At 51.3% G+C, this 527,842-nt stretch overlaps 16 protein-coding genes and 2 non-coding genes across 37 annotated transcripts; 7 read left to right on the forward strand and 11 right to left on the reverse strand.

The window, feature by feature from the left end:
* Nucleotides 1-402: 402 nt before the first annotated feature.
* CNGB1 (cyclic nucleotide gated channel subunit beta 1) lies at nt 403-63,025 on the forward strand. The gene is made up of 32 exons (XM_072745281.1): nt 403-570; nt 2,643-2,694; nt 2,980-3,052; nt 3,827-3,944; nt 4,034-4,076; nt 4,260-4,290; nt 5,582-5,657; nt 6,010-6,049; nt 6,414-6,573; nt 7,425-7,500; nt 8,994-9,030; nt 15,245-15,407; nt 16,810-16,890; nt 22,664-22,751; nt 23,463-23,499; nt 29,001-29,160; nt 31,770-31,877; nt 34,351-34,508; nt 35,556-35,711; nt 36,600-36,808; nt 37,537-37,587; nt 37,870-37,956; nt 39,831-39,895; nt 40,702-40,824; nt 45,783-45,924; nt 46,630-46,789; nt 48,657-48,754; nt 48,858-48,941; nt 51,991-52,109; nt 52,367-52,513; nt 59,482-59,701; nt 62,303-63,025. Exons 1-32 carry the CDS (start codon nt 403-405, stop codon nt 62,588-62,590), a joined length of 3,618 nt encoding a protein of 1,205 aa, XP_072601382.1. The 3' UTR covers nt 62,591-63,025.
* A 56,641-nt stretch (nt 63,026-119,666) lies between these two features.
* KIFC3 (kinesin family member C3) lies at nt 119,667-157,529 on the forward strand. 6 transcript variants are annotated; one of them, XM_072750143.1, is made up of 22 exons: nt 124,046-124,100; nt 127,014-127,156; nt 131,893-132,016; nt 134,298-134,352; nt 135,000-135,202; nt 145,181-145,246; nt 145,747-145,890; nt 146,041-146,280; nt 146,720-146,893; nt 147,520-147,667; nt 147,767-147,897; nt 149,175-149,286; nt 150,555-150,736; nt 151,655-151,759; nt 153,357-153,487; nt 154,022-154,145; nt 154,341-154,470; nt 154,568-154,797; nt 154,998-155,132; nt 155,926-156,034; nt 156,629-156,657; nt 156,839-157,529. In XM_072750143.1, exons 5-21 carry the CDS (start codon nt 135,062-135,064, stop codon nt 156,631-156,633), a joined length of 2,307 nt encoding a protein of 768 aa, XP_072606244.1. In that variant the 5' UTR covers nt 124,046-124,100; nt 127,014-127,156; nt 131,893-132,016; nt 134,298-134,352; nt 135,000-135,061; the 3' UTR covers nt 156,634-156,657; nt 156,839-157,529. The 6 variants fall into 6 exon arrangements, with proteins under 6 accessions (XP_072606241.1, XP_072606243.1, XP_025867604.1 ...); XM_072750140.1 differs by lacking the exons at nt 134,298-134,352; nt 156,629-156,657 and adding an exon at nt 119,667-119,810 and having other exon boundaries at nt 123,896-124,100; XM_026011819.2 differs by lacking the exon at nt 134,298-134,352 and having other exon boundaries at nt 123,896-124,100.
* An 875-nt stretch (nt 157,530-158,404) lies between these two features.
* Nucleotides 158,405-179,989, reverse strand: KATNB1 (katanin regulatory subunit B1). 3 transcript variants are annotated; one of them, XM_072750145.1, is made up of 20 exons: nt 179,127-179,989; nt 177,567-177,864; nt 173,235-173,365; nt 170,069-170,186; nt 164,595-164,695; nt 164,175-164,216; nt 163,496-163,579; nt 163,165-163,280; nt 162,675-162,746; nt 162,356-162,506; nt 162,043-162,233; nt 161,796-161,926; nt 161,347-161,397; nt 160,341-160,408; nt 160,110-160,229; nt 159,869-160,018; nt 159,543-159,619; nt 159,385-159,459; nt 159,033-159,149; nt 158,405-158,809 (listed from the first exon to the last, which is right to left on the reverse strand). In XM_072750145.1, the coding sequence occupies exons 2-20, from the start codon at nt 177,604-177,606 to the stop codon at nt 158,677-158,679; spliced, it is 1,968 nt and encodes a 655-aa protein (XP_072606246.1). In that variant the 5' UTR covers nt 177,607-177,864; nt 179,127-179,989; the 3' UTR covers nt 158,405-158,676. The 3 variants fall into 3 exon arrangements, with proteins under 3 accessions (XP_072606246.1, XP_025867610.1, XP_072606245.1); XM_026011825.2 differs by having other exon boundaries at nt 178,989-179,138; XM_072750144.1 differs by lacking the exon at nt 179,127-179,989 and adding an exon at nt 177,992-178,774.
* A 2,190-nt stretch (nt 179,990-182,179) lies between these two features.
* Nucleotides 182,180-199,177, reverse strand: DRC7 (dynein regulatory complex subunit 7). 2 transcript variants are annotated; one of them, XM_026011818.2, is made up of 19 exons: nt 199,105-199,177; nt 197,975-198,021; nt 197,617-197,842; nt 197,127-197,301; nt 196,710-196,835; nt 195,751-195,945; nt 193,266-193,424; nt 192,138-192,356; nt 190,980-191,108; nt 188,814-188,886; nt 187,518-187,646; nt 187,201-187,329; nt 186,054-186,274; nt 185,216-185,431; nt 184,526-184,636; nt 184,331-184,441; nt 183,293-183,487; nt 182,559-182,698; nt 182,180-182,466 (listed from the first exon to the last, which is right to left on the reverse strand). In XM_026011818.2, the coding sequence occupies exons 3-19, from the start codon at nt 197,805-197,807 to the stop codon at nt 182,373-182,375; spliced, it is 2,613 nt and encodes an 870-aa protein (XP_025867603.1). In that variant the 5' UTR covers nt 197,808-197,842; nt 197,975-198,021; nt 199,105-199,177; the 3' UTR covers nt 182,180-182,372. The 2 variants fall into 2 exon arrangements, with proteins under 2 accessions (XP_025867603.1, XP_025867602.1); XM_026011817.2 differs by having other exon boundaries at nt 199,090-199,169.
* Nucleotides 199,178-202,384: 3,207 nt separating this feature from the next.
* Nucleotides 202,385-228,875, reverse strand: ADGRG3 (adhesion G protein-coupled receptor G3). Of its 3 annotated transcripts, none has more exons than XM_072750154.1 (13): nt 228,038-228,875; nt 222,337-222,511; nt 215,801-215,936; nt 214,732-214,836; nt 214,172-214,318; nt 213,237-213,371; nt 212,652-212,691; nt 212,396-212,496; nt 212,149-212,261; nt 209,810-210,090; nt 209,525-209,618; nt 208,118-208,401; nt 202,385-205,660 (listed from the first exon to the last, which is right to left on the reverse strand). In XM_072750154.1, the coding sequence occupies exons 2-13, from the start codon at nt 222,507-222,509 to the stop codon at nt 205,548-205,550; spliced, it is 1,722 nt and encodes a 573-aa protein (XP_072606255.1). In that variant the 5' UTR covers nt 222,510-222,511; nt 228,038-228,875; the 3' UTR covers nt 202,385-205,547. The 3 variants fall into 3 exon arrangements, with proteins under 3 accessions (XP_072606255.1, XP_072606254.1, XP_025867601.2); XM_072750153.1 differs by lacking the exon at nt 228,038-228,875 and adding an exon at nt 226,536-226,752; XM_026011816.2 differs by lacking the exons at nt 214,732-214,836; nt 228,038-228,875 and adding an exon at nt 226,100-226,249.
* Nucleotides 228,876-229,359: 484 nt separating this feature from the next.
* ADGRG1 (adhesion G protein-coupled receptor G1) lies at nt 229,360-266,247 on the reverse strand. 8 transcript variants are annotated; one of them, XM_072750147.1, is made up of 14 exons: nt 266,131-266,247; nt 239,934-240,031; nt 238,949-239,371; nt 238,230-238,362; nt 237,518-237,665; nt 236,804-236,935; nt 236,361-236,477; nt 236,139-236,184; nt 235,784-235,887; nt 235,276-235,394; nt 233,196-233,464; nt 232,142-232,250; nt 231,626-231,894; nt 229,360-230,691 (listed from the first exon to the last, which is right to left on the reverse strand). In XM_072750147.1, the coding sequence occupies exons 2-14, from the start codon at nt 239,995-239,997 to the stop codon at nt 230,561-230,563; spliced, it is 2,064 nt and encodes a 687-aa protein (XP_072606248.1). In that variant the 5' UTR covers nt 239,998-240,031; nt 266,131-266,247; the 3' UTR covers nt 229,360-230,560. The 8 variants fall into 8 exon arrangements, with proteins under 8 accessions (XP_072606248.1, XP_025867598.1, XP_072606252.1 ...); XM_026011813.2 differs by lacking the exon at nt 266,131-266,247 and adding an exon at nt 259,072-259,713; XM_072750151.1 differs by lacking the exon at nt 266,131-266,247 and adding an exon at nt 257,401-257,857.
* Nucleotides 266,248-299,517: 33,270 nt separating this feature from the next.
* ADGRG5 (adhesion G protein-coupled receptor G5) lies at nt 299,518-318,039 on the reverse strand. Its single transcript, XM_072750155.1, has 12 exons — nt 317,923-318,039; nt 310,713-310,814; nt 310,435-310,513; nt 309,623-309,779; nt 308,938-309,054; nt 308,374-308,487; nt 306,501-306,653; nt 305,611-305,732; nt 305,073-305,344; nt 304,194-304,311; nt 301,626-301,903; nt 299,518-301,260 (listed from the first exon to the last, which is right to left on the reverse strand). Exons 2-12 carry the CDS (start codon nt 310,774-310,776, stop codon nt 301,160-301,162), a joined length of 1,575 nt encoding a protein of 524 aa, XP_072606256.1. The 5' UTR covers nt 310,777-310,814; nt 317,923-318,039; the 3' UTR covers nt 299,518-301,159.
* Nucleotides 318,040-322,058: 4,019 nt separating this feature from the next.
* Nucleotides 322,059-343,650, forward strand: CCDC102A (coiled-coil domain containing 102A). 2 transcript variants are annotated; one of them, XM_072750157.1, is made up of 9 exons: nt 322,059-322,327; nt 330,096-330,864; nt 332,809-333,035; nt 336,201-336,309; nt 338,237-338,353; nt 338,770-338,979; nt 339,275-339,445; nt 340,688-340,791; nt 342,964-343,650. In XM_072750157.1, the coding sequence occupies exons 2-9, from the start codon at nt 330,244-330,246 to the stop codon at nt 343,091-343,093; spliced, it is 1,689 nt and encodes a 562-aa protein (XP_072606258.1). In that variant the 5' UTR covers nt 322,059-322,327; nt 330,096-330,243; the 3' UTR covers nt 343,094-343,650. The 2 variants fall into 2 exon arrangements, with proteins under 2 accessions (XP_072606258.1, XP_072606257.1); XM_072750156.1 differs by lacking the exon at nt 322,059-322,327 and adding an exon at nt 322,635-322,772.
* A 20,668-nt stretch (nt 343,651-364,318) lies between these two features.
* Nucleotides 364,319-377,005, forward strand: DOK4 (docking protein 4). The gene is made up of 9 exons (XM_026011808.2): nt 364,319-364,459; nt 369,821-370,054; nt 373,320-373,427; nt 373,585-373,699; nt 373,906-374,025; nt 374,123-374,312; nt 374,959-375,097; nt 375,279-375,402; nt 375,519-377,005. Exons 2-9 carry the CDS (start codon nt 369,989-369,991, stop codon nt 375,635-375,637), a joined length of 981 nt encoding a protein of 326 aa, XP_025867593.1. The 5' UTR covers nt 364,319-364,459; nt 369,821-369,988; the 3' UTR covers nt 375,638-377,005.
* On the reverse strand, nt 376,954-385,938 carry POLR2C (RNA polymerase II subunit C). Its single transcript, XM_072750161.1, has 9 exons — nt 385,788-385,938; nt 385,582-385,631; nt 383,619-383,687; nt 382,511-382,563; nt 379,595-379,723; nt 379,113-379,164; nt 378,767-378,935; nt 378,551-378,625; nt 376,954-377,965 (listed from the first exon to the last, which is right to left on the reverse strand). The coding sequence occupies exons 1-9, from the start codon at nt 385,871-385,873 to the stop codon at nt 377,821-377,823; spliced, it is 828 nt and encodes a 275-aa protein (XP_072606262.1). The 5' UTR covers nt 385,874-385,938; the 3' UTR covers nt 376,954-377,820.
* A 1,697-nt stretch (nt 385,939-387,635) lies between these two features.
* On the reverse strand, nt 387,636-401,587 carry COQ9 (coenzyme Q9). The gene is made up of 9 exons (XM_072750158.1): nt 401,105-401,587; nt 398,260-398,428; nt 396,711-396,846; nt 392,824-392,966; nt 392,466-392,550; nt 390,729-390,833; nt 389,242-389,397; nt 388,875-388,928; nt 387,636-388,338 (listed from the first exon to the last, which is right to left on the reverse strand). Exons 1-9 carry the CDS (start codon nt 401,466-401,468, stop codon nt 388,303-388,305), a joined length of 1,248 nt encoding a protein of 415 aa, XP_072606259.1. The 5' UTR covers nt 401,469-401,587; the 3' UTR covers nt 387,636-388,302.
* Nucleotides 401,222-416,657, forward strand: CIAPIN1 (cytokine induced apoptosis inhibitor 1). 2 transcript variants are annotated; one of them, XM_026011810.2, is made up of 9 exons: nt 401,222-401,347; nt 406,666-406,841; nt 407,310-407,462; nt 408,799-408,875; nt 410,633-410,801; nt 412,251-412,324; nt 413,220-413,335; nt 415,309-415,390; nt 415,917-416,657. In XM_026011810.2, exons 2-9 carry the CDS (start codon nt 406,676-406,678, stop codon nt 416,025-416,027), a joined length of 948 nt encoding a protein of 315 aa, XP_025867595.1. In that variant the 5' UTR covers nt 401,222-401,347; nt 406,666-406,675; the 3' UTR covers nt 416,028-416,657. The 2 variants fall into 2 exon arrangements, with proteins under 2 accessions (XP_025867595.1, XP_072606261.1); XM_072750160.1 differs by having other exon boundaries at nt 401,275-401,343.
* An 8,889-nt stretch (nt 416,658-425,546) lies between these two features.
* CCL17 (C-C motif chemokine ligand 17) lies at nt 425,547-437,981 on the reverse strand. Its single transcript, XM_026011805.2, has 4 exons — nt 434,934-437,981; nt 428,006-428,113; nt 426,446-426,563; nt 425,547-425,829 (listed from the first exon to the last, which is right to left on the reverse strand). The coding sequence occupies exons 2-4, from the start codon at nt 428,073-428,075 to the stop codon at nt 425,718-425,720; spliced, it is 300 nt and encodes a 99-aa protein (XP_025867590.2). The 5' UTR covers nt 428,076-428,113; nt 434,934-437,981; the 3' UTR covers nt 425,547-425,717.
* A 6,039-nt stretch (nt 437,982-444,020) lies between these two features.
* CX3CL1 (C-X3-C motif chemokine ligand 1) lies at nt 444,021-456,388 on the reverse strand. The gene is made up of 3 exons (XM_026011804.2): nt 456,100-456,388; nt 449,921-450,041; nt 444,021-448,070 (listed from the first exon to the last, which is right to left on the reverse strand). Exons 1-3 carry the CDS (start codon nt 456,167-456,169, stop codon nt 446,948-446,950), a joined length of 1,314 nt encoding a protein of 437 aa, XP_025867589.2. The 5' UTR covers nt 456,170-456,388; the 3' UTR covers nt 444,021-446,947.
* A 7,425-nt stretch (nt 456,389-463,813) lies between these two features.
* Nucleotides 463,814-469,692, reverse strand: CCL22 (C-C motif chemokine ligand 22). Its single transcript, XM_026011715.2, has 3 exons — nt 469,478-469,692; nt 468,155-468,278; nt 463,814-465,537 (listed from the first exon to the last, which is right to left on the reverse strand). Exons 1-3 carry the CDS (start codon nt 469,548-469,550, stop codon nt 465,453-465,455), a joined length of 282 nt encoding a protein of 93 aa, XP_025867500.1. The 5' UTR covers nt 469,551-469,692; the 3' UTR covers nt 463,814-465,452.
* Nucleotides 469,693-485,440: 15,748 nt separating this feature from the next.
* LOC112929575 (hydroxysteroid dehydrogenase-like protein 2) lies at nt 485,441-486,590 on the forward strand. The gene is given in 2 exon segments (XM_026011705.2): nt 485,441-486,031; nt 486,033-486,590. Coding segments are annotated over 2 exon segments (897 nt in total). The 5' UTR covers nt 485,441-485,623; the 3' UTR covers nt 486,522-486,590.
* Nucleotides 486,591-511,645: 25,055 nt separating this feature from the next.
* On the forward strand, nt 511,646-511,728 carry TRNAL-CAG (transfer RNA leucine (anticodon CAG)). The gene has a single exon. It is a non-coding gene; the product is annotated as a tRNA-Leu (tRNA).
* A 289-nt stretch (nt 511,729-512,017) lies between these two features.
* On the reverse strand, nt 512,018-512,100 carry TRNAL-CAG (transfer RNA leucine (anticodon CAG)). Its single transcript has one exon. It is a non-coding gene; the product is annotated as a tRNA-Leu (tRNA).
* Nucleotides 512,101-527,842: the final 15,742 nt, after the last annotated feature.

A 527,842-nucleotide genomic window follows, 5' to 3' on the forward strand; every position in this document is an offset into this window, starting at 1 on the left:
TCTACGTTTTTATGGCTCCATAATATTCCATCATTGGATGTATTATAATTTATTTAATATGTATCCCTCTTACAGATGAAAATTTAGGTTTTTTCCAATAATCTGGGTCCTACTGATGAATATTTGGATGTTTTTTTATCTCTTGCTATAACACTGTGGTGACCAACCTCTTTATACATGTGTTTTTGGCTTGAGTATTTCTTTTCTTTTTTCTCTTCTTTTCTTTTTTGCCTGAGTATTTCTATCAGGTGAATACCTGGAGGTATCACTTGTAAAAAATGTTTTGAAAGATTTACTGAGAGAAAAGGGAAATGTGTGACCCACAGAAGTGGCCCCCAAGTGGCAGGGCAAGGGTGCACACTCTGCGGAGGCCTAAGGACTCTGTGTCTTACAGGTGTCGGGATGTTGAGCTGGGTCCAGAGGGTGCTGCCTCAGCCCCCAGGGACCCCTCAGAAGACCAAGGTAGAGGAGGAGGGAGGCACAGACCCAGAGCCAGAGCCAGAGGTGAAGCAGGAACCAGAGCTGGAGCCTGAAACAGCCCTTGAGGAGGCCGAGCAAGGGGACTCCCTGGTAAGAGAATGAGCCTGAGGGAACAAATTCCTAGCTGGGGTCAGCTGCCCCCCAGGAGCTTCCATGGGGTGACTCCAGCACATCCACAGTTGCCAGTTCTGCATCCCATCCATTCAGGGGCCTGATGATGACAACTAATTCAGAAGCTCAATTCTATAGATTTGATTTAGTTTCTAATTGATGCCAGGCCTGTACCCTGAGCTGGGGAGCATGATGATGAGTGAGGCTTTGTCCCCGGGGGGCAGCAGACAAGTACCAGCCAGATCATCCTATCAGAAGACAGAAGTGATGAGGAAATGCAGGGATCTTCAACATCGGGCTCAGCTCTACCTTCCATGGAGGGCCGAGCAAGTTCATCACACAGAACTATGGGAGCTCAGAGGAGAGAGAGAATCATCTTAACTCTGGAGAGTGGAGGGGGAGTGCTTCCCAGACATGGAGGGCTGGGCCCAGTGTGATGGGAGATGAAGAGCTGGGGTGTGCCTGGCAGAGGAAAGGCTAGTTCTTGGCAGCACAGGGTACACTGAGGAAACAGTGACTACCCAGGTATAGGGTTTGTGTGTATAGTGTTTGCATGTGCACACAAGTGTACATGTATGTGCATGCCCTGTGTCCTTCGTGGTATGTCTGCACATACATATGCACTAGCACACCGTGTACACATGAACACACATATTTACATGGATTTCTGTGCACGCACGTACTCGTATATGTGCACGTGTGTGCACACATGCATTGATATGTCTGTAGTTCCACGTGCCTGAGGCATGCTGTAAGCATGTCAGTGTGTATATGCATATGTTTCTGAGTCTGTGAATGTATTCATGTGTTTGTGTATGCACATGTTTGTGTATTTGTGCATGTATGTGTGTACAGACATCTCTGGCATGTGTCTGCATGTTTGTATATATACATATTTGTACATCTGTGCACATATATGTGTGTTCAGATGCAGAACTTTGTGTGTGCAGGTATACATGCATATGTATGTGTACAGACATATGCTTATATGTTTGCCTATGTGTGTATTTGATTATGTGTTGATGCACATATGAAAGGATGTGTTCATGAATACACATTTGTGTCCATGAGTGTATCTGTGTATGTGTCTATGTCTGTGTGACTAAGCATATAAATGTGCATATGTGTATACATAAATATCTGTGTCTGTATATATATGCAAATATATGTGTGTACATATGTACATGTGTGTGCATATGTGTATGTATATTTGCAGGTATCTGCATTTGTGTGCATCTGGATATGTGCATATATATATGAATATGTGTGCATGTGCCTGTATGCACATGCATGTGTGGTGGGGCACACATGCACACACAAATGTATATGCACGTGTGCTTGAGTCTTGCATGTACATATGCAGGGGTGGGCAGATACATTTGTTTTTGTGTCTATTCATGTGTGTATACACACATCTCTGTGTTACTGTATTACACATATGTGTACTTATGCATGTATGCATCTGGACTCATATGGAAATTTATGTGTGCTCATACATTTACATGTCACAGTGAGTGTGCACATGTTAGCATCCCTGTGTGCACATGCATGTTTGTACACACACATATGTGCATGCAGTGGTAGGAGCTGCAGCTCGGAGGCAGATGAGAGGCAGGTGGTGGGTGCTGAGTGCCCCCCAGTTGCTGGAGGAGAATGGAAGGTTTGGCCCAGAGGAGAGGAAGAGCTCTGGCTGCGGGGGAGGTATGTAGGGGGGCTCTCACCTCCTTCTCCCCCTCAGTTTGCTCCAACATTTCTCCCTATTCTCAGGCCAGTGGAGTGGGGCAGCTTCCTGGGGAGTATGATAGGCCCAGAGCCTACCTTGGTGGGGGGCACTCAGGGCCCTATCCTGGATGAGGGACCCCTGGGATTGGGAGGAAGGGAGTGTTCCAGGCTGAAGGTGAAGCTGCCAGGATTTACAGGGACGATTGTGAGAACAGAGCTACTAGGTCCTGTAGGGTAGGGGGTCTTATGCAGGTGGTTTTAGGGGCTGCTCCTGCCTGAACCAGGCTGGTCTCACAGAGGGCTTATGTGGTCCTGTTTGAACCTTGCAGCCACCTGAAGAGCCATTGGAGGAAGTGGCTGCAGCTGACCCAGGCCCTCAGGGTGAGTGCCGGAAGCCCAGGGCCAGGCTGCGGGGTGGAGTGTATTCTCCCTCAGGACCTTGCCACATCCACAGACTGGCAAGCCCATTTCACAGATGAAGAAACTGAAGCTCAGAGAAGTTGAGTGTCTGGGTTCAGACACTTTAGCTGAACTGAGCTGGAGCCTTGGCCTTCTGACTCCCTTGGAGCTCTCCTCTTTTCCCTGCCTCTGACTTGACTTTCCTAGCAGGAGAGAAATGGGCCACTTTGAGGCTCCAGATCTGAAGTATGAGGGTCTCTTTTCCAGAAATCCAGGAGGCTGTCCTGAGTCCGCCTACATCCCTCCAGGCCCAGATCACTGTGGCTCCTGAAGTGAACAGGTACCACACCACCCTGCCCTCTCCTCAGGGGCCCCCAGTCTAGGGAGCCACTTGGGGGTGGGGACCAGCATTGCTCTTAGGTCTCTACTCATTCCCGGGCAACCGCCCCAAGCATCTTGGGAAGGGAGCCTCGGGCAGGGGTCAGGGATCTCCTAGGCCAAATGGACAATGTGACCAAGAGAAACAGTGAGTAGGGTCCAGAGTGTTCTCAGTGCTTGGGGGAAATGCAGATCCATGTGGTTAGAGTTTCCAATTTTCCTAACAGAGCCAGAAATCCAGACTATTGCATGATAACTCAAAGTTGGCTCATTTTAGACCATTAGCACTTATCCAAGTGGGCATGCCTGTGGGGGTTGAGGCTCAGGCAGTGTCTGCGACCCTCACACTGAGACTGTCCAGCCTCAGCCACAAGAAAACACCCCATAGGAAACCCTCAACCCTTCTAGAGCACAGGACGTGTGCCAAGTATAGATAGGATGGGACCCCCTGGGACCAGGCTAAGGGGGAAGCAGGATGACAGAACTTGGCTGCTTTGTGCCTAGCATCCAATGGGAATGGGCTCAGGATGGCACACCTCTCTAAGGGTCGGTGTCCCCCATTTTCCAGAGCTGGACACAGGACTTGGGGGGAGGTGGCAAATCTGAAGTCTCACAGTGAGGAGATAGACATTGGGATTCAAGCCAAGTTCATCAAGACACTGTGAATGAAGTACCACTGGGATTGGGGTGGGGCAGGGGACCTTGAGGATGGGTCGGTACCTCTGTCCCTCAGCAGTTCCAACGACTGGGTGCTGACATGGCTTAAGAAGAGCGTGGAGAAGGTGGTCCCACAGCCTGTCCCCAGCAGCAGGCTGACCCAGAGCACCACTGCTGGCGGGGAGGGCCCTGCTCAGGTATTTCTGAGGCCAGAAGCTGAGGGAGGCAGGGTGGGAGGCCACTGCCTCTGGGTTCTCTGTCCTCATCTGTCTGTCTGTCCTGGCAGGCAGGAGCACAGGTGTCTGGGCAATGCAGCACTGGGAGCTCAGGTGAGGCCAGCTTTGCAGGATGGGACCGCAGGACTTGGGATGGGCCCTGCCGCTGCAGAGAGCCCACAGGCAGGGGACGCTTATGTGACTGGCCCTGGGTTGCAGCCTGGGTTTGAGTGAAGCTGATGGGAGGAGGGGGTCTGGGCAGGCCTCTTGATGCTCACCACCCTCCTTTCTTCTCAGATGGACTTGGTGAGGCTGCTGGGGACACCGGGTGAGTCCTCATCCCTGAGTACTGGTTTGGGAGCCCCTGCGCCTCCTGCGGAGTGTGTGTGGTGGGGGGAGCAGTGTGCCCAGAGCTGAGGGTCTTGGGTTCAGGAGCAAGGTACACCACCACCTCAGTGTGTGGCATTGGACTCACCTTTCATCTCTTCTGCATGCTCCAGTTTGCAATCTCTGCTGGAATCCCAGAGTTATGCATTCATCTTTATTCACCCCATTCATTCATTCCTTTCCTTATTCACTTGTTAGACTGTTGAATTCTTGAGTGCAGAGGCTTTTGTCTCATCACTGCTGGTATCCAACACAGTGCCTACCATAAGGAGGACTCAGCACAGAGGGGATGAATGAATGAATGTATTCATTCATTCACTCATTATTCCAGCTCACTGTCTGTTTCTTTTTGTCTCCTGGAGGCTGCCCAGGTCAGGGGTCCCCAGGGCCACTCAGCTGACTCATGAGACCAGTAAAGCAATTTAGGATGAAGGCCCCCAGGGGACTTGTTAGCTTTCTTTTGGGTTATACCTGAGAGAGGGGTTCCCTTGGGAACACGGAGCTTCCCTGAAGAGAGAGCAGCTGCCTGGAGGCCATGGTCTGGGGGCCATTTGCCCCAAGACCAGCTATGTAATTTGTGGGGCCCAGTGCAAGATTAAAATGCAAGACTCCTTTAAAAAATTAATAAGAGTTTGGGGCACTTGGGTGGTACAGTTGGTTGAGCATCTGACTCCTGGTTTTGGCTCAGGTCATGATCTCAGGGTTGTGAGATCGAGGCCCACATCAGGCTCCGTGCTCAGCAGAGAGTTTGCTTGATATTCTCTCTCTGCCTCTCATTCTTGTGGTTTTAAATAAATAAATCTTTTAAAAATTTAAGTTTAAGATTGAGTTTAGGATTGTGCCAACAGCATGAAACCAAAAATGAGCCCTTCTAAGTATTGGGCCCCGTATGACTGCCCTTCTCCCAGGCCAGTGGAGCCAGACCTATCTGTGCCAGGCACGGGGAGCCCCCCATGCTGCATTCAGGTTCCCAAGCAGCCCCTGGTTCTTACCTGCTTCCCCGGGTGGCCATGGCTGGGTCTGTTGTTCTGGGCCTGGCCCAGCCAGAGGTAAGAATTTGAGGCTGGCAAAAGTTGCCCCCCTGACCTGAGGCCCTTCGGAGTAGCCAATGCAGGGTCCCCACTGTGCAGATGAGGCTAGAGGCAAGGAAGGGCTAGCTGGGGGCTGGGACTCCAGTAGACGTTAAGGTCGCTGTGACCTGGCTGTGCCACTGACCACTGGCCCCTGTGCAGGTCTGGGCCCTGGCTGCTCAGGTGGCTTGAGCAGAATCTGGAGAAAGTTCTGCCTCAACCCCCCAAAACCTCTAAGGTAAGTCAAAGAAAAGGAGGAGTGGGCAGATGACCACCTGGGAGGGTTTCTGGGCCCCCAGGAAGGACCCAGCAGGCTATCCCACCCCCGGGTTACATAAAACCTACTGGCGGGTTCTCCATGGGGAGGTGTGACTGCAAAACAGCAAGGGAGCTCATCGGGAAGGATGGGGGCCCCTTGCCGCCTGCCCTGGGTACGGCTGGCCAAGGGAGGGAATGCTCAGGGCTTGCTTTATTCCACAACTCCACGTCCTTTTCTTTTTTTAAATTTAAATTTAATTTGCCAACATACAGTACATCATAAGTTTCAGATGTAGTTTTTGATATGACCCCACTTCCTGTTTCTGATCTAGGACCAGAGAGATGAAATTGCAGATGCTGTCTTGGACACAGGTACAGGGAGGGGACCTGGGAAAGGCTGCTCAGCATGGTCACAGGCAGGGCTGGGGGTGCAACGGGGCCTGAGAGAACCCGCGGGAGGCCCTTAGCCATCAGCTGGGGTATGGAGGGGCTCGGGGCTGGCAGGGAGTGGTGGGCCTCAGAACCCCTCCTTGGTCCAGGCTGTGAGGTCTTGGACAAGTCCCTTGAACTTCCCAGGTCTCACTTCCACATCTGACTGATGAGACGGGTAGTGGAGTGGGCCCAAGGGGCTCCTAACTCCATCATATTGGTGCCTCAAATCTGGTCCCCAGTGCCCATGAGGGGTCCCGTGGAGCCCTGTCTTGTCATCTTTAGATGTGCTCTCCTTGCTTCTTAGAGCCCCCTGGGCCCACCCTGGAAACAGAGCCCGTGCTGCAGGCCCCAGAGAGCTCCTGCGTGCCCACTGCTGGCCCCTTGGAGCCCCAGGAGGAGCCGCCTTCAGAGCCCCAGCTCAGCCCTCAGGCTTCCTCCTTGCTGCTCCCCAGTGACCCTGCCAGGTGAGCCCCCCAATTGCTACCTCTTTCATGGCAGAACCAGTACTTGGCCTCAGCCCAATGCCCAACACTTCACCAAACTAGTTTTTTTATTTTTTATATATTTTTTAAACTAGTTTTTTTAAAATTTAAAAGTATCATATCGCTCCGGGAGAAAATGTTCAAGGGACTCCCCAGGGCCCTTCCCAGGGCAGCCACATCAGCCATCATCCTTCCACGCCTCCTGGAAGCATGGACAAGCTCGGGAGTCTGCTTCTCCTTGAAAGAAACACACCTACCAGCCAATGGCAAAATCTATATACTTTTCTGCATCTTGCTTTTTATTTTATTTTATTTTTTTTACCAAAAAGTCTATCTTAGGGTGGTTTTATGTACATTGGCCTACTTCATTCTTTCAACAGCTGCGGAATGCCCGTTGTACGGCCATACCGCTTTTCTGTGGCCATTTGCTGGCCATTAGGTTTATTTCCACTCTTTTGCTACCATCGGTGGCCTTGTACAAGCATCATTTATTTTGCTTGTGTGGATTACCTGTAGGGTAAATCCAAGGAACTGGAGTTACTGAGCCAAAGGATGCATGCTTTTGAAATCAGGTTAGGTGTTGCTGGCAGTGTGGGAGAGGCCTGCATGCACCCTCAGGGCGGGGCGGGGGGCTGCTGGGGTCTGAGCGGTAGGTCCCCAGAGGCTGGCCCAGGGAGGCCAGGCAGGAGGGCAGCAGGCCTTGGGGCTAGAGACCTGGGTTCAGGTCTGCCTTCTGGTGAGTTTGCTGTCTGCCTTGGGAGGGACCCAACTCTGATCTCAGTTTCCCCAGGGGCCCTGCTGCATGGACATGGCCTGTTCTCTTTCACTTGCAGGTTGATGGCTTGGCTCCTGCACAGGCTGGAGATGGCCCTGCCGCAGCCGGTGCTCCATGGGAAGGCCAAGGAGCAGGTCTGTTCTGGGCAGGGGGGGTGGGGCCTAGGTAGTTGTGGGAAGGGTCTTGGGATGGAAGGTCTGAGGGCGAGATACAGAAGAAAGAAGGGAACCTGGAGCAGGAGCCCACCCCATGCAGCCTGCCCATCTTCTCAGCTCACACTCATTCCATGTGCACTCTCTGAGGCACCTTGGCCACAGGGCTGAAAGGGGCTGGCCCAGCCTTGCTAACCAGGAGGTCACAGTCTGTGGGGGAGGTGCTTCCATGGGGGAAGCAGAGAGGACGTGGGGTGAAGAGGAGGAGGGTTTCCAGGAGCATGAAGGAAGGCTTCCTGATGGAGGTGGCTTTCAAGCCAGAGACCTGAGGGAGAAGTAGAATGGGGGAGGGTAAATGAAGGGGCCGGTGTAGGGAGAGCCCTTTAGGCAAAGGAGCAGCATATGCAAAGGTCCAGAAACAAGAGAAACCTGGAATGTTCTAGAAAGGAGTGGGGCTTGCAGGAAAGCAGAGGGCTGTGTGTGCATTTCTGAGAACCTAGGATTCCAACATAGGTGGGTGGGGGAGCAAGGCCTCTGTCACCTTTTCCTCTCCTTCTCCAAGAACCTGGCACCTAGGGGTGCCTGGGTAGCTCAGTTGGTTAATCGTCTGACTCTTGATTTCAGCTCAGGTGGGTCATGATGTCAGGGGCATGGGATTGAGGCCCACTTCGTGCTCTATGCTCAGCAGGGAGTCTGCTTCAGATTCTCACTTTCCCGCTGCCCCTTGCCTTGCTTGTGCATGTTCTCTCTCTAAATAAATACATGAAATTGTTTACAAAGTTAAAATAAAAAAATTAAAAAAAAAATTAAAATAAAAAAGAACCTGGTACCTGGCCCCTCTCTCTTGGGAACAATTGTGTATCTTGACAGCAGCTGGAGCTGGGAGGCAGGAGGCCTGGGTCCCAGTCCTGGCTGCAATAGGAGGTGGACAAGAAACCTCAGGTGGGGGAGACACCCTTCCCTGCAGGCCGAGCCCTCAGGCTCTGAGTCCATATGGCTTCTGTCGGCAGCAGAGGAAATGCAGCTTTGGACTTTTCCAAGAGGAGGGGAGAGAGGCCTGGTGGCAGGAACAACATGTCCTCCTCACAGACAGGAGGGGCCCCTGGGGATGGGGCTGGGGCCAGGGAAGGTGTGGTGCTGGAGGGGGAGAGGCCTCCCTGGCAGATAGAGCTTGGAGAAAACCCCCCAGGGAAGGCTGGGAGAGGGGGAGGTAGGCGGGCATCTCAGGCAGGTGGCCCCACCTGGGCAAAGGAGCTGAGGAGGGAGCCGGTGGTGATCCAGGGAGGAGAGAGCCTGCGGGCTCTGAGGCAGGAGGAGAGAAGCAGGCCAGAGAGGAGCCAGGAGCAACTGGGTCTTCCGCGTGTCCTCCTTGGGGATGAGGAAAACCCTCAAGTTCCTGCGTGTGCTGGGAGGGGCAGTGGAGACAAGGGGGCTGATGAGGAGACACAGCATTTTTCCCCTTTCTCCCCATGCAGGAGCCTGACTCCCCTGTGACCTGTGACGTGCAGACCAGTAAGTGCCTCCTTGGTGGGTTTTCATGTGCATCTCCAGTGCAGTTGCTTGGCCTGAGGGCACTAGGCCAGGCCCTGAGAGAGCCCAGGTCCTGCAAGCTTCCCCTCAGGTCAGCCTGGCCAGGTAGTCAGAGCCTGGCCCGAGCCAAATGGTGGCTGGAGGCCCCTCCGAGGAGCTGGAGAGAGGTGGGGGCGGGGGGCTGGCTTGCCTTCCAGTTTCTATCCAAGTTGGAGGGACCCCCTTCCTCTGGGAACACCTACAGAGAGCTCTGCACTACTCCCCTGGGCCAGGGTGTTTGGCTAAGCAGAGTCCCTGGTTATGGCCAGAGGTGTAAGCGGAGAGGCATGGGGTCTCCTGGAGGAACTAGCTCCCATAAACCCCAGCTCTCTTGAGCCAGGAGGGTTCCCCTCGTCAATAGGTGGTGGGGGCGGGGGGGGGGGAGGGTAGCAGGGGGGAGGTGTGTGCTGCCTTTTATCCCAGCCCCGCACAAGGATTGGGGGACGTATAAGGGCAGGAGGGGACAGCTCGGGTCCAAAATCTGCTCCTCCTTTCATGTCATGGCCTCAGTTTGAGAAACATGTGGTTATAGGGCATTTCTTCATTCGCAAAGGTCACAGAGGGCCTGCTATGTACCGGCTGTGATAAGTACTAGAGGTGAGCAAAGCAGAGCTCAGGGCCTGTGGGCAGTGGCCCTCCTGACCCTGGACACAGGCCCTCAGACCATGGGCCTCAGGTGTCCAGAGGCGGTCATCCGTAGCTCCACGAGGCTGATAGTGGTCTTTATGAGCACTGCAAGGGTGAGGCTGGCCACCACAGCCTGCAGCACAGACGGGCCAGCCAGCTGCGGCGTGGGATTGTCTGGCAGAGTGGCTGTGGGAAGAGGTGGGGTTTGTAGAGTGGTGATGATGCTGTGAGGGCAGGCCTCAGAGCAGGCCTTGCTCAGTCTCGTGGAGTCCCTGTGTAGAGCAGTGACCCTGTATGGCTGTTGGGGCGGGCAGAGGCACAGAGATGTGCCCAAGTCACCGAGTGAGTTGTCACAGAGCAGCGACTAGCATCCCCTTGGCCTGGCGGCAGTTGTCAAGATTGAAGGAACAGACAACGTTCCCTGGAGCAGAGACCCTGGAGCAGGGGCCCTGGGGAGCTCTGAAAACGGAGCCCCTGGCGCCCTCTCCTCCTCTTCTCTGCTCCTCTGGAAGGAGGCAGGGTGCTCAGCCAGCTGTAGCCGGGCACAAGCCGGGAGTGTGCGGGTCGTGGGTGGGCGCAGGGCACCAGGCCCAGGCACCGGGTGTGTTAGCTCCCCAGGGCTGCTGAGCCAAAGAACCAGAAACCGGGCGCCTTCAGACAGCAGGAATGTACTCCCTCACAGCTCACGATCCAGAGCTCTAACTTGAAGTGTTGGTGGGGTTGGCTCCTCCTGGTGCTCTGAGGGGGAAGCCATCCCACACCTCTCTCGGGGCTTCTGGTGGCTGCTGGCACTCCTTGGAGTCCGATAGGCTTCCGGCTGGCCTCCAACCTCTGCCTTTTCCTCTGTGTCCCAATCTCCTCTCCTTTCTCTTGTAAAGACACCAGTCACCGATATAAGGCCCTTCCTAAAACCAGGATGAATTCACCTTGAGATCCTTAACTGATGACACCTACAGAGACTTTTCTTTTCTTTTCTTTCTTTTCTTTTCTTTTCTTTTTTTCTTTTTCTCTTCTTTCTTTCTTTCCTTTCTTTCTTCTTTCCTTTTTTCCTTCCTTCCTTCCTTCCTTCCTTCCTTCCTTCCTTCCTTCCTTCCTTCCTTCCTTCCTTCCTGATTTTATTATTTGTGAGAGACACACAGAGAGAGGCAGAGACACAGGCAGAGAGGGAGAAGCAGGCTTCCTGTGGGGACCCCGATGTGGAACTCAATCCCAAGACCCTGGTATCAGCCCTGAGCCGAGGGCAGACACTCAACCACTGAGCCGCTCAGGTGTCCCGCAAAGACTATTTCTAAATGAGGTCACATTCACAGGTCACAGGGATTAGAACTGAGTATATGTTTTGGGGGGCACTACACTCTTCAACCCACTTAGCAGGGTGACCCACAGGGTGGGGGGATGAGTTCCCTCCCGTGCTGCTGGCTCTGCTTCCAGTCTCCCTGCCCATTCACTCCTCACACACCTGCTCATTCATTCCTTCCGCCTGCCCACCCAGCCACCCACCCTTCTGTCTTGTTTCAGGCATGGCGACAGCAGGAGGCCTCTGAAACAAGAGAGAAGGGATCCTGGGAGAGCACGGATGGACAAACGGATGGTCGGATGGAAGGAAAGAAGGGTGCCCTGAAGACCTGCAGGGGAGGGGAAGGAGTGGCTGTCCACCTGGCACCCTCCTCGAACAGTGACACCCCTGCCACTCTGCACGCTCCCAGGCAGGGCGAGGGGAACCAATCCCAGAACTGCCCCTTTCCATGGAAGCAAGAAGGGCAGCCGAGGGCAGCCTGTGGGACTCAGGCTAGACAGCAGGAAAACTTCCCAACAGAAGGCTGCAGGAAAGCCCATGGAGGACTCTCTTTGAGAGCTGGCCTGCACAGCCTTCAGCATGGGGCCCGGCACACAGTTGGTGCCCTCACAGGATGCATTTTTTCCCAGAAGAGGATCCCCTTAGGCTTGGCTGTGTTCTTTCCCTTGAAGAGTTAGGGTCCAGCAATGGACAGCAACACATGCCTTCAGTGACATTAAAAACCATAAATTAGCACATCAAAGCTGTGATTGCATGATATCCTTGCTTCAGAGGAAGTTAATCTGGGTACTTAGGTTTGAAGGATGGGTAGGTTAAGGTGGCCTGTGGTCTGGGGGAAGCAGGAAGGAGGAGCTTGCCAGGGATCCTGAACCAGTTGCCCTGGGCTCCAGCTGGTCCACAGATGTCTGTGTTTGGGGCAAGAAATGATTTTAAACATTAGAATTAGTTGCCAATATCTAAAGATGAGGGGACATTGCACAGGAAAAGTCTGGCTTCTCTCAAAAACTAGGAATATCCGCACAGTGCTTGTAAGGACAGTGTGAGCAACAGCTGCCCCCTGAAGGCAGGTAACATGCTCCCCTTCACCCACATAAACCATCTCCCTGGCTACATAGGTCTTTGACTTTGAGACCCCTGAGGTCCCAAACTGGCGGCAAGTGAAGGGCAGCCTGGGAGAGGGAATAAAGTGAGCAACTGCCTAGAGGTGAGAGAGGGAGAGTGGTGGGTACTTCACTGAAACCCGAGTTCCTGATGTAGAAAATAAAACCAGAAAAGCTGGGGCCTCATTTTAGGAGACTAGACTTTAGCAATGGAGAGCCACCGAAAGTGATTGAGCAGAGGAGTGACTTCACAAAGATGACTCTGAGACTGAGCAAGCATTGGAGGCAGAGAAAGAAATTGAAGCAAAGGTTCTTGAACTTTGGGCCACTTCCGAAGCATCTAGGACCCAAGTGTGCCAGAGAGGATGTGCCTGAGCTTGGGCTTTGCCAGAAATCCAGGGTCTGGTGGGGACCTAGACCTAGAATCCATGCCCTTAGCCTCCTTGTTTGCTGATCCTGGAAATAGGAGCTCCCTCCCCAGATTCACCTGATGACCTTCTCTGCTGGAGGCAGCCCATTCAGTTGCCCTGAGGGCCATCCTAGGCTGGCAGAGAGGCTGCTGGCCAGGAGGTGGTATGCCAGTGAGGGACTCCAGGAGCCGAGTTTCAGCCCCACATGGCACCAGGGGTGTCCGTGTGAGCTTGAGCACCCGCAGTGCTTCAGTGGCCCCATGTGCCACCCAGGGATGGGGCCCTGGAAAAGCCAGCAGAGCTGAGAATCGGATGCCTACAGAGAGGGTCTCAGAACCGCACCCCTGGGTCAGTGTGGCCAAGTACCCCATGCCTGGGCCCTGCCCACCTGGTACCTTGGCCGCCATCCTCTTCTCAGAGCCACAGAATCTTTGGCTGTAACATGGGGACTATATAGGGCATGGCTCACAAGACTGACACAGCAATCGAAGGAGGAAAAGCTTGCAAAATGTTTACTCACTAAAGAGTACTGAAAAAGAAAGCAAGGACATAAACAAAGATGGCATCGACTCTTTAGGACACCAAACGCTGGGCTCACCCAGTGCCCATTACAGAGAGGCCACCCATGCCAGGGAGACACTCATGGGACATATTCATCGCCTGGGATAGCACACTAGGGAATTGGCAGTCAGGAGACCTGGCAATGCCTCCGACATCCTGTGTGGCCTTAGACAAGTCACTCAACCTCTCTGAGCTGGCTCTGTGGTTTATCAAATGGTGAGAGTAATGTTCTCCCCATGTAGAGTTGCTATGAAAGTTAATGAGCTCATGGGCCAGAGGTTGTTCTGTGACATAGCAGGATGCCCCCTGCTATGTCAGGGGGGGACTTGCACCCCAAGTGGCTGCTCAGGGGAGAGATGCTACACCATGACTGGACGTTGGTCGAGAATGACGTTTATGATGCGACCCACCACTGGATTAGGGCCACGCTTAGAAGAGCCTCCCTGGTTAGACCCCAGGGCTGTTTGTGGGGCTGAGGAGCCAGGACTGCGTGGAAGCCTAGCTAGTTCAGGATGCCTGTGGGGAACTTCCCCGGGGGCAGGCTTATCCTCTCTCTGAGAGGCAGGATGATGTCTGTACTCGGGAGCCAGGAGAGGGAGCAGGAAGGAGCAGCTCCCAGAAAGCAGACAGCCCTGAGCCTGGGACATGGGAAGCACCCTGTACGAGAAGGTGTTAACCTGAGTCTCAGTTTGCTCATCTGTAAAATGGGGAATAACATAAAAGAGGGAAAATAAAATGGGGGGTAACAATTATTCCCACCTCAAAGGTTGGTGTGAGGATCATTGAATTAATTCATGTATATCACTAGGTCAGGCACATTGGAAGTGCTCAATAAATGCAACTGCCATTATATTATTATTAGTATTACTTTTCTGCACCATGAACAATAATTTCCAAAGTCACAGAATAAGACTTGGAGCGAACTCCCATTTACAGTCACTGTTAGGGGAGCTTGGGTGGCTCAGTCAGTTGATCATCTGCCTTTGGCTTTGGTCATGATCCCGCGGTCCTGAGACTAAACCCCGTGTCAGGCTCCCTTCTCAGTGGGGAGCCTGCTTCTCCCTCTCCCTCTGCTTGCTGCTCCCCCTGCTTGTGCTTTCTCTCTTTCAGTCAAATAAATAAATAAAATCTTAAATAAATAAATAAATAAATAAATAAATAAATAAATAAAGTAATTGTTAGGGTACCTGGGTGGCTCAGTCAGTTGGGCATCTGCCTTTGGCTCAGATCATGATCCCAGGGTCCTGAAATCGAGCCCCACGTTAGGCTCCCTGCTCAGTGGGGAGCCTGCTTCTCCTTCTCCCCTCTGCAGCTCCCCCCTCCTTGTGCTGAATCTCTCTGTCAAATAAATAAATAAAAATATTTAAAAAAATAAAGTCACTGTTAGTAATTCATGCTTGGCTGAAGGGCCATCAGGATGCCAGAGCTTTGAGAGAACACCTGAGAGTCAGGCAATGTCTCCCCTTTTCCCCTTTTTCTTGCTTGTTGGGGGTTCCTGATGGGATTCCCTTATCCTCCTTCTGCCCCACACTGTTTGCAGTGTCAGGGACCTGGGTACATGGAAAAAATAGTGAAAACAACCGATTCCCATCTGAAGGTGAGATCACCTCTACCAGGAGGTCAATCCCGTCAGAGTCTCTAGGCCCAGGAGGGAAAGACTCCTGGAAGCGGGTGCTGAGGTTAGGAGCATGTAGTATGCTGTCACCAGTGGGTGGGTGGCGTCTAGAGAATAGGCGTGGGGGGGGAAGGGTTGGGAAGGGGGCAAGCTCTCTCTGCATCCCTGGGGACAGTCTAGGCCACCCTGCATCTGCACATGCCAAAGCGGACCCCAAGCCTGGATCTTTCATATCACCTGTGATGCTGTGGTTCTGCTTTTGCATAAGCCTCCAAGAAGGCGGCCCAAGGGGACACAAAGGCTAACTGCTATCTAAGCTCTATCTCAGGAGGAAAAAGAAGGGGAAGACGACTAGAAGGAGACTGGGTGAATGAATGATCATGGGCTTCAGCACTGGTCTGGTTGCTGAAGTTTCCCAGATGATGGTGCTCTTTCTGCTGCTTGGCTGGGAGCTGGCCCATGGCTGGCGAAGTCCAAGGCCCCCCATGTGGTCCCTGGGACTCAGAGGCCCAAGCCCACTCTCCCCTGTGCCCTGTGTCCCCTGCAGTCTGCATCCTCCCTGGAGGCCAAGAGGAGCCCGATCTCGTCCTAGAAGAGGTTGACCCCCACTGGGAGGAGGATGAGCATCAGGATGGTGGCGCCAGCCCACAGGACTCAGAGGCAGCTCCAGCTTATGAAGAGGAGAATGAAGCTGTAGAGGAGATGCCCAGGTGGGAGCCAGAGAAAGCCCCAGAAAAAATGACTGTTTGAGAAGATAACAGGTACACAGTACAGAATCCCAAAGGTACCAAAGGGCATAGAACAGGAACCAAACCTGCCTCTGCTTCTTCCTCCTCCCTCCCCCAGACATCCATCCCTCTCTCTGGGAACAGAAACTGCAGGTCTCTTTTCTGCCAGTTCGGGGAGCACCTGAGCATTTACAGGCATAGCTCCCCACCTCCTTTTTTTTTTTTTTTTTTTTTTGCACAGAAGATAGCATATCACATGCACCTACCTAGATTAAAAAATCTTAAAAAAAATAAAGTCACTGTTAGTAATTCATGCTTGGCTGAAGGGCCATCAGGATGCCAGAGCTTTGAGGGAACACCTGAGAGTCAGGCAATGTCTCCCCTTTTCCCCTTTTTCTTGCTTGTTGGGGGTTCCTGATGAGACTCCCTTATCCTCCTTCTGCCCCACACTGTTTGCAGTGTCAGGGACCTGGGTACATGGAAAAAATAGTGAAAACAACTGATTCCTATCTGAAGGTGGGATCACCTCTACCAGGAGGTCAATATCTTGTTGCTCTATTCATTCAACGAGATACTTCTCCACCTTCAGAGCTTAGAGAGATCACCCACAGCATTTTTTGTTGTTGTTTACAACGGCATAGTATTGTGTTGTATGGATGAAGAGTAGAAGTTATCTACTCTGCCCGCTATGGATGGACATTTATGATTCTGAAATTTTCTTTTTTTTAAAAGATTTTATTTATTTATTTGAGCAAGACAGTACAAGCAGGGGGAGAGTCAGAGGGAGAAGCAGGCTCCCTGCTGAGCAAGGAGCCCGAAGTGGGGCTCAATCCCAGGATCCCAGGATTATGACCCGAGCCGAAGGCAGACGCTTAACTGACTGAGCCACCTGGGTGCCCCTGAAATTCTGTTATTATAAATATTTTTCAACAAACACTCTTGCACATATGTCCTAATACATGCACGTGAGTAGGTGTGCAGGATAAGTTTCCAGAACGGGGGCTGCCCCTCCATAGGGACATCACAATCATTGTTCCCACTAGTTGTCTTGGAGATAGCCTCTTGAGCTGGGAGGTCTCAGGTCCACAGGCCTCTGACCTACGTTGTCAAGGTGGGGAAACTGAGGCCCAGAGAGGCTCAGGGGCTGGCCTAGAGTTGCCACTAGAACGGCAGGAGTTGAGTCAGGCCCCTCATGCCGTGAAGTGGCCTTGCTGCTGGAGAGAGCCTGAGGATGCTTAGGTGGGGTTCCCTAGATCAAGTCTTGGTTGAGAAGTCCAGGTCTGGTCTCAGAGGTCACAGGACATCTTCCTGAAAACGGGGACAGGAGGTGGACTTGGGGTGGTGCTGCAGGTGGGCTCACCTCCTGCTTCTGACCTCAACTCAGGAAGCTGACCTGGATTCAAGAGGAGAGAGAAGATGAGGAGGAGGATGGAGAGGAGGAGGGAGAAGATGAGGAGGAGGCAAAGTAAGGTGCTTGTGTGTTCTCCATCCTTTCCACAAGGGCGACTAAGGGAGGGGTTACAGGGAGGGGCAGTGGGGCTTCTGGGGTGCTGGAGCTCTTTCCTTGTTCTGTGCTGTGTGCTGCTGGGCACTGAGCAGAGAGGCTGGGGAAGCTGGGGGTCCCCCCACTGTGCTCATTATGATCTGGACCTCTTATTGTCCACTGCTGAAACTCTCACACACCTGTATACACGCATGAACACTAGAATGCAGCCTCCTTGGGGGTGGGGGTTTGTCCATTGTGCTCACTCCCATGTCCCTAGAGCCTAGGCACCAAATAATGCCAGCTGAGTGCATGGATGGATGGGGGAAGGGGCCCACACAGTGGGTTCGCAGCCCCTGTCATGAGCCAAACCAAAGCATAGGGCTGTGTCCCCATCCACGCTGCCCACAACGGTCCCATGGGTGCCTTTGACACTGAAGGTCTGTCCCAGATTCTGTTCTATGGCCCATTAATGGTTGATTCTCCACCCACATCCATAAAGATTTCCACAGGAACACATAGAGAAAGCAGTTAAAATAATGGTTAAAGAATGGCAGTCAGAAACCACTAAAAGTTACAATCATCAAAACTGCTGAGAGACTAGATCTTAGGTATTTCCAGCCACTAACAAGGAATGACCATCATGTGACATGGTCGAGGTGCTAATTAGCACCGCAGTGGCAATCATATTATAATATAGAAACGCACCAAATCAATGTGCCATACACCCAAAATTTACACAATGTTATGTCAAACACATTTCAATGATAAAAAAAAGACCACCAAGAGGGAGAATTTTAGCAGTGTGGGATGGACAGGACAGATGGAGATGGGGACACAGGAGGAGATGGGTAGCAGGTGGCGGGGCCCAAGTGGAGTTGGGGGTGAGGGGTTGGAGTGTAAAGTCAGGATGTGTAGACAGAGTTGGAAACCACAGGGCTGGAGGAGATGCTGGGGGAGCTGGCATGGTGAAGGAGAGGCCCAGACGCCACATCAGAGCCACGGAGATTCGAGAACCCAGAAAGGCCTGAGGAGGAGGTGCCTGTGAGGGGGGTGGGAGACGAAAGGAGTGTGGAGCCCAGGGGTTCAAAGAGGGAGTGTTTTGCTGCCTCAGAAGCAGCCCGTTGTCCAGGGGCCAGTGACAATGCAGCTGGTGGACATGGGGAGAGAGGATGCATCAGAGGTGGGGGGCCAGATTGTGAAGGCCTTGTGCTTGCTTTCCTGGGAGCACTGGGGAGCCATTGAAGGTTCGTGAGTAGGGGAGGGGGTGATCTGGCAGCTGTAGTGTGGGGATACTGAGGCAGGAAGAGCTGTGAGGAGGCTGCTATCATGGGGCAGGCCAGACGGATTTAATCCGTCCCTTGCATTAGTGCCTGTTCCCTCCATGGTGCCCCAGCCCACACCTTCCTCCCTGACCTGTGCCCCTGGCCCTGGCTCCAGACTTGGGCTCTGCTCCTCCTGGAAGAGTGACCTGAGCACGTGCGCATGGCATGGAGCTTCTGCCTCTATGTCTATGGAACAAGGGTACCAACAGCCCCTGCAGAGTAGATACAGGGCCAGCTGTGTAGCCGGTATATTAGGGTCTGGCCCGCGGTGGGTGCCCCATCAAAGGTGGTCAATGTTCTCATCCCCACTGAGGGTCACTTACCATCCCAGTCAGGAAATAGTCATACCATGAGACCAGCACAGGACTTCCGGGCTGAAGACCTGCTCAGTGGCATCTGCCTTTATTCCACTTTCCCTAGTTTGCATATAACTTTTTCATCATTGGGAGGAGACCACATAGCCACTTGCTTGCCTCCAGCGATGGGGAGCTCACGACCTCTTGAGGGACATCCATCCCATCTTTATACACCTCTGACTTATGAAATTATTTCTTCCATCAAAAATGAGCATGTTTCCCTATGGTTTCTGTAACCCAGTCCGAATTCTGCCCTCTGGGACCCCAGAGCCGGGGTGCTCTCACTTACAGGTGACAGCCCTTCTCCTGGGTGAAGGCTTAGGTGTGGCCCAGCCTTATTCATGCAGCCCCATCTGCTGTCTGCTTTTCACCTTGAAGGCCAGCGAGTTAGTGTACTCACACGCAGGCACCGACTATGCACGTGTTCTCAGTGCACAGTACACACTGGTACACGCAAGTATTGCACTATGCGTACACACCAACACATACATACAGACACACACATTGGGTTGGGCACACACCTATATGTGCAGGTATGCACACAGTTACACCCGCACATAATCCGCACACATGCACAAGCACACACACACACACTCACCTATGTGTCCACACACACGTGCACACGCAGGCACGCAGATGCACACTTGCACGCTCTGCCCTGCGCTCATGCACATAAGCCACACACATGTGCACACGCAGGCACGCAGATGCACACTTGCACGCTCTGCCCTGTGCTCATGCTCATGCACATAAGCCTGTGTTTATAGTTACCCACAAACACTGCAGACACATATGTAATCACACACATTTACCCAGAGTTTCAAACTTGGGGAACTTTAGGGCCCGGGGCCCTGGATGGAGACGAGAGTGCAAGTGATCCCAGGGCCAGGGCCAGAGGGTGTCAGGTGTGGGCAAGCGGCTGGGGCTGTCCTGGCTGGGGGAGGATGCTCTCTCCAGCTTTGCAGAGGCACAGGGGTTACTGATGACGCGCGCAGGCCCTGGTAACAGGCAGACAGTCGCCTAGCGACCTGGTCTCTGCCGGCAACAGCTCGGCTCTTCCTAGCAACCGCAGTCTTTTGGTCCCCACCTAGTCTCCCTGGGGGCATTTCGGCAGAGTTCCCTGCACCCCCCCCTCAATCTGATTAGAAGCAGGAAGGATCAGTGGCTCATCCGCCACCCGAGCCACACTGGCTCCAGCGTTGGCCTGGCAGGCCTGGGGCTGTGCCGGGGCTCCCCCAGCTGTCTACCTGTGTGCACTCGACCCGGGGCTCGGGATGAATGTCACCGCCCCCAGCTGAACTCCTGCATCATGGGCCCTCTTGTCGGCAAAGACAGCGAGACCCAAGTAGGTGGCTACTTCTTCCTAGGGGTTCCCCTTCTTCCTTTCAGGGTTGGGGTGCCTGGTGAGGAGTGTGCTGAAGACCTTGGCTTAGGGGCATAGCCTGCCAGGTGCTGCTGGGGAAGAGGAGCAGGGGTGGCCAGCATTGGCTTCTCCCTGCACCTCTACCTTCGATAGCCAGCTGGGGAGCCCCTCTGGATGCCCACCTCAGCCAGTTTGTCTGATTCTCTGCTTGGAAATTGCTAGGATTGGGGAGGTTTCTAGAAGTTGATGGCCTACTGCTTCTGGGCCAGGCAAGGAGGGGGCCTGGGCCCATTGTGGGCCAGGGGCAATGTGACTTTGGGTACATAGCTCCCAAAACAGCCCCTGGAGGTGCTGACAGGGCCACAGTAGGGCTTGTTAGGTGTCTTGATAGCTGGAGATGTTTGTGCAAGATGTTTCCAATCCACGTGGGTGACTCATAACCCTGCAGGATGCTACCTCCCCTACGATTAGTAATAATAACGATGAAAACAATCACGACAACAGCTGCCATCTGAGTAACACTTGGTGTCCATGCCAGACTCTGGGCACTGATTATTCATCCCATTTCACAGAGGACGGAACTGGGGCTCACAGTCCTCTCCATGTCCAAGGGGTGCACTGCCAGCAAGTGCAGAGCTGGGACCATAGCAAACAGTTGGTTTGCTTGGCCAACACACAAGGAAATTGCTTATCAGTGTTGAGAGATGGGGGATGAAGAATGACACCAGGCATGGGAAGTCTTTTTTGACTTTTTCATGAGATTCTCACTGGCCCTTCTGACCTTACTCAAATAAGTCAGGCTGGACAGGCTGAGTAAGTCCTACTCGTTTGACAGATGGGCAAACAGAGGCAGACGGAGGCCATCCAGTGATTTCCTGGCCTGATTCTGGAATGAGCAACACCCCAGGCAGCCCTTGACTGGACCGTGAATGCTCGTGTCCTGGGCCTTTCTGCTTGGAGAACTGGGCAGGGCATAGTTCCCACAATGCTTTTAGGGGCCTTCAAGCACATTTTAATTTCTTTTGACATCAGACCCCAATATGAACTTTTCAGTGGAAGAGAATGTTCAAATATATAATGGTAACATATAGATCTTCATATAAATGTAATCACAAAATAGAATTTTTCTTTTTAAGGACAAAGGGGCCCACGAGAGCTAAAGTGCCCAGGCCCCAGGAAAGTCATCAGGTGCTTTTGCTTTTGTGATTTGAATCTCTTTAAGAAAATCTGTCTCTTCCTGGGCAGGGTGGGGAGTATGACCCTGATAGCTGAGGCCCCTTACAATGGAAATAGTTATGTGCTGATGAAGGGAAATGAAGTGAGTTAGGTGATCGGATCCTCAGGACAGACACTTGCCTCACTCCTCCATGTCACACGGGGCCGTGTAGACGCTCAGAGGCAGGCAGCCAAGTATTGAGGACATGGCCTTGGGGTCAGAGGTGCCTGTGTTTTATCCAGGCTTGCCTTGTGCCAGCTGTGTGACCGTGGATGGGCCATCTGCCCTCTCTGTGCCTTCCATTGCTGAGCTGGAATGGGACCAGTCACAGCCCCAGCCTCTCAGGGTGGTTTGGGTGAGAATGCAGGGAGCCAGAGCCCATGGGGACTGCTGTGGCGATGTGATCACTGATTGATTCCTGCCCCCAGGCTACTGGCTGCAAACAGACTGGGGTTGCAATTCTGTCCCCACCCGCTCACCCACCTCGGGAGAACTGAGGCTCAGCCCTCTGGGCAGCAGATGGTGAACCCGGGTTTTCCGGATGGCAGACATTACAGAGCACCCTCTGTGAGCCCTTGCTGACAGAGGTCTGTGAGGTAGGGTGAGCCACTAGAAACCAGGATCTGATTCTAACTACAAAAGTCCCATTGGCGCCTGGTTCTGAGTCACCACTTCAACCCAGAGGCTGTGCACGGGCATCGAAAGGCCCAATTTAGCCCATAGACAGGCTCTTTTGTTTATCTACATATTACCATGAGTATACTAATTTGGATTAATTATCAGCAACTAAAGATTGGAGATCCCACCTTCGAAACATGTAGTTCAGGCTCCTCTTGAAAATCGGAAGATTTTTCAAGCCAAGTGGGATTGCTGACTCGGATGGGTACACGTTCTCTGCACCCCTGGTCCCCGTCAGCCTGGGCCAGGGACCCCTGAAAGCTTCAGCGGCCGAAGTGTAGCTCTGATCTCATGCCTGGAAAGAAGTAGGGCTTGCATTCAAGGTTTGTGTGGTGTCCAACAATGTGATTTTGGGCAGGTTAGATCACCTCCCTGGGCCTCACTTTCCTCATATTCCCTGCTTGCCTGCATCACCAACATCACCTGGAGACCTGCAGAGGGGAAATGCTGGGAGTATATTTTGAACACTATACAGTGCCATTGGTCCCACCCCCAGAGGACAGTTTCTCAAATCATCCACCACATTTTTCTTTGCACATGCTGTTCCCTCTTCCTGGACACCCTTCCTTACCCATTCCTCATGATCAACTCATTGTTCCTGAGATCCAGCTCCGAGGCCACCTCCTCTGGGCAGGCCTCCTTCCTAGGCACAATTGTGGTCTGCTTGGCCTGTGCAGGGATCCTCGTGAGGGTGAGGACCTATTTGTGGGCATCTTGGTGCACCAGCTCCCAACACAGTGGCTGGCTCTCAGCAGGGCTCAGGAAATGTCTAATGTCCCTAACGCTAGCCCTTTCCTCCTCCCCCGTGGGGTCACAGTGTCCTGCTGGATAGCTGTCTGGAGGCGCAGGCTGGCGAGGACCTGACTGGAGTAGACAGAAGCCAGCCCCAGAGGGCCTCCCAGCAGGTACGGAGCGGCACCGGGCCTGGTACCGACCACCTCTGAGGCCTGGGTGGGCGTCAGCAGAAGTGGCTGCAGCTTTGTCTACTTTGTTTACAGGGGGATTTTCAGCTGGTGAGATGCTGACTGGACAGAGGGAACCAGGGTGGTGGCTACAGCAGGGCCTTGCTAATTATACCAAGGGTCCTGTGGTACCAGGGGGGGCCTGGGATGACACGGCCATGGTGGGGAACAGTGGTCCTGCATGCCGGTCCTCATGTGTCTGAGTGACTCTGGACGAGTCGCCTCCCCACTCTGAGGCTCAGTGTCGCCTCCCCACTCTGAGCCTCAGTGGCCACCTTTGTAAAACGGAGCTAAGGACCCCTCTCTAGGGCGTCACGTGCAGTCATACACTGTGAAGTGTAGTGCCCGGGGGGAGACTGTGGTGGCTGCTTTAGCCGCTCGAGGCCCGCATGCACAGGGCTGTGTGAGAAGACCTCCCTCCTCATCTGCGCCAACTCCAGGCACTGGGGCCCAGGGCTCCCGTGTGCCCTCCCCTCTCCAGGGTGGAGGTTGCCTCCCTGGATGCCCCAGCAGGTGGGGTGGCAGGGCCTGACCCGTGAGGCAGAGCTAGGAGTGGAATCGGGGCCCCTGAGGATTCTAACAGGGTCTGGGCTGGCCTGGGGCTAGGAGGAGGCTTGGAGGTCTCAGCTTCTGTTTCCCCTTCATTGTCTGCAGGAGCTGCAGGAGGAGGCCGTGACCACCAGCCCAGAAGGTAGGTGTGCCCTGGGGTCGGGGGGAACACGGAATGTTACAGATGTTTTCAGGCCAGGGGGCAGCCTAGGCACAAGGGCACGCACCCCCTCTCCCTCCATCTCTGCCGTCCCTACGCCTGTCCCATCCTTGGGCAAAGCCCATCCTCTGCGTCTTGGGGCCACATTATTGAGCTTCGTGATGTATTTCAAAGGCCCCAGGAGAATCACTGAAGGCTCCCGGGACTCCAGCAGGCCTGCGGAAACCCCACTCCCGGTCAGCCCCTCCAGCCCCCCGCCTCACTGGGAACGCCGTTCTCTGGACCACCAGCTAGAGAGGGATTGGCTGAAATGTAGCCTCTCTGAGTGAAAGTCGGGACCCCAGCTTGCAAAGGGCCCGGCCTAGACTCCACGTGTCATGATGACACTGGCATCTGTCATGACAGATTACTTACTGCTTAGTACTGCTCAGTGTTACTGCTCAGATCCCCAGGCCACGCCCAGCACATGCACTTTGCTGTTATTTACCGCCCTCACCCCCAAACCCGAGAACTCCAGGGAGGTGCGGCAGAGTCCAGGGGAGCCGAGGATAGCTAGGCTGGGGAGCCCGAGACAGATGGACATGAGCCCTGGCCTTACAAGCCTCCGGGTCCCTCGAGCCGCCAGTGCTCTAGCCACACTGTGAGGCAGACAGACCATTAGAGGATGTGGCTGAGCGGTCAAGGGCACAGACCTGCACGTCACTGTTGGCTCCTCCCTCCCGTGGCTGTGTGACCTGGAGCCGGGTGTGTGACCTCTCCTAACTGTGGCTCCCCACAAGGAAGACAGGGCAATAGTAGTACCCGCCTCCTAAGGCAGGTGGGCAGGACGGGGGGATAGTGTGTTGCAGGTACCCAACCCTGTGTGGCGCTGAGGCAGGAGGCCACATGGGGACCACGAGGCCTGTGTCCCAGCCAGCCAAAGACTGACCTGGGACTGGACGCAGGTGTCCTGACCCCAGGCATCCTGAGCTTGCTCCCCACCTGATCTCTGAAAAGCACCTTCTATTGACTTGAACATGTTATCGGTAAGAAACCTACTAAGTCTGAACCCCACACAGATGAATAAGACCAGGGTTGCCCTGCTGCAGACTCAGGTTCTGAGGGCCTTGTTCTGCCTCCTTCTCCGGGTCATCTGGAAGCAGGTGGCCTGGGAACCACGCTCAGAAACAAAGGCAGTGCCATTTGTCTGCTGCTCCTCAAAAGTGTGGACCTGGAACCAGCAGCTTTGGTGTTACCTGGGAGCTGGTTGGAAATACAGAATCCCAGGCCCCACCCCAGATCTGCTGAACCAGAATTGCATTATAACCAGATCCCTGGTGGTTTTTTGCACAATAGTGTTTGAGAGGCAATGGCCTCGAGCCCTGGTTCTCAAACATGTCTGCGCACCAAAATCATTTGGGGAGATTTTAAAAATCAGACATTTCTGAGTGTCCCCAGGTGATTCCGATGTAAAGCCTACAGAACATTCCTGCTTCTGGGTGGAAGAGAAATTCATTCAGCTCCAGGGTTTCTTTGGAATGGAACATCCTACCTGGTTGAGAATGCTTCAGTCCAGGATATGTGGGTTCTTTGATTCTAACATTTTCTGTCTGAGTTGGAAAATGCCACCAGTGGTTGGTTAACAGAGAGAGCACAAAAAGTTGGGGGGCCCGGTGCTGTCCCTCAGAGCTGTCAAGTAGACCAGCCACATGACATGACTTGATGACGCTTCTGACGTTGACTCCAGGGACACAGACGATGTTCCAGGCTTTGGGTGCAGCTGCTACAAGTGCAGGAGGGTACTGGCTGACCCACGTTGGCGCTGGTGGGCAGGAGCCTACCTGCCCTGCCTCCCCCAACCCTTGTTCCTGGTTGCAGTCCCCAGGGTCCCACCTCCACCTGAGCACCCCGGCCCCAGCACCATGACCAAACCAGGCCAGGACGTGGAGCTCAATCACCTGGTCCAGGACCAGCCACCCGGCCAGGTGGCTCCAGGGCTTGCTCCCCCAGCCCTGGTGGAGCACCTCCCCAATGTGCCCAGCTACCACCCCCCAATCACCCGCATCCCTGTCCTCATCTCCCGGAGGACGGCCTTGTCCAACTCCAACTTCGCCAAGGAGACCAGGAGTTCCATCCGTCGCCTAGGTAGTGTGATCTCATGCACCTAGCATGCTTGTGCCTCAGTGTGCTTCTGCATGGCTCGGGCTGTTCCCTGCATGGGTGCCGTGGCAAGGTATAGGATTGCCAGTTGAATTCATGGAAAACCACCCCCTCCTCTGTTGACCAATGCCTTCATCTTGCTTTGTGGTGACTTAAGAAGTATTAGTCCCCTTATCTCTGTGCCTCAAATCCCACAATTAGCAGTTAAGTTCTTTGGGTTAAACATTGCATTCTGCAGATCATCTTTTTTTTTTTTTTTTTTTTTTTTTTTACAGATAGTCAATCACACCCCAGTTTAAACAAATTACTAAGCTCTCTAGGCCAAGAAACTTGGGTGGGGGAAGAAAATAAATTGAGGGGATTGGGGCAAAAGAGGAAGGTGGGGACCCATTTCAGACAGAGTCTTACTGACCTTGATGATTTTCTGGGAGCTGGACTTTCTAAGAATTGTTGATACCGCCCAGAAAATTCCATTTCAGGAAAGGAGAGGCCCCCAGGTGTCTGCAGGCAGACCAGGAGTAGAAGCATCCTGGGGGCCAGCGAAGGAGGGCTGTTTGGATCTGTTTAATTGTAACAAGGTCCCTGCAACAGCCTTTGGGCTCCTGCTGCTTGCTTCTTGGTGACCAAGTGCTCAGGAAAATCCTGGAGCCTCTGGACTAATCCCTATCACTCTGCTTTAACTGGAGCCAGACCTGCCCACTTTCCCTTTTAATTGACTTATTTTTGAGTGATAGTGTGCAAGGTTGCCTGTGAGGTCAGTAGGCAGGTAGAACTGAACATTTCCTGAGAATAGATCCAGTTCTGTCTTTTTTTCCTGGCTCGTGGTGGGCATAGGATGGGGATGAGGTGGCACGGGGATTGGCCCACCAGGCTCAGTCTTCTGGGCAAGCCCTACATCTACTCACTCCAGAGCATCTTCCAATTTCTACCCCCACGGATCCCTTCTCAATTTATGCTACATTCTGTACTGGTTCTACATTTATTTGCTTGGTATTTTTATTTCGGTAGATTCATTTTTTAAATTTCGTTAAGTTTATTTAATCAGGAACTTTTACAATACTATTCCAGTAAGAAACCAACATCATGTGCCATAAATAGAAGGCATACATCGAAATAACAAATAAGAAAACAAAGTCATGCTAATTGTTCTAGCCAAGTGCAATGACCTGCTGAAGGCTCCCAGGGGAGCCCTGCTCTCTTAGCCACGAAGAGGAATTAGGATGTGTCCGAGAGGCATCAAGGCTATGGTAGCACCACGCTGAGACTTCTCTGTGCGCGTTCAGGGTCTAGAGAGAATGGGAATGGGAGGAATGTTCTCATTCTATGTTTCCTTTGCCTCATCTGTGTCATCTTAAATCATCTTGTGTCTTCCCTGGTCCCTGGGAGCCCCACACTTGGGGAAATAGTCCCACTGTCACGTTGGGACAGTGGACTGATCCAGCTGTGGGGGTACGACCAGAGATGATTTGAGATGTTGAGGATAAGGTGTGGCAGCACGTAGTAAGATTATCCCTATTTCAGGGATGCTGCTTGGCACACAGTGAGGCTTTGTTTAAACAGAGGCCTCTATGTGTGCTGGTCACCTGCCTCGGGATGGAGGAAGAGGCTCAGAGCCAGGCTGCCTGAGTCCAAATCCTGGCTCTGCAGCCAGGTCCTTAACTTTTCTGTGCTTCAGTTTATCCACAAAACAGGGACCATGATAACAGCAGCCTTCTAGAAGGGCTGGGAAGGGGGAAAGAATTAATATATGTAAAGCACATAGAATTTAGTAAAATAAATGCCTGGCAGGCACATCGGAAGTGCTTCACAGTAAATATGAACTATTCTCTAAACTAATTTAATCATGCCATATTATTCTTTCTTTTTTTTTTCCACAATATTATTCTCATTCTATAAAAATAAAATACCAGGCTTAGGGGTTTTTCTCCTTTCCTGGGGGTGATGGAGGTTGCAGAGCCTTGCTCAGCAAGACTGCCCCCCACCTCCCAGGCTCCCGGAGACGGCCTCACAGAGGGGCTACGCCGGGAAGTCTGGGGCCCTGAGCATTTTGGACAGGCTGCCCTGGGTCCGGCTGCTGCCCCAGCCCGCTCCACCCCCCACCCGCCCCCAGCTCACCCAGCCGGGAAGCAGGCCCAGGTACCTGTACCTCACTCCCTCTCCTGCTTTCTACAGCCCAGGGTATCTCTTGTTAGTCCGGCAAAACTTCCTCCTTAAATCTTTAGAAACATCTCCACCCCCACTCATCCTCTTCCTCTGAGGGCTGAAGGCTTAGTAGAACAGATGCTAAAAGGCCTTGCTTAGATCCCTCCGTCAAAGTCCACAAAGCTGGCTTTTCTCATGGTGGCCATTTCAAACGAAAATTTTGTCTCCGAGGGTTTCAAAATGCTCCCTCTCCCCATTTTGGTAGTATGTGCCCTCCTAGCTGGTACTGGGCTTGCGCCTGGCTGCTAGCCAGTGGTCCCACCCAGGTGTGGCTGGGAGACACCCCCCCCCCCGCCCGGCCTGCTCTGGCCCCCTCAGCATCCTCCGAACTTCACCTCAGGCAGGGGTGCCCACAGCCCTCGGGGTGGGCGATGAAGCCTGAGGCAGGGCCACCCCCTGCCTTCCCAGGGAGGCCCCAGTTCTTGGGATGTGGGACACGGCACCAGACCTGTCAGAGGTCAGGAGGGAGGAATTGGGCTGATGAGTTCCAGGGGCTTCTGGCACACCCAAAAACAAGGAGATACCAAAACAGATTCCCAAACAGGGGTGACACATCGACCGGGACAAGCTGCTATCTTGAATTGCAAGAAAATTCCCAATGTCTCCACGTGAGGCCCTTCAGGAGTATGAGGCCATGTGCCTTTATCATCCCTACGTTGGGATGGGGAAACTGAGGCCCAGAGAGGGGAAGCAGCTGAGGCTGTGTGAGGCCAGGCCCTGGGACTTGGGCTCTCCCAGCCTCTCCCTGACCTTTCTGGGTGCTGCCGCCCAGCACCCCCACCCCACTCCCACCAAGCCCCAGGTCCTTGATGCTTCTCTGGGCCTGGGGAAACCAGCCTGAGCTTGGGAGAGCTAGACTCCAGGCAGTGCTCAGGAGCTTCTGTGCTTCTATGGTGTGGTGGCTCCTTTTGCAGTTCCTGGGCCGGTGTCTGGGGTGGCCAGGCCCTCAGAGGCCCCCGGAGCTCTATGTTCTTGCACTCTCTGCATGGAGCTCTCCTGTGGGCCCCACTGGGGGGTGAGGCTGCCAGAGGCCCCTCCAAACATGCTTTCTGTGGCTTTACTCAAGAACAGAGCAAGGCCCTTGGGACCCGGCTTCTCTCTGTCTCTCTTTTTCTGACTGTCCTCTCCTGCCTCTCTCCAAGTGCCTGCTACAAAAGAGCACCCGGAAGTGCAGGTGGAAGATGTTGATGCGGACAGCCATCCCCTGATCGTGGAAAATACCCCCTCACCTGAGCTGCCACCACCTTCTCCTGCCAAAGCCGACACCCTCACTGTCCCAGGATCTGCCGCAGGAACAGAAAGGTCACCTTTTACGCTTCCCTTGGGCTTTTCAGTCACTCAGTGCTTTGGTGTCAGGACTGGGACTATGGCCCTACTCCCTGGTCCTAAATCCTGGTTTAGGACTCTATAAAGGATTCTCCAAGGAAGTCCTGTCCCAAGTATAGAAGGGGATAATAAATGTGATAAGGCTAATCTCCACTCCCTCATTTTATTATGAAAACAATGGAATGGAGATATCAAAAAACACTAGAAAAATAAGCATCCTCATCCCACCACACTAGATAGTGATTTCATTTTACTGCCTTCTCTTCTGTATCTGGTCTATGGGCCCTTGCTTGTGTGTGGTTTTAACTGGAGGAGTGATTTGGGTCACATCTCATCCAAGATCACATCTGACATTCCTGCAGTTCCATGTGCCAGAATAAACTTCATAAATATATTCTCACTGGGCACTCTCCATAATGGAGCTAAGAACATCTCTTTGGGTTTCTTCTCTCTGTCCTTGGGCTCCTTTCTCAAAAGTGGAGCTCCTGGTCAAGGCTGTACACGTTTTTATGCCTCTTGATATAAATTTGTTGTATGATTAGAGTTGGTTTTGGACAACCTGAGCCAGGTAACAGAGGTCTTGCATACAGCTGTAGATAAACTGTGAAGTGCTTTGCAGTACTTTGTGAATAACTGTATTTAAACTGCAGGGAGTGCCAGCTGCTTCTCCTTTAGTGGTTGGATTGGGAGATAGCTTCCTTTTCTTGATTAGTCTTTACTCTCCTCTAAGGGGCCTTGAGTACTTTCTCAGCCAAGGTAAAAAGCTTGCTGTAACAGAGATGGCTAGATGTGACCAACTGAGGGCTCTCTGATTTTAATGTAAAGAAAAGAGTTGTAATCTCATCTAGCCTTGGATCACAGCCCACTGTCCTGTCAGTCTTCTTGTTTCATTCTTTGAACTATACACAAAACACACATAACAGGAAATGGAGCCAACACTGTTGCAGACATCTGGTCTACCTCTCTCTGCTCTCATCATACAGGCTGGGTTGGGGGTAGATATCTGGGCACAGCGAGGGGAGTAGGCTCATCTGAGGATAAAATCCAAGCCCTCTGCCTTCTGTTTATGGGCTAGGCCTGGGAGTCTCCTCTTGTCCTTAGCACTCACTCACTCACTCACTCACTCATTCATTCACAAACATTTATTGAACATCTTTATATATCAGGCTCTGCTCTGGGGTGCTGGGGATGCATCAAGGAGGAGCCTGACAGGGGTCTGCTGTCACAGAGCTGATGTTCTAGGGGGGCTGGGATAGACTATGAACAGACAAGACTGCTCCAGAGAGCACTAAGTTGAACATGACTCTGAGAAACCAGGAGAACCTCTCTTGAGCCTCTGCCTGAGCATGGCCCTGAGAAGGGAAAATTCTGATACCTGACTTGAGAGGTCAGTGGTGCCTATGTCAGAGATGGAAGGAGCATTGTGGGCAATTGATAGGCACTAAAACGCCACAGGAACCACAGAGGCTGATGGAGGGGCACACAGGCAAGGCCATGCCTCATAGCTTAAAGCCTGGTTTTGGGGTGAATCCCAGCTCATCACTCACTGATGTGAGGCTCAAGGCAAGCAGTTAACATTCCTGGTCTTCCTGGTCTTCCTGTAAGATGGGGATAAACACACCACCAGTTACTAGATTGCTGGAAGAATTCAATGAGTTAATTCATGCCAGGTGCTTAGTATAGGGCTTGGGGGAGCCTAGCTGCTGACTCAATTCCACACTCTGGGGTCTCGGGCAGCATGTGCTCTCCTGGCTCAGGAGAGAACACCAGGCTGGGTGCAAGAGTACCAAGTTTGGGTCCCCCCTGTGCAAACTCTGGCCTCAGTGCCCTCGAATGTGAATTTTATTTAGAGTTGAAAGAAGTGAACCCATGAGTGCTGCCTTCCTTGGGGAGGTAGCAGAGGGCAAATGGATAGTTCCAGAGTTTCTAGAATAAAGGCAAGTGCTGCACATCCCCGCAGGCTGTATCCTTCTAAAATGTCTGGGATCCTGAGTCCTGGTGGTTGGGGATGGGAAGAAAGACAGGTGGGTTTGAACCCAGACACCATCAGCCAGGACTCCAATGGCTCCAAGTGCAGTTGCCATAGACATGGCCCAAATGACAGGGGACCCTGGGGAGGCTTGGTGTTCCTTCCTCAGACAGGGAGCCTGGAAGAGGTGCGCTGGGGATGCATTCCCTATAGACTGGGAGGGGACGCAGGCCCTGTAGACTGGGAGGGGACGCAGCCCCTGTAGACTGGGAGGGGACGTGGACCCTGTAGACTGGGAGGGGACACAAGCCCTGTAGACTGGGAGGGGACACAGCTCCTATAGATTGGGAGGGGATGAGGGACGCAGCTCCTATAGATTGGGAGGGGACGCAGGCCCTGTAGACTGGGAGGGGACGCAGGCTGTGTAGACTGGGAGGGGAGGCAGAAGAACATTTAAGCTGAGGTCCCAGTGAGTCCTAAGTAACTCATTCTACCCCCTGCCCCATTCCCCCTGCCCAGGGTTCAGCTCTAGGTTATCTGCAGGCGTCAAAGTCGGTTCATTTCCCTGAGGCCCCTGCCCTTGCTGAAGGCCTCTTCTATGTCTGTGTCCTTGCAGGAAGAGGCTGCCCTCCCAAGATGATGAGGCTGAAGAGCTCAGGGCACTGTCACCAGCTGAGTCCCCCATGGTCGCCTGGTCAGACCCATCCAGCCCACAAGGCACTGAGTGAGTGGGGATCACCTCCAGGGTCTCAGAGGTTGGAAGTATGGATAGGGATGAGCAGGCAAGGGGAGGTGAATGGGGTGGCAGAGAGCACAGAACCCTGTACCATGAATTTGCAGCACCATCTGAGCCGTAAGACAGGGCTCTGTCTCCTGTCCAGGCTGCTTTTGGCTGGCCTAGGAGTTCTGTAAAGTCTGCAGAATAGGGACGCCTGGGTGGCTCAGTGGTTGAGCATCTGCCTTTGGCTCAGGGCATGATCCCGGGGTCCTGAGATCGAGTCCCACATCGTTCTCCCTGCATGGTTCCTGCTTCTCCCTCTGCCTGTGTCTCTGCCTCTCTCTGTGTCTCTCATGAGTAAATAAATAAAATCTTTAAAAAATCCGCAGAATACACTCTGTCTTTGCACAGAGGTTTTGTTGTGAAAGAGAGTCTCCTGGCCCACAGGCAGAGGTTGGTTCCTGGCACTAAACCCCTGAGAGGGTCAGCAGGTGGAGTGAGGACCACAACGATCTTCCAGGGTCTGAACCCAGGGAGCTTGTTAAAAATACAGATTGCCAGCCCCTGCCCAGACCTGCTGGATCAGAACCTCAGACAGTGGGCCCTGGGGCATTCACATTTTTATAAGCCTCCAGGTGGTCTGTGGGACAATATTTAGAGGCCACAGTGAGGGCATTGGAACCTGGGTCTCTGACATCTACCTATTCCAAGGACTGGGCCAACAGAAGATGTTTTTCTGAAGAGTCTGAGATGTCTGGTTGATGGTGAATCCCCTGGCTGCAGGCTCTGGTCTGAGATCCCCAACCTATTTCCAGCCACAGCTCCAGGAGTGGCCACAGGAGGCACTAGACATTCCTCCCAGCCTTTTTTTTTTTTTTTTTTTTTTTTACCTATAATTTATGGAGTTTGTTTTACAGAGTTGTGGAAAGTTCAGAAATGTTAGAGGAGCAGGAAAAAAAATCCAAACTTCACCCCTAGTTCACTGGTCCATTTGAGTATACGGTGGAGTCCCATCTTATGCAGTAGGGTTGGGACAGGGTCAGAGTTTAGTAGCAGAAAACAATACCGAAATCAGTTATAATAATAAAAGTTACCCTTGAAGCCTCTTAGGGGGTTCAGCGTGGGGATCCATGCGCTAGCGAGGTGGGCTCAGCCTCTGTAACAAATAGACCCCACAGATTCAGTGGCTTAAGCAACAAGATGTCTCATTTATCATAAACATGTCACTAGATCAGTGGAGGGTTCTGCTCCATTAAGTCAGTTTAGGGACCCCGCTGACAGCAGCTCTGCCACCTTCATGTGGCTTCCAAGACCCCCACAGGTCACCCCTAGAAGGGGAGAACACCAGGCAAGGGGTTCAGGGATGCATGTAATGTAGTATGTCCCTTCATGTTCCCCTGGTGGGAGCTCGCCTGGCCACACGCAGGACCTGCAGCCCCTCGCTGGGTGTCTGCGGCCCAGCGACCTCTCCCACGGGAGCCGATGTGGGTGAGCAGCTGGCGTCTCCACCACCCCTTTGTGCTGTCTCTTGTTAAGGCCCCTGGATTGCTTTTCTCCAGCCTGCCTCATCCAGTGAGCACGGGGAGAGGAGCTGGCTTGCATTCTGGTTACCCTTGTGGATGAAAACAAATAGATGTGAAAATACTAGTATTACACTCAGCTCAGCACAATGGTCCCAGTGAGGCTGCTCAAAGGACAGCCGATTTGCAGCCTGTCTCAGCTCACTCCAGGCACTTGCCCCATGCTGAGTGGAGTGGTGGGCAGACTCGCACTCTCTCTCTTGCTGTCTCTCTGTCCATCTGTCTCTCTTGCTGCAAGTGCATGCAGTTTAAATTCCTTTTAGTTAAAAGGAAACAATTTTTAAAAAGATTTTATTGATTTATTCATCACACACACACACACAGAGGGAGAGAGGCAGAGACATAGGCAGAGAGAGAAGCAGGCTCCCTGAGGGGAATCTGATGTGGGACTTGATCCCAGGACCTGGGATCACACCCTGAGCCAAAGGCAGACACTCAACCATTGAGCCACCCAGGCGCCCCAAAAGGTTACATAATATATCCACAATATTCTTTTCCACCAGCTATTTCCTGAGCCAAAAGTGTAGCCCCGTCCCTTCTTTGATCTGTCCCAGACACGAATTTCATGTGAACCCTGAATTGGGACCGACAGCCCTGATCTAAGTTCTAAGCTTTGCTGCCTAAATCTCAAGTGGGATCAAAGTTTTCTCAGAACTCTCCATCTGAATCAGATCCCACGTGGTACATTTTCTAAAAGCTGGGCCCCCGGTGTTAGCCCCAGACTGAATTTCCTCCTTGGAGCTATTAAAGTGGATTTGATATTTCTGGTGTCAGAAGGAAACCAGGACAGCTTTTACCTCCTTAGGGCCAGGTGGAATACAGATGCCATTCAGCTCTTGCCCGGGGGCACAGGGGTCCCTTCCCCTCCAGCCCACTCACTTCGGGTGGTGTGTCCACAGTGGCCAGGATCGTGCAACCTCCACGGCCAGCCAGAACAGCGCCATCATCAATGACCGGCTCCAGGAGCTGGTGAAGCTTTTCAAGGAGCGGACGGAAAAGGTGAAAGAGAAGCTCATCGACCCTGATGTCACCTCCGACGAGGAGAGCCCAAAGCCCTGTGAGTCCAGAGCTCGGATGATTCACCCTATCAGAAACGGAGCCCCTAAAGTCCTTGTAAACTCCTGGTGAGGGCACCCCCAAGGAAATGGTTGAGGTGCTTGAGAAAGGCCTACGTCCCCACTGTCTGGATTTTGGGGTCCTGTATGTACAGGTTTAGCTATGTACCCAGGGGACAAAATAAGGTCAAGTTCTGACCAATGATCCAGTTGTACTTGGCTCTCTCTGGGCAAAGTATCCTCATTGGCCCTTCTGGCCCTTTCCCTCTGGCAGGCAAGTGGTTCAGCCTGGGAGGCATCTCGTGGACTTACACACAGAGGGTGTCCACACCCCACTCTGGAACCAGGCAGTCTTATTTTTTGGAGGCCTCATTTGGAATAGTCTCATGGGGCTACCTGAAAGTTTCCTGTTTTCAAGATTCCAGAGGGAAATGAGAGGTTTTCCAGGTCTTTCCAAAGGAGGACTGTGCCCCAGGTCTCAACAATGGACCTAGCAGGGCCTGGATCCAGAGTCCTAGAGCTAGAAATGCAACCATATTGAACCTACAAAATTCAACCTCTAGGTCACCAACAACATTGCCTTCAATGCACAGGGAGGCTCTGGTTCCCTTCAGTGTCCTATTTCAGAAATAAAGGAGCTAGGTTCTTGTTCTGTAAAACCCAGAGCAAGGTTTCCCTGACTTCTGGCCCTGGGTCATAGGAATCTGGGTACGAAACGCCCCCAGCCCTCCAGAGAGAACTGAGGGGGTCTAAACACAGATGCACAAACAGACTTTTTCAAACATCCAAGTTGTCCAGAAACATCTCATTCTGGACAGCCCCTAAGAAGCAGCTCCATACTGGTATCTGATAAGAGTGTCAGGGCAGGTGCTGTGGGGTTTGCTGCAGGAGAGCACCCCGGCTTCTGCATGCAGGGCTGACAGCAGGTTGTGAGGTGGCGCCAGGTTCCCTCGGATCCAGATCCAGAATCTGGGGTTGGGAGCCCTCTCCCTGTATCCTCTGCCCGAGCCTCAGGGCAGGGTCAGATGGTCATTGGTGTCATCCCACAGCCCCGGCCAAGAAAGCCCCAGAGCCTGCCCCAGTCGTGAAGCCGGCTGAGGTGGGGCAGGTGGAGGAGGAGCACTATTGTGACATGCTCTGCTGCAAGTTCAAGCGCCGCCCCTGGAAGACGTACCGCTTTCCCCAGAGCATCGACCCGCTGACCAGTGAGTCCTGGGTGGGCCTGGGCCTTGCCACGGCATACTGTGTGAGGGCAGAACAAGAGGGAGAAGCCGGGGGAGTGCAAGCCCCGAATAGGAACCTACTATCACACCCACCGCACAGACAAGGAAACTGAGGCACGACTAGTTAGTCAGACCCGGGAGCCCTGACCCTTGGCCAAGTCTGCTTTCTACTCTGCTCGTGCTGGCCCCTTCCTGGATCTATTACTCTGAGCAGGAAAGGGCAGAAATTCTTCTACATCTAAAGTGAATTCCCCTCATGTCCCTCTTAGCCCACGTTCTATTCCTCAGGAATGACAACCCTTCATATGGGCACGGCGCTTTACAGTTTACGAAGAACCTCCCAGCCTTTCTCAGCTGACCTCTCCTTGGGGCTTCCCTGGGGAGGCAGGGTGGGTGCCAGAGAGAGACCCTCCCATGGTCTCATCTGTGTCCTGGGGGCACAGGGCCCCTGGTGTCCACCGGGCCTTGGAAATGACCACATGACTACGATCCATCCATCCATCCACCTGTCCATGTGTCCGTCTTCTATCCATTATTTACTATTGTGTATTTACTAAAGCAGGAAATACATTTTTGGAAATATTTCAATAGGAAACAGAGCGTAAGTGTTTTCTAGTTAGCTGCCTATTATCTAATAATGCCCCCATAGCCTCTCTTCGAGTATTCTGGTTTACTAGGGCCTAGCAGTGATTTATTTTTGAATCAAAGATAGTTTTATACACACACCCCCCACACACACACGCCAGTCACAGAAGTGCCGCATCTAGGAACAGACAAGTGGAAAGAAGGAAGGCCCTTCCCTAATCCTACTGTGGAGGAGCCCTCCTCCAGCTGACATCTAGCATGTTCCTGTCCCTCCACTCCCTGCAGACCTGATGTACATCCTGTGGCTGTTCTTTGTGGTGCTGGCATGGAACTGGAACTGTTGGCTGATCCCCGTGCGCTGGGCCTTCCCTTACCAGACACCAAACAACATCCACCTCTGGCTGCTGATGGATTATCTATGTGATCTCATCTACCTCCTGGACATCACCGTGTTCCAGCTGCGCCTGCAGTTTGTCAGAGGGGGAGACATCATTGTGAGTCCCGGGCAAGTGGAGGCGGGCAGGGCGGGGGCAGACCCTGCAGCCAGGGCCTTCGGGAGCCTGCCCCCTGTTGCTGCTGCTGCTGCGATAGACGAGACAAATGAACAGGATCTCGGGAACATCTGCCCGTGCCAGGATCTCCGTAACATTTGCCTGTGCTATTTCAAATTACACGCACCAAATACTGTTCAGGGGAGAAATGGTTCCTGGACCATCTGATGGAATGAAAGATGGAAAGTGGACCAGAGAAGGACCTTTAGGTGGATCTGATTCGAATCCCAGCACTACCATAACTAGATGCAGCCCCCCTGCCACCTCTGAGCCCCAGTTTTCTCATCTGTGAAATGGGGATAGTAATTGTTCCCGCTTCATAGTGCTGCTGTGAGGGCAGATTGAGATGATGTCTGTAGAGCGGCCAGCGTGGGGGAACTGCTGGCCAACAATGCTTCCTGGGGGTCCTGCAAAGAGCATGCTGCTTGGACCCATGTGAGACCCTGTGCCCTGGTACAGGCCCTGCTTACTGGGGAGGAAACTGAGTCCTGGTTTTGACTTGGCAGTTGTCCAAGCCCACCCCAGCTAGATTCCCATCTCCTAGCTGGACATTCAGTTTTAGGCTCATGCTCTTAGCACATGGGTCTAAGGAATGTCCACGCTGCTCCCACGCGGTCAGGGATGAGGCTCTCCGGCCATCTCACGGTCGGTCGGTATTCTGTTTCTTTTAGACAGACAAGAAGGAGATGCGGGACAACTACCTGAAATCTCGTCGCTTTAAGGTGCGTGCTGGGGGGGGTGGGAGCAGGCGAGCTTCTGCTGGGTCTTGGGAGGCAGTGTGTCTGGGGACCCTGGGTGCTGTGGGGCTGGGGCGGGTGTGATGTGGTTCCCACCAGGATCACTCTGGGTGGGCAAACACCGGCTTGTTGGTGGAGTGCTCTGTGCCCCCTCCTGGGACATTCTGACTGCACTTTTCCCCTGAAGGTAGAGACCTGTCATTCCCCGTCCCCCCAACCCCTGGGGCGGCCCATTTCATACACTGTGGTGTCCCACTGGGATTTCAGATGGACATGCTCTGCCTCCTGCCCTTGGACTTCCTGTATTTGAAGTTTGGCGTGAATCCCCTCCTGCGCTTGCCCCGCTGTTTGAAGGTAGGCTTCCCACCGGAGACCTCGGCTCCCCCAGGCTCTGCACTGGCCCTGCCATCTTGAGCTCTGCCCTGAGCAGCACTGGGGAGCAGGGAGGGTGGGGGGCACTTCAGCGTGTGTGTGGGGGGGGCGGGATGAGAAGTTCCCTAAAAGTGTTAGCGCTTCTCACTTGTGCTGCGTGTTAGGTATTATTCCCAAAGCTTTACGAGTACTTACTCCTCCACCCTGTGAGATGAGTGTTTAGTACCAGCATTTTACCAGAGAGGTTCAGTAACTTGCCCTAGGTCACACAGGTCGGAAGGAATGGAGTCCGGATTTGAACCCAGGCAGCCTGCCTCCACTGTCTATGCTTGCATTAATTATTAAGAAACAACAGGGGGACTTCTGCTTTTTTGATGGTGTGCATCTGAAAGATGGGGACACTGAGGCTTGGAAAGCTTGGGTCACTTGCTCAAGGTCACAGGAGCCAGGAAGTACCCAGGAGAGATTTGGATGTGCAGCCCAATACCTGTTTCTTCTTTTAATTTTTTAAAAGATTTTATTTATCTATTTGAAAGAGAGAGAGAGAGAGAGAACACAAGTGGGGAGGTGGGGAGAGAGAGAAGCAGGCTCCCAAATGGATTTTTCTGGCAGATCAATTAAATTCATCTCTCTCCTTACGCGATACTGTTGCCTCTTCTCCAAAACGCTAATGAGGGAATTCACAAAAAGAGGCAAACACAATACCCTGAATAACTTGGAGAAACAGGACAGAGGAAAATAGGAAGCAGGCAAGGACCCTGAAGAGAAGACAGCACATCGTGTTGGAATTGAGCGCAGATCCTACCGCTGGGCTCCCCGGCTGCCCAAGAGGCAGGGCGAGCCTGGAAGCAGCACCGGTCTTATCCGACATGACATGTGCCAGCCCCCTGGGGGCTACAGAGGTAGGTTTCTTTAGAGCCAAAGTGCAGAGCAAGCAGAGGTTTACTCCCCACATAGTGGTGGGATCCACGTCTGGGTTCACGTGGTGGTGGTGAGCGTGTATGACTTATGTGTCTGATGTTTAGCACGACCCCAGGACAAAATTCTAAGGGTAGCCTAAGGGGAGAGAGATCCAAGCCCCCAGCCCCCAGCATCCCCCCCCCCAAACTCTGGGGGGACTTTAGAATGACTGCCTGGAGGATGACCAGTACATGGCTCAGGGCATTTCCCTCACCGTTGCTCTCAAATGTCAAGCAATACATGTGCCAGGTGTTGCTGTTATGAGTATGCTCTGGGCTCAAATCCTGCCTCTGTCACTTAGCAGCTGTGTACTCTGGGCAGGTGACTCAACTTCACGAAGTGCCAATTTCCTCTCTGTAAAAGGAGCATGATACCACATAGCTCACGTGTAAATAAATAAGGAGGCCGTGTATAAAAAGCAGAGGTGTTCGTGAAGAAGAGCAGTCACTACTATAATTGTATTATTATAAACAAGCCTTTGAAGGATCTAGGTGAGGGGTGGTAGGGATGGTGTTTCTTTGTAAAATGGTTTCCTTTATAAATAGACGTTGAAAACAGGGTCCTAAACCTGAGATGCATGTCCCCCTGAAGATGTCACGATGGGCTTCGGATGGTCTCGGAGCCCCCCTGACACAAATGCAAACTGTGAGAACAGGATGGGATGTAATTGCTGTGGGAAGAGGGGGGGGTCACAGTTTCCAGCGGATTAGTAAATGGGGTTCCTGGCCACCACCCATGGGAGGGCTAAGGACCTCTGATTTGTGAGTGTCACTGCCCAGCCTCCTGGGGGGACGCTGCAGAAAGAGGCCTCCGTTCTGGGAAACAGGCTGGAGAGGGGAGGGTAGCACACCCCCCATGGACGGCGGGCTGTCCTCATGCTTTGCTCTTCTTCCCAGTACATGGCCTTCTTCGAATTTAACAGCCGCCTGGAATCCATCCTCAGCAAAGCCTATGTTTACAGGTGAGACACACACGCATACACACGTGCGTGTACACTGGCCGTTTGCAGCAACAATGGAGCAAGGCATTCTCTACTCGTATTTCTTCCCCTTTCAAGCTCCCCTGGCCCTGCAGGCCCAGTGCTACCGGAAGCCAGGCCTCTTCCTGGCCCTTCTCTAAAGGGATGTTTGTTTTTTTAGAGAACCAAGAATGTCCCATTTCCCCCAATTGTGAGGAGAGCGCACAGAGGTTCCTATGTACAGCTCGCCACTGTTTCCAGGGAGCCGGGCCTCATTTTGATCTCAGCTCAGGGAACTGGGTGCCTCAACCTGGCTCGAACATAGGGGGGCTGTGTGTAAGGACGGCGGGCCAACTCTCGTCGGGGGCACTAGACCAGCCGGCCACACTCAGGGACAAAGCTCCTCCACGTTGCTCTCGAGTGGCGCTTCTCTACACTCATCTGTCCCTTCTCTGGCCCTCTCCAAGGATACACCCCCTCTGTCCTTCCTGCCCCCAGAACCATCTGCACATGGAACTCAGGGCCATTCCAGCCCCTGGCCTTGACGATTTGCCATTCACAGGCCACCATCCCTAACTGTCCAAGTCTCAAAACAGCATCCAGTTGGCCCAGTCTGGCACCGGCTGGTTCCCATCAGCCAGGTGTCCATCCTGGCAGGCCAAGGGACAGGGCCATGAAGCTCCAGCAGGGAGATGTCTGAGGCGGGTGTCAGGGGAGGTGAAGGTGGGCTTGTTTCCCACAGTCCCCCTGGGTGACAGATCATGGCCACCCTTCCCGTTGCTGTGTTCACACCTTCCCTTCTCCCGCAGGGTCATCAGGACCACGGCCTACCTGCTCTACAGTCTGCATGTCAACTCCTGTCTGTATTACTGGGCATCCGCCTATCAGGGCCTCGGCTCCACTCACTGGGTTTACGATGGCGTGGGAAACAGGTGAGCCAGTCACCCTCCTGGGGCTCTAATCCACAGAGAGTCCTGGAAAGAGGTCCCATTGCTGCCATGAGAAAGTATGAGGACCATGTGTCTGTGTCCTCACTGAGCTCACGTTTCCCGAGCACCTGCCATGTGCTAGGCAGAGTGAGGCACAGAAAGAAACTAGACCTGCTAGAAAGATCCTTTCAGCCTCCTAAAGCCTAGTAGAGTTGGCAAATGCACCTCACGTGTGCGCCTACTTCTCTACTCCATGGACACAGCCAAGTGGGAAGGAGGCCAAAGCACACTTCCCAACATAGCTCCCTGGGCGTCGCTAGCCATGCGGGAGCTGGCAAACAAGGTGAAACCTGCTTGCCAGACCAGAGAGCTGCCATACGTTGTGGGACGTGTTCAAACAATGACGATGTCAATGGTACTTCTACTAACCCGAGCAGCGAGCCCTTACAGCAGAGAATGCTTATTCTGTACCAGCCCTGGTTCAAGTACTTAGCAAAGTAACTCATTGAATCCTTCTAGGAATCACATGTGATAGGTACATCATTCCCATCTTACAGATGAGAAATGACTTCCCAAGGTCGCACAGTTCGTTCATAAGTTCCAGAGCTGGGATTTGAACCTGGGCAGTGTGTCTGCAGTCTTAACCAGCACACCATCTGCCTGGTGCCAGAGAAGCATGGGGAACGTGGCACAGGACAGTCAGTTCCAAAAAGCTGCATTTGATTTTGGCCTTGGTAGGTGGAGGGAAGGGGCAGAGAAGCCCTGGGGGAGGGAGCAGCAGAACAAAGGTGCAGAGTTGCAAAATGGTGGAGTCAGGGCTCTGGGAGCCCTCTTGTGTGGTGGCAGGGGCTACCCAATATCATGGCCACTAGCCACCAGGGGCCACCAAATATTTAAAACGCAGCGTGACTAAGATGTGAAATACACACGGGTTCAGAAGATATGAAGAAACACGTCAACTGCCTTATTACTAATGCCCAAAACTGGGATCCCTGGGTGGCGCAGCGGTTTGACGCCTGCCTTTGGCACAGGGCGCGATCCTGGAGACCCGGGATCGAATCCCACGTCGGGCTCCCGGTGCATGGAGCCTGCTTCTCCCTCCGCCTGTGTCTCTGCCTCTCTCTCTCTCTCTCTGTGACTATCATAAAAAAAAAAAAAAAAAAAAAAAAAACTAATGCCCAAAACTTTGGTTATGCATTGAAATGATATTCATTTTGATACTTTGGGTCACTAAAAAATGTTATTGAAATTAATTTCACCTGTTTCATTTTACTTTGAGGAAATGTAGCAACTGGAAAAAGTTTTAAATTCTGTATGTGGGTCTCATCATATTTTAATGGGATAGTGTGGTTCTGAGCCATGGGGACCCCAGTATGGGGTTCTTCTTTGCTGTTCTTCATTTCATATAGATTTATTCTGATTATTAAAGAAAGATCAGGAATATTCTTTACTCTATTTCTTGCATTCTAAGATGTAGTCCATTCTGTGATGCATTTTTGAGTCAATACAGCTTTCTGCAAAAAAAAAAAAAAATTACAACAAACGTACCCATAGATTTTAAGAGACATCCCAGTTTTAGAAATGTGAAAATGTGGAAAAATATGTCACCCACAGGGATATAGAATAGCATAATATCATGCATATCTGTCCATCGTTAATTTTTTTTAAACCACAATAGTAATATCTCTGCCGTGCAGAGAGGCCAGTGTTTATTTGACTATGCCCTCATCGTTGGGCTCTGGAGGTATGCCTCCAGTTCTTCTGCCTGACCCGGGATGCTGGAGTGAGCATCTTTGTCCTCTGACCTGAGTGTTTCCTCATAATAAATTCCTGAAGGGGGAATGGCACGGCCAAGGATATGAACATTTCTAAGATTAAAAATATATATATTATTTTTGTAGTTAGTACACTATGTTTTTTAGAGCAGTTCCAGGTTTAACAGAAGAGCCGATGGGGAAGTACAGGGAGTTCCCGTGTGCGGCCACATTTGTAATGGTCAGATGGATGTGGAAAGCTACCCGGGCTACCCTCTCACCTCTTGCCTCAAAACCTTGGAAGCAGGAAGATGACAGGGCCCAGGGGGATCTCAGAAAGATGACTCTGATGGTGATGGTTGAGGGGAGGATGGACCAACAAGATAGGCAGGAAGCCCAGGGACCTGATAGGAGGAGCAACAAAAGGCCCTGACAAAGGGTTGGTATGATCAGGGGGAGGGAGGGCCATGTGGGAAGGTAAGCAGGAACACTTGGAGTCCAGATCGGATGTGTGAGCCTGGAGAGCCTGGGCACAGACTTTAGGAGTCCAGGGAAGGGAAGAACAGAAGCTATTCGTTAAAACTCGTTCTGTGACCTTGGTGGAGGCCCCTCCCTTCCTGAGACTCAGTTTCTCTTCTACAACTTGAAGATGGTGTTACATTCAGATTTCTTCTTTTTAAAAAAGACTTTATTTATTTATTCATGAGACACACACACAGAGAGAGAGAGAGGCAGAGATACAGGCAGAGGGAGCAGCAGGCTCCATGCAGGGAGCCTGATACAGGACTCGATCCCAGGCCCCAGGGATCACGACCTGAGCCAAAGGCAGGCGCTCCACCACTGAGCCACTCAGGCGTCCCTACATTGAGATTTCTTGTGGGGAATGATAAACTAATGTGTGCAGCATGTCCAGGTCATGCCTGGACAGGAGTCAGTGGCCATTTTCTAGCTACAGTCATTCTTACAGGGAAGCTGGCATACCAGGAGAGAGGTTCCTAACTCGGATCCAGACACGTAGAGGGTGGCCCCACCACCACCCTCCTGGAAATTGGAGCTAAATTTTGAGGACATGCTGGCTTCCTGAAGGAGAAGGTTGCTAGCTTTCCTTAGATTCACAAAGGGGTTTGTGCTCCAACAAGCTAAAAACCTAGGTCCCAGGATTGAGCCTGGCACACCTATCATGGGCAGGCCTGGGATGGAATGGCAAGCAGAGAAGGGGAAGACAGGGGACAGCTATCAGGGACTTCCTCCTGCAGGGACCTTAGAAGGGACACTCTGTCTTGGCAGCACTGCTTTTCTCCAAACAAAATCCTACAGGGAACCCCCAATATGTGCAAAAAAGCACAAATAGTGAAGGATCCCTCCAAAAGTCCAATATCATGGGTAAATTACCTTCAAAGTAGTGACCGTTTGTTGAGTGTCTGCTCTGGCCCAGGGGCTTGAGGACCCAAGCTCACACCTATGGGGGTCTCCCATCCTGCTCTGCTTCTGCCTGGCCTGGAGCACGCAGGGGTCCCCACAGGCCCAGTAGCAGGGAAGATGCCAGGACTTCAAGCCCCTGAGATGGGCCACGCCAGTAGAAGTTTTCTCCAACCAGAAAGCGTTTGGGGAGAGGCTTGGGGACCTTGCTCCCATGCCTTTCTGTTGGTGGCCTAGGGGCACTCCCTGAGCTCCCAGACAGGCGCTCCCCTCCTTCTCTGCTTAAGGCTGCTTTGCACGCCCTCTGGTGGCCGGGGGACGGTATGACCGGGGCTTTACTGGGGAGACCCTTGCTCTGAGACGTCTAGTACCAGGGCGGAAGGAGGAGCAGGGTCGCCCAGGGTTACCCAGCACCTCACCCCAGGCCTCCTAGCTCGTAGTCAGAGGCGAAGACCCCTCCAACATAACTCCCCAGTAACCTCCGCTCCGTTTCAGGGCTCCCTCCCAGGGCTCTTTGCACGATTTCGTGCTGTCCATTAGATGGTGAGCTGCTTGAGGACACAGGCGAGTCTGTTGTTCCCTACTGCGGGCGCGCGTGTGGCCGGTGCCAGCGACAGAGAAAGCTCTGGTAGCGGACGTTTACTGAGAGCTCATCATGTCCCGGGAGCTCTTCTAGCACCTCATTTTGTCCTCACGATCCCCCTGTGAAGGATGTTCTATTGCCATGTCCATTTTAGGAGAAAGAAGCCAAGGCTTGCTGAGATTAATAATTTGTCCAAGTTATGCAGCTAGGAAGTGGTGGAGCTGGGTTTGAGCCCAGGCAGTCCCATCCAGAGCCCATGTTCTGACCACAGCTCTGCAAAAATAGCTGGTGAACAGAGCCCCAGGGGGGAACCCGATTGGGGTCATCATCAGACTGGGTGATCTTTGCCAGCCAGATGATGGTCTTGGTTTTGGTGCTGAGCAGGGACCTCAGAAGTGTGGGTGTATCAGGGGCAGGCTCTGGACACCTCCTGCACGCCCAGGGAGGAAGACAGGACAGCTGGGCTTGTCCTGTCCTTGAGCCTTGCTCACCTCACCACTGGAAGGCACAGCCTGAAGGTGTGAACAGATGTATGAAGGACTCTTACTTCTCTGTGATAATGAGATAAACTTGGGGCATCTCCTATGCCTTCTACCACCCAGTAGGACCCTATCACCCAGACCTCCCTTCCTAGGTCCATGCACTTGTGTAGAGGTGGTACTAACAGTGGGTGAAGCTCCGAGAAGCAGATGACAGCCTGAATTCTAATCCCAGCTCTGTACCTGGCCAGCTGGTGACCATGACCGTTTCCTTTGCCTTCTGGGACCTCAGTTTCCCTATCTGGAAAAGGAGTGGGAAAAGCAGAGTGTCAGAAAAGGTAGTCCTGATATGTCTTTCAAGTGCAAAGTCGCTCTTGCTTTCCATGAACCAATGTGGCGGGATGGCAAAGGGAAGTTAGTGGAAATTGAAAGAATATAGAGGGAGCCCAGACGTCAGGAGTCAGAAGACCCTGGTCTATCCTCCTGCCAAGTCTTTCTAGCAATCTCCTGGAGCCTCAGTTTCCACATCTGTATATGGAGGTGACAACATGCCTCTGCATCTATGAGCACGCTCGGCAAACCGCAGGGCTCTGTGGGTGTGAAGCTGTTTTCCTTGTACTTAGAAATAAAGCGTTTGCATCTTGCACAGCTGTCAGAGCCAGGCCACCCAGGCTCAGCAGGGTGGGGCCTTTGCTGACCGAGGTCCCCTTCCTCTTCTCTCTCTAGTTACATTCGCTGTTACTACTGGGCTGTGAAGACCCTCATCACCATTGGTGGACTGCCTGACCCCAGAACGCTCTTTGAAATTGTCTTCCAGGGGCTGAACTATTTCACGGGTGTCTTTGCTTTCTCTGTGATGATTGGACAGGTAGCTGGGTCACCAGTCTGGCTTGCCACCCACCCGTCTGCCAGGGCCCCTCCCACTACTGTCAGAAATGTCACCATCTGTGGCCATTCCTTTTGGACTAAGTCTGGGAAAGAGCACTCGTCCTAGACTCAGGAGCCTGGAGCTCTGGGACCTGCTGGGTGAAAGGGGTGGGGGTGGGGGTCTAGGTCCCAATCTTCTCTACCGTTGCTTCCATTGGAAAGGTCGGTCCCTTTGGGTTATCTTTGCGGAGCTGGGCTGAATGGCTGTCTGCAAAGCCTGGGGATTTGGACTGCTCCCTTGGAGAGAAACCCCTGGGGGTGTCTAATGTGCAGGGGGAGGGCTCCATCTCATATTCTATTCAGTGCAGGAAGCCAGAGTCAGGCGGCCTCAGAATTGGGTCCTGCCCCAAGCAGTAGTACATCAGGTTCACATTTCTCCCCTGAGGTCAAAGTGGCTTTAGGCACCAAGGGGCCAGGTGGGACCAGAAGCTGCCCAGCCCAGCAAGGCCTTTCCTCCTGGTGGGGCTCCAGGGCCTGAGGCTGCTCAGGGGGTCAGCAGCCTCGCTCCTGCCTACCCCTGTCAGCAGCCTCCCTCCCTCCTGATCCCCCTTCCTCGAGCACCCCTCGTCTGTGTAGAGTAAACGTGCTCATGATGCACAGCCCCAAAGCCCCACTCTGACCCTCGACTCTTCCACTTTGCCCCTAGATGAGAGACGTGGTGGGGGCCGCCACCGCCGGGCAGACCTACTACCGCAGCTGCATGGACAGCACAGTGAAGTACATGAATTTCTACAAGATCCCCAGGTCCGTGCAGAACCGTGTCAAGACCTGGTACGAGTACACCTGGCAGTCCCAAGGCATGCTGGGTAAGATGGGTGCTCTGGGTGCCACCAGCTATCCCCCGGCCACCTCCTTCTGGGCCCCTGCCTTCCTGGCCCCTGCCTCTGCCCTGTGTCCCTGAGGTCCTGAGCACTGGGGCCTCTTGGCTGTGGCCCCAACATTTTCAAGTGAGGGGGGCCTAAGGGAGGCCCATGAGGTACCCCCAACTGGGCTGTCAGGAGACCCCTGAAGACTTGAGGTGCCCTGCCCCCCATCACCTCTGAAATGTGTCCCCGTCAGAGATGGAAGTACGGTAGGACTCGGGGCAGGAGGAAGGCCCCTCTCTTTCTCTTCCATATACATACACACATACACATATTTTTTGGTGGGTTTTTTGATGTTATGCTTTGCTTCTGAGATTCTTTGGCCACAACGATGCCTTTAATTCACCACCGTTTCTGCTTTCTTGCCAATGATAGGATGGGCTCAGTGACCCTTGTGAAGTGGGGGAAACTTACCTGTACGTTGTTTTCTTTCTTTTTTTTTTTTCTTTTAAGATTTTATGTATTTATTCATGAGAGACACTTAGAGAGGCAGAGACACAGGCAGAGGGAGAAGCAGGCTCCATGCAGGGAGCCCCATGTGGGACCCGATCCCGGAACCCCGGGATCACACCACTCCACCACTGAGCCACCCGGGTGCCCCTGTACATTGTTTTTAAATGTAGTGAAGTTTTCGTGAATCCTAATGAAATTTTTAATTAAATTTGAATGTGCTACTTATACGTTAATTAAGTCACACATTTTTAACCCCAGTCTTTTTTTTAAATCTTGGGGTGCTAGTAATTTTGTTTTCAGAGCTTAGACGTCATTTTGAAGGCCCCTGAGAAGCCAGTGGGCCACTGACACTGTGCCTTAGAACCCCCTCAACTGTCTCAGCTGATTCAAGGGCCCCGCTGCTTCCACGCGCTTCCCTCTCTGAAGAAGCCACACTTCAGCTCCAAATCTCCTGAGCCGAGGGGTTGTCAAATCTGTGGACAGTGAGTGGTCGAGCCTTCGCTGCTATCCGCTGCTATTGCACTCAGTCTGTAAAGACATGTTGCCGTCCATCGCCTCATTCTGTCCCAGTGACAGCCCTGTGACATCTGAACCATTGCCCTCTTCCACACGAAGGAGCCACAGGAGAGGGCCAGGGTCGTGCAGATCCACACTTGAGCCCATAAATAATGGTGGTGCAGCGGGAGGGGCGTCGGGATCGAGGTCAGGCAGTGCATTTCCTGTCCCTGGCCTCGACATTCATTCTGTGCCAGGCGCTCTGCTGGGAGGGGCGGACCCCATCATGGGCAAAACGCTCTCGGCCCCTGCTCTCCTGGGACGGGCCCTGGACCCCACAACTGGGGTGGGGGGCTGATGCCATTTCCCCTGGGCTGCGTGGCTGTGGGCAAGTCACTGCCCTCCTGAGCCTCCCTTTCTGCAAAGTGGGGATTATAATAGTGGGGACCTCTCGGGTTGTTGGGAAGATTTACTAAAACCACCTTTGTAAAGCTCTCTGTAAAAAGTGTTCCATATACTTCAGTTCTCGGGCTGGTGGGAAGAAACCATTGCAATGAGGGGTGTGATCAGTGCTACAGCACAGAGACTGCTAAACAGGATGTCTGGGCATGGGGATCTCCAGGGAAGGCTTCTTGGAGGAAGTGACGTTAGTCCTGGGGTCTGAAGAATGAGTAGAAGTTAACCAGGGAAGGACATGAGGGTGTTCCCTGCACAGGGAATAGCATCTGAACAACCCAGAGAGGGGACTCTCCCTGTATAGTATGGTCCGGGGGGGCAGAGGAATGGTGTGGCCAGGGCCCCGTGGGAGGGTGGGGCAGAGGCCTGGATGTGCCTCTGACACTTGCCAGGGTCTCCTTTCCAGACGAGTCAGAACTGATGGTGCAGCTTCCAGACAAGATGCGGTTGGACCTCGCCATCGACGTGAACTATAACATTGTCAGCAAAGTGGCTCTCTTCCAGGTATGGCCCCCCCCCCAGGACCCCCATCCCCGGGCTTCTGGGAAGGCCCCGAGGCCACATCGTCCCCTAAACAGGCATTCTTTTACCCTCTTCTTGGGGACAGGGCTGTGACCGGCAGTTGATCTTTGACATGCTGAAGAGGCTTCGTTCTGTCGTCTATCTGCCCAACGACTACGTGTGCAAGAAGGTGAGTGGCCCGAGGCAGCTGCAAGACAGTCTGGGATTTACAGTGCACCTGCCTGCTGGGAGCTAGGCTGAAGGGGGTGCCTTCGGAGGCCTGGGAGTGTTGGCAAGCCCAGGGAGAGCCGCATCCCTGGGGAGGGAGAGCTGACCCCAGGGTTCCCGGGTTGTTTGGCATGAGGAGGCTTTGTCTGGCTCCAGGCATTGAACCCAGGTGTGCCTCAGGCTCTGCTCAGGACACAGGACCAGGGGCACTGGGACGAGGAACCCCGCTTTCCAGAAAAGGAAAGTAAGGGGCCAAGCAGGAGGTAGGGCCTTGACTCTATAGATGGAGCTGCTTCCAGGGTCTTGGTCTTCCTATCAGGAAAATGGGGCTGGGGTAGGTTGGGAGTTGCAAACTGGTGGCCTTCATATAGGAACCAGCCCATACATTGTTTTGTGGTTTGGGGTGTGGGGTTTTTTCCCCTAATTAAAAAAAAAAATATATATATATATATATATATATATATTTATTTATTTGACGCAGAGAGAGAGAGAGAGCCCAAGTAGGCAGAGAGGCAGGCAGAGGGAGAGGGAGAAGCAGGCTGGATGCAGGGCTGGATCCCAGGCTCCCCTTTCCTCCTAATCTTAAAAAAAAAATGTTGGATCAGTTCCCAACCTTTAAAAAATTTGAAGGTCTTACATAAAAATCCAGACTTCTGGCTGAAAACTGAGCTCCACTGTCCCAAATAGCAAGAGTCTACTGGAGTGAAGAAGGGGTTGCTCCTGAAGGCGGGACATCACCCTCCCTCCTGATTCCATAGGCCCCAGCCCTCCCCACTGCCCTCTACCAGGCTCCCTTCATTCCTTAAACTGCCCATCAGATCCTAGAACACATTTGGATTTGAACCTGGGGCTACACAGTGTTGAGGCCCTTTCTGCTCCCATTCCCTGGGATACACGGTGAGACCAAGGTCACCTGTGAGTGGGTGGTTAGGGTGGAAAGGCAAGAACTCAGATTTCAGCTCCCCTGTTACAGAGCTCTTCAGGCTGGGTGTGTGTACAGGGGTGAACATAACACCCAAGCAACCCCTCTGAGACACAGGAAACCCCAGCCCAAGAAGGCCCCCATGCCAAAGTTGTATGCTGTACAGTAGTGAAGTTTCTGGAAGCAGAGAGCCGTGGGGACTGAGGAGACAGTGCTAGAGATGGTTGAGAACTTAAAGCTGCAGCCCTAGAGGCCAAGAGGGGTTTGGGCGATTTGTCTGACACCGGGGCTACTTCCTAGCTGTGCACCTTGGGGCAGTGGCTTGCCCTCTCTGAGTCTCTCGCTTCTCATGGGTAAAGTAGGGATGTTGCTGGTACTCCCTCCTGGGGTGGTTGTGAAAATTGAATAAGCTGTGCCTACAGAGTTTGGCACCGTGCTGGCAGAGTCGGTGCCACTGCCGCTGTTACTATCCTTGGGTAATGTAGAACTTGCTGGCAAAGGAGCAAGACTGAACCAGGTGGTTGGAGTTGGCAGGGGAGAGTTGAGGAGAGCACTTGATGAGCAAGTGGGAATGGCGCCCTCTGCTGTCCAGTTTTGCGCTGCGCTGATCTTGCTGAGATTGGCAACCCCCTCCCCCCACCTGTCGCTTCCCACCATTGATTGCCCACCCCAGGGCGGTTAGTGAGGTGAGGGTGAGCTCTTTAGACCCTTCAGCCCTGTGTCAAATGGGACGCAGAACAGGGACATGAAACTTTCTTCCTGTTCATGCACGTGTGAGACGCTCAGGAAACGTTTGTCGAAAGAGTACAAAGTGTGATCAATTTATCTATTTTGCTCTCTCTCCTTTCAAACATTCCAGGTGTGATGGACATGTGGCAGGGGACTGTGAGGGCATGAGGATTGGAAGGTGCATGGTAGACTGGGTGTTTCTGATTGCAGTCTGAAGCAAGCCATTCATTCATTCATTCACTCATTCGTGCACGTATGCATGCACGCTTTCATTCATTCGTTTGCTTTGATTTGGGATTCAGACCATTGCATTCGTTTGCTCCAGCTGCTCCAACCAAGTATCAGAGACTGGGCGGCTTTAGCAACAGAAATGCATCGTCTCTCAGTTTGGGAGGCTAGAAGCCCAAGATCAAGGGGTTAATTGGGTTGGTTCCTTCTCAGGGCTGCGAGGGAAGGGTCTGCTCCTCTCTCCTTGGGTTATAGATGGCTGTCCTCTCCCTGTGTCACTTTGTATCATCTTCTCAGTATAACTGTCTCTGTCTCCGAGTGTCCCCTTTAGAGGGACACCAGTTGTATTGGATTAGGGGCTCACACAACTCCAGTAGGACCTTATCTTTATTTAATGGATGACGTCTGCAATGACCCTATTTCCAAAAAAAGGTCACGTTCTGAACAACGGGGGGTGAGGACTTCAACATATGAGGTTGGGAAGGACACCATTCCATCCATGGCAGCCATGAGCTCTGGACCCAGGCTGTCTGGGTTCAAATCCCCGCTCTCCCTTGGCCTAGCTTTGCGACCTCGGGCAAAGAGTTCCTGCCCCAGAGCTGTTGAGGATTGAGCAGACCTGGGACTTGGAGCAATGCCCCGCACAGGAAAATGTAGCATGAGCACTGGACTTCATTACTGATGCTGTTATCATTCCTCTTTCAGTTAGCAAACACTTACCGAGCTCCTGAAGTGACATGTGCTAGGTATCAATTTATTGGATGAACCACTGTTAATTTTCTCCATGCCTCCGGGCCCTCCACTGGCGTGTAGAATCAGGAATTTGCAGAATGCCATCACACATGCACCTCCTAGCTTACCTAGCTTACTTCCCTTTCCATCACATCACTAACTCCCACGTAATCCTGTCAGTCAGGCAGGCCGGGGGTGGCCACTCTCCCCAATCCACGGATGGGGAAACTGAGGCCCCAGAGGGGAAGTGACTGACCCTGCACCGCACACTGAGTCAGTGGTGGGGCTGGATGCCATCCTAGGGTCCTCTGCATTGCACCAGCGGCCTCCGGGCCCAGCCCCGCTGCCTCTGTGGTCACTTTTGGTAATGGCAGAGGGGCTCACCCCTTCTCTGTTTCAGGGGGAGATAGGCCGAGAGATGTACATTATAAAGGCAGGAGAGGTGCAGGTGTTGGGCGGCCCTGATGGGAAGGCAGTGCTGGTGACGCTGAAAGCTGGATCTGTGTTTGGAGAAATAAGGTCAGAGGGGAGCTGGGGTGAAATGGGCGGACCTGGGCTCAAACTGGGGTGGGGGGCTGTCCATGGGAGGGAAGACCTCGTCCTCAAGGGCCCTTTGGTGGAAGGAGGCCACTGTGGATGCTGACATATGCAGGGTGGGCCCTGGCTCTCGACCATGTGGGGCCTCCACTGCGCTCCGGGAAGCGGGTGGGAAGGGACATTTTAGTGGATTCTAACCCCAGCCTGCCAGGTCTCACCTCCTTCCTTCTCTACCCCAGCTTACTGGCTGTTGGGGGCGGGAATCGGCGCACAGCCAATGTGGTCGCCCACGGGTTTACCAACCTCTTCATTCTGGATAAGAAGGACCTGAATGAAATTTTGGTGCATTATCCTGAGTCTCAGAAGTTACTCCGGAAGAAGGCCAGGTACATTTTTTTATTTAACAACAACAAAAAAATCCATATATTACGTCATTGTGCATTTCTTAAGGACTAAAACTTTCTCTTACATGGCCGTAGAACCTTTATCAAAATCAGGAAATGTGCTGTTGAAACGATGCTATTATCTCATCCCCAGTCCATCTTCAAATTTGGCCGATTGTCCCAATTATACCTTGGGTAGCCTTTCTGGTCTTCTTTTCCATCTCTGGATCCAGTGTAGGACCACTGATTACTTATTAATTACAAAGAGGAAAACGTTATAGCCTTGGTCTTCACTCTCTTTGGAGCTGGGATTGTCCCTCAGCCTTTTTCCATCTTGAGTGATTTGAGGAGGACAAGCCAGTTATTTTGTAGACTGTCCCTTCATTTAGCTAATTTAGGTTTAGCTGATTAACTTCAGGTTCTGCAGGGGGGCAGGAATTCCTCAGAAAAGATGTTGTGGGGTGCCTGGCTGGCTCAGTTGGTAAGGCATGCCACTCTTGAATTCAGGGTTATGAGCTCAAGCCCGACATTGGGCATGGAGCCTACTTTTTAAGAAGTGATGTTGTGTTTTTTTTTTGTTTTTGTTTTTGTTTTAATTTCATTGGGACGCCTGGATGGCTCAGCGGTTTAGCACCGCCTTTAGCCAAGGGCATGATCCTGGAGACCTGGGAGTCCCACATCGGGCTCCCTGCGTGGAGCCCGCTTCTCCCTCTGCCTGTGTCTCTGCCTCTCTCTCTGTGTGTCTCTCATGAATAAATAAATAAAATCTTAAAAAAATATATTTTATTTATTTATAAGGGAAAGAGAGAGAGAGACCAAACACACACACAAGGGGGAAGGGCCGAGGAAAAGGGAGAAGCAAATTCCCTGCTGAGCAGGGAGCCCAACGGGCTCCATCCCAGGACCCCAGGATTATGACCTAAGCTGAAGGCAGACGCTGAACCGACTGAGCCACCCAGGCGCCCTGCGATGTTGTATACTTAATGCAGCATGTGGAGAGGCCCAGGATGCTGGCTTCTCCCAGTATTGATGATTTTCCTTTTGCTCACTTGGTTAAGGTTTCTACACTCTAAAGTTAACGTTTTCCTCTTTGTAATTAATAAGTAATCAGCAGGGCGTCACTCTGAGGCTATCTAGACCTCCTCTCCTGTTTCCCATCAAGCAAGCCTTCACCTGCTACCGTCAGCATTCCCTGAAGGCTCGTTGCTAAATCAGTGGTGGCCACCATGGGTGCAGCATGGTGATTTTTTCTGATTCCATCATGCCTTCTGCATTTATTAGTGAGCATGCTACTGTGAGGGAGATCTTTCCTCTTCTCTCCAATTTCAATTTATTTGTTTCTTCATTTGTCTATATAAGTGTGGATTTGTTTTGTTCTGTAAATATCCTGTTACAATCATTATTCTGGTGCTCAAATTGTTGCAGATTTGGCCAGCAGGCATCTCTTCGGGCTGGCCTTTGTGACTCTTTGTTATGTCCTCTAAATATTTTAGCACTTCCTTGCTCACAAATACAATTAGACTCACTGGGTTCATCTTGTGACCTTCTGTCTGCCACATCCCTGGAAATGGCCATTTCTCCAAGGAGACTTGATTCCTTGCAGGTGGGAATGGGTTTTAGAAACCTCATGGCTACTAGGCTGCTCCTAGGCTCCCAAGTGGACAGAGCTGGGAAACACATCTGCATGTCCACCTGTGTACATAAATGCAGATATACATATATGTACACACATATAAATATATATATACACATATATATCAACATCTATTTTCCATCTGTATCTATATCTGTGTCTATCTAGCAATTTCAGTCCAACACCACAGAGTCCTTTCTAATCTCCTCCTTTCCTATACTTTGTAAATTCCTTCTTCAACACTGAGAAATTTGGCACTCACTCATTTGTTTAGTCTCTTTTTTAAAGATTTTTATTTATTTATTCATAGAGACACAGAGAGGCAGAGACACAGGCAGAGGGAGAAGCAGGCTCCATGCAGAGAGCCTGACGTGGGACTTGATCCCCGGTCTCCAGGATCACGCCCTGGGCCACAGGCGGCGCTAAACCGCTGCACCACTGGGGCTGCCCTCATTTGTTTAGTCTTAGGATACAGACAAAGCAGTTGCAGAATTGCTATCCCAAGGCACTGGGGCAGTAAGGGTTGGGGTATGGAAAGCCTTCTCAGCAAAATTCAGTATTTGGTGCCGTTCTTTTTGTCTTCAGCTAAGTACCCGTGAGGTAAGCATTGTGTTCAGACTTATTTCGATTAGTTTTCTTTTTCCTCCCTTTAATGTGGTGGTTTTGCTTATTTGAAACATACCCAGACTTGTGTGTTTTGGTTTGCACTCCATATTTTATGATTCTTCCCACTTCAATCCTTGTTGACTTTTTGTTGTCTTGAATATGTCAAGCATTAACATGGTACCAAAAGTCATAATGCAACAAGGCCTAGAGAGATGTCCGGGTTCCCCCCACCTGCTGCCCCTGGCCGTCCATGAGCCCAGTCTCATTTGTTTCTGCTGCTTCCTTAATGTGTTTCCTTTTGCAAAAGTAGGTAGAACGGTGAACATTTTATTTTTCCCATGTTACACAAAACGTAGCATACTGTAGATTTTCTTTTGCACTTTGCTTTTTTTTTTTCCACATGACAACCAACCCAGAAGATGTTCTTTCTCAGTCCATAGACAGCTCCCTCATTCTTCTGACAGTTGCAGAGCATTCCTGGGAAGGGGCAGTAAGGCCATTTCCAGTATTTTGCCATTATACGCAGCTCCGTGAGGAATAACCTTGTGCATCTGCATTTTGTACTGTTGAAGAGTGGGTAACTTTTTAAGAGAAGCAGGTCTTTGTTTTCAGACCCTTAAGATCAGATTTCCAGTCGAGTGAAAGAGGCAACACAGTGTGGTAGAAAATCCACAACAGGCTCAGGAAGCTGATGGAGCTCACACCTTATCTGTAGTATGAGGTACTGGCTGTGTGGCCTTGGAAAAGTCACAGAAAAGTTAACTTCTCTGGTCTCCATTTTCTGCAATTATGTAAAATAAGGGTATTAACCCCCTATTTTGTTGTTGGGAAGCTTAAATAAAATAAGTGTGTGTGAATATCTCCAGCAGGGTACCCGGCAGGTGGGAGAACTCAATGAATATTCATAATGATAATTGCTCCTCTTTACCCATCAAGTACTCTCTGTAATTTTGCCATTGGATAAAGCCTTTTAAATCTATATATCCTGTTTTTCTCTCCATTGTCTTTTACCACATATTCCCATTTTCTACCTCATTCTATGAAATGACACCATAAATAAACTGTACAGAGAATAGTCACCATAAAGGGAACTCAGAGTGCACAATCATTGATTGAGTACATAGTTCTAGGCCCTAGGGACACAGCAGGGACCAAATAAAGCTTGCCTCCTAATGAGGGAGCCCGACCATGGAGAAATGAAGGATTCTGTGATGTGTCAGCTGGGGACAGGGCTGTGAGGAAACAAAGCCACATTGAGGAGACAGAGGTGATGGAGGGAGTTATCTGAGATAAGTTGGGCAGGGAAAGCCATTCTGAGGAGTGGAATTTTAGCTGAAATCCGCACAGACTGAAAGAGTGATAGGATTGCTTGCATGGAAGAGCATCCTAGTCAGAGGCAACAGCACATGGAAAGGCTCTGCAGAGGAGAGAGTGTGTGTGTGCAGACCAGCCAGAAAGTAAGTGTAGCTTGACGTGGGATGGGAGAGGTCCAGGGGATGAGATCGGGTGGGGCCTTGGAGGTGAAGTCTTACAGTGGCTTTGGGTTTTACTCTGAGGGAGAGGGCAGCTATGTACGGTTTTACACAGACAAGCAAATTGATGTGACTTAGGGGTTTGTTCTTGTTGTTTTAAAACAAGATTTTATTTATTTATTCATGAGAGAGGCAGAGACACAGGCAGAGGGAGAAGCAGGCTCCCTGCGGGGAGCCCCATGCAGGACTCAATCCCAGGACCATGGGATCACAACCTGAGCCAAAGGCAGATGCTCAACCACTGAGCCACCCAGGTGCTCCAGGACTTAGTTTTAACAGGACCCCTTTGGCAACGCCAAGAGGGGGTGATGCTGTATTGGTGAAGCATAATACCCACAGGATGCTGGCATCCTCTGAGGAAGGAAGCTGCCCTGTAACTCATTTTACCTGTTTGCTCTTAAGGAAGTCACTGGGCCCTTCCAAAGGCTGGTCTGTCTGAACTTCTCTCACAACATCTGCCTGCTTCCCCCTACTCACCTGAGAAACAGGGAAGTACAGTCTGTGCTCATTATTCACGTAGCTGTGATTCTGTGTCTGTAACTAACCTACTCACTAAAATGTATTTGTAACCCAAAAATCAGTACTCGTGGGCATTCCTAGTAATTTGTGGACGTGCACAGAGCGGTAAAAAATTTGAGTTGGGCCCTAAACTCATGTCCCCAGCAAGAGTTAAACAAGGTGACACTCTGCTTTATTGTTTCAGCTCAGAAGCATCTGAACACTTGTAAACAAGTGTCTTTTCATGGTCTATTTAGCACCACATTTTTCACATTTTTGTGATTGTTGTTGGTGATTTTGTGGGTCCTCATTTCAGTGTCAGTGAATCAACTGGATGTCTTTAAACAGAAATATACAAAGTTTTGATCAATTGATGAAATGTAATGAGAGGCTCACAGCAACCTAACCCTGTATTTCCCCCCCAGAAACAATGGTTCGGTGTTTGAGATTTCAGTGTTTGCGGGAACTCTACAGAATGACACCACCGCGAATAATGAGAATCAATTATGTCTGAGATCTGGCTCCAGTTCCCCCTGCCCTCCCTTCCTCCCCCTGCCAGAGGAGCAAGGCTCAGGAAAGCCATGCGTGTAGCCCAGCTACCCCACTCCTTTGGCTGGGTTAGGTGAGGCTCCTGACCCATGTGTCAAGCCTGAGCCCCTTTGCTGGAAAAGGCTGAGGTCCCGGCCTATGGCAGCTGCAGGAGAGAGGAGGAGCCGCGGGGCCTTGCAGCAAAAAGGCCTTGGGACCAGAGCTGTAGGATGATTCATTAGAGAGCCTGGTTCCCTGGACAGGCAAGCGTCAGGACAGAGGCAGGGGATCATGCATGAGCTCTGACCATCAAAGGAAAGACAATCTGGGAACCACAGAGCCTGGGACATCTGAGCTGGTGAGAGTCATGTGAGTCATGTGTGGGATTCTGGTTCTAAGCTACCTGCTTTACAGATGGGGGACCTGGGGCCCCAAAGAAGTGAAGTGCTCAGCTGTCTGGCTTGGCCACTCTAGAAAATGGGGCTAAAAGGTTTCACACATGCCACTTTCTCCAGGGATGAATGTGTAATCCTGCTTATAGGAAAACGCATCATCTGAAAACGAGGCTCAATTTCCTTACTCTGGAAATGTCCCAGAGGCCAGTGCAATGTTTCAAAAGAGAGACTGCCATTAGCAGTTAACAAAAGTCCCACAGATAGTTCTTTTGTGTCATTTTTGTATCAATCTTTGTACCACCGACTGTCATGCTGTGAATGATGGCCGAATAACACAGGTGATAGTACCAAGCATGAAGAGGCCTCTGATGAATTATCATGTTTGTGTTCTCCTAGGGAAGCCCCAGCCAGAAAATGCAAGTCTTGGGCAATTAATATCAATATGCACAATTTAAATCCATTGCTTCTGATTAGATAAGCAGCCAGTAATGGCCTCATTTTTAAACAAACAAGTTTTGCTGGAGCCCTGGTGAATGAATTTGACAATTAGGAGTCGAGGCCCACTAGATTGCAGATGAAATTCATTTGTTCTTGAGCCAAACCACTCATCACATATCTGTAGCATGAAAAAAAATTCCCTATCAAAGGCTGGGGCTCTGTTGGATGGAAGATCCTATCCCTACTTAGAGAGCACGGGAGCGCACTGCATTTAGATCTGGGATTTAATTCTGGCCACTTCGTAGCTGTGTAACCTTGGGAAAATTATTTACCCCTTCTGGTCTTCCATGTCTTTATTCGAAATGAGATGAAAAAAAATAGGGACCTACGTGGGAGGATTCTGTGGGATTTACAGGACAATGTATGTACCAGTTATCTGTTGTATAATAATCTTACCACCCATTCAGTAGCTTAAAACCACACATATGTATTACCTCACAGCTTCTATGGGTCGGAAGTCTGGGACAGCTTAGGTGGGTACTGGCCAGAGCTGAGTCTCATCTCATGTCTCCCCTGGGGAAGGGTCTGCTTCCAAGGTCACATGGAGGTCAGCCAAATTCAGTTCCCTGCGGTTGGAGGACTGGGGGCCTCCGTTCCCAGCTAATTGCTGGCCGGTGGCTTCCCTTGGTTCTCATCACATGGGCCTCCCTCAACATGGCCACTGGCTGCATCAAAGCCAGGAAGGGAGAGTCCTTGCAAGACAGAGATCACAATCCCATGTGACATGTTCACAAAGGGGATATCTGATCACCCTTGCTGTATTCTGGTCAAAAGCAAGTCACATGGAGAAAGAGACACCAGGAAGGAGGTCCCCAGGAGCCATCAGGGTGCCTCTAAAGGACCAAGCATAGGGCCTGACACATGTAGACACTCATTACATGTTGATGGAGGTGATGGTGAGGATGGTGACATATGCAAAAGGGACATATGCTTCTCTAAGCAAAAAGCGTTGTATCTTTTTTCACCTGGGCATCCTGTTTCTGAGTCCATATATTATAGTATCATTCGGTATTTCCTGTGTGACTTCACTAAAGTGACTCAACCTCTCTGAGCCTCCAATTTCCTCCTCTGTAAGGTCCAGACGGTAAGACCCATGTCATTCTGGTTGTTCCGATAATTCACTGAGATGCTGTGCATAAAGCGTTAAGTACGCTGTGTTTGCTCACAGACCATTAGCCAAGACGACCACCACCGTGCAACTCTATCAGAGTCCTCCGCCGAGGAGCCTTTCTTCTCTCCCGGAGTATGTTTGTAATGTTAGTGGGCGCTGCTTTCTTTCAGGCGCATGCTGAGAAATAACAACAAGCCCAAGGAGCCGAAGAGCGTGCTCATCCTTCCTCCCCGGGCAGGCACCCCCAAGCTCTTCAATGCTGCCCTGGCCGTAGCAGGAAAGATGGGCGCCAAGGGAGCCAAAGCCGGTAAACTTGCCCACCTGAGGGCTCGGCTCAAAGAACTGGCTGCACTGGAGGCAGCTGCGAGGCAGCAACAGTTGCTGGAACAGGTAAGATGGTGGGGAATTAGCCACACCCCCATTTCAACATTGTGCCGGATTGTGGACCATGCCTTGCACTGTAGGGAATGTCTCCCCTTCCTTTATACCAGTCAGGACTCCTTTGGTTGCAAGTAACAGAAATGCAGGTCATGGTGCAAGCTCACATTAGCTTAAGAGACCAGGGGATGGATGGGGTCAAGTAGCTTAAAAGTTCAGACAAGGCTGGATCCAGAAGTTCAAATAATGCCAATGGGATGAGCTTTGCCATCTTGTCATTTCTGCTTCCCTCGATGATGGCTTCAGATCACAAGAGCACTAGGATTACATCCTCCTGGTTTAGCAGCAACTCCCATAGAAAGTCCCTCTTGCCCAGTGATTCCAGCAAAAGTCCCAGGGCTCATTGTCATTGGACAGATTTGGGTCACATGTCAATTCCTGAGCCATTCACTGTGCTGCCCTGGGAGAGGCCAGGCTCCTGTGCCATCCCTGGGCCGAGGGGAGCAATCCATCCAAGGGAGTCCTGGTGCTGTTGCAAAGGTAGGAGCACTGGGTGTGAGCGGGGAGTGTCCCTCCCCAGATGGCAGTGATGGTCTCATATTTAATATTTGCATCTGTGACAATTTCAGAGATTTAAAGAGAAAAAACCCTGCTGACAGGCACAGTGCTGACTGCCCCCCCCCCCCCCTTGGAAATCTGAAGGGAATTTTAAAATTAGTTCTGGGACTCTTTTCTGTGACTAATGCCAAAAATGCCAATTAGAATGATTGCACTAATTATGACTATTCACGATTGTCCTTTAGGGAGGCTGCTGGGAAGGGGGGCAGTGGGTAGGCAGGAGCTCAGTGGCCAGGAGGGTGCTGCAGTCTACACAACAGAATTCAAAGGAACCTAGGTTGGAACAAGCCAGGCTGGTGTCAGAGTCCAGGGAACCTGTCCGGAGATCATTTGACATCTGGAGTCTGGGAGGTGCCATCAAAGCCACCCAGGGTTCCAAGATATTCTCAAGATACAGCCACCCGTGGCCCCAGACTAAGGACAGACATGACTGCCTGGCTTACCCAGAGCCAGGGTCAAGGTTGAGCCAGGAAGTTGAGGTCTTTGGTGCCAGCTGCTGCGTGGGACTGAGCAGACATGAACTCCAAGACTGTTCTCAATACAGTGAAAGGCTTTTATTTGAAATGGGCCTTTTGCTCCTGAGTATTAGCTCTTCACCCAGGCAGCTTGGAGATGTGAATTAAATTTGCATGAGAATTCTAATAAAAGGCAATTTTAGAACAATCAGGACAGACTGCCGAGTGCAAGGAGTTCTGAAATAACAATCCAAAGACACGGGTCTAAATCCCAGCTCTGTCACTGCCAGCTCTGTGACCCGGAGAAGCTCTTCATGCTTTCTGAGACTCAGGTTACTCATGGTTGCTGCGTAGGGTTGTAGAGATGAAGCAGGGTACCTTGGATATCTTTTTAAAAGCATTTTGGCATGGCAAAACACCTGACTAAACTCCCCGTGATTCTTCTGGTTCCATTCGTAGCAGGATACTTCCAGAAGTCCCATAATGGGCACCATCCTGCCTTGGAGTGCGTCGTCGTCGTCGTCGGAGTTTAGGACAGACACGGGATGGTAGAACATGCAGGAACTCCAAGATGGGGGGAGGGATGGGTCCCCAGAGTTGCCTTGGGTTCTAGGAGTGGGCTTCCCCATTTCCCTTCCTTCAGCACTCTGTGATTTGAGCAAGCTTCCTCCTCACAAGCATGCTGACTGCTCTCATTTGAAATTCACTGCTGCTACCTTAAGAGGGTCTTAGATCGCTGTGGGCCATTCAGGTCTCCTCCTCCGGGGAACCCCTCTGTCCCATTTATGTCTCCACAGAAGCGGGTCAGACAGGGCAGGACAGGCCATGAGTATCTTTGAAGGCTTGGGTTTTTACTGACACACAGACTGGTCAGTGTCCACAGGAACCCCGAAGGCTAGAGGCTAGAAGTCCCCACCAAGTCCCCAAACATGGGGGCTCAGCCCAGCCCAATGCCAGTACTACCCTGCCCATTCTCCTTCCTGGGGAATAAGAGTGTGCGGGTGGCAGGCTCGACCTGAGACCTTCCAGAAAGGAGGCCGGGCCACAGCAGCTTTTACCCTCTCAGCGTTTTTACCTTGTTTGCTTAGAATTGTTCTCATCCATCCAGGAGCACCCAGCCCTGGTAACTGGGGTGGACAGGGCAGCTGGCTCAGCTTTGCAAAGTCCCTGCTGGTGCTCCCTCCGGGTCACACCCCTCCTTCCTCCATAGCTCAGGGGCAGGCCTGAACCCATAGCCTCACTCTGGCTTCTGGCCCTGCCCATCAACAGAGATGGAAAATATCCCCAAGAACTTCGACTAGATTCAACCAGGACTTTTAATCCCTAAACTTCCCCATAACATACTCTGTTCCTACCAAATAATCCTGATGCCCTCTGACCCCCCACTTCCCATACATTAGATGGCACCGCTGTGCACTCTGCCATCCTCCTTTTTGGGGGTCCAAGAAGGGGAGCAGGAAGGTGTTCAAGACTCCTCCAGGACCCCTCAAAGAACTCTCAGACCTTCTTTGCCTTACCAATCACCCTTTCTGGATTTTAGGCCAAGAGCTCGCAGGATGCTGCAGGAGAGGCAGGCCAGGTGGCCCCAGACCAGGACCAGCCCCCAGCGCCCGACCACCCAGAGCCCCAGGAGCCCCCGGCCACACGCTCTTCGCCACCTGCCTCGCCACCTGCCTCGCCACCTGCCTCGGAGAGGCCCGAGGAAGGCGGGGAGGGGGAGGCCGGGCCCTCGGAGCCATCGGTGCTGATCCGCATGAGCCCGGGCCCGGATCCCAGTGAACAGATCCTGTCGGTAGAGGTCCCGGAGGAGAAGAAGGAGGCCGAGTGAGCGCCCCCGGCGCCCCCCTCCGGGCAGGTGTATCCACCCGCACCCAGGCGGGTCCCCCAGCCCCGCGCCTCGCTTCCCGCAGGCCCAGACTCCAGGGGCAGTAGAGTCCATCCCACCATTCCTGCCCCCGCATCGGTTTTTGCCGCGGCTGGTTTTGAAGTCAACAAATGTAGTGTTTGTGCCCCTAAGTCCTCACCATCACCTGAGAACCCTACCTCTCCCGACTCTTATTTTTAAGAACAAAATTCTTTTCCATTTTAGAAGTTTATAGGCAGAGCATAGAATGGGGCTCCGAGCCCTGGGAAGCTCTGTTGGAGACTAAAGCGTTATCAAATGTTTGAATTTCATCTCCCATGTTTCAAGGATAGAAAACCTGCCAGCAAAAAAAAAAAAAAAAAAAAAAGGGAAAAGAAAAAGAAAAAAAAAAAAAGAAAACCTGCCAGCAGTTGTGGGGGGCCCAGCTGGCTCAGTCGGTAGAACATGTGACTCTTGGCCTCAGGGTTGCAAGTTCAAGTCCCACCTTGGGTGTACAGATTACTTTAAAAAACCCTGGTCAGCACAAAGGGTGGTTGTGCTGGTCATTTGACCCGATGATCCGTGCTGGGCAGTCACATTAGGGATCTTCTGCTCATTAGAGCGCTTAGCACCCATCTTCCCCAGGCTGTATTTAGTTCCAAGTGTGAGACCAGTCTTTCAGAACATAAAATGGAAGTGGACTTACTGGCAACGGGCTGTGAGCGGTTCTGAGCACCCCTGCCAGGCCCCCAATTCTGGTCTGTAGGGAGTCACGCTTGCTTGCTTCCGACACCTTTGCTATAGAGATGATGGCAGCACCTTCCATTAATCCTGGGAGACAGAAATCGCCCACACCACTGAAGTTCCTAAGGTTTCTCCAGATCAAGTTACATTGCTTCAATGATTCAAGATACAAGGGGGGCCGGGTGGGGAGGAGTCATTCAGTCACTGAATATTGGGAGGATTTTATTTGCATATCTAATGGCTCTTGGGGGAGTGAGTGATTAAAAACTAGTGTTGGGCCATTTGTTTCCACCAGCAACAACAAACACCAAAGGCCTGGAATTCCAAGAGGTACTGCCCACTTCGTGTCAAATTATAGGACACTGTGCTCTGCTGCTGGGGCCTTCAAGGGCTTGCAAATGTGTCTATTTGTCTGTCAGTCTAAAAGCAGAACATTCCTTTCCTCTGTGAAAAAAAAAATGACACAATATGGAAGTTGCCAGGCTGCTCTAAACATTTCCAAATCCCAGGGTAACAGATTTATCTAGTCGATGACATGCCTCGTGATCTGAGTAATCACCACATCGAATATAGCGATGAGCAACATTAGGTTAGCCTTTTAAAAAGCTTTTATTAATTTATTTTAATAGCTAGTAACATATTTTCATGGGTAGGAAAGGCTACCCAGTTAAAGTGATCTCTCCTACCCCTTGTGCCCAGTCCCCTTCCTGGAAGCCACCACCGCTATCAGCTCCTCGTGCCCTTTTTTCTTTACACAAATAGTAACACACTAGTGCTGCTTTTTTTCATTTGTTTTGAAGTTCCTCCTTTCTTAGTACATCAAGGGCATGTTGACTTTTCATGCCTGCAGTCTGGTCCATTGAATGCAAGTCCCATCACATTGAATTGCTCTCCCATGAACAGGCATTTGCAGGGTTTCCAATCTCATGCTGTTGAAAATAAGGCCGCAATAAACAAAAATCTTATGCATAATCTCACTGGTCAACACTATTTTTAAGTAGGGAAAGTCTGGCGGTTTGAGCTCATTTTTGTCTTTGCAACCCCATTTATCATAGTCGAATTTGCATCACGTATTCTAAGATCCAGGCATAGAGAAATGCTTCCATCTTTAGCCAAGTATTTCAGATATATCAATAAAGTCAATGTATTACCCTTCAGTAGATGGCAAAATGTTTCAAAGGCACCTTCACTGTGAGATCTTATTTTACAAGGAATCTTTTTTTATATGACTATACTCATTCTTTTAGATACTAACCCTTGAATGTATACTGCTTATTATATAAAGTGAAAGATTCTTGAGGTTCCCGAGAACTGTCCTGGAAAGAAAATTGATTTTGAAATGAGATGAGCGGTATCTTAATTTCACTCTGATACTTCCTTAAACTCGACGCTTTGAAAAAGTTGGATGTTAGGTAAATTGAATTTGAGGCTAGCATTATTCTCCAAATAGAATTGGACTGGTTGGTCGCCAAGGTCTGGATGGTACAGCTCAGAATACTGTAATTCTGCAACTGAAACAGAATCTTTATTTATGTGTGTTGAATCTCTACCAATTTCCAATGTCTCAACATTTCCTGTACTGTGGTAAAAAATGAATAGGAAGCTATTTTTTTAAACTATATAAATATTTTAAATAGAATTAAAACCAAGAAGCTGTTTAAAATTTCATTATCAAAATGTATTTGGCTACCTGGAATATTTTCATTTGTTTTCTTAGCAAACATGAACACTGTATTTAGATTCTGACTTTCATCCTATTACAATGCATTTTAATTAAAGCGTTTAGACAAATGTTCCTGGCTTGTGGATTCATTTCAGAAATTGACCACGTGTGACAGATCCTTTTGTGAGGAAACCTAAGTTTGTTTCCCAGTTCAGGCTTTCTTGCTTATCTGAGAGTGACATCCTTGGGGCTGTCATCCATCCTGCATTCCCGGTGCTTGAGGGACATCCTTGTGGCACCCCTCTCCATGGACCCTAGGACTCTAAGACCCTTAAAAACAACCACTTTATGTCTGGTCAAATCTATTGATCTCATCAAGCCAACTGCTCACTATGACCCCAACTCCTTTAGACTTGTCCAGTGATGTAGTATGCTGATGAACATGGACTCTGGATTCAGACTGTGCAGCTTCCAGTCCTAGTTTGACCATGGACCACAGATGACTATGGACCTCTCTGAGCTCCAACAACCTCATCTAGAAGATGCAGATGATATGCTGCACTGTACAGGGCCACAGTGATGATCAAATAATAGACAGGCATTGTCAAGTCTGAATGGGCATGAGGGGTAAAGCTGACTTGCCACCCTTCTTACTCTGCTGTGGTTGGGGTGTAGTGGAAGCTCCCCGAGAACTCTCTCTGGCCTGAATTCTGCCTCTGTTCATGGGTATACATACAGAAGAGATGTGATCACCCCTTCTTTGCTTTTTTTTAAGATTTTATTTTATTTATTCATGAGAGACAGAGAGAGGCAGAGACACAGGCAGAAGGAGAAGCAGGCTCCATGCAGGCAGCCCAATGCAGGACTCGATCCCAGGACCCCGGGACCACACCCTAAGCCAAAGGCAGACGCTCAACCACTGAGCCACCCAGGTGTCCCCCTTTCTTTGCACTTTAAGTTTGCACAAACACCTGGACATATGTTAATTATAACAATATAAATAACAGCCTTCTGCATCATCCACAAATGTATTTAACCCAATTTCATACAAAAACAGACCCTAAAACACGCCACCTATGGCTTACTCTCCTGGGATGATCGCTCCACTCTGGGCTGAGCCCAGGGCAGGCTTCATGGTGTGTGACCCGCACAGTCACATGTGGCCTCATGTTCAGAATGGCCCCATACTTGTTTACTGCTCTGCTGCCACTGTCTTGAAATTCTTAATAATTTCTGAATAAGGCATCCCACATTTTGATTTGTACTGGCTCCCACAAATTATAGACCCTGTCCTTCCTAGGCTGGAATAGCCCCCTGATATCTGGAAAGGCCAAAGGCAGAAGTAGAGGTGTGTCCTTTTGGCTCTCAGCTTTCATCTCCCTTCTTCCAGCCACAGGATCCTGCTCCTTTTTGAAACACCTTTCCATCATGCATGGGATCTCTTTCCAGGGAATCTGAATCACGAGAGCTACTGCCCTTCCTCGTTGCTAACAGAGCCCTGATTTGGCTTTGTGCAGCAATATGCCCAGCCCCAGGAGTGAAGAATTATAAAAGGAAGGGTGATGAAAAGCCTCCTTAATACAAAGGGACACTCCCTATTTCTGCTACCCATCTTTATGGGTGGAATATATCTGGAGCTGCAGCAGCCATTTTGTGATGGAACAGCCAAGGAATCAGTGATGTAGACTGCAGGAGGGTTGAGTTGCCACACCAATCCCAAACCACTCATCTCCAGAAGACTTGTTACATGAGACAATGAAATATCTTTATTTTAGTTTTAATAATTTTTTTTAATTTTTATTTATTTATGATAGTCACACACACAGAGAGAGAGAGAGAGAGGCAGAGACACAGGCAGAGGGAGAAGCAGGCTCCATGCAGGGAGCCCGACGTGGGATTCGATCCCGGGTCTCCAGGATCGCGCCCTGGGCCAAAGGCAGGCGCCAAACCGCTGCACCACCCAGGGATCCCCCTTTTATTTTATTTTTAAGGTTTTATTTATTTATTTGAGAGAGAGGGAGAGAATGAGCAGGGAGGAAGGGCAGAGGGAGAAGCAGGCTCCCCACAGAGCAGGGAGCCCAATACGGGGTCGATCCCAGGACCCTGGGATCATGACCTGAGCTGAAGGCAGATGCTTAAGCCACTGAGCCACCCGAGCACCCTGAGGCAATGAAATACCTTTATTATTAAGCCATTTGTAGTCAGGATCTCTTACCTGTGGCTGAAAACATCCAGCTGGGAGGGCCTTGAGGTGGGGAGGGAAAGAGAGAGGGAGCAGGTGCATCAGAGCCCCGACACCTGCCCACACACACCATTGGTTTCAATTGCTCAGGTCTTCGTCACTATCCACATTCCCGCCTCCCTGGCCCACTCTTCAGCTCTGCCTTAATTACACGGGCTACCTCGTGTATTTGAATAAATATGCCTTAGGCTGAGGTCGGCCAGAGTTAGCTTCCATTGCTCATGATAAAAGAAACCTCACTGATGCTGACAAAAGTACTTCTGGGAGTTTCCTGGTTGTTTAAAATTCAAGATCTAGGCCAGCACTCACTCTGGGCGTGATTCCTACCCACTTTGGTCTGGCCCAGGCTTCTATGGTTTCTAAATTCAAACATCAGGAAGAGACCTTCAGAGGAGGGAGCAGAGGAGAGAGGAGGGCATTTGGACCAAGATCAAATTCAAATGCTTCTCTGTGGATGGGAAACCCAGTGGAAGGCAGTGATTTACCCCAGAGGAGCACTTGGGCATCAAGGTACATTTCCCTACCTGCTCTTCCAGTTCTGCCCTTATCTGCAGGACCCAACAGCAAAGATCCCTGGGACAGACCCTCCTTTTGACTGATCCTCTAGACTGGTGCCTCTCACTGTTTTCTCTTACCAGTAAGGCTCAGGGACTCCTGGGTGGCTCAGTGGTTGAGCGTCTGTCTGCCTTTGGCTTAGGACGTCATCCCGGGGTCCTGGGATCGAGTCCCGCATGGGGCTGCCTGCAGGGAACCTGCTTCTCCCTCTTCCTGTGATTCTGCTTATCTCTCTGTGTCTCTCATGAATAAGTAAATAAAACCTTTAAAAACAAAACAAGTAAGGCTCGGAACACAGGTGATTGCTCTCGAAGGTTCTCAGCTTTCTCATTTGATTAGTTTTGTCCACTGTGCTGCTGTGAGGTGATCAGAAAGGGAATTAGGAAACCCAGATGAGAGCTAAGGAAAGCCAAACCTACACAGGAAAAGGGATTTATCCTCAGGGGACCGGGACTCCTGGGCAAGAGATAGAAACAGTTGAGAGGCCCCTGCTCCACCTCTGCCACGGACCCACAGTGCCACCTCAGCTGGGTAACTTTCATTCATTCAATAATTTTAAAAGATCTTTCTATGTGCCAAGCACTGTTCTACTATTTTCCAGGCCTTCGAAGTTGTGTCTCTGTGCCAGAAGAAATAAAACAATCCCTCCAGGGTGGCGGTAAGAAGGTTCTGCAGATCTTGTGGCGCTGTGCCTGTGTCGCCTTAGCCAGCTCAGGCTGCCAGGACAAAACACAGACTGGGTGGCATAAATGACAAATGTATTTTCTCAGGGTTCTGGAGGCTGGAGAGCCTGAGATTGCAGGGTTGGTTTCTGGTGAGAGCTGTCTTCTGGGCTTGCAGATGGCTGCTTTCCCATGGTCCTCGAAAGGCCTTTCTTCTGTGCATGTGGAGAGAGAGCTTGAGCTCTCCTGTGTCTCTTCTTCTAAGGTCACTATGCCTATGGTCTCAGGGCCCCATCCGTGTGACTTCATTTAGCTTTAATTATGTCCTCAGAGGCTTCATCTCCAAACTGGTAGGTTAGGCCTTCACATGAACGGGTTGGGGGACACATTTAGCCCTAACACATAAATTATGGATGTCCACATTTCCTGGATTCGGTATCTGAGCACAATCTCCTCCAACAGGTCTTCACAAATGAAGAGGAAGGCCCCCTTCATCTTTTAAAAGGGCCCTTTAAAATGTATTCTTTCAATGCACATGAGTTATTGGCATCTCTAAGAGGTCCCTGTCATTGTGGTAGGGTGCCAAATTTAGCAAATAAGAGTATGGGATGCCCAGTTAAATTTCAATTTCAGAAAAAGAATGAATGGAGGGTTGGGCACCTGGGTGGCTCAGTCAGTTAACCAACCGGTTTTTTGGTTTCAGCTCAGATTGTGATCCCAAGGTAGTGAGATAGAGGTCTGAATTGGGTTCTGCACTCAGTGTGGAGTCTGCTTGAATTTCTTCCCACTTGCATGCTCTCTCTCTCTCACAAATAAATCAATAAATCTTAAAAAAAAAAAAAAAAAAGAAAAGAAAAGAAAAGAAAAGAAAAGAAAAGAAAAAGAAAAAAAAAGGGACGCCTGGGTGGCTCAGGTCATGATCTCAGGATGGTAAGATGGGGCCAGGCCTCAGGCTCTGCACTCAGCATGGAGTCTGCTTGAGTTTCTCTCTTCCTCTCCCTCTGTCCCTCCCACTTGTACTCTCTCTCAAATAAATAAAATCTTAAAAAAAAAAAAAAAAAAAAAAAAAGAATGAATGGAGGGTTTTTTTTTTTTTTTTTTTTAAAAAGCTTAAGTGTGGCCCATGTGATATTGGGATATACTCATGCTATTAATTATTTGTTATTTATCCAAAATTCACATTTGACAGGGGAATCCTGTATCTTATCTGGCAATCCGCTCAGTGCAGACCAACTGCACCACAGAGCCTGCAGCCTCCAGCCTCCTTTGCTGACCTCAGGAACCCCCAGCCTGGAAAGGCAGGACTAAGCTTTTGATTGGACACCTTACTCCCTCCCTTCTCCAGAGCTGGTCATGTTTCTTGCAGGAGGGAAAGGACCCCCTGCTTCCCCGCCCCAGTCAGATCACCCAGTCTGTTAGTGTTTGGTTTTTAATGTTTATTTTTATTAATTGTAACCTGAATGTGTAGGTAGACAAGGTGTTCTGCATCTGAGACAGATCTCTTATTAACTGCCTTAAAGTAAAAAATAAATATGTCACCTCCACCCCAGAGCCCTCCAGACCTTAGCCCTTGGCCAGGGGTCAAATGTCCTATGCAAGGGAAAAATAATGCTTCTTTGCTTATAAACAAACAGGAAGGAAGTAGATAGCCCCCTTCCTTCTTGAAAGACTCTGCTTGGATACCAAATGGATCTGAAACCTAACTCCAACCCTTTGGTATGTAAATAGTCTCTCCAGGAGTTAGCTGGCCCCCCGTGTCTCTGCTTTTACCCGCTTGTGGAGTCTGCACATTCTAGGACTTTATTCCTTTTGATGTGACTATCTACCCATAGAGATAGCACCGTAGACTTCCACAGCCTTGTGGCTTCACCTAGGGTCCTAGATCCAACTGGAGCCATTTGGCCCTCTCCCTGAGATAGTAGAACTTCATTATCCTCTCAGAGAAGAGCAATTAGCTAGATAAATGACTACAGATCTAATTATCACAGCGTGTGAAGGGCCTCCAGAGGCCAGGGCTTTTACACAAGCACCAAGAAATCCAGGGATGTTGTATTTCCCCATAGCCAATGTATGTAGCAATGTACACAGAGACTGCTGTGGTCAACCCTGCCTTTCACACTTCCAAATATCTAAAACCAAAGCGTTTTGCTCCTTAAAGAAAGGGTAAAAAAGAACTCGAAGTGTTTCCAGACAGGTCCAAAAGAATAATTCAGATAAGACTGAAAATTTCCACAGATAAGCCTAAAATGTTTAAAAGTAAAAGTTCGTAAAATCAGATTGACCTTAGTTCTACGGAGGAAAATACATTGATGACTTTGGGCACATTTATAATGAACAGGGATGCCTGGGTGGCTCAGCAGTTGAGAATCTGCCTTCGGCTCAGAGCATGATCCCGGAGTCATGGGAGCCTGCTTCTGTCTCTGCCTCTCTTTCTCTCTGTCTATCATAAATAAATAAATTTTAAAAATTAAAATGAACAGCACTTTTGCCAGGGAAGAAAGCTGCCAGGAAAGAGTATGAGCCACAAAAATTTGTACCAAAAAATAATATTTCGCATTCTATCAGAAACTACATTTACTTACAAGGATAGAACTGAGGATACAGGTAGAGTCCCTTTTAAATTACCCCTTAGGAACATGACATGGTAACTATGGAGAAAAACTTTTTGAAGACTAACAAGGAGATTAGAAACTTTGTATGATTCAGATTTGAATTATCCATTGCAACCTGGGGTAATTCTTCCAGATGTGAGTAATACCCCTAAAGACATTAAACCGAAACCAGGAATAACACTTGCTGAATCACAGAATTTCTCAGACTGGCTTACCAGGAAAACAAGGGTACCCACCCACTGGTAACAGCAGAAGCCTAACAGTACCTGTATGAGGTTGCTAACATGAAAGAAAATAAGAATATTCCTCTTAATTTGTCAGCAAACGATAGGATGTAGAAATGGCACCACCAGCAAGCAGCACTCAGTGAGTGCTCTGTGTGCATATAGATTTGAATTGTTTTCCTTGGCAATTTCTTTTTGGTGTTTGTGGAATATCTAGCAGAAGAGATGGTTGCTCTATTAGAATGGCATAATGAAATAAAGTGGTCAGCTACAGAGACTTTATGGATTTCTCTAAGGTTTTATTTCAGCATAAACTTCAGTTTCTGCAGAAAGCTTGTTTAAATCTCTTCATACTCCATGTAAGTTGTGTATTTGCAGTATCTTCAATGAGCCTTACTCTACTGTATTCAGTTGAGGGTCTTATTACTTTTTTAAAAAAGATTTTATTTATTTATTCATGAGAGACACAGAGAGAGAGGCAGAGACACACACAGGCAGAGGGAGAAGCAGGCTCCCTGTGGGAACCCAGTGTGGGACTTGATCCCAGCATCCCGGGATTATGACCTGAGCGAAAGGCAGATGCTCAACCGCTGAGCCACCCAGGCGCCCCATCATTTCTTATTATTTAAGAACATTTTAGATTTTTATACTTATGGAAATTTTATACCCTACACTAGTCCTTGTTTCCTTTGAGACCTACGTTTTATGTTATCTATCCCCCCAGACATTTTTTCTCCCCAGACATTGAGTTTTTTGCCTTCCTTGTATTATGGGGGCCCGCAGCATGGCATTTGGTGCTTTTATTTATAATGTGGAACACATTGAGGTAATCCACTCTCTTATAATTTTGGGACCAATGGTCTTCATAATCCCCTTGAAATTTATCCTATGCAGAAAGTTACATAATTTTTCAAGAATATTGTCAATCTACAAGTACCTGGCTGGTTCAGTCTGTAATGCATAAGGCTTTTGATCTTGGGATTGTGAGTTCCAGCCCCACGTCAGGTATAGACATTACTTAAAAACAAAATCTTTTAGAAAAAATATTAAGGAGGATCCCTGGGTAGCTCAGCAGTTTAGTGCCTGCCTTCGGCCCAGGGCATGATCCTGGAATCCCAGGATTGAGTCCCCATTGGGCTCCCTGCGTGGGGCCTGCTTCTCCCTCTGCCTGTGTCTCTGCCTCTCTCTTTTTCTCTGTGTGTCTCTCGTGAATAAATAAATAAAATCTTAAAAAAATGAAAAAATATTAAAAGAATATTGTCTATCTAGAAGCTTGGAGTCACCCATGATTCTGTCCCTTTATAATCTGAGAGCCCTGATTCGTGCACTGAAATGGAATCCAACAACATAAAAGCACACACAAAATTGACTTTCACAGCATACACCCTTAATTTTAACTGATTCTATGTCTTTGACTTACTAAAGCAGAATAATTTCATTTAAGGACTTGATTTTTTTTTTTTTTTCATCCAAAGCAGTTCTAGTCTTGCAATGCTCTAACTCCAGGCAGAATTGAGGGGGAAAAAAATGGATGTTGTTTATATTGATCTATACATTGATTTAAGTGGTTAGATAGCAGTTCAGCAGATAGGACTGAAAAACCAGAAAGAAAAGGAAAACCCTCCATCATAGGAATTGCATTGTTTGAACAAAAGAAATCGTCCTATGACATTAAATCATTCAGTTATCTACTTTAATGTAACTTTCCTTATGATCAACCAAACCCAAAATGAAATCCTAGGTATGTCTGGTTGGTGCACAAAGCTTGTAAACCAGAAATGCTTGGACGACCAGGATAAGAAGTGACATTTTTCAGGCTGAGCTTTTGTTGTATGATAGCCACTGATGGAGCTGACAGGTCCATTAATCAAGAGACACTTACATCCAGCTAGCTGAAAAGCAGGCTTGGATTGCTGAGTATTCATTACAGGAAAGATAACTCTTATGAAAACCTCTAAGCAGAGCATACTTATCAACAAAAAGGAGGTAATGACTGTGACATCTGCGGATGTACACAGTTTCCAAATGGAATTTCGGGAAGAAAATAATGGGAGAGTTTGGAGAATAAAGAACACATTTACATTTCAATGGGCGCTGTTTGGAAGGTAACGATTCACAATCACCTAATATATGTTAAATCCCCACGAAATTAATTGCAGGGGTTTCCCTTGTTTGGAATTTATGATGAAGCTGATGACTTGGCACCGAGCTAATGGACCTTCCCTCCCCCCCGCCCCCCCAGAGCTCTGGGTACCGATTTCAACACAATTAGAATTTAAAATTTTATTTGGAGTCTGTTTTCCAAGGCTCGTTTCAGATTTGTCAGGTAAACTTGAGCTGATCTAAGTAGAACGGGTCATCTTTTATGTAACTGTGTTGGAAGTAAAAGAGGTACCTCTGGTCGGCTTACAGGTTAGGGCGTATGTTCGACAGCAGGTAGAATAAAAAACTCAGGCCCAGACCTGCCTCCTGAGTCCATGGCTCTTAAAAAGCAACATTCCTCTATGTTGCTAATGCCTGAGCCAACTGTGCCCGGCTGCTTACCCCCTTTCTTCAAAGCTGCCTCCAAATCCTGCCCATTTCATTCTGATTCCAGTTCGGAAAACACCAACTAGCTTTTCCATCTGCAGTTTTTTTTTTTTTTTTTTTTTTAGATTTTGTGTATTTATTCATGAGAGACACAGAGAGAGGCAGAGACACAGGCAGAGGGAGAAGCAGGCTCCCTACGGGGAACCTGATGTGGGATTTGATCCCGGGACTCCAGGATCATGACCTGAGCTGAAGGCAGATGCTCAACCTCTGAGCCACCTAGACGCCCCCCATCTGCAGTTTTTGTCTTTTCCAGACACTTCGAGATTATACATTTCCCAAGGCGGGATCTGGAGGTGATGTGCACGGGCAGTCCCTGTGTCCCTTCCACATCTGTGTGTGCAGAAGCCCTTGTCTGTGCACATGGCTTCAGATTGGATTTGGAAAATACGGTCACTATGGTGAAATGGTCCCGTTTACCATGTCACACCATACGTGTCCGGCGTGGTGGGGGCGGGGGGCATGTAATAATAATTACTGCATCTCAGTGATGTAAGTCATTGCCATCCAATAAACAGCTAGTGGGCTTCTACTGCACCCCAGTGAGGTAGGGTGTATAAGACAGGTTCTAGAAGCAGGCCCTCTGCAGATGTAGGTTGTTTTTTGGCAAATGGAATTATGCCCTCCAATGGGATCTGCCTTCAGAGATGGTTTAGATGTAGGACTGCTTAGTCTTGCTCCACACTCAAAGGCCCTGCTTCCCTCGAGTGTCTGTGAAGAAGCTTCTAACTGTTTGCTTTGCCTAGAATGCCATCTCGGGAGCTTGGCCGCAGGGACAGAGCATGGAGCAAAGACTCGGTGTCATCCTCCATCAGTCAGGTTTTTATTTTTAAATTTATTTTATCTTAATTTTTTAAGATTTTATTTATTTATTCATGAGAGACACACACAGAGAGAGGCAGACACACAGGCACAGGGAGAAGCAGGCTCCATACTGGGAGCCCAATGTGGGACTCGATCCCAGGACCCTAGGACCATGACCGGAGCTGGAGCGAGACATGCAACTGACTGAGCCACCCAGAAATTTTAACATTTCTTATTGCACTCTGATGAAGGTTTAAAAAGAAAAAGACATTTCAAAAATTCATATAAACTTTGAATTGAATAATTTGTACTTTTGGGGGGATTTTTAGAGTGCCACACCATAGGTTCTCCAAAAGTACATCTCCTCCCAAGGAAAAAATTTCCAATGAGATAGCAAACAGTAACTTAATAAAAGAACAAGAGGACCATAGCACACAGGCGTTGTTTTGTTGCCTTGATCTGTTTTAAGGGTCCGGGTTGGCCGCTTCTCACCTGTTCATGGCTCGTTAGTTCCAACACCAGGAGGAAGGACTCAGTCTCCCAAGTTAGGCCTCTTGGCTTTACTTCACATTTGACCTGATTTCTTGCTGCCTCCTAAAATAAGCTCGAGGTTTCTTTCTCTGCCTATGGTCCTCATTCTCCAGCCTTCCTCCTTGCTGCTGCTGAGCCGGTTTATCACTAGATGGTGCTAAGACTCGGGTTATAGCGGCCAGGACTCCAGAAAACTGTCCTTCCTGGAGCCCTGCCAGCTGGAATTTGAAAACTGGAAGATTCCTTTAGAGCTCACCCTGGGGCAGCCCTCATATTTCACAAATGAGGAAACAGAAACTCAGTGAAAATAAGTAATTTGTCAGAGTCCCCTGGACTTCTCCCCTTCTGCGGCCATTTCGTTTTTGTTTGTTTGGTTCATTGAATTCTTGTTTGTTAATAGCTCCCTTGTAAACTCCTCACCAGAGCAGGAGCCCAGGAAGGAAGGGAGGTCAGAGAGAGATGTGGTCAGACTCGCCTTGCAGAAGGAGCGCTGCGGCACCTGCAGGGGACCATTGGCTCACTCACTCATTCCACCCAAGAAGAAGCTACTGAATGCTTACCTTTTGCTTTGCACAATGCTAGGCCCTGGAATTTTTTTTTTTTTTTTTTTTAGTGAGACAAGTTTTCAAAGAACTCATATTCTCTGAAGAAATAGAAATGGGGACGCCTGGGTGGCTCAGAGGTTGAGCGCCTGCCTTCGGCTCAGGTCGTGATCCCGGAATCCAGGATCCGGTCTGCATCGGGCTCCCTGTGGGGAGGGGCTTGCTTCTCCCTCTGCCTATGTCTCTGCCTCTCTCTCTCTCTCAGTCTGTGTTTCTCATGGATAGATAAATAAATCTTTTAAAAAATAGAGAAATGATAGGATGTATGGGGGGCTCAGCTGCTGAGCATCTGCCTTTGGCTCCAGTTGTGATCCTGGGGTCCTGGGATCAAGTTCCACATCGGGTTCCCCACAGGTAGCTTGCTTCTCCCTCTGCCTCTCTCTCTCTGTGTCTCATGAATAAATAAATAAAATCTTAAAAAAGAAATACAGAAATGAAATAAAAAGTCACACCCTCAATCAAAGATGCTATAATAGAGGGGATTGTAGTACACTCTGGTCACTTGGAGGAATTTGCAACCAGCTGCTTGAGGAATTTATTTTTTTTAAGATTTATTTATTTATTCATGATACACACACACACACACACACACACACACACACACAGAGGCAGAGACACAGGAGGAGGGAGAAGCAGGCTCCACGCCGGGAGCCCGATGTGGGACTCGATCCCGGGACCCCAGGATCGCGTTGAGCCACCCAGGGATCCCCTGCTTGAGGAGTTTAAAGCAAAGATTTGGGGGCGTCTGGGTGGCTCAGTTGGTTAAGCCTCTGCCTTGGGCTCAGGTCTCAGGGTCCTGGGATGGAGCCCCAAAGCATGATCCCTGCTCAGTGGGAGTCTGCTTCTCCCTCTGCCTACACCCCTCCCCCTTGCTCATGCTAGCTCTCTCTCTCTCTCTCTCTCTCTCTCAGTAGATAAATTTTAAAAAATCTTTTTTTAAAAAAGGAAGATTTTGGTGAGATTACCTTTGAGGCTGAAGGACATACATGGGGGCTTGCGGACTGAGAAGTAGGAGGCAGAACCTTCTGGACAGGGAAGAGCGTGGGAAAGGTGGCAAGGCTTGCTGGAGAGCTGCAGGTTATGGCTGAGCCCAAAGGGCCTGGGGCAAAGTGGTGGCTGGCAAGCCTGGAAGCAGGAAACACTCTGAAGGCCTCTGAAGGCCCCACTCTGAAGGGGTTATGCTTACAATGTACCCTTGACTCTAGAGGTGGCGGGACAGCCCAGGAAGGAGTACAGCTCAGGGAATGGCCTGGATGGTTCTGCTTTTCAGAAAGAGCACCCTGGCAGCTGCAAGGGGGGCTGGAGGCCAGGAAACCCAGGTGTGGCCTGACAGGGGGTGCACAGTGGGGACGGGAGGAGAAGGCACTTTGGAGACAGACTTCGGGCGTGGAACCCACAGACTTCTCTTTGGAAAATGGTGATCCGGGTCGTGACCAATATCCTTAGAGGGTTGTTACAAGTCTAGTCCTTGAATTACTTAGCACTGACAAAATGAAGTTTTAATTAAACACATATACTACTTAAATGACATCTTTGAAATTATTTTTTAAATGCAATTCATTTAGGGGGTGCCTGGGTAGCTCAGTGGGTTAAGCATCTGCCTTTCGCTCAGGTCATGATCCCAGGATCCTGGGATGGAGCCCCATAACTCCTTCTCCTCCCCGCTTGTGCTCACTCTCTTGCTACCTCTATCTCTCACTATCTCTCTCTCAAATAAATAAATACAATCTTTAAGAAAATGAAATGTATTTATTTAAAAATGTTTTTAAGTTTTTTTTTTTTTTTTGAGTAACCTGTACACCGAGATGGGGCTCAAACTCCCAACCCTGAGATCAAGAGTCACATGCTAAAAACAAAAACAAAAACAAAAACAAAGAGTCATATGCTCTTCCCACTGAGCCAGCCAAGTGCCCCTAAAATGCAATTTAATGGCATTTCAAGTTAAAGCACAGAAGATCTTCCTGTAGAGTGTCCCCCCACCATAAACGGGATCGAGAACCCCTGTGCCCCCACTCGCCTCCCAGCATTGCCTGATTAGGGTTAAGGACAAATAGATCTCTTCAGGCCACCTTTGTCATCTCCTTCCTTTTCTGGAACATGCCACTGATGTTTTCCTTTTAGTTGTCCAAATTCTGCTTCCACCAGAGCTTTTTTTCTTCTTGTTACCACCACCGATGACCGAGGACATTATTTCTCTCTCCTGGACCTGTCACCACCAAGACCAGCCTACAGTGGCCCACTTGGTGGGTTGCAGGGCTTTTCCCTATAGCTGGAGGTGAAGAGCTTTTGGGACCATTGATGGGGGGCTGCTCTGAGTAGGCTCTGAGCTGCCACTTTGCCCCAGAGGGAATTTTTTGAGACTCTTTTTTTAAAAGAGTCTCCAAGTCCAGAACCATCCTATTTTCCTGTTGTCCTACTCAAGCACTAATTATATTTATTATTACCATTAACATCACTTCACATCCCAAATTAGAAGTTTTGTGAACAGAATTGTATTTCAAATGTGTCCAGGGGGTGAGGATGCAGGTGGGAGGAGTTGTGCATGGAAAAAAGAGAAGAAAAGTCCTGGGTAGAATGAGGACCCTTGAAATGTTCCAAGCACAAGAAAATTTCTTTGTCTCATTCACATAGATTTCCAAATTTGGGGTTTCTTTTAAGAGGCACTAAAGGCTCCTATTTATCAAGAGCTTACTCCATGTCAGGCATTTTTAGTATTTTGTCTCTCATCCTTTGGGATCCTCTCCTGCCAGGAAAGTTCACCGTGGCTCCTTTCTTTGTCTCCCCACTGCACCCCCAGAGCTCCTTTCTGAGCCAGCACATTGTGGGGGCCCAGTGAAGGTCTGCAAAGACCCATTGGCTCTCCCCATGACAAAGGAGGAAACTCAACTCAGGTGTGCGCTCCATTGCTTTATTCATCCATGCATTAGCTAAGTACTTAGTTAAGAAAGAGAAGTTAAGGAAGGTCTCTCTGAGAAGGTGACACAGGAGGAACAGAAGAGCTCCCAGACACAGGCAGCCCGAAAAAGCCCAACCGGCCAGGATTTGTACCTGGAAGCCCATCCTCACTCTTTGATGATCTGTATACACTGTTGACCAATGCTCCAGTTCCCTGAGCTGGAGATGATTTGTTTTACCTGTAGGAAAAGGTTATGTTGCTCACACTGCACCCTTCTGCCAGCCTGTCCCTTCAGACCACATGAATGCTGTGTCCCCTGTGTCTGCTGGGCAAGTGCCAGCACCTCGGTCCATAGTTCTTCTTGCCACCAGCTGTGAACATCTCCTTGAGAGCTTCCAGGCCAGGTCAATCCCATGTGATATAGGAGACCGACAAAGTAGTGGAGGCTTTCTTGGCAATAGAATCAGAGGGAGGGACACTGAGATAGAAGATTGATGGTGGTGATGAGTGCCAATACGTGGTTAATTTCGTTGGTACGTCCAATTTGATTTTCTACACTTTCCTCTGTCTTTATGTAATTTTCTTGGTAGGCATTAGGAGCCCTCATCTGCCACACTCGTGGCTGGTTGTTTGTTCTTTTGTAGGTCATGTGTTTTGAAATGAAACCAGTAGTTCGGCATTTTCAGTTACCTACACAGCTTGGCTCCTGTCGTCACTGTCTATTACTCAGGGGATGTGGGAGGGGAACCATGTGAGGGAATTTCTAATGCCAGCATAGACAACATAATCTCGGGGTCTGTGGCAGCTTGGTAGGGATGGATGAGCCCCCTGGTGGAGTTTCTGAAAGCTTGGTGAGAAGATAATTAGTAGCTCTTTCACTGCAATGCCTTTTACTCCTAACTAAAGTCATTCATACCATTTTAACTGCAAAACTGAAATTTTGGGTAAGGGAGGGCAAGCCTTTTCTCAAATTTAGAAGTGGAAGCGGGGAAAATAAGTGGAAAGAATGCATTAGTCAACTATTCTGGGTGTGTGGAAAGTAAGTGTTTTTAGTGAAGACATTTCTGGAAAGGCTTTGTCTCTCCTCTTTAGATCTTTGCGGCCCACTGCAGTATAAAGTTATAGGGTAGCCATGGCTTTAAGGAAATCTAACTCTGAGGTGGTGATGGTTTTATATATATATATATACATATATATGTGTGTGTGTGTATATATATATAAATATATATATATTTCAAGATTTTATTTATTTATTTGAGAGAGACAGAGAGAGAATGAGTAGGGGAGGGAGCAGAGGGAGAGGGAGAAGCAGACCCCTTCAGCTGAGCAGAGAGCCCGATGTAGGGCTCAATCCTAGGACTCTAAGATCTTGACCTGAGCCAAAGACAGATGCTTAATTGACTGACTGAGCCACCCAGGCGCCCCTCCTATATAGTATATTAGGACTATAAGAATGCAAAGTAAAAATATCTTTTTGTTTACCTTCTTTTGTATAAAACCAAAGAGAGAGGGATCCCTGGGTGGCGCAGCGGTTTGACGCCTGCCTTTGGCCCAGGGCGCGATCCTGGAGACCCGGGATTGGGATCGAGTCCCACATCGGCTCCCGGTGCATGGAGCCTGCTTCTCCCTCTGCCTATGTCTCTGCCTCGCGCTCTCTCTCTCTCTGTGTGACTATCATAAATAAATAAATTAATTAATTAAAAAAAATAAAACCAAAGAGTACTTAGTAAATTCTTTTATGCATTGGTCTGTCTTGACACAAATGGACATTAAATTTGTTCTGAGAATTCAATTATATATATATATTAAAATTTTTTTCAAGACAGTAAGGCATAAAAAGGTGTGCTTGTGAACTAGCAAGCAATAGAAGGTGAGCAGCATTTAACCATACATCTGGAGCAGAACAACAGAGAAAGACAGTTGTACACTTTGCTTTTCTGATAAGTAGTGCACAAAACTTACACTGCATGTCTTTCTACTATTGAAGTGGGACAGGAAGTGAAAAATAAAAACGAATGAGACAAAAACAAAAGCCTAAAACCTGCCCAGCTGCTTCTGAATTCCGGGGAAAAGAAAGCTTCACTAAGGGGCAAAGTGCTCTTCATTCTGGGGACATTTTATTTTTGGACCTTCAGGTTGTGCAATGAGGCTCCAAGACTTATTTTTTGGGGGGGGAGGGGGCAAGAGAGGTAGGATCCTAGGAGACTCTAGGAAGTAAAATAGAGAATAATCTCAAGAGGCCAGGCTGAAGTCAGAGGACCAAGAGCAAGGTTCAGAACAAGCTTTCCCTTGGACACCTGGTTGGGCGTCAGACTCTTGATTTCGGCTCAGGACATGACCTCCGGGTCATGGGATGAAGCCTCATGTCTCTGGAGTCTAGGGCTTTGTGCTTAGCAGGGAAATTGCTGCTGGAGATTCTCTCCCTCGCTTTCTGTCCCATCCCCCACCCATGCTCTCTCTCTCTAAAATAAATAAATAAATCTGAAGAAAGCAAGCAAGCAAGCAAGCAAGCAAGCAAGCAAGCAAGCTTTCCCAAAGAGAGAGGGCTGGCATCTTAGGGATGATGATGCCTGACCTGCAAGTTCTGTTTCCTGGAGAAGCTGACAACAACCAGGATCATGTATGCTTCCCTCTGGAGTTCCTTAGAAAGACACGCAGCTCAAAATGAAAAAAAAAAAAAAAACTGTTGGGCAGCCCCGGTGGTGCAGCTGTTTAGCGCTGCCTACAGCCTAGGGCATGGTCCTGGAGAGCCTGGATGAGCCTGGATGGAGTCCTATGTCAGGCTCTCTGCATGGTGCCTGCTTCTCCCTCTGCCTGTGTCTCTGCCCCTCTCTCTCTCTCTCTCTCTCTCTCTCTCTGTCTCTATGAATAAATAAATAAATAAAATCTTAAAAAAATAAAAATAAATAAATTAATTTTAAAAAACTGTTAGAAATAAAAAGAAAAATAGACAAATCCACAATTATAGTTGGAGACTTCACCTTGTCTCTCTCAGGAATTAGTAAAGCAAGTAGGCAGAAAATTATCAAGGATAGAGTAGTGAATATTACCATCACTCAAATGAATCTAATGAACACTTATGGAATAGTCCACCCAGTAACAGCAGAACACGTATTATTTTCAAGTGCACATAGAACATTCACCATGATAGACCATATTCTGGGGCATAAAAAAAAGTTTAATAATTGTAAAAGAGTTTAAATCCCATAAAGTATGTTCTCTGACCATATTGGAATGAAACTAGAAATCAATAGAAAAATACCTGGAAGATCTCCAAGTATTTGGAATTTAGAGGACACATTTCTAAATAATCCATGAATCAAAATGGAAGTCTTAACAGAAATCAGAAAATATTTTAAACTGAGTGTGAAAGGGAAATACAGCATATGAAAATTTGTGGGATGCAAATAAGAAGTGCATAGAGGAAAAATGTATATGGCATTGAATGCTTGTATTAGAAAAAAATCTCAACCCAAAAAGCTAAGCTTCCATCTTAAGAAATTAGGATACAAATAAAATAAATCCAAAGCAAGCAGAAGCAGGAAAATAATAAAGTTAATAGCAGAAATCAGTACAATTTAAAATGGAAAAATGATAGAGAAAAAGCAATAAAACCAAAAGCTAGTTCTTGGAAAAGATCCATAAAACTGATGAACCTCTAGCCAGATGGACAAAGAAGAAAAGAGAGAAGACAGGAATCACCAAGATCAGAAATAGAAGATTATAATGAAAGACTCTTACTGACATTAAGGGGTAATATTAAAGGCATATTACAAGCAACTCTATACACATAAGTTTGACAACTTAGACAAAACAGACCAATTCCTTAAAGCCACAAACTACCAAAACTGACCCAAGAAGAAATGGATAGACTAAACAGTTCTATATCTGTTATAAGAAATTGAATTTATGGGATCCCTGGGTAGTGCAGCAGTTTAGCGCCTGCCTTTGGCCCAGGGCGCCATCCTGGAGACCCGGGATCGAATTCCACGTCGGGCTCCCGGTGCATGGAGCCTGCTTCTCCCTCTGCCTATGTCTCTGCCTCTCTCTCTCTCTGTGTGACTATCATAAATAAATAAAAATTTAAAAAAAAAAGAAATTGAATTTATAGAGGTGCCTATATGGCTCATTCAGGTAAGTGTCCAACTTTTAGTTAAGGCTCAGGTCATAATCTCAGTGTTGTGGAATTGAGCCCCGCATGGGGCTTTGCTTTCATCACCAAGTTTGCTTGTCCCACTCCTTCCGCTCCTCCTTCTGTTCCTCCCCCCTGCTTTTTTCTCCCTCTCTCATAAATACATAAAATCTTGAAAAAAAAAACCAAATTGAATTTATAGTGAAATCCTTCTAGGAAAACAAAACTCCAGGCCTGGAAGATTTCACTGGTGAATTTTACCAAACATTTAGAGAACATATAACACCACCTCTTCATAATCGCTTCCAGAAAATAGACCAGAGATATCTCCCACCTCCTGTTATGAGACCAGCATCACCAATATCAATGAGCCCAAGATTTTGGTAATAATAATAATGCCAGTAACCATTCATATATCATGAAATCCATTTTCTAAAGATATATCAAAGCTTACTTTTAAGAGAGTGGCAGAGACCCACTTCCCTATTTCTAACAGTTTTTGCTGCATACATTTTGAAGCTCTGTTCTTAGGTGCCTATACATTTAGAATTATTATCTCTTCTTGGTGAGTTGACCCTCTTATCATTACCTAATATTTGTCTTTATTCCTGGTAATCTCTTTGCTCTGAAATTTACTTTGTCTGATATTGCTATAACCACTCCAGCTGTTTGTTAGCATGTATATATATTTCCATCTTTATGCTTTTAATATACCTACACCTCTGTACATAAAGTAGATTTCTTATAGGAAGCATGTAGTTGGATCTTTTAAAAACTCCAGTTTAACAATTTGTCTTTTGATTGGTATGTTGAGACTATTTACATTTAATATAATTATTAATATGTTTGAATTTAGGTCTACCATGTTATTACTAGTTTTCTGTTTGTCCTCTCCATTTTTTGTTTCTTTATTTGGCCTTCCTTGCCCTCCTTTAGGCTATTTGGACATTTTTTTGGTATACCATTTTAATTTATCTATTGAGTGTTCCATTATATTTCTTTGTGTGGTCTTTCTAGACAAAGACATGTTTTATTTCCATACTAGGGCATAGTAGTTTTAGTTCTATACAAAAAAGTTCTAGTGGGGCAGCCCAGGTGGCTCAGCGGTTTAGCGCCGCCTTCGGCTCGGGGTGTGATCCTGGAGACCCAGGATCGAGTCCCATGTCGGGCTCCTTGCGTGGAGCCTGCTACTCCCTCTGCCTGTGTCTCTGCCTCTCTCTCTCTCTCTGTCTGTCTCTCATGAATAAATAAATAAAATCTTTAAAAAAAGAGTTCTAGCTTTTCTATTCAAAGAAATGTTCTACAAAAATTTTTTAAGTTGCTCTGGGAACGACAACACAATATATGGATCTAATTTGGCACAGTCTACTTAGAATTGAAATTCTACCACTCTGGGTGGAATGTAGACATCTTTTTGGCGCGTATGTTTTCTCTACTCTTTCCCACTTGGGCTCACTATAGCTTATGAACAATAATTGTTCCTAATATGAATGAGCTTTGCACTAATCCTCTCAAAGTAAAATATGAATGTGCAGGACTTCTAGTTAAGCATGAAGGCTTGAGTGTATGCATTTATTTTCATTCCTTCCTAAACCCAAATGAAATGACTGTAAAGGGTTTAAAAAGTAAAAACCTATATGGATAAAGATAATAGAACTGGAAAAACATCAGACAAAAGGCATCAAAAAATCTGGACGTAGAAAGACGCAGTGTGAGGCGAGCGCAGATGAGGCACAGAACCCCAAACAAGGATTAAGTCTGACTCTGACTCTGAACAATGGGACCTCTGCCTCCTTCCCTCTCTTAGGGCTCAGAATGTTGGCAGCCGGGATTATACCCAACCTCCACAGGAGATAGGACTATTCACTTGGGGGAAAATTGACCAGCTCAAGAGAAAGGACCTAATAAAACTTGCAGTGGAGCCTTTCCAGGGAAATGTTGGGATCCCCACCTATCCCTCCCCCTGCAGGAATTAGTTCAGCCACAAGCTCCACCCACACAAACGATTTCCAATTGCCTCTGTAGTGCCCCATCCTTAAATATGAACAGAAGTCAAGAATAATCTAATAGGAAGTCTCTAGCTGAAAAATAGAGATCAACACAAAGCAAACAGGAAAAAAGAAAGAGAAAACAAGCAAGAAGAGAGAAGAAAAAAAACCAAACAAACCTGTAATTAGTTATCCAGGAGAGATGAGATAAAATTGCATGCTTGGAATGCTATTAAATAAATAAATATTCAAATGCAAGAAAAATCTCTGGGGAATCAAAAAAAAAAATACTGTGGGGGAGGGAATCAATAGGTTGGAAGGTACAGTTGAGGAAATTTCTCAGGAGCTAGAACAAAAAGAGATGATAGGTAGAAGAGAAAAGAAAGGTAGAATCAAATTAGGAATTCCAAAAACAGGGCATCCCTGGGTGGCGCAGCGGTTTGGCGCCTGCCTTTGGCCCAGGGCACGATCCTGGAGACCCGGGATCAAATCCCATGTTGGGCTCCCGGTGCATGGAGCCTGCTTCTCCCTCTGCCTGTGTCTCTGCCTCTCTCTCTCTCTGTGACTATCATAAATAGTAAATAAAAATTTAAAAAAATTTAAAAAAAAAATAAAAAATAAAAGGAATTCCAAAAACAAATGCAAAGGAATTCCAGAGAAAGTCAAGACAATGGAGGGAAGGACAATATCAGAGAAATAACAGGAAATTTCCCCAAAACCAAGCACATGAACTCCTAGATCGAAAATGCCTTGCTGGGCGCCCAGCACAATGATGACTCATTCTTTTTTTTTTTTTTTTTTAATGACTCATTCTTTAAAGTCCGCAAATCTCAGGTGTGTCCTGATGTTTTCCCAGTGTGTTTTCCTCAGAAATTTTTTACATTGCTAACCAAAGGAGGAAAAGAAATCTCTCTCTCTTAATAAAGTTTCCCCCTTTAAAAATTAACCATTAATTAACCATTAATCCAGGGATGCCTGGATGGTTCAGCGGTTTAGCGTCTGCCTTCAGCCCAGGGTGTGATCCCGGGGTCCTGGGATCGAGTCCCACATCAGACTCCCTGCATGGAGCCTGCTTCTCCCTCTGCCTGTGTCTCTGCCAGTCTCTCTCTGGGTGTCTCATGAATAAATAAATAAAATCTTTAAAAAAGAAATTTCCCATTACAAACAAGAGTAAGCCATTGCAAGTCCTTTGAATTTTAACATCATGCTGTGAAGAAACATAAAAACCTCATCTAATGTACCTCTACCTAACATCTTCTATTCCAGAAGCAACAGTTTTGTGTCCTTCCCTTCATAGAACAATGAGTAGTAGCTACAATCCAAAAGACTCTACTGACTTTCAGATTCTTGAAGTGCCACCATGAACCCACCGAACACATTAGTAAGTGCTTTAAAGTAATTTCATCAGTAAGCTCAAAGACTCTGCTTTTACTCACACAAACACACACACACACACACACACACACACACACACACACACACACTGTATCTCAATTGCTCTGGAGTAAGCTTGCATTGTCATTATCTACAAGGTTATTTATTTCAATGAGACTGACCTGTAGGGAGTCCATTGATGAGTGAAAACTGGGTTTCATTTCTGTGCTTATTTACAATTTACCCTTTCAGCTGGGACTACCAATTACCGAGGAATTGTCGTGGAATTTGCCTTGAGTTGGTTAACAGGGCTCCTGTCTCCACCAATAGCGGACCCAGTTTCAGACTAAAGGAGCCACAGGTATAAACCTCTAAAGCTTATTGCTAACCTCTCTGCTAATCCCTTGTACCATCTGATCACTCAGTACTATTGTTTTCTGCTTGTTACAAAGCACAGAAAAAGTGGGTTACTTATCATGACATCTGAAGGGAGAACAATTTGGGGATTTCAGGATTAATGTTTCATTGAGGGGAGAAAAAGGCGAAATGAAGTCATCATAGAACTTCTCTCACAAAGCTTAATTTTATGTGACTATTTTTCTCCCACAAAACAAAGTTGAAGATCACTGCCTCCAGGAACTCTAAATTCTTTAGATTTTTCTTTTTCTAACAGAATTTTCACAAACTGAAAAATTACAGCTGAACCTCCATAGTTTTTGTTTTTTTTTTTTTGCTTTTCTAAGGCTTCCTAAAGGTATCAGAAGCGTAAAGTCCTAAGCCACGGTACATCTTTTTGTTAAAAATGCTATGTAGTGATTCTTAGGGCTTCTGTTTAGTGGGAGAGATGCTTTGGTGGTCCACACACAGAATAGAAAATGAGATTCACCAGGCGTCTTAACACAGGTCCTGAATTTCATCTCTTTGTGTGGTCCTTCTTCAGATAAATCACACCTTGTTCATTTCCAGCTTTATACTAAAAAAAAACAATGACTAAATAACGACGACTCCAGGACATCTCTTACTTCCCAAGGGCATCATGAAAGCACATGAACACTCAAGTGGACAAAATGAGCTTATAGCTTTAATTGACTCCCCCCAATATGTGGCAATTTCAAGGCATTAGATGTAAAATAATGACTTAGTGCTAAAACTTTGGCTTCTGATTTATTTTTAATCAAAGACAAAGATGTTCCAACAATCATTTTCCAGAGGATTTCAAAATTGCTTTGTGAAGGACTCTTCTAGCCTCTGGCCTTAATCTGAAAGTATATACTCTTGAACAGTAAGATGAAGGAATATCTTGGCAGACCCCCTTATAGGACACACCTCCCCTTCCCTGCCTACAACAGAGAACTCGGCAGGCCCTGTGTGTGTTCGACATGCATAGACTCTGTTTGGAGTCATGAAGGAGAACAAACTCCTTTTTGTTGAGCATTTCTTTGTTTTGCTCATAAAAGACTTACCCTGGGTCATAGTTGAGTTCATGAAATTCATATAAGTAGAAGATTTCTCAAAACCCAATACCTGAGTGTTTAGGGAAGGTCATTGGACCTGTGAGTATTGAACGAGTGTGGACTGATGGTACGGCTTTGAGCCAGCCACGGGAGTGACATTTCTAATCTGCTTTCACCTTAACACCCAGATGGAAAGGGAGAGAGAGGAGGGAGACCAGCTGTCTGTGACCAGATTCATTAAAGAGTTGGGGCCAGGATGGGTTGGACAAGACAAGGGGCTGCACTGTCTTGGATGGCTACAATTCCCAGCAGGACACTGCCTTCCAGCCTCTGCAGAGAGCTCACTTCTGTTAGGCTCACTCTGTACCATTCTCTTTCTTCAGCAATCAACATTTTTATTTAGAAAGCTGCGTGTCTGGAAGGCCCGGAGTCCAGGTTGGAGGCTGCTAGAGGCCACAGGTAGGGAAAGATATACCCTACAGTTCTGTCTGCTTCTCCCAGCCTGACTTGGGGTTTGGAGCCAGAAGCCCCACCAGCTGAGGACCCCATGGGTGGAAGTCGTCCGTTGCCCAGCCCCACTCAGGGTCAGGGGTGGAGCTCTCCCTGCACCTAGCTAGGGGCCCCTAGAGGTCCAGGACCTCCTTTCCGTGTTGGGGTGGGGGTGGGCATAGGCTTGCAAGTCTCTGTGTGTGGGAGCGTCCCTACCTGGTCCCCAGCCCCTCCCCCACTCCCTCTTCCCCTTCTAAGCTCCACAAGGGGCTGGAAGATCTAAAACATTTTCTCTGTGCTCTTTCTCATCCTGGTTGGACAGAAATTTTGTGCCTCGAAGGGCCTCCCCTTCATTTCACATCTTTCCTAAGCTCCCTTCACGTGCCAGGCTCTGTCCGGCTGCCTGAGATACACGGGCAAACAAAATAGACGAAGATCCCCACCCTGCAGGGCTTGCTCCCTGTCATAGAGGAGAATAGATATGGAACAATAGGCACAACCATTAAGCACATTGTTTAGTATGCTGGGGGTGTTGAATGCTATGAAGGGGGAAAAAAAACTAGGGCATGGCGAGGGATGGGGAGGGGAAGAGGGCACAGAGGTGGAAGACGGGGAGGGGTTGAGAAATGAGCTGTCATTTTCAATAAGGTGGTCAGGGTGCACCTCCTTGAGATAAGACATCTGAGCAGGTGTGAAGGCAGGAGAGAGGGAGCCATGTGGGTATCCGGGGAAGGAGCATCCAGGTAGAGGAAACAGCCAGTGCAAAGGCCCTCAGGGTGCCTGGCAGGTGTCAGGAGCAGGGTGGAGACGGACCATTGGTGGCAGGTTTGGAGCAGAGAGGCCTTGAGTGCCCCTGTAAGACTGGGGCTTTTACTCCAAAGGACACGGAAGCCATCAAAGGCTCTACGCAGGAGTGAGTTGATTCGACTCTGATTTAAACAGGACACTCCAGCTGCTGCGTTGAGGAGTAACAGCAGCGAGTCAGGGCCGGAGCGGGGACACCTATGGGAGCCTCCTGCAGGCTCCAGGCTGAGCTGGAGGGAGCCAAGGCAGTGGTGCAAAGTGGTCAGATTCTAGATAATACTTGGAGGTGGGCCCCCGGGAGGTATGATGGACAGGGTGTGGGGTGTGAAAGAGAGGAAGAGTCCACAAGTCATGGGAGGGATGTGGCCACTATCAGCTGGGACAGGAAGGAGGGGGTGAAGCAGGATTTGTGGGGAGAGGAAATCAAGGTTCTACTGTGGATACCTTGAGTTCCCACCTGACTGTCAGGAGAGCCTAATTAAGTTTATTCTTGCACCCCCCCCCCCACTCTGTTCCAATTCCAATTTTTCTCAAAACCGAATGGACCGCAGAGGAGACACACTGGTGCGAAAACCCAGAAGACAATATTTCAGGACCCTGGCTTGAGACCTGAATCATTCCCCGGAAGCCGAAGGAGCGCCTGCCTTCAGAGCCTTTTAATTGCAGGACTAAAGACTGAATGGCGGCCTTGTTCAGCACCAAAGCCACGTAGGGTCCAGCCAGGAATTGGTGAACCAAGCAGAAAATTCCAGGGCACGGGCCATTCCGGGCACCGGTTTGGAAGCCTCCACTCCCACAGCCTGACCTAGTGAGCCGGGCCGCAGGCTGCCATGTTTGTGGTCCCAGCCCTGGTGCGGCTGAGCTCCAACAGCTGGGCCCTGCGGGGGGGACGGCGGGGAGAGGGCGAGAGGGACCCCAGCACAGGCCAGGACGAGGCCCCTGGCTGTGACGGCGGGCCGTGGCCTGGCCCCTGCATCTCCAACAGAGCTCTCCTTGCCAAACTTCAAGCCTCCTCCCTGGAAAGCATCCTGGTCTCTGAGATGACAGGCCACAGCTTAGAGGTAAGGAATAAAGGGGTGACTACCAGATGTTGCCAAGGGGTTGATTGTGTCTTTAGATAAAGGAAAGGATCTTCTCCGGGAAGGGGCATGGATAGTTTCCTTCAAGTCCTGCAAACAGGTCTCAACCTGTTGCCTGATTAGGCATTTCTAGTATCTTCTGTACTCAGAAACTCCTGCCAACTGACCAGATTTAACACAGAGGACTAGGTTTTTTCCTGTGGTGAATATCTCCACCGTCAGGGCAGCACTCAGCACCCAGATCCATCCCTTTCTGGCCCTAGGACCTTGAGCAGGTTACTTACTTTGCTCATTTGTAAAGTGTGGATAATAGTACATAGCAATGAGGTCATGCACGTGAGGTGCATAGCCCAGGACATGGTTGGGAGGAAGCGCTCATTAAATGGTTTATATCGCATCCTGACTATACTATGGTTGGATCTCTGTCAAGGAGTTCAGAATTAATTGAAAAACCTTTTGTCTGAAACATCTCAATTCATCTCTGCGATCATCTATCTTTGCAACTTTTTCTTCCAGGGTTTCTTGTACACAGTCTGTGCTTCCTGATGTTTATTGAGGGAAATTTGAATACAACTGTGTGGCCTGGTGTGAAGGTCTTTGCTCTGCCCTTTACTGGCTGTGTGACCTTGGGCAAGTCACGAAACATCTCTGACACCCCAGTGCTTGGACCTATTCAAATGGGAAGAATGGACCATCTCTCATTGGGTTGTCACCAGATGAAGAGAGATAGTAAATGCTGAGGGCTTTGAATAAATGCCCGAGTTATTAGTCTTATGGAACTGTTTTGATAGAATCAAATTATGAGATGGAATTATTGAATCATTTTTATTACTATTTTTGTTATTGTTTTAATGCTGATAAGATGGCAGGGCCTGAGACAGGGGTTGATTAGTTTTTGAGCGATGCCCGATCTGCTGCCCTGGATCACATTAATGATTTACAAGTTCGTTCACTAGTTCTACTTGACGGATGGATTGCTTCATTCAGCAAATACGTATTGAACATTTGCTCCAAACCAAGCCCCGTTCCAGGCTGTTGGATGGGCCACCACCACTCTCTCGCAGAGCTTGCATTCCCCATAGCTGAGGCAGATGGGAAACAATTCTGGATGGTGACAAGAGCCTTGATGAGAATGAAACACAGGAAGAAGGCGGGTAATGGGAGGCTGGGGTGTTCAGGGAAGGCCCCTCCAAGGAAGTGACATCTCTCAGACCTGGAAGAAAAAGCTGCAAGGAAGTGATATCTGTCAAGGAGCCAGCCTTGAGAAAAGGAGAATGAAGGATGGGTGTGTGTGCAGGGAGAGGGGGATGGAGTGGCCCAGACCAGGAGGTAGAGGGGCACCCAGAAGAAATTCCTACATTTTACTCTAATTTTGGCACTTGTCCCTTGCCTGAAAGGAAGGAAGGTCTAGTCAGGTCAATAAATTGCTAGAACAGTGCTGGCCCAGAGTAAATATGCACATATTTGCTGAATGAAAGTCTGAATAAAGTGGCATGTTGTACGTTATGCTTTTACCAGGTCCCCCTTGCTGCCGCGTGGAGGGAGGGGACACAGGGGGCCTGGTGAGGTGACTTCTGAAGACCTCTAGAGTGAGGATGGTGAGAGGTGGTCCAGTTGGACATTATCCAGCATACAAGGCCCACTGGACTTGCTAACAACTGGGGTGTGGGTTTGAGTAATGATAATTTTGATTTGACCACTTGTGACCAGGAAGGCTGAGGGGACATAGATGGGGAGGGGCAATTTGGCGTGGGGAGTCCACTTGAGGTGTAAGATCACTTAAGATGGTGTTGTGGATGGAATAAGATGGTGAGGAGAAAGATAGTCCTTAAAACAATGGCAAAACTGTCCGATGGGGGTGCCTGGGTGGTTCTGTCAGTTAAGTGTCTGCTTTTGGCTCAGGTCATGATCCCAGGGTCCTGGGACTGAGCTCCATCCACATCCGGCTTCCTGCACAGCGGGGAGTCTGCTTCTCCCTCTCCCTCTGCCACTCCCCCTGCTTGTGCTCTCTTTCTCTCAAATGAATAAATAAAATCTTAAAAAAAAAAAAAAAAAAGAAAAGAAACTGTCTGACGGACAAATTCATGTTCCTCAAGTATCCTGTAATTTCAGATTAAAAAAAAAAATCCAAAACCTAGATCTAAATAAATTTGGGTAAATAAGCCTAACACTGATTGCATTTGAGTGCAAAGCAGCAAATAATAATGTTAGCCAAAATGCCTACATTTTCAAGGCACAGGAAGTGCTTGAAAATGAATTTCAATGGAATTTAAAGTAAAATAAGGGAATGACAATAGGGGAAGTCTCCAATTTATACTTGTTGGGTTTTTTGTTTTTTGTGTTTTTTTGTTTTGTTTTGTTTTGTTTTTTGATTACAGAGACAATTACCAATAACATTTAATGTTTTAGGAGAGGAGTATCACCCAGAATAAGGGTTATTTCCCAGACTGCTCCTCTCAGTTTTAGTTTTTAAGGAAGCTCTAGGCTGGTCTAGGCCGGAGGTGAACTAGGCTTGAACTCAGGACCCTGAAATCAAAAGTCACACACTCTACTGACTGAGCTGCTGGTACCCCTGCTCTCAGTTTTTAGGAGGAGCCCCACTGAGTTTTTCAGGCCACCCCCACATTTCCCAGAGGCCACTTTACTAAAGTCACCCATCCCATCAAGTGCTTCATGCATCTGCCTGCCACGGTGCCTTTTTGTTGTTTGGTTTTCAAACGACACTACCGACGCTACAGATCCTTTAATGATGAGATTCGACAGTGGCTATAAAGTGCAGGAGTGGTTCTGGGGGCCAGGATGAGGACGCCCAACCCATGAAGGAATGGGTTAAGCTCAGCTATGATACCGTCTAACCTGGAAGGGCTTCTTGAAAGGCTTTTGCTTTATTGGAAATGGAAGCCATGGCACTATAGCTATCTCAGCTGGTTCTTTCCTTACGCGGAAGTCATCGGAGCAATATTTTCCACCTGGCGATGTTCCTGCCCCCATGAAGATGATTTGCTGGCGGCTCATATTTTCCCATACGGAGCTGTGCTTTGCGAACACTGTCTACAGATGCTCGGGAACAGATATGCGTGAAGCCTCTCCCAGAGAGCAATTGCTGCAGACAAGCGTGGGCAGGGCCGTAACCAGGTGGCCGCATCGGGAACTCCCGGGGTGTGTTTAGTATTCTGCGTGCGTGGAGGCTGCGAGGACCCAGCCGTGGCCGCCTGGAGGATTGCTGTGTGCAGCTTGCAGGGCACGCGCATTCCAAACCTCACAGCCTGCTTGGAGGAGGTTTGCAGTAAAAATATCAGCTGCTCTTGCAGGTAAATCTGCCTTTCATTCTGTCTCCAATGGCTGAGCTCGAGGATGCTCTCATTTCTCTGTTCTTTGTTCCTTGGCAGCAGATTTGCTGGTAATGCATCATCTCCTGCTGAAAACGATTACTGTTTGAGTATATAAAAGATGGCCCCGTTCTGTCGATGAGTTTAGGCTGTGCCATGCTGCCTCCTTACCTCGTGTTTCCCCCAACGCCTCCTAATTGACCCTGGTTCAGCAAGCCGCTGTGGAACAGCCCTCAGGGGGCAGCGCACCTGGATCCGAACCAAGCTCTGCCTCAGCCGCTCTGTATGATCCTCTGCCTGAACCTCAGCATCACATGCACGCATTGAAGAGGCTCAAGAGTACCATCGCCTCCACCTCTGTGACCCGGTGATGATGCTCTACCTGGCATGGATGCTCGGAGACACAGGCTTCTCCGTGTACTGAGTGTCCCAGACCTGGATTCCAAGGGCCTTATCTGGGGGCAGTACCAGCCCCCCAATTATGAACCCTAACCATGGCAAATACGCACACCCTCATCCTTGCACACCCCTGAGGACACATATCTGCTCACACCTGCCCAGAATAAATGCTGGGAAAATTAAAATGTCAATTACGTGGTTGCTATGGCAACACTGTCCTATGTTTGCTGCTACATTTTCAGTGTTGTGATGGTTTCTTTGAGATGGAGGTGACTTCCTCAGTTGTCGCCTGCTTCCCCAACTCTCATCTTTTCCAAACACACACACACAACCACACGCACACACTCAGAAGAACTGATAAACTATTTATCAGATGATGTATCTTTAAAGGACTGAGAATGCTTTTGGAGCAAGAGTACACCATTTTTGTGATCTTTCTTTGCCTTTTGGGGGTAGTTCAATGAGATAGAGTTTTCAGCCCAAGGAGAGAAAACTCTACCACGAATTTCTTTTGACCTTGCATGAATTCAACTGTTTGAGAGGGAGGTTTAGTTTAGTTCTTTATCAAGATAAAAGAAGGTCTTAGCCCTACTAGGGTGCTCTGTCTACAACCTTCGTGTTCCCGTGAGAGGAGTGACCTGCACATCGGTCCAGATTGGATCAGCCCCTGGCATCCAGAGCAGCCTGGGTTGGAATGGAGTTTTATTAGCCACAAAACTTTGAGCTAGATACTTACTCTTTCTGTTAGTATAAAATAGGCTGAGTAGTGCCACCTCACTGGGCTGTTCTCAGAATTTGAGAAAGGCCATGGAAAATGCTGGCATGTAGTAAGTACCCAGTAGATGATAGTTCTTACTATATTCATGCTGGGGACTTCAGAAAATCCACAAAGGAAAATTGTACTGTCAACTTGCCATCATTGGAAGACACATGCTTTGACTCTCTATACGTGTGCTCTTCACTGCTTTTTGGAATATGTTCCAACTTCCTCTTTCAGAACAGGCTGGGATTCAATAAACAAACTTTCATTTTTTACCCCCTCGCTCTTTGTTGATAAAGGAGCTGATGTGATCTTGATATTTTAAAAATTTGTTTTGTTTTTAAAAGAAGTTCTTTTTTTTTTTTTCTGTTGCCAAAACCTTCTGATGATGAAATTGCCTATCATCTACTCAGATGTTGATAGAGAGTGCCTTGAGGGCAGAGGCAGCATTTCTCCCATGACTGTGACTAGAACAAAGGAGGGAATCTTCCTCTGTCTTACTCACAGGGCGGAGGGGCCCTGCAGGGATCCAGTCAGTCCTGGCAAAGAGGAAAGGAGAGAGGACGCTTTTCTGTTGCTTTTTTTTTTTAATCCTCCTGAGCTTTACTATCACAGGCAGGTATCTCCCACTATTTCCTAGATGGCCTTCCTTGGTGAAGAACATGAGGCGGCAGTGTAGCGGAGGCCCGAGCATTGCTAATTAACCACTGTTTCTACCAAGCGCAGTGTGGTCCAGAGGTGCCAGTAGGGAACGGCCCATCTCAATGGCACTTTATGGGTATTCTGATGTCACAGGGATTTCAGAATTTTAACAGTTAAAAAAAAAAAAGAGGATCAGGTGAATGTTTTACTAAATATTGAATGAACTGTATAATGTGTATAACCTTTGCTTTATTCTTTCACTCATTCACTCATTCACTCATTCATTCCTGTGTTTAAATAATGTCAAGGGAGTGCAGCTTGCTCAGGGACCAGCTAAAATGATGGTGTAGAATAGTTGAAACAAGGAGAGCTCCACTGAGAGCGCTGAGAGGAGTTTAACAGATGGTAACCTTTAGCGATTTTTTTTTTTTATCCAACGGTATAGTCAATAATATGTTTCTAAATCCTAGTTCGCTATCACTTTAAAAGTAAAATGGTAAGTGCTTTCCTAAATATTGAGTATCATTAAACTAAGTATGTGCAGTAGGTATGAAACTACTTTAAAAATTGAAAGGGGCACCTGGCTGGCTCAGTTGGAAGAGCATGCAACTCTTGATCTCAGGGTCCTGAGTTTGAGCCCCAGATTGGGTGTTGAGATCATTTTTTTTTAAAGTAAATAAATAAGGGATCCCTGCATAGCTCAGCGGTTTAGCGCCTGCCTTTGGCCCAGAGTATAGTCCGGGATTGAGTCCCAGGTCGGGCTACCAGCATGGAGCCTGCTTCTCCCTCTGCCTGTGTCTCTGCCTCTCTCTCTCTCTCTCTATGTTTATCATGAATAAATAAATAAATCTTTAAAAAATAAAGTAAATAAATACACTTAAAGAAAGAATTAAAAATTGTCATTGATGGTGCCTAGTTCTTTCGCCCCAATGTCTTGGAGAGGGCTGGCCCTAAATTCCTTTTCAATAATTTTGGAACACCTCCCCTTTCTAGGCATCTCCAGAATGGGGAACTCACCAGAGTGAAGGGTAGGGGCTTTGTATTTCTCTTTCTTCATTTCTGACGCTGGCATCATAACTGTCCCGGTCTTTGGATCCTCCAGGGTGGGGGACAGGGGGTCCATGGGGTCTGCTTTCAGGTGCAGCATGCTTGCAGTGGGGAGCCTGGGATGTAGCTGGAAGCTTCTCTCTGAGACTCAGCTCCCCCTGGTTGCTTCGGCCCCCGCATGGTCTTCCTCCCCAGTGCAGGGAATCCCCAGGGTGCTCTGGCTGACCTACCTATGTTCAGGAATTACAGATGGGTCCTAGTGGGGTTGATAGGGAAGCTGAAGGCCCCGAACTCCCCTGTGGCACCATCACCAAAATGTGTGGTGTGCCACCACCACATTTTGCACCAATGTCCCCTGCCCCATTCTGGGCCTCTGGGTTTATATATATTTTAAGATTTTTAAAAATTATTTATTTGAGAGAGAGAGAGCACAAATGTTGGGGGCGGGCAGAGGGGGAGGGAGAAGCAGACTCTCTTGATCATGGAGAGCCTGATGCAGGACTTGATCCCAGGACCCTGATCATGACCTGAAGCAAAGTCAGATTCTTAACCCACTGAGCCACTCAGATGCCCCTCTGTATATTTCAAGATTTTATTTTAAAGTAATCTCTGCACTCAACGTGGGGCTCGAACCCACAACCCCAAGATCTAGAGTCTCATGTATCACAGACTGAGTCAGCTAGGTGACCCTGGGCTTACATTTTTATAAAAGGAAAGAAAAGCCACTCCAAGATGATTCCGCAAAAATCCCTCTTTGAAAATACTTTTCCATAAGCATGAAGAGGGAGTCCTTTTCCATAAGGTTGGGGGGGGGGGTGTTAGGAGAGGGAGTTATAGCAGAGGGGTTGGCTCTATCCAGAGCCTTCTCTTTTTAAAAGGAAAGCATCTGATTACTGCAACTAGTTGTGATTTCAAAACATCTGTGGCAAGACAGCACCTTTGGTGCTGGGCATGTGTGTTGGGAAGTGGGTTTGCTGGAAGGGCAAAAATGAACTGTTCAATCAATTATCCTGCCACAGATGTTTCTATTTAATTCGTCTTCTGCCCTATCCCCCACCCAAAAAAAGGAAAGCATGAGGATCTAGTTTATCTTAGTGCAGCTGGTTCCTCGAATGCCAAGCTCTGGAGCGCAGAGTGCTCAGGGCTCCCTGGTCTACCGTGTAAGGTCAGCCCCAGAGGAACGTCTTGCCCTTGTGCCTCAGCATCACCTGGGAGCCGGTCAGAGATGCAGAAGCCCAAGCCCCACTGAATCTTAAGCTGCATTTTAACAACATCCCAGGTGATTCAGTGCAATTTGAGAAGCACCGCTCTGGGGGAGGGGGTTGGGAGTGCTGTCATCCAAGGAGGCTGCGTCCTGCCAAGTGCTTTGGGCTTTGGGGGACGCCTGGAGGAGCTCGCTGGTTGGGTTAGCAGGGTTCAGCCTCCCCTGGTATGCACAGATGCGGTTCTAACTATAGCACCAAGCCTGGTGTAAGACAGGCTCACCTGCTGGGCAACAATGTTGCTCACCTGGAAGGAACCCTCAGATCTGCTCATTATTCAGACCTCTGTTCTGTTTCACAGTTTCTGCCTAACATTGTGTAATCCTGGACTCGCAAGTCTCAGTGTGGCATAAGTCACTGGGGCTGATGAATTTCCAACTCTAGTGACGCTTTAATTGGAGGTGACACTCCTCTTTCGTTAGCAAGGTGACTACCTCCTTTCTAAACCGTCCCCTCAAAGACTTGGAGGGAAAATGAGGCTGACCTCATAGTAATGGCAGCTTTGCTGGCTTCTCCAAATATATCAATGTCTTGGGCAAGCCCATAGCATAGCAATTACCTGAGGCCCTAGGGATATTGGGATCAATTTTTTTCTTTCCTCCCCAAATAAATATTCCTATGGCTTTTAGTTGCAACTGCTTTTCTATACAGCAAGCATTTTCTGTACAGGAAGCGTTCTCACTACAACAGTATGGAGGGTTGTTACTCTTAACCATTTTCTAGAAGGGAACTCATAGAGGTAAAGTAACTTTCTCAAGGTCACACAGTAAACTAAGTGGTAGAATGGGAACCAGAACCCAGGTCTACATGGCTCCAAAGCTAAGGCTCTTTGTCTACCTGGCTCTACCTGAACTTTCAGAGACAGGATTTCTACTATTGGTCCAGGCTGTTTATTCCTTTCTGTTAGGTGAAGAAGAATGTCTAGAACGTTCCTCTGGATGATCTTTGTCCTTCTCTTGCGTCTCACAGGCAGGAATCTCCAGGGATTACATTGTTCCTCACCATCTCCTCATGAATGACTTGCCCCTGAGATGTGTGATTCCTCTGCTCCAACAGTTTCTTGCCAGGGGTTGAGCCTGGGGAAGCTTAATCACCAGGGATGGTGGCTAGCGGGGCAAGCGTCCATGGCCAAGTGGCCATTCTGACTGAGGCCCTCCCAGGGACAGGTGCACTCGGCAGCAGCCAGGATTGCCCTGGGTGCTGCTCCTCTGACACCAGCAGAGAGGCTGTAGTATTTCTTTGACAGCTCTGGCCTTGGGAAGGGAATAGATATGGGTTCAAGTGCTGCTTCCCCAGAGCACCATATGATGACTTTCATGAGCCCTAGGTACTTTTGCTTTTATGGGTCTCTTTCTCCATGAAAAAGAAAAATCTAAAAGCTTATCTACTGCTATGTTGATGTAAAGATGAATATCCTAATATTATATATTAAAAAATTTTCTTTATTCTGAAAGCTTACTTTTTCCTTCAGGTTTTTTTTTTTTTTTTTTAAGATTTTATTTATTCATGAGAGACACTGAGAGAGAGGCAGAGACACAAGCAGAGGGAGAAGCAGGCTCTCTGTGGGGAGCCCGGGATCGTGACCTGAGCCAAAGGCAGATGCTCAACATCTGCCAAAGGCAGAGTCACCCAGGTGTCCCTTTCCTTCAGATTTTTAACTGAAGTGAGAACATCTTCATAGGCCCTCCCAAAAAGGTACTGTGGGACCGAGCACAGTGCCCACCAGCTCTGGTGGATAAGTAGGCCTTGGGCTTACTGGGTTTGTGGTGACCCTGAGCCAATTGTTGGACTTTCCTGAGTCTCAGTTTCCTCATCCATAAAATGGATGTAGCAACGGTGTCTGCTTTAATCCATAGCAGGTAGCTTGTGTCAAGGTTGCCCTATGGCACCTGGCATCTGGTTAGTGTTCCGAGGTGCTTGCTGTTCCTGCTCTCTGCTATGGGGCTTGTGGAGGGGTGCTGAGCAACAACCCTGGGGAGCAGGCTGCTTCTCAGGCACTCTCTGAAAGCCTACTACAAATGAGGGTTTATGCAATCTGCCTTGCTTCTCACTCCTGCATCACAAAGTATTAGGGCCAGGAGGGTCAGCAGAGCCTACCCTCCGCCCAGACCCAGGAAGAGGCTGGATCTGTCCAGGCAGAGAGCTGGGACGAGAACCCAGGCTTGGACCCCAGCCCAGGGCATGGAGCCCCACCCGAGGCTGTCTGTGCAGGGTGCCACCCTCAGAGAGACAATTACCAGCACATCTTCTTGGCAGAGACATAGACAAGACTTTGCCGCACACCTCCTTCCTGCCGCCCACGATGCCTCCTTGGCCATCTCCCCCGCTTCACTCCATTTCCTCACGGCCACGGCTGCACGTGGGCTGCCTCGTGCAGTGCCCAGTGAGGGCCTGGCCTGGAAAGCTGGTGCAGCCCTGGGCCAGATCCTGGCTGTACCACTGAGTCGCTGGGCAGGTTGCTTCGTGTCAGCTTCCTCCCCTGGGACAGAGACATAACCATATTTCCTACCTCACAGGGCAATTGCAAAAGTGACATGAGATGACAAAGGTAAAGCCCTTGCTCAGTGACAGACACATGTGGGGGCTCCATCATGAGGATGAATGTAACGGGGAGGAGCAGGTGGGACACAGAGTTGCTTTCTCCTCCATTCTCCTTATGAGGCTGCCCACAGGAAAGCCCCTGAGTGGTCCTTGGGCAACATGGTAGGCCCTACCACTTACCAGTAGTGTGACATCGATCAGTACTTCACCTTTCTGTGCCTTGGTTTCCTTACCTGAAAATGAGATAATCCTAGAACTTACTTTGAGGGGTTCCTAGGAGGAATAAATGAGTTAACACATCTAAGATGCTGACATTGCTACCTGGTATGTAGTGAGTGCTCAGTAGATGTTAGATATTGTTGTTGTTGGTATACAAGTGACAGATGACAAAATGGCTTTCACTTTCAGGATGGAACTTTCTAGAACTTATATGAGGTTCTAGAAATGGGAGCTCTCAGTTCTCTCCTCTTCAAAGAATGAGAGACATGTTCTCTACCTATGGGGATGTTTGTAGCTTGGGGAATGCAGGGGAATTTCTGACCATCCATGGCCTCATCATTGCTAAGATCCAAGCTGATGACTCCTCAGCCTCAAAAAATGGCCATGTTACCAGGGAGGCTGCTGACATGACATCCCTGTGATATGTTGTAGAAGCAGCAAGAGGCTCTGGAGAGGTGCACTCCAGGCATTTTGAGGGGAAGAGGGAAGGAAGGAAGGAATGGGATGACGAGTGTGGAGTGTATCCTCCATGTCAGGCACTGAGAGGCTTTGGGTCCACTCTGGATTTAAGGATACTGCCCTGTGTCAGGTGAGTGGCCCGGGGGACCATCAGTCAGGGTCCTTGGCTCTCTGGCTTTAGCATTTGCCATGTCATCACTGTGGGCAGTGCCCTCGGGCTTAAAGCCAGCTGGGTACCAAGCCATGGCTTGTGGTCACTGCCCAAGGGAAGCTCCCATCTCCCAAGGGCGCCAAAGGCAGCCCCTGAGCATGTTGACACCAAACTCTGACCTGCCTCAGGCCTTTCTCAGTTCTGGTTCCTTTTAGCTTTTCTCTCATGGAGTACCTTTAGTCTGATGTGGGCCCTGGACAAGAGACAATGCCACCTGTCTCTTTGTATGGTGCTTTCCTGAAGATACTGTTGTTTCCCTGAGTCCTTATTGGCTGCTGCCATCAAATATTAATACCTAACTGAGCGTGTGGGCTCCAGCGCCTTCTAGACACAGGCTCTGGTTTCACAGCCCTGAGGCAGCAGCTGCAGGCAGGGTCAGCAGCAGGCCCCAGGGCCCCAGCGCCTCAGTAGGCCGCTGTGAGGAGCAGCCCCGGCCTAGCATTCCTGCTCAGCAGCTGCCTCCTGGAAATCTGAGGTCAAGGAGCATGACGACGACAGTGAGAGGTATGTACCCTGGTGGATGGAGCGTGGTAAAGAATCTGACTTCTGGAATCTGAACTGAGCTGTGCTAGCTGTCTCTGTGATTGTCAGTGGGACAAACTGGCTGCTTCCTGTATGACTGAATCAAAGCACAGACATACACAGAGCTGGTGGTCACATGCAATTTTCTTATACATGCTTTCCCCCTGTACCAAGACTTCTTAATGTGGGGTCTGTGAGTGTTCCCCCAGAAAATTTCTTAAAAGATTTTATTTATTTATTTGAGAGAGAGAGAGAGAGAGAGAGAGAGAGAGAGAGAGGGAGAATGAGCAGGGGGAGAGGGAGAGGTAGAAGCAGACTCCTGGCTAAGCAGGGAGCCTGATGAGAGATTTGATCCCAGGAACCTGAGATCATTACCTGAGCCAAAGGCAGATGCTTAACCCACTGAGCCACCCAGGTGCCCTTCCCTCCAGAAATTTGATGCAAAATAATTGCATAGGTTTTGGTTTTTGTTTTTTCTGGAGAGAAAACTAATTTTTATTAGATTCTCAAAGACGTTGCTGATTCCTACCATAAATTTTAAAACGCCAGCAAATGCTGCTTCTAGGAATACCTACGACCACTTGTAAATGAGAACAAAAATCCAGCTACAAGGACATTCCCTTTGGAAGCATTGTTTGTGATTGTAAAAGATTATAAATGACTCCATTATCCATCAATAGAGACTACTGAAATCAGTTGGGTCCATTTGCCCTTTGGAGGATACACAGCCTTAGCGGGGCAAGTCTCTATGTGACTTGGAGGATCCCCAGAGGGTTAGGTAAGAAAAGCAAAGTGTGTGTGCTTTATTTTTGTTCTGTTTTTCCTGTGCTAACATTGGCGGGAGAATGGGGCATTTCTTCGTGTGTGCTTGTACACGGGAACCATCCAGGCAAGGATCCGCCAGCCGCTAGCTGCAATGACTGTTTCAGAGGAGGCAGATGGGGGACGGGTCAGCGATAAGGGGGCTTCTTATTTTTCAGTGGAGTTTGTGCTGTTTGCACCTGTGTGGCATTTACTAAAGGAGTCAAACAAGAAAACCACCCCACAGGGCGACGTGCCAACTTGGCTTGCGGAAGAACTGAGCAGGAGACAGGCAAGGGAAGCACGGATTTGAAGCTGGACGAAGGGCAGCTAATTTGGGCGGGCAGCTGCTGCTCCTCTAAATTAAGAAGACGGTGGAGGGCGAAGCCTGCCTCCCAGCTGGCTCTGCAGCAGCCCAGGGAGCTAAGTGGAGTGGCTCCCCTTGGCACCGTGGTAACAGCCCGTTGCGTGCAAGCTCGTATCCTTGTCATGATCACAGAATCCAGGCTTTCGTGGATGGAGCTCAGAGCTGGTGTGTGAACCCCGGGACTCTCCTCGGGGCCCTTCGAGGCCGGAAGGCCACAGCACAGATGCTCGGCATCTGGCAGGGAAGGGCAGGAAGGAGGGGACTGTGCTGTGATACCCGAGGACCGAGGACCAAGAGTGGCACCCGGGCTCTGCCCCACTTGGGTGGGAAGTCCCCCAGGAGCCCCTCCGCCTGGGAGCAGTGTGGGATTGCCCGTGGGGCCAGCCCCAGGCCACCAGCGACCCGCCAGGCAGGCTGGGCTGGGGTGGACGGGCCGTTGGCCACATTCCTCAGCCATGAGGTGCCCCGCTGATGGGGCCTCCGAGCTCTGCCACTGACAGCCACCCATCCGTCCCTCCCTCGCTGGGCTCCAGGGCCCCAGGCGCAGCTGATAGGCTTAGGCTCAGAAGCAGGTTAACTATTGCCCGAGGCTGAGCGAGGGCCCGGCCAAGGGGCGGCAGGGGGGCAGGGCTGGCCTCACCGTGGGCTCAGCTCTGCTCTGGGGCCTCCGCTGTGACCGGGCGAAGGGTGACTGGGCCACTGTGAGGTCTCGTGGGAGGCGAAACATCTGATTCGGCCAGTCCGTCTCCGGCCCAGCTGTCGTCGGGTGAGACGTCCAGCCTGCACCCTGGCCACTCGCGGCATCTATGCCCCTGGCTGTAGGTGCTGCCGCAGGGACGCTCATTGGCTTCATCCGCAAGGTTGGCCCGGAAATAGGGTGACACCCCGCCCCACTGTCCCAGTTCACACAGGACTCAGGGATTTCCCAGGATGCAAGCTTTTCAGTGCCAAAGCCAGGACAGTCCCAAGCAAGCCCTGATGGCTGGTCTCCCGCCCTGAAAGCCTGCCACCAGAGGGACATGCTCTCTCCTCTGACAGCGGAATATGTCAGAACTCGGCACCCTTTCAAGGGCAAGGACCATGCATTTCTTCTTTTTCTTTTCCTTTCATAATTATAGACTTTACGGAAGAGTTGCAAGAGGAATCCAAAGAATTCTGAGGTACCCGCCACCTAGATCCCACAGGTGTTAACACTTTACGTTGGCTTTATCCTTTTCTCTCTCTCTCTAAAAAAAATTTTTTTTAAAGATTTTAGTCATTTACTCATGAGAGACACAGAGAGAGAGGCAGAGACATAGGCAGAGGGAGAAGCCGGCTCCCTGTGGGGAGGCCAATGCGGGACTCGATTCCAGGACCCCGGGATCATGCCCTGAACCGAAGGCAGATGCTCAACCGCTGAGCCCCCCCAGGTACCCCCCTCTCTCTGAATCTTAAGAGAAAATTGCAGACATGACACCTCTTGACCTCTAAAGGTTTATATTTCCTAAAAACAAGAAATTGTCTTTTATAACCAGTGTATGATGATCACCATCAGCCAAGGAATGTAAGACAATATTACTGTCTAATCTATAGCCTGTATTGGGGTTTTGTCAATTCTCCCAATAATGCCCTTTATGGCAAAAGGAAATTAATCTTGGGTGTGGCCTTTGGCTACCAGATCCCTTGAGTCTCCTTTGATCCCAAATAATTCCAGAGTTTTTCTTTGTATTTCATGACATTGACATTTTTGAAGAGGATAAGCCAGTTATTTTGTAGAATGAATGTTCCTCCAGCAATGCCTGGCACATAATTGACCCTGGATAAGTGCTACCACGTATTGAGCACTTACTGTGTACCAAACTCTTCACATACATGATCTCATTCATCTCATTAACAACCCTTTGAAAGACACGTGATATGATCATCCCCATTGCACATAAGGAAACAGGCTCAGGGAGGTTTAGGGGCTCGCCTGAGGTCATTTAGCTGGTAAGAAGTGAACTCGGATTTGAACCCAGAGCCCAGGTTCCTAACCACTGGGACGTTGTGCCCTAGAGGAATTTTCTTGGTCTTATTTGCATATGTTGTTTCTGTTTAACTTCTGGAGCAATGAGGTCAGCAGATTATTGTGAAGATCCCCAGCCATCCCCTACCTAGAACCCTCCCCCATGCACCTATAGAGATAAGAAGGCTGACCCTTGTACTTCCCCTGGGGCCTATAAGACACAAGGGGGCAATTAGCTTTCAGAGCATTTGGAAAGATTGCAGGCAGAGGACTGCAGAGGCTTACAGGGTGAAAGTTCACCTTTGAGTCTAAGCAAGTTCTGATCCAAGTCCTTCCCAGCTGGAGGAGGGCATGGACTAAGGAACCTTCCCTGGCCAGGTCTCTGTGGTTGTGTCTATAGCTGGAGCAGCAGAGGAACACCTGGCTCCTCTTCCTACCTCTCACCAGACTCTGTGGTCTCCTCTGTCTGCTGGTGGGCCACGAGGACTGGTCTGCACTGCTTTTGAGAAAACAGCCTGCTTTCTGTCCATTTCTGGCCTTGTGTTGTAGCCAGGCAGCCCCTTGGGGCTCACACACTCCTCTCCTGCCCCTCCCCCCCCGGGGTTCCCCCAGCAGCTTCCGCTCCAGCCTCAGCCTTATGGGCCATTCACGGGCCATCTCTCCACTGCCAGTCTGGTCTTTTCCCAGGCTTCCTTTGGGTGATCCATCCACCATGACTCTGTATCTCTGTTGAATGCATTCATTCATTCACTCAACAAATACCCACTGAGCACTTGCACAGGAGGCATTGTACTAGGAGCTGGGGTCAGCAGGAAAACAAGACAATATCCTTACTTTGATGGGAGAAAGACAATTAAGGGGCGAACAATAAATAAACAGGACAACCACAGGTTGCGTTAAGTGCTATGAAGGAAAGATAATGGGGGGATTACATAGACAATAACGGGACCATGCTGAATTGGTGGCCAGGGAAGGCCTCCCTGAGGAAGGCACAGTGGAGCGGAGATCCTAAGGATGAGGAGCCTGCATCCATCCATGAAGTCAGCAGAATGGCTTTCCAGGCAGAGGGAACAGTAAGTGTAAAGGCCCGGTGGCATGTCTGGGGGAACAATAAGGAAGCCTATGCAGCTAGAACTGAACTGAGCTGGAGGAGGTCATGGGAGCCAGCCCTGCAGGGCCTTGTTGACCATGGCAAGGAGTTTGGATCTGTTGTGAGCTCTATGGGAAGCCACTCGGGTTTTTAAAGTCAGAAGGTGATGTGGTCTGCTTTTCGTGGTAGGACCTCTCTGGTTGTCATGGTGGATCAGAGGTGAGGCCCCCTAAGGCTCCCACCTTCCTGCCTGTGCCAAGCTATGTCCTCCCTCTTGCCCTGCATGGCCTAGAGCACACTGGCCTGCCCAGCCTGCTGGTCCTCCCTCTCTCAAATACTCCTCCAGTCCCTCCCCATCCCTTGCATGCTCTAAGGGGCTCCCCTCACAGTGACCACACTTGTAGCCTTGGACGATCCCTGATCTCACTTTCTACAGAGACCAAGATGGGGCTGTGGACTCAGGCAGACCTGGGACCGAGTCCTGGCTTGGCCACTTGCTGGCCAAGTGACCTTCCTCTGAGCCTCAGTCTCCAGCTCTGGGAAAGTGGGAGAACTGATATAGTAACTGCTTCGTGGGGTGTTTGTGAGGATTATCAGAAAGTGCTAGGCTGTACCTGGAGCAGTGCCTGGCATGGGGCCCACAGCGGGCTGTGTCTATGTCATGACCCCTCCGGTCTGGGAGTGGCTTGGGGGATGGCACCCACTGCATCTCTTGCTGCTGCCAGGCTCTGCGGCTCACCTGCAGGCTGTGAGGCCCTTCAGCGATCTTGACCTGGTTTTGCTTCGCTTGGTAACCACTCCAACAGCTGGCCTCACTGCTGGTGAAGAACTGTCTGGGACGAGGGGATGAAACCTGAGGAGGTGAATTTAAGCCTCAGATTTACAATACTTTTTATGGACTTGGCAAGTGTGGCTGAAGTAAACACAGCATGGGCATTGACACATTAGGTAAATAGCCTCTACTGGCTTGGCAAAGCCTTGGAATGTTCTCATTAGATCGCCATTTGGAGCCTATGTAGTGGAGTGTGCCGGGCCCGGGGTCAAGAGATCTGGCCCTCTTTAGCTGTGTGATCTTGGTCAGGTTAACTAATGGAGCCTTTGTTTCCTTTGTAAACTGTAAGCCAGGCCCCTCATGGCTGTGGCAGGAAGAAAGCATGATGACGGCCAGGAGAAGCTTTGTGCCCACCGAACTGCTGGGCCCCAGTGAGGAGACTGTGATGAGGATGATGTCTGTATAAGTGTGAGTTGTAGCGTCAGAAAGACTGGTTCTGGTCCTGGCTGTGTGACCTTGGACTAGTTGTTTAACCTCTCTAACCCTCAGTTTTATTACCTGTAAGATGGTGGTAAGAGCAGTATCAGGGTTTCTAGGAGAATTACATGTTATGATACACGGGGTTGAATAGTGTCTCCTACAAATTCATGTCCCTTTGGAATGTGACCTTACTTAGAAAGAGGGTCCTTGCAGAGGAAATCAAGGTAAAATGAGATCATACTAGATCAGAATGGGCCCTAATCCAAAATGACTGATGTCTTTATAAGAAAAGACAAATCTGGACAAAGACTGACACACAAAGAGGAGAACACCATGTAGAGACAGAGACAGAGATTGGAGTGATCCATATCTAAGCCAAGGAACACCAAGGATTGCTAACAACCACCAACGGCTGCAAGAGGCAAGGAAGGATTCTTCCCTAAAGCCGTCAGAGGAGGTGTGGCTCTACCAAAACCTTGAATTTGGACCTCTAGTAGAACCATGAGGAGATACACAGTGGCTGAAGCCATCCAGGTTGTGAGGATTTGTTACAGCAGCCACCGGAAATTCATAATCCATGTATGTGATAATCCAGAAGAAGTGTTCAGGGTAGTCCCTGGTGGCTGGGCAATGTATTATTGTCATCATTCTTATCACCTCTGTACTAATGGTTCAGGGTAGGTTCTGTGCTGGCTACAGATTGACTGGGGGGAAGCCTTGCCGCCCCTCTGGCCTCTGTGAGGTGCGGGTGAGGGTGGGGTGGTTGTCTGGGCCACGTTTCCCGAAAGCCCTTGCCTGAATGGGTTGGCTGCCGGCAGGGTGGTGGCTGGCTCCCATGCATCTTGGGGGTTATGCTGAGGTTTGGGGCTGGGTGGGGAGGGGTGGTAGCTGCCCCATGGCCGAGGCCTCCCGGGAGCCACCTGGTGTGGCAGGAGCCCAGGTCTGGTTTCTGGAGCCCAGCTCGGCAGATGCCTCATGAACCTGTCTGGCAACAACATTCTTGCGACAGACAGAGCAGCCGGCTGTCACTCCACAGCCCCTTGTGGTTTTGTCACGCGTAGACGACGAATGTCAGCTGTGACTCACGGAGCCTGAGTTTCCCCAGTGGCAGGCAGACTCTTGCCTTCTGTCCAGCTTCTGTTCGTGACTGAAGGCAGATCCTCTGAGGCCTCCTTCGGAAGGAACCAAGGGTGAGACAGGCCTCTGGAAGAAGGACCCTACCTTCCCTGGACGCCTGGCCTGGCTCCTGGGTTTGGGACAAGGAGAGTCAGGCTTCAGGGTTCAGGTGGGCTGTGGAGGGAAGTGGCCTCAGGATGCCTGGTTCTGGCATTCTCCTCGGATTGGCCACTGTATCTTTTAGGGCCTAGGTTTTCTCACCTGTAAATGGGGATGTTCTGAGGACACCAGGAGCTATGGGAAGTGGCGGGCACCCTCCTCTCCTCTGCTTCACAGCGCCAGGCACATCTGAGAATGACTATTAGTAGCAGGTTAAATGGCTGATGACAGTGTTTGACCACATCCTTCCTGTTTGTGTCCAATAGTTTATATCCGGGGCTTGGCGGCCCTGGGGGAAGAAGGGACAGGACTTCTGATTACCCCAGTTGAAGTTCAAGGATATAAAAGCCAGTCTGCTGGGCGAGGCCAGTCCCACTGGGTATGTCACACGAATGGACGTGGGGCCCCAGGGCAGAGCTCACCACAGAGCACAGACTTAATCTAGGCACCAAGCACTCACTGCCTATGCGCCAGGGTGGCAAAGTGGCAAGGAAAGGGGTGTGGAGGTCTTGGGGGTCTTTACGGTGAACCAGAGCACTGTGACGCCATGAGCCCCATGAGCCCAGGCAGCCCTGCTGTGGGACAAGCCAGCTCCGGCATCCTTGAGATAGCGGACAATTCCCCCTTCTTCCCTGCGGCGAATGGAGTGTTTCTTAGGAGTGAGAGCCTCACTTTCATTTTTGGAGCTGGTGTTTCCAACATCTGGGGTAGTGCCTGGTGAGGGGGTTCAGTGTTGAACAACCAGGCCAGAACCACGGATGTGGCCACAGTTCAGTGGGTGGGAGTGAAGGGTAAAGATCTTTGCAAAGTAGCCCCTAGGGTGTCTGAGAAATGTTGGGGGGGGGGGTCCTAGAATTCACTGGGGTGTTGAGCTTGGAGCATTCTGTGAGTTGGCAAAACCAACCCTGTACTATTCTAGTTATAAATGTTTACAAATTCCACCCCCAGTCCGCCTCCTAGGACCCTCAGAGCCTCCATCGCCATCCACCCAGGAGGCCTGATTATCACGGGGCTCTGAACACCGCAGGGCTGGTTTGGGCAGAGTCTACTTCTGTGGGTAAAGTCAGGGATGATGGCAGAAGTGAAAGCAGGCCACCCCGGGTCCCCCACCTCAACTGTCTGCTGGCGTCAGCCTCTAAAGATGGTATCGCCCCAGCCAGGACAGGGTTTAGGCCTGAGCACTCTGGAATGTGTGCAGGGTGCTGTTTCTGCTGAAACTCTTTTCTGTCCAAGTCCCCTCCCAGTTTCATCAGGTTGGAACTTAAGGAACAGGATTTGAGCTCTGCTGTGTGCTAGGCTTTGGGATAAAGCATGGCACTCGTGTAAATAGTGGTGATCCTAATAGCAGTGATGGTTTCTGCATCTGTAAAATGGGCGGGAGGTCCCACCTCCCAGGGTGCTGTAAGGATTAAATGAGATCATGTACATAAAGTACTTAGCCCATAATGCCTGGAACACAGTAAGTGCTTAATTAATATTAGTCGTAATGGCTGCCATTTATGAGGACATTGAGACTCAGAGAGGTCAAATGCCTTATCCAAGGTCACACAGCTCGGGAGCCTGAATCTGGGAGCTCCAGTCTAATGGAGGAGACAAGCTCCAACCTAGGGTAATAAGTGAGTTAAGGGAAGGGTCGGTGGTCCTGGGGGAGTTCTGACTGGGTTAAGTCAAGAAGGTCTGGTGGAGGAGCCTTTCCATTGGACCTCCCAAGGAGAATGAGCTGTCATCAGGGAGGTACAAAGGTGGGAGGGCGCAGACACAGGATAAACTGAAAGAATGGGGAGAGGTGCCTTGAGGGGAGTGAATGAGAGAGAAGGCTGGGCAGGTCAGCTGCAGGTGGATGCTGAAGAGCATTGAACGCTTGCAGGACTCCCCTGACCATTGCCTTGAGAGGCAGTATGGTGCAGTGCCTCAAGACCTGGACTCTAGAGCCAGCCTGCCTGGGGTCAAAGCAATAGAGCAGGGCATGTGCCCCCCTTAATAGAAAGAAGGCAAGAGTCCTCAGTCCAGGGCTGGGGTGTATTCCCTCAGCCTCTGCCAGCCTGTCTGCCAGGCACAGCATGGTTTTATGCCAAGGAAGTATTCGGGTCTTTTCCCTGTGAAGAAGTAGAGGACTGAGCCCACTTGGGCGAGAGGTTCCCAGCTGCCAGGAACTTCCAGTCATGAGCAGGACGCCAGGCTGGAGGTTTGCTTCAGAGCAGAGCAAAATCCTAATAATTGACAAGCAGGTGCTTGGCAGGCACACGGTTTTGACCTGAAGGCTGGGACTCTCAGAAGGTAGCCATAGTCTCCAAGATGTAGCTTCCTTGTTCCCTTATGGTTGGGCCATCCAGTGCTATTTGCCCCAGGAAGCTCCTATGAAGAGGATGTACATTGGGTAAGGTTTGTCCGGGAGAGGTGCTTGCAAGGAGAGATTTAGACACGGAGGCTGTGCCTCCCAGACCCTCTGGGAGTCTCCTCTTTCAATAGTAAGTTTACCTAACAACAGGAGTGGATTGAGCTCCTACCTCTTACTGCCAATTTCACCCTAATTTTGGGTCCCCTGCATCTGTGAACCTGGCTTGTGCTCAAGACTGGGCTGACGTTGTATCTGTCTGTGTCCCCCACTGCTGCCAAGAAGACAGCTGTAACTAGTTTGTGGGGGTTGTAGGGGGAGCCCTCAGGAGTGGCAGGTATTTCTTGTGCGGGCTTTTTGGTGTGCCACGATGTTTCCAAGCAACTGAGAGAGCCCCTGGGTGTCCCGGTGTTTGCCAGACACAGTCTCTGTTTCCAGGCCCTCCCAATCTGAGCAACAATGGGCCCCAGCTCAGGGCCTCCTCCCATGTTCCCCCTGCTTTGACCTTCATCCATTTTCTTGCCACCCCCACCACCCCTTCTTCCCCATTCCTCCAGACCCACAACTGCTCTTTGGTTCATGGGTCCTTTGGCCTTCAAGGAGACCAGGAGCTCCTGTCAGAATCTGGGGCCATCACCTGCCACTTGAGTGTCTTCCCAGACACCGTCCTAGGCTCTGGATTATGGATGCTCAAAGGAGAGAGAATCAGGGAAGGGCTTGGTGCTGAGGGTCCCACTCCCAGAAGGCAAATCCCAAAGGTAGCTCTGGCCCTACCTTTATGCAGGTCTCTTTCCTTCCTCCCTCCTCCCCTCCCTCCCTCTTCCCTTTCCTTCCATCCTACTTTCCTTCTTTCCTTTCTTTCTTAAACAGCTTTATCTCAATAAATTATTAACATTTAAATTAACATACCATAACATTCACCCATTTAAAGTGTATAACTTGGGCACCTGGTGGTGCAATCAATTGGGCATCTGACTTTTGGTTTCAGCTCCTGTTATGATCTTGGGCTCGTGGGATACGAGCCCTGAGGTGGGCTCCAAATGGCCTGGAGTCTGCTTCTCTCTCCCTCTTTCTCTGTCTCTCTTGCTCATGCTCTCTCTTTCTCTCAAATGGATAGATAAATCTTTAAAAAAAAAAAAGTGTACAACTCAATGGTTTTTAGTATATTTGCAGAATGGCACCACCATAACCATAATCCAATCATAGAATATTTTATCACCCCAGAAAGAAACCCCATTAGCAGTCACTCACCATCCCCACTCCTGAGCCAACCACTAACCCCCTTGCTTTTGCTAGTGCTTGTTTGTGAAGTGACTGGTGAACTGGTGAAGCCTGGCCTTTAGCACGCAGAATCTTGAGTCATCCCTTCCCTCTTGCCCACTCCCTCCCTCATGGCTTTGGTGCCAGAAAGGTCAGCAGCCCACCCTCCTCATTTACCCAGGGAGGGACAGGAGACCCAGAGAGAGAGGAAGACATCTGCCCAAGGCCCCTCAGTGGTTGGGAACCCGGCCCTGCCCTGGAGCGCCTGCCTTTTCCAGCACCTGCAGCCATCCTCTCACAGATGCTCTCTACTCAGTCAGGAGCCTCCCCCTCGCGGTTCTCAAAACATAGTACCTCAGTTTCTCCATCTGTGAAATGGGATTATAACATTGCACACTTGGTTGAGAGGACTAAATGAATCCCAAGGCACCAATCCTGCATATAGAGTTAGCCCAGTGCTTGGCACTGTTAAAAAAGAAAACAAAATTCATCCGAGCAAAGTTAAAGATCTAAGAGGCTTTATTTAATGATTCGTGAATTGGGCAGCATCCCATCTAGCAAATAGAAACAAACTGTCAAGTTACAGGTTAAGAAAGACTTTTTTTTTTTAAGATTTTATTTATTTATTCATGATAGACAGAGAGAGAGAGAGAGAGAGAAGCAGGCTCCATGCTATGCTGGGAAACCGACGCGGGAGTCGATCCCGGGACTCCAGGATTGCACCCTGGGCCAAAGGCAGGCGCTAAACCACTGAGCCACCCAGGGATCCCAAGAAAGACTTTTAAAGACAGAGATGGAATGAGAAAAAAGGAAATCATTAGCAAGAATGCCAGTTTAGGCAGGGTCACCCTTCTGAGGTGTACAGAAGAGATCTATCAGTAAATCTGGTGCCGACCAGGAAATTCCCACATTGACTGGTCAAAGATTACATTCTTGGGTGAAGGTGGCAGGGGGGCCAGGCTGGGGAGGGGGATTGAAACTGTAGTTAGATAAGGTTTTAAGTTTCAGTTTACTGATTAGGTCTGACACAACTGACCACATTTTGGGCCTGTCGTTTTCATTTTAATAACACATTGCTGACTCTCAGCAAAGGCAAGCAAAATCAAATGAGATTAAATTCCTGCTGTGGTATTCAGGCCCTATGTGGACTCCAGTTGTTTGGGATGAGTGGAGGTTCTCTCCCCTTCCGTCCCCCCAAGGTGACTGGAGGGAGGCCAGTTAAACTAGAGAGCTCCCAATCACCTGGAAGCTAATGATGTCGGCCAGGCAGGCGGAAGGTTGAGACTTGCCATGATGACTAAGAACCCAGAGCCGTGGGAGTCTGGTTAATCAGCAGCGTCAAAACTTCCCGTGGCTGTTTGCAAACAAGGGCCACCCCCAGAGGAGGAGGACCAGAGTTGAGGTGGCAGGGGGAAGAGGCCCTGGGGCCGCCACAGAGCCTGGGTGAGTGATACTGGCCGTGCCAAGAGACTGGCAGGGTGGTCCAGAGCTGTGGCTGCAGAAAACATGGCTTCCCTGACCTGAAGGCCGTTCTGTACCCACCTCCTGCACCCCCATCCCCCAGAACAGAAAGCTGACTACAGATGCCAGAGCCTCTTTGAGGGATTCTCTTTCCAGGAGTGACTGATGCATTTACTGTATGAAGCCAGAAGATGACTGGCTGGTGTCAGAGCAGGAACAACCTTAGTAACACTAATGGTCACCTGAAGAGAATCTTCCAGGGTTGTGTGGAATGTTCCCACCTGGCAAGGTGTCTGGGGTGGGGGGCACCAAAGAGCAGGCAGGGAGACAGTGCACTGACTCAGTGCTTCCAGCCCCACCTGGCCCAGCCCAGTAGACAGAAACACCGACAAACATACCAGACACTCCTCCCTTTTGACAGCCATCATTCAGACATTTTTTTATATGCCTCATGCCGCACAGGGGAACCAGCCGGGGCCAGATCCAAGAGAAAAACTGTAAATTAGCACAAGAAGTAGTTCTCGTCGAAATTGCCACCAACGACAGTGTAAAGTGTAAATTTGGTACAGCCCTTCTGATGGCAATCTGGCAATATGTTTAGAAAGTGTAAAAAAATGCTCAGATTCTTTATTCAGAAAGGACTTATGAAATTAACAACACCCTCTTCCCCTGGGGATGAACACGCTGCGTGTGGGGAGATGTCAACAACGATGCTGTTTATAAAGAAATGGGACCTACCCACATATCTGACCTCATCTAATGGTCAACTGAGTTGGGGCAGAGCCATTCAGTGGAATACTATGCAGGCATTTAAAATGATTATTCTTTCAGGGCTCCAGGCTGGCTCAGCAGTAGAGCATGTGACTCTTGATCTTGGGGTCACGAGTTTGAGCCTCATGTTGGGTGTACAGATTACTTAAGAAAGAAAGAAAGAATGAAAGAAAGAAAGAAAGAAAGAGAAAAGGAGAATGATTATTCTTTCCAGTAATTTTTACTCAGCACTGGGTGTGTCCCCAGACACTGGGATCCCAAAGCTGAAGGGGACCTGGCTTTATCCTCAGTATGGGGCCTACAGCTCAGAAAAGAACAAGACATAGTAGAAAAAAGTAACTTGGAAAAATGCTCATTATACGATTTAAAGTGAGAAAAGGAAGAGGAGAAAACTGCATTCACTTTCTGCCTCCCACTATTCCCAAGCTAGTGTTTGTGGATTACCGACCCTAGGCCAGATGCTGGGCTCATATTTACTTCTCACGACACCCCAGTGGGTTAGATAATAGGGCTACTCCTATTGTCACAAGAAAGAAAGTGATTGAGCAAGTGTTCAAAACCAGGACCACTTGACGCCTAAACCTAGTTTCAACCGTTGTCCTATACTGTCTCTCCTTAAATAGAAATAATGTCTGTTCAAGGCCAAATACCGAAAAGAAAATCTGGGTCAGTGACAATACGATAAGGGTGGTGGGATCTGGGTTTTGTTTTTTTTCCCCCCTTCTTTTGGTTTCTACTACATTTGTGCAGAAAAAAAAAATATTGAAGTTAAAAAAAACAAACAAACCAGCCACCTAGAATTTGCAGCAGATGGGTAGAAATGAATGGGGAAGTTGAAAAAAAGTGGGAACGACGTTAATAATGCATGCCTTGGCTTAGAACAAGGAGATAGAATGATTTAGGAGCAAGAAGCAAAGCCGAGGAGAGAGTGTGGAGGGTGAAGGAGGCCAGGCGGCTTCTAGCGGGTGGGCAGGCAGGATGCTCTGACTCAGGGAGGAGGGGCACGGACCGGCAGGCTTATCTTTCCTGGCCATTCTTACTAAATCTTTTTATTACCTGGTGCCTGAGTACCTATCTTCTCAGTGTTTGCATTCCTCTCATTTTTTAGACTACAGGAAATGATAGTGGGGGTGGGGGGAACCCTCTGTTTACTTTCTACCCTGGAGTGCTAGGAGAGTTATCTGCCAAATTCTTTCTCAGGTCATGAAGAGGTTTCAGGTTTCCCTCACCTGAGAGCCTGGGGAGGCACCGAGGGGTCCAATCTCCCTGGCAAAGGCAGAAAGGTAGTCACTGTCTGGAGATTTTAGGGCAAGGTGGTTTTACTGAGGGGAGGGTTGCTTGGTTCCCTGCAGGGACCTTTGTGAATAGGAGGACTGTTGCCCTTGTTAATAGAGCTCTTAGAAAGAAGGCAGGCCCCCCTCTGGGCAGGGATGGGGAAGGCCCAGAGGGAGCTGGAAGGCAGAGGAGAGAGAAAGGTATCATTTGTTCATTTATCTGTTGAACCCCTGGTGCTTAGAAAAGCTTACTGTGGAGCAGAGAAACACAGGAGCTTAACCAAGAAGCCAAGGGTTCCGTCGGAGACCCCACCCCTTCATGTCCACTGAGGGGCGTGGTTTCCTGAAAACTGGCAGGTGGGAGCAGAGCCAGTGCCCACCTCCTCCCCTCCCACCTCCGCCTACAATCAGAGATTTAGCTGCCAAGTCCTGCAGCTGGGAGTCAAACTCAAGCTTGTAGGGCTGAGTTCAGAATCCTGCCTGTTCCCTCCATGGGACCCTCCCCAGCTCTTTCTGCGATGTCCATAATGAACCATTTCAGGAGTATTGGAATATGTGGATTCAAAACAGTGGCTAATTGAGTCAGGATTACTTAATATTCAACTCCTTACCCCAGAATGTTGTTCTTCAACTTCAAGAAACTGTTAACCCAGAATCGTGCAAGAATATGTGTGTGTATACACACACACACACACACACACACACAGACAACTGCAGGGTGCTCCTTACTGACCACATTGAAATAATTATTTAAGGATCTATTTCTTACCTTCTTTTGATAAGAATTATCATTAACTTACACAAGAAGAAAGTCTGTTTAGGAGTGCCTGGGTGGTTCAGTCAGTTAAGCGCCTGCCTTCTACTCAGTTCATGACTTTGGGGTCCTGGGATCAAGTCCTAGTCGGCTCCCTGCTCAGCGAGGAGTCTGCTTCTCCCTCTCCCTCCACCCCTCCCCACCGCTCATGCTCTCTCTTTATCTCTTTCAAATAAATAAATAAAATCTTTAAAAAGAGAGAGAGAGAGAGAGAAGAAAGTCTGTTTGGATATGCTTTAATGTACCTGTTCTTCCCCTCTGAATTATACCTGATCTATTTATTTAGTCAATGGAAATTTATATGATACTGGGCACTTGCGGAGGATTTCCTTGTGATCAAGTCAGAAAAGTGCCCTGCCCTCCAAGAGCTATTGCTATAGACAGGAGAGGCCATTACAATCCAGTGTGGGGGCTGGGGCGGGGGTGGGGGGGGGCTGGAGGAGATGGTGCCTGGGAGGGTCAAGGAGCATGACCTCTAAGCTTGAAGGACTTGTAAAGCAAGAGCAGAAATCAGCCAGGGTGAGGTGGGTGGAGGCAGGTGGGAGTGGGGGAAGGAGAGAGGCTTTTCCAGGGTGGAGAGAACAGTATTGCAAAGGCCTGGAGGTGATCAGATCTTAAGTTAAATCATTAAAACTGGAAAATCATATAAATCTTATGTGGTGCTTTACTCTAGGTTACTGTGAGAATCAGATCAAACACAATCCATGTTATTTCCTCCTCTTTCCTCCCCTTTGGGCAGTAGACCTCTTGGGCCCCAGGCTACCTCTCAGATGGACACCTGAAAGTGAAGGGGTTTCAGGCTCTTTGAACACCCACCTGGGGGACAGGGTGGATATGGATACGGAGCTGCAGTGTTCTGGCCACTGTGTCTTGTAGCCCTCCCTATGTTTTGGTATTTCTGCCAGGAGGTGGGCAGAATGTCAAGACCAAAGGTTAACCCAAGAGTCCTCATTTATTGATTCAGGACCTCAGTGTCGGGATGGCCAGGTTTCTGGCAAATCTCTAATTTCCCTGTGGCCAGGAGGCAGTTGCTATTAAACCATCAGTGAATTTTCTGGGAGAGAAATGACCTTGAAGTCATTAGTATGTAGTTCCTGGTAACACTGTATATTCTCAAGCTAAATTCCAGCAATCATAAAGCAATTTGCTTTTACATTCAAGTCAGATTTTTGCAATAATTTCAAAAATGTCTCCATCTAATACCTCAATTTTCTTTTTTCTTTATTAGTGCTTTGATCTTAATAAACACTTGCATCTGATATCTGAAACTCATTACATGTTAGTACTATCTGTGTGTACTATGTGTACATACACATATACCCATTGGGCTCATATTTCGGCTCTGTCACATTCTCAGTTTATGAATGAACTATGGGAGGCTCAGTTTCCTCTCCAGAAAACTGGGGATATAATGGTGTCCACCTCATTGGGTGTTTAGGGTTAAATGGGATCTTGTTTATAAAGAGCTTAGTACAGTGCCTGGCACGGTGTTAACTTTGTATAAATGGTAGCTATTATGTGCATACAAGAAAAAAAAGACTACTAAAATGTTGGCAGCATTTATCTCGAGAGGGTGGGATTATGGTTACAATGAACATCTATTACTTTTGTAATCACAGAAAACGAACAATAAATGTTATTATTAATTTAAAAATCAGGCTTTGGCTTTGTCGGAAGGAACCTGCAGTTAATGTCACTGTACCAGCCAGCGAGTAAGACAAGGCCTCCAGGTCTATATCAGGCTTTACAGACAAAACAACTTCCCTTAGTCAAATAATAGAGAGATACTTGGTCAGGATTCCAGAGACATTCTGTCCTCATCCAACCCAGCAGTCTCCTTGACCACTCTTGCCTGGGGAGCAGGCAGGGGTTTCAGAGACGGTAACTCTCAAATTACTAGGGCCTTCTCTCCTGTTGGGAGGGTTATCTGGGGTTCTGAGTTGGAAATCAGTAACTCTCCAAGGAATCATTCCAGGAGAGTGACATTTATCTTCTACTGGGCCTTCACTTGGGTGTCTCAGTTAGAAAATAAAACACACATTAGCCCACTCCCAGTAGGGGGATTGTGAGTGTCCTGTTCTGGCATCCAGACAATCTGAGGCCCAAGACCTTGGCTCTGTTTCCGCAGAGATTCTTGACTGCCAGCCCAGTGCCTGGGCAGTGACAGGAGACGCAAGCTTCATTGATCTGCATGTCCCCCCTCCCCACCCCATCCCCTCCTTGCACCTCTTGGGCCACCACCTGCGAAGTAGGAAAGAGCCAAGTGCCCACCCTTCTCCGATTATCTGTGGAACCATCGGCCTGCACTGGGCTGGTTTCTGAGCTTCTTTCCTCCTCTTTCTGAACGCTGGAGGGGACTATGACTGGAATAAAATGCCGCCTCTGTTTGGGAGACAAAGAACAGAGTGGCTCCTCTGGATCAGCTGTCTCTCCTTGGCTGCCCAGCTCCCTGGCCTCCCCTGTGCCTCTTCTGAGACGTCCCATAAGGAAGGACTTCTGGGCTACACTGGGAGCTGCTGCCTGCTCCTGAGTGGTTGCACTCTGGACATATTTTCACTGGAGCTTAAAGGAATATTTTACCATAAAAAAATCCTAAACTCTGGGAGATGTTAAAATGGGGGTGGTGGTAGCCATTGGCTGAGGAGGCAACCTGGCCTGTGTAGAGCTAGTGAGAGCATATGTGTGTGTGTGTGTGTGTGTGTGTGTGTGTAAAAATGAATGATAACGTGTGACACGCATGGTATGTTGCATGCTACCTGGAGTGAGAGAGCATTTGAGTGAACGCGTGGACTTGGGTTTACAAGGATGTGTGTACTACAGTGCGAGAGAACGAGGCAAGAGCATGTGAGAAAAATGTGTGTGAGGGAGAGCAAATGTACGTGTGCAGTAAGGAGCACACGAACCATTGCACGTGAGCCATTGCACTAGAACCAATTGCGGGAAGCACCTATGAGAGTCTGAGCACCGGATGATCACGTGAGTGCATGTGTAAAGTGTGTGAGGCTGTGGAGGTGAATCCGGGTACCACCCAGGTGTGAGAGCATGTGTGTCAGAACGCAGAGAGAGCGTGCTAGTTTGTGAGTGTGAAGGACAGCACGGGAGAAGTGTGTATGTGAAGGGCGACGAGTGTGTGCGAAAGTTGTGTGCTAGGGTTAGCAGATGCACATGTTGCAGTGTAAGCTGAAGTGTAAAAGCACGTGTGTGAGAACGGGGCGTGCTCGTGTGCGGACTAGAGCACGTGTGAAGGCATGTGTGAGGGTCGGTGTCCTGGCTTGCGAGAGTCTGTACTCCGGAGCGCGAGCACGTACGGCGCTGCGTGTGCACGAGTGGGAGTGCGCGCCCGTGTGCAAGGCGTGTGCCGGGCGTGCGCCCCGGGGCCCAGCGGGAACCCCCGGGCGGGGCGGGGAGGCCTCGGGTCACCGGCCCCGCGGGTGAGCCGGGGCGCGCGCGGGAGGGTGCGCGGGAGCGCGCGCGCGCCGCCGACCCCGCCCGGCCGGAGCCGGTTGCCATGGGAACGCGCCGCGGCCCGAGTTAATCATTTCCTGTGGAAAGTGTGCGGGAGGGGCGGGAGCGGGAGCGGGGCGGGCCGAGGCGGCGGCGGCGTGGAGCTGCCTCCCGCCGGCGGGCCGGGCCGGGCCGAGCCCCGGGCTCTGCGGCGACGCCGGGATCCTGCCTCCGCCAGGCCGGTGAGTCGGGGACCCGGGCGGGCGGGGGAGGCGGGCTGGGCTCTCGGGGGTCCGCCCTGCCCTGGTGCGGGGCGCCGCGTCCGGGCCCGCCCTGCCCGCGGGACCCCCCTCGGCTGCCCGGACCGCCGCGGGGCGCGGGGAAGGCCGGGCCGCGGAGAACCAGCCCCGCGCTCGCCCGCCGCCCCCGCGCCGTCCGGCCGGAGCCGAGGACCTTGCCCCGCGGCACGGCTGGGGGCGGCACGTCCCCCGGGGTCGCAGCAGCCTCGGGAACCCCCTTCCGATCTCTTTGGCCCCGGGAGAACCGGAACCGACCCGGCAGCCGCGTGTCCATCAGGGCCTCCCCCTCCGCTTGCAGGGACCCTCCGCACCCCAGGGATCCCTTGAAGGCTGCAGTTTGGAGCCCTCCCACCACGTACGTTCCCTGGGCAGTGCGCTCCCCCCTCACAGGGCAGGGGTGGTAGGCCCGCCCCGAGGCTGAAGGAGGGCCTGGGCCAGTGCCCTCCGGGCAGAAGGAAATTGAGCCAGTGACAGCGGCAGCCGGGGGAGGGGGACCCCAGGGGGGAGGGTGAGCCAGAAGCCACCTCCTTCAACCCCCTGTTGTGAGTTAGAGGAGAACTCTGGCGCAGTGAAGGGCCTGGCCCTGGGAGGTTTTAAAGAGGAAGCTGAAATTCTCAAGTTCGCCCCCAACCCCCAGCATATCTGCCTCAAGGTTGTGGGTCTTGGCTGTCCCCGGCCTTTCACCCTCCCCTGGCCCAGGCCGATGGAGCACCTCTCCTTGCCCAGGCGCACTTCCTATGCCCTTGATAAAGTAGCTATCTCCTTGGTTGGGAAAGTCATTTGCAAGGAATGCAGCCTCCAAATGGGGCCTTGTATTTGCAGTGACTGGACTTTAGGGACATAGGGTGATAAGTTCTGCTATTCTTAGGGGAGCAGAGGTTTTGAGGGCTGCTTGTCCTGGAAGACCCAGGAGGTGTGACTGTGTGCAGGGGAGAGCCTAGCTCCGGTCCAACCTCCCTGACCTCCTCTCCCAGGGGGACTAAGCCCTCCTCAGCAGCAGTATCTGGGCAGTTGTCAAATCTTGTCCCTCAATCATTGCAGTATCCCTGGTCTGGGGGAGAGAGCGGGGGTGGGGGGGCTGCAGCTCTATGGCTGTGACCTAGACAAAGAGGGGCAAATCTGTCTCCCTTGCCAGGCCAGCCGCTCTGCATTCACCCACCACTGGAAGGAGGGAGATCCCTGAAAAATAAAAAATTTGAGTTGCTTTTATGTGCCATCATTGTTCTGACACTTTATATATGCATTGTCTAATTCTTACGCCAACCCTTTAATGTGGAGTTCTCCCTTTTTTCAGATGGAGATAATGAGGCACAGAGAGGCAAAGTAATTTTCCCAAGGTCACACATCAGTAAGTGGCAGAGTTGGGTCAGAACCAGCTTTTAGTTATAGCCACTCCACTACGTGTCCCCTTTGTCCCACCCCGTGAGTCCTATGTTGGTAGAAGCCTCAGCGTTGGACTTATTCGAGTCCTGAATACTTTTGACTTTCCCACCCTCCTGACTACTAAATTCAGCTGCTTTTTCCTCTTCAGGATCTTGCACACACCCTTCCTCTTTCTTCCTGCTATCTTCCTGGCTGCCTCTCCGACTTCCCTTCCAGAAAGCCACAGGAGTATTGTCTCCTCCTGTCTCTTGGACTTAGCTGATCTCCTTAACACTCTTTTCCCTCAAATGTGGAATCCACCTTTAATGCCCATCTCACTTTTCCAGGAGCTTGGTATGCAGGTGGAGCCTGGTTCTCTTCCTGTTTGCCCCGTTAGGCCAGCTGGTCTTTGGAGTTGGGCATGTGCCTAGCTCTGTGTCAAGCAACCTGGAGAAAAGGGCATCTGGCTGTTCCCCCGGCCTCCCTCTGTTCCACACTGGTCCATCTTCGTTCCTCGGTGGAGCTGGCCCTCGTATTTGGATTAGCCTTCTCCTCGTCCTTTGGCCCACAGTCCAGTAGCACTGTACCCAGAAGCGTCCTCTGAGCTGTCTTCCTCAGTCAGGGAAGGCAGAGAGCACGACTCCCTAGCCAGTAAGCCTGGCATCCATCCAGCAGGGCTCAGCTCTGTGAACTTTGGTCACCAGATCTTCTGCTACCCATCCCTGCACTCTGACTTCTTTTGCCTCTCCATGCTTCAATCATTCCTGGCCCTGTCGACCCAGCAAGCTCAGATCTCTCCTATTCTACACACCACATCCTCTCAATTCAGCCTCCCCTCCTTATCCTGGCCAAAATTCCCCTCAGAGAAGGAAGCATTAGCTTCCTTTCACCCTACCCACCTCTTGGGCCTACTCAGCTCTGTCCTCTGCCCGGCTCCATTAATGTGCTCCCTTTCAGAGCCTCCAGGACTTTCTTCTAGTTTGACCTCTCCACGGCATTGCTCACTGGGAACTGACCATCCTCTCCTTCCTACTTGCCATCCAGTCGGAGGTGCAGAGGACTCTGCACCTGCCTAGTGTTGTTGCCACCTATGACTGTCCTCCCAACGTTCCTTACCACCCAGAGTGAGCTCTGTCCTTGGTTACTTTTGGTGATTATATCCTTGTCTGTGGCATTGGGACCCTCCCTGCTCTGAGTCTCCAGACCTGTTCTTTCCTAAGCTTCAGTCCGGGAACTCTTATTTCAGGGCATTCACCTATCAAGGCATTGCCAGGGGTTTGGTGTGGGTGTTGTCCAGCTCCAGGCTGGTTGGTATAGGGCTGCACAGATGAATGTGGACGCACACGCACCTGCCATGGAGAGCCATAGAGAGTCGGGGGGATTGGACACTGTTCAAATAGGTAATCTCTACTGTCTGGTGGAAAGCAATCTGCAACCCAGGTAGCACCATTAGGAAGTTCTTGGGTGCCTCAAAGTCCATTTTAAAGCCAAAAGCAAATTCCACATTGCCTCTCTGAGCTGACTTGGCTGCTTCTGTTAATAGCATCACTGAGTCTGGGACTGTAGCATGGTACTTAAATGCCCTCACAGCTGCTTTACACATGATAGGTGTTCAATAAAGACATGTGTAAGGAATACTTAAAGTCTGTATCTGCTCATCTGCTCAGTTCATGAGAAACCTACACAGCTTGCTTTCTTTCTTTCTTTCTTTCTTTCTTTCTTTCTTTCTTTTTCTTTCTTTTTTCTTTCTTTCTTTCTTTCTTTCTTTCTTTCTTTCTTTCTTTCTTTCTTTCTTTCTTCTTTCTTTTTTAAAGATTTGTTTCATTATTTTAGAGAGCACAAGCAAGAGGGGCAGAGGGAGAGGGAAAGAGAATCTCAAGCAGGCTCCGTGCTGAGCATAGGGCCCCATGCGGGGTTTGGTCTCATGACTCTGAGATCATGACCCAACCAAGAGTCAGAGGCTTAACCCTCCACACGAGGCAGGGGTATCCTATCCAGGCCAGTGCTCCCCACCCCCAACTTCATTCCCCCATACCACCTGGTGCCTCCCTGCATCCTGTTCTTATTGTGAAGGTTTGTTGAAGTGCTTACCTCCCTCCTGACAGGGAGCTTTGAGGCCCTATCTCTCCTGATCAAAGAGGACTCCTGGCAGGTGCCTGGCACAAAATAGACACTGGATAAATAATTATTAAATGAAGAAGCAATGAATCTTTGTATCTTACTGCCTGCCAAGTTGTAGGCACAGAGTGAAGGCTAGTTGAATAGAATGAGTGGACTTTAAGAGAATTTGATCTATATAAGCCACTGTGTCACTGGCCACAGTCAGGCCCCGTCTGATTAGAGTTGCTGTCGACCTGTGCGTCCTGTGACCTGGCACATCTTCAGGCTGCCAGGCTTCCAGCCGAGGGGCTGAGATGGGAGGTCTCCGCAGGGTGCAGCAGACACACCGGGTGGTCTCTTCACCCACTTCTGAGCTTCCCTACTTGGGAAAAAGCCCCCTGAAATGGTGAGGGGCTGTGTTTGATCGCGGAAGGCCAAGGATCGCTGCGGGGGGCGGGGGGCTGCCGCTGCGGGTATAGTGACCCTGTCGCAGGCGGCGGGCTCCCTCCGAGCGCTCCCCAGGTGTCGGTCGCCGGCTCAGCCTCGCCTCCCCGTTCTGTCCGCAGGCCGCCCGGCGCCCCGAGGAGGCCGCTGAGCCCCGGGCCATGGTCCCGTCTCGCCGGCCGTGGAACCTGGGAGCCACGCCCTCGCTGCGCGGCCTGTGGAGAGTGGGCCGGGCCCGCGCGCCCGAGCCGGGGATGGCTCGCCCCGCCCCCGCCGGCCCGGCCGCCCGCCCTTTCCCATACACCGGCCCGGGGAGGTTGAGAACTGGTGAGTCCGCATTTTTAAAATGCCTCTTTATTTCCCTTCCTTCCTCCAGATAGCAGCGATGGGGCCGGGCTCTCTCGCAAGTTCCTAGGCTCGGTCAGGGCTGTCAGGTAATTACAGGGTGCCGGCAGCCCGCGGGCCGGCGGAGGGGGAGTCGGGGCGCCAATCTCGCCGGCGCTCCTGCCCGGCGTCCTGCCGGCGTCCTGCCCCGCGCTCCTGCCCGGCGTCCTGCCGGCGTCCTGCCCCGCGCTCCTGCCCCGCGCTCCTGCCCGGTGCTCCTGCCCCGCGCTCCTAACCGGTGCTCCTGCCCCGCGCTCCTGCCCGGTGCTCCTGCCCCGCGCTCCTGCCCCCGCGCTCCTGCCCCGCGCTCCTGCCCGGTGCTCCTGCCCCGCGTCCTGCCCGGTGCTCCTGCCCGGTGCTCCTGCCCGGCGTCCTGCCCCGGTTCTGCCCGGCGTCCTGCCCGGTGCTCCTGTCCCGCGCTCCTGCCCCACGTCCTGCCCGGTGCTCCTGCCCCGCGTCCTGCCCGGTGCTCCTGCCCGGTGCTCCTGCCCGGCGTCCTGCCCCGGTTCTGCCCGGCGTCCTGCCCGGTGCTCCTGCCCCGCGCTCCTGCCCCGCGTCCTGCCCGGCGTCCTGCCCCGCGTCCTGCCCCGCGCTCCCGCCCGGGGAGAGACGTCCCGGGCGCCGAGTTAGACCCCGGCGCGGCCGCCGAGCGGGGGGCGGGCGGGGGCGCGTCCTTGGTCCCCGGCCCAGCTCGCAGTCTAGCTCCGGTTTGTGCCCGAAGCTGGTAAACAAGGTAGGTGAAGTGGCCGCCCCGGTGCCCCGTGCGGCGCGGACACCTGATCGCGGCGGGTCAGACCGCTGGGGGCGCGAGGAGCCGCGGCGCCGGCAGAGTGTGGGTGCCCTGAGCCGGGTTTCAGGTGCTATGTGGGGCGGCTCCCGCAGGGTGGCCCACAGCAGGTGGGGGCAGTGAAGGAGCCCGCCTGGGGAAGCTGTCAACACCAGCTCTCCTTTCTGGGTCGTGTCCCCTGGTGCCTCACAGGCCAATAAGTGAGCGGCACCTCTGATTTGCGGGCTGGCTGGGTTGTCATTGGGTCTGGGCAGTTGCCCCACGACTGCCTCCTGAGGTGAGCTTGGGCAAATCTATCTGGAAGTGTGGAGGGAGAGAGGGTCTTCAGTCCAGATGTCATCAGGAGCTTGCTGTCTGTTGTTCCTGACCTAGAGAAAGAGGTTTAGATTACCAGCCTGTCTGAGCTAGCAGAGTTCCTCTGGCTATCAGATCCAAGCCTCCCTGGTGCACAGAAGGGGAAACTGAGGCCTAGAAAGTGTACACAGCAGACTCCTGTTCAGTCTCCTCTCCCACCACATTTGTGCCACTGGTGGGCACCAGAGTGATACCCTCCAAAGTGTCTCTGCAGGGGACAGTGAGGCTGGGGATGGCACTGGGGGCCTCTGGGAAAAGCTTAGGCTTTTGGGTCAGGTAGCCTGAATCATCTGGAGGGGGATGAAGACGGTCTCTACTCCACATGGTTGTCCTAAGGATTACATATGTAATATGAATGAGTATTACTTTTCTGGTTAAACAAACAAAAAAACAAGACAAAGAAAAAAAAAAAACAAGCAGAAGACAAAAATATGTTCCCTTGGAAAACTAGAAAAAATAAAAAAATAAAACCCAGAAAAGTATAAAAAAGAAAATAAAAATCACCTATAAGCTTGTTAGTGTTAGTGAACATCTTATGTAGTTCCTTCCGATCTTGTATATGTGGGCGTGCATATTGGTCTATTAAATGAGTATCATGAAGATTATATGACCATACAGGCCTATCTGCTTTTAAAATTTAAGACAAAGGTCAAATGAAATCTTGTGTGTGAAATGCTAAGCAGAGTGCCTAGCAGTGAGTAGGGCTTCAGCCAGCTTGTCACTCCTAGCCCCTCAGCCCCCACCCCGACTCTTGCCTCTGTCTTGGGAGGTATAGGCAGAGGGTGAGTTAGCCCATGGGATTGCAGGACTGGCTCAGTGTGACCCTGGGCACGTTTTTAACCCTCCCCGGTTGTGGTCCTAATGGCCTGCACTTATGGCCAGTTTCTGTGTGCCTGGTGGAGAGTGAGCATTTTAGGTGTGTCATTCCATGTAACCCTCAGCACAGTACTATGAGCTTGGTTCCTTATCCCCATGTTATTGATAAAGGAAACTGAGGAACAGGCAGGGCAGTAAGCACTTGGCTGGCTGCTGGCACTCAGGATATTGTCACGCCCCCATGAGGCTGTACTCATTCCCATCCCATGCTACCCTGCAGGCTGTGGTGGGGGTTGAAGTGGGTGCATGGGATGTCCATACCATGATCACCTCTCTCCCCTGTCCAGTGAGGGAGGCAGTGGGTCAGAGGCTCGAGGGGATGCACTTTAGCTGGTGCTGAATATGCTTTTAGAGGCTGCTGGGACCAGGCCACCCAGCATGGCGTTGGTCTTTATGAAGTCAGGGGAGAAATTGCCACCTAGAGGCGGCCTTGGTAATAAAGCCACGGCCCTGGGGTGCTCCTCCTGTGAAGTTTAGTGCAGCCAGGTTGGCATCGGCTTCCCTTTGCTACTCTCTGGAGAGGGAGTTCATGAGCAAGTGTCAGCCCAAAAGCCACTGTGGAGGGTGGGGAACACATGTACCCCAGAAGCTTCGGGTGCCTTCCCAAAGAGAAGCTTGGGGTGGCTTTTGGGAAGAAGGGAGCACAGCTCCTGCCTGGTGTCAGGTCTTCCCTCCGAGTAGGTCAGGCGTGTGAGGGCGTGTGAGTCCCTCCTGGCCGCGCCCGGGCTGGCCCAGCATGTGGGGAAGCGGAGCTTTGCCATGGCCCTAGTCAGTGGTCCTGGCCACCAGCCTTCAGCCAGGGGCCTAGCATCTTACCTGCATTCTCTGTCCTGGAACAGGGCGTGGAAAAGACACCCCGATCAGCAGTGACGAGGACTCCGGAGCCCGAAGTGCAGCTCGCCCAGCCCTAGCTCAGTGTCGAGCCCTCAGCGTGGACTGGGCCGGCTCTGGGAGCCCCCACAGGCTCTACCTGACCGTACAGGTAAGCACTGGGGCCTTCAGAAAGGTGAGGGGCCGAGCCAGGCCGGTGCACCATACTTAGCCCTCTGAGCTGCTGCAGCTGGGTCACTGGCAGGCTCTCTGGGGAAGGAGCACGGAGAGAGAGAGCCGGGGACCTGCCTTGTGCCTCTTTGCTAAGCTCCTCACAGCACATCCGCCCTGAGCCTGTGTGGATGGAGCAATTTGCTTTATTAGGTTATCTCCGGGAAAATCTCACAGGAGATGACAGAGACTTTTCAGCCACACCCTGGCTGAGGTGTTAAAGTCAGAAATGTGGGACCTTCACTGAGAGGCTATTAGGAAAACAGGTTTGGGGTAGCTGTTAATCCCCACTCACACTCAAGCATGTTTGTCCATGGGGCAATATTTGTATTTCCTATTTAATGTGGGAATCCAAAGCTAGACAGAGGGTTTTGCTAAAACTTGGATTCTTTCCTCTTGCAGTTATCACCAAATGACTTTCTAAAGACAAATTTACGTATATTTGTGCATTTGGTCATAGAATACATAATGTTAGTAACAATAACTATGATTTATTGAACGTGGATGTTGTACCAGGCACTGGTGCCATGTGTTATATATCTCACCTCAGTGCTCAACAATCTCAAGCCACAGTACCTGTTTTATTTGAGATGTATGCGTGAAGTAATGGAGGCTCAGAGAGGTTAAGTCACGTGCTACTGATCACACAGCAAGCCGGGATCTGCAGAGCTAAACATGACAAGCTTTCTAACATGGTGTAAAGAATTCGCACCGGCATGGAACAATGTCTGGACACTGAACGCCTCCTATATCCCTATATCTTTAAGAAATCCACAAGAGTTAGGTGTTTATATATTTGTCCTATGTAACCACTGAATTATATTTATACAATTTTGTTATTTATTGGTACATACTGTTTTGTGACTAGCTCTTTCCCTCAACCTAAATCTTGATTTCTTTATGCATGTCAATATACAGAGAACTACCTCATTCCTTTAAACTGCTGCAAAATCATCTACTTTGGGGTTTACCATAAATCATCTAACTGGTCCCCTATTATTTCTGATTGCAATGAACTCCTTAAATAGCTATGCATCCACTCAGCTATGGCTTGGAGCAATGTTAGGGCACTGTACTTTTTAATGGATACATTTGTTAACAGATATTTATGGGCCCGGTGCTAGCCCATAACAAAGCAGAGATATAGACCTGATATTCTGGCCGAGGTGCCAGAGAATAATCAAATGATCACAAAACTGTGAAGGCAAAGTGGGCAAGGACATTGACACAATGACGTGGGATGAAGGACCAGAGTTATTTGGGGCTGTTGCGAAGGCTCCTGCCCAAAAAAGATTGTACACGACAGGCTTACTTTGAAGGGACATGGGCAAACGGGGCAGGATGGAGTGCAGGAAACCCAGGTTCCCTTTGAGGGTATATCCTCCCTCATGCAGTTGAACGTCCTGGGCCCAGGCGGCGTGGGGCCCCTAGTCCGGAGTCCAATCTGAACATGGCCCAGGGCTTCGTGTTGCTTCAGGGCCAGTCTTGGGCTCCAAGGCTTTTCTCGGTGCTTCTTGTGTGGTTCATGTACAAACTGAACCAAACGGTCCTTCTTTTATCTTGGGATCTGCAAGAAAAGCAGGTCTGGTGTGGGAACAGTTAAAGAAACTGGAGAACCCATTTTTTTCCCTCTGACTTGAGCCCTGGGTAGTTAACTTGGGAGGTGGTCAGAAACCGGCTGCCTTGAGTTGGGCGGTGGCTCTGTTCTTGCATTTTGATTATGGGGTGTTGGGTTGTGGTTGCTGCTGAGTCCTGGGGTCAGCAGATCTGCTGAGAATCTCTGAGAAGCTCCTGTCAGCAAGCAGTTTCCATGTTTGTGTCCTCCTGGGCCTTCATGAAGTTCCATTATGTTTCTAGGTGCTTCGAGGTGAGGGACGTGGGGGCTGAAGGAGGGACCCAGGCACTGTGGGGTGGCATGGTAGGCTTAGTGAACCTCCTTCCTGCCCCAGTCTCCCAAGTGTTAAAACCTGAGATGCTCCCTTGGGAAGTGCTGCAGAAATTCCCAGCCCCCCCGCCCCGCCCTGGGGGCCCCGGCTGCCCTTCCTGTGGCTTGGCCAACAGGCCAGAAATAGCATAACCTTTGCTCCGGTCGGCAATTGGAAACTTCCAGCTGCTGCCATTGCTGCCACCGCTGACAAGCCTGCTCGTGATGGTGTGGCAGTTGGTCAGAGGGTGGGGACAAAATAAAGTTGTTGGTGGTGGGGGGGTTGTTTCCTACATGTGAGACCTGGTGCTTGCCACCCTCCCTTCTCAAGCAGAACGTGAAGTCAAGAGAGAGAGGGAGTCAGAGATGGTGAACAATGAGGCTGCTGGTATGGCTTTTCTCTGTTGGGTTTGGGGTTACAAAAGTAAAAAAACAACAAGAAGGAGGAGTACAGAAATAATATAATGCTAATGGCTACCCGATATCGAGCTCTTTCTGTGTGCCAGACGCTTTGAGAACTTTGCACAAGTTCCTGAAGTTACCGTCCACAGCAGCTGCATCAGGTGGCCATTATCATTTCTATTTTAAGAATGGGGAAAAAGGGCAGCGCAGGTGGCTCAGCGGTTTAAGCACCGCCTTCAGCCCAGGGCATGATCCTGGAGACCCTGGATTGAGTCCCACGTCAGGCTCCCTGCATGGAGCCTGCTTCTCCCACTGCCTCTCTCTCTCTCTCTCTCTCTCTCTGTGTGTGTGTCTCTCATGAATAAATAAATAAATAAAATCTTAAAAAAAAAAAAAAGAATGGGGAAAAATGAAGCTTCAGGGAAGAAAGGTAACTCACCCAGAGCCACACAGCTCACACAAGGCATAGCCAAGGCTTCACACCCAGCCCTCTCTGACTCTACACTCAGAGCATTCTTTTATTTATTTTTAATTTTAATTTAATTTTATTTAAATCCAATTAAGTATCATACAGTATATTATTAGTTTCAGAGGTAGAGTTCCCTGATTCATCAGGAACTGTGTGTAACATTCAGTGCTCATTAGATCACATGCCCTCCTTAATGCCCATCACCCAGTTACCCCATCTCCTCACCCCCCCTCCCCTCCAGCAACCCTCCGTTTGTTTCCCAGAGTTAAAAGTCTCTCATGGTTTGTCTCCCTCTCTGATTTCATCTTATTTTATTTTTCTCTCCCTTTCTATATGCTCCTCTGTTTTGTTTCTTAAATTCCACATATGAGTGAAATCATATGATAATTGTCTTTCTCTGATCAACTTATCTCCCTTAGCATAATACCCTCTAGTTCTATCCATGTTGTTGCAAATGGCAAGATTTCATGTTTTTTGATGGCAGAGTAGTATTCCATTGTATATATATATCTCACAACTTCTTTATCCCTTCATCTGTTGATGGGCATCTGGGCTCTTTCCATATTTTGGCTGTTGTGGACATTCCTGCTATAAGCATTGGGGTGCAGGTGCCCCTTCAGATCGCTATGTTTGGAACCTTTGGGTAAATACTCAGTAGTGCAATTGCTGGATGGTAGAATAGTTCTATTTTGAACTTCTTGAGGAACCTTCATTCTATTTTCCAGAGTGGCTGTACCAGCTTGCATTCCCACCAACAGCGTAAGGGAGTTTGCCTCTCTCAGAATATTTGTCTTTTGTTTCAAATACAGGAGGCAAAAATGTGTCTGTAGGGGTGCCTGCCTGGCTCAGTCAGAAGAGCATGTGACTCTTGATCTCAGGGTCAGTAGTTGGAGCCCCATGTTGGGTGTAGAGATTACTTAAATAAATAAAACTTAAAAATTAAAAAAATGTCTATAATCCCCCTTCCCAGATTATTTTTGTTGACCATAAAAAACAAAACAGAACACTGTAGATGATTATAAGGCTGAAAATGCAATGCCAAGGAAAGGTTCAAAATGAAATGTGAAGACTCCTTTCCCTACTTCCCACATTCTCACAGTCCGGTTTCTTTTTTCCTTGCCTAAAAGTTTGAATGATGCACGTTCTCCTAACTGCTGCATCACCTCACCTCCCCGAGGAGGCCTGTTTTATTTCTCTTATGGTCAAGTGGAATTGCACTGTACATGTGGTTCTGTGGCTTGCTTTGTATGTCTTTCTATGTGAGCTGCAGGTGATTTTCCCTGGGCGACTCTTTCTGCCCTTCCCCGACCCTCCCTGCCTGTCTGCTGGTCTGTTCTACCTCAGCCCCTGGTTTCTCTGTGACCAGGACATGGGGGTCAGGGGTGTGGCCTTCCCCTGGTTATATGGATCTGTGTGCCCCGCTCTTGGCAGTCCTGAGCTGGTGCCATCTGTCGGTGGGGGCAGTCGACATCACGGGGGGAGTTACCCTGAGATTGCCGTGTGCCTGGTGGGGCTGGACAGCCCTGTGAATGGTGGGACCTAAAGCAGGCAGCCCACTGCACAGGTGGCTCCGACCCCACAGAGCCTGTAGGGACAGCCCAGTGAGCTTCACGTGAGACCTTCTAGGTGCCCAAGAACTTTCTTCCTTGGTGCAGATGGCTGGCTGCCAATGGGGGCCAAGAAGACGCACCGCCGCTGTCTTGTCATGGGCACATTTCTTCCAGACCCCATGCCTTATATTCCTCACCCACTCACACAGCGAGGGACGGATCCCTGGGCCCAGGGGGCTCACCAGCTCCAGGAGCACAGGATCCTTAGCCTCAAGGGGGTCCTTCCCCACTGCAGTCCCCTTCACGTGAGGATTCTGGTTGTGTCTTGGCAGCAAGCCCTGCTGGACAAGAGTCAGGGGACGAAGGAAGAGAAGCTCTCGAAGAGGCAGGCGCCGGCCCCCAGGCGGGCCCGGGAGGCCCACGAAGCCGGTGGCAGCATGAATGTAGAGAAAACAGGTAAAGGAGGTCTGCCCGCCAACCTGGAACGGCCCTTGCTAAAGCTGGCCCTGGAGGGGAGGCTGCTGTGGCATTTGAGCTGTCCTCACACACCATCTCTTCCCCTGCAGGTGGCCCAGCCGAGTCCTGGCCACCTCGACATGGAACTCGGGGACCCCAGGCTGCCCATCCCTACTCCAGGGGTTCCCCCTTCCTGGTGATCAGAGGCTGTGGCCCTTGTGGGTTGCGGTTGAATTTTGCTGCTTTTTGTCTTTTCCCCAGTGCCTGCCAAAAGCAGGCCAAGGGTGGCAGCCTAAAAGATGCCGCGACCTGTAGAGAGAGGCCTGAACCCCTCCTGTTTATCTGTGGATCCATCAGGGACCCAGAAGCTCTAGGATAGGACCTCACTCTGCTGCCCCGAGGCTGGGAGAGTGGAGTTGGTGGCTCCATTCTTCTCTGTCCAGGATGACTGGTTCTGGAAGATTCTATGGGCCCCCTGCGTGGGGTTCCCTAGCAGGAAGCCTGAGCCCCAGCAGTAGTTGAGAAAAGGCAGCCTCAAGGAGCCCAAGGGGATGGCCAAGAACACTGGAAGAAGAAGCAGCTGGTCTTTGCTTGTTTGCTTCCTCCCATCACCAGGGGTTGATTTATGTTTGTGATCTTGCTGTGTGGTGAAGGAGCCGCTGCGTCCTCTGGGGCTGTCCCAGAGCTGCAGTCTTCTGGCTGGCATTGGGGGGCAGGTGCCAGGGGCTGGCCGAAGTGTGGGCACACAGGCCATAGGCAGGGGTGCACCGGCCAGCCAGTCAGATCGGTTCTCCTACTTTGTGGAGAAGAGAGAGACCAGCTCCTGTCACGAGTGAGACTGAGTCTGGTCAGTGGGGCCGGGGTGCCTGAGCCTGAGTGCCCTGAGGGGCAGGGTGCAGGCAGGGTCTCTGAGGCACCATCCCTTGAGAACTTGTGCTGACTTGCCTACTACGAGGCATGCTGCCTCCTCAGCGCCAAGGCCCGTTCGGTCCCTTGTCCTTACGTGCGCCTCTGGTTTCACCTGTCCCTCCTCCTTTGACCTTCCTTATTGGCTTCTTCAAGGACTCTTCTCCCTTAGCAAGTGCTCAAGTGCTCTCCAGGCCCCGTGTCAGCTCCCCTGGCTGGGCTCCTGTGCTGAGTTCAGGATGAACCCCTGTGTGGGCTCCAGGGTGTCTCAGAACCTTTTCCATGTCCTAGATGAGAAAAACTATTCCATGTCTCATCCTAGCCCTGTGGCCTCTTGGGTGACAGTCATGGATTCCAGGCTCCTTTTACACAGTTGCCTCTTAGGGCAAGGACCAGTGTCCCCATTTCACAAAGGAGGACCCCAAAGGCCCCACCCTCCTGTCTCTTAAGTGGCAGAACTAGCTCCAGGGACCTGGAGTCTAGTATGCTCCCCACCACACCATGGCAGGCTGCAAAGGGCTGAGGGCCATGCTGGTCACATGCTGCTCATGGCAGCCCCGTGTGCAGGCCTGGAAGCATCCATCTGACCTCACTCTCTCTAGAACAGATAGCAAAGGCTTGGCCCACTGTGTGTGATGCGCATGCTGTGTCACATGCAGGCCACATGGCCAGGGCCCCTAGCCAGCCAGCGATGTACTGGCTCCAGCTCCCTGGAGCATCTCGAGTCACAGCTATTCCAAGGGATTGGGAGAAAGGGAAAAGCCAGCCTGTCTGTGCTTTGCCTGCTCTCTGGAGAGCCGGACCTGAGACTTCTCAGGGTCTCCCCTGCTGCGGACAGGGCTGAGTGAGACACCCCGCCCAGCCCGGAAGCTATATTTTGGCTTCTCAGAAGTCTCAGTGAGCACACTTGCTGTGTCCTGGTGGGTCGAAGCTGCCAGTAGGGTGTGTGACTTCAGGTGCAGAGTCTGGGAGCCCCCAGGAGTCCTGCCTCACAGCTGTGCCTCTGAGATGCAGTGTGGGGGCACCCAGAAGCCCCGCTGCCCTCAGATAGAGTGGAGGCTTGGAGCTAGCAGGTGCTGCTTGTCACACTAAACTCTTGGATGCTTCTTTCTGCCTCCTGGGGCTTTGGCCAGGTCTCCGTTTGGGTGACCTGGGGGGAGAGGCAAATCTCCTGCCCTAACACCCTCGCCTCTGCCCATGCCCACACACCCCAGCTCCTCACCAGCTCTGCTACTGCAGAGATGGTGACCATTCTCAGTGTCCTCCAAGCAAGCTATGACAAGCATCCCAGTCCCTATCAGCGGGTCATGGCCCTTGATTCTGTGTCTTTGTCCTTCCGTCCGTCTGTCTGTTTCTCTCCTGCTCCTGGTGACAGGACAGTGGAAGGCCGAGGGAGGAGGAGGACTCTGGCTGAGGCACCGCCCCCCCTGGTATTTATCACTTCCTCATGCCTGTGTGGTCCCTGTGCTCAGTGCAGGTGTCGGCCCTGGAGCGGGCCTGGCTGTGTTCCTGCTCACGTGCTGTGTCCGTCCCCATGTGTCCTGGTCTGCCTGTCCCTTGCATACGCACACCCTTCCCTCGCTCCTCCTCTGTATACAGGTGACCACTCCCTGTGGAGGTCAGGGGACGGGCCGGGGAGCCTCTGCACCTCTCTTCTGTACTCTAGAGGGGGTTTGGGGTTTAAAGAAATCATATTCTCCCAAGAATAGTGTTTTCTGGGGAGAGGACCCCAGACTCTTAATCATCTGTTGCCAGAAGCCATGTCTTTCTCAGCTGTGATTTGTTGTGGCCTGGTCACGGAGAGGGGATTGCCCATCAGACTTAGGACACATGCTTTGAGGGGGTATAGGGTGAAAGTTGCTTTCCTAAGTCCCAACCAGGTGATTCTGACCCCAGAAGCTCCCCCTGGAGCCCCGCCCCCTGGCTAACCTGTGCTGCTGCTGCCCCCAGCTCTTGTCCCATCAGCTTGCATCCCCTTCCCCCCTCCTGATGGTCTGGCCTGCCATGATGAGCCCCCTCTCCGGAGCCGGGGTGGATCCTCTGCTGTCCTGCTGATTGGCCACTACTTTGCTCATAGGTGGGCGGCTCTTTGGCAGCGGGAGGTGCTCGAGCCTGGGGGGCCCGCCAGGTGTGGCCCCCATGGTGCATAGGATGGTGGAGGCCATGTCCCAACTGCAGGAGGAGAAAGCTCGGCTACAGGAGGAGCTGGCAGCCCTTCAGGAGAGGCTGGCCCTCCAAGACAGTGACCAGCAAGCCACATCCACCCAGCTGCAGAACCAGGTACTGGGGAGGATGGGATGGGCAGAGGCTGCTGCCTACTGTGGAGCAGGTTGGAGGACACTGCTTGGGGCCCCGGGAACCAACCCACCAGGCCATCTGGCTTGATGGATGGACAGATTGAGTCTCTTCCCTTGGCTCAGGAATGCATGAGAGGGCAAGGTGGCAAGAGTCAGAGGCTCAGGTCTCCCGTCCTACTCATCCTGGTGCCCCAATCCCCATGGTTCCCAGGGGCCAGGACCTATTTCTCCGGAAGTGATAGACTGTGTGTGTAGATGGGAGTGGAGTGGGAAGGTACGGGATGCTTCTAGGATGCTTCTAGCCTTAAGGCTAGTACTGAGGCCACCCCATCTTATTCAGTGCCCTGGACTGGGCTGTCCAGGTAGACAAAACTGACTACGGAGGTCACCCCGGGGAAAACCAGTAGGAAAGGAGAGGCTGTATGACTGCATGTGGGAGGAAGAGCTCTCAAATCTCTGGAAGCCAGGGAGAACCTCAGGTTTACACTGGCCAACAAGAACACGTGCAGACTGTGCTGCATGCCCCCTGGGGCTGACCACGGGCCCTTCTTCCTCCGCTGCATGTGGGCCTGAGGCCCCTGTCTGGTCCCATACCTGTAGTCAGTGTTGTCTTTTGTGTCTGTCTGACCTTCCCTACTTCCCCAAAGTCCCCCACCCTCTCTCTATATCATCTCTGCCTCAGATTCCTGCCCTGAGCTCAGGGCCCAGGGTTCTCTGCTTTTTGAAAAGCCTGCCTTCTGGTTGGGCTAAATTCTTTCTCTGGTTACTCAGCACGTGGAGCTCCTCCTGCTCGGGGGAGTATCACTGAATACGATGACCGGTTCTCAGTTCCAGGAAGCAGTAGATTATTTTTATGCATTTAAAAAATATTTTATTTATTTGAGAGAGAGAAAGAGGGAGAGAGCATGAACGGGGGGAGGGACAGAAGGAGAGGGAGAAGCAGACTCCCCGCTGAGCTGGGAGCCCAATATGGGGCTGGATCCCAGGAGCCTGCGATCATGATCTGAGCTGAAGGTAGACACTTAACAAACTGAGCTACCCAGCCACCATACTTTTGTGCATTTTGTAAATGTAGCATTTTTTTCTAGCTTACTGGTGTGTCCTCTTCTCAAGAACTATGTGTACTGACCACCTGCCCCTTGCTGAGTTAGGTGGGCCTCCTTGGGGGGTTGTGTTCCTAGTGCCCTGTGTCTCCCTCTGATACACTGACCACATTATTTGTTGCCTCTGCCTCCCTATCGGGCTCCTGTAGGCCCGGTGACATACTAACTTTGTCACTCTTGCCTCCTGCAGTGCCCACCTGCCTCCCTCTCTCAGACTTGCTGGGTGTCTGGTATGTACTGGGCACCAGGCCAACCCCTGGGGATGTCCAGGTGGGCAGGCATGCCCTGGCTGATGGGGGTTGTAGTCTAGGGTAGGACAGACTTTTGTTACATACACCCATGTTAAGTTAGAAGAGTAACAAGGGTTCTGCAGGTGGGCACACACACAGGGCATGAGGACTTGTACCAGAGGCCTTTGTCAAGGACATCAGGACCTGTCAGGGAGGTTGGGACAGCCTCCTTGAGAAAGTGGTGCTAGAGCTAAGGTCAGGCACCAAGCAAAGGAAGTAGGTTCTGAGTTGAGAGAATAGTCTGTGCAAAGGGACTGTGGCAGGAGGAGCAAGAGGAGTATAGGGGCAGAACCAAGGTTTGGGTAGCCCCATGGGGCTGGGGACTGATCCAGGGCTCAGCCTGCAGGACATGCCTGGTCCATGGCAAGAGCTTATCAGCAGCTCTTCTTTCCCTGACCTTCTCTAGTTTAGGCTGTCCTGGCACTCCATTTTTTGAAAAAGTTTTTTCTTTTTTTTTTTTTTAAGAGCTTTACTGAAGTATACTTCACATACCATAAAATTCACCCCTTTAAGGTATTTAAGGTATACAATTTAAAGTTCTTAAGTAGATTAAGACAGGGATGTGACTACCACCACCATCAAATTTCAGGACATTTCCATCACCCTAAAAAGGCCTATTTAGTTACTCCCATTTCTCCTACCCCTACAACCCCTGGCAACTAGGGATCTACTTTCTGTTTGTATGGTTTGCCTTTCCTGAGCATTTCATGGAAATGAAATCATAATAATACGTGGCCTTTTGTGACTTTGAACAAATTAAAAAAATTTTTATTTCATTTTTTTAAAGGATTTTTATTTATTCATTTGAGAGACAGAGGGTGAATAGGAGCTGGGGAGAGGGGCAGAGGGAGAAGCAGGCTCCCTGCTGAGCAGGGAGCCCCACACACAGGGCTCTATCCCGGGACCCTGGGATCATGACATGAGCTGAAGGCAGACTCTTAACCTTTTAGGTGTCTTTGTGCTCTGGCTTTCCATACATTCCCAGCCCCTGTCCTCTCCCATCCCCGGCTCCCCTGGAGATTGGGAGAATTCAGCATGGTTCCTCATCTTTGCTCATATATTAACTTGGACCTTTTCACTCCTCAGAAGTTTTCTTTTCTGAAAATTTCAGAGGATGCACCTGAAGCTCTAGGTCTTTGGGCTGCTTTTCGGAGGGTCCAACACATGGGCCAGGAGCTGGGCTCAAATCCTGACTTTGGGCAATACTCAATTAGCTGTGTGACCTTGGGCTCGTTAATTACCACACTGCACCTCAGTTTCTTCATCTGTCAAATGGACATCATAGCACCTGGTGAGATGAACCCATAGCGTTGGTGTTGATGCCACCCCCACTGTCTTTACTGGGAAGAGTTTTGGGATTTGGAATCACATAAATAGGATTCTAGCCCTGGTGGGGCTGCGCCCTAGCTGTGCAGCTGTAGGCAGTCACTGGCTCCCTGAGCCTTTGTTACCATTCTCTGGATGGGGGCTGATACATGTCGCATGGTTATTAGATCAGTCGTGAGACTGGGCGGAAAAATGGATGGCCATCCATTAAGTGCCATGCCCTGTGAGGTATTGCTTCTGTGTGCTCAGCTCTCCTGTTGGCCTCACTGTGGTGTGACCTGGATTGACCTGCCTGCTCTTCTAAGTGTTGCTCACCCAAGAAAAGAAATGGGGGCCGCTCTGCCTCACGCTTATGGTGGCTTGTTCCCAGCCTTGTCCAGACTTGCCTTCTGACGAGGTGGATGCTTTTCTGTGTTGCTCCTCCTGAAAGGCACTGTAATCCCGGTAGTTGAGTTTAAGGGCCCTGTGGGGGTCCCCCAGACCTGAATTTCCATCCGACGTCCACTACTTAGTGGTCCAGTGACCCTGAGCAAGTTGCTTACCAAAGGAAGCTTAATCTCTTGGGAGTCTCAATTTTTCTTTCGGGAAAGTAGGTAAAATACTCGTATCTACCTCACAGAATTGGGGGGTTCAGAGTGATGATCTGAGGGAGTCCTGGTGTCCTGCTGGCAAAGCTGACTCAGTAAATGGGGCTGCCATTATCCAGGCTGGGACCTGGGCTTGTGGGGGGCTGCAGGAGTCTTTTGAGGCTTACCCACTGAGCACGCCGTGCTCCTTACGGGGAGCACTCCAGCTGTCCTAGGCCACGGAAGTCACTGGTCTTGGTCTGGCAACCAAAGTATGGCTGTCACTGGTCTGGATTACCCTCCCCAACGTTGGCAGCAGCCCCCAGCCACATCCTGGTGGCCTCAAGCTCCCCTCTCCTTTTGTGGATGTCCCTGGAGCAATGAATGGCCTCCATACCCCCCGGGATCCTGCCGCTGTGACATGTGCCCACGCTGCACTCCCCCTTTATTGCCCTGGGACCTCAAGATAGAACCTTAAAATTTTATGCTCAGAGACCACAGGCTCACAGACTAGACTGAGCCGTCAAATGTGTCTTGTTTGCCTGCTTTGTTTCTTCCTTTTAACCATTAAAAGAATTGTGATAGAACACACATACCATAAAATTGACTATTTCAGCCATTTTGAAGTGTATAGTTCAGTGGTATGACATATATTCACACTGTTGTGCAACCATCACCACCATCCATCCCCGGAACTCTTTTCATCTTACAAACCTGAAACTGGTTCCCATTAAATATTAATTTCCCCACTTCCCACTCCTCTCCCCCAGCCCCTGCCAACCCGCATTCTACTCTGTCTCTATGAATTTTGCTATTCTCGGCATTTCATTTAAGTGGAATCATAGTGTTTGTCTTTTTGTGACTGGCTTATTTCACCTAGCATGAACCTTTCCAGGTTCAACCATGGTGTTACAAACAGCAGGATTTCCTTCTTCGTCCATTCAAGTCCTTTGCCCATCCTGAATTGGGTTTTTTGTGGTTGAGTTGTAGGAGCTTTTTTTCTATATTCTGAGTATTAATCCCATATCAATATATGATTGGCAGGTAGTTTCTCCTATTCCACGAGTCACCTTTCTACTCTATTGATGGTGTCTTTTGATGCACAAAAAAGTTTTATTTTTATGAAGTCCAGCTTACCTATTTTGTTTTTTGTTGCCTGTGTTATTGGTGTGCCATCCAAGAAAGCACTGCCAAACCCAGTGTCGTGAAGGTTTCCCCGTACGTTTTCTTCTAAGATTTTTATAGTTTAGTTTTTATGTTTAGGTCTTTGATCTATTTTGGTTAATTTTGTCTGTGGTATAAAGCAAGGGTCTAAATTTGTTCTTTTGCATGTGGATGTCCAGTTTCCCAGCATTGTTTTTTAAAAAGACTGTCCTTTCTGCATTGAATGTCTGGGCACCCTTGTCCAAAATCAATGTGAAGGTATTTCTGGGTGGTCTATTCTATTCCATTTGGTCTCTATGTCTTAAAGACATGCCAGTACTTCATTACTTTCTTTGCTATAGTTTTGAAGGAACTTTTGAAATCAGGAAATGTAAGACCTCCAACTTTCTCTTCTTTTACAAGTATGTTTTGGCTATTTGGGGTCCTTTAAGATTTCATATGAATTTTAGGATGTTTTTTTCTATTTCTGCAAAAAAATATCTTTGGAATTTTGTTGGGGATTGCATTGAGTCTGATGCTCACTTTCAGTAATATTGACATCTTAATATGCCAATCCATGAATGTGGGATGTCTTTTTTTTTTTTTTTAAGACTTTTATTTATTTGAGACAGACAGAATGAGCAGGGAGAGGGACAGAGAGAGAGGGAAAAGGAGGCTCCCCAATGAGCAGGCAGCTGACATGGGGCCTGATCCCAGGACCCCAGGATCATGACCTGAGCTGAAGGAAGACACTTAATTGAGCCACCCAGATGCCCCCACGATGTCTTTTTATTTATGAGCATCTTCTTTGAGTCTAGCAACATTTTTTACTTTTCAGGGTACACATCTTTTGCCTCTTTAAGTTTACTTCTTTTTTATTTTTTTCTGATGCTATTATAAATTAAATTATTTTCTAAATTTCCTTTTTGGATCATTCATTGTTAGTGTGTAGAAGCACAACTGATTTTTTTTTTAAGATTTTATTTATTTATTCATGAGAGACACAGAGAGGCAGAGACACAGGCAGAGGGAGAAGCAGGCTCCACACAGGAAGCCCGATGCAGGGCCTCGATCCTGGGACTTGATCCTGGGACTCCAGGATCACGCCCTGGGCTGAAGGCAGGCACTAAATTGCTGAGCCACCCAGGCATCCCATAACTGATTTTTTTTTTATTAGATTTAATTTATTTATTTGAGAGAGACGGTGTGTGGAAAGGAGCAGAGGGAGATGGAGAGGGACAAGCAGATTTCATGCTGAGTGCAGAGCCTGATGTAGGACTCAATTTCATGACCCTGAGATCATGACCTGAGCCAGAACCAAGAGTTGGCCACTTGACTGAGCCACCCAGGTGCCCTGAAGAACCACGATTTTTACATGTTGATTTTGTATCCCATGACTTTACTGAGTTTATTTATTTCTTCTAATTGGTCTGTTTTTTTAGTAATCAGATTTGTCAATTTTTAAACCCTAGTTAAGGTCATGTAAAAAATCTGGACTTCCCATTTTGTCAGAAAATATTGGAAGATGTGGCATCTCTGGGCTGCCATTCCCATGGGGTACCTACTTCCTGGAATCTCGTAGCAGCTCCTACCTCTGGCAGAAATGAGCATCCTTCCTCTGGTGCCCCAGTGGTGCCCCAGCCTCCAGCACATCTCCTGCCCCATGCCCTGTCTGACAGCCTCACTCAGAGATCCTGCTCTACCTGGCCCCTCGTGCATTCAGCATTCTTTCTACATGTGTTTGTTGAGTACCTGCTATGTACCAGGCAGTGTCCTAGGCATGGGGAGTGTGGCACCCACACAAGAGACAAATATCTCTGCCTTCAGGAGCCTTCATTCTAACAATAGAACTCATTAAGTGCTTTACATATATTATCTCATTTAATCTCACTTAATCCTCCAGACATCCTCCTAGGGGTAGCCTCATTATCCCAATGAGGAAAGCAAGAGGCGTGGTGAAGTTGAGACTTTTCCATGGTTATCTAGGGGGTAGGGTAATATCTGTATTAGAAAGTTGGGCAGTCTAGCCTGAGAACCCATGTTCTCAACTGCCCCTCAGTGGCCGAAGGACTCGAACGGAAAACTTGGCAGTGGGCAGGGCAGGGTGGATGGGGCCAGACAGGCACAGTCAGTGCTCATGTAGCCAGACATCAAATGTCCTGCAAGGGGACATGTGTTGGGGATGGGATGGGGTGCTTCTGAGAGCTGCCCTCTGGCCTCTGGCTCCTTGAAGTGTCCTGGATTCCAGGACCTTGTGCTTTTTCAGCTCAGCAATGCCTTGGTCTTGCCATTGGGAGAGCCCCCTTTTTCACAGAGGATAGCTGGTGATCAGGAGCCAGGCTTGGTGGGAGGTGGGAAGGTAATCAGCAGGCTGTCTCCTCCGATGGGAGCAGACAGCCGAGAACACCCACCTGTGCAGGGCAGCCCCACCCTCTGCTGAGCCAGCTTCTGCTGAGAGATGTAAATGCAAGTTTGTGTCAGACAGGCTCCAGCTCCCCACTCCCAGAGCGGCCCTCTGCATCAGGCCCATGACCCAATTTTTTCTGGCTGACAAGGAGCCTGGGCCTGGGGAGGGATGTTGCACAATCCCAGCCCCTTCCTCAGCCCTGGGGTTGACATCAGCAGCCTGCCAGGCGCCTGCTTCTCCTTTGGCCTGGCTCTTTGCCCTCACAGGTGTGCATGTTGCTCCTCTGCTGTTACTTCAAGTGTTTATTGAGTACCTCCTGTGTGCTGGGCACCTGCTGGGGCTGGGGCTTCTGAGGAGTAATAGAGAAGGTCCCTCCCCACTTTGCCTCCAGTTGCAAGCACCACTGCTGGCTCAAAGCTGGGGCGGATGTGTAAAGGGTAGCTGCAGGGACTCTTTCCCTCAGAAGGCCTTGATCTCTGGTCCAGTTTATCCACAGCACCCCACTCTCTGCTCTCACCACTCCCCCCCGCTCTTTTTTTTTTTAAAAAGATTTTATTTATTTATTCATGAGAGACACACAGAGAGGCAGAGACATAGGCAGAGGAAGAAGCAGGTTCCATGTAGGGACCCTGATGCGGGATTCAATCCCGGGACCCCAGGATCATGACCTAGCCAAAGGCAGACATTCAACCACTGAGCCACCCAGGCACCCTGCTCTCACCACTCCTGAAGCAGAGCCTTCTGGGTGGAGGGAAGCCGTCCTGCTCCTGAGCAGCACACATTCTCAGCCCCCAATGTAGCTGGCCTGCCGGGTGCAGTCCCCACACACCAAGGAGTGACTTGTGCCTGACCTGCCACCCTGCAGTGTTGGCGGCCTGTGTCCCCCATGCTGTCTGAGACAAGCCAGGATATGACTGATAACTCTGACAAAAGGAGTCTTTTATAGCCTCTTCCTGAACCCCCCCCCCCATGCCCCTAACATGCTCCATTTTGCAACCACCTCCTATTGGGGCACCTCTCAGAGATTCCAGGCAAAGCCCAGGAGCACCCAGAGTTCTGATTGTGATGCAAGAAGGGAACAGGAGCCTGGGCTGCAGGCAGCTGGTGCGCAGGTATCCTGAGCCCCTGAGGAAGGCTGAAAAACCAACAGGGTTTTCATTGCATGTGGGGCTGAGCGCCAGTGGCATTGGGGGCAAGTGAGGTCAGAGCACACCCAGCCTGGGGCTGAGGAAGCAGCCTGTCTGAGGCACCTGTTCAGTGCAAGTGGCTCTTCCCGGGGTGATTTCCAAAGAAAGGAGGGGGGCAGGGGCATGCCAACCTTTCAAAAGGAGGTAGAACCACCTATTTCAAGATGGGGGGAATGTGAGAGGAATATGTTTTTGGAGGCTTAAAAATTGCTGAAAAGCATAAAGAATTTATCAGGCATAAGTCCACGGTCCAGAGACCTCTACTTTTTGGTATTGCATTCATGATTTTGCTTTTGGATTTTGATTTCACTATGTTGAGGGGCCTTCCTCCAGGTCACTTAAAACTTCTGACAAACACAACTGTAATGACTCCCCAGGAGTCCGTGTGTGCATTTGCTGTAAATCACCTAACTGTTCCCCTAACGCTGGGTATTCCGGTCACTCCCAGTTGCACGACTAGGAAATGAAAGGCTACCTTCTGTGAGCTGTCCCTTGCTCTGCTCTAAGGCCAGAGGAACTGAGTGCTGCTCATGCCAGGCTCTCAACAGAAGGGGGCACTGGGGTGGGCAGAGAAGTGGTACAGGCCTGGTCCGTCGGTCCATTTCCTCCCCTCACCAACTCAGAGGAGCAGAGGCTTCCTCCTGCTCTGGGAGACTGAGCTCTAAGCTGTGGACACCCCCCCCCCCCCCCCGCCGCCCATGCTGCCACAGACCATTGATGACATCTCAGCCATGTAAAATGGGGAGATTTGACACACCCCAACACCCCCACAGCTGTCCTCTCTTGAAAGAACAGAAGTCTGGAGACATGGGCCCGTGTGCTCCCAGCCACAGCCTGCAGGGAGGGCGCTGAGCTTGTCTTCTCAGGGTGGACGCTGGGCATCCAGTCCTGCGCTGCCCCTCACCTGCCCTACCTACTGGTCTGGCCTCTGCAGGCAACAGACTTTGTTGCTCTTGCTTCCTAATAAGACCCAATGCTTCGTGGCCTGCTTGGGTCAAACCCACCTCTTAGGTCCCCACAGAGAGAGTCTGACTCTCACTGGGCTTTCTCAAGGTGATGTACAGTCAGGTACGGTCATCACAGAATGTTCTGTGACAAAACCCCTAAACATGCACTGATGAACATTGGTGCCAAAGTCTTCGGTTGCATTTTGGGTTATTTCCCAAGAGGTTCCTGGAGGGGGGCTGGTGCAGAATTGGGGTCTGGAGTCTGCAGGGAGGGTGGCCAGCTGGAGGACAACTCTAGGGGAGGATTGTTACCCTGGGATGTACGCTCTCAGAACTGGCATCCTGGTGGCTTCCTCTGGCTCTGGCTGAGCCAAGCTGCCCTTGCTTCCTGATGGGGTGCACACACCCTTCTCTGATGGTGCCAGCTCTCCAGCAAGGCAGACAGGGACCTGGGTTGGGGGGGCGGGGGGAAAGACACAGGTCCAAGACATGCCCTGGTTGCTGGTAGACCTGTCTCTATAGGCAGACTTGCCAGGCACCACTGGAATGGAAAAATCTAGGTTCTGGGCAAGGACCAATCAGGTTTCATCGTGTCTGGAGTTTATACAATTTGGGAGCCCTTTTATGAAAAGGGAATATAAAATTACAAGTATGTAGACACAGGCCGTGGCAAGGGACTGTGCAAGGTGGGGGTCCTGAAGGTCAGCCTCCTGAGTCTGCCAGGGAGCTGCCTCTGGTGTGGGCTCAGAGTGGTATAGAGGTCACCTCTGCTGTGCTTGCTCCCCAGACTTAGCTGAGAGCGGGACTACCTCGGTCTTGTGGTAGGAGAGGGTGCTGAAGGTTGTTGGGACAGGGCAGGTGTCTCTCACCCAGGGTCCTGGGTGTGCCCTGATGCTTCAACTGAGGGAGCGTGCGGGGCTGAGAAATGAGGCCTGAGCGTGGGCCAGAAGTGAGGAACAAGGCTCACTGTGACCGTGGCTTTGTGCTGGCAGGTGGAAAACCTGAAGGAGAAGCTCATTAGCCAGGCCCAGGAAGTGAGTCGCCTTCGATCAGAGCTGGTGAGGCTCCACACTGCCATCCTAAGGTGGGGGCTGCAGGGGGGCTGGCCTGGCCTTGTGCAGACTGACCCTTCCAGTTGGGGTGTGGGACCCCATCCCTCCAGAGCCCTCGAGTCCAGCCCAGCAGATGCCATTGGGCCTGAGAGATGCTCCCCAAATACTCGTCACCACTCACTAGGCCTTCAGAGGTCGTGTGACCCCCAAAGGGAGGGAGGTTAATTCTCATCTGCCGATGTAAAACAGGAGTGTGAACTCTGTGTATAAATATGACTTTCTTGTTACTTTCACACTCGGGAAAATAGCATAAGAGGGGCAGGTAAGGCCATCCCCCCGGCTCCCCTTCCTTCCTCTGTCTTCTCCTTATGTCCCCCTTGAGCTGTCTCCCCTCCCTCTCCTGCTTCTTCTCTCTCCTCTGCCCTGGTGCCCCCTCAGCCTCCCTGCTCTCTGCTCCCCGGGCCTGGCCTTGCCACATGCATGCCCTGTGCTCTGGCTCCGTGCAGGGAGGCACGGACCTGGAGAAGCACCGGGATCTCCTGGTAGTGGAGAATGAGCGGCTGAGGCAGGAGATGCGGCGCTTCGAGGCCGAGTTACAAGAGCTACGGGCAAAGCCGGTGGCCCCCTGCGTGGGCTGCGAACACAGCCAGGTGAGCACAGAGCCACCTGCTCCCAGAGGGCTCGGTCCCTAACGGTGACCCCGGCTCCTCTCCTTGCAGGGAGCCCTGCATGCTGGTCCCCCCCGCCCCCCTATCTGTTACACACTTGTCCCCACCCCGCTCCCAACCACCTGTCTGCAGGAGAGTGCCCAGCTCCGGGACAAGCTGTCACAGCTACAGCTGGAGGTGGCAGAGAACAAGGGCATGCTGTCGGAGCTGAACCTGGAGGTGCAGCAGAAGACTGACCGGCTGGCCGAGGTCGAGCTGCGGCTCAAGGACTGCCTGGCTGAGAAGGCACAGGAAGAGGAGCGGCTGAGCCGGCGCCTGCGAGACAGCCACGAGACCATCGCCAGCCTGCGGGCCCAGTCACCACCCATCAAGGTGAGCCTCTGGCGCTGGTGGCCATGTGCAATGTCCTTGCTTTCTTGGCTGCACCCCAGTCTTACCCCTTCCCCCTCTTGCTGTCCAGGGCCAGACATGTAGTAGGCATCTGGCAGCCGAGGCTCGAGGCACCCACACGTGCCAGGCATGCCTGTGGTACATGGCAAGATTCTGCTGTCGTCTTTGCCCTTCCTGTCTGTTCTGTGCCCAGGCTGGGGTCACAGCCAGGCTCTTGGGCTTACTGAGATGAGAGGATGCCCGGAGGCCCTGCAGCATCCTGTGAAGCCAGGACCTTGAAGTTCCTCTAGTTTTTTCTGGGGGCTTTTGGTGGGATGTCCCTGAGGGTCCTCTCCCAAGGCCAGCTGCATCTCAGGGCCCCCCCGGGGGTGAGGTCGAGGCTCCTGCACCTTCAGGCGCCCATCCCTCCTCCCCCTCACAGTACGTCATCAAGACCGTGGAGGTGGAGTCATCCAAGACCAAGCAGGCCCTCAGCGAGTCCCAGGCCCGGAACCAGCACCTGCAGGAGCAGGTGGCCATGCAGAGGCAGGTGCTGAAGGAGATGGAGCAGCAGCTGCAGAGCTCTCACCAGCTGACGGCGCAGCTCCGGGCGCAGGTGCGCAGGCTGCCAGGGCACACGCACGGGGCTGTGGGAGAGCATGCACACGCGGCGGGAAAGCCAGAGGTGGGCCTGCAGCACAGCGTGGCGGTTCAGTACTGGGGGGGCCATGGAGCTGGGTTCCAGCGCCGCCCCCCTGCTCTCCCTGCTGGCTGTGTGACCAGCGCCAAGTTTTATCTACGCCTCTGTTTCCTCGTCCATAAAATGATGTGCTCATAGAAGCCACCTCCCTGTGGAACTCAGAATAGTCGCCAAGAGTCCTTGCCTGCGGGCCGGGCACACAGGCTCTTGGAAAGGGGCCTTGGTCACTATTATGACATAATATGCTCTGCTGGGGCCTGTGGCTTGTGTACGTGTTATGTGTCAGGACCCAGGCTGGTGCTGGGGCTAATGCAAGAAAGTAGCTGCATGGAGCTCACAGAACTTTCCAGGAGTGAGATGGCCTCTCCTGTGTGTGTGTGTGTGTGTGTGTGTGTGTGTGTGTGTGTGAGACTGTATGTGTGCATGTGGAGGGGGATGCTGTTTGCTCCTGTACATTTGTGGGGTAAGGCGTAGGGCTTTTTTCTGGCACCCACCCCACTCCCTCCTGAGCCCCACGTTGAGCTTCTGGCCTTGGCCATCAGATCGCCATGTACGAGTCAGAGCTGGAGCGGGCACATGGGCAGATGCTGGAGGAGATGCAATCCCTGGAGGAGGACAAGAACCGGGCCATTGAGGAGGCCTTTGCCAGAGCCCAGGTGGAGATGAAGGCTGTGCACGAGAACCTGGCAGGTGAGCCAGCCAATTGGGCCCTTGCCCGCACCCCCCCACCCCCACCCCCCCACTGTGGCCCCCCACCCTGTCCACCTTACACCTCTTATGTCCCCAAAGGTGTCCGGACCAACCTGCTAACCCTCCAGCCGGCACTGCGGACCCTCACCAATGACTACAATGGGCTCAAGCGGCAGGTGCGCGGCTTCCCTCTGCTCCTGCAGGAGGCTCTCAAGAGTGTCAAGGCTGAGGTGAGGGCAGCTGGAGGCTGAGGGGATGGGGGAGGCTTGGAGGGACCCTGGAGCCCAGGGTGCCATTCCAAAATGCAACAAAGCCTCCAGACAATGGCTCTCCTCCCCCACTCACACAGACTGAAAAACGACTGGTCAGGGCAGGTATTTTGGTATTTGTCTTATTATGACTCTTTATTTTTTATTTTTTTAGAGAGGGAAGTGGGGCGAGCAGGGGCAGAGGGAGAATCTCCAGCAGGCTCCACACCCAGCGCAGAGCCCAACCGGGGGTTTGATCTTACAACCCTAATGTCATGACCTGAGCCGAAATCAAGAGCCAGACACTTAATTGACTGAGCCACCCAGGCACCCTTATTATGACTCTTTAAACCAAGCATGTAACATATATCCTCATATCTCAAACATGCTACATATATTCTTACATCTGTTTTAATTTCTTTAAGCTGTGCTTGTGCAGTATGAGAATAGCCAGCGTCTCTTAAGTGCCTCCTACGTGCCAAGCCTATTATAGCTGTCAGCTCCTTGAATTGGTACGGCAGCCCTGCAGGGTAGAGACTGATCTATTTTGGGAATAGCAAATAGTTTTTTTTTCTGTAAAAAATAAAATTATGTCATTAATACATGGACATGGTAGAAAGTTCAAGCCGTGCAGAAGGCAACAGCTGAAAACGAAGGGCCCCTCTCTGCTGCCCTGGCCCACGTTCCCCACACAGATGTCAGATGCCCTCACCCCAGGCGTTCTGAGCTCGTGAAGCCGGTGGACGTATCCGTGTGCATATACACACTTCCCTTCTACCCAACAAAGGGGAAGAGATGCATGCATGCTCTGCATTTTGCTTCTGTCCCCTATGAAGCATAACTTGGAGATCTTTACCTACTAGGTCCCACAGATCCACAAGCTAGATGGTGTTATTCCCATTTTACAGATGAGAAAAATGAAACTCAAGGACTGAGCTGAGCTGATTGCCTTAGTTCCCCCAGCTGCTCAGGGGTAGGGCTGGAATTTGGGTCCAGCTGAATCCTATTGGTCAAGTCAGGTGCCAGTCCTGTGGAGTGAGGGTGGAGTGCTGTTTGCTTATTAGTAGGGCAACCTTGAGCTGTCAGCTCTTTGAGGCTCAGTTTATTCCTCTGTGAAATGGGCCCGGCAGCAGTACCTACCCACAGGGGCTGTTGGAAAGAGGCAACATGTGGCAGCGCCCATGGGCTGGAGCGATGAGCAGCTGGGGGCAGGGCTGGGGGGGTAGGTAGTGTTGGACTGTGCTGTGCATCTTCCACAGATCGGCCAGGCCATTGAGGAGGTTAACAGCAACAACCAGGAGCTCCTGCGCAAGTACCGCCGGGAGCTGCAGCTGCGCAAGAAGTGCCACAACGAGCTCGTGCGGCTGAAAGGTGACTGCCAGGAGGGCTGGGGGTGTCCAGCATAGAGGTCCCAACCTGGCTTGGGTCCTGCCCTTCCCCCCAAACCGTCACCACTTAGAATGAACTGTGGCCTGTGGCCGGGGGGCTACTATAGTTCCCTCCCCACAGGTAAGGAAACCCCTAGGCAGAGAAGTCAGAGAACCTATCCGCATGGTTAGTAAGCAGTCCACCCTGGATCTGGACTTGGATCTGCCCAACTCTGAAGCCCTCACCCCAGTGCCTGTGGCAGACTACCCCCAGACCCTGGGGGGCCCAGGTCAAGTAGTGGAGCACTGGGTGGTGGGTGGCTGCAATGCCACTTGTTCTGACTGAGGGCCTGGTTGAGCTTGAGACGGCCTGTTCACACAAAGGACTGCACAAAGGACTAGGGGGTGCTTGCCCTGTGCCTGGGGCTGTTTCAGGCCCTGACACGTGGCCATGAGCCTATGGATGCTGTCGCTGCCCTCACAGGGCTCACTGCAGCTGGGGGAGCAGATGGTGATCATGAATCACCCAGAGAACCCCAACACTGCCCCTGTTACCAGGGCTGGGGAGAGGCTCTAAGAGCCCCTTGGTGTCTGACAGTCAGGGCTGTTGCAGGGCTTCCTGGAGGAGGCGAAGGCACAGCTGAGGCCTGGATAGTGAGCTGGAGTGGACAGGCGAAGGGGAAGGTAGGGACATGCTGGATGTAGTGGGGAGTTTGTTCTTCCTTCCAGGAGCACTGAGATCCCACTGAAGGGCTACCGCAGGGAGAGGGCACAATCAGATCTATGCCCTGCGGTACCCCAGGGCTACCTGTTGCCTGTGCCCATTCCGTGTACTGGTCGTCCACCTACTGTTGGTTTCTGTTTGCCCATCTGATTGCCAAGCTCTGTTCAGGCATCCATGGAGCCCTTGAATGACGGAACAAGTCCCTTGGCTTACTGGGACCCATGCCCCTCATTATATAGAGGGACACGGAAGTCCAGAGATATAGTGTCCATTTGGTGTCCTACCCAGACTGGATGCAGTGCCTGAGCCCCACAACTGACCTTTCCTCCTGGTCCCCAATGTGAAAGTCCCACTCTCAGCTGGTTTGTCCAGGAAGAAGGTGTACTAGTACATTAATTCATGATAGTGTGAGTGATAATAGCATTGTGGTGGCCTTGCTTAGAAGGCTAGGGGTGTCTGAGCCACTAGCCTGCTCAGGACACCAAAGGACCCCCGTGGTCTGATCTTGACCCAGCTTGTACCCTTCTCTCCTCCCTGACACAATCCAGGGAACATCCGGGTAATTGCTCGTGTCCGGCCAGTCACCAAAGAGGATGGGGAAGGGCCTGAAGCGACCAATGCTGTGACCTTTGATGCCGATGATGACTCCATCATCCACCTGCTGCACAAAGGAAAGCCTGTATCCTTTGAGCTGGACAAGGTCTTCTCCCCACGGGCCTCACAGCAGGATGTGAGTATGGCCCTATGGGGAAAGGGACAACAGTGGAGAGCGGGGAGACACACAGGGAGAGATGATGGGGCATGGACAGAAAGAAATGTAAGAGTTAGGGAGACAGGATGGAGAAACCTGGGGTGCTGGGATGCCTTGTTCCTTTCACTGGAGGAGAGAAGTGGGGGAAGCTAAGACCGAGGCTGAGAAGCTCTGCAGGGAGGAGATTCAAGGATAGCCTATAGCACCCACATGGTCCTCCCACCCCTACAGCCATGCCCACTCTTGGCCTCTCCCATCCACATGCCCATGCCCACCCACAGAGCCCCTCCCACCCATGCAGCCCTTCCTCCTACACTCACTGACCCTGGGGGGCTTTGCTTGTCCAGCTGGAGTTCCTTCCCACAGGTCTTCCCTAGGACTCCCCCCACCCGCTGCCCCCAGCCCCCGGCCTTGTGAGAGCCATGTGGTGTCAGCTGAGTTCTTGTCTCATCTCTGCCAGGGCTGACCGGCCAGGCCTGTCCTGCCTGTACCCTCCTATCCTGCACTTGGCTTTACCTTTGCCCTATCCTCTGTCTGCTGGCAGGTAGACCGGCTACAGGAGGCGCCAGGCACATGCTGACCTCTACCTTCATTTTGCTGAGCCCTCCTTTAGTATGGGAGAAGCTAGAGGTGTGGGCCTCTGAGCTCCAAGGCTGGGCAGCCCTTTCTCGGGTACTGGCGGGCTGGGGGCACTGCCCTAGCTTCCCTTCAGTCTTGGCAGCCCGATTGCCCATTGATGTCTGTTGTGACTTATTAGTCATACATTCTTCCCCAGTGAGCCACTGCCCAGTAACAACACGTGCTGTATTACTGAAGGAGAGAAGGGTTGAGGAGGCGGCTGGACTTGGAGTTGGTGGGGAGCCCAGGGGGGGCTCACAGTCTACATCCCCTCCCCAGGTGTTCCAGGAGGTGCAAGCCCTCATCACCTCCTGCATCGATGGCTTCAACGTCTGCATCTTTGCCTATGGCCAGACGGGTGCCGGCAAGACGTACACGATGGAGGTGGGTACTGGCTGGACGGGGCAGGGGTCCTGCGAGTGAGGACCACCCCTTTGGTGCCCTTTTGCTTTCGGGTTTTGTGCAGTACAGGAGCAGAGCTGGGAGTTATCTGTGTTAGCCCCAGAGGGCCACCTTGCCCAGGTGTGCCTGTGACGGTCCCAGTGGATGTGGGGAGGGGCAGATATGCAGCCAACAAACTCCGGCATCAGAGGAAATTTCCACCCGAGGTCAGAGTCTAGGGCAGACCACCTGTATGTCTCTCAGGATGGGCTTTCATGTCTCCCCCACGCATTTATTGGGCTCCTGCTGTACATCTGCCCTGTGCTGGGCCCTGGGGTATTAGGATGAACGAGGGCAGTCTCTGCTCCCGGGGCCAGGGCAGGGCTGTTTCCCCCTGCTTGTGCCCAAGCCCCCTGGGTGCGGTGTGGCAGGACATGGGAGCATTGAGAGAAGACCGATAAAAATGGAAGGTAGCCCTGGGACTGTCTTTGGTTTGTTAGCATTTCTCTGGCTCTTGAGGGGGTGCTGTGGGCTTCTCTGGGAAAGGGTGAGGACAGGTGTCTCAGTGTCTGGACAGGGCAATGAGAAGACTGGACAGGTGCCTTTCAAGGAGGCTGCCATGGTGCCTCTTTCTTCCCAGTCTGGACCCTAGTTCTGGGATTGAGGAGACTGATTATTGGGGGGCAGGCCAAGTAAGGTGGGGGGCACGGGGTCAGGTGGCTCCTAACTGTGCCTTGGGTGCTCAGAGTTGGGGTGACCCCCGGGAGCAACAGTACCTGCTGCAACAGTACCCGCTGAGGCCCATGTACATTGGGCACCATTCTGGGTGCTGGGTGCAGCTGTGACCACAGAGCGTCTGCCTCCCGGAGCCAGTCCGCCACTGGGGAGACCGCCATGCCCACAGCAAATCAGGCCGTGTCCTCTCAGGCGCCAGGGAGAAAACTTAAATCTGAATATGAGGAATTAGGCATTTGGGTGGAAGAGAAGGCACCTGCCCAAGGAAGTGACACTGGAGCCATGGGGATGTGTGGGGAGGAGCATTTCAGGCACCGGGATCAGCAGGGCTGAGTCCATAGGGCTGGAGCGTGCTAGGGGCTCTAAGGCCTGGCAAGGAGGCCTGAGCAACAGGTAGAGGGCGTGGGAGGTGATACTTAAGGGGAGGCGACGGCTCAGGTGAGGACTCCAGATTTCTTTCCAGAAGGGCTGGCCAGCCCATCCAGCCCCAGAGCACTCGCGGCTCTGCTTATGTCTCCCTTCTACTACCCACAGAGCCCTGCTCATGGTCCCCGCCCCCCGACATGAGCCACCCTCCGGGTGGTGGCAGGGAGATCATAGGTTCCCAGTACCCCCTCCCAGGTGTCCCCCCAGGACCAGGTATGCACCTGGCACTCAGCAGCCCTCGTGTGCCGGCCTGCGCCAGGTGCTTCACCCAGTGCTCTGCTTTAAGTCTTAGGCTAGTCTGGGCAGGGCAGTGCCATGGAACAGTGGGGAAACTGAGGCCCCAGAAGGTGACGTTGCTTGCAGCTAGTGGAGGGTGTTTGGGGGCAGCCCAGCAGGCAGAGGAGAGGCCTGGTTCACTGGGCCTTGCTTCTGCCCTCAGGGGACCCCTGAGAACCCCGGCATCAACCAGCGGGCCCTGCAGCTGCTCTTCTCCGAGGTGCAGGAGAAGGCGTCCGACTGGGAGTACACCATCACTGTCAGCGCAGCCGAGATCTACAATGAGGTCCTCAGGTGGGAGGCCCTGGCACGGGGCACAGGCCTCCGGGTGGTTGTGGTCCTCAGGGCCGTGCAGAGCCATGTGGGATGCAGATCGGAGTCGGGGCTATGGTCCTGCCTCAGCCCCGCGGCAGGGTGGTCCCAGGCCCCTGCCCCACACCAGCAGGCATCAGGGAGAAGGATGTCCAGACCAGACAGAGGTGCTCCTCTTGCCTCTGTGTCTACTCATTGTCCCTGTAGGCTGCACCAGGTGGTGATAAATGAGCATGGGGATTTGGGGGGCCCCGCCCACAAGAGCTCAGTGCACCGTTAGGGCAGGAGTGGTGCCACAAGACTTTGGGGAAACACTCAGTCTCTGCCGCTCAGCAGACTATCAGGGAGGGGCTGGAGGAGAGAGGGGTTTAGCCCAGTGGTTAAGGAAGGCTGCCTGAAGGTGCGATGGGGTGGGGAGCGATCCAGGTGTGCGGGGGTGTTCCAGGTGGAGGGGGAGCAGGGTGCAGTGCAAGCAGAGGTGGGAGGAGGGAGTGACCATCCAGCCTGTCCCTGCAGGGACCTGCTGGGGCAGGAGCCCCAGGAGAAGCTGGAGATCCGTCTGTGCCCCGACGGCAGCGGGCAGCTGTACGTGCCAGGGCTGACCGAGTTCCAGGTGCAGAGCGTGGCGGATATCAACAAGGTGCAAGGCCGGGGTGCCTGGGGAGGTTCAGGAAGCGCTGGGGAGACCCAGTCCACCGGCAGAGCCCAGCTGGCACGGGACTCACATGGGCAAGTCCCACGCCCGGGGGACCCCTCACAGGGGTACTTGGGGATAGGGTGGCAGCAGAGATCTCACTCCAAACCCTGTGCTCCTGTCCTCCCCGCTCCCTGCCAGGTGTTTGAGTTTGGCCACACTAACCGCACCACAGAGTTCACCAACCTGAATGAGCACAGCTCCCGCTCGCACGCCCTGCTCATCGTGACAGTGCGCGGGGTGGACTGCAGCACTGGCCTGCGCACCACAGGTGAGTGAGGGCCACGGGCGGCCTGGCTGGAGGACCCCTGGCACCACCCCCACGGGGGCCGCCTTGACCTGCCTGGCTCTTCTCTGCCCCCCTGCAGGGAAACTGAACCTGGTGGACCTGGCGGGCTCGGAGCGCGTGGGCAAGTCGGGGGCTGAGGGCAGCCGCCTGCGGGAGGCACAGCACATCAACAAGTCGCTGTCGGCTCTGGGGGACGTCATTGCGGCCCTGCGCTCCCGCCAGGGCCATGTGCCCTTCCGCAACTCCAAGCTTACCTACCTGCTGCAGGACTCGCTCAGTGGGGACAGCAAGACCCTCATGGTGGTGCAGGTGAGGACCTCTGGGAGGGCTCGGCCAGCAGCACGACCGGAGACCCCCTTCCTCTGCGGCCCAGGCTCCCCAGGCTGTGTGGGGAAGGGACCCTTGTCCTCCCTCAGCAGCTCCAAAGTCAGTGAGCATGCTGCCCTTCCCAATTCTGGGGGTGGGGGAGGAGGCCCGCTGGCCGGGGTGTGAGCTCTTGTGTCCCATAGGTGTCCCCTGTGGAGAAGAACACCAGTGAGACTCTGTACTCCCTGAAGTTCGCTGAGAGGGTGCGCTCTGTGGAGCTGGGCCCTGGGTCCCGCAGGGCAGAGCTCGGGTCCTGGTCTAGCCAGGAGCATCTGGAGGTATAGGGACTGTCGTGGGCAGGAAGGAGGGCCTGGGATGGGGGACAGCCTGGGGTGGTGGGGAAGGGAGGATGCCAGAAGGGGCTGGCGCCAGAACTTGAACCCAAGAGCCTCACTATTTTAGATCTTTTGTTTATTTAAGGAGGGGTGGGGGAGAGAGTGTGGGAACAGGAGCGAAGAGGTGGCAGGGGGTAGGGGAAAGGGAGCAGCAGACTAGCTCTGAGTGGGGAGCCTGACTCGGGGTTTGGTCCCAGGACCCCAGGATTATGACCTAAACTGAAGGCAGGGATCCCTCAGTGGTTAAACGCCTGCCTTCAGCCCCGGGCGTGACCCTGGAGACCCAGGATCGAGTCCCGCGTCAGGCTCCCTGCACGGAGCCCGCTTCTCCCTCAGCCTGTGTCTCTGCCTCTCTGTCTCTCATGAATAAGTAAATAAAATGTTACAAACAAACCGAAGGCAGATGCTTAGCAGGCAGATGCTTAACTGGCTGAGCCACCAGGTGCCCCTGCCAGGGGCTTCTCTCGTCTAAACACTTCTTAGCCTCAGAGCGCCCTGTGGTGGTCCTCAGCTGGCTGGGGGGCGGGCGGGTTGCAGGCTGGCACGCAGGTGCTCAGTAGTAGTTCATGGCTCTTTAACATCCATTATCTCAGCTGATTCCTTCAGTAACAAGGTGGGGCTCACCTGTCATACCCATTTTGCAGGAGGTTGGGGAGGGGAACGCAGGGGTGGAGCACGGTGAAGGGGGGAGCCAGGGCAGCATGGCCCCTGCCCACCTGCTCACCCCTGCCCACAGTGGGAGCCAGCTTGCCAGACCCCGCAGCCCTCAGCACGGGCACACTCAGCCCCTGGCTCTGGGACCACCAGCCGCCCAGGCTCTATCCGGAGGAAGCTGCAGCCCTTGGGTAAGCCTTTGGGGAAGGGGCCACTGTGGGGTTGGGGGTGGGGGTGAGCCTCCTTACAGGTGGATAGCCACCAGACTGCCCTTGCCTGAATGGACTTTTCCTTTTTTTTTTTTTTTTTTTTTTTTAAAGTTTATAAAAGTCCTCCAGAACCTGTTATACAACCTTTTCTGGCCCTGGGAAGTAGTCAGTCAGGAAGTAGTCAGGACAGGACACTGCTAGGCCCATTTTACAGATGGGAAGTCAAAGGCCCTTTGGAGAGGCGGTAGCATAAGGGGAACCCAGACCTCGGGGCTCCTAGCAGGGCTGCTGATTTGAGGCCCAGGAGGCAATTCTCTGAGGCTGGCCTCAAGGCACCCCTGCCCTGGGCCTGGATTCCTGGGGAGGGAGGGTGAAGGGCAGGGCCCACCCATGTCCCAGGTGAGGAGTGAGCCCAGCCACAGGCCTGGCATCCAGAACCCCAGCCCTCTGAGTGGCCCCACGCTCACAGAGGGGCCTGGCAAGGACTGGAGTCCAAGGAGGTAGGGGCCACAGGGTCCCGGGGAGTCCCAGCCCCAGGCAAGCCCACCAGTGAGACACCTGTTGCTTTGATTTCAGCCTGACGGCTGGGGCTGCAGAGTCTCCAGGTGAGTGTGGGGCCAGGGGCCCGGGCCCGCCTGCCCGCCTGCCTTGGGTTGCAGGGCTGTGCCGGGGAGAGGGCTGCTCAGGGCCGGGCCTGTCCTGCTGCTGCCTGCTGTCTGTGCTTCTCCCTGGCTCCCTCCCGATCACGTGCACAGAGGCTGACGAAGCCTCTTCCCGCTCCCGCAGGGAAGTCCAGGCCGGTGCCTGTGTGACGGACGCATCCACCCTGCCAAACCGGGGACTGGATCCACCTGCTGTAGCACCAAGAGCCCAGGAGGCGAAGGCCAGAGTGGAGGCACCTCTTCTGCCTCGTATCCACTCAGAAATGAGAAAACATGTTCCAAAGGAAATGGTGTCTCTCGGCAGTGGGTGTGGGTGCAAAAGGCCCGGGCTGGAAGGGCAGGGATGGCCCACTCTGCCTGGCAGGCCCGGGCCGTCAGCGGATCCTTGTGGGGAGGGCAGGAGTGTGGGAGGCTGGGCCTCTGGCCTGGGCCAACTCGCTCCAGCCTGCAGGGCCTGTCTGTAACGGGTGGGCTGAAGAGCCCCCAGCAGGCCCAGGAGCCGTGGATCTGGGCAGTCGGTGGGCACGCTGGGGCAGCCCTGGCCCCCTTCCCCTCCGAGGCAGGCCCCGAGCGGGTACGTGTATAGTGTGACTAGGTGTACATAGGAGCGTGGCCCTCCCTGCCGAGGGCTGGGCTGTATTTATGGCTGGTGGGAGGCCAGTGGGTGGGGATCCTGCTGCTCCCCTCATCTGCCTGGCACCAGGCTCTCGCCTTGCTCACTGGCCTCTTGACATTTTCCTCCTCTGAAATCCTATTTAAGAACTTTTGGAAGCTTAGCCATTTTTACTTATTAAAATAAAAACCTTTTTACACAACGATAGTCTGAGAGTTGGGTCCCTTGAGCCCCTGGTCAGATCACAGGGACAAGCCCTGGTCTTTGGCTCCCCGCTGCTGGCTGGTCACCCACAGCCCTCCTGAGATCTCGTGAAGGCCACGACCGAGAGGATCCAGTGCCCCTGGCCACACTCATCACACGGACCCACCCAGCAACACGCTATCCTGTCTGTACACGGGAAACTTGGGCTCTTCAGAGGCTTGAGCACCACAGCCAGCAGGGCTGGGCTGGCCCCTTAAGGGAACTGGCTAGGGGTGGGTACCACCCTCTTCCCGGTGCTACAAGACTGCCCTCCCCAACCCCACGGGGGGTGTGCTGGCCTCCACCTGGTCCCGCCTCGGCCTCAGCAGGGAATGTGCACAGGGGCTCAGTGGGGCCCTCTCTCCAACTAGGGCTGCCACAGGAGCAGAAGGGGTCAGCGCTGGGGGATCCTCCTGGGAGGAGGGCCACTGCCCTTCCAGCCCTGTCCCAGGAGGCCTCCTGGAGGCGTTGGGGAGGGTGGTGGGCTCAGTGGTGGCCAAGCCTGTGAGGCTTGGGGTCCTGGCACCTGGAAGCATACAGCTGTCGGCCGGCCCCTGAGGCATCCGCAGGACAGCTGGGAGCATGGCTGAGACGGAGGGGATGGGCTGGTGGGGCCCACCCCTCTCCTGTCTCCCTTAGCCTTGGAAGAGGGGGGTGCCTCCACTCCTCCCCCAGGGTGCTCTGCACTGGCCCCTTCCTGCAGGCTGGGCACTCTGCTGCCCCCTGCTGGCCACACTGCCTCTTGGCTCCGAGGGGCCAAGACAGGCCAGTCCTGGGCCTGAGCGAGCTGAGCTGCGTGGCCAGAGAATTCCCCTCCAGGCAAAGAAACCAGGGAATAGTTACAAATTTAATAAAATTGACCTTATAAATTACAGCAGCAGCCCCAGGGCGCTCTTTGCTGCCCCAAGAAGCGGGAGTTGGCAAAGCTGGGCAGCCGCTGCTGGGGAGAAGTTGTCTGAGAGCTCGGGGGCTGTGCAGGTGGCTGGTGGGCCAGCGCTGCCGCCTCCAGGGTGGCCACAGGGCTGCAGCGGGGGCCAGGCAGAGGCTCCTGGGCCCAGGAGCGCACAGGGGACAGGATTAGGGGCTGAGGCCAGGCCGAGAGCTCCTCAGTCCAAACTGGCCATGAGTAGGTGCAGCTCTCGGAAGGCGCTGCCATGACGGCCACTCAAACTTGACTTGCTCTTGACGAGGCCACTGATGCTCTTGAGCTGCTTGTAGCAGAGCCGGCACTTGTGTAGCCTGTGGGCAGAGAAGTAGTGCACGAAGGGCTAGGCCCTTTCCTGCCGGACTACTCCCGCCCTCCTCTGGGAGGCTGGCCGAGGGTACAGGACCCACCCAGGCCAGGCCACGGACAAGCCCAGGCACAACCTCCTCTGTGGGCTATTCCAGCAGAGCCATCAACAAGCAGGCTGGGCCCCCAGACCTGTGTACCCCAACATTCACACCCCACCTGGCCCCTCACCTTTCCTCCCGGCTGATGTCTACACCCACAGAGGGGGGTGCTGCTAGGATGTCAGTGATCAGGGGCAGAAACCGCTGCAGGATCAGCTTCAGGGAGGTGCAGCCAGTCTGGACATAGCTTCAGAGGCAGATGGACAGAGCCACAGAGAGAAAGATAGAGAGCAAGGTACACAAAGACAGAGGGGGTAGGCAGGGGGCCGGGGGCAGCACAGGCTTGTGTGCACCATGGCCTCCCACCTGCAGGGGACAGCAGTGCTACACACCCACCTCCCATGGGCACTGGCCTTGGGGGGTCCTTCCCATTGTCCCTCCCCGTCCCTGTGGTGAGGCGGGTATGGCTTCCCTACATGTACCTCTCATACTTGCTCTGCAGAAGTTTCTCAATCTGCGGCAAGACCGTGGTGCACAGATCCAGCTTCCACAGGGAGCTGAGGAGAGGACCAGGGACAGGTACCCTCAGCACCTGGCTCCACTCACTCGACCCACTCCGCCCACCACGCCGCCTACTTACGCTTTCTGGTTGACAATGTTAAGGAGGTCCACGACTACGGACAGGTCATTGATGGCCACAGCCGAGTCCACTGATGTCTATGCAAACAGAGCACCTGTCAGAGGGGCCTGGAGCCCCTGCCCAGGGAGTGGCGTCATGATGGGCTTTGTTGTGGGGTGTTAACAAGACTGTAGCTAAAATGATGGGTGAGGTCAAGCCCGTAAAGAAGTGCTCAATAAATGATGACGATGATGGCATGAAATCAGCTAGAGTGGTGACAGGGGCCCCTCTGCCCTTGTGCAGCCGCTTTCTGGGGTCAGCCCAAAGCCTGGGGGAAAAGTGCTTGCCTTGATGTCACCCGTGGTCCACACAGCCCGCACGGTGTCCAGGTTCTTGTGGCGGCTGGTAAGTACCACACACATGGTGTCATGGCCTTTGCGGATCTGTGACATGGCATCCTCATCAACCAGCTCCGCCTGCTGGGGGATCTTCACGGCCTGCGTAGGACGAGTGCCCAGGTGCCAACGGTGACGTTCTGTCCTTGCCCCACAGGCTTCCACCCTGCCCCGGGGCTGAGCCCCCACTCACGGGCAGGAAGTCAGATGCCTTTAGCCCGATGGGCTCATTCCGGGTAGCTGGGATGATGGCAGGCTCAGCCTTGGGCACAGGAGTGGAAGTGACAGCCGGGGGCCGGAGTAGGACCTCGAGCTGTTGGGGCCCGGAGCTCAGTGGGTGGCCAGCCTGAGGCCCCCTCTCCGCCCACCCTGGCACGGAGGGCCCCTCTCCCAGCCCTACCATGCCCTCTCCACCCAGACATACATTTGGCACCGGGAACTGCGAGTCCGTGGCTGGGCTGGGCTTTGCCGCCTCCTTGGCTGTGGCCATGTCTGGAGGCAAAAGGGAAAGATCTCTGGGTCAGGTCAGGCCAGAGGGACTGGCGGGGAAGAAGGCGGGGCTTATGGTGGGCCTCTGGGCTGCATCTGTTAACTGGGGGGATGAAGCAGGAGCCACTGGGGCAACTGGGGAAGGAGACAGCAGCAGTGTGTATGTGGGGGGTGAGGGGGCCGGAGAGGTGGGGAGACTCCTGGGGAGGCTTGAGGGTGGGGATACTCCTGGGGAGATGTTCCCTCCCTTTCCACCCACTCACCCACAAATCTGGCAGAAAGCAGGTGTCAAGCACTGCCTGCAGATGGGAGCCAGGGAGCTCCCAGGAGCGGCCTGTCCCCTCACTGGGAATGGAGTGTGTATGCTGGGGTGGGCTGGCAGTGAGTGCATGGTGAGCAGGAAGCACAGGAAACCCCACGTGCAGGGAGAATGAGAAGATGGCCCATTGAAGAGGAAGCCAGGTGAAGGGGAGGGCTGGTCTGTGGGACAAGGGTGCCCCACCCCGGCTTCTTCTCCAATCAGAAAGCAGATCATGTTTTCTCCCAGCAGCAAAACCCAAATCCCCAGCTAGGGCCTGGCTTCCTGCTCCCAGACCCCAGGGAGCCCTGCCCCTCTGCCTCCACCCCCTCCCCACCTGTGGCTCTCCCCAGCTCCTCCCTCTCCTGCAGGCCCTCAGCAGCCCTCTCTCACCAGCCCCGCCCTTGCCTCCACGGTGCTGTCCCATCTACAGACAGTCCCATCTACAGTCCCATCTGGCTGCCTCCTGCCCTCCTCACTAGGGTGCAGGCTCCTGAGGACAGCATCTGCCTGCCTTGCTCATGCACCAGAATCTAAGGTGGAGCCCAGCGCACAATAGGTGCTTTTAGGTGAGCACAGGAAAAAGATCTGGTGGGAGAGAGGCTGGAGCTGGTGCCCCCAGGAGGCCAGGCTCTGTACTCACCGTCCTCAGGGGGTGCTGGGAAGGGCTCACTTCTTCGGGGTGGTGTCCGACCTGCAGAGGCAAAGAGGGCTGGGGACTCTCCCGTTGGCCAGCCCGGGGTCCTGCCTGAGCCTTAAGGGCCAGGCTGGCCTGGGACACGGGGGACGGGAGGTGGCTCTCTGGTACACACACAGCTGCAGACTTGTGACCCTGTTCCCGGTCCCAGGAACCCTCAGGTCTGCCCCCTCCCATCTACTTGCCCCCATGGGGCCTGCCTTTGCTCAGGGTGGGCTGCCAGGCCTCTTCTGGGGCCTTGAGGACCTGGGAACGGAGCCGGGGCCCAGGTGTGACCTGGGAACCCAGTGTCGGAAACAGAGCGACATTGACACTGTCCCCGTAAAGCACCGTCTGTCTCTATGCACAGATGGGACGTTCGGCTAGGTGGGTGGGGGGCGGGGGGCAGGCCTCACTGATGCTGTTCTTGGGCTGGAAGATCTCGTTGTACTCCTCGGTGTTCTGGATCTCGGCCCGAGACTCCCGCTCGTCCCGGTCGTCCTCGCTGCTGGGGCTTCGGCGCTCACTCTCTGAATTCTGCTTCACCCTGTGGGGCAGGGCCAAGGCAACGGGAGGCCAGCCCAGTGAGCTGCAGCTGGGCTCCCCCAAAACCTCCCCAGTGCCAGCCTGCCTCCCGAGCCCTCTGGGCCCTGAGCACCCCACCTCTGAGGCTTGTTGCAGGCTGTGCTGGGCCGTTCATAGATGCGCCGAAGAGGGGCACTGGGGTGGGCCGGCTGCTGTGCCAGGGGCCGGCTGTCCTGCACAGGGTCTTGGGCCACCGTGCCTGTCCTGGTGACCCGTGTCAGGTCCACCACATAAGAGGAGACGTTGCTCTGGGAGAAGGCCACGCCTATCTGCAGGAAGTGGCGGAGCTGGGGTGTGGGTGCGCAGGACCCCAGCAGGGCTAAGGGGTAAGCAGGGGCCTGAGAGGGAGGCGGTGAGCAGCCAGGGGAAGGGCAGGTGGCAGCTCTCTCACCAGCTGGTCGTTGCAGACGGCCAGGTCAGCCACCTTGCCCCAGCTGACTAGGACGACGTCAAAGCAGCGCTCAGGCTCCCAGCCGTAGACACGCAGTGAGTCCTGGCAGCCACTGTATAGGCAACAGCCATCGGGGTTGAAGAGGACGCTCCTGGGCAGGCGAGAGTGGGGGGTGGGTCTCAAGAAATCCAGGAAGGCTGTAGGGAGCCCCGGACAGAGGGAGCAGGAGTGGTGATGGGAACGGCCCACCCCTGCCCCATACCCACATCCAACCACCTTGGGAGGAGGGCTCAGACCCACCACCCAGCTGCCTGCATACCTGACAGGCCCTGGTTCTCCTTCGATGCAGCTCACCACCTGGAACTTCTCCAGATCCCAGAACCGGATGGTCCTGCAAAGGCAGCCAGGCTATATTGGGTAGCCGGTGTCCCCATCCAACCCCCATGCAGGCCCATAGCCCAGGAAGCCCGTTTCTCTGCAAACAGCTGTCCCCCTGGGTTGTGGCCACTAAGAGCAATGCCTGGGATTGCGTGGCAGGTGGAGGGATTTGGCAGGTGGGAGGTTAGCATGGACTTTGGATCTGGATATGCCATGACAACCCAGGACACTGGGGCCGGGGAACCAGGGTTGGGGGAGAGATGGGATCAGGGCCTCATCCTGGCTTGGCCGGAAGTCAGGTCAGTCTACAGAGCATCATCAGGCATAGGACACCTCAGGGCAAAGGCAGACTGGGACAGACACACACAGAGGACACAGGTGTGAGATGGCAGTCATGGGTGACAAGCCTTGTTCCCCCTCTTTTTCCTCACCTGTCAGAGCTGCCGGAAGCCAGGAGGTACTCATTGGGGTGAAACTCCACCACATTGACAGGCCCTGTGTGGCCAGGGAACTCGGACATCATCTTGCCAGCAGTCAGATCCCAGAGCTGGGACAGGGCAGGCTGGAGGTCAGGACCAGGCCTGGGATCTCGGCTGCCCACTCTCCCTCTACTCCCACCCCTGCTCTTTATCTGCAAGCTGCCTTCCCATCTGATAGGCCTGGAATATGTGAGCCTGATCAGGAGGGAGGTGCAGATCCAGGCTGAGTGCACTCAGCAGGCCCCAGTCCCCAGCCCCAGGCCCTGGTCAGGCCAGGAGTTACCTTCACTGTGTGGTCGTCTGCAGCCGATGCCAACCACTTCCCATCAGGGCTGAACCGGAGGCATCGCACAGCTTGGCTGTGTCCCTGAGAAGACGACAGGGTGCTGGGCTCACTGGAGGGGCCTGGGCCTGATGGGCTGCCCGCCTCCCCACCCTGCTCCACCGGGCCCTTGACCAGCAGGCGAGGCGGAGCCAGACGGCTGTGTGCAGGAGAGGTCAGGGGGGACACCTCCACCAGCAGTCATGACTCCGCGGGAAATCCAGATTTCCTGGTCATACAGTTTGGGAAACAACGTATCTTATGCCTCTTTTTTGGAGAGTTAGGTGTCCTGCCTTAATGTCAAGGGTCTAAAAACCAACCAAATTATTCAACTCAGTGCTTCCAAATACCTGTGAACAGGAACCCTCTTCACCTCCCACACCACTAGAGCGTGGAGTGAAGTTTGGTAAACATGGTTCTGGGAGGAATTGTGGAAAGTGGGGGATCCAGGTTCCCCCCCCCCCCGACCCCCCATAGCACTCTTGCTCTGCTCTAGATCCTCATATCTCACTTGGACTCTCATTTCTCACATTCTCCCCTATGGGGGAAAGCATCCCCTTCCAGCTCCTGCCAAGGTCTGGGTACCGCCCCATGCTCCAAAGCTGCTCACAGCATGACCCACCAAGGGTGCCTTCCTTACCCGGTATCGGAAGACACAGCCTTTCCTCCTGATGTCCCAGAGCTGTGGGGGAGGAGCAGAGGAGCCGTCAGGCCAGGTCACAGCCAAGGTGGGCTCAGGCTGCAGAGGCCTCACCAAGCTCTGTCCGGGAGTCCAGGTCAGAGGGTGGTACGTGGACACGAGCAGAGAGGGGTTCTGGGCACCCCCAGGTCATTACGCTCCCAAATGACAGGGATCCGGAAACTGCTCACAAAAGCTGGGCATTCTGAGTGGAAATGTCTGGTGAACGTCTCCACATCCCCTCCCTTGGAGGCCGGAGATTCCGCCAGAGAGAGGGAGGACCCTCCCACGGTGCCCAGAGGCCACCTGCACAGGCCAGACACACAGCCCGGAGCCCTTGGGTGGCCCAGCGGGGAGACATGGGGCATGGCCGAGCCTCACCTTGATGTTTGTGTCCTGTGAACCCGAGGCTACAAACTCGCCATATGGGTGGAAGTCCAGGCTGCAGATGTTGGCTTTGTGGCCCATAAGCGTGCGAAGAACTAGCAAGGAAGAGAGGAGACAGGGGTGTGAGGGGCAAGCCAGATGCCTGGCCGAGGAGGGAATGCTGTGTTCACTCGTGCATGTGCTTCCAAGCAACTGCACAGAAAACCACAACAGCAAATTAAGCAGAGCCCTACCACCCCAACTACTGACCTTCCTCTTTTTCTCCCGAGAGATGACAGCCATTTCTGTCAGTACCCAAGCCCCCTGTAGCTTGCGCTCTCACAAGGGCACCGCCCCCCAAGCCAGCAGGGCTGGAAAGCTACTGCACTCCGTTCATGGACAGACACACAGCTCATGTTCTGCCGACATCCTCAGAGCTGACAGAGGAGGGATGTGGGAGAGGTCTGTGCTGGGGGACAAGCTGCTTGGTTGAAAAGAGAAACCCAGGAAGGCTTTTTGGAGGAGGTGGTAGTTGAGTGGGCTATCAGTGAGTGGAGGGTGAGGGAAGATATTAGGCATAAGGAAATGGCAGGCAAAGGCCCCAAGGAGGGCAAATGGAGGCCATGCCTGGAGTCGCCATGGTGCTCACAGCAGCACCTTCTTCTCCCCTCCATCCAAGGGATCTTGAGGATGGCTGTGAGGACAGAAGGTGCTGTGCAAACCAAGAGAACACACAGGGGACATGACTGGGCCCAGTCACCTCCTGCTGCCCTGGGAAACCTCAGCTCCTATCCTTCAAAGTTTTGCTTGCAGCTCCGTGGCCAGGCCCAGCCCAGCCCAGCCTGACCCAGGCAAAGCCTGTGTTTCTATCTTGGAGTATTCCCTGGTACCACTCAAATTTGCCTCTTCTCTCTGGCCTCAGTTCACTTTTTAAAACATTTACAATTCCGCTGTCTGAACGAACCTGATGATCCCACATGTGCAGGGGCCAAGGGGTGTGGGAATTCAGCCATCCTTAGGTTTGAGCCAAGGTGAAACAGTTGCCTAGTGAGGTAATGAGCTCCCCATTAGAGGAGTTGTTCAAGCAGACTCCAAATGTAATGCTTTTGGGACGAGAGAGCTGAGCTCCAAGCCCTGAGTGACTTAAACTCTATTGGATGATTGTTTCTATCTCCAAGTTTCAGGTCCAGGGCTCTGGAGCCAGACAGAACTGGAAGCGGTGTTGGCTCTGCTCTTTGCTTGCTATGTGACCCTGGGCAATACCTTACCCTCTCTGAGCCTCATAATGGGCCACAATCAGAGTTAAGAAAATGGACATCAGGTGCTTAGCACGGGTGTGCACACAAGAAGTGCTCAGTGAACAACCAGCTACAGTGATTCCTGCTCTAACTCCTTTCTGTCCTGAGAAAGAAAGGTTCACCTTAGTGAACCTTCTCTCCTCTGGTCTCAGAGCACATGTCCTGGTTCTCTGTCTTCTGGCACCAGTGGTGACCATTACCCAGTGCCATGGCCATCTGAGTGCCTCCGTCGTTCCCAGGATGTCTGCTGAGTGCTTCCGGTGTGCCGAGAACAGCCTGAATGACTTCAGCACATTCGCTCCCCCACCCCCAAACACCACCAGGAGGTGGGCGACAGCCTGAGGCTCAGAGGATGAAGCAGCTTGCCTCAGGCCAATCAGCGGGCACAGAGCCAGAATTCAAAGCAGGCATCGGAGTCTCAGAGTCTCGGAGTTTCGAGAAGCATGCTTTACCATGTGACACTTTACTTGAGTCAAGGGAGCTCCTCTGTCTGGGCTCCGAAGACAGAGCCAGACACACCTAAGGGTAGGATCAAATCAGCTGCTCTGGCCGTTACCCGCCTCGAGACAAAGTGCCTACCTCTGCGCACGGCCCACCACATCCACCCCTCCGACCTGGTGCCACTCTGCAGCAGGCCCTGTCCACTGCCGAGCTGGGACTGAGCTGCCTTTACATCCTTCACAGAGTGAGACAGGCGCCAACCACACCAGGACCTCAGCAGCCCCTCCCCACTCTCTGGGGCCGGCATACGCCCTCGGGGCCCAGGCACTGCTTTGCGGGCCAATTTGGGGCCCAGAGGGCACAGACGCAGGCTGGTTCCTGCCCCAGCCCACCGGGCTTCCCCGATCCTGCCCTGCCCCGATGGGACATGGCAGGCTCCACCCCTGTGTGGACCAGACTCATGAAACACAGGCTGCCTCCCTGTGGCATGGCGGGGCCGACCCACCCCTACCCTCTGGCTGTGCGGTGGAAAGCAGGCAGGACCACATTCTTCCGGCGTGACTGCTGCCCCTGCTCTTCTGTCCCAGGAGTGCTCTTGGAAGCCTCCTGCTGTGGGACTCAGTCAGAGGATCCGGGGTGGCGGGCATCCTGGGTCTGCCGTCTGCCCTGCGTGGGGACCTCCAAACCCTCCCAGCTGAGTAGCTGTTCAACCTCTGCCTGAGTCGGGATGGGCTGCCTCTCAGGGCAATGCACGTGACCATCAGGTGGCCCTTTCAGAAGTCCCTCCGCAACGGGTGCCGATCTGCCTGTCACCCTCACTCACACTGTGGTGTGGGTGGCGGCCTGAGGTCTCAGCTATTCCCATCAAGGCTGCAGAGGGCAGGTTTCTGATCCATCACCGAACCCCAAAATGGGAGAAGGAATAGCACTGGGATGAGAGTCTGGATGCCAGGATTTGAGTCCCAGGCTCTGCCACCCCTGCCATGGGGTCTTTATCAAGCTTGGGGGCCCACCTTGGGCCCCAGTTTGGCTGTGTGTCAAATAAGGGGGACCTGCCGATCCAGCTCTGCATCAGAGTCATCCGGAAAGCCAGATTTGGGGCCTCCACCACTACTAAGTCAGGCTCTCTGCTTGTAATGAGCTCCTGGTGGGGCAGCCGACCCTGAGAGTCTAGGACCCAGGAACTCTAGAGGTCTTTGGTTCTCATTCTGTGCCCACCTCAAGGAACTCCTCACATTTCTCTTATGTATGAAGGAGCCCTGGCTGGGAAAGCATGGCACCCTTGGCTTCTCTCTTCTGTCCCTTGCACTTCAGTGAATGGTGAATGGCTGGTGCTGTCCACTGGGCTTCGGATGCAGGCAAGAACTTCTCAGGAAGCCAGCTGCTTTCTGCCGGAGCCGGCTTTCTCAGCTGGAGTCCAGCCAGCCGGGCGTGCTCCTCCCTGGCCCCTTGAGTCCAGCAACAGCCAAGCACAGCGTGCCCCGGCTCTGGCACGTGGCCAGGTGGCAGGAACACGTGCTGAGATGCTAAGCCTGTGGCCCGGTTTGTTATCTCACGGGCTCTGTCTCGCACATGCAGCCCATCACTGGGTGGGCGAGGATCACCCGAGAAGCCCAGGGGCAACATCTCTCTTGGGGACCACCTATGCAAGAAGAGCCCCGTCCTTGAGCAGAGAGAACCCGGCCACTGGGCCTGTGTGGCTGATGGCTGCTGTCCTGCTACAGAGGTAGAACACAAGCACAGGAGAAGCCCAGAGACCTCTGAGTCTCAAACAGGCAAAGGGGCTCTTTTCCGGAAAAAGCAGCGGGGGGCCTCCTGCCTGGCATGCTGGAAGGTCCAGGCTAGATGCTAGCAAAAAGCAGCGAGCAAAGAGGTTTACTAGGACCTCTCAGTGCTGCTCTGCATAGTGTTCCAAAAAAAACGTTGAATTAGCTGTCAACATTTAGAAACAGTGGTGGGGGTGGGGGGGTGGATTCCACTGAAATTTCCAGATTCTCAGCTTCTCTTGAAAAATTTGTATGGCTGGCAACACTGGGCCCACACTGCAATGTGGCTGTACCCAGAGAGGCTGAGAGGTAGCGTCCCCTTTTCAGGAAGTGAGGCTCCCCACGTGGCCCAGAACCAAAGACGCAAGTTTACTTGCCGAAAGAACCCAGCAAGGATCTAGCATACGACCAAGAACCACCACTACAAAACCCCAGGACTCCAGGACAAAGGGCCTACAAGCTTGCAGAGAGACAGGAGAGGCAGGTCCCAGAGGTGACAGCAGGGACCTCCCGATGGCTGCCAAAGAGGAGCCTAACTTGCAACACAGCTGCACCCACAAGCTTCTGAGGGAAAACGATTTCTGATCTAGACTTCTACAAACTCTAAAAAATAGATTTAAAAAAAAGGATGAGGGTAGAATAGAGTCATTTCCAGCCACGGATAGTCTCTAAAACTGTGTCTGTCACGCACGCTTCACGCATGCTTTCTCAGCCAGCTATGAAAGAACAAGCTCTGGCAAAAAAGAGACAGAAGACTGAGAGAGATGATAATGCGGACTCTGGCACAGCAGAGAGACGGGGAGAGTTCCCCGAAGACAAGGCGGCCCCAAGGTGACCACCGGGTTGCAGGCCCCAGGTACTCCTCCACCATTGGGACCCAGGGGACCGAGGCTCTGATGAGAAGAGACGCCTCCTTCATGGGATGGCTTTGAGAGTAGCTCAAGGAGGAGGCTTACTCTTCTGGCAGAGAATTTGGGGATGAATTAGTAACAAAAATGTATAACACATACAGGTGAGAAAAGGACAATTATTAACTCCAGAATGATAATATTCTGTGGCTGTGAATAATATCTCTACGGTCCTGGTACTACAAACCCTGACTCTTTACATGGTGAAATTAGGAGAACAGTGGGGCAATGCTGGAAATGACCGCGGGGGAGGGGGGACAGCTTTAGAAGAGCTCACTTCTTTTTAAGATTTTATTTTTGTAAGTAATCTCTACATCCAACATGAGGTTCAAACGGACAACCTCAAGGTCAAGAGACACGTGCTCCACCAGCTGAGCCAGCCAGGCACCCTTAAGAGAGCTAACTTGTCTTGTACGAGAGGGAGGCAGCAAGAGACGTACACAAGAGACAGGAATTGCCATAATACCATGTCACTGAGAAAAGCGGAGGTAGCAAGACACCGGGTAGAAGAACAGAAGGCCGAGGCCTCTGCAGAATGGGAAGGAGTGGGGTGAAGGCTTCTCCTTTCCATTGCAGTTATTTGTAGAATAGAATGCAGTTATTCCATTTGACTTTTTAAACTAAAATAACTTCTACAAAGATGAAAACTGAATGAAAACAAAGTTCAAGGAGACAGAGGATCTGGCCGCCCTAGCCCCCATTCCCGTGGGCGATGGTTACTGAGGCTAAGAGGCGGCTGCTCCACGTCAGGGCACACACCCTAGTTCTCCCCACAGGCCTCCTAGCTTGTTTACACGTTCCACGTGGCCCCTGGTGGCACCTGCTGTTCTTTCAGGTTCTGAATCTACACCCACCCACCCATCCATAGTGGACCATCTGGAAATTTCCTGCTGCCTCCCGGGTGTCGGCATGCAGAGACAGCAGTATATGTCACTGCTGCCAGACTCCTGGGAGTCTCCAGGAGGGAAGTACCCAATGCAGTCAGACAGGCTTCCTGGAGGAAGCAGCTCAATAGCAGAGCCTGAGACAACACAACCACAGGTGTACATGTGGGGAGGGCGAGCACAGATGCCTACTTTTGGCAGCTTCTAGGTCCCAGACGCGGATGGAGCCCGACTGGGAGCCGGCCACGATGAGCTCCTCTGGGGTGTTGAGGCGGACACTCTCCACTGGGGATGTGTGACCCGTCAGGCTCTGTGGAGAGAGGGTGGCAGCTTCAGTGCATTGTGTGGAGAACCCCTCAGCTGCTGCCCCAAATTCTGGCTCCCTGGGAAGAGTATCAGCAAGAGGCTCAAGCAGGGAGGCTACGCTCCACGGAGCCACACCTGGGCTTTCCTGCAGACAGGCTGAGCAGCTGCTTCTCTTGGCCTTAGCTTGCAGGGCTAGAAGTGGGCCAGACCCCATTTGTGTTCCAACACCTTCCCACTGTCCACTGTGCCCCTGATATGGGCATCATTTGCCAAAACGGCCCTGGGCCCCTTGCGTGGAGCAGCTGACCCTCTAGCCTTGAGTCCAAACCACCACCAACATAGGCTCTGCTTCCATCTCCACTCTGCCTGGCCAAGTCCCTCGGTGGGGAACCCTGACAGCACTGAGGCCTAGCTCGTCAATGGCACACAGCTCACCGTTCCTGGTGATGAGCCAGAATCCCTGGGGACTGCCCCAGTGGGGGACCCTGCCATGTTTCTGGGCGGGGAACTGTGGAACCCAGAGAGAGCCTGGCATTGACATTACTGGGAAAAAACTCTCACCCAACTCAGTGTAGGCCAGAGCTGGAGCAGGGCTGAGGCAGGTTCTGGCCCAGCCCCTTGGAGGGGTGGGAGGTGCTGGCATTTCCAGCTTTCTGGAGAGAAGGGCAGAATCTGAAGTCCATGGCATCTGTCACTCCCCGCACAGCACTGGTCACCCCAAAGCACAGTGGTGACTCCATCATTGTTTGCTAAGACAATGTTTCTGTGGGGCGGTGAGGGGGGGGATGGGAGGAGAAACTGCTCCCCAGCACAAATGTCAAAAGGCCAGACGGTCACAAGCAGCTTGTGGGACTCCCAGCCATCACTGGCAGGAGTAGAAATGGGTATAAACTCCACGGAGGGCAACTGGGCAAAATCTGTCCACATTTAGAAATGCACATTTAGAAAGGCACCTCCCCTGCACATCCGCAACTCCATCCCTGGGAGCCGACCCTGCACGTGTTCAAACACATGGCAAACAAAGTAGACCCAAGGTCATTCGTTGCAGTGAATCTTTTTTCACAAAAGACCCAAAGCCACATAAAGGCCCAACAGAGAAACTGGTCAGCTAAGCTGTGGTCACCCATGCTATATTTGGCTATAAAAATGGCTATAAAGGGGGATCCCTGGGTGGCTCAGTGGTTTGGCGCCTACCTTCGGCCCAGGGCGTGATCCTGGAGACCCGGGATTGAGTCCCATGTCAGGCTCCCTGCATGGAGCCTGCTTCTCCCTCTCCCTGTGTCTCTGCCCCCGCCCCCCGCCACCTCTCTCTCTCTCATGAATGAATAAATAAAATCTTTAAAAAAAAATGGCTATAAAATGAACAAGGCGACCATCTGAATATGTAAAAGATTAAACTCCATGACACTTGTAAGTGAAAAAAGGTGGAGAATGATGTACATAGGATACTGTTTGTGTAAAAAAAAAAAAAAAAAAAAATGGAGGGGGAAGGGAACAGACATACATATTTGCTCACAAATGCAAAAGATCATTCTGGAAAGACACAGGGTCATCAGGAGCTGTGGGTGTCCCCACGGAGGGATGTGGGCGTCAGGTGAGGAAAGATGGCTTTTCACTGCTTCCTCCATGTCCCTTGGGTACTACAATGACATGAGCTCACACAGGCTTAGAAACACACGTGAACAGGTCAAGGTGGCCTGTGTGCAGGGGAGCTAGCATGTGCCTAAATCCGAGGGTGAGCACGAGCTTGGTGGCTTTGCAGCACTCAAGAGGCCTGGTACACAGGCTGACTTCAGTATAGAAGGGGGATGAGAGCAGGGGGTCCCTTCAGGCCCATTTTGGCCAGTGTTTGTTTGTTGGTGTGTTTCCAATCTGTATATGTTACTTTGGCATTTTGGGGGTGGGGGTGAGGGTGGGACACACCAGGACCCTGAAAACAAAGTGAAACAAAACAATGCAACTATAATTCTGTTCTTCACCTGGGGCCCTGGATCAGAAGAATGTTAATACCCTATGCTGGCAAGGTCACGAGGGAGGAGAGGGCAGGTTCTGGTGCTACTGGAGAGGATGTAAATTGATTTCTAAAGGGCAATCTGGCAATATGTTTTGAAAGCTTTTTAAAAAGTGCACACCCTTAGATAGTGCAACCATCACAGATCTACTCAAAGATTGGGGTCGATGAAGACATTTACCTCTGTGGCTGGGCAGAGCCAAAACGCTAGAAATTACTTCTCTGCTGGGAACAGGGCATGGCTAAGCCAATTCTGGCTCATGCCTACACTGGGATACCATGAAGTTGTCAAAAACCACGGTGTTAGGAGGATATCTGTTGACACCGGAAAATGCCCGCACATGATAAAGATTGCTATCTTTGAAACCCAGGCTACAGAAGAATAAGACAGTGTTCCAAAAATATGTTGTTCTATATTTACGTGGTCCCCACGTGTGCATGTGTGCATGTGTGTGCACATGTGTATATGTGTACAGGTGTGTGGAAGCATATGAATTTCTATCAGCACCTAGAAGGATGTGGACCAAAATACCAACTGCAGCAGTCTCTGGATGATGGAAACAGATATAATTCATTTTTGTATTTTTCCCTCCTTTATGTTTTCCTGTTTTGGAAGACAGTTTTTGGCAAGGAATTTGTTGTGTGACCAGGAGAAAAATGCTGTTAAAGAAACAGCTCTCTAATCAGCTTCAACCAGTGCTCTCAGATCCTTTCTGTGCAACCAGACAGGGAATGATTCAAAGTAACCTCCAAGTACAGCTGACAGGTGGGTGGATGGGCCAGTGGGCAAGCCTCAATCTCCGGCCCATGGGCTTATTTTAGCTTTCTTGCATAGGCTCCCTGGAATTCTGTCCACCACCAGGGGACTCACCCATTCCTGAGGGCCAGCCACTGTCCCAGTCATCCTGGGGGCACTGATGCCGTGCTGTGTTCCCCTAGCCTCTGGCTGGGTGCCCCAGGCTCCCCAACCCCTGACCCCACCCTGCCCACAGTCTCCTCCCTGGACCTTTGTCCTGTTTCCCACCATTCAGCGAGGCTCACCATGATGCAGTTGGGTTTGTTGATGGACCACAGGTTGACTCGGCAGTCATCTCCACCAGTAGCCAGCAGCCTCCCAGAGGCTTTGCCCAGCACCAGCGAGGACACATTGCTGGCGTGGGCGACAATCTCCTCTACACAAGGAAGGACAGAAGGAGAAGGCAGTCAGAGGGCTAAATGTGGTCATGTGGAGGAGGGCCAGGCCCTGCCCACTACAGCCCCTGGTCCTGGTACCCAAAGTCCAAGTGGAAAGGTCCACCCACTTCAGCTCCCCTTTGGTGCCAGACACCTCGGCACAACCCCAGGAGCCTGGCTGCTTGGGCAGGCCTTGCACCCAGGCAGGAATGAAATGACTATTTCCCAACTTCAAGTATTCATGTCCCCCCTTCAGGCCTCAAGGTTTGCTCCTCTTTCTGCACATGAACTGGTAATATTATTATGCTCACTCTGCTCAATTTAAAAAATTGACTTGCTCCTTTTGTATTTAGCTCTGTCTGAATAAAGATAATTAAATAATAAAATCCATAAAGTTATAAGATTGATATGTCTATTATACTTTTCCTAGACTACAAAACAAAACACAAAACCAATTATTAAAATGAAAAACACTGACCCAAGCAACCATCTAAGCATCTGGTGCTGCTGCTTGCTATGCACATAAACCCACTCTGGGGAACATGCTTTGAGAACCAGTCAGGTCAACTCTAGACAAGCTGTCTCCAAGTGAGCTCCCCCAGGCCTTCAGCCCACAGTGTCAGAATCACAGACCAGGTTCTGGTCTGAGCTCTGCTTGCTGAAGGCTGTGTGGCCTTAGACCAGTCACTCACCCTCCCTGAGGGCTGGGTTCCTCATCTGGTAAACGGGGATAAAAACAGTGCCTGCCTGGTTTACTGAGCTGCCAGGAGCCACTGACAACAGGCTGGAAGCTGTGCTCTGTGGTTCTTCATCTGGCTAAGGCATGGACGGTGGACACTGGGGCCCCTGGCAGGGACAGGAGGATGGGAGGCCAGAGGGCGCCAGCTGAGGGGCCTGGGTGGGAGTGAGGGCTGGTCACAGTGGGCAGCTGTGAGGGCCCTGGCCTGGACTGCTGGGGGGAACCGCAGGGCAGCAGACACCAACCACAGAGGGGCTTGTCAATGCTCCAAAGGGAACAGACATGAGGACCCAGAGGCAGCCCAGGCCTTCAAGCCAGGCCCTCAGTGAGATTCTAGGAACGAGGAGGAGAAAAGACAGGTCTCTCCACGCCAGCAAAGGGAATACCCCAGTGTGCCGACACCCGGAGACAACTGGGAGGCTGGCTTAGGTGACACTGAGGAGGGCCTGCAGTCATTCTGTAGAGAGTCTCCACCCTGCCTGGGGGTCTCCATGGCAAAGGCTTCAAACCTCAGGGTGGTCTGGAAATGGGGCCCAGAAAGGCTGTCTGTCAGGCAGCATGGCTCAGAGGGGCCATCAAAACTTCCCGGGGCCCAGACCCCAGGCTCCATCTCACAGATGATGCCCCACCTCACAGCCTCACCCAGTCCCAGCAGAAGGTGAGAGGCTCCTGCAGGCCTAAACATCAGTGGGGGCCTCGGGGACCCCATCACTGAACCCAAGGGAGCTGAGCCCCTCCCTAGTCTTCATCTCAACTATGGAGCCTTCTGTCCTCTGGACACTGTAGGGACAGATACCTGGGGTGCTCTGGGACTCTAGCCGTAGACTCTTGTCTGTTCAAGAGCTTCTGTTGGGCCCTAGTGACTGGCCAACTCTGAAAGAGGGCAAACCACCTTCTGCCTGAGCTCTCTGTTCCCAAGCCTTGGGCCCTCTCCCCTTCTCTGAAAGCACTCCCTAACGTGCACTGCCCTCCACTCGTGCCCTACCTATAAGGCCTGAGTGTCTGCCCTGGCTCTCAGTTTTCCCAGGGAAAGTTCTGGCTGGGCCCTACCTCACGAGGCCTCCTTGAGCACATTACTACCCCTCTATGGGCCTCAGGACTACTGCCCCTGGAGACAGCCTTTAATGCATAATATAAATGTTTCCTGGGTGCTTGCTCTAGGCCCAACATTGGGGAGCCAGTGGGGAAGGACAGTGAGAAGGTTCCTGTGTTCATGCTACAGCCTGATCAGATGGGTCCTGGGACAGGGCAGTCAGCTGAAGACCCACAGACATTGGGGTGAGAAGGATTTAGAGGTTGGGCCCTTCTAGTGGGGCTCAGATCACTACCCTCTAAGCAGCCTGCCTGAGGTCTCCAGCCTGACTGAAGCTCCTGGAGGGGTGAGGGACCAGAGGAAGAGGGAGGTACATCATGGGCCCTAGGAAGCCTTGGCAGGGGTACTGTCCCCAGTGCTCCCCCTCTGGCCTGAAAGACAACATCCACCAGTGGCCTAGGCCTGGGTACCGAATTTGGGTGCAAACAAATAAAATCCCTCACAGCATCTCTTGGCAGGCTAGGCTGATGGCTGCAGGCCTGCACCAGCTTCCCAAGCTCAACTGGCATAACCTGGGCCCCACGTCCCAGCCATAGCTGGGGATTCTGCCACAGGTGCTGAGGATTTGCACCATTAATGAAAGGTGAAGAGAGCAGACCTGAATGACGCAAGCTGGCCTAGCACCTTCTGATCCTTGCTGGACTCTAGCCACAAGGAGCCAGGGGTCATTTGGCTTTGGGCTCTTCAGATAGCTTATACTCACAGGGACTGCTATGCACATGAACTTGTCAGTAAAGCCCAACATACCTGATCATATTACCACCTTGTTTGAATACTCTGATGGCTTGACCTTGCCTTTAAGATAAAGCCAAGGCCTCAGAAGGGCTGGGGTCCTGTGGACATATGCCCCTCAAGACCCCAAAAGCCTCATGTGGCACATTCTCTCCACTGCTGTGTGGCAGCTCATGGGCTCCTTTGAGCCCTTCCACCTTGCTGAGCTTCCTGCCCCAGGGCCTTTGTATGTGCTGTTTAGCACTCCCCTACCCCACCTGCCAGCATCTTGTTAACTGAGTCAAACCACATGTCCCAGCTTGGAATCAGACAAGGAGAAATGGAGGGGTGCGGTTATCTGATTTCTGTCTCTTGCAGTCCCTAGGCTCTGAGCCCCATTGCATAGGGACCTCCCCGACTATCTCCCCAGTGCCTGGTTCTACACTCAGGCAAGACCAGTTATTGAAGGAATACATAACCTCAGTAAATACAAAGCCACTCTGTCCACAGTGTACCCTCCTTGGGAGCCCATACAGGGTTCTCTCAGAAGAACCCTAGGGCTAAAAAACAGTTTGAAACTATCCAAAGCTCTCATTTTAGATGTGAAAACACTGATGTCCAGCAAAAGATTTTGCCCCGATTCTCACAGTTAAAAAGTGGAGGGGCCTTGCCCAGTGTTTGAAAACAGCTCAGGGACAGCACATAGCAGAAGGTGACCAGTTTGGGCACAACAAATCTATGTTAACCAGTTATCATAGATGTGGTAAGGCAGTTCCCAAAATAAGATATTGAGGACCCTGGGATCCTCAAGATCCTTTCTGAGGGGTCTAAGAGAACAAAACTATTTTCATAGTAACACCAAGATGGTATTCGACTTTTACACTCTTCTTCTTTTTTTTTTTTTTTTAACACTCTTCTTTGCTCAAAAGCATACAGGGGTTTTTTTGGGGGAAGATACAAAATACGTGATGACACCATCACTAATGGCATTTGACTGCTCTTGTGTTTTAAAACTTCTGATTGTTAATCTCTAACATGTAAATATTGATAACTCCCACGAACAAAAACTTTTTGGGGTCCTCGACAATTTTTCAAACTATAAAGAAGTCCTGAGATCAAAAAGTTTAGAGCTGCTGGTGGAGAATAACGTGAGGGTGGGTGGTGCTGGTGTTCGTGACATTCCAGAGCCCTGCCAACATCCCTTGGCCTACCCTCTCACTACCACCACCCTTCTCCTGCCCCCCAAATGCCCCCATCTCCTGAGGGAAGCCTGACTCCTGAGATGTCTGCAAATGCCGAGAACACCTCTCAGCATCTCTCTCCCCTAGTCCCACGCATCAGCCTAACTGTACTAAGTGCTTCTTCATGTTCACCACCATGCTTGGGTCTCACAGCAGCTGTAAAATGAGGGTGTGATTATCTCATTGTATAGACAGGAAATTCACCTCAGAGAGGTTAGGTCACCTACCCAGCGTTACCCAGCTAAGAAGTGCCAAAGTCACGATTTGCATCCTGGTCTATCTTATTCCAAGGCTGGGAGTCTCCCTCTGTGATAAGTACAGGGGACAAATCTTGGGGTCCAGGCCACCCAGCAACAAGCAGCTAACAGGATAAATGGGGTGAGGGGTGGGGGGGAGAAAGAGAGAAAATCACTTACGTAACTTCCAGGCTGTCTTGGTGACTACAGGAGTGGCCATCCTGCAGTTGGTGGCACCTGAAGCTCCACGCACTAAACAGACTGCTCTTCTCCTGGGGTGGGGGTGGATCCCCCCCAGATCCGCCAATCAAGTTGGCAGGGAGTTCTCACACATCCAGGCAGAGGGAATGCGTCGTCTCTCAGCCCTGGACAGCCTCGTGGTGTTAGGTCACAGCAGCCACAGCAGCAGTCTGTTTGTGCCCGTCAGGATCCCGGATTATGGAATGTCAGGCTTGAGCCATGTCAGTTCAACCCTGGGCTGGAACACAAACAGAAGCAATGGCTTGTTTGAAAACACTTGGTGGGAGTTCGGGAAGCTCTAGGCTTACAGAATGACAGCCACAGCTCCCGGGATCACCAAGACTGCTTCATAAAGAGACACCCACCATAGCCACCAGAGCAAAGAGCTGCACCGCAAATGGGGTGTGAGAATCTGGAGGGGGCACCTCAGACAGGGTGACTCGGAACACAGGGAGAGAAAGGCCCTCCCAGAGGCCAGGATGATGGGATGGGAGGCGGCTCTGTTCCAGGCGGCTGGCTGCAAGTGCAGCCGCCGCAGTGGGGCGGGGAAGACCACATGTCTGCAGTTGAGATAGATTTCTGGGAGTCACAGTTTCGTCTGACGCTATGGGAAGGAGGTGGAGCCAGGGGCCCAGGAGAGGCACTCCAGAGACAGGCATTTAAGTCTTCTCTGGGGAGAATGTCAAAGAGGGCCCTGAGGGTCCTATCCCTCCGTTTCTCATGGCAGGGGAGCTATTCGTGGCCCCTGCAGTCCCAAGGACAGTACTGGAACTAGGTCTCCAGTCTGGGCATAGGTCGTCGGCCTCCTCGACCACAAGGCCGCTTCATGAGGCCGGCTACCCCCTTCTTCCAAGCCTCTTTCCCACGATCCCTCCCTCTCCTCTCCTTCCTCTCGCTCCTGGCTTCCCCAGTTCTCTCTAGTCCCCCGTTCCTTCCCCTTCTCCCAGCCTCCTACGTCCCCCATTCGTGCACATCCTGTGTCCCGGGCCCCTTATCTTGACCCCTGCCTCGCCAGACCCCCTGAATTCCCCTTCCCTTTCTGCTATCAGTACAGCCCATTCATTCACTCTCCTTCCAGGGTCCCTGTTGGTCACTCAGCCCTCTGCGGACCCTCGGCTCCGCTTCCGGCCTACCCGGTCTCCCCCTCCGGTCCCCACGCCCGTCCCCGCCCGCCCCCCGCCCCGAGGCTGCGGCTGGCCCCTCGGCCTCGCCCGATCCTCCCGCTCCTCTCCGCTCGCGGGGCCCGGCTCCAACTTCCCCCTGCCCGGAGCCCTCTCCGCACAGCCCGGCTCGGCCCCGCCTGGCTCGGCCCAGTCCTAGGCCCGGAGCCCCCCTCCCCTCCTCGCCCCTGGCCCACTCCACCTGCAGCTAAGGCTCCGGAGGCCGAGGCTCCGCTCCCGGCGCGACCCCCACTTGGCTCCATCCCCCGCCCTGATTGGCCGCTGCTTGACAACCGACCCTCACAACAAAACCTCCGGCTCAGAGCCCCGCCCTCCTCACCTCCCGCACCAATCAGCCGCCGCGAGCGCTCCGCCTCCCGCCAGGCCCGGCCAATCGAAGCAGGCGCTTCTGCCGCTCTTCCTGAGTACCCGCCCCCTACTCCTGAATTGGACTAATCCCGAGGAAGGAGAACTCAAGAGCCGCCCCTCAGCTTCTAATGAACCGGCGAAGCCTGTCTTTTCCTTGGTCCCGCCTCCGCCTCAGGTTTTCCCATTCCTCTCCTTTTCCTTCTGTCCCTCTTAGTTCGCGTTTGAAACTATTACGAGACAGCTCTCCGATGTCGGCTGCGCCAATCGCTTCAGCGACCGTCCCAATCTGACCAATAAGCGCCCGCCTTATTGGGAAAAAAAAAACCAGTTCCCAGGTAGCCAATGGGAAGGGGCCGTCGGGAGCCGCGTGAAGCCGCGGACCTTCCATCTTGGAGTGGGGCGAGGCGGGGCAAGGGCTTCTTGCTCCGCCGCAGTTCTGCTTCTTCCGCGTGGTCGGGACTTTGCCCGTCCTCTTTGGCTCGGACGGGAGACCCGCGGGGCGACGGAGCCTGATCCCGGGCCCGAGCTGCCTCCAACTAGAGCTCCGAAGAAGGCCGGCTGCGGTGGACGCTCGGGTTGGGTGGGCTCAGGGAGGGGCCGTGACAGCCGGACCCGCCCGGGGCCCGAAGACCCCGGCCCTTCCTGGTCATCCGCCAGCGCTGACTTCGTGCGGCTCAAGGCAGCTCGGTCTCTTGTAACTACCCCGGCACCCCCAAGTGGGACGGAGACCTGTTCCCGTTGACGGAGAGGAAACCGAGGCCCGGGTGGAGGCGCTTGTCACGGCCGCACGACCCAAAAGTGGTGTTGGCCTCGACTCCTTGCCTGGGTTTCTGCGCCTGCGCCGGAGAGGGGTGCGCCCCTCGTGATGCGCTTTTCGGGAGTGGGTCGAGAGAGGTCGGTGGGAGCTACCGAAAGACCACTGGCTCGGTGTGAAGTCCGATCAAACTGTGTTTCCCCTCAACTTTTTATTATTGTGAAAAGCCCCTTAGAGGAAAAATTGTAAAGAATTCTACGACCATGTATAATCGTTTAATAGTACAATCCAGCACTTGTTAATGCTTCTCCTTATTTGCTTTGCCCGTGTAGGTGTTTCCTCTGAGCAGTTTGGAAGTTGTAAACATCAAGACATTTTACCCCCAAACGACGCGAAATACTGAGCACGTACCTCTAAGAATGAGGCCCTTGTCCCACACAGCCGTCGTATCACCACACCAAAGAAACAGAATTCTCTGACATCCAGATTTCCCTGATCATCCTCAAAAGTTATGTAAAGCTTTCTTTTTTTTCCCTAAGAGACAAACAGGATTCACAACACTTGGCTCTTTTAAGCTCATTCTATTTCAATTCCCTATTTTTTTTTTTAATGGCATTGATCTTTTTGAAGAGATTGATCAGGTCTTTTACCTTGTAGGCTGCCCTATATTAGGATTTCGTCTCACTGTTTCCTGCTAGTGTCGCTTACCTTGTTTCTTTCTGAATTTTTTGTTAAATGGAAGTTAAAACTTGACTGGATTCAGGATCAGCATTTTAAAACCCTTTGCATTGAAGTATAATACACATACCCCAAAGGGCTACTGTACTGTAAATGTAAAAAGTGAGTTTTCACAAACTGAACATGCTCATGTCTAGAAGAATGTTCCCAGCATCCCAGAAGCCCCCATGGTGCTCCCTTATACCCCAAGAGGGATGCCTGTTTTGATACCATCGATTAGTTTGCCTGATTTTTTTCCATATAAATGGAATCCTGCAACATGTACTTTTTTATATCTGGAATCTTCTGATATTGTATATGAAGAATCTTCTGTGTTATTTCCTATGGTTATAGTTCATTTGTGTTCACCGAGCCTAAGTAGAATTTCATAACCTATCACTGATATTTTAGGCTAGATCATTCATTCATTCTTTATTGCAGAGAGCTGTCCTGTGCATTGTGGGATGTTTAGCAGCATACCAGATGCCAGTAGCACTCTCATGCTAGTTAAGACAACCAAAAATGTCCCAAGACCACAATTTATGTCTCTATTGCATTTTGGTCGTTTACAGCTTGGTACTAATATTAATACTGATGCCATGAACATTCTGGTACATGCTTTTTAGTGGACACAATGTGCATCTTGGTTGAGTTGTTCATCGTTCTTGTTCATTGGATGGATGGATGAGTAGATGGATGGGGGTGGTGGGGGTGGAGCAGAACCTAGGAGCAGAATTGTTGAGCTAAAGTTTAGTTTGCCTAGATACCACCAGTTTTCCGAAGTGGTTGTACAGGTTGACCCTTCCACTGGGAAAGCTATTTGAGAGGCCCAGTTGCTTCTCATCCTCCCGACTCCTACTTATTTTATGCATACTAGTAGGTGGCATTTCATATCCCTGATGACTGAAGAATTTATCACTTTCATGTGTTTTGGGCCAGTTTAAAAACTAACATTGAGGGACGCTTGGGTGGCTCAGCGATTGAGCATCTGCCTTCAGCTCAGGCCATGATCCCGGGATCCTTGATCGAGTCCTGCATCAGGCTCCTCACAGGGAACCTGCTTCTCCCTCTGCACCCCCCCCTCTCTGTCTCTCATGAATAAATAAATAAAATCTTAAAAAAACAAAACAACTAACACTGAGTGCTTTCTATGTGCCACCTCTGGTCCTCTGCTTTACAAGTCTTAAGACAACAACAATGCCATCCCATGTCACAGATAGCTCAATAGTGGCTGGTAGGAAGCAGAGCTGGGATGCTATCCTTTGCAGTCTGATGGGGGAGCCCCCGAGTTCTGGAGCTTGCACCTTGGCCTTGCCACTCCCATCAGCTGGACCACCGTAGCCAGGTTGAGATCTTCCCAGTTGTTTGAAGGTGTCTGTGGGACCATCTGCAGTGGTGCCACAAAGACTCAACATTCCAGTGGAAAGAAGGAGAGAAAATAAATGAGGGAAGTGGCCAAGGTGGGTGGGGTGGGGGTGATCTCAGGCTATAAAGAAGGGAAGGAGAAAATGTATCCAAGTTTCACTGAAATTTGTGAAACATGAGGCATAAGCGGCAAATGAAAAGTATGTTTATTTAGCGGAAAGTCATGAGGAGCAGGAGCAGACTGGGGTGCAGGGAGGTGGTGTGGCAGTGAGGTTGGATGCCCGAGGGGGTGATCATTTGCTGGGAGTAGGAAGCCTGGTGGCCAGGCTGTGGGGGAGGTTTCTTGCTCTGGTAGCTTTGGCAGAGGCCCCATGAGGGGCATCAAACAAAGACTTTCAGGAACTCCACCAGGCGGGGGTCCTTGTGGAGCTTTTCCTCCAGAGCCAGGTATTTCAGCGGGGCCAGCTCCTTGTGCCTGAGATCAGAGGGAGGAACAGGAGATGGTGAGGGCCCACAAAGCTCTGCCCCAGCCTCCCGAGGGTCCTCTCCAGCTCCCCCGCCACTCACCGGTTGAGCCGCTGCTCTAGGATGCGGATGCGGAACATGGCCTGAGAGCAGTAACTCAGGTACCAGTCTTCGTCCTCGGCCGTCAGGGTCACCTGGTTCTCCTGGTACCACTGCTGCTTCTTCTGCAGCTCCTGGGTCTCCTGCAGGTGCAAGGAGGAGAGAGCAGGGGGGTGGATTAGGGCTGACTCTCGGACAGCTTCATGAGGGCTGGCCCTGCCGCCACCACCCACAGAAGGCAGAGGCGGGGTCCACAAAATGTCTTGCGTGGGAGTCAGCGGGGACTTTTATAGAGGGATGCCCTGTCCATGAGGAGCAGAGCTCACTGCCAAGACAGACTTGTGAACAAGTTTCCAACATTTTCAGAGCGTGTCAGAAAATGAAGGGCATCGTATACCCCTGGCACACACCATAGAGCATGTTGTGAAGATTAAATGGTGTAATGCATGGAAACTACATGGTATGTAGCGGGAAGAAACGAGGCAAGGACTAGGAGTGGTATAACGCACCCCTCTTACATCCACACATCCACCCCATCCACCCCTCCATCCACCCTTCCACCCAATAAACAAGAACAAGGAAGGACAACTCAGTCTTTTGGAAACTCCAAGCACTGATAGACTCTTTCCCTCACTGGTCCCTCACAATTGTATCAGAGACGGTGAGCTGATAGCCCCAGGTCCATTTTCTGGATGTGGACACCGAGGTTCCCTCCCCTGCCCGGACTCTGGCCACACCTTCTCAAAACAGGCTTGGATGAGGTTGGCCTTGTCGATGAGGCGCTGCTTGAAGTCACTGAGGCACTCGTCCTTGATACACATGGCTTGCCAGCGTGTCAGCTTGTTTCCCGGTGGGAGCTGGGCCAGGAATGGGGCCAGGTAGTCCAGCTGGGCTTCCACCTGCCGCAGGTGCTCCTCATGCATCACGCGCTCCTGTGGGCAGTGTTGGCGGGGCCGGTGGGGGAGGTGGTCAGCTGGGTCACCTCATCCAGGTGCCTGGCACCTCTGTGACTGAGACATCTGAGAGGAACTATGTGCTGTCCCTCATAGCCAACTCCATCAAACATGAGTTCAGGCAGCTAACGCTCAGCAGATGCTTGCTCAATAAATGGTAATAAATGGTGGTTAGAGTAACGTTAAGTTGAAAACTGCTGGTAACTCCCTTCCTTTCTTACCCGGGGCCTTATGGCCTATATTGGCAGATAGGGGGCCAGTGAGGCTGGGGATGTGGGGGTCAACATCCATCCCTGGGATCTGAAACCCATCCGTCCCTGGGATCTGATGCCCTGTTCTGCCTCACCAACCCCTAACTATTTTTAGAAGTCCTCACTTGGTTGATGTAGGGGATTCAAAGCTGCCTTGAAACCCCAGCTGGACCTTGTAGCCCTGAGGGTGTAACCCGAATGTCCTGAGCTGCTGTGGCCAGAGGTGGCTCACTGGGGCTGCGGGCCCAGGTCCTGACCTTGGGGAGAGCCCTGAGTGGAGGTGGGTACATGATTTTCCTTCTTTCTCCATGCAGTAGAGGCCTCTACAGCTTGGCCATAGCCCCTGGAGATGGGGGGAGACCTGGTCTGGATCCTGCATGCTCTTTGGAGTTCATCCTAGAAATGGCCAGCTCCACAGCAAGGATGACCACAATGATGTCAATAATGTCATCCCCTATAAAGAGCCTCCAGCAGCCTCCCTAATCATCCTCACCACCTTGGAGGCCTGGTTGTTGTTGGTGGTGGGTGTGTACAGGAAACGCCAGGGCCTGGGCCAGGGAACAAGGCTCACCATGGCCTCCCGATACTCTTTGCTCTTCTCGTTGCGCTTGGTGTCATAGATGGAGATGGCCAGTGTGTGCGCGTCGTCCTCCTCCTCTTGAAGCTTCAGGATCTCCAGCACCTGAATTGGGAAGTAGGGGAGGGCAAGGTTAAGACACTCTCCACTCCTGCCACCTCCCACCTGCCCACACTCTGATGGGACCACCTCTAGCTCTGACTCCCAGGCCTGATGTCTGGACAACTTCTCCTCATTCCTCAGCTTCATCATGGCCTCGTACTGGTACAGAAGCTTCTTGGTGTGCTCCATGGGCTCCACCTGGGACGACAACAAGCACAGTGACAAGGAGAGGCAGCAGCCGCTAAGGTGGTGGGCAGACTCTGGAGCCAGACTGCTTGGGTTCAGATCTTCCCCCACCATTTTCTAGCTGTGTGACCATAAGCAACTGGCTTAACCTCTCTGGACCTCAGTCTCTTCATCTATAAAAACACAGATAATAAAAGAAGACAAGCTGGAGGCTCAGACTAAGGTTGTGCCAGGAGGGTGAGGATTTCAACGAGGGAAGCCGGCTCTGTAGAGGTGGTGAGACCTTCTCCCATTCCAGTGTTGGCCCCGGGATCTGGGGTCGGCTCTCTCCAGGACTGGGGGGAAGGGTCAGTAAGGACAAGTCTTGGCCTGTTGGGTTGTCTTTCTTGGTGGGAAAGGGGGAAGATTTTCAGAGGAGCAGCAGAGACAAGGGTCCCCAGATGGGAGCTCCTGAGTTTCCCAAGGGGCGGAGATAAAGTTCCCAGCTGGGAACCATGAGTTAGGGTCCCAGGTTCCCCAGGGTGCGGGCGACCCAGAGGGTCCCGGGGCCATCCCCGCCGAGCCCTGGCCACCGCAGTGCCCCAGGCCCACCTCAAAGCTGATACACATGTCGGGCGTCATGATGATCTTGTTGCCCTTGCTGTCCACCTCCGTGCGCCGCAGGAACTCGCGCTTGGAGGCCGTGATGTGGTCGTCCCGGCAGTGGTAGCGCAGCTGGATGCGCTCCTCCTGGATCAGAAATGCGCGCTCTGCCACGTCCTCGTCCGCAGGCTTCTTGGGGTTGCGGGAGAACCGCTCTGTGATTTTCTGGTGGGAAGGGGATTTCTGTGTGTGCCCCCGGGGGCAGAAGTACAGGACGCTCAGGGACCCCGGGCTCTGGGGTCTTGGGGGACCTTCCATGGAGCAGCCCTTCCTGCCGCCGATGGCTCCCCAGGGCCCCGTGGGTCCTCAGCCGGGCCACCTCAGCCCTGATGCTGCGGCATTTCTTCTCTCCCCACACAGGGTTCTATTTGCTCACCTCCAGAGATAGGGAGCTCACCACCTCGCCAGGCACCCTGCTTTATCACTACACATCCCTTCCTGCTGGGAAGAGCTCCTTGGGTAGACAGCCATTAACCACAGCTGCCAGGTCATTTGCAGGGATGTGGAGGGAAAAGGGCCAATTTAATGTGAGGTGAGCGATACAGGGGTCCTACCTTCACTCACACACACATCTCAAATAGGTTAGAAAAGACTCCCAAGAACCAAGCCTATGGACACTGACACAGTAATATCTGAGAGCCACCGTTCTCGTGTGCACGTATGGCACAGTGGCAGGGGGCACAATCTCTCCCGCTTTATAACCAGGAGGTGCCCCCTCCTGAAAGGTGTGGCTCCAGCGCTGCCGCAGAGAGTGGGCGCCCTGTGCCCTGCCCCAACGACAGCTCACCACCATCGGCCGGGGGTTTGACTCTGCGCTGTTCAGAGACAACTTCTTCACCCTGGGCCCAAAATCCACGTGGCGGTAGGAGAGGAAGTCAGACCGTCCTCGGTAGTGCTCCGTCATCGAGCTGGGCGTCTCCTCCCGCTTTACCAGGCCGTCCACACGGGCTGTCTCGTAAAACTCCATGACCCGGTCCATCTCGGGTTGCATAGACACGTACGAGTGCGCTGTGGTGGGAGGCGGGGGCCGGGAAGGCAGCAGGGTGAGACCAGGAGTGCGGGCCCCTGGCTTGAGAACCCGGGCCCGGGCCCCAGGGAGAAGGCATGTCCATGGATGCTCGCGGATGAGCAGGACTTATGGAACCAATGCCCCACTGCTGGGTGTTCAGGTTGTTTCTCACCTTTTTGTCATTAGAAACAACAGCATGGTGAACATCTGTGGTGTACATTCTTTAGTTCTTGCCCAGTATTTGCTCAGGACAAATTCTCAGAGGTAGCACAGCTGGTCGAAAAGCGTATGTATTTTAAAGCTATTATTATTTTGCCCAACTACTTTCTAGAAAAGTTGAGCCAGTTTGCTGTCCTATGAGCCGTGACAGGGAGCAACTGTCTGCTGCTTTGCTTACACACTGGTAGGACCATTTTGTCATCTTCGCAACATGAGGCTTGTAAAACGGCTCCTTCCTTCCTTCCTTCCTTCCTTCCTTCCTTCCTTCCTTCCTTCTTTTTCTTTCATTTCAGCCATCAAGTGAGTTTGATCATTTTTAAAGGATATATAATGACACTAGGCTTTTCTTCTCTGTGTCCTTGGTTAGGGCTGTTGATTCTTTCAAGACACATCCTTCCCTCACTTCCCTGCCTCTTGGGCTCATGACCACACCCCTGCCCTCCGCATCGCCCTTGTGGGGGCATTTGTTAGTTTTGTTGCTCTGTGTCCTGACCCCTTAGAAAGGTGGCCTTCAGCATGTGCCCAGCCCTAAGCACAGAATGGGCACGTGGCCCTGGTTTTGACTTTCCTGGAGGGACATTTGTCACATTTTCTGCACTTCCCCTGGCCTCCTGCACATTGGTTTGCTTAGGGAGGCAGGGGTGGGGGCTTATGTTGCTTGTCATACCCTGGGCTCCCACTGGGATCGGCAGCAGGTTCCACTCACCACGCAGAGCCTGGGGATGGCCTGGCTTGAAGTAGTCGATATTCAGACCTGTGCTCTTGTTGATGTGTTTTAGCTCTAGCATATCCTCCCGGTTCTGGTACCACTCCTTTATCTCCAAAGTCTTGGTACCTGCGGGGCACGATCAGTGCTTGCCACAGCCAGGCTGGCTCCCCCAGCCTCTGTCCCACCCTTCCCGGCACACAGGTCAGCGGGGGCCCACACGCACAACAAGTGCCTGGCAGGGACGTGCCCAAGGTCACATAGCCCACTGGGGAACCCAGCTCTCCTGCCCTCGCGGCCGGGGCTGCCCGCCTTACACTCCAAGTCCTCGTAGGTGGTGAGGCGGCACACGAGGCCATTGCTGTTGAGATATGGGGCCCACTTCTCCAGCTTGGCCCTCTTGTACTGGATCACCTTCTTCCCACTGGGGCAGCGGGTCTCGAACGCTGCAGACACAGAGTGGGCTGGGGTCCCGCCTCCCCAGATTGGGGCACTAGAGGGCCAACCCCACTCAGCCACTCATCTGGTCACTGTGCTAAACTCCTCCAGGCCCCAAGTCCACTCCAGGGAGACAGAGGGAAGTAGTCACCAGGGTAGCTCCTGCCCTGGAGGAGTTCTCAGCTTTGAGCCTGACCACAGGAGCTCACTCACCACTCACTCGCTGCCAGGCCTCTGCCCGTGCAGGTCTCTCTGCGAGAATCACCATCCCCTCCTGCCCTTACTGGGCTGGCTTCTGATCCCTTAAAACCCAGCTCAGACTCCTCCTCCTCTTGGAAGCCCTTCCTGCCCACCTTCTCCCAGTCCCCAAGCGGGCAGCTGGGCTGGGAGCTCCTCCCCTGGTTCCCATGATGCCCTCTCTAGCCCTTCCCACTGTTGGAATAGCCTATGCCCTCCGTGTGGGTCTAGGCCTCCCAGACAGGAACCTCAACAGCCAGTAGATGTTGGCGTGGCTCACAAGTGGCCTTTCCCTGCTGCTTTCTCTGCCTACTCCTCCCTGGGGAGCTGCTCCTCCCTGGTCCTGATGCCTCTGCTCCCCTCTGCCATCTGGGTACTATGCTGTTTGGCCTCCTCCTGGCAGGGGGGTGGGGGAGGGCAACAACCACGTCCTGGTCCTCCATCCTTTATTTATTTATTTATTATTTATTTAAAAAAATATTTTATTTATTTATTCATGAGAGACACAGACTGAGAGAGAGAGAGAGAGAGAGGCAGAGACACAGGCAGAGGGAGAAGCAGACTCCATGCAGGGAACCTGATGTGGGACTTGATCCCGGGACTCCAGGATCACACCCTGGACCGAAGGCAGGTGCCAAACCGCTGAGCCACCCAGGGATCCCTCTCCTCCATCCTTTATTATCCACACTCCATCACCCAGCACAGGTTAACCCGGCACCCCTTCCCTCCTCCCCCATACACCAGACTGGTGTCAGGCCCCCAGCCACAGAGCTGAGTGCATGTGACGAGAAGTAGATAGAACAGAGTCACTGGTCAGAGCAGGGTGCATCAGGGCACAGCAGAAGGCAGGAGAGGTGGAAATGAGGGGCTGGGGCAGCCTTCACTGGCTCCCCCACTAACTGGTCCTGGGGAGGCAAGGAACACAAATGTGCATGTACCTTCTGGGGAGATCTCAATCTGCTCCACCCATGAGGGTGGCATGTCGAAACTCTTATCCTCATCCTCCTTGCCCTGTTGGGAGAGGTGGGGAGGGGGCAGGCTCTGGTCAGGGCTGGGCCTTGGAGCGGAAGCTAGAGGCAGAGCCTCTGTCTTGCCCCCCCAGGGCCAAGCCACAGTGGCTGCTAGCTCCCCCAGGGGTGCCAGAGGTCAGGGGCAGTTCTGACCTGGCATGACCCCAGGTAAAGAAGAAGAGGAGGCAGCTCAGGAGCCCCTTGACCCACCTGACCAGGATGGCAATCCCTTGCCCTGCATGCCCAACACCTGGTCGGTCGGCATGGGCACCAGGACAGCCAGATCCTTCCTAAGAGAGGGGCTTCTGGAGTCGGGTGGCCCTCCAGCCCACATCAGCTAGGGGTCCTGGGCAAGTAAGTCCCTCAACTGCTCTGAGCCTGCATCCTGTTACCTGGACTCCATGGGAGGATTACATGTAGAATGTATATGAACCACTTGATACACTGCCTCGCTACTGTCCTACTCTGCCTTTTTGAGCCTTAGATTCCTCATCTGTAAAATAAGGCCTGGTTTACACAAATGGTCCTCAAGCTAGGTAACTACAGAAAGATTTTCCTCCATTTAAAACTGCCCCCAAACACTGGTCACACCTGGTCCCTCGTCAGCTTATCTGTCCACGTCTGGGGGCCAGCAGGGGGCGCCTGTGCCCCGAGACATACTGCCAGGGAGGCTGGCTGATCTCCAGAGATGAGGATGCCATGCCAAGCTCCTCCTAACACTGGTCTAATTTTACCCCCAAGCAGTCCAAAGGAGGTAGAACAGAGTCACTGTTCAGATCCCAGCCTTGGGAGCCAGACAGTCAGATCTCAGGTTCAAGCCCCAGCTCTGCCACTCACTGGCCATTGACATTTGGGTAAATTACTTTCCCCCACCTCCGTGTCAGTCTTCCCATCTGTAAAACGGGATGATGATAATCATAAATGATAATACTAACACCGGCCTCACCAGGTGGTTGTAAAGACTTGGACAAGTTAGTTAATTCAGGTTAAGCACCTGCTAATTCAGGCTAAGTGCCTGCTGGGTCATGCAGGCACTTAGGGCCTGCTGGCACTTAGGGCCATGGCAGTGTTACTGAGTGTGATGGGCTTAATTGTCTCTCCCTAATCATGTCCTAAACCCCCAGGACCTCAGAAGGTGACTATATTTGGAGACAGAATCTTTCAAGAGGTAGTTAAGTTAAAGTGAGGACACTAGGGTGGGCCATAATCCAGTGTGACTGGTGTCCTTGCTTGAGGAGTAGATTAAGACACATGTACAGAAGGACCACGTGAGGACACATGCCGAGGAGAGGGGCCTAAGAAGAAGCCAACATGCTGACACCTGGATTTTGGACCTCCAGCTTTCAGAACTGGGAGAAAATTAACTTCTTTGGTTTAAGCCCCTTGGTGGGTGGTACTTGTTATGGCAGCTCTAGCCACCTGCTACCCCTAATACTATTACTGTGGCTGTAACTGATCCCATTCCCCCACCCTCATTTTACATACAGATGATGAGATTGAAACTCTCCATAATTGGGAAGTTTGCCCAGAGTGTCTCAGCCAAGAGTTAAGGACTTTAGGTGCCTGACCCCCAGGCATAGGCCCTCACAGAGGATGTGGGAGAAGGGATGCTGATGCCATGGGGAAGGCCCCTGGCCAATGGAGGGCTGATATGACAGACAAGAAGGGCCTGGAAGCACGTGAGGGGGATCATAGTGGCCATGCAGGAAGGCCTGCAAATGAGGTCAGAGTCTTGTCACCCCTACTGCAGGGGATATGGCTCTTTATAGAAACAAGGCAACCGCTGACCAGGGTGGACTGTATGTGGGACAGGGGACCCAGATGCAGGTCCCAGCCCTTCCCTACCCCACTGGGGGGTCCTGGGTAGGTCAGTGAACCTGTCTGGGTCTTAATTTGCCCATCTGTAAAATGAGAGCATGGTCCAGGCCCCTCTGCTTTGGAGAACCTATAACTGGTCTATCTGGCCCATCTCCCCCTGCCCCAACCCCACTCAATTCACATACACAAGGTGAGGACGTTGGTCAGGTTGGCCTGAGGCAAGACAGGGTATAAATCCCGCATCCCACCACCCAGCCCCATGCTGCTAAGACCCACCAGGTTCTCCACATCGTCATCGTCATTCATCCCATCATCCTCTTCCTCAGTCAAGGACAGGTGAGATTTATCAGTCCCCAAGAGCAGGTACTCCCACCTCACAGGGTCTCCCAGGTCAAAGATCAAGTCCTGATAGGGGAAGGATGAGCTGAGCACATTCCACAGCCAGCGCAACCCCCTCCTGTTCCACAGGGTGGTGGGGAACAGCTGTACCAGTGTAGAGGAGAGGCCTGGCCAGGGTCTCAGAGGGGCAGAAGGTCAGTTCCAGACAGCCTATGAGAGTCCACACCCCTCCTCCTTTCAACAGGGAAACTGAGGCCCACCCCATTGTCCAGTCTCCCTGTGAAAAAAATCCTGCTATTGGCCCTGTGAGATTTGGGACTCCCTGGCCTGGGACCAGCCTGGATGTGGAGGTTATCCTGCACTGACAGGGGAGCGTCCCAGGCAGGGTTTGGAGCAGAGGCAAGCCAGAGGATTTTATGGGAGAGGGAGATGGTGGGTTTGAGAAAGGGCTATCTTATGGTTTTTACTCATGCCAGGGAGAGGGAACAAGGCAGGCCAGCGTGGAATTTCACAGAGGAGCAGAGGAGGCAGATGGGAATTTCTTCTCTGTGGAGTGGGGCTGCCACCTTCTTTTCATCCAGCCTACCTGAGCTCAGGTGTACAGCTCAATAAATTTTCATAAATCCAGATCAAGAAATAAAACATTGCCCACACTCCAGAAAGTCCTCTGTGTCCAGTTATGACCCTCTCCGAAATGTGCACATGTATTTTTAATGTATATAATGGTACTGAGTTTAATATATTATGTACACACACTGACACACATATGTGTGTATATACATATATAAATATATGGGAATTCACTGAACTGTACACTTAGGATGAGTACACTTTTCTGCCTGTATATTGCACTTCAATACATTGTTTTTAAAAAATCATTCCTACAAATTAACAATCCACATTTTGTCAGGATACACACATCAAAAGAGAGAAAGTAATCATATTAAAATGGATATTTGTGGAAAAGGAGTGGGCTATGGGGACTCAGCAATGGGAAAAGTCTGGAGCTCTGTGGCAGCCAGCTCGCCCCACAGGGCATCCCCCTCCCCACCCCCAACTGTGCCCATCACACCCACCCCACCTTGGGCCCAGCACCTTGCAGCCGTTCCAACAGTCCTGCATATTGATCCAGTAGTTCTTATGGTTCCAGAGGCTCTCAATGCCTAGGAAGTGGTCATCCTGGGTGCTGTAGCTGCGTGCCGTGAATGGGTCAATGAAAAAGCTCTCGGGTACCTCACGCTTCCCTGACAGCACCACGACCCAGGAGTGCACCCTTAGGCCATGCAGAGGGTCGATCTTTGCTTTCTCCACCTCCTGCACAGGAAAGCTGTGTGACCATGGGCCAATGGGTGGGAAAGGGGGTGTCAGGGGCCCAAACATCTCTCCAGAGCTGGGGAACCAGTGAGAGAGCTGAGTTCTGGTCCAGAGTACAGCTTTGGGTAGCTGCATGACCTTGAGGACATCACCCCACTTCTGAGCCTGTTTTCTGATCAGTAAAATGGGAGAATCTGAGTTTATCTGTAGTTTAAAAACTGAGCCCTTTGGAGCCCTAGAATATCTGGGATTTACTGGCTTTTCTGTATTGTGATTCTGGATGAGATTTCATCCAAAGAAAGGTAAGGGTGTGTCTCCCTTGTCTGCTTCCCTCTGGAAGAAGGGTGACTGTGTCATGTTTACTGGTACATCCACAGAGCCTGGACCAGAAGAGATGCTCAGTAAATACTACATGGAAGGAAAGGGGAGGGAGGGAGGAAAACTGTGGGAGGGAGGGAGGGGGGAGATGAGAGTATGGATAGATGGAAGGAGAACTGGGAGAATGGATGGGACGATGGAGCTGGGAGGATGCAGAGCTGGAAGGATGGGAGGGGAGTGTATGCGGAATGGATGGGTGGATGGAGAGCTGGGAGGATGGATGGGAGGATGGGGAGTTTGTGCAAGTAGATCTTTAGGAAAAGAGTCTGGAACCAGGAGAACATCAGAGCCAGCGTAGAATGAACGGGTGGCCTCAGGCAGCAGAGCTCTCGACATTAGGAATCCACCACAGAAGCTGGCTGACCACCAGTAAGAGGTCCCCACGTGGCTGGGCAGAGGTGGGGGATGGCAGGGTGTGGCGGAGGGGACGTGGACCGGGGTCGTGAACACATCCCCTCCCCGACCTGTCAGTTGTCAGTTGCTAGCAGCCTCTCCTGGAGAGCTGAGGTGGGGCTGAGGGTGCGGACCCACCAGGAGCCGTGCTTCCTCCTCCCTCCGCTGCTTCTCCTCCTGCCCTTTCATCTCCTCCTGCTTCTTCATCTCCTGCTCCTGCTCGAACCTGCTGCTCAGGTCCCTGGGTGGTTTAATGGCGTACTTCTTAGATGGTACCTTTTCTTCCTCCCGAACCATCTGTCACCCAACGAGAGAAGGATCAGTGGCCCTGCATCACCCGCCACTCAGACCAGGAGGTCACATCTGCTCCTGGAGGTACCCACCCCCTTACCTCGGGCTCTCAGGCCCCAGTGCAGGAGGCTCCCGCTTCCCTGACTTCAGGGCCTTCAGTAGAATGGGATGGAAATAGTATAAGCCTTCTGCCCAGGGCTTGTTCTCGGAACCAAAGACAGGCAACCACCCCGAGAGGTGCCAGGCACAGCAGAGGTCCGGAGATGTGATCTTCCCCACTCCGTTCCCCATGGCCCTGCCTACCATCTGGATCTGACCGAGATCCGGTGTGTCGTCGGGAGCTGGATTGCCCAGCCTCTGTCATTGGAGGGTTTCACATGCTGACTTAGAGTTTGCTAGGCTAGGAGGGAGAAGAAAGCCTGTGTGTGCATGCATGTGTGAAAGAATGTATGCTAGGAGGCAAGAAAAGTGTCCAGGACAGAACATCGTAGAGGCTGCAGATGTCACGGGGGCAGCTTGGAGTCAGCCAGGTGGGGCCTCAGCCCCCGAGGTTCCATTTACCAGCCACATGGCTTTGTACACATTGCCCCATCTCACTGTTCATCTCTATATACTCGTCTGTAAAATAGGAGTGAAAATACCCACCACACAGCGCTATTGTGAGCAGCAACCGAGTCAATGGACATGAAAGTAGTATATAAGCCTGAAAATTCTCTTCCTCTAGTGCCTATTATATCATTTTAACTATTAGGATTTGAGCTGAGGTAAGAGCCCCATGTGTGAGCTCACAGGATGGTGGAGCCAAAAGCAATGAGGCTTTTGTTTCATATTTCTGGGGAAGGCGGGCCTGAGTGAGCAAGACTCCCACCTGGTGACTTCCACCTCTCAAGCACCTGTCTCACAGGTGTGACACAGGTGCATGGGCATCAGGACACCCCAGGCCCCTGGATCACCTGCCCTGGGCTGTGGACACCCATAGGAGCTTGACTCTAATCACAGAGTCCAGTTCACAAACAGCATTGTCTGTCTGCACTGTGGCTGCAAATGCAAAAGATACTTTTTGATTCCTAAAATTACGTTTATTTAAGAAAGTTTCTTGGGGCCCTGGGTGGCTCAGTGGATGAGTGTCTGCCTTTGGCTCAGGTCGTGATCCTGGGGTCCTGGGATCAAATCCCCCTGCCTATGTCTCCGCCTCTCTCTCTGTGTCTCTCATGAATAAATAAATAAAATATAAAAAAATATTTATTTATTCATGAGAGTCACAGAGATGGAGAGAGAGGCAGAGACACCGGCAGAGGGAGAAGCAGTCTCTATGCAGAGAGCCTGACGTGGGACTCAATCCCAGGTCTCCAGGATCACGCCCTGGGCTGACGGCGGTGCTAAACCACTGAGTCACCTGGGCTGCCCCTAAATATTATTTTTTAAAAGGAGTGTTTCTTATGTCCACAGCAGCCTCTAGCCATTTGGGGCCAGTCAACTGGTAGAAAAACACACCCACCACCTGCCAGAGGAGAGGGTTGGTAACAATTCTTTGCTGTTAAAAAGAGGCCATTTGAGGGGCACCTGGATGGCTCAGTTAAGCATCTGACTCTTGGTTTCAGCTCAGGTCATGATCTCAGAGTCCTGGGTTGGAGCCCTGCATCATCAGGCTCTGTGCTCAGCGGGAGGTCTGCTTCTCTCTCTCCCTCTGCCCCTCTTCTCTCTCTAATAAAAAAAATCGTTTTTTTTTTCAATTTTTATTTATTTATTTATTTATTTATTTATGATAGTCACAGAGAGAGAGAGAGAGGCAGAGACACAGGCGGAGGAAGAAGCAGGCTCCATGCACCGGGAGCCTGATGTGGGATTCGATCCCTGGTCTCCAGGATCGCGCCCTGGGCCAAAGGCAGGCGCCAAACCGCTGCGCCACCCAGGGATCCCATCTTTTCTTTTTTTTAAAGAGGGGTGTCTTTTGTGTTGGAGGGTGGAGGGGGAAAAACAGCAAACAAAATGTCCGTTTGTTTTTTCCTTAACTAGAAAGCGGTTAGGTGGATTTTTAACAAATGCGTAGTGTAAATCTGGGGGAGACTAAGAAACCATGCAGCAGTCACAAAACTCAGCCCATGGGGAACAGTACCTGAAAGTGAGTTACAACAGGGAAAGGGGAGAGTGGGTTGGAGAACTGGGCTGTGTGTGCCTAGATGCCGGGGACAGACCCACAGTGGCTGGAATGAAGGACAGGGCAGCTGACAGCTGCTCAGGGGTGGCTGGCAGGGCCGGGAGCCACGGGGACGCACTGCGTTAAGGAGGGTGCATCTTGCAGGATGCCTATGGCAGCCCAAGCTGCACCTACCTCCTTGTGCTTCATGGTGAGTGGACACACGTCCCGAGTCAGGTCCATGTGGCATAAGTCCTGCGAGCCGTAGCCGTTGATGCAGTAGGCGTCATAGCCAGCGCCGATGAGCATGGAGCAGAGCAGCGTGCTGAAGTCAAAGCAGTTCCCCTTCTGGTGCTTGAGCACCGTGGTGGAGGAGTATAGGTGCGAGGGCTGGCCACAGAGGGTTGGTCAGCACTGTCGGTGCCACAGCCCCCTACCTGTCCCCCCACTGGCCAGCAGCTGGGCACTAGGGCTAAGGCGCAGGCTGGATCCCCACCCCTGACCTGGGCTCCCCCACTTTGTCAGGTTAGGGAGACTGCTAAGAATGGGATGGGACCATGGCCCATGTATATAAAGTACAATCCACATTTGCCTATAATTTTAAGTGGCTGTGGACTTCCTGATGGGAAAGACCCCTGGACTATGGAAGCTTCTGGTCTAATGCTCTCTGATTGGTCATTTAATGGTTTTCTTCCAAAGTTCTCACCTTCTCTTCTGATCTTTCCTTCTCTTCCCTTCCTTAGTTCTCCATTGTGTACCTATCCCTTTCTCCCTCGTTCCCTCCATTCTCAGTTGGGAAACAAATTAAACTGAACAGAAGCCCAAAGATGGGGCCGGGGGTCACAGGCAGCGGGGCCCTCCCCCCCCTTTCCCCATCTCCTGTCTTGAAAGGAACACTCTGAAGGCAGAAGGAGGCAAAGGAGACAAAGAGGTGGAGCCAGGAGACCAGCCTTGCTATGTGACCTCAGGCAAGTGGCCATCCTCTCTGAGCCCATTTCCCCACCCCCACTCCCACCCCCTGGGTGGGGTGGTCTCTGAGGGACTCAGATCAGATAGACTATGGGCCGTGGCCTGAACCTCCCTGAGTCTCCTGCTCCCTGGCTTCCCATCCTCAGCCTCATGGGCCAAAGGATGCAGCCTGGGGTGGCACTTACTGGCTTGAGGGGGTCAGGCAGGGGCACCATGGAGAGGAAGTCTGATACAAACTGGGCACAGCTGTCCCAGTTGTAGAGCTCAGGGTAGGGCATCAGCGTGGGCCGGATGGTTGTGCTCACAAACTTCTGCAAGGGGAGAGACCACAGGCCCCAAGAAGGACTTCCACCAGGGGAGGCCAGCCCTCCCCCAAAGCCAAGGCCCTGTGTGGGGCGCTGGTTATCCGTGGCCCCTTAGATGGGCATGGGTCTCCAGGTCACCACAGGCCCCTGGGGTGAGTCACATGGAGCCTTCTGGGGCATGCTGGCATTTGAGTTTATGCTGTGCCCAGATATAAGCTCTGACCCGCAGGCTTTGGCTCACCTCCCTCTGCCCTCTGCCCTCCAGCCTCTGTCCTACCCTCTACCACCCGGCCTTACGGGCACTTCGCACTCGTTCAGTGGGTGCAGGAAGAGGGGCACGCGGTCTGGGCACAGGTGGCTGTACTGACGAGAGAAGTTGTCTGCCACTTGCAGCAGGTGTTCCTCCTTGAGCGTGTTGCTTTGGTAGGAGAGGGGTAGCTTGGAGATGTCGATTGAGTCCTTCGTGAAGGTCCTATGCCCACAAGACAGGTGGCTCCCTGGCACCTGGGCTGGCACCCTAGCTGGCGCTAGCCCTTCCTCATGTAATCCTCACAACTGCCCAGAGGGGTATCATTATTATCATGTGCACTTTTAAACAGAGAAGGGAACTGAGGCACAGAGAGGCTGAGTGACTTGCCCAGGGTCACACAGCTCACGAGGGGCAGAGAGGGGACCTGGACCAGGCGGATGGAAAGCAGAGCCCTCATATCTGCTTCCCTCTGCATCGGCTCCCACCTCCCAACCCTGGAGCCGCTATTTCTGTCTGGCCCGAAGCCCCAACACGCACAAGGGCTGCTCCGGGACGACGATCTCAATCTCCGACAGCTTCTTCTCCAGGTCTCGGAGCATCTCCTGCGTCATGGGGGCTTCCTCCCTCCGCGCGTCCAGGGGCCTCAGCAGCTTCTCGCCCCGCTCGGCCACCTCTGCCTGCTCGGTTGCCGCCGCCTCCTCCTCCACTTTCTCCTTCAGGACCTCCATCCCGGGCGGCCTCTGGCTGTCCTGAGCCTGAGTCTCTGTGGGAGGGGTGAACGCACCAAAGGTGGCCCACTTTAGTCACCAAGGTGGCCTGTGTCTCCGGGAGGGGTTGGGGGCGGGAAGCGAGCCCCCCTCAACTTCCCCTCCATCAAGGAGAAAGAAAGTCTTACTTGGTGCCAGCACATCTGTGACACTTTTCCACCGTTTGCAGATCTCCCTATAAGACAGAGACAGAGCAGGTCGCAGCGTGGAAGCTATTGTCAGGGCTGAGCAGGTGGCCCAAAGGTACTAATGCAGTTTTATTTATTTTACTTATTCAACAGTATCTTCTCTTTATGGCAAGTGATGCTAATGCCATAGGGATTAGAGTAAAGAGGAAGGAAAGAAAGGTAACATCACCAGACTTGGAGCCGAGGCACAGAGAAGGCATGGGCAGGCTGCCACCAGGCACCTGGACAAGTATGTGGGGGGTGACATAGCCTGTGCTCTCCAGGTCAAGCCCTGTGTCAGCCCGCAGGACAGAGGTCGCAGAGAACTGATTGGTGTGGGGAGAAACCCCCACACATTTGGTGACCAGAGGTGTGGGGGGCAAAGTGTCCCTTAGGAGAAGTAAAGGAGAAGCAGAGGAGATAGGGCACTGAATTGAGTTCTTTCCTTACAGACTCTGAGAGGTAGACGCTCCTTCAGTACCCACTTTGCAGATGAGAAAATTGAGACCTAGAGACGTTAAGTGCAGTGGCTACAGTCACAGAGCTAATAAGTAGCAGTCTGGGGTTTGAGCCGTATATTTCTGGCTCTGGAAACCATACACCTTAGGACCTACCAGGATCTACTTCCCGATAAAGTTGGGAAGCCCTAGAAGGGATGGGACAGGGGTGGGGTGGGGTGGGGTGGGGGAGAGGTAAGTAAAAAAGGAAGTGGGGAGAAAGCCAAGGTGTCTGTGAGCAGCAGGGGGTTACAACTATGACAGGCACTGAGATGGGCCCCAAGCCCAAGGTCACAGAACATGAGAGGTGGAACTGAGCCAGAACCTGTTATACTAATTTCCCACACCAGGCTGCCCCTTCAGGTACAGCCTGGTTTAGGGAGGGCAGTCCCTGCCCAGAGGACCTCCCCACCCCACAGGCCCTTTTCTGCACCCCGCCTTGGCAGCAACCAGCAACCTACACACACACACACACACACACACACACACACACACACACACACAGCTTCCCCAGAAATATCAGGCCTGGAAGCCCCTCAGCAGAAAAAGCCCTCTTCCCATCACCACCCTACTTCTTACCCCACCACCAGCTACCTCAGGGCCTCTGCTCACTCCTCACCCCTCTGAGGACTGTCTGGGCCATCTGTTAGCCCGTCTCCATGGAAACAGCTTTCCAAGCCGAGTGCAGGGTCTGGGAGAGGAGGCTTCTGGGAAATGCAGTCTTCTGTTGCTGTCTAGATCTGGGCCCAGAAGACTATGTGTGGTAGGTCCTTCAGCAAGTGAGAGGCTGGAGCCAGTTTGTGCCAACTTGCAAGAGCTGATTGTTAAAATTTCAGAAATGTTTGCAAGCCAGTTGACAAACAGCCACGATTGCACATTAAATTATAGAAACTTATAAATAAGGACACGTGGTTGGCTCAGTGGTTGAGCATCTGCCTTCAGCTCAGGTCATGATCCCGGGGTCCTGGGATTGAGTCCTGCACTGGGCTCCCCACAGGGAGCCTGCCTCTCCCTCTGCTTGTGTCTCTGCCTCTCTGTGTCTCTCATGAATAAATAAATTAAATCTTTAAAAAACCCTTATAAATAAATAGATTATATTAGAAGTGGAGGTAATTAAAACTCATTACTTTTTAATTATTTTACTACATTTCACTAGCATGTATATTCTTGAAGTTATTTCCTACTACTGTATCTGTATAACGGAAATGTCACATAATGATAAGCTACTCTGAATTTCTTCCCACCTTCTCTTCAGTGATGTCATGCCAATCGTTTAAAATTGGCAAATGTTGGGGTGCCTGGGTGGCTTGGTCGGTTAGGGGTCCAACTCTTGATCTCAGCTTGGGTCTTGATCTCAGGGTTGTGAGTTCAAGCCCTAGGTTGGACTCTACACCCAGTGTAGAGCCTACTTAAAAAAAAAGAAAAGAAATAAAATTGGCCAATGTTATACGCCAGGACTTTTCCCCCCAGTGAAGCATTTACCAGGCCACCACTGCCTCTACCGCATGCATGGTCTGTGTGGCCCTCATCAAGACAGATGGAAACCAGTGTGGGACCTGGTGTGTCCGCTTATCATGGTAGATAATACCCAACTACCTAACTGAGTCTTGGATTCTAGCCCAGGCTGGGCTTCTGATTTCATCTACGACTCACAAAACAGGGAAAACTCATCCAGAGCGTTAGTGGCCCATGAAAATTAGTTTTAATCTTTCAAATTCAGAAGAAAAAATGAATAGACTAATCACAAGTATATAATTTTGAGCCCACCCTGAATTATATTGGTCTTTGTACCAATGCAGTGAAAAAATATACTTTTACTTTTTTGTTATTGGAGGGAGGGGCCTTGAAAGTTGTAAAGCAGCCCTGAGGGGGAGTGGGGGGGTGGGACGTGTCGGCAGAAACACCATCCTGACAAGGTTGGACATTTGCTGCTCCTGGGGGAGACATAGCAATCACCTCAATTCTCAATAATAAATAATGATTTTAAATTCTGGTGGGAATATTACTCAGTCACGAGAAATAAAGCATGAAGGATAAATAAAACCGAGGGAAAGGTCACGGGGCAGTGTGTCCTGCGATTACCTCTGGGGAAGTTGTTTGGGGTGATAGTGAGCAAGGAGGGGGGGAAAGGTAAACAGGTCGCATGTCAGACTGGTCTCACTTCTTTTGTGTATTTATTTGTTCCCTTTTTTTTTTAATTTTTTAATTTATTCATGATAGTCACAGAGAGAGAGAGAGAGAGAGAGAGAGAGAGAGAGACAGAGAGAGGCAGAGAGAGAAGCAGGCTCCATGCACTGGGAGCCCGACGTGGGATTCGATCCCGGGTCTCCAGGATCGCGCCCTGGGCCAAAGGCAGGCGCCAAACCACTGCGCCACCCAGGGATCCCCCTATTTGTTCCCTTTTATCCCTATACCCAATTCCATTCTCTGACCGTCATAGGCACCTATTCTGGGCCATTGTTTTTTTCCAAAGTGAGCACCATTCTGCATGCTGTTGTTTTTAACTTGTGTACATATTGTGTTAATGCCTCCTCTGTTTCTTGTATTTTCACTAAGAACTGTGTTTTCAGATCCATCCATATTGCAGTGTGTCCAAGATAGGGATCCACTCTATTCTCCCAGTGATGGGCCCCCCCACCCCCTTTCCTACCAACTCCCTCTTTTCCACTACAGATAACGCCACACATATCATTGGCCGTGTCCCTTCTAGACCTGTAAGAGTGTTCTTCTGGGGCAAAAAAACAGGAGGAGGATTGCTAAATGAGCGGCAGCACCCTGTTTTCTCCAGGCCATGAAATGTATAATCTACCCAACTTCCACAATGCCTGAGAGAGCCTAGTACCCTCGCCCCTCCCCCAGCCAGCAGTTGACATTATCCAGCTTCCCATCCTACCCTATGCCAGTTTCATACAGTGAGGTCCCACTGTCATCTTACCATGCAATGCTGTGATCACTGATGATTTTAAATGTGTCTTCATGGACTAATTTGTTATGTCTAGATATTTCCTTCTCTAAAATGGCCTTTTAAAACCTCAGCCCATTTTTCTCTTTTAAGGAAGTATCCTTGTTTTGATCTGCAGGTTTCTAGATGTTGATCCCTGGTTTCAGGTATTGCAAACACCTTCCCCCCACCCTGTCCCATTCCCGCTAACATTGCCTGTGGTGCCTTCCATGGAACCAAAAACCTTAACTTTGATGTAATTAAACTTACCAGCTTTGGGTCTGTGCTTATGATTTTTTTGTTTAAGAAGTCTTTCCTTGTCCTTAGGTCACAAATATATTTAACTGCGTTAACTTTATCATTTTGCCATTCCATTGAGAAACTTTACTGTGTCTGGAGCCCATTTCTGGATGAGGAGTTAGGTAGGGATATTTTATTTTTCTTCACATAATGAGCCAGTTTTCCAACATCATCATCAGACTATCTGTGCCTTATTGGTGATGCCACTATTGTTGTGCCTTAAGTCCCCTAGGTGTGTATAAGTCTACCACTCAGCCCTCTGTTCTGGTCCACTGGTCTTCATGCCTATCCATGCTCAGACCCCATGTTGGATTTACCACTATGGCCTTGTAATATCTTTACATCTGCAGGTCAAGTCTTTCTACACTGTCTTTCACCAAGGTTGATACTATTTGATGCCGATATGCCTCCATATGAGAGAGTACATTTTTGGGAAGTCTAAAAAAATCATTTAAAACCTTTATTGGGGGCAGCCCAAGTGGCTCAGCAGTTTAGCCCAGGACCTGATCCTGGTCCCAGGATCGAGTCCCACATCAGGCTCCCTGCGTGAGGCCTGCTTTCTCTTTCTGCCTGTGTCTCTGCCTCTCTCTCTCTCTCTGTGTGTCTCTCATGAATAAATAAATAAAATCTTAAAAAAAAAAAATAAAACCTTTATTTGAACTGAATTGTATTCATAGGTTAATTTGTGAATTAACCTATGAATTTGTCTTTTGATCTTAAGTTATACATCTGGGAGCACAGATCTAGTAAGTTCTCTTATTTCCTGTACATTTATTATAACATAATGAAAAATACAAGGAATAAAGAAGCTCGGAAACAACGAGACGTGGGGGCATGATGGGGGACCCTTCTTTGGCACACAGATGATCACTGCAACCTCAAGCTTCATAAGGCGATGGCCAGAGCTTTGCTCTGGCTCAGTCACTTTTGTGCAGGGCCAGGGGTCCAGACACCAGGCAGCCTTGCAGCCAGGCTTTCCCTGAAGTCTTCATCCATTCTGTGGGGCAGTTACTGCTATACCTGCTTTATGGGCTCAGTAGGTGAGGAACTGGCCCAATGCAAGTTGCAGAGGAAGAATGTGGTCCAGACGGGCTGACCTCAGAGTCCATGCTTTTTGTCATGGTGATGCCACCAGTAGATTGTTACTACGGTAGTGCGGTGACAGTGGAATCTCATCCATGTGCACTGGGTCTCTGCCATTTTTGACAGAGCTCCACCTGACCTTAGCACGTGCTCAGCTGGGCACTCGGAGCCACTTTTACAGTAACCCCAGGTAAGGAGGGAGCACAGCCCCTCTGCCCCTGCCTGGCCCTGGGGTAGACAGTGGAAAAGGAACACATCCTCACCATTAAACACAATACCATGTCTCCCTCTCCATCTGCATCAGGAACTCCAGCCCATTTGGTGGCTGTGGTTTTGTTGCCCCCACATTTAACCTGGAAAGGTAGAGCCCAGTGTTTCCCTAGAGACTTGGGGATCAGGGCTGAGGCAATAATTCTGGAACCCAGGAAATGCTCTAGGAGGAAGCATGGGCAGCCCAGAGAAGCCCAGCTCTGTGTCAGCCTCGCTTACAGAGTAGCGTTGGGCACGTTGCTGGATGTCTCTGGGCTTCTATGTCCTCCTCCTACGTGGGGTCAGTCCACTTGGCAGGGCTGTAGAGGAATCTGGAAGGGAGCTTTAACCCTTCGGACCCTCCCATGTCACATACAGGCCTCAAAGGCTTGTGCATCACACAAAGATTCCACCTCATCTTCCTTTAAGCCACAGGGGTTTCTAATTCCTGCTGTGTCAGTACCAGCCTCTTTCCTTTTTGTCACCTCAGTTAATGCTCTCGGGTCGAGGCAAGAACTCAATGATCCCTATTTTATGGATGGGGACATTGAGGCTCAGAGAGGTAAGGTGACATGCTCAGCATTACACAGCCCTAAGTAGCCCTAAGTAGCAGAGCCAGGATTTGAACCCAGGCCTGTCAGACACGAAAGCGGCTATGGAGCACACAGGTTTGTGTTCAGAAACTCTGAGACTGGGCAGCCCTGGTGGCTCAGCGGTTTGGCACCTGCTTTCAGCCCAGGGCATGATCCTGGAGACCTGGGATCAAGTCCCACATCGGGCTCGCTGTGTGGAGCCTGCTTTTCCCTCTGCCTGTGTCTCAGCCTTTCTCTCTCTCTCTCTCTCTGTGTGTGTGTGTGTGTGTGTGTGTGTGTGTCTCATGAATAAATAAATAAAATCTTTTTAAAAAAAGAAACTCTGAGACTTTGGGGTAAGGAAGCCCACCCCTCCAGCGTGAGAAATAGATGCCCATAAAAGTAAGTCCCCAAACCTACCAAGCTTGTCCACAAAAACTGATATAATGTGGCTCGACTGTTGCAATTGTCCACACCCTAGAATTTCTCTTCCAGGAACACAAGGACTTGCATAAAGCAACGGCCCCTGCCTTCCTGTCTTTCATCTGCTTGCTGGGTGGGAGGAGGGAGAAGAGAGGGCATGGGGGAGTGTGGGGGATGGTCTGAGAGTAGTGGCCTCTCACTGCTAGCAGGTGCTTCACCTCGGCAAAGCACACTGGCAAGAGCAGGGGTGAGTAGGGAAGGTGAGAGGGCCCCAGTGGTTAGGACCTTATGGCTAGAGTTGGGTATGATGCGTGTGGTGGGGCTGGCCAGGGGACTGCTGTCTTTCTGTCCCCCCCTATTCTTTTTTTCTTTCTTTGCGTTGGTTTACCTATTAATTCTCCCTCTCTGTCTCACTCTCTCTTTCTGTCTCTCTCTCTCTTATCTCTGCCTCTTCTGTTTCCTACTGAGGAAACCATCGCAATATTGTGAAACAGAGGCCCGGTCGCTGGAAGGTGACACATACCCAAGCTGGGCATCTGAGACACTCCCCTGGCTCAGAATCCTGTCGGGCTGATGTCAAACTCACACATCCATCTATTTAGCCGACAGATATTTATTCAGGGCCTGAACCACGTCAGGCTCAGCCTGGGTTGAAAACTGGTGAGTGAGGCCGATGGTCTGTTGATTAGAGCTCAGATTCTGGGGGGGGCGGGAGGGGGGAACCTGCCCTGTCTCTGCTCAGCCCAGCCTGCTGCCCCCCTGCTCTGCCCCTGAGCCCATGAGTGTGCAGAGCTCTGGACCATCTGCCCTCCACCCCATGGTGACAGGACGCATCTGGCAATCAGAGTGGGGAGAGGGCCTGCTCGTGGCATTACACCCGCTACTGAATAAATGGCATTCCCTGAAATTCAGTGTCCACAGATAACTGGAGGGCTGGCACCTCCTGAACAGTGGGAGCCCATCCATGAAGACAGGCCCAAAGGTCTCGTCTGCAGCTGCCCCAGTGCCTAAGGGGATGAAGACAGGCAGCCAGAGGTGGGGTTGTGAGAGGGTAGTGGCAAGAGGGAGGGAGGGGAGAGGCTAGGCTCCTTCAAGGGGCTGTGCGAGCAACAGACTTCCCTATTACCGAGATCAGGAAGGGGCCAACGCCAGAGATAAGCTGCTTTGCTATGAAGGTAGGAGGTAGGGATGGGGGGCATCGCTCTCTGCTGCCAGGGGTCTTAGAGTTATAGGTTATAGACTCCTGCAATCCTGGATTTGTGGACTCTAGGACCCACAGAAGTATCTAGATGGAACCTTTGGGGCTAGGTGGGTCCAACCTGGTCCCCATCTCCTCCCACCCCAGCCCCATCATACAAACATGGAAACTGAAGCCCAGAGGGAACAGGGAGCAGCCTGAGGTCACACAGGGAGTCAGAGCTGAGTCCAGAAGGTAGCGCCAGCTCCCAGCCTGACCATACGGAGGTCTCCTATTCGTGCGACGTGGTGTGGACCTGGTCAACTCGGGCAGTGCCAGAAGAAGAGGACATGGCACCACGGCTTGGGAAGTAGAGCGTGGCAAACCAGCAGAAGATGAAGACACCTGTCAGAAAGGAGAGGGCCTCGATGAGCCTGGGGTTGGACTGCCAGGAGCACTGGGCAGCCCGGCTGGTGGCTCCCAGTTGACAAATAGCTCCATTGCAAAAGTTCAAGAACTTATGGAAAAACCGGGTGAAAATAAAACCCACACCTGAAAAAGAACCAAATAGAAATCTTGGAAATGAAAAACGGAGGCCTTGAAATCTCATATGCAGACATCTATCACAGCAAGGAAAGAGCAGGGGCGCCTGGGTGGCTCTATGGTTGAGCATCTGCCTTCCGCTCAGGTTGTGATCCCAGGGTTCTGGGATCGAGTTCCGCATCGGCCTCCCCGCTGGAGCCTGCTTCTCCCTCTGCCTGTGTCTCTGCCTCTCTCTATGTCTCTCATGAATAAATAAATAAACAAATAAAATCTTAAAAAACAATAAAAGAAAGGAAAGAGCAGAATAAAGGCGTTTTCAGGCAGCCGGCACTGCCACGGCTCTCCCTGCCACCCTGCCACTCAGGGTTATGACAGAAGGCCTGGCAGCAGGAAGAACAGGAACGTGGGAGGTGTGAAAATTCTAGTAAGTACAGAAACTGATCAAAAAGTCAAAACTCAGTGGGGGCTTAAAAGGAATTTAAAACTACAACTTGAAACAACCGTAAAACTATTGAGAAGCGTTCAAGGGCAACTTAAGTATATGATGGACTTTTTTTTTTTTTTAAAAAAGGTTTTATTTATTTATTCATGAGAGACACACAGAGAGAGAGAGAGAGAGAGAGAGAGAGAGAGAGAGAGAGGCAGAAACACAGGCAGAGGGAGAAGCAGGCTCCATGCAGGGAGCCCTATGTGGGACTCAATCCCGGGTCTCCAGGATTACGCCCTGGGCCGAAGGCAGGTGCTAAACCGGCTGAGCCACCGGGGCTGCCCTATGATGGACTGTTGAGGGGCACCTGGGTGGCTCAGTTGATGAAGCGTCTGCCTTCAGCTCAGGTCCTGATCCCGGGGTCCTGGGATCGAGCCCCACATCGGGCTCCCTGCTCAGCGGAGGAGTCTGCCTCTCTCCCCTGCTCATGTGAGCACTCTTTCTCTCTCATTCTCTCTCTCTCTCAAATAAATAAAATAAAATCTTTAAAAAAAATAAAAAATAAGGGCCGCTGCATTTTGGAAGAGAGAGCTGTATGGAGGCACTCACACTGAGTCGGGATAACTCAGTCGAGTGTTCAGGCTTAACTATTAAGGGTGGCCCCTGGAAGAACAATGGTACAATCTAGTTTCAAGTGTGTCCCTCTCCAACCCTGGGATGTTCCAGATGTGGACTAATGATTCTCCCCTGGGGAGTATCTCTGTTATTCCTAACACAGTTGATGATACTGAAGGCCTACTGGGTCCCCTACAAGCATTAGCTTGGTTACTCATCATAAAATCTGGTGAGAAAAATACCAACATTGTCCTAGCTTGAAAGATGATCAGGGGGTCCGAGGGCCTTGCTGAGGTGGTAAGTGGAACCAGGGCTCTGGTCTGGGTCTGTCTGTCCCCAGGGCTGCCAAACCACGATGCCACACATTCTCATAAGGCTCTGGGAGCCAGCCCTGTGTGAGTGCAAGACTTTGAGTCAGAGCACACCTCATCGCTTCCTTCCCAAAGGCTTCTCTTAGGCTGGGATGCTTCTTAAGGCGGCATGCATGCTACAGTGTGAGGAATGAAGAGGAAGGGGGAGCTGTCACCCATACCTGGGCACCTGCCCTCTTGTGGAAATATCAGAGGAAGGATGCTGTGGGGGCAGAGGGCAGATGACAGGCTGCCCTCGTCATCTGGCCATGATGTCACATGATCCTGCCTCCCTGGTCACAGCTGGTTGCACAGAGATGGACACCTGGCCCAAGACGGCCTGATTCGATCCTGGACTCTCCTTTTTTTTTTTTTTTTTTAAGATTTTATTTGTTCACGAGAGACACAGGCAGAGGGATAAGCAGGCTCCCTGCAGGGAGGCTGATGCGGGATTTGATCCCAGGACCCTGGGATCAGCCCTGAGTTAAAGGTAGATGGTTATCTGCTGAGCCACCCAGACATCCCTGGACTTTCCTAAGAACAGAGACCAGACTGAATCAGGCCACCCTCCCTAGATAGGGAAGGTCACATCGGATGGCAGAAGCCACTTGGCAGTGTGGGTAGGAAGGGGCCCGCAGAGAGAAGGAAGGAGTTTTCACAGAGAGAAGGTGAGTTACCACACGCAGCTCCAGAGAAAGAAAGTATCTGCTGTGGTTTAGATGGCTTTTCCTGACCCTGGTACCAGTTCTAAGAGGTCAGCCAGCCTTCCCGCCTTGGGGTCCTTGGGATAGCTCTGGATATTTGAAGTCGGTATCCTTGATTTGAGCCAGCCTGAGTGGAATCCTGTTTTTTGTCCCCTCCCTATCCTCCCGAAACCCCCCCTTGCCGATGAGGAAACCCATCACCTCCCCAGTCCAGGAGCCTCACCTTGCAGGGAGTTGAACAGGGCAAAGACATAGATGGTGGACAGGCCCAGGGGCGTGAGGATGGCCAGCCACCAGGTCACACCCACGAGGCTTGAGAGGCCCAGCACAGTGAGGACGCCTTTCCAGTTCAGCCCCTGCTCCCTGCCTACTGTGGCACTTGGCAGAGTGAAGATCTTCCAGGCCACCAGGCCCAGAACCACAGCGCTGAAGAGGAAGGTGACAAGGAAGTAGCCATGGACAGTGATGTAGAGGGCAGAGAGAGCCGTCTTCTCATGGAACCAGCACCTGGAGGAGGTAGGTGGCCACTGGGACTGGAGAAGTGCCCCTGCCCAGCAAGCCCCAGGCAATCTCCTCTAACTGATCTTCTCTGACCAAAAAGACACCTCCCCCCCACTGCCACCCACCAGTCCTCCATTCTCTTGGGAAGGGGCTGTCAGGAGGCTCCAGTCTGCCATCTCTTCAGACCAGCGAGTGCAAAGAGGCCAATTTAGCCCCAAAGACACGTTTTGTTTACCCCATATTATGTTGTAAAAAAATTGAATTAAGGACCACCCTTTCAAAAGCGGGAGCTTTGGCATCAGCATCTGGATTTCTGCCTTTCTTGTAAAACCATCCACCTGGCAGCTCTGTGGATGTCCTCCTGAGGGACAGTAGATGGGTATGTGACTGCCGGTTTACTGCAGTCCCCACCTGAGCCACCACGTGCACATATGTTACCTCCCCAACCCTTGGCCCCTGAGTGTGAGGCTCCGGGGACGGGACCCAGACCCCACCAGCCCCTCTTAGCACAGAGCCACGGGCCTGGGGCTGGCACACTGGGGGAGGCTCAGCTCAGCCCCATGTTTCCTGCACTGCACGGTGAAAGGCCCAGAAGAGCACATCCATCCCCCCCCCCCATTGTACAGATGAGGAGACTGAGGCCCTGGGAGGGGCCGAGCTAGCCCACACTGCAATTCAGAGGCAGAACCTCACTAGAACTAGGGCTGCCGCTAACGTTGGGCAGGTTGTGTCCTACGCAAGGGCATCTGGCTGAAGGGACGCGTGGAACTGAAATCCAGCACCCCCTCCACTTACCAGGCTGAGCCCCTGGCATGGCAGGTTGGTAGAATGGGGGCAGATACCTTTTAAAATTTACCCAAAGGTGCCATATGGGCTGGTGATGGCCCAGGCTAGAGCAAGGCATCCTGCCTCAGCTCACTCTCCCCCTTCTCAGAACCCCTGTCTCCTTGCACTTTCTCTTTCCAGTCCTCAGTTTACCTCTCCAGACCATGAGCTACCTGGAAGATCCTTTGCCTTGACTTCCTCAGTCTCTCTTTCCAGGATTCCCTGTAATCCCCACATCCCGTTGGCCCAGATCTGTGCAGCCAGGGACCTGATGTCACCCCTGCTCCCAACAGCCACCACTCACAGTTGCAGTGTGGTACCATTCATCTTGTCGTAGATGGCATAGCGGCCATAGCTGTTGGCACTCCCGGTGCCAATGACGATTAGGGCGGGCAGGCCTGTGCACAATGGCAGGAGGTATGGCATTGCTGGGGCTCCCTTGGCGTGTCCTCCCCCCAAATCCCCTCTGTTGCCCACCCCGCAAGCCCTGAGCCTGACAGAGAGGGAGCCACTGCTCTGCCCTAGGCAGTTCTCACTCCAGTCTGTCCCTGGGCCAGCCATGCTTTCTGCCCATCCAAGCTGCACCTACCCCAGCCCACGAGGCTCAGCTTCAGGAAGTAGTGCCCAAAGTAGGTGTTGAAGACCTTGATGACCACCAGGTAGAGGTGGAAGGCTTCTAGGCCCATCCAGGTGAAGGTGCAGAGTAGGAAGTAGTGGAAGATGGCCCCTTGGATCCAGCAGACGGTATCCAAGGGCACACGGTCACGCTCCACATTGATGAAGAAGGCAAGATTCAGGAGAAACAAGCTGATGCTCAAGGCCACGTGGATCTTGGGGGCATCTTCTGACTTGAACCTCCGCCGATAGAACCTGGGGTGAGAAGGGCCAATGAGAGGTGGTGGGAGGCCAGGCCGCAGCTTCTCTTGGGGAGGATCTGCACCCCAGCCTCCTTACCCCACCTCTCTGGTCCACCCCTGCCCGCAGAGTGAGTGAGAGTGAGAGTGCCATCAGGTTCAGGCTCAGGAACTCTCTCCTGGGCGCTTGGGAGGGGTCCACGTCCTGCTGGCCTCGCCCCTCGACTCCATGCTCTAGCCAAACCACACACCCCGCAATTCCCTGAATGCATTCTGCTTTTCTGCCCTCTGCTCTCAGTGCCTTCTCCTACTCTGCCATCAAAAGTTCCCCGGGCCTTTCCTTCTAAGGAAGCTGTCTCTGAATGCTACTTCTCCCAGGCTGATTTGGAGGTTTCTTGCAGTGCACCATAGCCCCCTCCCATTCCCTCTCCTAGGGCAGGAGGGGGCCCTGTGTGCATTGGTTGAGTGAGAGGATAGACCTGCACCGATGCAGGAGGCTAGGATGTAGTGGGTGAGGCCCAGAGAGGGACGGGGACTCGCTCCCTATCTGCGGAGGAGATCCCACTCTGCATTCCTAGCATATCAGATCCTGAGGGCTCTCACTGGAGAGATGGGAGCCCAGGGTTCCCAGACAGAAATGTGAGGGATCATGTCCACCTAACCTGAGATTCCCGGGCCCACCCTTGACATCATCCTCCTGGCACTCCAAGCCCGGCTCACAAGGTCCAGCAGAGCAGCTGGCCGGCAAGTCATGCTCAACTTGCTGGAGGTGGGGACTGTGTTCCAGGCCCGGGCTTGGTTGGGGGCAGGAATGACACTGCTCACACTCATAGTTAAGTCTGAGTGGAGGGGTGAGGCGAATGGGGGCTACAGCCCACAGCTGAAAGGTGACAGAGGCAAAGAGGCACATGGAGAAGGGTAGTGAGTGGGCCCCAGACTGGGTTGGGAGACCCCAGGGCTGCTCCAGTTCAGTCATGGGTCAGAAGGCTGGGTTACAGTGTGGGGTGGGACGTGGGGCTGCTCCACAGGCTCCTTCAAGTTGACAGTTCCTAGGGGATCCTCAGCCCTGGCCTGGACCCAGAGAGCCTGAGCACAGACCACAGTGATCTCTGCCTGTCCTGCACCCCCTCCTCCACCTGCAAACAGCTTAGGTCTCCCTGAGGACACCCTTTCCGGCTCTCAGCCCTGAAGTTTGGCTGAGGTTGACCCTTTGTGAGCTCAAACCCGAAGCAGGCACATGGCCTGGCCTGGCTGATCAGTGTAATTCATCCCTTGACCACAGTAACCTGTCCAGTCATGGGTGCATGGTCCATGTTGGACCAGCAAAACTCAGCTCTCGTATACATGGGATAAAATCGCATAGAACCACACACACACACACACACACACACACACACACACACACACAAACACACACACACAAACACAGATGCATGTAAAGAATTGTGGAAGTTGTATTCTAGCTACTAGCACTGTACCAATGTCAAGTTCCTGGTTTTGATGTGATACTACAGTTATATAAAATGTTATCACTGGGAAAAGCTGGATAAAGGAACCAGGGAACTCCATGCAGTATTTTTGTGACTTCCTGTTAGTCTATAATTATTTCAAAATAAAATGTCAAAGAAAAGAGACTTCAGTGCTGGAACTTCATATAGAAAATCTGTTGCCTAGACAGCTGAGAAGCTGTGATGCAAGTCCGGGACTCGCCAAGACCCCTGAGTGTGCCGAAGCTGCTTGACGCAGCTGACAAAGGAGGAAGCAGCTGGGAGAAGCAGAGGGAAGGCAAGTCCTGGAGACATCTTGTGAGCCCCTGGACCCAACCATGCCTAAAGTGGGTCCATTACATGAACCACATAGTCCCCATTTTAAGTGAATTTAGTTTCTGCCACTTCTGACTGAAATAGCTCTGACACTTTTCAACACCCAACCCCATTTTATAGATGAGGAAAATAAGGTTTGGAGACGATATCAGTGTAAATAATGCTGCACAAGCAGGGTGCTTTCTAGCCTGCTCTGCTCTCACCCTTGGGGACAAGAGGGAGATGTGGGGTGGGGGTGGGGAGTCACCCACCTTAGGGCAGCGTAGAGGATGACAGTGGAGGCCAGGAAGATCATAGAGGTTCCACAGCCAGCCCGGGAAATGCGAACGAGGGCTTGCACGGTGGCCTGGTCCAAGATCGGCCTCTGTGGGTGACCCCCCCGAACCGGGACCCCATCAGTTGGAGGCCAGGCCCCACACATCCCAAAGGCCTTGGCCCCTGCCAGGAAATTTTGTTGCCTCCAGAGCTGCTGGGATCAGGGAGGGGGTGGGCTGTTACCAGCAGCAAAGCAAAGAAGGTCAGATGGTTACAGCGGCAGATGGTCTTCTTGGCTCTGAGCTCCGTGGAGCAGCCCGTGGAAGACCAGTGTCCTGTTGACCCTGGAGCGGAAGGGAGGGGAACATGAGACAGTATATGGGAATATGGGGAAGTGGAAGAGACCAGAGAGGAGGGGAACAGAGAGGAAGGAAGGGAGGGGAGGGTCCCCACCAGCAGAGTTCTGCCCCCCAAAGGAGCCCACACCCTCCCTACCTACCTTTAGTCACATCCCAGAATACACAGCTGAGGGTCATGTTCTGAAACCAGAGAATAGAGTCAGGGTGGAGGCAAGGGGAGCTTGGGAAAGGGGAGCAGAGAGTGGGGGCAGGAGAAGGGAGAGGACAGCATGCCCCCCACCCTGTCCTGAGTGTGCATTGGGTAGAAAGCAAGGCTCACCCCATAGGCCACACAGGAACATGAAATGCACCATTTGGTGAACCATGGATCCATGTGTGAGACATGTGGACATGGTGTGGGGCTGTGGGTGGGAGGGTTGCCTGTCTATGTACTCATGCCTTTAGGGGAGTGTGTAAGAGGGCAGATGTGCAATTCCGTGTGGGTGCTCATGGGTTTGCCAGGTCCTGTGTGCACTTCTGTAAGCGTGAGTGGCAGGGTGTCAAGTGGATATTTATGCACAGGTGGCATGTGTCCCTGGGCACAACTGTGTGTATGGTCTTAATGGCTTCTTCTGGGTGGATGTGGAAAGATGGGAGGTGCAGAGTCCTTCGCATGTCTGCCCATATGCTTGTGGGTGACCACCCGCCTGTCTGTCCCTCAGTAGCTGCCAGGCCTGGGGGCTCACAGGGGGCAGGTGCTGGTGGGAGAAGGTGATCTCCAAAGGCTCAACCAGCGGGCCAACAGGTATATGGCCCAAACTCAAGCCCACCAGGCGATTGTTCAACACGTGGCTGCTGTCCTCCGGGCTGAGCTGGGCCCCCTGTGGAGAGAGATGCAAAGATGGGCTTCAGAAGGGGGTGTCCCAACCCACGCTGTTGGGGTTCTTGGGAACCTCCAGGACCCATGGCCCTTGCCTGGAGAGTAAAGTCTGTGGCTAGGGGAGCAGGGGGCCAAGGGGTCATGGGCAATGGTCTTCCAGCCACTCCCTGTGGTCTCCTGCCTGGGCTGGGTCACAGTGGGCCCTACCCTCTGGCCAACTGGTCACAAAGCCATGCACCCAATAGCTCTCTGCCCTCTTAGCTGGAGGAGTGCAGGGCTGGAAGAAAGATGAGTCCAAAATGGGCGGTGGATGCCTGTGGTGGGTGAGCACCTGCCCACACCAGCACTCATGGTGCACTCTACATACACAAGTGGATCACACACCTCTGAGGATCCATGCCTGGTGCACATTTGCAAGAACAGGAGTACGCTTGCTTGTGTGGACACATCACACATGAACACACATGATTGCATGTGCAGCAGGGATATGAAAGAATATGCGTGTTCGTACATGCACAAGGCGCACAAGAGGACCTGAACGCTTGGGATACACATACAAGTCCAAGGACCCTGGTGTGTGGGATCCAAAAGTCTGAGTGTATGTGACCAGTGTGAGTCTGCAGCACACAGACTCCCGAGACAGAAGTCTGGGACGACCTTGGGCTGATTTAGAAAGGCTCATCACCTCTTCCATCCCCACTGGGACCCACAGCGAAGACTTCAGAGAAGGCAGGCTAGGGCACAGGTCCCTGGTGAACCAAACATGGAGCTGCCTTAAGCCTCCACCAGGCCTCTTCTCACCTTGAAGAGATTCCCCGGACCGATGTCCAGGATGGTGATGGCCAGCCAGACTTCCGACCTGTTGCCCTGCAGGGATTCAAAGAGGCTCCTGGGCAGCCGGACTCTGTCGGGATGATCATGCTCATCCTCTGTCATCTGCCTTGGAACCTGTAACCACAGACCCCGGAGCTCCCATCTTTACCCCAGGGTTCCAAACCCCAGCACAGCCCTCAACACAGTGTTCTTGCCATTCCCCTACTTGGGAAGGGAAACTGAGGCACTGGGTAGAGAGGCATCACTCTGAGAAGCAGGACACCTTGGGGCATGCTGCAGGCTTGGCTCTGTCCAGGCTGTGAACCCTTGGACAAGCCACAGCCCTCATGGAATGCTCAGTCTTCCTGCTATGGAGAATGGGGCTAAACGGTGCCTGTGTGACCGCCCGTCAGGGTCAGGCTCAAAGTGGGCTGTTGCAGTTCAGTTTGCAAGTACAAGGGAGGGTTGGCTGTGGTGCACATTAGGCCAGCATCCTGCCAGGCCCTGTGCTTACACCGGGCTTTAGGGTCACGTGTCTGGCTTCTGACCTGGGAATAACTGGAAAGAATGAAGCCCGCAGGAAGAGAGACAGCGAGAGCAGAGGCAGAAAATACAAAAACTTCACGCGGAATGTGATTCCTGCCCAACAACTTCTGTAAAAAGCAAACAATGGTTAAAAGAGTAAAATAAATTTCATGGGTGATGTGTTCATTCTTGACCTCACTGGTCCACTGGGGCTGCAGCCTGGTCCCACCAAGTCCTGCCTCAAGGGCCTCCCATGGGCACTGGAACAGTAGGAGCTAAGGGTTTGACGCGAGGGACCCAACTTTCTCCTTCCCAGTCTGGACCCCTCTCAAAGGACACAGGGGTGTTCTCTGGGGCCAGCAAGTGACCACATGCCGAGGGCTCAGCTGCTTGGGTCACATCAATAAAAGTCTTATCTTTCATGTCCCCTCTTCCAGACAGACCTAGAAGTACCTCGATGACAGCCAACTTGCCTGCTACCTGAGCTTCCACCCTCAGCTTCACTCCTTAACAGAGGCTGTACCCTCCCTGCCCCCAGCACTCCCTGTGCCTTATCTTGTTTGTTCTCTCCCATAACCTTGAAAGTGGGCAAGACTGTCACCATTTTACAGATGGAGCAACAAAAACTCAGAAAATTTCAGTCATGCACCCAACATCACATTGGCTGGTAAAGGGATTTGAATCAAGACCCACATAAATCTAGAGTCTGCCTATTTGGCCCTTTGCTGTATGGTGAAGTGTGCCTTGAGCTGTGGAGCTGTGTTCCCTGGGAGGAAGAGCAGGAGGGAACCTCAGACTGTGGAGAAGCCCTAGAGCTCATCTCAGAGATGACGGCTCTGGGGCCCAGAGAGGGGAAGGGATTTCCTGGAAGACACCTAGTGGGGGGATGGGGAGTCCAGGACTGGAACCCAGATACCCGGACTCTCAATTTGGTGACCTTCTAAGTTATAACAGTCTCATATCCTGGGTCATCTGTCACCAGGATCCACCCATCCAAGCAACACACTAGCACCCATTAGCTAAGTGACAGAGTGCTATCAAATAGAGGGAAATGGAGCTTGAACTAGCCAACAGAGATAGGGAAAGCTTCACCTGGGAAGGCATCAGAGAGAAGAGCAGGTCTTCTGAGATGTTGGTGCTGACATTCTGGACAGCAGCCTTCAAAAAAGACATATTCACTATGCCCGACTGACTCTCCACCAGATGGTCCTCAAATTTCAGCCAGTACCTGCAAAGGGCCAGGGGTCAGGGGGCAGGTAGGGTCTTGCAGGCTACGTCACCGCCTCACCCAGCCCCCAGCCTGGATGTCAGGAGAAGAGATGTCATGAGCAGCTACCATCAGGCTCTTGGGTTAGGAGGTGTGACCCAGAATATTAAAGGAAGGACCCTGGAATCACTGCAAGAGAAGAAGGGTGATGTGGGAGCAAGCTGGGCTTGTTCTGAGGGATTCCTGCCAGTGGTCCTTCTGAGTAGTTTATATGTTTATCTTTTTTTGTAACAAAATATATATAACACAAAGTTTAGCATTTTAGCCATTTTAAACTACCCAATGGAGTGGCATTAAATACATTCACAATGTTGTGTGACCACCACCACCATCTAGTTCCAGGACATTCTCATCACCCCAGAAGGAAACCCTATACCCATGAAGCAGTCATCCTTCCTCTTTTCTCCCAGGCCCTGGAAAACACTAATCTATGAATTTGCCTATTCTAGAAGTTTCATATAAATGGAATTATATAGCATCTGGTCTTTATGTCTGGCTTCTTGCACTTTGCACATTCTCAGGATTCATCTATATTGCATAAGCATGTGTGAGTATTCAATTCCTTGTTATGGGTGAATAATATGCTATTGTGTGACTAGGCCACATTTTGTGGATACATGTATCCACAGATGGACATTTGGGTCCTTTCCGCTTTCTGGCTATTGTGAACAGGGCTGCTTGTACTCAAGTCCAAGCTTTTGCTTGAAGACTTGTTTGGAATCCCTTGGGGTATATACTTAGGAGTGGAATTGCTGGGTCATATGGTCATTCTATGTTTAACTTCTCAAGGAGTTGTTGAACTGCTCTCCACAGCAGCTGTACCAAATGACATTTTCACCACTGGTGTTTGAGGGGGCCGATTGCTCCACATCCATGCCAGTGCTTGACGTTTTTCATTTCGTCTTGTTTTTTGTTTGTTTTTTAAATTTTTTTATTCATGAGAGACACACACAGAGAGAGAGAGAGAGAGGCAGAGACACAGGCAGAGAGAGAAGCAGGCTCTATGCAGGGATCCCGAAGTGGGACTTGATCCCGGGACTCCAGGATCACGCCCTGAGCTGAAGGCGGCACTAAACCGCTGAGCCACCCGGGCTGCCCCATTTTGTCTTGTTTTGTGTGCAGTTGTAGCCATCCTAGTGTGAAGTGATATCTCATTGTGGTTTTGATTTGCATTTCCCTAATGACTAATGATGTTGAGTGTCTTTTCATGTACTGATTGGTCTTTACATATCTTCTTTATACATTCCTCTAAGTATCTCAAGCTGCAGGGTGATAATTGTGCGGCAGGAGTGCCAACTCACACTTATTGAGTGCTAACTGCATATTGGGAATTTGCCCTTTGAAGGCTGAACTGAACAGCAAATGACTTATGGGAACTGAACTGGTGTTGGAAGGAATAAGCTATGGAGGGCTTGGCAGGGAGACAAAAGGGAGACTTGTATTTTCATATCACTCTTGAACAGTTGCAGCTACCAACAGAAGAAACTCAGAGAAACCACAGAAAAAACATTGTACAATGTAAAGAGTAAACCATGCAAATATGTGCAAATGTGCTCGGGTTGGGCAGGCAGTTAGAACACCAGCCAATCAGAAATAGCCAGACGAGATCGTCAAAATCCATTGATTGAGCTACACAAAGTCTAGCTTTTATTTATCTTTTAAAAATCTAAACAAAGAAGTATTGTGACTTTCATTGTTACCAAATAAGTTAGTGAATTATAATTGTATATATATATATATATATATATATATATATATATATGTATCTATATATGTATCTATGCATTTAAAAATTCTTTGGCCTCACAAAACAACACAATTCACTTTCTTGAGGGAAGATTTCCTGATCTGGTTCTCAGAGCACTTTAAAAAATAATTTTAGTTGTGAAATGTAACACAGCCAAAAAGTCTAAGACATAGATGTAAAGTTGAATTTTCTTTTTTTTTTTTAAAGACTTTTTAAAAAAATATTTGTTTATTCATGAGAGACACAGAGAGAGAGAGGCAGAGACAAAGGCAGAGGGAGAAGCAGGCTCCATGCAGGGAGCCCGACATGGGACTCGATCCCAGGTTCCCAGGATCTCACCCTGGACTGAAGGCAGCACTAAACCGCTGAGCCACTGGGGCTGCCCTGCCCTAAAGTTGAATTTTCAATGACAAAGTTGACACCCATTTCAACATCATCTTCTTTGTCTGATATTAACATAGCTACTCAGATATCCTTGGTTCATGTTTGCATAAGTGTTTTCCACACCGTCCCTTTTTTAAAAAATTGTAAGTGGTGTGAGGTTCAATAACTCGCCTTCTACCCAGGAGGGGATAACTTGATGTACTCCAGACCTCTGAAATCCCAGAAAATTCCCTGTGGTGATGGGCCCCTGAACTCTTATGGAGTTTATTTCCTATTGTCTAGTTCACATTTGTTTTCCTAAGGCATCTTAACTACTTGCTACTCTCTGCTCATCAGATCAAATCAACATGTTGTTGCCAATATAATGGACCAGAGTGATGCTCAGTAGAGTGTCAAGATTAATAAGGTCTCTGTGAACTGAATGATGACAGAGATTATGAGAATTGACAGAGCCCTGAGGAAACTGTGGCAGTATACTGTTGGTCCTGCCAGGTAAAAGTAAAAGCCCTTGAAAATTGGTATAGAGAACAATGTATAAGCCATGCAGCATAACAATTGCTAGGAGTTGTGTTGATTTGTTCGAGGAAACATATTCTTCTGCAACAGCAGCTACAATTGGACTCACCACCTGATTAAGTGTTTGATAGTCCACAGGTATTCTCCACCACCCACCTGACTTCTGGTGAGTTAAATGGAGTTAAGGTAGGCATCACCACCCCTGCAACTCTCAAATCTTTCATGGCGGCATTAATCCCTACAGTTCTCCCTAGGGATATACTTTGGTTTCTAGTTTACTATCTTGGTAAGGAGAAGACCATCCAGGAGTTCCCATTTAGCTCATCAATGGAATGCCCTCCTAAAGGCAATTCTATGTAGAAAGCATTCTTTTCACCAAATGGTGCTGAAACAATTAGACATCCAAATGCAAAAATTAACAGTAATAATAATAATATAGTTAGACATTTACCTCATGCTGTGTATAAAAAATTAACTCCAAATGTAACCTAATAATAAGAGCTAAAACCATATACACTTGGGCAGCTCGGGTGGCTCAGCGGTTTAGCGCCGCCTTCAGCCTGGGTGTGATCCTGGAGACCTGGGATCAAGTCCCATGTCGGGCTCCTTGGGTGGAGCCTGCTCCTCCCTCTGCCTGTGTCTCTGCCTGTCTCTGTGTCTCTCATGAATAAATAAATAAAATCTTAAAAATAAATAAATAAAACCACATACACGTATAGAAGAAAACTTAGAAATTTGTAGCTGGATGAACATTTCTTTAATACGATATCAAACACAAACACATATTTAAATGTGGCTTCCTCAAAATTGTTATTGATCTCCAAACGATGTCATTAAGAAAACAAAGAAATAAGACACACACTGAGAGAAAATATTTGCAAATCTTATATCTGATAAAGGACTTGCATTCAGAAAGAATTCTTAAAAGTCAGTAATGAGAGGACAAAATCCAATTTTTTAAAAAAAGGGAAATATTTGAGTGGTCATTTCACCAAAGAAAAGATACAAATGGCTAAGCAGCATGTGAAAAGTTGCTCAACATCACTGGTCATTTGTGAAACACAAACTAAAACCATAGTGAAACATCACTGACACTCATCTGTGGCTATAACCAGAAAGACTGACAATGTTGCAAAAATGTAATAGGACTAAGCTGTACCTTTTCAGATTATATTTTAAACTAAAATATGTGGATGGGAAAGCAAATGATACACTTTAAGGAACTGTTGGGAGTTTTGTTTTGTTTTGTTTTTTTATAAAGCTAATATCAGATATACCAGGAATTCTGTTCCTAGGTATTTACCCCAAAGAAATGAAAACATATGTCTACAAAGATTTGAATTCAAATTTTCACGGCAGCATTATTCACAATCAACAAAATAGAAACAATCCAAATTTCCATCAATTGATGAATAAAGAAACAAATGTAGTATGTCTACATAATGGAATATTAATCAGTAATAAAAAAAAAACCCAAACTCTTGGTACATGCTAACATATGAATATAATTGAAAAACATGGTAAGTGAAGGAAACAAGACTCAAGAGATAGTATGTTGTATGATTCCCTTATAGAAAATACCCAGAGAAAGCAAATCTGTGGAGTAGATAGCAGATCAGTGGTTGACTGTGGCTGGGTATGTGAGGAAGGATTACTTGCAAATGAGCATGAGGGTGCTTTGGAGTCTGATATAAATGTTTTTAAAGTGATTGTCATAATGGTTGCATGCCCTGCATAATACACGATAAATTATTCAGCTGTACTCTAACGATGTATAGACTGGATGATACATACATTTTACCTTCATAAAGCTTTCAAAATTAATAAAAAGAAATGATATACCACTATAACCTTTCCAGAATGGTGAAAATTAAAACAAATGGTGATACCAAGTGTCCCAAGGATGTGAGGTAACTTGGACTCCCACATGTTGCCAGTGGGAGCGTAAACTGATGCAGCTGCCACAGAAAACTTGGCAATGTTTACTAAAATTCATCATATGTCTACCTTTGACATCAATTCCATTTCTAGGCATTTACCCAAAAGAAATGAATGCATATGTTCATGAAAAAACATGTACGGAAATATTCATGGCAGCTTTATTCATAATAGCCCCTGTTAGAGTTTGTGCCCTCCCTGCAAATTCATATGCTGAAATGGGTGGATGACCAGACCTACCTCATGGGGTTGTGAAGACAAAGAAGGTAACTTGGTTAAGTGATAGACTTGGGAACAGAATCCACATCTTCTGACCCCAGGGCCCCTGATTTTTCCAAAATGCTTTTCCCCACCATAAGGCAGCACAAAAAGGAGCTCCCAGAACAGCTTCCCAGAATTAAGAAGCTGCTGAAGGCAACTTCAGGAGGGGATGGCAGTGTTTTTAGGCCACTGAAATTAGGTAGGTCAATCAGATTGCTATCCTAACGCTGAGCCTGAGGACACAGACTTTTCATTCATTTTTTTTCTTTTTTTTTTCATTCATTTTTTTTCAACAAACATGTATTGAGTGCCAAATTTTTTTAAAAGACTTTATCCATTTATTCACAAGAGACATAGAGAGAGAGAGAGAGAGAGAGAGGCAGAGACACAGGCAGAGGGAGAAGCAGGCTCCATGTGGGGAGCCTGATGTGGGACCTGACCTCAGGACTCCAGGATCACGCCCTGGACCAAAGGCAGGCACTAAACGGCTGAGCCACCCAGGGATCCCCAACTGAGTGCCAAATTTGAACTTGTTTTGAGTATCTTAGAATTATGGCCAGCCTTGACTGGAGTGGATGGGAGGGGAGAGAGGCAAAAATATTTTTGAAGCTGATTCTTAGAGATGTATTCTACACCCCTTCTTCTCCCTCAACCCAATGTCTCTTAAATTTTTGGCCTCTTGGTTTTATTAATTCTACATCATCTAAATTTCTAATCCATCCTTCCTTTCCTGGTTCACAGTGCCAATTGGTGGTGGTGGTAGTAGTGGTTCAGCCTTGACTCCTACGCAGACCACTCTGGTTGCATCCTACCTGGTCATGCCTCCTCCTGCATCACCATCCTTAAGTCCTTCCCTGAAACCTGAGCAATCTTTCTAAAATGCAAAATTGGCCATGCTCTTCTTCTACTTAAAATACATCCTTGCTCTGCCCCCTTCCATGCTGGTATAGCTTACATGACTCTTCACACTTTGGTTCCTGCTTTTATTTCTAATCTATCTCCTACCCAACCCATCTCCCCATTGTCGCCCCCATCCCCAGGACTTCACCCTTTCACATTTCAGAGCACCGTCATTATCCCCCAATACTCACTGAAGTTCTGATGCCCTATTCTCTAACATTGTTTGGATCTAACTAGAAAACTCCTATGTAGTCTTTAAAGTCTTTTCGTGGGTTGCTTCCTCTGTGAAGCCTTGATCAGCGTCCCTCCTTTGAGCTAACCTGGCACTTTGTCCACCCTCTTGAGTGACTGGATTCTAGAATCATCATTTGGGCCCATGTCTGACCCTCCACAGTGGTAGGACAGGGACTGATTGATCTCAGCTTCTCCTGATGAGAAAGATGTCAGTGAATGGACCAGAGGGAATGTGGATATCAAACAACAGGATGGAAAGGTGAGATGAGAGCAGTATTTTCAGGAGCTGGGAGCAGCTGAGAGCTCTGTCCCTTATACCAGCCTCCCTGCCACCCTCAAAGGAACCCCAGATTCCTGCCCTAGCTCAGAGGACCCTCTTACCTTTGCAAGTTTTCCAGGTCACAGGCTTCAGTGTTTGACTGCGTGCACTTCGAAAAGCACTTAGCAGTATTCCCCAGGTGGAAAGAGTCATACTGGCCCTCATTGATGAGCCCCAGGCAGACATTTCTCGGTTGCTCACGTTTGTTCTTCAGTTCCTTCCTAGAATTTTCCATACCTGAAGGGTGGATGCAGAAGGTATGAGTGGGCTGGGTGGGGAGGCAGCAAGGGCAGGGGGTTGGGGGCTAAGATGCTCAGGCTTCAGGGTCTGATGATGTGGCCTGGAATTCCAGCTCCATCCATAGGTGCACTTGAGCTGGACTCACTCTCACTGGGCCTTGGTTTCCAAGGCAAAAGGAGATATGACCCCCTTACTTCATAGGCTCAGTAGGATACTTTGGGGAAAATATATACAAAGAGCTTGGCACATGGTTCTGTAGATTAAAGGATTCATATGTTAGACCTATTACCCTTTGCTGTCTCCTCCAGGGAGTCTGCTAGGCTTTCCACAGTTGTTCCATATCAGACATTCCAGAGCCCTTGCAACTGTGGCCTCATGGTATAATCCTTGGGCATATTCTGTCTCAGTTTGCCTCATTCTCCCACATTCTCATTACAACCCTCACAGGCTACCTTCTGGGGTAGAGGAAACACAGCAAACTGAGGGCTCCTGGAGCATAGTGACTGAGGAAGATCACCAGCTAGTTGGAGACAGCACCAGGACGACAAACCAGACTGGGGCTTCCCATTCAGTTCCCCTTTCACCTGGTATGCGGGATGGAATGGAAGCTTTGAGTCACTATTACCTGTGTGACCTCAGGCAAGTTACTTAGACTCTATGATGCTCCATCTTCTCATCAGTCAAATGGGACTAATAATACCTTCCTTTGGAGTTTGGAGAAAGATTGGAGACCACAGACATAAAGGATATAGCTCATAGTAAGTGTTCAAAGAGCCAGTATCATTTACTCCAGGAGGTGAGAATCTCATAGTAAAACTATTTACGTATTTGTGTATTCACATTGGATGTATGCGTATATCCACATAGTTACCTATCTCTCAACAAAATTCCTACATGCACAGTTTTTTAAAAAAACCATACACAAGGATGTAAAATGAAAAGTAAAAGTCCCTGCAGCTCCCAGCTCACACTCCAGAGTTCGCCACCAGTAGCAGCTCACTGCACAACTTTGTGGAACTTATTGATATATAGGCAGGTATTTTGATGTAAATCATTTGAAAATTTACATGAACATGATCACTTAGCAAGATATCTTGAAGAGCTTTTCACATTAGCACATACTGATCTCTCTCCTCGATACGCTTGCACACTATACCCCTAGGTGTGTGTTGTAATGCTTTTTTTTTTTTTTAATTTTTTTGTTAACTTTTATTTATTTATGATAGTCACAGAGAGAGAGAGAGAGGCAGAGATATAGGCAGAGGGAGAAGCAGGCTCCATGCACTGGGAGCCCGATGTGGGATTCGATCCCGGGTCTCCAGGATCGCGCCCTGGGCCAAAGGCAGGTGCCAAACCGCTGCGCCACCCAGGGATCCCTTGTTGTAATGCTTTTTTCAACTGGTCCTCTGTTGGTGGACTTTTAGGACCATCACTCTTGTATTTTCCTATTTTGAGCAACACTGCTTATGTTAGCTTGTGTTAAGAAATCATAGAAAACATTACTATCCTAAGAATTTCTGGATCAAAATGTAGGAGTTTTAAAGAGGGTAGATGAAGGGACGCCTGGGTGGTTCAGTCATTTGAGCATCTTACTCTTGGTTTTGGCTCAGGTCATGATCTCAGGGTCGTGAGATCAAGCCCCATATGGAGCCTTAAATTGCCTGGGGCTCCATGCTCAGCAGGGAGTCTGCTTGAGGTGGTTTCTCTATACCTCTCCCCCCATGTGCGCATGCTCTCTCACTCTCTCAAATAAATCTTTTTTTAAAAAAAAGATATTCATGACACTGTTTAATGGAAAGAAGTAAATGCTGGATAAGCATGTATATAATATAATCCATGTTTGCTTTTTAAATGAAGGAGAAAGAAGGAGAGAAAAGAGGGAAGAAGATGGAAAGAAAAAGAGAGAGGAGGAGATGGGTGGGGAGGTGCTATTCTCTGGATAACCCTAGTGCTCTGTGTGCCCAAGGGGTTACAAGTGGGTGCTGGGTGCAGGTGGCACCCTGACCGGTGTTAGCAGAGCCTCCCTCCCAGTTCGCCGTGAAATTTTGGTGCAGTCCTTTATGTGAAGCTTTTGGAAGGTACAGAAAAGATGATTAAATATCTTTTTTTGTGATTATTTTTGAAGACATTGAAAGCATTTAGCCCAGAGAGAGCCTGACCCAGGCCTGGGTGGGACCGTGTCAGTCCCCACCTGAAGACCTGCGCTACCCTCCCCTATCCTGCTCCGCCCCCAAAGCTAACCTTCAGGGAGCCCCTCCACCCAGGTTGGAGTGGGGAGTGGGTTGGAAGTCGGTCCCTGCGCCTCCCTACGGCTCACTGCCAAGGGCCTGCTTCTCTGTGCCCTACCACCGCCTCCTCAGCACAGGGCCTGGCACAGCACGGAAGTCCCCATCAGTGTGGACTGAGTGAATGAATCAACAGATGAATGGTGAGTGACCCATAAATGTCCACAAAAGAAGGAGACTTACCTCCATGTGTACGCCTCTCAAGGCTCCTCACACTATTCAAATGGTTGGCGCTTTGCCCCAGCTGGAGCAGCCGCATTACCATTGGGTAAACTCGGGCACTAGGGGGGGATCCCTGAATCCCAACCAGTGTAGTTATGGCTTTTGTGAAGGGCCCAGCATTCCTGGGATGCCTGTTGAGACCAGCGGTAGCCCCTCAGTCATCGAGGTCATGATCTGCCAAGGCTTGCCTGACAGCCTACTCTGCCATTACCCTCTTTTATGAGCCAAGGACTGAATTTTGCACTTTGCCGAATCTCTCAACATTTGAAGAGAAGATTCTTTGAAGCCCAAAGAGGTTGGTCCAGGCGCCCAAAGCAGCATAGCCCCCTGCTGGGCAGGCACAGTCAGGGGGCAGGGGGTGGGGGGCTCATGGAATCCAGAGCAAACCAGAAGGAGCACCCAGGGCACTGACATGGGAGCACTCCCACTGCCTGAGGGGGCCACAGGGCTCAAGGAGGGGGAGTGAGAGCTGGCCAGGTGGGCCAGGGGTGGGCTCAGCTTTCCCGGGAGAAATGACAGCCAAGGGCAAGGCCAAGAGTCCTCATATTGCTCTGGAGAACCATCAGAGCAAGGCTGTGTGCAAGGCTGACCATGGGGGTGGGGGCTCGGGAAACTGGGGTCTGGGAGGCCATTGCTGGGACAAGGAGAGGGGAGCTAGTGGGGAGGGTTCAGGGTGGAGGGAGCCAGACAAAGGGGAGAGGAAGGACAGTACAAGCCCCAACTGGGCTCAGCCTCCAGAGCATCCTGACCCCCTTCCCCAGACTCTCGGAGGCCACCTGGATAAGAGTGTGTCTGGGGCCCACTGTGTCCCAGAGCCAGGTCTGTCAGGCAGCCACAGCCCAGAGCAGGGGAGTGGGGGAGCTCTGTGGGAAGCACCAGATACCTGAGACCCAGGGCTGATCCGAGTTTATCAGGATGACAGCTAACTCAGAGGACGAGGTGAGAGAAGGTACAGAGGCCATTGAGGTGGGCTCCTTGGATGGATATGCTCTAGACACCCCCACCCATACCCCCTTCCCCACCTCTGCCCTTGGGTCTCCCAAGCTCAGGAGAAGAGGACGAGGAACCAGCTGCTCACCTGAGGCCCAGAGCAGGAGGAGCGAGAGAAGCAGGACCCCCCGAGTCCTGGGTGTCACCATCCTTGGCCAGTCTTGCCCTCACTGGCCAGAGCCCTGCGTCTGTGTGTCCTTCTGGTCCCAGGCTCTGTGGTGTGGCCTGTCCCCCACCCCCCTTCCCCCCCTTCCCGTGTAGCGTCAAGCTTCCTGTGGCCTCTTTCTTGGCCTTCCTGCTCTGCCACCAGCCACCATCGGCTGGGTTGTGAAAGGTGAGTGTGGGGAACTGGGCTGTGCTCCTGCCTTACCCTACCCTGTGACATCCTGCAGAGGGGGCTGCTGAGCCCACCCAGGGATGCTGCTGGGAGCTGTGAAGTTGGGGTCCAACAGCCACAGAGGCCTCCACACCCACGCAGACCCCTGGGGAATGGCAATGAACACAGGCATTGGAGTCGGACACACCTAGCTCAGACCCTCCTCTCAGAAGCTGGGGTCCTCTCTGATCCTCCATTTCTTCCTCTGTAAAGCAGATACAGCAATAGGGCTGCCAGGCAGGGCCGTGTTGGGGTTTGAGGAGATCCGTACCATGCCAGGCACAATCCTGGCTAGAGGGATGCAGATGGCTCATGCTCCTTCACTTATACCCATGGTTTGAACAAGAGTCGGATCAAGGCCAAGTCTGTTGGGACCATCGGAAGAGAGAAGGCTCAGCTGTGTAGGCCCCAGCCTTCCCCGACCAGACTAGATAATGGGAGAGGCAGGATGGGGTGTGTAGGAGCATGGGCTTTGGGGTTGGTCAGGCCTGGGCTGACATCTGCCCTGGCCTTCATGGCTGGGTGAGCTTGGGTGAGCTGTCTGCTGCTCTGAGCCTCCCAGACATGCAAAGAACTTATTCTGTGTATGTAGAATTGTCTAGACCACTGGGTGTGGCCATGGCCATTATCTTTTTATGATGGTCAGTACTGTGCAATTACTGTCATATCATCCAACCAGTCACCGGTGGCCCAGACAGGAAGTGAGAACAGCAGACACACATGGGGAGTGCCACGAGGGAAGGGGAGGGGCTGACCACTCAGTCCCCAGATCTGGTGGCTCTGAGGAAGCCGTGTGGATGAGGCCAGGGCCCTTGGCATGGTCCCATGGTCACTGCAAGATCAAGGGTAGGAACACCCTGCCAAGAAGGCGCATCCTCCCAGCATCCCCTCCCCTCCAGGGCCAGCGCGCCACATGCTCTACCATGGGGGTCTGAGGACCCACCCAGCCCCTTCCTCCCACACAGTGTCCAGACAGGAATCAGTCCCCTTCTGGGCCCCCTAGACCTGGAGAGTGTTGGGGAGAGGATGTCAGTGGCGTCACTCCTGGGACAGGGGTGGCAGGTGGGAATCTGGCACGGTGTCCCAGGCACTTCCTCTGCAGGGAAGACTTGGGGCCAGATGGGAAGCACGGCCCGTTCCCCCTCCCTCCCAGCGGCAGCCAGGTGAGGTGAGATGGCAGACAAGGGTTTTGGGAACTGCCATGGGCTGGCACCATCTCTGCAGACCCATGCTAGCACCAGGGCCCTCAAAGGGGCTCACGGGGGCCTGTGTGTGAAGAAGGGCCCAGAAGGAGGCACCCAGAGTGTCCGGCACACCTGGAAAAACAGGACAGGGGGCGGTGGGCTGGCAAAGTGGCAAAGATAGCTGGACAGGGCCAGGGGGAGGGCCACCCCTCCTAGGCCCCATCAGGGCTGGGGGCTGGCCTGGAGCCATGGACAGAGCCCCGGGGCCTCCAAATCCCAGAGCACACGGAACTGTAACTTCCCTTTCTGGCACCTCCTCTCACCACTGATTTGTCCCCATGGCTCCGGGTGGGCTTCTGTCTCTAGGGACAAGGCCTCCGGGCTTCTGGCCAGGCCCAGCCCACATTTGCCCTTCTGGCATCTTCAGTCCGTTTCCCACACCAGAGCAACGTCCCCACACGCAAACCTGGTTGTGTCCTGAGAAGAGCGGTCCTGCTGTCTGAGGCCCCACGGCCCGCTGAAGAGCACGAGAAGAGCCGTCGAGGGGCCCGTCCAGAACCTGTCCCAAGAAGGTGGGATCCAACCCGAGACCCCTCCCTGCTACCTGAGCCAGCCTCAAACACAAAACTTAAAATGCAAGAGCTCTCCAAAGTGGGAGAATGTGTTTGAAGGGAGTGCTCTCTGCCGGGCGGGGGGCAGCAGGGAGCTGGGTCCTTTCCTTCCCTCCCTGAGGATGGGGAGACGTGCCCCCAGGTCTAGCCAAGGGGTGGGGCTCCAGGAGACCTTCCTGCAGAGACTGAGAGGCCTGTGAGGAGGGAGCTGGCTCTGACACCCCACCCAATCTGCCCAAGCAGGGCACTGGGGGCCAGGCTCGCCTCTGTCCTCTGACAGACAGAGGAGCAGAGAGCATTGGAAGAGAAGCCGGGCACAGGGAGGTGCCGCGTGCCGAGGTCCCCGCAGGTCTCAGGATCCCACAGTCACCCATCAGAGGGCACTGCCAGTCTACTCTCCATGGCTAAGGTGGCCTTGCACCCGTCCTGTCCATTTCCCCCAGCCCGCCATCCCCCTGGAGCAGCCAGGAAACGAGGGAGGTGGCTGCGCTGGGCAGAAGCTCGGGTGGACCTGGATGCACACAGCTGGGCTCCGACGCCGCTCCTCTCGCAACCGAGCCGCACAGAAAGCTTTCCGATCCTCCTTGCCTGTGCCACGGGGCACGGGCACAGCAGCTTGGACGGAACTGGGCTGGAGGTGGTGATGGGAGGCAAGTCCAATCATTGCTTCTTGCAGCCCACCTACTTCATTCCAGCCCACAAACCAGTTCCGTACATCACATGACCATCCAAGGGCTGAATTCAGTCCCCACATCTGATTTCTTTGGCCAGTGAATTTTCTGGATGAGTCAGACTTTTAAATCAAGGGATTTTGTGCCCACACAATCGATTCCTGATTTATCATAAAAGGTGGGTGGTATGGCTACATGGACCTTCATCCCTGCATCCCTGCTCAGGGCAGTGGGCGGCTGGAGCTGAGTGGCAGCTGCTCCCACGGCATCGGGTTAATCATCTCCAATCCACCACAGACCCCAACATTCCCCCCACTGCCTTCCCAACACTGACGCCAAGTAACCGTTTATCCCCTGCCTGTCCTGGTGGATAAAGTTTCCAGCAGTTGATTTTTTTCACACGTGGCCACCTTCTCTCATCTGTGTTTCCTGATTGGGCCTAAGGGGTTTGTATCAATGACTCTTAATGGAAGCACAAAAGGAAGCGCTCCAAACGTTTACATTAGTTTGTTAGGTATTAACAACAGCTGATTTTAATTTTTTTCTTCTATAGTTTCCAAATTCTCTACAATGAACATCTACTTCTTTAAATTCAAAAGACAAATGAGCTAGTGCTTAAAAAGAAAGTCCTCCCCATGTTTAAGGCTGAGAGCCAGATCAAATGTTGCCTCCTACAGGAAGTCTTCCTGGATCTCCAGCAATCCCTAATCCTGTGCCTATAGCTCCTGAGGAGCATGTTAGGCTCTAGGCCAGGGTCACCAGGGGAGACACACCTCAGTCTTCCCAGTACTGGGGCAGAAGCAAATTTGCCCTGCTATGCTCCACAGTTCTTGCCACAAGAGGGCTTTGGGAGAGGCTGACAGTCCCTGTGAGGGGTGGGCTTGGCAGTGGTGAACAAGGGCAAGGCAGCCTATAGAAAGGCCCAGATGGACAGACAGACCTGGCCCAGCCCAGAACATCTATACTAAGCCTGAGTCAAAGGCAGGCAAAGGCCCGTGCAGTAGATAAAGGTTTACAGCAGGCACCAAGCAGCTCTGGGCAACCACAACCCAAAATACAGCACTGGAATTGGGGCCCCACCCAGGGCTGAATCGGGGGCTGGAGAGGGATGGCGGCTGGGGAGGCTGAGGTGCTGGGCTCAGAGGTGGAGGAGCTGCTGCTGCAGGGGGCTCTCCTCCTCCAGGGCTCTGGCTCAAAGCTCTGCCCCACACTCGTTGTGCCCTGAGTACCACTCTCAGGCTAAAATGACAGGACCGCAGAGGGCCCTCATGGAGCTCACCAGAGACAGTAGCTCTGGCACATTTTGTCCAGGACCGGGACAGGGCCAAGGATGGTGCCAGGCCTCACAGGTCTAGGTCTTGACCTTGGGGCCTGTGGCCTCCCATCCTCAGCCATGAGGGCTGGGCCCAGGGGTGGTGAGTTAAGACCAGCCTTCAGCCCTCAGGACAGTGGGGGTACAGGTCCTACTCCTGAGCCTCTTGTAAGCGGGGCCGGAGAGCCGAGTAGTACACAGGCCAATTCAAAGGGCCGAGCCTGGGCGTCTGGCTGCCAAGGCAACAGCCCCCCTCACCCCAAGGTCCTTGGGCCTTCCTCTCAAGTTTCTGGCTGACCATCAAGTGTCAGGCCTGGCTGTGGGGGTGGCAGGTGGTGGTGAGGACAAGCCCCATCTCTGGTTCCTCAGGCAGCTTCTGGCCGGTGGCTGGTGGCCTAGATGCGGCTGGACGAGGTGCTGCCCGAACTGATGGGGAGCCTGGCGCTGTCCGAGCTGTTCTTCAGAGGCGAGGGCCCACCCCGGGCCTGCAGCCGCATGGACCAGTACCAGAGGAAAATGAAGAAGCCTGTGGGCAGGGAGGGGGCACGGGGTTCAGCGGGGGGGGGCAGGCAACCCTGCCCCTTCCCTCCCCTCCTCCTTACAGGCTACCAGTACCCATGTGATCAAGGGAGCACCCACCATGCCCCAGACACTGAGACTTCCTGGGCCCCATCTCACTTTATCCTCTCGAGATTCTCATGAGGTCAGGCCTATTCATTACTATACTGTTTCACAAATGAGAAAACTGAGGCACAGGGAGGTAAGGGGACTTGACTGAGCCAGGAGCTAAACAGTGGTGTTCAGGCTCCAGAACACCTGTTTAAGCACCTCTCGGCCAGAACAGAGGGGTGTGCGTGTATGTCTGTCTGTCTGTCCTTGGTGGGGGAGGGGCTGTAGAGGGGTCCCAGTAGAGGGACCTGCCGGCATCAAGCCCCAGCCCTCATGATCCAGCTCCTCTGCATCTCTCCCCTTCCCTCCTCCCCTCTGCCCCTTACCTAGCTACCCTTCAGCCTCGCTCTCCTTCACTGTCCTTCCAACACACACCTAGTTTTAGCCTCAGGACCTTGGCTCTTGCATCTCCCTCTGCCCAGCACAATCTTAGACCAGAGCTCCGCAGCCTGTGACACACACACACACACACACACACACCCTGGGCATCTGTTACAGTGCAGATCTGATTCAGTAAGTCTGGCATGGCCAGAGTCTACACATCTAGCAAGCTCCCCACGAGGCTGATACCCAGATGGAGTTTAAGTCTTAGTTCACAGATGCAGCCCCAAGTTTTCACACAGGGCCTCCACGTCCTAGGTACTCAATAAAGACTTGTCAATTATGGCCTGGGTGCCCCCATTTTACAGATGGGAAGACAGAGGCCCAGAGAAGCCTTCAGGGTTGGCTCCCTATCTTCCCAGCCCCTGTGCTCTACCCGGGGCCGGGGGGGTGGTCTTCTCTGTGCCTACCTTGGAAGGAGGTGATGATGCTGAATAAGTAGAGGACCACAAGCTGGAAGGTGCCAGAAGCAAAGGAGAAGAAGACCAAGGCCCAGGGTAAACCGAGGACCAGGCTGAGCCCCAGCAGCGTGAGCACGTGGGGCCACTTGTGAGCATGCGGGCGCAGCCGCAGGATCTGCACCACCATGGTGCCCAGCATGGCCAAGTTGAACAGAAACACCAGGCTGAAGAGGCCCAGGTTGGTGACATGGCTGACTAGGGAGTCCCGGATCCAGCACCTGACAGCAAAGACATGAGGGCTCAGTGGGTGACAGGGCTGGTGCCGTACTTCTGGGCTGTGGGTGCGCATCACAGGGGCCCCGAGGGCCGGGGAGCCGCCTTCACCACCTTCCCTGCCAGGCCCCAGCCCCTGCCAGGCCAAGGCCTCCAGCAGCCCTGGCGCCCAGGAGCCCCGAGGTCAGTGTGGCAGTGTGGCTCCGCACTCCCAGGCTCGTGTTCCCGCCCCCACCGCGCTCAGCCACTCACATGGAAGGGTAGATGACACTCTCCGGAGTCCTGTGCACAGCCAGGATGATGGGGCCATAGTTACTGATGTCCACCAGCGCCACCAACATCACCAGGAAGACGGGGAAGCCTGCCGGCAGCAAGCGTGCAGTTCCATCTCCCACCGTCTGGGGCTGCCCTCCCCTGCCCTCCTCCTGGAGGGTCCTCTGTGATCAGACTCTCCCCTCCCCCACTCCAGTTTAGGTTTCCCATAGAGATCCCCATTGCCCTGGCTTTCCCCTTCTCCCTCACCATCCTGGCCCCCCTGGCCCCCCACCCCTGGAGAGAAGGTCTGAGCTTCCTTGCTGGGGGGCAGGATGTCACAAGGAGACGGGGGCACAGACTGGGGGCGTGGGGGGCAGCTGGAAAGGGGACTTCTGCACTGGGCCTCGACCTTGCCCACCAGCTGGGGACCGAGGACTCTCCAAAAGTGGTCACCCAGCACCAAACACCCAGGTCTTGACACAGAGCCAACTCTGAAGGGATTTTGTGTAAATCAATGGAGTGAATCAGGAAAGGGACAGATGAGAAACACAGAAAAGCAGCAAGCTGGGTGAGGGGATGTGGAGTTTGGGGGCTGCTGCAACATCCACAAGGACTCGTGGTGTGCCCCCTAGGCCTCCAGGCCTGAGATGTCTGGGCCATGGTAAACTGGGTGGTCTTGGCCAAGAACAAACGCCAGAGCTATGGAGAATCTGTTATCTGAAGTGCTGGAGGATCCACAGACAGAGCCGCTGCCAGCCTGGGTGCATTAGATGAGTGGAGGACGGGATTACACCCCACTCATCCCCCAACGGGGTGCCTTTGAGCAGTACACAACCTGCACATCCATACATGGTGGTTGTCTGCAAACCTTCCTTTTAAAAACAGTGAGCGATGTGAAGAGTATGTTTCTGGGGGCAGTGCCCAGCCCTTCATCCTCCCAAAGGGGTCCTTAACCCAGCCAAGGCCAAGAACACCTGAGGATGTATGGGTAAAGGAAGTCGAGTAGAAGAGGCAGGCGTGGGGGGCCTGCCAGCGCCCTCTGCCCACCTACCCCAGCCCATGATGCTCAGCTTGAGCAGGTAGCCGGGGACGTAGGTGCCGAAGACCTCAACCACGAGTCGGTAGAGGTTGTAGCCCTCCAGGCCCATCCAGGAGAGGCAGGAGAGCAGAGAGAAGTGCAGGAAGATGGCGCTGGCACGGCAGCCAGCCTCGGAGCCCGCCAGGGCCACCGGCTCGCTCAGCAGGAAGCTCACATCCAGCAGGAAGACAGCCAGCAGCAAGTTCATGTGCACCTTGATGGTGTAATCCCGAGACTTCCTCCTGCGGTGGGGGCGGGGAGGGGCGGCGGGCGCATAGGGTCACCATGGTGGCCCACTTGGGGAGGTGGGGGCAGCACTCCTCCTCCAGGCAGCCTTCCCAGACTACACACACACCCCCTCTCCTGTTCCTATGGCTGCAGCCAGGTCATCTCCCACTAGTCCCTGAGCACCTACTGTGTGCCCAGCACCCACAGGTCGGGCACCGTGTGCATATTTAACAACAGATTCAGCCACAGACAACAAGCAGGACAAATCTGGCCACTGCAACCAGCCAGATACTCCCAAAGTTGGAGGGGAAAGACTCCACATTTGTTGCTGTTTTTGGAGACTCTGTGCCACTGTGTCCTGTGTCTGCCCGTCTGTCTGCACAACCATGTATCTGTGAGGCTGTGAGTATGGCGGGGTGGAGTATGTCTGTCTGTCTTCAGGGCTGCAAGTCTGTGTGTGCACAGCCCCGCCACCCCCCACACCCAGGACTCGACAGGATCCAAACACTGCCGGCATTACCTCCCTGGTCCCCCACACCCCCACCTGTGCTCTGCCCAGCACCACCTGCTACCTGTTCCAGAAGGAACAAGAGCCACGCCCACCCATGGCCCTAGGTACCCCCCTGGGCTGCTCCCTTCTCCCTCACCCTCAGCTCACTCATCTGTTAAGTGGGAGGGCGCCCCCCCCCCCAAAGTAAAGCATCAGGCACAGGTAAAACACTCCAGTCCCTAAGGTTCTCTGTCCCTGGGCCCCTGGGCACTCTAGCGATGCATGGGTAGGTGTTGGGGGCTTGTGCCCTGAGCCTGCCAGCTGTCCCTTGTCACTGCTCCAGTCCCACCGTGCACAGCTGTGAGCTCACACAACACAACCTCTTAGGCACACGCAGGCACGCAGCCTCACCCTCCTGTCCTCGCACCCCAGAACAGTGAGCACGCTCCGGGGGCTTAGAATGTCTCCCCTCCACACAAATGGGCACAGGCCTGACCACGGTGCACCTGAGGCCCAGCCCTGACAATCCAGACCCGTCCACACAGCCGGCGTGAGGAGGCATAAATGCGCTCTTCATCCTGTCTGTGGGGCTCCTCCCTCCCCAAGGCACCGCAAAGACAGAAATGGAGTGACAGACAGCCTCTGGGGTGGGGGGTGCGGTAGGCCCTGTCAAGCCGGAATGCCACAGGGGCCAGGCCCACAGTCAGACACTGGACAACAGGGCGCTGGACAGAACTCTCGAGGCTGTGCCTGTCCATGGTGGCCACTGCTTAGCTTCAGTAACTGCGGCCTTGAGGACCTGGGCGCGAGCCTGCCTCTGCCACTGCCTTGCTGTGTGACCACAGGCAGGCCACTGACCCCCTCTGAGAGCCCTTTCCTAGGGCCCTTGTGAGGACTAAACCTGCTTCGTGCACATAACACATTAGAACAGTGGGCAGCACGTGGGAACCTCAAGCGTTAACCGTTGTCACAACTGTCACTGTATATCATATGCCCCCAGCGGTGACACATGGGATTCTTCAGAGACAGAAAAATCTAGATTTTTATGTCACCTCTCCCTGTGTTCCATGTCGGCAGGTAATAACATTTGTAACAGTTACGTCATCCAAACACCACAGATGTGAGGGGGAAACACAGCCCCCACGGGTCAGCAGGCCACACCTCCCAGGGCTCCTGAAACCACACGTGCTTTTGGGGCAGGGGTAGCCAAGCCAGTCTCCAGGGTGGGTCTCCACGGCTGTGGGGTCCCAGCTTGGAGGCCTGGGATGAAGGTTTTCCCTCCCCACACCCCCGCTTCCCTGTCCTCCTGCCCCCACCCACCCTGCCAGGCCCTACCTGGAGCAGAGGTAGGCGGCGATGGTGAGGACACAGGCCAGAGCGGAGATGACACAGCCCACGTAGGACAGGACGGTCAGGTAGTGCTTGTGTACGGCGGCTACCTCCACAGAGGCGACCTGGTCCATGAGACAGGCCCGGGCTGGCCTCAGTGCCCCCACCTCACACTTGATGGTTTGCCCCAGGTGAAGCGCCAACCTGTGCTCCCGGGGGGGGGGGGGGGGCGCTCAGGCATCTACAGGCCACCCCCACCAAACTGAGCAGAGTCTGGTCCCGTGAGTGCATTTTTCAGAAGGGGGGTGTCTGCAGCTCTCACTTCCTAGCTGTGTGGCCTGAGGTAAACGGCTTAAGCTCTCTGAGCCTCAGTTTCCTTCTCTATAAAATAGGACTGCAGCAGGAGACACCTCTCCACCTCAGTGTGGAGAACAAGTGACTACAGGTGAAAAGCAGCTGGCGCACACCAGCCCCGCCCGGGGTATGGCTGCGGGTCAGGGAGAGGGCTGCTCACCATCAGCACTGCAAAGTAGGTCAGGTGGTTGCAGAGGCAGGACGTCTGCATCTCCCTCCTGATGGTCTCACACCCAGCATCGCTCCAGCTGCCTGGGCTGCTCACTGAGGAAGGGTTCCGTGGGGCTCTGATCAAGCCCAGTCCTTCAGGACCCCACTGGACCCCCAAAATCCATGATCATGTCACTCTTCCAAACCTTGCTTCACCTGGCAAATCTCTAGTCTGCCATCATTCCTTCTTCAAGGCCCACCTTCCTCCAGGAAGTCCTCCCTGATTAACCCCACCTCCCCCCACCGTCCAGGACCCCCGTTCTCATCCAGATACCTGCCCAGCTCAGAGACCCCTCCACACTCACATGTCAGGTCTTCAACCCAGAATACACACTGGAGAGTCACGTTTTTCTGTAGGGACGAGAAAGAAGGAGAGTGGACCCCTTGACCGAACTGCTCCTTCCTGGGTCGGGCTGAGGGAGTCAGTGTCAGCCCCAAGCCCATGTGGACCTGACTGTATGGGGCCCCAGCCAGCTGGTCATTTTGTCAAAGACAAGTGACTCCTTGGCAGGCTCACTTGCACTCACCGGCTGTGGCTGGTGCTGGAAGGTGAGCACCACGGGCTCTGAGAGGTTGGCCACTTTGGCGTTCTGCACGACGATCCCCAAGACCTTCTCACCCAGCACTTGACTGGAGTTCTTGTCCTACATCCATACAAGGGAGGTGAGGGCTCAAGGCTGAGAAGAAAGGCCCAGACGTCCCCTAGCTTCTCTGGACTGGCGTCTCTCCCCGACACATTGTCCTGAGATGCAGAGTCTCCTCCTGGCAACAATTCTAGCCCATGTAGTCACTTACACCATAGTGAAAACAACATAATTTAGCATTCTCTGGGGGAGATTGTACCTCACAGTCCAAGTTCCGACCTTACAAGGAAAGGCTCTGACTTCTGGACCAGGGAGCCCTACCCGTCTTGGCTCCGTGCCCGCCTTCCACCTCCCCACAGACAGAAACTGCTTTCCCGGGTCCACACCTGGAACAGGGCTTGGCTGCTGAAGTCCACCAGGAGGAGTCTCTTTTCAGCCTCCCCTCTCCGGCCTTTGGTCTTCTGGAAGAGCGTGCGGGGCAGCAGCACCGAGTATTCCTGGATCTCGCTCTGTTCCTCCTGTAGACCAGAATCCCTGTGGGCTCAGCCAGAGGCAGGCTCCGGCCTCTACACACAGCTCCCCCTCCAATACCTTCCTGGATGCTGCCATCTCTAAGCGCACCTCCTACGGGAAGCCCTCCCTTGCTTGGCTCCTGTGCTGGCTGGGAAGCCTTGTGGTTAGCACCCAGGGCTCCAGGGGCAAACAGGGGCAAACAGGGAGATTCACGTGGTGCCGTGCTCTCTGGCCTCTGACCCCGTGCCGCCTACAGCATCCCAGGGTGGGTGGTAGGGTGGGGGGGGGGCGGGGGGGGGGGAAGCTCCCAGTAACCAGGCCACGTGAGGGGTGGTCTCAAGACTGAGGCACATGCACAGGCACTTCGCAGTTCATCTTCTGTCCACACGGGGTGCTTAGGAGCTCTGATGCCTGCCGGCTCCCTGTCCCCACCGAGGTGAGGAAGGGTCCTCCGCCACACGGCAGCCACTAACAGGGTACTCTCTGGGCCTGAGGCCTCCCTTGTCAGCCCACGTCTGGCTCCCAGAGGCCCGGGGAGCCTCCCCATCTGTCTCCTGCCCTGACCAGCCAGGCCCCTGACTCCTGACCTCACGCCTGGAGTGGATGCGCAGGTCCTGGAGGCTGGCCGTGGGCTGCAGCTTCCACACCGTGGCGTTGACCAGATCCTCCTCGAACGACAGCGTGTCCCCTGTGAACTTCACAGAAGTCAGCCTCGACTCCAGGCTCTGCAGCCTCCTGGCAGGGGGAGAAGGGGTTGGGGAGGTTGGTCGGGGCAGACAGGGCGAGGGAGCAAGAAGGGGACACCGTGCAGATACACAGGAAAGAGGCAGGTGGAGATAGGGGAAGGAGGGGCAGGGGGCAGAAGGGAGGGGGCAAGAGAGACCACAGCCCCAGCACGGTGGTGGGCGAGGGGGGCTGAGCAGGGGCTAGGCCAGCAGAGCTAACAGGAAGGCGGCTGCCCCGAGCACCCGGTTCCGGGCCCAGCTCTGCCTCGGTGGACCCGCTCTGCAGCTGGGGAGCAGCCCTACCCGTCTCGGGGCCTCAGTGTGCCGAGCCCTCCAATGGGCCCATCAGTTCCCCTTTCCCAGTGGGGAAGAGGGCTCGGGGGCGAGGGGGGTGCTGTCTGGGGGTGGTGATAGTTGTTTATACGAAGGTCAGGGCCAGGCTGTATTTCGATGCCTCTCTAGGAGGACGTGGAAAGACGACGTGAACATTCCAGCCCCAGGAGAGGCCTCCTTCCAGCCGCCCGCCCCAGGTCACCGTCCTGCCCACATCCAGGTCTGGGGGCGCCGCGCTTACTGGCTGGCGGGGGTTGATGAGGGCTTCCTCGAGGTCCTCCCGGGGTGCTTCAGGAGCTGGCTGAGCTGCTCGAGGTCCCTTTTCAGCTCGCACAGGTCCACCGAGGCATTGTGGGAGGCCTTCTGGGGAGGATCTGGAGCAGGGGAGAAGCGCCTGAGGCTGCTGAGCAGGTGCCACAGGCTGTACCCGTCCCACTCCCATCTCACCCTCCCGTTTTACGGCAGATGAAACTGAGCCTCCAAGAGGTGGGGTGCACCCTCCAAGGTCACCCAGAAGCCGGCCAGAGGGGGGCCCTGCCACAGGGAACCTTCAGGCAACACCAACCCCAGCAGGGCAGGCTGGGATGCACCTGCCCATGTGCCCCTTTGCCTACACACCTGGAGCCAAGAGGGCCCACCCAGGAGGGCTGTGAGGAAGGCCAGGGGGCAGGGCAGGAGGGGCCCACTGAGGAAGGTTATGAGGAAGGCCAGGGGTGGGGGGCCCATGCGGCCTCTGGCTCCTGACACCCAGTCCTGTCTTCCCACTCTCTCTGCTCCCTCCCTGGGTGGACCTCATCTTCCTCCGCCTGGACCTTCCCAGCACCCTCTGGATGGGACCTCCCTGACCCTCTGCCTTCACCCCTACCTTCCCACAGCCCTTCCAGGAGCACAGCTTGGATCACACCCCTCCCCTCCTCAGACAACCTTCTGCGGCTCCCCGCAGCCTGGAGGCCACCTTACTGTGGAAGGAGAAGGTGAAGCCGGCAGCACTGGGCAGACTGGTGTTCTGGGGGCTCCACCAGGAGCTGACAGAGGTGGCGAGCAGCGGGGGTCCCTGAGCCAGGCTCTCCTCCTGGTGCCGGAAGCACAGGAGGCCAGAGGCTCGGTCACTCAGCAAGAAGTCGTTTTTGCCATAGCGAAGATGCAGTATCCCCACGTGGCGGCTCCAGTACAGGCAGAAATGGTAGAGGCCCCTGGGCTCAGGGAAGAGCTGGGGAGCCGGGAGGACCCCGGGGAAGGGGGCATGGATCGTGAGGGCTTCCTCTGAGTTCTTGACGGAGATGTGTAGCTCCGACGTCTGCTTATAATGCAGGCTGCTCTTGTGCGTCTGGTTCCTCTGGCCACAGAAACGGAAGTCTTCACGGGGCGCCCTGCCCTGGGTACCTGAGGAGACAAAGACCACAGATGGGACTCTGGGGGCAGGGAGCAGCCTGGGGCAGGAGAGGGCCAGGTCTTGGGCCCAGAATACTGGATCCCAGTGCCTGGGACCCACACACGTTCCAAGGGCCTATACCCTCAAAGGTCTACACAAATGTGAATGTGCCCTACTCACAAATTCCTAGCTGCAAATTATAAAAAGAACATTAATAATAATTTCAAAGGCCAAAGACCACATTTTAATAGCCATAAAGTACTTCACAAGGCCATGCCTACCATACAATTGCACAGGCTGTGCACTGCACAAGGATGCTCTGGGCTGCAGAGCTGAGTGGGGCCAAAACCCAGTCCATGTTCCCCACCCCAAGCTATGCACTATGGGGCTGCAGCTGCCAGAAAAAAGGAGTGCCTGTTTCTGCAAGATACCATCCATTTGCTAAACTGTATCTAAAGTCCTGTGCCTGCCCAAAGGGGTTGGGGGATATGGCCGCAGCTGTCAGCTGTCCTAGACACAGGAGCTTTGTAGCCTAAGTCACAACAGTCCCAGGGCATCCCCAAGATAGCTTACCTTGAACCAGGAGGAGCACGCCTAGCAGGAACAGTGCCATCTGCAGCAGCACTTGGGCACCCATCTTCCACCCCAAGGTCACCCTGAGAAGTCAGCACCTGAAAGAGGCCAGGAGAGTTAGCTGGGGCCAGAGGTGCAGGCTGGTCGGGCCAGCCCTGCAGACGGGGAGGGCGGTACAGCTTGGGTATGGGATGTGAGGTAAGGAGGCCAGTGTGGGAACAGCTCGTGGGTCTCCCCAGAGCTGCCAAAGCTGAGCATCAAGGGGCAGCGGCCGCCCAGGCTGAGCTCAGGCCCGGCTCCTCCTCTCCCTTGCTGCATGGCCCCGTGCACACCACCCAAGACGAGGCTGGTAATAGTCCTTCCCTGTAGACCCAGCAGCCCTGGGGCAATCCTGGCTAGACTCCAGCACCACCTGGAAGCACCCCACGGCCCCTGCCACTCCAGGCCCCGAGGAGACACAGGAAAATAGGAGCTTTCCGGGTCCTCCTCCAGGAACCTCACCATCATCATCCCCAAGACCCAGCTCAGAGGACACTGCCTTCGGAAGCCTTCCAGAATTCCCTGTATAGTCAGCCCCAGCCTCCTTTGCTTCCCACCACTGGCCAGGGCCTCCTGCGTCCCCAGGCTGCGCAGGGTGGTGCGTTCCCCCCTCAGCAAGGAAGGGAGCTCCTGGCCCATCCCTGCGGGCACGGCCCAGGGCGGCGGGGCAGGCAGGCGGGGAGCGGCTGGAGGGGGGCTGCAGGAACAAAGGCTGGGCAGTCAGTGGGAGGGGTGAGGGGTCCGGGAAGCAGAGCCAACATCAGCGCCCGCGCAGCGCCCTCTGCAGGGAGCCGGGGAGAGGGTGCTCCCTGTCGTGACCACCAGGGGGAGCCGGGAAAAGGCAGAGGTGCGTTCCGACGGGACAGGGAGACTGGGATTGTATGGCCCAGGTGGGGAGGGGGCGCTTCTGACCCCCCCCCCCCGCCCGAGGCCTGCATTAGCTGAGCGCCAGTCGTCCAGCCTGTGCTTTCCCACAGCACCCCTGTGCCTGCACTCAGCCTCGCTTCAGCCCTGCAGGGTGGGCCCTGCCCTTGCCCCTTCCACAGACCCGGGATGCGAAGCCCAAGGGGTTAAGTGAGATGCCCAGGATCACTCCAGAGGCCAGGGCCTCCCTGCCTGGTCCCGACTGTGGTGCCTGGCAGGGAACCTGCATGCCCGGCGCTCAGAGGGACGAGCCAGTGGCTTCCCCACGGCCAGCTGGCCCCGTGACTGAGCTCGGCACGGACAGACACATGGGCATCTTCCGTTCACGGGAGCTGCGGTGGCTGCGGTGACACATGCAATCATCTGCCACAAGCCAGACGAAGGAAAGCCTGGAGACCTGGGTGCACACAACAAGTCAAAGTTTGGGGGAAGCCAATTGGGGCTTCCAGGAAGAGGTGGCTTTTGGATGGAATATTGATGGTAGCATCAAAGGGATGGGGGATGGGGCCCAGGGAGGAGCTCATTGTCTCCTTCCTTGAACTAACCTGACCCCCTGAACCTAGAGCCAGTCCCCTATGCCCCACCACGGAACCCCAATTTCTTAGGGCCTTGTCAGTCCAGGCTGACAACCAGGCTCATTGTCTTGCTTCTGTGGCATCACAAGACTCCTTAGAAGAACCATATGAATGTGTTTTAGGGAATGGTCATTAGCGGCCAGGTTGTGATTTTTAAGGTTTCATTCTGTGCCCTCTCTCAGCATTTTGGCCCTTTTTGCAACCATGTCCTGCCACCTCAGACTGGCAGGAGGAAACCCAGCATTGGGAGACAGAGATATGTCCCGCCTGGACCCACTTCTTTCCTCTCCTTTCTGCCAGTCCCTGTTGCTTGCTACCTCTGATCCCTGATCCAAATATCACCTCTTCCAGGCAGCCCCTCCTTGCTGCAACCACTGCTCTACACTTGTGAACTCAAAGCTGACAGATGGCTTATGGATTTGTCCAAATTCTCCATTTTATGGTATTCGGATTCAAGACCCAGAGAGGGTCAATGACTTCCTGACATCACACAACAAGCAAGGATGGAGCTGGCCAAAAATCCATGTACGTCTCTGGCTCACTGACCTTCAAAGTGACCACTGCTCCCTAGACAGGGCAGTCATCCACTTTGCATCAACCCTCCCAGATTGAGCTTTGAGAACAAAAAGGCTGAGACAAAGAAGTGAACTTCCAGTCATAGGGGGCGGGGGGGGGGGGGGCGGGTTGGTGGACAAGGGAGCTTGTGCCACTGTGAGTACCATGGAAGGGATGCAAACACAGTCAAGGGACCAACTGCACGATCCTGACACTTCCAGGCTCATCTCTACCCCTCTGTTTCAACAGCCGCTCTTAGGTGGACAACCTTGTCCCCATAGACATTCCCGGGATTTGAGTAGGAGAATCCACCGGGCTTCCTTCAACCCACTCTTAGGCAGCGGAGTGGACTCTGTCTGCATCCAATGCCAACCTCTCCTGCTGGATAAGCTGTGTGTCCTTGGGCCAGTCACTCACCCTCTCTAGGCCTCACCTGCCACATCTATAAATGACTTGATACTTGTAAAGGACGTAGAACATGGCCACGCATGTGGTGGGCACCACAGGTGTCGGCTAAATATCTCTGTGTGCTTTCTGACCGGCCTATGCCTGCCCCTAAGTCCACCCCCGGCCTGTCGGCCTGTCGCAGGGCCCTACCCCCTTCCCCTCCCACCTCTGTGCCCCCCGCCTTGCGGCCCTGGCCAGCTCAGCCTCCAGAGCACCTTGACGGGAAATTCTTAGAGCATGAAACTTCCCTTCCGGAAGCGCCTTGGGAAAACTGCAACCCCGCCCAGAAAACCTCTGTCCTTGCGGCCCTGGCCTGGACTACTCACATGCCCTCTGAGGGGAGGGAGAGCAGGACCGGGGACAAGGAGATCGCAGCCTCTACCGGGAAGAGGGAGGGCACTGCCTGGTTGTTCACTTGGCACCCTCCCAGCCTCACTTCACACTACAGAGCACCCTGCCCGCTGCCCATCACGTCGCTCTCTTCCTTCCCTCTACCCCCTGCCTGTGGCCTGCGTGGGGGGACGTCTGCCCCCTGTACACTCCCACAGCCCCGTGCAGCTGACTCAGAGGGTGCAGTTGGCATCTATAATGGGGGCCACATTCTCCCAGCACCCCCAGCAGGGCTGCAGAATGCCCTGGTCACCAGCCCGGGTGCCCCCACCACTCGACTCAGCCGAGGAAGGAGGGGTCCTGTGCTCTGAAGGCTGAACCCCAGAACCAGGAGCCAGGGGCCCGTACGTGGACCTCTACACAGGCAGAACCTTGTCCCTGGTCTCTGGACAGGCCTCAGCCATCAAACACTCTTAAAACCAACCATCAGCATGCAGGCGAGACCTTTGTCAAACCTCACATGGCACTAGGCCAGACCCAAGAGTTGCTGAGAGGGCTACTCTAGCAGCAGCACCACGATGATCACAGCAGTAGCGTCAACCACGCTGTCACATGAAATCCCCAGAGCCACTCTGTGAGACTGGTCCTACTGTTTTGCTATTTTACAGACCAGGACACTGAGGCTGGGGAAAGGTTATCTGATCCAAGGTCACCCCAGGTGGGGCCAAGGCACAGACCTTGCGCTTCACCCTAAGAGAACTCCTTGCAGAGCTGGCACTGGCGAAGGTCCTAGAGTTACATGCTCCCCTGGCTTTGGGAGATCCCCCCAAAAAGGAGATAAGAATGACAGGGTAGCCAAGGCCACTGACAGGTGCAGACCACTCCAGCCTGGGAGTCGGGTTTGGGGGCCAAGTACCCCAGGAGAGGTCCCCTCCCATATCTGCTTCTGGGGCAGCTGCTCTCAACTTCAGGCCTTCCGTAAACATACAAAGAGAACAGAATGGTCCAGCCCAGCTCAACACAATGGGGGCCACCGTCATGGGGTCCCCAGGGACACAGGCAGAGCAGAAGGTGGCCAGGGCTTGTCCCCCCACTCATGCCCAGAACTGGCCATCCTCATGATGGGGGAGGGGGCAACAGGCAGGGGACCCGTGGCTCACTTTCTCCCGCTGGGGTCCTGAGTCACTTCCTGTGCCATCCATGTAGAGCCATGAGTCCCTGCTGGCCCAGTCCAGGCTCCTGGAAAACCCATTTCCTTGGAGGACGGAGGTGGAAGTTGAGTGGACAGGACCTGGTTGCTTGGGGTTAACCCTTCCTGGGCAGGCACTTCTCTAACATACCCAACCGGGCTGATGCCCAGACCTGCTCCCCCACAGCTTTTCTTCTGCTTCCCATTACACACACTGTGGACGTTTCCTCCCCATCTCCAGACTGGCCCTTTGCCTGGAAGGCCTTCCCTAGCCCTGTGACAACCCACCCATCTACTAAGGCTCCGTTGAAGATACACCCTCCCCATAAAGTGTCACCTAATCACCCTCCCCTGTTAGAATTAACTACGTGTTCAGGGGGCAGGGGGATCACAGCCCACTCTCCACTCTCTATGCCTCCACTGCATGAGAAGTTCACATCAGAGGTGCCCAAACTTGCCCCTGGCTCAGACTCACCCTGGTGAGCTCACTAAAATCAGATTCACATGGCCCTCACGCTGAGGATCAGAGGCAGAAGGTCTGGGGTGGGCTTTAACAAGAATCCCCTTGATTGACACTCCACGGGCTTGGAACTGCTGGGTTATAAGCCTACGATAACAGTAGCCGTGTTTTACAGAGAAAGTCAGAGATGAGGGGGCCAACCCCAGATCACTCAGTGGCTGAATGGCACGGCCTGGGCTGGGGGCTGGGGCAGCCTGTAGGCCAGCAGTGCCTCTTCTCCACTCGCTGGCAAGGACAGGTCCTGCTCCCTGTAGGGTTTACCTGGTCCTTAGCAGGGTTCCAGGAACCTGGAAGGGGCTTCCCAAAGGACAAAAGGGAGAAGGAGGGCAGGGGTAGAAGGGGAGCCCTGGAGCAGGTTTTCAGGTGTCAGCCTCATCTTGCCTTCCTTAGGGGTGGGACAGAAGGAAGAGAATGCAGCTCAGCTGTCCTGCTCCATCCTGAATCCTTAGCTGCTCCCCATTAAGGGGGGGCAACATAGAGCTGTGGGCTACCCCCTCGAGCCCAGGGCAGAGGGCTTAGGAAAAGAAGGATTTGACCCAGAACAGAGACAAGGGGGATGGTGAGCATCAAGCCTTGAGAATGTAAGCATGCACATGAGTGTGTCTTGTGTGTGCACATGCACGTGAAGTATGGGTCTGCAAGGGACCAAGGAGGGAGCTGAAGAAGGCTGGTAGCAGGGGCAGGTCAGCTCTGTGGCAGAGGAACAGAGGGCTGCATAGACCTCAAAGGGCAGCCAGGGGAGACAGTTAGAACAGAGCACAGCTCTAGCAGGTGCTTCCTCCATGGGGGCTGGGGGGGGAGGGGGAGAGGCTAAGAAGACCCTCCCACTGGCACTTTCCAAAGTATTTGATAAAAATCTTACTTAGAAACACCACCTATCCAACAAATCAAAGGAGGGACCCCCATCAGACCTAGGTGGGAGCGAGGGCCAAGCTCCCTCTTAGACCAGCCCCTGCCCTAGGGCCCCCAGCAGTACCCACTCTCTTCCTGCCTCTGCTCCCATTCCCCAACCAAGTGGCTGAGCTCCAGCTAGGTGACCATCCAAGCTAGAGGTTTTCCCCACAAGGGTGTTCTGGGATAGCTGGGGAAGCAGAGTGACTTCAGGTTTCAGGAATTCTACAATAAAGGAGAATAAAAAATTAACTAACTGCCTGCCCCCAGAGGCTGGCGGATGCCAAGGCCATGCCCACGCACTGCCTGGGGTGAGTCTCACATTCTTGCACCAGACCCATTGGAGGGCCATCCCCAGCAGCATGGCCGCATCGCCCTGTGGCTTCTGGTACAGCCAAGTCCATGGGCAACAATTCTGTATACCCTGTGGGAGACCGAGGAAGGGCAGAAGCAGAATGCTCTCGGCTAGGATGGAAGGAAGGGGTCGGTCTGTGTGAAAGGACTCAGTCGTCCCCAAGAGCCTTACCCAGAGCCACCCATCCTGAAGCCTGCTTTATCTGGCAGCAGAACATTCACTTGAGGCCTCAGAGAGGCCAACGTAGAGTCACACAGGAGAGGTGAGCCCGGGCTTGGGTGTTCCCCACTCCAAGCCTTTCCACACACTGGTCCTCCTCCCTGGGATGCCAGCCTTAAGACGTGGCCAATGCCCTGGGCCTCTGGCCTCCGCACCCTGCCTCTACCACAGTTCCTGACACCACATGGTTGTGGGGAGGGGAACAGGATCTATCTGACCCAGCAGGAAGGACCCGGGAATCCAAGGAGAGAGAGGATGGCAGCTTCATTTAGAAAGTGTTCAATCTGTGCTGGCATCGTGCAAAGCACTTTGCACAAATTACAATTCAGTCGTCACCATGGGTCTGGGGAGCAAATGCTATTATGACCCCTCAATTTAAAGAAAAGGAAATTAAAGTCTAGAGAGGTTAGGTGACACCCAAGATCAAGTAAGCAGCCAAGCCGGGACTCAGACCCAAGGCTGCCCAACCTCATAGCTGTGCTTTTTGTCATGGTGATCCCGGAGTCCTATCCCTTCTCTGGGACTGTCTCCTCATCTTTACCAAGTAGTAACTTTGCCAGAGCACTTTCTAAGAAGCATTAGTTCCCAAGTTAGAGAAATATTGCAGGCACTGCTTGGCCTTGTGTGTTAGCATGTCAAAGGCTCTGATAAGTCCAGCAGAAAGAAAATCCACAGAGCTTCATTGCTTAGTTTCCCAGCCCACTGTGAGGGTGTGTCCTTTTTAGCATGGGCACCTGTTACCAACACTAGAAACAAGCTCTCAAAAATCTTGCCACCACCCAGATAATACAGCCGTCAGCACCTTCCCTCCCAGCTCCAGCCCTCCCTTCCCCTCAGAGGCCATTAGCTACCATGAGATGGGCTGCGGGAGCCATTTAGACTGTGATGTTCCCCAGGGCAACTCATCACCATCCTTGACATTTCCAGGCAAGAGGTCCCTAGGGAGCCCAAGGTATATGAGGCCCCATCCCACCTCCCTTCGGCCGGCGGTGGCCGCAGCAGCAGCTCTTGGGGAAAGGGGCACTGCCAGCCTTGTCCCCAGGTTGGCCATTCCATTAAGTTCAGCCACAGCCAGCTGGGCCCTCAGCCTGTCCTCACACAGCTGGGACACTTAGAGGGTTGGAATTGAATGAGAGAGAGAGAGAGAGAGAGAGAGAGAGAGAGAGGGAGGGAGGGGGAGGGAGGGAGGGGCAAGGAAAAGAGAAAGAGGCAACATGAGCATGCAAGAGCTTTTAGAAGCAGAGAATCAAAGCCTCTAAGAATGTGAGACTGGATTATAGGGACTTGGAACCTAAAAGAGAAGAGATCAGAAAGGATCCCAGATCTGGCCCAGGCTGGGATTGGGCTCAGGCATCAGGGTTTCTCGGAAGCAGTGCAGGGTCTCTGGTGCCAGCTCCATGCTCCTGGCACAGTGTGAGTCCCCACCCCCCACCAACTCTCCCTGCAACCCTCTCCCCAGGGAGCTGCCAAGGCTGGGCTCCGGGACCCCAGGACACACAGCACCTGCCCAGAGAATGCGGCCTCCCAGAGTGGGGGTGACAGGAGTTAGATGTGCACAGCCCGGAACTAGCTCTGCAGCCAACTGGCCCTTGGAACTTTTGGCCAGCCTGTCCCCTCTGAGACTTGGTTTTCTTCTGTGGATGACTATGATCCATGTCCCCACCTGTCTTCTCTATAGGCCAGGCCTCAGGATGCTTCCAGGGAAAGGCAGGGCTTATGTCTGAGGTGGCGGAGAGGAGCAGAGTTGGGCCATCTCCTCCTCCTGGCCAGACTCTCTTCCCTCTCAAACCACACGCAGACTCAGCTGGCTGGCTGAAGTGTCCCTTCCTCATCTGTGCTCCTACTCTGCCCAAGGGCAGGCCTACAAGGTCAACCCAGTTACCACCCTGCTCTGGGGGCTGCAGAGCAGCTACCCTGGACCTAGCCGAATGCCAGTCTTTGGAGTACAGAACACTAGTTTTGTTGAGGTCAGCCACGAACTCTCCCTTTCTTTCTTCCTCTTCCCAGTCCCAGATCCCTGGCTGAGAGGCACACAGGGCACACAGCCAGGTGTCCTTCCCTAAGAATGCTGGGGGCCTGGGCAAGGCTGAGGCATCAGCCCCCTTCCAGGGAGGTACAGTGGAGGCACAGACTAGGATCTCATCCTGCTCACTGAATACACAGCACCCCAGGGCCTCCCATTGCTATTCGCACCCCTGGAGGGCCGGTGTGCTCACCACCTCCAGTAACACAGCTAGAATTAAGCTCTTGGAAAATGCAAGACTCGAGTTTAAGCTCTTTACACAAAGGAACACATTTGCCCTCCCCCAAACCTTAAGAGAAGCGTGCCTTTATGCTCATTTAACAAAGAGGGAAACTGAGGCCCCTGGAGGTGGAGCTACCTGCTGGAGATGGCACAGCCAGAGAGTGGTGGACCCAAGATGCTACCCCAGGGCCCAGCTCCAGAACTGATGCTCTTGATTTTGCAGCCCGCTTCCCCTTGACTTTACCTGACTGCTAGAAGAGCCTTCTCTTTAAAATTCACAGCAAAGATGCTTCCAGATGTGTCTTCCTGGGGTTCCAAACACCCTTTTGCTCAGAGCCCAGGGGACTCCCATGCCATGGCTCCTGCCAGCCTGGGGATGCAGCCTCCCAACACCTCTCAGAGGTTTATCTTTATTCATTGAGGGTGCAGCCCAAAGGCAGAAAATCGGTTTTTAGCTAGAGTGAGGCTGAAGGGAGTGGGGTGGAGCCCTAAGCCCCACCACTTCCTGCTGTGGCTGCTGTTTAGTTGATAAATCCCCCTTAGCATGGCATCTGTGCCTGTCCCAGAGCTCCTAGTGCCCCCTATCTCCACCTCCCACCCCCATCCATCAGCTCCCTTGGCAGTGCTGGGGAGAGAGGGGAGATGGGGGAGAAAGGATGGAGGGAAAGAAGAAAGAGAGAGAGGAAGGGAAAGGAAGAGAAAAGGAGCAGGGGAAGGGGAGACAAGGGAGGAGAACGAGAAGAAGGAAAGGGGGGAAGCAGGACCAGGAGTGAGAGGGATGGAGGGAAGACGGGAGGAGGGGAAATCATACCTGGACTCGTCCTTTGTGGCATCGAGTGCACTAGAAGTACATAAAGAGCGTGACCGAGGGAGCGAAGGGCTGCAGCCTGCTGGCGCGGGGATCAGGTTCTGGGGAGGAGGACTTTGAAGCCGAGCCACCCCGCCCCCGCCCCCCCACTGGAGCTTCAAACAAAGCGGGCAGCCAGGGAAGACGGCGAGCCCCAGCCACCAGTCTGGGAGAAGGGGCGCAGGTGACAGCAGCCCCTGGCAACCGTTTCCCTGGCAACTGTTGGCAGCTGCAGGAAGGGAACTACGTCACCGCCCGGCTCCGACCCAGCTCCGCACAAGCGCCCTAACTTGTCCGGTACCCAAGTCTCCCGTCTCAGATGCTGGCCAGGCCCAGCGGGGAGCCAGCAGGAGGAGGGGCAGGGCTGAGGACGGTGGGTTACGGAGAGCAGTGAGGGCTACCTCCCTAAGCGGGTCATCATCGCCTTTAAAGCAAATCCTTCAGGGCCCGGTGGGGCCACCCTTGTGGCCCAGGATGCCTGGCGTGGTCAGCTACATTTGCCCCTGGAGGCTGCCGGCCTGTGGCCCTGACCTCATCCCAGGCTGGACTCCCTCCACCCCTCATCACTGGCCCCCCCAGGTGCAGGATGTAAACATACATTCCCTAGAAGTGTCTCCGGGAGCCACCTGCTCCAAAAAGCCTTCCTAGGTAGCCACAGCACACCACGGATCTTCATTCTGAGTTATCCCTAGGGCTGGGGGTTCCCCCTGGCTTCCTTCCAGAGCGTTCTCTGGGGGCCAAGAGTGGGTCAGACCCTCCCATCTGTGCTCCAGAGTAAGCACAGGAGTGTGGGAAGGGAAGAGAACACAGGCAAAGCTTCTGAAACCGCTTCTTTGTGTTCTTTGTGCCAGGTGCTACCCTAGGCATTTTGGAGATGTATTTCTACCACTCTGCAAGGTCAGCCCTGTTGAAGCTAACTTACAGATAAGGAAACAGGCTCAGGGAACTGATGTGACTTTCTCAAGGCCACCCGGCTGGTAGGGAGGGCTGTGAACTTCAAGCCAAGATCTCTTCCAAGAGACATCAAAGCTAAATGTCCATCTGACGCTTGACTAGTCCTGTCCCCCCACCATGATCCAGGGCACATCCGAACTTATTTGATCACCTCAAGTGACAGGGAGCTCACTTCCTTCCAAGAGGGCACATCCCTTTGGCCTCTAAAAAGTCCTTCAGAGCCATTCAAAGGGGAGAGGGCATCAAAGACATGGAGTGGTCCCCACGTGTCAGGGCAGGAAAGAGGATGCCCCCACTGGGGCCTGTGGCTCCAGACCAGCAGCAGATCAGGAGGCACGGTGGCGCTGCTCAGGGCACTAAGGGGCTAGGGTCTCAGCCAAGCAGCTATAAACACTTTCCCAGAACAAGTGGAGAACCCCCTCAGCAGTCGCACTCAAAGGGCACGGAGGGGCTTTGCGGTGATTTCTGGCAGAGGCCATGGGAAAGGCAGCAGGGGCTTGGGGCCGGGGGACGCTGGGCCCATGCGCCCTCACACCTCCTCCCCCACCCATGGACCAGAGCCAGGAGGCAGCTGCAGTCAGGAGGCAGCTATTGTCTTGCTGCTGGCCCAGAGCTGTGTCCCCTTCGGGCACTATTTTTGGCCCTCCGGAGGAAGAGGAAAAGAAAGCAAAGAAAGGAGTTGCTGTTCTCAGTGGAACCTTTCCCCGGAAAGGATTCCAGGGCCTGCTGGGCCAGAGAAGCCAGTCACTGTGGGATCAGAAGCTTCTCTGCTTAAAAAGAGCTGGCAAGGGGCTGCAGTTCAGGGGAGCCAGGGGGGGCGCAGACGGGGCCCCCCAGGGCCTTTACACACACGGTGCTCACTAACCACAGTGACATGCAGAGAAACAGAGGCACAATATCACAGGTCCCACCCAACGCCACCCAGTACTTGTAATGACAAAAATACTTACTATAGCTCATAGGTCCTTGCTGCCCAGAGCCCAGTCTCGGCCAAAGACACTGACAATGCTCACGATACCGCCGACCAGAGCGGAGTGCAGGACAGGCATGGTGAGGCTCATTTTATAAGTCAGATAGCTGCCCAAATAGTGAGCCAGCGACCCCACACACCGCCACCGCCACCGCCACCACCAGCCAGCCCCCCTCCCACCAACTCCAGCACACTAGCCTTCTTTCTATCCTCAGGACCTTTGCATGTGCTTCCCCTTCAACGTAGCACATTCTTTCCCAGGCCTGTTCCCTGACTGGTTTCTTCTCAGCCCTTATTTCAAATATGTCCTCCTCTAAGAAGCCATCCAGGATTACCCAACCAAAATTACCGTCCCCTTGATCACCCTCTTCCATGCCACCTTCTACCTTCACAGCACTTAACGCCGTCTGAAATGACTCTCCAATTTGCTTACTTGTTTTCCATTTCTCGACATTTACTACCCGGCTCACCACTGGTATCTCCTATATTAGCGCCGTGCCTGGGCCACAGCAGGTGCTCCATGACTGCTAAATACATGAATGAATGAGACAGAGTTGGGATTCTAATCCAGGCCAGGCAGGCTGCAAGCCTCTTCCCCACAGGAGCCAATTCCTGATGTTACACATCTGATCCAAAGTCCACTTGAGGCAGAGGTTCCACCACTGAGCCATCCTGACTCCCCAGCCTCTGACTGGCTCAGGGGCATAAACATCTCTGTCAAGTGCTTGGCTAGAGAGTGACTCCCAAGACTGTGCACAGCTTGAGAGTAGGAATAGGACCCTAAATGCCAGCCTACCATTTCTTTCAATACACAGCTGCCTGGTAAGGGCTCTGAAAAGTCCTGCAATGCAGAAGCCCAGGAATCCTAGCTTCCTAAATCACTGGGACCGCAGACAGACTTTCAAAGTTGCTAGATTAGGTCATGTCTGAGATCTCATCCGAATCTGTGGTCACTGAACCTTGGGTTTTCTCTTGACACGAAGGCAAAGTTACTACTCCCAGGCCCCTCGACAGCCTACTCCTATGGTCCAGGGCTAAGAGGGGGCCCAAGAGGAGAATCTGCCATGAAGGTGGGTCTTATTCTCACTGCTGCAAATGTTTAACTTCCATCTGGATTCCCATGGGCTCCCCCAAGGTGGAGCAGGGAGGGGAAACTACAGGTCTGTGGCCAGGGAGGACCCTGGGGTCTAGGAACCTGGGGATGGGTATATCCCAAGGGCCAGCATGCAGAGACTCACAAGGCAGCTGGCGCAGGGAAGGAGCACAAGAGCACAGACCATATGACGGGCACCAAACCTCCACAGTGCACGTGCCCGCCACTCTATGAGGGGGCACTATTATGCCCATTCTACCGCTGAGAAAACTGAGGCTCAGGGAGGAGAAGCTGCTTGCCCAGGGCTACACAGCTGGCAAGTGGACCCCAACCCAGTTCTGTACACTCCTTTGCCTGAGCTCTACCCCTGCTCTGGAATCTCCAGGACACGGAGAGGACGCGTAGCCACTCAAGGGAGGTGCGTAGGCAGGTCCACGAGGCTGCATGGTACCCAAGGCCTCACAGCCCAGGAACAGGGGCCGGGTCCCTTCATCCCTACAGCTATGGGTCTGCAAACACTCCCACCTCCCTGGACGGCAGTTTCTGCGGCTTCCAGCCCTGTAGGAGAGAGAACCCAAGTGGGGGACCCAAGTCCCACCTCATCCCACTGAGATGGGACTCCCAGGCATTCTGACACCTGCTGCAGAGTCTGTGGGGAAGCACTGGCTGTCCTCCCAACTGCAGCTAGTGACGGGCACTGCTCCCCAGCCTGGATCCCCACCCCACCCTGCATCAGCCCAGGGTATCCTTGGGTCCCAGCCCAAGAGCTGGAGAACAGACTCTGCCCATCTGGTCGGGGGTGTGTGCATAGGTGGCAGAGTCCAAGAGGGTGTGGCAGGTGCGGACACAGATGTAGGATAAATACAGCTTTGAGGAAGCGCATGAGGATTCCTTCTGGCCCTACCCACTGCCCACGGCTCTCTCGAGGCCCTGTCACATGCAGGTGTGTGGGAGGGGGAAGTGCCACAGGGTTAGGAACACCCTTACCCAAGCACAGGTCCATTGCATAAGGACAACAAGGGGCAAATCAGCTCCCTGATGATTTGAGGGTGGGTGTGCCCCCTTCTTGACCCCTCCATCACATCCTCCAGACTCACTCCCACCCCAATCCCCGTGTGCCTTCCACCCAGCTCGTTGGATGATTAGGAGGCCAGTGGGAGCCTCCCAAAGATGCCACTGGATGACACTAATGATGGAAGCCTGCGCACGGTGACAGGCAAGGCTATGGAGGCACCACCTGTACAACAAACATCACCTGACACCCTTAGGATCACCAGCAGGCTGGCTGCTTAGGGACTTCGTGCCTGGGAAGAACGTGGGACTGGGTGCCTCTCCCACTCAGGGCCAGAAGGAGCCATGAAGAACACTCCATGACACTCAAGTTCGAGCTACAATTGTTTGCCAAACCTAAACCCTTGCAGGGATGGGAAGCTCACTACCTCAGACGGAAGCAGCCATGTGTGGTGCCACGGGAAGAAACAGGTCCAGACCTGGGCTCAGGCCGCCACTACCACTGACAGGCCAGGAACTTGAGACCTGCTTCCTCATCCAGGAAATGAGGACAAGGATTTAAATCTCCAAGGCCAGCAGCACCCAAGACTGAATGAGGATCTTTGTAGGCAGTGACTCTGTGTGTCCTGGGGGGTAGAGGGAGTATGAGCCTCTCCAAGGGTTTGGCACACTCCCAGATGGTGACCCAGCCAGGGGAGCAGTAGGCAGAGGGTGCCAGGCCAAATGTGACTCAGTTGCCCCAGTTGGCCCCGTGGGATTCACCCCTTACATTTGTCACCATTAAGACAGGTGGGCCTGGGCAGTTGTCCCCACGGCCACAGGGTCAGAGACCCAAGGTGCTAACCTCAGAGCCCATCTTGAGAGCCATACTTGGCCAGGGACTCAGAGGGGGTCGGCCACCTAGTGCAGGCAAGGAGCCAAGTAGCCAAGGGATCTCAGCCAAGCAGAGAAGTAACCACAGAGTGCTGCCCGAGGAAACAAGCCCAACTTGATCTCAGGCCTCCCATGGTAGGCCCAAGACAATGGCCAAGAGGGTCAGGCCTTGGGTCACAGAGAGGAGCGGGAGGGAGCCCCACTCTTGAAAGGCGCGTGCCAGCAGATCAAGATTCCCCTGGATGGCAGTGTCCAAGGGACCCACGTGCTCTCCGGGGCCTGGTGCCTTTACCAACAACGTTATGGGAGCACAAGGCTAATGCTCCTGGATAAACTCACTGTTGCATCCTGGGGTCTCAGTGGTGTCCCAGATCATTGGCAATGACAATATCACTTACTGAGTGTGCCAGGCACTACACTCAGCACTTAAAATGTAGTGGGCTCATGTAACCTTCTCAAGAGACCATCACCATCCTTGTTTTAAAGATGAGGAAAACAAGGCACAGAGAGGCCAATACACCCGTTCAAGTTCACACAGTTGATGGAGCCAGGACAGAACCAGGCAGCCCCAGAGGCACCACCTTGAGCAGCCTCTCCCAGAAACAGCTCAACTGGGTGATGGAAGAGCAAAGGTCTGGGACAGCTCGGCGTGGGGCTCTTCTGCCCATGGGGCCCTCAGTCAACAGCTATCTCAGCTAATCCCCACAGGGTCTCAGAGAGATATTAGAGACTTAGGTATCTTCATCCCCATTTTATAGCCTAAGTAATAAGGCTCTGAGAGCTTGAGCTGCTCGTTCAAGGTCATCTTTCAGGATTTGAACCTAGCTCTAACCTAGCCACCATGTGACCCTGAAGATAAAATCTTCCGTCTGGGTTTAGGGAAAACCTGTAAAAGCTGCACAATGGGCTAAGCACACATTTTGCACCCAGGGGCTACTCCAGATTCCAGCAACCACCCAGCCCAGGGGTGGTACTCTCATCTCCGTGTAGAGAGGACGTCGAGGTCCAGGCAGGCTACAAGCTTGGGCCCCTATGGCCGTCTGCTTGAAAGTCAAAGCCAGAGCTTCTGGGAAGGGGGGTGATGGTGGGCAGTGGCCGGAGGAGAGGGCACAGAGGTCTCAGAGATGGCTCGAGTCCCTCATTGTTACCCATCTAGAGTTAGCATAAGTAGCCCTGAGCCCGGGGAGTCAGGCTGGAGCCATTAGCCACAGAGCCGCCAGCCTTGCAGGGAGCCAAGCAGGCCTGGCTTCCAGACAGCGAGGCCTCAGCCCCCGAGGCCGCCTCCCTGTCACGTAGAGCCCTGTCCAGCGATGCCTAGAAGCTCTGCCAGCTTCTCTGGGGCTCAGCCTTTATCTCTGCCTCCTGGAACTGCCACAAGTACCACAAACTGTCTGAGCCTGAGCCTGCAGCAGGCTCAGAAGCCCAATGCCCACCCCACTGACCTTCACACCAAAGCACAAGTCAGGCAGGAGGGGGAAGGGGTAGGTCCTGCCGGAGCCCAGGTGGCCCCAGCTCTCCCCAGGGGGGAAGCAGGATGAAGCCCCCCCCCCCCCGCCCTCACCCCAGCACCCTGGGTTGTTACTAGCTGTCTCTGGGACCAAGTGCCTCCACCCACCCGATGTGGAGATCTCAGGATAAAGGCTAACGTCCATCTGTCAATCCGTCCCTCCGTGGGCCAGGGCTGCTCCAAACACTCCCCTGCATTAACTCCTTAGTGTTCACAACGGCCCCCCGAAGTGGACACTGTTGTTACCCACTTTGTCCAGATGAGGAAACCAAGGCTGGTGCCCACACTCATGCCACCAGAGAGGAACACAGCCAGGGCTCTCCCCAGGCAGACCCGCCTTGCTATCCCTGTAGGTCCTGACACCCCGGCAGAGCACGGGCTTGGGGTTTGAGACAAGGGCACACGCTCTCCGGTGCCCAGCATGGAACCCAGCCTGGCTCAGGAACCCCCCGCCCCCCGACTGAGGGGGCCAGGAGAGCACAGCGGACAAGATCTGAGACTCTAGAGCCCCAAAGACAAGCAGTTGGTCACCGGTGAGCCTCCCGAGCCCCAGTGTCCTCGTCTCTCAAGTGGCCACATCAGGAGCACCCGCCTGGCAGGAATGAAGGGGCATGCAAAGTGCTGAGCCCAGGGCCAGCCAGGGTCTGAGGCCAGGGGAGGCCCAGGACGTTCTAGCTCAGGCCAAGCCTCCAGGGAGCCAGGGAGAGTCTGGGGCCAGAGGGGCCTGGCCAGGTGCCTCGGCCCACCTATGCCAGGGCAGGCTGGCACGGGGCAGGACCCCCAAACTGTGCGTCTCAAGCTCCTCCCACACCCCCGGCCCCTCCCCTCTCCCCAGCAGTCCAAGCCTCACCCCAGAATCTGCAGGGCTCCCCGAGGGCCTCAAGGAACACCCAGTGAGGCTTGAGGACCCGAGGACGAGGACCTTGAGGACCGAGGTGGAGGGCTAGCCTGGAGAGGTGGGGCCTGGCCGCCCCTCCCCTCTGTTGAGGGGTCCCTTTGTGCCAGGCCTGCCTCCTCCCCACCTGCCATCTGCCTGGTCCCTAGGCCCCTGGTTCCCTGACTGCTGGGTTTGCTCACGTGATGGCCCCCATCTGCTGAGAGTCAGAAGGCAGGGTCTGGGGGTGCCGGCCCGCTCAGGCTCCGGGTCAGGGGAGGGGTGGCGCTGGGGCCTGAGGCCGTGCTGCCACATTTCCCCACCTCCCTACCTGCACCCCCCATGCCCCCACTGCCTCCTCCACACCCTCCCCCAGAGCCCTGCCCCTGCCTCCTCACCCCTGCCATGTAGAAGCCCACCTGTACCTGCATCCCTGGCAGGGGCTCCTCAGCCACCCCCACACGCAGCCCTAGCTGAGGTCAGAGACCTGTGGCCTGGCTCAGCTGGAGTGCGGTCCATGTGGCCCCCTGCATGGCTGTGCCTGCCTCCCCTCCCGTCTTTGCCATGCCGGGCCCGCGAGGAAGGCCATCCTGAAGGCAGGCACACACAGACCCTGCCTCTTTCATCGGCCATCCCTCTGGCAGGGCGGCCACCACCCCTCTGTCCCCACAGCCTTGAAGCTGCCTCCCAAGCACAAGCGATGAGCTCCACAGCCTAGGCTTCGGGCAGCCAGGCCACCCGGCATCACAGCCCACCCCTCCCCTCCCCATCCTGTCAGGGTCACAGCCAGGGCACCCAGCCCCCACCCAGCACCCATCTGACCTGGCTGCTGGCCACAATGCCACTCCTCCTCCTGCAGAGCATATTGGTACCTGCCAGCCTGGCAATCCAGGCCCTATAAAGTGACCTGTGGCAGGTCTCCAGTGCCATCACTTGCCCCACTTACTGGCTCTCATCATTCCCAAACCTTTTTCATGCGGTAGCCTCTGCCCAAAATAGTCCCCACCCAATCCTCATACATGCGCATCAACCCTTTTACACCTCCTCACCTGGCTCCAAGTCCAGCCAGGTCCTCCCAGCTCAGAAAGTTCTCTTCCCCTCTAATAGCAACATTATGTCACTCCTCAGCCTCAGATCCTCACTGTCTTGTTTATCTGTCTCCCTGACAAGACAAGGAGGTGTCACAGCCAGGCTGACCAGTGGCCCAGAGCACTGAAGCCAGCAACAACAGTGCATGCAGCCGGCCTAGCACAGCCTCTCCCCTAAAGACCATGCCCGGAGTGGTGTGCTTTACAAGCTGACATTCTTGGGGTTAAGCCCCAAGACCACAGGAGGTAGGGCAGGTATCATAGCCCCTACATATCCATTTAGCAGCTGGAACAACTGAGGCCCAGAGAGAGAAGCAAGGCAAGGTGCTCTGACTGAGGTGGATCTATATCTCAGATCCCCACAGGGTCCCTGAAACAAAGGCAGATTAGGTCTGGCCCCAAAATTAGTCCAACCTCTAGACATTGGCAGGAAAGTTCCCACAGGACCCTGGCCTGGGCTCTGGGGAGCCAACTCAGCAGCTGGTAGCTCTCAAGGGCAGGAGAGGCTTCTTCTTACTCTGTGTCCAACCCTAAGAAAGCACCTCTGCCCTCAGGGTACCCACGGTGAGGGGGTGGGGGGCTTGGCTCAGAGTCTGGACCACTCATGAGTTCTAAGGCACCTTAATTGTCTCACTCTCTGCCCCCACCCCACCCCCATCAGGCACACAGAAGGCACTCAAAAAATGCTCACATGAATAATTTCCTTGGCCCTCAAGAGCCACGAGGGCTCTTCCGACCCGCCCCACCTATGCTAGGCCAGAGCTGCTACAGACAGGATGGAAGTTGGGGTGGGGTGAGAGGTGCCCATCTCAATACATGTCCCCCAACCCTCCTCAGTAAAATGAGCACCAGGCCCTGGGAGACCCCAGCTCAGCCTCACAGGAAGGAGGTTTGGTGGGGAAGAGGGGAGAACAGGAACCAGTAGATGCCCCTCACTGGAACAGGGTGGGTGCTACAGTAGCACCTGGGGAGAAATTCTATGAGTGCAACCCAATGCAAGCACTGGGGCCTGGTGGTTAGCGGGCAGGGGGCTCCAGGCGCAGCCTCTGCTTCCCCATCAGTCCGCCTCTAGTTTCCAGAACTGTCTCTGAGACCCCACAGCTGAGACCACCTCCTACCAAAAGTGGCTTATGTCATGGGAGTTAGACTGCCCCTGGCTCACTTGGGCACCTGGCACCCACACTAGGCATCTGTGGGCAAAGCTGTCCTCAAAAGCACAGTCCTCTGCCAGGGACCCTGGCCCTTCATCCCTAGACTTGATACATGACCTTGGGTAAGCCACCTGGGAGCCTCCATTCTCCCACCTATGCAGTGGGAGCAGGAGTGGGAAGTGACCTCACAGACCAGAGAGCAGAGCCCAGCTTGCTGGACCTGGTGACTATACCACTCTGCTCCTCAGTTTCTCTAGCTAACAAATGACTAGCGCTCAGAGGGTCCATCCTCTGGCGCCGAGTCCCCTTTGAGACACCTCCCTGTCCATCCACCGCCAACTCTGGAGACCCCCGCACAGCAGTGTTTATCCAGCCTGGCTGCCGCCAAGAGACCTCCCAATTCCCCGTTTCACCAGCACCCCACCCTCCGCCACACACCGCATCCCTCCTCCCTCCCACCGTCACACCCTCGATCTGGTACCTGGTGCCAGTGGAAGGTCCTGTGCGGGGCCAGGCGGCTGGAAGGCCTTTGCCCCCAGCCCCGGTCGCTGCCCCCAGCGGGCGCGCTGGCGAGTGTGGGAGGCACGAGCAGGCAGGAGCTGCGGAGGCCGGCGGGGAGGCGGCTGCGGCGGGTGTGTTGGGGGGGCGCCCCCCTCCTGCCCCAGCGGGGCTCCTCCCTCTTCCCTAGCTTGGCTGGGATGACGGGACCTTACCGTGAGTCACGGATTTCTCATAGTGGGAGGGGGGCAGGGCCGAGGGAGCTCTGGCGGTGACCCTGGGGGATGCCCATGACTCAGCGCTGGGCAAGGGGGCGCCTGGCCTCACCACCCATCTGGCGGACAGGTGCCCGGCTTCAGGCACAGACAGCCCCGCTGGGGATACCCTGCCTCCCCGCCCTCCATCTGCCGCTTTCCGCCCCGGGGCTCTTCTCCCCAAAGTTCCCGCAGAGAAGCCAGGGTTGCCATGGCGACGGGCCCCACAGATGCTGCCAGCCCCCCCCCTCCCCCAGGCCCAGGCGACAACTGCCCCTTCCTGAAGGAGAGTCTAGGCTCCTTGGCAGCAGACAGGAGCCGCCGCTGACCGGCAGAGCGGAAAGCCCTGGAAGCTTGGAAGGGCCAGGGTTGGGGGTGGGGGTGGGGCGGGGTGTCAAGTGGTTTGGCATGCGGCCAGCCGGCCATGCACAGCTGACCACCTTGAGCCCTCCTTGAGCCTCAGCTGCCACAGCCAAGGGACCCATCTTCATGTTCCCTAAGTTTCAACATTCTAGGACTTCAGTTCTAGATTCTGAGGCCCTAGGGGTACATCTACTGGGCCAAAGGGGAAACTGAGGCCCGGGTGAAAAAGAACCATTTCTGGTGCCTCCAAAAGCTCAAAACGAGACACTTGGAAATGGCCCGATGCCTGCATTCTCTTCCGGCTGCTGGCCTCTGTCAGCAGCTCCCTCTCTCTGCTAAGACTCATAGCCACCCTGGGAGTCGGGAAGCGCCAGAAGGCTCATGCTCAGGGCCCGCCCTGCAGAGCTGGAACTCCCTGCCTTCCCTCATCCCTACCCAATTCCCAAGTCAAGGTGCCATAGGAATTTCACAATATAATGAGGGTAAGTGATGACAGCAACAATAACAATAAAGATGACATTTACTGACTATTTACTGCATCCCAGAATCTTCCCTCCCACCATCACCACAGCAGCACAGGACAGTGATGAGGAGGAAAACATGTTGCACAGGCCAGTGCCCGGCACGTGATGAGTCCTCAACAAATATTCGCCGTGAATGTGGTGACAGAGAAGGGAGAGCACAAGGTGGAGAAATGCAGCTCAGAGAAGGGAATTCACTTGCCCAAGGTCACACAGTTGGCAAGTGTCAGAGTTGGGATGAAGGCCCAGACGGTCTGGCTCCACATGGCTCTCCTGATCACTCATGAATCCAGCCTCCCCAGACCTCTGGCATGGGGTCTGGACACAGCAGATGCTCAGGGCCTATAGACCCCTTCTCTCGTGCAGGGATCTGCATTCTAGTACAGGGACCTGGGAAAGTCCCCTGATGCAACAGGAATGGAAGCAGTCTAAGAGGCCAGGAATCCGCTGTGGGTGAGGTGTACCCCTCATCTGCCTGCACAGATCAAGGGAGGAGGAAGGCAACAAAGCTGATGGTGAGGTGCAGGGAGGCCCCCTGGCCAGAGCTGCCAGTAAGCAGTGCTGTGCCCTCCAAGCTATCAGCCCCTCAGGCGGCTGTGGTCGATGCCCTCAGCAGACAGGCCACAGCTTGGCCTGCGTGTGGCCCATTGTTCTCTCCCGGGTCACCGTGGGCACTTGCTCATTGCCAGGGCTGGAGGGGCCAGTTCATGCAGAGGGGTGAGGGTGGCAGGGATGGCTAGGAAACAAGGGAGTGGAAGTGAGTTATCCAAGGATGTGGAGTCCCCGACATGCAGTGTCCCTGAGCAAGTACTACCTCTGAGCCTCAGTTTCTCCAAGATGAGTCCCTCAGGGCCAGGCCAGCTGGTAGCTGCGGTAGCCTCAGCTGTTCCCCCAGGTCCAAGCCAGCAGGAAGCAGTCCCCCCAGCAAACCGCCCCCCCCACAGAGGGTGCAGACCAGCAGGATGCAGGAGGACTATGGGAGGCACCACTCTCTCTGCAGATGGCAGGGGCACCCCAAGCTGGACCTCTGAGCAAGGGACACAGAAGCCTGAGCCAGCTGCCACTCAGGCCATGCCAGAATGGCCTATGTGGTGGATTGGCCAGGGCAGGAGAGCGCTTGCTGAGCTCTGCCTGCCTGGTCACCATCAGGCTTCTCGGAGACCTGCTCTGTGCTAGGCACTGTGCCAGGCTCCAGGGCAGGGGTAGACAGCAGGCCCACCTGGCCCTCAGTCTGGCTCACATCAGGGTGACACTGAGAGTCAGTTATTGACACTGCAAAGTTCCCAGAGTGCTCTGGGGGACAAAAATGAGAAACCCCATAAATTCGTATTAATCACAATAGTACCTATTATTAGTACTAATAACAGCACTGATAAGAGATGCTGTGTCCATAGGGCTTACTGTGCAAGATGCTCTGTTTTATGTGGATTGTTCTCATTTCATTCCCCCAAACCTGTGGGCTGGGTCCCACTGGTATTTTGGAGACACAAAGGAATTTAGCAAGAGAATCCTAGTTTGGACTCTAGGGACTGACACCAGTCATGTGGATGAGCTGGGTGGAGGGGAAGTCCAGTGGGGCACTGGGGGACATAGAGGCAGGGGGAGGGGGAGAGACTTTGGTCCAAGAAACCCAAAGCAGGGCAAGGACGCCTACCCCACATATGAAGGCCAGGGGGATGAAGAGATGACTGGGAGGCAGGGAAGAGGCTGCCCTTAGGGACAGGGGATTGGGGGTGTCCCTGTGACGTATCGGGGAGCCTTCTAACAGTCCACTGGAAACACATTGCTAGAGCTCAGCGATGAAGGGCTGAGGTCCCCAGAGCCGGGAGGAAGTCACATGCATTACAGGCCAGTGACAAGCCAGAGGCAGGGTGGGGAGTGCTAAAAGGGGAAGGTGCAAAAGGGTTTTCATTTTAAGGGATGGGAGAGCGACTGGAAGCCTGGGCTCTGGGCCCAGGCCAACTGGCTCTCCTGCAGCTCTGCCAGCTGGGTGACTCAGGCGCTGTCTTCCCAGCCATCCACCTTCTCCCCTATCAAATGGAGAAAACGCCAACACCACAGATAATAATTAATGAGGCCACATGCATAAAGCTCACAGCCTGGGCACGAGTGAGTGCCCCTGATGTACTTGCAAGAGCTCTGCTATTCAGAACAGCCTGAACATGAAACAGAAACAGGACTGCCGGGCAGGTGGGAGCAGATCTGCAACCACGCATGGCCCCCAGGACAGGGTAAGAGGACAGAGCTCCATGGGCCCCGCTGTCACAGAGCTGGGGGGAGAGGCCTTTTCCCTTCTCCATCTCTCAACCCCCACCCAGGGCACTGTGAGCCAGGCTTGCAGACAGTGAAGAGCTGTGCCTACCTGCAGGAAGGGTCACAGGCAACCACTGCCTGCTTGGAGGTGGGTTTTTATTGGACAAAAGGACTTCAAATCCAGACTTGTCCCTTTGCCTTATAAAGTGGCCTCATAAAGCATCAAGCACCCCATCTGGCACACAGTAGGTAGTCAACAAACATTGGCCAATGTCGCTGCAGTTATCATAAAGTCAACACTGATGGGGCATCTAGGTGGCTCAGTGGTTGAGTGTCTGCCTTTGGCTCAGGTCATGATCCCGGGGTCCTAGGATCGAGTCCTGCATCAAGCTCCCTGTAGGGAGCCTTCTACTCCCTCTGTCTTTGTCTTTGCGTCTGTGTCTCTCATGAATAAATAAATAAAATATTAAAAAAAATAATCAACACAGATGCCAAAGGCCTGGCACTCCACCATTTGCAAAGGCCTCTCACATCCAGCATCTCCTCTACAAGAGAATGATGATTGTTCCCATTTAACAGAGATGAAAACTGAGGCTGAGAAAGAGAAGTTTCCCAAAGCCTCACAGCACGTCAGCACCAGAGTCAGGACTTGAACCTGGGTCCTGGGATCCAGACCACATGCTTTGCAGCCGGTTCTCCCAGACACTTTCCTGTTTGTTCCCGTGGGAAAGCCTCCTGGCCACAGGCGCGGGGGCAGCTGTAGCCTCATGATAACACCACCTCCCGTCACAGCCGCCCCAGGGCCCAGCATGGATGGCATTGCCCATGTGACTCAGCCACTCTCACAAAGGGAGCTGTGTGCCCTGTGCCTGCCTCCCCACCCACTGTTCTCCCCCACCCCACCCCAGCTGGAGAAGGACAGGGAGTCTGACATACCTAAGACTTGGGAGAGCATGGGGCACCGTGGGCCGTTAAAATGGACAAGTCTAATGGAGATTCAAGCCCAGGCTTGGGGTACAAGAAGTTAGTGCCAACTGCAAGGATAGACTGCAAGGCCAGGCAAACAAGAGGGCAGAGACTGTGCAGGTCCATCCCCGTTTTTTTGAGACCTTATTAGGAGCTCCAAGAACAGACTGGATCCAGTTGGCTCCCTTGAGGGTGGAGCTGAGCGGGTGCCCAGCCCACATTCACCTGCCTCAAATTTCAAAAGCTCTGGAGCTTGTGGTCAGGGAAAAGACACTCCCCAATTGCCTCTACACCTGTCCCAGCACTGCTCTCTCTCCACCCCTTCCCCCTTAAGGTCTGAGACTCATGGCTCATGCACCCCTATTGAGTGCTCTGTACCAGGCAAGTGACTTTCGTTTCTCTCCCATGATTCTGCCAAGGAGGCTTTGTCCCATTTGAGGGGGGAGGAAACTGAGGGTCAGAGAGGGAGGGGAGCCAGCCCAAGGTCGCACAGGATTTGAGCCAGAATTTAACTTCAAGGTCCCCTGAAACTCCCCAGTGCCTTCTTCCTCGTCCCAGTGGCATCTTGACCTCATACAAACAAGAAGTGGCCTTGGGCCCAGCACAGACAGGCAGGCAGGCAGACATCCCCCCTGTTCCTATCCTGCTGGGAGGAGGCCACTACAGAATGCAGGTCCTCACGGGGGTCGGGCTGGCTGGGATCCAAGGATCACCCCTGCTGACCTCCTCAGGAGGTAGGCACACCTGGGTGCCCAGCTGCCTGAGACAGAAGGTAGACAGAGCTGCCGCCCCCTCTTTCCCTGGCATGACGGAATGTCTGACCTCAGCCCAGCCCCTGACGGCACTTGGCAGGAGGCTTGACTCCAGCCAGAACAGGCCTGGAAGGTCATTCTGGCCACGTTCTTGCCTCTCAGCCGTCAGAAGCCCCCCCGAGCCCAGGGCAAGGATGGGCTCTCCCAAGATGGACCAGAAGCTCTGTCCCCCACCCCCAGGTCCATGCCGGCCAGCCCGGGCCACTCTTGCCACAGGAAACAAGTGCAGGGACGGGCATCTAGAGGCCTGGGTTCCTCAGGGGAGGCTCTAGCCATTGGTAAACATCAGGCCCCCCTTCGTAGCTCAGGGGGTTGGAGCTAGGTGGGCTGGGCGCTGTCCTCCCACTTGGCCTCTGGAGCCAGCAGGACAGCCCCTCCTCAGAGTGACAGTGGGGAGGACCACTCCTCCCAAGGGGACCCCGGGTGGGGAAGACCCACTGACTGGGAGACTCCAAACTGCCCTTTGGCCCATTAGACTCCTCCCAGCATGGTCCCAAAGTCCTTCAAATAGCACCGCAGGGGACCTGACACCACATTGTCCAGCTCTGACTGCCATAGTGTCCCCAGAGCCCAGGGTCTCGGTTTTGGCCGCTGCCGTGTGGCCCACCCCTACTCCTCCACACACACCTCTCGGTGCCCCGCACAGAGCCGTGTGAAGGTGCTGGCTGCCGGAGCCCACCTGGGCAGAAAGAGGGAGCCTGTTTCCTCACCTGGAACTCCAGCTGCTACCAGTTCTCTTTTTAGCAAAAGAAAGAGCTGGAACTGGACATATTTTGTGGAAAGCCCCAGAGCACCCAGCCTCCTGCCCCGGGAGACACCCCACAACACCCCCCAGAAGCACTGCCTTCTGCACACGCCTGTCTGTCCCAGGAGTCAGGCAGCCGCCGGGGTGTCCCCCTAAGTGCGGGGGCGCAGATGGCACAGGAGGCGTAATGGAGCAGCCGTGAGGGCCACTCATTAGCAAGGGCTGTCTAATTAACAGAGGGAACGTGGGGGGCCCATTTTGCCACCCACACTCCCCAAGGAAGCAGGCTGGTGGGGCAGAGCTGGCCAGACGCCAGGCCCCTCCCGGAGGCAGGCGCCCACTTGGGGCTGGCTGGCACGTGGGGCTGGAGGACAAGCAGCGTGGGGGCGGGGGGAGCCCGTGCAGCCCAGCTCTGTTTTCACACCAAGGCCCTCGCCCAGCCCCCTCGGGGTACAGACAGGGACACCAGCCAGGGATGGAAGCTCCTGGCCCTGGAGCCCTGGAGGGACAAGCAGGGCTGGTTCTTCTCCTCCGTGATGGCTCTCCCGGTGTCCTCAGCCACCACAGGACTGTCATCACAGGCAAAGAGTCCTGTGCTGGCCAGACAGGGCAGGCGCGCCCCCAGGCCTGGGCCCTGTCCCCTCCGCTCAGCTGACCAGGGCAGGCTGCCTTTCTCTTCCTTGTCAAGACAAACAGCCTGGGCCAACCTGCTCCCAAACCGGTTTCCCCTGGGATAACAGGAGGAAACAGGCTCTAGGTGCTGGGGGTCAAAGCTGACGGAGGCACCTGGGGCATGTCTCCTGCCTTCCCATCCAAGCACTGGGGCTCACAGCCTCACCTTGGTCCTCAACCATACATAGCACCCCCCTGCCCCAACTCCACCAAAACGACTACCGCGTTAGTGCACCCCACCCACGCTCAGAGCAGCAACGGAACCCCAAGACACCCAGGGCCTCCAAATCAGCCCAGAACCCCAAGCAGACCAAGGGCCAGGCCTTCCACATGCCCTCAGGGTGTTGAACTAGACCTGAGAGCCTGCCAAGGTCAAGTGGGCCACACTGGGAGTCAAACTTCGCTAAATTTTCCTGCCCTGTCCTCCACCATAAACAGGGAGCAGCGGCTTCTTACCTCCGAGTCTGGGTAGACCCCTGGTCGGACTGCCTCCTCCCCTCTACCTCCTCCCAGGGCGCACGGGCACCCAGTCTGAGCTTGTCTGGGCAGGCCGTCCCAGGTAAGGCTCCGCCTGCCTGTCTTGAGCCATTTCCGGCTGGCTGCCACCTCCCCTCCCATTCCTGGATTTCTCTGCAGGGGCTGCCCTGGCCACTTGGGTGCTGAGTGCCCCTTGCCTCAGCCCTCTATGGGGTTGGGGTCCGCTCAGCCCTCCAAATGCATGGGCTGCTGGTCCACCCGTGGGCCCTGGATGAGCCTGGAGGAGTCCCTGTTGGAGGTACTGCCCCATATTCCCTCCTGCCGCCTCCCTGAGTTCAGGCCCCACCTGAAGCCTGGGCCCAGGCTTACCTGCTTAGAGGAAAAACAAGTCAGCAGCCCACACCTGGCTGGAGGCTGGCAGTAAAGGACTGCAGGTGGATGGGGAATGGGGTACCCAGTCTCTACTCTCAGAACATCCAGCCTCCTGCAGGACACAAATCAAGAACTAAGACAAAAGGACAGGAAGGGGAGCTTCTTCCTCAGGAGGGATTGGGGCAGCTGCTCCAGGTACCCCAGGTGGCGCAGAGGCAAGTGGTCCAGGCAGGCCGTGCCCCACCCAAGAGGCTCCCATTGGGTCCCTGGGCACACCCCATCCAGCCTCCTGGATCACTGGCCTCCAGCCTGGTGCCTGGCCAGCCTCTGCCCTTTGGTCTCACCTCAGACCAGTAGTTCTCCAAGCTGGGTCTTTTCAAAGTTTGCACAGTCAGGAACCCTCTCCCCCAGGCAGCTTATGATTCCACCCCGTACTCCCAGTATCCCCAGCATTGAGGCCCAAAACATCACTTCTTCCAAGAGGCCGTCCAGGCATGGATTCATTCTACAAAATCTGTATCCTGTGCCCTGAGAGCCTTCCCTCTCCTCTCCCCACCCCATGTATACCTCCCACAGCCCCTTACCTGGGACCCATTTCCAGGGTCAGAATTCTTCCCTTCTTATCTGTGTGCCTGCCAAATCACCGAACCCAAGCCCCAGCACAGGGCCTGGGGCAAAGAAATTCTGGGTGACTGGTGGGTGACAGAGGAAATGTGGGGAGATGAAATGGTTGATGTGCAGGTGGGAAGCCAGACAGGTGATGGACTTGGCCACACATTTAGCACATGCTTATTGAGGGCAATAAGACAGAGCTTATTGAGGGCAATAAGCATGTGCTAAATTGAGGGCAATAAGCATGTGCTAAATTGAGGGCATGCTTATTGCATGCTGGGCAATAGGAGCTATAGCAGTGAACAGAACGCAAAAATCTCTGCCCTCTTAGAGCTGGAGAGGGAGATAGAGAATTAATTAAAAAGCCAATAAATATGAACTACATCTGGTGGTAAGAACTATGGAGCAACGTCAAACAGGTGGAAGGGAAAGAAAAGAGAGGGCTTGGTTTCAATTCTCTCAGATGAGCACAGACTGGATGTAGCAAGGGAAGCAGACTGCGTAATGTTTGGAGTGAGGGCATTCTGGTGGCAGGGACAGCACATGCAAAGGCCCGGTAGTGGGTGGGCACTTGGTGTGCCTAAGGAACAAGGAGGAGGTGGGCAGAGCTGAATGAAAGGGTCAAGGTAGACATGAGAGGAGGAAAGTGGAAGGATGGATGGATGGCAAGGGAATGGGGTGGAGCCGGGTCTAGAGGAGTGTTGGAGAAGCCCAATCCAAAGCCTGATCTATTGACCACACTGGGGTTACTGGTTCCAGATCACCCCTTCAGCCCTGTTCACCTGGCAAATTGCCAACTGCTATACCGCCTCTGTTCTGCCCACCGGCAGGCATGCCTGCTCTGCTCGGCAGGAAGCTTCCCCGCAGGCCCCCCGCCCCCTCCCCGTGGGCTGAGCACAGGTGAGGGGCACTAGAGAAACAAACAGGCCTGCAGGAAGACAGCTTGACTCTGAAAGCCCCAGGGTTTCCCCCGGGGCCCTGAGAGCTGTACCCGTGGCCCCCACCCTGATGCTACCCACCCTGATAAGGACAGCAAGGGAGTCCCAGTGACTTCCGGGATACCTGTTGGTGACTCCTGTACTCCCAGCACCCAGATTCCGTCCCCCCACCCCACTCTGCTCTCAGGGCCCCTGGCAGTGATATAATCACCAGCTCACCAAGACAACGGGGGCTAGGACTGGAGCCTTGGCTCCGCCCGCATTTACTGGTGCACTGGGCAGTTGCTCAACCTCTCTGCGCCTTAGGTCATCTCTTAAATGAGGACATCTGCCTTTGCCCTGCTTGCCTAACAGAGGAAAAGGGTTGGGGTCAGCAATGTGCCCCACTGGAGAAGGTATCTGTGGAGAATTTGCAGGGCTGGGGCCTCGGTCTCCAGGACGCCCACACACCCCTATGGACTCCTGACTCCACCCTATGAGATAGGAGACACTTTTTAATGTAGGTTTTAAGGGTAAAGGTGGGAGGTGAGGGTTGGGATCATATTCAGGGGGTCTGATCCAGGACTGGGCCCCTTTATCTGTCCTGGGTAAGTGTAGCCTCCCTTTGCTTTCCCCCAGCCCTGCTCAGCGGGGAGCCTCAGGAAATGCAGAGTCCTGTATCTAGACAAGAGGGAAGTGTGGAGGGACGCCTGGGTGGCTCAGTGGTTGAACGTCTGCCTTTGGCTCAGGGCATGATCCCGGGGTCCTGGTATCGAGTCCCGCATGGGGCTGCCTGCGGGGATCCTGCTTCTCCCTCTGCCTGTGTGTCTCATGAATAAATAAATAAAATGTTTAAAAAAACAAAAAAAAGGAGGGAAGTGTGGAGAGGCATGAAGGGCAACCAGCTCTGACCTCTTGCGCTCTAGTAGGATCACAGGCTCAGCATCCGCACTTCCTCTGAGAGCTAATACTACCCACAAAGTAAAAAGTGAGCTCCCCATTCCCCGGAGGGGGGAACTAAGGAGGTGCTCAGCTGGGATGTCCCAGAGAAAACACCCACCACCTCCGTGGGGAAGACTAAATGGTCTTTAAAATCATTTTCTCCTCACAGGTTAATTCATATGAGCCATCTTTTTACTACTTCATGTTTTTATTCACTAATCTGACATTTACAGAGTAACTACCAGGTGCCAGGGCTTTATGTTTTGGAAAACAAACGGCTGGAGACATAATTGCAACTAGGTGAGGAGCTCTGAGCAGACCGCCTGGGTGCTGGGTGCAGCTCCACTTGCCTTGCTGAGCTTTGCTTTCCTTACCTTCAAAATGGGGGTGATGGAGTAGCCATCCACGGAGTTGTAAGGATTAAATGAGAAAACGTTCAAAGTGCTATACCAGTAGTGGCTGACATGCGGATTTAAATTCCTGGCCTTGTAAAGCCCCTTCGGGTCCTTGCTGTTGTCTCTGTTGAACGGAGTTGGCCTCTGCTCCTTCCATCAGAGCAAAACTTTCCTCCACTGTGACCGTCGGGGAGAAGGTGACCTCCAGGGCCAGAGGTGAGCGTAGGAGCCGCAGCTCTTCAGCCCCCGCTGTCCTCACTGTCCTGGGACGGCCCCGCCTCTCCAGAAAAGAAGTGGAAAGATAGCCAACAGCGTCCCCGCTTCCCAGGAGGAGCCCATCCTCCGCCTCCCGCCTCTGGTCACTCTCCCCTTCTAGGTGCTGCCTGTACCTCATCATCCACCTGCACCTCGTCTGGAGATGGGTCCTGAGTCTGCCACTCCCTGGCTGTGTGGTGTAGAGCCCACCTCTGAGCCTCAGCGTTCCCCATCTGTGAAATGGGAGTAATACAAGGACCCGTCCTATAGTGTTTTCAAACAAATGGCACAAGGAGCCGGGGTAGAAACCGCTCTAAAGTGCACCATGCCCACCAAGACTCATTTCACCGTCCCAGCAACTCCGAGGGGTGTCTGCCCCCATTATATGGATGAGGAGACGGAGGGCAACCCAGAGACTCAGAGCGGATTCATGCAAGCCCATGACTCGATGGCATCAGGCCACACTTTTAGCTTCTGTGACATGTGGGAGCAGTCCTGGGGTAGGCCAGGGGGGCCTCTCCAGATCTGCCCCATGTCAAATTGACTCAGGTCTACCAGGGTTGGTATTGGGGCAACTGAGTCATCTCCTCCTAGAGCATTTTCAGCCAGGCCTCCCCATGTCTCCTCAGAGTCAGCCCTCGCTGTATACAAACCAAACACAGGAAATGGGTACAAATGAAATGTCAAGGCCGTGGGGGCAGGGAGGCTGTGGGTTGAGAACTGCACAGCTCGTGCTGGGTCGGTCTCTGCGAGAAGCATCAGGGACATCTCATCCAGCCCTAGGGCAGGGCTGGCTTGCCTGTGGGTCTCTTCCTGGGACCTGGTGCTCCTCCTCTCTGCTGACCTCCCCATCCCCTTCTCCCCCTGGAGAAGTTTCACCCACCCCCGCCATGGCCCATTTCAAATGTCCTCTCTTCCAGGAAGCCCTCTTGGACTTATCCCATTCTTTCCTATAGGAAGTTAGCCTCTGAGCCTCTGAATCGTAAAAGTCCTGCATTTTACCTTCAAGAACACTAACATCCAACTCTTGAGAGCACCTCGGTGTATGCTAGGCCCTTTCCTAAAAACTGAATGGCTTAACTCATTTAATCCCCATAGCAATCCTATGAAGGAGGTACTGTTATTACAGAAGAGAGACTGGAGCCCAAAGAGATTTAGTAACCTGTGCTAGAGCACATTGCCAGTTAGTGCCAGAGTCAGGACTTGAACCCGCAGCTCTGTTGGACCTCGATTTATCTCTATGTTGTGCAGCTCCGCAGAAAATGTATTTCATTCATTCATTCAACAAACATGTTCTAAGTGTCCACTGAGTGTCAGGCCTCGCACTGGTGTTTGTGAATGGGAGATAGACACCACCCCTGCCTTCATGGAGCTTATGGTTTGATGGAATGAGGGATTTAAAAAAATCAATGAAGTAATAAATTAAGTGATTCAGTAAGTATGAAGATAAATAATGACATATAACATAAGGACAATGAAGAAAGCAAATCAAAAAACAAAAGGGCAAATATGGCATGCAACAGGGAACCTGCTTTAGCCAGGTAACCAAGGAAGTCTTCTTGGAGGGGGTGACACTTGTAACAAGGTCCTAATGGATAAAGAGGAGCCAGCCTTGGAAGGAGTGAACCTGGGGCATAAAGAACAGCATATGCAAAGGCCTGAAGAGGGGAATGAGCTCAGAGTGTTGGGGAACTAGGCTGCTGGTAAGTGTGGCTGGAGCAGGAAGACAAGAGGAATGAGGCTGAAGAGCAGCACTGTGAAGACAGGGATGGAGGTGCCATCTTGGTTCGCGGGCAGTGGAGGGAGCGCGGTGCCATGGGTGGATTTAAACAGGGGGATGAAGGGATCAATATATATTTCAGAGAGTAGCTGAACAACTAGACTCTGCCCTGATTAGGTCAAGGCTATTGGTCAAGGCTGGGTCAAGCTTCAGCTGCTAACACCACAAGGTCCTAACAGAGAGAGGTACCAGGCACCAAGCAGGAACCCTACAGATGTACCCTGGGCAGAGAGTAGGGCAGCCCTGCACCCTGTCCGGGACTCTGGTCTACCCTCAGAGCTGGAAGCAGGCCATCTGCCCGTCCATCAGGCAGTGTGTCTGTCCATCTACCCATTAGCCGTCTGAAGCCTTGGGTCTGGAGCCGGCCTTCCATCCCTCTCCAGGGGTGAGCTCTCTGAGTGTTGTTAGGACATGAACAGTGATATTGTCACTGACACTGCTGAGACAAAAGTGAAATGACAAAGATATGTCAGAACTTCACTTATTCATCAAGGACGTGAGTGATTTTCTACAGAATTGGACAATAGCCTTCAAGCCCTAGAATCCTTGCTGACTCAGATAATGGCTTTGGAATGCACTGCCGAAGGGGATCATAGTTTTCAGCCTTTTGTGCTGTTCAGGATGTAGTGACCACAGACACGACACACTGGGAGAAATGTGCCTCATCACCATTTTCTCCGCCACTGTCTTACGTCTATCTACACAACCAACAAAACAGTAACTCAAGGGCTGATGTGTAGCATTTGCAGGTCTCCATGGTCTAAGGGCTCACACGTGGCCAGTTTCAGGATATGAGCGTTGAACGTGGACTTGGGACAAGACGTGCTGCAGCTCAGTGCTCTGCGGTCTTCTTGCTATACCACTACCAGCGACATCAATAATCTCAGAAGCACACGTGATCTACGTGCTGGGGGTGCCACAACACGGGACCACAGACTGGGTGGCTTCAGCAACAGAAATGTATTGTCCCAGGGGCACCTGGGTGGCTCAGTGGTTGAGCGTCTGCCTTTGACTCAGGGCATGATCCCGAAGTCCCGGGATCGAGTCCCATGTCAGACTCCTTACATGGAGTCTGCTTCTCCTGTCTCTGCCTCTCTCTGTGTCTCTCATGAATAAATAAATAAAATCTTAAAAAAAAAAAAAAAAGGAAAAAAAGAAAGAAATATATTGTCCCAGAGCTCTGGAGGCTGACAGTCCAAGAGCAAGGTAGGATTGCTTCCTTCTAAGGGCTGTGAGGGGGAATCTGTTGCATACTCTCCCCTCCCTTTAGGATTGGCCATCTTTGGCCTTTTTTGGCTTCTAGAAGCATCTCCCTGATTTCCACCTTCATCTTCAGGTGACATTCGTCCCATGTATCTATATCCACATTCCCCTCTGTTATAAGACACCAGTCCTACTGGATTAGGGCTTACCCTAAAGACCTCATAATAGGGGCACATGGGTGGCTCAGTGGTTGAGCATCTCCCTTCAGCTCAGGGCATGATCCCGGGGTCCTGGGATCGAGTCCCCCATCGGGCTCCCCACAGGGAGCCTGCTTCCCCCTCTGCCTGTGTCTCTGCCTCTCTCTGTGTCTCTCATGAATAAATGAATAAAATCTTTAAAAAAATAAATAAATAAAGCTCTGCATCTCAGGAAACCAGGACAAACTGAGACACTTGGCCACTCTCTCCTCATGTGGCCATGACCAAAATAAAAGTGCTTTTTAATGCTAAATTTGATGAAAATAAGCAGAAAGAGAAGGTGATGTCTCTCCCTGTTTCAGGAGTTTATTTGTCTGCTCTGAGGTAGGTGGGTCCCGGGCTACTCAAATGCTCTGTAGAGAGTGAACGATGGTGTTGCTTTTGTGTTTCTAGGTCAAGCCAGTTCTAGATCTAGGCATGGATGTGAGAAATGGAAAAGCCACTTTGAGGAGTTCGGTAAGTGCGGGACCCCGGAGCTGGCTCACATCTTAGCTCTATCACATACTAGCTGTGTGACCTTGGGGAGGTGGCCTAGCAGCCCTGTGCCCCGGTTTACCCATCTGTACCCGTTCCTACTTCATGGGTGTCTGACACGTAGCAAGCACTTAGGTAGTGCGGCTGGGGAGCAAAGCCCGCTGTTCAGATTGTGGGTGTTTCTTTCAATTTTAGAGTTTTTTTCCATAATGGTTGTTCTAATGTAGTTGGTACAATAAAAACAACAAAATGAAACCCCTTGGTATCTATGTACATCAATGTATATAAATAGAGCCCAAAACCAAATGTTGGACTGTGGCAGAGGGCACGGTGGGGGGATGCTCCCCGGACGCTGTGGCTGGCCCCAAAGTGTGCAACTCCTGTGGTGTATGTTCAGAACAGCTGACAGGAGAAGCAGCTGGTGCCTCTCTGAAGTTCCTAACCCGCGTCAGAACTGAAGCCTGAGAAGGCAACTCCCCTGGAGGAAACGGGAGTGCAGGGGCGCAGCTCCTGAATCAGAGAGGGTGTCGTGTTTGCGGGGCAGCCCAGCACGGCACGGCGCAGGTCCACTTCCACAGCTAGCACGGATTCTCGTCCTTGTCTGCAGCAGCTGATGGCAGGAGCTACAAACGCAGGGCCCACAGCGGCCGGGCAGGGCAAGCCAGTGAGAGCAGCTGGGAGGCGGGGCGGGGAGAGCAGGGGCCATCCTGGGGAGTGATGCTCAACTCCAACCGGCGTCACTGAAGGGCTTTGGCTCAGGGAAGGCTGATCCTTCAGTGTTTCAAGAGAAGCCAGAAATATGATTTTTATGTGAAAATTTAAATGGTTAAAAGTCAAGAATGAATTTGAATGGATTTAAAGCCCTTTGAAAATGGGTCAAAACCTGTTTGGGGACAGACACCACCCATGGCCCTCCAGCTGACAACCTCTGGATTCCAGGTCAGATATTTTGGGTGTTTGCCAATAGCCACTTGTCCCTCCTAGAGGAATAGAGCTTCAGCTTTTCAAGGGCCTCGTGGTTCTTCAGAATATCATCCTCTGGTTTCCCTTCCTGCTAAGTGTGGCCACGGGACGAAGTGCCTCCACCCACCTGATGTGGAGATCTCAGGATAAAGGCTAACGTCCATCTGTCAGTCCGTCCCTCCGTGGGCCAGGGCTGCTCCAAACACTCCCCTGCATTAACTCCTTAGTGTTCACAACAGCCCTCCAACGTGGACACTGTTGTTACCCACTTTGTCCAGATGAGGAAACCGAGGCTGGCGCTCACGCTCACGCCACCAGAGAGGAACACAGCCAGGGCTCTCCCCAGGCAGACCCGCCTTGCTATCCCTGTAGGTCCTGACACCCCGGCAGAGCACGGGCTTGGGGTTTGAGACAAGGGCACACGCTCTCCGGTGCCCAGCATGGAACCCAGCCTGGCTCAGGAACCCCCCCGCCCCCCGACTGAGGGGGCCAGGAGAGCACAGCAGACAAGATCTGAGACTCTAGAGCCCCAAAGACAAGCAGTTGGTCACCGGTGAGCCTCCCGAGCCCCAGTGTCCTCGTCTCTCAAGTGGCCACATCAGGAGCACCCGCCTGGCAGGAATGAAGGGGCATGCAAAGCGCTGAGCCCAGGGCCAGCCAGGGTCTGAGGCCAGGGGAGGCCCAGGACGTTCTAGCTCAGGCCAAGCCTCCAGGGAGCCAGGGAGAGTCTGGGGCCAGAGGGGCCTGGCCAGATGCCTCGGGCCACCTATGCCAGGGCAGGCTGGCACGGGGCAGGACCCCCAAACTGTGCGTCTCAAGCTCCTCCCACACCCCCGGCCCATCCCCTCTCCCCAGCAGTCCAAGCCTCACCCCAGAATCTGCAGGGCTCCCCGAGGGCCTCAAGGAATGCCCAGTGAGGCTTGAGGACCCGAGGACGAGGACCTTGAGGACCGAGGTGGAGGGCTAGTCTGGAGAGGTGGGGCCTGGCTGCCCCTCCCCTCTGTTGAGGGGTCCCTTTGTGCCAGGCCTGCCTCCTCCCCACCTGCCATCTGCCTGGTCCCTAGGCCCCTGGTTCCCTGACTGCTGGGTTTGCTCACGTGATGGCCCCCATCTGCTGAGAGTCAGAAGGCAGGGTCTGGGGGTGCCGGCCGGCTCAGGCTCCGGGTCGGGGGAGGGGTGGCGCTGGGGCCTGAGGCCGTGCTGCCACATTTCCCCACCTCCCTACCTGCACCCCCCATGCCCCCACTGCCTCCTCCACACCCTCCCCCAGACCCCTGCCCCTGCCTCCTCACCCCTGCCATGTAGAAGCCCACCTGTACCTGCATCCCTGGCAGGGGCTCCTCAGCCACCCCCACACGCAGCCCTAGCTGAGGTCAGAGACCTGTGGCCTGGCTCAGCTGGAGTGCGGTCCATGTGGCCCCCTGCATGACTGTGCCTGCCTCCCCTCCGGTCTTTGCCATGCCGGGCCCGCAAGGAAGGCCATCCTAAAGGCAGGCACACACACAGACCCTGCCTCTTTCATCGGCCATCCCTCTGGCAGGGCGGCCACCACCCCTCTGTCCCCACAGCCGTGAAGCTGCCTTTGCCCTGAATTTCCTCAGTGACCCCATTCAGCCTGCTTCTCTCCAGACTAAACAGGTCTTTAGTAGACCTGGACTCCTATGTACTCATCCCAAGGTTGCTGTTGACCTCTGGCAAATCACTGCCCTCTCTGGGTTCCCCTCCTTTCCAGACCCAAGGCCTGCTGCCACAGTTTCTGATTTAATTGTTTTGGGATGGTGCCATATTGGGAATTTTTTTTCAAGCCTCTCCGGCCAGGTGACTTCAGTGTCAAGGAATGGGAGATTGGTGTTTTCTTTCTAAGGGTCTTGGGTATCAGGCAACCACTATCCTCAATCACCGGTTCAGCCTTTCCACCGGAGGAGTCAGGTACATGGGAGCAGTGATCTGGAAGGCAGAGGCCCCAAAGGGTCAAAGTCTAGGCTTCTTGGTGGTAGAGAATGAAACCTTCGGCTGGCCAAGCACCAGGAGGCTGCACCTGCCACTCCGTAAACACACCTGCTCCCGCCTCTGAGCAGGGGTACACCTCCGGATGGCCTCCTACGGGCATTCAGCCAGGGCCACTCCACTCCGGCCATGCTGAGCCTCCGCCAGAGGGAGGTGGCCAGGAGTGTACCACTGTCATCCATGGGGTGGGCCACAGGGCATCACAGAAACATCCAGGCCCTGGAGAGGCACACACCAGGGGTCCAGTACCCCCCATAACCACCTTGAAGCAGCCTTTTTAGACTTTGAGCCTCAATAGGCCTCGACTTAGCAACAGTGGGATGAGGTGCCCACCCCAGGGTCCAGCCTAGAGTCAGAGCAGCAAACAGCATCATAACAGGAAAAGAAAGAAAAAAAGAGAAGCTAATTTTACTTTTTTCCAATGCTTGCACAAGTCAATAGATAATATCCATGGTTAATAAATCAAAAAATAGCTGTATAAGCATGTTATTTATTGCACTGAGGCAACCACCACATGAACTAAAACTGTTAGAGTGGTTGCCTCTGAGGGGAGCGTTGGCAGGAAACTGGGACTTTTGATAAGGCTTTTTTTACCAGTTTGCATTTTTTAATGTTATTTATTATAAGTATTTATTAAAAGCGACTCAGCCTGTTCAGTGTTGTTTTGAGAGGTCACCATTGCTAACAGAAGTATTGGGGCTTTTAAGGCCAAAATAAGATCAAGTGCTCCAGCTGCAGAGTCAGGCTGCTGCCGGGGTTCAAATCCCCACTCTGCAACTGACCAGCTGTGCCACCTTGGACAAGTAACTTAATCACTGGGCCTCAGTTTCCTTTTCTATCGAATAGCAATGATAATAACCCCATGTAGCTGGCATGCACAGCAAGCACTCCATTTTTTGAGCCATTATTACTTTATATATACCTGCAACTCATATTTGCAATTGTTTCACAAACACACGATTATCATGCCATACATAGTTATTGCAACTTGCTTTCTTTTCTCTTGCCACAATATAATGGGTATCATTCCAGATCAGTACGCAGAGTTCTATTTCATTCTTTCAAAGAGCTGCAAGAATCCTGTTGCACCAAATAGAAAATTCTTTTTCCATAACCTCCTTTTGAAGGAAACATAGGCAGTTTCCAATTTTTAGTAAAATATGCTTTGTAAGAATTGACATATGTATTTGGGGGCACAGAGAAGTAGCTTTGGCTGACAGATTTCTAAGAGAGAGATTGCTGGGTTGAATTGCACAGGGTTTATGCATTTCAAACTTTTATAGATACTGCTTAACTGTAGCAGCCATACTTCAGAGTTCTACCTTAAGGGGTGCCTGGGTGGCTCAATTGGCTGGCGGCTCAGTCAAGATCAGGGTCCTGGGCTCCCTGCTCAGCAGGAAGTCTGCTTCTCCCTCTCCTTCTGCCCCCCACCCCCCACCCCACAGTCTCATGTGCTCGCTCCCAAATAAATAAAATAAATAAATAAATCTTAAAAATAAAACGTAGTACCAATTAGGTTCCCACCAATACTGGAGAAAAGTGCCTGTTTTCCCCTACCCACATCAATGTTTTTTAACCTTTGCTAATCCAGAGAGGGGTGACATTATTGTTTTAACATCCCTGTCTGTAATTGTGAAGGAAATCAAACACTTTTTCCTAAATTCATTATCCATTCATATCTCTTCTTGCATGAAACAAATTTCATATCCTTTACCCATTTTTATTTTTTTTAAGATTTTATTTATTTATTCATAGGAGAAATGGAAAGAGACAGAGACACACAGGCAGAGGGAGAAGCAGTGTCCCCACGGGAGACCAATGTGGGACTCGATCCCAGGACCCCGGGATCACAACCCAAGCCAAAGACAGATGCTCAACCACTGAGCCACCCAGGCTCCCCACCTTCGTGCATTTTTAATTGGCCTTTTTGTCACTTTGTTATTGATTTATAGGACCTCTTTGCATTTCAAAATCCTTAATTCTTTAATACATAGGAGGCAACATTTTCTGGTGGTCTACTGCATGCCTTTTAGCTAAATTCTTGGTGTCTTTGGTCATAGAAAGTGTTCCATTATTATATAGTCAAAGGTAACGTTCCTTTATGATCTCTAGATTTCATGTCTTGGCTGCTTCTAGTTAGAATTTATTTTTTAAAATCTCCGCTATTTTCATTTAATACTCTCACAGTTCTTGTTTAATACTGAATCCATCCGTTATCCATGTGGACTGTTCGTGTATGTGTATATGATATGAGATAGGGATCTAATTTTATTTCCTTCTAAATGGAGGGCCAGTTGTCCCAAGACCATTTACTAATTAATCCATCATTTCCTGGCTGACTTGTGATATCCCTTTGCCATATGTAACTCTGACATTTTAAGCACCCTTGCTGTGACTAGCACACGGAAGAGCTCTATAAATGTTGGTTTGGGGAGCAGCTAAAATGACAGCTGAGTGGGAAGCAGCATACACAATAGTGCAGGGAAGTATAGGCCTCAGAACTCAGATGTGACAACAAATATTGAGTGGCTCCTGACATAAATGAATATTTGTGGCTTTGGTTTTGATTTTGCATTCAAAACAGCTTTATTTACTTATGAACCAAATTTCACATTAAAATTTCATTTGAAATGTACAGATTGATGACAAATGCATACACTCATGTAACAAACACCCCAGTCAAGATATCTTCATCTTCATCTTTTCAGAAAGTTCCTTCATGCCCCCTTTGCAGGCAACCTCCCTTCCATTCCCATCCCAGGCAACCATGATTCTTTTTAAACAGTGTGCATGTAGCACACTGATAACATTTGCAGAAAAATAAATAACCCACAGCAGCATAAGCCTGTTGGCTCAGGAGGAAGGCCAACTTCCCCTCTGGGAAAGGACTTCTCTCTTGGGGCTGACAAACTCCTCCCTGAACCTGTGTGGTTAAGAAGGGAGGGGGTAACCCAGACCCAGTCGCCCTAACTTCCGGCAGGCAAGTTCATTCTCAGTTTTTTCCAAATCTAGAAATTAAATCTGCCAAATATCTACCTAATATTTTCTTTAAGATCTATAGATTTTTTTAAATGTGATTCAAAATGGCAGATTTTAAAGGAAGGCACAATATCCCTGTATTCAATAACCAGAGTCACATGCCATCATTACAGGCTATGCATGAAACTAGGGGTGCCTGGCTGACTCCATCAGTAAAGCATGAGCTCTTGATCTCAGGGTTGTAAGTTCGAGCCCCAAGTTGGGTGTAAAGATTTGAAAATAAAATCTATAAATAAATAAATAAATAGATAGATAGATAGATAGATAGATAGATAGTCTATGCATGAAACTAAAAACTAAAATAAAAAATTAATCTCCCTATGCCATCCAAAACCATATTAACATTGCCTTATGGGGGAGAACCACAGACAAAGAGGTAGTGAGTAGCAGAGAAAAGATCGGGAACTTGAAAATTGGGGCTGGTAGCTTGAGAGGCAGGAGTGTAGCTGGAGGAGACAAGCCAGCCTCAGTGTGTCTGAGGGCCGGAGGGCTTCCTTCATCTCTAAAGCCATGAAGCTGCTTTGAGAACATATTTGAGTCCAAACAAGTCTTCCCTGCCAGGCCATGAGGGAGTCCCAGCGACAGCCCCTTAGCTCACAGGTTCTGGAGTCTTCTATCCATGAAAGGAAATTTGTATTTGGGGAGTCACTCAAAGGGAAGACAACCTTTGAAGTCAGACCACCGGGATCCATTTGTACTTAGTTCTGTGACCCTGGAGGGAGAGAGGAGCTTTTCTGAGCCTCACTATCTTCCGGGGAAAATGAGCATCATAATAGGACTTCACTTTAAGAAGTGGAAGAGCTGGGGTTTGCAACCCACACCACTGGGCACAGCTCCGACTCTCTATAAATGTTAGCCAGTTACATTTCATTTCCTCCTAAGATCTTGGAGGATGCAAATCCACACATATCAGCCTTTGTCCAAGTGACTAAGTGGTTAATAAAATCAGTTCCTGTTGAAAGAAGTGGCTCTGGAAGTCAGCAGCTTTATTAATTAATTGCTCGTTAAGGTCTTCCTGTTTTCCTAATGGGAGCAATTAGCTGCCTGCAGACTGGTGGCCCTAACTAAATGATAAGTAATTTCGGGGTTGGCCTAGAGGCCCGGCAGGATATGGGTGTAGGGCCCCCCCACACTTGCCCACTCCAGGAGGGGAGCTCCAGCATCTGCTCTAGGGTGGAGGCCTGAGAGTCCTGAGCTGGGGGCGGGGGGGGGGGGGGGGGGGGGGGGGGGGCGGCCATCAGTGGGCTGGGAATTGCTTTTTGCATTATAGAGCACAGATGCTATGCCAGGCCCTGATAATCCTACCAGCTCTACCAAGAGGGAGCTGCTCTCCCTGCACAGGTGAGGAGCACTGGCACTCAGAGAGGTCAGACAAGAGGGTGGCTGAGCAGCGGTCCCTGTGCTCACACTCTGCATAGCCTTTGCCCTGCGGTGAGGGAGGGTGGAGATTAGGGCCACTCGTGCTAGGAGGGACAGGCACACATACCTGGTGAGCAGGCTGGGTGGAGCCTTTAGCCACCCTCTCCCCCATCCCATTTCTTTCATGGGCGACTGAGGTCCTGAGAAAGGCAGGAACCAATTCGAGGCTTGGAGTGCAAGGTCAGACCCACAGGTGTCATGTGTCAGCTCAGGGCAGTCTAGGTGGAGCAGGTCTCAGATGTCCAAAGAAGGCCTGCCTTCAGAGGGCTGCAGCAAATTCTCATCCCCAGGTGTCAGCCATTGCCTGTCCCTCCCTCGTGGGAAACTGCTTGCCCAAGCCAGTTGTTGGGTAACACCTTCTCAGATGCTCTAGGTGTGATAGCAGTTGGTTTGAGGCAAGTTCTCAAGCCTGTGGATTCCAAGAAGACAGCTTCAACAATCATTCCACTGCACATCCCCAGCCCTGTGGGGCCTCAAGTAACTTTAAGAACTGCTACGCCCAAACCTCCTAACACAAGCCTGGGGGCTTGTTCATAATGTCCCTCACCAGTCAGATGGAGCTGGAGGATGGGGGGAGGGATGACTGGCCCTTCCTCTTGGTTCACCAACAGAGAAACCAAAGCCCAGAGAGAGAATACACCAGACCACAGTCCCACGACCAGTCACTAGTGGCAGAGCTGAGCTAGCACCCTGGAATGCTGCTTTCTAGATCAGGGAGCCAGTGACCTGCTAGGTGGTCCTGGTCCTGGCTGAATCTCCAACCTCTCTGGGCCTCCGTCTCTCATCTATTAAATGAAGGGACTGTACTATATGAACAGAGCAAGAACAACCATAATACTGTGTTCATGATTCCAGTTGACCTGCATGAGACAGTTTTTATCATCCCATTTTTAAAAAAGATTTTATTTATTTATTTGATAGAGAGAGTATAAGCAGGGGGAGAGGCAAGCAGAGGGAGAGGGAGAAGCAGGCTCCCAGATGAGCAGGGAGCCTGATGCAGGGCTTGATCCCAAGGCTCTAGGATCAAGACTTGAGCTGAAGGCAGACACTTAACTGATTGAGCCACCAGGTGTGCCCGTATCATCCCATTCTTTAGAGCAGATTTTATACTGCCAATTATGTACCAAGCACATTTCTTAAGGGCATTGCTATTATTAACATGTTTGTTCTCCTACTAACTCCATGAGTTAGTTACCATTATGATCATGCCCATATTGCAGATCTGGAAACTCAGGCATGGAAAGGTTAGGTAACTTGCCTAAGGTCGCATAACTCCTACACAGGGGCTGGGATTTCCACTGACCAGCCTAGCTTCAAAGTCCATGTTCTTAATCAGCCCACCATCCTGCCCCCATTTCATGAATTCTCCACCAAAAAGGAGGCAGGAAGTCCTTGGTAGCCATTTGGGAGACAGGTGGACATAGGAGAGGTAATTGATAGATGTGCCAGGAGCTTGGGAGTCAGCCTTCACCTTCCCACCTTCCTGAGGAAAGGCAGGCATCCGTCTATGGTATGTAGCTCACTTCTGCTCTCACCAGCTCAGAGGACACAGCACCCTGGCAATGGTGCATGGAAGTGATGGCAAGTTGTAGGCTGGACATATGTAGAAACTAGCATTATAAAGAGAATAGTTTCTTTTATGCAATTCAACATGAAATGAGCGCCTGATGAATATGTCCCCTCAGACCTTCAAACTGCTAACCTAGAATCTATAGTCATTCTTGAAACATCTTTCAAGAATGAGGCAAAATAAATTTTGTTAACTTTGTTCTGATAAGCAAAAACTGAGAGAGTCCATTACCAGCAAACGCTCCCTAAAGAAAATTCCAAAACATTACTTGAGTCATCAGGAAAATGCCTGAGATTGAAGGCTAGAAATATGGTAACAGAATAAGGAGTAGAGAAAGTGATAAGTATGTGGACAATGTACAAAAACATTGGCTGTATAAAACAGTAATGATAGTAATGACAAACTCTAGCGAGGTTTAAGATACAATGAAAATATCAGACAAGATAACATAAATTGAGAAATGAGTAGAATCAAAATGTTTTAACATCAATGTTACCCAGGGGAAAAGGAAAGGTTTTGATTAATTTTAGCTTTGATAAATTAGGTGTGCACGTTATAATTTCTAGGATAGACACTAACATAAGTGTCATGACACAATGGCCCATGGACCAAATCCAGCTTGCAGCCTGTTTTTATATGGCTTACAAGCCAAGAATGCTTCCTACATATTAAAAGAGTTGTAAAAAATAAATAAATAAATAAATAAATAAATAAATAAATAAATAAATAAATAGTTGTAAAAATCCAAACCAAATGGAGTGCCTGGGTGGCTCAGCAGTTAAGCATCTGCCTTCAGCTCTGGTCATGATCCCAGGGTCCCAGGATCAAGCCCCACATCAGGCTCTCTGCTCAGTGGAGAGTCAGATTCTCCCTCTACCCGACACCCCACTTGTGCTCTCTCTCTCACACACTCTCTCTCAAATAAAATCTTTAAAAAAAAATCCAAACAAACAATATGTGACAGGCTATGTGTGCAAAGCCTAAAATATTTATTATCTGAACCTTTACAGAGGAAGGCTGCTGGCCATTGCGCTGAAGGAACAGCAACAGTACAATTGACCCTTGAACGACACAGGCTTGAACCGCATGGATTCACTTATGTACGGGTTTTGTAATAGTACAGGACTATAAATGCATTTTCCTTTCCTTATGATTTTCTTAATAACATTTTCTTTTATCTAGCTTCCTTTATGGTCAGACTACAGTATTATATAATACATATAACAAAGTATGTGTTCATCAACTATGTACATTATTGATAAGGCTTCCAGGCAGCAGCAGGCTATTAGTAAAGTTTTTAGGGAGTCAAAATGTGGATTTTTAATGTGGATTTTCAACTACCCCAGGATTGACACTCCTAACCCCAGCGTGTTCAAAGGCCAACTATATAGCATTTCAAACTAGAGAAAGGAATCAAATGAAATAATAAAATATATGCAATTTTTTGACAGCCAAAAAGAAGAGAGAAAGAATAGGATACGTAAGGTGATAGATTTAATTCCAAATATTTATAGTAGGTATATATTACATATACACTTACCCATATATATAGGTAAATATGTATCTATGTAATATAAATAAATGTAAATACACACACACATAAATGTATAAATATATAAAATTTACACTAATTAAAAGTGGGCTAGATGCCCCCAGTTAAAAGGCAATGAATGAACATAAATAGAACACTGCACACAACAATTACAAAATACCCATTTCACACACATCAAGAACATGTATAAACATGGCTCATACTGTAGGACATAAAGCAAATCTCAGTGAATTCCAAGACTTTAAATCATTCAGATAATGTATTCCTGACCCCAGTGTAATTAAGCTGGACAACAATAAAAAGTATATCTGGGAAATCCCCATATATTTGGAAATTTTAATGACACACTTCTTCATAACAAATAGGTCAAAGAAGAAATTGTAATTAAAAAATAAAAATACTTCTAACTGGACACTAATGAAAATAACATATATCAAAACCTATAGTGGGGGTTCTGGGTGGTGCAACTGGTTTGGTGATCAACTCTTGGTTTCCGCTCAGGTTGTGATTTCGGGGTCATGAAATTGAGCCAGATTGGGACTCTGCACTCCAAGCAGAGTCTGCTTGGGATTCTCTCTCCCTCACCCTTTGCCTCTCCCCACTCCCCACATGCACTTTCCCTCTCTAAAATAGGCAGATAGGCCTTTGCCCAGACCCCTCTGGCTCCTCCCACAGCCTCCCCCATCAGGCCCTGCTCTTGGACCTACCATGCCTGCTTCTGAGCCTCACCCTGCAGAGCTGCTTCTCCAGCGTTCCTAGCCGGTTCCCCTGGCCTCTACCCTGCAGGCTATTGGGTCTACAGGGTCCTGCCTCTTGGGTAAGACCCCTACAGGTACCCTGCCTCCCTGCTAAGGAAGGACCAAAGGACCAAAATTCCCTGGGATCCTCATGCTCCTGACTCCTCCTCAGTCACAGCACTCTAGGCAGATCTGCTTCTACTCCAGGACTGGGGACAAGAGAAGCCATCTGGTGCCTGGTGTCTGGTGCCTGGTACCCTCTTGCTTGGACAGGCTGAGGCATGAAGCATCTTGAAATTTGAGCTGAGATGGGCCTGCCTCTCACTAGGATGGGGGAGGCTGGACCCAGGAAGGGCCTAAGGACACCAGACTCAGGGTCCAGAGAGTGCAGCCAATATGACTCACTTAGACATGGGGTGGATGGGGGAACATCAACCCTTGTTGTGAGGGCAACATCCCTGTAAGGGTCCAGTCCAGGAAGTAAGCCTGGGTCAAGACCCCAGCAGCTGTGCACAGGAGTTGGTTCCAGCCCCAGCAATTACAGGTGGTAAGAGAGGGGCAGAAAAGGTATGTTTGAACCCACTAGGCAGGATAGAGTTTAGGATTGGCTGGACAGGTCCAGTACTCCGCTCATGCATCCCGCATCTGGCCTCTGTAACTTATTGGTGCCCTCTCTTCCCCATCTCCACCATCTGTGTCTTCTCTCCTCTGCACCATTGAACAGGCTTCCCACTGCTTTCCTTGCCTAGCTTCTCTATAAAGGGCTGTAGTTCTGAGGGGGGCCTGGCCTTGGAGCAATTAATGTCACCTCCACTGCCTGTCTTGCTGGTATCACGACCTTGTTCCTTGGTTCCTCCCTCCTATCCCTCTTCCCATTTATCCCACAACTTCCTTTATTCCGCCATGCCAAGCCCAAGGAGCCCCCAGAAGGAATTGGAGTCTTCAGCTTGAAGAACAGGAGAAGCCTATAACATTCTGGTATTCATTCATTCATTTGATCATTGATATACACATTATTTATTTCCATTCACTCACACATTCCCTTGCTCTTTCCCCTTCAATTATTCCTTCTTTCATCCTCAGGACACTTACTGAGCATCTACTATGTTCAAGGCCCTGAGTGTTTGGGGAGAGGGGGATGCAGGATACTCTGATGAATCAGCTCCATCCCTGCTGCCAACCATTCAAGGAGAAATTAGCACAAATCAACCCAGTTTTATTATTTTTTAAGAGTTTATTTATTTGTTCATGAGAGACACAGAGAGAGGGAGAGACATAGGCAGAGGGAGAAGCAGACTCCCTGGGGGAGCCTGATCTAGGATTCGATTCCAGGACCCTGGGATCAAGCCCTGAGCCAAAGGCAGACGCTCAACTACTGAGCCACACAGGTGCCCCAAATTAGCCCAGTTTTAGAGAAAAAGCAGAGAGAAAGAAATAAAGGGCCGTGAAGTATGAAAAAATAGTTAAATTAAATAAATGGATAAATCCTTAATAAATAAAACAAAAAAGAAAATCTATAGTAAATTTTTCTAAAGGGATACTTAGAAGGAAATATATCATATATATTAGAAAAAAATAAAAGCAGGCAGCCCCTGTGGCTCAGCAGTTTAGTGTCACCTTCAGCGCAGGGCATGATCCTGGAGACCCAGGATTGAGTCCCACATCGGGCTTCCTGCAGGGAGCCTGCTTCTCCCTCTGCCTGTGTCTCTGCCTCTCTCTGTGTCTCTCATGAATAAATAAATAAATAAATAATCTTAAAAAAAAAAAAGAATAAAAGCTTAACATTAATTAAATAAACACCCGTCTCAAGGAGTTAGAAGACTAAACCTAAAAAAAGTATAAGGCAGAAAAATAACAAACACCAAAACACATGTTAATAAAATAGAAAGCAAACATACAATTAAGAAAATCAACAAAAATCAAAATTAGCTTTCTGAAAGACTAACAAAAGTGGCAAATCTCTGGGGAACTGATCAAAGCAAAAGAAAAAGGCACAAATAATTTATGTCAGGTTGGGGAAAAGGAATATCACTTTGCTATAAGAACAATCATATAAAAGAGAATATTATGAATAATTTTATGCTAATAAATTCAAATATTATAAAAGTCCTAGAAAACTGTTGCTTACTTAAACAGACTTCAATAGATTTAGAAATCTTGAACAATACTATACATTATATAACTTCTATCTATGGTTTAAAAAAAAAATACTCCCACAGGATAAACTCATGACCAGAAATCTTCATCAGCAAATTCTATAAAACATTCTGGGAAGAAATAATAATTCCAAGTTGGCCCAAACTCTTATGAGACTCAAACTCATTTTATGAGGCTAACATAATCTTAACACCAAAACCCCCCACCAGGCAGTCTGAGAAAGAAAGTTGGAGGCTACTCTCTCTCAAGAATGTAGATGCAAAAATCCTAAATTAAATATTAGCAAATTAAGTCCAGGAGTGCCTGGGTGGCTCAGTCAGTTAAGCATCCAACTCTTGATTTTGGCTCAGGTCATGATCTCAGGGACGTGAGACTGAGCCCTACATGGGGCTCCAGGCTGAGTGTGGAGCCTGCTTGAGATTCTCTCTCTCTGCCCCTCCCCTACCCCACTCACACACAAGCACTGTCTCTCAAAACAAACAAAATCTAAATCCAGTAACATATAAAAGGATAATAATATGATCAAGTTAGATTTAACCAATGCAAGGTAGATTTAACATTAGAAAAAAAAAAAAAAAAACAGGGATGCCTGGGTGGCTCAGTGGTTGAAATCTGCCATTGGCTCAGGGCATGATCCCAGGTCCTGGAATCAAGTCCCACATCGGGCTCCCTGCATGGAGCCTGCTTCTCCCTTGGCCTGTGTCTCTGCCTCTCTCTGTGTCTCTCATGAATAAATAAAATCTTTAATAAAAAAAAAAAGAAAGAAAAAAGAAAGAAAAAAGAAAGACATAAAAACTGATTCACAACATTCATAAAGTCAAAAATTCTAATGATCATTGCAATATCCGCAAAAGAGATGCTTGATAAAATATTCAATATTCATTAATGATTTGATAAGAAAAAAAAACTCAGCAATCCAGAAATAGAAATGAACTCACTAAATCTGATAAAGATTTAATAGCAAATGTCAGACTCTAAGGTGAAACTATAAAAATACTTTCCCTTTGAGACTGGTAGCAAGATAAGAAAGCCCACTGTCACCATAGCTCTCTGATGTTATTCTTTAAGAATAATCTGTGCAATAAGGAAAAGAAATAAAACATACAAGGATTAGAAAGAAAAAAATAGACTTCACTTATAGAACAATTAAAACAATCTACAGATAAGCTATTAGAATTAATAAGAAAGCTTGGTAAGTTTGCTGAATATAAAATTTGTATGAAAACAGCATTATGCAATACTATATAGCAACCACAATTAAAAATCAAAATTTGGGGGGCACCTGTGTTGCTCAGTTGGTTAAGTGTCCAATTCCTGATTTCAGCTCAGGTCATGACCTCAAGGTTGTGAGATAAGGGCTCCAGGCTGAGCGTGGAGCCTGCCTAAGTCTCTCCCTCTCCCTCTGCCATCTCCCTGCTTGCTTGTTCTCTCTCTCTCTCTCTAAAAATAAATACATAAAATATTTTTTAAAAAAGAAGATCAAAATTTTTATTTTATTTTTTAGTAATCTTTGTATCCAGCATGGCACTTGAACTCAAACCCTGAGATCAAGAGTCACACGCTCCACCGACTGAGCCAGCCAGGTCCCCCAAAAATCAAAATTTAAAAAAAATCACTATAATAGGTCCTTCTCACTGTAAGATGGCACTAAATGATCCCCACTTCCTGGTAGTCATGCCTTTACGTCATCCCCTCTGCTTCTGTGGGCTCTATTTGGTAACTCACTTCTAATGAATAAAAGATGGCAGAAATCATGAGATGTCACTTCTGATATCAAGTCATTGAAAAACTGTAGGTTCCATGTTGGTTGCTCTCAGATCACATGTTCTGGGGAAGCCAGCTGCCATGGCTGAGGCAGCCCTGTGGGTCCCCTCACGAGTCAAGCCTTCAGACAGGACCATAGCCCTCGCCATCAACTTAACAGCTGTCTCATAAGAGATCTTAAGCCAGACCCATCCAACTAGGTGCCTACACACAAAAACGGGAGAAAATACATGTTTCTTGTTGTAGCCACTAAGTTTTGGGGTGATTTATTCCATGTCAATAGATAACTGATACAACACCATTTGCAATACTTCAAAATATACCACATATCTAGAAATAAATCTATCTATGGGCAGCCCGGGTGGCTCAGCGGTTTAGTGCCGCCTTCAGCTCAGGGCCTGATACTAGAGTCTGGGATCGAGTCCCGCATCGGGCTCCCTGCATGGAACCTGCTTCTCCCCCTGCCTGTGTCTCTGCCTCTCTCTGTCTCATGAATAAATAAATAAAATCTTTAAAAAAAGGAAAGAAGAAAGAAAGAAAGAAAGAAAGAAAGAAAGAAAGAAAGAAAGAAAGAAGAAAGAAAGAAAGAAAGAAATTAAGAAAGAAGGAAAGAAATCTAGAAATGTGCAAAATTCAGATAAAACTCTAAAGCTTGATTGGGACATGAAAAAAACGGATTAGAGCACTCACCAACAGCTCCACACGTAGTGGCTGCCTGGTTTATGATAGATGTGGCATTTCAGAGCATCGTGGAATGAGCTGACTTTTCAGTAAGTGGTGCTAAGACAGTTGGGTAACCATACAGGGGAAGAAACAAACTTTGACCTTAACACATACCAGTCATGAAGATCAAATGCAGGTGAATTAAAGACCTGGCAGGGACAAGCTATAAAATCTGGACAATAATATAGAAAGATATCTTTCTGACTGAAGTTGGGAAGCTGTTCTTAAATACAAAAAGCACTAACTATAAAGTAAAAGTTTAATCCATTATATTAAACTAAAGAATTTTAGTTCATCAAAAGACTACGGGGTGGGGGGAAGTGAAAAGACAAATCAGAGAGTGGGAAAACATATTTGCAACAATATAACTGACAATGGTGGAGTATCCAGAATATATAAATATCCCCTACAAATTAATAAGAAAAAGGGGAGAAGCAAACCTGAGGCAAGGTCTTTGGTGCAACAGTATATCTAGAAGATGATGCCAGGCAGGAGTGAGGGTTGGAGAGAGTGAGGCAGGGTGGGCAGACACCCCAATATAAGGGCATCATCAGATGGCTACTGAAGGCAGTGGGGTTTCCGTGACCTCTGGGGAGCGCCAGAGTTGTCTCCATGAAGGTCGGGAGATTAGATGCAGTACATCTCCATCAGCTATCATACCACCGTTCCAGTTTTTTCCACAATGCTGGAGACAGTAGAACGTGGGAAGGCTGGCTCTCTGACGGTGGCAGTTTTGTTCACCACACTACCATCAAAATCAGAGTGACTCTGGCATCAGAGGCATCCAGTACAAACACCAACAACCCAGTAGTAAACAGGCAACAGATTTGAATAAACACTTCAAAAAAAGAAAGAGGAAATCCAACTGGTCACTGGTCAATAAATATATGAAGAAGTGTCCTATCTTGTTAATTGCCTTAGAAATGCAGCAGTGAGAGCAACCCCGGGGTGGCTCAGCAGTTTAGCGTCGCCTTCAGCCCAGGGTGTGATCCCGGGGTTCCGAGATCGAGTCCCACGTCGGGCTCCCTGCATGGAGCCTGCTTCTCCCTCTGCCTGTGGATCTGTCTCTGTCTCTCTGTCTCTCATGAATACATAAATATAATCTTAAAAAAAAAAAAAAAAGAAATGCAGCAGTGAGATACCCATACACACCCAGAAGATGGATAAAAATTAGCAACACCAAGTGTGGCTCTGGAGCAATGGGAACATTCATCCAGGCTGCGTGGGAAATTCGAGTTCAACCACTTCAGAAAACTGGCATCACCTAGTGAGGGCAAAGATAACGTGTGACCTATAGCCCAGAAATTCTGCTCCCAGATACAGAGCTCGGAGGAAAAGACGTATAACTGTGCACCACCACCTACGCAGGAGAATGCTCATGCGTTGCTTGCAATAGCCAGAACCTGCAAGCATCCCCTGCAAGCAGGAGGCTGCCTTAACAACTTGTAGCGTGCTCACCTCCTGGAATAGCAGGCGGCACCGAACATGCATAACCTGTATTTACACACAACAGCATAGATGGATCCTGATTCCCCTGATTGAATTACTTTTTCTAAGCATTAAAAAAATATTGTGAACATAGAGGACACACAGGATATACACACAATTTAACAAAACCATAAAGCACATCTCCATATAACCACCACCCCCAGAAGTCCCCAGCAGGGGCACCTTTCTCCATTAAGCTCCTCCCTGGACCAGAGAGAAACATCCTGACATTTAAAAGAATCACTTCTTTGCATTTTTTGTTACTTTCCCCACCTGTACCTGCATCTCTATAACAATAGGGTTTTGGTTTGGCCTGTTTGGGAAGTTTATATAAACAAAAGCCCACATCCCCTCAATTCACACATTATATTTGCAGGATCCCCTTCCTCTGGCTTCCCTCCTGCTCCTCCCACCACCACCCTGACCACCAAACCTGCTTGCCTCTCTCTTTCTTTTTACCCCTAAACCCCAAGCCTTTGCCCAAAACACTTCTCCCTTCCCCCTCCCCCTGGCTCACCAGATTCAGCACTGAGGCCCCAGCTAATAATCCCCTTTCACAAGAAGACTCCCTACCCAGTTGGGTTAAAGCCCTCATCCTGCCCCAATAATCCCGGTCTAAGGAAGCAGCCAAGCCCACAGGCTCCGGGCTCTGAACTCAGGAGGCTGGTGTTCCTGCAGCTGGGGCCCTGGTGTGAGGGAATGAAGCCCAAATTGGCCTGAGACCAGAGTCTCCCAGGACAGCTGTTCAGAAGGTCTGGAGTGCTAAGCCTAGGGTCAGCAAAGGTTCCCCCAGGGCCGGGAAGCCTGCGGAGAAGCAGGAGAAGCAGGAAGCCAGAGCGAGCCACCGTGAGGGGCTGAAAGTGAACCAGAGGTCCTCCCCCACTTTCCTTTGGGAGCAACATAAGCCTCCCAGATCTTTGCTTAACTCAAGGGCCTTCTCCACAAATGACAAATTGAATGTCCTGCCCATACAGGGGATGGGGTCTTAGAGTCTAAGGTGGTGTAAAAATTAGTGACATTTTGGGGCACCTGGATACCTCAGTGGTTGAGCGTGGTCCTGGGATCAAGACCTGCATCGGGCTCCCCACAGGGAGCCTGCTTCTCCCTCTGCTGTGTCTCTGCCTCTCTCTGCGTCTCTCATGAATAAATAAATAAATAAAAATCTTTTAAAATCTTTTTAAAAATGCAACATTTTTGCCCAACCCCCAAGTCTGTCCACACACATCATGCTATTTTAGCACTGCCTGGCATATCTTCTGACCCACCAGGCGGCAAGTTAAGGGGGTGGTGGCTGGAAGCTGGAACTACACCTCCTCTCTTCATGGGGTGCCCCAGGACTGAGCAAGGCCTGGCTAAACAGAGGGTTTCAGTGCATGTGGGATAGACAGAGGGTATATGGACAGATGTTGGGTGGATGGATGGATGGATGGATGGGCAAAGGGGTGAATAAAAGCATGACAGATGGACAGACATTAGGATGGACAGGTGGACAGACAGAATGAATGGATGAAGGATAGATGCATGGCTGGATGGTCAGGTGGATGGCCAGGTAAGGGGCAAATAAGTGGATAGATGAACAAATGGAAGATAGGGAAAAATGGATGAGTGAACAGGCAGAGAAATGGATGAATGGACAGATAAATGGACAAAGGGACAACGAATTGGTGGGTGAAAAAACAGTAGATAGACACATGGATGGTTTGACAGACTTACCAGTTTTCTTCTTTAACAGAGGTAGGAAGCCAAGTAAGTCAGGGCTTCAAACGTATTCTTTTTGGAAAGGCCCCACCTTCTAGCCAGCCGGAAAGCAGGTGCCCCTGCTGCCCTCTGCGGGGCACCCGAAGGTGCCAGGACCTGGCAGAAAGGCAGACGGGGCCAACCCTGACCCTTGGTGGTCGCCATAACCTTGACCACCCCATGGCTCAGTGGGTGAAGCATCTGCCTCCGGCTCAGGTCATGATCTCAGGGTCCGGGATCCAGCCCCGGTTGGGCTCCCTGCTAGGCAAGGAGCCTGCTTCTCCCTCTCCCTCTGCTTGTGCTCTCTCGCTCGCTGTCAAATAAACAAATAAAATCTTAAAAAAAAAATGACCACCCCAAAGCCTGTCTTGGCCATACTGGTGGTGACCAGCGAGCTGGGGAGCCCACCTTCACTCTCACCCTGGACCCTGATCTCCTGGCTCCTAGGCTGAGGCTCCCATCAAAAGGTTCTTAGTCACAACCCGCAGAACCTATGGTGCACACGATGCCAGAGCGGTGTTCACTCTTGCTCTGGAGGGCCTACCACTGGCCAAGGCCTGTTAGAGATCATCTAGAGAGAGCTGCCTAGGACATCCGTGGGCAGGTGACAAATAACATTAAAGCATTCTAATCATGCCGGGCAGTAGACCAGGCCGCTCACACTTTTCTCCCCTGACCCCTCATATCAGCCCTGGAAGCAACAGCTAGAACAATCCTCATTTTAATGGGAGAAGCTAAATCTCAGAAAGGCCAGGAGGCTTGCCAAGGTCTGTGGTGAGCCAGGATTTGAACCCAGGTTGTCTGGGATGCCCCCATCCTTGCTTTCTGCCTCTCAGCCAGAGCCTCCTGGGATGATCATTGTGGTTGACTTTTTGAGTATCCAGGGTGCGACCATAGCTTGAACACACACATACAGCCTCTACCACACCAGGACTTGCTGCCTGCTTGGGTCACTCCCATCCCCTCATTGTTCAGCACAGGCTGGTTTGGATCTCATCTCCAGCACTGAGAAGCTGTGTGACCTTGGGCAAGTGACTTAACCTTTCTGTGCTTCAGTTTCCACATGGATGCAGCAAGCATGAGGATAGCCCCTTACTTCACAGTGTTGTTAGGAAAAGGAGCTATTATATGTAGCAAGCATCTGGTACATAGTAAGGGTTTCCTCACACCACGATGAGACAGAAAATGAGGCTCAGAAAATGGAAAGCCTGAACTCACAGGTGTGACAGTTTCCTACCTCTATACTCTTAACTTTCATGATTGGTTTAAAAAAACAACAACAACAAAAAAACAGTAGAATCACATCACCCTTTTTCTTAGAAACCACCCACCTCCTCTGTTGCCTTCAAATAAAATCCAAATTCAGGAGCCCCCTCTCTTTTTCTCCCTCCTCACCTTCCGTACCACAGAAGCTTCCTGAAATTTGTGGGTGTCATTCACTTGCTCTTAGCATGGTATACATGCTTGGATCTTATTTACTTTTTTGGTTTTGCATTTTATAAAAAGAATGTCAGGCTGTATGTGGTCCTGGGGACTTGCTGTTTTTCACTCAGCACCTCATTTCTTAGGTTCACTCACATGATTCCTGCATTTTGTGATTGCAAGCAGTTCTCCATCCATCATGAACAGCCTCAGGCTGCACCTATCTCTAGGTGTACACCTGAGAGGGCTTCCTCATAGCATCCTTGGGGGTGGGATTACTAGGACACAGGTGTGCCAGGGCCTATCTTCACAAAGAAATGACAGACTGCTGGGATGTCTGGGTGGCTCAGTGGTTGAGCGTCTGCCTTTGGCTCAGGTTGTGATCCTAGGGTTCTGGGATCGAGTCCCGTATTGGGGTCCCCACAGGGATCCTGCTTCTCCTTCTGCCTGTCTCTGCCTCTCTCTACAGACAGAGAGTGAATTCAATAATTTTTGAATTGGCATATTCTCTCATGAATAAATAAAATCTTTTAAAAAAAATGACAAACTGTCTCTCCATGCCACTTGAACCAATTTGCACTCCTACCAACAGTTTTGAGAGCTCCAGTTGATCCACATCCTCACCAACATTTAATAGTGTCAGACATCGGACCTTTTACCAACAAATGCGGAGAAAGTAACATCTCATTGTGGTCTTCATTTCCAGGTCCCTGGTCACCAGAGAGTGTAAGCATCTTGCCATGTTTTCTGACCATAGCTGTTTTATCATTCACAAAATGCCAGTTGATGGTTTTTGCCCATTTTTCTCTTGAGTTGTTTATCCTTTTCTATTAGTCACGCTGTTTGTTTAAAGATGTATTTATTTATTTTATAGAGATAGAGAGCAAGAGGGAAGTGCAAGGAGGGGCAGAGGGAGAGAATCTTCAAGCCGACTCCCTGCTGAACGCAGAGCCCAATTCAGGGCTCCAATCCCATGACCCACGAGATCACAACCTGAGCTGAAACCAAGAGTCAGACGCTTAACCGACTGAACCATCCAGGTGCCCCGTTTGTTTTTTAAGTAGGCTTCACGCCCAATGTAGGTCTTGAACTCATGATCCTGAGATCAAGAGCCTTATGCTCCTAATGACTGACCCAGCCAGGGACCTCTAGTCCTACTTTATTTCTTTTTTTTCCTTCCTTAACCTTTTAAAAACCTTTTTATGTGTTTGATTTTTTTTCTTTAATTTATTTATTCATGAGAGACACACACAGAGAGGCAGAGACACAGGCAGAGGGAGAAGCAGAGGGAGAAGCAGGCTCCCTGTGGGGAGCCGGATGCAGGACTCGACCCCAGGACCTTGGGATCCCGACCTGAGCCAAAGGCAGCCGCTCAACCACTGAGCCACCCAGGTGCCCTGTGTTTGTTTTTCTACTCTAACTTTTCCTCTCTCTTGGAATGAAATGTTTACATTTCAGGTTTTTGGGTTTTTTAGCTGTTATCCTTGAAGTTTTACCATGCACATTTAATTAATGTCTAAGCTTAAATAATATTTGACCCCCACACCCATTCCTCCAAGTGCAAGGGCTTTAGAACACTTCAGCCTTGGTTTTACCCAACCCTCTCTGGCCAACGCATATACTATTGTCCAACATTTCAGACCTGTTTTTCTTTAACATCAGAAATAAGTAATTATTCTTTTAAACAGATGAGTTTTGAATTGGCACCATCCCATCTTGCACTCAGGCTGACATTCTGGAATTATTTTCCTTCTTGAAGCACATCCTTTGGAAGTTTCTTCGGAGCACGCTCAGCTTTTGGTTATCTGTAAATGTAAAAATAAATGTTTTTTTTCGTTTCTTTCTGTTTTGGTTCTCGAAAAGTACTCTTGCTGGGCATAATTCTAAGTTGACATTCATTTGCTCTTAATACTTTTAAAAGATGATTCCAGCCTTTTAGCATCTGTTGTGGTTGTTGAGAAGTCCGCTCACGTTGTCATCCCTCTGTAGGTGATTTGTCCTTTCTCTCCGACTGCTTTTAACATTTCTCTGCCTTTGGCACTCTGTGGTTCCAATAAAACGTCTGTAACACTTGCATTTCTTTTTGTTTATTATGCTTGAAGTACTTTGAGCTTTCTGGCTCTGTGGATTTGTTTTTCACAGCTTCTAGAAAATTTGCAGCCATTATGCCTTCAAATGCTGCTTTTTCTCCTCCATTCCCTTCATCGTCTACTCGTGGGACTTCAAGATCTAGGATTTTCTCATTCTATTGTCTGTGTCTCTTAATCTCTCATTCATACTATCCACCTCCTTCTCTCTCTTTGCTGCATTCTTTCTATGCAACTTCCAGCCCACTAATTCTCTATCCACCTGTTTACCATCCCCTGAATTTTAGATTTTGTCTTTCACTGTAGTCTTTCACTTCTGGACTTTCCATATGTTCTTCCCCAAATCTCTCTCTTGATGCCTACTTGTTTTATATGCTCGCCTTGGTGACTACACCCTTTCTTTCTTTTTTTAAACATGTCACACATGGCTGCTCTGTGTTCTGTCCCTGGAAGTCCACACATGCTGCTCCTTTTCTCTGTTCCCACTCATGGCAACTTGCCTTCCTGTGACTTGGTAAGTTTTGTGTTTAAGCTCATCAGCCAGTCTTACTCTGCAGGCCTCCTCCTGGCCTACCTGGGGGAAGGTTTCCTCCCCACTGAGTTTGCTTCTGCTCCTGCTAAGAGCAGAGGGCTCCCCAACCCTGGACCACCTCCCCTCCCACCTTGAGAGTCTTTCCTCACAGCAGACCCAAGCTCCCATCTTCTCCATCCCTAGATTCCAAAGATCACTATCGCCCTGTGGCAAAACCTGCAGAGGACTCTGGCCTCGGGACTCTCCAGACAACCAGCCATTCAGGCTGGCTCTCTGACTGTCTCCCGCGACCCCGACCCCCACACTTCTGGGTTCATTCTCCAGCTCCCTCTGCTGAAACCTGAGCCCCCGGCCCCTGTATTCCCTCTCTCTCCTTTATTTCTCTTCTTGGCATGAGTCACCACTAATGATATATTAATTTGTTAAGTGGCTTATTGTACAACACCCCTCCTGTGTGGTGACTTGCTCAGTTACCCGTGCAGTGTCTGGATAGGAGAAAAGCCCCACAATTACCTGATGCATCAGTGAGTGAATGAGGCACTACCTGTCCGGCAAACGCTCTCACTCTGGCAGCAGACAGGGGGAGACAGAGAAAGAACTAGTGCCATGGGGGGTGGGGGGGCAGGGGTCATGGAGCCAAGAGAAGACCCCACCCGAGATGCAGGAGGTCAGGGGCAAAGTCCAGGCATGAGAAGGTCAGAGGAGGGGGGGAAGCGGAGATCTTAAGGTTGTGTTCTTGTCTTTCTACAAACGAAAGCCCTGAGAGATGGTGTTCCAGGCAGAGGACAGCCTGTGTGAGGCCTGGAGGAGAAAAAGAAGCTGCTGGAAGAATGGAAAGTATTTTGGTGCGGCAGCTATGAGGAGCGTGAGGAAGGAGTGGTGGGCCATGGCGTGGAGAAGAGGCCCCAGGCCAGACCACTAGGGCCTTTCGAGGTCCTGAAGGGAGTTTGGCAATGAGGAGGGCCAGAGCATGGGAGGGGTTTGGCAGGGAAGGGTGTGATCAGGCTGCAGGGAGGAAATGCCCTCTGGCTTCTGAGGGAGGGAGGACCCGGAATAGGGAGGCAGGGAGGTCGTGGAGAGGCTCTGCAGGGATGGGGGTGGGCCAGGACCCATAGCGGGGATGGGCGCAGCATAAGGCAGACCCCTTGCACCCTGCCTTGAGCACCCTGCAGGTGACCTTGGGTGGTAAAAGGGAAATACCAGGGAGGAGCCTGCTGCTGAGTCAGCCTGAATGTGCAGGGCTTGTTCAGTGGGCAGAGGGGCTCCCTGGTCAGCATGTACGGGGTTCATTTGAAGGGTAAAGAGTACACACCCTGGACTCCCAAGCCAATGCTCCTTTACGATTGAGCTGTCAGGGGCACCTGGGTGGCTCAATTGGTTGAGTGTCTGACTTTGCTCAGGTCTGGGTCTTTGGGTCCTGGGAGTGATTGAGCCCCACATGGAGCCACACTGGGCTCTGCACTCGGCAGGAAGTCTGCTTGTCCCTCTCCCTTTCCCTCTGTCCCCACCACAGGAGTCCCTCAGCTTGTGCTCTCTCTCTCTCAAATAAATAAATCAATAAAATCTTTTAAAAAATAAATAATAGGGTTGCCAGACAGCAAAAGAAAGGAGAAAAAGGAATACCTGAGTGGCTCAGTCAGTTAAGGGTCCACCTTCGGCTCAGGTCATGATCTCAGGGTCCTGGGATCTAGCTCTATGTCCGGCTCCCTGCTCAGCGGGAAGCCTGCTTCTCCCTCTCCCTCTGCCCCTCCCCACCCTTCGAGCTATCTCTGCCTCTCAAATAAATCTATAAAATCTTAAAAAAAAAAAAAAAAAAAAAGAGGTAAAAAGACAGCTACAGGATGCCTAGCTAATTTCAAATTTCGGATAAACAGTGAATAATATTTTAGTATATATCACCAAATTTAGCATTCTGTATTTTATTTTTTTTAAAGATTTTATTTATTTATTCATGAGAGACACAGAGAGAGAGAGAGAGAAGCAGAGATACAGGCAGAGGGAGAAGCAGGCTCCATGTGGGGAGCCCGATGTGGGACTTGATCCTGGGTCTCCAGGATCACGGCCTGGGCCAAAGGCAGGTGCTAAACCGCTGAGCCACCCAGGGATCCCCCCATTCTGTATTTTAACTGGCAACCCTGCTTTCAGTCCCCACCCCATCATGTACACACACCATGCCTTTAGGATATAACAGCAATGAAATAACACAGAACTTCTACTATGTGGCCCCTCTGGCATCCATTTGTCCTCCTACCCATTCCATCTTCCCACTAGTCTGGAAGCCACCCCACCACCCCACCCCACCCCCAGAGAGCTGGGCCCAGTGCCCAGTGCCCAGTGCCCAGTGTGGGCCAGGCCAGGACCTACTGGGAGTGAGGGGAGGGCAGGGAGCCCTAGCAGGTCCTCCCATCCCTGCCCCTCATACCCAGTATGGCATTTCTGGGCAGTGATCCCCACTCAGAACCTGGTGCTCAGGGCCACAAGCCTGGGTCTATCTCCTGGAACCACCAGAACCACCCTTTATTACTGTGGCCATATCCCCCCTGGGGTGGCCCTGGGCTTGGTAGAGCGTAGAGGCTAGGCCTGAGCTAGTGATGTGGGCCAACTCACAGGCATGACCCTTCTTCACTGGGCTACAGACCCTGCTGGAGCTTCTCCAGACAGGGGCTGGAACTTTCCATGATCCCTCATTAGTATGGAGCCCACCCCAAGGCCTAAGGAGCCTGGTTCCACTCAGGACTGAGGTAACGCAGGGCAGGGGACCTGGATGAGGACTCACATCATCCTGGTAGAGGTGGGGGGATACTCTGGAGTCAGAGCAGAGGCCATTCTAGGGAAAGTGGAAGGGGAGTTGACAAAGCTGAGGAATTGCAGACTGTGTGCCTAGCCTGGGCCTGTCGAGTTGAGCAGACCCAGGCCTGGAGTTTAGGTGGCTTGTCCTCTGCTAATGATATAGCAAAAATACTGCTGATAAAAATTATAACCATTTATTGAGCACTTACTACTTGCTAAGCCTCTTTATCTATAAAATAGGCCCCACGACTGCCCCTATTTTAGAGATGGAAAAACTAAGGCACAGAGAGCTTGAGTGGCTTGTCCCAGTCACCAAGCTAGCAAGTGGCAGGGCCATTGGAACCCAGGCAGTCTGGCTCCAGAGCCTGCAGCCCTCACTGCCTGGCAAAGGGCTATTTGCATCAAGAAATGAACACGGGGCAGAGGATCTCCCTGGGAGAAAAGGGATCCAGCTCCAGTTCCCTCACTATGCCATCCAAAGTCAATGTCACCCATCTGGTGGCGTGGAGCGGGGCCCTGAGAGCCTACCCCAGCCCGCAGCTCCGGGACCAGATATGCCCAAGCCCCCAGGAGCCAGAGCGGGCAGCTGCATCAGGAAAAGAAAGGGCTGTGTGAACAGTGTGAGAATTCTTCCTTCGATCACGCAGCAGGAGCAGTCCTGGAAGCAGGGCCTCTCCATCTGGTTTGTCTGTCCGCAGACCGGCGACAGTATTTCCAGGCAGGATTTGTGAGCCGAAGGCTTCTGAGCACGGCCCAACAGCTCTCCCTGGTGTGCGGCCTGAGAATGCAGCTGGCTTCCGGAGCCCGCTCCCTCTGGTCTGGCAGGCAGGTCAGGAGCCAGGGGATTCTCTACAGCTACAGCCTGAGCTCGGGTTTAGACTCCATACCTTCCCGACAAGGGGAAATTCAAACCTGCCCAGTTATCAAATGGCCAGGTCACGGGCCCGGCTGGCTCAGGTGGAGGGGAAAGGGGCTCCTTTCCTCCTGTCCCCAGGAAGCCCGATAGCCCGATGCTGATCTACATGGTCCATGGGGGTCTTGGGACCACTGGGGGAGGCGCCTCTGGGAAGGCCTTCCTGATCTTTAAGAAGGATCGGCTTGGATTTGGAGGCCATCAAAATTTGGGGGGCGGCTAAAGGGAGAAAGGCCTCAGGCATAGGTGGGTGAGGTCTCTGATACTGGGTGGGACTCAAAGCTCTGGGCTGGAGCCCCAGGCCAGGATGTGGTCTGACCCTCCCCAGAAGGAAAGAGATGGGGCCCAGCAGGAACTTCCAGGGGAGACAGGCAGAAACCCCTACCCACCCCCCCACACGACACCCCCAGCAGGCAATTGGAGGTAACAGTATCCACAAAGACATTCTTTCTCCCTGGTCTCATTCAGTCTTCACAAAGCTCTCGGGTAAGGCAGGACTGGAGCTGTCAGCCCCATGTCCCCATGTGGAAACCAGTCAGTGAGGATGACAGGCCCAAGGTCATACAGCAAGACTCAGAGCCCAGCCTTGCAGTATGGGCTCCTGACTCCCAGGCCAGCCTCTGCCCACAAGCCTAACCAGGGCTAACCAGGCCCAGGCACCAGGGCAATGTTCGCTGGCCCCCAGTGGGGTTGGACCTGTCCTGGAGCAGAACGCCAGTGGAGGCAGGGTAATGCCCTGACCTCTGGGCCTGGGGAAGCCATGGAGGCTGAAAAGTCTCCCTGGAGGCCAGGGAGGGCTCTGCCATCCAGCAGCCTTGCCTGCCACCTTTTCTGGTAGAGGCCAGAGTCCTGGGCTGCAGGTAGCCAGAGAGGCCAGGGGTTCTGGGCAAGGAGCCCCAGACTACTTCATGGTCTGGGAGGAGCTGAACGCCTCCATCTCAGCCTCGGCCTCCGCCTCCGCATGGTACCTCTGGGAGCAAAACCACAGGAAGAGGAAGAAACCTGGAAGGCAGAAAGGAGTCAGCAGGAAGCTGGAAGCAGCAATGTGCGGCCTCACCCAGAATTCAGGGACCTCCTCAGTGTGAGGGAGTTGGGCTTCCCCAAAGCCTAGGAGTAATTCTCAGAGACCCCCACCACCACCACCACTGTGGAAGCTAGAAGGGGCAGAGGCTGGAGGACCAGAGGTAGGTAGGCCAGAGGGTGCTTTTGTGCAAATTAGGAGGAAGGACAGGAGGAGTCCCAAACCAGCTCGAGGCGATGGGCTTGAGGCAAGGGGCTCGATTTCAGCCCCTGACTTGCCCCCTGGAGCAGTCAACATGTGGGGGGCACCACCCCGGGGCTTCCTCCACGCTGCCCACGGGCCTTACCGTAGAGCGAGTTGAAGGTGGTGAAGAGGAAGAGCTGGGGCAACAGGAAGACACCGAAGGAGAAGAAAGCCAGGGCCCAGGTGGTGCCCAGCAGCACGGTGAGGCCCAGCACGGTGACGCTGTCCCGGCAGGCGCGGGGGCTCTGCACCTCCTCCCGGGCCCGCAGCTGGTGCAGCAGCCGCAGCGCCCAGACCAGCACCACCAGGTTGAAAACAGACGTGAGGCCACCGTAGCCCATGACCAAGATGTTGTGCACCCAGGGGTCCCGCACCCAGCATCTGCAGGGGAAGGGGAAGCTCCAGGGTGGGCGTGATCCCAAGGCCGGGGCGGGGGCACCGGGGGAGGAGGCCGGTCTCTGGTCCCTGGATGGGGTTTTGTCTTCCTGTCCAGACCCGCTGGTTCCTATCTGACCACAGGTGCCATGGAGCTCTGGGCCTGGCTTCCCGGCCCACCTGCCACATTGGCCTCTGCCCGATGTCCCCTCTTCCAGGCACAGGGGGCTCTCTCATGCCTCCATGCCTTTCCCCACCAGAAAGCTCTTCCTCCCCTCCCTTCTCCATCCTATTTCCGTCCCCTTCCATGGCCAGCCCCGCTGCCAATTTGTATGATACTCTAGCAAATCACTGGCCCAGGGCCCTCTTTCCTGGAAACTTCTCCTCCCACCCACCACGAGGTCAACACCATCTCACCACCATCTCTGTGCAATGGGCCCCCTGCTCCAGGACCCCTCCCCACCTAGACGGGGCAGATGTGCCCCGCTCTGAGCCATAAGCTGTGGCACCTCAGGGTGGCCTGGTGGAGGGCCACTCCCCCCATGGGGACGAGGAGGAGAGTGGGCAGCAGGGAGATGCTACCAAGGGCTGAGAAAAGAGCAGAGGCCTAGCAGGGGCCCCAGCCCTGCTCCTAGAGCCTCCCTGAGGTCTTCACACCCTTTGCTTCCCCAGGACACCTGCAAGACAGGTGGTGACTCTTAACCTAGTCAGACACCGTGTCACAGGCTTTCTGCGGATGAGCCCATTCAGTCCTCATGATGACCCTATGAGGCAGGTGCATAGTCATCCCTGACCTCCAGAGGAGGAAACTGAGGCTCAGGCTTAGAAACACACACTAGTAAGAGGCAAAGGTGGGACCTGAAGCCCCCTGCTCTGAGCCCAGAACCTGTGCCCCTGTCATAGGCACCTGCTCGCCCCCGCTATGGGCTCCTCCTGTGGCAGCCACAAGGGGCCTTGAGCATTATTTGGGGGATTTTTTCAAGGGCCTATAATCTCCTGTGTGGTCTGGATGGTTCCTTTCCACTGCTGCCTAACAGTCCAGCAGGGGTGGCTCTATCACAACTTATAAACCGGTGTCCTGCTGGTGGGCACTGGAGTCACTTTCAAGGGTATGGTTACTGTCGTCTGTGTTCAGGAGCATATATAGATGCAGTAAGGGGTTTTTGAATGCAGGGGAATAAAAGTCACGGTATCCAGGATGAGAGGGAGGGGGGAAGGAAGGGGGACTCAGAGAAGTGGGTTCTTAGAGTGGGGTATGCTGTCACAGCCTGGCGATAGTGTGCTTCCTGCGCCACTTCAGTACTCTGGTCCCCAACACATATTAGATAAAACTAGATGGTTAAGGAGCCCTACCTAAGTCACACAGCCTCTGAGAAAGCAGCCTGACCCTCACAGAGAGGAATGAACCCCAACCCGCTTCCACTCCATGCCCAGAGCCCTCACTTCCCAGAAGCTGGGAGGGGTGGTGGGGGGCCAGGCTCTGGAGCCAGCTGGCCCGTGGCCAAGTCCCAGCTCTGCCATTGACCACCTGGGTTTCCCTGGGCGGGGTTCTTCAGCTGCCTGTGCCTCAGTTTCCCTAACTGTAAACAGAGGCTGACAATAGGCCCTACTCCTCGCTGTGATGTTTAAACAGGGTAAACACACAAGGCCTGCCAGGGAGTCAGCCCTCAGCCAGTCTGGAGCTTGCCAGGGAAGAAAGAAGGCCGGAGGGCCAACCACTGAAGATGGGTCTACGGGGCTTGTTAAGCTACTCTCTATGTTGGCTGTGAAAAACTTCGTAACAAGAAAAAGGTAAATGTCTTAGGGCACAGGAAGGGGCAGCAGAGTCTGTCCCCAGGTCCCACCAGCACCCTCCCAACACAGACACCTGGGCCGAGCCCTGTCCCTGGGATGTCCCAGCCCCCACAGCACTCTCTCTGACTAGGAGGGTCTGAGGGCTGGCTGTGCCATCAGGCATGGGTAGGAGGAGCAGGAGCCTAAGCAAGAACAAGGTGGGGGCCGAGCTCACTGAGCAGGATCTGAGCTCTTCCAGGAGCCGGAGGCCCATGAGCAGGCACCAGAGTTCATGCCAGGACTCCCTAGGGGTAGCCAGCTTTGAACAAGAGCATGCCTCCGCAGGAGGCCTTGGGGATCCAGCAGAGGAGGTATAGCAAAGCCCATAGGAAGCCACCCCTCCCTGAGCCACAGCCCCTTCCTTGCCCCACAGCCAGTGCCCTGCCTATAGGACACCGTGTTCAGAGCCCCTGGGCCCTCCTGCCAGAGCCAGGGAGCCTGCCACAGCCCTGAGGGCACTCACATGGATACGTTCCGGAAGGCTGTGTCATTTCCCTGGCTGTTGGAGAGTGGGATTGTGTGAGGTCCATACACTGAGTGCTGAGTGACAAGAAGGAGCAGCACCAGGAGGGCCGGGACCCCTGAGAGGTGAGACAGAGGCTTGGGATCTGTCAGGTGACCCCAGAGAAGGGCTGGTCCTGGGTCTCCAGAGCCATTAAAACAGAATTCCACTGAGCAGGCAGGGAAGGGAAGGGATGGTTCTGAGCCCCAGCCCCTGCCATACAGTCCAACTTCAGAGCACTTAACCTGGAGGTCTTAGAGGAGGCTGCTTTCCAAGGTGGCGTTATGAGAGCTCTAGGGTGGGATGGTAGTGGCAGTAGCAGTGTGGAGATGAAGCTAATGGGACAGAGATTAGAGAAATTCATGAGGAAACCAAGATAATAAAGAGGGGCTAGGATGGTGATAGAGGTACCCATGAAGGTGGCGCAGAGATTGTGGTGAAGATGAGGATGGTGGTGATGATGGAGGTGGTGGTGATGGTGATGGTGGAGTTGGAGGTAGAAGTTGGAGGTAGTGGTGGCATTGATGATGGTGTTGGAGTTCCTGTGGAGATGAAAGTAGAGGCGATGGTGGTGTTGGAGGTAGACAAGGTGATGGTGGAAGTGTTGGAAGTGATGGTGATGGAGGAGCTGGAGATGGAGGAGATGAGGTGTTGGAGGTAGAATGGGCGACGAGAATAGAGGTGCAGAAAGTAGTGGTGAGTACTGACAGGGATGACGAGCAGCTCTCATGGCAGTGGCCACTACGATGAGGAAGAGGAGAAAGAGAAGGGCGAGAGTGGGTAGACGCCCTGTCTGGCTGGACACCTCAGACCACAGGAGGGGAGGGAGGCTCTGCTTACCCCAGCCCACCGCGCAGAGCTTGAGCAAGTATCGGTGGATGTAGATGTTGTAGACACGCCCAAGGAGGAGGTAGAGGTTGAAGCCTTCAATGGCCATCCAGGTGAGGCAGCTGAGCAGCGCAAAGTGCATGATGGCAGCCAGCGCTTTGCACGCCGCCGTCTCGGACATGGAGGGCAGAGCCAGCGAAGGACTCAGCAGGAAGGTCACATTGAGGAGCAGCACGGAGGCATGCAGGTTCATGTGGATACGTGTTATGGAGTCACCCTGCTGCCTGCGGGTGGAAGCATGGCCTTCCATGGCCTGGAGACATCACAAGCAGTGCCACCCCCCAGGGCTCATGGACACATAATAATGGGTACACTGAGGCTGGGGTGGGGATGGGGATCGACCAGCAGCCACCACAGCACGGCTGCTCTCCTGCCTCCCAGCCTCCACCCCCTGGAGAAACCCACCCCACTCTGGGGGATCAATTAGATAAGAAGGAGGGGTGCTGAGCAGCAGTGGGTAGGCAGGCCCAGCACGGGGGCAGGGGAATACCTGGCTTGGAAGTGCAGCAGCAGAGTGAGTAGTGAGGCCACCATGGAGATGCTGCAGCCCACCAGGGAGATGTACGTGAGAGGGGCCAGCAGCTCTTCAGGAATTGGAGCTGGAGAGAGTTGCTGCAGGAAGGAAAGGAGAGATGGGGGACAAAAGCATGGAAATGCCTTCCCCACGGTGACAGGGACCTGCTAAGACCTCAGCTCCAAACACCTCTGCCCCACACAAACCCCACCATGGTCTTGGCTTGAAAAGAAAAAAAAAAGAAGAAAAAAAGCCCAGCGGACACAGTGGCTTTTGCCCCCTCAACTCCCATCTCTCCTTTCTCTGTGAGAAGCTTCCCTCTCTCACTGTCTATGCACATGGGCGATCCCACCATGTGTGAACAGGTGTTGAACAGGTGTACCAGGCCTGACTTATCAGAGCCCTTCCTTCTCCTGCCCAGTGATTGGTCAAGGGGTGGGAATGTGACACACTCCCAAGCAGTGGGACTCCATCCCAAGCCTAGCTGGCTGAATTGGGTAAGAGAAGCTCCCCTTCTACTGGCCTAAAAGCTAGCAGGATATGAGCCTGGATTTGCTAGCAGCCATATTATTATCCTGTAGGGAAATCCTGTCTGAAGGCTAGGCCAGCACAAAGCAAGCACAGTTGGGAGATAGAGACAGAGCCCTGTCTTGGTGATATTGAGCATCTGGATCAAGCCATGCCTGAAGCCTAACATAGCTTCTTCAGCAACATGAGTTCATAAGTTTCTCTTTTCCTCTCCTTAAGCCCATTTGGGTTGTATTTTCTGTCCCCTATACCAGCCTTTGCTTTGGTTGCTCCTCTTGCCTAGACATGGGGCCCTTTCTAGCTTTGACTCCCCTCACCCAGACTGGATGCACACGTACCATGAGAACAGCAAAGTAGCTGAGGTGATTGCAGCGGCAGAGCACCTGGGAAGGTGAGGGCTGCTCTGTGCGACAGCCCTCAGAACTCCAGGCCCCCCAGTAATCCTTGCTGGCTCCTTCCTTCCAGAAGACACAGGTCGCTGTGTAGCCTTCCTAAGGGGAGAGGCTGGAGTTGGGTGTATCCAAGGGGTGTGGGGGAGGGCTGCGGGTCAGAGTCTGGAAATTGCACCCTTGTCAACATTTTACCAGGCACTGGCTGGGCTTTGGCATCAGACAGATCCAGATTCCAGCCTTGCCCATACTATGGACTCTCAGAGCGACCCGGGCAAGGGACCGAGCTTCTCTGAGCCTCAGCTTATTCATCTGCAAAGTGGAATCATCTATACCCAAGTCCCAAGGATGCTATTAAATTCCAGGCACCGAGGGATCTTGAATGTCCAGCTCTGGCTGGACAGTAGGTGCTCTATAATCAAGTGTCCCCTTTCCCCTCCTCCTCATGGGGAACTACGATGGTGCAGACCCATATCCCCCAGGAGGGACACTCATCCACAGACAACCATGATGCCAAGTCTTGTGGATGGAGGGATGGGAGGAATCACACAGGCAGCGCCATGGAAAACCACTGAGGCGGACACCTGGGTGGCTCAGTGGTTGAGCCTCTGCCTTTGGTTCAGGGTGTGATCCCGGGGTCCTGGGATCCAGTCCCACATTGGGCTCCCCACAAAGAGCCTGCTTCTCCCTCTGTCTGTGTCTCTGACTCTCTCTGTGTGTCTCTTATGAATAAACAAATAAAATCTTAAAAGAAAAAAGAAAACCACTGAGGAAGGGGCAGAGAAGTCCCAGGGAGGGAAGGGACACCCAGAGCACGGAGGTTACAGGACACAGCAGATTCCAGGGGAAGCAAACTGCAGGGGCAGAGGGCAGAGCAAAGAAAGGAAAGGATGATGGAGAAATTGAGAGTGCGGAGCACTCCCGAGGAGGCTGATGGGAAGTCAGGGAAGAGCCTAGAGGCTCTGGGCTTTTCAGAAATGCCAGGGCCAGAAGGGCAGAGGCATCAAAGCTTACACCCACCCAGCAGCCCTTCTCCCTTTCTCCAGGATCAGCTTCTGCACCTCCCTCGAGGACCCATGGCTCCCCCCATGCCAGGTCAGATGAATCCAGCCCAGTGCCTGAGCCACGTGACTCAGGCCTGGCCAATCCACACGTTCCATCAACTTGGTTCAGGGATGGACACATGACCCAGTCAGACATTTAGGACTCTATTCTGAGCCCCTGGTTTGCACTGATGAGGAAGAGCCTGCTGGGAAGAGGGGAGGGAAGTCCAGCACGTAAGCTGCCATCTGGCCAGAGCAGAGAGCCAAGGCAGGAAACCACTGCTGAGAGATAACAAGAGGCTGAGCCAGGATGGCATTGTATCAGCCCCTGGATCCAGTCATGCCTGAAGCCAGACAGCTCTGGGCATTTCATTTACATGAGCCGCTCAATTCCTTTTTGTGCTTAAGCTGGCTTGACTTGGCTTCATATCACTTGCAATTCCTGGAGTCCTGCCTGGGGGCCCCCCCGGGTGGCTCAGTTGGTTAAACTCCTGACTCCCCATCTCAGCTCAGGTCTCCATCTCAGGGTCCTGAGCTCAAGTCCCACGTTGGGCTCCACACTGGGTGTGGCACCTACTTAAAATGAAAAAGCAAATCCTGCCTAAGTAAAACCTTCTCTCTCTGACTTCTTTGACAGGAGTTTTCGAACTGTGATAGGTTCGAAATCGTTCATTTTCAAAATGCTTCCACAGATTTGGGTTTAGTCAAGCCAATGTTCAACAGGAACGAGCCACAAGGGGCAGGGGTGAGGTGGAAACGGGGGTGCCCCCCACAAGTACCAGGCTCCGGTTGTGCCAAAAGCTGATGTTGACCGGGTCCCTGAGGTTGTTCACATGTCCATGCCCCAGCTGGGCCCCCAGGACGTAGTTATTGAGCAGAGATGAGTTGATGTTCTGGAAGGACAGCAAGAGAAGGGCTGACTGCAGGGGACACAGGGAGACCCCAGCTGAGGGCTAAGAGCCCCCTTCCCCAGCCCCTCCCCCGGACGAGAGCAAGCAGGCGTGCCTCACATGTCCAGCGTGGGCCAGCCTCCCAGCCTTCACACATGCTGCCCCCTCCATCCCTCACCTCTCTGCCAAGTGCTGAGTACATTCTAGCCTCCAGCCTAACCAACCACTGTCCTAACTCACTTTCAGAGCCAAAGTTAAAAGGCACCTTTGTCTACCTCCCACTCAGTTACAGCACACACATAGGTTTCTTCTAAGTGGGCCTTCCCACGATTTTCCTAAAACTGAGAAGGGGCCATGGGCAGTCCCACCTGGTGCCGGTCCCTGCCCAGAGGCTAGCCAAGGGCACGGATGCCCACAGCGCCCCCAGGAAGGGGCCCCCCGCAAGGCACTGACCTGGAAAAAGTGGTCTGTGAAGAAGTAGATGCAGATGAGTCGCAGCTCCCTAGGGCGGGTCCTACAGGCGTCCTGGGTCAGCTCCGCGGGGAACTGCATGGCGTGGGGGACCCAGGCCTGTGGAGGGCAGGGACAGGCTGAGCCCGGTGTCCTCTGCCTCCAGAGCCGGCCCCAGTGCTTTCACTGCTCCTCTGTCCTTGTGAAGCCTTCCGGCCTTATCCCAGGCGGGTCATTCCTCCAAGCCTCCACCTGCAGAGCTGTCTCCTCGCAGGCTGCACCTCCTCTCAAACTGGCCGAGATCCCAGCCCTCCCTCCAGGCTGCCCCTGCCTTGAATTATTCCCACCCAACTGGGGCCCCTGGGGATGAAGCTTCTCGGCCTTCAGCACCCAGGTATTCCAAGGACGCTGGATCCCCTGGCCTCTCCTACAGCTGCCTCCCCACCCACAGACATGCAAAAGCAGGAAGAGGACACTGCCCTTGAGGGGCCACAGGGTACCCCCTTTATTCATCATTTGCATGAGGAACATTAGCCCCATTTTACAGAGGAGGCAACTTACCAGGCTATGAGGGCAGACCAGATTAGTTTCGGGGAAGGAGGACGGGGAGTCCAGACCTTAAGGCCTTGGACGATTTTTTGTGGGGGGAGAGGCACTGGCTGGGCCCCATCCCCTGACCACCTCTGACCTGGGGGACCCGCTTCATTGTAGTGCTGTTCAGCGAGAGGCCGGCAAAGTTGCAGCCCAGCTTGAAGATCAGCGACTGGATGTTGGGCGTCTGCAAGGTCAGGTTGCTGCCCCCAAAGCTGGCATTCAACAGGCTGCACTCCAGGCCCCGGATGAGGCTGAGGGCGAGAGAGTTGACCAGGGTTTGTGGTAGGGCTTCGGGCAGGAGGGGCCCCAGGTGGCCGAGAAGGGCGCCCTCCCCCCTCCACCAGCATGGGCCACTCCCGTCTCCAGACCTTTGCACACAATGTCCCTGGCACATCTCACCTCTCCACCTGCCTCATTCGCATCTCCTCATTACCTCACATTCTGGTCCAGGCTTGTTGGCACCTCCTTCGGGAAGCCCTTTTTGGGTGTTCTCTGCCGGCTGAGTGAAATGCCCCATAGACCCTGTGCTTCCCTGGCCACTCATTCAGAGCTGCGAGGCCATCAGATCACAGAGCTACCCTGGAGGACCCAATCTGAGTCTTGGAGCTCCTTTCCAGAACTATGTAGAGACCCAGAATCCCACATCTAGTTGCATGGCATCCGTAGTTAAAGGGCCCTCAACCAGGCAGCAGATTTGATGAGGGCAGGGCTACGTTTATCCTGCATCTCTAGAGCCTGGTGCCAGGCACACCGTAGGTACTCAATAAATGCAGGTTGAATAGATGGATTAATGGTCTACCCTGGACAACCCTGGACTGGACAACCCTGGACCACTGATTCAAGGCACAAGCTGGGTGTGGGAGGCACAGCTGACTCTAGGCAGACAAGAAGGACCGCCCAACTCACCCAGCAAGAGAAACTGAGCTGCGGCTCCTGACCATCCTCTCCAGCTTCTTCATCCAGTGCAGGGGTTCTTGGGATGCCTCTGCAGGGAGCAGGTCAGACTTCCACTTTGGCCTCCATCCCTGGGCCTCCCACCCCAGCCTTGGCCTTGCTACTGCCCCTGAATGCCTGAATGCCTCAGGGCCCTCTTTCAAGCTCCCTTGGTTTGAGGCATCCCCCTTTCACATCACAGCCAGGGGCCCCGGCAAGGATGGCTCCCCAGCTCAGCGGCACCTTCTTACCCACAGTCTCACTCTGAGCAGTCATGAAGCATAAACAGAGGAAAAAGACCCCCCAGGGATCCATGTCCTGGACCTCGTCTCTTCCAAGAACCAGCTCCCACCCTAGAAAAGATGCATGCCTTTGTCATCTTTGACAATGATCTCTAACTTCTAGGTGTCTGGCATGTCCCAAGGGTAGGACATCTAGCATCTTTTTTTAATTTAAGATTTTATTTATTTATTCATGGGAGACATAAAGAGAGAGACAGAGGCAGAAGGAGAAGGAGGTTCCCTGTGGGGAGCCTGATGTGGGACTCAATCCCAGGACCCCGGGATCACGCCCTGAGCTGAAGGCAGACGCTCAACCACTGAGCCACCCGGGTGTCCCTGACAGCTAGGGTCTTAATTGATCCTTGTTACTTCTGCATTTCACAGATGGGGAAACTGGGCTTCAGAGCACAAATGGTCTTGCTCTGCCTGAGGCTCCCTGAGCCAGGTCTCTGTGACTCCAGAATCCCTGACCCTTTGTCCAGAAATGACTGTCATTAGCAGCTCTGCCTGAGTCACCCCCGCTCCCCCAAAATGGCCTCTCTGGGGGCTTCTTCACAGCCCTGACTCTACCCAGCAGGGAAACCTGCTTGGGAGCAAGCACCGTGGAACCCTGTGCAGTTCTGTCATTAATTCACCATGTGACTTTGAGCAAGGGTCTGTCCCTCCCAGCCTTCATTTTCTGTGGTTTTTAAATAAATGAATAAACTTCTGCTTTAAACATAGCAAAATTAAAAAAAATAAAAATAAAAAAAATAAACATAGCAAAATTATGTCAACATCCTGAAACTCCACTAAAATGAGAATGGGTGAATAAAATGGGCACAAAGCCACAAAGACAGAACAAAGGGAAAGAAGACAACAGCAAGCAGGAGGCTCCAAAGCAGGTGGCCACATGGTAATAAACTTAGCAGACCATAAAAAGTTGAGCCCAAGTGCCTACATGGTGGGGAGAGATGTGGTGTGAGGGGAGGAGGGAAAGGGATGGGGAGAAGCCTCACAACCCCAGAGAACACTTGAGAACTAGAAGCATCGAGAACCTCTGAAAGCAGGGCAAGGAGTGAAACCCAAAAATGAGGGATGGATGGTTGTGAGTCTTTTTTTTTTTTTTTTTAAGAGAGAGAGCACGCGTGCACATGTGTAAGTTAGGGGCAGGAGGCAGGGGCAGAGGGAAACGGAGAGAGAGAATCCCAAGCAGTCTCCACGCTCAATGAAGAGTTCAACTCGGAACTCGATCCCACAACCTTGAGATCATGAGCTGAGCTGAAATCAAGAGTACAACGTTTAACCAACCAAACTACCCAGGCGCCCTGGTCATGAGTTTTTAAAATGACCAGCTGAGGCCCCAGATCCCCTCTGCCACCTAGAGACCACTGTCACCACCCGTCCACCCTCCACCCCACCCCAACATAAAGGTCATTCCCTGGAGACAGTGCCTGATAGAGAATCCGAGGGGAAGGATGGGATGCCATCCGGGCTTAGAAAAATGAAGCCATATCCCTTCCCCACTTCCACCTCCAGTCAGCTTCCCGAAGCCTATGGCAGCCAGGGGATGATGCTCTATGGCAGCAGAAAATTCTTCTCTAAAGAACTGGCTGTTCCAAGAAAGGTATCCTCTAGGGCAGCCCCGGTGGTGCAGCGGTTTGGCGCCGCCTGCAGCCTAGGGTGTGATCCTGGAGACCTGGGATCGAGTCCCGCATCGGGCTCCCTGCATGGAGCCTGCTTCTCCCTCTGCCTCTCTCTCTCTCTCTGTCTCTATGAACGAATAAATAAATAAATAAATAAATAAATAAATAAATAAATAAATAAAAGGTAGCCTCTAGCTATGGATGTTTTGGTATTCCTTAATGAAATGGCCAGGACTAAACTTAGGTTAAAGCTTTACCAGTCATCAGCCCTGATAAGCAGTTGTGCCTTAGCGCTACTCCCCCCAGTTGTTGGCTGGACAGCCGGACCAGGATATATCCTGTCCAGAAAGCAGTGGAAAAAAAGAAGCTTCCAGGATGAAGGCCTCATCAAATAATAGGAGAAGGACGAGACGCTGCAGACTAATTGGGTGAAGTGGGGACGCCTGGATGGCTCAGTGGTTGAGCAACTGCCTGGATGGCTCAGTGGTTGAGCATCTGCCTTTGGCTCAGGGTGTGATCCCAAGGTTCTAGGATCAAATCCTGCATTGGGCTCCCTGCATGGAGCCTGCTTCTCCCTCTGCCTGTGTCTCTGCCTATTCTCACAAATAAATTAATAAACTCTTTTAAAAAAATGGGTGAAGTGTACACAAAATCTTCGTGTACTGTTTCTTTTTAACCTCCTGTGAATTTATCATTGTTTTCAAAAGTAAAAGTTCAAAGTACAGTCCAATAGATTACCATTTCACTATCAAAAATTACAACACAGATAGTAACATAAAAGGGAGCAAAGTATATCCATTGCACAGAAAGCACAAGTTGAACATAACACACAGAATATAATCACATGTACGGAAATTTATGCTGATATACGTGCTGAAGGCTAGGAGGGTATCTGGAAGAATGGTTGCCAAAATGTTGATAAGGTTTTGTGGAGAAGGATTACTTTCTTTTTTAGGTTTTCCATATAGTTTGAAATTTTTTTTAAGATATTTTATTTATTTATTTGAGAAAGAGAGAGCACAAGCAGGGGGAGCAACAGAGGGGGAGGGAGAAGCAGGATCCCCACTGTGCAGGGAGCTCGATGTGGGGCTTGATCCCAGGACCCTGCGATCATGACCTGAGCTGAAGAAAGACATTTAATTGCTTAATCAGCTGAGTCATCTAGGCACCCCACAGTTTGAATTTTCTACAACAAACACGTATTACCTTCACAAGGTAATTGAAAACAAGTTTGGTTTTTTTTGAAAACAAGTTTTTAATGCTTAGAATTTTTTTAATGTTCCAAATGACTAGCATTATGGAAAAAAATAGTGGTGGCATATTTTTATGAAAAAAAAAACATGTTGCAAAGCAATGTAATTCAGTCCTCGCAATAGTCACATTTCTTATATATATAAGATCTGAAATATGCGGAGGTCACTTCTGGGTGGTGAGATTCTGGGCCTACTTGTTTTAGGTGCCTTATTTCCTTATATTATCCCATATATTATAGTTATTTGCTTCTCAATTTTTATTTACTCTTTTCATAGTGGTTTTTGTTTCTTAAGTAGGCTCCAGACCCAGCATGGAGCCCAGCACAGGACTTGAATTCACAGCCCTGAAATCAAGACAGAGCTCAGATCAAGAATCAGATGCTTGACCAACTGAGCCACCCAGGGGCCCCTACTCTTCAGATAGTTTAAAATTTTACATCTTTCAAATCTAAACAATGAATAAGTCCACAAAGGCATAAAAATCGCAAAGTATCCCTCCCTCCTGTGTCACCCAACCACTCCCTTCCCAGCTAGTCACCCCAGGTAACTACAGCTATTAGTGTTTTGTGAATTTTCCCAAGTATCAAAGAAGTAAAGCATATATGACTTTCCTCATCTTATTTTATTTTTTAATTATTTAAAAAGATTATTTATTTATTTATTTATTTATTTATTTATTTATTCATGAGAGAGGCAAAGACACAGGCAGAGGGAGAAGCAGGCTCCCTGCAGAAAGCTGATGTGGGACTCCATCCCAGGACCCCAAGACCATGCCCTGAGCCAAAGGCAGACACCCAACCACTGAGCCTCCCAGGCATTCCTCTCCTCATTTTATTTAAAAAAAAAAAAAAAAAAGTAGCACCCTCTCTACTGTTCTGCAATTCGTTTTTTCGCTTGAAAATACATCTTGGAGAGCTTTTCTTTTTCTTTTTAAGATTTTATTTATTTATTCATGAGAGACACAGAGAAAGGCAGAGACACAGGCAGAGGGAGAAGCAGGCTCCATGCAGGGAGCCCGACGTGGGACTCAGTCCCGGGCCTCCAGGATCACGCCCTGGACTGAAGGCGGCGCTAAACCGCTGAGCCACCCGGGCTGCCCTTGGAGAGCTTTTTGTAACAGTACCTGGAGCTTCTCCTTTTTCTTTTACAACTGCATAGTCTACCATTGGAGGGATAAGCCCTAGCTTATTCAGCAGGTGCCTCAGAACTGTTGGTGGTGTGGGCTCTGGTTTTTGGTTCTTTATAACAGTACAGCTGGGGATCCCTGGGTGGCGCAGCGGTTTGGCGCCTGCCTTTGGCCCGGGGCGCGATCCTGGAGACTCGGGATCGGGTCCCACGTCGGGCTCCCGGTGCATGGAGCCTGCTTCTCCCTCTGCCTGTGTCTCTGCCTCTCTCTCTATCTCTCTGTGACTATCATAGATAAATGAAAAAATTAAATAAAAAAAAAAAGAAATGGAAATGTAAAAAAAAAATAAAATAAAATAACAGTACAGCTGTTCTGATGTTATTTCCCAAGTGTGCAAGTTCACGGTCTGCCTTTTTTTTTAATGCCTGATTCTTCCTTATCTTCTCGAAATTCTTTCCATAATAGGGAAATCAGCTCGTTGTCTATTATGTGAATTGCAAATCTGTTTCCTAGTTTATCTTTTGCCTTTTAACATTACATATGATCCTTTTGCCATGTAGAAGTCCTTTTTTATATGCATAATTTTTGTGTAACCAGAATTATCAGTATTTTTCTCTTTTGGCTTCTGGATTTTGAGTCATAGCCTTAAAAAGGCCTTCCAATTATGAAGGATTTCTCCTAAGTTTCTCGTAGTACTTCTGAGGTTTCATTGTTCACATTTGGGACCCCTTGTCTATTTGCATCCACCTGGAGTACAGCATGAGATGGGGATGGGTCCCAACCATTTGTCTTAACACTATTTATTAATATATGTGTTTATTTGAAAAGAGAATAGAAGGGCGCCTGGGTGGCTCAGTTGGTTAAGCATTCAACTCTTGGTTTTGGCCCAGGTCATGATCTCAGGATTGTGGGATTGAGCCAGGCTCCACACTCAGTGGGGAGTCTGTTTGAGATTCTCTCTCTCTCTCTCTCTCTCAAACATGTAAATAAATCTTTAAACAAAAAAAAAAGAGGGCAGCCCTGGTGGCTCAGCGGTTTAGCGCTACCTTCAGGCCAGGGCGCAATCTTGGAGTCCCAGGATCGAGCCCCATGTCGGGCTCCCTGCATGGAGCCTGCTTCTCCTTCTGCCTGTGTCTCTGCCTGTGTGTGTGTGTGTGTGTGTGTGTGTGTGTGTGTCATGAATAAATAAATAAAATATTTTAGAAAGAAAGAGAGAGAGAGAGAGAGAAAGAAAAGGGAATAGAGATTTTGGTTGGAATCATGGAGTGCTGGGTTCTTACTCATTTGGCCACTTGGTTATTTTTTAAGCTGTGTTACCTTGAGCAGTCCTCCCCATCACTGTGTGAATAGGGAAACTGAGGCCCAGACAATAATGTGGATTTGACCTCCAGGGTCTGGACCGTAAGGCCAGGACCCCAGGGCCTTGGCTACCCTGCTCTGTGTCTACAGAGAAAAGACAGGTCTAACCCCACCACCACCTGAAGTAATCAAGGCCAAAGCAGAAGTAACACCTCCTCCAAGTACCCCAAATAGCTACGGTTTCCACTCCCTTTCCCAGGAGCAAACCACAATCCTCACTTCTGCTTGAGACTTCCAGTACCCCCTCTCCCTAGCCCTTCTGAGAGGCCACCGTGTATTGTCACCCCACATCCTCATCCCTCTCACCATCCACATTACGATTCATTATCTGGGGCTCCCTGGGAAACAGAATCCCTTACTTGATGTCCAAGATGGTTCCAGTTGATTGTGGGGAAACTGGGAACCACACAAGAGTTTGCCTGGGCTTACAGCAAGCCAGTCATCAAGCCGGAGATCAAACCTAGAGCTCCAGACTCCAAGGCAAGTGCCCTCCCCATGCAGGGCACTGCTGCCTCCCAAAGATGGCTGGGCGGCTGAGTTGCTCTACAGATGAAGAAAACTCTTATCTAGGCCAAAACAGAGATGAGGAAATACGCAGAGCCTTTGGTAGATGCAAATTTGATAACCAGTTGCAGTATTCATTGCCTGGGCTGTGACACTGGGCAATAAGTCCACTTCTCTGTGCTTCATTCAGGGTTTCTCATCCATTAAATGAGACCAAGGAGACCTATTTCCCAGGGAGAGAGACTCAGAGACATTTCCGCAATCCTCACTGCAAATTCAGGGCTCTGACCCAAAGCCCCAGCCAGAGATATATCTAAGCATAAGACTTGGGACCCCCTGCCTTCCTCCCTGGGGCTGACCCTGCACCCCATCCCCCTGCTGCCCACGCATCTCCAACAGCACCAGGCCTGCTGAGCTGGTCACACTCCTGAACATGGCCCCATTGCCCCTTCCAAGCAGCTACTCCTGCCAACCACAGGCTGGAGCCCCCACCGCTGGCCTCACCCTGGCCTGGGTGAGGAATGGATCCCTGGTCTCTGCAGGAAAGCCCTGGAAAGTACCATTCTCACCCCTATTTTACAGGCAGGGGAAGGGAGGCCCAATAGGGAGTCTGTGACCAAGTCAGCACCAGAGCCTAAGACAAACCATCCCAGGCTCCAGTCCAGGTCATTCTGAGAGCAATGGCACCTGCTCGCATCTGCCCAGTACAAACTTCATGCAGGCCCTCCCCCACATCATCTGAGGTACAGGTTACCAGACTAACCCCATTTCACAGATAAAGACACTGACATCCAGAAAAGTCTAATAACTTGCCCTAGGCCAGCATGGGGAGCTAGGAGTTAAACCCAGGGCCTAACCACTACTTATTTTAAATTGCTCTTTAAAAAATAAATAATTGGAAGGGCATCTGGGTGGCTCGGTAGGTTAAGCATCTGCCTTCAGCTCAAGTCATGATCCCATGGTCCTGCAGGAGGTTCCCTGCTCAGCAGGGAGTCTGCTTCTTCCTCTCCTTCTCCCTCTCCCTCCACATTTCTCCCCCTGCTCATGTTCTCTCTCTCTCTAAATACATAAGTAAAATCTTTTAAAGATAGATAGATAGATAGATAGATAGATAGATAGATAGATAGATAGGCAGTCTTCCATATTCCCAGAGATTTGAAGTTGCCACCAGAGAGTGAAGGAGATAAGGGTGGGTCCCCAGCTTGCTGTTCCCAGGATGTCACTGATCCTGGACCCACCAGGGCAGTGACATGCCTGATGCCTGCTGGGGAACTGGCAGAGAGGTAGAGGAGGGGGGAAGAGAGCCAGCTGACCTGTGGAGCCGCTGCCGTCCTGCTGCTGTACTGCTGCCTCCGGTCTGTCTACGTGAAGAAAAGGAAGTTGGATGTGTGTGCCGGGGCCACCTCTCTGTGCCACTCAGCCCCAGCCCTCCGCCCTCTCCTGCTCTCTGCTCTCTTCACCCCGCAGCTGCACGCCACAACACGCTCTCACTTCACTTCTTCTTTTCCCGTCAGCAGCCTTTTTGCTTCCTCTGAACTGGCAGCTGGGCCCAGGGCCCCTCTTGCTCTCATCCCACCCCACCCCCGCCCTATGCCTGCAGCACTTTCTGAGGATGGCTACCCCTTGCAGAGGTGGCTGGCCCACAAGTCACCCCACAAGGTTTCAGAACTCATCTCTGCTCTCCACCGCTTCGGCTTCAGTTTCCCCACCTTCAGAAAAGTGAAGATGATCCTGGCCTGACCTGACAATCAATGGGGCTGACATTGGTCACAACCTCAGGCCAGGGCTGGGTCCAACTGCCTGGGCTCAAATACCAGGCCTGTCATCTACCGGCCAGGGGACTTTGGGCAAGTGACTAAAACTCTCTGAACCTCAGCTTCCCCTCTAAAATGGAGATAAGGCGGACTCAGTCGGTGAAGCATCTGCTTTCGGCTCAAGGCATGATCCTGGGATCGAGTCCCACATCGGGCTCCCCACAGGGAGCCTGCTTCTCTCTCTGCCTGTGTCTCTGCCTCTCTCTCTGGGTCTCTCATGAACAAATAAATAAAATCTTTAAATAAACAAACAAACAAACTAGATCTTTGAAAATAAATAAATCAATCAAATGGAGATGAGACAGTACCACCTCAGGGTAGTGTGAGGCTTATGAGAGGTCACGCTGCAAAGTCACCGGAAGCACTCCATAAAGCCTGCCCATTTCACAGATGGGGAGTTTGAGGCCTGCAGAAGACAAGAGCCTAGCCCAGAGTTACCCAGCACAGAGCCCTCTGTAGAAAGGCCTCACTGCAGGCGCGTGGGTGGCTCTGTTGGTTAAGCATCTGCCTTCATCTCAGGTCATCATCCCGGGGTCCTGGGATCAACCCCATGTCAGGCTCCCTGCTCAGTGGGGAGCCTGCTCCTCCCTCCCATTGTGCTCTCTCTCTCAAATAAATAAATAAGAATCTTTGAAAAATAAAAAAGAAAGAAAGAAAGGCCTTCCTCCCTGGGAACAGAGCTCAGATGTGATGTGGAAAGACTGTGGCTGGAAGGCTGGTCAGCCTGTCCTGCTCCAGCCACTTCTTCTGCAGAACCCCAAGGGGAAAGAGACATGTCGTGTGCTTCAGTGGGAAGCAGGGTGCCCTCTCTCACCCAGCCAGACTCCCTGGGAAAATTCCAACCTAGGAACGTACTTTCCTACCCCCAGGGTGAGAGGGGGAGGCAGCAAAGTGGAGAAAGCAGGCAGCCCCCAACAGGGTGTCTCTGCTCTCTCCCCACCTTGCAGCCCTATGGGCACAGACCCACAACCCACAGGTAGCTCCGGCCTCTGTGGGAAGGGGGAAGAGAGCTGCACCTCGGAGGGCAGTGGGATTTTGGGGAAGCACAGGCCCATGTCCCCAGGCCTCCCACTATAGCTGCAGTGCAATGGCTTTGCAGGGACACCTACCCCTCGGCTACACTCGAGCTGGATGACTTGGGCAAGCCTTTGCCTCTCTCTGCACTTTGGTTTTCTGGGGCCATGACCCAGATCATGACCTCCAAGCCCTTCCTTCTGAGGCCTCCTAGCCACCTCTAGATTTACAACACCAGCAGGCTTCCTCCTCTTGCTGTTTGCTAACCCAGGCAACTGCTCTCAGGACCCAGGAGGCCCTGCTTGCTCCGAAGCCCCTCTGTTTTCCACCTGGGATCTGTGCCAGCCTCACTATGCCCTGCCTCAGGTGGAGTGCTGGTTTTACTCTACCCTGCTCTCCAGACCCTGGAAGTGACTGCCAAGACACTCCCCAGCTCAAAAGCCAGCAGTGGCTTCCTATTGCCTTCATGGTCTAGCCCCATTCAGCTTCTATGTCTACCCTGTTCTGGATGAGCTTGCCGTGTTCACACCCATCTCCCTGCTCTGTCCCAGCCACAACATACACATGTACTGGGCAGGACCCCAACTCTTCATCCTTCAAAGGCTCAGGGGCAGCTCTGCTCGTGCTTCCCCTTGGAAGGCTGCTCTGCCTCCAACTCCCCTATAAAACATTCCAGATGCTTCAGCCTTAGAAGCACGCCAGTCCCTGTTCAGCGCCCCCAGGCAGGGAGGGAGGCAGCAAGCCACCTCCTGCTCCCCACTCTGGGATAGCCACACACCATCTCTAGTGAAGTGTCTCTCCCCATGGGGCTACTCACCCTGTGATCTGCAAGAGGACAGTAAGTGGGACCCCCCAAACAGGACATACATAAACTGAGTCTCACCATGAAAAAAGTCATTTACTTTTTAGTGTTTTTCAATCCTGGCTGCATCCAGGAGAAGCCTTCGTTTAGGGCTAAATTTTCTCTAACTCTTCTCTACCATTGCCCCATATCCTTATTTTTTCATTCTTTGACCTTTTATTGGACACGGAAAACTAGATATCTGACTTTTAATGATTTTTATTGTGGCAAAATATACACAAAATCTACCATTTTAACAATTTTTTTAAGTGTGCAATTCCATGGCATTAAGTACGTCCACATTGCTATGCAGCCGTCACCACCATCCACTATTCAGAACGTTTCCACCTTCCCAAATTGGAACTCTATCCCCACTCAGTAGCAACCTTGCACACACCCCTTCCTGACAGCCCCTGGCCACCACCACTCTACTCTGTCTCTATGATTTTTTTAAAAAGATTTTATCTATTTATTCATGAGAGACACAGAGAGAGAGGCAGAGACACAGGCAGAGGGAGAAGCAGGCTCCACGCATGGAGCCCAACACGGGACTCAATCCCAGGACTCCAGGATCACACCCTGGACTGAAGGCAGATGCTAAACTGCTGAGCCACCCAGGCACCCATGGGACATGTGGTTTTAGGAATAGTGGTGACAATGGCAAGACTGAGTCAGATCTAGGCTCTCAGATCTTCTGGCTTTGTGACCCCAAGCCTGTCACTTGATTTTCACTTTTCTCACTATAAGATGGTGGGGTAGGGGTGACTTAAAGCTGAGATCATTCATATGAACTGCCAAGCCTGTGGTCAGTATACCTCTTGGTTCCATGACCTCTTGGGATTTCACCATCTGCTGCAAGGGACAATCCTAGGACTACTTCCTTTGTTAAGAAAGAGGGCCTAACTGTGACATTCTACTTGGAGCTTAGGTTCACCACTGACTTAGCATCCTCAACCTTCTCCATCCCTACTGCTGCCTCCATCCAGAAAGAGCATCTGGGAAGGAACCAGGGGCTGGCTCTTGGCCCATTGCTGTCCTTAGCAACCTGAGCATTTCCTCAGCTTTCAAACCGGGAGTTCTATCCTCTGACTACTCAATATCTGACTCTCACAGGCACAAGGTTGCACAGAAAGCAAAGACCAGCTTTGCTGGTAGTTCCCTCTCTGACATACCCTCACCCAAATCTGTCTCCCTCAAATAATATCAGCGGGTAACCATCCAAACATGAAGCAAATGAACTGACAGGCAAAGCTGCAAATCTTGCAAAAAGTGTGGGGTTTCATGAAGTTGATGTGACACTATACCAATGGAGCCCTAGCTGACCACAAAGGAAGAGACACGACCAGTCCTTCAAAGAGAGTTGCTTGACTACCAAAGGAGTGATCCTTCCCTGTGAAAACTCTCCCATATACTTGCAAAAATAACCCTCTTTCTGTAACAGAGCTGATTCTTCATTCTGATGTCTGCATGGTTGGGATCACAATCTAAACAGTGTTAATCATGAGTTAAAGCTAATTTTTCTTCATCACTTTCAGTTTCCTTTTCAAGGCAAAGTCCCAGTACGCTCTGGTTCCCCCTCGCTATCTCTGTGAAGTCTGGGTTGTATTTTTTAGAAGGATTCACCGCCGGGGCGCCTGGCTGGCTCAGCTGGTGGAGCAGGAGACTCTTAATCTCACAGTGCGTGTGCAACCTACTTTAAAAGAAAAGAAAAAAAGGGGGTGGGGGGGTGGGGAGGAATCTTTGCAGTCGCCTTCCAGGCACAGGATATGGTGTGGAAAGGTGTCCGACCCCACGTCCTGCCCAACCCGCAGCCACCTCATTCCCAAGGCAGAGGACGCCGCCGCAGGGCGCACTGGAGCGCCTTCCCCTAACCGCCTGGGGACCGCCAGCGGCACCTGGGGGAAGCCTCCGCCCCGCGGGCCAGGGGCCCACCAGCCTTCCGCACACGCGGGAGGTTACTTCGATGAACCGTTTTGCGGCACGAAGGGGAAACTGAGGCCCGGTGAAGGGCAGAGACTTGCTGCTCCGCGGCTCCTCGGAGGAATGCAGGTAACCGTGAACCCTCGGCCGGCGCGCCCACCCCTGCCGCAGGGCGCCTGGGGCGGCGCGGGCGCTCGGAAACCCGAGGCGGGAGGCCGGACCCCTCGAGGCCCCCAGACCCGGCCTCCAGGCGGGGCCGGGGCCTCCGTCGGGTCCCGCTCGCTCTCCAGCAGGGCCCGCCGCCCGCCCCGCCCCGGCCCGAGCCCGGCCGCTGCCCCCACCGCGGCAGCTCGGCGGGCCCAGGTCACAAGGCGGCCGCCGCCCGCCGGGGCCCACCGCCCGGGTCCCCGCCCCGCCGTCTCCCCCTCCCTCCCCTCCCTTCCCCTCCCCCCGGGAGGGAGGAGACTCGGCGGCCCTCCCTCGGCCCTCCCGGCGGCGGCCGCAGCCAGCCCCGTGCCCGCTCCGCCCAGCCGCGGCGGGTCGGACGTCCGGAGCCCGCGGGTCCCCGGCCGAGGTGAGCGGGGGCGGCAGGGCCGGGGGCGGCGGGCCGCGGCGTCCCGGGGACTCCCCCAGCCCGCGAACCTTCCGCGGGAGGGAAGGGGTTAAGGCGGGGCGTGCTGGAGGAGAGGGGCGCAGCGTCCGCAGCAACCCCCAAACTCCGGGCAGAACTTCCTGGCCCCCTCCCGGGCTCCCGCCACCTCCGCGGCCCCGGACGTCGGGTGCGGAGGGGCCGCGGGGCCGGGAGGGGGAGGGCAGAGCCGCCTTCGGAATGCTGCGGGCCGGGACCCGCCGGGCGGGGGCGCGGGCGGGGGCGGAATTGGGAACTCCCCCGGGACCCAACGTGGTCACCATGGCGAGCGTGGGACGGACGGGCGCCCGAGCCAATCGGAGTGCGGCGCCGCCGCCTCGGCCCGCGGCGGCCGCCAATGGGGGCCCTGCGGCGGGGTGGGCGGGACCGCGCCGCGCGGGGCCCGGAGCCCCCTCTGCCCCCGCCAGCCGCTAGAGGGAGCGGGGCGGCCGGGCCCGGCCCCGGCGGGTGGGGAGGCGGCGAGGAAGGGAGGGCCGGACGCGACTCTCGGCGTGGGAGGGCAGAAAGCGAATTTCTGGAAGGAGCCTGGGCCGCCACGAGCGGCGGATCCGTGCGAGGAGGATGCAGTGGGCTGGAGCTGCCTCGGCGTTCCGACGGCGCCCGTGGAGGAGAGCTGGCCAGCCCATCTCCCCGGGCTCCTGTTTCCGCATCTTAAGTGTGGGCTGTACAGACAGGGCGGTCGGGTTGGTTCCAGTTGGTTCGGGTTGGCACAGGGTCTGCCCACTTGCTGGACGGAGCTTTTAGGGAGCTTGTTAGTGCCTCTCCCCCATGGTACAGGCAAGCAAACAGGCCCAGAAGGCGCAGGCAGAAAGGCGCAGACATCCCACCGCGTATCAGTGGCAGAGCCGGGACGGGGCGGGTGGCATGTCCGCATGTCCGCCCTACCTGGGCGAATAGTCCAAGGGGTCGCTGAGAGGCGGCCGCTGGCCCGCAGGCAGGCCGGCCCCCGCGCACCGCCCTCAGCCTCTCCCATACCAGCTGTGCCTGAGGCCTGAGGCCTCCATCCGCAATCATGCCCCTCAGGTAGACATAACCCTGGCGGGGAGGCATCCGATCCCAGCACTCCAGCCCCACCTTGCTGCCGGTCCTCTGTGTGGAGGTGGACAAGTACCTGCTCCTCTGGGCGTTGGCCCATTGGAAAGAAAGGGGTTCTAAATGTGGCCTAGGACATCTTTGTGGCTCCTCAGCCTGAGATGGAGATACCTGGGACAGGCCAGAGGTGCCTACCCCGAGGCTCACTCAGGTCTATCCTGAAGGCCCTCCTTACCTCCCTCCCTTCTCTCAGTCCTCTACTGGTGATCCAGTGGCTGGAGCCCAGGCAGCAGGTCCGAGGGACAGGTGCCCACAGTCTGTGGGCTGACCAGCCTTGAACCCTGCACTTATCCAATCAGGCTGTCCTCTGCGGTTTCCTGCTGGGCTCTGCTCCCTTCCCACAGCCAGGCCTGTGGCCATGGGCAGCTCCAGAGCGCCACCTGAAATGTTCTGGAAGGACAGAGTGGAGCTCTGAGCTTGAGGGCAGAGGTGGGCCACTGGGCAGTGCCCAAACCCCTCAGCTGGCCCCTGTCCAGGCTTCAGCATTGCTCACTTCTTTCGCTGGATATTGAGACTCATCTAAATGTGCCAAGGACAAAACACAAAGTTGTCCTCCTGTGGGCCGCTGAGGTAAGAGGCCTAATCCCTGACCTGGCCATGTAATGACTTCTGACTTTGACCTTGGCCACAGTTTCAGATACCTGCCTGGTTTGAAACCTGGCGCCAAAATGACTCCTTATCCTTAGGATAGTTCAACCCTCTTTCTCCACAAGGGGACCCCTAACTGTCCATCTTCTGTCCATCAGCCTAGAAAGCATTTATGCGCATGCTGGGCCAGAGAGACCAAGATTTCCTCGTGACATTGCTGAAGAACAGGGAGGTGGCAGTGCTTTGGGAACACTAACATATTCTGTGTGAGGCCAGAGAAGGCTTCCCAGAGGAGGGTCTTGAAGGATGTGTAAGAGTTTGCTGATGGAGAAAGGAGGGGAGACCATCTACACAGTTCCACAAGCAGCAGGAACCTCCCACTGGTCACTTTTCTGTGGACAAGGTGGATGAGGGCCTGGCCTGAAGCAAGTACGATATCAAAACATTTTAGTTCCTGCCCTAGAGTGAGCCCACAGCTGCCTGGGGCAATGAAGACAGCTATGGGGCTGGGGTCCAGGAGCTCTGAGTCCCACTAGGAGGGACTATCCCACTCAGGGGATTCAAGGTCACGGTTTTAGCTCTCTGCTGGTTACCCCACCAGCCAACTTTAAGCAAATCCTGTATCCAAGGGATCCCTGGGTGGCTCAGCAGTTTAGCGCCTGCCTTTGGATCGGGTCATGATCCTGGGGTCCCGGGATCGAGTCCCACATTGGGGTCCCTGCATGGAGCCTGCTCCCTCTGCCTGTGTCTCTCCCTGTCTTTCTCTCTCTCTCTGTATCCCTCATGAATAAATAAATAAAATCTTTAAAAAAAAATCCTGTATCCAAGACGCTGTGGGTGGCACAAGTGTCCTGTCTGGGTTGGGGAAGCATGCCCTGTGAAAGAAGAGGGCATCTGGCCAGATGTGGCTGTGACAGTTTGTAGGGCTGTGCTCCCTAGGGAGCACTTGGGGCCGAGGAGATCAAGGCATTTCCTGGAAGTGGGGGAACTGAGCCTGCAGGAGGAGTGAGGTTTTTTAGAGTCAGGTAGGGGGAACAGCCTGAGCAGAAACCCTGAGGATTAGTGCAGGAATAGACCCGTCTGGCTGGTAGGAGGCAGAAGGGAGGGTGGGCTGGGGCAGGCTCTCTGGGGCCTGTAGTGGCTGGTCCCTCCCCGACCTGCTCTTTGGGGGGAGGGGGGTGACACCCTTGGGGAATCAGGAGGCCACCCCACACACAGAAAACACACACCCTATGGGAGGAAGTCACTGAGCTTGGTGGGGAGGGGCCAGGCAGGACAGGGCAGCCAGAGCCTGTCTCTGTAACTGTGAGCTGAGCTTCTGTGTTACATGACTCTCACTGAGTGTGGCCGTTACTAGGGCTGTGTGTGTGTGTGTGTGTGTGTGTGTCCCTGAGGCTGTGTTATGTGAGTGGGGTGGGAGCAGGGGTGAGGGGAGGCGTTGCTAGGCAGGGTCTGGCTGCCCTGAGTCCACACAGAGTGCAGGATTCCCAGTATGCTGGGGGAGCGTGCTTCTAGAGAAAACCAACCTTGGACATCCACCGCTTCCCACATGTGTGCACACACAGCCTCCAGGGGACCCTGGGCTTGCAAGAGGAAAGGCAGGAGGACTGTTCAGAGCTCCTCTTTCCCCCTTGTTCCCCTTCCTCCTCCCTCAGCCCCCAGGAGGGACTGGGCCAGGCTGCTGAGAAGGGCAACAGGAGCTGAGTCTGGAGCCCACCCCTGCCTTTAGCATGGGCGCCTGGAAGCCATTAGGGGCCTGGGTGGCGCCGGCCCTGCCCCTGCGTGACAGGCTGGAGATTCCTGGAAGGAGCCCGCCCCCATCCCGCCGAGCACCATGCCAGGCCTGGAGGCTTCCAGAGGCAGAGAGGATATGGCATCGGGCCCCCTCCCTGCCACCCTCTCAGTTTAGGGGCAGCCAGGAAGGCCCAGAGGACAGAGCCTGGAGGACCCTCCCACCAGTCCCCATGACCAGCACAGCTGTGGTGGGCGCCAGGCTAGCACTGGGATTTCCTGGCTCCTCCCCTCCCCCTCAGGCTCTCACATTGTTTTTCTTTTCCAAGACCTTCTCATGGAGCTGGGCCAGGAAAATGGGGAGAGGAGTGTGAGTGCCTGTATGTGTGTCTGTGTGTGGCCAAGTTCATCTCAGGGATGAGTATCTGCAGTCTCTCTGTGTGTATCCATCTGTCTGTTGGCATGTGTCTGTCGTCGGGCACATCTGTGACTTTGTATCTCCAGGTGAGCACCTCTGTGCATCCATATAGCTGTATGTGCATATAGGTCCATCTCCGAGGATACGTGTGTCTCCTCATGTCTTCATATCTGTGTGTATGTGTGTGGGATTACCTGTGTGTCTGCCGGGTGTGCAGAGATGTCTGAATGCAGATGGCATCTGAGCCTGCCACCTCACTGCACAGACGGGGAGACTGAGTCAGAAGGCATGCAGCCTGCCAGCAAGTTAGTGGCATACAGGGAGCTAGAACCTAGATCTGTGTGGCCGTGTCTGGGTCTGTAACTTTGTCTGTGCAAGTGTTATTGGCATTGAGACATACACGTTTGTATGTATGAAAACTATGGGTGGTGACAAAGTATCACCAAATACTCAAGTGTCCCCCACTTGAACTAGTAAAATGCAAATTCCCAGCCCCATGCCTACTGACCAGGAGTCTTGTAGGGGAGAGGGGGAGGGAGGGCCCAGGAACTGCATTTTAAGCAAGTGTCAAAGTGAATCTGAAGGATCCCTTCCTTAATCAAGCTCACTGGTCTACCTCACCGCCATCCCCATTCTACAGGTGAAGAAACTGAGGCCCAAAAGGGGGCAGTGGCTTACATGAGGTTGGTGACAGAGCTGCGCCTAGAACTGATGCCTGGTGGAGATAGACAGTTAACAAACAGCAAACAGACTAGAGAAATACAGTAGGATCACTGGGCAGCACCGAGATGCTAACAGTCGTGGACTTAAACTGATGCCAGGTCCACGTGGTGGTAAAAGCTGCCATGCCTGCTCAGATAGGTGATGGCAAGACAGGCAGAGCAGTGGAGGTGCCCTGGGCTGGCATTGTCCAGAGGGAACAGGACAGAAGAGGGTCCTGGGTCACTGAAGGCATTGGCCGGGAAAGATTAGGGTCATGGAGTGGGAACTGGGCAAGGGGACAGGGGCTGGGGTGGGCAGCTTGGACAGTGAACAAATGGTGGGATCAGGTGGCCGTAGCTGCTCTTGGGATTGAAGAGTTTTTGGAGTTGGACTCCTAGAGGGAGTGAACGTGGACTTGACGATAGAGAGGGGTCACAGCTGTTGCCAACAACAAAGAGTGTGGCCTCTGACATGGTCAGGTTTGCATTTTTAAAAACTCACTCTGGCTGCTGCTGTTCAGAACAGATTTGAAGAAGGCACAGCTTGCCGGGGGACAGGGCAGGGAGGCGGTGGCTGGGGTCGCCCAGGTGGGAGGTGGTGTGGTGGCCTGGACAGCTTAGTGGCAGCATGGCTGGGAGGTGGATAGCTCCTTGTGATGTGTGGCAGACAGACCCACAAGACTTGGAGGTGGCAGGGTGCAGGGGGAAAGCAGATTCCAGAACATCCTCCAGAGCATGAAAGGGCTCTTCTCCCAGAGGGGGCATCCAGAAGGAGGAGCTGGTTGTGGAGGGAATAGAGAAGATGAGTTCCAGTTTGACCAGTCTGAGTCTGAGTTATCTGACGGGCAGCCAAATAGAGATGAAGGGTGAGGGGTGGCAGCCTGGCTGGAAAGAGAAATTTGGGGTTGTTAGGACATGGTGCGGTGGCTCAGGGGAGGGCAGCGAGAGAAAACGGGGCCCAATACTAGATGACACCAGCACTCAACAGTGAGCCCAGATTGCCACAGGAAGGCTGGTGGGAACAGCTGGAGAGTAGGAGAAAGACCAGAGAGCATGGTAGCCCGGGGAAGAGACTGATGCAGGGAAGCAGGAGGGACTGACGGTGCCCACAGCTAGAGAGGGCACCCTGGCGGGGGCTGAGACTTGCCTCATGGGCAGCATGGCTGGACGCCAGCCTGCTGTGGCCTGGAGAGAAAGCAAGGGAGACCAAAAGGGTACATGGGCCTCGAAAAGAAGGAGAGAGGAAGCAGGGAGGGAGAAGATCATGCCAGAAGGGACTCAGGCAGGGGTGAGGCCCCCTGAAGAGGGCATCCATGTCAGGGATGGGAAACACTTTGACCCAAAGAGGGAGAGCCCTTCCATCTTCTTAGGGGCAGAGAGGAGGAGGCCATGGGCCTGGGGGCAGGACCCGGAGGGCGTGCCAATCTGACAGCTTCCCATTTCACTGTGAACTATAACATTAGGTCGCCTGCTGAGAGTGAGGGGTTAGAGGTGAGAGGAGGGTGGAAAGGGGACAGAGATAGTAAGCCAGGCATGCTGGAGCAGCCGGCGCTGAGGCACTTTGCTCTGATGCTGGGAGCCCTACCAGCGACGCACTGCAGAGGAAGAGCTGGTCGTTGGGGCAGAGTCTTGGGATTGGGGATGAGAATTTGTGGGACAGGCTCAGCTCAATGGGGAAGGGAGAGTGTGACATCCCAAGGGGCTGCTGGTGGTGGTGGTCCACGCAAGACCACAGTGGAGGGAGAGGGGGACAGAGAGGAGGAGGACCTGTGACTCACTTTCCTTTAAAGTGATGTGGCTGATGAATAGCAGAGCCCAGCGATGGGACCCCTGACCACACTGCACACCCACTGGTCCCCACCCCTGCCATCTAGACACTGGCGTGTTCCCATCAGAACACCAGAGCACACGTTGCTTTCACCATACTCTTACCAGTGTTTGCATTTGGGCTCCTAGATACCGCATCTGGAATCACATCTGGGCTTGAACCTTTCCGAGCCTCCTCTTTCCTCTGGGGTAAATGGCAGTCTCTTCCTTGAGTCTATTGAGAGGAATAAATGAGATAGTCCACATAAGGCCATGGGCGTGGCACCTGGCCTGTAGTTGGCCCTCTACAAATGTCATCGTCATTGTCATCATATGCTGGGACAGAAACAGTGGCCAAGAGCCAGCCCTGCACTCAGCAAACCCACAGCCTGGGGTGAGGATGGGGAGCAGGCAGGGAAACGGATAAATGGTAGGTGAGGTTGGTCACACTACTAATGGAGGCACAGGCGTGGCTGGCCACCTGGCTTCAGGTGGTCCCGGAGGACTTCTAGGAGGAGTGGTGTCTCATAAATTTTAAGGATGAGAAGAGTTAGCTCAGCGCAGAAAGAGGCAGGGAGGGCACTCCTGGGAGTAATGTCAGTGTGCAAGCATGCGGCACGTGGGGTGGAGATGGGGGAGCCATTCACTCGGTGAAATGCGACTTAAAAGTCAAGGACAGCAGCAGATCAAGGTTTTGATGGGCTGCCTTGGCCGCAGGATGAAGGGACTGGAGGGGGTGTCTGGAAGCCGGGCAGGAAGCGGCCACAGCCCTTGCCCACCACCACGCCTCCCTGGGGCCTTCCCTGGAGCAAACCGAGCTCTTCCCGCTGCGCCTTTCGCCCTCCCCTGGCTGAGCTCACGGGTATGGACAGATGGGGGCCACGACCTGCTAACGGCTGCGTTCTCCGACAGGTCCGAGGAGGAGGCGTCCGGCCCCGGCGGCGGCCGGGAGAGCGGTGGGGAGCGGCGGGGAGCGGCCGTCATGCACGCCCGGCCGCCCCCGCGCCGCCGCTGAGCCCGCCCCGAGGGGGACCCCGGGGCCCGCCCGGCCGGCCGCACCATGAGCCACGGGCCCAGCCCCCGGCTGGCCGAGTCTCCGCAGCTGTCCAAGGGCAGCCTGCTGACCATCCTGGGCAGCCCGTCGCCCGAGCGCGGCGGCCCCGCCGACTCGCTGCCGCCCACGCCGCCCAGCGGCACGCCCTCGCCGGGGCCGCCGCCCGCGCTGCCGCTGCCGCTGCCGCTGCCGCTGCCGCCGCCGCCCGCGCTGCTGGCCGACGGGGACTGGGAGAGCCGCGAGGAGCTGCGGCTGCGGGAGCTGGAGGAGGCGCGCGCGCGCGCGGCGCAGATGGAGAAGACCATGCGCTGGTGGTCCGACTGCACGGCCAACTGGCGCGAGAAGTGGAGCAAGGTGCGCGCCGAGCGCAACCGCGCCCGCGAGGAGGTGCGCCAGCTGCGCCAGCGCCTCGACGCGCTCACCAAGGAGCTGGCGGGCGCGCGGCGCGAGCGGCAGGAGGCGCAGGGCGAGTGCGAGGCGCGGGGCCGCGAGCTGGCGCGGCTGCGGGGCGCCCGGGGGGCCGCCGACAGGACGCCCGACGGGCCCGAGCCCGAGCCCGAGCCCGAGCGGGAGCAGGAGCAGGAGCCGGTGCGCGACGTCGGGGCCGAAGCGCCCCCCGGCAGCCAGGTGCGCGGCGCGGGTGGGGCTGGCGAGGAGGCGGGCTCGTGGCAGGGCCTGGGCGCCGGGGCCCGAGGGCGGGGGGCGGGGCCGCCCGGGAGGTTTCACTCTCCTGCGTCGCCTCCGCCCCGCCCCGCCGGGGCTCAGGGCGCCAGTCTCCAGGCGGCGGTGGAGAGGGTGCAGAGGCCTGGGACCTGGTGGTCTCCACTCCTACGCCTAAGCAGCCAACAGAACCCTAGAATCGCCCCTTCGGGACAGCAGCCGATGGGAGCACCTGCCTGGTAGGCATCCGTTAGCCGCAGAACCGAGTCCATTCATTCTTTCAACTTGAATGGGTGGGGAGGTGGTTAGGAGTCAACATTTACAACCGCATCAGTCAAAGCTTGAGAGGTGGAGGTTGTTAGGGTACTAGAAGCACAGAGAAGGTCCCTGAACCAGGCTCTGGGGAGGGGGCTTCACACAAGCTTTCCTAGAAGAGGTCCCATTCAAGCTGATGCGTTGGAGGATGCGGAGGAATTAGCTGGCTTTCTAGGCATGCAAAAGCCCAGAGCCCGGGAATGACAGCTCCCATCATCCTGTGGGCACCTACAGAGAGCACTACCCTGGCATGTGCAGGATCTAATCAATCCAATCACAATCCCAAGAGGTGTTTGCTTTGTGGATGAGCACACTGAGGCACAGAGAGATTAAGTACTAACGTCTCCCACCTGGTGACTGGAGTGCTGGGTAGTTGAACCCAGGTGACCTCCAAAGTCCATGGTAACAGTCAGGATGGCTGGAGCAGGAATGGTGGGTGTGAGGGCAGCGGCCCCTGACTGAGCAGGCCTTCTAAGAGCAGAGTCCAGGCTCAGGTTCCTCCCAGCTCCATCCTCAGACAGTCCAGCTCCTCCAGCTGAGATTCTTGGCTGCCCCTTCCCCTTTTCTCCCCTCCCCTGCCCAGCCCCTGCCACCCCTGCAGGCCAGAGTGGGCACTGCTGCCTCCTGGTGGCTGATGCCTCCAGTACCCCCAGGCCTGCCTGGTGTCTGGAGGTGGCATTTGTTGCTCTTCTTTGGGACAGATGATGACAGCCCCTGTCAGCCAGCCTCACGGTGCTATTCCTGTCCTGTCCTTGCTGTGGTTGAAAGTCACATTCCAGGAGCTAGCAGGTGCAGTGGCAGAGACCTTGGGGTTTTGGTCTGATTTTTTTTCTCCAGCCCAGCCACTTCTGTGTTCTGTGACCCAGAACCAGTCCCTTCTCTTCCTGTTTCCCCATTTGTGAAATAGGGCTTTGAACCAGGTGGCGTTTGAGGCCACCACCCAGACTGTGTCTGAGATACATTAGTAGAACCTCTCTTCACAGGTAGTTCTCAGGGCCACTGTCCCCATCCACACAGGGAAACAGGGCCAGACAGGGAAGGAGCTGGCATAGACTCATCTAGAAAGGTCATGGGGGTAGCCAGGCTGGAGGAACAGAGGCCATGGATGTTTCAGATTTCAGATTTCACCCCAGGTTGCCTTCCTGTGCATCTTTTATGTCACCTACCTCCCAGTACCTTAGCGTTTGCTCCTGAAGAATGGAATCTTAGAGCCAGAATTCCTTTGCGGAAATCTAGTTCCTATCCATTGTAGGAGTCCCTGTTTCTGCATCCATTCACATCAGGTCCCACCATATGCTTGCATACTTCCAGTGACAGGGAGCTTACCACCTTTCCTGGGAAATCTCCTAAGATAACAGGGAACTTTGGTGGCTGACTCTGTATGCAGTTCCAGGAGGTGAAAGAGAGAGGCCCAGTAGAGGGGATGGAGAGGCAGGCTCCAAAAGAGGAAATTGGGGCCCACAAGGCCTGTGTGACTTGCCCAAGGTCACCCACCAAGCTGATCGCAGACCCAGGACCTAGGAAAGTTCATGAAGTCGGCAATGGGGGGTGAGGGCTCAGCAGCCACCGGTCCATCCTCCACCTTGGTCTCTACAGGAGCTGGAGCTAGTGGAGAGCCTGCTGAAGAGCAGACCAGAGGAGCCTGATGGCTGCTGGGAGGCACGAAGCATGGGGGCTGGGGTCCCACGGAGCAGCTCAGGCCGCCAGGAGCGCAACCGGCTACCCTGGGAAGACACAGCCACCATTGAGGAGGATACATCCAAGTTGACTGCCCTGCGGCTGCGGTTGGATGAGTCCCAGAAGGTGCTGCTCAAGGAGCGAGAGTGAGTTCCAGGAGGGAAACAGGGCCTGGGGGGAGGGGGGCACACCAAGGTATCATCAGCATCACAGGATGAAAGTCCTTGTCATGGAACATGAGACTTGCTGAAGGTGAAGGGCACTATTTAGGCTTGGAATTTTGGAGCAATGTACTGTAACTGGAGCACCCAGTGCAAGTTTTGTGTTGTTAATTTAAATAATATGTATCGTGCATTTGTTCTGGGTCAGACCTGGAATCAGCAGTGAGGATATGGCTATAATTGAACCCAAGCCTTCCCCACCCCACCCCACCCCCCCGCCTCATGGAGCTTCTGTCCTAGTGGGGAGAGAGTGTCATGGGCAAAGGTAAAAGCAGGGAAGGGAGGGTCAAGGAGGCTGAAGGGTTGCAGATGGGAATTCGGGTTTGGACTTGTTGAATTTGAGATGACAGGGAGGCAGCTGGGGGCACATGAATGAGTCTGGACTTCATGAGGGAGATCTGGGCTGGAGGTAAAAACGCAGGAGTCAGCAGTGAATAGGTGATTTCAAAAGCTGTGAGCTGGGTGAGGGAGGTCAGAGGATGCAGCCCTGGAGTCAGCCAGAGTTTAGAGATCAGAGAAAGAGCCAAGCGGCAGAGGAAACAGGAGAAGGGAGTCTGGGAAGGGTCAGGGAAACCAGGCGCACTGTGTTCATAGAGAAGGGAGTGAGCAACTGATCAAGGAAGAAGAGGGCCAAGCACTGACCAGCAGATTTAGAATATGGAGGTCACCAGTGACCTTGATCAAGGGACAGGCCTGATTATAATGAACATTTTGTAACACCCCCTTTTCTGTCCAGAAATTAAACGCATGGATAGTATGAAGACAGAGATCGGGAGATGCCTATCTGGCTCAGGCAGTGGAGGAAGCAACTCTTTTTTTTTTTTCTAATTTTTTTTAATTATTTTTTTATTTATGATAGTCACACAGAGAGAGAGAGAGAGGCAGAGACATAGGCAGAGGGAGAAGCAGGCTCCATGCACCGGGAGCCTGACGTGGGATTCGATCCCGGGTCTCCAGGATCACACCCTGGGCCAAAGGCAGGCGCTAAACCTCTGCGCCCCCAGGGATCCCAGCAAGCAACTCTTGATATGGGGTTGGGAGCTCAAGCCTCATGTTGGGCAGAGAGCCTACTTTAAAAAAAAAAGGCAAAGATCAGGGGGATGCTTCTGTAAGTCAAAGAACACTAGAGATGGCCCGCAGACTCCCAGAAACAAGAGGACAGGCTCCCTCTCATGGGCCTTAGACAGAACCAACCCTGCAGACCGACCGCTTGAGCTTGGACTTCTAGCCACCAGGACTGCAAGACCATAAATTTCTGTTTAAGCAAGACGGGCAAAAAGCAATCTGTTTCACTAACCCGAAAGATAAAGCAGAAATGAAGGGTGTTTGTTTGTTTTTTAATTTATTTATGATAGTCACACACAGAGAGAGAGAGAGAGAGAGAGAGGCAGAGACAGAGGGAGAAGCAGGCTCCATGCACCGGGAGCCCGACGTGGGTTTCAGTCCCGGGTCTCCAGGATCGCACCCTGGGCCAAAGGCAGGCGCCAAACCGCTGCGCCACCCAGGGATCCCATGAAGGGTGTTTGTAACCAAATATACATAATGTGATGTGGACATGCTCAGGCCCAGCTCCAATAGAGGAAATAACGAAGTGTAGTTGTTCTTTGAACAATGTTGGGGTCAGGGGCACTGACACCCCCCCTCGTGCAGTTGAAAATTTAACTCCCTAAAATTTGATCCCCCCAAAACTTTACTAATAGCCAATTGTTGACCAGAAGCCTTACTGGTAATATAAACAGTCGATCAAAATGTATTGTGTGTATTCTATGTATTATGTGCTGTATTCTTACAAGAAAGGAAGCTAGAGGAAAGAAAACATTTAGAAAAAGAAAAATACGATGCCGTACTATATTTATCAAAATGACCCACGTGTATATGGACCCATGTGGTTGAAACCCACGGTGTCCAAGGGACAGATGTAATCAGAATCTGATGCCTTTCCAAAGAAGGGTGGTGACAATAACCCTCCCAGCAGGTACTCCCAGCATAGTGCGCCCTCAGAGTCAGGCTTTGTATGTATGGGCTCACCTCCCAGGACAGCTACAAAAACCGCAGGTGTAGATTGTGGGGTCGGCCACTCAGATACACCAGTGCCGTCATGGTGGTGACAAGATTTCCTGAGAGGAACAGCCTTTCTGAACAAAGTTCTGAACAAAGCAAAGCCCAACATTCCCTCAGTTTACACACCGATTCTGTTCCTGGGGAAACGCTCTGTTAGTACAAAAGATACTTTCTGTTTATATGTAAATCAGAGTGAAGGTCTAGGCTCAGATGATTTTCACCCCCAGGGATGTCCAACAGGACATGCACATGTTAAATGGGGATGTAAGATAATTCCGGGGTGGGTGGGATGGCCCTTGGCATTCAGTGCAGGACAGAGGCAACCCTCATCCCCGCCCACTGAGTGACCCAGTCATGCCTGATTACCAGAAATGCCTCCTAGAGGGTGGCATTGTCTCCTCTGAGAAGCCCATGTGAGAGGCGTGAAATGTCCAGTTCCCCGAGAGGGAGGGCTGTCAGGAGGCAAGCATGCTGAAGAGTAAGAATAAATATAGCTGTTAGTTGAGCACCTACTGTGTGCCAGGGGCCAGGTCTCATGCTCTTTACCCACAGCATCTCATTCATGCACAGATCAGAGTGCAGAGTGGGGATCATAGGAGACCATCCCCCTAACCCAGTGATAATGACCAGAGGTGACCCCTCCATCCAAGACCCACTGGACCGTGTTTTCCAGTTTTTCTGACCCCAGGACTGTGCCTTACAGGCAACCACAGTACATACAAGAACAGAGGTCATATTTGGCTGTTGAGCCTGAGACTCTTGCACAGGGATGACCAATGCCCTGGAGTCCCGGTGACCTGCCCACTTGTGAGTTGGGCATCCGCAATTGTACAGGGGGTCAGAGGGGTGGACAGCTCCAGAAGGAATGCAAAATTGGCATGCCTGCCATAGTATGGGGTGCCAGGGCCTTGAATGCTGAGGCAAAGACTTCGGACACAGACTGTACTGGTGCAGGCTGCACAGGAGGACTCTCAGCAGAGAGCCTTAGTGGGCCCTCCCCATGTCTGTCTCTCCTCTTCCTCTCTCCAGGGATAAATTGACACTGAGCAGGAACATTGAGAAGCTGGAAGGGGAGCTCAGCCAGTGGAAGATCAAGTACGAGGAGCTGAACAAGACCAAGCAGGAAATGCTCAAGCAGGTGAGTCTCAGAAACGGTGGTCTTCCTAGAGGAAGCAGCACCGCACTGTTGAATTTCAGCAATGGGAGAAAGAAGGGAGTTTGGTCATTCCCTGTCAAACGCTGGCCATGCGCCACATGCTGTCCTGAGTGCTCGAGCAGGCTGTGTCCCTGTCTTCAGAAGCTCACCTTGGGGAGGGAGGGGCTGTGGAGTGGGGCATGGGGATCCCAACAGTAACCAGGCAGGTAAATTCATAAACTACGAAGGAGTCAGACAGGATAAGGGAGCTGGGATGGCAGGTCAAGAATGCCATGTCTAAAAAAATAAGAAAATAAAATGAAATGACAAAGCAGTAAGTAAATAAATAAAAAATGAAAATTAAGGGGAAAACAAAAAGAATGGCCTCTCTCAGAAGGTGACATTTAAGGCAAGACCTAAAGAAGCCATCCTTGAGAGGGATGAGGGAGGTCACCAGGGAACCAGACCTCACTGGACTTCCTCAACCAGGCTGAAGGGGACAAGTCTGGATGGAGGATTCACCGAGTCTAGTGTGTGCTCCCTGTCACTCCTGCCTCGGGGCAGTCAAGGACGCTGGACCCTGAGGTCCCCATTTTGTAAATGACAAAACTGAGGTGCCAGCTGGCAGAGGGCCTGCAGTATGGGGACTCGGCCAGCGGGGCCCCCTGGATGGCTGCCCCTGCCTCCCTTGCAGGCCCCCGTGGCCACCAGGGGGCGCGGCCACCTGGGGAAAGTCTGCAGGACCTGGGACATTTCCAGAAGGTGCAGAGATGCCAGCCCTCAGAGCCTGGAACTGTCCTGGAAGCAACTGACACTGTCTCATGGTAGACTCTCTTAGGGAAGACCCTAAAACGCTCGCCCTCCTCAAGTGACATCTTGGGGGGCAGGGGGGCAGAAATCTGCCTTTTGAGTCTTTTCAAATGATGAACCATTTGCAGAAAAGTGAATAAAGCATGAGTGCTCAGTTTAGCAGATAATTCTAAAGATTCTCCTTTATAACTGGCTTCTTTCCCTCAGTGTCGTGGATTTGGGGCTCATCCCCACCATCACACAGAGTGATAGTTTGTTGGTTTTCTTCATGCGCGGCACATGCGCAGTGCAGGGCCTGCACCGTGCGGCCACCACTGCAGGCGATCCTGATGTGGCCAAGCCCGCACCCACACACAGACGCTGTTCGGATCCACCAGGCGCATTCAGCCAGTTCACAGGGCCACCCAGTGCCAAGGCCACATAGGGATACAAAGGTGGACACACAAACTCTCTGTCCTCCCGAGCTCACATCCTGGTGGGGAATGGGACGGAGAAGAAAGGAGGCACCACTTGTAGTCAGGGAGGGTGAGAGAGGCCTCCCTGAGGAGGGGGCATCTAGGCCAAGGCCCAAGAACTGTGAAAAGTCAACCCTGTAAAAAAAATAATTAAAAAATAAAATAAAAAAATAAAATAAAAATAATCCTGGAAAGAGTACACCGGGTAGAGAAAACCGTATATGCAAAGGCCCAGGGGTAGACAGGAACTCGGTGTGTTTGTGGACTCGAGGCTGGAGCACAGTGAACTAGGGAGAAAGGAGAGATGGGCAAGAGTCCAGCCATATTTGTGAGAGCATAGAAAGGAGTCGAGCCTTATCCTAAGGAACCCAGGGATGGGAATACAATTGGATTTATCTTTTTAAAGAGCTCATTCTGGGCTGCTGTTGTGGAACATGGGGTGACAGGAGCCACGAGTGGACTCTGGGAGGCAGATGGTCATGAGGTAGGAGGAAGTGGCACAAGCAGGCAGATTTAGGCTCTGTCCTGGATACCCAGGGGTGCGTCTGGACTTTACGTCAGGCTCCTTGCTGAGCGCTCCTGCCCCAGCACCCATGACCCTGGAACCGGTTCCAGGCGTGTACCCAGGTGCTTGTCACAGAACTGGGCTATGCTGTGTCCTGCAGCTCAGCATCCTGAAGGAGGCCCACCAGGACGAGCTGGGTCGCATGTCCGAAGACCTGGAGGACGAGCTAGGTGCACGGTCCAGCATGGACAGGAAGATGGCTGAGCTGAGGGGTGAGGTGAGGCCACCGGCAGGACCCGGATGGGCTTGGGGCTGGTGCGGGGTGGTAGGGGGGTGGGGGGCAGGGGTCTTGCCTCCATCAGCCAACCATCCAGAAGAGGGCAAGAACCAGTTCTGTGTGCTGAGGTGAGGGCCAGCCACACCCAGAAGGTGCTCCAGTCTATGGGCGGGCTGCAGGGGACAGTGGGCCTCTCTCCCACATGGGGACCAGGGGACCAGAAGCACCCCCACATCCTGCACACCGTGAAACCAGCCCAGGTTAATTATAGCTGCTGCAGCTGGATCTGCTTCCTGGAGCCAAAAATGGCTCCAGGAGGAAGAGGAGGGGGGGGAGCAGGGGTGGGGGGGAGGCAGCTCAGGCCCTCCTGTGCCCCCTTCCCCCTGGAGCCCTGACCCTGTCCTGCCCTGTGGTAGATGGAGCGGCTGCAGGCAGAGAACGCCGCTGAGTGGGGTCGCCGTGAGCGGCTGGAGACTGAGAAGCTAGGCCTGGAACGGGAGAACAAGAAGCTGCGGGCACAGGTGGGGGACCTGGAGGAGGCACTGGCCCGACGGCGGAGGCAGACGGCCAGCGCACTGGACTGTGACCTGCGGGCCAGCCAGGCCGCACTTTTTGAGAAGAACAAGGTGGGGGAGTGGGTGGAACGGCTGGGGCCGGGCGGGGGGCTGGGGCAGCCCCCACTGCAGCCAGGGCCAAGCACCCACTGTGTGTCCAGCTCCAGCCCACAGGCCGGCTGAGGTAGAGGTGGTGCCGGCCCTGGACCCCGGTGGGCCCCGTGCCCGTGCTCGATGTTCATTCTGGCACGGAACCCACCCAATCGGCCGCACATCTGCAGAGCCCCTGCTGTGTGTAGGCCTCATTCTGGGCGTGGGAGGCACATGGAGAGCCGACAGGTACCCCCTTACACCGTCCTCCCCGCAGGAGCTGGCAGACCTGAAGCACGTGCACGCCAAGCTGAAGAAACAGTTTCAGGAGAAGGTGGCCGAGTTGGCACACGCCAACCGGCGGGTGGAGCAGCACGAGGCAGAAGTGAAGAAGCTGCGGCTACGGGTGGAGGAGCTCAAGAAGGAGCTGGCCCAGGCCGAGGACGAGGTGAGCACCCACTGGGGCCCGAGGGTGGCCTCATGCCTCAGCTGCGGTAGGTGCGGGGCTGCAGGGACCATCCATGTCACTGTGAGCTGGGACCCCAGTGCCCAGAGGGGCCCAGGGGAGGGTGGGGGTGGGGGCGGGGGCGGAGATGGCAGCGTCTGGTGGGTGGTAGATAGTGTGCAAAGAAAAACAGACAGGCAGGGTGGATGAGTAGCTGGATAGATTAGTGGAGGGGTGAGTGGGTGGACATGTCGGTGGTCTGTGTAGCACCTAGATGTGGAAATGGAACAAGAAAGTAACTCCACGGATGGATGAACAGATGGCTGAGAAAATAGAGGGCTGGTAGATGAGGAAGGGAGGGGGAGGGGGATGGATGAAATATAACAATAGATGTCTGATAGGTGACTGGATGGGTGATGGATGGGTAGGTGATTGGATGGGTAGATGGGTGGATAGGGGGGTGACTGGAAGGGTGAATGGATGGGTAGGTAACTGGATGGGTGGATGGGTGGATAGATAGGTGTGTTGGGTAGGTAACTGGATGGATGAGTGGGTGACTAGATGGGTGGATGGGTGGATAGGTGTGTGGATGGGTGAGTGACTGGATGAGTGGGTGGTTGGGTAGGGGGATGGGGAGATAGTGGTTGGATGGATGGGTGGATAGGTGGATGGATAGGTAGGTGACTGGATGAACGACCAATGAGTATATGGATTCATGAGTATATAGATGCACGGAAAAGATAGATGACTGTGGACAGTGGAAAGATGGCTAGATAACTAGGTTGGAACAGCACATAAAAGGATGAATGGACAGAAGGGTGGACAGATGGGATGATAGGTGTGTCTAGGAGAGTAGAAGCAGATAGAATGGGGTGAATGGTTGGCCAAGTAGAATAAGCAGTGGCAAGTGGGTAAGTAGGTGTCTCCATGGGCAGATGTTAGTCCACAGATGAATGGTCAGATGAAAAGACCCATAGGGAGAGAGTGGTAGGTGGGCTGATGGCCGAATCAGTAGCTCAGGGTCTCAGAAGATATGTAGATTTGGAAGGCAAGGGTGGCAGGGATGGCAAGGAGCAAAGGGAAGCTTCTTTGGAGGAGGTGGGCCTTAGGTCTGGGCCTCAAGGGACAGACAGGGATTGCTCTTGGGAAAGGCAAAGGAATGGCAGGAGTGGCTGGTCCTGGGCAGATGACAGGCCAAGCTGACCCAAGGTGACCTTTGTACCCTTGGCCCTGCTCCCCCGCCAGCTGGACGAGGCCCACAACCAGGCACGTAAGCTGCAGCGGTCGCTGGACGAGCAGACAGAGCAGAGCGAGAACCTCCAAGTGCAGCTGGAGCATCTGCAGTCCAGGTGGGCGCACAGCCCTGATTGCAACAGCGGGGATAGGGGCAGGGGCGGAGGGGGGTGGCGTGGCTGCGGGGGCAGGATTCCCAGCCAGGACACAGAAACAGGGCAGGAGACTTCCTCCCGGGTCAAGGTTGACCAGAGGGGAAGGTGGGGAAGGAAGAGACCTGGAATCCCTGGGGCCAGAATCCTGTCCCCTCCAGGCAGGAAGGGCCAGGGCCAGGAAATCAAGGCAGGAAAGTGCAGGAAGTGAGAGCAGCTGAGAGCCCTGCAACCACCTCCTACGTGTGACCTGTGTGACCTGTGACCGGCTAGCAAGCAGGTGGGTGGGTGGTGAGAGGGAAGGAAGGGGAGGCTGGAGAGGTCAGGTCCAAAGAATCTGAGGAGTCAGGGGCAGCAAGAACAAGCAGCCCTCAGGGTCTCCGGGCTGCAGTGAACCCCAAGCCGGCTGGAATCAGAGGGATAGGAGCACAGGGAAGCAGGGAGGAGTCCCAGCCCTCATGGTAGGCCCAACCCATCAGCCGAAGCCTTGGTGAGGAACCAAGGAATGACCGAGGGGTCTCTGGGGGACCCACCCAGCACACTCTTCCTCCCTCCCCTGACCACCCATCCCAATACTCTGTGAGTCGCCCCCTCTCCCTGTACTCTCCCTAGGCCCATAAGGTGACAGAGAGCCAAGTCCAAGGCCCTCCTAAATCCACAAGCACTCCCCACCAGCCAGGGGCGTCAGGACCACTGTGCTATCTCCCTGTGCCAGGCCCTTACTCGCATCCTCTGATTCCACGGGACAGAGCGACGCAGGCTCTGCAGCCAGACTGCCTGGGTGGGTGGGAATCTACACTTACTAGCTTGGAAATGGTCTGTGTGGTCTTGGGCCACTTGCTTAACCTCTCTGTGTCAGTTTAACTGAGCTTATAAAAGCGCCTGGCACATTGTATGTGCAGAGGACCTGTCAGCTGCTGCTGTTGCTACTCCCCTCGTATCCAGGGGAGGCCACTGGGGCCTCTGGTTGGGGGGAAGAGTTGTACTTCTGTTTGGGTCCCACGTTGTACAAGAATCACGCTCCTATGACAGAAGGGAAGTAGAAGATTTTTTTTTCTAGAAAGCTGACAGATAAGGAAACTAAGGCCTCAGAGGGTGTTTCTCTGGCCACACAGCTGGCAGGTGGTCCAGCCAGATAGCACCTCCCCAACCCCACCCCCCAGCCATCAGTGCCCGGATTTACGGAGCACATACTATATGCTGCCATGTGCTGAGTGGGGCTAGGAATATAGACCTGACAGCTGTGTGACGTGGCCAGCCTAGCCTCAGTTTCCCCATCTGCCTGGGGTGATGTCCATAAAATGTTGCATGGGGGCCAGGCTGCCCACTCTGCACCCCCACCCAGTCATACCCCCTCAGAGGCCCCAAGCCCCGGGCTTTACCACAGCGTTGGCCACGTTGTTCCGAAGGAGGCAGGCAGCTGTATGTACCCAGCCTCTCCAGCGCTTCCAACGGGGAGGGCAGGGCTGCCCAGGACCGCTGCTTCGTTTTATTTTCCAACTTTTTGTGCTTTAATGTTCCGGGGACAGCTCACTAAATCACAGCCCCGTAATGGAGGCCCCCGCCTGGCCCCCTCCCTGCCGTGTTAATAATTCATGCCTTCCAGTAAGATGGAGCCAAGGCGGCCACTCTGCTGGGGGATGGGCATTTCCTCCACCAGCCCTCATAAACTTTGGCTTTAGGAATTCAGTGTGGGGAAGAACTAGGGTGGAGCACTTTTTCACTGTCATTGGGGATCTAGGGGACTCAGACCCACCACCCCCAAACTCTCTCCCCTCGTGGCATAGGTTAAAATCCTAGCAGTGCGACCCTTAGTGTCTGCTTTGACTCTCTGGCCCGGGCCCACTGCAGAGCCCAGCCTCTCTCCCTGTGGTCTAGGGGACTGGGCAAATTACCTGACTGCTCTGTGCCTCAGTTTCCTCGTCTGTAAAACAAGGGTGACAGTAGCACCTCCCTCACCTCAGCGGCTTCTAGGAGGATGCTGTGACATGGGATACTGGAGGGAGAAGGCCCCAGCTGGTGCCTGGCAGCAGGGAAGTGCTAGGGAAGGCTCAGTCACTTGCAGTGGTCCCCCCACCCCCTGTGACAGACTGCCCCCAACCCTCCTGTCCCCCCTCCTGCCTCCTGGCTCCACAGGCTCCGCAGGCAGCAGCAGAACGCACCCCTCTTTGGGAAGATCCGAAGTGCTCGCTTCGGCACCGAGGAGGCTGGGGACGGAGCCAGTGACCTGGATGAAGACGAGGACCTGCAGATCCAAGTGGCCTAGAGCTGCCAGGGCCAGACAGGACCAGCCTGTGACCACAGGCCCCTTGGTGTCCGGGCCAACCGGCCACTCCAGCCGAGGCAGCTGCCATGCTCCCTGCCATGGCTGTCTTCCTCCTCTCCCAGGGTGGGCGCCAATGATCCTGCCCTGGCAACACCCCGTGGAAAGGAAGCCGTGGCCTGTGTTTTATACATGTACATTTGTGCGCGGGGTCCTTGGACCCATTTGGTCTTATAAACACGGGACCACTCCAAGGCCCCGTCTCAGCACCCTGATCCACCTAGGACCTTCATGCAGGGGTGAGGGGGATGTCAAAGGGGGCCATTGGGGCCTTGACCCAGGCTCCCTCTCTGAACCTTGGTGTCAGGGGGAGCTGTTTACAGTACAATGTGATAAACCCAGTCTTTTGTAATAAATGGAGTTTGGGTTCTTAGGGCAGAGTCCTGAGAGTGTGGCAGATGTGGGCAGGTGATGTAGGGGCGGCATGAGCTTGCATCTAGCACCCAACCTGAGCTCAGGAACGTCAAGTGACTTAATAAATGAACAAATGTGAGAAACAATGAATGGATGAACACCTGAGCTGCTCAGTGTGAGTGGAAGGAAAAGGTATGGTGTATGTCTAATCTGGAGGAGAGGAGGCAACGATCCTGCACCGGATGGATTCAGATCTCTGCTTCTGCCCCTCATTGGCTGTGCACCCATGGCGAAGTGACTTGATCTCTCTCAGCCTCCGTTTCCCCATCTATAAGTTAGGCGCCTCATACAGCTCTCATGAGAATAGGATGAGTTCATCTGGAACAGGGAAGGTTAGTTGTTACTGAAATACTTGAAGGTATGCCCCAGAGAGGAGGAATTTGCCAGCTGGGCTCTGCCACAGGGATGAAGTTTAGGCGACCAAAAGTAGGTATAAGCAACAATAAATAATAAGTTCTTTTATCTTTCCCCCAGCCCTGTTCTAGGTAATGAAATTGCAGGTAGTTTTAATTTTTGATGCTTAATTTCTAAACCCTCTTTAACCAGCAGATTTATATTAAATCCAGGGGAAACTGTTATTCAGAACACAATCGCACACATCATTGAATCTGCCAGTTGAGATGGCATGGAGACACCTGCCTTTAATGAGATGCTTTAGAGGAATCCTCGGCAGCAGGCCTGCTTTCGGCAGAAAGAGGCTGTGTCAGCATTATTTTAGTGGGCAGAAGGGGCGAGTTGCCTGTGCTCAAGTGGTGTGCAAGGAGCATCTGAGGCGCTGAGCAGGGGCCTGGCACCATAAAGGAGTTCAATTCAATTAGAAAAGGGGCTCTTTGCCTGCAGAGGGGAGCTACCTACAGTGGGTTTCTTTCTTGTGACCGTCTGAGGGGCCCCTAAGGATACAGTGCTGGGACCCAGATGGTGCCAGAGCCCACCTAGTGATATATATGGGCACCCGACATTTCCCGTGTTGCCACACCTGACCAAGTGATGCTGGTGAAGTGGGGTTTGCTATCCTGGCAGAGAGACCCCAGGTTCCCTCCTGGGCTCTGAGGGGAAAGGAGGGAGTAGGCAAGACCCCGCTGTGGGGAGCCACCCGCCATGGGTCTTTCCTCACGAGCCAGGGCCCCCGACCAAAAGGCTGTGGGAAGAGGACCATTCCTGCCAGTCGTCTTTCTGTTTTCTCTCCCAAACAGGATGTGGGCCCCAGAAGAGGCTGAAATACTGCCCTTTGACCCCCAGGAGCCAGGCCCTCACTGACGACAGCCCTGGGAGCCACCTCCCCAGGCCGCAGGCGGACCTGCCATTCCCAGACACAGAGCAGATCCGCAGGCACAGCGGGCTCCCCCAGACTCCCTGGCACCTCTGCCGAGAGTGTTGAGCAGGGGCCCCATTCCGGGCCCTGTCTGCGGGCGGGGCCGCTCCTGAGAATGTCAGCCAGGGGAGGGTCTGGCTTCCCACTTCATTGTCCAAGGGAAAACCAAAGTCTCCGGAGGGCAGAGACAGCCACAGACCACAGGGCTGGAAGATTCTCCAGGCTCTTTCGTCCCGTTGTTCTTGGTGGCAGCATCTGCCAACAGAAGCGTCAGCTTTGGCTCCCGTGATGCTTTAAAAACTGTATTAAATGCATGGCTAATATTAGTAATGGGTGTTTCGCAGAAAAATGCAGGTTTCCTTCTTGTGAGGCATCAGCTCGTCAGACCACACTGGGTTCACCGTCCCGCGTGGCCGTGGCCGCTGGGTGGAGAGGCGGGCGCCGCCCGCAGCCTTGCTCAGCACGCACCTCAACTGTGTTACTGCCTGGCCCCCCAGGCCGTGTGAGGGTTCTTCCTCTGGCCTGATCCGGTCAGCCAGGCAAGGGAGCTGTGACTGGAGAAGGGAAGACTCTGGTCAAAGTCAGTGCGAGTTCTAGCGGGCCGAGTACGTGTGTCAGGCGTGGGCCCAGAACTCCCCGCAGGGGCGACTGCAGAAGACGAAGCCACACGATGTGTTTCACACCCGTTGAGGCCAGTGCTACCACGTCTTCCCACTTTTGACCAAGGATGCAAAGCCTCAGAGAGATCAAGTACCATCCCAAGGCCACACAGCTCATTGGTGGGGATGTTGGCACTCCAGGTCAGATGGCTCTGAGGCCTGAGCTCCTGCTTGTGGCCTCTACCCCAACCCCTCCAAGGCAAGGCCCTACGTAGTACAGCCCCTGCCCTCCCCTGCAGCCCCACCACCCTCCATGTCCCGGAAGACCCTGCAGCTCCAACTACACTGAACTTCCTACTGCCACCAGAACTGCCCCTCCCCCATCAAAGCACCTCAGCCCCTCAAAGGTCAGCCTACTTGGCTCATTGGAGTGGTAGTGGGCTGTGCATTTACTTCTCCCATCCCACCAGCTGCTCCTGGAGGCCAGAGAATCCTGCCAGCAGCCAGCAAGGTAGCCTGGGCTTAGTGAGCATCTTTGAAAGAGGGAAGGGGGAGGGGAGAGAACAGGAGGGAAGGGGAGGGAAGGAGAGAAGATGGATGGCATGGTAGAAGGCTGAAGCCAGAACCACCACCCTCCCCCCAACTCCAACCCCACTGCAGGGCCTGCAGGACCAGTCCCGGATGGGTCTTTCTGCAGCTCAGATAAGAAGTCTCCCAGGGCAGATGGTCGAATACCCAAATCAGCAGCAGCCCAGGGGCAGCGGTGCCAGGGCCTCTCTTCCCAGGCCTGGAGTGCCCAGACAGGCTAGGGAACTGGCTGGGCCAGACTGCCCCACCCAGCCCCTCCTACCCCTGCAGGGACAGGCTGGGGGCCCTGGAGTCAGCCCTCTGAAGGCTTGGCTCCCCTCGCTCTACAGCAGAGGTCACGCTGCCAACCTGACCCTCCAGGGCAGCCCTGCAGGGTGGCCTGCATGGAAATCTGTGACCTCCCCTCCCTGTACCACAGGCTTCCAGATAAGACGTATCTAGCCCCGCTCTTTGGGATGGGGTGGGGGTGCTGTGTCTTCTGGCAAGCTCCTGTCCCTCTCTGGGCTTTCATCTCCCAGTCTGTAAAATGAGGACAATAGCAACTGAGTCGTCCAAACCCACATCCTATAATACGACTTTATTGTTATTTTTCTGGCTTTGCCTATGTTCTGCATTCCCTCCCCAGAACCCAGTGTCCTGTCTGCCTGGGGCCTGCCAGCCATCCTGAGCACCCTTCTGGGGCAGTGGGTGAAACATTGGAGGCAGAGACAGCACCCACCAAATAGCTGCAGCTCTCGCTCTACCCCCACTCCACCACCACCCAGATCTTCTCCCTACTAATTGCAGGGTTGCAAGATGCCAGCTGCCTCCCAGGCCCCAGGCGGACTCCTCCTAGGGGAGTGGGGCTCCCTGGAAAGCCTCCCAGTTTTCCTCCAACCCCACAGATCCAGCTGCACCGGGAGTTGTCTCCATGGTGCTCTGACTCCCCACTTCCGCAGGAGGTAGAGCCTAAAAAGATGTAAACACGAAGCCTTCCTCCATGGTTTTCCCACTTCCCAGGCTTCCTGAAGTCAGAGAGGAGCATCCTAGCCTTCCCTTCCCCCACTCAAGAACTAGCCTTGGCTCCCCCTTGCTGGACAAACACAGTCTCAATCCACATCCTGGCCCTGGGGGTGCTCTCTACGTGCCCTTAAGCACGTTCCCCAAGTCACCTTGGTCTCAGGTCCCTGTCACTCTACCATAAAGTCCAGACAGGCCCCTCACTGTGGGTTTGGGAAAGAGCCATTGGCTTCTCCAGCACTGTCTCTGCACCTGCACTAGTGGCCTGGTTGGACAGGGTGACAGTTCTGCGGCCCTCTGCTCACACCTGGCCCTCCAGTTCCGAGGGCAGGGGTCCCGCCTCTGGGGATTTGGATCTCCCCAGGAGAGGAGGGTGAGGATCATCCAGAGTTGATGCTCCTCATCCAGAGAATCACTTAATTTTTGTCTTTACAACAACCTGGGAGGTGAGCAATGGTTTGATGGAGAAAAACGAGGCCCAGAGAGAGAAGAGACCAGCCAGTGGATGACAGGGCTGGGATTTGAACTGGGGCAAGTCCACAGGTGTTCTCATCTATAGCCTGCAGCACATGTCTGGGATCTGAGCAGGTTCAGAGCAGGCGGGAGGTGGGGAGGAAGGAGCCTATGATGCAGAGAACCACTGACATCAAGCCCTCTTCGCTTCAGATACTATGCAGGGCCCTCTCTCTCCCACACCCCACTTTAGCCTCTCAGGCAGCTCAGAGTTGGGAAATCTTGTTACCCGGCTGAGTAAACTGAGGTCCACAGAGCCAAGCAGCCTATCCAAGGGCCACCACCTGGGACCTGGGACACCCCGTGCCCCTTAATAGCACCATGATCCTTCACTCCTTTGACCTTCTCCATTATTATAATAACTCAAGACAGTGCGGCCAAACATGTGGATTCACCTGTACCCCTAATGGGCAAGAGGCTCCCTGAGCCTTGGTTTCCATATGTGTACCATGGGGTGCCGTGGGGATTTGAAAGCATGTTTGCCAAGCTCCCAGCATGGGGTTCAGCTCCCAGCAGTACTGTTCGCTTTTGTCCGAGGACCCCATCACGTCTGTGTGGAAGCGCCACGCCCTTGTCTATACGGCGTGGGGATCTTTGTCTGGGATCTGCCTCTGCCTGCATGCGCCGCCCACTCAGCCACACTCAGCTCTCCCTGCCCTCGGTCCAATCTCAGAAACCTCCACCTGACAGCTGCCCAGTTGCCCAGGTATCTTGATTCCAGGATGGAATGAGGCTCGGGGGCGTAGGGTAGCCCTGGGTAGCACTATGAAAGCAAAGGCACCTTTGTTCCTGGACCACTTCCTCCCCCGCCTACCCCCCAAGCCCACCCTACTGCTGACAAACCGGAATTTTGTGCGTAACAAAATCCCTTGAGATGTGGCTGGTGGGAATCCCTTATCAGATGAAGTTTATCCCATCCCCCAGACTCTGCAAGGGCTAAGGTGAGGAAGCTGCCGAGCTAAGGAGGATGGGGTCAGAGAGAAGAAAGGTGCCCCACCAGGCAGCCTGCCTCTTACTTCTCTTGATGCTCATGACAGCCTGGTGAAGTGTCACAATTACTCTTCCACCTTCACGGGTGAGGACCCTGAGGTCCAGCCCCCCAGAAGTTTTCCCAGGTGTCATAGCCACTGAGAAACAGGACTTGAACGGGGGCCGCCGCTGTCCAGAACAGATGCTGGGACCTTGGCACCGATGGCTCCCGGTGCACTCTGTGTGGACCACGTGGCCCTCCCCAGCCTCCGGGGGGCCTGGAAGGTCTGGATGGCATCTCTTTTCATCTCCCACCACGTCCTCCTTACTCACAGCGTCCCAGTCCACTGGCTTCCTTTTTACTCTTTCTGTCCCCCAAGCCCATTCCCACCTCAGGGCTCCAGGCATGCTGTTCCTTCTGCCCCAAAACATCTTTCCCTTCTTCACATCTTTCCCTGGCTCCTCTAGCTGCACAGATATTCCCTCTCCTGTGCCCATTAACCTCCATCTCAGTCCCTTGACATTGATTTTTCCAGATGGCTTCTCCTTTTGCAATTGCTGATTTATTCACCTGGCTGGTGCTGACTTTCTACTGCTCCCTTCTAGCCCGTGAATTCTCTGCGGGCTAGAATTTGGGGTACTTTTTAGTCACTTTCGTAGCTAGCACCTACACCTGCCACATAGCAGGAGCTCACTGAGTGTTCGGCGAATGAATGAATGAGTAGACGGACGGGTGAGCAAATGAATGAATGACCTCCATGCTCCCACTCAGGCACATGCTCTAGGTGCCCTGAGGCCAGTCCCGAAGGCTCAGGTTGGTCAAAGGCAGCAAGAGATGAAGTTATAAACCAGGGTAGGCAAATGGAGTGTGCAAAGTTTTTTGAGAGGAAACTCAAAGACGTGGTTCTATTAAAAATTGATATTTCAATGAGATAATCCCTCTCCTAGGCTTTTAATTGATTGTCTAAAAAGCCTTCCTCTGTTGTTATGCTTCTTGATTTGCAGGGACCATTAATTTTTTTATGGGCGATCAAACTCAAATAGAGTGGAAGGGCTACCGCATGGCCGATCCCAAAACAGTAACCAAGGCGCCAGGGCCAACATCTGGGGGTCGACCAGGACAGGTGAGATGGCCACAGGGCTGGCCTCGGTTCTGGATGCTGGGAAGAGGGGAAGCCCCTGCATGTCCTGAACACACACATGCACCCCCCCACCCCTAGATGCGCCTGCGTGAAGGGAAGAGGAGCAGGTGGGGGCTTCAGAGGGTATAGGGCAACCTCTGTGAGGCAGAGCCCACTGGGAAAGTGGGGATGCCTGGTACTCCCTTGCCACTGGTGGCCAGTCCCCCACTACTCCAGACCTCTGCTCCCGACCTGGTCCTTGCAGGGTGGGGTTAGAGGTGGACAAGGAAGAGCAGGAGGATGGGTCAGAACCTCTAGGTTCTACCATTTCTTCCCAGGGGGGTGACACCAGCACCAGTCTCCAGGGGAAGCTTCCAAGCACAGAGCCAGGAAGGTCCACTGTTGCTGTTGCTCACACCTTTATTAACCTCAGCATTCCTCTCCTGGCTCTGTGCGCAGCCCTCAGATCTGCACCCCCCAGAGTGACCTTGGCCACCTTCCCTCTCCTTCCTCTGGTGTGGCTCTCAATCAGCCTCTGTGGTCTGCTGCAAAACCTGTGGCCACGGAGGTGTTCTGTGTGCACCTGCCTACCAGGTCTGTGGCCACATGTGCTTCTCTCCCCACCCCCCGCCCCATCCTTCCACACTGTCAGCCTGACAGGTGGCCCCAGAGGGTCCCAGCTACAGTGACAATGGGCCAGGGCTGGGCTGGGCTGGGCTGGCCCCTGGTTCTTTCTTAACTGATGCGCCCATGAGCTGGTCTCCCTCACTATGCTGCTCCAGGCTCCTGACATCTCTTTTCTAGAAGGGAGGGACTGGCCAAGCAGGGCCGGCTTCATGTGCCTGTGGCCATTGCACTCACCCCGGAGCCCTGTCCTTGGAAGGACCTCGTGCTTGCTTGTTTTTGTTTTTGTTTAATTTTACTTATTTATTTGCGAGAGAGAGAGAATGAGCAGGGGAAGGGCAGAGGGTGAGGAAGAAGCAGATTCCCCACTAGCAGAGAGCCAGATCCCAGGATCCTGGGATCATGACCTGAGCCGAAGGCAGACACTTAACCAACTGAGCCACCCAAGCGCCCCTCCTATGCCTGGTTTAATGCTCTGTTGTTGCCTTCTTAAAATTAATGATTCTAAAGGGAGTTCCACATTTTCACTTTGCATTAGGCTCCACCAACTATGAAGCCAGTTTTGCTGCCAAGGGACAGACCTGCTTCAGGAAATGGCCAGAGGGTGGGTCCCCAGGGCAGACCAAGCACGCCTGCCGTTAGCCATCACCATTCCCCCACAGGACTAGCCGTATCCCAATATCTTGTCCCCTACTTCCCCACGTCTCCCTCAGCTCAGAAACCCTCCTGGTTCTCACCACCTCGCTGTCAGGCCCCACCAGAGGACCAGCTCCTTCGTGGAGAATGACTTCTCTAGGCATCTCCATGTCTCAGACTTGGGGTGGGGGCTCAGAGGAAGACCAGGGGGTCCTCAAATCCGTATGTTTCCCCCAGGCAGGTACGACTCCTACAAGGTGGCAGTATGGATGCCTCAGAGCAGATGACGCAAAAGTTCACATAAGCCACCCATGGAATTCATATGGGCTTTCTTCAGGCAGGGGATACAACTGCTTTGGCCTTGTGGGCACTAGAAAAGTGCACCTATGTCCCCAGGTGACAAAGGCTCTGCTCCCACAAGGCAAACTGGCACAATGTAGCAAACACAGCCAGTGACTTTTAGAGCCGTCTTGTAAGGAAGTCTGTAAGCTCGCAGAACATATGAGTGTGGCTGTGAATGTTTAGCCACACAAGTGTGCATGATGGCATTGTTTACAAAACCAAACATGGAGAGAGCTTAATGGCCAGCCGTGGGGCGGCCAGTCAAATAAATGACAGTGCCTTTCTCCGGTGGATGCCAGACAGTCAGCAGAATCGACCTTGTCAAAGATGGAGTGAGTGCAAAATCAGATCTGAATGTAGCACACAACGTGGGCTGAGTTTTCTCTCTGTACATGTGGAAGCATCGATACCATGGTGTTAGTCTCTGGGTTTTTTTTCTTTCTTATCCCTGACTCACCTGGCTCCCAGTGGCTAGTCACCAAGGGTTCAGAGATGCTTGACTTTCCGGGGATCTCTCAGATCTGTCCCCTGCCACCACCCCTCTCACCACCCAAGCCACACCACCTCTCTCCTGCAAGACTTGCCTTCACTTCCTGTCTTGTTCCCCCCAATTCCATTCAGGCCCCTCCATCTATTCTCTCAGGGCAGCCAGAAGGACTTTTTCAAAATGCAAGGTTGGATCCTGTCTCTTTTCCTCTTTAAAAACCCTTGATGAATTCCCCATTTCTATTAAGATGAACACCACACCCTTGAACCGGCCTTCAAGACTCTTTGTGGCCAGCCTCATGTGCACTGTACTTCCCCTCCTCCCTCTACATTGCAACCACTCTGGCCTCTTCCCGCAGTCATATACAGAGCAGAATCTCTTCTGCCACAGGGCCTTTGCACATGAGTTTCCCCAACCCAGAACATGCCTCCCTCCTCCCCTCTTCACCTAGTTAATTCACTCCTTTGTTTTCATCACTTCTTCAGGACACCTTCCCAGACAGCTCAGCTCTCCCCTGACCTCTTCTTGCCCCAGATAACCCCTCCCTCACCCTCTCTGCCCTTCCCACAGTTGCAGCTGCAACTGAGTTCTTAGGTCGATATCTGTCACTTTCACTAGCCCGTGAACTCCTCGAGGACCAGGTGGTTCTTGTTGTGCCCAGTGCCTGGCACAGAGTAAGTCCTCACATGTTTGTTGAATGAGTCAATGATCCAGTGAGGGAGGGAAGCCTGGCCCAAGCACCCCACCCCCCTCCATTGCTGGCTAGCTGGGGGAGGGGGGCGGTGTCCAGAGAACAGCTTGGCAGACCTACCATTAGCATATCACACCAGTGCTCAGGAAGACAGCCAGGAGAGAACCACCGGGGAGCCAGGGCGGTGCTCCCGGGCCTGGAACTTGCCTCCTTCCTGAGAGCTGCTGCTCTCTGCATCCCTCGGAAATTGCCCCTGGACCGGCCTCCTCTAGAGGAAGCAGAGGGAGCTAGGGGGCCCCATCTCCTTCCTCTCCACCCCTTCCCAGTCAGTCCCCTTTGATGTGAAGGTTCCTGGGGAGGCTGGTTTGTGTCACTGTGGAGCCTGGTGGGGAGAGGGAGACAGTCTGGGGCCTCCGTCTTAAGTGGTAAACTGGCCCCAGGCTCTGTGATCCTGTGGGGGCAGAGGGGCGGGGGTTCCCACAAAACACCAGCCTCCCACCAACAACATTTGAAAAGAATCCATCAATCTGATGACCACGGTGGGTTTGCCCAGGGCTCTGGGGACTCCTTAAGACTCCAGATTTCATCTCCTCTTATGCTGGTTCTGTCAAGCCCATCTGTTTCCCAAGAGCAGGCCTCAGATGCCAGGGGTGGCAAGGATGGGGAGGAACTTGCAGGTGGCCCCCTACGGGATCAGCATGGGCAAGGATTCCTCCCATCCTTCTAGGTAATGTCAAAACCCCAAGAAACAGACCACATGGTCTCCAATTCAAGTTCTGACATGACCACGTCATCTTGAACAGATTCTTCTATTTCCTGGGCCTCAATTTTTCTACCTGTGAAATGGGGATTGCAATATATACTCTGGATTGCTGCTGTGAGGTTTATTTTTTTTAAGATTTTATTTATTTATTCATGACAGAGAGAGAGAGAGGCAGAGACACAGGCAGAGGGAGAAGCAGGCCCCATGCAGGGAACCCGACATGGGACTTGATCCTAGGACTCCAGGATCACACCTTGGGCTGAAGGCAGGTGCTTAACCGCTGAGCCACCAGGGATCCCTGCTGTGAGGTTTAATAGGCTGGTATGGTATTTCCCGAGTGTGGACTCACCACCCCCACGGTAAATCAGGTGATGTGGGTCACACTCCACAAAACAACCTGAACCAGCACAGGTCACACACCAAGAAAGCAACTGCCTGTTCATGTTTATTTCCACCCTCTGCCGGCTGCCAGGGAAAGCCTCAGACAAGTGGTATGTGGCTTTAGTACCTACTCGCTCAGGTCCTTTTTAACAAGAGCTTTTAACAAGGCAGGCAATGCTAGCCAGCACACATTTAATGCATTTGCTTTATTTTTTAGGTATTTTATTTATAGAGATTGTTCTCAAGGCAAATAGTAAAACATGAGCCAATCTAAAGAAAAAGTATTGAGTAAATAATATAGTGCAAGAGATGCTTGAATCGGGCAAAGATCGCACAGGTGCACGAGTGGCTGGTGCTGGGAAAGTCTATTGTAGCAGGAGGGGAAAGACTTTAAACGGTCAAGTGATGTACAAACATGGAGCAAGGCTGAGGGGCTGAAATGGTCAATGCTGGAGAAGGGCTTTGCAGTTCCTGGGAGAAAATCTCAGGCCTGAGGGGCTAAGGTCAGAGTGTAAGATTAATGGTTTAAAAATAGTAACACGTGATAACAGCCCTCCCTCCATTCTGTACACCAGGCACCAGGCAGATACTTCCACAGATAGTATTTTATGTAACCTTCATTGTTCCCAGGTCTGGAGGAGGAAATTGAGGTTCCAGATGGTGAAGGGTCTTGCAGAAGAGCTGGGATGGACCCCCAGAGGCCTCCCTGCCTCTGTCCTCAGGAATTTCAAGTGCCTGTGAATCCTGCCTCCTTCCTGCCCTCTCAGTTAGGTCCTGAGGCCTGGGTTGTCCTCAGCACCCAGCTGGTGATCAGAATTCGGGGGATAAGCCTTACCAGAGCACTGTACCCACACCTCCACCCCCAAACAGCCTGATCAGAGGGTAGGGAGTGATCACATTCCTTAACTCCAACTAATAGACTTGGTACTTTAACAGGTTTTTTTTTTTCTTTAAGATTTTTTATTATTAGGAACACCAGGGTGGCTCAGTGGTTGAGTGTCTACCTTTGGCTCTGGTTGAGATCCTGGAGACTTGGGATCGAGTCCCACATCGGGCTCCCTACATGGAGCCTGCTTCTCCCTCTACCTGTGTCTCTGCCTCTCTTGCTCTCTGTCTCTCATGAATAAATAAATAAAATCTTTTTTAAAAATTTATTATCAATTTATTTCAGAGAGAACATGCACACATGTGTGCAGTACAAGGAGCAGGAGAGGGACAAGCAGACTCCATGCTGAGTCTGATGTGGTATTTGATCCCAGGACCCTGAGATCATGACCTTAGCCAAAATCAAGAGTCAGACCTCTAACTGACTGAGCCACCCAGGCGCCCCTTAGAATTTACCATCCCCACTTTACAGATGACAAGACTGAGGCACAGAGGAGTTAGGTAAGTTGCCCAGGTGGTGAAACCATGGCTGGAACTAGGTGGTTGGTTCCACATGTCTAAGCCACTGGCCTCCTCTACCTGGAGCCCTCCTGTCCTTCTCAGCTGGCCAGTGGGGTTTGCAAACCCTCCCCCTCCATCACCAAAGGGCACAGAGCAGAGGCACAGAACAGAGTTCACACGGCCAACCCCTTGTCCCTTACCCACTGCCTCAGTGTCCCCAGGTAGCTCATCCTAACTAGAGGGTCCAACTGCCAGGCTTTGTTATTCCCTGCCAGCCCGGGAGGACCAGGGGAGCTAGAGGAGAGGAAGGCCCTGACTATGGCCAGTGTTGCTGTCACAACTCCTGGGCTTCGCCATTCACAGCCGGGGAGAACACCCAGAGCGGCCCTCCTCTACTGTTCTCCGTTGTAGCTGCTCCAGTTCATTCCTTCCCAGACACATTGGGCCATGAGCACCTGAAAGCCCTGATGATGCTCAGGCAAGAAGCAAAGCTGGTTTGCCAACCTAGAAAGAGTGTTGGCTGCAGAATGAAGACGTCAGAAAATAAAATCAGTCTGCCTGGTGGGGCTGAGTGGCCGCTTAGCTCAGCAGGCGTGGGGCTGAAGGCGCTAATAAAACAAACACAGCCAGAGACCATGATGCTGCCCGGCCCTGCCCACCCCCGACGCCGCCCCAGGCCCCCAGCTTCAATGCCAGACCAAACACGGCTGGAGACCCCGGCCGGAGCTGGAGAGCTGCGCCCATTTGGCACCAACCTCACTTGACCTCCCCTGGTCAGCACTAGAGGACGAAGCACGGCATTCACTCATGAATTTGATTTTAAACACGAGATTCTGGAAGCGGAAAGGATTTGCTAGTGGCATCACGACTGGAGGCCTCCAGGCTCCATGTAAGGCTTTCCCCAGTGACCCACAGCACCCCAGCCTCCCTTCCCTGAACCTATACCCAAGGGTTAAACCAACACATCCAGGATGCAACTTCTGAGCTCAGATATGGAAACTGGATCAGTTCTCAAATAGTTGATTTTGGGTAGCATGTGGATGAAGCAGTTACATATTTTGAGATGCAATGTGTGTGTATGTGTAAAATCTGTTATAATATGTTGTGATACGTATGTGTTATTTTTTTAAGATTTTATTTATTTATTCATGCGAGACACACAGGGAAGCAGAGACACAGGCAGAGGGAGAAGCAGGCTCTATGCAGGAAGCCTGATCCAGGATTCGATCCCAGGACCCCAGGATCACGACCTGAGTCGAAGACAGATGCTCAACCACTGAGCCACCTAGGCGCCCCACATGTGTATATTTGTAATCATATAATATGTACTCTCTTTTTTTTGGCTTATTTCAATTTTTCTTGGCCTAATCATTTTATTTAAACATTTTTAAAGTAGGCTCCACATCCCGTGTGAAGTCCAGTGCAGGGCTGGAACTCACAACCCTGAGATCATGACCCAAGCTGAGATCAAGAGTTGAACACTTAACAGACAGAGCCACCCAGTCACCCCTTGGCATAATTATTTTGAGATTCATCTATGTCATTGCCACTATCTGCAGTTTGTTCTTTTTATTACTGTTGTATTTTGCCATATGTGTGGATCTATAAAATTAGCAAAAATGCAAACTAATATCTAGTGACAGGATGCAAACTGATGATTGCCTGGGGACTGATGGGGGTAAAGAAGGGCAGGGAAGGAATGAAAGGAAAGGAAGAAACTGGAATGATGAATATGTTCACTATCTTGGTTGCACTGATCAGTATACTTATGTCAAAATGCCTCACACTGTACATTTTAAATATGTGCAGTTTGTTGTATGTCAGTTACACTTCAATAAAGCTTTAATGTATATATAGTACTATATATGTGTGTATATATATATGTATATAAATTGGCACTCATCCGATCTATGACTTGATGAATAGTATTACTTAGTTCAAGGGCAGAGCAGGGGTGGTGTTTATGGGTTTTTTCTCCCTTAAGTGAGTTGGCACTTCTGCTTCTGGAAAGATAAAGTAGTCCCATTTTTCTCTATTCTTCCCACTAATTACAATTAAAAAGCCTGCAGCTTATATGTAAAACAAATACAAGAAGACTCTGAAAAGCAGCAAGGAGAAGGCAGATAGGCTGGGGAAGATGGGACCCAAGCAACAACACAGTGGTGAGTTCCCTGGATTTTCACTTTGCCTTATACATTGCACTCCTTTTTTTTTTTTTTTTTTAAATATCTTATTTATTTATTTGAGAGAGTGACAGCAGGAACAGAAGGAGAGGGAGAAGCAGACTCCTCACTGAGCCAGGGAGCCTGGCATGGGGCTTGATCCCAGGACCCCGGGACTATGACCTGAGCCAAAGGCAGATGCTTAACCAACCAAGCCACCCAGGGACCCCCATATGTTGCAGTCTTGATGCTGAAGACATCAGCCCCTGGGAAATGCCAATGGGCACAGACCAAAAGAAAGCTCTGACAAAAGCCTGCTCTGTCTAGCCAAAGAACCAAGAAAGGGGCATACTGGCAAAACAGAAAACTTGTAGATGATAACCACCTGTGCCAGCCAAAAACTACAGAAAAAATTGCAGTGCCACCCTCATCCACACCAGCAAAGGCTAAATGAGGAGCCTAGACACCCTCTGCAGATGTCCCCAACCAACAATGAAGCTCCCCTGCTGCCATGTCAGTGGAGACCTGAAGGTGAGCCTCAGCTTCCACTTGACCTGGTGATAATGAGGCACACCTCTCCCTCTTCCGTGAGGTGGTATCAGAGGAAGTCTTGTGGAAAGTTAGGATTTTGGCCACTGCCCAATGGCAGTGAGGCCACTCCCACTGTGGTGTCAGTAGAGAACAACCCTACCCAACAAGAATGAGCAGCCCTGCCTTTCCACTTGCCAACAGAGGCCAAGTAGAAAATCTAGACTTCTATCTGCACCTGGCTGTAACTAGGTGGTGGCTACTACCCTCTCCCTGCCCCCTATCCCCTGCTGAAACAGAATCAGAGAACAGAAGCTAAAACAGCTTAAATAAGATCTAGAGTCTCATAATATGAAAGTGTCCAGATTTCAAAATATTACTCTAAACCAAGAATTAGATCACAGTGCATGAAAAAGGAAAACCAAGGGGTGCCTGGGTTGTGTGCCCCTTGGTTGTACATCCAACTTTTTTTTTAAAAAAGATTTAATTATTTATTCATTAAAGATACAGAGAGAGGGAGAGAGGCAGAGACACAGGCAGAGAGAGAAGCAGGCTCCCTGGGGGAGCCCGATGTGGGACTTGATCCTGGGACTCCAGGATCACCCCTGGGCTGAAGGCAGGTGTTCAACTGCTGAGCCACCCAGGAGTCCCCAGTTTTGTTTTGTTTTTGTTTGTTTGTTTTTGTTTTTTAGTTTTTGGTTTTGAATCAGGTCATGATCCCAGGGTGGTGAGATCAAGCCTCACATCTCATCTGCTTGAGAATCTCTCCATCTTCCTCTCTGCCGTTCCACCTGCTTACACACTCTCTTTCTCAAACAAATATTTTTAATTTATTATTTTTATTTATTTTTTAAAAAGATTTCATTTATTTATTCATGAGAGAGAGAGACAGACAGAGAGAGGCAGAGACACAGAGAGAGGGAGAAGCAGGCTCCATCCTAGGTCTCCAGGATCACACCCTGGGCTGAAGGAGGCTCTAAACCGCTGAGCCACCTGGGCTGCCCTAAATATTTTTTTTTAAAGGCAATCAAGAAATTCAACACTGAGATTATAGAGATGTTAGAATTCTCTGAGTTTTTAAAAAGAATTTATTTATTCATGAGAGACACACAGAGAGGCAGAGACATAGGCAGACAGAGAAGCAGACTATGCGAAACTCGATCCCAGGACCCTGCATCACGCTGTGAGCCTAAGGCAGATGCTCAACCACTGAGCCACCCAGGCGTCACAGAATTCTCTGATTTTAAAGCATCCATGGGGATCCCTGGGTGGCGCAGAGGTTTGGCGCCTGCCTTTGGCCCAGGGCGCGATCCTGGAGACCCGGGATCGAATCCCACGTCGGGCTCCTGGTGCATGGAGCCTGCTTCTCCCTCCGCCTGTGTCTCTGCCTCTCTCTCTCTCTCTCTGTGACTATCATAAATAAATAAAAATTAAAAAAAAAAATAAAGCATCCATGATTTAAAGATGGTTCAGCACACAAGTTTAAATACATTTGAAACAAATGAAAAAACAAAAAGTCTCGGCAAATAAATAGAAGGTATAAAGGAAACTAAATAGAAATTTTAGAACTGAAAAGTACAATCACTGAAATTAAAAATTCAGTGGGTGGGCTCAACAGCAGAATAAAGGAGACAGAAGAAAGAGCCAATGCACTGGAAGATGGAACGATAGAAATTGTGCTGTTTGAACGAGAGAAAATAGACCTAAAAAATAAAAAATAAAAATGAACAGAACCTCAGGGATTTGTGAGACTATAGAAAGAGATTTAATACTTGTTTCATCAGAGTCCCAGAAGGAGAGTAGAAAGAGAGCATATCTGAAAAAGTACTTGAAGAAATAATGGCTGAAAACTTCTCAAATTTGGTAAAGGACATAAATCTACAAGTTCAAGAAGCTGAATGAATGCCAAAAAGGACAAACCAAGAAAGTCACTCTAAGATACCTCAAAATTAAACTTCTGAAAGCTAAAGATGAAGGGGGAAAAACCTGAAAGCAGCCAGAGGAAAACAACACCTTGCATATAAGGAAGAAAGAATTGGAATGATAATAGATTTCTCCTTAGAAGCCACGGAGCCCAGAAGGAAGAGGCAAAATAATTTTCAAGTGCTGAAAGAAAAGAACTGTTAACCTAGAATCTCATACCCAATGGCAGTGGTCTTCAGGAATAAGAGAAAATCTAGACATTTTGAGATGAAGGAAAACTAAGAAAAGTTATACCTACCCTAAAAAAAATGACTAAAGGAAATTTGCTGAATGGAAAGAAATAAAAGGAGGGAGCCTTAGAATATGAAGATGGATGAAAGAACACAGTAAGCAAAATATGGGCAAATACAATCATCTTTCTTTTACTTCTTGAGTTTTCTAAACTATGTTTGACAGTTAAAGCAAAAATTATTACCCTGCCTGATGTGGTTCTAAAATATATAAAGAGAAAATTTTAGAGATGATTAAATTATAAATTGGGGAGGGCAGAGGGACCTAAAGAGAAGTAAGATTTCTCTATTTTACTCAAACTGGCAAAATGATCACACCAGTAGACATCAAGTTATAGACATGATGTAATACCTAGAGCAACCACTAACAAGCTGTACAAAAAGATAATTGGTAAACTAAAGTGGAATTGTGAGAAATATTTATGGGAAGGCAGGAAAAAGAAAACACAGAAGCAAAAAAAGAACAGACAAAACAGAAAATGAACTGGTGGATTAAAGCTCTAGCCTAGGGATGCCTGGGTGGCTCAGCAGTTAAAGCGTCTGCCTTCCGCCCAGGTCGTGATTCTGGAGACCCGGGATCAAGTCCCATGTCGGGCTCCCTTGCATGGAACCTGCGTCTCCTTCTCCTGTGTCTCTGCCTCTCTCTCTGTCTCTCTGTCTCTCATGAATAAATAAATAAAATCTTAAAATAAAAAATAAAAATAAAATAAAAATAAAGCTCTAGCCTATCAAAAATTACACTAAAGGCAAATGGTCTAAATACACCAATTAAAAAGTAGATATTGCCAGACTGATTAAAAACCATGAATCAAATATATGCCATCTCCAGGAGACTCACTACAAATATAATGATATTAGACAGGTTGAGAATTAAAGGATGAAAGAAGTTGTATCATAAAAACGCTAATCAAAGGGAAAAGGGCGGTGATTATATTAACATCAAACAAAGTAGACTTTTTTAAGGATTTTATTTATTTTTTTGAGAGAGAGAGAGAACACAGCTAGGGGGGAGGGCAGTGGGAGAGAGAGAAGGAGACTCCCTGCTGAGCAGGGAACCCGATGTGAGGCTTGATCCCAGACCCCAGGTTCATGACCTGAGCTGAGGGCAGATGCTCAACCAACTGAGCCATCCAGGCACCCCAAAGTAGACTTTAGACGAAGAAAAATTAGAGCCAGAGAGGGACAGTATACACTACTAAAAAGATCAATCTACTGAGAAGATAATAACAGTTCTAAATATGTACATACCAAACAACAGACATACCAAATATGTGAAACAAAAACTATCAAGTACTGAAGAGAAATGGACAAATCCACAATAATATTTGAAGACATCAACAGCTTTCTCTTGACTATTGATGGAACAACTAGTAGAGAATCAGCAAGGATGTGGAAGAACATCAGCCAACAGGATCCAGTCGATATTTATATGACAATCCACTCAAGAAACTGAACACTTTTCCCCAAAGATCAAGAGCAAGGAAAGGATGTCAGGTCTCACTACTCTTACTCCACACAGTGTTGCAAGTTCTAGCCAATGCAATAAGGTAAGAAAAGGAGGTAAAAGACATACAGACAGGAAAGAAAGAAAGAAAACTGTCTCTATGTGCAGATAAAATGATTATGTATGTGGAAAAGCTCACAGTGGCGCTGGGTCAATTGGACATCCACAGGCCAAAGGGGAAAAACACAACATCAACCTATGTCTTGTACATCCTACAAAATTTAATTCAAGCTAGATTGCAGACTTCTGTGTAAAACATAAAACTACTGAACTTTTAGAATAAAACATAGGATAAAATCTTCAGGATCAAGGGGTAGGCAAAGAGTTCTTAGACTTGGCACCAAAAGCACAATCCATTGAAGGGAAAGTTGATAATTTGGACTGCGTTGAAATTTTTAAATTTTGCTTTGTGAAAGATCTTGTTAAGTGGATGAAAAGACAAGCTACAGACTGGGACAAAATATTTGTAAAATACATAACTGAAAAAGGAGTAGTATCTAGAATATATAAAGAACTCTCAAAACTCAACAACAAAAAAGCAAATAATCAAACTAGAACATGGACAAAAGACATGAAGAAACATTTCACTGAAGATGGCACACAGATGGCGAATTAGCACATGAAAGGATGTTCGACAACATTACCCATTAGGAAAATGCAAATTTAAACTGTAATGAGATATCACAACACACTTCATCAGAATGGCTTTAAAAAACTAGAAAAGTAGTGATGACCATAAATGCTGGCAAGGATGTACAGAAACTGGATCATTCATACATTGCTGGTGCGAATGTCAAATGGGATAGCCATTCTGGAAAACAATTTGGCAGGGTTTTTTTTTTTTTTTTTTTTTTTTAACTAAACCCAATTACCATATGACCCAGTAATTGCACTCCTAGGCATTTATCCCAGAGCAATAAAGACTTATGTTTGCACAAAAACCTGTACATGAACATTCATAGCAGCTTTATTCATAATAGTTACAAACTGGAAATAACCCAGATGTCTTTCAAAGGATGCACAAATAAACAAACTGTGGTACATCCATACCATGGAATACTACTTGGTGGTGGAAGAAATGAACTATTGATACATGCAACAACTTGGATGAATTTCCAAAGATTTATGCTGAGTGGGGGGAAAAAAGCCATTTCCCAAAGATCACATACTCATGATTCTAATTTTATAACATTCTGGAAATGACCAAAGTATAGAAATAGAGACCAGATTGGTGGTTGCCCCTGGGGGTGAAGGAGGGGTAAGGGTGGGAGGGCAGTGGGTATGGCTATAAAGGGCAACATGAGAGAGAGATCTTGGTGCTGATGGAAACGTTCCAAATCTTGACCTTTTCAATGTCAGTATCTGGGCTGCGATATTGTACTCTAGCACAAATGCCACCATTGAAGGAAACTGGGTAAAGGTACATGGATCTCTCTGTATTGTAGCTTACAATGTCATATGACTACAAATATCTCAAAATAAAACATTTAATTAAAAAATATTTAGGTGACAATAATGCACACAGAGAATGGATTGGGTGAAAATGATGAGGATAGAGAAGGAAGATATTTGTGAAACCTCATGCTAGAGAAGATGCTTTTTTCCCTAAAGTTTTTATTTATTTAGACAGAGAGAGTGTGTGCAGGTGAGCAAATGAGCAGGGGGGAGAGGGAGAGAGAGCCTCAAGCTGTCTCCCTGCTGAGCGTGGAACCCCATGCAGGGCTCTATCCCATGACCCTGAGACTATGACCCAAGCTGAAATCAACCTAACCGACTGAGCCACCCAGGCCGAAAGTCCTCCAGAGGTTTCTGGTGGCAAAAAAATTTGCTGCGATGGATCAAGTGCTGAGGGCTCTATGGGCTGTGGTTTGAGGCAAAGCAGGTGGGGTCATGTTTGGGAGATGCATGGGGGAGTTCAGAAGGTGGACACCCAGGCCAGCTTGGCCAGCAGGGACCAGCGCAGCTGCTTCCTCCCTGGCAGCATGGGGCTGGTTAGCTCAGGTCCAGGGTAGGAGGCTTTTGGGGGTCCTGGGGGCATCCTTGGTGGTCCTGGGCACCCACAATGACTATCCAGGGAAATGTCCAGGGAAAGGAAAGCAGCCCCCTCCTAAGAAGCTCCCTGGGCAAGCCTGGGCAAGGAGGAGGCCCAGTGTCTCGGAGGCAGGGTCAGGGACTCCATGGGTGAGTGCTGCGGTTCTGCCCTCCTCCCCCGCACGTCCCCCACCCCCACCCCCGCGCCCCTGCATTAGGCCTTTTTCTCTGAGGACACCTGGACAAGGCTTGGACTTGGAGGCATTTTCATTTCTCGTTTCTGTTGTTCAGGTGCGGCCTTTTGTTTCGTAGAGTTGGTCTAAAGCAGTGAAGAGTGGGCATGGAGACCACCTAGGCGCTACTCCCAGAGGTCCTGATTTCCTTTGGAGTGGGGAATGGGGGTACTGGGACAGGGAGGGAGGGGCTGGCAGGCTGCCAGGGGAGCTGACCTCTGGGGGAGAGGTGCTGTGGCGGCTCCAGGGAAGTGTGCGTGGAGGGTGGGGGACCCCCGAGGAGGTCTCGGGAGGCCGGGCCTGGACGGGGCCTGGGAATCCTACTGGGGATAGGGCAAGGGGTGAGTGTGCGCGCGATTTCCGAAGGCATCGGGAATTGAGATTTGGGGGCTGGGAGCTGTTTTTGGGTTCAGCTTTCAGGGGCTGGGAGGCGACAGGAGGCAGGGATTGGGGGCCCAGGGAGGGGCGGTGGGGCTGGGCGGGTTGCGGAGGGCGAGCTTTGGGGGGGCGCCGCGAGGTGGGGGGCGGGGGGCGGGGAGACTCCGGGCGGAAGCCGGTGTCCCGCGACTCGAAGAAATACGGCGGGGGCGGGCCCGGGGTGGGGGGCGGGGCGCGGGGACCGGGCGCGGGGCCGCGCCGCCGACCCCCCGCGGAGCCCAGCCGCGCGGCCGCGCCTCCGTCGCGCTCCCCGCCCCGAGCCGGCGCCGCCGCCGCCCCGCTGCCCCCGCCGGCCGCGCCGTGACGCGGGCATGAGCCTGGCCCGCCGCCCGCCGCCCGCCGAGCCAGCGCCCCGGGCCGGGCCTCGGCGCCCAGGTAACTCGGGGGGCGCGAGGCGGGAGGGGGCCCTAGGCCGCGCGCGAGCCCGCGAGCCCCTCGGCGACGCCGCCGAGAACTCTCGGAGCCGGTGGGGCCCACCTGCCCTGTCGGCGGGGGCGGAGGGCGGCCCCGGGGACCCGCGCTCGGCAGCACCCCCGGCGGCCCCTCCCCGGGCCCTGAAACTCCAGGCGCTCCCCCTAAGGTCCGGGCCTGCGCTCACCCCTGCCCCGCACCAGCCGCCGGCCAGTCGCAGCCCCGACCCTACCTGCCTCCCCACTTTCCTGCCCCCCATGGCCTGCTGTCTCTCAGCTCCCCAGATTCCAAGAGACTTCTGTACCGCAGCCCGCTGCCGACCCCACCTGCAAATGGTTGCTGTCCTACAACTTAAACTCATGGCCAGCTCCCCTCGTTTCCTGGACCCTTCCTCCCCTGGCCAGGGGAGACTGTCCACCTTCTCGCCGGAGCCCCCAAGGCCCTGCTTCTGGTTAAATGCTTTCTGTCACTGCAAAGAGGGATGAGCAGAGGCTGAGCACCACCTGGGTGATGTGGGCAGAGCAGGGACTCTGTGCAGCCTGCCAGTCCCGAGCTTTTGGGTGCAGGACAGTTGCCAGGATGCTTGGATGGAGCATTGGGGGTTTAGGGGTCTGCAAGTCAAGGGCAGTGAGAGGCCCAGCAGGATTCATGGCAGTGGTTAGAGGCTGGTCTTGTTTAGTGCAGATTCTTTTCTGGTCCCTCTCAGAGAGATGTGGCTCAAGCGCTGGCCTCTTCTGCCCCTCTTCCAGGATGGGTTTCAGGAGCTGTGCCTCCTCCCACCCAATTGCTTGCCTCTCTGTTCTTGGGTGCTGGCTACTTTTAGCTCTTCCTTCCTGTGCAGGGCAGCAGGGCTGAGCATGACCTCACCCTACAACCCTGACCAAGGTAGGGCAACCCGGCTGGGCCTGGACTCACTGTCAGCGGTACTGTCTCCCCCAGGCAGCTTTGAACTGAACTGGGTCTGGGGCCCAGCTGGTTCTCCAGGAACAACAGTTTGCTGGTCGTGACAGCCAGCCCTGGGAAAGCCCTGGGACCCAGGGAAGTGGGAGCCCATTGCTACTTACATGCCTCTGGAAGTTGAGCTGAGTCCTCCCAGGTGGATATGGGTGGTGGTACGAGTAAGAATGAGGAGGACAAATCCTAGGGAGAATTGTTTTCAGTCCCCAATTATTTTTTTTAATAAATTAATTTTTTATTGGTGTTCAATTTACCAACATACAGAATAACACCCAGTGCTCATCCTGTCAAGTGGCCCCCTCAGTGCCCGTCACCCATTCACCCCCACCCCCCCTCCTCCCCTTCCACCACCCCTACCTAGTCCATTTCCCAGAGTTAGGAGTCTTTATGTTCTGTCTCCCTTCTTGATATTTCCCACACATTTCTTCTCCCTTCCCTTCAGTCCCCAATTATTGAGCACTTTGCACTAAGCCCCATTCTGTGCACTGGGATGGAGTTATCAACTAGGCAGATGAATCATTGATGTTCTAGAATGTTCTTGGAGATAGAAAGTGGCCAAGTAGCAAATGAAGAGATGAAGGAATAAGACAATGCTATAGTGATGTGTGCGATGAAGACAGTGAGGCTGGACAGCGGCTGACCGGGTGATCCAGGGAGGGCCTCTCTGAGGAAGTGTCATCTGAGCTGAGACCTGAATCAAGCTGGTTAATGAAGCTTGGACCGCGTGAGGGAACGGTGTTGTAGGTGAGGAGCAGCAAGTGCAGTGGTCCCGCGTGGGAGGAGTTAGGTATGTTGGGGAACAGATAGAAGAAGGCCGTGCATACGTAGCAGGGGGAGATGAGGCCAGAGGGTTGGTGAGGGACCGGGAGAGAGCCGAGTGGCAGTGTGTGCCAGCCCATAGCATTGCTTTCCTGACTTAAGGGCCCAGGACACCGTAGCGTTCAGATGTTCCCTCCCCCCTCTCTTCCTCTCTGTCCAGAGCCCCACCGTGGGTGAGACCTGCAGTGTTTGAGGTGGAGGTTCCATGAAGGGATTTGCATGGGTGGAGGCAGGGGGTGGGATGAGGGATCCTCTCCTGGCCCCTGATAATAATCACACGAGGGGGAGAGAGGGCCAGAGTGCAGGTGATGGGAAACATCCCTGGTGCTGGAGAGAATCCTGCCGATAGGATCTTTGCCATGGGGTGAGACAGCGAGACGACAGTGAGACTTGTCCAGGTAGGGCTGTCCCTGAAGCCCTGATAAGATCCTATCAGTCATGGAGTGGAGAGGCCCAGCCAGGCAGGCAGCCGCTCCTGCTCAGCCATTGGTTGCCAACAGCAGCAAGTAGCGTTTGTTCTGGAGCCAAAGCCTCCAGGCAGAACCCAGGTGCAGGGCGGGAGTGCTTAGAGCGGCTGCCCTATGGGGCAGGTGGACAGGGGGGCCTTGTCCCGCCCTCTCCTGGGCACTGGGGAGTCTCCCTGACCCCGTCCCACAGGACACCTGCCCATTCTGGGGAGAGCTGGGGGAAGGGGCCTTGGAATCTGGCTTTCTCTGGATAGGAGTCCTTCATGGCCTGGCTCAGGGTGGGCACCATCTCTGGTTGAGCAGCCATGTTGATGCCAAGCTGGGAGAAGGAATGGGGGGCCCTGCAGTGCTGAGGAGGCTGCTGGGCACTCTGCTTAGCTTTTCTGGGTATTTGGAGCTGAGCTCACAGGCCCAAGACCTCAGGCCTCGAATTGGCGCAGCATTCTTCCCGGCTGTGGGCTCCGCTCAGGAGAGGCCCTGCTGGTGGTAGCCCAAGAGTGATGGGGAAGGTGGCCCGAGGGGTGGCAGGGAGGGGCAGCCTCAGCCCTGTTCCTGGCCTTCTGAGCTCCACCGCGCTACACTCCCTGATGCCCAGTGGACCTGCACAGTCTCCGCCTGGGCCACCTCTCCAGCTTAATGCAATGCCGTCCCTCAGGGGGATGTGTTTGTTCTGGGTACCCCCCACACCTGATCCCACTCCCTGTCAAATTTGTGCATCCATCTATTGGCCTTTCCCCCTCCCTTACTTCCTTCACTGTACCATTTTGGATCCCAGGCTGGGTCTTAGTCTTGCAGACTTCATTAGGGACAGAGTGTGGCCAGGTGAGCCGCCAAGCCCTTTGCCACCCAGGATCCCCGTGGAGATGGCTTATTTCTGTGGGGCTGACTCTAGGGCTCAGGGTGTGGGCGTGTGGACAGACTGAGCGGCGGTACTCCTGAGGGCTTGGCGTCACAGTCTCTTGGGAAGGTAGCTGGTTGGTGGAGCCATGACCAAAGGCCCGCACTGGGCAGGTGGAAGGCTTGGTTATGGTGCATTCACAGCCTTTGAAATAAAAATAGCCTTAGTTTTCGAGGCAGAAGCTCTTGGGCTCAAGAGGGCAGACAGGGGCCCATGGATTTATTTCCTCGTTTAAAGTAAGTGGATTTATTCTCATTTTTTTACTGCTGGGGAAACTGAGGCACAGGGGAGTGAAGTAGGTGCCCAGAACCAGCAGCCCGCTAGATTCACATTCCTGGCTGTGCCGCCTCCCACTGCCTTGAGGGAACCCACTGGCCAGCCTGCTGCCTTGTGAGTGACCAGCCTGCTGCGGTCTTGGAGGGCAATTTTATGGAGGTGGCCCTTGCTGTGGGGGCAGGGCAGCCCGTGGGCAGGCAGAGTCAGAGCGGGGAGACCTTACTCGTCTCCCACCGCCAGAGCCCAGGTGCCGCAGGGCTGTATGGGGTCAGTGCTGGGGTGGGGACCCCAGGTCAGCCTTTATGGGAAGAAGGCAGAGCACTTGGGTGTCCCACCTGGGAGGGTCTGAACAGAGAATGAGCAGGCCGGGAGGCAGCTGAGGATGTGCTGAAGAGACTGTCAGGTTCAGGGAGGACAGGGGAGCACCCCCCACCCCCGGTCTGTGTGTGCCCACTGGGGTAGGCCCATCTGTTCCTTGTTAGGGATTCAATAGACAGTCCTCCAGGAGAGTAATTAATGCCACGTTGCTGGCAGATCCAGCAGCATGCCTGCCCCAGGGCTTCATCCTGGCAGCACAGATGCCCAGCTGACCCCAAAAATGCTGCCCTGTTCCCACCTAGCAATCCTGGAGACACGGGCGGGGGTGGGGTGCATGGACCCTGTTGCCGGCAAAGCCCTGTCGCTGAGCCTGGATGGCAGAGAGGGCTTAGGTGGTGGTCGGCAGCACAGGACATTCCCCCCAAACTGCCCCACCCCCTCACCTCCTCACCCCCCACCCCCCTCCCGGGGCCTGCCTGCAGCACGGCTCTAAAACTCCTCACTGTTGGCTGTGCCTTAGACTTGCTCTGTGACCTCAGCCATGCTGCTTATCCTTTCCGGGCAACTTTCTTTTCCCCATCTGTAGAATGGGTGTTGGACTGCGTCATTGCTGAGACCCCTCCCCCAGCCCAGTCTGAGTCTCAGCTGTTCATATGCCTGATTCTGAGTAGCCCTGCTGGCACCTCCATTTCCTGCTGGGTAATGACTTCGCCTTGGTGCTCCTCACAGCTCTCTGGCTGTGTCCTCAACCCCGGGGCCAGGTGACGGCTGGTTCTCTCGGTAGTTAACTCCTGCCCGTGCTCAGGGCATGGGGCACTGGGTGGCCTGGCCGGCGCTCACACAACCAGCCGGTTTTCCTAGCACCAGGGCCAGGGCGAGGTGACTGCTTCCCCGGTGGCCACCTCCAGCCGGCCCAGCACATTCCTCAGGCTTATCTGGGGGCCCGCCCCGCCGGACTCTGCCCTCCCACCCAGGAAGCGGCACCCAGAGGAGCTGCTGAAGAGTTCCAGGGCCCGGAGGAGGGTCCAGTGGGCTTGAGTCTCGGCCTCCCCCGCCACCCCCGCCACCCGGGGCTGGAGAGGACCAGGTAGAGAACGGGGTGGGGCGTAGGGATGGGGGGAGCTTCTGCTGAGACTGACACGGCGACTTGTCCTGCACCTCGGGAAGCCTGGGCTTCACTGGGACACCAGACTGTGCGGTCTCCTGGGATCCCCCACTTCCCCCTCTTGGAAGGCTGTCCCGTGAGGCTCCTGCGAGGGGGGCCTGGCTCTGGGCCGGTCCCCCCAGTCACTGCAGAGCTGTAACGGGAGCTGGGGCGGCCCGCGGCCCCTGGAGCCCGCGCCAGGCCTCCCAGGAAGGGGTTAACCGCCAGCCCCGGCCTGAGGGAGGGGACTGGGCTGGACCATTTTCTCCTGCCGCCTCCACCTCGGTTTTCCTGAATGGTTCTGGCGTCCCGGGGTGGGGAGGGAAGGGGAGGAAGGCGGGCGGGGGAGGGGGAGGAGTGTGGGAAGAGGAAGGAGAAAAGAGCGAAGACAGCCAGGGGAAGAGAAAGATGTCACTGTCTAGTCTCCCTGTCATTTTTATTTCCAGCAGGCGCCGGGCACAGGAGCCGCTAGAACAATGCTGAGGCGGGCGAGGTGAGGAGCGCCGCCGGCCCGCGACGGAGCGTCGGAACAGGTGACAGGAGGCTCCGGAGCCGGCCACCCGGGCGGCCCTCCCCGCGCCGGCCCGGCGCCCCGGGGACCGCTGGGGGAGGCCATGGCGACCAACTTCAACGACATCGTCAAGCAAGGCTACGTGAGGATGAAGAGCAGGAAGCTGGGGGTGAGCCGCCAGGCGGGGGCGGGGTGTCCCCCGGGCGGTGTCGCGCACTTACAGTCGGCCCGACCGGGGCTGCCCGGCACGTGCCTCCCGCCCGCGCCCCCCGCACCCCGAGCCCTGCCAGCTGCCCGAGCCCCAGGAGCCCGGCCGCGGTGGCTGCCGACGACCAGCGGCATCCCTGCCATTGTTGAAGTTGTGGCCGTGCGGGCGTCTGAGCCCCAGACCCACCTCTCCCCTCGCCTGGCCTCCCCTCCCCTGGCCTCTGTCCTTTTAAGTCTCCCCGGCCTCCGTTGCTCCCTGTGTCCAGGTCCTTGGGTATTTATCTTGCTTGTCGCTTTCCTTGTTGAAAGAGTGTTTGGAGGGGACAGTGGTCGGCAGTGGGGCCGGGCAGTGGTGGGAGGGCACAGGGCGCGCAGAAGCTGGTGTTCTTGGGGTTCATGGATGAAAACTTAGGCCAGGATGGCCTGTGGCTCTGGGACAGGCTGCTTTCCTCCAAGTTGTTGGCTGGCGGTGGCTCCCTGCTGGCGGGGCGCCTGACCCAGAGCTGGGGTCTGTGGGAACAAGGCCTGAGACACCCCTCTGTGGGCATGTACCCTCTCTCAGCCTGCTCCTGGTGAGGATGATCCCCCCACCCCAAGAGGGCATGGGCAGGCCCTCCAGGGACCAACTTAATGACCTCGGGCGAGCGAGCTCGACCAAGAGCTGCCTCTGTTCCCCTGCTGACCCTCCCCCACCTCCAGGGAGGGGTCTTGGTAGCCGCACCCTCCCCAGTAGGAAGGTAACCCTCCTGATGGAGGGGGCCCAAGTCTGGGGTTTGGCCCGTGTCTGGTCTGTAGCTTCCTCCCCTCCCCCATTGCCCTGATGGGGGTGGGGTGAGATCAGACTTCTGAGGCTTCCTGGCTCAGCCTGAGTGGGGTGGGGGAGGACTAGGGTTCTAATAGGGCTTCCCTGCCCAGACACCGGACTGAAGCAGGGTGGTTCTTGCCCCTCACCCCCCATGGCCCTGCGGGGCCCTGTGGAGTATGTTCCAGCCCAAGAGACCAGGCCATGGTGGGCATCAGCCACCCTGCTATTGTCCTGAGAGAGGGATGGAGCCTGCTTGGAGCACAGAACAAGGAGAGGTGAAGCTAGAGCCCAGCTCCTAGTATGGCTCCTTGTTCCCACGGGCCTGGGTCTAGCAGTCCCCAGGGTCCACCTGAGCCAAGGCCCCATACATGGCAGAGCTTACCAGAAAGGTGAGCCCTAGAGGCAGCTACATGGATTTGATTCTAGGAGGAGACCTGAGAACCAAGTAGCCTACAGGTGGGCACAGCCCAAGGGAATGGCTGGGAGCTGGGGGTAGTCGCTCTGGTTTAGGTCCTCCTGGGTCCCGAGGATTCAGCTCCCGGCTGCAGGTCTGATATGAGGAGCTCAAGCACCAGGTGGTTCTTGTCCCAGAGCAGCCATTCTTGTCTCAGCTCACAAAGGTGAGCTGGGAGGGGCTGGGAGAGATGAGGAGCAGACCCTCCTACCTACCCGGGCCTTCCGCTGGCAGAGCTGTAGCAGTGTTTCTGTTTCTGAAGTGCTGATCAAAGACCATGAGAAAGTGGGGAAGGAGGGCTCTTGAGCACAGTGGCTCCCTGGGGCTGTGCGTGTGTGTGTGTGTGTGTGTGTGTGTGTGTGTGTCTGTAACCAGGCAACCAGGTTGCTCAGGCCCCTGGGCCTTCTGCCCCAACACTGCAGGCTCCACGGAGCCCAAGCTGGGAGGGCGGATCTGGGTCGGCCGCCTTCATTCACTCATCCATCCATCCATCCATCCATCCATTCATTCACGGTCTCTTCGTATGGTCATTCACTCGTTCAGCAGAGCTGTGCTAACAAGGTTACCAGGATGGGAGGGAAGATTCTGAGAGGAAAACACAGTCTCTATCCTAAAAGAGCTCCCCAGGTGAGAGCTGAGGCCTGCTGTGGTTTAGGTAGACAGGCCAGGGACAGAGCCAGGGCCATGGGTAGGAGGGCAGAGATGCCTCTTAAGAGTCCCAGATAGGAGCCATTCATGGCCTGGTTCTGAGAGGCTTCTTGGGATGGGGACTGCCTAGGCCCACCAAGTCTGGGGCCCTGCCTGCCCAGGACCTGATGCCCGCACAGCAGAGCAGGATGTGGAGGGGCTGCAAGCTTGGGGCTCTGCATCCTCCTTGCTTTGTCCACTCTGCCCTGGCACCCCTCAGTCTCCCTGTTTGTCAGCAAGATGGTGTACAGAGATTGCTTGGGAGTGGGCTCTGCAAGGCTTCTGCAGTGCTGACAGTAGGTACATCCCAGCCAGACTCTGGGCTGGAAGAGAGCCTGGGATGGAGGAAGGGGCGGGGAAGGGAGAGCCAGCAGTCTGGGCAGGTGGCTAGGCCACCCCTCAAGGGGTCTGACCAGCCAGACCTGGAGCCTGGTCGGCTTCCTGCACCCTGGCTCCTTGCCTATCAGGAGTGCATGAAGCTACAGAGAATTTAGGTGGCTTCAGGCACTTGGTCATTGGCAGTGGTTGGACAGGAGGGAACCTCGCCTGGGAAGGCACCATGCTCTGGGGTAAACCCAGGTTCTTGGCTCTGCCCTTTTACTCTGGGAGCCTCTGGTTTCCAACTGGAACAAGGAACTGATCCTGGCTCCCTACACTACAGGGTGTCAGAGAATGAGGAGGTATCACCCACATCAAGAGCCACCAGCCAGCTCTGAGAACCAAGGGCTGGGGTGATATACAGGCTGCAAGCACGTGCAGGGGAGTAGTCCCTGTCCTGGGCAGGATGTTCATGCAGTGGGCTCCAAGTACCAACTCTGGGCCTAGCCAGCTTTTTAAAAACACTGGCACCACCCTTTTTTATCAGCTGTTACTTCTCGGTACCTCAATTTCCCTATCTGTAAAGTGCAGATGATAATCAAACCAATCTCAAGAGTGACCCTGAGGTTAACTGTGAAGAGTGCTAGTAAGCACAAATGGGAAGCACTCAATAGATGTTGGCTATTTATATTATAAAGCCTAGAGCTGAGCACACAGCACAGGGTGATTGAGAGCACCCTTTGCAGAACAGCCTTTCTCAGAGCCCACAAAGAAACACTTGCTTTCTCAATTTGGGAGGAGGAGTCCCTGCTGGTGTCAGCCATCCCCAGGTTTTCTCCTGGGCTGGGTCTCTGGGGAAGGCTGTGTAGCACTGCCCTCTGCGGTAGGCAGCGGTAATTTCAGGGCCATGTTGGCTGGGAGTGGTCCCGGGAGGCCTGATCCCCCTGCTGTCTTGGCCCACAGATCTACCGGAGGTGCTGGCTGGTGTTCCGGAAATCCTCCAGCAAGGGGCCCCAGCGGCTGGAGAAGTATCCAGACGAGAAGTCAGTGTGCCTCCGAGGCTGCCCCAAGGTTAGGGGGCCTGGGCCCCAGCTCCCCCCAGTCTGTAAGCAGTGATGGTTTGCGGAGTCCCAAGGTCTGAGAGCACCCTCCTGGGGGTGGCACAACTGTGGGGGAGGGAGAGGGAGGCACTCCAGCCTGGCTCAGTCCCTTGTGGATGCTGTCCCAGGTGACTGAGATCAGCAACGTCAAGTGTGTCACTCGGCTCCCCAAGGAGACCAAGAGGCAGGCGGTGGCCATCATATTCACTGACGACTCAGCGCGTACCTTTACCTGTGACTCAGGTGAGGAACTGGGGCTGCCAGCTTCCATCCAGCCTCCTCTGGGCCAGTCATGGTCCAGTGGTCCAGTCGGGAGTTGGTAGAGCAGGCCCAGCAGAATCCACTGGCCTTGCCCTCCAGGCCCTGCGTGGTGGTATACTTCAGACTGAGGCAGATGGGGTGGGCTGCGGGGGGGCCCCTGGGTTGGCACGAGGTACCATTTTCTCTAGAGCTGGAGGCAGAGGAATGGTACAAGACACTGTCTGTGGAGTGCCTGGGTTCACGACTCAACGACATCAGTCTGGGAGAGCCGGACCTCCTGGCCCCAGGAGTGCAGTGTGAGCAGACAGGTGAGGCCCGGCGCTACTTGCAAGGGGGCAGGGGGTGGGGGACGGGAGAGGAGTCCTCCCCTAGGGAGGCTCCAGGCCTGCTTCTCTCCCACTCCAGACCGCTTCAACGTCTTCCTGTTGCCCTGTCCCAACCTGGACGTGTACGGCGAGTGCAAGCTGCAGATCACCCACGAGAACATCTACCTCTGGGACATACACAACCCCCGCGTGAAGCTCGTCTCGTGGCCCCTCTGCTCACTGCGTCGCTATGGCCGGGATGCCACACGCTTTACCTTCGAGGCTGGCCGGTAGTACCCTCTCACCTCCCCACCCTGTCCCACCACGGTCAGGCTGTCAGCTGCCATTCACTCTGTGTCTGACACTGTGCTGGGAGCTTATTTATCAGCATAGAAAACCAGAGGGAAGGTAAAATCCCCCTTTTACAGATGAAGAAATTGAGGCGCACGCCAGGCAGGTCAAGCACAGCTGTGAACCAAGTCAAACTGCTTGGGCTCACCTGAAAGGCTGGCGCTGGCACGTACAGCTCCGCGTGTGAGGACTGAGGCTTTGTTTCTTCACTGTCAAATAGGGGGGTGATAAGGGTACCCATCCTCGCAGAATTACAGTGAGGCCTGGGCACCTCATAGCTTGAGCGCTGGAGCCGGTAGGCCGAGGCTTATGCTCGGTATAACCCTGGCTCAGTTATTGACCATCTGTGTGCCTATTTCCTCATATGCAAAACAGTTTGAGACAATTCCTAATAGACGAAACCGTAATGGTGTGAGAGACGACTGGGCTAATTCTTGTTAAGCATTTACATCACTGGTACACAAAGTGCCCAGCACGTTTAGGCTGTGTGGACAGTCCCCTGCTCCCCAGCAGGTCAGGGTTTGTGGAACGAGTTTGTAGCGCTGGAGAGCCTGACCACGCCCTGGGTGCCCCTCGTGTCCCTAGGATGTGTGATGCCGGTGAAGGGCTCTACACCTTCCAGACCCAGGAAGGGGAACAGATCTACCAGCGGGTCCACAGCGCCACCTTGGCCATTGCTGAGCAACACAAGCGCGTCCTGCTGGAGATGGAGAAAAACGTGAGGGTGAGGCATGGGCATCAGCCAGTCCAGGGTACTGGGGAGGCTGGAGGGCTGGCAGGCCGAGTGCCTGAGTTCACCAGTGGTCTCCAGAGAGGCGGGCAGGGTATTGATCAGGCCGGTGGCTGGGAGGAAGCCACAGCCCCCAGGGCTAATGGGAGGGACCCTCCCCTTCTTGGTTCCACAGCTGCTGAACAAGGGCACGGAACATTACTCCTACCCCTGCACACCGACTACCATGCTGCCCCGAAGCGCCTACTGGCACCACATCACAGGCTCCCAGAATATTGCTGAGGCCTCCAGCTATGCCGGTGAGTCCCCGCAGTGTCCTCCACTCCCCTGCCACAAGGCTTTGTGGAGGACAGGGCCTCTGGCCAGGGGTCCTCTGACCTGCACCTGAGTCCTGAACTTGCCTCTTTGTCCACAGGTGAGGGGTATGGGGCAGCCCAGGCTAGCTCAGAGACAGACCTCCTCAACCGATTCATCCTGCTAAAGCCAAAGCCCAGCCAGGGGGACAGCAGCGAGGCCAGGACCCCAGCCCCGTGACAGCAGGGCTGGCACACCCAGGACTGCTGGGGCTGCCTGTTGCTGAGCTGGCTGCGGCATACTGTGGACGGCCTCAGGGGGCTGCTGGCCAAGACCTGGAGCAACGGAGCAAGCTGTCCCTTCCCTGCCCCCAAGGGTGAGGCTGGACCAAGGCAAAGGGCTGGCCACACCACCAGAGCATGTGAGAGGGGCTGGAGCTACTGTGGGACTATATACTGTTCATGATTTTAATATATATGGCTTATGACATATTCTATATTAATGAGATTTCCCCCCTCCCTCCCCGATACCACATATACATTTTTTAATCCCCTGACCAGGTCACAGTCAAGGCTGTTTTTGAATGTGAGGGCAGCTGTTCCCTGGCCCCCATAGTACAGCCCTCCTGCTGCCAGGACTTGCTTGAGCTGCCAGGACCAGAGGAGGCAGACAGAGCTCCCGGCTGGTGCTGTAACTGCTGGCTCTCCCCGGGCAGCCCAGGGGCTAAGACGGCAGGTGGCTTCTCAGTTCCTCTGGGCTCAGGGTGGCAGCTTACACTGTGCCACTTGGCAGCCTTGCACTTGGGAATTTTAAGCAGAGGTGACATCTGGTTGACACCTCAGGTGAAAATCTGGGTTCAAAATAGAATTTTTGCCCAGGCGCCTTCCTGCTTAGTAGGCTAAGATACCCCAGGGTTAGGGGTGCTGGTTACCTCAGCCAGGTGGAAGACGGCCAGTCCTGAGCTCTTCCCTGCCCGAGAGCCAGCCCAGGAGGGCAGGCTGCAGCAGGACTGCTGTGGGGAGCACACCTGCTGCCCCTCTCACTGACCCAGGGTAGATGATGTCCTAGCAGAGGAAGCCCCTCTGCCCTGTCTGGCCACCCTCTGGCCAGCCGAAAGCACTCAGAAACCGAGCCCTTCCTATTTCCTCTTCCCCACATGGTGCTGAGGCTCCCTGCTGAAATGCAATTAAAGCAATTGATTTTCTAGTGCTGGTATTTATTGACTACCTTGCAGAAGGGCTATCTTTCTATTCCCATCAAACCTTTGGTTGCGTGTGTGTTTTTGTTTTAATACTTTAGGGTTCTGATTTGTGGGAACAGATCTTGTTGTAAATAACCACTATTCAAGTTGGGGCAGGATACAGCAGGAGGCCTCTCCAGGAGAGCCCTGGATCCAGGGAGGGGTCACAGCCAGCTCAGCTCCAAACCTGACCAGGGCATGACCACCCAGAGGAATAAATTAGTCTGAAGAAGGGAGCCTGGGGTCAAAGGCCTTGGAGAGAGAAGGAGGCAGGGCTGGCTGGCTCAAGTTAGTGGCACGATGATGACGCATGAAGGAGATTATGTTGTGCTCTTTATTGCCAAAAATAAAAACTTTTAAAAAGACAACTCCTGTTAATAAATATCCCTTCCTTTCTGTACCAGATCTCTGGTTTGCTCCTGGCTTCTCCCACCGACTAATTAACTACTTTAGGCTACAGAGTCAAGGCCAGACCTTCAGTAAGGGCCTCACTCCCCAACTCCCAAACTTAAATCATCAGGCCACTGGCAGTGAAGTTTGTAACTGATGAGTAGAGAATGAAATACAGGGTTTATCTGGGGTGGGGGGCAGCCGGAGTCTAACACTATTCTTTAAAGGTAAATGAGGGATACTTGGGGAACTGAATGAAGTACCAGTACGCTGGCTCTGGGCAGAGACTGGAAGGGTTTGTAGGGAACCACTAGGTTCTAGGACTCAATCCTAACACCAGAAGCCCAACGCACAAATGTGAAAACTCCCAACATTTGGACAGGACAGAAAGGGTTTAAAGACCCCAAATGACCAGAAGAGGAGTCTAGCTCTGTGGTTCTAAGACACCCCCCCTCCCCCCGCCAAATCTCCCTAGCACATTATAAAATGGGCTAGAAGGGATGTTCTGGGATGCTACTGGTACTTAGTGGGCAGAACCAGGGAAGCTAGAGGTCTAGTAAAACCTGCATTGCCTCAGATACCAGTGGCACCCCTGGCCATCTGTGCAACTAAGCAAGGCTGGGAGGGGACTCCTTTTTCCCCTCCACTACCTTTCTAGTGGGTAATGATGGCTTGCCAAGCAGCCTGAGCGACAGCTGTCCAGACTCCAGAAGCTAGAAGAATCTCTGGAGAGAATAGAGAGCCAGCTACTGGCCTAGATCCCCCCCTTTTTGCAGAAACAGGTGAGCTGCCGCTAGTTTATGGTCAGTACATCACTCTGGATCTCGTGGCTTAACTGGGTCTGTAGATCACTTAGTTTCTTCTTTAATCCAGAGAGGGCTGAGAGGACAATTGTTTCAGGGCGCAAAGAGCCACAGGACTCCACGTTGTAATAAAACCTACAAAGAAGAGTCTGGTGAGAGCTCTCCACGAGGCAGGCTGGCTAGCCCAAGCTACAGCCCTGGACTGTGCTCTCTCCCTTCTGGGTCTGGACTCCTTTCCCACCTGAAACCTAGCATTGCCCCAGAGTTGACCTCCAACTTCTTACTAACAGCAGTCCTAATGCATATTACAGGACTTCAAGGAGGCCACGGCCACCTCAAAAAGCTACCGGGGAAACCTCAAAACACTTGAGTGGATGTGTTCCACACAGAGGAGAAACACGAAGGTTCAATGAGCAGTAGCACATGCTCCAGCGTTCTGATATTCACCATCAGAAGACAGAGGCATTTCTGGCTCTGGACTGAGCCGTCTCTCTCAGAGTGGAGGGGAGTGGCTAACAGGAGGGACCCCCTGTCCCTCAGTGACTAGGGGGAGGATGATTGGCTTTGGGATGTGCACAGGGCATGGGGCTCTGCAGTTCTCGGTCCTCCCTCAGCTCGAGGGCACCAGGATGTGAGGGAAGAGTCTTCCCAGCTCAGAACCTGCGTTGACACCACCTGTTCTTCCTCACTTCATCTTCAGGTGCTGGACCGGGGTCTTACCTTTCTGGCTTGCCATTGGGGTCGTAGGGAGCCTGTGACTCATCTTCATCCAGCTCTGAGTACTCACTCTTGGGCCTGAGGTCAAATACAGGTCAGCACAGGTAGTTACTGCTGCTTTTGGGGCACTGCTATCCACAGTGAGCCTGCCCCCAACACGGTCACTAGGGGCCATTTCCACACCAACCCACCCTGCCTTCACTTCCAACAAGAACATACCATTCCTCGGGCTTGGGGTACACGGTGTGCCTCAGGGCATTGTCAGGATCATATTCAAAAGCTACCCCAGCAGTAGGGTTCCACTTAGCATGCTCCTTGCCAAAGCCCTTTTTGGCATAGGCTCGAAGTCTTAGCTCCTGGCCTTTCCTCAGCTTGACAATGAGGATGTCTACAGAGAAAGGTGGAAGTTAGTCATGGGCCAGTAGAGACATGGTCCCCTCAATTCTGACCTGGAATGCCACACAGAAACCAGGCAGCATGAGAGGCTGTATTGGGTCTCTGCCTCTCTGCTGGCCTGCAAAACGGCAGGTTGGGTAAATTTCACACACTCCTTCCAGGTCCTTACCGTCCTGCTCCACATAATCATTGGGGTCATTATCTCGGTTCCGGGATGTCACCTGTAAGTCCAAACAGAGGCATTTATTAGCTGTTCACTTCCCCAGTCACCTCTTCCAGCACCTGCCAAACCAGGGACAGGATGCCTGGGAATGGGGTGGGGGGGGGGGGGGGAGAAGTACCTACTAGGACTAAATCTGTGCTGGAGCTGGACTCCAACCTCCACCTCAAGGCATGGTGACAGCCTTCTCAGTCAAAACAGTACTGTGGCCTTTAAAAGGGTTCTTGGGTGACAGGATGGGCAGGCACACAGTACCAACAATGCTCCTGTCCACCATTATTAGTGCTCTTTAGGCACCAGACTCAGAGGAAGGCAGAGGGTAACACAAGGAAAATCCCCATCTTGTAAGAAACCACCCGAATCTGGCCCATTTCGAGCCAAAAAGAGGACAATGAAGATCCTGGGTAAGGAGGGTGTGGTGAGACACTGACCGGAATGACCCGAGGGCTGTTGGAGATGAGGTCTCGAGACGTGACGTGCCGAGTCTGGTCTTCATTGCACCGCACATCAAGGGTGAACTCCACTGAGCACTCGGGGCAGAACTCCTCACATGTGCAGTCCTGACAGAGGCAAGAGGAGAAGCAGGAATGAGTTCACGGAGAGATGGTGAATCCTGAGCTTCCTGCTTTTCATACCCTTAAAATTTATCTGTAAAATGGCTGGTGATTGGCTCCAAGCTTCTGTGGGCCATGTCCATCTGGTACACCTATCTCACATGCCACTCAATGCAGGCACTTCCCAGTTCAGAGAGAACTATACCCACTGGCACCCTCATTTTCCTTCCACCTCTACCAGCTGCCAGGCCACTACTGGGGCAGACACTGCTAACATCTCACCCTGGCCCTCAGGGTGCTCTTCTTCAGAGAACCAAGGCATTAAGTAAAAGGATGATGCCTTCATGCTCTATAGTGCAGCTTCCCCTGCACCAAGTGGACTAGTACAGGAATGTCACCATCATTTAAAATAAAATGATCCAGGGCACAACACAAAAATGTACCTTTCAAGTTCTAGACTACTAACCTTTTCTTAAAAACGAACAAAAATCTTTCCATTATGGAAAACTTCATACATTCACCAGAGCAGAGCAAGTCTAAGAAGCTGACACCATCTAACCATCACTCAGCTCCAATAACTACCAATAGTTCTGTAAGCAACTGACACTGGAAACAACCCATTCCTCTGTTAGGGACCATCTGCTACAGTGTTACTTTGGGCAAGAAGGGTTACTGGAATGTAACCAAGCAAACTGTTCTCCCCCTCACACCAGCAGGAAAATCTAACCTGCTTCTGATGCTTTTGAGAGGATGAGAGAGAACCAGGGGCCACATGTGCATAGTATGCAGTCATACACAGGTGAGGCAGGAAGGCAACCTAGAGCCTCATCAGAACTGTGAAATGAGGGTGCCAGGGTGGCCCAGTGGTTGAGCATCTGCTTTTTTTTTTTAAGATTTTATTTATTTATTCATGAGAGACACACACAGAGACGGTGGGGGGGGGGGGGGAGAGGGAGAGGAGAGAGAGAGAGAGAGAGAGAGAGAGAGAGAGAGAGAGAGGCAGAGAGAGAAGCAGAGAAACAGGCAGAGGGAGAAGCAGGCTCCATGCAGGGAGCCTGATGTGGGACTCGATCCCAGGACTCCAGGATCACGCCCTGGGCCAAAGGCAGGCGCTAAACCACGGAGCCACCCAAGGATCCCTGAGCATCTGCCTTTGACTCAGGTCGTGATCCCGGGGCTATGTCTCTGCCTCTCTCCCCCATCTCTCATGATGAACAAATAAATAAAATCTTTAAAAACATATACATATAACACAAAAGAAGAGAAATCTGAGATTAAGAGGCTAAAGAGGAGTATGTAGAACAACCAAATGCATGCACTAATCTTGGCTGGATGACTGACGCACAAACAAAAAGCAAGAAAGGGGCAGCCCGGGTGGCTCAGCAGTTTAGCGCTGTCTTCAGCCCAGGGTATGATCCTGGGGACCCGGATCAAGTCCCACATCGGGCTCCCTGCATTGAGCCTGCTTCTCCCTCTACCTATGTCTCTGCCTCTCTGTGTATTAAAAAAAAAAAAAAGGCCATGTAGGGGACAACTAGTAAAATCTGAATAAGGATGGTGCACAAATATGACAAGTTAATGCTAACACTCTTAGGCATGACAATATGGTCACATAGGAAAATATCCCTACTCTTCAGATAAGCGTGAAGTAGTTAGGAGAGAAGTGTCATAGTATCTGCAACTTTTTTTTCCAAAGGATTCAGCAAAAATAACATAGATAGGAAAAATAAAGCAAATGTAGCAAAATGTTAACTGACAACTAAAGGTGAAAAGTAAATAACGATTATTTGAGGTTTCTAAATTTTCTGCAGATTTTGAGAAAAAGCCAAAAAAAGAGTGGGAACCATACTGTCTTTGTTCACTAAATACTAGAAAAAAACTTAATGGACACTAGGTCAATGGGGCATGGGTACTTTTACCCAAGACATTGCCAAACTGCTCTTCAACTGGTTGTACAACTATCCTCACCAATATTTGTGACATTTCATTTTTGACAAAAATCTGTATGCAAATTGTTAGAATATGACAAGTTGTTTGACAGGAGTGAGCTTACTGGTCAGGTAAGCTCCACATATCTCTTTAAAAAAAAAATACAGATTTATAACATATATCAAATTTACCACCACAAAAATGACATGCCCTTGGGAATATCAGATGATGCGCTGATTCAGGATCACCCAAAGTCACCAAGAGAAAAGAGTCTCAAACTGTTACCTAACACAGCACTGGGGAAAAGAAGCAGGGAACTTAATCCTGTCCCACTCCTGCCAAGTCCAAGGCCTGTTAACATATCAGGGAATAAACATGACCCTCGAGGAAGGGGCATGTTTAATGAGCATTACCTACAGGGAGAGGCACATATCTGGCAGATGCCAACCTTCCAGTCTCTCAGGTGCTACCATGGGGGACAGTTCCCACTCCCTTTCTTTGTTCTCACCCTCCCGCCCCCCAAACTCTCCAACCCTCTGTTGACTCTCTTTAGCCTTCCAGGCTCCTATCACTGAGAAGGGCGCCCTGGAAAACAGTCTGAATAGATTAGACTCTGAAAAGGCACTGCCCCCACTGTTGAGTATAAATGGGTATTCTGGTGTATATCTCCCATCTTGTGTGGCTGGAGAGACTCCCTGATGCCCCTGAAGCCTAAACAATCTGAGGCCTATCAGAACTGAGGCCCTGTGTCTGCTTTAGGCTCTAGGAAACATCTCCACGATCTCCAGCTGGAAGTAAGAGGTCAGGAAAATGCCTCTGAGAACTGCTTCCTTCCTGCCCCTTCCGCCCAATTACACAACATACCCGGGAGTACTGCAGCTTGTCCACAATGTCATCACTAGTCAGGGGGATTAGTCCTGGAAGAAACAGAAACGCACTTTAAAGAAGTCCAAATCGAGAAAAGGGAACCCTCTTACACTGTTGGTGGGAATGTGAACTGGTGCAGCCACTCTGGAAAACTGTGTGGAGGTTCCTCAAAGAGTTAAAAATAGACCTGCCCTACGACCCAGCAATTGCACTGTTGGGGATTTACCCCAAAGATTCAGATGCAACGAAACGTCGGGACACCTGCACCCCGATGTTTCTATCAGCAATGGCCACAATAGCCAAACTGTGGAAGGAGCCTCGGTGTCCATCGAAAGATGAATGGATAAAGAAGATGTGGTTTATGTATACAATGGAATATTACTCAGCGATTAGAAACGACAAATACCCACCATTTGCTTCAACGTGGATGGAACTGGAGGGTATTATGCTGAGTGAAATAAGTCAATCGGAGAAGGACAAGCAGTGTATGTTCTCATTCATTTGGGGAATATAAATAATAGTGAAAGGGAATATAAAGGAAGGGAGAAGAAATGTTGGGAAATATCAGGAAGGGAGACAGAACATAAAGACTCCTAACTCGGGGAAACGAACTAGGGGTGGTGGAAGGGGGGAGGAGGGCGGGTGTTGGAGGGGAATGGGTGACGGGCACTGAGGTGGACACTTGACGGGATGAGCACTGGGTGTCTTTCTGTATGATGGTAAATTGAACACCAATAAAAATTAATTAAAAAAAAAAAAATAAAGAAGTCCAAATCGGGCAGCCTGGGTGGCTCAGCAGTTTAGCGCCGTCTTTAGCCCAGGGTGTGATCCTGGAGACCCGGGATTGAGTCCCACGTCAGGCTCCCTGCATGCAGCCTGCTTCTCCCTCTGCCTGTGTGTGTGTCTGCCTCTCTCTCTCTCTGGGTCTCTCATGAGTAAATAAAATCTTTGTTAAAAAGAAAAAAAAAAAAAAAAGAAAAAAAAAAAGTCCAATGGCAATGGCCAAGCCTAAAGGAGAACCTAGAAATCCCTATGGGAGTGAGGCTTCCTCCTCTGACGTCAGGCACAGCCCCCTCCCTCTCACCTTTCAACACCCAGCACTCACCAAGTCTGTGAGCGATGAACTCATCATGAAGAACTGAGGAATTGGCATCAATTTGGACCCAGTCAATGGCTAAAAAATAAGGCAAGCAAACATGCAGTTTAGCCACCAAATTTACTTAAAGACTTACAGCAGTTATTCTCCTGATTTAAAAATCATCTAATGCTTACTAAATTACAGAGGCCTGGGCCAGGCAGCCCGAGGCTGATTCTGCAGCTTGAGTGGGGACAAGGGATCTGCATTTTAACAAGATCCACATGCAACACAGCTCCCTTCCCTACTCAGATTTAATGCAGGGTGAGGGTAGGGGTGGGAGGTGTGCTGTCCCACTCAAAATATTGACTTAGAGAATACTAAGGGATACTAATCATGGGATTGGGAACATGTTTCCTTGAGCTGAATATTTCTGTAGGAAGCATGTATGTCTGCTATGCATGTCAACACCAAATCAAACACAAACTACATGGGCACTTAAAATAGAGAAAATCTCACAAGAAACAGACTTATGGTCCATATCTCATTTTATGATGCAATGACCAGATTACCCAATTTAAGTCTTTTTACCAACCAACTAACGTTTAAAGAATTCAATGGGCACAGCATACTAAGTATCAAATTCAATTCCGACCAGCAACGAGCTAATAAAGGTAAGGACTGTATTCCCACACACACACTTCACTTAAAAACATAGTCATTTATAAATAAAGTATCTATACGCAAACAAATTCATAAGTGGCCAACTACCAAATAAAGGGTGTGGACACTAGGAATGGGAGTCAGAAGACTAGACATTTAGGACCCAATCTGCTTTGTCCTGCGCTAATGCTTCCCCAACCCAAGTCAGATAAGACCCATGAGCCAAGCTTTTCTGTCTTCTTACTCCCTCCAACCCCACATGACCTTACCCTCCCTTGGGGAAGTTATGATCCTCTGAGCCTCCTATAAACCAAGCCTTGCCTGACCTCCACGAAACAGACACTAATACTCCCTCACAAAACTCTGACCAGACTAAAGACATTTGTCCTATTTTTGCCTTGTGTTGTATTTGTGTATGTCTTGTCTCTACCGCAGAGCTTTGAAAAATCAGAGAGGATGGAGTCTTCAAACGCCTTTGGCTTTCCCAGTGTGGCCTGCAATGTAACAGGTGCTCAGTATTACTTGCAGAACTGAATCTGTGGGAAGAGTGCCATTTAGACTTGTAACATCAGGGCTGCATCATAAAGCACAACTTCCTTATTTTACTCATGATAAAATTGAGACCCAGAGACTTGGAATGACTAGGGACGGGGGAGAACCAGCACTCCAAGCTCCAAGCTGAAGAAGTGACTGGGGATGACGATAGTGCAGACTGCGATGTTCTTTCATTTGCCAATCATTTGGCCTGCTCATTTCCTTAGGGAGTGCAGCAGCCGGAAGTTACACTTCGTTTTCCAACCCAAAGTTTGAGTCAACACTCAGAAAATACTTGTAATATTTATACACATGAAGAACACCCGAGGTGGGGTTGCTGGAACTAAAGCAGATCTTCCTTCCCCCAAACACCGCAAACGCTGCAGTCATACTTCTCCTGAACTGCTTGCTGATGCACATCTGTCCCACAGTCGTGTCATCTGTGGATTCGCCTCTGCCCTGCAACTTCACTGTGCGCTCCACAAGGGCAAGAACCCCGCACTATGCAGCTTTGGGTCCCCAGTTCCTAGCACACTGCCTGGCGCTTCTACGTTCCCTACGTGCAGCAGACGGGACGGTTCACACCCGAGTACGCAGACTCCCGTCCACTCTGCGCCGATCCGTACGTTAGGAGTGGACCCTAGCGGCCCCGGGCCGAGGGTACAGGGTCCGAGCGAATGCCCAGCACTGTTGTGTTCTCAGAGCCACCGCCGCGCCGCCCCAACCAAGGGCTGGGGGCAGGGTGTGCTCTGAGGTGTGCGGAGGGGGCTGGCCACGACAGGCGGCTTTCGCTTACCTATTATGGGCACCTCGGCGATGAAGACCCTCCGGATGGAGTTGGCCACCCTGAGGGATGCAAACAAAGCGGCGTGAGCGCGCCGCAGCCTCGACACCGACACCCCGCGCCCACCCCTCCCAAGGCGGACGCCCCGCTCTGCGGCCCGGCCCGGGCTCCAGCCCCCCGCGCTCCGCAGCCGCCCGCCTCCTCCCTCAGGGCCTTACGCCAGGTCCGTGTTCTCGATGATGAACTTGACATTCTCGTCGGTAAGCTCGGTGATCCGCACGGTGGGCTGGTTGGCATACGGCATGGCGCCCCCCGGCCCGCCGCCCGCTGGGACTCGGCGCCGCCGCCGCCGGAAGTGGGCCGGCGCGGCCCGCGCCGCCGGAAGTGGACCAGCGCGGCCCGCGCCGCCACCGCCGCCGCCTCGCGCTTACAGCGCCGCCTGTCGCCCGGAGGCCGCCGCGGCTCTGGGCCGCAGGTTCTACACTCCCCAGCGGCAGTAAGCGCACCGGGTCCAGCCAGGCGCGGGCGGGAATTGGCAAAACGTGTGCACGCCCTCCACTCAACAGTAACACTTCTAGGAATTCATACTGCGAAAATGCCCGCAGTCGTAAGCGAAGACAGGTTCGGGGGCGCTCCCTGCAGCACTGTTCATAACGGCCAAAGATAACAAAACGAACTGTCTGCTGACAGAGACCACGTTGAATACACGATCATAGGAATACTAGGATGCCTTTAAGGGAATGAAGTAAATCTGCACATTTATGGAAGAACATTAAGTGTAACTTCGTCAAAGTCTGGCTCATACTCTTCTGAAACTGCAGGAAGATATGCTTTTTATCTCAACGCATCATTCGCAGCTTGCCTAGTTATGGCAGGTGGGTGGTAGTCATCTCCACGCCTCGACTCTGCATGCCTGGCACAGTGCCCCTCAGAGGGTGGAGGCTTAAGACATTACCAAAGCTCCACCCCCCAACGGCCTGGAGAAAGGTTTGAATGGGCAGCCACTCATAACACAGAAGAGGTTCTGAAAATAGAACTTAGCAGGAGCTCCATTTAGGGGGATGAAGAGTAAGAGAGGAGATCAAGAATTTGCCTTAGCTGGAGGGGACTCTTCCTGAGACAGAGAGAAAGGGTACTGAAGGGGGTTGTGCTTCATAGCCTGTGTCATCTCAGGAAATTAAGGATTAAGGTTGTCTGCTGAGGGCAGGAAGGATGCTATGAAGGATAAAGAATGGAATAAAATTTGGAATAGCTACTGTAGGGGACTTGACAGGGAGTCATGTTACAAAGAATTAAATAGGTACAGAGAAGGGCTGGTGTAAGGCCAAGATTGAAAACACCTATTAGCTGGTGACTCCCCCCCCCCCCCCCGCCCCCATCAATACCCAGTCAACTTAGGTTGGACATAATGCAGAAGATAGAAGCTCTGAACTAAATTGTGCCCCTCTCAAATGCTGAAGCCTAGCACCCAGTGTGGTATTTGGAGATGGGAGTCTTTGGGAGGCCAGGAGGGTAGGAATAGTGCCCTTGTAAGAACAGGAGGAGACATTGTAGTTCTCTCTCTCTGCCCTGTTCAAACACAGAGAAAAGGTGGCAAGTTAGACTTTGCCAGGAACTGATCTGGCTGGCACCTTGATCCTGGACTTCCCAGCCTCCAGGACTGTGAAAAACACGTGAGGTTGCCCCATCTCTGGTATCCTGTTATAACAGCCCAAGAACACTATGACAACAGAGTTAACCAGACTTGCAAAGGGAGCCCAGCCAGTGTATAGAGGAAATTATTAATGCTAAAGAACAGATCACTGAAAAGATTAGTGACAGAAAATAGCAGCCAAGAGAGCTCATGGTGAAGGGGAAGGCCACTGTCACCCACACTTCCGGAAGGGAAGCATGGGCCCAGTGAGGCAGAGCTGCCATACCCACCCATGAGCAGTAGGCCACACAAGGACCAGAACCCAGGTCTCCTGGCTGCCAGCCTCAAGCCTTTCCCGCATCACTGCTGTCTCCCTCTGAGGTCCTGGACACCCTGCTGGGGCCCAGATAGAAACTAACTGCCAACACAAACCTGCTTCCAACATATTTATTACTATTTTTTACAGACTCTTAAGTTCACTAATAACCCTGCCACACATACTGGTGTAATACAACAGGCCTGGGTTCCCGCCTCTAGCTAGGCTGAGTACCACTGCCCGGAGGCACTGGTCTCAGGTGAGGCAGCTTTTTAAGGGGTTCCCAGGTGCAGCATCTCAAGACGCCAGAGAGGAGGGGGGTGTGAGGAACACCTGTGTGCACAAGCCCGTGCTGTGCAAGGGATGGGCTGCCACCTTGTAATGGCTTCACACCCTGACTCCGATTTGGGAGCCCCAGAGAACACTCTAGGAAGGTTAAGACACGATCAAAGTATCTGTGAGATCACGATACAGATGTGCTGGGTTTCTGTGGCTCGAATGCTTGGATGAGAGCCTCATTTTTCAGTCACCCAGCTGCAGTGAAGAGAAGCATCAGGAGGCTTGGCCTAGCACTTGGAACTAAAGAAGTAGCCTGATTATAGGCTACAGCTGTAGCTGTGTCAAGTGCTCTGTGGTTTCCAGGTGGCTGTCAGAGTGACTAAGGAGTCCTTCAGTGTTTTCCCATTAACACCCTGTTCCACGGACGGCACTTCACAGTTTTCAAAGCCCTTTCAATATATCTGTAGCTTTTCTTCTGGGCACTCTAGCTCACACGCTGTCCCGCTCACCGGCGCTGGTTTAGACCTGTCAGATTCTTGAGCTGATACAGGAAAGAAAACAATGATGAGGCCTTGCCCTGTCCCTAAGACTCCAATGGGAAAGATTGGGATTTTCTTTCTTTCTTTTTTTTTTTTTAATATTTTTAAAAATTTTTTATTTATTTATGATAGTCAGAGAGAGAGAGAGGGGGGGGGGCAGAGACACAGGCAGAGGGAGAAGCAGGCTCCACGCACCGGGAGCCCGACATGGGATTCGATCCCGGGTCTCCAGGATCGCGCCCTGGGCCAAAGGCAGGTGCTAAACCACTGCGCCACCCAGGGATCCCAAGATTGGGATTTTCAAGGTGGCAGGCACAGCTAAGACCCACACATCTGACACACCAGGGACCCAGGTGCCAGCGATGTTTTTTAACAAGGTGGGGGTGGGGGGGCGCAGAAGAGGTAGGGAATTCAGGATCTGAGACTGGGGGTGAACCACTGCCAGTCTTATTAGTAGCTTTCTGGTTTTGACGCATGTTCTAAGGATTACAGGGCAGGAGTGGAACAGGAGGGCAGGCCTGAGCAAAGCAATACTCACCGTCACTGCTGCACCCATGAGTCCCTGCACCAGTGCCTCTCCAGTGGACTTTACCTAGAAGATTCAAGGTCAGGTTCTCTTAAGACCCCAACACAAGCTCAAAGGTGAAACAGGTAGGACAAATCAGGAGGGGCTCATGAGGACCCTGCGGACTGGATGAAAAGCCTATGAACAGAACCAAAAATGGCCCAAGTGGCTCTCAGGGAAGGGCTGGTATGAGGAAGAGCCAGGCCAACTCCCAGGAATGGCCCTCAGGACTGTCCTCTGAAGCCAAAGTAGTGCAAGAGCACAGACAAGTGAGTAGCCATGGCCTAAGGAGGGTGGTGTGCCTAGTGAGGAGGCTTCCCAAAGGGCCAGCCCCAACTACCTGCTTGGCAGTGTGGCCCATGTTCATTGCGTCATTAATCCGGTTTTCCAGAAAGCGCCAAGTGTCCTCGAAGTCTGGGGACGAGTCCTGCATCATCACCAGCTCTGTCGTGTTGTAGATGCCAGCCAGCACGGCTCGGCGGGTGTACCAGTTAAACTGCAAAGGAACCCAGCCAGGAAGGTGAGTCACCACTACTGCTGTGGACTGTAACCCAAACCAGCGGCACACACGGGCTTTCTCCTGATCTCTTTTTTTCCCCCAAAGGTACCTTTGTTCCCCCTGGATAATATTACTGTTCTCAAACTTGCTGGGCATCAAAATTACCTGGGAGATTAAAATGCAAGCTCCTGGGCCTAACCTCTTAAGAGCCCGGGGTCTGAAGTAGGTGCAAGGAATCTGGATGTCTGATAAGCATCCCAGGTGATTTTGCTATATCCAGTCCACTTTGAAACTGCTGGTGAAAAGACTAAGTCTGAGGTCACCTAAATGCTGGAGAGGCTCTATGGTTAGCCAGTTATTACCACACTGTGGTGTGCTCATCAGTCACATGAGGGCTGACACAGGACCATGGACAGATCAGAACACCTCCACCTTGGGCTGGCCCAGCAAACTGCTCTTTGGAGCACTAGTTCAACTGCTTCATGTTTTATTCCTTTAATTTCTCAGCTTTCTAATTTCATTTTCTCACCAACTCTGTTGGTGGTGTACTCCCACACGAGAGGAGCTTATTAAAGTCCTTTGTTAAAACTGTGGCAGGAGCATCTCTTTGCTCCTCAGCCTGGATTTCACCAAGTACCATCACATATTAATTTCTTTTATGAAGGTATACTTTTATTTTTTAATTTCCTACCAGAAATACGATAGCATTAACAAGTCAGATTATTTCCTCGTGCCTGTTTAAAGGCTTACTGATCTCTTGGCAAAGCAGGCCAAAGTGGGCTGGGGGGAGGGAGTTTCCTTTTCAAAGCAATGGGTGGCTCCATGGCATTCTTTAAGTAGGCTTCATGCCCAGCACAGGACTCAACTCACGACCCTGAGATCAAGACCCAAGGTGAAATCAAGAGTGGGACACCTAACCAACTGAGCCATCCAGGCGACACCCCCCCCCCCCAACCTTTTTAAAATCAGTCTAATGAAAGACACACTGAGAAAGCCCACTGCAGAATTTGAATCTTAGGAGACCGAGGGGAAAATGCTTTTAAAATAGCACCCCAGTCCCCTGGCCCTCTAAGGCTTGCATCACCACTAGAGGTCAAAGGGAAAAACTGCTGGTTTGTGGCCAGATTGCTAGCCCTTAAGTGAAGACCTGGCTCCCACTATGGCTTCTCAAGGGACCTTCCCCATGCCTAGCCCCTCCTTTCCAAGATGGGAATGGCACTGCAGGCCCCCCAAAGGGAACCGTGATCAAAGAACTTTCACAAACTTCCTAAAGAAATGTTTAACCCAAGCCTTTCCTGGTACCCTTTAGATTTGCAGAAAGCACTCACGTCAGTGGACTGGTCCCCAGCATAATGCCACATGTCATCCACCATACTGGTGATCAGGCTTAGGCTGGATGGGATGTTGTGAGGGAGCATGAGGATGCTGAGGGCCTGAGGAGAGAATGACAGAAAAATAGGTACCACACAGAGGGACACCAGCACACAAGGTGGATGGTGCCTCACCCCTCTGTGGAATAAGAGGGCCTGCCCACGTCTCCTGCTGACACCTACCATCCCCACCTAACTGCTGTGAGCTTCTGGCAGCTAACAGCCCTGGCTATAGCTGATAGGAGTCAGGGACAGATCCTACCCTGGGCTGGCCCACTCAGCTTCTCCAACCCCAGCATGTGGACTTGGGAAGGCAGGCAGCCGGAGGGTCTAGCCTGGTCTTTCTGACAGTACTGAGAGCAAGGATGGGGCAGGGCACTTTGTTCAGCAACAGGGAGGAAGTAGTAGAGATAGGAGGGTCAGGGGTGGTTTTTAGGTCCAAATCCCAGGCCATTCCCAGGGCCCAGCAGCTTTCCTGCTTCAATGCCCCCCCAAGGCCTCACAATAAATTCCTCCCTGGTGTTTTGCTTAACTCAAGTTGGTTTCTGGTACCTGAAACTAAAAATTCTTCATTCATGCAAGCAATGGCACAAGCCAGGGATGCTGCCTTAGCAAACATCGACTCCTGAGAGGACAAGGGTTTGTCACTTTACCAACTCAAAAATCCATTGGCTATGGCCTTTGGAAGCTGATCAGAGGCCCTGGATTGGCTGGGAAGTTTTCTCTTAGTGAAGGAGCCCTGAAGAAAACGTGCTGAATCAGAAGGCAGCCAGGGCCCAATACACATACTTCCACTGCTTTAACTGCAAGGTGGAATGAGTCAAGGCCAGAGGTCTGAAAATCAAGTGTGGCAAGCACAGGCAGGCAGTGGGGCTCAGCCCTCACTGTACTCCCTCCACATGCAGCCTGACTGGCTGATACTACATGCTCAGTGGTATACCAGCTGGGTGGAGAACATGAGATGGTCTCTGCTGTGCTCTAATTCCTTTTTTTTCTTTTTTTAAAACGGTTTTATTTATTCATGAGAGACACAGAGAGAAGCAGGCTTCCCACAGGAGCCCGATGTGGGAATCGATCCCAGGATCACGACCTGAGCCAAAGGCAGATGCTCAACCACTGAGCCACCCAGGTGCCCCATGTCCTCTCGTTCCTGATGTGCTCTGACTCCATTTTCTTAACTAAGAGAATGGCCCACACTGTAACATGCTTTGCAATAAAAAAGAGGAAGTTTCAGAAAAGGGGATTAAAAAAAGCCCTCAGAACAAATACTCCAACTCTCAAGCATCCCACTGACAAGTGGCAAAGACCTCCTACTCCTCTGCCATCCAGAACATACCAGGCTTGTTAATGTTGAAGGCCAATAAAACCTTCTCATTTTCTAATCTCCTTCATGGATTCCTCCTCACCAAAGACCTAGTGGCACACTCGGGCTACAAGGTCCCAACACAGATGTGACCCAGTACTCAGACCACTCACATTTCTAGGCACTGAAACCCAGATGGCTCAGTTACTTCCTATGGCACTCCCCAGTCTGCACTTCCTAGCTCTAGTGCACTGAGAATCCCAGAATCCCCAGGTCTGTGCAGATTAGTGAGTTAACTTCTGAAGAATGTGCAAGATCCTCTGAGTGCTAAGTGCTGAGAACTAAGAACGTGAATACATTGTTGCCCTGGGGCCTAGATAAGGACTCTGTACCCGGGGCCAGTGCTCAATGTACGGGATCAGCATTCTCAGTCTGGTTTCCACTGCATCCCTCAGGAACTGGTCTGTCTTCCTCTTCCTGGAAGAGGGAAAAGAAAACAGTGTGTCTCTGTGTCAAAGGCATGGGCTCAGTGCCCATGCTTACTTGGCTCTAGGGAGGAGGGTCCCACCAGCTCCTGATGTTGGCCTGTCAGAGACAGGCAGCTGTCTTCCAGGCCCATCAAAGCAGCAGGGCTGCTCAATGCTCCTCTCTTTTGGCTCTGCTTGGATTGACCTCCCGGGGCAGCTGGTGGGGCCTCAGCCCCACCTGATCCTTAGTTGCCACCCTGAGCAATAATACCATAGGACTTACTCTGCCTGGCCCAGCTGGACCAGCTTCTGCTCCTCTTCAAGCACATGAGTGAGTCGAGCATTGCACTGGGTCACAAAATGCAGTATCAGTTCACTGCCATCATTCCCAAACATGCTGGCTGCTGCACTGGACAGACCCAGAGACTACAAAAGGAGACAGAAAACAAGAAATTGGTAGACAAATGTAGTGGACCTGTGCTGCCTGTTCCTCACTAATGCCTCTTTTTCCAGTTACAGCAGCTTGATTTTTAATGGGGTAACCCTACTCTTCATTCCTGGTCCATGTGATTTGGGTGAGGCTGACCAGCTGTCCCTCCATACTCATCAAGCCCCTTGGTGTATTGGAGAGTGTGAGATCCAGGCTTGGATAACTGGAGTTCCCAGTGACTAGCTCAGGGATGTGCACATGACCAGGTCCAGGCCCTAAGAGGCTGCCTCTGGAATCCCACCAGTGCTGCTGGAAAAGAAGGGCTCGCTCTTTACTGGGGCTCCTGAACCCTTTTTAGTCCTGCCTGGGAAATCCCTGCTGAGAATGAAGCTCACAGAAAGGAAAGCAAAGCAGAGAAGATGGAGACACGATTCCCAGCAGCACAATCTAAGAACACTGTGCTGGAGCTACTTCCAAACTTTTCTGTTATTAAATGAGCCCAAACATTCCCTTTCCTGCTTGAGCCAGTTTGAATTGAGCTCTGACACTCATATCCTAGAGTCCTACATGATATAAAAGAGGGGCTGGGAAGAGCAATCAGCTCTTCCTCACCAATTGACTTAACCTAAATCTCCTGGAAATTAAGCCTCTCAGTTGCTATATAAACCAACCATTTTTCTTAATGAGTTAAGTGAACAAAGCCATGAAAATCCTTTACTATTCCTGATATATGGCAATCATTGAGCATCTACTAGAGGCAGAACCCCAACAGCACCAGGGACAAAGGGCAGAGAAGGAACAAAAAATTTACGAACTCTAATCCCCACTGCTGGGAGTGGGAAAGTGCCTCTGTCTTGGTGGAAGTCCACAGTCTCTACAGAGAGCAATCTGGCAGGATTCACAGCAGACTTGCAGTGCATCAATACTAACAGGGACTGTATGCTTAACTGTGCCAGGCACTCTGCTAAGCACAGGACTCACATGATCTCACTGTGACCTTGTGGCAATTCCAGCTTTTTAGACGAGGGAATTGAGCTCAGAGCTCTTCACCACTGGGCTATGCTGCTTCTACTATGTAGGCAACAAGACCCTCAAAAATATACACATTTGCTTGCCTGTCTCAGTGGGCAGAGTGTACAACTCTTGAAATTGGGGTTGTGAATTTTTCTTTTTAAGATTTTATTTATTCATGACAGACAGGCAGAGGGAGAAGCAGGCTCCATGCAGGGAGCCCTATGTGGGACTCGATCCTGGGACCACAGGATCACACCCTGAGCCAAAGGCAGATGCTCAACCCCTGAGCCACCCAGGCATCCCCGGGGGCTGTGAATTTAAGCCCATGTTGAGTGTAGAGATTACTTAAATAAACAAATATTTAAATACACACACACACAAATACACGTATACTCTTTGGACCAGGTGATGAATTACTGTCAGCCCCAAAGTTGCCCTCCTCGCCTCAGCTTCATGACGTGGGGGCTGCAGCTCCACAAGCCACAATCCCAGCTCCATGTTAGGCTCTGCCAAGTGGGTGGCTGGAGGGAGAGCCAAAGGCTGGAGGAGTAGGAAGACTGCATATGGTCCTGCCTGCTAGAGGCTCCTGTGGGTATCTCCCCAGATGCACTTCACCACCTTCTTCACCAGGGCAGCAGCACTTCCCCTCTGTGGCTGTAGCTGAGCCTGGACTGTACCTTTCTCAGCACCTGCAGAACTGGTTCCAGCAAGCCACCACCTTCCTCCCTGCCCCCAGAGGTTGGGTGCCAGCCCCAAGGGACCCTCTCTCTGAACTTAAGAGACAGCAGTGCCAGCTGAGTAGCATCTCCTCCTCAGAGGTTTGAGTTTGGCCTCCAAAGGGGCTATCCTTCAAGCTTCTCATTTTAACAAGTCCACTTTTTCCCTCTGTCCCTCTAGCCCTGGAGATGGGAGCCACTTTCCGGGGCGGCAGCCTCCCTAACACCCTAGAGGGTTCTTTTTATGCTGTCAGTGAGCTGGTTACCAACTTTACACCTAGCTCACCATTCTTTGTATTAAATTCTCTCTATCTGAATAACTGGTGTGGTTTCTGTCCCCTGACTGAAATGCTCCCCGAAATAGCAACTCCACTTCTCCAAATGCACTTATAATGTTGTATAAATTGGTTTAGAATACTAAATAATGGCAACAACCCAAATGTTTATCAGTTGAAGTCAAGTAAATACAATGGGAATTATGTAACCACTATTGAATAAAGACAGAGTGAAAAAGACCAGTTTCCCACAGAATAATTCTGTGTAAGAGTTCTCCCAACATCCTGCTACATTTCTGTCCTCTACTTGTTCTACCACTTCCTACAATGATTCTTTTCAACATTCTGTGCCACCCTCAAACCTTTGTCTCCTCCTACTCTCTCCTAACTTAAGATTCATGAGACAACCACACCTACTTCACAGAGAACAGGAGCTATCCCCCCAGGAACTCCCTTAATATTCTAGAAACTAAACCTGCAGCTGTCTTCTCCAACATCATCCCTAATACATCTAAAACCTGTCCTCCCACTTGTGTTCTTGATCTTCTAATTCTTGCCTTCAAGGGGTTTTGGACTTTTGATTTTGTCACTTTCTCTTGTACTTGTACCTCACCCCTGTTTCCACATTCTTCTGGCTAGTGTTTAAACATGCTCAACCTTCCATCCTATTTCTCCTGCAAGCTTAGGAATGGAGAAGTGAATGTTCTTTGTTCTCACAGAACTCTCGCAGGACAGTATCCAGCTATGCTTAACAATTCTGTACACTGTGGCCTCAATATGAGCCTAGGGTTAATCTAAAGCAGCAATCTATTCCAAAACAGAAGGAAAGTCCTGAGAAAAATAAGGTGTTGGTCTCCTAAGTAGTGCCTTCTTGAGTGTTTTCAAACACCAGATTTCATCAATTCTAAGATGCACCCATTTTATCATTTTATTTCTTAAGATTTTTATTTTGAAATAATCTTGACACTCAGTGTGGGATTCAAATTCACAGCTCTAAGATCAAGAGTCACGTGCTCTACCAACTGAGCCAACCAGGTGCCACATTTTAAAATTATTATTAATTATTATTATTATTATTATTATTATTATTTTTACCACCCCCATCCACCCTGGGGCACCGGTCCCGCCGTGCCGTCCCAGGGCCGGGGGCCTAAAATTATTTTTAAAGATTTATTTATTTGGGGGTGGGTGGAGGGAGCAAAGGGAGAGGGAGAGAATCTCAAGTGGACTCCTGGCTCAGCAGGGAGACTAACTCAGGGTTCAACCTCACAACCCCAAGACCATGACCTAAGCTGAAACCAAGAGTCAGGTGCTTACTTGACTGAGCCACCTAGGGGCCCCCCAGTTTTTCAATTTAAACAATCAGTGTGAATGATGCAATGGACAATGTGTCCTAATTTATTAGGTAGCATTTTTTCTTTCTTAGTGATGCATAAAATGGTGCATCTTCAAGCACTGTCGTCTTAGAGTCAATGAAATGTGATAGTTGTGATCATCGGCAATGCCTGCCTAATAGGCTGCCTTTAGAACCTCGCTCACGAGAACCAAGTCCCTGGTATAATCTTTCCATACTAAAAGAAAGCCATTTCACTCTACTGAGGAAAAGACAACCTCCCCCCCCAAAATCCTATGGAAGTGAGAGGCTCTAAGTTGGGCCAGAAGAAAGCATGAGGCCCTCTGCTCTGGATGGTGTGACTCCCTCCTGGCCAATCCTCCCACCTTGTCCTATACACACCTGGGCTCCTTCTGCAATTGCCTCTGCTGTCCACCCGTGGGCAGGCACGAAATCCAGGGCTGCGGTCAGGATGCGGTGCTGCAACTGCTCCTCACTCTCATGGTCCTCTTCCTCCTCACCGCCCTGATCTGTGTACCTGAAACCCACACAGAACAGAGAAATGGTGATGGAGCCCAACACACCTCATCTCACTGACTGCTGCCTGACAGGCAAAAGGTGCCTGACCAGAACCCGGAGACTCTGTGCTTTCTCTGAGCACACACTGGGAAGACATTTACTTTTGTGGTGGTATTGATATTTCAGAATAAAAATTATATTATCTTTCTCCTTTCCTATAGTCATGGGGAGAGGGATCCAGTGAGTGAGGAGGCCATGTAATTTGAAGGCAAATGCTCCCACAGTACCCTGGATTTCTCTGTTTATAGCCCTTAGCGCACCGTTTCTTTATCTGTATTTGTGCTAAATGATAACTCTGTGAGCAGAGACAATGCTTCTAGTATTCACAGGGCTGGCACAAAGTAGTTCCTCAAAACATATTTACTGAATTGAAATGAAAAGTACTTTAATTAGGAGACCAGAAAAATGACAGGAACACCCTAATATCAGAGGTAGAGGAACTTCTCAGTGGCAGGATTAAGAAGAAAAGATATCTAATGGAAATGTAAACTATTATCACCTTCCGAGAGGGCAATTTGGCCCCACTTATGTAATAAAATGTTAAATCTGCACATCCTTTTATTAGGTGCTCCCACTGCTGAGAGATAATAACATCATTTTTTATAGCAGTGAAGGAAATCTATTAATAAATTCATCAATAGGGCATCAATAGGGCAGCCCTATTCATCAATAGGGTGGCTCAGCAGTTTAGCGCTGCCTTCAGCCCAGGGCGTGATCCTGGAGACCCAGGATCAAGTCCCACATTGGGCTCCCTGCATGGAGCCTGCTTCTCCCTCTGCCTGTGTCTCTGCCTCTCTCTCTCTGTCTCTCATGAATAAATAAACAAAATCTCTTTTTAAAATAAAATATTTTTAAAAAATAAATAAACAAATTCATCAATAAAAAATAGGTTAAGTAAATTTAATACTGCCCTTTACTGGAATATTATGCAACCATTAAAATCATATAGAATGAGAAAACATTAAAAATGTGCTATTGAGTGAAAAAGTTTCTGGAATAGCATGTTTAGTAGATGGTATAATTAATCACTAATTATATATAGACTTATACATGTAACATACTTAGAAAAACATCTAAAAGGATATTCACAAAAATGTTAGTTATTTCTGGGTTTGTGATTTCTGGTCATCTCTGCTTTATTTTTCTGAACTTCTTTGTATTGTTTATTTTAGAGTGGTGAGGTACAATTTTCAAAAAAACTCATAGGTAAAAAAAAAAACAAAACAAAACATAGGTTCTGTTCACATATGGCCCTGAAAATGATTGAAGGTGAAAATGGGGATAAAGAGGAGAGAGGAAGGAGAGGAAGGCCAGACATACCCAAGCATGCAAAATGGCCAGAAACAGATGGCCTTGGGGCTCTGGTGCATACCTGGGGGGTGAACGAGAAGATTCTGGATTGGGTTCTTCTGCTTCATGTGTTTCGGACTGTTGCTGAGAAAAAGATTGGGGAGGCTGTTGCTTCTGCTCATCTGAAGACTTTAGCTGCATAGTGGAAGCATGGAAGGCACGTGACACCACAGCTGACTGGCAACGGGACGCTGAAACAAAAACTGGGCTGTCAGTCAGAGACACTTACCAGAGAAGACACTTTGAAACCTTGAATGGTGCGAGAGATGGGGGAAGAGTCTACTCCAGAACCACTTATCCAAGTGTTGGTCCCAGACAAAAATTTGGGGTAAATTGGCAACCTTGCGACATGATGTGGTGGCAAAAGCAGGAGCCAGGTAACAGAAGACCTGGCTTCTGGGCCTGCTGCTATCACTTGCTAACTATGTTAATGGACAAACCACTTCACCCCAACAAGCATGATTTTAAAATATGCAAATCAAGAGTAATAATCTGTTTGCTCAACCGGAGTGCTATGAAGCCCAATCAAAAAGTGAAAGCAAAAAGGTTACATATTTATATCATAGCAAGAGCACTGGACTAGAAATTAGAAAGTCTGAGTACTAACTCCCACAATGTTTATACCTTCATACAGATCACTAATCTGTTTTCTCATTGGCAATACCTGCAACACCCCCATTTACTAGAGAAAGGGATTTGGAAAGTACGGGCTCGTACTACTTTTTTCCTTTCCCAACATTTTATTACAAAAATTTTTTTAAGTAGGCTCCATGCTGGGTGTAGAGCTCAGCACAGGGCTCGAACTCATGATCAAGACCTGAGCTGAGATCAGGAGTTGGATGCTTAACCAACTGAGCCACCAAGGTGCCCCTATTACAAAAAATCTCATACAAGTTGAAAGAACTATAGCATGAACACCTGTATATCCACCACCTAGATTCTACAGATCTACCACACTTTTCATTCATCAATCCAGCTTTTTAAAATCTTTTAACCCAGCTTATTTTTGATGGATCTGTTGCAGACCTCAGTATTCTTCAGCTCCACACATTCTGGCATACCATGCATTCATGCATACCATGAACCAGAGTTTCATATTTATTTACTGTTCTTTTATTGAGGTGACAGTTATATACAATGAAATGCACAAATCTTAAATGTGCCAATTCTGACATCTGACAAAGATATAAACTTGTGTAACCTGAACCCTTAGCTAGAGTGTACTGTAGCCCCCAAAAGTTCCCTCATGCTCTTTCCCAGTCATCCCCCACTTATACTGTTCAGAAGTTTTCATCCTAGTTTAACCTGTCCTAGAATTTCATCTACATGGACTCCTAATTTCATCTACATGGACTCCTATAGTATATCCTTTTCGTGTAAAACTTGTTTTTGCAGTCTTTTTTAGACAGATTCCTATTTTTGTGGAAATCAACTTATTTTTTATTGCTGAGTAGTATTCCATCAAGAAACATGATTGTGCTGATGAATACCTGGGCTTTCTCAGCCTTATCTATCACGAATAGTTACTATCAATGTACTTCTACAAACCTTTCCATGGACACATGTTTTCATTTCTCGCTCTCTCTCTTTTTAAAGATTTTATTTATTCATGAGAGGCAGAGAGAGAGGCAGAGACACAGGGAGAGGGAGAAACAGGCTCCCTGCAGGGACCCTGATGTGGGACTCGATCCCGGGACTCCAGGATCACAACCTGAGCCAAAGGCAGACACTCAACGTCCCTGCTTTCATTTCTCTTGGCTGAATACCTAGGAGTGGCTCTGCTGGGTCATAGGCATTACTTTAACTAAACATAGTTAATTTGGACTTTTGTATAAAAACAACAAAAGGACACTCATTTTTTAAAAAATCTACCAACTAATCCAGGAAACAATGATTTTAAGAGATGCCTAACAGGGGGTGCCTGGGTGGCTCAGTCGGTGGAGTGTCTGCCTTTACTTCTGGTTATGATCTCGCAGTCCTGGGATCCAGCCCTGGTGAGGCTCCCTGCTTCTCCCTGTGCCCCTGATTATGCTCACTCACTCTCTCTCTCTCATAAACGGGTAATATCTTAAAAACAAAAAACTTAGAACAGTACTGTAAAAATATCAATATTTTAGTATTTGTACAAAAAAAAAAAAGTAACAAAATACTCCTAAAACTCTGAAAAGGATGGGAGAGGTCCCAAAGCATCAGTGTGGAACCATTGAAGGTCGCATGATTTCTTATGGAATACAGGAAATTATTATTTCATTACTTATGCATTTAAGTTAATGCGTCAGTGTGTTCATTCTACTCATAGAAGGGGACGCTGGTTTTCCACTTAAGAGTAGCAATATACAGTAACCTCTTGTAAAGCAAACATCTATAGTTTTAAGAACTCGGATGTACAAACGAAAATACGGATTGTGTTGTGGAAAAAGGTGGACGGTATCAGAGAATTATTGAAGTGGTGAAGAAACGACTGACTTAGGAAACCATGAACTAGGAGCTCCCTGCGGCTGCTTCCACCTCCGTCGCCTGGGGCCCTGCCCGGGGACTCGGCAATGGAGTTACTGGAAGGCTGGGTGCGAGCCCTCCCGTCTGCCACTGCCCCGCTGCGTGACCCCGGGCACCCACAGCCCTCTCCGGGCCTCCGTTAACTCCGCCAAATGGGGGTGACAAGCCCTGCTCCGCTACTCTTTGCCCTTCACGGCTCGAGGATGGGGGCAGACAAAAATCGAGCCCAGGACGCCGGCTGCTCCACGCCGATGCCCTTCACGTCACCTTGCTGGCCGGCCGCCACGACGGCCTCTTCCGCCCCGCACCCTGCCCCGTCCGCTTCGTGCCCCCACACTCCTCCCCGCTCCCCCGCTCGGCCGCCCCCTCACCGGGCAGGCACCGTAGCTGCAGGAGCCTCCAGCCCGCCCGGCCGAGGGCGCCGGACAAGGCCGCCGCTGCCGCCGCCATCTTGAAAGCGGGCACGCCGCCGACGGTGACGCGACGGACAGACCCAGGAGGTCGGCCAGGCCACTTCCGCCCTGCCGGCGCTCCCGCAGCCTCCTCTTCTCGCGAGAGCCGCGAGGTGCGAAGCCGGCGGCCGCGGAGAGGCCGGGAGCGAGCCCGGGAGGCAGGTGAGCGCTGTGTGAGGCCCGGGAGCCCGACCTGCCCCACCGTCCCCTTCCGGCCCACCTTTGTCCCTAGAGCCTCCTGTTTGCAGTTCCCAGCCCTGTCCCCCGCGGGACACGGAACCATGGCCACGTTCCTGGGGCGCACGACGTGCTTTTGCCGGGAGGAGTCGGTGCGCGGCGCCGGCCGGCCCTGCCTGTCGCGGGCCCTTCCCGGCCGCCTGTCTCCCGCGCTGCCGGCGCGGGGCGCGCGGGGCCTTGAGCCGCGGCCGGTGACCGGGGCTGGGGGCTGGGGGGCGGGGACCCGCCTTGCGGATGCCCAGCCGCCGTGACCTTGCGCCTCACGCCTCGTCTCAAATACTGGGGGAACCTGACCCCCCGGGTTGTAATTTAGAGCCAGTGACTTGCCGGAACCAACAAAGTGTGGAGTTGCTGTGAATAACAGTAATTTAGCCAGGTGACTTTTAAAGAGGTGGTTGGCTTTATTGAACGATTCATGGGTCGGGCAGCGTCCCAAGTAGAGAGAAGCTCCAAAGAGCTCCACGAGAAGAAAGGTTTTTTAAAAAAGCGGGGTTGGGGGGGGGGCGGGAGAGACAAGGAAGTCCTAAAGGGGAGAAGAGGATTATTTCAGGCAAGGTCACCTTCCTTTGGGGGACAGACGAGGTCCGTTAGGCAGAATACCTTACTAATACTGAGCAGAAGATTCCAGACTGACCCCTTAAGAGTACATTCCTGGAGACTGTTGAAACTGCAGGTAGGTTAGGTATGTTTTGGTTTGGTGATGATGCGGGCTTAGCACAAGTGGTTCCATTTGGGGCCTGTTTTCTTCTTAACAGTTTAATTGAAAATTTCCCAAACTTGCCAGATCAAAAGACCCATTTAGCATGCTCTTTAAAAAATATATATGTTTATTAGATAGCGTAGCGGGGTGATGAGGGGGCAGAAGGGGAGGGTGAGCGTGGAGCCAGCTAGGGGGCATGGAGGGGCTCTATCTTAGGATCCTGAGATCAGCACCTGACCCAAAGTTAGACGCTTAACCGACTGAGCCACCCAGGTGTCCACTGCCCCCATCTAGGATGGTTTTTTTTTCTTTTTTTTTTTTTTGTTTATGATAGGCACACAGTGAGAGAGAGAGGCAGAGACATAGGCAGAGGGAGAAGCAGGCTCCATGCACCGGGAGCCCAACGTGGGATTCGATCCCGGGTCTCCAGGATCACGCCCTGGGCCAAAGGCAGGCGCTAAACCGCTGCGCCACCTAGGGATCCCCTAGGATGTTTATTAATAAATAAATTGGATACCCTGGTCCTTCTCCTGGAGAGTTGATTTAGTACATCTGGATGAAGTCCAGGAATCTTTTTTTTTTTTTTTAAGTCCAGGAATCTTATTTTAACAAGGCCCCTATGTGATTTGTAGGACCTGAAGTTTGGGAAGGAAAAGGTTGGTGGCCTTCATTCTGACATTGAGTGCCAATCTCTGAATGACTCAGGGAGGTCATGGACTATAGGCACTCAACTGACGTGTAAATGCAGAGTGCCTCATTGCTATCTGGCATCAGGGAAGGCTTCATATTAATAGGGAGAACTAAAGGATTTGGGGATTAGGGATAACTGGTGACAGGAGCTAAGCGTGTCATTCTGTAAACTTTATGTTTGCAGTTAGACTCTTGTCTATATCTGTTTTGCACAACCCTTATAACTCAAGTCTTTTTAAAACATCTTGCCCGCCCCTGCCTCTATGTGGGGGAAGCCCTCCTAACCCAAATGTTAAAATTCCAGATGCACATCTATAGATTCATTAAAACACTACTGATCTGTCCATAAGGCTTTGTTTTCTGAGTTCTGTCCACCCATCTTCAAATGAGCCTTGGAAATTCTAGCACTGGGGTATCCTTCCTGAAACCCTCAATTCTTGACACACCTGGAAACAGTCTTCCATGTTCTCTTTCTTTCTTTCTTTTTTTAGTTTCTTGTTTCCTTGCTAATGATCACCTTTTTTTTTTTTCCTACGTGTGCTTCAGTCAGTTCATTAAATTTAAAGTTTTCCTTTCTGATGACTTTCAATATTCTCAGAATTGTTTATGTACCTGACTTAAAAGGACTTAATCCTTGGTTTGAACTGATACCTGAACTTAAGTCTTTTTTATTTTTTCTTTTGGCCCCCTTCATTCATAAGACGAGCCAAATGCCTCAAGATTTGATGTTTATTGGGTACCTTAGAAATAAATGAATCTCCAGAAGATACTTGTAGACATCTGCTTTCCCTGCCTTGCATCCCCTGCATTTTAGAAGAGCCATGGGCACATGTATACAGCAGTGAGCGCTAGAGAGGTGCTTAACATCTAAGGCCCATGACATGACAATGACTGGCCCATGACATGACAATGACTTCTTCAACTTTTGCACTTCTTCAACTCCACCTCTACCTCTTTTTATTTTTTTAAAAATATTTTATTTATTTATTCATGAGAGACACACACACACAGAGAGAGAGAGAGGCACAGACACAGGCAGAGGGAGAAGCAGGCTCCATGCAGGGAGCCTGATGTGGGACTTGATCCGGGGTCTCCAGGATCACACCCTGGGCTGAAGGCAGTGCTAAACTGCTGAGCCACCCGGGCTGCCCCCTCCACATCTTTTTAGATATGCAACTAGGCTCTTGAGTCACCTCAGGCGCCAGACATTTTTTTCTTATAGTTTTTAAAAAAGAAAGATTGCTAAAAGCAGAAAATTCAGATGATGGAAAGTACCATCCTTTGGCTTTTAGATACTTAGAAGAACATTATCTCCCACTTTATTGAGAAAATGCTAACAGAGTGGTGGCTATGTCTGTGTTTTGAGGATTAATGTTTAATAAATACATTTATGAGCTCCCTCTTTCCATAGAAGATTAGTTTGGGGAGATATGGGACACAAAGTATTTTACGTCCTTCTAATGTACTGATACACACCCATCGGAGTAGTATTGAAGATGTCATAAAGTGCAGCTCTTATACTGTGTAATTCTAACAATGTAAAAGAAGCATCGCATCTCCCTAGGGAGTCTTCCCAGCAGGGATGGCTGAGGAGAAAGAATAGGTTTTATGGGGACTCTTTGAAGCAAAGGCAAATAAACTGGCCACCAAGATATAAAAATTCTCTGAAAACATTTCACTGAGCTCTTTGTGTCAGGTCCTGCTGAGTGCTTTGCATATTTTTATCTTATTTACTTCTTACAGCAGCCTTGTGAAATATGAGATTATGATTCCTACCTTATTGGTAAGAAATGAGAGAGCTAATAACTGGACCCATGATCATGTAGTTAATAAGTAGACAATCCAATGGTAGAAGTCCAGTTCATTGTATTCAAAACCTATAAAACTGCCTCTGTTAAGCAGAGGTCTAGAGGTCTTGCTGGAAAGATCTAGACACCTGGCTTTTTGTTTTTCTCTGCCTAACAAGTAACCTTTTGCCTGTTCTTTCTTTCGTGATGGTTTTTCTGTGAGTACAGTGCAAAGTTATAGTTGTTGGTGGTGGGCAGGGAGCTTGTCCCTTTTGTTTTCCCAGGAGAGAACCTGTGTCAACATCATTCTAGAAACAGGTCCTGTATTTCTTATAACTTAATGCCCAGCAATCCCTATTCCTGTCTTCCCTGGTTGGTTCTTTCTTTCTTTCTTTCTTTCTTTCTTTCTTTCTTTCTTTCTTTCTTTATTTATTTATTTATTTAAATTTTTTGGAGGCCCCACTGGGATACCCCTGGCTGATTCTTAAATGAAACATTGATCCCAAGTCGCTTGCCGTAAAGATTTACAGAAGTTCTTCCTCAACATCAAGTGACAGTTAAAAGCTTAAATGTGTCAGTTCTTGAGTGTGTGCTTTTTAAGGATTTAAAGATAATTCGGTGATTAAGGAATCCTGCTTATCTGATAATACATGGCATCCTTTTACTGGGGCTTGCAGTCAGGTCAAGATAATGAAGAACGGGCATTCCACATGGAAGCAAACAGGTAAAGGCATGATTAAAGCAAAAATGTGGAGGTTTTTCATAGAACAAGGAGGGCTTCACTTTGGAGAGGTGGGAGATACAGACGGAGCCAGATCATGGAGGACCTGATTCCAGAAGAAAGTGTTTTGGTTTTGCACTAGAAAGTAAACTTTAGGAAATGAATGACAAAATCAAAATACTGTGGTATTTAAGAGTGACTGGCTAACTTGGCCATGTTTTGTAGGCAGAAGAGCAAATCATTTGAACTGAATATTTTTGAAGAAGGAAGGGTGTAACGGACAAGGCCTAAATTCAGTCTCAGTGTGTCTGTGGTGGTGTAATTGTGACTGAGTTAGCAACTTCTACAGAAGACAGAGGTGTTCAGCACAACCCTGGTCCATGCTTGACCTGTCTACTGTGGCGTCTGCATTTATGCCATTACAGCTATTTTAAGACGGGAACTTGATGGCATTAATGTTGAAGAAAGAAAGGAGAAGCTGAGTAGAATGCCATCGCCTGACCTAATTGCTTCATGAGCACATTCTATACTCCTGTCCGTATCAAGTGGAAGGGAAAGCTGACCCATGGTGGTGGTGGGGGGAATCTCCATAGATTAAAAGTGTGGGCTTTATAGTCACATGGATTTGGATTCATGTTCCAGGTCTTCCCACATTTAGTAGTTGTGTGACCTGGCAAAGTCAATGGCTTCAATTTTTCTGCCTATAAAATGGGAATAATACAGAGTTTAGGGTTGTACTGAGGTTCAGTTGGGATAATGTATATAAGGTCCTTTGAACAGCCTGGGCAATAGTAAATGTGAAAGAAAGATATGTTAGGTACTATTGATCATTGTAGATTCAATAGAATTGAATTTTCTTATTTTCATGAAAGAGAAAATCTCATTATTTGCCAAATGTAAATATGTTGTCTCTTTAAAAAAAGAAAAAACATTAAGCTTGTGGTGGCATTATGCCAATTTATTCGCCTTCTTTGCTGAGTCATACTTTTGCCTAATTAACGTCCTATGTGTTTCATATTCCTTCCATTCAAGCTGAGTTGTCCCAAATCAAAAGAGAAATACTCTTTCTGCCTTCAACTTGTATACTTGACTGCCAAGGCAGGACTCCCATCCAGGAAGCAACCTGCCTTGTTGGGGAATGTTGGGGTTAAGAATCCTTGAGGTAACGGGTTCATTATTTTAGTCTCTGTAGCATCCACAGGAAGATACTCTAGTGTGGTCAGCATGCCGTGGTGGGAGGTCAGAATTAGGTGGTGATTCTAATTGTATTTGCTGGTACCTCATAGATTAAATTGTGCTTTTATCTCTGCTCTGTCATGACTCTCCTTTGGTCCATGGGTTTTAGGTCCATCAGCATGGCAGGAATGGCAGATTATGGGATCTCAGCTGGCCAGTTTGTGGCCGTGGTCTGGGATCAGTCATCCCCCCTGGAGGCTCTGAAAGATCTGGTCGACAAGCTTCAAAAGTTAACAGGTGATGAGGGCCAAGTGTCTGTGGAAAACATCAACCAGCTGTTGAAATGTAAGTACCTACCCGTTGTCTTTACAGGGCTGCAGAGGGTTGATGGGGGTGCTGCGTTTATGCGGTTCCTTGATATCTGAGTTTTTGTTCTGAGTGGCACACGATGGCAGTGGGGAGAGGGGGTCACTCCGTTTTTCAGTTGAGATACAGTGGACTTAAAAGAGTGTAGTTGATTTTTATAAGTATGTTGTTATTAGATATCCTGCATTTTTTAAAAAGCTTACTCTTCAGCCAGCTTCCTTTTTACTTCTTTTCCTGGACATATAAAGGATATGAAATTAATAAGACCAAGGGAGAATAGTGGCTTCTTTGCCCCTCTTGCTAGTAATGGTATAATAACGTTTGCCAGATAGGTAGCTGTTCATTCTTCCAGGGCCAAGCCTGGAGCCTCTGCAGGACCTTGGGGGGGTTGGGCAGATTGCCTCAGGGGCCCAGGTGATTGCTGATCAGAACCTTCCTTTTTTTCAGCTGCCCACAAAGAATCTAGCTTTGATATTATTTTGTCGGGTGTAATTCCTGGAAGCACCACTCTGCACAGCACTGAGATTTTGGCTGAGATGGCCCGGATCCTGCGGCCTGGTGGACGTCTTTTTCTGAGAGAGCCAGTAGAGACAGCTGTAGGTAAGGAAATTTTTATTTGGAAGACTAGAATTTAACAACGTTAAATATTTAGGTACGTTTGCTGCATCTCTCTGAGCAGGAGCTGTCATTAGGAGATCCTTCTCCTTGGTTGTAAAAATCTGAAGCAGTGCATCTCACGGAACTATGATCTTTGACCCAATAGGAGGAAAATGTCTACCTGAAAATGGCTGGGTCTGTCAACAGGTTGAATGGTTAAACTGTGGTACATGCATACCACAGGAAACTCTAGCAATAAAAAGGAATAAACCACTCACTTGTGCAACAATTTGGATGACTCTCAAGGGAATCTTGCCGTGCCGAGTGGAAAACAGCCAATCCCAAAAGGATGCATGCTATGTGATTCTATTCCTGTAACATTCTTGGAATAACAAAGTTCTAGGGATGGGGACCAAACTGATGACTACTAGGTGCTAGGAGTGAGAGGCAGGGGATATGTGAGCCTGGAAAGGGGTCTCAGGAGGGCTCCTTGCGACTGTGGAAGTGCTCACATGAAGCTGTGAGCATGGTAAGATTGCACAGAGTTGTGCACACCCAGACAAGTGCATGCAAAACTGGTGAGATCTGGGGAACTCTGTGGACCCTGAGTGATAACTTCCCAGTCTTCTGGTGTGTGGTACTTATGTATGTTCCCATGGGGGAAACAAGGAGAAGCATCCTTTTTTTTTTTTTTTTTTTTAATCTTCCTATGCATCTATAGTTATTTCAGAATAAAAAGAAAATAATGACTGGAAGTCTGGGAGTGATGAGTTGTAATTATTGACTCATATGAAACTAATGATAGGACCCAGGAAATAAAAACCTCTCTTTTTTTTTGCTCAGTAATGAAGCTGTCACTTCTGAATTTGTTCCGTTTTCCATCAGTATGTGATGACTCAATTTGTAAATGCAACCAGAGAACGAAAGTATTTTGAAATATGTAAAAGCATTTAGTGGGGATAGAAACTTGTGACAGACAGGGCAGATGCCAGTGTTCTTTGTTGGAAGTGTAGACCACGGGAAGCTGCAGTGTCTCTCTTGTAGGAACTGCGCAGACAGTATACTTGTGTGCTTTCTGAGTCCTCAGCCTCCTTTTCACTCAGTGTCCAGAAACCCCAGAAGGGTTCTTCCAAGAAGCCGAGTGAGACAGGACAATAACAATAGAATTATTCTCTGACACTTAGGGGCGTAGGTAAGCACGTACTGAACAACCAGAAGGATTTGTCAAATTAAAATACTGTCACGATCACTTTTATTGCCAGCTGACCCAAATAGGATCCTTTTTGATTTTTCCTGTTTTGGCCCATGAAGCTGCTAATCAGGGTTTTCCTCTTGGCAGTTAACAACAGCAAAGTGAGGACGACATCTAAGCTGTGTTCGGCCCTGACTCTTTCTGGTCTCGTGGAAGTGAAAGAGGTATGTTAGTAGACCACCTCCTTTGCTGGGAACTGAGACCTTGGGTGACCACATCCAGGATCTCTGTCCATAGGTCTGGGGAGAATCAGGGGAGTAACAGCATGGAAAATGAGGGGTGCAGTGTCACGTAGACTGGGAAGCAAATTGGGAAGTGCTTTGCATGTAAGATACACAGTGTCTCAAAGGACAGAACCTCTGGAACAACTCTCCTTTGAATAGACTCAGCTTGGGCCCTTGTGGGTTGGGGCATATTCTGGTCTCAGTACTGGTGGAGTGGAGTGGTGGCGCCCATGTTTCAGGGAGAGAGCAACACGGGTCTCTTAATGAACACAAATCCTAGGCCCAAGTGAAACACGGGCACCTGAATCATCCTCAGGTATTTGGTGGAGGCTGAAGTGGGTCCCAGCCTCCACCAGAAGGGGAGAATATCCCACTTCTGACAATTCAGTAAAAATACTTAGATTAATTAGAGGTGTTTCTATTTCTACATCCTTCTTTGATGTTGAAATTTTCTTGTGTGAGAGGGAAGTGCTGTACCATGATAAGTGTAATACCACGGATTTGAGTCAGAGGCTCTACCGCTGAGCTGTACCCTCCCACCCCTTCCGTGCCACTGATTGGCAGCGTGACCTAGGGCCTTAGTTTCTTTATGCCCATACTTGCTTATTTTTCTTTTTAGTTTAAGGTTTTCCGGGGTTTTTGTTTGTTTGTTTGTTTTGTTTGTTTTCCGTTTTTTTTTTTTAATCTAAGGTAAGAGATGCTCATATAAATTCAATTAATACTAGAGAATATAAGGACGCCTGGGTGGCTCAGCAGTTAAGCGTCTGCCTTCAGCTCAAGCCATGATCCCGGGGTCCCAGAACCGAGTCCCACATCAGGCTCCCGCAGGGAGCCTGCTTCTCCCTCTGCCCGTGTCTCTATCTCTCATGAATAAATAAATAAAATCTTACCAAAAAAAAAATACTGGAGAATATAGAATTATAAAGTGACATTCCAGGCCTTCCTCACATTTCCCTTCCAAGAGGAAGCCACCAACACATTTTTATGTGTGTTGCTGCTCAGACCTCTGTGTGTGTGTGTGTGACAGGGAGAGACAGGTACTTTTTTAATGTAAATGAGGTCATATGTATACATTATTCAGTTACTAGCTTTTTCCACCTTTAAATATCTTCAACATTTATCTATCCCAGTGCATTGCCCCTCACTCTTATTAATGATGTAACAATATTGAGTGCTGTGGAGCAGCTGTGATTTATTTAACCATTCTGTAGTTGCTGGACACAGGTGGCACTCCCACATTATTTTCTACCTTTATCATCCGCTACTTCTTCCCAAGAAAACATTTCCCCCCTCTTTATGGTTTTTTTCTCTATTTTATTTCTACTATGTTTATTGTGCGCCTGCCTCTATGTAGTACACCATGAGGCATCATCCTATTCAGTATGCCTGACTCATCTTGATAATCATAATTATTATAACCCGCAGAACAACTGGAACAGTGCCTTGTACCTAATAGACAGGGATTTGGTAAATACTTGAAAACTTTCCAGAGGGTTGGCTCAAAGTAAGTGCATAAACAAAGTAGCACTCTAGAGTACAGATCACTGAGAAACTGAATGTGATGATGTCTATCATCTCCTGCTATTATGCACTTCGTAACACAGAAATGAGTATTTGACACCTGTGTGGGTGGACTTAGTATGACATCATTTTGTGGAAAGAGTGTGACCTACTTCTTTTGATGTCTTGAATTCCAGCTGCAGCAGGAGTCCTTGAGCCCCAAGGAGATACAGTCTGTCCAAGAACACCTGGGTTACCAAAGTGACAACTTGCTCTCTGTGCACATCACAGGCAAAAAACCCAACTTTGAAGTGGGTTCTTCTAGTCAACTGAAGCTTTCTCTGGCCAAGAAGTCTTCTCCCCCGGGTAAGACTGGCCTGGGGGCATTGTTCTGTCTGGGTGAGCCTAGAAAGACAACTCAGATATTGAACCAGAGATCTAGACAGAGACATGAGGTCTCCAGAGGATTAGTCCTTCCTTCATCTCTGTCATTTCCAAATGGAAAAATGTTTCATGTTCTGTTGTCCCGGGTGTATTCAGATTCTGATGTGAAATAGCACATTAGCTATTACCTCATTTGGCCTCCTCTGCTCTTAGGACACTGAGGCCTCCAGATTCTAGAAGCCTGAGCTACATGATATAGCTAATGAAGTCTTTCCACACCCCAGAATTACCACACTCATCCTCAGGAGCTCTCGCAGTGGTGGTCGTGGTTGATAAGAGTAGCCTGCACCTCTTCCCATGGGTCCTTTCTATGCTAGTAAAGTCAGCTTTTCTTACTTTGAGGATCTTAAGCCACTTGTAAAAGTATTTCTCCTCAGACAGTTGTACCCACCCTTTGCCACCTCCTCACCTCATCACTATTTCATGATGCCTGAATCAAGAGAAATTGTCCCAGCCATGAGGTATGCAAACATTTGCCGGTACATTCACACTCCTCTGCTTTGACTGGCCAGCCAAAATCTTTAAGAAATCCGCTGGAATCCCAGCCTTTGGACCCATGCTTCCAGAATGGGTAGGAAGGGCTTGTGGAATGAGGAGTTTGCCTTGTGGAAGATCTGAGCCTCCACCTGCAACAGTGATCTTCAGGGGTGCACTTAACCACCAAGGCTGGTCTGAAGACGTGCCCACAGTGTCTCTGAGGACCTGCCTATATCTGCCCACACTGACTCAGCTCTCAGGGCCTTCTTTGTACCAACAGGGTCTGCAGGGTGAGGGTTGTGTCTGCCACCAGCTTGCCTCACAGCACTGCTGCTGGCTCTGGAGCCAGTTTTCTTGTACGTCACAGGTTCACATGAGGCAGAGGCTTTGGCACACACTTTTCTGCTTACTTAATCTTCAGATCTCTTGCAGTAGATCTAGGGAGGACGACTAGCCTCAGGTTCTAAGGATGGAAGCTAAGATAAGGACACAGCAATGTGGAGTGAAGTCAAGCATGTCAGACAGACTCATGTTTGTGGCTCTGTAGAAAGAGCCTAAATGTTGGAGCTGTTTTCCTCATCTATAAAATTAGGACAGCACATCCTCACCTGATAAGGGTCCTAGCGGGATTTAATCACACGGTGCATATGAAATACTTACTGTAGCATCTGCTGCAGAGCAAGTGCTTAGCAGATGATGGCATCTGTCACCATAAAGCAAGCCAGCCCTAGGCCATTCCTTCTCCAAATGGTAGAGCAGGGCCTTGGACCCAAGCTCTCGGACTCCCAGGCCCATGTGCTCTCCACAGACACTCGGCAAAAAGCACACCCATGTGCCTCTGGTTTGTTTCTTCTGTTTTGACGAAGCTCTTTTTCTTTTAATGGTTGGACCCAGTGAAGCCTGCTGTGGACCCTGCAGCGGCCAAGCTCTGGACCCTGTCAGCCAATGACATGGAGGACGAGAGTGTGGTGAGTGGGCACTGCAGTCCCTGGACTGCTTTCTGTTTGGCGTCCCTTTGGAAATGAATGGTCATAGTTTGGTGTGGCCTCTCTGGACGTGGAGGTGTGAAGCTCAGCATTGTGCCTGTGCCTGTGACCATGGCTGGCATTTGTGATTCGGAAGGAAACCCCACATTCGTGGCATTTTAAAAATCTTTTTCAGCATCTCTTTTCCCCATAGGTTTTCTTGTTCTCACTTCATGTGATATGTTAAAGATTCTGGTGGGCATGTGTGAACCTGAAAAGAGCTTGTCAGCTAAAAGACTTTCTTGGCTCCTTTGTCTGGGCAAGTCAGTGCACACTCACTGTCTTAAAAGCAATAATTTTCCGTCTTTGATCAATACTGTCTATTAGAAAGTTCTTAATTTCTGCAACTGTTGAAGTTACAGTGATAGCAAAACAGGTTACGGTTCATGTTCTCATAGAATTTAAGATTAATTGTTCTCCCATTCAGCAAAGAATTGCACAAAAGTATATATTGTTATTTGCCTTATTGGGAATCATATAGAAAATAGTTTATTCCCTTTTTCACATGACAGCCCTTCATATATGCAAATAAATATAGTGCTTCTGTTTTTGTTTTTCCTGCTGTTTCAACATTCACACACATGCACACACATGCACACTCAGACTCATATTCTCTACATGTTGTCAGTTACTTCCCAGTCCCCTTACAGCCTAGTGCATCCTCTGTGGACATAGTTGACTTCACTGTGGTGGTCAGCTTGAATGTGATGATCAGCCCAGGGGAGGTCAGTGGATGCCCTCTACGTGGGCCGTAGAAACCTGCTACCGCAGCCCTTTGTTCAGCCTTCTAGCAGCAGAGACCATGAGTGTGTCACTAACCTCTTCGAGCTCTCTCTAGGATCTCATTGACTCAGATGAGCTGCTAGATCCAGAAGATTTTAAGAAGCCAGATCCAGCTTCCCTGCGTGCTCCTTCATGTGGAGAAGGGAAAAAGAGGAAAGCCTGCAAGAATTGGTGAGTGTCAGCATAAGTGGAGTCTTCCAGGCCTTCCAGTCTTCTGAGGCTCAAGGACTCGGGATACTTTACTATTATTGAAATACTTATCTTATTGTGAAATGCATTGTAAAGATGGAGGAGTATCATAATCAGATAGGTTTTAGAGTAATAAAGATGAACACCTGTGTACCGATTACCCAAGTTAAGAATCAGAAATATGACTAGTAACTTAGAAGCCACCTCTCCATGCTTCCTCAGCTGCATCTTGCTCCGTCTCCCCACAAAGGTTACCATCCTCCCGGGTTCATGTTAATCATTCTTGGCTTATTTGATAGTTTACCATCTAGTATGAAGCTCCAACTACTATATTTTTTAATTACGAAAAATTGAGTAGTTAGCCCAGCCCTGACAAGACAAGGAAAGGTCAATACCCTCCATCTGAGAAGGCTTCCGGTGAAAGTTAAGGTATGCAGGGTCTCCTGGGCTGGGGATCTCCAAAAGGATCTCCTGAGGATCTCCAAGAGTCCCTTCCAGGGAAGCCAGGGAGAGCCACAAGAGATCTCTAGGAAACCAAGGACATAGACAGATGGAACACTTGGCAGGGGTGTGTAGGGTGACACCAGCAGCAGTATGGTTGGAGGGCGTGGGCTGCTCTGTGTGTTCTACTCTAAGCCCGCCAAAGTTTGAGTTCTCCTCCTTGGAGCAGACTGGAGCAGAACATGAGTGTCCTCAGCAGATCAGCAGGGCAAGGAGGGATGGAAAAGCTTCATGGTCGCCAGTGTGCAGTCAGGATAAGCCAGGGCCAGGATCTGGGCTGGCTTGCCTGCCCTTGATACTACGGTATGATGGCAGCTTGGTTTGTGACAGTGGCAGCCTTCAGAGTGTCTCTGTTTTGGGCTCCTGCTTCATCATACACATGTGACTTTGTCTATGGCAGAGCTGACATCTGGGGGTCCCCTCCACTGTTCCCCCTGAGGGTTCCCTTCCCTCTGCCTTATGTTAGCTTTTCTGGGTTTTGTATCCCCCGCTGCTTTCTTAGTTTTTTCTCTTATTTTGTTGGAGTCGGTTCTACAGTAGTTGCTTTAGAAAGGTTGCTTGAGCTGGGAGCCCTGAGCTTAGCGCTGGGATTTGTTGACTGTGTTTTAGTGAAGGGAGCTTGGGTGGGCCTGTGAGGGACACTGCAAACTCAGCATCTTTGGGTCTTTCACCTTGAGGTGGTTAGATTTCTCAGAGAGGGGTCTTTCTGGTGCCACCTGTTCCTTTGGAAGTTTTGGGGTGCAGTGTGGGCTGAGAGTCAGCCACGTGCTTAGCAGTGGCTAACTTACCACCTGCTTGGAGTTCAGCTCCCCTCAGTCAGAGTCACCTCTTCCGCTTATTCCGCTATACAGTTCCCAGTGCTGCGTAGCCACTGTCTCCTTTCCCCTGGCCCCTGTCTTTGTGGGTTATGCTTTACTGAAGTTTCAGTGGGGCCTTGAGGGAAAGTAGAGTAGACACATGCATTCAGTCTGTCCTCTTAACCTGGAAACCTCAGTGTTGGTTTTTTTTGCATTCGTTTTACGGACGGAAAGAGTGGTAAAAATGAACTGGTGGTGCGTGGGCTTGCTGAATCAGTGTTCTTTTAAGTGTGAAAGTTGCCAGCGTTCACAAATCAGGAGATTTCAAGTAAAAATCCTTTTTTTTTTTTTTCCTGTCCTTAGCTTTGGAAAATATGACAGCACTGGGTCTGCTTCTCCTCATAGCATTAATCGGCTGAAGCTGAGTAGTGACTGGCCTGTGTAGACAGGGCATCTCCCCTTTCGGTCCCCCTTTGCCCACCACTGTCTCCCTAAACAGCCTTACACGCTTACCTTGTCAGCCCAGCCCCATAGGTGTTTAAGATATCCTAGTATAAAAAGAAAAGTTTTAGAGTGTGTTTGGGCTGTGTTGAGGACTTGGAGCCCGTGGGTGGTACCACGTCTCACTCACAAGCTACCAATTTCCACCTCCCCCAGCACCTGTGGCCTCGCGGAAGAACTGGAAAAAGAGAAGTCAAGGGAACAGGCGAGCTCCCAGCCCAAGTCGGCTTGTGGAAATGTAAATATCTGGGTCCTTACTCAGTGTTCACAAAACCCCCAGTGGTATTGGGCATCATCCTAAACCCAACACAGACTAGCTCCAGCTCTCATTTACTGCCCAAGTATTTTAAGAATGGGCAAATATGTGAGAACGCGTATGTAGGAGAGAAGTCATCTCCTGAGAGGGGGTTTGCATGCTCCTGCCTGTAGGGGAGGCTCCTGTCACTTATTTTTGACCCCATTCTTCCCAGTTCATGGTGGCCTGATGCCATTTGGCCATTTGGCTGAGCTCAACTATGATTTGAACTGTTGAAATATAGAAATATGGCCTTCTGAAGGAACTTCTCATGTCAGTTTTTCATAAAACTAGAGTTCTTAAAAACTCTTAGTATTTGGGTTTCAATTGGAGCCACACGTGCATCCAGCCATTTCCATCAGGCCACTGTGACCATGTTATGAAATTAGGGATCCCTTTCTTGCCCATGTATCTGGGACACGCTGACACTCAGCTTCCCTGTATGATTGATTGTCTCTTCTCTCAACAGTGCTACCTGGGCGATGCTTTCCGCTGTGCCAGCTGCCCCTACCTTGGCATGCCAGCCTTCAAGCCTGGGGAGCAGGTGCTCCTGAGCAACAACAACCTCAGTGATGCCTAGGAGGGACTTAACATAGTGCACATTGGCTCCTCCAGCCAACTCCTGTCCCTCAAGTCCCACAATTGTGGTTCCTCCCACCTCCTCTGCATTTGCTCACTCTCTGCTTGAAGTCCATCTGCAGGGAGCGTGCTTGGTAAACAGAGTGGAGCTGGCTATGGGGTGCAGTGATGTGCGGTGGTGCTATGTATCAAAAGACCTACTATAATGGGACCTGGTTACTCTGAGTGGGGGGACCTGTTTCTCCACCTCGTATTAGGGAACATGTGCTGAAGAGGCCATCTCCTGATATTACAATGCTGACCTAACACTCAAGAGCCCAGACGTCCTTGAGTATTAACACTCTGTGACAGAGAGGACCCCTACCCCAGTTCTAAGCTCAGCAATAGTGCCACTACTTGCCTTCCAGAGTTGATGGTTTACTCAGTTATTGGTGAGTACCAACTGCACCGATGCAGTTATTGGTGACATGAGTCGTGTCTCATGGCTCAGGGCATCAGAAGAATCACCCGTTGGTTGCTGTGATCATATTCAGTGTCCCTCTGTCCCTTCCATCCCTACCTCACCCCTGTCCTGTGTTATCTCCGTCTTGTTTCTGTTCATCTATCGTTATTAAAGTTGGGTACTTCTGCATATCTGTTGTGGAGAGCGCTGTGTTTGTGTGTGTGATGTTTGACACAGCCATCTGAGCTCAGCTTAGGCCACAAAACTTTCTTTTTGGAAGAGCCTTAGTGTCACACTGGTGGGGCCAGTCCTACATTTAAGTCAAGGATCAGGGACTCTCTTCATTTATTTTAGGAGAGGCCAAGTTGATGAGGTTTTATTTATTTATTTATTTTAAAGATTTTATTTATTCATTCATGAGAGACACAGACAGAAAAAGGCAGAGACACAGGCAGAGGGAGAAGCAGGCTCCATGCAGGGAGCCCGACGTGGGACTCGATCCTCGGTCTCCAGGATCATGCCCTGGGGGAAGGCGGCGCTAAACCACTGAGCCACCCAGGCTGCCCAGTTGATGAGGTTTTTAAGGAAAGCAGGACAGAAATCTTAAACAATCTCTGACCAAGAGACCTCTCACTATCTTTGTTATTCACACAGACTTGGAATTGATCTTGCCAAATAGTTGGAGAGATTGTATGGATTTAAGAGATCAGGATGGTGAGGGGGCGGGGCGGGGGGGGTGCCTGGCTGACTCGGTCAATAAAGCACGTGACTCTTGATTGCTGGCTCCTAAACTTGAGCCCCATGTTGGGTGCAGAGATTAGAGACCAGGATTCGTATACATAACTAATAAATGGAAGTGTTTGTTGGTATTTGTCCTTGAAACTTGACTTGATTCTCTAAGTTTGCTTTTGCTTATTCTGGTCCCCGCAGGTGGATTTTTTGGGCGTTGCTAAGTTCTGTTTGACTTCAGAGCCCCTGTGGTCGGCAGGGTTCCAAGATGACCCCAATGCCCAACCCCTTGTGTCTCATCCCCTGCCCCTGAGATTGAGCAGGGCCTGTGAGTATGATGTCCCATCATACTCTCACATCACCTCTGGGATTAGGTGAAGTTCGGCAAAAGCAAAAGGATTTGGCACAAGTAATTTAAGTCTCTAAGGGACTTTCAGTTAAAAGGTCACTTACCCTGAGTGGGCTGCCCTCATCAGTGGTCCTTTAAGGAAACTGGAAAACTAAGAGTTTCTTCTGGCCTTCTAAAGCTGCCATGTGGAGAGAAGGTCCTAGAGGGGCCTCCTAGAGCTGAGAGCGGACCCTGTGGACCCTCTAGCCAGGAGGAAGCCTTCAACCCTGCAGCCAGGGAGACCCTGGGCAGGGGCCCAGCCCTGCTGTGCCTGGAGTCCTGACCCACAAAATCTGCAAGGGCTGATGTGTATGGTTTTAAGTCCCTAGATCTGTGGTGATCTGTTAGGCCACAAAAGCAAACTAATTCAGCCCAAGACTAGATGTCATGTTAACTGATACTGAGAACAGCTGAGACGCTGTTAGATGCATCCATTGCAGATACCAAGGTGAAGGACAAAAATCTCTAAACTTCAGGTTGAGGACAGGAGATCCTGAACCAAAGAGCTTCTTGGGTTGGGTTTAGCAGAGCCCGGGGCAAATGTCACTAGCCCTTGCCGACCTGATCCTTGTTCTGCATTCCTGTCACTGCTGGCAAAAAGGGTGACACTGTCTCCTGTCTGCTACACTTGGCCCAGTTAAAGGTGCCGTGTTGGCAGCTGCTGGGCCACCCACATGGGGGCTTAGGGTTGGGCCAGCAAGCTGCGGAGAGGCCTTGCCGATCAGCAGCACACATCTGTTCTCAGAGTTCAGCACAGCGAGCAGACATCTTGTGACTTTGTAAGACCCCCATTTCTGAGGGGAGGTTTTGAGCCCCAAACAGTCTAAGATCACTGACTACAACCTCAGTTCACATTTGAGAACATGGGGCGAGCCAGAAAGTGACCCGCCACCTGCTGTGGGAGGACCTTTAAAAGTACAAGTACCTGACACACTTGGACTTTCTGGGTCAGTCATGAGTCTGAGATGGGGCTGGGAAATCTTAATTGTTTAGTAAACACTATAAGATCTTTTGCTTAGAACTTCCCCTCTCCCAGAAGTCACTCTAAAGCACTGAGTGGGATGGATAGTGGAGCCAACCACACCTTCCTTGGTTGTAATGAGGTTCCAGCATGCTGGGCGACAGTGGGGCTGAAGGAAGAATCCCACAGAGAAGCCTCCCGAGCAGGAGGCACTGGTTGTTGGGCAGGAGAAGAGAGGCTTTGCTTTGTGACCATCCTACAGCTCGTCTGTTGTGTGGGGGGGAGAGGAGCTACACATGGGACCATGACCAAGAATTGGCAAATGTGTGGCCAGGTGGGACTCTTCCCACCGCTGATGGGATTTGTTGGGATGGTTACACCCTATCAGGTCAGTTTCAATTCAATCTGTATGTTAGAATCCATTGGGTGGCTCCAAAAGAACAAAAACACCTATGCATGGGACCCCTCCTTGCCAACGACCAATGAAGTCAATCTTTTCAAATAGGGCTTCGGGTGTCAGTGTATTTGCAAAGCTTTCCCAGGTAATCCTTTCTAAAATGCATCCAGGATTGAGAATCACTGCCCTAGAAAAGTTCTTTCTATGCATGCACCAGGAGACATGCTAAAAAATGTTCAAAGCAGCACTATCTGTAATAGCAAGAACCTGGAAGTAGTCCAAATGGCCTTTAACAAGAGGATAGGTGAATGAGTCATGTCATCATGTGGTGGAAAATGGTGTGCTATAGCCACGCACATCAGCGTGGAGGGATCTCAGAGCCACAAGAGTGTACGCATGCGATGTGTTCTTTCCCACAGAGTGCAAAGTTTGAAAACATACAAGATCATTAATGTGAGGGATATATATTGTACATATTATGTACATACACATAGGCGACAAACAAAAGAAAAGAAGAATGATAAAAGTTCAGGAACATAATTGTCTCTAGAGGTCGATGGGAAGATGACATTCTGTAAGGAGAGGAAATGGAGCTTCTAATCAGAAGAATCCCAGAGAAGCCTCGTGAGCAGAAGGCACTGGTTGTTGGGCAGAAGAGAGGCTTTGCTTTGTGACCATCCTACAGCTCGTCTGTTGTATGGGGGGAGGGGAGCTACACATGGGACCAGGACCAAGAATTGGTGAAGGTTCTTTTTATTAAGCTGGATGGAGGCTATACAGGTGCTTATTCTGTTATTGGTTTGCATACCTTACATATACATTATGTTGTACTTATGAGAAATTTCATTAAAAAAAAAAATACTAGGAAGGGGTACCTGGGTGGCTCAGTCGGTGAGGCAACCAGCTCTTGGTTTTGGCTCCAGTCATGATCTCAGGTTTGTGAGATCAGTGTCAGGATTTGCGCTGGGGGTGGGGGTCTACTTAAGATTTTCCTTCTTGGGGATCCCTGGGTGGCGCAGCGGTTTGGCACCTGCCTTTGGCCCAGGGCGCGATCCTAGAGACCCGGGATCGAATCCCACGTCAGGCTCCCGGTGCATGGAGCCTGCTTCTCCCTCTGCCTGTGTCTCTGCCTCTCTCTCTCTCTGTGACTATCATAAATAAATAAAAATTAAAAAAAAAAAAAAAAAGATTTTCCTTCTTCTTCTCCCTCTGCCCCTCCCCCCCACCTCTCCCTCCCTCCCTCTCTCTCTTTCTCAAAAAACAAAACAAAAAACAAACTAGGAAAACCCACACATAAAACCCTGAATGTTAAGGAAATTGCTTGCTAGTCCAGAACGCAGTCCTGCACCTCTGCCATGAACCTCCAGGAAATATTTGGCACGGTTAAAATTCCATTCAAAATTGTAAAAGTAGAATCAACACTCATTCTGATAATAACAAAGCAGATAAATATTACCTGTGACCAAAAGAACCACACATGGACGAAGTATAGCACAGAGACACAGAGCTCGTGGGAATGATCGATGCATAAAGAGAGAGGGATTCCTGTGGTGCAGACCTGAAACGGCAGAGCTGAGGCAAGGCGTGAAGAAAGATGAAATCCCAGAGGTGAAGTAGACGTGGGAGAGAGCACTAGGAGGTGGAAAGTGCTATGAACAGGCAGCAAGGACAGGAAAGAGAAAACTAACCCAAATGAAATGGACATGAAGAGAGAGGACTCCATGAGAATGATTAGCCACAGAAGGTAAAAGGGACACACTATATCAGCGTCATCGTGTAAAGAGACAGTTCAAGGAAGTTTCCAGAAAGCAAGCAAGAGTGGACTCATATGAAGTCAAAAGTGGTACAGAATGTTCAATTCTAAAAATAATAGTTTTCTGGGGGCGTCTGAGGGGCTCAGTGGAGCATCTGACTTGATTTCAGCTCAGGTTGTGATCTGGGGGTCATGAGATGGGCCCCGGAGGCAGGCTCCACACTTAGAGGGTGTCTGCTAGATCCTCTCTCTCTCTCCCTCTGCCCCTCGCCCTGCTCATGCTCACACACGCTAAATAAATGAATAAATAGAATCTTTAAAAAAAAAAAAAAAAGTCTTAGCAGCAGTCCCTGAACTGGTGCAGGCTGCGTGCTGTGTGTTCTCCAGGAGGTACTATTAATTCTCGAATTCCCTTCCCGCTAAAACAGGGTGATGCTATCCGTAAATAAGTGCGATGAAGATTTCTGTGGTCTGAGAAAAAAAAAAGAGGCAATTTTCATGGATTTATGCTTTCGTTACCTTCTCTGCTGCCTCAGTCTTTCCTTGCTTCCGTGACTGTCCTGTCATAGCGACAGGGACTGGGGGCTAGGGACCCAAGGCTCCCCTTGGGCCTCCACGGCCATCGCCCCGACCTTCCGTTGTCACGTCCTGGTGGTGCAGGTGTAGGCTGACCGCCGCCTGGAGCCCACCATCCACCTCTGTGCAGCCCTGTGACAATCTGGAAGCTGCATTAGTCTCAGAGGCACTCGGTGGCACTAGGAAGTCCGTCCCTCCCTTTCTCTCTCCCTTCTCTCTTTGTTGACAAGCACCTAAACATTTTTTCCTGTACATCACACTGGAGTTCAAATAGCGTTAGATATACTGTAACACAGCTGGACTTGTTTTAATTCAGATTAACTCTGTTCTTTAATACATGAAGTATTACAGCTGTGTTATCCCTTTCCTTCCCTCCTCTGCCCTCTGCAGAAGCGTTCTGTCTCCTGAAGTGATGCCCAGCACACCCATGCTGCTTTTAATTTTTTTTTAAGATTTTATTTGTTTATTTGAGAAAGAGAGAACAAGCAACACGAGGCAGAGGAAAAGAGAGAAGCAGACTCTCGGCTGAGCAGGGAGCCCCGTGGGGTTCCATCCCAGGACCCTGAGATTGTGACCTGATCTGAAGAAAGATGCTAAATCTACTGAGCCCTTAGGTACCCACTGCCCTGTGCTGTTTTTATAGTGTTTCTCTGCATAAAAGGACTTAACGTGAAAATTGCCTCTTTTTTTTTGAGGTCAGATTGACATAACATAAAATTAACCATTTTAATGTGAACAATAGATTGTGCAACCATCACTCTTGTCTCGTTTCAAACAATCGCATCATCCCCAAGGCAGCCATGTACCTGCCCAGCAGCTAGGCTTTCTCCCCATCCCCCCTGCTTCTGGTAACACCCATCTGCCGGATGTCTGGGGTCTTGCCTGTTCTGGGCATGTCACATGAATGGAGTCATACAGTATGTGACCTTCCACACGTGGCTGCTCTTGGCACGTTTTCAAAGTTCATCCACCTTGTAACACACATCAGTGCTCGCTCCTTTCTGTGGCTGAATAATACCCCATTGTAGGTACACACCACTATTTATCCACTCATCCCTTGATGGACGTTTGGGCTGCTTCCACCTTTTAGCTATGGCAGCTCATGCTGCTACGAACATGGGTGTCTGTGCACTGAGCATGCCCTCCCTTTTTTTTTAATATTTTATTTATTCACAAGAGACACAGAGAGAGGCAGAGACATAGGCAGAGGGAGAAGCAGGCTCCCTGCAGGGAACTCAATGCAGGACTTGATCCCAGGATCACGCCCTGAGCTGAAGGCAGACGCTCAACGGCTGAGCCACCCAGGCGTCCCTACCCTCCCTTTGTTTTAATGACCAAAAGGTTTTTTTATAGAAATATTAAATACTTCAATCTAAAGGGCATGGAAAATAAGCATGAGCTAAACCCTAATAAACTAGGGAAACAAATTAGTTACATATATGAGAGATAAGCGATTTGTCTTGACTCATAAGCAGGTTTTATAAATCAATAAAATGTCAGTTCAATTAGGAGGAAACTACAGTATTTCTGAGACTCTGATCCCCTATGGGCCATGTGGGAGCAGAAAAGCAGCCAACTAAGCCCTCATTCTCTTGACTGGGCCCATCCTCAAGCCCATTAGAGAGGGTCCAATTTCATCATTTTAGGGAGAAACAGGCCCAGAAAAGTGGAGTGACTGTGCCAAGGCCTCAGAGCCAATCAGCAGCAGAACGGATATAGAGCAGGTCCCCGCCCCCTGTGTTAAAACATACCTGTGGGGTTTTAGTTTATGTAGGGGCCTGGGTTGATGACGGAGAGAGGTCAGTGCTAGTCAGATAATTCTCTACTGACATTTCCCAAGAGAAGGGGCCATGGGACACCACCCTGGGGGCTGGGGAGAAGCCTTTATTGGGGTCCCCATGGGAAAAGCACTTCTGGGCTCAGAAAACTGAGGGTTGGCTAGTGTGAGTAATTCCCACAGACTTAGGGCAGGGGTCCCTGCCCCAGGCGAGCTGGGGTGTGAGTTATAGAAAGGGGGCTCTAGAGGCAGGAGCCCAAGGTCAGCTGGAGAGCTTGCCCTGGGTCTTTTGCATGCTTTCCAGAGCTGGAACGCAGGGAAGGTGAAACAAGCCTCAGCCATGACTTCAGCCCTGTGATAACTGGAGGCCAAATAGGCTAATAGAGAATCTAAGAACATGTGGCAAGAAGGGCCCCGGCGCGGTGCTCTGGGCACTGGCCATGTCACTGTTGGCTTTAGTGGCCCTTCCTCGTCATCGGGCTAACCACAGGGAAAGTGGTGGTGGTTTCTCTGCCTCTGCTCCCCCAGCAGAAGGGCTGATCAGCTGCAGACACTGTGAGCCCCGGGGCCCCCGGCAGCTACCGTCGGATGCGGGTTACCCCGGGCCCCCAGGGACCGGGTGGAAGAGGCCAGGGCCATCCTGCTCTGGCGCCTCCGGCTCGATCTCTATCTGCGGGGAGGCCGAAGCGCCTTCTGGTGGCCAAGCGCAGAGCAACACAGTTCTAACTTCCCCTTATCGCATCAGCTCCTCCGGGATTTCTCTCTGTGTGTGCCCCTCGTGGAGGCTGCCCAGGGGGCTGAGTGGTGAAGATGTCACATGTCCACTGTGCACAAGGCATCTCCCCACCCTCACAAATGAGTCAGGGACTGACTCACCTGACCCCAATACCAGCCCCTGTGAGCTCGGTAAGGCAAATGTGCCATAAGTATAGTAAAGGAGGCAGAATGTGCTAGAAGTTGGGCTGAGGCCAGAGCGCAGAGCTGGCGGAGGGTCAGTGCAGCCCAGCTGAGCTCCCAAGGGGCCTGGATTTCAGTCAAGGGAGGGGTGGGAGGAACAAGGTGATGCCAGCGCCCTCTCTGCTCTCTGTTCTCTAGTCCATGTCACGTGGTCCTCTTTCTCACCAGTCCGGGGGGGCGGGTCCCCAAGTCACAATTCCTTCAGATGACCCCTTTACAGAGGGGCATGGTGGCTGGTCCTATCTCCTGCCTCTTGTCACCCCTCACTACCACCCCCTCCCTTATATCCTGATCGTGCGGTTAAACATCCTCGCAGTTCTCAGCAAGCTCAGCTCCTCTGAGTTTACAAATAGGCCTCTGAGGAAGATTCCACTCAGACAAAAAAGTTTTGCTTCTTTTAAAATGCTCTGCACATGGATGAGACGCGTGTCCTCTGGGTGTCTTTAGGCTCCGGACCACAAGGGTGAGGGGTCCCGGCCCCAGCCCCTGTTCTCCTCTGCTGTCACTGGGGCTCTTTCTTGCCTCCCTCTATTCTGAGATCATCTTTCCTCCACTCCCCACCCCGCCTCATGCAGCGGATCCAGAAGACAGTGTTCCATAAAGAACTCAGACCCAGCAGCCCCCAGGATCCTGAGTCCAAGGCAATTAGTTGTTGGAGGGATACTCCTGGGGATCGGGTCTGGGGAAGAGCCCACCTGTGGTCGAGGAGATCTTGGGGCCACAAAGAAGCCGGTTCACCATCATTGGTCTCATTATTATTATTGTTGTTGTTTGTCCTGTTTTATTCCTGCCCCTACGAAAAGTGGTCTTGGGTCTGTCATCTGGCCCGCAATAAGAGGGCTGAGCACAAGGGGGTAACGGGGGGTAAAACTTTGCCTGAAATTAACTCCTGATGCAGTCCCAGCAGACAGTGCAGTTAGCAGAGTCCTAGGAAGAGAAGGACCCCATGCCCCTGCCCCTAGACTGCGTCCCGGAGAGAGAAGCCACAGGCCATGGCTGGTCAGGAGAGTGACACAGAACTAGAATCCGAAAACCTGGCTTCCCCCACCCTGCACACTATAGTTTGGGCCTAGACAAGCTTGCTCAGAAGGGTCTGGGGGTAGGGAGACCCTAAGCTCCCCATCCCTCATCTTTTTCAGCATTTAGGCTGTGGGGTGCTCGGGGTGGTTCAGGGTGCTCCCTTCTAATGGAGGAGCCAGGACTGACAGACCCACACAGCAGTCAACTGGAACAACCCCATCACAACGGGCTGCCCTACGGTCCGTAAGAGCAAGAGGAATCGGAGCAAGAGAGAGAGCCCGGTGGGCAGCTGTTCTTGGGGAAGGTCTCTTGGAGGCGGGGCTCATCCCAAGGACACCCTCAGCTACCCTGCTGGGGTCTCTCTCACCAGGAACTTCTCTCACCCCTCACATGTGGTCTGCAGTAGCCAGGTCCTTCTCTCAGACTCAGTTTCCCCTTCTGGCCTGGACAGGGCAGGACCAGAATTCTCTGAGGGCCCTTCCAGTGTGACAGGGTGGTGCACAGAACACGCAGACTCAGATTAAGGTACAAAGAGACAGACTTTAATCTGGGCTCTTTCATGCTATGGTTCCATCCAGAAGAGGGGACAGGGTTCACCTTTGTCCTTGGAGGGCCTCCACTGGACTCCAGCAGCTGGAGGTTGGGGTAGCAAACGCTGAGGCTGGAGGTCTCCAAATGGTCCAGGCAGGAATCAGGACTCTTGGGGCCCTCCCTTCCAGTTTCTTTGTAAATATCTGACGGCCTTCTTCACCCTCTTGTCCTTGGGGTCGGAACAGATGGACTTGCCTTGGACAGTTATAAACCTGCAGGAGAGGGAGAAACCTGTCAGCAGGTGTCAGGGCAACAAGGCCTTCCAGTGCCCTGGGATCAGCCTTGCTCTGCACTGAGCAGGCCCCAAGGGAAGCGAGAACTTGCCCAAAGTCATGGAGCTCCTCAGTGGCAGATCTGGCACGTCAGGCTCTGTTCTCAGTGATTCCTGACTCCCAAGTCCCTGCCGGTCCCCCAGGGAGCCAGGTCTGCAGGACATCCTGCCTCAGCAGCCTCACTTCAGCTGGCCTGTTCCCACCTAAAGCCTGGGAACCGGGGGTGCCCAGGAGGGGCCCGGCTCAAGTCCAAGCCTGGGAAGTGACCATGCTGGCCTCTGACTGCCTGTGTGCTATAGGGCTGCCCTGTCTCTTAGGGGCTTCAGTTTCCCCATAATTTGGTGAAGAGGTTTAACCTCACAAGCCTGGGGCCTTTTGGGTCTCACAGTGTGGGGTGCAGAAGCTGCCATAGGGAGCAGGGTCAGGGTGGGAAGCAGGCGATGAAGGCCCCCTCTGTCCTTTCCACAGTGGTCCTCCTGGAAGCTATAGGGTCTGCCCCAGACTCAGCTCCTAGGAGCAAGGATGGGGGAAGGGGAGGGGGCCAGGGCACACTTACACGATGGCATCCTTGGGACACTCCCCTGAGGTCTTGTACCACCTTGTCAGCCTGCTGATAGGAATGGCTCCTTTGAAGTACTCTAGGCAGCACTCCCGGCCCACGTTGGTGCCTCGAGCTGTGGAGAAGGGAGGCGGGAGCAGGGGTGTCCAAGAGCGTCTGTGAAGGGGGGAGGTCTGTGGCCTCCCCTGTGGAGGGGAGTCCAAGTGTGCATGTCTGTGTGCGCGTCTGTGCTGATCTGTGTGCGCATGTGGTGTCAGAGTAGGTCCGTGTGTGTGTGTGTGTGTGTGAGCCTCCTGGGGACGAGGTGTCTTGTGAGTGTCAGTATATGTACATTTGTGCACGTAAGGTCTCTGTGCTTTGGGGATCCCTGTGGGCTTGTATGTCTCTCTGTGCTTACATCTGTGTGTGTTTGGGAGGGTTTGTGTGCACACGTCTATGGGTGTGTGTGTGAATGTGTGCCTTTGCATGTTTGTGTCTGTGTGTCACCTGTGTGAGCACACATTTGTGTGTATGAGGTCTTTCTGTGTGCTCGGGGGCAGAGGACATGAGTGTATGTGTGTGCACAAATGTTTCTGTGTGTTTGGGGGATCTGTGTATATATATTGGTGTGCATCTATGTGTGTCTCTGTGTGTGTGCATCTGTGTGTGCACACACTCAAATCCCAGCCCAGAACCATCCAAGAATCTCCCCTGGGACAAGCTCTGGGCTGAGCCTCTGCCTACCAGAGCTCATTCAGCCCTCACAGTGCACCCGGAGACAGGCACTGTCACTACTCCCATTTTACAGATGATTACGTGGAAGCCCAGGGTGCAAAGACACTTTCCTGGGCCCTGGCTTCCTTCTCTTGGTACAAGAAAAAGCATCCAACATTTGCAAATCGGCCAATAGGTGATATGTGGCTTTAATTAATGCCATGCTGGAGTGTTTTCTAGAAGCCCCCAGCAGCCTCCGGCCGTCTCGGGGGTATAACTGGGTTGGACCCACTCACGGAGCTGCCCCGGCCGCGCACAGAAGCGAGAGCCACCGGTCAGGGCCACGGCCCCGTGGCCTGCAGGGCCTGGCCCGCTGTGGCTGTGCTCACACGGGGCTAATGCCGGCCTTTCCCTTCCGGCCACGCGTGGGCCGCTCGCTCTTCGTGGGGTCCGGGAGCCAGCGCTCCTGCCTTCCTGCTAATTCCCTCAGTGTGGAGAAAGAGCCGTGAATAAAACAGACACGCTCACCGATGCTTCTGAAAATAGGTCGTTTTCCATGGTCAAAACACAACCAAGATCACTGCCTCTCACCTGCCGCAGCCAGAGCGGGCCTTCACTCTGCTCTGAGTGGAGCCGATCCCCAAACTCTGGGGTGGCATCCTCCTCCTCCTCCCCCTCCTCCTCCTCATCCTTTCCCTTTGAATGCCTCCCTCAGAATCCTACTACTTCCAGCCTCCTCCGTCCCTGGAGCAAGAGCTGGGCCGTAACTCCTGCACGAGTAGTGGGCATTGCGGCCGCAATCTTGGCACCCTCACCACTCTGTCCCAGTGTCCCTTCCTCTGGCCACGTCTCCTCTGCTCTTACCTGCATGGGTGACCTGCAGAGAAGCCCCCAGGAGGAGCATGACCAGGAGCAGCATCTTCAAGGGAATCATGGTGCCAGGAGCCCTGGAGACTGCGAGTGTGTGTCCTTCTGCACGGGGGGAGGCAAGGATGGCAGCCACGCATGGAGGTGACCTATTTAACCTCTTCGGGGATTTTGCCCCACCTCCTGTCACCCCCCCACACACACACACCCCCACACACACATCCTTCCCTACACCAGTGGAGTCTGAAGATTTGAGATGATTCAGCACAAGTCCAGTCTTGGAATGTTTGTGGCTTTCCAGAGAATGGGCACTTAATTTAGGGACAGAGGTCGGGTATGTGTTTCTGGGGGCCGTGGCAGTGACACACTTCTCCTTTCACGGGGACATTTCTTGGTTCCTCTATTAGCAGAACTGAAAAGCCTCTATCCTAAATCAGGTTGGCCTCTGCTCTGAGGCTGGTGAGCCTCCTTCATGCATGATGTCTGTGGGGGGGGGGGGGGGGGAAGGGGGGGACAGCCAGGTAGGAGCCAAGAGGAGCTGCCTAGCCTGGGCCTGGAGAAGCTTTTGGGCTCTGGGAGGGCTTCCTGGAGGGAGGGGTCAGCAGGCTGCACAGCCACAGGGATGTCTTTACAGGGGGGGACCCCAGCTCCACTCATTCTGAGAAAGGTCTGGAGCCCAGATGCCTTTAGTTGTGGGTGCTTCCCCAGGCTGGGCCCCGAACCACAGATTTTAATCACCATTTAGTCCAAACTGATACCTCTGTAGATTGGGAAGCCCAGCACCCCAACATGGGGCCCCTCCTCCAGGGCTGCTAATCAGAATGCAAGGATCTCTGAGGGCCTGGTCTGCAGTGGACATGTGGTCAGGGTCCAACGTGAACCATGCCCTAAGCAGACTTTCCATGTACTCCATGGGCCACAGCATCCCTGCATCAGGCCACTCCCCTGGCCACCAGAGAAAATGGCCAGTTGTCTGTTGAGAGCTCCCCTGGGCCAGGTGGCGGGAGTCCCTTCACCAGGAGCAGAGTCTCATGCCTGCTTCCAGGGGGCAGCATCTCAGCAGGGTGCCCTGGACCCTGGTTCTGACAGGTGGGACCTGGGTCTGGCTCGTCTCTGTTCCCAAGTGTCCCCCGAGGAGCAGCTCAGATGACACTTGGCTCTACAATATGGGGTGCACGTGGCCTTCTCACTTCAGCTGGCTCTGTGTTAACATGGAGTCATTGTCACATCTTTATCAGCAGGGATGGTAACCACAGCATGTACTGTCTGTGGAAATCCAACCCCAGGGGTGTGCTCAGACGGTCACCTTGCGAGTCCTCACCGGACACCTGGAAGAGGAAGCCATACATTGGACGGGGTCGTGGGAGGATGAGGCCAATGCTTCTCATCCTCCAGAGCCACCTTGGCAGGCTGGGGCTGCTTCGCCTCCTGGTCCATGGCAAGACCTCCCTTGGGCAGGATCGTCTGTCACTGTCTTGCCATGTGACTTTGGGCAGCTCGCAGAACCTCCCTGGGCCTTATGTCATCACCTGTAGAGGGATGTTTGGACTGTCCCAGGGGACCCCACCAAAATGGCAGATCTGAGAAAGCTGGGGTCCTCCCAGTGGATCTCACACTAGCATTTCTCTACTTCTCTTAGGGTTACATCACCCACTCTTCATGCCACAGCTGGGGGTTTCTCTGCCCCCAGACTGGCTGGGCCATCCTTCCTGTCTCTGGGACAGGTTTCCATTTGCATGTGTAGCAGAGAAGATTAGAGGGGGGGGGGGGTCTTCCTGCCTGTACTCATCTTTGGCAGAAGCTTCCTGCACAAAGTGGGAACAGCCTCCATCCCACACAGAGGAGCATCCAGGAGTCCCCACCCTGTGGAGTCGGAGGAGGATAGGTTGGGCTGGGGAAGGGGTGCTGGTGGCCTCCATGAGCCTAGGAGAGGGCCACTCTGGCCTGCGGAAGAGTCTTGGGCCAGGAGGAATGCAAACATCCCAAGATGCTTGGGGAGGGCCTGGGTCCCAGGAGGGCCAGAGGATGTCTCTGCTGATGCTACTTCTCATGAGTAGTGTCTCTTGACCCTCTCTGTCCTCCATGCCCTCCACCCAGTGGCTTCTCCACCTGCCACAGGGGCCACAGAATGCCCTTCTGTGTTGGACAGGAAGGGACTGTGGTGCTGATGATTAGCAACTTTATTACCAGCGAGGCCGCCCAGTCCCACCGCTGGGGAAACTCCCTGAGCAGGGTTTGAGTCCCCCTTGTTCTGCCACAGACTCAGAATGTTTCTCCAGAATGACCCAAATTCCCCTGTCACTTCTAGGGAATTGGTTGTGACAGCAGGAAAAGAAGATTCTGGACAAGCTCCGGGCTGGTGCCAGATCCCTGGCAAGGGAGGGAACAGAGCAGCAAACATACCAGTGCGCACCTGCTGTGCGTCAGGTGTTGTACCGGGGCTGTGGCTGCAGGGGCACGGGACCTGGCCCCAACACAGGGATGTGCACGTGAGATAAAGGGCTGTTGGGCCCAGAGCAGAGAGAGGTTGCTTCTGGCTGAGAGATCGTGGAAAGCTTCGTGGAGGCAGTGGTCAGGAACCTGGGCCTTGAGGCTGGGAGGATTCACACCAAGAGAAGGAGGGGCGAGCACTTCACAGGAGACAAGTGTTTAGCACGAGTGGAAAGGAGGGAATGTGCAGAGATAAATGAGAGAAGCAGCACAGAACTCTGGTGGGAGACATGGTCCTGATGCGACATTGGGACAGTGAGCTCTGTGAGGGCAGGGGCACATCCACTGTGTGTGCCCCCAGCGCCTGCACACAGTGGGGCTTTCAATGGGGCTTGAGGGAGACAGAGGGGACTGAACGAAGGACAAGGAGGTGAGCCGGAGCCAGGGCCTGGGGAGAAACCGTGGAGTGCAGAGCCCGCCTCTCCACCTCCTTTGGAGGCAGCACAGACCAGGGACATTTTTGAGGTGGTTTCCTTGCCAGGGGTTAACTGCCTTATTCCTCCTCAGTTTTCCCAGCTATGAAATGGATTCCAGGGGACCTTCCAGATGAGATGTCCTGGAGTCTGGGACGATGCTAAGGGTCTCGAGAGACCTTTGTGGTGCTATGCAGACCCTAGGGCTCAGAGATCGGGCAGGGGAATCAAGAATGCTCCCTGGAGGAGGCAGCAGTGAGGCAGAGTTCTATGGAGGGTGACAGGGAAAAGGCGCTGGAGGAAGGGCAAGGTCACAGGCAGGCAACAGGCCAGATTCAGGCCCAGTAGGACAACAGAGTTAAAGGAGCATTGGACCTGAGTGGGAGGAAGAGGACCGAGTCACTGCCTGTCTCAACACCTCTGACTCAAGCTGGCCAGACATGCCGCCTATGCACCTGCTACCCTTCCTGCCCCGGCCCCGAGACCACAATCACAGGGAGTCCCTTGGGGACTAGAAAGGATCAGTATTTCCCCCACTATAGCTTGCAGGGGCTGCACCAGCTAGATTCTGGGTACGGCTGGGGCAGAACCAGGGATGCTGTTGTCACAACCCCCAAGAACTTAGCCCCAGGCCATTGAGCGGGGGTCAGGTTGCTAGGATGGAGGCTCTTTATCATCTTCAAACTGCACATGACAGTTATCACTGAGATGGCAACCCATGTCAGCTGAGGCTCCAGGAGGAACAATGACTTGCCTGGAGCATTCCAGTAAGGATGTTATCCATTGAGGTCTGTCCTCTGACAGCTGAAGCTAGATTTGCCTTGTCCTGCCCATGGTGGTTGAGATGCAAAGGTCCCAAATGTTATCCCCATCCCCTAATCCCAGAATACATCCCACTCCCTTGTCACAAGGGCCTGATGTGCTTACTGATGAGTCAATCTATCCTGACAGGTCATTGGTCTGCTTGATTCCTTGGGGCAGTGACACAGGGGCATCCTTACCCTGGCTTTCCCTCCCCTCCCTTGGTTAAGACCTGTTCAGTAGGCCACCTGGATGTGTCTTGAATCAATCCCCTCGTCGCCATCCACATGGATACCTCCTCCATCTCCCTGCTGGACCACAGCCCCATACTCATCTCCCAGCTCCTAGGCTTGCCCCTCCTCTCTAAAGCCCAGAGATCTGTCCAAAACACAAATCTGAGCAAGGCTCTCCCCTCTCAAAAATCCCTCCATACCTCCCCATTGCCCTTAGGATGAAGTCCAGATTCTCATTGACAACTCCAGCCTCAACTTCTGCCCCCAGCCCCACCATCTATCCCATTACTTTGTTCTAGCCACATGGACCTGCTTTCAGTTCCTTGAAAATACCAGGCTCTTTTTACAGGCTCTTCCCCCTGTCTAGAACTCTCTCTCCTGCTCCTCCACACCCCACTTCCTTCCACTCCTACCCTCCTCAGATTACAGCTTAAACCCTCACTTCCTTCCTTCAGCCCCCATATTCCTCTTTGTCTTCACAGGTCCCTGGCTTCCCTATCATGCTCTTGTCATATAACATGGTAATCACTGGTTTGTTTGCCAGTTCTTACATAGAAGACTATGAACTCCTTGAAAACAGGATCTCTTCTGTGTTCCAACTTGCAGCTCCAGGAATTAGCACCCAATAGGTGCTCAATAAAATGTTTGTTGAATGGGTTAGAGGTGGATGGTTGGATGGATGGATGGGTGAACGAATGAATGGATGACAGATGAAGGATGGGTAAGTGGATAGATGGATAGATGGATGGATGGATGGATGGATGGATGGATGGATGGATAAGTGGATGGGTGGATGGCTGGGCAGGTGAATGGATGAATGAATAGATGGGTGGATGGATGGATGAATAGATGGATGGATGGATGGATGGATGGATGGATGGATAGGTGGGTGGATGGATGATAAATAGGTTGGTGAATGAATGGATAGATGGACACTTACATATTTCTGAACTACAGCTTAGACACAGTTTACATTCTATCTCAGGGGCTCCTTCACTCTAGAACAAATTATTTCTGGTTCAGTGTGCCCCACCAGTTCATGAGACACACCTACATTCCCCTGTCATGAATGAGGCAGAAAAATCCAACCAAGGCACTCATTAACTCTTTTCCTATCTAGTTACTACTTCCTTGTGGGTTGTGGCCATTTCCTGCCTTCTGTCAAACCTAAATTTTTTGACTGTGGCTTTGCTCTCTTTCCTTCATAGGAGGGCTTCCTTCCCTTGGTTACACTTCTGTCTCCTGGCTCTTCGGGTTCTCTCTTTCCATGGTCCCCTCCCCTCCACTGACGACATGCTCTAGGGTATCTGCTTCTATAAAACCTCTCCTTGACCCCCAACACACTGCTCTCCTATTTCTCCTTTCATTCATGACCAAACTTCTCCACCTCCCACTACCATTTCCTCTCTGCTCACGTGTGATTTAATTCTTAGTACCATGGCCCTGACGCTCAGGGGAAGCCACTTTGTCTGGGCCTCTCAACACCCATAGCCACTCTCTGAACTTCCCATCCCCTCACAAAGGCACAGTGTGGGGCAGTGGTTACCCATATAAGCTCTGGAAGCATTTTCTACAGCCCTGGATCCCAGTCCCTCTTCCACCTGTTCCTGACTGTTACCAAGAACAAATCCATGAGTTTCACTGTCCTCATCTGAAAAATGGGCCTGTTGATAAATGCTCCCTCACCGTATTGCCAGGAAAATGAACTGAGATGATAAGTGTAAACTTCCTGGTCTCCAGCTGGTTTGATGAATCTCCTTGTCACCACTAGCAATCATTTCCCTTCATGACGTTCCTCCCCGTTGCAGTTCAGGATAGGGTTCTTCCCTGAGCCCTCTGGGCTCCTCTTCTCAGGAACATTTCTGAGCTCTCAGCCCAGGCTTGGTGGGGTTCTCAGCAATCACATCTATTAGTTTACTCTGTTCACACAACAACCCGAGGAGGTAACAACTATTATTACATTTTACAGATAAGGACATCGGGGACCAACCACAGTGGTTAAGAAACTGGTCCCAGGGTCCAAAGGGCCAGCAAGTGGCAGAAGCACACCTGGGGCTCTGTCCTGGGTTTTTTTTTTTGTTTCAAGCAACCCTCTTTCTCTCCTTGAGTTTATTCACTCAGGACTGACCTAGAGACGGATGCTTCTGCTTCCGAAATCTCTGTCTCCAGCCCCAATCTGTTTCTTTTTTTTTTTTTTAAGGTTTTATTTATTTATTCATGACACACACACACACACACACACACACACACACAGAGGGAGAAGCAGGTCCATGCAGGGAGCCTGATGTGGGACTCAATCCCGGGACCCAGAGGATCAGGACCTGAGCTGAAGGCAGACACTCAAACACTAAGCCACTCAGGTGTCCCCTAACCAGTTTCTGATCCAAGACACCCCCGTTGGACTCCACCCCATCCTCTGGCCTCCTCTTGCCTGCACTGCGAGATGCCTTAACACACTCTGTCTTGTAGCCTAGCCCCCCCTGGGCTGCGAGCTCCTGCAAAACAGAAATCTGTGCCTTTGTGGTTCACTAAGTCCAAAAACAAGAAAGGCAAGGCCAAGTTCCTCTCAACCAACTCCCCTTCCCCCTTTTTTTTGTTGTTCAGTTGGCATCATTCTCTACCTCCCATCTGCCCCTCTGCCCCTCATTGAAATTGTGCCCTTGACTAATCTCTCACCTCCAGCTCCCGTGGTGTATCAGGCACAGACTCTGCCCAGCAATGTCTTCAGGGGGGTCAGCTTCCTGACTCTGTCCTCTCCTCCACTGGCTGGGAACCTGAATCCTTCACACCTGAACAGTATCCACAATTTCCAGGCCTATTTCCTCCTCTCTGGTCCTCCTGCACGCCCATGTCGAATGTGTCTTTCTCAAAGGCTCTGACCACCTATAGCCCTCAAGAACCATTAATGGCTCCCTGTTGCCTGCCACCTCCACTTAAAATTCTCCGGGCCAGTCTTTAAGCCCCATCATCCCTCCAGATCAGTCTCACCTTGAAGATTCCCGCTCAGTTTCTGTGGGGGTTGATAGGTGGGTGCCCTCACTAGGTGACTTGGTTTGCTGTGTCCTCCCCTTTTCTGGATTGCCCACTAACCTTAACCAAATTATATCCATTTTTCATATATGACATGCCATAAAAGATTAAACAGTAGGGTCCCTGGGGGAAATGAGAGGCCAGGAGCTAAGACTCCTTGTTTGGGTAACCCAGGTTTGAATTCAGCTCTATCATCGATGAGTTGTGAGACTTGGAGCAAGTGACATCTCTCCGAGCCTCAGTCTCCCCATCTGCGAAAGGAAAATAATAATAGTATATTAGAAGGTTTGGGTTCACATCGATCACCTTTGGGTCCATGTCTGGCCAATAGTACGGGTTCCTGACTTTAAATATCATCAATATGCCAAAGACTCCCAATTTTTTCTTGCAAGCTCCAGACTTGCATGTCAGCTGCCTACTGAGCACGCTGAGGGGCGTCGCAGACCCACTAGGTGCCAAGCTGACTTCCCGGTTCCCATCCTCCCCTGCACGGGCTCCTCCCCCGTTCTCCGCCAGCCCCTTCCTTCCCGTTACTTGGGCCAGAAACCTGGGCACCGTCCTGCCGCCTCTTCCTCTTAGCCCCTTCCTTGCCATCTGTCAGCCCTTCTCCGGCTCTGCCTTCGGGATGCCTCTGGAGCCCACCACCCCGCCCCTGGCTCCCTACACGGGCTCCTGGCGGGGTCCCTGCCTCCCCCTCGCCCGCGGAGCTCTGTTCTCAGCACAGCAGCCACTGGAGCCGAATCTCCGCCTCTGCGCACACCATCCCCTGGCTCTCCCCTACTTTTGGAGGAAAAGCCAAAGGCCCTAGGCCCCCCTGGAGCCTCCGCCCGGCTCACCCACTGTGCTCTTGCCGCGCTGGCCCCTCGCCGCACCTGCCCCGCGGCCAGCTCCCCTCCCTGAGGACGCTTCCACAGACTGTTCTCTCAGCCCAGAATGCTCTTTCCCCAGATACACGCATGACTCACTCCTTCACCTCCTTCAATCTTTGTTTAAATGTCACCTTTCAGTGAGGCCTACCCTATTTAAAACTGCAGCCCACCCCACCTCTTCCTCTGCTCTATTTTTCTCTCTCTTCTTTGTGCTGCAATACTCACCACCCCCCAGTAACTACACCGCCTGCTGTCTGTGGCCTCTCTCCCCCTGACATCTCTACTGGGACGTAAGCTCTATGGGACAGAGGCCCTGTCTCTTTTGTGCAATGAAGTATATCCCATGGCACAGGGGAGGCCCTCAATACATACTGGTTGTATTCAGTGAATGAATGGCTAAAGGGCTGGTATTGTTCTCGAACCCGAGTACATAAACACTTTTCATTTTGAGCCTCACTCTTACCCATGGACTTGTCTCAGTCTCCCTCCTGCCAGGGCCTCAGCTCCTACCCTGGGCCCTGCCTCACCCCTGTAAATCAATTACTTTCATTCACTGCTGGAGACCAATGCTCCCTTTCCAAGGAGTCTTTGCCCCTGGTTCCAAGTTATCTCGCAGGCAGGTCTTTGGCCTCCAGACAGCACTGGGACAATCCAGGGCTATGGTGCCAAGTGACCAAGTCAGGGCTCACCCCTCGTGGTGCCATGATGGATCCTTCCTTTACAAATGAGAAGTGTGCTGCAGCCTGCCCCAAACCTGGCAGGGCGGGGAGGAGCGAAGAAGGGGGTCAGGTTAGGTTAGGGGGAGGGTGGGAATCCTTCCTGACAAATAGGACCCTCACCTCTCCCAAGGAAAGTTTGTTGGGCACCAGGGTCAGCCGCAAGAGCCCAGCATCCGGGAAGAACGCACATCCAGGAAGGCACCTTTCCTAAGGAGCTTGGTGGACCGGGGCCTTTTGAAGTGCTGAAGCTCTGACTGCAAATAAACGAGCTGGGGACAGGCCAGGAGCATTTGGCCATATGTCACGTGGCACAATCCTATCCGGATCGCGGCTTACCCAGGGCAGCCCAGGGTGTGGAAAGGTGTGGTTGCTTTCTGAGCAAGGTCCAGACCTGGGAAGCAAGTGTCTCTGGATGAAAATGAGATCCTGCTTTCATTCGAGAGAGAAGCAGGTGCCTCTGCAGCCCTCTGGGCCCTGGGACTTGTCCTTCCCGAGGCAGGGACTTTCTCCTCAATCCCATCTGGTCCTCCCTTCTTGCTTCGCCTGGGCTTCTTACAGCTCTTGGGACTCATTCCTTTTCTTTTTTTCCCCAGTGAAACTAAAACTACCTAATCTAGCTCCAAAAATGAATTTGGTGTTTTTATTGGCATCAGGCTGACTCTATAGACTTCCTCAGGGAGCTGTCTTTCCTGATGGTCGATTTCCCCATCTACTCTTTGAGGTCTTTCTCATTCTCCTCCCCAAGCCAGCGCCTGGCTCTTCAGTCTGGAGCCCACAGTGGGCTACAGACGGGGGCATGGTGACGGGCTCTCTCCACGGTCTGAGGCTGGGTTCAGGAAGGACACGCTCCCAGGGGAGGTGGGGAAAAACAGAGGAGTGAGGTCAGAGAAGGAACTGAAGCCCAGCCCTGAAGTCAGGCAAGTCCCGCGGTGGGGGGCTTCCTCCTGCCGCCACAGGGGCTCTAGGGGTTAGAGGGGTGCCTAGGGGCTCAGTGGGTGGAACATCTGCCTTCGGCTCAAGTCAAGATCTCAGGGTCCTGGGATCGAGCCCTGAGTCAGGTTCCCTGCTTCTCCCTCTCCCTCTGCCCCATCGCCCCCGACTTGTGATCTCTTACTCTCCCCTCTCTCTCAAATAAAAAAATAAAATCTTTAAAAAAAGATAAGAGTGTCAGTTACTGAAAGCAGCTGAAGGGAGTGGGCTCTGGGCGGGTCACAAGAATGTACCCCCCACTGGGTTAAGAGGTAAATATTACCCTCATGGAGGTCCATGTGCTTCTCCTGATCCATCCCTTTACAGACTAAAAGAAACTCAATGGGGCATTAGTCCCAGGCATTTATCTTCCTAATGCACACATGCATGAATGTATGTGTCCTTGAACAATGTAGGGCATTGTTCATACATGTTCATAAACATATAAACATTGTTTATACATGTTAATAAGTTTTATATTAACATTATCATATAGTATGATAAGGCGTACTTGCACGCCTTGCAGTTTTGAACTTGAGAGTCATGCATGTTGGGAGGAGCCAGTGTATTTCTTATCACCATTTATGCAATTCCATCCAATGACTATACCATAGCATAGTTGACTAAAATAAACAAACTCTAATGTGGGACTGCCTGCTGGCTGAGGCACTTACTAGCTGTGTGGCTGTGGGTAAATTCCTCAGCCTCTCTGTGCCTTGGTGCTTCCAGATGAAAAATGGGGCTCATAGGAGTAGGACTTTAGAGTTAGAGTGGGGAGTAAATGAAAAAATTCATTCAAAGGCTCACAATGGGGATGCCTGGGTGGCTTTGGCCCAGGGCATGATCCCAAGGTCCTGGGATCCAGTCCCACGTCGGGCTCCCTGTATGGAGCCTGCTTCTCCCTCTGGCTGTGTCTCTGCCTCTCTCCCTCTCTGTGTGTCTCATGAATGAATAAATAAAATCTTAAAAAAAAAAACAAAAAACAAAGGCTCACAATGGTGTGTGGTGGGGACAGTGAACCGCACGAAGGGGAGGCTAGCGTCTTCTTCATCTCTGGCAATAATGGAAGGACTCTGTCTCCTCTTTCTCTCCTCCTTTCCATCAGGGACCCACTGCTGCTGCCCTTGACACCTTGGGAAGAGGACCACTGAGCTGTCTACCTGGCATCCCAGTGTGCATGTGGAAGGGACTCTAATTCCATCAATCTGATGATGGATGGTCATGACAATATGGAAAAGCTGGCAATGGCCGTACCCTGTTGAGACCCTGCCCACCCCGATGAGACCTGGGAGGGTGGTAGAGAGGAGAAAGGAAGACCTGGCAAGACATCTACATGGGCACAATCCCCCACAACTCAGAGACTCCAGGGATCCTGGGGTTGCTTGAAGCCTTGACCCAGCCCAGGCTACCCAGGGTCTTAGCTGAGCCTGGGGAGCCAATTTCATGACTAACATGTGATGGTGGAGGGTCAGAGGGGCTCCAAAGTGACTTGGATTTACAGTTGTCCCCTTTCAGTCTCTGAGATTCCTTTGAGGCAATTGAAAAAAAAATATATATATATATATATATATAATATTTTATATATATTCCCCCCCAAAAAAATATATATATTATATTTTTTTCCCCAAGAACTGCCCTGAAATGCAGCCCCTGACATAGATGGGTTGCTTTCTCTAAACCGGAAAAGCATGTGGCACAGGCACCAGATCAGAAAGAGCCAATGGGACACAGATGATGGTGAGTGCTGGCCCCTTTTCTCTTTCACTTCTTCCAAGACCTGTGGTAGTGACTGGTCCACGAAGGGGCACAAGACATATACATACTCACCACCATGGATCTTACAGAAAGCTCAGTGAAACAAGCAGGCACAGCCAGGTCTTGTGAGGGTTATCATGGGTGCAGGTGTAGTAACGTACCCATAGCAGAGAAACTTCGTGAAACCAAGAAGCGAGGAAAGGCCTCCTGGCGGAAGTGACATCTAAGCTGAGGCCAGAGGATGAGTAGGAGCTGCCAGAGGAGCAGTGAAAGGGGGGGTTAGTCCAGGCAGGGGAGGAGTCAGTGCAATGGCTCAGAGGCACAGAGAGAAGATTGACTTGAGGATGTTAAAAAAAAAAAGAAAAATAAATAAAGTGTGGCGGAAGGCACTTTGGTGAGGGGTGGGTAACAAGACTGGACAAACAACATCAAGAGAGACAAGGCTGGAGCCAGTGGGCCGACTGAAATCCTCCAGGAGAACAAAGACACAGAACATGAACTTGGCCCCTACAAGTATGCAAAAGTGCCCAAGTCCTGTGCCCAACAAATCCGGGTTACCTCGGTTGGGCTTTGGGGCTTAGGACATACATGAAAGACTGCTTGATCCGGATCATCTGGCAAACAGCTAGTGCTTAATAAGGTGAATATTCTCGCAATTTACTTCCTTGTCTGCTGAAACGATCACCAGCGTAATGAGCAATTAAAACTCCCCAGCATCAGCATATCTCAGAGAAACTACAAAGCCCTCTTCCCAGCTCCACTCACTGAGAATTCCAGATAAACCCAGATACCTGGCAGGTGACAGTTGACCAGCCTGTCTGCAAAGAGGGCAAATGGAGAGTGGCGAGCTACATCACTGGAAGCCTGTTTATCCTGGGTTAAGGGAATGTTTTCAAGCCTGTAACACCATCATGAGGGTGTTGACAAGTCATTCCTACTTGTCAAGTAACAACATACTCCTTTTTCTTGATTGCTGTATCATTGAGGACAGGCTAGGTTATGTTGCAATGACAAATAACCTTGAACTTTCCCTGGGCTTAAAACCATAAAGGTTTGTTTAACTTTGTTAAAGAGATCAGCAGAGTTTTGTCTTGTTTTGGTTTTTTTTCCCGTAGCTGGAGGTTCTGGAGCCCTCATTACCTGGAGACTTGATGTAGTGAAACAGTGGTCACTTTCTGGAACATTGGAGAGGGGGAGCCAGAAGGACTAACATTTCTGAAGTCTCTCATCAGCAATTCAATGTTTGAATCTAGTTAGCCAGACACATTGCTTCCACTCCCAGCTTCCTGGCCAGAACCAGTCATGTGATCCCCATCAGCCCCAGTGGGGCTGGAAGGGGGCAGCCGTTTGTGTGCAGGGGGTAGCAAGCCAGAAATATGCAGGGAGAGTGACTACTCCAGTCTCCAAACTCCCCTTTCTGTCCAAGTCTGAGATTCAGATGTCTTACTAGTCTGGTATCAATTAATTGGGATTCATGAGGGGAATTTTTTGTGGGTTTAGTGTGTGTGTGTGTGTGTGTTTTCAGATTTTATTGTTTTATTTATTTGACAGAGCACAAGCAGGAGCAGTGGCAGACAGAGGGAGAGAGAGAAGCAGGCTCCCCGCTGAGTACGGAGCCCATTGTGGGACTCAATGGACCCTGGGACCATGACCTGAGACCACTCAATGGACTGAGCCACTCAATGGACTGAGCCACCCAGGTGCCCCAGGCCTCATGAGTTTTGACCTTGCCATGTTCAAAAGCAATTTATAGGAGAACAGTAACATCAACTTGAATAATCTATTATTTTAGGGAAAAAATTATGCAAATTACAAACTATTCTTATCTGCTTAATGGCACCATAACATTTCTTCACCCTACTTGACTGAAAACCAAGAAGACTACATTTTCTTACAGACATGTATATTTTTTAAGATTCTATTTATTTGTTAATGAAAAACACAAAGAGAGGCAGAGACACAGGCAGAGGGAGAAGCAGGCTCCCCATGGGGAGCCCGATGCAGGACTCCATCCCAGGACCCCTGGATCACACCCTGAGCTAAAGGCAGATGCTCAACTGCTGAGCCACCCAGGTGTCCCTCCTTACAGATATCTTATAATTCCATAGTCTTGCTTGGGTATCTGATAACAAAAATGAATAGAAATAGGATGTTTCAAGTCCTTTGGAAAACTCTATTGCAGGGATCCCTGAATGGCTCAGCGGGTTTAGCGCCTGCCTTCAGCCTGGGGTGTGATCCTGGAGTCCCAGGATAGGGTTCCACGTCAGGCTCCCTGCATGGAGCCTGCTTCTCCCTCTGCCTGTGTCTCTGCTTCTCTTCCTCTCTGTGTCTCTCATGAATAAATAAATAAAATCTTAAAAAAATAAAAAAGGAAAGAAAACTCTATTGCATGATCATAGGTTCTATTTACCAAGAGCTCACTGTGGGCAATGGAGAAAACTGAGGCCCAGAGAGGTTAAGCAAGTTGCCCAAAATCACACAAGCAGAAATCTCCATGCTAAAAAAAAAACAAATAAACAAACAAAACAAAACAAAACAAAAAAAGAAGTCTCCATGCTATATTCTGCTCCTGTATTGGGGAAAAAAAAAAAAAACAAGATGTCCATTACAAATAATTCTATTCTGTCCTTTGGGGCAAGAGATCCCTTGAATTTAAGAGAAGGACATCTCTCCCACCAGTTTGGTGAGATTAAGGAGATCTGGCATGGGTCCAACCACTGAAGTTTGCAGTCAGTTAAAGTCAGCCTGGCACTAGATCTTGTCTTAAATCCTAACAGCTGAAACATTCTTTATCCAGGAAAGCACATGACTAAGCAGACGTGAATGGGGCACGAGTGGTCCCCTGAGCTCTTGCACACATAGGAAGAGCAGAGCATGTGTACATATAAGCAGCTCCCAGGCGCCTATTATTCAGCCTCACCCTGGAAATTCCCGGCCACTCATTTCTTTGTTTTTCTGCTTGGCCTCACCCATTTGGGGAATGTACAGAGGACACAGGGGAGGGAGGAGGACTTGCAGCAAAGGACAGAAAGTGAGTAGTCCATGGGTAGCTGTGGCCAGCAGGACCTGCAAGCCTTGGTGGGGATGGAGTAGGCTGGCCTGGTGCCAGGGGCAGGGCAAGGGGGGGGGCTCTAAAACTTTGGCTAGGTGCCAAATTCCTAATTTGGAGGGCAGTGTAGGGCAAAAGTGGGCAGGCAGGAGAAGAATGGGTAGGGTAGGGGCACGCAGCACCTTGAAGATGCAGACTCCCATCCCCAGAGTCTGGATCCAAGTAGCTCTGAAGTGAGGTGTCTGTGCTTTTAAGAATCCATGGCTCAGGGCACCTGGGTGGCTCAGTGGTTGAGCCTTTGCCTCAGAATATGATGGGGGGGAGGACCTGGAATCGAGTCCCACATCGGGCTCCCCACAGGGAGCCTACTTTTCCCTCTGCCTGTGTCTCTGCTTCCCTCTGTGGCTTTTATGAATAAATAAATAAAACCTTTGAAAAAACAAAAAAAGAAACCATTGGCTCATACTTTCAGAAATGGTGGCTAAGATTCAAGTGCTGGAGGAAGACCTCAGTTCACATCCCACCTATCTCTGTCACTGACATGCTGCTGTGTGACCCTGGGCAAATCACTTTGTGCTTTGAGAGCCTTACTTCCCTCACCTGTAAGATGTGGATGTTGTACGCAAAGAATTCAGCGCACTGCCTGGCAGGTGGTGAACATTCAGTAAGCCGTGGCCATTACCTGCCCATGCGGATTGCTGAAGAATTTCTGAGACCCAACAGCCCAATAGGAGATTTCGGAGTCTCCAGCAAACGCTGCCTGAATTTGGGCACCACCTAGGCTCAAGCATAGCTCTGTAAGCAAGGGAACGTGGAGCACTCCAGGACCCTTGGGGAACTGCTCTGGCCTGAGCCCGAATACAGGTTTCTCCCACTCTCCATCCTCTTCTGGAGCGTGAGAAATTCTAAACCTTACCAAAGGGTGTGTTTAAAAATAAAACAAAGCAGATATTCCATGTTGCTGGAAGGATGGGGCTCAAGGAGAGGCTGGAGGAGGCCTGTGACCTCATCTCTGAGCTCCTCCTTAGAGGTGGGAATGGGCAAAAGCAGGAGGAAACGAGTTTGAGGGGACACAGGGAAAGCTGTGGCTCATTGCTAAGGGAAGTACTAGAATTTACGGCTCGCACAGGGGCAGTAAACTCAGATTCCCACAGGAACCTCAAACCACATGTCTATGGGGTTTGGCAGGTAATAAAATGAAGGAGGAAGCCAGCAGGGTATAAGCAAGGTCATGAGCCCATCGTGATCTGTTTTTCCTGGTCCTACTTTTGGTGGAGACTTGGGCTCGGACAAAAATATCCTTGCTCTAAGAAAAACAAGAAAATGGTGATGATAAATGGCACCTGACATGATCACAGGCTCCAAGACCACGAAGGGGTTGAGGGGAGGCTAGAGGACTGTGGGGTTCATCCTGGCCTTGCCCCATCCCAAGAGGCAGCAGCTGCTTGGGTCTCACCCCCTGAAATCCTAGGTGTGACACATCTAGTAGATCCAGACCTTCTGAGCCACCTGGGAAAACATGGAAAAGTGGGTTTCTGAGTGTAATTTCCTTATTTTTAAATGCTCCCTCTGATTTTTAAAAACAACATGTAGATGTCAAATCTAAGATGCCACTGGCAAAAAATAAAATAAAATAAATAAAATTTAAAAACTAAAATAAAATGCCATCGGTGGTGAGACATTCTGATTTAATAAACTACTAGTTTATTAGGTTAATTTAAATTAGTTTAATTTAATAAACTACCAGTAAAGAATACAAGACCTATCATTTAAACTATGACAAGCTATTGATTGTAAGACAAATCCCAATTCCAAAGACATCACAATGTGAAAATAATGTGCATCTTAGAATCCATGAAATACTGTATAATCATAGGCTGGACTTGGCCTGTGGCACCTGGTGCAGTTCCCAACCTGCACAAACGTACATAACAGCCTTACGATGCCACCCCAGGACACTGGGTGTCTGAGGGACTACTAGGAGGTTTGTGTTTGGGTCATATCTATGAATACCAGAGTCCCTTGAGAAATAATCCCTCTTTGATCTCTATCTGGACCAGCAGTGAGTCAAGGCAGGAAAAAGGAAAATGTGGCCCCATTTGCTCCCATGGGTCATCAGATCACTAATGGTGATACCAAGGCCCCCAAGATGGTGGTTTAGTAGGCATGGAGAAGGGCAGGGGTGACTTTATACGGGATTCTGCTTCCTGCCAGGGATGGGAGCCACTAGGAGAAATCTCACATCTGATTTTATACAGGCTCAGAGAGGTAAAGGCCCTGCCCAATGTCACACAGCTGGGCAGAACAGAGCCAGGCCAGGGGCTCAATCCTCCTCACCCCTGTTCCCAGTGCTGCTTCTGTTGACTGTAAAAGTTCCAGCCGTTCTGCCTTAGGGAGGCTGGACCCAGAGATTCCTGGCCCCTCCCTCGTTCCATTGCCCCTGAGGCTCTGGTTGCTGAGCCTGCCCTAGAAAAAGCTAGTTTATTCCATTCACAAGACTTTTCTATTTTATTAGTAAAATACAAAATGGAACAGACATTGGTGATAGGGTTGGAAAAGCAAAAGGATCAACCAACTCCTTCCGAAGTTCCCCCCAAATTGTCCTTGTCCTGCTGGAGGGAACTAATCAAATCCGTTGGAAGTGTGACTAGCTGCTCCCAGCTACTTTCTCACAAAAGTAGGGGTGGGCCCCATCATGGATGCCCACCCCTTGAAGGCTCTCCCAGCCTGGAGGAGCCCAAAAAAGTGCATTCAGACCTGCTGTCCACCCTCTGAGCCATCAGAGTGCAACCCCCCACCCCCACCCAGGCAGGCCCCAGTATCCCACGTCATGCCCAGCAGAGGGTGCAGGAGGGCCAGGTGGAACAGCATGGAACAGCATGGCTGCACCCTCCCTGTGGACCAGGGCTGTGTCTGCTTCCCCTGGCCATCCCTCTGCCAAGTAGAGTGTCACCCAGGCTGCCCCTGGGAGGCTTCCCAGGTGGAAGGCAACGGTCATCCATGGGGACAATCAGAGGAAGGTTGGGAGCTGCCAGCAGGGACCCTGAGGGGTGAGGCCTGTAGCCCCAGCAGCCAAAAAGGGAACCCCTGATTTTGTGCCCACAACTTCCCTCCCCACAGGACGGAGTCTCTTTCAGAGGTAAACACAAAACCTCAGGTTTCAATGGTGGCTTCTGATCTCATGGAAAATGTCCTGGAAATCCCTGACCCTGCCTGTGGTGGGCAGGAGGTGAGGGAAGATCCTAGAATGGGGACAGCAGTGTTTTGAGGGAGCGAGAGAGGTGGAAGGGGAAGCCAGGCTGCAGGAAATAAACAGGAGATGCTGGGCCCAGGTCCCTGCCAAGGGCATGGGGCTGCTCCCTGCAGCTTCCTACCACCACCCGCCCCCAACCCGGATTCCTTTCCCTGAGCACCTCAGCCTTCCCCAGAGCCTGCAGGCCTCCCCTCCTCCTCAGCCTGCCCTGCGTCAGGCGAGCTGTCTCCACGTCCCTGTGAGCCCGCTGGATGCTGGGAGGGCTGCTCTCAAAGCCAGGCAGGGATAAGGGGCCCCCTCAAGCACCCCAGCCCAGCCCCGCTCAGGGGGCCCGCAGAGCTGACTTTCTCCCAGGGGGCAGGATCTGGGATTTCAGAACACTTCCTGCACCTCTACCCCCACCCTGAATCACAGGACCCCCAATGTGCCAGCCTCCCCGGATGAAGACGGGCTAGGTGTTCTGTGGTGAGAAGACGGGCTAGGGTGTTCTGTGGTGAGAACACCCCACATCCAGGAAAAGAAGTCTCTGGACTGGTTAGTGATGTCCATGGGGGGCAGGTTATTGTCATACATCTGCCATGTGTCTTTCCTTCTACAGATGGAAAACCAGAGGTATGGACGTCTTGCTGGGTTGGTGGTGGACCTGGGACCAGAAGCCCAACCTTCACACCCACAGCCCATGTTCCTTCCACAGGGCTTTAGCTGAGAAGAAGAAAAATAATCAAAGCCACTGGATCACTTCATCTGCCCTCCCCAAAGTGCTTGAGGGCAGAGCCTTCCTGGGAGCAGGCCCAGGGAACACCACACTGGGCTCATGCAGGAAAAGACAGGTCCCAGGCCTGGTGTGGGCGGTGTACAGGGGGCAGGGTGGGGGGTAGAGATAGCACCGCAGGTGGCCGGGGTGACTGGCGACCGCAGTGGGACCAAGAGACACGATGACTGAGGGAGGGGGGCAAAAGGGGCCTGGCCTGAGGCTCACTGGTGAGACGGGGTGACCGTGGTACCACATGGGGACGTGAAACCAGACGGGCTGGGTATTTTTCAATAAATAATTGTTCATCGGGTCTGGGACTGTGTCAAAGGGAACCTCTAACCAGCCAGCAGCAGAAGGTTCCTGACTTGGGGACGTTGGAGTGAACTGCAGAGGCCACTACTTCTGTCCCCGAGGGGTCAACAGTGGTCAGGAGTGGCCTCCTGGGCTATGCCCGGGAGCTGGGAGCAGTTGCATGTGGAAGATCCTGCCTCCTTGCTCTGATCATCCCGGCTCAGGTCAGGCCCTTGGGTGAGGGTGGGTATGAGGACGGGGGACCCCAGGCAGCTGTCTGAGTTGAAGAACTGGATGCAGGCAGGTGGGCAGCTCACACGGGCACCAGGACATACGAGTTACTGCCACAGCTCCGGGGGACGTAGCGAAGCCCCTCCACCATGTCCCCTGCCATCTTGCGGGAACAGCCCTGGAGGCTTTGATAGGCAAACATGGCCACACCCAGGCAGAAGAGGAGGCCAAGGAAGGCCAACAGCCCTACTGCCTGCCTCCGGGTAGCTGCCTGGGAGTCGGGGACAGGAGTGATGAGGATACCCAGCCTCTGGGGGTCCACGGTAGCGTGGATGGGCTCCTCAGCCTTGGAGACCCAGCTGCCTGAGGCCACTGGCTCCCTGCTGGGGACACCTGGAGAGGAGACAAGGACTGTGGAGAGATGGGGTGTGTGATCAGGCCCCCTGAAAGCATCCATGTGAGCTGAAAGGGGACTCATCTCCTTGGGCCCTAGAGAATTCTCTGGCGTGGGATTGTCTCCCTTGATCCACACAGGTCGGCCTTCGGGGTCAACCCTGTTCTCTGAGGCTGTGTGTGAAATGGTGGGGGTGTGGGTAGGGGGGGCATGGGTAGGGGGAGCGTGGGTAGGGAGGGTCTGGGTGGAGGGGGCCTGGGTGGGGGGGGCCTGGGTGGAGGAGGCCTGGGTGGAGGGGGTCTGGGTGGAGGGGGCCTGGGTGGAGGAGGCCTGGGTGGAGGAGGCCTGGGTGGGGAGGGCCTCAGATGCCTTTCCCTCAGTCCAGAGGCCCGACCCAGGTTTGTAGGCAGCAGAACTCTGCTGGGACGTTGTGGCAGTGAGGGTAGCAGCGTTGAAAAACTCAGTTTTCTGGGACCCAGCTGGCGGTCCTCCATCCGGAGCCTTTGAAGTGGAGGGGAACCTGGTCCCCCTGGAATCAGCCACTCCCGTTGACAGCTCTGGGGAAGTTCCCGAGGCCCTCTGTGCCTCCTGGCCACTGTTCTCCTGGGTGGATTTGGGCTCTGTGACCGCAGACCAGTCCATTCCCCTGGTGGCTGGGGTGGTCCTGGGCTCACCCACACCAATTTGCTTCTCGAATGTGCCGCCATTTCGAATTGTAACAGCAATCTGGTGTTCTAGATGTGCTATGGCTTTCTGAACCCATCTCTCCTTTGGATCAGCACAGAAGATTCTGTTCTGTTTCGTCTTCAATCTACAAGGAAGGAAAACAGGGACCCAGTGATGCCTAGATGCCATGTGGAGTAGGAGCACCGTATAAAAGCTCTGCAGGTGAACAGACCCAGCTGGAATCCTGCTCCCACCACTTATTACCTATTAGCCTTGAGCTGTGAGCTGTGAGCTGCGAGCTGATTAGCTCAGGCAGCTTGACTTCTAGAACTTCCGTGTCCTTGCCTGAGAAACAGAGCTAGCATACCTACCCTCTGTAGGGTGACCAGCCTCCCCAGAAGAGCTGGGACTGAGGGGGTCCTTAAGACACAGGGCTGTTGGTGAAAGTCCCAGAAAACTGGGACAAGCTGGGACAAGCTGGTCACCCCACTTCTGTGTTTTTATTTAAAAAAAAAAAAAAAAAAAGGAAAGAAAAAGAAAATTATGTAAAGCACCTGGCTCTTTAGGATACTCAGAGTAATAGCTGAAAATCATAACAATAATGTCTTCACCATTAAGGCAGGGGGCTCTGGGCTGTGTCTCCTGATTATGGGGGGCTGTCAACAGATGTTCCCTACTGCCAGGTGTGTGACTGGTGAGCTCAGGGGCGGGGCCTCATTTCTCTGGAAAGAGCTGACTCAAATGTCTTCTTCCACCACGCCCTTAGTTACAGGCTGCCCCCGGACCTCTACCTCTTAGTGTATATCCTTAGGCTGAGAGCACACTTAGTGAGCTACAGACACATATAATATATGGGGGATCCCATTAGGACTCCTAGTGCCATCCAAATCTTGACCTTCCTCTGACGCTTGTGTGTATGTGCCTGACTGCCAAGAGCACAGCTCAGAGCTGACTGGGGCTTGTGCTCCACACTACTGGGCTAGGCATTTTGCCATTTAAAACTCCCACCCATTCTGAGAGGTGGCTACCATGACCATCCCCATTTTACAGATGAGAAAACCGAGGCTCAGAGCGGTAATGTGAATGTGCATGGCTCTGGCATGCTGGGAAGCCAGAGAAGTGCAGGAAGCAAGCATGACCCTTCAGGTCCCCACAGGCGAGGTGGGACCCAGGGTAGGACCCAGGGCCACACTCCCCTCCCTGGGGTTTCCCACTTCCTCTTTACCTAGAAAACAGAAGCAAAGGGGGTGTCTGGGAGAAGCAAGCCTCAACAGAGGAGAGGAAAGGTCAGGCAGTAGCACCCTTGCCCCTCTTAGCAACTGCATAGTCGGTGGAATGAAGCATCCGACTTCTTTTAGCTGACCCTTCCACTTGGAGAGCCTGCCAGCTGTGTCCTGATGCCAGGCCCAAGGGCCAGTCTACAAAAAGGCCTCAAGACTGGGCGACTAGGCGGTACCCAGGAGGGGCCCCAGCAGAGCAAGCAGCCAAAGTGGCCAAGGGGGTGGGGAGTGGCTCTGGTTGACCCAAAGTCTCACAGGGATGCTGTTACTTGGGCTGTCAAGTGTGATAATCTCTGCTTTCCTATTGCAGCAGCTTCCAGGCACCCTGCCAAGCTGCTTACTTGCATCATTCCCCTTCATCCTCCCAACTACTCATTTTGCAGATAAGGAAACGAATGCCCAGGGGGTAGGGCCACCCCACCTGTGAATGTTGAAGCCAGGATTTGCACCCCATCAGTAAGAGTCTGGAGCCTGTGCTCTGAGACCACAACGCTTGACCTCCCCCAATATACACCGCCTGCGGTGGCAGCTCCAGGCCCCGGGGCCTTTCGGGAAGCTGCTCCCAACCTTTACCCTGGGGTGCAGATAAGGAGGTGAGCGAAGGGCCGGGAGGCCAGGAGCAGGAGGAGCAATTTGCTGAGGCCCTTGGCAGGAGCCCAGATGAAGAGAAAGGATGTGGACAGGGATGAGTAGAAGCCAGAAGGCCAGTACGTACATGATGGCAGGCTTCCCGCAGGACTCTTGATTTCGTTGGTAGTGGACCAGTAAGGCCACCGGGATCTCCGAGGTCATCTTGTTGCAGGTGACGTTGCATTTCTTCACACCGAGGTGCTGTCCTGAGCCCACAGAGGTCCCCAATCAGCAGGACTGTCCAGGGGCATCTGGCTTCCCAGTCCCAAGCCAACTCGTGCCGGCCACACCATCCAAGCCGCAGCTGCTACCCTGCACACCCTCGCCTTCAGGGCCCCCTTGACTTCAGCCACCCATCCCACCCACCAGGCCACTCAATGCCTCAGTTTCCCCACCTGTACAATAGGGACAATGATAATATCTACTTCATAGGGATGTTATAAAAATTAATGAAAAAATGAATTCTCACTAATGAAGCTCCTATAGCCTGCTAAACATTGAGGGTTTAATTTTTTTTTTTATAAGGATTGTTTTTCTTTTATTTATTTATTTATTTATGATAGTCACACAGAGAGAGAGAGAGAGAGGCAGAGACACAGGCAGAGGGAGAAGCAGGCTCCATGCACCGGGAGCCCGATGTGGGATTCGATCCCGAGTCTCCAGGATCGCGCCCTGGGCCAAAGGCAGGCGCTAAACCGCTGCGCCACCCAGGGATCCCTGAGGGTTTAATTTTTAAAATTAAGTTGGTGGTGGTCATTGTACACAAGGGAAGACAAGTCTGAGAGTGACAGGGAGCTGCCTGAGGTCACACAGCCAGCAAGTGAGGGAACAGGTTCTCGTGGGCCTCTGGCTCTGTGCACCCCCAACCCTCCCTCTACCCCAGTAAGTCACCTGCTCAACTCTCTCCCCCCAACCCTCCACCCATCACCTACACACCCTATTCCTTCCTTTCAGGCTGATCCGTATTCGTGGATTTCCACGACCTCTGAAGCACACCCAGATTCCTGCCCGCCACATGTCACATGCCCACCCTATGACACATATATATGCACACACACATATACCAACAAACAGAATGGCACACACATGCCCCACACACAAAACCACAGAAAAGTGTTGATATGATCAGGCCCAGGTAACAGATAAAAAGTGTTAAATGTGTAAGTATAGCCACCTTGCCACCTAAGGAGGCTGGGGGGTAGAGTCCACTGAGTAGGGGATCCTTTGTTCTGCCATGAAGAGCCTGATGAGTTTGGCAGCAATTGCTGAGGGGAACCAGGGGGCCAGAGTCCCCTGGGCAAGTTAGGGGAGCAGGAGTTAAGGAAGAACAGTAGAGATGGGGGCTGTGCAGGTGGGGGGTGGGCAGAGTGGGATGGCTAGGGGCCTGCCAATGGCATGGAGCCAGGGAGAAACCCCAGGACAGGATGGGGTGACCCAACAGACAGTTGAGAACTCAAATATGTTTTAAAGATTTATTGTTTTAGAGAGAGAGAGAGAGAGAGAGAGAGAGACAGAGCATGCACATGCACAAGCAGGGGGAGCGGTCAAAGGAGAGGGAGAGAGAATCTCAAGCTGACTCCCTGCTGAGTGTGGAGCCTGATGCAGGGCTTGATGGAGGGCTTGATGTCATGATCCTGAGATCATGACCTGAGCTGAAATCAAGAATCAGACACTTAACTACCCAGGCGCCCGAGAACCCAAATAATTTATATAAATATTTGAAGTTGTTTGTATTGCTTTTTCTCCTTCCTCCTTCCTCTAAAATCTCTGGCAAAAGTTATTCTAGCCTGGTTATCAGCTCAAGAGGGGTTATTAAAAAAAAACAACAAAGAAGAGCTTGAGTTTTAGATCTGGGTCAAGGTCAGATGCAGCAAAAGCAAGACCGCAGAGGATTTTGCAAAATTCTAGAGGTCAGGACTTTCAGGGCAGCGGAGTCCAGAGAGGTAAATGATCTTCTCTAGCCGGGCAGGGCCCAGGAGGCCCCTGCTGATCCTTATTGCCATGCACAAGTAGTTACATGGATGCAGATGTGCAAACATGCTCTGCCTTCCCAAATACAGGTGCAAACACACACACACACACATGCACACACACACACTCCTTCTAGAATATTCTGCTCCTCGCTCATCCCCTCCCCTTAGCCTCAGCCCACCCTGACTGTGGAAGGGTGGTTCAGGGTTTGCAGGGCTGCACTGGCCTGGGCCGTCAAGGGGTAGCATTAGCAACTCCTGGGGTGGGCAGGAAGCACTCCAGTGGCTGGTTCCTGAGTCACAGGCTGCCTTTTCTCTCTGAGAAACCAGGATGTGAAAGTTACCTTGCTGCCTGAACACCTGGCTTCTCCAACACCCCCTCCCCCACCCACCCCAGGGGACTTTGGAATGACTCCGCTGCATACTCCCCAGGCCCTGCTGAATAGAGCCAGGAAGCAGCTCCATGCATTGGCCTGGCAGGTGTCTTCCTGAGGAAGCTCCCCAAAACAGTGCCCTTAGGTCACTTGGAGCCAGGGGGAGGCTGCCATTGGGCAGGAGGGTGATGCTAGGTATTTGTCAGTCTACTCTCTTGACCCTATATCCTAGGATAGAGAAGACCACTGCTTACTTCCAGGGCTTTACAGAGTCTCAAAGTCAGCCTTTTCCCCGTTGTCCCCACTCTCTACCACAGGGTCTGCATGCCCTTGGCCAGGCTCTGTTCTTGGTTTCACATGGGAATGGCTGTGTAACCAACTTGAGGGGGGACTTCTTGTCAGAAGTTTTCCCTTCTGTAATTGGAGATAGTGCCTCCAGCCAGCCAGCCATTTACTGCCACATGAGTTTCAGAAGGCAGGGACCTTGTCAGTTTTAGTGTCACAGTGCTTCCCAGCACAAAGTGGATACTCAACCAATTATTCATTAAATGTCTCATTCTACTTATTCCTTCACCTATCTCTCTATCTGCCCATCCATCCATCCATCCATCTATCTATCCATTTCCTCATTCAGCCAACATCTGTTTGAATTACTTTTGAGTATCTATAAAGATCCAGGTACTCTTATCCTTAACCCTGAGCTTTTTCTCCCATTGGTACTGGTGCTGAGCTTAGAGAGTACATCCCAATAAACCCCATCAGCTTGCAGCGTTTACTCAGTCAAACAAAAAACACTGACATTCCCTCTTCCCTGTGCTGGGTGCTGTAAGGCATAGTGAGATGGAGGCCTGTCTCTGCCCTCACAAGGTCTCAGCCTGAAGGGCACCCAAGACAGGCCCACAAAGTGCCAGAGCTTAGCTTAAGTGAGCACCTACTATGTACTGGACTATGTGCTTAGCACACGCACACCTGTTCTCATTAATTCCCAAGATCTCTGCAAAGGGAGTATTATTACCCCCATTTTATTGATGCAGAAGCTGAAAATCAGAGAGGTTAAATGACTTGCTCAAAGCCACACAGCTGCTTAGTGGCAGATCTTATTTTCCTCCCCAGCCTCTAGACATCTTGTTGTTCTAAATAGACTTAAACACCAGGCAGAAACACCATGTTCCAGAATATACCCCCAAACGTGCCGAGATTTGCACAAGGGAGAGACCACCTCCCACTGCAAGTAATCAAGCGAGGCTTCTTGGAGGAGGTATGGACCTCAAGGACTGCTAAGAAGCTTACAGACAGGAAAAGACAAGAATGTTCTGGGTCTCTCTCTTGGCAAGGTGATAGAGATCTTGAGCTATTGTTCAGGTATGTGTCCTGGACAAGTCACTTAGGCTCTCTAAGCCTCAGTTCCCTTACCTGTAAAATGGACATGATAATATCTATTTCACAGGGTGGTTGTGAGAATAAAGATGTTTAAACATCTGGACCCTTACAGTAGGGTTTACTTGACAGTAACACCATTGATGTTTTGGACCAGGTAACTCTTTGTCGTGGAACTGTCTTGTGCCTGTAGGACATTTGCCATAACACCCGGCCTCTACCCACTAAATTTCTGAGCATCCCCCAACCCAAAATGTTGGGACATCTGTAATAACAAAAATGACTCCAGAAATTGCCAAATGCCCCCTGGGAGGTCAAATCACCCATTGAGAACCACTGCGTTAGAGATACCCACACCTTCCTCAATGTCCCCTTCTCCAAAAGCCTTCTCTGACCCCTACTTAAAATTTCAACACCTCCCCCTGCAACCCCTAGTCTCCATATACTTTTTAAAAATCTCAGCCTATTTTTGTAACAGACTAAACCATTTACTAATCTATTCTTTGTATCATCTTGTCTTCCCCAGTTGGTGTTCGGCACTCCGAGGTCTGGAATCTTTGGCAGCTTTATTCATTGATGTGGCCTCAGCACCTACAACAGTGCCTGGCACATTGTTGATGTCCAATAAATATTTGTTCAGTGAATAAGCAAAATGCACAAAGAAGCACTTTGTGACATTAAAATTGTAACCAATGAAGAAATAGAGGAATTTTTATTTAAATTCCACAGGGGCCTGGATCTGATGCTCTGAATTTATCCTCCCCTGCCTTCCCCATCCGCCCCCACAGCTAATCAGGAGGCAGACTACAGCAGCTTAAAACAGATTTTTTTTTTTCCCTCTTTCTTGCTGGGGCTTGAGTAGGAGTGAATGCGTCAGTGCTCGGGGAGAAAATTCTCTGCTCTGACTTGTATCTGCAGGTTTGTTATATAAAGCAGAGGAGCCTCACGCCTGACACAGCCCCGCAAGCCCACATTTGGGGACTGACCTAGCTGTCCTGCGCCAGCTCGAACAGCAGCCACCGCACCGGAACCCCAGAACCCCTTGGGGGCCTCTCTGACTTCAGGACTCCCTCTAGTCCTGCAGGGGCTCCCGGGAGGTCTCTCAGAGCCACAGACCACAGTGTGGGTGAGGACCTCCAAGGTGGGCCTGGCCAAATGCCAGAAGGAAGGGGTAAAACTGAAGCTCACAGAGGTTGAAATAGTGTGAGTGTCTTCCAGCAAAGTAGGTGACAAAGATTAGGGCAGAAACCTGATTAAAGCCTCAGGTCCTCCCCCCCCCCATCCCCCTTGCACCCACTGCCAGGCTATAAGTAATCTTCCTCCTCCCACTGCCAAAACGCTCTCATAGGCTTTGAAGCCCCTTCTCATCAGAGGCAATAGCTATATTTAAAGGTACAGTAGCTGAGCCCAAAGAAGGCAAGACCCCATTCTGGGTCATGGCTATGGCAAAGCCACCTCCATCTGTGTTTTCTAGTGCTCACTACCTCTAAACACCCCCGGCCTCAGGGTTTAAGGCCAGAAAGCAAGGGACCAGCAGCCCCTGGCTTTTGCTACACCCCCACACCTGCTCCCTGGCCTGCTGGTTGGTTTCCCCCACATAGAGGGATTTGAAAGGCAAGGCAGTGTGCTCCATTGGAGTGTCCTGGAAGCTTGAGATCTTTTTCATTCTCCCAGGCTTGCTGTGTGCCCCAAGGCAGGCTCCTAGCCTCTCGGAGCCTCAACCTGCCAGATAATGTGGCTCAAAGAGTTCTCAGAGGCCATGTGGCCCACAGAGGTGGTAAGCATGCAGCCATGCTCCCTCCTGCCCTACTTGCTGGCTAGGCATTCTCAGGCCAGTTTCTAAACCTCCCTGGGCCTCCATCGTGATCACGTCGCTGGTATGACTACATCCTGCCCTACCAGGTCCCGGGCTCCAGGGAGCAGGTACCTGGACGTGAAAGCAGTTTCTGAACTGTGCTTGGAGGAGGAGGACGGTAGCATGGTCGAGACACAGGCAGAGGGATGGGCGCTACAGACCAGAGCAGCAGCAACAAACCCAATCTGTGATCTGCAATGACCTTGGTCTCTACAGGTCCTGGGCCCCCTACTCAAAATCGGGGCTAGGAGAAAATCCTGTGACTTGAGACTCAGGAGTCTGGAGCTTCGGGTTACACATGAACCCCAGGGAGGGAGACCCAGCCCACTGTCAGCCAGGGCTTCCCACCCCAGTGCCCAGGGAGAACCTCCTCAAGCTCCCTATCCCCCCCCCCCCCCATACCCCCTTTGTGCCTGGCTCCCTCGTGCCACCCGCACCACATCTCTGCACTGCCAAGCAGTAGCCACCTCGCTCACTGGGCCAGGCGGCCAGGCTCCGGAGCCGGGCAATCTTCTAGCGGCAGGGGCAGCCCCGAATCTGGAGTCAGGGAGGAGCCCGCCCCCCCACCTTTGGAAGGGGCTGCTGTGGACCTTACCCAGTGGGGGCGGCCCCCCCATATCAGGCCTGAAGGGCAGAAGGGGGGCGGGGGCTCCCCTACCCAGCTGCTGCAGCAGGCCACCCCACTCACCGGCCAGCAGCGCGGTCAGATGGCAGAGGGCAGCCAAGCGGAGCAGCCACGAGAGAGGTGGAGGAGCCATGGCTGGGGGCGCCGGGCTCGCGCGGTCCCCTCGCTGTCCCCTCGCCGCCGGAGCTCCGTCGCTTTTATGATGGCTTTTTATAATGGGGCTTGCTGCCTCTGCCTCCGCCTCCAGCCCCGCAGCAGGCAGGCGGTGGGAGGGGAGAGGAAGGGAGCCCGTGTGCAGGCTGGATTCCTCGGGATGTTGCCAAGGAACCGGCGGCGGCGGGCCGGGCGGGGGCGGGGCGGCTGGGCCCAGCCCCAGGCCTTCACCCCCCTTCTCTCCGGCCTGTGCCCCCGCTACCTACCCCCGAGCTGGCACCTGGCCCAGCCCTAAGTGGGCAGCACAGGGTAGAGAGTGTGGCTGCCAGCAAGCCAGGAGGGACTCGGGGCCCTAGGGCCTGGGAGAGGTATCTCTCCCACATCATGAAGGACCCCCAGCCTTTCCCCCTTGAAGCCCCAGGTCCTGGGGGGCCTCATTCACCAGTGTATCCCCGAGCTCAGCATGGAGCCTGCCAAACAGTGAGGGCTCAAGTCCAGTCAATGTTTGCTGAAAGAATGATCCAGCCCAATTTTATAGCGACAGATAGGGAAACTGAGGCCCAGAGAGGGGGTGGGGTCATCTCAGGTCATTCAGAGCACTAGGTTTAGGGGACAGACTAGATGCACCCAGGGGCGGGTAACAGTTTAGGATGCAGAAAAGAGCCCGGGCGCCCCTGCCTCCAGCTCCTCTACCTCTCCTTTCCTCCTGCACACCACTGCCATGGCTCTGGCCCCTGCAAGGAATGGCTGCTGGCCTCTTCCGGGTAACTTGGCCTCTTCCGGGTAACTTGGTGCCTCTCCACTTGTCCTTGACTCCACAGGGGCCCTGGGGAAGTCCTGCCTCTCTTGGGGGCCCCAGTCCTCCCTCTGCACAGGAGAGAAGTGGGCTCACCCACTGGGGAGGGAGCTTCACAGCTCTGACTTCTGAGCTTTTCTCCATTACCGGTGGGCCAGGAGGACCAGGCAGGACCAGCCAGCGCCCACCAGACAGGTGGAAATGCTTGCAGGTGTCACTACAGCACAGTCTGCTTTAATGGCAGCCTTCCGTGAAGACAGTGGCCACAATCCCTGAGACTCCAAGAGTCTAGCAGTCGCCTAGCCCAGCCTGGTGCCAGGAGTTAACCATGAACCCACCACTCCCATCTAGGTGTCTCTGGCTACCAGCCAGCCGGAAACCAATGTGTCTGTGAGCCATTGCCCTGGGCTATGGAGCCAATTGGTTTAGTCTGGGCTGGGCAGAAAGGTCTCAGCTCCTAAGGCCAGAGGTCCACTCTCTCACCCAGCACAGTAAGACTGCTGGGGTGTGCAGGTGAGAGGCTGGACACTCCTTCTCAATGGAGAGGAGCACTGGTGGCATGGGCCAATTGCCCTCAGTCTCCGAGAATCTGTCCCAGCCCATGAAGATATAAAGCAAGTGACCTTCACATTTCTATTGTCCAGTTCCTGGTCTTTTTTTTTTTTTTTTAAGAATTTATTTATTTATTCATCAGAGACACAGAGAGAGGCAGAGACACAGGCAGAGGGAGAAGCAGGCTCCATGCAGAAAGCCAGATGCAGGACTCGACCCCAGGACCCTGAGGATCATGACCTGAGCCAAAGGCCGACTCTCACCCACTGAGCCCCCCAGGGATCCCCAGCCCCTCATCTTATAGCTGGGAAAACTGAAGTCCAGGGAGGGACAGGATGTGATAAGAACTGAAGTCCAAGGTTCTTTCTGTTCTGCCCATGGAGGTAGGAGCTGATGAAGAAGAGGGCAAGAGGGAAGGAGAGAAAGAAGAGGGAGTAAGGAAAGGGCTGCAGGAAAGGGAGGGGTGAAGGGAAGAGAAGGTGAAAGAGGCAAGGGGCAAGTCCTGGGAAGCCCCACCCTCATAAATGACAAAAGCCAGGCTGAGCCAGGGATTTGGAGGGTTAAGACCCTTGCTCCCCTGGCCCCAGACTTTGCTCCAAAGAAATATTTAGAAAGCAAAGGTTTTGGAATCAGATGGTCCTGGTTCTGGCACTCCTTTGTGATCTTGGGCAGCTTCCCTACCTGTCTGAGTTCACACTCTGAGGTTCTGTTTTAAGCACTTTGTATGATTAACTGAGGCCACGGAGACCCGACCTGTAAGCAAAACACCACTATCACGGTCCATTTTATGGATGAGGAAACTAAGGAATGCATGAAGTAAGTAATTTTCTGAGGATTACCAGCCAAGAAGTGGGGGAACCTGGCTTTGCCCCAGCCATTGGCCTTGGAGTCTGAGCTCATGACCACAAGGCTACACCACCTCCCTTCATCCCCACCATGAGGACAGTTGAGAACTAAGTGAGTTTATGCCCATATGGTGTCAAAACATAAAGTACAACTGTGCTCTTCCTTGTTCAGCCCTTGGGGACATCCCCTACCCCCTTCTGGCCCACCTCCTGACCCCACAAAGTTGGAGTGGTCAGCCCCACCTAGCTTATCAAGGTGTTAAGGACTGAGTTTAGATTATTCATTTTGGACACAGTAACTTGGCTTTCGGGTCAGCCAAGGCCTAGAGCCAAATGTGACTCCACCACTTAGGAGAAGGTTCACCTTTGGCAAGTCACTTAACCTCTCTGAGCCTCAGCTTCCCCATCTGTAGAATGGGATGCTAATAGCCACTTCATCCACTCATTCACTTGGGGGGAGGGTCCATAAAACTGATGACTTTCACAGTGCCTGGCATGCAGAACCCCTTAGTGTTTGCTGTTAAGCCCTGGTATGTGCCTGGCACCATGGTTGAGACCGGAGACTCAATGGCAAATACAACGGGTTCTTGCTCCAAGGAGCTCCAGCTCAATAAGAGAGAGCAGTCCTACCAGAGACTCGAAGGCTGTGGGTCTAGGAGAGGGACAGAGGCCTTTATTCTTGTCCAGAAATCAAGGTAACCAGGAGTGAAAGATGATGTTTTGATCAGAAGATGGGCAGAATTTTGCTTTCTTTCTTTTACGCTATTATTTCAGAAATTCCAAACAGAGGCAATTGGGTGGTTCAGTTGCTGAAGCATCCGACTCTTGATTTGGGCTCAGGTCATGATCTCAGGGTCCTGGGATCAAAACCCATGTCGGACTCTGTGCTGGGTGTGGAACCTGCTTGAGATTCTCCCTCTCTCTCTCTCTCTCTCTCTCTCTCTCCCTCCCCCCCACTCTCCCACTCTCCCACTCTGCCCCTCCCCCCTCCCTGCTCAAGCACCCCCTCTCTCAAAAAAGCCACCTTCAGCCCAGGGTGTGATCTTGGAGGCCGGGGATCGAGTCCCACATCAGGCTCCCGGCATGGAGCCTGCTTCTCCCTCTGCCTGTATCTCTGCCTCTCTCTCTGTCTCTTATGAATAAATAAATAAATAATAATAAAATAAAATATTTTAAAAAATTAAAATAAACTTTAAAAAATCATAAACAATAATTCTAATTATTAGAATGAATGAATGGAATGGAGCAAAGACCTTTCCTTTCTCTGGCACTTAAATTCAATGATTAGTATTTTCCCCTATTTGCTTTGTTCTGTTTTTTGTTTTTGTTTTTGCCAAGCCATTTCAAAGCAAATCATCCCTAAAGCCTTCAGCATGCATCTTCATAGTCTAAAGACACACTGTCGGGGCACCTGGGTGGCGCAGTGGTTGAGCGGCTGCCTTTGACTCAGGGCATGTTCCCAGGGTCCTGGGATCAAGTCCTGCATTGAGCTCCCCACAGGGAGCCTGCTTCTCCCTCTGCCTGTGTCTCTGCCTCTCTCTGTGTGTCTCTCATGAATAAATAAGATCTTTAAAAAAATAAAGACACACTGTCTTACATAAATAGACTAACAAAATTGGGGTACCTGGGTGGCTCGATGGTTGAGCGTCTGCCTTTGGCTCAGGGCGTGATCCCAGGGTCCTGAGATCGAGTCCCACGTTGGGCTCCCTGCATGGAGCCTGTTTCTCCCTCTGCCTATGTCTCTACCTCTTTTGCTGTGTCTCTCATGAATAAATAAATAAAATCCTTAAAATACATGTGTACTAACAAAATTAAGAATCACTCCTATATGTTGTGTAATATTCAGTTAATAATCAAATTTCTCCATTGTCCCCAAGATGTATTTTATAGGTTCACCATCCTTCTTTCCTTCTTTCTCTGTCTCTTCCTCCTTCTTTTCCTTCCCTCCTTTTCTCTTACTTTTATTTTTTGAACCAGTATCTTATCTAGGTTTATGCCTCGCAGATGACATTTCCTTTCAGTCTACAACAGACCTCCTGCTCATTTCTCATGGCATTGCCTTTCTGAAGAGTTTCAAGACTGTTGCCACTGTCCATTCTTAATTTATCTAAGTGGTTTCCTTGTGATGCCATATAATTCATTCTCTGAACCCATGCTCTTCCTATAAACCAGACTTAGATCCACAGACTTGATTAAATTCTGGCTACATATTCTTGGCAAGAATCTGGTGCGAGTAATATTCTGTACTTCACCTTGCATGGCAGACGGGTTGTTCTGCTGTTCGTGGTGCGTTGATGAGCAGCCAACCCTACCTCTCTTGCTGGAGAAATGTTAACACCTCTACGATTTGTAAGTAACCTGCCCTGTGCAGACGGGTAGGATTTTGATATATTGTTCCAGGCAAAGGGAAAAACCTAACCAAGGTAAAGAGGGAATTGGGGACTGGTCTGAGGCCTTTGGCCTTGAGGAAGAAGCGGGCAGGGAGGCTGCCATTGGATGCGTGGAAACTAGAATGAAGAATGAGAGTCCCGTATGGGGGCAGAGGGGAGCTGGGGAGGTTCTGAGCTGAGGAATAACTAGAACAACAATCAGAACAGCACGGGGCAGCAAGAGAAAGGGTTTCCTTGGGGATTGGTGGAGAGGAGGGGTCAGGGCATCCCTGCCCATGCCTTCCTGGGGCCATTTTCGAGCCTCCCTCGGTGCCCCAGGGAGCAGGAACTCCCCTGGGCCCCAAAGCAGAATGGAAACTGTTGTAGGGAGCAGGGAGGGGAGCCAGGGGCACTCCTGTGAGACCCCAGGATGGTAGGAGGGACAGGGTGGCCAGTGAGGTAGCCACCTCCAGGGCCCCTGGGGAACAGTGCTGCCTACTTCTTCCTCATCTCACCCCACTTCTTTTAGTCTATAAGAAGAGCTGCTCACAGGCACTTGGCCCTTCCCCTGTTTGTGCACCTGCCTGGCCACACCTTCTTTTATACTGTGATGAAATATCCATATCCTCAAATGTACCTTTTTAACCATTTCCAACTGTTCAGTTCAGTGACATTAAGTACATTCACAGCATCATGCAACCATCACCACCACTCATTTTTAGAACTTTATTATCTTGCAAAACTGAAACGTGGGACCCATCAAACAATAACTCCCTCTTCCTCCTCCCATCCTAGCCCCTGGAAGACACCAGTCTACTCTGTCTCCATAAGTTTCACTACTGTAGGGATCCTACAGTATTTGTCTGTGACTGGCTTATTTCATTTATCATAATGTCCTCAAGGTTCATCCAGGTTGTAGCAGGTGTCAGCATTTCCTTCCTTTTTATGGCTGAATAATATTCCATTGTGTGGGTGTTCCATGTTTTGCTTCTCCATTCACCAGACATTTGGGTTGTTTCCACCTTTTGGTTATTGTGGGGAATGCGGCTATGAACACAAATGTACAAATATCTCTTCAAGTCCCTGCTTTCAATTCTTTTGCATATATCCCCAGAAGTAAGATGCCTGGATCATATGGTAATTCCACATTTATTTTTTTGAGGAACCACCATACTATTTTCCACAGTGACTGCTCCATTTTATACTCTCACCAACGATGCACAGGGGTTTCAATTTCTCCAGATGCTCACTAATCTTGTTCATCTTTTCTTTTTTTAAGATTTTATTTTTAAGTAATCTCTACACCCCACATGGGACTTGAACTTACAGCCAAGATCAAGAGTCATGCTCCATTGTTTGTCTTTTTTTTTAAGATTTTATTTTTATTTATTTATTTGACAGAAAGAGAGAGAGAGAGCGCAAGAAGGGGGAACGGCAGGCAGAGGCAGAGGGAGAAGCAGGCTCCCCGCCATGCAAGGAGCCCAATGCAGGACTATGACCTGAGCCAAATGCAGACGCTTAACCTACTGAGCCACCCAGGTGCCCTGTTGTCTTTTTTATAACAATCATCCTGATGGTTGAGAAATGGTATCACATTGTGGTTTTGATTTGCATTTTCCTGGTGATTCGTGATGTTGGGCATCTTTGCATGTGCTTGTTGACTATTTGAATATCTTCTTTGGAGAAATATATATTCAAGCCTTTGCCCCTTTTGTTATTAGGCTGTCTGTACCTTCTTATCTCACTGGATTCTCACCACCTCATACACTGATATCTGCTTTTATTGCTCTCTGTTCACAGAGGGAGAAATTGAGGCTCATAGACACCAAGCAACTTGTTCCAGACACCCAGTCAGTGAAAGTTCTGTGACTGAATCCACAACATATGCCCTTCTCGATACTTCTCCCTGCCTCTTGGTGTCTGAAGCTATTGCCCTGGAATCCCACTGTGAGAGCCAGATCTGAACAGGAGCAAAGGTCACTTGTGCCAAGATGTCTATGGAGCGATATTTAAACTGACATAATAAAGATGTCCCAAGGACAGAGGAGTCCTTTTTTGTTGTTTTGACAGAATGAGCTATGTCTAGAACTCTAGGAAAGCGGGCCCATTTGAGAGTCCAGAGAAGTTCGCACCACATGAACTAGATGCTCCCCATACCCACTCCCTCTTCTCCCAGACACACAGCTTGGCTGTACTTCCCGGCATCCCCTTTGGTCAGGGTGGCCATGTGACTGAGTTCTGCCAAAGGCAGGCAGACCGAAGCCAGGAGCCCCACTTCCTGGCCTAGCTCCATTCTTTTTTTTTTTTTTTTTAAGATTTTATTTATTTATTCATGAGAGACACAGAGAGAGAGGCAGAGACACAGGCAGAGGGAGAAGCAGGGTCCCTGCAGGGAGCCCAAGGTGGGACTCTACCCCGGGTCTCCAGAATCACGCCCTGGGCTGAAGGCGGCGCTAAACCACGGAGCCACTCAGGGATCCCCCTGGCTGCATTCTCTTTCCCCATGTGCAGGATGATGGAGAGGAGTCCAGGCCCTGGGGGACGGTGAGGCCATGAGAAGGAAGGAGACTGGGTCCCTGAATGACCACAGACCAGGATCAGATGTCACTTGAGAAGAAAAAGCTTGTGTGGAATTGAACCACTGAGATTTTGGAGTTGTTTGCTGCAGGAAGCAGCCTTTCCTGACTAATACGCCCTCCTCCTCCTCTGTGTTGACACTTAAAAGGGGAAAGGTTGAGGCTGGGTTGTTGAATCACTGAATGAAGGAGTGAACATTCTGCCTAAAACTCTAGAGGACTGAATGAGTGATTTCTTCCGTCCTCCTGACAAGAGGTTTGTCAGGGGCCAGAACTCATGTACAAATATCTGGGGTTTGGCACCCACACAGCTACTCCCCAGGTCCTCATGTCTCACCCTGGCTCCCCACCACCTCCCAGGGTGACCTTGGGCAAGCCAGCTCCCATGTCAGTATTGTTAAGGGCTTCCCCATTGGGATGTGGGGTGGGGGGAAGGCATCCCCTCCCCCATACCGGGACAGTATATGCCACGAAACCAAACAGATATGGTTGTAGAGAATTTATTATTTCAGGAGGCCTGAGAGAGAAGGGCAGGACAGGAGCAGTGGTGGTGGTGGGGATCCCAAGATGCTTGAGGGCCCTGTGCATGGGCAGCGAGCAGGTTAACACTTGCAGTGTCCATGGTGGGCAGATGATCCTGGGCTCCAGGGAAGACACTAAGTTTTATTCCCCATGTCTTGGACCTGAGCCCCACAGCAATCCCATAAAATGGGTATTCTCATTCTCAAGTGAGGATCAGAGAGGTTCAATGATCTTCTCAGAACACACAGCGATAACCATCCTGCTGAACTGCCCCAAGCTTCCTCGGTAAGAAACAAGCACATTTAAAGGCTATTTCTTTTGCCTGGTAAATCTATTGTCCCCAAGTAAGTGCAGATAATCCTCAATCCTAGTCCTTATGCTGACCCCTGCCACCTGAGAACAATCTCCATCTAAGGGTCTTTCACTTAACTATCCCCTGCACAGTCCCAGGGCCAGAAAATTTCCACCTTGTCCCCCTCCCACATAGTTCCTAAAATTCTTCCACTCAACCACCTGGCCTCTTAAGCATTTGCTCTCTTTTCCTATAGAAATACAGCTAGAGCCTGTTAATATCAAGCCAAGGGTAGTCATTTACACCATAGTAAAAATTCAGTTACTGGTTATTTGGGAAAGGAGAAAGGAAAAGTGGGGGACTCTGAAGGGGTCAGGCCTGGGTGTTGGAGGTTGAAGGAGTGGTCAAGACCAGAGGGAAACAAGAAGAGTAAAGAGATCCGATGCATAAATAAAATGGGGAAGAAAGGTGAATCTGGCTTCACAGTTGACTCAGCAGGCTGCTTTCTAGATGAACTCGAGTCTCCGTAATGATGCGTGAGGGCTTTTGGTGGGTGGGAGTGGGAGAGGAACATGCTTTTATTGATTCAGTCTGTAGCCATCCGTTGAGCCCTGATTCTGAGCCAGCCCCTGTGCTCTGTACTCTGTGTTAGAGGCCAGGAGACAAAGTAACTCAGGCATGGGACCTTAGTCCAACCAATGGGGCTGGACAACAGGCCTCCAAGTTCTGAGAGTTCTGGACAGACTGTGATCAGGGCTGTTAAGTGGGAGCAGAGGGTGAGGGGACATCTGAAAAATAAAACTCAATGGCTGGCTGCCTGGGATGCACGATACCTTGGAGCGCCTGGAGGGTTGGACATGTGCAGGTGACAGGGAGACATTCCGGGCATCAGAGGAGTCTGGAAAAAGACCTGGAAGTGGAAATGTTTGGCCTGGGTTTGGAGAACAGGGAGCTGGAGTCCAACATGTGTGAAGGGAAGTAAGGCAGGGCTGGAGACTAGGGTGCCGGGCTCCGGAGCTTTCACCTCAGCTTGGGGCAATGGGGAGCCATAGGAGGGTTTTGAGTCAGGGGGTGACTGACCAGGATTGTGGCCTCTCTGGCTATGGCGGGGCAGAGGACGGGTTGGAGGGAGACAAGTGACAGTGTGGAAGCTCGTCTGAGGGTGACAGCTTCAGGGACAGAGACAAAAGATGGCAGAGAGATTTGTTGGCATAGGCTTGTGTTGCAGGGCAGCTGTAATGGCCGGGAGACGGGGCTCTCCGAGCCTTCCTGGTGGAGCCAAGGCCATGGTCTTCAGGGCAGAGCCCTTCCTCATGGGTCCAGCTTCTGGAGAAGCTTCTTCACCCAGGGCAATCTGGGGTCAGCACAGATCTCCCGATCCTTGACAGTTAGGAAGCTGGAAGGAGGAAGGAATTAGGGAGTGTTAGCATGCAGCAAGGATGCCACAGCCCTTCTCTGGAAGCTTAGCATTTATGAGTCACTTACTGTATGCAGAGACGCCCACTATACAGTCGCTTAGCATTTATGAGGCACTTGCCCTATGTAGGAGTACCTGCTATATAGAGTGGTTCAACATTCATGAGGCCCCTGCTGTTTGCAACCACACTTCTTCAGGGGAGGAGAGGGGAGAAAGAACAGCTAAGACTTCCTGGATTCTCAGTTCCTCAGCCCCAGGCTTGAGTGCCAGGTCAGGCCAGGGAATAAAATACCCAGGAGTCTCATGACCATTGCTGACATTGCCTTGGGAGAGAGAATATTGGGTAGTAGCCAAGAGTGTGAATTTTGGAGTCAACCTATCTAGGTTAAAATCCTAGCTTGTCCATCACTGGCAAGTCTGTTCGTTTCTCATTCATAAAATGAGGATGATAATTGAGATCCAACCTCATAGGATTTGAATGAAGGTTAGACGAGTTAAGATAAACTGAAGTGCTCAGAACAGTGCACAACAGCGAGTAGTGCTCTGTAACGGCACCAGGAGCTGGCCCAAACTTTTAACAATGATGTTCTTAATAAATCCTATGAGGCCCTATTAGTCTACCCATTTCACAGGTGAAGAAAGTGAGGCCCAAAGGGGTAAAGCAGCTTGCCTGAGTGCCAGAGGTGGTAAGATGTGATTCACTGTGCCTCCTGGGGGCCTGAAGCACAGAGAAGGGAGGTAGGCACTGACCCAGGTGCACACAGCAAAAGCAGGCTAAGACTCCTGCCCTTGCCCAAGGTGTGTTAAGTACCAGGCTAGGCTCCTGGCTCACTCTGTCTCAGCCATTGTTGGCAGGAGCGGACTTAAAGCTGGCCAAGGTCAGAGACATCCCCACAGCCCAACTCCCTTCCTGCCTCTCGAGAGCCTGTCCACGGGGCCTGGAAGCTCCGGCACCCCTTGCCCGTCTGACCTGCCCCCACTCCACGACAACCAATGAACAGAAAGAACAAAGAAGGCAGCAGTGTTGATCTTGGCCACGTAGGCAGCCTGCCCTAGCTGCTGTGTGACACTGGGCAAGACTCAGCCCCTCTCTGAGTCCCCATTTGTCAAGACACATTTTTTCCAGAATGGCTCAAAATCTAGTAATCACAGGAGCTGTCTTCTACTGAGCATCTATTATATGCCAGACACTGAGCATTACACCCTCCACTTACTATTAGTGTACACCGTGCTGCTCAAGAGGTCCCATAACCTCCCTGTGCCCCTTTCCTCACCTGTCAAAAAGGGATCATAGCAGTACCTACAACATAGGGTTGTTTCAAGGATTAAATGAGTTAATAACTATAAAGTGTTTATAACAGTGCCTAGCACTTAGCAAGCACTCTTCACATGTTTGATAAATAAAAATAAATGAAGGAGGGGCGCCAGACAGGCTTGGCTGGAGGAGCATGAGACTCTTGATTGCGGGGTTGTGAGTTCGAGCCCCACATTAGGTATAGAGATTCATTAAAAGTCAAATCCTTAAAAATAGATAGATAGATAGATAGATAGATAGATAGATAGATAGATAGATAATAGATAGATAGAGCGAGCTGACCACTGCTGTTATACTAATGGGAGAACTGAGGTTCAGGGTTGAAATTATACAAACTCATTTCAGCCCTCTTTGTTATTCACCCACAGACCCCTGTGAGGGATGGATGATAAGTAAGGAGGAGGAAGATAAGAAGATGATGGAAACCCAAAGGGGACCATGAGGCCCCAGGCCCAGACACCCCAGTGAGCGGGTTGGCAGGTGGCAGTCTGGAGGATCTGGAGCAGCAGCCGGAGGGGCTGCCCCCAGGACAGGACATCACCCTGCCAGTGGCAGGCACCGGCCCAGGCTCCAGGCCAAGGAAAAGAAAGCAAAGATGTCGGGGGAAAGAGGCAAAGAAGAACAAGAACCACAGGAGAAAGCCCTGAACGGGGACCCAGGAGTCCTGGTTCTAGCAGGCCAGGCTGGAGCAAACCACTTCCCCTCCCTGCACCTGTATCTCCATCTGCAAAATGCAAATGATCGCACTCCTCGCACTCTGCACTCCCTGTGGGACGTAGGACGGCTGTGAGGGTTACCCGTTTGCACAGTAGGAACCACCCGTGGCCATAGAATGCACTCGCTGTCAGCTCAATATTCGTCGGGTAAGAATGGGCTGCCTTGAAAAACTCCCAGGGCGCTGGGGAGGATTCCAGATGCTTCCGGTGGGAGCGTTGCTGCTGACTCAGAGGTTCTGGGCACGCTGCCGGTCGCCTGCACCCCACTCCACAGCTCTGCACTGCCCACACGCACTCTACCGTGTGTACTGACAGCCGGCGCCCAGCTCATTCAGCTCCGCAGCACGCCACCTGGCACCCAGTGGGCACCCAATGATATTTGTTGAATGAGCACACGATTGTTTTTGTTTTGTACACCCAAGCCTGGGCTGAGCCGTTTCCAGGATGGAGGTCAGCTGCACTCCTCCCGTCCCTGGGTCTGCCCCCCCACCTGCTCCTGGGCCTTCCTGGCCCAAACCTGGCAGGATCTCCAAGGCAAGGCCCTGTCTCCCCAGCTCATACTCACACCACGCCAGGCCTCCGGCAGGAGTCTGAAGTCCAGTAGAAATACTTCAGCATACGCAGGGGCAGAGGGTGACGGATGTAGTCCCGGCAGCAGATACTGTCTTCCACGTTGGCACCATAAGGACCTGCAGGAGCGAGGAGCTCAGAAGATTCTGGGCTCGGACAGGTCGCCCTCGGCCCCCAAGCTCTGAGTGAGCACTTCTATTCTCATTTGGAAGTTTGGTGTTGGGGGAAGCTCTGGGCCCTCAAAGTCCTCACTCTCGGGGTCTCCGAGGAGCACTGAGGCCCAATCTGGGTGAGGCAGCTCGAGGTTAGAGGGATTCACAGGGCCTGAGAGTGGACGAAGCCCTAGGCTTCTCCGTGGGACCCGACACTCTGCACAGGAACGGGCTGTACGCTCCACGGTGAGGGCGGCGCCGGGGGCAGCACCCGGAGCTTGTCCGTAGCGCCCGGTGCCCAGCCCCAGCCCCCCTGGATCAGCCAAGCTTGACGGGTCCCCAGGCCATCAGAGAAGTCGGCCTCAGCTCACACCTACTCCAGGCTTCGTGGTGCCCGTGGGGGAGGCTGAGGTCCGGAGAGGGGGAGGGCTTCCCCAGAGTCATACACCCTGAGTCTGGAGAGTCAGGGTAAGGACTCGAGCAGAGTCCAGTTGCATAGCCCTGGGTTTGAGCCCTGCTCTGCGCCGAGTCACCAGGCCACCGTGGGGAAATCACTTAACATCTCTGAGGCCCGCTTGCCTCCTCCAACCAGAGGGGTGATGATAGTACCAAATCAGTGGGGCCCTTAATGCAGGGAAAGCTCCCGGGAAACCCCCAAACTGAGCAATTATTGTTCCTAGTTGCCTGACTCCTGACCCAACACAGGGTAGGAGGATTTATGCTGCGATGGAGAAGAGAAGATACGGACTCAGTGTTGAGGGCAGGTTGTGGAGCAAAAATGAGGTGGTAGGAGAGCAGGACCAGCTTTCCCAGGGAATATCCCTCACCCCAGCTCCTGTCTTTTCCCATCCCACATGGCCCCCTTTGGTGGCTCCCTCTCACACCCCAAGGGTCCTGTGCTTAAGCTCTCTGTAATAGAGGACCCCAGGCCATGCCCACCACAACCCCCCAACCCAGGTGAGACAGATCCTGGACTCCAAGCCTGCGAGACTACCCATTTCACAGATGTGTAAACCGAGGCCCAGAGAAACAGCTGTGCCTAGGCCAGAGCCAGCAGCAGACCGGGGTCATCCTCTCTCCATCCAGTGCTCTCTCTGCTTCGTGAAGAAGATACCGTAGTGCCTGACCCTGGCCTCTGCGGGGAGTCCTCCCTCTCCCCAGCCTACCTGCCTCAGTCGCTTGAAGTGTCAGAACAAGGAAGACAAGGGCAGCCAGGAGCGGAGTCTTCAGGCTGGCCATGCTCTTGTCCTTGGTCGCCTAGCCCAGGTGTCTGCAATCACCGGATGACAGGAAGGCTTGGTATTTAAACACTTGCTACACCCACAAGTCTCAGACGCTCTTAGTCACTGGTGGGCTCTGAATCGGTGACATTCACGTTATGAAAGAAGAACTCCTGCTTCCTCCAAATAAAAGGAAATTCTCTGTGGCTGGGAACAGCTCAGAGGGGACCCCCAACTTGTCCTTTCCTCTGAGTCTCAAGAGATTTGCAAAATCCCCCTTGAGCTGGGCCTCTCAGGGACCTGTGTGTCCTCACTGTAGGGCCTTCACCACAGCACTGGATGTCTCTGGGAATCAGTTTGCCCATCTGGAAATGGGGGTGATGCTTTCACAGCCGTACCTATTTCCCTCAGAAGTTGCTCATAAGGCAGTGTGAATGGGGATGGGGGCTGGCCAGTCCTAAACCTTCACCCAGAATGGAGGTGTCTGTAGCCTTGATGATCTGCATCATGGATCTTCCTTCCAAACAAGAACTCTTCAGGCTGGCTTCTCTGGCTCCCACCAGCATCTTCCAGGGCTTCTCACACAATCCTGACTTAGGCTAATTCATGAACCCCTCCACGGTTGCAAAGAGCTTCCACACACTTCCATCTTGCCTGTTCTTCCTTCCCAACTGTCTCCAGGCTTTTCCTCACCTCTCGCCATATCCTGCTGATTCTGCTTCCTACGTTTCTCTCTCTCTCTTTTTTAAATTTATTTATTCATGAGAGACACAGAGAGAGAGGCAGAGACATAGGCAGAGGGAGAAGCAGGCTGCCCGCAGGGAGCCCAATGTGGGACTCAATGCCAGGACCCCGGGATCACCCCCTGAGCCAAAGGCAGATGCTCAACCACTGAGCCACCCAGGTGCCCCTACTTCCTATGTTTCTCTTGGATCTCCTGTCTTCTATCCCCATTGCTCCTGCCCAGTCCAGGCCGCCTCCACCTTGGACTTGGATGTTGGCTCTCAATCCCCTGTCCATGCCACAGTGGCCAGAACGGCCCAGATTGAAAGTGGCACAGGCCTCTCTCCTGCTTCAAAACGCTTCTGTGACTCTTTGACCCAAGGGCAGAGCTCAAGGTCCTTACTATGGCCCTTGGGGCCCCCTTCCCAGAGATACTCCCTCCCACACTGGTCTCTCCCCCCTAAGGGATCACACCACACTCCTCACACTTCCTCAAAGAGCTCTGCAACCTGTCCTTCACCATCGGTGCCCTTTCTACTTCTCTACCGCATAAACTCCTACTCGTGCCCCAAGTGCCATTTGAAATGTCACCTTCTAGGTAAGCACATCCCTCGGGACTTGAAAGTTCTGGAGGGTGACCTAGAACGTGGACTTGGGTAGACTCTGTCAGGTTTTCTCTTTCTTGACCCCTTCTCAGAAGCTGAACTCTTGGAAGGCAAGGGTCTGCTTATATCTGTCTTGGCATCCCCAGTGACTATCAAGAGTGGGGTACATGGTGGGTGCTCAGAACACATCCAATGAAGGAGAATCTGAGGCTCAGATAACAAGGGGACTTACCCAAGGTCACACAGCCAGTAAGTGATGGAGCCAGCTTAGAAACTCAGGACCTGACACTCCATTTGCAAAGGGCCACATCCAACCATTCACTCATTCAACAAATATTTATTAAACCCTATAGTAGACAAAATAACATTCCCTCCAATGTGTCCACATCTTAGTTCCTGAAATCTGTGAATATGTGATCTTACATGATAACAAGGACTTTGCAGATGTATTTATGTTAAAGACTGTAGGAGTGCCTGGGTGGATCATTCAGTTAAGACTCTGCCTTCGCCTCAGGTCATGATCCCAGGGTCCTGGGATGGAGCCCCATGTTGGGCTCCCTGCTCAGCAGGAAGTCTGCTGCTTCTCCCTCTCATTCTGCTGCTCCCCCTGTTTGTGCTCTCTCTCTCTGTCAAATAAATATATAAAATATTTTTTAAAAAAGTTAAAGACTGTAAAATAAGGAGATTGTCTGGATTTTCTGGGTGAGCCCAAAGTCCTCACAGAATCATTATAAGAATGGGTTAGACTCAGAGCAGATGGAATGTCAGAAGCTGAAGTCTGGAAGATGGAGGTTGATGAGCCTGCAGAAAGTCTCTGGAAGCTGGAAAAGGCAAGGAGCTTCCGGAAGGAACACAGCCCTGTTGACATCTCAATTTCAGTCCACTGAAACTGATTTAGGACATCTGACTTCCTAACTGTAAGAGAGTGAATCTGTGTTGCTCAAAGCCACTAAGTTTGTGGTCATTTGTTACAGCAGCAAGAGGGAACTAATACAAGCCCCCGTCATGTGCCAGGTACAGGGCCAGGATCTGGGATATGGCAGTGAACAGGTCCCTGCTAGTGCAGATTTTACCCTGGGGGCTAATGAGAAACAGGCAAATACCAAACAGGGTAATATCAGGCTATTGTGAGTGCCGTGAAGAAAATCAAACAGAGAAAAAGAGACAGTGACAATAGGGAAGCAGTTTTGGGTTGTCGGTAAAGGCCTTTATGAGGAGGTGACATTTGTGCTGAAATCCACAAGCTACCAAGGAGCCTGCCAGGAAGAAAGAGCAAGTGCCAAGGACTTCACAAGGCAAGGGGCGCCTGGGTTGCTCAGCCAGTTGAGCCTCTGACTCTTGATTTTGGCTCAGATCATGAACCCACAGGTTGTGAGATAGAGCCCCGCCTCAGGCTCAGTGTTTAATACAGTCTGCTTGGGATTCTCACTCTCTCCCTTTGCCCCTCCCCATGCTCATGCTCTCTTCTCTCTCTCTCTCTCTCTCTTTTTAAGATTTTATTTATTTATTCATGAAAGACACAGAGAGAGAGAGAGAGAGAGAGAGAGAGAGAGGCAGAGACATAGGCAGAGGGAGAAGCAGGCTCCAGCAGGGAGCCTGACGTGGGACTCAATCCCAGGACTCCAGGATCAGGCCCTGGGCTGAAGGCAGGTGCCAAACCTCTGAGCCACCCAGGCATCCCTCTATCTCATGTATATATATATATATATAATTTTTTTTAAGGCCCTGACAGGCCGAGAGGGCTGAGCAGCTTGGGGTGGAGGGAGCAGGAGGTGGCTAGGGCCGAGTAGGAGATGCTGGCAGGCAGGGTGAGGCAGCTGCTATCCCCGTGAGCCTCCCAATGGAGATGTACCGTATCACCTGGGAAGACCTCGTGTCAAATGGTGTTATCCAAAGCCAGTCGCAGAAGGACAGATACTGTATGATTCCACTTCTATAAGGTTCCTAGTAGTCAAATTCATAGACACAGACAGTAGAATGATGGTTGCCAGGGGCTGGAGGGAGGAGGGAATAGTTGGTGTTTAACGAGCCCCATTTTAGTTCCAGAAGATGGAAAAGTTCTGGAGATGGATGGTGGTGATGGGGGCACAGCAACATAAATGTGCTTAATGCCACTGAATTGTACTCTCAAAAATGGCTACAATGGTAAATTTTATGCTATATATATTTTAACTATTAAAAAAGTGAGTCAGAGGAATGTGCAACTTTTTTTTAAAAGATTTTATTAATGAAAGATGCAGAGAGAGAGGCAGAGGGGGAAGCCAGAGGGAGAAGCAGACTCCCTGTGGGGAGCCTGATGCAGGACTCAATCCCAGGGCCCTGGGATCACAACCTGAGACAAAGGCAGATGCTCAACCACTGAGCCACCCAGGTGCCCCAGAATGTGCAACTCTTAATCTCCAGGTCATGAGTTCAAGTCCCACCTTGGGTATAAAGATTACATACATACATACATACATACATACATAAATCTATCTTTAAAAGAAAAGCATATGAGGGATCCCTGGGTGGCTCAGGGGTTTAGGTTTAGTGCCTGTCTTTGGCCCAGGGCGCGATCCTGGAGTCCCGGGATCGAGTGCCGCATCGGGCTCCCGGCATGGAGCCTGCTTCTCCCTCTGCCTGTGTCTCTGCCTCTCTTTCTCTGTGTGTGTGTGTCTAACATGAACATATAAATAAATAAATCTTTTAAAAATAAAAATAATTTTTAAAAAGCATTTGAAAAGATGTTCCGCATCATACGTCATCAGGAAAATGCAAATTAAAACAACAATGAGTTACCACTACATAGTCATTGGAATGGCCAAAATCTGGAACACTGACAAGAGTAAATTCTGGTGAGGATGTGGAACAGGAATTCCAATTGATTGTTGGTGGGGATGCAAAATGGCACAGCCACCCCAGAATGCAGTTTGGCAGTTGCTTACAAAACCTAAACGTACTCTCACCACAGAATCCAGTGATCATGCTCCTTGGTATTTAACCCAGAGAAGTTACTTATGCCCACACAAAAGCCTACATTCATAGTCATAAATGCCAAATCTCAGAGGTAACCAAGATGTCCTTCATTGGGGAACAGATAAACTGTGGCATAGCCAGACAATGAACTACTACTCAGCGCTAAAAAGAAATGAGTTTTAATGAGTTACCAAGCCGTAAAAAGACATGGAGTTGTCTTAAATCTACTTAAATCTTACTAAGTGAAAGAAGCCAATTTGAAAAGATGGCATATTGTATAATCCGACTATATGACATTCTGGGAAAGACAAAACTATGGACACAGTAAAAAGATCAGTGTTTGCTGATGGGGTTATGGGGATGGAGAGATGAATAGGGAGAGCAAGAGGACTTTTTTTTTTTTTTTTTAGCAAGAGGACTTTTAGGGCAGTGGAAACACTCTGACTGACTTCTCGCCTTCAGAACTAGATGGCAAGAAATTTCTAGTTGTTTGAGGCCCACTTGGTTACGGCGGCTCTAGGGAGCCCATTCGTACCTACTCATAGAGACTTTGGAAGAATACACAGAAGCAGAGACTAAACACCACCCAGAAGCCCCTGAGCAGGTGTTTGTAGAGAAATTGCTTCCGTGGATACATGTCATTAGCATATCTTTGTCCAGACCCATAGAAATGCAAAGCCAAAAGAGTAAACCGTAATGTAAACTATATGATAAGGATGTGTCAATGTAGGTTCACAGTTGTGACAAATGGACCACTCTGGTTGGGGATGTTGATAATGCGGGAGGCTAGGCATGCATGGCCCAGAAGGTATATGGAAATTCTCCGTACCTTCCTCTCAGTTTTGCTGTGAACTTAAAACTGCTCTAAAAAATTAAAAGTCTTGGGGCACCCAGGTGGCTCAGTGGTTGAACATCTGCCTTTGGCTCAGGTCATGATCCTGAGGTCCTGGGATCGAGACCCACATTCGGCTCCCTGCAAGGAGCCTGTTTCTCCCTCTGCCTATGTCTTTGCCTCTCTCTGTGTTGCTCATGAATAAATAAAGTCTTTTAAACAATTAAAAATTAAAGTCTTTTTTTTTTTTAAAAGGTGTTACCCAAAATCTAATCAAGCTTCTAATCCTAACTTCCAGTTTATAAGAAAGAGGCTAGGGGAAGATGAATGATCCCATGAGAAGATAGACATCTCCAGAAAGAGGAACCTTCCAGATCCTCTACAAGACAACTGTCCTGAGATCAAAAAAACATCAATGTTGTTAGAAAAAAAATGGACAGGAAGGCACTTGGCTGGCTCCGTTGGTTAAGTGTCTGCCTTCGGCTCAGGTCATTATCTCAGACCAAGCCCCACATCAGACTCCCTGCTCAGTGGGGAGTCTGCTTCTCTCTGTTCTGTCTCTCCCAAATAAATAAATAAAAGCTTTAATAAATAAATAAAATAAATATTAAAAATAAAAAAGTGGATAGAGACATTTAAGGTTAAAGAGATTTAAGAGACATAACAGCCTGATATGTGCAGTATGTGGCCTTTGATTGAATCCTAGTTTTGGAAAAACAACGATACAAGATATTTTGGGTGGGAAGCCTGGGTAGCTCCGTGGTTGGGTGCCTTCCTTCAGCTCAGGTTGTGATCTCGGGATGTGGAATCAAGTCTCACAGCAGGCTCCTCACAGGGAGCCTATGCCTATGTCTCTGCCTCCCTCTGCCTATGTCTCTGCCTCTCTCTCTCTCAGTATGTGTCTCTCATAAATAAATAAATAAATAAATCCTTTTTTTTTTTAAAGACATTTTGGGGACAAATGGGGAAATTTAAATACTAGATGATATTAGGACTTTATTGATGATCTTCTTAGGTGGAATAAAGACTTTAAGAATGTGTAGGAGAAGGTCCTTGTTCTTAAGAGATGCATACTAAAGTATTTAGGGGTGAAGGTCATCGTGACCTTATTTTTTTTTTAAGATTTTATTTATTTATTCATAAGAGACATAGATAGAGAGAGGCATCATGCCCTGAGCAGACACTCAGGCAGACGCTTAACCACTGAGCCACCCAGGCATCCCCATGATGACCTTATTTTTGAAGAGTTCATGTTCAGGGGAAATCTATATTTGTGTGTGTGTGTACATGTGTATATATCAATGTGTGTGTATATATTGATGTGTGTATATGTAAGTGCATATAGATATATGTTGTATGCATGTGTATGCATATAGGTGTGTTTGTATATGCACATGTATATAGGTACATATGTTTATATGCTTACATATATGTGTGTGCATATGTGTGTGTGCACATACATGGTTGTGTATGTCTATGTACTTGTGTGTATATATATATATATATATATATTGACATCCCAGAGAGGAAAAGAGAGAGACAAAGCAATTATAGCAAAATATCAACAATGTTGCAGCTAGGTGGTGGATATGCTAGCCATCATTCAACTACAAAATTCCTGAGTATTTTAAGTGTTTTATAATGGGGCACCTGGGTGGCTCAGTCGGTTGGGTCTCTGACTCTTGGTTTTGGCTCAGGTCATGATCCCTGGCTCATCAGATGGAGCCCTGCCTTGGGATCTGTGCTCAGCTGGGATTCTGCTTCAGATTCTTTCCCCTACCTTTCCTTCTCTCTCTGCTCCTCCACAACCCCCTCCCTGCATACATGTGTGCTCTCTCTCTTTCTCTCTCAAATAAATAAATAAACAAAATCTTAAAAAATATATTTCATAATAAAAACATGAGGAGAAAAGAAGAAATACTTTTTGAATGTGGAAGTCATCCTGTGAAAAATTAACTGTCATTGGAAGATTGCAAGCGACAGACAAAGAACCGGTCTGGTGGTTCTTCATGTGAACCCGGGGTTTTCTTACACGGGGCCCTCCAGGGCAGAGGCCCCTCCAGGGGTGGGCTCAGGGGCTCCCCCTGGAGAGCACCTGCATCCCCTGGGACTCAGCGAGGCCCCAATCCCTTCCTGCTGGCTCAGCCTCTGCCACCCCATCACCCTGTTTTCCTGGGGCTTGGAGGTAAGGTGAGCCACACCTGCAGCCAGCCGGCCTCTGTACCCCAGGGCCCATCAGCCTCCCTGGAGCAGGAGTAGAGGCAGGTACAGTGTTCAATTCCCAGGCAGGACTCAAGAGACCCGCTTTCAAAGAAAGGAAAGGGGAGTTCCTCTCAGGACTGAAGGTGGGAATCACCGGCGGTTGCCCACAGGGACGTTTTCTCCCCGCTTAGGGGCAGTTGATATGGCTCCTATCCTTCTGAGCTTGCTCTGGAAAGCTCCCAGATCAAATCCTCTTTTCCCCAAACTTCCTTCATTTAAATTAATTTTTGTTTATTAAAAAACACATAAAGGGGGGCAACTGAGTGGCTCAGTCAGTTGAGTGTCTGCCTTCAGCTTGGGTCATGATCTTGGGGTCGTGGAATTGAGCCCTGCATTGGGCTCCCTGCACAGTGAGGAGTCTGCTTCTCCCTCTGCCTCTGACTCTCTCCCTGCTCATGCTCTGTCTCTCTCTCTCTCAAATATACAAATAAATAAATAAAATCTTAAATAAACAAAACATGTAAAGGTGGAGACAACTCAAACATCCACTGACAGATGAACAGATAAACACAATATAGTACATGCATATAATGGAATATGATTCAGCCTTGGAGTGCCTGGGTGGCTCAGTGGGTTCAGCATCTGCCTTTGACTCAGGTCATGATCCCAGAGTCCTCAGATAGAGCCCCCGGATAGAAGCAGGGAGCCTGCTTTTCCCCCTGTCTCTGCTGCTCCCCCTAATAGTGTTCTCTTGCTCTCTCTGTCAGATAAATTAATCTTAAAAAAAAAAAAGAAAAAGAATATGATTCAGCCTTAAAAAGGAAGGAAGTTTTTTTCTTTTTTTAAGATTTTATTTATTTATTCATGAGAGACACAGAGAGAGAGGCAGAGACATAGACACAGGCAAAGGGAAAAGCAGGCCCCATGCAGGGAAACTGATGCGGGTCTGATCCCAGGACCCCAGGATCACATCCTGAGTCAAAGGCAGGCACTCAACCGCTGAGCCACCCAGGCACCCCAAAAGGAAGGAAATCTTGACGCATTCTACAATATGGGTGAATCTTATTTCACTTGAGGGTATTACGCTGAGTGAAATAAGCCAGACACAAAAAGACAAATGCTTTATAATTCCACTTATATGAGGTCCCTAGCAGTTGTCACCTTCACGGAGACAGAAAGCGACCTGACAGGTGCCGGGGACTGAGGACCAGGCTGTTTGATAGCACACAGTGTCAGTTCGGGAAGACGAAAAAGTTCTGGAGAGGGTTGGTAGTAGTGGTGGCGGCACAACGACATGGATGTACCCGGTGCTACAGAGCTCTGCACTTGAAATGGTTAATATGGGAAATTTTATGTTAATGTTTATCTCACCACAAGAGAAATACACATAATCACATATAAATGGGTATTCACACAAGTACAGAGTTTAGATCTCATTACTCGCCCCAGAGGCAGGAACGGGGTAATAAGTAGGTGGAGGTAGATGTTCAGGTTGGGGGGGGGAGACCTAACTTTCCACCAAATATCCTTTTGCATGGTCTGAGACTTTTTCCCAGGCACATGATTGACTTATTCAAAAAAGATAACATTTCTAATTTACGCGGTAGCCTGACAAAGGAGTAGCCTGACAAATAATTCTCCCACCTCTGACCACCACCCGGCTGTGCAGCATTTCTTTTCTGAGAAAAACAGGCTTAATGATTTTGTGTTTGTCCTTCAAAAACGATGTAAGCATATGCAAGCACATATGTAAAGGCATTCCTTTGAAAGCAACGGAAGGGAGGGAGGTGGGGGAGGACAAGCGGCATATAGTAAATAAGAAAATACTGTTCTGCACTGTGCTTTTTTCACCTGAAATGCGTCTGGAAGCAGTGCCTTGTAGCGCATTTAGACTGGCTGCATGCTGCCCAGTGGCTGTGTGGTTTTCCACAGCATGGATATACTAAAATGTATATAGCCAGTCCCCTATTGATGGACATTTTGGGTTTTTCCAGTCTTTTTCATTTAAATTTTTAAAAATGCTGAAATAACTTTCCTTGAACAAACTTAAAAGGGGAATGCATCTGGTGGATAAATTCCTAGAAGTAGATTGTCTGGGCTTTTGCTTCCAGTGAGATGCGAAAAGAAAAGTCCCTGCACCAAACAGCCACCTTGGAGGTTCCCCTTTTCAGCAAAAGCAGGAGGGGGGGTTCCAGGAGGGGGCTCCACGTGGGGCTGTGGGGACTCACCAGGCCCCTGATTTTGGAGTGGCTGTGAGCTCCACCCCACCCTGAAGCCTCGCGGGGTGGGGGAAGCATCCTGCCACCCTCCACTTGGCTAGATGAAGATCAGCACCCCAGTTTTCCCATGATCCAGAAGGAAAGACAGGCACATTTAATTGAGGGCAATGGGCTGGCATGTCTGGGTGCTTGTGGGCAAAGAAAATTGGTCAAAAGCCCCACCAGGAGGCAAGGTCTTTGCAGGTCTGCCGCTTGCGCCAGACAAGCAGATTACAAGGCAAGTGGGAAATCCTGATATGGAGAGAGGGGGTGAAAAGGAAGAAGTAAGACTTTGGGGCTAGTTAGCCACAACACCCAGTACGATGATGATGATGATGATGATGATGATGACGGTAATGATGTCAACTGCTACTTACTGAGTGCCAGAGGTACTGGGTCCTGTCTTTTGTATTTACTATCTCACCGTCTCCCCATAGCAACACTTAGAAGGGGCCACCATCATCATCCCCAGTTCTCAGCAAAGGAAACTGAGAATAAGGTCAGATAAGGACAGAGGGAGTTCACAGCCAGCGAGTGGTGGGGCTTGAATTTGGGCTCAAGTCTGACACCAGAGCCCAGCTGCACCCTAACCGCTCACCCTCTGCAGTCGGGGTCAGATTAGGCACAGAGGCACCAGGGAGGGTCACAAGCCACCTGTGGAGTCCAAAACAGCCTGAGTCAACCAATGCCTTGGATGAGGAACCAAGGCTCAGAGACCGGAAGCCATCTGCTGAGGCCACACTAGGGAGTCTGGATTGGATCCCAGTTTTTGAGTTTTGTGTTTAAGATACAATTCACATATTATTAAAAAGTCGCCTTTTAAAGGGTATATAATTCAGTGGTTTTAAAGATATTCACAAAGGAGCAGCCTGGGTGGCTCAGCGGTTTAGTGCTGCCTTCGGCCCAGGGCATGATCCTGGAGACCCCTAATGGAGTCCCATGTCGGGCTCCCTGCATGGAGCCTGCTTCTCTCTCTGTCTGTGTCTCTGCCTCTCTCTTTCTCTGTGTCTCTCATGAATAAATAAATAAAATCTTAAAAAAAAAAAAGATATTCCCAAGGTGTGTAACCACCTTCCCCATTTCATTCCAAAACATCTTCATCACCCCAGAAAGAAGCACTGGGCCAGGGGCACCTGGGTGGCTCGGTGTTGAGTGTCTGCCTTTGGCTCAGGTAGTGATCCTGGGGTCTTGGGATCAAGTCCGCATCAGGCTCCCTGCAGGGAGACTGCTTCTCCCTCTGCCTGTGTCTCTGCCTCTCATTCTTTCTGTGTCTCTCATGAATAAATAAATAAAATATTTAAAAAGAAGAAGAAGAAGAAGCAGCACTGAGTCCATCAGCCCTCGCCCTACGTTTCACCCCAGTCCCCAGTCCCTGACAACCACTAATTTACTCTCTGACTTTCTGAGTTTGTTTTTCTTCAGGCATTACATAGAAATGGAATCATGCAACACATGGCATTTTGTGTTCGGCTTCTTTCTCCACCTAATCTCTCAAGATTCACCTATGCTATAGCAAGGTAGCATGAAGTCCGTTGTCGTTCATGACTGAATGATATTTCCTTGTGGAGAGTTCATATTCTGTTCAACCATTCATCCATGAGTGGACATTTGGGTTGTTTCCATGTTTTGGCTACTCTGAATCATGCTACATGAACATCGTGTCCACTTCTTTATATGAGCATATATTTTCAACCCTTTGGGGTAAGTAGGAGTGGAATTGCCAAGTCATAGAGTAATCCTATGACTAACTTTTAGAGGACCTGTCAGACTGTTTCCAAGGAGGCTCCCCCATTTTACATACCCACGGGCAGTGTATGAGGTTCCAATTCTTCCACTTCCAAGCCAATCCTTATTATCATCTGGACTGTCAGTCATAGCCATCCTAGTAGGTGTGAAGGTATGTCACTGTGGTTTTGATTTATGTTTTCTTAATGACTAACATTGCTGAACATCTTATCACGTGCATATCTGCCATTTATATATCTTCTCTGGAATGTCTATTCATCTCTTTGCCCTTTTAAAAAAAAAAAAAAGATCTTATTTTCAAGTGATCTTCACACCCAACGTGGTTTCAAACTCACAACCCCAAGATCATGAGTCGCATGCTCTTCCAGCTAGTCGATCAGATGCCCCATCCTTTGCCTATTCTTAAATTGAGCTGTTTGTTGGAGTGCCTGGGTGGCTCAGTCCATGAAGCCTCTGATTTTGGCTTAGGTCATGATTTCAGAGCCCTAGGATCAAGCCCCACCTGGGGCTCCACGTTCAGTGGAGCCTCTGCCTCTCCCTCTGCCCTTCCCCTTGCTCCTGCTCTCTCTCTTTAAAAAAAAAAAAAAAATTAAATCTTTAATAAATAAGTAAATTGGAATCCTGGGTTGCTCACCAGTTGAGCATCTGCCTTCAGCTCAGGTCGTGATTCCAGGGTTCTGGGATCGAGTCCCGCATTGGGCTCCCTGTGAGGAGCCTGCTTCTCCCTCTGCCTGTGTCTCTGCCTCTATCTGTGTGTCTCTCATGAATAAATAAATAAAATCTTTTTTTGTTTGTTTGTTTTTATTTATTCATAGAGACAGAGAGAGAGGCAGAGACACAGGCAGAGGGAGAAGCAGGCTCCATGCACGGAGCCCGATGTGGGACTCGATCCAGGTCTCCAGGATCACACCCTGGGGGCTCACAGTGGCGCTAAACCGCTAAGCCACGTGGGCTGCCTAAATCTTTTTAAAAATAAGTAAGTAAATTAGGTTTTTTGCCTTTTTGTTGTTGAGTTGTAACTGTTCTTTATGTATGCTGATAATAGATGCTTACTCTCTCCCATTCTTTGGCCTGTCTCTTCACTTTACTGATAGTACCCTTTGGAGCACCAAAGTTTTTAATTGTGATGACATCCAACGTACCTATTGTTTCTTGGGTTACTTGTGCTTTAGATTCCATCTCTAAGAAACCATTGTCTGATCCAAGGGTGTGAAGACTTATCCTTATGTTCTCAGAGCATTATAGTTTTAACTGCTTCATTTCAGTCTTTGATCTACTTTGAGTTAATCTTTGTATATGATGTGAAGTAGGGGTCCAGCTTCATTCTTTTAGTAGTTGTGTCATCATTGTGGCCAGAAAATGCTATGCTGTCCCCCTGATAGTTGTCTTGGCACCTTGTCAAAAGTCAATGGTGTGCATTCATTTCTGAACTCTCAGTTCTAGTCCTTTGATCTGCGTATCCATCCTTATGCCAGTACTATACCATCTTGATTACTGCACTTCACAGTCATCCCCTCTGGGTTTTTTAATTTTTAAAACTTTCACATCAAAACCTTTCAAACATACAGAAAAGTAAAATAAATCTGGGGACCCACAACCTAGATTTAACAACAGTTGGTATTTTGCTATGTTCTAGCTTGAATTTTGATTCATCTATCTCTCTTTTTTTTCATTAAGAAATGAAATATTTTTGCTTCAGCTACCTTACTCCTACCCTTACCCATTTCCCCTCCATTACTTTCCATGGGTAACCACAAAACCACCATACTGAAATTGTTGAAGGTCCCTCCCAAAGATGTCATTATTTTTTTATAGCTTTATAAATAAAATATAGTATTGTTTTGTGGGTCTTACATAGGTAGCCTCGTACTTAAGATAAACTTTTACAATTGCTTACTTCACTCATGTTCATGTTTGTAAGCTTTATTGATCCATGTAGATCTAGCACCTTCATTTTCACTGTGTGCATAGCAGATTCTATTTTGGACAATTGCTAATCCACTCCCCTGACAATGGACATTTAGGTTGTTTCCAGATGTTCACAATTACGAAGAGTTCTGTAATGAATGGACATCCCTCTCTGGGTCTTCCTGTTCCCTTCATCTATTTTGCTCATTTTTTTTTTTCATTCTAAACTTGGACCTCTGGGGACCCTGCTTCCCCTGCAGGCTTCTTAGTAGTGGCAGTGCTCACCGTGGGGCCATGGCTGGGATAAGCATCCTCCTTGCTCTCCAAAGCTACTTCCAAGCCTGCTATTCTTCTCTCTCCTCCCCAAAGCCCCTAGATTCTTTGAAATGGGTGTGGCCAGACATTACCCTTACCACTCCTGGTTGCAGCATTCTCTGACCCCCTTGGTTGGCAATTTTAGCTCCCAACTCATAGTCATTCTCTTCAATGTGATTCAGTCACAATCCTGGTGATTTCCATAACCAGCCTCTCAGTCCCATTGACCTCCTCTGATCCAATGAACATATCCTCCACCTACCTCAGCCTCTCACCCCCAAGGTCATACCCTCCACCACACCATCACCCAAACTGGGCTTGAATTATCTCAAACACCCCTCCCCAGCCACCACCATCCATTGGTCCAGGTTTTTGACTTGAGTATCCAATTCCAACAACCCTTCGACCCCAGCTAGACCGATCCTGTCCCCTTCCCCTGTCCCTTGCTCCCTCCTCGGCTCCTTACTTCTCTCCTTACTCCGTTCAATTTCCACGATCTTTCATTGCAAGTTCTGTCTACCTATGCCCTCAACTCTCTTGTCCACATAACATCCACTCCCATTCTTCTTGCTACCTCCTGGCAAAACCACGACCAGAACTGCATTGGTGAGTGCAGCTGGACATGACTGGAGAGAAATACCAAGTCATGCCAGCTGTCCATTCAAGATCACCAGTCTCCTGTGGTCCCTGGGTGCTACCCAAAGCCCTGCTACATTTCCTTGGCTTGTTTACCCTCCCAGTCTCCTAGACTATTCTATTCTCTCTTCCTTCCTCTTAAACCTTCGACCCTTCCTCCCTGATCCACAGTCTCAACTGATAACCCCAATTCCCGTTTCCCAAGAAAAAACAAGTTATCAGAACGTGCCCACCTGCAGCCCCAGTATCTGCCCCCAGAAATGCATCTCCCTTATTCCTGACTAATGCCCTCTCACACTCAGTGACATTACTCTTCATTTTCACATTTCCTCATTTAAAAAAAAATCTGGTATTTATTTATAAAGGATTTTATTTATTTATTCATGAGAGATCCACAGAGAGAGAGGCAGATGAAGAAGCAAGCTCCCCACAGGAAGCCCAACAACAGGACTCAATCCCAGGACCCTGGGATCATGTCCCGAGCAAAAGCAGACACTCAACCTTTGAGCCACTCAGGCACCCCCTCACATTTCTTCTTGGCAGCATCAGTTTCCCTTCTTGACTGCAGCACCTCATCTGCATGTATCATACTGCTGTCTCTCGATATGAAGGAAGCAGTGCCTTGACCCCACATCACCTCCAGATGCTGCAATCACAGCAGAGCTCAGGAGAATAGCGCATACTTGCTGCCTCCATTTCCCCTCCTCCTGTCTCTGCAACCCAATTCTGATTCCAAGGATTCCTGGGGAACACTCCATGATAGCAGATTCATGAAAGGAAGACCCAATCCAGGGAGAAGGATGGGAGATGAAACACTGGAACCCATTGTATTTCTAGGGTATGGACAGAGGTTTAAGGAAATAATTCTTGTTTATGGGAGATGGAGAAATTGTTAAACACATGAAGGATATCCGTGTCTTTTGTATCTTAAAAAAAAAAAAAACTGTTGGAATCAGGTAAGCTAACATGTGTTAGAAAATGTCACACCAGATTCTCTAACAGATGAGCCTCCAACTCAATAATGGCTCGATCACGCATAAAACTTTATTTCACGCTACAGAAGTCCAAAATGGTTGTTCCTGATCTGAACAGGGAACTTCCAGTTTGCAAAACCCAGACAAGAGGTAATGGCTGGAACTATGAGAGGACATGACACTCACCCAGGGAGGGAAGCAGAAGAGGGTGAGGAAGAAAACCCATGGAAGTACAGACCCAAGTTCAAGTTCCTTTCCAGAGTAGCTCCTAACCCTCACTTGCTTCTCACTTGTTTGCCCTGATGCCTGGAGGATTTAGGATTGTCCAATCCTAAAAAAGTACTCAGGGAGAACTATGAGAGGTAGGGAGTCTAAAGGATACCCAAGAGCTTTTGAGCAGGAGGATGATTAAGATTAGTGTCTCTTGAGAAAGATCCTCCAGGACCACCCACAAAGGAAAGGGATGCTCTCCTTGCATCTTCTATCCTGAGCTCCGGTAAGTGGCTGCTCCAGGGATGTTGTATCTGCTACATGGGCCTGGACCCCTTATCTGGAAAGAGAGGACGAAGTAAAAAGAAATGTAGCAAAATGTTAACAATGACTCAGGGCGATGGGAATATGGGAGTTCGTCATACTGTTTTTGGAAGATAAATTTGAAATTACTTCAAAACAAAAGTAAAAAATAAATCAGAAGGGGTCCGCTCGCCGCCGCCGTCGCCACTGCCTCTGCTCTGAGGAAACCATGTTACCCAACACCGGTTGAAGCAGCTGGAGGAAAGGCCTTGCCATGTGCTGTTGATGTGAGAGATGAACAGCAAATCAGTAATGCAGTGGAGAAAGCAGTGGAGCGATTTGGAGGAATTGATATTTTGGTGAATAATGCCAGTGCTATTAGCTTGACCAACACATTGGAAACTCCTACGAAGAGAGTCGATTTGATGATGAATGTCAACACCAGAGGCACCTATCTGACATCTAAAGCATGCATTCCTTATTTGAAAAAGAGTAAAATTGCTCATATCCTCAATCTCAGCCCACCACTGAACCTAAATCCAATGTGGTTCAAACAGCACTGTGCTTATACCATTGCTAAGTATGGTATGTCTCTGTGTGTGCTTGGGATGGCAGAAGAATTTAAGGGTGAAATTGCAGTCAATGCATTATGGCCTAAAACAGCCATCCACACCGCTGCTATGGATATGCTGGGAGGATCTGGTATTGAAAGCCAGTGTAGAAAAGTTGATATCATTGCCGATGCTGCCTATTCCATTTTTAAAAAGCCAAAAAGTTTTACTGGAAACTTTATTATTGATGAAAATATCTTAAGAGAAGAAGGAATAAAAAATTTTTGACATCTATGCAATTAAACCAGGCCATCCCTTGTTACCAGATTTCTTCTTAGATGAACACCCAGATATAATCACCAAGAAAGTGGAATCACGTGATGTTATTCCGGAATTGAAAGAAGAGAAGCCACAGCCACCACCAAAACAACGTTCTGGAGCTGTGGAAGAAACATTTAGAATCGTTAAGGACTCTCTTAGTGATGACGTTGTTAAAGCCACTCAAGCAGTTTATCAGTTTGAACTCTCAGGTGAAGATGGTGGAACGTGGTTTCTTGATCTTAAAAGCAAAGGTGGGAATGTCGGATATGGAGAGCCCTCCAGTCAGGCGGATGTGGTGATGAGTATGTCTACTGATGATTTTGTAAAAATGTTTTCAGGAAAACTAAAACCAACAATGGCATTCATGTCAGGAAAATTGAAGATTAAAGGAAACATGGCCCTAGCAATCAAATTGGAGAAGCTAATGAATCAGATGAATGCCAGGCTGTGAAGGAAAAAGAAAAAAAAAAAAAAATGTCGATCACTAAGCTCAAAAAATAAAAGGACTCAACAGTTAAAATCTTGTTTTCTTTCCTCTCGTAAGGATATGCATGTTTGTTATGGGAAAAAAATACAATTTTTGTATCTGTAAGACTTGAAATTGTAATTACAACAGCTAATTAATCAAACACAAGCTTCATTAAGTGGAATTCTAAGACAGTCTGCCTATCGTATTTTGTGAGTTTTGCTCTCTGAGCATAGATTTCATTCATTGTGGGAAAGGTATGATGAGCAATTTATCAGGTTCAAGCAGTAAAATTAGCTCTTTTCAACACTTCGCATATAAAAGGAGGTCAACCAGTTTTAATTTTTCTGTTTGGGATTATATGCTAGTGAAATCTTAAATGGTATTTTAGAGTTTTATATAGTTTTAAAAAAAGATCTTCTACAATGCATTGTCAATCACATAAACGACTTAATAAATACTGTTTGTGAAGACTAATGAAACAAAAACTTTTTCATTCTAACGAGCTTTACAAGTATGTTACCTATAGTAAAAATGTTATTAATGTAATTCAGCTAATTACAGTATGTATTGTCATGTTAAAGTGTGTAAAAATATCCTAAAATAAAATAACTTCTCCCCAGAAGTAAAAATAAATAAATAAATAAATAAATAAATAAATAAATAAATAAATAAATAAATCAGAAGATTATCAGCACCCAGAAAGCCCCTTACAACCTCTTCCAAACACTAGCCTCTCAAAGGAAGCCACCCTCCCCGCACCTAATACCAAGACCAGTGCTTGTCTCCTTGAATCACACAGAAAGCATTGTTTTATAGGTGACTTCTCTCATCAACATTGTGTTTGTGAGATTTAGCCACATGACTGCCTTTACCTTCAGTTCATTTGTTCTTATTACTACACAATATTTCTTGTAAGGATTTCACACACGGCTGGGACTTCTGGAATGTCTGAAGAACTCTAAAAACACTCCCCAGCAAAGAACAATGATAAAACTGCACAAGAGAGCCAAAAAGAATCATTCAAAAACTGGAAATTGATCAAAATCATATGTAGGAGGCAGATTAATGGCCTCCCAGAGATGCCCATGTCCCAATCTCTGGAACCTGGGAAGAAGCTGTTCTGATTCCCAAGGAGGGGAGGGGGATTAAGCTTGTTAATCAGATGGCCAGACAATAAAGAGAGTATTCTGGGTTATCTGGGTGGGCCCGGTATAATCATCAAGGTGCCTTAACTGTGCAAGAGGGAGGCAGTGTGAGGAAGACTTGACTGGTTGTGGGCGGCTCTGAAGATGGAAGGCCTCAAGCCAAGGAATGTGGGCAGCCTCTAGAAGCCAGGAAAGGCAAGAAAACATTCTCCTCTAGAGTTTCCAGAAGGAATGCAGCCTCCGGACACCTTGATTTTAGCACAGTGAGACCCATTTTGGATTTCTGACCCATAGAACTGTAAGATGATCAATTGTTATTTTCAGCCCTGACTTTGTGATAATGTGTGATGGCAGCAATAGAAAACTAGTACCCGGGCAGCGCAGGTGGCTCACCGCCTTCAATCCAGGGCGTGATCCTGGAGACCTGGGGTCGAGTCCTGCGTCAGGTCCCTGCATGGAGCCTGCTTCTCCCTCTGCCTATGTCTCTGCCTCTCTGTCTCTCATAAATAAGTAAATAAAATTGAAGAAGAAGAAGAAGAAGAAGAAGAAGAAGAAGAAACAGTGAACAGTTCCCCTCCATCCTTGACCCGTTTCCTTCCCCAGAGGCAACCGGTTACCAGTTCCTCACACAGCCCTGAGGGGTATCTTTTGCATCTGGAAGCCGATGTACACGATCAATCAGTCCTCCCGTCCTAATGTCACAGGCTTCTTAGCATGCTGCTCTGCTCCCACTTTACAATAGATCTTGGTGGCTTGCAAAATACATAGTTGTTTTGTTTTGTTTTTGTTTTCAAAGATCTTATTTTGTGTGTGCGTCACATTTTTTATTTAAATTCAATTAATAGGGGATCCCTGGGTGGCTCAGCGGTTTAGCACCTGCCTTTGGCCCAGGGCGCGATCCTGGAGTCCCGGGATCGAGTCCCATGTCGGGCTCCCTGCATGGAGCCTGCTTCTCCCTCTGCCTGTGTCTCTGCCTCTCTCTCTCTCTATCATAAATAAATCTTAAAAAATAAAAATAAATTCAATTAATAAACATATAGCGTATTATTGTTTTCAGAGGTAGAAGTCAGTGAGGCGTCAGTTGCATATAATGCCCAGTGCTCTTTCCATCACGTACCCTCCTCGATGTCCATCCCCCAGTGACCCTGCCCCCCTGCTCACCCCTCTCCCCCCAGCAACTTGCAGTGTGTTTCCTAGAGCTAAGAGTCTCCTGGTTTGCCTGCCTCTGTGAGTACTCTCTACATTGAAAGTGGGGCTCGAACTCAACTCGGAGATTAAGAGTCACATGCTCCACCGACTGAGCCCCCAGATGCCCCTAGTCTTTCGTACCTTTCAAAATAAAATTGCTGCTCTGGCTGGGCCATTCCCCAAGCCTCCCTGTTCCATTTCTGGCTGGTCTGTTTGGTCTAATGCTTTTATGAGGCACATGGTTTGCAAGAGTTCATGAATACCTGTACAATCAGATCATTTTACAGTAGGGGAAACTGAGGCCCAGAGAGGTCTAGAACCCAGTCTTGCCTCCCATTCTGAAGTTCATTCCTCAAGTAAGAGGGTGAAATTGGCAGGGAAAAACTGTCTCTGCTGAGACATATTATTTAAAACAAATCATTTGTAGAATGAAAAAAAAAACAGACCAAGCTTTGTTTGTTTGTTTTGGGAGACTGGCTTCTCAGAAGGAAGAGAGGAAATCAGAGCTTCCCAGGACAAGCTGGAAAGCAGTATCCCCTTCCCTAGGGATCATCTGAGAGCCAGTGCCTACCCCATCACAGATTGCTGCCTTCCAGCCTAACTGGCACCAAATCTGTGCCAAACCCCCTCTGGCTCTGTTACAACAGCTGTGTGGCACTGATCAGGTCACCTTCCCTCTCTGGGCCTCCAGGCCAATCTTCTTCCAGCTGATCCTCTCTAAGCCTCACCAGCTGGAGACTGTCATGCCTTCTTTAGGGTTCTCACACACATGATTCACAACCACCCTCCCTCTGCCCCCACATCCCCTCTCACTCTTAAATAATCTTTAATTAATTGAGCACTTACAATGTTCTGGGCCTCTACCAAGGATTACTCATATGTTATCATCTCAGAACAATACTGAGAGAAAGGAAGAATCTGGACACCTTTTGTAGATAAAGAAACTGAGTTTTTAAGAGGTCAGTGAACTTCCCTTATGTCACATAGCTAGTTCATGTTAGAGACAGCAATCATACCAGGCTAGCTCTGCCGACTGCAGAATCCCAAAGGTGACCTTCCATTCCCTTGGGGCTTGATCTTAAAGTGGAAGCTTAGACAACTTCACATCAACCCCCAGATGAAGAGGGCAAGCCCAGAGGGGGAAAGCAGATTGTCCAAAGACACACAGCCACTGACCTAAAATGGAACATTTCCTTAGGCCTTTTGGATATTTATCATGTGTTGGATGTTGGGGACTTGGAGGTAAATAGAACACCTCCTATTTGGGGCACCTGGGTGGCTCAGTGATTTGGGCATCTGACTGTTGACTTTGACTTGGGTCATGATCTCAGGATCATGAGATCCAGCCCTGCATGGGGCTTCATGGTCAGCATGGACTCTGCTTGAGATGCTCTCTCTCCCTCTCCTCTACCCCTCCTCCTCGCTCACACTCTCATTCTCTCTCTAAATAAATAAACACGGGCACCTGGTGGCTCACCGTTTGAGCATCTGCCTTCTGCTCAGGTCATGATCCCAGGGTCCTGGGATGAAGTCCCACATCGGACTCCCCACAGGGAGCCTGCCTCTCCCTCTGCCTATGTCTCTGCCTCTCTCTATCTCTCTCATGAATAAATAAATAAAATATTTAAAAAATAATAACAACAATAATAAAATAAATAAATAAAAACTACAAAAAACAAAAAAGAATACCTACTGTTTGCCTCCAAGTCACTCACAGTTCTCATCTATGTAATGGTGGGGGCCAGGTATGGAGCAAAAGCTACAGGCCAGGCACCTGTGTGGTTTACATGCATATTCTTCACAGTGACCCAGGAGGAAAGGCACTCTTGTCCCACTTTACATATGGGGAGACTGAGGCTCAAAGATGTGAAGGAATGGCAGCCCTGGAGCCAGAGCTCTGGCACAACCCCAACCTGTTGTTCTAATGATCCTCCTTCCCTGCTTCCCTGGCTTGGAAATGCAGCACTGTGGATGAGTCGGGGTGAGGGTAGTACATAATACTTTATAACAATTATTGTTATTTTTGAAAGATTTATTTACTTTGGAGAGTACATGAGCAGGGGGAGGGGAAGAGAAAGAAATCTCAAGCAGACTCCCCACTGAGCTGAGAGCACTACTGCAAAACAATATCAGGACCTGAAATCATGACCTGGGCCAAAACCAAAAGTCAAATCCTCAACCAACTGAGCCACCAAGGACCCCCTACTTCATAACAATTATTATTATCAATGGGGTGCTAATACTAGATAACTCTTTTCCTCAGGCCTGGGCAAGAAGAGTAGTTTGGACAGAGGGCTCATGACCTTTCCTGGCCCTTAATCACCCCAGGAAGAGCAGCCAAACTCTTTCCTCAAACAGGAAGGTGACTCAGACATTCCTCTAGGACATTCCAAGTCCAGCTTGAAATCCCAGCACTCAGGCTGGCCCAACCAGCAGCTCCCATCTCTCTATCCCAGAAAATCATCTGTGGAGGGAGAGTCCCCAGGTGATTTCCCTGGCACAGAGAGATGGGACTTTTAGCAGCTGAGGAACAATTAGAGAAAAATTTCGTTCCTGAGAACCACAGAGGTGGTTCTGAAGTGAAAGAAGAGGATGATTTATCCAAAGTCCCACAGAATGTCAGAGGCAGAAGTAAGCCTCATCTGGAACACTGAACAGCTCTTGGATAGGTCTGCTGTGTGTTTGAGGCTGCCAACACCATGATGGACGAGGCCCAGGGCCTGCCTCAAAGTGTTCATGGCTCGCTGTGGAGTGACGTCATGACTGGGCAAAGACAGCATGGTGTCTCTACACCATGGTGGAGAGAAGTGGCAGCCTGGTGGCCTACAGGAGGATGCCACGGAACTCTGCCTGGTGGGGGTAGAGGAGCATATGAGGAGAAGCACTTGGATAGGTCTGGAAGGGTGCATCTTGGGAGGTAGAGAAGAGAGGAAGGGTATTCCAGTAGAAGAGAACAGCATGACGGAAAGCTCAGAGGTTCTGAGGACTTCGAGATGCAGAATGGATGAGTCGAGAGCCCGCATTTTGGAATCAAACTACTTAAGTTTGAATCCTGGCTCTATCACTTATAGCTATGGGCCCTAACAAGCAACCTGACCCCTTGCTGCCTGTTTCCTTCTCTACAAAACAGGGGAAAAAGGAGTACCAACCTCAAAGGAATTTTGTGAAGATTAAGTAAGTCAATCCACATACCAGAGAGCCACGCAGAGTTCTCACCTGCTACTATTCAGAGGGAGAATGTCAGTGAAGCCTGGTCCTCTTTCCTCTGAGCTTATCTCTCTCTTGCTCTTCTGGGGCTCCATGAAACCTTTCCCGACTCTTACCCCATGTTCAAGAACCCTGAAGGGTGCTGTGGAGACAGGGAGATTCTGGGAATAGGGCTAATAGAGCTTTTGGAAAATCCCAGCTGCAGGATTGAGATCCCACCTCGGGGGTTAGGACAAGACAGAGGAGACTCTTTAAGGAAGATGGGAAGATAGGAATGGATGGAGCAGAGAGACGCCCCCACCCTACCACAGGCCATGATCCTCTAGCCTAAGGGTTATGGAAGATTCTTGCAGGATAGGTCAGCTGAAGAGGGCGGTCACAGATTTATGACCATCTGTAGCACAGAAAGAATTTGCCCCCCCCCCCAAAAAAAAAAACGGAAGAAAAAGAAAGAATTTGCCTAGACCTCCCAGGCAGGGACATGGATTGCCCACAAACAACTGGGGTGGGGAATAGTGGGCAAGGGCAGAGAGGCACCGGGGCTCCCTGGAGCACCTCAGTCCCCTCCCTTGGTCTAGGGAAGGCAAGAGGTCTCCAGTCCCCAGCCCACCTTGACTAGCCTGGGAGTATGGATCCAGAGAAGGCAGCTGCCTTCCCCAGCCAACTCAAGGGTCAGTGGAAGAGCCCCGTCTGAGCCTGTGACTTTGAGGAACAGATATGTACTTGTGACTTCTGGGATGGGGATATGTCATAAGGACATAAAGGAAATAGTACTTAAGGAGATGGATGAGACTGTCTCTAAGGATCCCATTGAGGGGACCCCTGACCTTGGGAACCAGACTTCCTACTTCCTGTGCCAGGTGCTCTGCCATCTTGGTGACTTAGCTTCTCCCTGGATCTGGATCTTTTTCTCTGGCTGCTGCAGTCTCCGTAGTCAGCCATGGCTCCCACCACCTCACATCCCTCACTGAGCATGGTTCCTACTCACTGCTTTCCCTCAAGAGGCCTTGGCTTCTGTGTCACTCTCTTCATGCCAGGAGCATAGTGGGGTTTGGGGGGAGAGGCTGAAACCCCAATACATCCTTCAAGAGGGGTGCTTTCCCAACAATTGTCTTTTCAACTGACTGAGGATTTAATATCTAATGATCTATTTATTGTCAAGTAAAGACTAAATTTATATTTGACCTGTTCTCTTAGTCAGCTAGGGCTGCCATAACAAAACACCATGAACTGGGTGGTTTATCCACAACAGAAAGTCATTTCTCACAGCTTTGGAGGCCAGAAGTCTGAGATTGTGGTGCCAGCAGGGTCAGCTTCTAGTGAGGGCCCTCTCTTGGGTTGTAGACTACCAGCTTCTCGTTGTATCTTCACATAGTGGAAAGAGGGAGCATGTCAGCTCTGTGGTTTCTTCTTATAAGGGCTTTAATTCCATTCAAGAAGGCTGTACCCTTAGGACTTAATTACTTCCCAGAGGCCCCACCTCCAACATCACACCAGGGATTAGATTTCAACATAATGAATTTTGGCATAACACAGTCCATCTGTAACACATGTGTATGGAATCACTGGGTAACAAACCTCTCTCTCTCCCTGTCCCCTGCCCCCGTCCCCTTCCCAGAAGTAATTATTCTTGCCAGTTTTTTCAATAATCATTTTTATGGTGATTTTCAGATTTGAGAGTTTTTGAGATGCTGATGAAAAGTCCCAAGAGGAAGTACTAGGACAGCAAGAACATGAAATGTCCAGAAAACATAGAAGGGAGAGTCTTTTCTCTGGGCTATTTTCCCTTCTAAACAATAGTGAAAGCCCCTATTTCTGCATCCCATCTGGGCCCTTCTTCCTGGTGTGAGAACATGGCTGTGATTCTGCTCTGTAGGTCTCAAAGTCTGATGAGTATGTTCTCCTCTCTCCAGAGTATGACTGTAGGATTGAGTTCTCCAACCAGCCCATTACATTGGCCACTGGCAGATCTGAGGTGTCTGTCATTGGCTCTAGATTTAAACGCTAGTCCTATCAGTTGAGGTCTTAGTACTAGGCTACCAGTTTCAAGTGTATCTTTCCAGAAAGAAAGTTTCTAAGCAGGGGAGAAACTCTGGGTGGCTCAGGGTTTAGCGCCTGCCTTTGGCCCCGGGGCGTGATTCTGGAGTCCCAGGATTGAGTTACTCAGTGGGCTCCCTGCATGGAGCCTGCTTCTCCCTCTGCCTGTCTCTCTCTCTCTCTCTCTCTCTCTCTCTCTGTGTCTATCATGAATAAATTTTAAAAATCTTTTTTAAAAAAGTCTCTAAGCATATATGTACATATATGTAGACATAGTCCCCCCTTTTCCTATAAATAGGAAATAGGATATATAAATAGGATAGTGTATTAGATAAGCAATGTGGACTACTCCCCCCACTTTTCTTAACTTATTGCACAGGTGGTAGCCTGTGCAATAAGTTAAGAAAAAGAAATAAAAGACATAAGGCTGGGATCCCTGGGTGGCTCAGCGGTTTAGTGCCTGCCTTCCGCCCAGGGCATGATCCTGGAGACCTAGGATTGAGTCCCACATCGGGCTCCTTGCATGGAGCCTGCCTCTCCCTCTGCCTGTGTCTCTGTCTCTGTCTCTCTCTCTCTCATGAATAAATAAATAAAATCTTAAAAAAAAAAAAAAACGTAAGGATTAGAAATGAAAAAAAAAAAAAAAAAAACAGAACTCTTATTATTCATATGACATGACTGGATACAGAGAACTTCCCAAAAATATCTACAGATGAGCTACTGAAATCAATATGTGAACTTACCATGGTTGTTACATCCAAAGTCAATATTCAAAAGTTAATTATATTTCTATAAACAAGTAACATACAAATGGATATTTGAGGGTGTTTGGGTGGCTCAGTCAGTTAAGCCTCTGCTTGGGATGGAGCTCCTTATCTGGTTCCCTGTTCAGTGGGGAATCTGCTTATCCTTCTCCCTCTGCCCCTCCCCCACTCATGTGTGCACTTGTGCTCTCTTCCTCAAATAAATAAATAAATAATCTTCTTCAAATATAGAAATTTGAATTTAAAAATGAAAACTAAAAAACAAACAAATAAATAAAAATGAAAACTAAAACATTTTAATTTTTTTTAAAGATTTAATTTATTTATTCATGACAGACACAGATAGAGAGAGGCAGAGACACAGGCAGAGGGAGAAGCAGGCTCAGTAGGGAGCCTAACATGGGACTTGATCTCCAGGATCACACCCCAAGCTGAAAGTGGTGCTAAACTGCTGGGCCACCAGGGCTGTCCTGTAACTTATATTTTAAAATGTTATACAATACCATAGATAATTAAAAACCTAGAAATAAATTTAATCAAATTTATACAAGACCTCAATGCTGAACACTGTTGAATGTTTTGTTAAAACAGATCTTTGCTAAAAAAGATCTATCTATTGGGGGGGACACCTGGGTAGCTCAGTGGTTGAGCATCTGCCTTCAGCTCAAGGCATGATCCCAGGGCCTGGGAGAGGAGCCTGCTTCTCCCTCTGCCTATGTCTCTGCCTCTCTCTCTCTCTCTGTCTCTCATGAATAAATAGAAACTAAATAAAAATAAAAAACAAAAACGATTTGTTTATTGGGGCATTTGAGTGGCTCAGTTAGTTAAGCACCTGCCTTCAACTCAGGTCATGATCCCAGAGTCCTGGGATCGAGCCCTGCATTGGGCTCCCTGCTCAGTGGGGAGTCTGCTTCTCCCTCCCCCTCTGCCTGCTGCTCCCCTGCTTTGTTCTCTCTCTCTCTCAACCAAATAAATAAATAAAATCTTTTTTAAAAGATTTTATTTATTTATTTGGGGGTAGGCAGAGGGAGAGAGAGAATCTCAAGCAGACTCCCTGCTGAGCATGGAGCCTGATGTGGGGCTCAATCTCACTACCCTGAGATCATGACCTGATCTGAAATCAAAGAGTCACATGCTCAACCAACTGAGCCACCGAGGTGCCCCTCCCACCCCCCCACCTGCCTGCTGAATGTTTGTTAAAATAAAATTAAAGAAAAACTAAGTGAATGGAGGAATATACCATGATCACGGACTGGAAGATTTAATATTGTAAAGAAGTCTACTTCTGACTTCTTCAAATTGGTCTATAGATTTAATGTAATTCCAGTCAAAAATCACAAGATGGTTTTTATTACATACAGACTCTTAAAATTTACATGGAGAGGCAGAAGACCTAAAATGACCAAAGCAATTAGGAAGAAAAACAAAGCTAGAAGACTTACCCATCGGATTCAAGACTTACTATAAAACTGTTGTACATAGAGGAGGGTGGCTCAGTAGTTGAGCGTCTGCCTTCAGCTCAGGGCATCATCCCGAGATCCAGGATTGAGTCCTGAATCGGGCTCCTTGTGTGGAGCCTGCTTCTCTCTCTGCCTATGTCTCTAGCCCCCTGCCTCTCTCTCTCTCTCTCTCTCTCTCTCTCTCTGTCTCTCATGAATAAGTAAATAAAATCTTTAAAAACATATATTAGTAAATAAAAAACTGTTGTACTTAGAGAATCAATTATCCAAACAGAAAAAGAAAATAATGATCCCCTACCTCAAACCATATGTAAAATCAATTTCAGATTGATTGCTAATCTAAATGTGAGCAGTAGAACCATAAATATTTTAGAAGAAAATAGGAAATATCTCCATGGTCTTGAAGTAGGAGATGACCTCTTCACTGAGGATATTAAAAAGTATTAACCATAAAGGGAGAAAAGCCTGATAAGTTAGACTACACTAAAACTAAACTTTGTGTTCACCAGGAAACACTATTTTAAAAAAAGTAAAAATTCAATAAGTGGCAGAAAAAAAGCTCTTATCGGGCAGCCCAGGTAGCTCATTGGTTTAGCGCTGCCTTTAGCCCAAAGTGTGATCCTGGAGACCTGGGATCAAGTCCCGCGTCAAGCTCCCTGCATGGAGCCTGCTTCTCCCTCTGCCTGTGTCTCTGCCTCTCTCCTTGTGTGTGTGTCTCTCATGAATAAATAAAAAAATATATATTTTTAAAAAATAAAAAATAAAAAAGCTCTTATCTAGAATAAAGAACTCCTATGAAAATGAATAAGATGACAGATTGGGACGCCTGGGTGGCTCAGTGGTTGGGCGTCTGCCTTCAGCCCAGGGCATGATCCTGGAGACCCAAAATCGAGTCCCACGTCGGGCTCTCTGCATGGAGCCTCCTTCTTCCTCTGCGTATGTTTCTGCCTCTCTCTCTCTCTCTCTCTCTCTCTCTCTCTCTCTCTCTCTGTGTCGCTCATGAATAAATAAATAAAACTTAAAAAAAAAAAAAAGAAAACAGACTACTTAAGAGGGAAAAAGGGCAGAAATGCTTGAACCAGAATTTCCCAAGGAGGATTTCCAAATGGTCAAAAAACAAATCAAAGCAAATATGGAATGGTGTTTGATTTTATTAGTCATCGAGGAAATGCAGATTAAAACCAGAAGGAGGTACCCACTACACACCCATCAAAATGACTAACAAGAAAATGACAGACAATCCTAGTGTCCGCAAAGATGTAGAACAATGAGAAACTTCATACACTGCTGAGGGAGAGGTAAGTGGGAGAAAAATTAGAAAATTCCTTGGCAGTATTTACATTACCCTGTGTTCCAGTATTCTACTGTTAGATATACATCTAAAAGAAATGTGTACATATGTCTACCAAGTGACATATACAAGAATGACCACATTAGCAGAATTTATAATTGTTCCAAACTAGAAACTACCCAAATATCCATCAGCAATAGAATGGAAAATTAGTTGTATATATTTTCTTAAGATTTTATTTATTTATTCACGAAAGACACAGAGAGAGGCAGAGACACAGGCAGAGGGAGAAGCAGGCTTCATGCAGGGAGCCTGATGGGGGACTCAATTCCAGGACCCCGGGATCACACCCTCAGCCAAAGGCAGACGCTCAACCACTGAGCCAACCAGGCGTCCCTAAGTTGTATATTCTTTTGTTGCCATTGTTGTTTTGTTTTGGTCCAGGTCTTTTAATTCTACTTTTAAGTGTACAATGCAATGATTTTTAGTAAATATACAGAGTTGTACAACGATGACCACAAATTACATTTTAGAACATTCCATTACCCCTTGAAAGAGCCCTCAGGCTTGTTTGCAGCCACTTCCCTTTCTCTTTCCCCAACCCTAGACAACTACTAAGCTAATTACTGTCTCTACAGATTTATCTTTTTTTTTTCTTTTTTTTTTTTTTTAAATAAGCAGGATGAAGGGGTTTTTGGAGTGGGGGCTACGTAACAAGGAGCAAACTTTTTTTTTTTAAAGACTTTATTTACTCATTCACGACAGACACACAGAGAGAAAGAGGTAGACAGGCAGAGGGAGAAGCAGGCTCCATGCAGGGAGCCTGACGCGGGACTGATCATGGGTCCCCAGGATCACACCCTGGGTGGAAGGCGGCACTGAACCTCTGAGCCACCTGGGCTGCCCTAGATTTTTTGTAGAACTCATAGACATGGAATCTCTCAATATGTGGCCCTTTGTGTCTGGCTACTTAGCATAGTGTTTTTGAGGTTCATCCGTGTTTTAGCATGCATCAATACTTCATGCCTTTTTGTGGCTGAATTATACTACTCCCTTGTATATACCTACTACACTTTGTTTATTCATCCATCCATGGATGTTTGGGTTGTTTCCACTTTCTGGCTATCATGAATAATGTTGCTTTGAACGTTCATATTTTAGTCTTTGTATGGACCCATATTTTTATTTCTCTTTGGTAAATGTTCCTAGAGTTATATAGAAAATTTATGTTTAACTTCTTAAGAAACTTGCCAAACTTTTCCAAACAGAATGTACCATTTTGCATTTCCTCCACCAATTTATAAGGATTCTAGTTTCATCCTTGTAAACACTTGTTATGATCTTTTATTATTGTAGTAATTCTTGTGGTATGACTTGGTATCTCATCGTGGTTTACATTTCACTAACAACTAAAGATGTTGGGCAGCTTATCATATGCTTACTGGATGTTCATATAGCTTCTTAGGGGAATATCTGTTCAGTTATTTTGCCTATTTTTTTAAAGATTTTATTTTTCAGTAATCTCTACACCCAGCATGGGGCTCAAACCCACAACTCTGAGATCAAGAGCTGCACACTCCACCACCCAGACACTCCTATTTTGCCTATTTTTGAACTGGATTATTTGTCTTCTTTCTTTTTTTTTTTTTTTATTTGTCTTCTTTCTGAGTAGTAAGTGTTCTACAAAGTGTTCTATACATCTTTAAGCATATGCATAATGTATGAATATTGACTTCTAGAGATTAGATTTTCTTTTTTTTATTTTTCTTTTTAAGATTTTATTTATTTATTTATTTATTCATAAGAGGCACAGAGAGAGAGAGAGAGAGGCAGAGACACAGGCAGAGGGAGAAGCAGGCTCCATGCAGGAAGCCCGACGTGGGACTTGATCCTGGGTCTCCAGGATCACACCCAGGCTGAAGGCGGCGCTAAACCACTGAGCTACCAGGGCTGCCCAGAAATTAGATTTTCTTAATGGTGACTCAAAGTTTTACATTTTGATGAAATCCAATTTATTATTTTTTTAATTTTATAGATTGTTCTTTTGCTGTCATATCTAAGAAATCTTTACCCAGCCCAAGGTCACAAAGATTTTCTCCTAGTTCTACAGTTTTACCACTACATTTTGGCCTCTGATCCATTTGGGGTTAAATTTTGTGGCTGGTGTGACACAAGGGGGTCCAATATCATTTTGTATATCCAGTTGTCCCAAAATCATTTGTTGAAAAGACTATTCTTTTTCTGTTGAATTACCTTGGCTCCTTTGTTGAAAATCAATCAACTATAAATATAAATATTTATTTCTGGGCTCTCACTTCTATTCCGTTGATCTACACGTCTGTCCTTACTCAGTCCTACACTCTTCTTTATTACTGCTGATTCATAGTAAGTTTTGAAATTGGGAAGTTATGTTCTTTTTTTTTTTCAAAATAGTTTTCACCAGTCTAGGCCCTTTGCCTTTTAATATACATTTTAGAAATAGCTATTAAACTCTACAAAAAAAAATGATTTCGTTAGGGATTGAGTTAAATCTATAAGTCAAATAGAAGAGAACTTGCCTATTGAAAATGAGTCTTCCAAGAGCACTTGGGTGGCTCAGGCAGGTAAGCTTCCAACTCTTGCTTTTGGCTCAGGTCATGATCTCAGGATTGTGAGAGTCCCATGTCTGACTACATGCTGGGGGTGGTACCTGCTGCTTAAGATTCTCTCTCTCCCTACAAGAAAAAAGAAGGAAGAAAAAAAAGAGGGAGAGAGAGAAAATGAACCTTCCAATCCAGAGACCTGGAATGTCTTTCCATTTATTGAGATCTCTTTAATTTCTCTTGGCAAAGACTTCTGTCACTGTGCAAATCTCCTGAAGCTGCATTTGTTAACTTCATTCCAAAGTATCTTATTCTTTTTGATATTGTTCTGAATAGAATTGTTTTCCTCATTTTATTTATTTTTTTTTAAGATTTTATTTATTCATGAGAGACACACACACACACAGAGGCAGAGAAACAGGCAGAGGGGGAAGCAGGCCCCTGGCAAGGAGCTCGATGCGGGACTCAGTCCCTGGACTGGGATCACGCCCTGAGCCAAAGGCAGATGCTCACCCGCTGAACCACTCAGGCGTCCCATTTCCTCATTTTATTATTGGATTGTTCATGAGTGGTATATAGAAATATAGTTGACTATTCTATAGTGGTCTTCCACTCTGCAATTTTAAAGCACTTTTGTTTCTAGTGGGGCTTCAGTGGGGATAATTTACTTCTTCCTTTCCAGTATGGATGCCTTTTATTTGTTTTTGTTGCTTAATTTCCTGGTTATAACCACTGATAAAATGTTGAATAAAGAAGAGCAGAGCAGAAATCTTTGTCTTGTTCTTGATCAGAAGGGGAAATGCATCGTCTTTCGTCATTAAGTATGGTGTTAGCTGTGGGTTTTTCTTAGATGCCCTTTACCAAGTTGAGGAAGTTCCCTTCTAAGTTTGTTGAGTTGTTTTTGCTTTTTTCATTTTAAGTAGGAAAGGATGTTGGGGTTTTTCAAATTCTTACCTTTTGTAAGTGTGGTGCCTAATTAAAATTTTTATAAATATATGCAATAAAAACTTGTAAAATATTGAAATTCAGCATTTTGGTATTTTTAAAATGATATAACAGCGACTGTAGTTTTAATTTCCTTTTAACACACTGAGATTCAAAGAAGAAAACCCCCATAGGGCAGGATCTCTGGCCAGAGACTTCCTGACACAGGAAAAGGAGACCAGGACAAAAATATGGTTGGAAGTTCAATCCTTATTAAGAAAGATACAAAAGGGAAACTGAAAGCTCTCTCTCTGATAATAGCTTTTTGTGATTCATTGGCAGGGGGCAGGGGTTGGGGTGTCAGGGGACTAAATAAATAAATAAAGAAAAAGGGTCTGTGAACAGTTTCCATTTCATTCAACCCCTTAGGTCTCTGTAGGACCTGTTCCAGCGGGTGACTGGGGCTGGTCTCAAGTCTCCTTGGCCAGGAATGGAAGCCAGGGAGGCCTCCTGGAAGCAGCATCCCTGTCTTCCATAAGTTAGACAGTGACAACCCTAGCTGGCTCCTGAGGAAAGGAAAAGTCACTCAGAGCCTGCCCAAACTCAAGTCCTGTCCCCTGGCAAAGAACCTTACTCCCTGGCCAACTAGCTCATCTAACCTCAGAACCACAGGTATCTCCCCAGGCGGACTGAAAAAGGCAGTGAGGGTTTCTGGAGCACAAATGCCTTTTTCCAACATCTTTTTCTTTCTTTTTTTTTTTTTAAGATTTTATTTATTTTTTCATGAGAGACACAGAGAGAGGCAGAGACATAGGCAGAGGGAGAAGCAGGCTCCCTGCAAGGAACTCGATGCAGGACTCAATCCCAGGACCCCGGAATCACACCCTGAGCTGAAGGCAGACACTCAACTGCTGAGTCACTCAGGCGTCCCGCCAACATCTTTTTCATGATAAAAGTAATACATGGGGATCCCTGGGTGGTGCAGCGGTTTGGCGCCTGCCTTTGGCCCAGGGCGCGATCCTGGAGACCCGGGATCGAATCCCACATCAGGCTCCCGGTGCATGGAGCCTGCTTCTCCCTCTGCCTGTGTCTCTGCCTCTCTCTCTCTCTGTGTGACTATCATAAATAAATAAAAATTTTAAAAAAATTTTAAATTAAATTAAAAGTAATACATGCTCATGGCTAGAAATTCCAAGAGAACAGAGAATGATAACTCCTTTCTCATCCCCTCTCCCCACAGAAAACTGAGGTTGCCAGCTTCTTGGCATCCTCCCAGAGTTGTCTGTGGGTCAGCCCCGGGAGGCAGTAAGGGTAATGATCCCATCCTACAGATGAGGAAACCGAAGTTTGAAAAGAATAAACTAGGGGTGCGTGGGTGGCTCAGTGGTTGAGTGTCTGCCTTCGGTTCAGGTCGTGATCCCGGGTTCGGGGATCGAGTCCCACATCGAGCTCCCTGCAGGGAGCCTGCTTCTCCCTCTGCCTGTGTCTCTGCCTCTCTCTATCTTCGAATAAATAAATAAAATCCTTAAAGACAGATGAAACTATGGAAGCCACACAGCTGAAATGTGGCCAAGTTGGGATTTGTACCTGACTCTCCTGCTCATAAGCCCTGAATGGCTCCATCCCAAGTTTCTAGTGCTTCTTTGCCCCATCCCGTTTCCCACATGTACAGGCAAATCCTCACACCTGCATACAATACACAGACAGCCACACGAAAATGCCCCCCTATCCCTGTGCTGGTCCAGCAGTGTGCCCTCACCCCCACAGACACACATCCACCTCTAAACCATCATGCACACTCACACATCTTTAATAAACACACTCACACACACGCTGTCACTCCCAGAGACATACACATGTACGCACACCTAGACACAGACGCTGGTGCATCCCCGTCCTCAGAGCCCACCCTAGAGGGGCCACATCCCTCCCCTGGCCAAGCTGTCTGCAGAGGGCCTGCATTCTTCTGTCCAGTCCAACTACAGTTGTCGTTTTCTAAACCAGCTCTTGTGCCAACAGATGCCACCTGTCCACAGCCAGAGCTGAGCACCCATCCCTCCATGCTCCTCCCCTTCTGGCCAAGATTCTATAGTTCCTATCCTCACCCCACCGCCGGGTACCTCGTGGAGTTTTGGTGAAGAACCACATGGTTCACAGCTCCTGCCTCCTGAGGTCTCTTAAATGGGACATTGGCTGAAAGATATAAATCTGAGCCCGGAGGTAGAAGCCCAAGCTCAGTGACCTTCGTCTTCTCCAGCAGCTGGCTTCACAAACTGTTCCTGAATCCCTTGCCTCAGTTTTCCCAAATAGTTCTCAGAGGATAGAAACCTGCACATCCAGCCTAACTTGAGGCTCCCTATAAGCATACCTCCTTAACATACCAGGGGCGTGGGAGAGACTTCATGGAAACACACACTCCAGCCCCCACACCTACTGGGGCCCCAAGGGCTGGTGCAGTGGGCACTCAGTCGGAGGACTGACTAGGTGGAGAAAGGAAATCCTGTCTCTTCCATAGCTAGACATTAGGAGGGAATTGCTTCCTCTAAGAAGTAATCTCTGGGGGCGCCTGGGTGGCTCAGTCGTGGCTTCTGCCTTTGGCTCAGATTGTGATCCCGGGGTCCTCCTCATAGGGAGCCTGCTTCTCCCTCTGCCTATATCTCTGCCTCTCTCTCTATCATGAATAAACAAACAAAATCTTTTTAAAATAAACTAATTAATTAAATAAAAAGTGATCTTGGGGATTAGAACACAGACACTGAGGTCTTTAATGGGGGTACAGTAAATATCGGGCCGGAAAGATTTTGAATGTATGATTTATCCATTCATTTGCTCAATTATTTAATATGTATTTCCAGAGGGCCTACAGGGTGCCAGGTGCTGGGGGCCAGTGGAGGATGAAAAGCCCAGGCAGGCCCTACCCACAGGGAGTGTGGGTCTGACGGGGGCACATGTGGCCTGAGGCTCATGCACACGTGCACACGTCTGGAACCACACACCATGCTGCTGTTCTGGTGTCCTTCTGGGGCAGACAGGGGGGATGGCCTGGCTGGGCTCAGCTTCCCCAGGGAGGGGGTGCCCAGTGGAGAGCTGAGGGCCAGGTGAAGGCAACAACGCTGAATCTTTTTCAGGCTACGTGACCTAGAAAAATATTGCATCGGACTCTGCCTTATTTTTATGGGGAGCTTGATAAACCAAGACACTTGCTCTATATATCTGCTAAAAGCTTTGGAGAACACAAGAGGTGTCAGTAATGTTTTTTTTTTTTTTTTTTTTAGAGTGGAAAGTCATTTTCATGCCTTTTTTTCTTTTGCATTGCAAAAGCAGTGAACTTGGGGACTCTGGCTGGGGAATGGGGCACTTTGATTCTGTACTACTCAGTGATGACTCCTGGGACTCCAAGAGTCCACCTGTCACCTGTCCAGGCCCCTGCTGGCATATCCTGTGTTGAGGTCCCTAGGATATGAGTATTTTTGCTAGAATCTGGATGCCAGCAGCCATAAAAAGTCACCGCAGGAAACAGAAGAAACAGTGTTTCTATTTCCTAGATAAAACAGAAATTGTCGGGCATACCAAAAGTTCAGAGGAAAACCGCAGCTATGTGAAGATGAAAGAATTTCTGGAGGAAAGTCAAAGTTCTGATTGGCTCCATACTGGTGGGAAATGCCCATAGCTGCTGGTTCCTGCCCCTCCCCAGAATCGGGGCTCCTCTTTCTCTCCTTGGAAGCCCCATTTTGATGGGCTTGGGCATCAGACATAGCCTGCAATTTTGGGTTCCGGCATTTCAGGAGCCAGACCGACTCTGCACAGCTTTGGAAATGGCTGCTCCAGGCCTGGGTCCTCGTGATGCACACAGAAAACATATGGTGGCTGAAGGGCAAGTGGGGTATCTGTCCCTTTGTATGCCACACTCTTCCCAAGATCCCCAGCTTCCCTGGAGGAACCAGTGGCCCATCCTTACCCTCCAAGTCTCCTCTATGTCACCGGTGGTTCTCAGGCCCATCGTGTCTGAGGCCTTTGCTCAAGCTCTGCCCCCGACCTGGGATGCCCTTCCTCTCAATCCCTGCAGATCAGACCTGTGCTGCTGCTTTTTTTTTTTTTTTTTTTTAACATTTTATCTATTTATTCGTAAGAGACACACAGAGAGAGGCAGAGACATAGGCAGTGGGAGAAGCAGGCTCCATGGAGGGGAGCCTGATGTGGGACTCGATCCCAAGACCCCGGGATCACGACCTGAGCCAGAGGCAGACACTCAACCATTGAGCCACCTGGGTGCCCCAGACCTGTCCTTCTTTGTCTACTTTCTCTTTGACATCTCTGGAGTCTTTCGTGGGGTGCTGCATAGTTTCCTGGGTAGGCTCTGATCTCTTGCTTCCTGATGTTTTGCTGGTGAGCCAGGAACCCAGCACTGTCTGACAAAAATACAACACAAGCCACATACATAACTAAGTGTTCCTAGGAGCAACACTGAAAAAGTAAATAGAAACAACTGAAATCACTTTTAATAATATTTTTTAATTTAACGTATCATACCCCAAAAAGTATCTCTTTGACACATCATCAGTATCATAAATTAATAATAAAATAGTTTCCATTTATTGTCCTACTTTGTTTGAAATCCAATTTGTATGTTACATTTACCACTCATCTCAATCCACTGCAGCCACATTTCAAATGTTTCCATGTTGGCTGGAAGAGATCCAGGCTGTATTCATCTTCGGGTTGCATGTGGCAGACGTTTTACATTAAATTGTCGTGGGTTGCCTGGGACGCTTAGTGGCTGAGGGTCCGCCTTTGGCTCAGGGCCTGACCCCGAGGTCCCAGGATCAAGTCCCACATCAGGCTCCTTGCATGGAGCCTGCTTCTCTCTCTGCCTGTGTCTCTGCCTCTCTCTCTCTGTCTCTCATGAATAAATAAATAAAATCTTTTTCAAAAAATTGTCTTAAGCAGGGACACCTGGGTGGCTCAGTGGTTGAGCAGCTGCCTTCAGCTCGGGGCCTGATCCCGGAGTTCCTGGATCAAATCCCACTTCGGGCTTCCTTCCTGCTTCTCCCTCTGCCTGTGTTTCTGCCTCTCTCTCTCTCTCTCTGTCTCAAATAAATAAATAAATAAATACATAAATACATAAATAAATAAAATCTTTAAAAAGGAATTGTCTTGTGAAAAGGAGCGTTGGCTCCTGAAACTGAAAAGACCAGGCATGGATGGCCTCAGGCACAGCTAGATCAGGTTGGTGCCCAGAAGACTACTGAGTGGAGAGGAGGAAGGATGAGCAGTGGGATGGACAGGCAGCCAGAGCAGGGGTGCACTGAATCCAAAGGGGCTCCCAGAGAGTACTGGAGTATCAGGTAGAGCAGGAAAGCCATAATCTCGTCCTGCGGAAATGGTCAAAACATTTAACGACTAGTGTGGCACCTGCCAACGAAGACAGATAACAGTCTTCGTGCTGAAGCCTGCCGGGGGTTGGTGAACTGTGGGGAATGAGGAGTGAGGAAGGGCCACGGTGCTGGTGGGCACACAGGACCCCTGCTAAGCAAGGAGCACGGCAGTAGCTTACTCCGTCACACGGATGTGGGCATGGGGGTGTACCGGGAGACCGGCCAGTGGTCGAAACCTCAGCCGGCGCATCTCCCCTCCCCTGCCATAAGCCCTCAGCCTGCCCAAGCCCTGGGCTGGAGGCGCCCTACACAGAATACAACACCCTTTTAGCTGAAAGAGGCTGAGCAGATGGGGCCTGTGAGGGGACCTGGAGGTCCCTGAGTACCAGATGGGGACAGGAGCTGATGTACCCGTGCAGAGGGCCGTGCAGGCAGGTCAGAGATGAAGAGGGGAATGCGAGGGTCATGGGCGGCCTCACCTGGGGAGGCTTCCTGGGCTCTACCCTAGAAGGGGCGGAAACTGACTTGAAGAGCGGGGGAATTGACTCGTCTGTCTGTCCACTCGTGCAATACTTCTTTATCGAGCTCCCGCTATGGGACAGGCGTTGAGCTACCTGCTGGGAATAACTGGTGAACAAGGCAGTCAAGGCTCCTGCCTTTACAGAGCACACAGCCTAGTAAGAGAGAAGCATGATCAGCAAATAAGCCAGCAAGTGAGCCCAAGGGCTTCACATCTGTAAAAAAGGAGGCCAGGCAGAGAGTGACTGGGACATAAGGCCACTTTCGCCAGGGGGCTGCGGCAGAGACCCCGAGCTGACACAAGAGCAGAGCGATGAAAGGAACCAGTCCTGCACGAGGTGGCGGGGAGGGGTGGCTCCAGGAGGGGATACCAGGTGCCAAGGCCCCAAGAGGCCACACGCTTTGTGCACTGGAGAAACAGAAAGACGGGGGCAGGGGCCGGAGGTGGGAGGCGGGCTTGGCAGGTGAGCAGCGCTAGCTCGATCAGGTGGTCCGGTGGTCGGTGGTCAGGTGGTCGGGTCTGCTGTGGTCGCGAGGGTGGAACCACCCGACCTCTCTGCAAAGTCAGTGTGGCAGCTGAAAACCTGCCCCCACGATATTCACCAGGGGCCAGAAAGGGCACAGGGCTTTATCTTTCAAGGCAAACACATAATTCTCTGCAGGCAACCTACCTGCTGCAGGTATTAACTCATCTTTACAACAACCCTTTGAGGCAGAGACTATTCCTAAGTCCATTTTACAGATGGGGAACTGAGAAACTGAGGAACAGAGAAGCTAAGTGACTCCCTACGGTCACAGAGCTAGCAAATGGCGGAAGCAGGATTCGGACTCGCGTGTTTCCAGAATGCACAGGCTTACGCACTCGGCCACGCTGCCTCAAGTTAAAATTGGCTCTGTGCCCCTCGCTTATCAGAGAGGTGAGCTACAGGGTCTGCCCCATTCCTGGGGTTCTCTTTCGAGGGCAACCAAAGACTTTCTGGCCATGATAAGTGGTCCAGAGAACTTGGAAGTGAGCTCCTAGCCTTTGGCCCATTCTGGTCACCAGAATCCACATGATCCATTCAAAATCGGGAAACTAGGCCATCTACCGCTCTCTATGCCAAGGGGGAACCTGGGTGCACCCAGCTGCTCCCATCCCATTCCATCAGAGACCCATGCCTGCTTCATCCACTCCACCCCTGGTCTCCCCACTTGGTAGGCCAGGATGCCCAAACCAAGGCCTTGGCAGGGCTTTACCACTGGCGCCTGGTGATCTGTTCCCCACCTTTGCCAAGGAAACCAGAGCCTGAACACAAATACTTGGTCATGCTGCTTGGACTCACTTGCTGGGAAAAGCCTACCCTTTCTTTTAAGTATCTTCCAAGAGTAAAAACAGGAGTAAAAATAACATCACAAAGCCCAGCTGGCCCTTTGGCAGCCTTCGTGGCTTTTTTTTCCCCCTCTTTTCTTTTTTAAGAAGACAATGTAATGAAAGCACCTACCACAGTTCTAGTACTCAGGAAGGGATACCAAGCCAGAAAAATCAGGCTTTACTTATCAGCTGTGTGACTCTGGGTAAGTTACTTGGCCTCTCCAAGCCTCATTTTCCTGATCTGTAAAATAGGAGCAATGATAACCTATGCTGTGGTACTGTCATGAACATCAAGTAAATGGATGCAAAAAAGGCATTCATAAAACTCTACTTCCTGCCTCTGTTTTCCCAGGCAGAGGTGGCGATGTGGGCCAAGGTCAGGGGGATGCCAGGATCCCCCTTTCGGGGCCCCTTGGCTGGCTGAGCACTAGCTTACGGATGTCCTAGGCCCCTGATTCCATCTGCATTACTCTGGGCTGAGCACAGGAAGAGCCAGGTTGGGGCATCCCCAAGTGCTGGTGGACTTCCCGAGCTGAGCTCAGGGGACTTTCTTCTTCAAAGGTGGACAAATGCCCAGAGTGGGGACTGGGTGAGGCCTGTCCCTCTACAGTCCACTGGTGATATCTAGGCTGCTGATCGGGGGAAATGAGATAAGCCGGACTTCTCCTTTCCCATTTTTGGTCTTGGGGGCCTGAAGCTGGAATGGGATCCTAAAAAGCTTTTCCTCCAGGCCAGGAGTCTGGAACCTGAAAAGTGACAAGGGAGAATAGCTGACCACCCACCCAAACCCAAGAGATAGGGCTTGTGTGGAGCCCCACACCGACCCCCATCAAGCAAGCACTTTTCCCAGCTAGGCTGGAGGGCAACAGGCAGAGCGGGGCTGGCTTGGGTTCCAGCTCTGGCCTGCCTGTTTTCTCGTCTCTAAAATGATGCACACTCAGAAAAGTTGGTGGTATAAGGCATGAGGGGAGGTTCCAGAGGCTTCTGGAGGTTCCAGAGGACCTGAGCAAGTCACTCAGACGGTCTGAGCCTTAGCCTTCTACAGTGGGACAGGAGTGGGGAGCTAGCAGCATGTGTCTGCAGCACTTACCTTAAAGAGAAGTTGTGAGCACCTGGTAACCTGACTCCTCTATGGCCTTAGTGACCTTCTATCCCATTCCTGTGTCCTGTCTCTCCACATCTGCACTCCAACATGCACACCAGCCAGCCAGCACGGCTAGTTCTTTTTACCACCCAAACACATCCTGAATCTTGAATTCAGCCACCTTTTGCAATCTTCACTTCCCTGCTCTAACCACCTCATCCCTCATGGCCTTCTCCTTGGGCTCTGGTTTTTCTCTTGGCCTCAGATCCACCCTTCACACTGCAGCCAAAGGGTTCACTAGCTAACTGGATCCAGTTATGATTATTCCCTCGCTTAAAGCACTCCAGTGAAACCCTTACACAGAGAAGAAAATCCAAATTCCCCTCCCTAGCATCCCAGCCCTCTGTTATACGGACTTCAGCCTCCTCCATCCTTATCCCTACCCTACTGGCTTATTGCTGCTCCAAAAGACCGCACTCCTCCCTGCCTCAGGACCTTTGTACTGGCTATGCCTTCTACCGAGAATGCCACCAGCTTTGATTTTGCTTGTTTCTCTCTTTTGAATGTGGCATCATCTCCTCAGAGAGGCCCTCCCTTACCACCATTCCCATGAAACCCCCTAGTCATTCTTTTATTTTTAAAGATTTTATGTATTTATTCATGAGAGACAGAGAGAGAGAGGCAGAGACACAGGCAGAGGGAGAAGCAGGCTCCACGCAGGAGCCTGATGCGGGACTTGATCCCGGGACTCCAGGATCATGCCCCGGGTGAAGGCAGGCTCTAAACCGCTGAGCCACCCAGGGATCCCCTTAGTCATTCTTGATTATTGTTAAATAACCACGTCTAGAAGAGGGTCTGGCACATAACAAGTGCTCCCTAAATGTTTGTTGGTGCCCTTTCCAGTGTCCAGTGTATTTCCGGAAAAATTACAAAAGAGGTCTTTGCTGAACCCGAAGAAATCAATTCTGACAGCCAATGAGGAGGGGGAGTTTGTAGGAAGGAAAGGAGACAGGGAGGTTTATCACCCCTTAAATCATCAGGACCTCTGCATACCCCAGAAGCCACACCACCCCTTGGCATCCCAAGTCCTAGGGGTCCAAAAGGGACCCAAGCCGGGGTTGGTAGGGAATGTTCTCTTGCGAATCTGGAAGCACCGAAAGACTGAGGCCGCTCTGTGATGCTACCTGGGGTGAGTCAGAGGGCACTGGGGGCGAATGTGACTGCGGTACTCATGGCCTCTGGGCCTGTCCCCTGGAGGCCAGGGGCAGCGCAGAGGTCACCTTCAGCCCCTTCAGGCCCAGTTACACAGCCGGCCAGTGGCCCAGCCTCGCCAGAACCTCGGTGTCCTGTCCCCGCTTCCTGCCCGCCTTTCTTGGGGTCGCATGAGATCCTGGGGGAGTGGAAGTTCCCTTTCCCCTACCCCCGCCCGGAAATCCCCTGGAGAAAGGCGCCCTCGCGGCCCGTCGGTCTCCTGGTCCTGGGCCGGGTGACGGCGGGAGGGGGCGGAAGGTGCTGCGAGGTCGGGATCCGCCTGCCCAGGCGAGGGGCGCGGGTGGGGGCGCTGGCTGCGAGGAGACGTGAATCACTCAGATGACGTAATGCAGGAAGGGGAGGGGAGGGAAAGGCGAATCCGCAGACGTCCCCTGCGCGCCTACTGCGTGCCCCGCGCGGTGCGGGCGCCAGGGCCACGGCCAGGCAGGGACGGAGCGCGGCGCGGTGCAGCGGCGCCGCTGCAGGACGCGGTGTCACCCCGAGCCGATAAGCGGCTTCAACACACACACACACAACCGTGAAGTTGCAGTTTGCACAGGTGCTCGGAAGGAGAACGCGCCCGGCGCGCGCTGACACCTTGCGACTCCGCGGCCGCCGCCCGGGGCGCCGAGCACAAGTGCTGCGGGCCCGCAGGTGCGCGCGCCCGACGCCGGCCGGAAACGCGGACGAGCGCGGCGCCTGCGCACGGAGCGCCGGCCCGAGGCGCCGCGGGGCCCCGCCTCTCCAGCACGCAGCGCGCGCCCCCTGCCGCCACCGAGGCGCCTGCGCAGCCTTCCCGCGCCCCACTGCGCCCCGCCCCTTCGAGCCGGCGCGGAACAGAGCCCGCCCGGACCCCGCCGCCGCTCGCTACGCATGCGCATACTAGAGCTATTCCGAAGAGGTTTGCTTGGAAGGCGGAGAGCGAGCAGTCAGGATGGCCGAGCGGTCTAAGGCGCTGCGTTCAGGTCGCAGTCTCCCCTGGAGGCGTGGGTTCGAATCCCACTCCTGACAAGTGCTCTTTTGCTTTGCTTTTTTTTTACCCCCCCCAGTACTTTTCGCCAACAGCTGCAGGAATCAACGAGCTGATGCACCGCCGGACAGTTTCCATTTAATCTCTCTACAAAACAAGTATTTCTCTCAACAGGCATTTTCTTCCTAATGACATTTATTTGACTTTGGACCGGGGGAAAAAAAAAACAAAAAAAAGCTCCGATCTGTACCGTGGGGTCCCTGTTTAGAGTTGTCAAACGGATACGCTCTGCTTGAACGTTGCGGGAAGAAAAAGGCAAAAGATAGGAGTTGTCAGAAGTGGGATTCGAACCCACGCCTCCAGGGGAGACTGCGACCTGAACGCAGCGCCTTAGACCGCTCGGCCATCCTGACTTCCCGGGGGCCGGCCTGGAGGGCTCCGTGTAGTTGCCGTTTCCGTGCGGCGCGGCGAGGAGCGCAGCCAGGCGGCGCCGTGTGCCCGCAGCCCCGGCCCGCGCCCGCCGCCCCAGGCGTCCGCGGGTGTAAACTGCAACTGATTCAGTCTTTTTTTTTTTTTCTCCTACGTGTATTAAATGGAAACTGTAGCCTGAGCAGAAACACAAAAATCAGTTTCCCTTGCCATCGGTCGAAAATAACCCTAAAAATAAACATAATAGAAAGGAAACTACGTTGTTAAGTTCCAGCCCCTGGTCCAGGCTCCGAACCCGTAGACGTGCGGTCGTTTTTAACGCCGGGCACGGGCGGGCGGCGAGGGTCGGGACGCTTGCTGGCCGCGAGGGGGGCGGTGGGCGGGCCCTAGACGGCTCGCGTCGGAGGGAGGCGCGGGCGGACGCAGCGCCCGCACGTGCGTGCCTGGGACCGCAGCCGGGGAAAGTAAGCGAACAAGGGGAAAGTTGGAGGCTGTTAAATTCGGAGAAGAGGCAGTTTATCTGCGTGCAAAAGCCTGGTGTGTACGAGGGATGGGGATGGTGTCCGCGAGGCGAACGCGGGCAGCGGGAAGGTAGCTACAGAGGACGTTTTCCCTAATGAGAGAGACTTGGGAAGGCAGCGGGGCGCCCGCGGGAGCAGGGGTACGGCGGGGCGGGGCGGGGCGGGGCTCGGAGCGCCGCCCGCGGGGAAGGCGGGCGCGGCGTTGGAGCCGCTGCGTCAGGTTCTTGCGCTGCTGTGACAAACGACCGCTGATTCAGTGGCTTAAAATGACGCTGTTCACCATCCTTCGGTTCTGGAGATGAGAACTGCACTTCTTCCAGAGGCTCTGGGGCCCGTTTCCTTTCCGTTTCCAGCTTCCGGAGGCTGCGACCTCCCCAGGGGCCGCCTCTGCTCCTGCTCCTGCTCCTGCTCCTGCTCCTGCTCCTGCTCCTGCTGCTGCTCCTGCTCCTGCTCCCGCTCCTGCTCCCGCCACCGCCGGGTCTTCCCTCGCGCTGATCCTCGCGCCTGACCTCCTATAAAGACCCTGGCGATCCCACTGGGCCCATCCTGATAGTCCCCCTAGAGGGATCTCCCTATCTCAAGACCCTGAATTTAGCCGTATCTGCAAACCCCCATCAACCGCGTAAAGCGCTGTACTCCAGGGACCCGACGTGGCCGCCTTGGGCGAGGAGACCCATGTTTTAAAGGAGGAGGAGGCAAGAGCCTGAGGGAGACTTTTTAACTCGTACTTTAAGTTTTTGTACCATGCGCACATACAGTCTAATCAAAATAAATATAATTTCACCAGATGATCAAGGTCAACGTCAACAGTGGTAAGTCACATTGACAGTATATACCCTGGGCCTGCTGTGCCCTTGAATGGCGCTTCTGGCCTTCCTCCCCAAAATGCATTCGTCTGATGCTCATTGTGAGAAAAATATTAGACATAGCCCAATGGAAGTACATTCTACAGAATACTTGACCAGCGCTCCTCAAAACTCTCAAAGTCCTCAGGAACAAGGAATGTCTGAGAAACTGTCACAGCCAAGTCTTCAGTGTGCTATCCCGACGGTATTCTGGAACAGAAAAGGGACAGTAGCAAAACACTGATGAAATCTGAGTGTGAAGTACAGACTTTAATTATAATCTCTCAATATTGGCTCATTGTGACAAATACCCCTACCAATGTAAGATGTTAATAATAGAAGAAACTGGGTATGCTTTATAAGTGAACTGTCTGTACCCTGCAGTATTTCTGTTAATCTAAAACTATCCTAAATTTTTAAAAATCCTTAATTCAATTTCAGTCTATACATTAACAAATACATAAGTTTAAAAATACATAACTACTTGTTTATACTTTTGTACTGTATATAACTAACATTTATTTCAAATATATATAATGTGCCTATTAATGTATTAATTTTTATTATATAATTTATACGTTAATATTTAACAGACACATTATACTCCTGTGTCTATTAAATAAATAATTATATACGTGTCTATTAAAGTCTCGGAGGCTATAGAAACATGAGCAACTGTGATTATCTCTGGCTGGTGTCATTTATTATGATTCTTTTTCTCTTTGGTTACTTGCTTTTGATACTTGGATAATGAGCATGGATTACTTGGGTGCTTCTTTTTAAATGAAAAAATGGCCAGGAAAAGTTAGGAAAGACTTTGAAAAAGGCAAAAAAAAAAAAAAATCCTGAATGTTCTGTCTATGGAATATTAGCTATTATCTGCAGCCGTGCTACCTAATACAGTAACCACTAACCACTTGTAGCTATGGAGCACTTGAAATGTGACTGGTCGGAACTGAGATATGCCATTTATATAAGAATGTAAAATATCTCATTAGTAATTTTTATATTGATCACATGTTTAAATGATCATATTTTTAATATATTTTATATTTTTAATACCCTTTAAAATTTGGGTGCCTGAGTGGCTCAGTCAGTTAAGCATCTGCCTTTGGCTCAGGTCATGATCCCAGGGTCCTGGGATAGAGCTCCACATCGGGCTCCCTACTCAGTGGGGAGCCTGCTTCTCCCTCTCCCACTACTCTTCTTGTGTGTGCTTGCTTGCTCTCTCTGTCAAATAAATTAAAAATCTTTTTTAAAAATTCTATTTTTATTTTTTTAAAGAACTGCCATACTTTTGTATGTGTTGTTTCCACAACACGATTTTTTTTTTTACATTTTAATTTAAAAATTTATCCTTTAACAAAATGTACTCAACATCCAGGGGGAAGATAGAAAGATTGTTTTGTTTTGTTTTGTTTTGTTTTTAGAAGGATTGTTTATCTATAGATGGGTACTACTATAGCATCCACAGACTAGAATATATAATTGGCATGTGCCAATTTCCTGTTGGGCAAAAGAAGGGGAAAAAAAATTCTGGGGATGATGGAGATGGTGAAGCCTAGTGTCCTCGAGAAGAGGTCTCAGGAATGGTCCTGGAACTGTGGGCATGGTTAGGAAGGATGGAGTGATGGGGGCGGCTCCCAATAGCAGGGCCCAGGGCCAGAGTCGAAAGAGGGACAGTGTGGCTGGAGCTGGATCTCGCACTTTGGGAAAGAGGCTGAAGAAGGTTGGCAGTTTTTTCTCCCCCTGGTAGCTTCTCCTATGATGCCACCTCCAGGAAACCTTCTCTGATATTCCTCTCCCTTACCTAGGTTTTTGGCCTCCTCTGTGTTCCCACAAGCTCCAGGGCCAACCCCTCACAGCAAATAGAAAAGCCTGTCTAGGTATGTGTCCCTTCCCTGTTTCTAAAACTGAACTCTTCAAAAGGGCAGAGATTGGCAGCAGCTCTTCCTGTCCATGGGTTCTGTCCCCGTGCTTTAATAAAACCATCATTTTACACCCAAAAAACCCCACAAATAAACCAAAAAACAAAAGGACAGAGGCTGCAAGAGTCTTCTTTGCCATTGAATCCCCAGGACCTAGCACACAAAAACGTGGAGAAGGAGATAAAGGAGCACAGGTTAAATAATGAATGAATGAGACACCAAGGTAGGGGTGTGCCCAGGCAGGAAGTCCTGGGCATACACCCCAGACCTCCTTGTGCAGCCGGCACCTGGCCAGGATGGGGTCAGTCCATGTGAGCCCTGGCCTGGCCACATGTCTCAGGCCTATGAGCTGTGGATGTATCAATGAATAATTAATCCTAATGCCCTTTCTCTGGAGCTCTGGATCTCCCTCCCACCCCAAACAACCTCTGCCCCAGTCCCAGCAGGCAGTAAGGCCCAGGTAAGGAAAATAATCAGATCTTTGCCTCCTTCTGACCCGGAGGTAACCGGCCGAGAGGCTGGCAGGGCCCCGCCAGTTCCCCACCCACTCTGTGCTGGTCTTGGCTGTGTCTCTTAACACAGAGACATGCACACAAAGTCCATCAGCCCCAACTACTCAGCGTCCTGACGTCTGCCCTTTGCTCCTATATCGTCCACCTAGAATGCTCCCTTCTCAAACTGCTCTTCTAGGGCTCTGTTCAAATGGCACCTCCTCCATGAAGACCTCACATCTTTTCTCTATACCAGGAAGTTCAAGCATGGTGGCATTTCATAGAAATGGATGTTTGCGTAGAATTCGTGGAGTCCGGGCAGCCCGGGTAGCTCAGCGGTTTAGCGCCACCTTCAGCCCAGGGCTGATTCTGGAGACCCGGGGATCGAGTCCCACATCGGGCTCCCTGCATGGAGCCTGCTTCTCTCTCTGCCTCTCTGTGTGTGTGTGTCTCTCATGAATAAATAAAATCTTAAAAAAAAGAAAAGAATTCATGGAGTCCCCCACAGCTGTTGGCCTTGATTTACCTGCATACCCCAGTCCCAGCCTGCTCCTTGGATGTCCCCAGAGGGGTGGGGAGAGGAGAATGCGCAGTGATGACAGGAGCCACCTAGCCCCTGGCCACATTCGCCTACTGTGCAGCTTGAGATAATCCCTGTCCCTCTCTGCAAGCACAGATGCCCCAATGGTGACAAGAAAGAGACCGGATTACTGGGTTTCCCAAACTTCAGGCACTTATTACCCTATTTTACCCAATCCGAGTTCCAATGGTACATGTTAACAAAGAAGTTAATTAGAATAAAACACGTATAAGACTGACTTACGTATAACACTGCTATGCAGCCATCACCACATTCCATCTTCAAAACTTTTTTCATCTTCCCCAAGTGAAACTTTGTCCCCATTAAACACTAATTCCCTGTCATCTTTTTTTTTTTTTTTTTTTTTTTTTTGCTTTTTTAAGACTTTATTTATTCATGAAAGACAGAGAGGCAGAGACATAGGCAGAGGGAGAAGCAGGCTCCCCGTGGGGAGCCCGATGCGGGACTCCATCCCAGGACCCCGGGATCAGGACCGGAGCTGAAGGCAGACGCTCAGCCACTGAGCCACCCAGGTGCCCTCTGTCCTCCCTGTCTGCGGCCCTTCACAATCACTGTTCCACTTTATGTTCCTAGGAGTCTGACTTCTCTTGGTATCTCCTATAAGTAGAATCACACACCCAGTATTTGTGTCCTTGTGACTGGCTTGTTTCACTTAGGATGAGGTCCTCACAGTTCATGCTATAACATGGACCAGAATGTTATTCCCTTTTCAGGCAGAATGATAGTCCACTGTATGGATATACCTCATGGTTGGATATCCATCCATTGGTGGACACTTGGGTCCTTCTACCTTTCCACCATTGTGAATATTGCTGTGATGAACAGGGGTGTACAAATATCTCTTTGAGATCCTGCTTTCAGTTCTTTGGGATGTATGCCCACAAGTGGAATTGCTGGATCATACGGCAATTCTATTTTTAATTTTTTGGGAGACTGCCATAATGTTTTCCACAACAGCTGCATCAGTTTACACTCCTACCACCAATGCACAATGGTTCCAGTTTCTTCACATCTACCCAACCCTTCTTATTTTGTGTGTGTGTGTTTTATTTAAAGATTTTATTTATTCATGAGAGACACACAGAGACAGAGGCAGAGACACAGGCGGAGGGAGAAGCAGACTCCACGGAGGAAGCCCGATGCAGAACTTGATCCCAGGACCCCGTGATCACGACCTGAGCCAAAGGCAGATACTCAACTACTGAGCTACCCAGGTGCCCCTTATTTTCTGTTTTGACTATTTGTTTGGGGTTTTTTAATAGCAGCCATCCCAATGAATGTGAGGTGATATCTCATTGAGGTTTTGATTTGCATTTCCTTAATGATTAGTGGTGTTGAGCATCCTTTCATGTGCTTGTTAGCTGTGTGTATATCTTATTTGGAGAAATGTCTATCCAAGTCTTTTGCCCATTTTTTTTTCACTTTGTTCTTGTGATTGAATTGTGTGTGTATGGGGGGTCTTTGCATATTCTGTAAATTAACCCCTTGAATCAGATATATTATGGCAAATATTTCCCCCAATCCATAGGTCACTATTTCACATATTGTGTCCTTTCATTCACAGAAAATTTAATTTTGATATTGTCCAATTTATTTACTTTTATTTTTGTTGCCCGTGCTTTTGCTGTCATACCCTAGAAATCATTGCCAAATCCAATGTCATGAAGATTTTTTTTTCCCCTGTTTTCTTCCAAGAATTTTATAGTTTTAGACTTAATGTTCAGGTCCTTGTTTTGTTGCTTTTTAAAAAAAATTTTAATTTATTCTCAGTAATTCCTACACCTAATGTGGGGCTTGAACTCACAACCCCATCAATATTCCTCTGATTAAGCAGGCCAGTCTTGGAGTTAATTTTCATATATGGTGTTGTAAGGCAGGGTCCAACTTCATTGTTTTGCATGTGGACATCCTGTTTTCCCAGGACCCTGTTTTGAAAGACTGCCCTTTCCCTAGTGAATGGTCTTGACACCCTTGGTGAAACCATTTGAGCATACATACAACAGTTATGTGCACTTTTTCTTTTTTAAGATTTTATTTATTTATTTGACAGAGAGAGAGCACAAGCAGGGGGAGCAGCAGAGACAGAGGGGGAAGCAGGCTCCCCACTGAGCAGGGAGCAGGATGCGGGGCTTGATCTCAGGACCCAGGGATCCTGACCTGAGATGGAAGACTGACACTCAACTGACTGAGCCACCCAGGCGCCCCAGGTTGTGTGCACTTTTTAAACATTAAATATTTTCTTGGACTGGCCTCACTTTCAACACTGTGATAAATGTGTTTTTGAGAAGAATCTTATAACATGGCTATCATAGCAAACCTGCATCATTACCCATAAATAGAACAAGGTCACAGTAAAGATAAGCACAATGGGAACAAACCACTGCCATTAAATTCTAGCCAGAACCTTTGCTCACTAAGAGGTGAACAGCATTAGATGTTAAAGACATAACAGCACCAAAGGAGGCTTTCTCGTTGGCATAATCAGATCAAAAACAAGTGAAAACAAAGTGCTTGTAATGAAGTATTTGAAGTTATTTCATAAAGGGGCGCATGGGTGGCTCAGTGGTTGAGCATCTGCCTTTGGCTTGGGTTATGATCCTGGGGTCCTAGGATTGAGTCCCTGTGTGGAACCTGCTTCTCCCTCTGCCTATATATCTCCCTCTCTCTGTGTCTCTCATGAAAAAATAAATAAAATAAAATAAAATAAAATAAAATAAAATAAAATAAAATAAAATAAAATAAAATAAAATAAAATAAAATAAAATAAAATAAAAAAGAAATCTTAAGTTATTTGATCAAAAATGACCTCACATTCTGCCCAAAGGGCTTTTCTGGGGGGACGTGCACTGCCCTCAGATCCTAAAGGGGGCATTCTTGACAGTGCCCCCCATTCCCCAAGCCTCTGCCACCACTAGCCCGTACCCTCTGGGGTGGGGACTGTGAAGCCCCTACTGAATGCTGCTCTGGTCTCTACCTCCTGCTGGGGCTGGATGGGGCTGGATGGGGCGAGAGAAGGTAGGAAGTGGCAGAAGCAGCCGGCCAGGCTAGAAACGGTAGGGAGACACTCAGGCAGGCCTGCCTCCCAGGATCCCTGCTGGGGATGAGAAGCTGTAGACATTGATTCCAGTTCTGCTGATATCTCTAATTCAGCTGGTGACCATCCTGGGCAAGTTCCTGCCCTTTCTCCAGCTTGTGTACTCATCCATAAAACCAATGATGAGCAGCCACTTTGGCAATATGGCATGGCCACTCTGGAACACAGTTTTGCAATGTCACTGCTATACATACCGTATGCTCCAACAATTCTACTTCTAGGTATTTACCCAAGAGAAATGAAATCATAGGTTTGTACCCAAAAAAGCTGCATACAAATGTTCATAGGTGTTTTTTTTAATTCATAGCCGCCCAAACTGGAAAGAACCCAAATGTCCATCAAGTAGTGAATGGATAAAGATATTGTGGTGTATCAGTACAACAGAATACATTCAGCATTAAAAAGAAACAATCTACTTAACCAATGCTCCACAACATAGATGAATTTCAAAAGCTTTATGTTACATAAAAGAGCTTTTCACAAAGGACTACTGTATCATTTTCCTCTTGCTGCTGTAACAAATTATCACAAATTTAGTGGCTTAAAAAAAATCCATAAATTTATTCTTTTTTTTATTTTAAAAAATGTGTTTTATTACGGTTCTGGAGTCCAAAAGGAGTCTTAAGGTTCTAAGTCAAGTGTCAGCAGGACTAGTTGCTTCTGGAGGTTGCAAGGAGAATCCATCCGTTGCCCCTTGTATTCTTAAAGGCTACCTACCAGCCTTCCTGGGCTCCTGGCTGCATCATAGTGATTGATCTTTCTTTCCACACTCACATTGCCTTCTCTTCTACTGTCATCAAATCTCTCATCTCCCTCTGCCTCTTCCTCCTCCTCCTTTTGTTTTCTTTAAGTAATCTCTATGCACAAGGTGAGACTTGAACTCAGGACATGGAATATCAAGACTCACATGCTTCACAGAGTGAAGGCACAGAGTGAGGCACCCTGACCTTCTTGTAAGGACACAGGGATTGCATTTAGCACCCACCCAGATAATCTATAATAATCTCATCTCAAGATCCTTTATTTTATTTTTTTAAGATTTCATTCATTTATTCATGAAAGACACAGAAAGGGAGAGAGGCAGGCAGAGGCAGGCAGAGACACAGGCAGAGGGAGAAGCAGGCTCCATGCAAGGAGCCCAACGTGGGACTCGATCCCAGGACTCCAGGATCACGCCCTGGGCCGAAGGCAAGCGCCAAACCACTGAACCACCTAGGGATGCCCCCAAGATCCTTTAATAATACCTGCAGAATCCCTTTTTGCTATAAAAAGGTAATGTTCAGGGGCTCCTGGCCAGCTCAGTCAGTAGAGCAAGTGACTCTTATTCTCAGGGTCCTGAGTTCAGGCTCTACATTGGGCGTGGGGCCTACTTAAAAAAAAAAAATGACATAAATAAACAAACTAATAAATGTAACATCTACAATTTCTGGGGATCAGGATCACACATCCTGGCAGGAGAGGCATTATTCAACCTGCCACAAGTTTATAATGTAAGACTTCATTTATATGACATTCTAGAAGAGGCAAAGCAGTAACAAAACATATCAGTGGTTGTCTGGGGCCAGGGTGGAGGTCACAAAAGCACTCTCTGGGGTGATCTAAATACTTTAATCTTGGTGGAGTTCACACAAAATGTTGCAGAGTGGGAAAGAGGAAGCAGGAGAAAACTAGAGCAACATATGAAAGTGACAAACAGTGAGTATGCAAAATATAGAAAGAGCTTCTACCATTTGAAAACTACAAACAGGGCTGCTGTGTCAGAGGGAGCTAAGTAATCCACAAGACCACTTGTGACACAAGGGCTGAGTTCGGGGCATTCCCCAGACCACCCTCAGGTGCAATAATCTGTTGGTTACAAGGACGCACAGAAAGCCATGACAACTGTTATACTCACAGGGACTGCTTTTTACTGCTAAAGGAGACAGATTAAAATATGCCAACGGAAAGGCACATGGGGCTGATGGAAATGTTCTGGAATTAAATAGTGATGGTGGTTCACTACAGTGACCATACTAAAACTGATCACTTGTGTAATTTTTTTTTGACTTGTGTAATTTTTTAAAAAGATTTTATTTATTCATTAGAGACAGCAGAGAGAGAGGCAGAGACATAGGCAGAGGGAGAAGCAGGCTCCCTGCGGTGAACCCCGTGTGGGACTCGATCCCAGGACCCTGGGGTCACAACCTGAGCCAAAGGCAGATGCTCAACCGCTGAGCCACCCAGGCACCCAACTTGTATAATTTTTAAAAGCATGACTTTAGGTTCCAAACATGGAGTGTCTGTTGTCCTCTCCACAGAGAATCATGGATTCCACGCATTATTTTCTCAGCACTGTTGTGTATACACATGGAGTATATACACGGACCAGGTAAATTTGCCACCTTGGTGTCTAGAATCTTTATAGGACCTTCCTTATGTGGCCACAGGCGATTGATTCCCCACATAGCTAATCTGTTTTCAATTTCTCCAAGTGGAGCTAAATGAGCTAATAGCAAGTTCTCCTAACCTAAACCTCGCTGTTGTTAGAACATCTGGTGTGGCCAGATCCCATCTTAAACAAAGACATCTTTCTCAGGCAGGACTTTCCAAAGGTTTACCTCCCAGAAGCTGAGGGCAAAGACCAGACTTCTCTTTGGGCAAATGTAAATTCCCTACTACACAAGGGCAAATGTCTGAAAAAGAAATATGAATGGCCAATGAGCTTAAGGAGAAACTCAGTCCCACTAGCTAAGTATTAGGAAATGCCAGTGAAACAATGAGACTTTTTTTTTTTTTCTTTTCTTATCACATATATTAGAGTTTGGGCAAATAGTTAAGCTCACTCTTAGTGGGTGTCTTTTGGAGTATCTATAAAAGATACGTCTTTGGCAGTATCTATAAAAAAATGCAAATATTCTTCAATCCAGTGGTTCTGCTTTGAACACTGGATCCATAGAAAATCTTACATGTGAGCAAAGATGTGTAAATAAGAAGGCTTGGAGGGATGCCTGGGTGGTTCGGCAGTTGAGCGTCTGCCTTTGGCTCAAGGCCTGATTCTGGGATTCGGGATTGAGTCCCACATTGGGCTCCTTGTGGGGAGACTGCTTCTCCCTCTGCCTATGTCTCTGCCTATGTCTCTCCGTCTCTCATGAATAAATAAATAAAATCTTTAAAAAAAGGAAGGCTTAGATAATATTACTCGTAATGAGGTACTATTGGAAATCACCTATCAGTTGAGGGGAAGAGATACGGAATTAGGTAGTAGCTACTCTATCAAATATTACATGACATGTAAAAAGGATGAGGCCAGTCTTCATGTGAAATTAAAATTTCCAAGAAGTTAAGTGGAAGTTTCAGTATATATAATATAATCTTATCTTTTTGGTTAAAAAAAATTTTTTTTAATTATAAACAAAGCAAGTCTCTACATTTCTACATACCATGTGGTAATAAGAGAAGAAAACAATAGATAGGCTGGGAGGGACACCTGACTGGCTCACTTAGAAGAGCGAGCACAGACTCTTGATCTTAGGTTTGTGAGTTTGAGCTATTGGGTGTAGAGATTACTTAAAAAATAAAATCTTGGGGCACCTGGGTGGCTCAGTGGTTAAGCGTCTGCCTTTGGCGCAGGGTGTGATCCTGGATTCCCAGGTTCAAGTCACACGTCGGGCTTCCTGCACGGAGCCTGCTTCTCCCTCTGCCTCTCTCTCTCTCTCTTTCTGTGTCTCTCATAAATAAATAAATAAAATTTTAAAAATTAATTTAAAAAATTTTTAAATAAAAATTAAAAAAAAGTTATTCTAGGATAGTCAAACACTTCTCGGTGATCAGCTGGAGGTGAAGGTGATGAGGGAGCAGGAAGCAAGATGAAGACAAACCAGAAGCTGACACCTGTAACCCCACTCCCACTCCACTCCATTCCTCCAGGCAACTTCCAACTCTCTTAATGCTTTGCCAGAAGGAAAAACAACCTTTGCTTAGTAATAGCAAAGCTTCCAGCATCTGGAGGGTCTTCTTTAACAAGTGAAAGTCCTTTTGGACACCCCCCCTTTTTTCCTTACCTCTCCCACCTCCCAAGTACGGAATCAGCCATTCCTCTTTCTGCCCTCGGGTTCTGTCCCTGTGCTTTATCTATTTATTTATTTTTAAAGATTTTATTTATTTATTCATGAGAGACACAGAGAGAGGCAGAGACACAGGGAGAGGGAGAAGCAGTCTCCATGCAGGAAACCCGATGTGGGACTCATTTCTGGGACCCCGGGATCACACCCTGAGCAGAAAGGCGCTCAACCCTTGAGCCACCTAGGCGTCCCCACCATGCTTTAATAAAATCATCTTTTTGCACCAAAGAAGTCTCAAGAATTCTTTTTTGGCCTTGAGCTCCAGAGCCCACCAACATTCCAAAACTACATCAAAGGTGCAGGTTTGGAGATGTGTGTTTGATGTGCAAAAAAATCAATTAATGAATTCATGCAATTAAAAGTTAAAAAATTGAACTAACCTCATTGCATTGAGCATAGGGCCAGTTGGAAAAGTATTTAATCAATAGTTGCTGATTATTGGGCAACCCCGGTTGGCTCAGTGGTTTAGCGCCACCTTCAGCCCAGGGCGTGATCCTGGAGACCCAGGATGGAGTCCTGCGTCCGGCTCCCTGCATGATGCCTGTTTCTCCCTCTGCTTGTGTCTCTGCCTCTCTCTGTGTCTCTCATGAATAAATAAATAAAAATCTTTAAAAAAAAATAGTTGTTGATTATAATCATTAACCTCCCAAAGTTGGCTTCTGGAAGCTGCTTGTTGGATGACAAGTTGACAGATGATCCCCAGAGCAATATTTATGAGTTTTTAAACATTATAAATCAAAACATATAACTGCCCTCCACAGGCCTTTTTTTTTTTAATAATAATAAAATATGCTCCGTTACCAAGGGTTTAAGAACCAGGTGATCTGGGCTCTGGCTGCCTCTTGAAACTCATCTCTCCCCAATTCCTTTAGCTCATAACCATCTGTCCTTCCTCAAAGACCCCAAAGTCTTTCCTGCCTCAGGGCCTTTGCACATATGGTGGTTTTCTCTGCCTGATTCCTGTTTATCCTTCAGGTCTTTGCTTAAATGTTTATACTTTCCCTGACACCCCTTTGCCCCAACCCTCAATTATTCTTTGCCATAGGGTCCTGCTCTTTTCCTGGAGTAATGTTATTACAACCTACTGATTGTAAATACATTTATTTAAATAAATTTTTATTGTAAACAAATCAATTTGTATGTGGGTTTGTATATCTAGACAGTCTGTCTCTCCCATCAGACTTCCTAAGGGCAGGGTCTCTGGTTGGATGGCTTGCAGCTCTGTCCCCAGTGCTCGGCACATCTAAGGTACACATTAAACATCTGCTCAGGTCTGAATCCCCACTGCCTCTCCAGCATGCTCCCATCTTACCCCAAGGGAGGGAGGCCCAACACACAGTAGGGTCTTGGCCAGAGTCTTTATAAAACAGAGGAGAGTGGGCAGCCCCAGTGGTTTGGCGGGTTGGCACCGCTTTCAGCCCAGGGCGTGATCCTGGAGACCTGGGATCAAGTCCCACATCAGGCTCCCTGCAGGGAGACTGCTTCTCCCTCTGCCTGTGTCTCTGCCTCTCTCTCTCTCTCTCTCTGTGTGTCTCTCATGAATAAATAAATAAAATCTTTAAAAATAAATAAATAAAAAAAATTAAATTAAATTAAAAAAATTAAAAATAAATAAATAAATAAATAAATAAATAAAATGGAAGAGAACTGAGACAAAGGCATGTGTTGCAGGTGATCTGGGTGGAGATGGCTTTGCTCAGACCTGGGGGTGGGGAGGCTTGGCCTGAGAAAGGCCTCATCCACCAGGTCTCTATTTCCCCCACCGCATCCCAGAGCTTCTGAGGTGCCAGTGGAAACTCTGGGTGGGCGGCAGGTCCCAGCCTGGAGACAGGTTCTCGTTTTTTCTGACTGGGGGTGAGTTAAGTTGGTCTGGAAGAAAATGTCAAAGTAAAAAACAATGCAGTGACTGATTCTTGCTTGCTGCCATTTGAAAGGAATGAAAGTGGGATTAACCAAAAAAACAAAATCTAAACCAAAACCAAAACACTCTACTGTTTTAGAATCTGCCTGGGAAACAATCATCTTACTGTTTTCTGTGTCATCATAAAATTAAAGGTTTACCCAAGAGCTTTGTTCTAACTTGGGCTTGTGCAGTGTAGAGGCTGGTCTCTGGGTCTGCAGCTACCAAGAAGCATTGCTCCTTTCCTGAGTGCTCACTGCAGGCGGGGTGGGGAGGAGGGTCTCAGATGCCTTGTGGGGGAAGGATCTGAACATCCAATGGCGGGTAAAGGGCTCAGTCTGATATTTTCCATCAGATATTGGCCATCAGATCTTGTCACTCTCCTGGTAGAAACCCACCAGGCCTCAGAATAAAATGTTGGCCTCTCCCCTCCATTATTGAGGAGGCTGAATAATAGCCACCCAGAGATATCAGACCCTCTGCCCTGGAATCTGCACACTTTATTGTATAAAGAAAAAAGGGTCTTGGGACGCCCGGGGGGCTCAGCGGTTGAGCACCTGCCTTCAGCCCAGGGCGTGACCCTGGGGTCCTGGATGGAGTCCTGCATCGGTCTCTTTGCGGGAGCCTGCTTCTCCCTCTGCCTGTGTCTCTCATGAAGAAATAAGTAAAATCTTGAATGAAAGAAAGAAAGAAAGAAAGAAAGAAAGAAAGAAAGAAAGAAAGAAAGAAAGAAAGAAAGAAAGAGAAAGAAAGAAAGAAAGAGAGAAATAGAAAGAGAAAAAGAGAAGAAAGAAGAAAGAAAGAAAGAAAGAAAGAAAGAAAGAAAGAAAGAAAGAAAAAGAAGGGTCTTTGTAGATTAAGGTTCTTGGTTTTTTTTGTTTGTTTGTTTTTGTTTTTTAAGGTTTTTATTTATCCAGAACTCCAGGGTCACACCCTGGGCCGAAGGCAGGTGCTAAACCGCTGGGCCACCCAGAGATCCCCCTAAATTAAGGTTCTTGATGTGGGAGGTTATCCTGGATTACTAGGGTTGGATCGTAATCCGAGCACAGGTGTTTTTACAAGGAGGGCTAAGAGAGGTTTGCTCTGTACAGAAGAGAAAGAGGCAGTGTGATCCTTGGGGCAGAGATTGGGGAGAGGAGGCCACCACCAGGGACTGGAAGAGCAAGGAACAGATTCTCCTCCGAAGCCTTCACAGGAAGACACGTACTGCTGACACCTTGATTTTGGTTCATGGAAACTGATTTCATTTTTTTGACGTCTAGAACTATATGGGAATACATTTTTTGTTTTGTTTTGTTTTTTTAGCCACCATGGTCAAGCAGCAGCCACAGAAAACTAATAGGGTCATCTAAATAGTCCTATGGGGGAATGCCTGGGTGACTCAGTCTGTTGGGTGTCTGCCTCTGGCTGGGGTCATGATCCTGGGGTTCCTGGATCTAGCAGATCCAACGCACATGGGGCTTCCTGCCCAGCAAGGAGTCTGTTTATGAGTCTGTTTATCCCTCTGCCCCTCACCTCACTTGTGCTCTCTCTCGATCATGCATTCTCTCTCTCTCTCAAATAAATAATTTTCTTTTTTAGAAAATAATTTTAAAAATAATAAATATCCCTATGGGACGTGGTTCCTGACTACCTGTGAATCTCATATTGCCTCAGTCCCACCAAGGGTCTTCTTTCTGTCCTTCAAACTGTCTAGCTTCCTCCAGCCCCAGGGCCTTTGCACTTACTAAGTTCCTCCCAAGGCAGACCTGCATAAGTGTCATCTAGAGGTCTTCTGACCAGTTTATCTAAGAATTGCCTCCTGGACATCTCTGTTAAACCCTCCTTTTATTTTAGTCATAGCATTTGTCACTGAGGTTGTTTTTTTTTTTTCCTTCCCAGTCTAACATTTGTCACTCACCGTAGAGAGCAGGATCTGAGGAGCCTTGCCTGGCTTGTACCTGCTGTGTCCTCAAGGCCTGGGATAGGGCCTGACAATTAGTAGGGGTTCTGCAAACACTGGCTGATGAACATAATCCGTGCAAGCCTCTAAGGCCTGAAGGGTGCGCGCGCGTGTGTTTCAGGGTGCAGGGGGATGGAGCAATGAAACGCCAACCCCAACGTCATTTCCCACCGGTGAGTGTCCCCGTGTGCCAGCAACTTGTACGAGGTGAGACCCCCCCCTCATCCCTGTATCACCGACGAGGAAGCTGAGCTCAGCGCTCTCTCAGGTACGCGTCGCAGAAGTGAAAGCACGTCCGGGGCCG

This window comes from Vulpes vulpes, chromosome 2, assembly GCF_048418805.1.
Source record: "Vulpes vulpes isolate BD-2025 chromosome 2, VulVul3, whole genome shotgun sequence".
Classification (NCBI taxonomy): Eukaryota; Metazoa; Chordata; class Mammalia; order Carnivora; family Canidae; genus Vulpes; species Vulpes vulpes.

Coding starts and splice junctions, on each gene's coding strand:
- ADGRG1 (XM_072750147.1), bottom strand. CDS start 239,997: ATGGGTGCCCAAGTGCTGCTGCAGATGGCACTGTTCCTGCTAGGCGTG. Junction 238,363..238,948: donor CTTCACCTTCTCCTTCCACA/GTAAGGTGGCCT, acceptor CCCCTGCTCCAG/ATCCTCCCCAGAAGGCCTCC. Junction 236,185..236,360: donor TCCAGCACCAGCCACAGCCG/GTGAGTGCAAGT, acceptor TCGTCCCTACAG/AAAAACGTGACTCTCCAGTG.
- CIAPIN1 (XM_026011810.2), top strand. CDS start 406,676: ATGGCAGGAATGGCAGATTATGGGATCTCAGCTGGCCAGTTTGTGGCC. Junction 408,876..410,632: donor GTCTCGTGGAAGTGAAAGAG/GTATGTTAGTAG, acceptor CTTGAATTCCAG/CTGCAGCAGGAGTCCTTGAG. Junction 410,802..412,250: donor CAAGAAGTCTTCTCCCCCGG/GTAAGACTGGCC, acceptor GGTTGGACCCAG/TGAAGCCTGCTGTGGACCCT.
- DRC7 (XM_026011818.2), bottom strand. CDS start 197,807: ATGGAGGTCCTGAAGGAGAAAGTGGAGGAGGAGGCGGCGGCAACCGAG. Junction 196,836..197,126: donor TGAACGAGTGCGAAGTGCCC/GTAAGGCCGGGT, acceptor CTCCCCTTGCAG/AAGTTTGTGAGCACAACCAT. Junction 193,425..195,750: donor TCACCATGAAGCACAAGGAG/GTAGGTGCAGCT, acceptor GTTGGGTGACAG/ATGGTTCGGGAGGAAGAAAA.
- CNGB1 (XM_072745281.1), top strand. CDS start 403: ATGTTGAGCTGGGTCCAGAGGGTGCTGCCTCAGCCCCCAGGGACCCCT. Junction 16,891..22,663: donor GAAGATGAGGAGGAGGCAAA/GTAAGGTGCTTG, acceptor GTGGGGTCACAG/TGTCCTGCTGGATAGCTGTC. Junction 48,755..48,857: donor GCAAAGTGGCTCTCTTCCAG/GTATGGCCCCCC, acceptor TCTTGGGGACAG/GGCTGTGACCGGCAGTTGAT.
- ADGRG5 (XM_072750155.1), bottom strand. CDS start 310,776: ATGGATCCCTGGGGGGTCTTTTTCCTCTGTTTATGCTTCATGACTGCT. Junction 310,514..310,712: donor TGCTCAGAGTGAGACTGTGG/GTAAGAAGGTGC, acceptor TGCTCCCTGCAG/AGGCATCCCAAGAACCCCTG. Junction 305,345..305,610: donor CTGCTGCACTTCCAAGCCAG/GTATTCCCCTGC, acceptor TTCCACCCGCAG/GCAGCAGGGTGACTCCATAA.
- CX3CL1 (XM_026011804.2), bottom strand. CDS start 456,169: ATGGCTCCTCCACCTCTCTCGTGGCTGCTCCGCTTGGCTGCCCTCTGC. Junction 450,042..456,099: donor TCTGACCGCGCTGCTGGCCG/GTGAGTGGGGTG, acceptor CTGTGGGCTCAG/GACAGCACCTCGGTGTGAAG. Junction 448,071..449,920: donor TGCGGGAAGCCTGCCATCAT/GTACGTACTGGC, acceptor CCTTCCTTGTAG/ATTGAAGACGAAACAGAACA.
- KIFC3 (XM_072750140.1), top strand. CDS start 123,935: ATGGTCCCGTCTCGCCGGCCGTGGAACCTGGGAGCCACGCCCTCGCTG. Junction 145,891..146,040: donor TGGGCTGCGAACACAGCCAG/GTGAGCACAGAG, acceptor ACCTGTCTGCAG/GAGAGTGCCCAGCTCCGGGA. Junction 147,898..149,174: donor TCAAGAGTGTCAAGGCTGAG/GTGAGGGCAGCT, acceptor CATCTTCCACAG/ATCGGCCAGGCCATTGAGGA.
- CCL22 (XM_026011715.2), bottom strand. CDS start 469,550: ATGGCCAGCCTGAAGACTCCGCTCCTGGCTGCCCTTGTCTTCCTTGTT. Junction 468,279..469,477: donor ACTTCAAGCGACTGAGGCAG/GTAGGCTGGGGA, acceptor TCGCTCCTGCAG/GTCCTTATGGTGCCAACGTG. Junction 465,538..468,154: donor TGCCGGAGGCCTGGCGTGGT/GTGAGTATGAGC, acceptor TCCTCCTTCCAG/CTTCCTAACTGTCAAGGATC.
- ADGRG3 (XM_072750153.1), bottom strand. CDS start 226,701: ATGAGCCATCTGCATCCCTCTAGCCAGGATTGTGCCTGGCATGGTACG. Junction 213,372..214,171: donor GTCCGGGGAATCTCTTCAAG/GTGAGAAGAGGC, acceptor CTCTCTCCACAG/GGGGCCCAGCTCAGCCCGGA. Junction 205,661..208,117: donor CCTGTTCAACTCCCTGCAAG/GTGAGGCTCCTG, acceptor CCTTTCTGACAG/GTGTCTTCATCTTCTGCTGG.
- CCDC102A (XM_072750157.1), top strand. CDS start 330,244: ATGAGCCACGGGCCCAGCCCCCGGCTGGCCGAGTCTCCGCAGCTGTCC. Junction 338,980..339,274: donor CACTTTTTGAGAAGAACAAG/GTGGGGGAGTGG, acceptor TCCTCCCCGCAG/GAGCTGGCAGACCTGAAGCA. Junction 339,446..340,687: donor TGGCCCAGGCCGAGGACGAG/GTGAGCACCCAC, acceptor CTCCCCCGCCAG/CTGGACGAGGCCCACAACCA.
- CCL17 (XM_026011805.2), bottom strand. CDS start 428,075: ATGATTCCCTTGAAGATGCTGCTCCTGGTCATGCTCCTCCTGGGGGCT. Junction 426,564..428,005: donor TCTGCAGGTCACCCATGCAG/GTAAGAGCAGAG, acceptor CCTTCTCCACAG/CTCGAGGCACCAACGTGGGC. Junction 425,830..426,445: donor TGTCCCAAGGATGCCATCGT/GTAAGTGTGCCC, acceptor CCTCTCCTGCAG/GTTTATAACTGTCCAAGGCA.
- KATNB1 (XM_072750145.1), bottom strand. CDS start 177,606: ATGGCCACTCCTGTAGTCACCAAGACAGCCTGGAAGTTAC. Junction 163,281..163,495: donor CAGACGACCACACAGTGAAG/GTAACTCCTGGC, acceptor GCCCTGTCCCAG/CTCTGGGATCTGACTGCTGG. Junction 162,747..163,164: donor GCTTCCGGCAGCTCTGACAG/GTGAGGAAAAAG, acceptor CTGCCTTTGCAG/GACCATCCGGTTCTGGGATC.
- DOK4 (XM_026011808.2), top strand. CDS start 369,989: ATGGCGACCAACTTCAACGACATCGTCAAGCAAGGCTACGTGAGGATG. Junction 370,055..373,319: donor TGAAGAGCAGGAAGCTGGGG/GTGAGCCGCCAG, acceptor CTTGGCCCACAG/ATCTACCGGAGGTGCTGGCT. Junction 373,428..373,584: donor GCCTCCGAGGCTGCCCCAAG/GTTAGGGGGCCT, acceptor ATGCTGTCCCAG/GTGACTGAGATCAGCAACGT.
- POLR2C (XM_072750161.1), bottom strand. CDS start 385,873: ATGCCGTATGCCAACCAGCCCACCGTGCGGATCACCGAGCTTACCGAC. Junction 383,688..385,581: donor CGCCGAGGTGCCCATAATAG/GTAAGCGAAAGC, acceptor CTTATTTTTTAG/CCATTGACTGGGTCCAAATT. Junction 377,966..378,550: donor CCCAATGGCAAGCCAGAAAG/GTAAGACCCCGG, acceptor TCTTCTTTGTAG/GTTTTATTACAACGTGGAGT.
- COQ9 (XM_072750158.1), bottom strand. CDS start 401,468: ATGGTTCCGTGTCCCGCGGGGGACAGGGCTGGGAACTGCAAACAGGAG. Junction 392,551..392,823: donor GTCCAGCTGGGCCAGGCAGA/GTAAGTCCTATG, acceptor TCCCTCTTCCAG/GAAGAGGAAGACAGACCAGT. Junction 390,834..392,465: donor ACATTGAGCACTGGCCCCGG/GTACAGAGTCCT, acceptor TTCTCTCCTCAG/GCCCTCAGCATCCTCATGCT.